The 487,587-nt window shown below is 43.7% G+C and overlaps 6 protein-coding genes, 6 long non-coding RNA genes, 2 other non-coding genes and 1 pseudogene across 50 annotated transcripts, besides 33 other annotated features; 7 read left to right on the top strand and 8 right to left on the bottom strand.

The window, feature by feature from the left end:
- Positions 1-1,726: 1,726 nt before the first annotated feature.
- Positions 1,727-18,821, top strand: LINC02213 (long intergenic non-protein coding RNA 2213). Of its 2 annotated transcripts, none has more exons than NR_134289.1 (3): positions 1,727-2,055; positions 17,236-17,342; positions 18,287-18,821. It is a non-coding gene; the product is annotated as a long intergenic non-protein coding RNA 2213 (long non-coding RNA). The 2 variants fall into 2 exon arrangements; NR_134290.1 differs by lacking the exon at positions 1,727-2,055 and adding an exon at positions 14,617-14,754.
- Positions 19,768-20,662: an enhancer, noted in NCBI's record as "H3K4me1 hESC enhancer chr5:10503261-10504155 (GRCh37/hg19 assembly coordinates)". NCBI's record gives its function as "activates a minimal SCP1, AML or CMV promoter by ChIP-STARR-seq in naive H9 embryonic stem cells {active_cell/tissue: H9 hESC(naive)}" and the evidence as "EXISTENCE:reporter gene assay evidence [ECO:0000049][PMID:30033119]".
- LINC02212 (long intergenic non-protein coding RNA 2212) lies at positions 21,083-30,284 on the top strand. The gene is made up of 3 exons (NR_104606.1): positions 21,083-22,606; positions 28,498-28,537; positions 29,719-30,284. It is a non-coding gene; the product is annotated as a long intergenic non-protein coding RNA 2212 (long non-coding RNA).
- Positions 33,682-33,731: an enhancer, noted in NCBI's record as "active region_22355". NCBI's record gives its function as "activates an Ori minimal core promoter by ATAC-STARR-seq in GM12878 lymphoblastoid cells {active_cell/tissue: GM12878}" and the evidence as "EXISTENCE:reporter gene assay evidence [ECO:0000049][PMID:35858748]".
- On the bottom strand, positions 34,634-35,059 carry RPL30P7 (ribosomal protein L30 pseudogene 7; annotated as a pseudogene).
- Positions 38,440-38,734: an enhancer, noted in NCBI's record as "tiled region #12995; HepG2 Activating non-DNase unmatched - State 10:DNaseD, and K562 Activating DNase matched - State 8:EnhW". NCBI's record gives its function as "activates a minimal TATA promoter and a strong SV40 promoter by Sharpr-MPRA in HepG2 and K562 cells {active_cell/tissue: HepG2 | K562}" and the evidence as "EXISTENCE:reporter gene assay evidence [ECO:0000049][PMID:27701403]".
- Positions 38,440-38,794: a biological region, named in NCBI's record as "Sharpr-MPRA regulatory regions 9329 and 12995".
- Positions 38,500-38,794: an enhancer, noted in NCBI's record as "tiled region #9329; HepG2 Activating non-DNase unmatched - State 10:DNaseD, and K562 Activating DNase unmatched - State 8:EnhW". NCBI's record gives its function as "activates a minimal TATA promoter and a strong SV40 promoter by Sharpr-MPRA in HepG2 and K562 cells {active_cell/tissue: HepG2 | K562}" and the evidence as "EXISTENCE:reporter gene assay evidence [ECO:0000049][PMID:27701403]".
- On the bottom strand, positions 41,004-81,932 carry ROPN1L (rhophilin associated tail protein 1 like). 6 transcript variants are annotated; one of them, XM_017009947.3, is made up of 7 exons: positions 81,808-81,932; positions 81,513-81,684; positions 75,428-75,551; positions 73,698-73,859; positions 62,452-62,627; positions 44,394-44,440; positions 41,004-41,041 (listed from the first exon to the last, which is right to left on the bottom strand). In XM_017009947.3, exons 2-7 carry the CDS (start codon positions 81,641-81,643, stop codon positions 41,019-41,021), a joined length of 663 nt encoding a protein of 220 aa, XP_016865436.1. In that variant the 5' UTR covers positions 81,644-81,684; positions 81,808-81,932; the 3' UTR covers positions 41,004-41,018. The 6 variants fall into 6 exon arrangements, with proteins under 6 accessions (XP_016865436.1, XP_006714567.1, XP_047273764.1 ...); XM_006714504.4 differs by lacking the exon at positions 41,004-41,041 and adding an exon at positions 41,508-41,937; XM_017009946.3 differs by lacking the exons at positions 41,004-41,041; positions 44,394-44,440 and adding an exon at positions 51,881-52,001.
- MIR6131 (microRNA 6131) lies at positions 45,666-45,774 on the bottom strand. Its single transcript, NR_106747.1, has one exon. It is a non-coding gene; the product is annotated as a microRNA 6131 (primary transcript).
- On the bottom strand, positions 58,970-62,445 carry LOC124900940 (uncharacterized). The gene has a single exon (XM_047417967.1). The coding sequence runs from the start codon at positions 59,839-59,841 to the stop codon at positions 59,116-59,118; it is 726 nt and encodes a 241-aa protein (XP_047273923.1). The 5' UTR covers positions 59,842-62,445; the 3' UTR covers positions 58,970-59,115.
- Positions 65,259-66,118: an enhancer, noted in NCBI's record as "H3K4me1 hESC enhancer chr5:10457805-10458664 (GRCh37/hg19 assembly coordinates)". NCBI's record gives its function as "activates a minimal SCP1, AML or CMV promoter by ChIP-STARR-seq in naive H9 embryonic stem cells {active_cell/tissue: H9 hESC(naive)}" and the evidence as "EXISTENCE:reporter gene assay evidence [ECO:0000049][PMID:30033119]".
- Positions 81,819-82,078: a silencer, noted in NCBI's record as "silent region_15921". NCBI's record gives its function as "represses an Ori minimal core promoter by ATAC-STARR-seq in GM12878 lymphoblastoid cells {active_cell/tissue: GM12878}" and the evidence as "EXISTENCE:reporter gene assay evidence [ECO:0000049][PMID:35858748]".
- ROPN1L-AS1 (ROPN1L antisense RNA 1) lies at positions 81,960-83,076 on the top strand. Its single transcript, NR_102746.1, has 2 exons — positions 81,960-82,123; positions 82,438-83,076. It is a non-coding gene; the product is annotated as an ROPN1L antisense RNA 1 (long non-coding RNA).
- A 346-nt stretch (positions 83,077-83,422) lies between these two features.
- Positions 83,423-170,116, bottom strand: MARCHF6 (membrane associated ring-CH-type finger 6). Of its 12 annotated transcripts, none has more exons than NM_005885.4 (26): positions 169,894-170,116; positions 145,917-146,013; positions 144,979-145,052; positions 141,868-142,011; positions 136,745-136,817; positions 133,311-133,479; positions 132,080-132,269; positions 129,668-129,729; positions 129,026-129,058; positions 126,467-126,518; positions 122,969-123,027; positions 121,672-121,752; positions 121,359-121,427; positions 121,204-121,278; positions 120,270-120,404; positions 118,134-118,253; positions 116,609-116,709; positions 113,535-113,672; positions 112,274-112,478; positions 109,309-109,378; positions 108,142-108,323; positions 106,407-106,541; positions 99,987-100,076; positions 97,289-97,421; positions 93,783-93,918; positions 83,423-90,217 (listed from the first exon to the last, which is right to left on the bottom strand). In NM_005885.4, the coding sequence occupies exons 1-26, from the start codon at positions 169,910-169,912 to the stop codon at positions 90,127-90,129; spliced, it is 2,733 nt and encodes a 910-aa protein (NP_005876.2). In that variant the 5' UTR covers positions 169,913-170,116; the 3' UTR covers positions 83,423-90,126. The 12 variants fall into 12 exon arrangements, 11 of the variants coding, with proteins under 11 accessions (NP_005876.2, XP_011512234.1, NP_001257589.1 ...); XM_011513932.3 differs by having other exon boundaries at positions 168,769-169,919; NM_001270660.2 differs by lacking the exon at positions 141,868-142,011.
- Positions 101,780-102,979: an enhancer, noted in NCBI's record as "MED14-independent group 3 enhancer chr5:10420944-10422143 (GRCh37/hg19 assembly coordinates)". NCBI's record gives its function as "activates an origin of replication core promoter dependent on BRD2, BRD4, P300/CBP and CDK7 cofactors, and independent of MED14, by STARR-seq in HCT116 cells {active_cell/tissue: HCT116}" and the evidence as "EXISTENCE:reporter gene assay evidence [ECO:0000049][PMID:35650434]".
- On the bottom strand, positions 121,380-121,447 carry MIR10397 (microRNA 10397). The gene has a single exon (NR_162106.1). It is a non-coding gene; the product is annotated as a microRNA 10397 (primary transcript).
- Positions 122,745-122,794: an enhancer, noted in NCBI's record as "active region_22354". NCBI's record gives its function as "activates an Ori minimal core promoter by ATAC-STARR-seq in GM12878 lymphoblastoid cells {active_cell/tissue: GM12878}" and the evidence as "EXISTENCE:reporter gene assay evidence [ECO:0000049][PMID:35858748]".
- Positions 168,880-169,451: an enhancer, noted in NCBI's record as "H3K27ac hESC enhancer chr5:10354472-10355043 (GRCh37/hg19 assembly coordinates)". NCBI's record gives its function as "activates a minimal SCP1, AML or CMV promoter by ChIP-STARR-seq in primed H9 embryonic stem cells {active_cell/tissue: H9 hESC(primed)}" and the evidence as "EXISTENCE:reporter gene assay evidence [ECO:0000049][PMID:30033119]".
- Positions 169,508-169,977: a silencer, noted in NCBI's record as "silent region_15920". NCBI's record gives its function as "represses an Ori minimal core promoter by ATAC-STARR-seq in GM12878 lymphoblastoid cells {active_cell/tissue: GM12878}" and the evidence as "EXISTENCE:reporter gene assay evidence [ECO:0000049][PMID:35858748]".
- On the top strand, positions 169,754-180,708 carry MARCHF6-DT (MARCHF6 divergent transcript). 2 transcript variants are annotated; one of them, NR_183261.1, is made up of 3 exons: positions 169,754-169,839; positions 172,038-172,273; positions 180,487-180,708. It is a non-coding gene; the product is annotated as an MARCHF6 divergent transcript (long non-coding RNA). The 2 variants fall into 2 exon arrangements; NR_183260.1 differs by lacking the exon at positions 169,754-169,839 and adding an exon at positions 170,205-171,714.
- Positions 170,018-170,157: a silencer, noted in NCBI's record as "silent region_15919". NCBI's record gives its function as "represses an Ori minimal core promoter by ATAC-STARR-seq in GM12878 lymphoblastoid cells {active_cell/tissue: GM12878}" and the evidence as "EXISTENCE:reporter gene assay evidence [ECO:0000049][PMID:35858748]".
- Positions 170,298-170,557: an enhancer, noted in NCBI's record as "active region_22353". NCBI's record gives its function as "activates an Ori minimal core promoter by ATAC-STARR-seq in GM12878 lymphoblastoid cells {active_cell/tissue: GM12878}" and the evidence as "EXISTENCE:reporter gene assay evidence [ECO:0000049][PMID:35858748]".
- A 5,691-nt stretch (positions 180,709-186,399) lies between the features above and the next one.
- On the bottom strand, positions 186,400-207,459 carry LOC105374651 (uncharacterized). Of its 3 annotated transcripts, XR_925786.3 has the most exons (5): positions 207,419-207,459; positions 204,544-204,731; positions 195,422-195,517; positions 193,368-193,842; positions 186,400-192,472 (listed from the first exon to the last, which is right to left on the bottom strand). It is a non-coding gene; the product is annotated as an uncharacterized LOC105374651 (long non-coding RNA). The 3 variants fall into 3 exon arrangements; XR_925783.3 differs by having other exon boundaries at positions 186,400-193,842; XR_925785.2 differs by lacking the exons at positions 204,544-204,731; positions 207,419-207,459 and adding an exon at positions 201,213-201,249 and having other exon boundaries at positions 186,400-193,842.
- Positions 189,801-190,556: an enhancer, noted in NCBI's record as "H3K4me1 hESC enhancer chr5:10333367-10334122 (GRCh37/hg19 assembly coordinates)". NCBI's record gives its function as "activates a minimal SCP1, AML or CMV promoter by ChIP-STARR-seq in naive and primed H9 embryonic stem cells {active_cell/tissue: H9 hESC(naive and primed)}" and the evidence as "EXISTENCE:reporter gene assay evidence [ECO:0000049][PMID:30033119]".
- Positions 190,588-190,637: a silencer, noted in NCBI's record as "silent region_15918". NCBI's record gives its function as "represses an Ori minimal core promoter by ATAC-STARR-seq in GM12878 lymphoblastoid cells {active_cell/tissue: GM12878}" and the evidence as "EXISTENCE:reporter gene assay evidence [ECO:0000049][PMID:35858748]".
- Positions 210,220-210,514: an enhancer, noted in NCBI's record as "tiled region #12783; HepG2 Activating non-DNase unmatched - State 22:ReprW, and K562 Activating DNase matched - State 8:EnhW". NCBI's record gives its function as "activates a minimal TATA promoter and a strong SV40 promoter by Sharpr-MPRA in HepG2 and K562 cells {active_cell/tissue: HepG2 | K562}" and the evidence as "EXISTENCE:reporter gene assay evidence [ECO:0000049][PMID:27701403]".
- Positions 213,074-213,306: a transcriptional cis regulatory region, noted in NCBI's record as "candidate enhancer chr5.702 targeted for multiplex CRISPR interference". NCBI's record gives its function as "positively regulates CMBL gene expression with high confidence in K562 cells {active_cell/tissue: K562}" and the evidence as "EXISTENCE:mutant phenotype evidence [ECO:0000015][PMID:30612741]".
- Positions 215,909-246,216, top strand: CMBL (carboxymethylenebutenolidase homolog). 6 transcript variants are annotated; one of them, XM_047416717.1, is made up of 7 exons: positions 220,777-220,870; positions 221,016-221,172; positions 233,030-233,263; positions 235,282-235,389; positions 237,315-237,457; positions 241,523-241,614; positions 243,179-246,216. In XM_047416717.1, the coding sequence occupies exons 3-7, from the start codon at positions 233,049-233,051 to the stop codon at positions 243,356-243,358; spliced, it is 738 nt and encodes a 245-aa protein (XP_047272673.1). In that variant the 5' UTR covers positions 220,777-220,870; positions 221,016-221,172; positions 233,030-233,048; the 3' UTR covers positions 243,359-246,216. The 6 variants fall into 6 exon arrangements, with proteins under 6 accessions (NP_620164.1, XP_047272670.1, XP_047272673.1 ...); XM_047416718.1 differs by having other exon boundaries at positions 220,777-220,927; NM_138809.4 differs by lacking the exons at positions 220,777-220,870; positions 221,016-221,172 and adding an exon at positions 215,909-216,186.
- Positions 216,131-216,631: an enhancer, noted in NCBI's record as "H3K4me1 hESC enhancer chr5:10307292-10307792 (GRCh37/hg19 assembly coordinates)". NCBI's record gives its function as "activates a minimal SCP1, AML or CMV promoter by ChIP-STARR-seq in primed H9 embryonic stem cells {active_cell/tissue: H9 hESC(primed)}" and the evidence as "EXISTENCE:reporter gene assay evidence [ECO:0000049][PMID:30033119]".
- Positions 223,479-223,655: a silencer, noted in NCBI's record as "fragment chr5:10300268-10300444 (GRCh37/hg19 assembly coordinates)". NCBI's record gives its function as "represses an EF-1alpha promoter that drives an FKBP-Casp9 reporter gene in an ReSE screen in K562 erythroleukemia cells {active_cell/tissue: K562}" and the evidence as "EXISTENCE:reporter gene assay evidence [ECO:0000049][PMID:32094911]".
- Positions 239,384-239,513: an enhancer, noted in NCBI's record as "active region_22352". NCBI's record gives its function as "activates an Ori minimal core promoter by ATAC-STARR-seq in GM12878 lymphoblastoid cells {active_cell/tissue: GM12878}" and the evidence as "EXISTENCE:reporter gene assay evidence [ECO:0000049][PMID:35858748]".
- Positions 239,614-239,683: a silencer, noted in NCBI's record as "silent region_15917". NCBI's record gives its function as "represses an Ori minimal core promoter by ATAC-STARR-seq in GM12878 lymphoblastoid cells {active_cell/tissue: GM12878}" and the evidence as "EXISTENCE:reporter gene assay evidence [ECO:0000049][PMID:35858748]".
- On the bottom strand, positions 257,399-273,890 carry CCT5 (chaperonin containing TCP1 subunit 5). Of its 5 annotated transcripts, none has more exons than NM_001306153.1 (11): positions 273,766-273,890; positions 269,606-269,666; positions 268,973-269,137; positions 267,658-267,856; positions 265,508-265,700; positions 265,276-265,425; positions 262,900-263,019; positions 262,066-262,251; positions 261,193-261,330; positions 260,497-260,677; positions 257,399-259,155 (listed from the first exon to the last, which is right to left on the bottom strand). In NM_001306153.1, exons 1-11 carry the CDS (start codon positions 273,805-273,807, stop codon positions 259,028-259,030), a joined length of 1,563 nt encoding a protein of 520 aa, NP_001293082.1. In that variant the 5' UTR covers positions 273,808-273,890; the 3' UTR covers positions 257,399-259,027. The 5 variants fall into 5 exon arrangements, with proteins under 5 accessions (NP_001293082.1, NP_036205.1, NP_001293085.1 ...); NM_012073.5 differs by lacking the exon at positions 273,766-273,890 and adding an exon at positions 273,366-273,531 and having other exon boundaries at positions 257,422-259,155; NM_001306156.2 differs by lacking the exon at positions 273,766-273,890 and adding an exon at positions 272,918-273,274 and having other exon boundaries at positions 257,422-259,155.
- Positions 272,381-272,603: a silencer, noted in NCBI's record as "fragment chr5:10251320-10251542 (GRCh37/hg19 assembly coordinates)". NCBI's record gives its function as "represses an EF-1alpha promoter that drives an FKBP-Casp9 reporter gene in an ReSE screen in K562 erythroleukemia cells {active_cell/tissue: K562}" and the evidence as "EXISTENCE:reporter gene assay evidence [ECO:0000049][PMID:32094911]".
- Positions 272,934-273,073: a silencer, noted in NCBI's record as "silent region_15916". NCBI's record gives its function as "represses an Ori minimal core promoter by ATAC-STARR-seq in GM12878 lymphoblastoid cells {active_cell/tissue: GM12878}" and the evidence as "EXISTENCE:reporter gene assay evidence [ECO:0000049][PMID:35858748]".
- Positions 273,144-273,213: a silencer, noted in NCBI's record as "silent region_15915". NCBI's record gives its function as "represses an Ori minimal core promoter by ATAC-STARR-seq in GM12878 lymphoblastoid cells {active_cell/tissue: GM12878}" and the evidence as "EXISTENCE:reporter gene assay evidence [ECO:0000049][PMID:35858748]".
- Positions 273,923-298,304, top strand: ATPSCKMT (ATP synthase c subunit lysine N-methyltransferase). 8 transcript variants are annotated; one of them, NR_047669.2, is made up of 6 exons: positions 273,923-273,953; positions 284,455-284,744; positions 286,771-286,973; positions 287,196-287,333; positions 288,550-288,600; positions 296,164-298,304. NR_047669.2 is itself a non-coding variant. In NM_001258389.2 (5 exons), the coding sequence occupies exons 1-5, from the start codon at positions 273,938-273,940 to the stop codon at positions 296,187-296,189; spliced, it is 477 nt and encodes a 158-aa protein (NP_001245318.1). In that variant the 5' UTR covers positions 273,923-273,937; the 3' UTR covers positions 296,190-298,304. The 8 variants fall into 8 exon arrangements, 5 of the variants coding, with proteins under 5 accessions (NP_001245318.1, NP_954584.2, XP_047272669.1 ...); NR_047670.2 differs by lacking the exon at positions 286,771-286,973 and adding an exon at positions 279,311-279,377 and having other exon boundaries at positions 284,455-284,769; NM_001258389.2 differs by lacking the exon at positions 286,771-286,973 and having other exon boundaries at positions 287,196-287,289.
- Positions 273,964-274,023: a silencer, noted in NCBI's record as "silent region_15914". NCBI's record gives its function as "represses an Ori minimal core promoter by ATAC-STARR-seq in GM12878 lymphoblastoid cells {active_cell/tissue: GM12878}" and the evidence as "EXISTENCE:reporter gene assay evidence [ECO:0000049][PMID:35858748]".
- Positions 274,034-274,153: a silencer, noted in NCBI's record as "silent region_15913". NCBI's record gives its function as "represses an Ori minimal core promoter by ATAC-STARR-seq in GM12878 lymphoblastoid cells {active_cell/tissue: GM12878}" and the evidence as "EXISTENCE:reporter gene assay evidence [ECO:0000049][PMID:35858748]".
- Positions 366,043-366,694: an enhancer, noted in NCBI's record as "OCT4-NANOG-H3K4me1 hESC enhancer chr5:10157229-10157880 (GRCh37/hg19 assembly coordinates)". NCBI's record gives its function as "activates a minimal SCP1, AML or CMV promoter by ChIP-STARR-seq in primed H9 embryonic stem cells {active_cell/tissue: H9 hESC(primed)}" and the evidence as "EXISTENCE:reporter gene assay evidence [ECO:0000049][PMID:30033119]".
- Positions 383,188-383,821: an enhancer, noted in NCBI's record as "H3K4me1 hESC enhancer chr5:10140102-10140735 (GRCh37/hg19 assembly coordinates)". NCBI's record gives its function as "activates a minimal SCP1, AML or CMV promoter by ChIP-STARR-seq in primed H9 embryonic stem cells {active_cell/tissue: H9 hESC(primed)}" and the evidence as "EXISTENCE:reporter gene assay evidence [ECO:0000049][PMID:30033119]".
- Positions 396,138-396,788: an enhancer, noted in NCBI's record as "H3K27ac-H3K4me1 hESC enhancer chr5:10127135-10127785 (GRCh37/hg19 assembly coordinates)". NCBI's record gives its function as "activates a minimal SCP1, AML or CMV promoter by ChIP-STARR-seq in primed H9 embryonic stem cells {active_cell/tissue: H9 hESC(primed)}" and the evidence as "EXISTENCE:reporter gene assay evidence [ECO:0000049][PMID:30033119]".
- Positions 412,080-412,179: a silencer, noted in NCBI's record as "silent region_15912". NCBI's record gives its function as "represses an Ori minimal core promoter by ATAC-STARR-seq in GM12878 lymphoblastoid cells {active_cell/tissue: GM12878}" and the evidence as "EXISTENCE:reporter gene assay evidence [ECO:0000049][PMID:35858748]".
- Positions 414,975-415,756: an enhancer, noted in NCBI's record as "H3K27ac hESC enhancer chr5:10108167-10108948 (GRCh37/hg19 assembly coordinates)". NCBI's record gives its function as "activates a minimal SCP1, AML or CMV promoter by ChIP-STARR-seq in primed H9 embryonic stem cells {active_cell/tissue: H9 hESC(primed)}" and the evidence as "EXISTENCE:reporter gene assay evidence [ECO:0000049][PMID:30033119]".
- Positions 420,403-421,305: an enhancer, noted in NCBI's record as "OCT4-NANOG-H3K27ac-H3K4me1 hESC enhancer chr5:10102618-10103520 (GRCh37/hg19 assembly coordinates)". NCBI's record gives its function as "activates a minimal SCP1, AML or CMV promoter by ChIP-STARR-seq in primed H9 embryonic stem cells {active_cell/tissue: H9 hESC(primed)}" and the evidence as "EXISTENCE:reporter gene assay evidence [ECO:0000049][PMID:30033119]".
- Positions 421,306-422,208: an enhancer, noted in NCBI's record as "OCT4-NANOG-H3K27ac-H3K4me1 hESC enhancer chr5:10101715-10102617 (GRCh37/hg19 assembly coordinates)". NCBI's record gives its function as "activates a minimal SCP1, AML or CMV promoter by ChIP-STARR-seq in naive and primed H9 embryonic stem cells {active_cell/tissue: H9 hESC(naive and primed)}" and the evidence as "EXISTENCE:reporter gene assay evidence [ECO:0000049][PMID:30033119]".
- Positions 439,606-442,236, top strand: LOC124900939 (uncharacterized). Its single transcript, XR_007058689.1, has 2 exons — positions 439,606-439,746; positions 440,563-442,236. It is a non-coding gene; the product is annotated as an uncharacterized LOC124900939 (long non-coding RNA).
- Positions 442,237-487,587: the final 45,351 nt, after the last annotated feature.

Raw genomic sequence — 487,587 nt, 5'->3', positions numbered from 1 at the left:
AAGCTGAGGGCTGGAGGGCAAGGGAAAAGTTAAACCAGGAGTGAAATCACATTTCCATGTGCACTCACACAGGGAGAATGAGATTCCACCTCCCTCTTGATGCACCAGCCCAGCCCTGCAGGTTGAGTAGGAGGTGGTGTGAGAGGGCCCCCCCAGCACAGGCAGAACACCTGGAAGAAGACTTGACTCTGTTTCCTTTTGTGCCCTTCCCACGTCTCCCACCCTGCTGCCCGCTGCCCTGGCTAATGTGGGCTTGGATCATGAAATGATTTGGCTCTGTGTCCCCACCCAAATCTGAATTATCACTCCCATAATCCCAGTGGGAGGTAATCAAATCATGGGGACGGGTCTTTCCCCTGCTGTTCTCGAGATAGTGAATAAGTCTCAGGAGATCTGATGATTTTATGAAGGGTAGTTCCCCGCACAAGCTCTCTTGCCTGCCACCATGTAAAATGTGCCTTTGCTCCTCCTTCACCTTCCACCATGATTGGGAGGCCTCCCCCACCATGTGGAACTGTGAGTGCATTAAACTCTTTTTCTTTATAAATTACCCAGTCTTGAGTATTTCTTCACAGGAGTGTGAAAATGGACTAATACAGATCATGATCCCTGCCACAACCTTGCTTGAGTGTGGCCTACTGGGCCCTTCATTGTCTAAATCTGGCTCACATCTGAGTTTTGACTGAGCATCTCTCACCCTTTCTAGGGGCCACCTCTCTCTATTCACACACACATACAGACACACACACACAGGCACAAACATGTGCACACACACACACACATGTGCGTGCACCCCACTAAAGCAATACCAACCCGTTTGCCCAGGCCCAGCCCTCTCACTCCCCAATGCCCTCCCCTCCCCTTCTCAGGCCTGATGTCAGCCTCAATTCCACCAGCAGGCTTTTTTCAGGAACTTGCAACTCCTTCCAGTCAAAATACAGCATTTTCTGTATGCCCCACATTCTCAACGCACAGATGATGAGAGACAGACAGATAACTGTCTTCTCCCAGTTTAGTTAGTGAGACAAAAAAATACAATTGCCTGCCAAGTCTAAGCACCCTCTAGACCTGCACAGTCTTCCAGCCGTCCAGTCGAGGCCTAGGCCTGTGCCCATCAGAGGTGACACCACGGAATGAGCGTTTCCCGTGAGCCTGGTGCTCTTCGGGCACTAACAACACTCGGTCCTCAAACAGCCTGCCCAGGTGTGTACTGTTATCACCTCCATTGCACAGAGGAAGACGTGCAAGGCACAGAGAGGTTAAGTCACTTTCCCACTGCCACAGAGCTGGTAAGTGGTGGAGACTGGATTTGAACCTAGGCAGCTCTAGAACTCGCTCTCCTAACCAGAATCCAAAGGGCCTTGCCTCACCAAATGTCCCCATTCCCAGACCTGCATCACCCAACAGTGCCCATGACACGGGGTTTACCATAGTTATCTATGCTGCGTAACAAGCATCCCACATTTGATGGCATCAAACAAGAACCATTTTCCCATGCCCAGGGATTCTGCAAGTCAGGAGTTTGGAGAGGATGAAGCCTCAGCCAGGAAGCTGTGAATGGCCATGGCTGACATCCTCCAGGGGCTTCTTCCCTCTTAACCCCTGCCCTGGGAAGCCAGGTTCAGCCAAGCCTGTGTATGAGCCCCAGTGCCTGGCTGCTTCCTGTACCTTGGGCTTCTGGCAGCACAGAGGCGGAGTTCTGAGCAGGAACTTCCTGAAGGGAACGTTCCAAGGGAACCAGGCCTCAGCATCAGGCCTGTTCTGCCCTGGCCTCGGATTGTAGCACTACGCCAGCCTGGGACATCATCGGCATCGATTCTACTCCATCCTATCAGTCACAAGGGAGCCACAGGCCAGCCCTGGGTTCCCAGGGATGGAGAGACTCTGCTTCTGCATGCGGGAATGACACAGTCACACTGCAGAAGAACACGAGTGTAGAAGGCAGCATCATGGCCATTTTTGGTAAACACAACCTGCTGCTCACCCGCCTTGCCCAAGCCTACCTCTTCCAGAAACTTCTGTGTCCCAATTATGGTTCACCTTGATGTCCTAAAGGTATTGACTGCTTACTTCATTGGTCACATTGTCCCTGTGAATGGAAAACCATGACTTAGGGCTACCATACGAGCATTCCATGGTGGCCAGAGTGGCCTGACCCCCTAGTGGTACTAGTGGGGATGACGCTGGAACTGATAGTGGCCTCCCTCTTGTGTTGTTGTGGCATCTTTCCCGGCAATTGGGTGATCAGAAGACACCTGCATTTCTGACCCAAAGCTCTTACAACTTGCAATTGCTCAGGTGGTTGGGGGCGGATCACCTGAGGTTGGGAGTTCGAGACCAGCCTGACTAACGTGGAGAAACCCCAACTCTACTAAAATTACAAAATTAGCCAGGCGTGGTGGTGCATGCCTGTAATCCCAGCTACTCGGGAGTCTGAAGTAGGAGAATCACTTGAACCCGGGAGGCAGAGGTTGTGGTGCACCGAGATCACGCCATTGCACTCAAGCCTGGGCAACAAGAGCCAAACTCCATCTCAAAAAAAAAAAAAAAAAAAGGAACTTGAGCTTTCAGGTTATCATTTGACCATTGACCAAAAACAAGCAGCATTTCTGCTGTGGGGGGGGCGGGGGGGCAGGGGGGCCAGGGGGTGGAAATGGTACAGAATCTTATATTTGTTCAGCTGCTTTATTTTTTTTTTGGTGGCCCCTGGATGAAGAATGGAGATGCAGGCTTGCTGTGTGGCTATAATTGATTTAATACTCAAAAAAAGGGACCAAGAGTCAAAAGCATTTTCTCAAAGTACTCACTACTTTTAAATGACTCTCTAGAAGGAGAGGAAAGGAGGTTTCCTCCAACTCTGCTTTCCCTGGCCTTTGAGAGGCGTGGAAAGAGCCATACGTCCTCACAAATGGTATTCAAAATATGTTTGGCAGCAACTTTTTTATGAAAACACACAAAAGCTTGAGCTAGTACACTGAAATATTAAATACACTTCAATATTTTAGATACTCCTGAAATGCCAACTGACCAAACCAGTCTTTTTTCCCAACTGGGTGTGAAACTCACAACGATCAAGTTTAAGCAATGTATTCATAACTGAGCGTTGACCCCAGGAGATGCCCACTGCCCCAGTAGGGAGGGAGCCACGACTTCTGTGCAAGGGTGCGGCCATGATTGTGTTTTCTTGGAGCCTGCTTCCTAGAGGCGAGCTGACTTCTGTTCCAAGAGGACAGGACAGGCCGGGCACGGTGGCTCATGCCTGTAATCCCAGCACTTTGGGAGACAAAGGCGGAAGGATCACCTGAGGTCAGTTCAAGACCAGCCCGGCCAACATGGAGAAACCACGTCTCTACTAAAAATACAAAAATTAGCTGGCGTGGTGGCACATGCCTGTAATCCCAGCTACTCGGGAGGCTGAGGCAGGAGATTCACTTGAACCCGGAGGCAGAGGTTGCAGTGAGCAGAGATAGCACCACTACTTCAGCCTGGGCGACAAGAGTGAGACTCTGTCTCAAAAACAAACAAACAAACAAACAAAAAAACCCCAAGAGGACAGGACCAAAGAGTGAGGTGTGTGTTGTTGTGCTGGGCATGCCACCTTTGTGTCGACCAGGAGCCTCAGATCTTGGTGACTTTAGGTGCCTTACTTCACTTCTCATCTGTAAAATGGGAGGCAATAGTGATACTTACCCCATGGGGCTGCTGGGCAGGAGGCTGTTGAATGGCTTAATGTAAGTGAAATATTTTGAATATTCCTTGGCATAAAAGAGCTTCTTGCACCTGTCGTACCATCAACGCTCACCTGTCGCAACTAGCAATGGCATTTTGACAAGATGGTCGTTCTCACTTGGCTCCCCAGGGAAATGAGGTTCACACAAACATGCAAACACACACGCAAGCCACCAGTGGGGCCTCCTAGCCCACACAGGCTCCTGCACACAATAGGGGCTCAATCAGTGCAGTTGGCCCTGTGGTTAGCTGGTCTGCAGACCGGAAGGGTCACAGCTGGCCACTAACGCTAAGGACCCATGGGGAGCCTCTAGGCTCTTGGATTCCACTAGAGCTCACTTCATCCCAGAAGTGGTTTTCTTCTACTTCTCTTATGCCAGGAAACAATGCTCTTCTCTCCAGGACAGTCTCCAGCCTCAGGGACTCCAGCTGGTGTCAGAGCCAAGTGAGCGTCTGTGCCATTTGCCGACCACCTGGCCGACGTGGTGGCTTCTGCAGGCTGCACTACCCCTAAAGGAGCTGACTTTTGTCTCTACAGTTTTTATGGCAGAGATTTTGGAGAGTTTTTAAATTTTATTATATTTTATTTTGATTATAAAAACTTTACTGATTTTTATTTTTAACATAACTTTTTTTTCCTTTTTTGAGATGGGGTCTCACTCTGTCACCCAGGCTGGAGTGCAGTAGCTTGATCTCGGCTCACTGCTCTATCTCTGCCTCCTGGGTTCAAGAGATTCTCGTGCTTCAACCTCCTGAGTAGCTGGGATTACAGGCAACCACCACCACGCCCGGCTAATTTCTGTATTTTTAGTAGAGATGGGGTTTTGCCATGTTGGCCAAGCTACTCTCGAACTCCTGACCTCATGATCCACCCACCTCGGCCTCCTAAAGTGCTGGGATTACAGGCATGAGACACTGCGTCCGGCCAATAACTTTTATGTTAACTATGGCTAACTTACAAAAGATTTGCAAGAAACATAAAAACTTCCCATGTACTCTTCACCCAGATATACTAATTGTTTCTGTTTGTTTGTTTTTGAGATGGAGTCTCACTCTTGTCACGCAGGCTGGAGTGCAATGGCCCAGTTTTGGCTCACTGCAACCTCTGCCTCCCGGGTTCAAGTGATTCTCCTGCCTCAGCCTCCTGAGTAGCTGGGATTACAGGCACGTATCACCAAGCCCAGTTAATTTTTGTATTTTTAGTAGAGACGGGGTTTCACCATGTTGGCCAGGTTGGTCTCAAACTCCTGAACTCAGGTGATCCACCTGCCTCAGCCTCCTAAAGTGCTGAGATTACAGGTGCGAGCCACGGCGCCTGGCCTGGATATACTAATTGTCAACATTTTGCCGCATTTGGCCACATCATCTCTGTTTCTTTTTATAAATACACATCTCTTTTTCTTCCTGATCCATTTAGGAGCAGATTACAGACATCATACCCTTTACCCCTAAATATTTCCACATAGATCTCCAACAAACAAGAGTGTTTTCTCACATAACCACAGGGCAGTTATCTGAGCCAGGAAATTTCTCATTGCTGGAATGTGGTTACCTGGTTACCAAGTGACCCAATGATGTCTTCATAGCATTTTTCTTCCAGTCCAAGATCCAAACCAGGATCATACATCATGTTTAGTGGCCAATTCTCTTTGGTCTCCCTTCATCTGACACTGTCTTTTAGCTTTGTTTGTCTTGCACGACACTATATTTTTGCAGGAGCTGCAGAAGTTGTTACTGAAGAGAATCGTATGGAAGATCTGGGATGCCCTTCCCCAGATTCTCTGCCCCATGGGGCCATCTGAGGTCTCCTCATTACTAGATTTGAGTTTGCTGGGAATAAACAATGAAGTCTCCATTCCTTGTGCGTCCCATCACAGGCACATGATGTCGGTTCGGTTCAGTCCCCCACACCCCCGACCCAGCTTTTTTTTTGAGATGAAGTCTTGTTCTTGTTACCCAGGCTGGAGTGCAATGGCATGACCTCAGCTCACTGCAACCTCCACCTCCTGGGTTCAAGCAATTCTCCTGCCTCAGTCTCCCAAGTAGCTGGGATTACAGGCACTCGCCACAATACCCAGCTAATTTTTTTTTGTATATTTGGTAGAGACGGGGTTTCACCATGTTGGCCAGGCTGGTCTCAAACTCCTGACCCCAGGTGATCTGCCCATCTCGGCCTCCCAAAGTGCTGGGATTACAGGCATGAGCCACGGCGCCTGGCCTCAGTCCCCTCTTAGTGACAACGTTGACTTGAGTTGAAGGTGGTGTCTGCCAGCTGTACAATCTTCTCTTTTCCATTGTAACTAACAGGTCATCTGTGGGAGGGACTTTGAGACTAGGTCAATGTCTCCTTCCTCCCCAACCTCGCAACCAAGAGCTTTAGCATTTATTAAGGATTCTTGCTGGACTCGGTGACCAATTATGGTTGTAAAACAGTGGCTTCTCTAAGCCTATTCTTTCTTCTGTGATGATTAGTTGGCTTTCCACTATGAGGAAGAGCTTCCCCTTCTTCATTCACTCATTCATGATCATTATGGACACACGGATTCTTATGCATTTGGATGGGCTGCCATTCATCACTGTCATTATGTATTCTGATTCTCTAACTGTCTTGGATCTGGTCAGTGGGAGCTCCTCAGCTGGCCCCTGTGCCCTTTGAACAGTTCTCCTTTATTTCTTTCAGCGTTTCCTTAATTTCTGGCACTGCAAGATGCTCCAGGCTCATGTTGTTCTTTCTCTTCCTGGAATGACCATTTCTCCGAGGAGCTCTGGTTCCTTTCACTGGAGAATGGCATTCAGAAGCCACAGCGTGGATGCTGGATGTGCTCAGTCCTGTGAGAGTCTTAACCTGGAGTCGGAATATGGGCTACAGGGATCCATGAACCCACTGAGATTGCATACTCAACTCTGTGTGTGTTTATATTTTTCCAAGCTAAGGAGGACAGCTGCTTTTATCAAATTCACAAGAGATCTGAGATCCGAATCTGGCTAAGAATCTTTGCTCTATTGGACCAGAATTTCTTTTATTGTAAAACCCAATTTTTGGCCAGGTGCAGTGGCTCACACCTGTAATCCCAGCGCTTTGGGAGGCCGAGGAGGGTGGGTCATTTGAGGTCAGGAGTTCCAGACCAGGCTGGCCAACATGGAGAAACCCTGTCCCTACTAAAAATACAATAATTAGTCAGGCACAGTGGCACATGTCTGTAATCCCAGCTACTTGGGAGGCTGAGGCAGGAGGATTGCTTGAACCCAAGAAGCAGAGGTTAAAGTGAGCCAAGACTGCAACACTGCACTCCAACCTGGGCAAAAGAGCAAGACTCTGTCTCAAAAAATAAAAATAAAAAAATAAATTATTTTTTGGCCTTCCTTTTTTTTTTTCATGGAGTTTCGCTCTTGTTGCCCAGGCTGGAGTGCAATGTTGCAATCTTGGCTCAGCACAACCTCCACCTCCTGGGTTCAAGCAATTCTCCTGCCCCAGCCTCCTGAGTAGCTGAGATTACAGGTATGTGCCACCACGCCCAGATAATTTTGTATTTTTAGTAGAGACGGGGTTTCTCCATGTTGGTCAGGCTGGTCTTGAACTCCCAAGCTCAGGTGATCCACAGCCTCCCAAAGTGCTGGGATGTGAGCCACCGCGCCTGGCTATTTTTTTTTTTTTTTTTTGCCTTTCTTATACTGACAACCAGTGTTGGGGTGGGAATGGGAGGACAGAGAAAGCAGAAGTGGACATGTCCTGTTGGCTAAAGGAAGAAGAGCCATTCTTTTAAAAAAATAATAATAATAATTTTTTTTTTTTTTGGAGACAGAGTTTTGTTCTTGTTGCCCAGGCTGGAGTGCAATGGCGTGATCTCGGCTCACCGCAACCTCTTCCACCTCCTGAGTTCAAGCGATTCTCCTGCCTCAGCCTCCCGAGTAGCTGGGATTACAGGCATGCGCTGCCATGCCTGGCTAATTTTGTATTTTTAGCAGGGACGAGGTTTCGCCATGTTGGCCGGGGTGGTCTCGAACTCCTGACCTCAAGTGATCCACCTGCCTTGGCCTCCCAAAGTGCTGGGATTACAGGCGTGAACCACTGCACCCAGCCTCTTTGCCCATTTTTGAATTGGGTTGTTGGTCTTATTGTTGTTGAGTTGTAACAGTTCTTTACATATTCTGGATGTAGACCCTCATCAGATACATGGTTTCCCAATATTTTCTCTCATTCTGTGGGTTGTCTTTTCATTTTCTTGATGGTATCGTTTGATGGAAAAAAAAGATTTTGATTGTAGTAAAGTCCAATCTACCTATTTTTTTCTTGTGTTTCTTGTGTTTTTGGTGCCTTATCTCAGAAGCCATTGCCAAACCCAACGTCATGGTTTTCCCTATATTTTCTTCTAAGTGTTTTAGAGGTTTAGCTCTTATGATTAAATCTTTGGTCCTTAAGTTAATTTTTGTATAGGTGTAAGTTATGGGTCTAAAATGCATTCTTTTGCATGTGGCTCTCCAGTTGTTTCAGCACCATTTGTTAAAAAAACATTCTTTCCCCATTGAATGGTCTTGGCATTCAGTTGCCCATAGACACATGGATTTATTTCTGGACTCTCAGTTTTGTTCCATTGGTCTATATGTTTATCCTATGCCAATGCCACACTGCTTTGATTACCATTGCTTTGCAGCATGTTTTGTGATCAGGAGGTGTGAGTCTTCTTACTTTGTTTTTCTTTTTCAAAATTGTTTTGGCTATTCTGGATAAACTATCTTTTTTTTTTTTAATTTATTTTTGTAGAGACAGGGTCTTGCTATGTTGCCCAGGGTGGTCTCAAGCTCCTGGCCTCAAGCAATCCTCCTGCCTCAGCCTCCCAAAATGGTGGGATTACAGGTGTGAGCCTGGCCTATAAGCTATTTATTTTTTATGCAAAATAAATGTCAGGGCTTTATCTGAATAGCAAGTGTGTAAGTAATTATTTGAGTGGCTTGCTTTTTATTAGTTTGGTGCAAAAGTAATTGCAGTTTTTGCCATTGAAATAGCAAACCTACAATTACTTTTGCACCAACCTAATAAAATTGTTTTATTGGTATGTTTAGTTATCTTACATTTTAATCATTTTATTGACATTTCTGTCCATGGTTGTGCTCATCAGTTTATACCTACAGAATATTAAAGACAGATAGGGCCAGGCACAGTGGCTCACCACTGTAATCCCAGCACTCTGGGAGGCCGAGGCGGGCGGATCACTTGAAGTCAGGAATTCGAGACCAGCCTGGCCAAAATGGTGAAACCCTGTCTCTACTGAAAATACAAAAATTAGCTGGGTGTGGTAGCTCGTGCCTGTAATCCCAACTACGTGGGAGGCTGAGGCAGGAGAATCACGTGAACACAGGAGGCAGAGGTTGCAGTGAGCTGAGATGGCGTCACTGCACTCCAGCCTGGGTAACAGAGAGAGACTGTCTCAAAAAAAATAATAATAAGATAAAATAAATAAAGACAGATAAAAGGAGAGAGAGAATGAATTTGCAATGTACTTCTGGACTGTAAAACAGAAATTTGCACACATGTGGAGGTCAGAGACTTGCAGGGCTAGAGGATACTCCAACCCAAAGTGTTTGCTTGGCTGAGCCAGTAATAAGTATCAGGGATCCGGGGAAGACCTGTGGCTCCATTTACAGAAATTAACCAGAGTTCACAAATCCCAGAGATTCCAAAAGTCTATCAACCCTGAAATCTGCTCCCCAGGCATCCGCAACCTCCTGCCCCCTGTTGCCCTAGGCCTCATGCTTTCCTGCCACATTTTCCTGCTGGGTAGACACTGGGGCTGTGAGCCAAAGAGGAAACCCACCTCCACGGGGGTTAGAACTCCAGCTCTGGTTTTGTCGGTAACCATTCTAAACCTTGTTTCCCACAGCCCTTATTCAAACCTGGGTGGAGTCAGGGATGGGGTGGGGGGGATGGGGGGAAGGGGCAAGGGCAGCATCCGGCAGGATAAGCAGGGGCGGAGCATCCCTGTTTTCTTCTATGTGTTGAGGTGCTAAGTTTGGTGATTTTCCAGAAAGACTGACAAGACTCAATAGCAAGTTATATGCATGGCTAACATTTATTCCAGCAAAGGATGCAGAGAAAAGGCCACAGGAAAAGATACGCATTGTTTGCATTCCAGAACAGTCCAGCTCAGGCTCCTTCATGCCTCCTCATCTGAGACCACTCAGAATGTGGTTTTTGTCTGGCAGAGAACTCCAAGGACATGTGTGGAAGACCCGAGGAAACCCATGCCAGTCTCAGGGTCCAAGGTTTTTCGGGTGGTTGATCACATAGACACATTCTGCTTAGCTATCAGCTATGCCAAGTGAAACTCAGGACCCCAGCAGTGAAACCACGTACACATCATCAATTTGATGTTTGTGCAAACTATCCTGACAAGCTGGTTGCATGTGGCCAGTTCCTCCAGAGGTATAGAACAAAATCATTAATCACAGACATCAAAACCTTCCTGGGGACTGCACTCACCAGGGCTGGCCAAGGGTCATTGTTCTAGGCTGCCCTGGAGACATGCAACGAGCAAGCAAGACCTGCCAGGCTGGCTCTTTCTTCACATCTCAATGGTCTAAGTGGCCACTGCTTAGTTACAGATTGATCTAGACGACTTGGAGCTTGGATTCAAGCTCAGGAAGGTACTGACCACTGGGCTTCATTGCTGTGGCTGTGGTTAAGTGAAATGGGAGAACAGCGCAGTAAAGAAGCACACAGATGGCCTGGTTGCAAAGCCCTACTTTGCGTGCATCCTTAAGAAAAGCACATCAGGCCAGACGTGGTGACTCATGCCTGTAATCCCAGCACTTTGGGAGGCTGAGGTGGGCAGATCACCTGAGGTTATGAGTTCGAGACCAGCCTGGCCAACATGGTGAAACCCCATCTCTACTAAAAATACCAAAAATTAGCTGGGCGTAGTGGCGGGTGCCTATAATCCCAGCTACTCAGGAGGCTGAGACAGGAGAATTGCTTGAACCCGGAAGGTGGAGGTTGCAGTTAGCAGAGATCATGTCAATGCACTCCAGCCTGGGCAACAAGAGTGAAACTGTCTCAAAAGAGAGAGAGAGAGAAAGAGAGAGAGAGAGAAAAAGAAAGAAAAGAAAGAAAGAAAGAAAGAAAGAAAGAAAGAAAGAAAGAAAGAAAGAAAGAAAAGAAAGAAGGGAGGGAGGGAGGGAGGGAGGGAAAGAAAGAAAGAGGAAAGGCAAGGCAAGGAAAGCACATCAGGCTGGGCACAGGGGCTCACGCCTGTAATCCCAACACTTTGGGAGGCTGAGGCGGGCAGATCACTGGAGGCCAGGAGTTCGAGACCAACCTGGCCAACGTGGTGAAACCCCCATCTCTACTAAAAATACAAAAGTTAGCCAGGCATGGTGGCACATGCCTGTAATTCCAGCAACTTGGGAGGCTGAGGCAAGAGACTAGCTTGAACCTGGGAGGTGGAGGTTGCAGTGAGCTGAGATTGCGCCACTGCACTCCAGCCTGGGCAACAGAGTGAGACTCATTTTCAAAAAAACAGAGAAGCACACCATCCCTCCATGTCTACAGTCTAGTGTATCCCATCCAAGGGAAGGTTTGTGAGACTGCTGTGTTGGGATGTGCAATGCAAGCTCTCGTTCCCACCGCTACGGCTGTCCAGCAGTTGTCCCTCCTGCTTTGGCCCCTCCTATCTGAGAGGATCTGGAAATCCATAATCTCCACTTAAAGACGGATTCAGGAAATCAGACCCAACCTCTCTAGGACATTTGCTGATCTTTTGTTAGAGGATTGAATGCTGCTAAACTTACCCTACTTGGCATTTTCTACTTGGACAAAAATCTCTTTGCTTCCTGGATGAGTCTGTAAATCCAGTTGGTGTCATTTATCGGTAACATATTAAAATGCTGAAGAGAATTCTTTATTTACTGGCAGGGGGCATTCATTTGGCAAATATTTACTGAGCATTGCAGATAATCATTATTATGATTGTTGTTCAGCAAATATTTATTGGATGCATGTTCTGTGCAAGGTACCATTGACAAACAGGAACACAGGAGATAGAGTGGATTAGATAGACACCGTGGCTCTGCACATGAGATTCCCATCTGTCTGCTAAGGAGGGTGACCAGCTGTCCTGGTTTGCTGGGAATTGAGGGGGTTTCTGGGATGTGGTACTTTCGGTGCTGAAGCAAATCTGGCCTAGCACAAACTAGACAAGTTGGTGGCCCCACTTAGCAGACAGCTGGTCATCCTATTGCTGAGACAGACACTAAAGAACTAACTTCATGGTTATTTATTCCTTGGAATTGTTGTCGGTATTGTGAAGGGAGTGCACAGTGCTGTGAGGGCTTCTAAAAGATCGAGAACACAGCCCCACCGAAGCCACTGCCTCTGGTGGCCCACTGGAACCACCCCCTAGGACCTAGACTGCTTTTTGGGGCTCACAGGGTGGGCCCCTGAGGCCTGTTGCCTCTGGAGCCAAGGCCAGAACTTCCTGTGGTATTCTAGAACAGCAATGGCCAAATGTTCCGGCGGAGGCCACTGCCACTGTGGATCTGCCCTGGCTTCCGCAGAGCCTGGTAGGGTCTCAGCAGAACACTCCCCACCACCCGGAGGAGACTTTCTCCGTGATGGGGCCATGCTGCCCTCCACTCCACAGTGCCAGGGAGGTTTGTGTGGGTAAGAGAGGCTGCATGGACTGAAATTGTGTCCCAAGAACTCATGTCTTTCCTGGAACTTCAGACTATGAACTTATTTGAAAAGAAGATCGTGGTGCATGTAATTAGTTAAATTATCATTATTATTACTGAGACAGAGTCTTGCTCTATCACCCAGGCTAGAGTGCAGTGGCGCCATCTTTGCTCACTGAAAACTCCACCTCTTGGGTTCAAGCGATTCTCCTGCCTCAGCTTCCTGAGTAGTTGGGATTATAGGCACATGCCACCATGCCTGGCTAATTTTTGTATTTTTAGTAGAGATGGGGTTTCACCATGTTGGCCAGGCATGTCTCGAACTCCTGACCTCAAGTGACCCACCCACCTCAGCCTCCCATAGTGCTGGGATTACAGGTGTGAGCCACCGCGCCCGGCCGCCTTTTTTCTTCAGCATTTCCCTTGAGTACCAGTTACTGCAAAGACCTCAGGAGTCGGGAGTTTGAGACCCCAGGCTGCTCTCAAACTCCCGACCTCAAGTGATCTGCCCTCCTTGGCCTCCCAAAGTGCTGGGATTACAGGTGTGAGTCACCACACTCAGCTGTAATTAGTTAAGTTAGGTCAGGGTCATAGTTGTGCAGGATGGACCCTTAATCCAATATGACTATCCAAGATACCCAGAGATAGTCACACAGGGAAGAACGCCACAAGGAAACAGAAGCAGAGATTCGAGCGATTTCGAGAAACAGAAGATTCGAGAGATGCAGCTGCAAGCCAAGGAATGCTAATGCTTGCTGGCAACCACTAGAAGCTAGGAAGAAGCCAAGAGAAATCTTTTCTGGAGGCTTCAGAGAGCACAGCCCTGCCAGCGTCTTGATTTTGGACTTCCGGCCTCCAGAACTGTGAAAGAATAAATTTCTGTCATGTTAAGCCACCCAGTTTGGGGTACTTTTTAAAGGACAGTTTTAGGAAACTAACACAGCCTAAGGAAACGAACGTTGCTGTTCCAAAAGCTGATAGATTATTGAGAACCAAGCTCTCTTCCCCGTTGCATCCCCTTCCCAAAAGCCCCCTCAGTGGGTTCCAGAAGCACCCCCAACCCTGCCAGTCACCCAGACACAGCCCTCACCGGGGTGGGCGTGAGCAGAGAATGACCACGCCCTCTCCCTACGCTCAGTGATGCCTGCCCCACACACTTTGTATTTTCCCTTATTTTGAAAGTTATCCATAAAAGAATGTGTATGTTTTATAATCAGAAGGAAAAAGTTTAAATGAGCAAACAGATTCTCTTTTGGCAAAACATACACAGGTTTCCTATTTCTGCTCCTCGTATAGCCGTAGCCATAGAGTGGACAAACATTATTATTTTCTAACCAATTTATTTTGTCTTGAATTATTTATGTATTATAAAATGAGCTGTTCAGGAAGTAAAATATAGACTCTTTCTTTCTTTCTTTCTTTCTTTCTTTCTTTCTCTTTCTCTCTTTCTCTCTGTCTGTCTCTCTCTTTTTCTCCTTTCTGTCTTGCTTCCTTTCTTTTCCTTTGGCATCTGGGGTTGTGTCCTGACTCCTCTTAACTCGGGCGGGGCTGAGCTGTGCAATCTGCTCAGCGCACCTCTCCACAGCTACGCTAACCCAGGTGACCTGCTTACACCGGCTTTTCCTCTTTAATCCCTGAGTTGAGGATGGAAAACACTGGCTGTTCTGATTTCATTAGGCGGGCAGATGGTATTTGCTAATCACGTAGACAGTCTCTTGAAGACGCCTGTTAAAATGAATGCTGCTCAACATGTTTGGTTCTGATTTACTACATCCCATAGATGGAAACATAAAGACAGAGAGGACCGTGAGAAAAACTGCAATGCTGATGAAGTATCACTCGGCCCTTTTCGTTTCATTCACTGGCTAATCATGAGATGTAGGGAGTGTCCAGCCTTTTCCATGTGTCGGGTATGCAGACAGGATGGAATGTGGTCTATGTATTAGTGAGGCTCCCATCATGGAGGAAGGGTGCAGGGCATACCTGGGCCTCCAGATACACCTGGGACAAAGCCAGGCTCCCTCTCCAGTGCTCATCTCCGCCTCTGTCTGAATTCAACTCCTCCTACTCTAGCCTGGCTCTTCCACAAGCAAGGACCCTCCAGGGGAAGAATGTGCTGCTTCCTCTCAAGCCCAGAAATCCCAGGGAAGGGCTCTAATTGGCCCCAATAGGGTCAGGTGCCCAGCTCTGACCAATCAGTGGTGGCCACGTGGGGAGAGTCTGTTAGATCATGGCAGCTCTCTTTAGAGCCATGTGGTTATGGTGGGAAGAAGGAACATCTCCCAGAAGAAGGTTGACTATTACCCTCAGCAGACAAAAGAGTCAATGTCCGCCACATCCCTGCTCCAGCGATCTGGGGTGAGGGTCAATTAAGGAATGTGAGGAGTGCTATGACCACCAGATGCACAAGGGCCTCTGTTAACAGGGAAAGCTGAGTTCTTCTCTTTAACACTGGCCGCCACTGGTTCTCTTTCATCCGAGGTTTGACAATAAAACTGAATAGCGAAAGTAGAGGTGGAGAGCCAGTGTTGCAAGAGAGCCTTAGTGTGGTGGGGAATTCCAGCTGATAGGGAAAGAGAGAGAGAGAGAGAGAGAGAGAGAGAGAGAGAGAGAGAGAGTGTGTGTGTGTGTGTGTGTGTGTGTGTGTGTGTGTGTGTGTGTGTGTGTGTGTGTGTGTGTACAGGGGTACTGAAGAGCTTATTCTCCTTAAAAATCCCAGTTATCTGATATAAAGCATTTTTTCCCAAATTACATGAACTCAATGAATCATGAGCAAACAGACAAACTGAAATTGAGGTTCATTCTACAAAATGACCAGTAGTCACCAAAAGTGTTAAGGTCACGAAAGACAAAGACACTGAGGAACTGTCACAGGTTGGAGGAGATGAAGGAGACCAACAATAAAGGACGCTGGATTGTATCCTGGAATAGAAAAAGGATATTAGGGCCGGGCGTGGTGGCTCATGCCTGTAATCCCAACACTTTGGGAGGCCGAGGTGGGCGGATCACCTGAGGTCAGGAGTTTGAGACCAGCCTGGCCAACATGGTGAAACCCTGTCTCTACTAAAAATACAAAAATTAGCTGGCCATGGTGGTGCGGGCCTGTAGTCCCAGCTACTCAGGAGGCTGAGGCAGGAGAATCGCTTGAACCTGGGAAATGGAGGTTGCAGTGAGCCAAGGTCATTCCACTGCACTCCAGTGTGGGTGACAGAGTGAGACTCTTTCTCAGAAAAAAAAAAAAGAAAGAAAGAAAAGGATATTAGGTAGCATGCCAAAGGTCCCCACGACCACACTCAGGTTCAGTGAATCACCAGAAGGACTCACAGAACTTTAAAAAGCTGTCATGCTCACAGTTATGGTTTATTACAGTAAAGGATACAGATTAAAGTTAGCATGGAACAGGGCACAGAGGGCAGAATCCAGGAGAGACAAACACCAGTTTCTGGTTGTCTTCACCCAGAGAAACTGTACAGACAGCACTTAATTCTCCCAGCAGTGATGTGTGACAACACACAGAAAGTATTGCCAACCAAGGAGGCTCACTCAAAGCCTGGGGCTCAGGTTTTTTATTAGGGATCAGTTATAGAGGCATGGAACACCTCATAGCTGACCTTAGTTACTCAGTCTGCAGTTCCTCAAGAGGTCAAACGGATACAGCAAGATCCAAGACTCCCCACCATAAATCACGCTGTTATTACCGACTATCTGACAGGGCCCAAGGGCCCAAGTAAACAAAGACTGTCATCAGGCAGGATATTTCAAGGGCTTAGAGTTTGTCTCCCAGAAGGTAGTCAAGGGCCAGTCCTTTCTCTGGGAGATGCAGGGTTTGAACACCCCAAGCCTGCTGAGTTAATCCTTTACTTCACAGGGAGAAAACTAGTGTAATTCAGATAAGTCTGTAGCTTAGTTAATAGTCTTGTATCAAAGTTTTTCCCCTGGGTTTGAGCATTGTTCCATAGTTATATACATTTATAACATTATAGGTAGCTAGATAATGGATATATATGATTTGAGCATTGTTCCATAGTTATATACATTTATAACATTATAGGTAGCTAGATAATGGATATATATGAACTCTCTATACTATTTTTGTAAATTTCTCTAAGTCTAAAATTATATCAAAGTAAAATGTTAAAAATATTCATGGAAGGCTGGGCGTGGTGGCTCACGCCTGTAATCCCAGCACTTTGGGAGGCCGAGGCAGGCAGATCACCTGAGGTCAGAAGTTCGAGACCAGCCTGGCCAACATGGTGAAACCCCATCTCTACTTAAAATACAAAAATCAGCCGTGCGTGATGGCGGGTGCCTGTAATCCCAGATACTTGGGAGGCTGAGGCAGGAGAATCACTTGAATCTGGGAGGTGGAGGTTGCAGTGAGCCAAGGTCATGCCACTGCACTCCAGCCTGGGTGACAGAGACTCTGTAAAAAAAAAAAAAAAAAAAAAAAATCCATGGGAACATGGACAAGCAATGGAAGAAATAAGAAAATATATTATCTGTGTGTATCTGGCCCCCTCACCTCATTTGCTCATGGAGTGGAGCCCAATCAATGACTAATTCCAACTCAGGTGTTCACAGCAAAATTCATCACTTACTGCGCATCTGTTGTATGGATGAGGACTCTGATGGCTTCCTGGAGGAATTGCTAAATAAGCATTATCTTTTCAGAAATCAAATCACCAGATAATCTTTCTGATCCTCAGTTTCCCCTGTCTCACAAATGGGAATGAAAATTCTGATGAACTAATAAAGTAGGCTATCAATGGAAGATTGCTGTTAAGAATGTCTTTAGACTCAATTGTCATCCACACTAATACCTGCCTGTCATTCTGCCAGTGCGTTTCTCTTCTACAACTCTCTTTTTGGGGATGTCGCCAATAATCTATATTTCAACAAGATGGATAAAGCTGTGAAAAGGATCGGATTCTGCCCAGGACTTCAAGGTGACATACTTTCCCTTTACTTCTGGAGAGGGTATTCTGTACCTCTTTAGGTTTGTCTTATCCTTGTCTTTCCCCCATTGAAATGTAAGCTGAAAGGAAACAGAGAGCCTTGTCTGTCCCAGGCTTTGCTGTAGCTCCTGCACCTAGAACAATGCCTGGCACTCAATAGATCCATGTTAAAGGAGTGACTGAGTTTCTCTTGGCCATTAAACCCTTAGCATTGGTATGGCTTCTAATAGCTCTGTCAGAATTTGTACACTTCTGGATTGTTCCAGGAATTGGAGGACTACTCTGGGCAGATGTTTAAAACTAGTATCTCTTAATATTTCAAACCCTATATCAGTGTAGTGGCTATGAAAGAAAGAAGTTACTTTTTTTTTTTTTTTTTTTTTTTTGAGACAGAGACTTGCTTTGTCACCCAGGCTGGAGTGCAGTGGCGCAATCTCATCTCACTGCAGCCGCCACCTCCCAGGCTCAGGTGATTCTCATAGACTCAGTCTCCCAAATAGGTGGGAATATAGGCACGCATCACCACACCAGGCTAATTTTTTGTTTCCTTGTTTGTTTGTTTGTTTTTGCATTTTTAGTAGAAACGGGGTTTCACCATGTTGGCCAGGCTGGTCTCAAATTCTTGGCCTCAAGTGATCTGCCAGCCTCAGCCTCCCAAAGTGTTGTAATTACATGCGTGAGCCACCGCACCTGGCCAGTTCCTCTTTTTTTTTTTTTTTTATCAGACATAACCAACTGTTGCAGGAACAGCCCAAGTCCAAACAAGGGCATAAAAATGAGAAGTGCAAGTATTTTCAGACAGGCCTCCCATTATAGACTGTACGACTGGGAAAGACTGATCATACTAACAGTGCGAGGCTAGCTAACTTTTCCCTCCAATTTCCTTCCATAATTGCTTATCTTGGGTGGTTATACACCAATACTTTGTCAAACAGTATGTGACCTCAGCAGAACTGACCAATACATTACTGGAGCAGAATAATCAGTCTTGAAATAAACCCATGGATAAAGGATGGATTGTCCAATAAATGACATTACGACAATTAGGTAAGCATTTGGAAAAACAAATGAAGTTTTGTTACACCATATATGTTATGGATTGAATTGTGTCCTCCCAAAAGATACATTGAAGTTCTAACCCCTGGTATCAGTGCATGTGGCCTTTTTGGAAATAGGGTCTCTGCAGTTGTAATCAAGATGAGGTCATTAGGAGGGCCCTAATCCAATATGACTGACATCTTTATAAGAAGAGGAAAAGAGACACAAACACACAAAGAGGATGCCGTGTGAAGACAGAGGGGCCGAGGCTCAAGTGATTCTTCTATAAGCCAAAGATTGCTGGTGACATCAAAGCGAAGAGAAAGCCGTGGAACAGATAGATGCTCCCCTAGAGCCCTTCAAGAAAGCACAGCCCTGCTGCCTCCTTGCAAACAGAACCATGAAAGAATAAATTTCTGCTGTTTTAAGTCACTCAGTTTGTGGTGATTTGTTATAACAGCCCTAGGAAATGTATAATATCATATCATATAACATAACATAATAAATATATTATAATACAATATTCCAAAAGATCAGATATTTACGTGTTTAAAAATAAAGCATGAGAAGATATATTGGACAGCATATAGTTTGGGGAGCAGAAAACCTTTGTGATCTTAACACTAAGATCTGAAATCATGACAGAAAAGATTGACCAGCTGACTACATCAAAAATATACATTTCTGTATCACTCACAAAAAAGAATAAAGTTAAAAGAAATAGTAGAAGCGTATTTGCCACATATGACAAAGAGCTTATGTGCACAATTCATAAGGGCTCCTATAAATTATAAAAATGTAAATAACTCAACATATGTATGAACAAATGACTAGACAAAGTACACAAGAAATTCAAATGGCAATAAAACACGTAGAGAGTTGTTCTGCTTCACTGATAATGAAATAAATGAAAATTAGGATAAAATATATAATTTCTCCCAAATCATACTGTCAAACATGAATCAAATTGAAAGCCTCTGACACTGACAGCAGCAGCTCCCACATGTCCCAGCCAAAGAGACTTAGGGATGTCAGCTGTGATGTCAAGGGTGACTCAGCAGATCTGAGTTGACCAAACCCTGCATACAGCCTTGATCAGCTCCGAAGAGATGACCCCTGAGTCCTTGGAGTGTCCCTCCTGATAAGGGTGGCTTTGTGTATCTGAGGCCTTGGGCCACATCCTTAGTTTATGCCAACAGTGTGATTTATGATGAAAGCCTGTTCACACGTGCCCGAGGCTCTGGGCCATGCTCTATTAATTTCACCTCTGTTGGGCTGAGGTCCAAGTAGCCGAGGTCAGTCACATGGGCACTGCATGCCTATGTGACTGACCCCAATGAAAACCCTGAACACCAGTGCATAGGTAAGCTTTCATGGTGGCTAACACCTCAAGTGTGCCGTGAAACATCGTTGCTGGGGAAAATAAACGCTATCCGTTCAGCCCCGCAGGGCAAGGACACCAGAAGCTTGTGCGAGTTTCTCCTGGACTCCGCTCTATGTTCCTTTTTCCTTTGCTAATTTAAATCTGTATTTTCAAAGTGTAAGCACAAATCTAATAGCCTTTCTTAGTGCTGTGAGTCCTACTAGCGAGTTGCCAAACCCAAAGGTAGTCTAAGGACCCCCTTCACAAGGGTCTCTTTGCACAAAGCTGGAAGCTGAGTTTGCAAAGCACTGTATATAGCACCTAGAGAACCTGCATTACTCAAGTGAAAGAATGGAGGGGGCCAGGCTGAGAGGGGGTCTCGGTGGCGCCCAGGGGTTGCAGCTCTCCTGGGTACTCATGTTGGTCTGTCTGCACCTGGGTGGAATATGGGATGGATAGCCCATGCCCTGGGCCTGGCAGCAAGCCTGCAGCCCTCAGGCCTGGCACCTGCAGCTGTGAGCTCTAGTCCCAGTCCAGTGTGAGCCAGAGGCAGAGCCAAAGGGACGTGTTCTTGGTCACTGGGGGCTGGAACTGATGACAGATGTGCTCTTCCCACACATCCTAACGAAAACAGCTGCGACAATACTTCACGCATGGTGCTGGACACGTAAGGCAACACACACAGCTTGGAAGTGCTGTGTGACTGTGAAAGTGATTTTCCTCCTGCTGTGTACTGAATGGTGTCCCCCCAAATTCATACGCTGGAGCCCTAACCCCCAATGTGACTGTATTTGGAGACAGTACCTTTAAGGAGGGAATGGGGGTTAAATGAGGCTATTAGGGTAGGCCATAATCCACTAGGACTGGGGTCCTTATATGAAGAGGAAGAGACCGCAGGCACGCTGTTGCACAGAGGAAAGGCCGAGGGTGGATGCAGCAGGAAGGCGGCCACCTGCAGCCAGGGAGAGAGGCCTTCGGAGAAACCAGCCTGCACACCTTGGACATCCAGTCTCCAGGACAGTGAGAAAATCACCTGTGTGCTATAAGCCTCCCAGTATGTGGCACTTTCTTAGGTCAGCCTTAGCAAACGAATAGAACTCAGAGATGGACACAGACGGCTCCCAGGTGTTCACCTGGCACTGTAGCCCTCATCTTTGCTCCTGCTGTCGTTTCCGAGGAGCCTGTGGAGCCGGCCGTGCAGTCGTGCAGGCAGTAGTGCTTTGCAGGCTACAACATCTCTCCTGTGGGCCTTCTGGGTGCACACGGAGGTGGAGCCTCCTGGAGCACAGTCATGAGCAGAGCTCTCCTGGCTCCACCTCTGCCTCCCATCAGGGGTGAATAAGGCGGAAGCTGAGGGGACAGTCACAGCCAGGACAGGAATGTCACCCCCAGCTGGCAGACAGCACTCTGAGCAGCCAGGCCTGGGATCCTCTGACCTGCCCACTTCAGGAGGCCAGTGTGGTCACTGCCACCCCACGGTCTGGGGACCCTGGACTCCAAACTTGTAAGTGCTAGAGTGGGCAGCTGGAGGCCATCTGGGCACTTTAAAACACAGGTACTCGGGAACAAACCTCTGATGGGGTGGGTGGGGTGAGGGATGGGGGACCTTGGGTCCCAGGCCCTCTGTGATTTTCTGATGAACTTCCTTCTGTGGGAGCGCTGGCTCAGGGAGCTCCTGGCCTCTCCTCCTCTACCACTTCCTCCGCCACCCGCCTCCACCTGCTCCCGGCCTGATGTCCGCAGGGTCATGTGTGCAGTAGTCCCACGTCCAGGCTCACTGCAGAGGCAGCCCTCTTCAGACAGGAGGCAGAAGAGAGGGCCCCCGCAAGTTAGCTTTTACTTTAATATTATTATGTCATTATGTGTATTATTATTGTCATCAACATCTTTTTATTCTGCAAATACTAATTTCATATCCCATATGGGCAGGCTCTGTGCAAGGTAAATTACTAAGTTTTGTTAATGAAGTCAAACAAAGTCATGGGTTCTATAAGAAGACAACTATTTTAAAATATGGCATAAATGACATTATATAGTTAAGATAGTATAAAGACACGACTTGGAACAAGCAAACGTGGGAACAAGGCAAGGAGAACGTGTAGCTTCCTTTTGGAGTGCTCATACTAATTGCTGATGAAACATTTCTGCACTCGGCAGGGAATCAGTCCACAGCCCCCCTCTGATTAAAATGCGACCCAGCTTGGACTCTGAGAGCAAATGTCCCAGCGACCCTGGGAAGAAGTGATGCAATCCTCTCTTTGCGCTGTTTATCATTTCTGAGAAGCAATGACATAGCTGCCTCTTGCAGTTTGGTCTAATTACTTGTCTGATCTCCCCCAGGGAGAAGCAGCTCTGTTCTCCCTTGGCCTCCAGACAGTGGGGCCCACAGTCTCTACTGGAGGAGTGGGGCCGGCCATCGTGGGCAGGGGAGGTGGAGACCCCTTGAAGCTGATCTGTATTGCAGGGTGTGGAGTAGGGCTGGGGGTTCCTGGGCCTCTAATCTTTAAAATCCAGCAAGAAGGTAGTGTACTGTGAGCCAGGCCCATCATTCTCTTTCCTCCCTGAAACCATCGATGAGTCTTCCCCTAAGGGCTGGAGGGGAGGGTCCCCTTTCTTTGACTTCCCTTGCAGTTCCTCTGATGCTGAAGAGTAGGGCTTGCAGGGACTCTGCCTCCTGCAGGGAGCAGCCACTGTTTCCAGGGACCCTCACAGAAGAGGAGCTAATTTCACACTTTGGGACTCCATAGAAGCCAGCTTCCTGGCAGTTTGAAGTGTGCTTCTCACACATCTTCCACCAGCTTGTTTGTCTGCCTATATCTGAGGATCCTTTAAAGCGATTGAAACAAAATTAAGGGTAAGAAAATTAAAATTTGCTCTGTGCTTGCTATGTGCCAGACACAGTATTTGGCATGATACAGATTTTCATTGACATCAGCTCACTTGGGCAGGTGACTTCACCTCTCCGTGTCTTAGTGTCCTTACCTGTACTGATAAACTAATGGTACTAGCACTTAACCAGAGGGATATTGTGAAGAAAGACTGATGTAATATACATAAAAGACTCAGAACAAATCCTAGGACAGGGAGCATTCAAGAGTGAGGAGCTATTTCATCCTCCTCCTCCCCATCAAGGTAGATATTTAGCCCATTTTACAGATGAAAAGTGGAGGCCCAGGCAATGGAGTCGCCCTCACAAGGACCTCCTGAGGGAAGTGGTACAGCCCCGATTCAACCCAGCCCAGAGTCCTCCTTGACCTCACACCATCACAGCATCTCTCCTATCGGGACCCACAAGCACTTCTGAAACCTGGAAAATAATTACTACCTCCCTGTGTTATCATTGACTTCCAAATTCTTCCACATAGGACAGTGGCTTTCAAATTTCTTTGGTTTGGTTTGTTTTTTTGAGACAGGATCTTTCTCACTCTGTTGCCCAGGCTGGGGTGCAGTAGCATGATCATAGCTCACTGCAGCCTCAACCTCCTGGGCTCAGGTGATCCTCCCACCTCAGCCTCCCAAGTAGCTGGGACTGTAGGTGCATGCCACCACACTTGGCTAATTTTTTAAATTAATTTTTTAAACTAATTTTTTATAGAATGAGGGTCTCACTATGTTGTCCAGAATGGTTTGGAACCCCTGGCCCCAAGCAGTCCTCCCATCTTGGTCTCCCAAAGTGCTGAGATTAGAGGGGTGAGCCACTGTGCCTGGCCAGCTTTCAGTTTTTGATTGCCTCACTTGGAAAGAAATGTTTTATATCACAACCCAGAAAATATACATATAAACATGGAATCAAGATTTAATGACACAGTACTTTCTCTCACTGTGTTCTATGTACCTGGTATTTTTCTAGTAGGTTTTGTGTGTGTGTGTGTGTGTGTGTGTGTGTGTGTGTGTGTGTGTTTTCAGACAGGGTCTCAGTCTATTACCCAGTTTGGATGCAGTGGTGCAATCTCGGCTCACTGCAGCCTCAACCTCCTGGGCTAGCAATCCTCCCACCTCAGCCTCCCAAGTAGCTGGGACTCCAGGCACCCACTGCCACGCCCAGCTAATTTTTTTTCTCTTAGTAGAGACAAAGTCTCACTATGTTGCCAGCTGGTCTCCAACTCCTGAGCTTAAGGGATCCTCCCAAATTCTTGTGATTACAGGCATGAGCCACTGTACCCTGCCCTGTTTTATTTTTAAGCACTGGTTTCAACTGGCCTTGCCTGGCAGTTTGAAAACCACTGGCAAGGTGAAGTGGCCAGTGAGGGGGCAGGTGTCAAGTGTAATCTGCCCTGGGACTGTGTGGCACAGCCTGAGGATCCTGTTCAGACAAGACTCCAAGCACTCCGTCCAGGATACCTGGGCCCAGCTTCCTAAGCACCAGCCCCGCCCCAGGGGAACTGTTCCATCCCCTGCTCTGAGATGCAGTGGGCTCCTAGTGGGCATAGAGGGAGGTTTAGTGAGAAGCGCACCTTCAGGGCCCCCACAATCCACCAGGCTGGATCACCCAGATTCACTGAGGGCGTTCACAGCACCCCCAAAGATGTATTCCTTTAGCATTTGATCATTCAGTCTCCCCTTAAATGGGAGGTGCTCCTTTGCTGTTTGCATGTCAGTGGGGAAGGGTCTCGTGCCATGAGGTTTGGAAACTGACCCTCTTGACTAGAGACCCGCCAGGGCTAGCAAGGTGGAGAGGCGGAAGAAGGGGGGAAAGCAAAGGGAAATGAGTCCTAGGAGGAGCTGCCCTCCAGGCGCCATCCTGACTCGCCAGCCTCAGCTGCGGCTCTTCCCCAACCCCTTCCTCTGCTTCCTGGGTGCACGGCCAGCCTACCCCTCCTGGCTTCACTGTGGCCTGTAGCTGAATTCTGGCCCAGTGAATACGCATGGACAGGATGAGCAGTACTTCCTGGCCTGGCTCCCCACACGCCATGCTCTTCCCCTTCAGCTTGAGACAGGGGAGCATAGGGACCTTGGGACCCACATGGAAGTTTGGAGGGTTCCCACATGGAAGATTGGGGCATCCCACATAGAAGGAGCTCAGGCCCCCAAATCACTGCTTAGATGGACACCAACTGCCCCTCAAGATCACTCATTTTGAACTTCACGTGACCAAAATAAACTTACATTATGTTAAGATACGGAGATTACCCTAACAGGCAAATTTTCAAATTTCTAAACTATCCAAGCTCAAGGAAGTGGAGGAAGGCATTCTAAAATTGAATTTAGCAAAAACTTACTTCAAAACAGGAAAGACTCTATATTGGGTTGAACAGTGTCTTTCCAAAATGTATGTCCACCGGAATCCCAGAGTGAGCCCTTACGTGGAAATAGGGTCTTTGTGAATGCAGTCAAATTTAGATGAAGTCATGCTGGAGGAGGGTCGGCCCTTATCTAGTGATTGGTGTCCTAAAAAAAGAGAGAAATTTGGACACAGAGACACAGACACATGGGGAAAAGGCCACGTGAAAACAGAGGCAGACATTGGAGCTCCAAACTAAAGACACCAGGGGCGCTGTGACTATCAGAATGAGGGGACGCAAGAGCAGCTTCTTCCGGGGAGCCTTGGGAGAGAGGATGGCCCAGCCAGCACCTTGCTTCGGGATTTCTGGCCTTCAGAACTGTGAGAGAATAAATGTGTGTTGTCTTAAGCCACCCAGTTTGTGGCACTTGGTTACAGCAGCCCCAGGAAACCAATACACTCTGAAATCAAAGCTTAGTGTAATTTTTAAAAATTGTACTATTTTTAGCCCAGTTCTGGGCCACGTGCTCTTAGGAAGTGCTAGTCCTGATTCGATGCTTCCAGCTGGAGGAGACCCCTCCTCCCCTCACCCATCCAGAGAGATCACCTTGGGGCCGGGCTACTGGATGACCTCCAGAACAGAGAAACTCTCTGCCCAGGAAGAACAGCATTCTTTATTTTTGAGACGGAATCTGGCTCTGTCACCCAGGTGGGAGTACAGTGATGGATCACGGCTCACTGCAACCTCCGCCTCCCGGGTTCAAACGATTCTCGTGCCTCAGCCTCCCGAGTGGCTGGAACCACAGGCATGCACCACCATGCCTGGCTAATTTTTGTATTTTTAGTAGAGATGGGGTTTTACCATGTTGGCCAGGCTGGTCTTGAACTCCTGACCTCAAGTGATCCACCCACTTTGGCCTCCCAAAGTGCTGGGATTACAAGCATGAGCCACTGCACCGAATAAGGTTCGTCCAGCTGCCAGAAGGGGCCCAGCTGCCCTTGAAAGATGGTGTGGCCCACCCTCTGCCGTGGTCCCCGCCTGAGCCATGACAGGGAGAGGGAGGCCTGGAAGATAAAGACCATGAAGGCAGATGCAGGAATCTCAATTCCTGAGGCTGCTCCCGGGACCCAGCCCAAGTAGGTGGATGCCTGTTTGTCAGCCCAGCCACACTTATAGACCAGAATCAGCCAGCTCCTATCAACTATCAACCTTCACTTCAAGCATTCAGACATACAACAAATCATGCAGCTGATGGCTTCTGAAATCAAATTTGAAAAGGGAAAGCTGTTGTAAACCCATTAGCTGCTAATCAGACCACCTCAAGGAACACTAGGATGAGTGTTTTGTTTTGTTTTGTTTTGTTTTGTTTTGTTTTGTTTTGTTTTGAGACAGAGTCTCACTCTGTCTCCCAGGCTGGAGTGCAGTGGTGCAATCTCAGCTCACTGCAACCTCACCTCCTGGGTTCAAGTGATTCTCACGCCTCAGCCTCCCGAGTAGCTGGGATTACAGGTGCCTGCCACTATGCCCTGCTAATTTTTTAATTTTATTTTTAGTAGAGATGGGGTTTCACCATGTTGGCCAGGCTAGTCTCAAACTTCTGACCTCAGGTAATCCGCCTGTCTCAGCCTCCCAAAGTGCTGGGATTACAGGTGTGAGCCACTGCGCCCGGCCAGATGAGTGTTCTTTACAGAGCAGATGTCTTTTTAAACATGAAGCATCACTCCGTGGAGGAGTATGCTGGAGCTGCAGTAACAAAGTGTCATGAGCAGAGGGGCTTAAACCACAGAAGTGCCTCACCTCGGAGCTCTGCAGGCTGTTAGTCCAAGAGCAAGGTGTCCGCAGGGTTGGTTCCTACTGAGGCTGTGAGAGCAAATCTGCCAGGCCTCTCCTCTAACTTCTGGTGTTGGCAGGGAAAACCTGGGGTTCCTTGGTTTGTAGAGGCAGCACCCTGATCTTTGCTTTCATCTTCACATGGCCTGTTTGTTTGTTTGTTTGTTTTGAGATGGAGTCTCGCTCTGCCACCCAGGCTAGAGTGCAGTGGCATGATCTCCACTAACTGCAACCTCCTCCTCCCAGGTTCAAGTGATTCTCATTCCTCAGCCTCCTGAGTAGCTGGGATTAGAGGCATGCACCACCATACCTGGCGGATTTTTTTTTTGTATTTTTGTTAGAGATGGAGTTTCACCATGTTGTCCAGGCTCGTCTTAAAGTCCCGGCCTCAAGTGATCTGCCTGCCTCGGCCTCCCAAAGTGTTGGGATTACAGGGGTGAGCCACCATGCCTGGCCAGCTTGGAAGTTTTTGAAAAGCTAAACAGACACACACACACACTATTGTGATGCCCCCCAATCCGCCCCAACACATATGCTAAACAGAAACGTGTGTGTTTGTCCGCCAAAAGACATGCAAGAATTTAGAGAGCAGCACTGCTGGTGATTGCTAAAAAGTGAAAACATTTCTAACCTCCATCCTGCAAGGGGAAAATGGGTGAATAAATAGAGGTGTGCTTAAATAATGGTGGAATTCTACTCAGCACTAAAAAAGAGCAAACTCCAGCCTCACGTGGCAATGTGGATGGGCTTAATGAACATCATGCTGAGAGAAAATCAGGCACCAAAAAGAATAGACCATTTCGTTCCATTGACAGGCAGTTCAAAAACAGGCAAAAGGTGTCAGGAGTCAGAATAGTGCTTACCTTTGGGAGGGGATAGCGACTTGGGGGGCTGTGGGATTGAGGGGGCAGTTTCTCTGCTGCTTCTAATATTCTGTTCCTTGATCTGGGTGCTAGTTAGCAGAGTGTGTTCTGTCTGCGAAAATTCCCTGAGCTGAGGTTATGATACATAACATGATAAGATGCATAATATGATATAGAATAGAACATGACATAACAGCTCTCAGCTCTGGCTTCTTTTTGCTTGTAAAATGAAATAATAAGAATACTCACCCTGGCCGGGCATGGTGGCTCACACCTGTAATCTCAGCACTTTGGGAGACTGAGGCGGGTGGACCACCTGAGGTCAGGAGTTTGAGACCAGCCTAGCCAATGTGGTGAAACCCTGTCTCTACTAAAAAAAAAAAAAAAAATACAAAACATTAGCTGGGCATGATGGCACGAGCCTGTAGTCCCAGCTACTTGGGAGGCTGAGGCAGGAAAATCACTTGAACCCAGGAGGCAGAGGTTGCAGTGAGCCAAGATCGCACCACTGCACTGCAGCCTGGGTGACAGAGTGAAGAGTGAGACTCTGTCTCAAAAAAAAAAAAAAATTCATCAGGTGTGGTGTCATGTGCCTGTAGTCCCAGCTACTCGGGAGGCTGAGGCAGGAGAATCGCTTGAACCCGGGAGGCGGAAGTTGCAGTGAGCCGAGATCACGCCAGTGTACTCCAGCCTGGGTGACAAAAACAAAACTCCATCTCAAAAAAAAAAAAAAAATAGAATACTCACCCTGATAGAGTCAATGTGAGAAATAATATAAGTTCCTGGCACATAATAACTGCTCAATAAATGACAGCATTTTTTTTTTCTAGGCAGAATGAATCTTTGGTGATGAAAGTGAGAATCTGGGAGGTAATGATGGCGGCAGGCTGTGGTGGGAGCCTCTGGGGCGCTGCTGAGAGATGGCGCTGGGTGGTGTCATGGGTGTGGACTCACTTTCTAATAATTCTTCCAGCTGGGCACCTGATTCGTGGGCTTTTCTGTGGGCATGTCATACTTCAACACAAAAACAGCTTACCAAAAATGCAAATAAAAGTATCCATTTTGCAGATTATGAGGATTAAAGAGATAAGAAACCTAAAGCATTTAGCATTGTGCCTCCCACAGTTTAAGAGCTCGGTGCCTGTCTGCTGTTGTAGCTGCACAATCATTTATCCAGAAAGCTGTGGGTTTTTGGCATTCGAGTTTGGGGAGCTGTAGGCTGGTAATACAGGACATATCCTGAATATCACTTACTACCCACTGCTGGGTCTGGCCTGCAGATCCTGGCCGAACAACAGATGAACACATGCACTCAGACACAGGTATCCAGTGAAAGAGTGGGCTAGGGGACCAGGCCGCTCACAGACACTGAGGAGGGTGCTGTAAAGAGTCAGCAGCCACGGCCCTGACAAGCTGGCACTGCGGGCATTTATTTAGTACAGATTTAATGACAAAGGCCTTGAGTCAACACACTTGTGGGTAATTTACATGGTCACTCCCCCAGAGAGAGCAGTCCTGCACACAGGCGATTAAAGGCCAGGTTCCGAGGCCTAAGTAAACTAACTTATCTAGATCAGTTTCTTTACATCCCCTTGTTATCTAACCTAAGCTTTCAGGTACCAGATAAGAGAATCTGGCTGCCTTCAGCCCAAATCCTTTTCCAAAGCTTTTGTAAAACCTCCTGGCCTTCCAGGAAGGTTTGCATTCTTTCTACAATTTTTCCCACCACCCTGACCAATCTCCTACAACCCCCCACATGTCTGGACAGTGCCCCCCAGAAAACACAGTATCACTATTCTCACCAATGGATAAAGAAAGTCTATAAATAGTCCCAAGTCCATTCAAATCAATTTTATCCCCAAATGGGTTTTGTCTTCAAATTTACACATAAAAAATGTTCCCAGAGTGTTTTGGATTTCAGAATTGTGGGTAAGGGATTGGGCACCCATATTTTCAACACCATGATGTGCATGACGTCATGTGTTTTCTGCAACTGGAAATTGGATCATTTGTTAGTGGTTCGTTATTGTGTGACATTTCCCATTCTACAGAGATGTGAAAACTGGAAGAGAAACAGGAAGTACCTCCAGGATTCACCTAAATAGATGCTGCGGTTTCTATCAAACCACAGGCCACCCCAGCATCTCAGTGGCTTCTATAGGTTGTCCTGAAAGAGCCATGAGGCCAGGGCCCTTGATGGATTCCCAGATACCAGCTGCTCCTCCAGACACCAATTCCACCCTCCACCTTTCTGTGTCCGTCCCAGACCAAGGCAGCCCAGGTAAGGAGCCATGAGTAGGAGGTTTCCCAGTGGGTAGAGGTGCCAGACTCAGCAGCTAGAAATATAGAATGCTGGGTTAAATGTAAATTTCAGATCAATGATAATTTTTTGGGTAAGTGTATCCCATGCAGCATTTGAAATACAATTTAATCAAATTTAACTAGATGTCCTGCATGTTGTAGGAAACTCTCTAGGAGGTGTGTCTCCAGGATAGAGGGCCAGTGGAGAATGGCAGCCCACACTGTTATGGGATGAAGTGTGTCCCCCAAAATCAACATGTTGAAGCTCTAACCCCCAGAACCCCGGAATAAAACTATATTTGGAGTTAAGATCTTTAAAGAGGTAATTATGTCCTAATGAGTTATTTAGGGCAGACCCTAATCCAATAGGACTGGTATCCTTCTAAGAAGAGGAAGGCACATCAGAGGAGAGGCCATGTGAGGACACCATGGGAAGGCGGCCACCTGCAAGCCAAGGAGAGGGGCCTCAGGAGAAACCAGCCCTGCTGACACCCTGAGCTCCTTGCAATTCCAGCCTCCTAGACTGTGAGAAAATACACTTGTGTTATTTAAGCCCCCCAGTCTGTGGTTCTTTGCTGTGGCAGCCCTAAGAATCTAATACACATGCCAACCTGTCTAGGCACAGATGGCCCATCTTCAGGGAAAGGATGCAGGGGGATCTGCAGGCCTGCCGGGGCTGAACCAGGAAGTTGTGCCCTCAGCAGTGGAGGCAGCCTCTCCCAACCCCAAGCCTCCAGCCCCTCCCCTCGTGACATGCATGTTCTGAGTTCAGTCTGTTTCCAAGCTCCTTCCCGTGCCTGTGGAGTCAATGTCACCCCCAGTCTCAGGGTATCCTTGCACTGATACGCTCCACTACACCCTCACACCCACCCCGTGGCTTCCTGAACTGCACCCCCAAGTGAACCACTCTGCATCTGGCTTCTCCATCAACCACGTGCCCTGGAGTCCCTCTGAGCTGTCCATGTGGGCAGCCTCCTTTTGAAGCCTGGAGTGGGTGAGTGTTGAGCAAAAGGTGATGGCAGGGGCTAGAGCTCATTTCATTCCTGAGTAAGGGAAGCTCTAAGATTCCTTCTGTACCATAAGTGAGTGCTGCCCTGCCTGGGAGGGTGCACACCCTGCCCTGAGACTACTGCCTCAGAGCATGGGCAGCTGGTCAACCTAGGCATTGCCCATGCCTCCCACATGGGTGGGGGGCAGCCCCACCGCCCCTCTGTTCATCTTCCATTGACCTGTGGAGTCTCAGAGATCTGTCTTGATTTTTTTTAGACAGTCTTGCTCTGTCACCCTGGAGTACAGCGGTGCAATCTCTGCTCATTGCAACCTCTTCCTCCCAGGTTCAAGTGATTATCGTGCGCCAGCCTTCCAATTAGCTGGGATCACAAGCATGCACCACCATGCCCTGCTAATTTTTGTATTTTTAGTAGAGACAGGGTTTCGCCATGTTGGCCAGGGTGGTCTCAAACTCCTAACCTCAAGTGATCCACCTGCCTCGGCCTCCCAAAGTGCTGGGATTGCAGGTGTGAGCCACCACACCCAACCTGTCTTGATTTAATAGTCATTCAAGGTGCTCATTTCTTGACTGAATGACTACAAGAGCAGATATAAATGAACACATGCAATCAGTCTTGCCCTGGGTCTGAAGTAGGATTCTCAGCACCAGCGACATTTGCACTGGATCATTCTCTGCGGTGGCACTAGCCTCTGCCCTGCAGGACGTTTAGCAGTACCCCTGGACCCCACCCACTAGACGCCAGCAACAGTTCCCTGCCCCAGTTGTGACAACCAAAAATGTCCTCGGACATTACTCCAAGCACCAAGGTTGGGAACCGCTGTTCTCAAGGTTTCCAAATGCATCTCACGCCATAGGTCTATGCACAGAATAAATGAATCATTCACTGTTGACCAATGAAGGCTTTGTTTGGAGACAGGTGTTATAACAGCAGGAAGAAAACTCCCCAAAGGAAAAGTGTGCTATCAGCTGAAGCATCTCCCAAGTCCAGCTCTGCACCCCCACGTGCATCCCCACACGAACGTGTTGCCAGGAATCAACCGAACCCCTGTTTCTCTCGCAGAAAATTGGTGGGAGCAATCCTCGCTTGCGTGTCAGGATGCCTGTCCAGGTGAAGCCAGCATGAGTCTCTCCAGATTCTAAGGCAGTGATGGGAAAGTGAAGGAAGCAGAAATGGCCAAGGGCCATCCTCTGTCAGTAATTCACTCTGTCAGCCCTCCCTAAGCCGGGTGGTGGGTGTTATGCATCAGGACGCCGGGCTCTGGTGGGGTAATGAGAGGGACTCATAAGTGGCCAAGCTGTGACTCAAACCTGGCAGGACTCCCACTGGCTTCACTCTGCCCTCTTAAATTCTACAATTAGAGCTCCCCAGGAGAGAGCAACCCATTGACTTAAATGTTCACTCACCTGTAAACAGGTGACATGAGATTTTCTCCCATTCGTGGGTTTCCTGATGTCAGGATGGAGCACAGAGCAGGGGCCGTCGGGCACCTATAGGCTGAAGGGAACCCTGGGTAGAGGATAGTGTACGTTTGTTTCATGATGTTGCCAGGAGCTGGCCCTTTGCTGTAAACCAGGTCCTGTTTTGAGCGTGCTGGGAAGTTCAGAAGCAGAGTTCCATAGACACTTCTGAGATGCACAGGCACCTCTCCTGCCTAATGTGGCCAGGAAAAATTGCCCTGATAAAGCCAATGACATCATAGATTAGAACCTGAGGAACCCGCAGCCTAGTAGTTCCCGATCTTGCTGCCTATTAACATCACGGGGACGCCTTTCAGAGCTCCCCAGGTGATGTTAATGGCAGCAAAATCAAGAACCACTGTGAATAGGCAGCAATCGATGTCCAGGCCACTCCCCACCAACTAAATCAGGGTCTCCAGGATGGGCTCATGCCTCCACGGTTCCTGGTTCCCCAGGTGCAACTGCGACCTCCCTCAGTGATCCAGTGTGGGCTTCTCACACTTTAATGCACATCTGAACGAATCGGGGCTCTTGTGAAAATTTGAATTCTGGCTCAAGAGGCTGGGATGAGCCTGAGATTCTGCTAGGAGCTAGGAAAAGTGTGATCCAGAGCTAGGAAAAGTGTGATCTTGGATGCTTGTCATCTGGGAGCTTGTTAGAGGTGCAGGATCTCAGGCCCCACCCAGAACCTAAGGATCAGAATCTACATTTGAATAAGGTGCAGGTTTGTTGAATATACGTCCCTAGTTTGAGACAACCTGCTACAACCTGAAGCCTCTATTTGCTCATGAGCAAGTGAGGGCCAGAGAGATGGAGCCCTGGACCCCACAGCTACTCAATGCAAAAAGCTTTAGTAACTGTGCTTGCTGTAACCCACGCGTCTTCTTCCCACCATTGCTAGCCTCACTAAAGATTGCATTTGTTTCTCTGACAATGATGACTTCAGGCAATGTATAAAACTTGCTCCTCCTGTTAACATTTAATTCAGGCGTGAAACCAAACAAACCCAAAAATGGAGGAAGGAAAGAGAAGAAATGGGGCTAAAAAAGATCTAAAAATGGGACAGAAGCAAGGTGCCTTTTTCATCTTCTCTTTGATTAAAAAAGGTCTGTTAGCTCGAAGCCCACAGGTATGTGACTCAGTGCAGACGAGGGGAAACTCCGTGGGAAGTTTTGGATCTTTCCTATTAGAAGAATCAGGAATTTAGCCCAGCTCAGGGAAAACATATGAGCTTCCTTTGACTCTCCCAGGATGAGCTAGTTTCAGTATCATGGTGAAAAAATAAAATAATACAAAGGCGTTCACCAAAAGGAAGTGCTGTTTCCTCTATTTCTGAACCCTCAGAGAGCTAAAATGATGCTGATGAGTCAGAAGCTAGCGCCCCTGAAGGAGCCACCAAAGGAAGATACTGAGCTTTTAATGTTTCCTTAAAGGGCAGCCCTAACCCCTCCCAGTGCGGAGCTGATTTTTGGAAATAGCCAGAAGTGGTTTCAAGTCACATCAGGTGATTGAGGTGGGTGACCAAACTCAGCACGATGTTAGAAACAAATCCAAATGTGACAATAAGTGGCACTCCTTGTTTATTTATTTTGAGACAGTGGTCTCGCTCTGTCACCCCCCTGGAGTGCAGTGGCATGATCATGGCTCACTGCAGCCTCCACGTCCCAGGCTCAAGCCATCCTCCCACCTCAGTTTCCCAAGTAACTGGGACTATAGGCATGTGCCACCATGCCCAGCTAATTTTTTTATTATTTATTTTTTGTAGAGACGAGGTCTCACTATGCCGCCCAGGCTGGTCTCAAACTCCTAGATTCAAGTGATCCTCCCACCTCGGCCTCCCAAAGTGCTGGGATTACAGGCATGGGCCACTGCACCGGCCCTGGTTTCTTCATGTGGGATGTCACCCGGCTCTAAAAGGCAGTTTCTTATAAAAGTCCCAGCTGCAGCTTGAGCAGGAATAGCTGCATGGACAACAGAGTGGAGCTTCTCAACCTCCTTTGAAGGGCAAAAGTGGGTCTGATGGGCTGTTCGAAGCGGGTCCCTGAGGGTCGCATTCCTTGCATCCAACTCCCACCTCCTTCCTTCCTTCCCCTCCCTCCCTCGTCTTTCTTTCTTTCTTTCCTTCTTTTCTTTCTTTCTTTCTTCTTTCTTTCTCTCTCTCTCTGTCTCTCTCTCTTTCTTTTTCTTAACAAGCTCAGGCAAATTTTATTAAAGGAAAATTTTGCATGGTTTGCTTTTCACCAATCTGTTCTGGCATGCTTCTAATGATGTCAGAATCACCTAGATCAATGATAGCCGGTGTGCCCACTCTGTAATATTTTCCGCATGCTGTGCCCAGTTCAATATTATTGCCACCGTAGTGATGGACACCAGTTTTGGCCAACATTCCATAGCTGGGTGGTTGTTAGTGAGAATGATCAATTTTGCTTTGCCTTGTCTAATCATCTTCAGAGTCTGCTTGTACCCCAGCTCATACTTTCCACTTTTCATAATGAGTTGGAACCTACAGTTGATCGACTCCAGGAGCTTTTTCTTCTTCTTTGCAGCCACCAAATTCCCGCCTTAGCTGCAGGACGGACCCCAACCAAGAGCAGCCGCTAAGATGGCCGGGGAGTGAGAAAAGCCTCATTTCTTTAATAAAGGTGATTGCCCATTTTCAGACACAGGATAGGGGATTATTGAGGGTGCCACCAAGGAGAAGGGGGTCACCACCTGAGAAGGGGCCATGGGGGGCTGCCATGGCAGGTGGCAGAGGGCAGAGCAAAGAAGGGGCAGACATCGCCCCTATCAGTTTGCTTGGGCTGCACTAACAAAGTATGACAGATCGGGGCTTAAACAATGGAAACTTACTGTCTCACAGTTCTGGAGACCAGAAGTTCAAGATCAAGGTGTGCATAGGGCTTGTCCCCTCTGAAACCTGTAGGGCAAATTCCTCCTTGCCTCATCCTCGCCTCTGTGGGTTGCTGGCAATCCTCATCATCCCTGGGCTTCCAGCTGCATCCCCCTAATCTCCGTTTCTGTTGCTGTTATGCGGCATTCTTCCTGTGTCTCTATCGTCACCTGGCTGTCTTCCTGTAAGGACAGCAGTCATCATGGATTAGGGGCCCACTGTCGTCTGGTAGGACCTCATCTTAACTATTTACATCTGCAACACCTGTTTCCAAATAAGGCCACTGCCTGAGATACTGGGGGTTGGGACCTCAACGTATTTTTCTGGGGAGACACAAAGTTCAATCTGTAATGCCACCTTTGTCAAAATTGTTTCTGGAATATTAATTAGGCTCATTCACTCCACCTGAGGGTTTTTGTTTTGTTTTGTTTTGTTTTGTTTTTTGAGACAGAGTCTCACTCTGCTGCCCAGGCTGGAGTGCAATGGTGTGATCTGGGCTAACTGTAACCTCTGCTTCCCGGGTTCAAGTGATTATCCTGCCTCAGCCTCCCAAGTAGCTGGGACTACAAGTGCCCGCCACCACACCCAGCTAATTTTTGTGTTTTTAGTAGAGACGGGGTTTCACCATGTTGGCCAGGCTGGTCTTGAACTCCTGACCTCTGGTGATCCACCCACGTAGCCCTTCCAAAGTGCTGAGATTACAGGCTTGAGCCACCACACCCCACCCTGAAGAACTATTTTTATCTGCACAATGAGTCATTCAAACAAACCCTTTCTTGGAAATCTAATCTGTTGTATCCCAGAAGATTTTAAAATATAATTACTGTGCTTTTTTGTTGTGTTTTTTTTGGGTTTTTTGTTTGTTTCTTTGGTTTTTTTGTTTGTTTGTTTGTTTGAGATAGAGTCTTGCTCTTGTTGCCCAGGCTGGAGTGCAGTGGCACCATCTCAGCTCACTGCAACCTCCGCCTCCCTGGTTCAAGCGATTCTCCTGCCTCAGCCTCCTGAGTAGCTGGGATTACAGGTGCCCACCACCACGCCCAGCTAATTTTTGTATTTTTAGTAGAGACGGGGTTTCACCATGTTGGCCAGGCTGGTCTCGAACTCCCAACCTCAAGGGATCCGCCCGCCTCAGCCTCCCAAAATGCTGGGATTACCGGCATGAGCTACCTCGCCCGGCCTATTGTGCTTTTTTCCCTTCCCCTCGTCTCTCCCCAGTGCGCACTGAGCACGCTCCTGGCGGTAGGATGCAGAAGGCCTGAGTTAACAAGGCCTTTCATTCACTCTGCAAGGAGCAGGCTGGTGTCCCAGGGAAGACCCTGGAGGGGAGGGAGGCCCCTAGTCCTGCCCGCAGCTGACTATGCGGGAATCACTGGGGCAGCAGTGGGCTGGGCCACAGCCATGGAGGAGGTCAGGTCCTAGGCCAGGGCATGAGGGTGGTTAGAGAGGAGTGAGTGGGGACAGCCTGCTGCGGCTTGGCGGATCCTTGGGCACAGACCTCCCTGCTCCTCCTTGGCCCTCCCTCCGGGAGGCGCAGGCTCAACCTCCTGCGTTCTTTCCTGTGCAGCTGCTGCGCTCAGCCTTGAACACCCTCCCGACCTTGGGGCTCTGCTGCCCCACGCGGAGCCCCCATTTCAACAGATGCAGACACCCCAAAGCCCCTTCCCAACAGCCCGAAGAGAAGCCCTCCTCTGAAGAGACAGCAGAGAAGCAGAGCCCCCTGGGACGCCCCCCAAGACCTCCACGTCTCCCCAGCACCCGGCGGGGGGGTGGTGCATGCACTTCCCGTGGCTGCGGGAACAAACTGCCACACACAGGGAGGCTGAACACAGCAGAAGTCTATTCCACACAGTCCTAGAAGCCAGAGGCAGTGACATCAAGGTGCTGGACGGCCGCCCTCCCATCGGAGGCTCTGGGAAGAATCTGTTCCTTCCTCTTCCAGCTTCCACGACTCAGGGCAGCACCCCTGTAACCTCTGCCTCCATGGTGATATCGCTTCCCCTCTTCTGTGTCAAATGTCCCCCTGCGTCCCTCTTCACCAGAATAATCCCCTCATCTCAAGTGCCTTAATTTAATCACACCTGCAAAGTGTTTGCCGCGTAAAGTAACAATTACAGTTTCCAGAGATTAAAACCTGTTATGTTTGGAGGCCATTATTCTACCTACAGAGAGGGGTTGGCTTAGGACACCCATTCTTGTTGCCGGGTAAAGCTGCCCGGGGGGCCTGGAGGAAGCCTGCTCTGTCTCTTTCAGCCCCCACAGGTACCCCAAGGGGGCCGCCACTGAGGTCCTCGGGCTCTGATCCAAGTGTGAAGTGAGAGCAAGTTCACTCCTTTCCCTGCTGGCTCTGACACAAGTTTTCCGTGTGGCCAGGGATGGGTGTGAGCAGCCCAGAGCAGGGGCCGGCCCAGGCTTGGCCAAGGCCCACACATCTGCCTGGCCCAGTCATGCCCAGCTCCATCTGAGATGGAACCACCAGCGCTGGCCACCTGGGTGGCTTCCTTGAGGGCTAGCTCGCAGCTCTTCGCCAATATCTCATTCAAATCTGCAGGTGCTAGGCCGTAAGTCTTCACTCCTTCAAAGTGGGGTGCCAGGGCCAGCAGCAACCCCCCCCCCCCACCCCGCGACCTGGAAGCTTGTTGGAAAAGCAGACCCTCAGGCCCAGCCTTGGCCCTTCTGCATCAGAATCTGCATGTTTACCAGATGCCCGGCAGTCCTGGGCCCATGACAGCGAGAAGCACGTGGAGAATCAACTCCAGTGCCTGTTCCCCTCCCACCAATGCAACTGTTCATTCCATTCAAGAGCTGGTCTTTTCTCTTCTGGCAGGAGTGTGGGCTGCCTGCCTCCCCAGGGGATGGGCGTGTGGTTTAGAAGCCAAGCAGTGCTCATTTGGTTTATTTATCTTCCTGAGACTTAATCTATTTTGAATTTCAGATAACATTCTAAAAAGGCTTGGCTTGTTTTTCTTATCTAGGGGTGGGGTAAGTGCGCTTGTGTTGAGCAAAGTTGAGAAATATTTCTGCGGCTGATCACGGAGCTTCAGACCCACCATCCCTGGGGCTGCCTTCCCAGTAATCTCTAAAACCCATCTGATTCGGGCCCTTCCTGCGGTGAACATCTGTTTATCCACATGGCGCTCTTCCCTTCCCTTTATAAAAGGTCTCCACCCACGGGAAGGAGGCTGCCAATCACAGCATGCCCACCCTCTCCTCCACCCATCACATGACGCAGGTCATGTGGTGGTCACACGACACAGGCCTGCCTCTGTAAAGCATCTGTGCCCCTGGCCACAGTTGATTGGTCTGCTGTTGACACGTGACTGAAACTAGACCAATCAGAATCCCTCCTTCCTTGGGGTTTTTAAAATCAAGGCTGAGAAATTGTTTTTCAGGGATCTCTAACCTGCAATGATGTCAGAGAAGTACTGCTATCTGGAGGTGCTGGCTCATGGCAGCCTGCCCTATGGAAGTACCTGCCTCCCGGTACCCTGCCCTGTAGAATTTTTCTGCCACACAGAGGTTGCCTGCCACATGGAGAATGCCCACCTGCAGGGGAGGAATGACACCAGGCACAGAGAAACCTAGATCAAAGGGGGAGCCACAGGGTGTCTCGGCTCCATTCGCAAGCCACGTTATTCTTCCTGATGTCCCTGCAGTCACTACGGTTCTTAGAGCTCCCCAGAGTCCTAACACATTCCCTTTTCAGTCTAGTTGTTTGAATTTGATTTCTATCTTTTGCAACGGAAAAAGTCCTAACACATTTCCACTTTGGAAATCTTCGGATAGCAGCCATGTTGGGTCACAGGATATCATTCTCCTTATTGCCATTCAGAGACCTTTCCAATCTAACTCCATGTCCCTCACCTCTTCCCATGGAAATTTAGCTCCTGCACTTGACTCTTCCAAGGTACAGATATAGCCGGGGTTCTTTCATGCACCTGCTGGACTATTCCAGACCCCTGTGAAGCTCTCCCGGGTGCTTGCTGAGCAATCCCAAGTGCCTGCAGGACTCTTCCAGTTCTTTGGTGGTTGTTCGTTTTTGAGACAGGGTCTCACTCTGTCGTCCAGGCTGGAGTGCAGTGGTGCAATCACGGCTCACTGCAGCCTTGTTCTCCTAGGCTCAGGCGATCATCCCACCTCAGCCTCCTGAGTCACTAGGACTACAGGCATGCACTACCATGCCTGGCTAATGTTTTGTATTTTTTGTAGAGACAAGGTTTCGCCATGTTGCCCAGGCTGGTCTTAAACTCCTGGGCTCAAGCGGTCTGCTCACCTCGGCCTCCCAAGTAGCTGGGACTACAGGCATGCAGCACCACGCTCAGCTAATTTTTTAATTTTTGTAGAGAGCGGTGGGTTGGGGGGGGTCTCACTAATGTTGCCCAAGCTGGTCTCAAACGCCTGGGCTCAATTTCCAGTCCTTTTGTTTCCTCCCAATACTTGAGTGTCTGCACCTGGACAACAACATTATCCCATGTCATTGTTATAGTTAGCATCTCTCTTTCCCCTGGCTAGGCTGTAGACACTCCAGAGAGACATTGGGCCTGGTAGCCCAGGGTCCTAGTGGATTTCAGATCATAGAACATGCCCAACACGTTATTGATGGACCACGCAGATTCTCAGTGTGGCTTTTGAACTCTATGTTGGTGAACATACTGTGTTTCGGTGAATGTTTGCGAATGCTCGCAGAAAGGCCATAACCCACCTCCCTGCCTCAGCCTCCACCTCTGGAAAATGGAGGAAATAAAAGCTCTCCCTCATGGGCTTGTCAGGAGGACTCAGTGCCCGCGAAACATTCAGGACAGTGTCTGGCATCCAGTAAGCATCTCAGAGCATTTTGTGTGTCATTTACATTTTCTTTCCTCCCCCACCTCCTCTGTTTCACTCACCCTTTCCTTCTCATCTTCTCCTGCTATTTCTTCACCCCATCCCTGTCTGTCAGCCGAGGGAATCATTGGATAGCACGGGCACCCACCTCTGCAACAGGGAAATGCCTGGGGCTGGCTGTTTGGCAGCTGAGAATGTCTGCTGAGATACCCCTAAATAGAAGACTCCCTCCAACTCCGTGTATCTATCCCATCTGCTGCTTTCCAACCTCACCCCACTGCCCCAGTTTAGAGCCTCTGTCTAGACAGGTGCAGATGCTCTGACCCTCTAGACGTAATCCCTGGTTTATCTCGCTGGGAGCACCAGGCTGGAGACCCCTGCAGAGGACACGTCGCAGTTGTGCTGGCCCAGGGAGTTAGCGCAGGCTCCAGCATTCTCTCAACCCCCAAACAATCTTCGCTTAAAAGGTGAAAACGCTCATTTTCTTTTGCACACGTGCTTTTGGCTCTGATGACTCCATTCCCACCAGTCAGAGTCTCTTAATAAACATGAGCATGTGAGTAGTCAGTGCTGACTGTCTGGTTATATTCTCTGAGCAGCCAGGTAAGCTTGGGCATGTCCTTCTGTCATCCAAGTGTGCAGCCCTGGACCCCAGAGTCAGGGCACTGGGCAGGGAGGGGCCCTCTTGGTGAACCCCCTAGGTCAGCAGCTGGCAGCACACCTGGAAGCTGCTTCCTCACAGCTGGATCATGCTGCTAAGTTCTACCACGCTGAGCTTTCAGAGTGACTCCGTGTTGTCATCCTTCTCTTCATATAAGGACAAGAGTCATTGGATTCAGGGCCCACCTTAAATCCAAGATTATTTTATCTCATGATTCTTCACTGATTGCAACTGCAAAGACAGAACTTTCGAGTAAGGTCACATTGACAGATTCCGAGTTGACCTGAAATTTGAGGGGAAATTATTCTACCCACTACCGTGTCCATCCCTCCCCTTCCCACCAGGACCCCAGTTCCAAGAGCCCTTTCTCTGCCCTCATGCCAGAGCCCTGGCACCCAAGTTTGTTGGGCCATTAGACCATTACATCAGAGTTCCCCACTCCCCTAAAACCTGATCTCTCCTAACCTTTCAGAGCCCCACATGCCACTTAAAAATTCCCCAGAATTTATGGGAAAGAAATGTACATGACATTGATGTTATCAAAATGTCCATGAGTGACATCCACTTTTTGTTTTTCTGATCCGCTTTGTGTTTTCTGGAGCAGGTCTTTAATATACCAGAAAGGCCTTCCTAAGAGGAACTGTTTATGATACAGGAAATAGTAGCATTCGAAAAGGTTTATCTTTTACGGTTTTCGTTTTGTTTTGTTTTGATTTTTAATTGCGGTAAACTATGATAAGAAAGTGTAGCATTTTAACCTTTTTTTTTTTTTTTTGACGGAGTCTCGTCTGTCACCAGGCTGGAGTGCAGTGGCATGATCTTGGCTCACTGCAATCTCCACCTCCTGGGTTTAAGCGATTCTCCTGCCTCAGCCTCCCGAGTAGCTGGGATTACAGGTGCAACCATCACACCCGGCTGATTTTTGTATTTTTAGTAGAGACAGGGTTTCCCCATGTTGGCCAGGCTGGTCTCGAACTCCTGACCTCAAGTGATTCACCTGCCTCGGCCTCCCAAAGTGCTGGGATTATAGGCATGAACCACTGTGGCTGGCCTGACTCTCCTCTTGTTCCAGATTGTCTTTTCAGATGCAGCAAACAGCCTTGGAGAAGCAAAGAGGTGGTGTCTCCCTACAGAGCAGAGAGCAGGTTTGGTTATTACCTAATATTATAAAGATAACATCTCCCGCTGGGACAAAGGTTAGGTGTGTTTGCTTACTGCCCATTATAAAGCATCTGCATCCCCTGAGCTCAGGGTTTTCCCTCGCTGATGCAAATTCACTGCGCGGCAGCATCCACCTGGGCCCCCCACGTCACCCCCATGGGGTTTTGGGGACATAGGGAACCAGTGCAAACATTAAGCTTGTATTAACCATGTCTTCCATTCTCTGCATTCTGATGCTTTGATATCTGGGACCTTGCTGACCCTGGAGGGACTGCCCCACCCAGTACTAACCAATCCCCAGAGATAGTAAACCAGGCTCCTGCAAACATGCTTTTCAAATGCAAACCAACCAGTTGCAAGCCCATGCCCCAGACACCTCCTCTATTGGGTTTTCACACTCCAGGCCACTATCCACCTGCCTAATCACCCTGGGAGCAAGTACCGGACAACTAGGGACACAAACAAGGCTTTTGCCCACATGTCCGCTGTCTCCTGAGCCTGCTAACAACGCTCGTGGCCCTGCATAGCTCAGCGTGGCCCCTCCTCCTGGGAACTGGGAGTAACAAACTGTCCTTTCAATGACAATCATTTCCTGATCTGTTGGCCTTACTATAACTCAAATATTGCATTAATACACCACATTTTAAAGCAAAACTTATGCTGCTTGCTGTGCTGTGAGTAGCAAAGTCCTTTGTCTCTGCCCCGGGAGTCTCGTGTCATTAGGCAGCATTTGTCAAACTGGCAGGCTAACTTTTAGCCTAGGAGTAGGTAAAATCTCAGACCCTTCATAGCTCTTGACAAGACCCAGGTCTGCTACTGCGGTGGGTTTCATAGGAACTGTGGTGTTTGACGGAAGAAACAGACGATCTGGAAGCAGAGAAGAGGCCCTTCCTGTCTCCCCCTGCTCAAACTGGGTGTGAGAGGAAGTTGGATCCACTGGAAAGAGCTGTGGGTGGGCAGGGAGCTAGGTTGTCTGGCTTTTTTAGAAGGAGGAGGTAAATTTGAGGTCAGAGGGGGATTTGTCAGCCCCAGCTGTGGAGTTCTCAAGCAGATCCTCTCAGACATCAATGAGCACACGAGCTGCCTGGAAATCTGATTCTGACTGGGTCTGAGCTGGATCCCAAGATTCTGCATTTCCAAGGCTCTCCCAGGGGATGCTGATGCTGCGGGTCCTTGGACCACACTCGGAGGAGCCACTCACACTGGAGGACACACTCAACATAAGGCCACACTCGCTGGCATGCCTGGAGGATGGGGAGGGGAGGGCTTCCATACGGCTCCCACCTGGACCCCACTGCCCCCGCCTCACCGACCCACCCCAAGCACACGCAGTCTCAATTCCAATGTGTGCATCTGTTCAGCAACCAAAATAGGATTCTCCAGGCTGTGCCTCCCAGGGGATCCTAGGAATTTCCTGGAACAGAGATGGGGTTTTCAGGATGGCCCTGGTCTCCAGTCCCCTCCTGACAATCCTACTCCGGGAGGTTCATCTGGATCCCCCTCCAGCCTCCTGGAAGTCTGGCTGCGCATCAATTGCCTGGCACATAGATGACAGCCATTAAATGCTTTTCGAATTAATGAAAAAAATCTATCAGTCTATATTTGTGTATTTCGTAGCTCCAGGGGACAATCAAAAGAAAATAAAATCCCCCAGCTGAAATAACTACATTGGTTTATGGCCTATTTATTCATTTATCTGCCCTTGTGGAAGCTAAGAAGTTCCTATTTTTAGCACCTCCCATGCTCAGACATGGGTTATTTTTTGTCTTCAAACTCTCCTAAAGAGTTGACATGTTGGCTGGGCACAGTGGCTCATGCCTGTAATCCCAGCACTTTGGGAGGTCGAGGCAGGCGGATCACCTGAGGTTGGGGGTTCAAGACCATCCTGACCAACATGGAGAAACCCCGTCTCTGCTAAAAAGACAAAATTAGCCAGGCGTGGTGGCGCATGCCTGTAATCTCAGCTACTTGGGAGGCTGAGGCAGGAAAATTGCTTGAATTCAGGAGGCAGAGGTTGCGTGAGCCGAGATCGTGCCATTGCACTCCAGCCTGGACAACAAGAGAAACTCCGTCTCAGAAAAAAAAAAGAGTTGACATGTCCCAGCCTATTACCGCAAAGCCGTGCCGTGCATTTAGTGAGAGGAGACAGTAGGGACAGGAGCTCAGGCAAGAGGCCTCCTCTCCCACAGTGCCCAGGAAATAGTCACAAGGTGAGACGCCCGAAGCAGCTGCCAGCCGAGTCCCAGCCTGGCGTCCTGTGCTCTCCCTCGGGTTTCCAGGGAAGCAGGTGTGGCAGCCCCACCTCTGCCCACCCTGTTCTCACTCCACTTCCAGAGAGGAGGGTGCGGGTGTGAACTCTGCAGCCCGTGTTTGCAACTCTGCCAAGTAGGCGTGACCAAATGGCAATTTAAAAGCCACTCACCTAAAGATGTGGGGTGTCTGAGCCAAGCCTGAGCGCCCATTCTAATCCTGTAGAAATATTTGAAAGAGAATAGTCATCACATCTGGGGGGCTGGGCTCAAGATTTTTCTAGCACTGACTCACTCACAGAACTTGGGCAAGTCTTTACATTCTCCAGGTCTCAATTTCTGCATGGAAGCATGGAGACAGTCATTGTAGACCAGTGTCACTTTCCCTTATATGCTGGGGACTTGAAAGAACTATTACACACTCCAAAGTGACTAATTTATAGCTTAATCACTTGTAACATCTTTCTAACCTACTCACACACGTTACCATAATTATAGCAGCCACCTCAAAAACAAGGACACCAGGATAATCATGAAAACACTAAAAACAGAGTGCTAAAATATAGCTGATTTCGAAGGCATTAATCTTCCTAATCCTTCTGTGTGGACAAGAGGCTGCAAATATTGGTGAAAACATCATCCTCATCATCATCACATATCTTTACAACACCCTATATATTCTTTCCAAAATTGGCCATGCCATTTTGCCATCTTTTCCCGCTCCTGAGATAAGTAGAAAACTATTCTTATTTTCTCCAATTAGCACTTCTTTTAGGCATTGGAAACCTAGCAAGATTTGGGGAGGAAGATTTACTGGCTTGAAGAGTGTTTCCCACCCCAAAATTCATGTCCACCCAGAACCTCAGAATGTGGCCCTATTTGGAAACAGGGCTGTTGCAGATGTCATTAAGATGAGATCATACCACAGTAGGGTGAGCTCTAAATCCAACGACTGCTGCCCTTTACGAGAGGAGAGGATGCACAGTCGTACGCACAGAGAAGACCATGTGAAGAGGGAGGCAGAGATTGGAGTAATGCACCCACACGCCAAGGAATGCCAGGGATTGTCAGCATCACCAGAAGCTGGCAGAAGCAGGAAGGACCCCCACCCCCAGCCAGAGCCTTAGAAGGAAGTGTGGCCCTGCCAATCAAGTCCGGGAAGCTAGAAGTCCAAAAATTTCTAGCCTCCAGGACTGTGAGAGAATAAATCTCTGTTGCGGAAGCCCCTGAGTTTGTGATACTTTGTCGGGGCAGCCCCAGGAAGCTAATACAGAAAGGGTACTGGGAAACTGGGAGCCAGAGGCTCAGAAGGGAGCTCACAGAGGCTGCAGGAACTCAGCTACCACTCAAGTATCTGGAGAGGGCTCAAGGTTTCTCTGGTTGCACCTTGATCCATCCCAGTAGACACACAGTGCAGGGCCCACCACGTGCAGTCATGAAGCCGGGAGGACCCCGGGTCTCTGTCCACTCCCATCTGACCAGCCAGAACCCACCATCTCTGGCTCTACCCATGGAAGGAGGGCACCACCTGACCAAAGCAGAGGGAATGCGGGATGAGAAGGGGCAGCAACGAGTGTGCCTGATGTGCTCGCTGCTGATTAAAGCTTCCTTCAACAGAGAGTTTTATCCTGGAGGATTTTGAATAGTTTTTTTTCTTTTTTTAGACAGAATCTCACTCTGTCACCAAGGCTGGAGTGCAGTAGTGTGATCTTTGCTCACTGCAACCTCTGCCTCCCGGGCTCAAGTGATTCTCCTGTCTCAGCCTCCCAAGTAGCTGGGATTATAGGTGAACGCCACCATACCCAGCTAATTTTTGTATTTTTAGTAGAGATGAGATTTCACCATGTTGCCCAGGCTGGTCTTGAACTCCTGACCTCAAATGATCCGATTGCCTTGGCCTCCCAAAGTGCTGGAATTACAGACATGAGCCACTGTGCCTGGCCTTATCCCAGAGGATTTTCCAGAATATTAAGCATACATGTCCTCTTCCTGCCATCCTCACGGAGCATCTGCCCTCCTGTCATCTTGCTCCTAAGTTTCCCGCCCTTTTCCTCAGGTCCTGAGAGAGTCTTGATGGCTGACCCAAATCCTTCCTTCCTGTCCATCAACAGATGTCAGCTCAGTTCCTGGCTGGCTGCGTGTCCTTGTTCCACCTGTAGTAGGACCGCTTTGCTTTCTTCATCTATACAGTGTGAATAACGGTAGCAGGAGCTACCTATAGATGAAGGTAGCAAGTCTGTGGACTAGCAAGTCCGTGGACCAGGACATGGAGCGCCCCACACAGTGCCCAGGTCAGTGGCCCTCGGTAAATGTGGGTTAACCTCTTTAACATGTTGAAAAAGGTCAAGGTTAACTGCATAGACCCGGGGTCAGCAAACAATGGCCCACAAGGTAAAAATGGTTTTTACACTTGTAAGTAGTTGAAAAAGTTCAAAAAGAAAAATATTTTGTGATGTGGAATTCTATGAACTTAATTTTAGTGTTCATTAATAAAGTTTTATTGGAACACGGCCACACTCACTCATTTTCATATTGTCTATGGCTGCTCTCATGCTACACAGCAGAGCTGAGCAGTTGCAGCAGAGACTGCATGTCTGCAAAGCCCAAAAGATTTACTATATGATGCACTACAGAAAAGGGTTGCAGGTCTCTGATAGACTCGAGCCAAATGATCTAACTTCAACTCCCAGATCCAAGACTTACTAGCTGTTTGACTTTACACAAATTATCTGCCTCCATTTCGTCTCTTTAAAATGGACATGATAGTCCTCATTTTAACATATTTTTGTGAGAATTAGATACATTATTATTTTTAAGGTCTTAGTGCCAGCATATAAAAATACAATTGATGGGTTCGATTATTTTCATGTCTTTGTTTTAATGCTCATTCTAACTCTTTAAATATCACCGTCCTTCTACACCAGAGTAAAATGTAAAAAAATTCTCAAGCCTTCTTTCCACTTGAAACACAAGAAAAGTTCTTTAAAACTGACTTATCATTTTCTTCTTTTCATCGTTGTTCCACATGCAAACAGATCCAGAAACCTTAGCTCAGACTTCTCAAATCCCAGATGGATTGTAATTTGTTATATTGGAGAAAAAAAGAAAATCTGTGCTCCCTAGCAGATGCACAAGGACTGTTTTGTTAGTCACATCTGCCACGTTCCTACTTTTCAGCACTAAAAGAACTTTTTTGCAAGCTCTTCAGATCTTGATTCTGAAATGCAAAAGCAGAATGATGAGGCACGTATTTCCCACCTTGCCAGAGATGTTTTCCTTCTTTACCTAAATGGTCTGGAGTTTACACGCAATCATGCCCCGCAACACATAGAGGGGTCTGGCAGAGCTGGAACAGGAGTTGGGGACATTGAAAGTTGCCCCCTCAACACGCTCTCACTTCTTCCATGTGATCAAGGGCATGTGGCTGCTCAGCTAGAGACTGCATTTCGCAGCCTGCTGTGCAATTCAATGTGGTCACGTGGCTAAGCGCACCGCCTGCCGGCATGTGAGGGGAGGTAATAGACACCACTCCTAAGTATGGGCCTTAAGACAATGGCCTCCTCCCTGCTCTTCACCTTCCTATGAACTGCACCCATGCAGATGAGGGTGAAAGTCCATATGATGGCAAAGCGACAAGATGGACAGGACCTGGATCCCTGAATGATCATGTGGAGCACAGCAGTTCCATCACCAAGGACCCTTCATCTGAGGACTGGTATTTGAGAGAAAATAAACTTCTACGTGCTTTAAGCCACTGTGTGATTTGTTACTTTGTTACTGCAGCTTAGCTTTACTCTAATAGAAAGCCTCTGAGTCCATTACTTTCTGTAGTTTACAGAAGAGGAAACAGAGCGATGGGACAATCCTCCCCAAATCCCATACTTAGTTGCAGAATCAGGTCTGGAACCCAGTCTCTTACCCTGTTGCCCCATGCTCTGTCTGCTTAACTTGGGCATTATTTTTTATTTATTTTTATATTTTATTTTATACTTCTCCCTTCTTTTCTCAAGTGTTGAAGTGGGCATTATGTTTACTCTTTGGAGACAGGCCTATGTCACTTCAGCTCTCTGAAATTATCACCTGGTGCTTGGCACATAGTGCTACTTGCTGCTGGGAACAGTGCATCAGTCTGGGTCCAATCAGGAGAGAGAAACCACAGAGTGATTTGAACAGGGAAAGTTTTATATAAATAATCAGTAAGGACAATAGGGTCGGGGTACGAGGAACTGGCTGGCAAGAAGTAAAGATAATTTTACAGAATATATGAATAGCAGATATGAATAACAGCCATTACCCCAAGGACTGGAATGGTACACCCAGAGAAATCCCCTTGCCCTGAGCTGAGATCCAGGTCTTGTTGAAGAGGGTGTGACTGTGGCTTGTAGAACTGCAGAGAAGTGGCTGTGGTGCCCTGCTAGCGGAACTTGCTAGAAGTCTGCCATCTAGATGGCACCAGGGAAAGGCGTCCCTGGAAAGATGTCTTTCTGGAGGTTTTCTGCTACAAAGCCACCTGAGAGGCTTCTGAAGGGAGCTGCTGGCCACACCAACAATAATAAGCAAGCAATTTCCATTCCCATCTGGAACACATTTATGTTTAACCACTGATCAACTTTTGCCCATCTGTTCTCTATTTTCTTTAGAGACTTTTAAACTTGTTTTTTTAACTGTGTGATTTGTCTCAAAACATGACTTTAAAATATACACCCATTTTTAATACTTGGTCATAAAAAACCACCAAATCAGCAAAAAAGCACAAAATCAAGGCTCAAGCTCAGCCGCTCCTATTCAGTTACAATTTGGGAGGAACTTTGGTCAGAAACTGCATTCCTTTTCTATTGTTCTATAACAAAGTATCGTAAACTTAGCAACATGATCCATATTCATCATCTGACCTTCTCCATGGGTGGAGCGTCCAAGCCCAGCTTGGCTGAGTCCTCTGTTCACCTGGCAAGAAACCTCATCATGGCGTGGGCCGAGGCTGCAATCTCAACAGAGGCTCTAGGTTCGCTTCCAACTCATCCAGGTCATTGGCAGAATTCAGCTCCTGGCAGTGTAGAGCTGAGGTCTCGTTTTTTGGCTGGTAGTCGGCTGGAGGTCACTGTCAAATCCTAGAGGCCATCCTCATGTCCTCAGCACCTGGTGCCCTCGCAGTGACAGCTTATGTCTTCAAAGCCAGTGTGAGAACCCCTCTCTAGTCTGCTACTGCTGAGTCATGTCACAGACCACAATCGAGGGGGTAATTGTCCCACCATGTACTGTCCCGCTGTGTACCTGACTATACACAGACCTACCTACACTCAAGGAAGGAGATTCAATGGGGCGTGTCTGCCAGTGGACGGAATCTTGAAAGCCACCTTAGGATTCTGTCTGCAGCAGAAACTCATTGAAAACCTGTGGAAATTAGAAAATTTTCCTTTTTTTTTTTTTTTTCCTTTTTTTGAGACACAGTCTCACTCTGTAGCCCAAGCTGGAGTGCAGTGGTGCAATCTCAGCTCATTGCAACCTCCACCTCCGGGGCTCAAGCGATTTTTGTGCCTCAGCCTCCTGAGTAGCTGGGACCACAGGTGTGCGCCACCACGCCCAGCTAATTTTTTGTATTTTAGTAGAGACGGGGATTTGCCATGTAACCCAGGGTGGTCTCGAACTCCTGCACTCAGGAGATCCACCTGCCTCAGCCTCCTAAAGTGTTGGGATTACAGGCATGAACCATTGCGCCCAGCCAGAAAATTTTTCTAGAGCAGGTCTATCTTCTCTCCATTCTAGAACTCTCTCTTATCCTCCAAATGAGCCAAGATTCTTTCAGTTCTTCAACTTTCTTCAGCCTCAACCTCTCCCCAACCTCTTGATTCCTTAAAGGGCTGTTATTTTCGGAATCAAAAGAAAACCAAACCCAGGTCTTGCTTCAGGGCTCTGTCCCATTTCTGGTGTCCCCTTTGGACTTGGTTTGCAAGAAAAGAGGTAATAAGTGTGCTCATTTCCTAGGGTTGTTGAAACACATTACCACAAACTTGGTGGCTTCAAACAGCAACAATTTCTTGTCTCACAGTTCTGGGGACCGTAAGTCCAAAATCAAGGTATCGGCAGGACCCTGCTCCCTCTGAAGCTTTTAGGAGGGAATCCTTCCTTGCTTCCTCCAACTTCTGGTGGCTCCAAGCACTCCTTAGTGATGGCAGCATTCCTCCAATCTCTGTCTCTGTCTTCACATGGTGTTCTCCCCTGCATTGGTGTCTCAAACTCCCCTCTGCCTTTCTCTTTTAAGGGCACCAGTTATTGGATTTAGGGTCCACCCTAAATCCAGGATGCTCACATCTTGTGATCCTTAAATTAACGACATCTACAAAGACCCTTTTTCCAAACAAGGCCACATTTGTAAGTTCCAGAGTTGAGACATGGACATATCTTTCTGGGAGTCACTCACTATTCAACTGACTACAACCAGGGAAAAGGCTGATTTCAAAGTCAGGTCAAATCAATTGCAAAGGCCAGGTATTCACCCTGATATTGTGTAAGCCTGGAGGGGGACTTGCCTGCTGGGTCTAACTAAATTGAGAGCTGAGCTGAGGTGGTGCTGGCCTTAGAGAGGAGAAGAACCATGATCCTAGCCCCTGGGAACCCTGGCACTCTGCCTTCCTCTCCTCCTCACCCCGTTAGTGTAGACAGGCTCCATGCTGGGCTCACAGCAGACTGGGAGAGCAGGGCAAGCAGGACCACTGTGTGGTGTTGGACTAGGAACTTAATTAATCTCTCTTTCTCTTCACCTATCTATAATGGCTATGAGGTTAATAACAATAATTTCCACTTGATAACATGGTTATGAAGAGTAAATGAGTTAGCGTGTGGAAAACAGGCTGAATTCTAAGATGGCCCCCAAATCCCCACCCTCCTGGTGAACACGCCCTGTATAATCCACTCTCCTTGAGGCCTGGCACGTATGGGGTTGAGCTAGATGAAATTGCTGTTTGGGGGATGAAAATTTGAGATTATCAGTAGCTAACATGTTTCAACATAACAGTGTCACGTATGTTAGTGACTACTAGCACCTACAACTCTAGACCCATATCCTAATAAGCTTTTTAATCAAAGGAAGAAGAAAAGGGCCTCTCTCTCCCAGCACCAAGCCGAAAAACCCAGAGAAGGCTCTCATCCGTCAAGTGCAGGTCATGTGCCAACTCTCTTGGGCAAATCACTTTGGCCAGGAGGGGAGCACTGTGATGGGCCCAGCCTAGATCACAAGCATTCCCTGTTGGCTACACTCCAAGCCCAAAGAACTCAGACACCAATTCTTTTTCATGATTGGTTGATGGGTGGACTTAATACATAATAAATGCATGGTTGATGGGTGGACTTAATACATAATAAATGCACGGTTGATGGGTGGACTTAATACATAATAAATGCACAAGTGAAAATCAAATGGTAGAAAAAAGTTATACAATGAGACACAGGCAGCCTTCCTCCCAACTTCTCCTCCTTGGAGGTTTCTACCAGTTTTTTCTGTGTATCATTCCAGAAACAACGTATGCACTGTGAGCATGCATATGAATATGTGGAGGTATGAGTCTCCCCCACCGCATCTTCACCCAAATGGTCGAATGGCCGTGTGCTGGACCCCACCATGTCTTCATCGAATGGCCGTGTGCTGGATATTTCAAACTTCTTTGTCTAGCACATTCCTTTAGCCTCTCCTGGCTCTTCCATGCTCTGAGCCCAGCATAGCTGACCTGTGTATCATGAGGCTTTCTTCTCTCCAGATTCTGGTTGTGCTCAGCCAGGACAAGACCCTGATGGAAGATCCCAGGATGGAAGACAAATGGAAGGAGGGTATTTATCCCCCAGTCACCTCCCTGGGGGGATGTGGGGGGTGGCTACCCCTGTACTAAAGCCACAGCTCTCACCAAGAGCCCTCTCCTCAGCCCTGCCATCTCTGTGGATCCCCGCAACAGCTTCTCCTGCACTTTCAGGCTGCGGGACATAAAACCCCACCGCAGCCAGCCCAGGGGCCTGCACCCTCCCTTGTGGGCTCCCCTCAGCCCTCCCCATATCTTAGTAAGCAGTCTCCTTGAAACCTTCTTCGAAAACCCTGTTCCAGTATTCCTAACAGGCCGCCCCACCTACACACTTCCCCAATTGAAAATCAAGGACGGATCAGACATGGTGGCTCACGCCTGTCATCCCAGCACTTTGGGAGGCCAAGGCAGGCGGATCACTTGAGGTCAGGAGTTTGTGACCAGCCTGGCCAACATGGTGAAACTCCGTGTCTACTAAAAAAAAAAAAAGTACAAAAAATTAGCCAGCAGTGGTGGCTTGTGCCTGTGGTACCAGCTACTCGGGAAGCTGAGGCAGGAGAATCTCTTGAACCTGGGAGACAGAGGTTGAGGTGAACCAAAATCACACTACTGCACTCCAGCCTGGGCAATGGAGTGAGACTTCATCTCAAAAAAGAAAAAAGAAAAGAAAAGAGAATCAAGGAACAAATTCTCCCACTCATCACTGTCCCCTCCCCAAGAGCCACTTTACTCTTCACCTTTCCTTTGGAGTTGGGCTCCAAGGCTCTGGAGTCGGACTGCCAGGACCCAGTAACAGTCCCTGCCTTTCCACCCGGGGGACTTTGGACAAGGAAGTGTGCCTCCATAACACAGGGGTAATGACAGCAGCCTTCCCTGCCACTGGGATGAGAACTTAATTAGCTGCAAAACCCGTACGTGGCAGGGGGGCCAGCCCTTAGCAGGTGCTGGGTAAATGCATTTTCACCTAAGCCCGAATATTATCCCAACCCAAATGTCCTTCCGGCCCCGAGGCCCCACGGCCAGGGCACTTCATGGATGCTGTGTGGCTCTCCTGATCACGCCCTGCTAATACTTTACGTGAGATTCAAGAATGGGACTGGGGTTTGAGGTGGGACATGTGCCCAGAAAGCCATTCCATATCCCAGGCCAACTGGCTCCAACTCAGCACAGGAAAGCGTGGGATCCCTGCTCCAACCTCGGGGAAAGCATGAAGGTTCCAGGAAACAGTGGACATCAACCCAACCCCACCTATCCAGTTTCTTTCACCTGTGGGGGCTTCTGGCCTTACCAAAAGCCAGAACGGGGAAATGGGACAGATACGGGGAATGCTGTTGGATGGAAGAGTTGAGAGGGACAGGAGTGTGAGGCCAGGTGGGTGGGCCTGGACCCTGGGCAGAAGGAGGACCTGGCTGCCCCTGGCATCTTAGTTCTAGGCCAGTCCCCTCTAAAGGGGGTTAATCCTACTTCTGTCCACTTCATGGGGTCCTGGTGGGGATCCCCTTCAATAACCAGGGGATTGTACAATTGTACAAATTGTACAAAGCAACATAATAGAGTTGGGATTTTCCTTGGAGGACGGGGGACCTGAACACATTTCATTCTTGAGATGCTAAGGCACAAAGCCGCAGGCTGACAAGGGTTTCATCGACCTCTGAGAATGTTTAAGACTTGAAAAAAATTATTGGCTGCAAATTACGGAAATAGCAAAATCAGACTCAATAAATGATTAATTTCTGTGTTCATTCCTCATTAATTGCTAAATTTAGTATACATAAAAATCTCACTACATTTGAAAACGATTTGTAAGTTAGATTCTCTCACACAATGAGAATTCACAAGTATGTTAGTGATTGCCAAGAAATAACAACTAATCGTAAATTCAATGTGTGACTCTTAGCACAATCATTTCAAAAGCAAATCATTGGCCCTGCCCAGCCACCTCAGAACTCCACCATGCTGGGTAAGCACGTATTTCTGGAGTCATCCCTGCTTTCATTCTTTTCCTATACCTCATAAACCAACAGAAGAAATATACTCCACTTTCTTTAGAGATGAAAAATACAGAAGCCAACAAATAAAGTTAGCTTGAAACCAAATAAGCCACTCGTTGCTGCCTGGACAAAGACTTAAGACACATATTTCAATGGGACAGAGCATTCTTTAAGTCATAAGATAAAACCACTGTCCACTCATCTGCATCTTGTAGCTTTTTCAATTCTGCTTCCCACCACCCCCCTCCCCACACTGCAATTAAGGAAAAGCAGGTGTTTTTCAAAGTCACACCGTATGAATGCCAGGAACTTTTTTTTCTTTTTTTGAGACGGGATCTCACTCTATCGCCCAGGCTGGAGTGCAGTGATGCAATCATAGCTCACTGTGGCCTCAACTTCCTGGGCTCAAGCTATCCTCCCACCTTGGCCTCCCAGGTAGCTGGGACCACAGGCGTATGCCACCACTTCCAGCTGATTTTTTTTTTTTTTTTTAATTTTTTTGTAGAGAAAAGGTCTCACTCCATTGCTAGGGCTGGTCTCAAACTCCTGGGCTCAAACAATCCTCCCACCTTGGCCTCCAGAAGTGCTAGGATTAAGGCATGAGCCACAGTGCCAGCAAACGCTCCATCATCTTCAGAGTTTATTTAATTTTTATTTTTTTAAAGAAAGTTGCTCTGTCGCCCAGGCTGGAGTGCAGTGGCACGATCTCGGCTCATTGCAAGCTCCGCCTCCCAGGTTCACGCCATTCTCCTGCCTCAGCCTCCCAAGTAGCTGGGACTACAGGCGCCTGCCACCACGCCCGGCTAATTTTTTGTATTTTTAGTAGAGACGGGGTTTCACCGTGTTAGCCAGGATGGTCTCGATCTCCTGACCTCGTAATCCACCCACCTTGGCCTCCCAAAGTGCTGGGATTAGAGGCGTGAGCCATTGCGCCCAGCCCAAAGTTTATTTTTAAAGTGACTTCAATTGGAAAAATTGTCTTTGACTCTTGAGGTGCTAAATCCAGATGTGGCCTCCTCTCCACGTGATAGCAAATCTCCCATTATTGTACTGGAGCCCCTATCAATCCCGTTAGGGTCCTCAGGCACCTCCTCCCATGTTCATTGCAGCAAGGGAGTTTCTGCTGTTCTCCTCCCAGAGCTACTTTCTTCAAACACACCAGCCACCTGAACAGTTTATTTTATTCAACATCTTGACCAGTTAATGATATTTGCAATAAAGTTTGTAGTTATTAAATAAACCATTTGAGTTACCCCCTAAAGACAAGCAACAATCTGACTGAAAGCCCAACTACCTATGGCTATTTTAACAAGAAATAACTGCAGGCTATGAAGGGGAACATAGATGATTCAGCCTTGTAACAAGAAGAGTCAAAATCAACAGAATAGGGAACGTGTTTTCCTTGATGAGAGGAAGCCCTCTGCCTGAGTATTCTGGGATTAGGAATCCGGTTTATGAGGCACAAACAATCCACTTTTTGCTCACAGAAGCATGGCACATTAATCAGGTGTTAGAGCAAGATATTTAAAGCTCCCCCACTAAATGGCATGGAGAGTGATCCCCCTTTATGTTTTGTTAATTACAAAATTAGCTCATCTTCCACCCATGATGGAGCTCGGCCTCTGGGCACTTGGAGCCCCAATGGTGACAGTCAACCGTGAGGCAGGGACAACCCCTGGGGGCTGGAGCTGAGCCGAGAGTGACCAGGAACCAGACGAAGACCCCCAACTGTGCTGGGGGAGGGACAGGGACAGAGCGTTAAGCAGGAGACTCCGATGTGTGGGTGATCTAAGGGCTGTGCGTCTGAGTCTCATGCTGAGCCGGCCAGTGGCCCAGCACTCAGGGGACGGGACCTGGGTGCCCACCTCCACTCTGCTCCAGACCCAGAGTCCACGCTAAGGAGTGTTCTGAAAACCTTGGGTCTGGCTGGGCAGATGAGTGCTTATCCTCCGAATGAGGCCTTGGCATTTTGGTCACTACTCTGAGACGACACAGGTGTTCAGACGGTGTCATGAAAGGAAAAAAGAAACTTGGGACCCCAGTTCACTCTGCCAGAAGGAAAACAAATGAAGCTGCAAGCTGAGTCATGCAGGAAGCTGCCTTTCCTTTTGCTCCTCAGCACAGAGCTACAGAGAAAAAGTTAAAATCTCCTCAGGTAGCAGCTCTGGGTTCACCTTATCTTGGGTGAAGCGCAGATTTACTGAGCACGAGACCATAAGATACATAACTGACGATTCCCTGTCTGCAACTTTTCCCTTGCAGCCTGTGGATTCAGTAATGACCACATCCTCCCCTCCCGCCTCCAGACCGCTTCTCCCCTTTCAACAGTGAAGCCCTGGAAATCACCCTTGGAGAAAGGCACAGACCACAGACTGCCTCTGTGATCCCGTGGTTTTGTTCTTCCAGGCACGTCCTTAACCTTGGCAAAATAAACTTCGAAGTTGATTGAGATCTGTCTCACATACTTTTTGGTTTTGTGTCAACTAGACAAGGCCAGTTTGTGTTTTGTTTTGTTTTGTTTCTGGTTTTTTTTTTTTTCTATTTACATTTCTTTTTATACCTGTAGAGCCAGTGCATGTTTCTATGGGAAAATCTGTTTGAACTTCAGAGCCCTCACTTGCCAAGTCAGGCTAAAACCATTCTGAGGGCTGGGAGAAGTAATGTGGCGCGGAGGAACTTGAGTCCCCACCAACAAAATTGACAAGGTGAAGTCGGAACCCCCAGCAACTCAGACTGTGATTGTATTTGGAGACAGGATCTTTAAAAGGTAATTAGGTTAACATGAGGTCATTAGCATGGGCCCTAAAACAATATTACCAGTGTTCTAATAAGAAGAGGAAACGAGGACACGGAGAGGCACAAGGGAAGACCATGTGAGGACCCAGGAGGAGGACAGCAACCACAAGCCACGGAGAGAGGCCTCCGGAGAAACCAGCCCTGCCAACACCTTCACCTTGGACTTCTGCTTCCGAAACAGTGAGGAAGTGTTTCTGCTACGTAAGCACTGGGTCTCCGGTGCTTCGTTCTGGCAGCCCTCACCGATTCATACAGAATGCTATTTCTCCTTCTATGACCAAGTCATTCCCAAGAAAACCCACTTTTTGAGACAAAAGCCTTTTCAAGGGACAAAGGCCAGGACTTGTTCACCAGCAGGGACGGGCCTCATCACACCCATGCTGCCGCGCGTCTCCACACTTCATGCTTTTTATTACTGAAACACCACATGCCTTTTTGATTGAGTGAAAAGCTGTTCCTGATTTATGCTTTATACATTCAGATTTTCACGTTGGAGTTTATTTACGGTGATATTCACCTATGCTCGGGCTTACAAAACTCGTCTTCAAATGTCTTTTCTTGAGCCCAGTGATGCTGTGTTGCACGCTGAGCTGGTCAGCATTGGGTGAGATTCTCTTGGTAAACGTGGGCAGCCTCCAGGGTTAGAGGAGGCAGGGGCTTCATTTCCCCTCCCCATCACCTCCCAACAAGATAGTCACAGTGAAAGCACGTCTCATCCCAGATGCTGCCAAATGGACACTTAGCAAGCTGTCCCCAAAGTCGTCATGTAATCTGTCCCTCTAAGTTTTAGAGGGGCCCACACTCGCTCCTTGGGCCCCCCAGACAGGCATTCGCACGAGTTTTCTCCAGGGCCTGAGCCCTGGCCTGGAAGCTAACCTGAAATGTATTCATTGGTATTGGCCTTTTCGAAAACTTTATAAAAGGAAAGCAAATAAAGGATCTTGGATGCTTATTTCCATTCAAGTGGATCACGCTGCTGTCCAGTACATTTCCCCCAGCCACGGACGCTAGGCCAGGCAGCAGGGTCCCTGGGGTCCACCTTTCATAGAAAAGATGCAGCCTCAGCTGCCAATGCCCTTCCCAGGGAGTCTTAGGAGGGGTAGGCAGGGAGCAAAGGGCGAGCCCCTCCACCAGCTTGGAGTCAAGAAGAAGAAAAGCCACTTTGTTTTTTTTTATTTTTAGATGGAGTCTCGCTCTAGTGCAGTGGCGCGATCTCGGCTCACTACAACCTCCGCCTCCCAGATTCAAGAGATTCTCCTGCCTCAGCCTCCTGAGTAGCTGGGATTACAGGTGCCCACCGCCACGCCTGGCTAATTTTTTTATTATTTCTAGTAGAGACGGGGTTTCACCATGTTAGCCAGGCTGCTCTCAAACTACTGACTCAAGTGATCCTCCCACCTTAGCCTCCCAAAGTGCTGGGATTACAGGTGTGAGCCACTGCGCCTGACCAAAAAGCCCCTTTTTTTGTTTGTTCGTTTGTGTTTTTGTTTTTGTTTTTTTTTGAGACGGAGTCTCGCTCTGTCGCCCAGGCTGGAGTGCAGTGGCGCGATCTCGGCTCACTGCAAGCTCTGCCTCCCAGGTTCACACCATTCTCCTGCCTCAGCCTCCCAAGTAGCTGGGACTACAGCACCCGCTACCACGCCTGGCTAATTTTTTTGTATTTTTAGTAGAGACGGGGTTTCACCGTGTTAGCCAGAATGGTCTCGATCTCCCGACCTCGTAATCCACCCGCCTCGGCCTCTCAAAGCACTGGGATTACAGGCGTGAGCCAACGCGCCCGGCCCAAAAAGCCACTTTTCAAACTGCCCAGCCCCACTTCTGACTCTGCAGTCTCCAAATAGATTATTTTCTTAAAAGAGATCATTTTACTGTTATCAACTTCTTACACTTAAGGTCCCTAAAAGACACAGTGAAAAGCAATCATGAATCAGGCCCCACGAAGCAGTCACACTAAATTCCCATTTAGAGAAACACTCACACTACAGAGGTGTGTGATTCAGGGTAAGTTGTATTTGGTGCCAGAATTTTAAAGAGCACTATTTTGACATTAAAATGTATTCTTCTCTGTATTAATGGCCTACATCTTCAGAGTTTTCAATGCTTTCTAAAAGTTTCCTCTTTGGAAAGAAGAAATCTGAAAGACCTATCATGCCGTTCTTCCTGGCGTCTCTAAATTGGAAACAGATAAAGATATTTATTGGTAATTTCTCATCATATACTTAGTAACATTTTTATAAAATGCGATATAATTTAAAAGGTCTACTTTTAAAAACTATTTATGGTTGCTCATCAGTAATTCTTACTTCCAAAAATAAAGCATTCTATTTTCTTGTGCAAAGTGCACCAAAACGTATAATAAATGTAGCTTTATTTCTAGGTGAAAAGATGGGTGCTATATGCATAGGTTTTTCTTTTTTGATGACTTGTGATCTCAGGAAAGTGGTGGGAGAAGTGGCTGCTGCACAGGGTCCCAGTTCTTTGGAGGCTTGGGACATGGATTTGGAATGAGATGGAACCACCCATGTCCCAGGTGGCTCTGTCAGGCGGAGTAGCCGCATCAGAGAGCACAAAAGAAGAGAAGAGGTGCGCGGATCGGGCAGGAGAAGGGGCCCAGCATGACCCGGATGGCGGTGCAGAAGCAGAGGCTGTGGGCACCAGGAGGAGAGCTGGGGACAAAGTACTGTGTCGTCCATGTGACTGCAGACACCAGCCAGGATGGTGTCAAGAATAAGGCGGACAGAAGGGATGGCTTGGGAGCTGCGGTCTTCCACGAGGACAGGAGGGTTGGAGTGACAGTGGATGACAGAGGAAGGAGGAAAAAGAGGGACCATGGAGTCCAGAGGCTCAGCCCATGGTGGGCAGAGGGGATGTGAGTTTGAAGGAAGGAGAGGAAACGATGTGGAAGGGACAAGGAGACGAGGACGGCTGGGACAGGTGGGGCAGGGCACAGAACGCAGGCTCCACTGGCACAGGAAGGGAGGCGGAGGCTGGCGGATCACTTGAGCGCCAGCTCCTGGTGCTGTGGCCTGCATCCTAGGTGGCATCATGGCCGGTTGGAAAGGGTGGGAGGAGGGGACAAGACTCTGGGTGGTGATGACAGGCCAGGGGGCTTCTCAGGAGGCTGAGGCGAGCAGGGGTGTGTGCTGTGCCAGAAGGCGGCCCTGGGACCAGCCCCCATTGGTCCCTATCCCTGGCTTACTGTCCTCTTGGCACTGAACATGACCTACTGTCTTAAAATCTGCTTGTCTGATGTCTGTCTGCTCCACAGGGCAAAACTCCAGGGGTCAGGGCGTGACCTGTTCACTGACTACATCCCCGGCACCTGCGCCAATGCCTGGCACAGAGCAGGTGCTCAATAAACTGTACTGTGGGCAATTCGAGATGAGAGGTGTGGGGCTCAGGGACAAACCATAACCAGCACTTGGGGGGCAGTGGTCCCAAGGGGAAGTGCCGGGAAGACCTCAGGGACCCCATCTCCCTTGGGGCTGGAGCCTGGAGGACCTGGGCCCTTTCCTGCCCTTGCACCTAGAAGGCCCTTTCTTGCTGTTAACCAGGCTTACTCTGCAGCACCACAGCTCCCCGGACCCTGCGGTTGTCACCACCACCTCTGCCCACCCCACCAGCCCTGGGCTGCTCTCTCTGCCTCCCCATAGGTAGTGCAGGGTGCAGAGTCAGCACCCAATGATGGTTTAGGGAATGAACAAATGAGAACTTCCGCAGGACCCAAGAGCTTTGTTCCTTTTTACTCTGCATCTTGTCTTTAAAGGGAGGATTCATTAATCTTGTTTAAAAATGTTACAGGTGATCAGAACACTGGACAATATATTCCAACGTTAGCTCCAAGTCATGCTTCAGAGCAGAACCAGCCTTACATCACATGCAGCCTGGTGCAAATACAACATAACATGCAATGTGTCGGGGTCATATAGCAAGTTCATCAGAGTGAGAATTGCGTGGCTGATGTCAATGACATCCTCAAGTTTCTGCAAATGATCCTGCATCCGTGGCACTACTGTCAGGAGGTCCACCAGCAGTAATCCATGTCTACGTTTCATTGTGGAGAAATGAATTCTATCTCACTTTTTAAGTTATTATTATTATTATTATTATTATTGTTGTTATTATTTGAGACGGAGTCTCGATCTTGTTGCTCAGGCTGAAGTGGAATGGCACAATCTCGGGTCACTGTAACCTCTGCCCCCCCAGGGCTCAAGAGATTCTCTTGCCTCAGCCTCCTGAGTAGCTGGGATTACAGGCACCCACCACCACACCTGGTTATTTTTTTAGTAGAGATGGAGTTTTGCCATATTGGCCAGGCTGGTCTCGAACTCCTGATCTCAAGTGATCCACCTGCCTCGGACTCCCAAAGTGCTGGGATTACAGGCGTGAGGCACCGTGCCCAGCCTCTATCTCACTTTTTAACATGCTACAATTTAGTACCACCTGACATGCTGTACATAGGAATCAGGATAGATCTGGGATAAATGAGTCTTAATGACAAGATACATTCTCTCCCTCTAAAGTCTAAAAAAACCTGAGCCTCAGCCCACATGGGTGGGAGCCACGGGAGAGGTCGGGCTCCCTTCTGAGGTGCTGCTTGCTTTCGCTGATGGCCTTTGATCTGCGGCTCCACTTACACACACCCTGAATACTATCAGGTGTGCCTAAACCTTCTGCCAAACACGGGATTCGTTGGGACAAAGTTATTGCAGACAAGGGATGTGATATTGTGAAATATATATTTGGTCTTCAACCCCCGCTCCTGGCATACAAGTAAAATCTGTGGAATCTCCAAAGTGAGTTCTTTCTTTATGCTTGTGATTGGCTGATGGCCCAGGTAGCTTCAGGATGGGGCTGGTCACTGGAGAGCCCAAGGCAGGATTAGAGGGGTGGGACTTTCAGCCCAGCCCAACCTTGGAGGTGGGGAGAGGGGCTGATGGCTTAGGTGATCACTATTGGCCAATGATTTAATCAATCACAAAGCTTCCAGGAAAAAGAAACCCTAAAAGGACAGGGCTTAGAAAGTTTCCCGGAAGCTAAACACATCGAGACCAACAGGAAGGTGAACAAGAGCTCATTTGCGGGCAGGGAGGGGATGTACCTCAACTCCATGGGGGCAAAAGCCCCCATGCTCCAGACCCTTCCAGACCTTGCCCTTTGTCTGTCTTCCTCTGACTGTTGGTAGCCTTTAAAATATCCTTTGTAATCAAATAGTAAACATGAGTGTTTCCCTGAGTTCTGTGAACCATTCTAGCAAATTAATTGACCCAAGGAGGGGTTGTGGGAACCCTGATTTAGAGCCAGTCGGTCAGAAGCACAGGCAAAATAACCTGGGGCTTGCAACTAGCATCAGAAATGGGGCAGGGTGGGGGCAGTCTTGGGGACTGAACCCTCAACCTGTGGGATCTCAGGCTATCTCCAGGTAGACAGGGTAGAGACGGAATGAGAATGCACAGCTGGTGTCTGCTGCAGGACCACTTGCTTGCTTTTTGGTGAGGAAAAACCTCCACACATTTGATCATAGCAGTCTTCTGTGTTGATTATTGTTGTGGTGAGAGAGCAAAGGAAAAACTGAGTTTTTCCCTACAAGGGGGAAGTGAAACAGGAAATTCTCCCATGGTCAACATACCTGAATCCTAGAGAGGGTGCATACTTACATATTTTCCTTTAGAGAGGCAAGGTAGGATTCCGTCTCCAAGGGAGACACATCTGAGTCTAATCTGGCCAAGTAGCGGTAAACGTAGGAAAACGTCTTGAAGGGGATGCGAGCGGGCCCGCCCTCCGGATCGTCCGTGAGGATCTCGCACAGGTGCTTCAGCGCAGTGTTCAAGGACTGGGAGCACCACAGCCAGGTGGGGAGAAAAACAGTTACTCCTGGCATCACTCACATTGAAAGCAGGCATCAGCAGAATCAACACTCTAGCATATTTGACAGAAATTCTCCAAAAAGTATGTGCTCCATCTGAACTGAGAACTAGGTGAATGTACAATTGCCATAATGAAAAATGAAAAGGAAAGGTTCGAATGGGGTGCAATTGACCAGGAAAAAATTCTAATTCACAGATCTTATTTTCTATTAAAATAGAAATGACTGTTACAGACAAAAGGAAGCATCAATGTCTTGAAAACCAACTTCCTAAGCTAATGCAGAACTGTGCAGCCCCATCTGGCCCGGAGACACACCCGGGGACGTGCCCAGGGGCTGAATGAACTCTGCCACCAGCCAGAGGTGCTGCCTGCAGAGGGCAGGGCTGGCAGCCAACGGCCTGCATGCCTACAAGGAAGCCCTGGGTGTCTGCCAATGCCTGCCCACCGAGCAGAAGGGAGGGCTCTGTCCGGGCTCTGTCCTGGCTCTCTCCCTGTTCACACAGAAGGCTCTGGGCTCTGTCTCAGCTCCAGAACAGCAACCGGACTTCCTCCCTGAGACCGTTCATCTCCCTCACACTCTTCCAAACTGCTGGGCTCATCCCAGACAGCAGCCCACCCTCTGCTTTCAGCGGGAAAGCCCATCCTCTGAGCAGCCTTCCTGCCTCCACACGGCAGACACTTTTAGCACCTGCCCTCCCAGCCAAGTCCCTGCGGGGGTGGGGGGCAGCTAACAGGCCAAGGTCGTCTTCATGAGACCAGAGGCTGCATGGCGCTGGAACTGCAGGGCCTGGGCACCAGGGCTCCCCAGGGCCAGCCCATGGCCTCCCACCTCCAACTTGCTCAATTCATCCTTGTTGAAAAAACATGAGCTGTTTGTGTGTTTGTTTCAAGAAGGTGGGAGAACCATGTAACATAAGATTACTATCTTTTCAAAAGAGAACACATAGCCCAGGTCTCCTTTTCTCCTTCTGCACCAAGACATCATGACCTGCAGCCTTCAACACCCTGGCCAGGGTAAGCTGTGGGGGCAGGTGTCCTAATTCCGCAGCTGGCCTATGGGACCCTCCCCTCAGTCCCCACCTCGAGTCCCTTCTGTGAAGGCCGTCCTTGCCAGAGTGGCTATCTCATACCTGCCTGGATGGTCACGCTGCCTACTGATGAAGGTGAGCTCACACAGGTGGCTGCTTAAACGTAACCCCCCTCGCCAACACACACACATGGCAACAGCCCTTCATTCCCTCCACGTTTGCCAAGTGCCTGTTACACACCAGGATGTAGCAGTGAACAGACACCTAACGCCTGCTCATGTGGAGATCACAGTCAAGTGGGAGAGCCACAACACCTGGATTCTAGGGTGCTCTGGAAGAGGGCGTGCCTGGAGCAGCAGGCAGGCAGTGCCGGGGTGGAGGATGACATTTTCAATCGGGTGGTCAGGGACGGTCAGAGCAGGGAGCATGTAAGCACAGACCCAGGGGGAAGGAGCCAGTCATGTGGGATGCTGGGAGAATTCCAGGGGCACTTCTGTGTGCTCCAGAAACAGCCAGGAGCTCCAGGTAGCTAGAGCAGGCCATGGAGAGGCAGGGATGCGGGAAATGAGGTCAGCGGGATGGGGTGGGGGCAGATCACGGAGGTCTTTACAGACCCAGGGAGGACTTGGGCTTTGGCTGGGGTCTATGGGAAGGTGTCAAAGGGTTTTAAACAAAGACGGAGCACTGTAGAGTGTTTCTAAGGAGTCCTTCTGCCGATGTGTGAAGAGAAGTGATGAGGGTGGAAGGCAAGAACCCAGTGATGAGGGTGGAAGGCAGGAACCCAGTGATGAGGGTGGAAGGCGGGAACCCGGTGAGGAGGGTGGAAGGCGGGAACCTGGCAAGGAGGCTGCTGGAATAATCCAGCCAGGGGCCTGGGAAGGGCCGGACTCAGCCTCTCCTGAAGGTGGAGTTACCAGAACTCACTGGTGGTTGCATGTGGGCAGAGACAGAACCATGAAAAGTGGTTCCAATGTTTGGTGCCTGAACAGCTGCAAAAGTTCCAGAGAGAAGCTGAGTTTGGGGTGGCTTCCACTGACATGTCTGTCAGGCGCCCAGTGGAACTGGTGACTCAGGTGGCTACTTAGTAGGCCTAGCGCTCACGGAGGAGACTTGGGAGCATGGGCGAGATGGGGTATACAGGCGGGGTGGTGTATACAGGTGGGGTGGTGTACACGGGCGGGATGGTGTACACGGTGGGGGGATGGGGCATACAGGCGGATGGTGTACACGAGGGGATGGTGTACACGGGGGGATGGTGTACACGGGGGGATGGGGCATACGGGGGGATGGTGTACATGGGTGAGATGGTGTACATGGGCGGGATGGTGTACACGGGGGAATGGTGTACACGAGGGGATGGTGTACATGGGGGGACGGTATACACGGGTGGGGTGGTGTATACAAGGGGATGATGTACACGGGGGGATGGTGTACATGGTGGGGACGGTGTACATGGGGGGATGGTGTACATGGTGGGGACGGTGTACATGGGGGGATGATGTACATGGTGGGGACGGTGTACATGAGGGGGATGGTGTACATAGGGGGGATGGTGTACATGGGGGGGATGGTGTACACGGGGGATGGTGTACATGAGGGGGATGGTGTACATGAGGGGGATGGTGTACACAGCGGGATGGTGTACACAGCGGGATGGTGTACATGAGGGGGATGGTATACACGGGGGGATGGTATACATGGGTGGGGTAGTGTATACGAGCAGGACGGTGTATACAGCCGAGCCCCACGAGGTTGCCGAGGTGGGAGGACAGTGCATGGACACGCTATACCACCAAGAGCTGGGGAGATGAGGGACCAGCATGGGGACTTGAAAGGCGCAGCCAGGAGGGAGGCTGCTGGTGAGTGAAGAAAAGCATTTCCTGGTGGAGAGAGCAATCTCCTGTGTCAAAGCACACAGGACAGGACAGGAAGGACAAGGACTGGCGGGTGGCACAGGATTTCCTCGGAGCCCGGTGCTGTGCTGGAGCCGGCTCATGAGCCTACTGCTAAGTTTCCAGCAGTTGTGTGAGCTGGAGGACTTCACCTTGGCAGCCTGAACTCAGCAGCAGTGGGAGTATTTACACCACATCGCTTGGCAAACATGACTGAGAACCAGGACCTTCCCGAGCAGGGTGGTGCCCTGCAGGCTGCTGGGGTGGGGTGTGAGGGCAGACTGAGAGCTCCTGCTTGCAGCAGCCACGGAGGTGGCTGACATCCCTGGGGAATCGCCTGCAGGGATGAATCTAGGGCTGTGCTTCCAAGGGAAGCGCAAGAAACAAACACAGGAGGGCCAGGGTGGAGCACCATCCTCACGGGGGAGCTGCAGATGCAGGGAAAGGGCCGCTGCAAGCCAGGCCTGGACTGTCCAGCTCCACAGTGGCTGTGTCAGGAATAAACCCCACATCCTCAGGGACAGGAAAGGGCTCTGAGGCCGCTCCAGGCTATGGGACAAAATGAGCCTTCCCTACAGAACACCATGGTCAGAGCAAGGCTGATAACACAGCCCGCTGTCCTCCTCTGGGAGTGAGAATAATGACAGTCACCTCGTGTGGTTACTGCGAGGAGCAGACAGACACCTTGGCCAGGCCCAGAGGGGCTCAGCAATCACCCAAGTCACCCAGCCAGGACTGGAGCACAGCCGGTGGGCCTCTGAGCTCACCCCAGTGACTACTCCATTTTATTATGTCTAGCAGCCGCCAGGCGGGCTCTGGGAACAAGACCTGGGGCACAGACGTCGCCTATCTGAGGACCCAGATATTTGGCTGCAGGAGATGGAGCCCTGAACAGAACTGATCTCCCTGTCCCCAGCGGCCTGATGGGGCAGTTCCTCCCATTTCCACCCCCTTCCCATGCCAGCAGTGCTGGTGGCGGCTGCACCTGATGCTGCCGAGGTGGACGGCACGGTTAGGGGGTGAGTGCAGCTCCCAGGGCAACATGATGCTCTCTCTAGGAAAAGTGCAGAACCTGCTCCGTGGAGCTGCAGGCACCGCTCCAGGACCACTGCACACGTGGCTCCTCTAAAAGACTGTCCCCAAGACAGGACTTGCTCAAAGCCGAGTCGTGTATTTCACAATCCATGTTCCTTGCTTGAAACTCTCAAAGACATGTTGTTATGATGGGATTTGCTTTTACACTGGACACAAATGGAAGTCCGTCACCACCGTGTGCAGGACTGCGGGGCCTCAGGAAGGATGAGTCGGAAAGGAAGGAGTTGGCGTGGATGGAGCAGGCAGATGAGATCTGTGTAACGCGCCGTTCCAAGGCTTCAGAGGAAGCGGTATTTAAGGAAAAATACATCAAAACACTCGAGCATCACTTCCTCTGCAAAGGCGTGATGACACTACCCATGTCAACGTTTCTGACAATAAGATCTGCAGCAATTTTTATATCCAGAAGGATTCATAAGGCAACTTGCTCCATCTTGTGCTGCGAGTCACATTTCTTAACATTTGTTTCTCAATTCCAAAGGCCTGTGGGTGGCACAGTCACTTGCACAACAGCCAAAAGACCCTCTCCTTGGCATGGCTGCCCCATGCTGCCGTCTGCTGTGTGGCTGATTTATTCTCCCATGTGCGATATGTGCTGGGCAGAGGTGACTGGCAAGCTGCACTTATTTTTTTGTTTGTTTTTTTGAGATGGAGTTTTACTCTTGTCACCCAGGCTGGAGTTCAGTGATGCGATCTTGGCTGACTGCAACCTCCGCCTCCTGGGTTCAAGCGATTCTCCTGCCTCAGCCTCCTGAATAGCTGGGGTTACAGGTGCACACCACCATGCCCAGCTAATTTTTGTATTTTTAGTAGAGACGGGGGTTTCACTATGTTGGTCAGGCTGGTCCCGAACTCCTGACCCCAGGTGATCCACCCGCCTTGGCCTCCCAAAGTGCTGGGATTACAGGCGTGAGCCACTGCACCCAGCCAAACACTTAGTTTTTAACCAAGTATTTACACCTGATCCATAATCTGAAATTCAAGTGGAGATGAGTGAAGAGCACAGGCACGAGGGCACCCACTATTTTCCGGGCATTTTCGGCATGCCAACTCTGTGGGGTTTTTCAGTTTCCAAATTATAGCTGCTCTCATGATGATATGAGGCCCCTCAACAGTCACCTCACACCTCCCCAAGGGCACCTCTCAGCTGGCATGGAAATGAAAATAGGCCCGTTTTACACAGAATCAGAACAAAGGAGGTCCCCCTCTGAGGCACAGCTGCCTGTGCTGGGGGTAGAGACTGGACTTCCAGTGAAGCTGTGCCTCTGACCCAGCACTGGTTTTTAAAAGCCTCTGACCCAGCACTGGTTTTTAAAAGCCTCTGACCGAGCACTGGTTTTTAAAAGCCTCTAACCCAGCACTGCGTTTTCAAGAGCTTAAGGGCCTTTTCATCGAATTCTATTATCCTCTAGAGTTTCCTAATTTAAAACCATTTCTGGGGCTGACAGCAGGTAAGGGTAGGAGGCCCTGAATGGGAAGGAGCAGTTCACCCCGTGGCTGGGGTGTGATATCCTGTGCAGGACAGGGATGGGGAGGCCACAGCGGCCCGCATCAGCGGCCCATGGGAATCTCCAGCGGACAGGGCAAGGTTGGTCAGGGGAGCGTGGCCCCTGCCTCTTTCCCACAGAGGGAGGGACATGAGCAATCAGGGGAACTGGAGCTGGGGCCAGGGGAGTCAGGAGCCTGAGCGGCTCCTTCGTCTTCAGGGACAGCTTCCTAAACACGCCTGTGGCCTCAGGCTCCCACTGGGGGGTGGGGGCGTGGCTGTGTCTTCTTCTCACGGGCTGCAGGGGCTATGAGGAATTCTGTTGGCCTTTCTTGGTCACTTCCGAATGGGCTTTCGAGCCCTAGCTGCGGAAACCTGGAAGGAAACAGCAGCGAGGAGTAAGCCAGGATGCAGCCTCTGTCACTGCCGCAGCGCAGGTGGCTGTCACATCGGACCAACAGGGAACCACCATAGGTCAGTCACTGAATCTGACATGCTGTAGCACAGCTGGATGGGGCGATGTTCTGAGAGCTCCAAAGTGTGTGTTGTCAGGAGGAGGCCGAGGTTGAATGCCTTCCAGGGGATGAATCACTTCAGGACACAAAATGATTTTGATGATCGTCCCGAGGAGTTGTTCTTCTCCGAGACAGGAAATCTCAGGCGTAAACTTGAATAAGGTGGTCCTAACCTGTGGGCTGCACATTCCTTGGGCTATGGAGCCACTAGGAGGAATCCTCCCCTCTCCCCACTTCCAAGTCACCTGTTGTGACTCAGCTTCTCTCTGCCTTGGGGCACCAGCCTGCAATCCTGATGGTGCCTTCCTCAAAGGGCTGTTGGGAGGATTCCAGAGAATACACACGCAGGGCTCTGTGCACTCCCGCACCCGGTTAAACCCTAGAAATCATGCCCACTGCGTGCACCGTGTTCAGATGGAAAACTGCGTTAGACACGTGTGCATCTGTGGTTGTAAACGAAGAATGATGCTTCTGTGACTAAGAAAGTTCAAATGCGTTTCAAAGCCTGACTAAAGTCAATGTGATTTGTTTTGATCATGACAGACTGACTCTGTCAGTGTCAGTATGGGGATGAAAGACTTGGTTCACAATTTTCTTATCTTAAAAAAAAAAAGATCTCCATGCTTAAAAGACAAAACAAAACATTTTGATCCACAGCTTTAATGCTCAGGATCATTAATGGCATTGTAGAAATGGAAAAATAAAAGTCAGCCAGGCTCTGTGGCTTGTACCTATAAATCTCAGAACTTTGGGAGGCCAAGACAAGAGGACTGCTTGAGCTCAGGAACTGAGATCACCCTGGGCAACATGGCAAGATACTTGTCTCTACAAAAAATAAAAAATTAGCTGGATGTGGTGCTGCATGCCTGTAATCCCGACTTGGGAGGCTGAGGTGGGAAGATCGCTTGAGTACAGGAGGTTGAGGCTGCAGTGAGCTATGACCATGCCACTGCACTCCAGCCTGGGTGACAGAACGAGACCCTGTCTCTTAAAAAAAAAAAAATTAAATAAAAGCCACAACATACAAATATGGTCATTTCACCATGCAAGCACATCAAAACATTGAGAAAGAGGACAGGAATCTCTTAACATCCAGATGGCAATTTAATGTCCTTGTTCACCTGCCTGGGGCAGCTCACAGTGCCCCTTAACCTGAATTGATAGCTTTTGATGTAATAAGTAGAGCAGTGTTCAGGGCTTCAAGGATATAACAGAACATCAGCTCCAAGAGTCTGGTGATGTTTGCCCGTTTTGTTCACTCCAGAACCTGCAGCACTTAGAACAGGGCCTGGCACAAAATAATGCACAGTAAACATTTGTGGAATGAATGGTATGTATGATTCAGAAATTGAAGCAGAGGTTTCCAGTCTTTTTAGAGATCTTCAACTCGATGAATTTGACTAGAGTGATTTCTAAGATAAATAAATGTAAACAGCACAGAGAGTACACCTGCCACAAGCCACGCCCCCGCCATAGATGCAGGGAGCAGGAACGACATCTATCCCGCTCACGCAGGCAGCGGCTAGCCACCAATTACACAGCATCCTATGTGAAATAAACTTCTGCAGGTGGTAATCCACTACAAATTATTCTCATCGCACTTCATTTCCTCCTTTTTGAAGGTATTTTTTTAAAGCATAAAAATGAACGCTTATGACGCTGAACGACATGAAGAAACCCCTCCTTGAATTCACAGCTTTGTGTTCTTAGCACACCTCCAAGCCACCCAGGGCCAACAAGGTCAACAACACAACTGTCCACACCAAGGCCTGGAGGGTCCGAGCACCTCCTGTCTACCCAGCGCACCCCGAGACAGGTGTTTGAACTCGTGCTCAGCACTCTGTGGGCCGCGGGAGCCAGGGCAGAGCAGGCATCCCTGGCAGCAGACATGGACCCCAGACGAGCACACGCTCCTCTGAGGGAGGAGAGGTCAGCTTCCACACTTGAACCTGACCCTGAGTCTACAGCCGCACTGGACCAGAGCAGAGGGTGGCTGTGGCTTTCTACAACCAGGAGAGGCCTCCAGCACCTATGGAAGGAGTCAAGGGCAAATCTGGAGTCCTGCTGGCAAAGGTGGCTCAAGTCAGGAGACAGGCAGGAACCCGCAGTGATGCACAGCATGATTCCTGGTGTCAATTTATTCTCTATGATAGGAAGAACCCAAAAGAATGTGTGCTGTTTGTGATGTCTCTTCCCCAGGAGTCAGCTTAGACGGCCAAGCTCTATCCTTAACACAATGTCTCCATCTAGTGTCACACACTCTACATGGACAAGAGGCCTTATTTTTCAAATCAGATTCAATTGTGTTTTAAATCTAGTGCTTAATTTTCACAATTAGGAAGGTGAAAACTATAAAGATGGATCCAAAAACATGAATTATTCTACTTTCTCATCATTTTAAAATCAAAATTTTACAACTAAGCTTAGAGGCAGAAACCACCAACATTAATTCAAACATTGCATACAATTTTATATTGTTAACATATCGATTTCAGGGCCGGGTGCAGTGGCTCACACCTGTAATCCCAGCATTTTGGGAGGCCGAGGCGGGCAGATCACCTGAGGTCAGGAGTACAAGATCAGCCAGGCCAACATGGTGAAACGCTGTCTCTACTAAAAATACAAAAAATTAGCCAGGCGTGGAGGTCCATGCCTGTAATCCCAGCTACTTGGGAGGCTGAGGCATGGAAATCACTTGAACCTGGGAGGCGGAGGTGGCAGTGAGCCCAGATCGCACCACTGCACTACAGCCTGGGTGACAGAGCAAGACTCTGTCTCAAAAAAAAAAAAATACACACACACACACACACACACACAGACACACACACACACACACACACACACATATACTTTAGGCTGGGTGCAGTGGCTTACACCTGTAATCTATAATCCCAGAACCTGAGGCTGGTAGATCACCTGAGGTCAGGAGTTCAAGACCAGCCAGGCCAACATGGTGAAACCCCATCTCTACTAAAAGTACAAGAATTAGCTGAGCATGGTGGTGCATGCCTGTAATCCCAGCTACTCGGGAGGCTGAGGCAGGAGAATCACTTGAACCTGGGAGGTTGCAGTGAGTCAAGATCACACCATTGCACTCCAACCTGGGTGACACAGTGAGACTCCATCTCAAAAAACATATAGCTAGATACAGATATAGATAGATAGATTAGATAGATAGACAGATAGATAGATAGATAGATAGATTTCACAGAGTTCCAGATTAACAAAGTGACATAAAAATGTCTCCAATAATTAAAAGTATTTGCCTTTGTCTATCTTGATAATACCCCTGAGACACTCCCCTGGTGCCATCTGCACCTGTCCTTGCTACTGGAGGGTACCATGCCTGCCAACATCCAGGCCTTGGCACAATTAGCCCGGGGCTGACAGGAAGCACCTCCATTGCCTTTGAGCAGTTACACAACAAAACTCTTGCTCATTCTACAGCCACACCACACCCGACTCCCTGAGGGCACGGAGCTTCCCACTGGGGCCATCTGCAGAGCTGGTGAACTGCGCCACACTCAGATGTGACATGGCGAAGGAAGGGAATGAACAACGTGGCCTGTGATGTACAGATGAATACATCTAGTCATATAATTTAGGATGAAAATTTCAGAAAATTACTGACAACACAAATGTCTTTTCATCAAGTCAAAACCAACTAAAATTCCACAGTGTACCTCTTGCGGGACACATAGAAGCATGTGTTTCAGAGGTCAGGAAGCGAGAAGCAGGAACTTCAGAAATGTCATTGCTTCAGGCCACCAGGCAGGGGGACAGGACATGGGAGGAGGCCACAGGTGGTTGGAAGTGACTGTTGGTGCATTAGTGGCCACATTGGGTAGCCTTGCGGGTGTTTACCACCACCCATTTCAAGTAATTTGTTTTAATGAAAATGGAATGAAAGAGCTCTGTGCATGGAGCAAAGCTGAGTGAGGGCTGTGAAGCAAGGACCAGTTATACACACTGGGGCCACAGACTGAAGGGAGGGGGGAAAATCAAATTGTTCATCTATGTAGTAAAGGGAGCTGGTTCTCCTTTCTCTGCCTCCTTTCTTCATAAGCTTCACATGGCAGATGCCTGGTTACTCTTCCTTCACCCAACCACCATGTCTCACAGCAAGACTTTAGCTGAGAAGACTGACTCTGGGTTTGCAAAGGAAGCCCTGCCAACATCATCCCAGCTCCAACCTCTCCCTTCTCGCCCCGACCTCCCAGGCTCGCCTCGTCACCTGGAGGATCATGTCTTATTCCTAAGTTGCTTGGCTTATACTCAAACATCAGCAAAATCTCACTGTATCTATTAGTTATTAATAATAGATTTCTAAGGCCGGCGCGGTGGCTCACGCCTGTAATCCCAACACTTTGGGAGGCCAAGGTGGGCAGATCACCTGAGGTCAGGAGTTCGAGACCAGCCTGACCAACATGGAGAAACCCCGTCTCTACTAAAAATACAAAATTAGCCAGGCATGGTGGCACATGCCTGTAATCCCAGCTATCAGCAACTCGGGAGGCTGAGACAGGGAATCGCTTGAACCTGGGAGGCGGAGGTTGCGGTGAGCCGAGATTGCGCCATTGTACTCCAGCCTGGGCAACAACAGCAAAACTCCATCTCAAAAAAAATGAATAAATAAATAATAATAATAGATTTCTACTAAAGTAGAAAATAATTGTATGCCTCTTTCCACAGATGAGCAAAACAGTTATCAGTTTACAAAATGATTTGTAGTTTTAAAAAGTCATTGATGCATTTTCTTCTAAAACCTAAATATATTTTAATAGTATCCATATCTTTCATCTACTATTAACTTTTAAATTGAGGCATTCATAAATAATTTCTGTAAATTAAAATAACTGTACACCTGAAAATATTAATATAATAGGCCTGGAGCAGGGGGAAATGCTTTTCTAAGACAAAGTTACTAAAGTGTTTCCTTTAGTTACTGAAACCTAAATTATTTTTAAGCTGGGACCATGATGACACAGAATTATTAATATGCTGTTTATAGGTACATACCCCACCAAGCATGCTGCATCCAAGCGCTAAAAAGTTTATCCACTTGATTTTGTTTTCACAAGGATCCAGTTGTAAGAGCGCTTTGAATTTTTCCTTCGGCAGGCACAAGTTCTTCCACTTCTGCTCAAGATCTGTTAATTCCACATACCGCTTGTGGTGACACTGTTTGGAAAACACAGCATGACAATTTATGTATGTTTTAAAACCTGGGAAACAATGAATGCTGTGAATATTCAACACACACCAAGTAACCCGCCCCATGCAGGGGACAGATGAACTCCAAATGCATGACAGGGGGTTCTGTCAGCCCTGGGGAGGGAAGGCAGGGAAGGCAGCGAGCGGCAACCTTTTATTTATTAAATGAAAAAAGGACGGTGAAGCGAATACGGCATCATGTTATGACTTAATGAAACAGGCATACTGATATTGAGTATACGATACTCCACTATCTGTCTGAAATGCTTCACAATAAAAAATAAAGCTCAGTAAAAAACATTTTAAAAATCCAGCCCCTAATCACATTAACAGTTAGATAGGAGAGATCTTAAAACTGAAAATAAATGTATTTCTTCTATTATATATTTATTTGTTAATTTTTGGACAGTCTCATTCTGTTGCCCAGGCTGGAGTGCAGCGGCATGATTTCGGCTCACTGCAACCTCCACCTCCCAGGGTTAAGTAATTCTTCCGCCTCAGCCTCCCAAGTAGCTGGGATTACAGGTGCGCACCACCACGCCCTGTTAAGTTTTGTATTTTTATTGGAGACAAAGTTTCACCTTGTTGGCCAGGCTGGTCTTGAACTCCTGACCTCAAGTGATCTGCCCGCCTCAGCCTCCCAAAGTACTGGGATTAAAGGCATGAGCCACCATGCCCGGCCTTCCTTCTACTATTTTAAACAATCTATCAAAACTGAAAACTTCTGCAATCTGCTAGCAGTATCCTGGATGAAAAGGCTTTGAGCAATTTCAGCATGTCTTTTCGCAAGCTACACCATTCAAGAGTTCTTTGCTTCCCTTAAGGTAGTCCTAGTTTCAGAATTCACTGTATCCTGCGCAGAAGCACAGTACTTCACAGTGTAGAATGGGGATAAGTCAGTTTGAAAATCAAGGTTATGCCACTGGTGTCTCTTTTAGCAAAAGAACCGAGTCATGAGGAAGGCCTAGCCTTGCTCCGTGACCCACTTTCTAGTAACTCACGTCTGTAAAAACAGGATGGCGTGTGGGGCAAAGAAGCGCAAGGCAGGAAGGGGGCCCAGGCTCTCCACAGCACTGGACACCAGAGGCTGCTGCCCACCTTGGGGGCCAAAGGCCAGCCCCGCCTTCCAGACAGAGAAGGCAGAGGCTTACTCAGGCCTGCGCACAGCTTTCACAAACACACACCTGGAGAACGGACTGGAAACCCCCCAGGTTCTGAAATTTTGTATGTTTTGCCCAGCAGAATCTAGTGTCATGTAAATTTTGTATTTAAAAGAAATTATATTTCACTTTTCTAAACTCTACCCCTGGATAGTGACTTGGGGCTGTTGAAGCTAGAAAAAGACCTCCCAGACACAACATATTTCTTCCTTGAATCAACCTTGACGATGCGTGGCAGGGAAAGCAGGATTTCAGGGACCTCAGGAGGTTTGAAATACATTGCTGGGGTGTGCCCCGCTCTGTCATCAATGCACAGTGAACGGTAAGGAAAGCACAGGCCAGCTGCCTGAGGCCAGAGACTACGCCCCCCCATACCTGCTTGTGCAAAACTTTCAGGAGTCCTTGAGTCAGGCCTGTGTCTGTTTTCTGGGTTGCCGTGGGCATTTCCATTCTGTCCTTTACAGGAAGTGGATCTCCTCTCGACAGAGCTGAAAAATAGCTAATAAATAACAGACATCTCTGAAAGCTCATCAATACACAAAAAACAGCTATGCGATCCAATTTCTTAAATAACCCCCCAAAACAACGGTGATTAGGAAGGACAGCTCTGAAGACCAACATCCCGGGCTTATGTCCTGGTTCCTCCACTTGGTTCTCTGACTTAACCTTCTCTGCCTGCCTTAGTTTCTCTGTTGGCAAAGGGGATAATGAGACTCCCTGTTGGAGGGTTGGGGAGCATTGTGTGAGAAGGGCTTGGCGCAGTGGCTGGCACTCGCAGAAGCTCCTTCAACATGTGTGATTCTTCCCCTCCTCCCTGCCACTTCACAATCAGCTGGAGTTCCATGTATTATTCTTTCTTTTTTTTTCCTAAATTTTTTGAGACAGGGTCTCACTCTGTCACCCAGGCTGGAGTGCAGTGGCATAATCATGGCTCACTGTAGCCTCAACCTCCCAAGCTCAAGGGATCCTCCCGCCTCAGCCTCCTGAGTAGCTGGGACTACAGGCACACACCACCACACCTGGCTAATCTTTTTAATTATTTCTTACAGAGATGTGGTCTTGTTCCATTGCCCATGCTGGTCTGGAACTCCTGGCCTCAAGTGATCCTCCCAGCTTGGCCTCCCAAAGTGCTGGGATTATAGGCGTGAGCCACTGTGCCTGGCCGTCTTCCCACTTTTGACAGGTGGGTTTGGTCTTGCTGCTTTTTGAGGTGCTTGACTTTAAGCGTCTCTGCATATTCAACCCTGAGGCAGCCCAGGAACACACAGGTCACCTACTTCCACACTGGGAATGGCAGGTGCTGGCCTGGCTCCCATCCCCCCACCCCCACTTTTCCTGCCTGGTATTGTTCCCCTTAATTGTTCCTTTCTGGGACACTGATATTGCTGCTTATGTTGGGGGCAAGAGTGGGAAACTGTTGGGGCAATAAGTCAAGAGGGAACCCACACCCAGCCTCTGGCTCGTGGTGGGAGGGGTGCCAGGCAAGACCTTCTGAGAAACTCACGCCCCTTGGTATCTTTGCCAGAGGTGGCGATGCTGAAGCCACATCATTTGGGGCCCTAATGACTTTAGCATGATGAAAAGAGACAGCATATCCAGGCAAATGAACATCAAAGCATCCACCAGGGCCACAGATAACAATTTTAAAGCCATGGGTAGTTAGAAACATTGCTACAGATAAATATGGATAAGTCGATATCTGATAGACTAAAATAAACTTCATATCTCATCCTTTCTCTCTCTTTACACCCCTCAAATTTGACTTTGTTTCCTTGCTTTGTAAGACAACTTCAGCTCCATTTTGTGGCTTTGTTAATGATTTGAAGGCAGCAGTGAGTTAGACAAATGTGAACCTAAAGACCTAAAGGGTGTGGGTGAAGAATAGGTGCCTCGTTTTGCCACATTCCTACTAATCAAGGTTTTCACCTATTTCATGGGGGTAACTCCTCATAACTCAGGCAAGGAATCCCGAGCTAGATACAGCCTCTGGAGGCAGAGTTCTCAGTGGGGGATAATGCTCCTCCTCTTTCCCCCACCCGCCACCCTCCTCCCCAGCCAAAAGGCATTTGGCAATTTCTGGAGACGCTTTTTTTTTTTTGAGATAGAGTCTCGTTCTGTGGCCTAGGCTGGAGTGCAGTAGCGCCATCTCAGCTCATTGCAACCTCCACCTCCCAGGTTCAAGCTATTCTCCGGCCTCAGCCTCCTGAGTAGCTGGGATTACACATGTGCATCACCAAGCCCAGCTGATTTTTTATATTTTATTAGAGACGGGGTTTCACCATGTTGCCCCCAGGGTGGTCTCAAACTCCTGAGCTCAGACAATCAACCCGCCTCAGCCTCCCAAAATGCTAGGATTACAGGCGTGAGCCACCGCACCCGGCCTGGAGACATTTTTGATTGTCACAACAGAGGGTGGATGGTACTCCAGGCATCCAGTGGGTGCAGGCCAGGAGGCTGCTAAGTCCCATCATGCACAAGATGCCCCTTCCTCCTGTGCCCTCCCCAACTGTCAGTAGGGCCGAGGCTGGAAATGCCTGCTTTTGAGGTGAGACCAACTAATGTTAGCCTCTGCCAGTTCCTTGAGGCACACGCCAACCAAAGCAGCCTCTATTACTTGACTGATTCTTATGTTCATTGTCCTGTGTGAGGCACAACTGCACAATGGTGTCATAAGGAACAGCCGACTCCCCTCACAGTGGAGTCCACAGGCTTAGGGGGAGGCTGGCTCATCTTTGATATTTGCCCACCTGAAAAGCACCTTTGAAAAGAACCCTAACCTGAGGAAAGAGGAATGCCTACTTGCTTCATCTTTTTTGTTTGTTTGTTTTTTCTTTTTTAGACAGGCTCTTGCTCTGTCACCCAGGCTGGAGTAGAGTGTTGTGAACATGGCTCACTGAAGCCTCCAACTCCTGGGCTCAAGTGATCCTTCTGCCTCAGCATCCTGAATAGCTGGGATTACAGACATGCATCACCATGGCCGGCTAATTTTATTTTTAGTACAGACAAGGTCTTGCCACGTTGTGCAGGCTGGTCTCGAGCTCCTGAGCTCAAGTAACCTGTCCGCCTCGTCCTCCCAAAATGTAGGGATTACAGGTGTGAGCCACCGTGCTCAGCCTACTTGCTTGTTCTATAGCAGTTATGTCCGTGGGTATCCTGGTTTCCTGTTTTGGTTTTGATGGTTTTTCTTTTTCCTGTCTCCACCCCCTTCTTCCTGTGCTGCTTCCTCTTCCTGGAATCCTCTCCACCCCACCCAAGCCCCAATCTCTCTGCCTACAAAATCTCTCAAGGACCAAGCCACTACTTTGCTTAACTTTCGTGACCCTTCATTTTTGCACTTACCAAGTCCCGCCTTACTCAAGTTACTTTTGAATAGCTCTCCCTAACAGATTCTGTCCTGTGACAGCTGAAACATATTTGAACCTACAATTACATATATACTGCCGAATGAATAATACCTGGGTTTTCTCCTAAACTCACAAATTGTTCTTGGTCAGGCGCGGTGGCTCAAGCCTATAATCCCACCACTTTGGGAGGCCAGGAGGGCAGATTACTTGAGGTCAGGAGTTCCAGACCAGCGTGGCCAACATGGTGAAACCCCCGTCTCTACTAAAAATACAAAAATTAGCTGGGCGTGGTGGCACGCACCTGTAATCCCAGCTACTTGGGAAGCTAAGGCAGAATTGCTTGAACCAGGAGGCAGAGGTTGCCGTGAGCCTAGATAGCACCAGTGCACTCCAGCCTGGGCCACAGAAAAAGACTCTATCTAAAAAATAAATAAATAAATGGCTCTTGAGAGAAATTAGTAGCATGGTACATTCGGAAAGTTCCTGATTAAGTCTCTTATTTATTTATTTATTTTTATGATGGAGTCTTGCTCTATCATCCAGGCTGGAGTGCAGTGGCACGATCTTGGCTCACTGCAACCTCTGCTTCCCGGTTTCAAACAATTCTCCTGCCTCAGCCTCCCATGTAACTGGGACTACAGATGCGTGCCACCACACCAAGCTAATTTTTGTATTTTTAGTAGAGATGGGGTTTCACCATGTTGGTCAGGTTGGTCTCGAACTCCTGACCTCAGGTGATTCATCAGCCTTGGCCTCCCAAACTCTGGGATTACAGGTGTGAGCCACCATGCCCAGCCTGATTAAGCCTCTTAAAGTGAAGTTTAGGCCAGGTGCGGTGGCTTACACTGGTAATCCCAGCACTTTGGGAGGCCCAAGTGGATAGATCACCTGAGGTCAGGAGTTCGAGACTAGCCTGGCCAACATGGTGAAACCCCATCTCTACTAAAAATACAAAAATTAGCCGGGTGTGGTGGCAAGTGCCTGTAATCCCAGTTACTTGGGAGGCTGAGGCAGGAGAATCGCTTGAACCCGGGAGGCAGAGGTTGCCGTGAGCCGAGATCTCGCCATTGCACTCCAGCCTGGGCAACAAGAGTGAAACTCCGTCTCAAAAATAAATAAATAAATAAACAAAGTGAAGCTTAACATAACTATCTCTAAGGTATTACTAAATATAGTTTAATGTTCCAAGAAGATGTTGCTAAATCTTGGAATTTTTTGTACAGCACAAACTCTTATAAATCCTTTTATTTAAGCTTGAATAATGGTTAAAACCAGAGGCTATATTTCTTTAGCAAGAACTTTGAAAGAGTCTTTCAGAAACCATTGATAAAAGCATTTCTCAGAAGGCAAGCACTGGATGGACAAGTAGCTCAGTTGGTGGGTAAAATAACAGCCCCAAAGGTATCCAGGTCCATGTTCCAGGAACCTGGGAATGTTACTTTACATGGTAACAGGGATTTTGTGGACTGATAAGGATCTCGGGTGGGAAAACTGCCCTGGACTATCTGGATGGCCACTGAATGCAATCACCAGTGTCCTTGGAAGAAGGAGGCAGAGGGAGATTTGAAGATGCTGGCCTTGAAAATGGAGGAAGGGGACATGAGCCAAGGCGTCCAAGAAATGCAGCTCTAGAAGCCAGAAAAGGCAAGGAAACGAGCTGGGTTTTCCTGAGAACCACTGGAAAGAGCAAAGCCCTGTCAACACCTTGATTTTAGCCTAGTGAAACTAATTTGGACTTCTGGCCTCCAGAACTGCAAGAATGTATGTCTGTGTTTTTTTTTTTTTTGAGACGGAGTCTCGCTCTGTCGCCCGGGCCGGACTGCGGACTGCAGTGGCGCAATCTCGGCTCACTGCAAGCTCCGCTTCCCGGGTTCACGCCATTCTCCTGCCTCAGCCTCCCGAGTAGCTGGGACTACAGGCGCCCGCCACCGCGCCCGGCTAATTTTTTGTATTTTTAGTAGAGACGGGGTTTCACCTTGTTAGCCAGGATGGTCTCGATCTCCTGACCTCATGATCCACCCGCCTCGGCCTCCCAAAGTGCTGGGATTACAGGCGTGAGCCACCGCGCCCGGCCCAAATGTATGTCTGTGTTTTAAGCTGTCAAGTTTTGTGGTGATTTGTTACAGCAGCCAAACGAAACTAATTCACTTTGGTTATAGAGTTTAAAGCCAGCAAAATTTGGCTGTTTTTTTTCTTTTTAAATTAGTTTTCTTATTAAAAAAAATACAGATGGGGTCTTGCTGTGTTACCCAGGCTGGTCTCAAACTCTTGGGCTCAAGTGATCCTCCCAGCTTGGCCTCCCAAAGTGCTGGGATTACAGGCATGAACCACCAAGCCCAGCCAAAATTTGAAATGTTGATGACTAAAATATTTAAATTAAATTTACACCTGTGCTGACTCTTGTCATCATAAAAGTGAGTTTTTGTTTTACATCTGTTTATTGAAAAGGGGCAAAGAGCTCTCCTGTAAAACCAAGAGGATTTCTTTTAATGCCTCTAAGATCTGTTGACTTGTAACTTTGAGATTATGAATGTCTGTTCCTGGCAAGTGTTGGAATGTTTGTGGCAAAAAATAAACTGTGAAGCTTCATTTGCTGGACAGTTTACCCTGAGCACTCTAGGGATGATGACCTCAGTATGACCACGGTCGTTCCGGTTCTAATAAATTTAACCAGCTCTGGGTATACATAGCTCTGAGAGGACTCTCTGCAGATGAGGAACTTAGCTAAAATATTCCTCTTTGTAAAGTCATTTCACAAAGTGACTGCAACCGTGTAATTTTTTTAACATAATGTAAACACTTTTTTGCCCAATGCAATTACTTTGTTAAGTTTTAGTCTATCTTCATCATAAACACTTTTAAACAATTGAGTTGCCATTACGTTGTAGGTAAGTGAGCATTTTGCAATGATTTCGGGTCTCATAGTCGATAAATCGAAATGGTTCCTAGATAAAACACTCAAGTATAGATGTCACCAATGCTAAGGGGAAAGTTTTGCCTGATACTCTTAAGGACGCTGAGTGCCGCGTAAGGCCCCTGGTCCGGGAGGAGGGCTCTCTGGGCTCGTCTGGCTTGGGCATGTAGACCGGACAGCTCCCCGGGCCAAGGGCGCTTACCCCGCGGACCACCGCAGCACGTCGGCCGGCTGGGTGCGGATGGCAGCCTTGGTGAATTGCTTCAGGATGTCCGGCAGCTCCGGGGGAATGTGGATCTGCTGAGCGCAGAACATGGTGTCGGGAAGCGGCATCGCTCTCCGCAGAAGGGACCAGGCTGGTGAATCGCGGCGCGCTGCGAGGAAGAAGGGCGGCTGTCGGCTACGACGCGGTGGACCCGCTAGCAGCGCGGGGCTTGCGGCCAGGGCCGCCTCCCATCCCGTTCCCGAGGTTGGGGCCGGATTCGCGGGGCTCTTACCCGCTCCTCCGCGGGCTTCGGGAGAAATTCGGACCAACTGCCACTCCGACAACACCCTAGACCCTGCAGTTCCCTAGCGCCAGCCGCCACTACGGACGCGCTCGGTATCCAGGCACCCGGGACGCGAGCAGGCCCCGCCCCTGGAGCCGCGCACGCGCACGCGGCCCTGAGCGAGGCGGGGCTGCTCCCGGGCTGGACAAGGAGGTGCTGGCGTAGTCCGACTAGCAGCAGCCGCTGCTCCCCGGTGGTTCAGAGCCGCGCGAGCTGAGCGTTTCGCCTACAAAAGCATCTTCGGATCGGTTTCCCACCGCCGAATGTGAGCGGCGAACTCACGAAGGACTCCCTCTTCCCCTTGCTCTGGCTGCGTGAGGCTGAGGCTAGGGGACTCGGGCCTGCTAGGAGGGAAGCGGGTTAAGTGAAGGGGCTGATCGCCTGGGCGGCACGGGCCCCGCTGCGGGACCCGCCTGCGCCTGGGGCCGCTCCTCCAAACTTCTCGGGCTTCGAACTTCGCACATGCTGTTCCCTGGCCTAAGCCATCCCGTAGTGAACCTGAGTTCTTAATTTAAAAAGCCGCTTAGACAGTGGGCAGTTTCCAGCTAAAACACTATTGTATTTGTTTTCTTACGATAGGTTGCTTGAGCCAATGTGACTGGCTCTAGGAGGAAATAAATCACATCTGTCAAAAGAGCCTCGAGTCGAAGGATAGGAGAAACCTCGAATTTGGTGGGTGCTGACCAAGGCACCATGCAAGGGGTTAACTTTGCTTTAGGGGGTGACCTGGCTGGCTGCTGCAGTTGCCGTTAACAGCCACCGAATGGATGAGACTCCAGATCCACCTCCTCCTGCGTTCCTCAAAACAGGAAGATGGAGAACTACGGAGAGCTACTTCCCAGAGGGGCCGATGGCAAGCACTCCCTTCAAGGAAACTGGGGAAGTTGCCCGATTTTGATCGTTTCCATCCAAACACCCACCAGACAATATATACATACACATTTCTAAATTAACAGCATTGGCAAAAACTGAAAATACTTGTATTTAAAGTTGATGACAGTATGAAAACAAGAAATCCGTCCGGGCGCGGTGGGTCACGCCTGTAACCCCAGCACTGATCACAAGGTCAGGAGTTCGAGACTAGCCTGGCTAACATGGTGAAACCCCCTTCTCTACAAAAATTGGCTGGGCGTAGTGGCGCGTGCCTGTATTCCCAGCTACTTGGGAGGCTGAGGCAGGAGAATAGCTTGAGCCCGGGAGGTGGAGGTTGCCGTGAGCAGAAATGGCACCACTGCACTCCAGCCTGGGCGACAGAGTAAGACTCTGTCCCCGCCCCCCTCCACCCAAAAAAAGAAAAAAAAAAAAAGGAATCTTCTATGTTGTTGAGAGGGATGTTAATTAGTACCTTTATGGGGCAGTAATGTAACACTAAAATTTTTCGATGATCGTGCAATATTACTTCTGGGAACTTACCCTACAGAAATACTATAAAAAGTAATATGGACAAAAATCTTCACCATATAAATTGGGTAAATGTCTTTTGGAAAACAAATCATGGCCTGGCCACACAATGGTATGAAAAGATGCCCGTGTAAAGTGAAAAAAAGCATCTTGTCAAACAATCTGCATAGTATGACACCTTTATTGTGATAAATGATTCTGTGAAGGTATGTCTGGAAGCACACAACTAAACTATTAACAGCAGTTACCTCTGGGAAATAGGACAGGGATTTCAGGTTTTATTTTGGCCATAGACACATTATTTTGATTCTAAATTCATCATTTATTTACTAACTTAGCATTACTATTGAGTACCAAATATTTGCCAGGGAATTGTTCTGGGAATACAGTAATAATTCAGTTTAAAAAAATAAAATCTTTGGAGCTTACATTCAAGTGGGAAACAACATGCAAATATAAACAACAAAGGTAAACCATATAGTATGTTTAAAAGTACAAAAGAGAGCCGGGAGTACAAAATACAGCAGGGAGATGAGACAGGAATGCCCCAGTAGCTGCAGCTTTAGATAAGCCTCAGTGAGAATGACACTTCAGGAAAGAAATGAAGAGGCTAAAGAGCCTGAAGAACATTTGGGTATTGCAAATAGTAAGTGCAAAGGCACGAAGGCCTGACCTGTTTTGGAGGCAGGGAGGACGGCAGGAGCAGGGTGAACACAGAGGTGATGGGGTCAGAGAAGGGAGAAAAGGGGTGCTTCATGTTTTGCCCAGCATTGAAGGCTATTGTGGACTTTTGAGTGCCATGGTCGTCTATTGGAGAGTTCTGAGGGTTGGTGTGATCTGACTTGGATCTCAAGAAGAACATTCTGGATTCAATGTTGAAAACAAATGGAAAAGGAGAGAGAGCAGGGGCAGAGGCAGCAAGCTCAGGAGAAACAGCGATTAAGTAAACAATGGGTTTACTTGTTCAGTTTTGAGACTTCTTTATGTAATCTAGATGCAACTCATTTATCAGAAATGTTTTGCAAATATTTTTCTGCCACTCTACAGCTTGTCTTTTTGTTCTCCTTATGGTACCTTTCAAAGAGAAGTTCTCAATTTTGATAAAGTACAATTTATCGATTTTTCCTTCATGGATTGTGCTTTTGGTGTTGGATTTAAGAAATCTTTTCCTAACCCAAGGCTGAACACGTTTTCCTTGTTGTCTTCTAGAAATTATACAGTTTTGGGGAACTATAATCCATTTGGACTTTAATCTTTGCCAGTGTTAAGATATGGATCAATTTGTTTTTAATTTTGCATCTGATGCCCAATTATTCCAGCATCATTTTTTCAAGACCTTTGCACCTCTGTCAAAAACCAGTTGTCCACATACATGTTGGGTTATTTCTGGACTCTATTCTGTTCCATTAGACCAATGCACAGCCAGCAGAAGGGACTGATCCCAAAAACATATGAGTGAATGAAGAGGAGTACTGGGTATGAAGCTTCTCATCTTTAGGTGTATCCTAAAGAAGAGTTACTGAACAAACACAGAGAAGCAGAAAAACTCCGGCACTGTTACATATGTGAAGAAAAGTTTCAAAATGATAACTAAACAATGTAAAATGAGGCAAAAAGGGGCCTCTACGTAGTGTTTACGTATGAGTGGTCTTAGAGAAGTGTGTGACTAAGTAGAACTAGATTGCAGAAGGCTGAAAGAGTAATGGCAGGGGGACCTACATATACCAAACAGTCACTAAGGAAGTGGCTAGGCCATCTCTCCCGGGTGAACCTTTCTCTGTGTTCCCCATGGCATTTTATTCATACCTCTGTAATACAATCTTTTGCTCATGCTTCTGTTCCATTCTGAGTTCCTTGAAGGGAGACATCATACCTCATTCAACTACAGTACTAAATACAGTGCTAGAAACAAAACAGACACCAAAATAAAAACATGGAGGAGGAGGGGAACGTTACCCTCTCAGCCCCTTGATACGTTAGTTCTCCTTATCACTACATGTTTGCAACAAGAGTAGCTATGAACTGTGGAGCGGAAGGGGGAAATTAATGGCCAGTTTCTGAACTTGACCATGCAATTTCCTTTGCTGAAAAATTTCAGCTTCACAGATTAAAGATGTCTATGGTTCGAATAGCATTTCCTCTATCACCCCTGCATTTAAAGTAATTAAAAATGCACTTGTTTGGGGGAAAACAATCATGGAAAAAATTCTGAACCTATAAACAAAGAAAAATTAGAAATAGTCTGAAGCAAAAGGATCTCCTCAGGGCACTCAGAAGGAAAAAAACATCACGCAAGTCTTTCCTTTTTATCTGGGACATATGGTCAGGTATGTACAATGGATTTGATTGGTTTTACTCTAAGTATTCAGCTAAAAGACAACCTTAGTGAAACTGACTTTCTGATCTCGTAGCAGACATGCAGAAGTGGGCAGTAGCTTGCTATTGCACAAAATGTGGGGCCTTACTCTTCCCAGTGAGGACGGTCTACAGTTCAAGTTAGGGAGACAGAAGGGGAGGGATGTGTCCTCTGCAACTATGCATTTAAATGTATACATAAAAGGGAGTCGCCACAGTCACATTTAACTGGAGTTGTTTTTCCTTCCTATTATAACATCTGGATTATCTATGCTGGCTAATAATGCATATTTCTGCAATCTTAAAGCAATCTTGCAATAACACAAAAACAAACAAAAAAACTAGACTACAATTAACATTCACTTTATTCAGTTTTGTCCTCTCAACTTAGAAGGCAACAAATGACCACATTAAAAAGGGAGCATTTCAGAATATATATACATAAAATTGGTCTGGGTACCCTAAGGTGTTTGCGTTGATAGAAAATTGACACCCCAAACTAAGTGTTCTACTTAGCTTCTACAATAGTTATTCCTAGACCTTAGATTAGTCATTACATTTTTATTTAAGGTACTATGTTACTTTCATGACTACAAAATGAGGCACTCGTACAAAACAGGAATGAAAACATACATATACTGTCTTGTCTTTATGTCGTATTAATGCCAAAGATATTGTCAGGGATTATTTTAAAGAAGCCCTTACTCATGATGGCTATTTTTAAAAATGGCACAGGACAGTAACAGGCTGAAAAGAAAACACCTGGTTGAGGGGACAAATTAAGTAAATACAAGACAGCTTAACCAAGGAAGTCAGCGAATCTCCACAAATGAGGCTTTTAATAATACTTTACTGGTAAGACATTTTAGTTGGGTTTTTTTTTGATGGCTGAATAACATCCTAAAGAAGTATTTTAAATATAATCTTTTAATTTTACAATGTAGAAAACTTCTCACAGTAAGTAGAGAGCTTAGAGTACTCAACCCTGAAAATGAAAATAAGTAGCTAGCTTGGAAAGTTTTAAAAAGCGCCAGTGTTCTTATGGCACTACATTCTCCTGCACGTGTGCGTGTGTTCACGCACATTCGCAAACGCAATACAATGTAGAACTGTCCAGTGTTTGTTTTGTTTTAAAAAGTCATCAATTCAACCTAAATTCAAGAATTACACTTTAATAGTGGCATTTTGCCAATACAGAAATGACGTATCTTGGATCAAATCATTTTAAGGAAAGTTATTCTATATTACTTGAATAAGGGAAAGAAAATACACAAGACAAGAATCCACAATAATAGCAGTTACATTAAATGTTGAAATAAAAATTACTTTTTGTTTACATCTGGAATTGAGATGGCCCATCTTCATTGTTTCTCCAGAGTACTAAGAGGGGGAAAAAAGTCACCTAAAAACATGGGAAGTTTTTTAAGGCTAGCTATACACAAACGTCACATTGGCATTTTTCTTCAGTTTTCATCTCAACTATTAGTACTAAATAGTTTAAAAATCAAACATAATTTACTAATAATGAACAACTGCACACTTCATACTATGACCGTTTGATAACTGGTCATGTAAAACTATCACCAAATGCTGATTTGTCTTCTATATATAAATAGTAAAAATAAAACAAAAAGGTCTTCTTTCCTAGTTAACCTTCTTGAAGGTTGTTTTAACCCAATATAAAATTAAGCAAAATAATAGTATAATTTAAAAAAAAATTTATGTGAAGAAGGGCAGCAATACTAACATTTTCTGAACTATGGGTTTTCAATATTTAAAAGGCTCTTGGTTAAATACTAAAACCCGGATGCTACCCAAGCAAATATTATGCTGGAAAATGCTTTCCCTATGAAAATACTTATCTCATTGAAAACAACACGATAAAGTACAATTGAAAAACTAGGGGAGAATTCTTAAGTAAGACAATATAAATTACCTGCCAGTAAAATGGAGGGCAATTTTTTGGCCATTCATATTGTTTGTTTACAAAACATTGATAAGATTCATTTAAAATTCTGTAGGATTAAGAATTTTTAACCTTTTGAAGTATCTGCCTAGGATCTCTTGCTGTTAAAACAGATATGTTCCAATGACTTTATACCAAGATCCACAAATTCTTTGAAAAATTAAAAAACAAAACAAAACAAAACAAAAAACCCAAAATTAATATAATCAAGTTGGCCAGGCGTGGGGGCTCACACCTATAATCCCAGCACTTTGGGAGCCCAAGGAGGACGGATCACCTGCAGTCAGGAGTTCCGAGACCAGCCTGGCCAACATGGTGAAACCCTATCTCTACTAAAATAACTAAAATAAGCCAGGTGTGGTGGCACGCACCTGTAGTACCAGCTACTTGGGAGGCTGAGGCAGGAGAATCGCTTGAACCTGGGAGGCAGAGGGTGCAGTGAACCAGGATCGTGCCACTGCACTCCAGCCTGGGCAACAGAGTAAGACTCTGTCTCGGGGGCAAAAAAAAAAAAAAAAAAAAAAAAAAAAAAATATATATATATATATATATATATATATATATATATATATATATATATATATATATATAGTTATATAGTTATATAGTTATATGCTCAATTCAATAATAATGTTTTTCTCCCAAAGAGAGCAATTTAGAAATACACTATGACAGGCAGCATTATATTTTAAAATCCTAATTTTTTATAGTAGGACTAAATTTCTGAGTAAAGGTAGGGCTAACAAAGACCTTATTTCAAATGAGAGAAAAGGCTGCTCTAAAGTGCCAAAGAGTATAACACTGAATCCTATGTCAAGCATTATTTCTGATACTGATTTTTTTTTTTTTTTCCAATTTTGCCTAGGTTGGCCTCGAACGCATAGCCTCGCCTCCTTGTGTGCCAGGACAACCGGCCGGAGCCACCGCAGCTCCCGATACCGATGTTTTTAAAAATATGTTTTAAAGTAATTGCTTACCACTTAGGGAAAAAATTGTTGAAGTATAAAACAGCCAGAACACATTGCTCTTTATTTTGGTAGCTTATGTTTGGCTGACTTGCATATGTTAAAAAATTCTCAGATTTTAGTCTATGGATTTTAATACTATATGAAAATTCTTTTATAGTTTCTGAAGACCTATGTTATACGCTTTCTATGAGAACTTCTAAATTATCGTTCAAAAACAAACACTACCCTTACGATATACCTTTAGCATTAAACATTTAGATCATGTACCCAACCATTCTATTTTTCTAAACTTCTAACCTGAAGCTTTGGTTATGAGGGAAAACAAAGTTTGTAAGGGTTCAGTTCTCTGAGATTTTTCAGAATGTTTCCAACGAAATACATTCCTATGTTAAAAGGCCAGCTCAGCCAAGCTTCCTTCTGGACAAATAATGAATTGGTTTTATTTGAAGTTTTATTCTGTAAACAAAAAGCTTTGGAAACTTTGGGATTTCCTGATGAAAAGCTAGGAGAAATGCACACCTAGTCCTCAGCCAACGAGGCACTAACCAGCGAGACCAGATGTTCTAACCAGTCTTCTCTAATGCTGTCAATCTAAGACCACAACCACATCTATACTTCACAAGCATCTCAGAAGTCCTAAATCCAGTAAGATGCAGTACAGTTGGTGATGTCACTCTGAAAGATTTATGACCTTGCAGGACTTTCGGCCACTGCTACAAAAAATAAACAGATAGTTGTGTGTGGAAAAGAGAGGATGTGGGTGTGGGGTGGGGGCGGGCGGGGGGGCTGACTCATGAAAATCTTCATTTGGACTTTTTTTCTCTAAGTATAGACATGCCCCACTGAAACCCAACTCCCAATGCTGATCACACTAGGAATATTAAATTATCAAAATTAAAAATAATTTCCTCACCTAGCACAAGATACTATACAATATTACAAACACAGACACATGAAAAAAATCAGGCAGTAGGAAATGTACAACAGCTTTGGTGTTATACAAAATAACTTCCACAAACAACTAACAGTGAAGCATAAAGTTCATGTTTTCTTACCACAGACACTCCACTGCTGATTTCTACTTGTTTCCTTTAACGTTCTTGGTAAGGTCTGAATAGCCAAGAAAGAAAGAATGTACAGTTCCCTTAGTGAGAGCTGCTAGGACATCATGAACTGCGTTCCACAAGGCGTCACTGAAAAGTCTTGCCTGCGCACTACTGCTCTGTGGCACGTTTCCTGTCGAGATCACAGCAGGTCCAAAATAAAGTGACAACTAGATTTAATAAATTAATATACATTTTGTTTAAAGATGTACAATGCACATTCTGTTTAATCCAAGGTTTTAGGGTATCAAGGAACTTGTATTTACACATATACAAATCTCAGACAGCAGTAATGTCAGAAGATCCAGGGAGAACAGCAGAATCTTACACCGCTGCTCTCTGAATGCTGAGAACACAAGTCAAATACATTTAACTTAAAAACAACGCTGAGAGATCACTGGGAAAAATCTCCAAAGAGAGAAGTCCACAAAAAAGGACATGTAAAGGGGAAGGTCAAGTTGTTGAGACAACTACTTTATTCTTGGGATGACTGTGGAGGTGGTGGAGATGAGCCTTGTTTGCCAGATTTCCGTTCGTAGTTCACGAGTCGTTGACCCACAAGGTACCTAGGTTGCAAAAACAAGGTGGTTACTCTCTTCTATGAATGTACAGAGTAAAACATTCATATGTCTTTTTAAATCTAACTCCTACTTAAAACTCGTCAATGGTTGGGCAAGTCAAAGGGAGTCCCGAGTGAACACCTGTAAAGGCTGACACATCTACCTAGGTATGGGTTTGTAGGAAGCTGCAGAAGCAGCACAGGCTGGAAGGCCTCCAATGCTGTGCAATGGAGGACATGCTTCAGTCAGTGGTTTAGGGGGTCTCAGAAACTCAGACCTGTGGAGGCCAGGAGGGATACAGTAAACTTATGCAGTGGATTTATCTGTTAAGGTTCAGATTTTATAAAACAACTTAGTGGGCAGATCTAAGGAGACAGACTAAAAACATGACCATCAGAAAGCTAGGAAGGGGCTGGGCGTGGTGGCTCACGCCTGTAATCCCAGCACGTAGGGAGGCCGAGGCGAGTGGATCACCTGAGGTCAGGAGTTTCAGACCAGCCTGGCCAACATGGTGAAACCCCATCTCTACTAAAAATACAAAATTAGCTGGGTGTGTGTGGTCCCAGCTACTAGAGAGGCTGAGGCAGAAGAACTGCTGAAACCTGGGAGGTAGAGGTTGCAGTGAACTGAAATTGTGCCACTGCACTCCAGTCTGGGTGACAGAGTGTGACTCCGTCTCAAAAAAAAAAAAAAAAAAAAAGTAGGAAGGGATGAAAGTAAAACTGGAAGTTCTAGTTACAGAGAAGAAAGGAGAAATCAAAGGAGAAATTTCAGTGAAGTCAAAGGGAAGACAGCATTGCAGTGAGTGAGTATGAGTGACAGGAGGTGGGAGAATATGGTTCAACAACAGAATGGCAAGTGTTCCTAACTTATGTATGTGATGAAAGGAGAAGGCAATGGCAAAGGCCACAGGGCTGCAGAAACAAGGCAGATGTTACTGTAGTTGGAGTGACAGGGCAGGAGATCCTACTCAAGGAGACAGACATCTCCAATGCCAGGGAAGGGCGACAGCTGCATCGAAGGCTCACTGAAGGCCTGCCTTACTTAATGTGAGCAGATGGCTTGCAGGCTGATCCCAAGAGGACAGCAGGGACAAAGCTGGAAAGCAACAAGCTGTAGGTGGCTGGGCACAAGTGTGAAGGGCACCCATTTGGAGGCAGAGATGCAGATCAGGGAGAATGTCCAGTAAAAGCCCACAGAGTTGAGTGAAGGAGACTGAGGGAGAGTGAAACCTGCACATGACAGGCTGTCAGGTAGCTTTCCTTCGTCCCTTTCCTCCATTTACTCATCAGTGAAATGAGACCGACAGTCCCACGCTGCAGCATTGTTTTAAGAAAGGGAAAGTGTATGCAGCCCGGTGACAAAGGCTTAGCATGTTGTAAGGGCTCACTGTGGGAACTCTTACTTTTCACCAGTACCTTCTCTACCTTGACTTTTATCTATCACTTTTCTGTAAATGCACACAAGCCTAAGGAAATATTTTGGCAGTTTATGTCCAGTAGCTTAATATGTCACTTTTTTAAAAGTACGCTAATCTTACTGCATCTTTATCCATAATGTCACTGTTTTATTCCTTTTCTTTTGTCTTACCTTCTTTTCTTGAAGTTAGCCATTCCTTACCCCACTGTTCCCCAACCAACCACTGATTTTAAAACTTTGAGAATTTTGTAAATATTTTAAACAGTGAAGGCTGAGCAATATCTACTAAAATATACACAGCACTACCTGGCACACAGTAATGACTAAATAGCAAGATACACTAAAAATATGGTCAGCATTATGGCAATGACAAAGTAAGTAAATAAAAAGCATACAGAAACCAAGTTAAATTGTACAAGTCCAAAGAGTAATTCAGTGGCAGAGAAAGGAGACTCTGAACCCAACTCCCTCTCTTCCACCACCACTCACTCTCTCATACTCAAGCCCACCACACACACACATACACTCTCACACACACACACACACACACACACTCACTCACTCTTAGCACCTCCCACAGACCAAACCCTGTGCTAAAGAGTACATATACAACAGCTGACAAGACATGCCCTCACTTAAGTCTACAGTTCAACACCTTTCTGCATAAAGGAACAGATGGGAAAAGAGGAAAGAGGACACTGGGCTACAGGAAAAAGCAGAAGAAGATAGAGCATGAGAAAGAAGAGGTCAATGGGAACGTCTAGACCCCTGGCAAAGGCTGAGAAGGGCAGGGTGCAGAAAGGCAGGCATCCAGCATAAAGAAAGAAGCAGGTAGAAAGTTCCCTGAGGGCACGTCTTGCTTGTCATTCTGTTTGCAGTATTTACTCCTCTGCCAAAAAGTTGAGTGCTAAGAAGTTGATTTTCATCATTGAAAATACCCCTTCCCCTTCTTTCAGTTGACAGTCCTTTGTACTCTGACTGCCTAAGTGTACTTGTATTTTTTACTGTCAGTAAATGCTTTGGAGAAGTCTTGAACACTATAAATTTCATTCTCAAAAATCTTACTCCTCAGAATAAATAAGGTAACTCTATAATTTGTTGTGCAAGGGGGGACAAGCACAAGTAAAAGGGGGTAGTGTTAATGACACAAAGGCAGCAGGTATAAACTGGGACTCTCTTGGCCGACTGAGATGGATAAACCATAAACTCACTTTCTCTGCTAGAACCCATTGAAGCAGATGATTCAGCCTACAGTTCGGACATAAAGGTCAAATATTATCCCAGGAAGGTGTTTTCCTTGGCTTTCCTCAATCTCTCACTGAGATCAAGTGACAGAGTTTTCAATGGTTTCCTCAAAACAGAGAGTCCCACAACATTTTTGCAGTAACCCTCAAGCCTCTCTGTGCAACCTCAGAGTAACCTAGTGGCCCTCTATAAGCAAGAGGGGCTTATGCAGGCACTGCTAGTTTCTAATGCAGGCTTCTTATTTTTATCTAAAACTGTTTAATATACTGTCAGACCAGAACATTTGAAAACAGACTGAAAAACTATTTGGAATGGACATTAAAAAATCTCTTGGCTGGGTGCAGTGGCTCACACCTGTAATCCCAACACTTTGGGAGGCCAAGGCAGGTGGATCACGAGGTTAGGAGATCGACACAATCCTAGCCAACATGGTGAAACCCTGTCTCTACTAAAAATACAAAAATTAGCTGAGCATGGTGGTGCACACCTGTAATCCCAGCTACTTGGGAGGCTGAGGCAGGAGAATCGCTTGAACCTGGGAGGTGGAGGTTGCAGTGAGCCAAGTTCGCACCACTGCACTCCAGCCTGGCAACAGAGCGAGACTCCGTCTCAAAAAAAAAAAAAAAAAAACCACCACCAAAAAAAAAAAACCTCCCTCTCCAAAACAGTTTCACCCAGTCTTTTCCAGCTCCATAAATGACAACTCCATATTCCCTGTGTTTGGGCCAACTAAGTCCTTGATTCCACTCTCCTTCACATGTCACAATCTGTCAGCAAACCTTGCTAATCCCACCTCCAAGTATATCCAGAATCTGAGCATGTTTCCCTCCTATGATTTGTCACATCAGATACATAAATTAAGAAGTGAAAACACTTAAACAAGAGACGAACAGAACGCCAGACTTACTTGTCATTTTTAATATGTTCATAAAGGCGCTTAAACTGGCGGACTTGGAAGGACAAAATTGCCATCAATACCACGACCATCAGTAAAAATGGATAAATCCGCCGATGGACTAAGTTTTGCATTTCCGCAGTAACACCTAGAAAACCAAAAAAGAAAAACTTTCAGTGTATGTGAAATAACAGTGACATGAAACGTAAACATGTCCTTCCCCTAGAAGAATGGACTGGGGCAGACAAGCTTTCTAAGCCCCAGGTCTGTTAACTTTCTACAATCTGTGTAGGTCATGAGCCCTTTCTGACCCCCAACTTTCTCATTTGTAAAACAAGGAGGCCAGGCATAGTAGCTCGCGCCTGTAATCCCAGCACTTTGGGAGGCCAAGGCGGGCGGATCACTTGAGGTCAGGAGTTCTAGAGCAGCCTGGCCAACATGGTAAAACCCTGTCTCTACCAAAAAATACAAAAATTAGCCAGGTGTGGTGGCGTTGCACCTGTAGTCCCAGCTACTCAGGAGGCTGGGGTGGGAGAATCGCTTGAACCTGAGAGGTGGAGGTTGCAGGGAGCCGAGATCAATCAAGCCACTGCACTCCAACCTGGACAACAGAGTGAGACCCTGCCTCAAAAAAAAAAAAAAAAAGGAACTGGACGAGATGACTTCTCATGTTCCACAAGCAGTGGTGTCATTGATACATTTCTACTGCACCACAGTTTAAAGAAGCAAAACCAAAACTGTGCTTATATAATAAAAAAATCCTCAAACTTTTAGAACACACATGTATTTATTTTTCTATATTTAACTCATGAGTTTTAATACTTCTTTGGCAGAGGGGACTGGGGGGCTTTAAAATCAGAGCAAGTACTTTCGAGGAATTCAGAAAATTAATACCGTCAGGTGGATTATTCCAAACACCACAATAGTGTGCTGTGCATAAGCTCTGGAGCTGAGTTTGAAATCTGAATGCTGCTCTTACTCCTTAAAAACCAGACTTTGGGGTAAGATTCTCAATCTCTATGAACCTCAATTTCCCATTTCTAAAACAGAGTTGACAAAACATATTAAAAAGCTACCCTAAGAATAACATGTAAGAATTACATAAAGCATCTAAACAGGGCAAAACAGGTACCAACATTTTTCATTTGCCACTCTTTTTCCCTTCCAAAGTCTTTCCAGAAATGCTCACAATAAAATTTTTAAAAATGAAAACATGAATGACTGGGTTGGAAATCCAAATTCTTAAGTCTATATACTATTAATGGGCAGAACATAATATATGCTAATTAGAATAAAAAAGAAAATAGGGCATTCCTACTCTAGACAAAACCAGTAAAGAGATTGTTCTAAAGAGTCAAAATAATTTAATTTTAAAGACGTATTCAACTAATAAGCAATGCGCTGGGTGTGGTAGCTCATGCCTGTAATCCCAGCACTCTGGGCGGCCGAGGGGGGTGGATTATCTGAGGTCAGAAGTTCAAGACCAGCCTGGCCAACATGGTGAAACCCTGTCTCTAACAAAAAGACAAAAATTAGCTGGGCATGGTGGCGCATGCCAGTAGTCCCAGCTACTCAAGAGGCTGAGGCAGGAAAATCGCTTGAACCCAGGAGGTGGAGGTTGCAGCGAGCCGAGACTGCACCACTGTACTCCAGCCTGGGCAAAAGAGCGAGACTCCGTCTCTCAAAAAAAAAAAAAAAAAAAAAAAAAACTAAAAAGCAATGGGCTTTGAAATATATTTTGCAGGAAATATATATTTGCATTTTAATATGGTATTTATGATACTTGGCATAGTCACAATTCAAACCAAATAAAAGCCTTGAAGTTTCTACTTAGAAGGAACCAGGAAATGATGCAGTTTGCACACTGTGGGCCCTCAGCTTAACTGTTCCCTGTTTCCCATGCCATCCTGCAGACTGAGGGATACATTGCTCAGCCTCTCTCTATACAAACCTGTGTTGAGCAATTTTTTTTTTTTGAGACAGGGTCTTGGCCTGTTGCCTGGGCTAGATTGGAGTGTCACAACCTGAGGTTAGCCCTGAACTCCTGGGTTCAAGCAATCCTCCTGCATCAGCCTGCAGGGCAGCTGAGATTACAGGTGTGCGCCACCACTCCCAGATAATTTATTTTTATTTTTTTTAGAGGTTGGGTCTCGCCATGTTGCTCAGACTGGTCTTCAATTCCTGGCTTCAAGCAACCTCCCACCTCAGCCTCCCAAGTAGCTACTGCACATGGCTAATATCTTTACTGTCTAAGAAGCAATGAGACTATTAGAAGTCAAACCAGTGGCAAAAGGTAAAGAAGGGCACACACACAAAGGGCTTCCAAAGGGCTGGAAAAGTTCTATTTCTTGACCTAGTAAGGTAACATACAAGTATACATGTTACACTGCAAGTTTGGTTGTGTGTTTTTTTTAAGCTCCTCTCTCACGGTTAAAGGGAGGACGGGGTCATTTCTGGCAGATGGATAAGACAAATGAAAATGTGGAGACAGTTATGGAGAGGACATTGTGTGTTTGATAAGAGGCCATTCCATGGTTGTTTAATCAAAACTCAGAGTATATGACATGGAGTGAGGTCAAACTGAAGCCCACATCAAAGCAAAAGGAGGAGCCTTGTAAACTATGCCAAAAGGTTGGACTGCATTAAAGGCCACAGAGGAACCAATGAAAAAAATGTTCACCAAAGAGGTACAATGAGATTCATTCTTTTGAAAGGTCATTGTGCCCAGTGTGGAGAAGGAATTAGTGATGGCAGGTTCAAGGCTGGGAAACCAGATAGGAAGGTGCCAAAGTTAGGGTAGGAGACGAATGACTCAACAAAAGTCAGGAGCAAAGGCTCCAGAGACGAGAGACCAGATTCTTCAGGGAAGAATGGGACACTTGGAGACCAGAGGGACATGGAGGACAGAATAAGGTGACATGGATAGCCTTCAAGGTTTCTGACTTATGCAATTTGTTGGATGATAATGTTTGCTGCTGAGAGACGGAATTCTGGAGAAGAAAAAGATTTGGGAAGGAAAAGTCTCTGCTTATAATTTTGAAAATATGTTGGGTTTAAGGAGCTATGAGGAGTCTTCACTACACAATCAACAAGACAGTGTATTTCAGTATAAACGTGTTGCCCATTAGCATCTCCTCTTTGGATCTTTTATGCCAAAGAATATTTCTTTAAAACTTAAATACAACAACACTGTTACTTAATTTTATATGATCACAGCACTTCTAGTCAGAAGAAGACAACCTGAAGGAAATCTGATCCTGCCTATTTTGTACAGCATGTAAATTTCAAGTTTTATCTTCTGGTAGAGAAAAGAACTGTATCAAAGAGCTTTATGATCCTCTAATCTTACCCAGAATAGTCAAATCTAAGAAAAGTGGTATTTTGAAATCATTGTCTTAGCTGGATTCACATTTACAAATAAAGCATATGGAGTGAGACATCCTTTTTACTAGGGGTAAAGAGAATGTCCAATGTTAATAAAAGTGCTCCTTCAAGGCTCCACAACCAGCATTACGTACCTAGTAAAGGAACAACACCAGAAGCTATGACATAAGGTACACACAGGGAAAGCAACAGCACAGAGATCACGGGAGCTGCCAGTTTACGAACAATATAGTGAAGGTCAATGTTCCGGATGCCATTTGCGTAAACCTGAAACATTACAAAAAGCAATTAGAACAAAGATACAAGACAAATTCCTCCAAGTTAATACAGCAATCTCCACACAACTGAATCTGCCAACCCAAAAATAGTCAAACTGGTTACTTCTTCTAAAGTCAAGGCAAATTCTGGTATATCAACATAAGCATAGTGCCCACGAGTTTCTGAAGAAATGTATTTACCCACTAACGCTCTGCAGTTAGCTCTGCTAAGTGATGAAATAAGACACTAATCTAGAATAATTTATACTCTACTTGCACTATACAATACCAGATGACATTCAGTGGTATTCATTCAAGACCACATTACTTGAAGTAACTTCATACATCTTATGAAAGAGATACGTAATATGTAATATTGTGTTATTATACAATATTGCATTCATTTTATCTGAGTATGATGAGAAAACACTGAAGCAGGAAGCGTTTCTGAAAAGCTTGCATAAATCAAATTTTAACAAATCAAAAGGTATTTAAAAATTTAGTATGAAAGAATTCTATAGTGAATATAAAAAAAGCAAGTCCAAGAATTACTAGAATATTTCCATCATCTTATCCAGAAAATTCTACAAGAGTAATGCAGAGGAAAGAATGGATGGAAATGGGAAAACCCTGGGAACAGAAAATTTAGATGGAGTGCAGACAGAAACAAGGCTTAGAAGGCTGTTATTTTCTTCTCCTCTTGCCTCACCAGCAGCACTTAAACCTCTCTTAGCTGTGACTGAATGTAGCATAACTCAACCCCATCACCTCGGAATTTGAATGGCAAACATGCTTAACCTTTTAAAGGCATGCTGCCATTCCCAAAGACACCTAGTTAACCCAAATGCATTTTAATCAATGAAGCAAGGCATCCCAGTGTTTCTCAACCATTTCCAACCATTTTTCTTAAATTTACAGAGACACACACGCACATACGCAAGAGAAAACAATGAATAAGATAACAAATTATTTAGAAGATCAATGATGTTCCACAGCCTCCAGTATGAATAAATCCCATCTCCATGCTCCTTTTTCAAGGGCCAGAGGCTAACCTGGCCATTCTAGAGTGTACTGGCCTGCACTCTGATCCTGAAGGGATATGAAGCCAGAAGCCCCCAATCCATCACACTCCTGGTGGACTTCAGAATTAGCCCATACTTTAGAGACACACACAAACACACTGCAATTTGCTGGCTCCCTAACCCCCCTACTCCTAAGAATCAAAATCTTGAAATACAGGCACTTTTTGAACAGATTTTCTTGAGCATGCTTGGCTAACTACTGTCTTTACTTCTCATACAGCAAAAAGAGGTGTACTTTACTGCTGCAGAACTGTTATGTCTTACTTATGTGGCACTGGCCTAAGGATAAGAGGGGTCCCCACAAGTACATTTGCCATATAGCTAAAGCGTAAAGTAGCAGCAAAATCTGTTATGTTGGCCATTTTGGATAGAAATTTTCCTTAAATGAATTACCATACTTTCTAGTCTTATTATCGGAGTGCTAAAGCACAGTCTACCTTTTCCAAGGTATTCCCACAACAATCAAATTATCTGGCAGTTCTGTAATACAATAATAGTCTTAGGTACTATGTAGCTAGATGAAGCCAAAACAGCTCTCCTTTTGTAATGTTTTTTCCTCTGTCTTCTTTTATTACCTCGAGCAATAACCTTTCCCCCACTCCAAATCTACTACAGGCTTAGAAACATTAATATCAACCTTCACCAGAAAAAAAGCACGTATTTTCATTTTTGTCTCCACTATGAACAGGGTTCTAGATACCGTAAGCTACTGGTTAACCTTCAGATAAAGGATGGCTTAAACGTGGTTGATGAAAATTCATGGGAGTATAGAAAACCACAATATGCCACCCTAAAAATATGCCTCTTAGGCATAAGGATTGTTTTGAGTTGAATGCAACTGAGAAAGAATAGATGCAGGAAAACTTTCCGTCCTCCCTCTATTGCCTAGAAGCAGAATATAAATGTATAAAGACAAAAGGTAGCCCACCCCACTTCCCTACACCATGAAGGACAAAGATTACCCACTGAAGAGAGCTTTGGGCCTTTCTGGGCCTCTAGATGGCACCAGAGGAATCAACACTGCCAAGCTTTACTAAGGAGCCGCATCTGCCAATTTTTTGCTTCCCCTCACTTGCCACCCCTAGAGACTCAAAGTCCTTTTCCTTCATCTTGTCACTTCTCTAAAAATTTATTATTCTTTGTTGAAGATTCGTTGGAATTCAAAGCCACCTCTTTGAAATTACTCATTCCCTGGGTATCTCCATGTATATATGAAATATGTACTTTAATAAACTTTTGTTTTTCTGTTGTCTTTTATTAAAGGGTTCCATTTTAACTAAAAAAAACAAGGGTTGAGAACAAATTATTTTCCTCCCCTACAGTGGTAAAACTAAACTGCTGTCTTTAAAAAAAAAAAAAAAGGTTATATATGCCCATCAAAAAAAATGTAGAAAACTCAGCAAGGTAGGAAGATAAGAAATAAGAGTTATAGCTGCCAAACATAAACACAACCAATTCCAGAATGTCTTTCTCTGAAAACTGATTTTGCTTACCTGTTCAATTACAGTTTTCAACCACCACTGAGGACCCATCAATGTTATAGCTGCAATGATTTTGGCATGCAGGACTCCAAGTGCCCAGTCCTAGGGAATTAAAAACCATTTAACATATTTCTGTTGTTTTTTAACAATAAACACAGCAGAGAGGCTGTATAATTTTCTTACATTATTTCACATCAAAATAGAAGTTCTATAGGATTGGCAACAATTTTACAAAAGACTAACGTACTGAAAACCCAGAGAATTTTTTTTCTTCAACAGCTCAAATTCAATGTTTCCATCAAAAATTGTTCTTCTATCTTTTAAAAATCTATATTGTTTTCCCAAGAGTTAGAGAAAGTCTGGTCATTAATGGATATCTCAAAAAGCAAATAAAATAAATGCCAAGATTTTATTTCAAACTATCTTTAGGCTATTTCATTGGTTTCAAGTGAGCTGATTTATGTCAAATTAAGACTGTGGAGCAAAGTTTGGCCTAAGAAACCATTCTAAAGGCTCACAGATAGCTTCTAGCTTGAAGCATTTGTGGTTCTACTGGGGAACTGTTACTAGGTTCCTCCTCATGGTGCAACGGACTCTTGGCCTGCCCACCCTCCAGCTCTCCACCAGACAGAGTGATGACTACTTCCTCCCTCCCCACAGCCCCCTTCCCCACCACCACCAAGTATCTCTTTAAATGCAAATCAGATCATGAACGTAACTTCCCTGCTTAACAACCCTGAAGTCCTTAGCAAGGCACACAAAACCCTTTATAACCTGGTCTCTATCTAGCTTATTTAAAACAACAACAACAAAAAACGGTATTAAAAAAAAAAAAAGAAACCACATGTAACATTTAGACTGATTCTTACATAAAACCAAAATCTTTACAGAAAAGACGGGAGTCCTCTGTGATCACTACCTTAAATCCTGATCCCTCCCCAGCAATAACCACTATTAGCTTTTGGTACATACCATCCATGTTTTTCCCCATGCATTCAGCTGCATCTATACATCTATATCCCATAGAAAGTATGTAGTATCATTTTCATATGGACTTTGCTCAGATTGTTAATTCTCCTCTTCACTGTCTACCATCTTGAGGCCAATGTTCCCATTTCTTTACTGGTTTGATTGGTTATTCTAAGGATCTTCTTCAAATGGGGTGAGAGGTTGATACATACACTGAATTCTTGAATACCCTCAAATATCAATCTTCACCCTGATAGGTGAACAGCTAAATGATTTTTTGTCTGGGTAGAGGAAGCTTGGCTTTTGTCCCTTTTACCCAGTCGTCTATAAATTCTCTGATCTTATGGTTTTCAGTGCTACAGAAAAAAAGTCCAATGACAATGCAGTTTTTTGAAGCTTGTTTTGATTTCCCCGTGTCTAATAAGATATACCCAATTACGTGTTTTTATCTTGGATCTCAATCTTACCAAATCTCATGAGCCCCTTCAAACTACAGAATCAGATCTTTCTTCAATTCAGTTAAATTTTCTCCTGTTTTTGTATCAATGCTGCCTCACATTTGTTCCTTCTGGAACCCCCGTTATCAGTACGCTAAGTCTCCTAGATGTTTCCTCCAAAACATTTCTCTTTCTCAATTTCCTCTTCCGTTTTGCCCAGTGCTTTGCATTCATCTTCCAAGCCTCCAAGCCAAGCCCAGTGGTGACTGTCCACATCTTTTTTCACTACTAGATTTGTCTGAAATCTATGTCATACAGCTCCACAACAACTGCGTTCTGCTTTAGAGCTGCTGTTTGTATGTGCGTGTGAACATACTGCACTCGGCGTCCGTGTATTTCCTCTTCTCTCTGGAAGCTCATGGCTCTGCAAGCAGTGCTGTCAAACTGGCATGTGTTCTGACTGCTCTGCCTTAACTTCCTTTCTGCGGCTGCTAAGCCTCCTGCATATAAAGCACTTGTTATAATTTCCTCTGCAGCCTCAAGGAGGCTTGGGCCTGGCTGAGAATATCCTAAAGGGCTTCAAAAGGATCTTTTACGTCTTCAGACCTTTGGGATAGCCCTCCAACAGTCTCCTACTGAGGAACATGAAGAAAGCCTCCCTGCTTTTTCTCACAGGCAGGGAAGATGCAACAACCCACCAATTCAGCTTTCTCTTGGCCTTCTGGGAGTCCAGCAGACACCCAAATGAGATTAATGTTTACCCAAGGAGGTCCAAGATCACTGTGATTCGCGTTCTCCAAAAACCCACTGCTTTGCAGTCCTCTCCTGCCAGACAGGACACACCACACTAGCTGCTCTGCTAGAATTCCAACTGGCCCACTATCCCACGGAGCTGCAGCCACTTGCTGCAGGAAAGGCAAGTAGCTTAAAGTCATGAATTAAGAAAAAGCAAACTGTTCCTTCAAAAACTTGGGGGTTTAATGCAAAACATTAAGGATAGCACGCTGCACATTATCTGTCTACAGCTTGTGCTTTCCCCCAACTCAGAAACACGTCTGGGAGCTATCGATATCAAAACAAATATCTCTACTTCATTTTTTCAATTGCTGCATTGATATTCCACATTTTATTTGGGCATTCTCTATTGGTGGACATCTAGATCACTTCTCATTTTTTGCTATAAAAAATGATGTATTTGCAGAAACAGCCTTGCTCATGCCTCACAGTAGATTCTGAAAAGCCAAACTGCTGAGTCATAATATATAAGCATTTTTAAACTTTGATAGTACCAAAGAATTCTCTAAGGTGATGATGATTTCAGAAGTAATGCTGAGTACTGTAAAGACCACCAAAAATACAAGTATAACTAGAACAAGTTGCATTTATTACTCATTGCAGCAAGGGAGTAACACATCATGGAGAACTTGGGGCCCCTCAGTAAGAGTGCTAGAAAGGGGTTATTACAGGATTTCAGCTTATGTTAGGGATTTGGGGGAGGATTTAAGAAGCAGGAATTTGGTCTGTATCAGATGCTATTAGAAAGCAGAGTAATCTGTGAATGGTTATCTTAATAAATAAATCTTATCTAGAAAAAGTGGCAGAAGCTAAAACTGTAATTGGTAATGAGGCAGTAACCAATCATGTTAGCCAGTAAAGGGGAATGTTTGGTCATTTCTGTGGTTTGAATAATGCTCCTGTTCTGTCTGTGTTCAGACATGATTGCAGAGGGTCTTGCTTTTGTCTTCCTCTATCTTGATCACAGAGTGACAGTGTATGATGTTGATGTTCTGTCAAATTGTTTATGTCCAACAGGAGAACACTAAGGCCTGGCTAACAGTGCCAAGATGGCTCCTTGATGCCACGGGATGCTCTGGCCTTTTCCAGGGCTCATGCTGCGTAACATTAAAAGGCAGATAGTATCTGTTTGTCCCATTTGCAGCAGTACTTTGCTTGATCACTGACTGGGTTAGGGTATTGTCAGCCTGACCCCTCCACTAGTTGTGTGTTTCCCTTTGAGCCATAAAGTAATCCATAAGGTGACACTTTGCCACCATTCAAATAACCACTTTCACACTGCAATGTAACATACCTGCAAATTATTTTCCCATCATGTGGTAGGGGGTCTATGTCCTCTTCCCTTGAATCTTAGCCAACATTTGTTACTTGCTTATACCCAGTAAAATGTACTGAAAAGTGATGTTGTAGGCCTTCTGACATGGGGTCATTAAAGATGATGCAGCTTCTTGTTTGTGGGGTCACTCATTTCCCTGAACTACAACGTAAGAAGCCCAAATACCTTGAGGTTACTTAGCTATGAAGCAGCCCAGGCACATATAGGAGCTCCAGTCAACAGCCCCAGATGGGTAGCAACCAACAACAAGCATCAACTCTCACACTGTTAAGTGATCACTGACTGGGTTAGGGTATTATCAGCCTGACCCCTCCACTAGTTGTGTGTTTCCAGCCAAATGATTCCATCCATAACTGTCAAATCATTCCCAGCCATTGAATCTTCCCAGCTGAGTCCCAGATAGCACAAAGCAGAGGCAAAGTGATATGCCCTGTCTTAATATCTGACCCACAGACTCTATGGACAAAATTAAAATGGTTGTTTTAAGCTGCAAAGTTGCGGGATAACTTGTTACACAGCAATAGCAACTGAAGACTGATCAACCTTTCATCTGTTGGGTTCAACATCCATTAACAATCCTTGCTATAATCAATTATTTTGTTAGGTATTGCAAAATAGTATTTTTCTAATCGTGTTAATCTCTCTACCTTTATTTGCTGGCATTTTTCTGTAAAAAAAAAAAAAAAAGGTAGCTCTTTCCTTCAATTACAGATACTATTTGACTACTCTGGAATACGGCTCTTACAGAAAGGCATAACATATGCTTAATTAGATCCTCCTCAACTTACAATGATGTTAGGTCCAGATAAACCCATCTGTAATTGAAAACACTGTAAGTCAAAAATGCATTTAATACATCTAACCTACCGAACATCATAGCTTAGCCCAGCCTATCACAATGCGCTCGGAACATTTACATTAGCCTATAGTTGGGCAAAAACTTCTAACACAAAACCTATTTTATTTTTTGCCTTGTAGTATAACTGAGGCCTAACAAGCCTACGTAATTTTATAATTACGTAGTGACTATCTCATGCAATTTACTGAATACTATACTGAAAGTGAAAAACAGAATAGCTGTAGAAGTACTCAAAGTACAGTTTCTGCTGAATGTGTATCGCTTTCAACCATCAAAAAGTTAAAAAGTCATAAATCAAAACACAAGTCAGTTCTGTACTTCTTTGTATTACTTATTTCTCACCTATTCTAGTCTATGAACCAGACTAGAAAGGAGGCAGTTCCCCACATATGCATGCCTTGTCTCAAGCCAGGTCTGCCCATCTCCCTCCTGGAATATACTTCTTCCTTTCTTACCCACTTCTCTGTTCTCTACTAGTTAGGTTGGCTTAGATACTATCTCTTATGGAACACCATACCTGAAACTCCCAAAGCTAGATTAAATGTCTCTCCTACACAATGCCACAGTTCCTTGTGCTTCCCCTAATCACACCACACAACACCTGTGTACCTGTCTAGCTTTCCCATCAGAGTGTGTAAATTCCTCAGGAAAATTACTGCACTAGCCTCATTTTCATCTGGGTGATACAATCCAGGGTGTGGGTACACCATTAAAAGCACTTAAATAAAAATTTTCGGGTAAATGAAGTTTGTGGAGGTTCTCCATCTGGAAAGCAGAAAAAGGGAAATACGGGCCAAATAATTTTCATTTTCTGAAAAATCCATTGCAATATACTAACAGATAAAAACAAAGCTAAAAAGCCTTTGAATGACTGAAGTCAATACCTAGCTCTTTTCCCCCAATACCTACTAAGAACTTGAGATCTTAATTCTATGATGTTAAAAACCTCAGGCTCTAAATACAATAGAAAAGTTCCATTTCTTTTTCCATGAGCTTTAAGACCTTTGCTGTGACTTACATGGGTTCCCTCAGGATGCTCTTGGTTTTTTTTTTTTTTTTGGAGACAGGGTCTCACTCTTGTCGCCCGGGCTGGAGTGCAGTAGCATGATCTCAGCTCACTGCAACCGCGGCCTCCCAGGCTCAAGAGATCCTCCCACCTCAGCCTCTCGAGTAGCTGGGACCACATGCCCACACCACCACGCTTGGCTAATTTTTTGTATTTTGGGTAGAGATGGGATTTCACCATGTTGTCCAGGCTAGTCTTCAACTCCTGAGCTCAGGTGATCCACCCACCTTGGCCTCCCAAAGTGCTGTGATTGCAGGCATAAGCCGCTGCACCCAGCCAGGATACTCTTTTTAATGAATCTGTGACTTTGTGGGAAAACATGCTATAATAATTCAAAAGTATTAAAGCCTCCAAGTCAAAAGGAGTAAGACAATTCACCCTACCTCAAAGGTGAACAAAAATCAATGACTATTAATTTGTATTTTCAAGTATTAGAGAAGACTAAATGGTTAGTAACATTTTAACCTATAAAGTAAGCACTTTTAAAGGAGTTATAAGACCTGCATATTCTGAAAGATTAAAGAGCATTAAACAATTTTATAAGAGTTCCTAGAATTAAAAAAAAAATTAGTCTTTCTAAACCAGCTGCTTAAAATCACCTAAAATAATTAAAAATTATATTTTTTTCCTTTTGTCTTTTTTTTTTTTTTTTTTTTTGGACAGAGGCTCTTACTCTGTTGCCCAGGCTACAGTGCAGTGTCATGAACATGGCTCACTTCAGCCTCAACCTCCTGTGATCCTCTCACCTTTGCCTCCCAAGCAGCTGGGACCAGACGCATGAGCCAATTTTTTATAGAGACTAGGTCTTGCCATGCTGCCCAGGCTGGTCTCGAACTCCTGGGTGCAAGCAGTCCTCCCACCTCAGCCTCCCAAAGTGCTAGATTATAGGCGTAAGCCCCATGCCTGGCTAGGATTATTTTCTGATCTCAAATCCTTAATGAAATAACATGAGCAAAAGACATACATTTACCTGCCATGGATAAAAAAGAGGAGTCTGATCCAAGGGAACCCTCAGGGGAGCCACAATGACCAGCTCAAACAGGAGCCCCAGAAGGAGAGGGACAACTCCAGCCAACAGCACCGCAACTATCAAAGTCTTCATGATCTATTAGGAAACAGGAGCCCACATCATTAAAGAGGATCTTTCTGAGCCAAACTCTATTTCCATTTTGAGGTTTGAGACTGATGCCTAACAGAGCAACCACAGTCATCCCTCAGTATCCACGGGGACTGGTTTTAGGATCCAGAAAATCTGCAGGTACTCAAGTCTCTTACATAAAAAGCACACAGCTGGCTGGGCTGTTTTTTTCTCACAATCCAGTTCTTAGGACTAGGTTTCTGTTTGCCCAAGAAAAGCTACCGACTGGCCAAGGCCCCTGCTCCAACGGTGGCCCACCCATACACAGGCTGATCTGTGAACTTTGAGGTGGACTGGTATACAGGGAGGGCTCTGCACAATCCTAAAGTAATTAATAAAGCTGATCAAACTGGCTCCCTCAAAGAACAACATGGTCCAATAGAACTTACCATACTGATAGAAATACCCTGTATCTGTCAAATATGGTAGCCATTTAGCCACCTGACTAGTATACCAGATAGTGCAGCTCTAGCAACTGGACTAAATGGCAAAATGAAAATAAAGCTGACACAGAGAGGAGACATTATAAAAGAGTAATGATGAAATTCTGACCAAAAAAAAAATGATTTAAAGTGGCCTTGGATCCTCATGACCTCTCTTTTACTTCAGGTGGCCTCAGAAAACACACCTGTTTCAACAAGAGACTAAATATGATGTGTATGGAAGACAAAATACTTGTTTCTCTATATGGCACTTTCTAATAATGTGGAAGACTATCAAATGAAAACTGGAATTAGCTGGATTCTGTATTTTAAATATGGTTGTCTCATTATCTTATGGATTAAATAGCAATTATACCCCTCCATAATATATAATGAATCTCTCACTATAAAAATGGATTTTATATTTTTCTTCAACATTAATATTAAATGGATATTAAACTTCTAATGAAATCAAAATCAAAATATAAATCGATAAAAAATTAAGAGTTGATTATACAAATGAAAAGGTGTAAGCAGTAACCTAAGCATAGTTACCAGTTGCAGCCAACATTACACACATACAGACATAAATCACTGCACTCAGATAATCATCTTACAGTATTTTTTTTATCCTACATTTGTGGGAGTCATATGTGTTACTGAGAGCAATAATGTTACAAAGTGTCCAGTAAGGCCCTTAAGTAAGTAATATAAGCATGTGTAGGTGTGTGCATGCACGTGTATAAAGAAAAACATGCTACTAAATGATCCAGTAAAAATATATTATATACATATACTTTTTAAAATACAGATGGGGTCTTGCTTTGTTGCCCAGGCTGGTCTCAAACTCCTGGGATCAAGCAATCCTCCTGCCTTAGCTTCCCATAGTACTGGGATTACAGGCATACGCCATTGTGCCCAACCTGTTTTTCTTTTAAACCTCATATATCTGAACGTAGGACTCTGAACAAGAATGAACCAGAAAGCCACTATCTTGAAAGAGTATTTCTTCTAATTCAAAAAATCAACTCTCTTGAAACAATATAGTAAGGAAATAAATGTGCCAAAAAAAAAAATTTAAGATGACTGGAAAAATATTCACTATTCCTAACATACAAGATCAGTCTTGTATTACACACACATACCATGAGAGACCACTCTTTAACCTTCTGGAAGATCACTCTGCGTCCCTGAGGCATCCATGCCACCATCACCGTCACAGCCCTTATGGTTAGCCAGCAAACATAGAGACCACAAGCAGCTGTGTAGAGCTCATGGATTTTGGCAGTCCCCGTCCAAAACGACATTAACCAACGGCCAGCAAATACTGAAAATAGAAAAGCTGATAAATGAGACATGTGGCTAGGTAAAGAGAATTGTCATCTTCATGTTGTTATGTTAGTATTTTCACATTAGGAAAAAGATATCACATTCGATATATCAATGTCTTCATCAAAAAAACAAAAGACAAAAATCACAATGTCTAAAGAGTACACAATTTGATGAAATCACAACCAAAACAAGGTAAGTTCAATGGAGGCGAGCTCTACTGGGACATACACTCTGATTTGTCATGCCAATTACTTATTCTTTTAGGTCTAAAAAAGCTTTTGAGGGAATTAATGTTTTCATTGTTTTTATCACCAAATGAAACTGTTATGCAAATAATAGGACAAAAGTGGGGAATTTCTTCTCTTATTTGTGATGTCAATACTTTTAATATGTAGAAACATTACAAATAATTTAGAGTAACTATCTTCCAATTGGCTCATTCATCAAGACAGAAAACTAAGCTTATTTTAATAAGGAGTGGGCAAAATAACATTTTAAAGCACAATAATCAAAGAATACCATATTAATTTTCTTAGAAAAAGTTAAGACTATCTGAATATGCTGGAATGTGAAAAATGGATTTGAGAGCAGTCTAAGGGAGTGCCTCATACAAAAAGTTGTTCGGAATAAACTCTATAGCATCCCACAACAATCACTTGGATAAGACCATTTACATAATTTAGTAACTTACTTTATATGATTACTTCTCAATAGGCTAGAGAGAACAGTAAGACCCAAATTTCCAGTATATTTTTTCCACAGATTGTCTTCCTAATATGGTACTATACTTTTTGAATTCCTAAGTAGAGCTATAGACCTAGCTGAGGTGGAAGGATTGCTTGAGCCCAGTAGTTCAAGGCTGCAGTAAGCTATGATCATACTACTACCCTCCAGACTGGGGAACAGAGCAAGACTCTGTCAAATAGCTAAATAAATAACCTTAATGATGCTATTAGCTGAAGGCTAGCACAAGCTCATACCTGGTAAAGTAAGGCAGATGAGGCTGGCAATCAGTAATGTTATACACATGAAGACAATCAACAGAAATATCTGCAAAGTAAAACATAAGGAGTGCATAAATAGAGAACACGTGCTCAATGTATTTTATCAAAGAATCAACACAATCTTCCCATTAAAAAGAAATCATCTATATTTGCGTTGCCAGGTTTCCTGCAATTTCACATAAAATTTTTATTTTCAGTAAAATTACCTATGATTTAGGCCAAAATGAAAATAAGTATCCATTCTCACATAATCAGATACATCCCACAAGTAAATGGCAAATGTTTTAATCAGAGAGCATAAAAAAAAAACATTCACCTTAAATTTTCCCTTGTTATTAAAACATTACAAATTAAAAACATTCACCTTTTAATCAAATAACAGTGCTATCCAATTAAAATGTTCTATAATGACAGAAATGTCTAGATCTGCACTGCTCAATGCAGTAGCCACTAGGCCACATGTGGCTACTGAGCATTTGATATGTGGTTAGTGTAAATGAGTAATGAAATTTTTAACTTTATTTAATTTTAATTAAATTGAAATGTAAATAGCCATATAAACTAGTGCTCCTGTACTGAGAAGCTGATATGGTGTGACTGTGTCCCCACTCAAATCTCACCTTGAATTGTAATAATCCCCAGGTGTCAAGGGAAGGGCCAGGTGGAGATAACTGAATCATGGGGCAGTTTCCCCCATACTGTTCTCCTGGTAGTGAATTAAGTCCCACCAGATCTGACGGTTTTATAAATGGGAGTCCCTCTGCACAAGCTCCCTTGCCTGCTGCCATGTAAGACATGACTTTGCTCATCATTCACCTTCCACCATGATTGTGAGGCCTCCCCAGCCATGTGAATGCTATGAGTCAATTAAACCTCGTTCCTTTATAAATTACCCAGTCTCAGATTATTTATTAGCAGTGTGAAAACAGACTAATACAGAAGTGCAGATAAAAAGTGATCACACAGAGAAGAGGAAACCAGTTTCCCTGAGCAGAAAGGCAGCAACTGTAGCTTGCCTGCTAGCTTACCAGGTGGATCTCCACAAGACCAGAGGGCAGAGCTCTGGTGGGAAGCCCGAAAAGGACAGATAACAAAACCCAGGAGACTCTGAGGCTTTGTCAGCTGTAACTGTGTGAAAAGTCATTTTTTGAGTCTGTCTCTGATCTGGCCAGAAAGTAACTGTTGCTCAGAAGGCCTTTTTTGTCTGCGGAGAGGCGAGAGAGCTGAGTAAAGACCAAGGGGGAAAAACGGGAGCTGACTATGAGATCTGCTATTAAGAGATAAAGGAAAAGATGACCTTCATGCTTTCCTCAAGGTTATGCAGCAAAGTCCTCTAGAATAAGCCACTGAATCAGGAACAGAGATATGCCCCTCAAGGGGACAAAGGAGCAGAAGAACAATTCAGTGAGTGTGGACTCATGCAGAGGGTGCTCAAGGTGCTCCATTATCTGGTTCCTGCCCATTCAAGAGCGTTATCTCCCACCACTCCTCTTGTCCCTCACCTCTTCCCCACCTTATCCCTCACCACTCCCATGGCCCCTCATCTCTCCCCTTGTTCCTCACCTCTCCTGGACATACACCTCACCCTCTAAATATATTCAATTAGGCCAGCCGCAGTGGCTTACACCTGTATTCCAGTACTTTGGGAGGCCGAGGCAGGCAGACTGCTTGAACTAGGAGTTTGAGAACAGCCTGGGCTACATAGCAAAACTCCATTTCAACAAAAAATATAAAAATTAGCCAGGTGTAGTGGCATGCACCCATGGTCCCAGCTAATCGGACGGCTGAGTAGGTAGGAGGATCGCTTGAACCCAGGAGGTTAAGGCTACAGTGAGCCATGATCGCACACTGCAACCAAGCCTGGGCAACAGAGCAAGACCCTGTCTCAAAAACAAAACAACACAACTCTCTTATCTGCAATTCTAAGCCCACCATGCCTAATGTGCCCTAGTCCTGACATATTCCTGGAATGCCCTTCCCACTTCCTTTTTTTCACTCTCTGACAGGTCTCTCAATGTTTAAGACAGTTCAGGCACCACCTATTCTAGGAAGATTCCTTTGGGTCCATATTAAGAACAAGTGGTTCTTGATTGAAGGAGTCACAGCACCCACTGTAAACACCAGCATGAGAGCTCAAATCTGCCACTGTCTTTCTCATCTGAGTAGACTGTAAGCTCTTTCTGAGCAAAGACCACGTATGCTCTCTATATCCTCACAGACACTGAAAATATCAATCATAGACACTTAAGACATGTTTGCTGAATGACTGAACACATGTGACCCACAGTAATCTACAAAGGTATAATAATGACTATTTTTACAAAAAAAGAAATGTGAGGCTGAGAGGTTAAATAACCTGCCCAAGTTTTAAAATGATCAGACTCACAAGCCCATGTCATTATTAAAGGGCATTTTAAAATAACAGACTTGATATAAATGATGACTTCACTGTAATCATATAGCAGTCATCAGCTTACATTTCTGACAAAATTCTGAGGTGCACAAAGATTGATCACTTGCTAACGAACATGTAATAGGCACATTCTTAACCAATATTGCCTTCAGTTTCCTTAGCTATAAACATGAAATTATCGCCTACACTTTGCAGTATTTGAGTGGAGATTAAATGAGAAAACATCCAAATGCCCATTCTAGTTCCTGACACACTGTTGAAATGTATCAATAATGTTAGTTTCTTAATTACTCTAGAGTCTTTTCCTCTTAAATAGGGAGCAAGAGCCCAGGGAATCCCAACTCTTTGACTTATCTCTAAAATTTGATAAACTTACCTAATCATTTACGTTACATAATGAGGGTAATAAAATGTGGAACATGTCTACACAGAGGACTGCATACTAATAGCACCAATTCTCAACAGCAATTTGGAGAACAAAAAAACCAAAAAAACCTCTATATGTGATTAAGTCTGTATAGCACCTACCCTGAGTGGAAAATTTAAAGGTCGGCGGTAAGGCTGAAAGCCAACAGGCCCTCCCTGCTGGAGTATGGCTTGGTGGGCTGCATGAAGGCCTTCTCCCACCACAGGAATAGCGTTGTTATTTCGAGCATGCTGATTATTGTTAACTTGTTGATTTGCACTGTTTTCATTTTCTTCCTGGTCTCCCAATAAATAAGAATGAAGATCCCTGTGCAAAAATTACATCAGTAACAAGTCTCACTTCAGGTCACAATAAAATGGCAGACATGACACTCATTTTCTTCATATTTACTACTAAGGGTAGAAAATGTATAATACAGAATTTGTGCACCACATTATTACCTAATTTTGGTCTAAATGTTTGTACCCACTTTAAATCAAACCTTTCTAATGTTAATGAACTTGTAGGATATCCCATAAATTCAACCTATTTTACGTTTTCTTCAGCCAGTATCTGAGAAGAAATCAGTAACTGAAAGAAAAAAGTACAATGTACAAGATACTTACAAGTACACTTGTAAGTACAAGAGGTAAGTACTTACAAGCACAAGGTGTAAGTACATACTTACAATGTACAATATTGTTAAGGATCTACAGGAGGAAAAGAAAAACTTCTTATCTTCTCTACAGATGACTACTGCAACATGTAGCTACAAGCTATAAATTTGTAAAACCTCCAAGCTATAAATCAGTTAGGTCAGAAATGAGACTGGGGGAGGAAGCAGTTAGAGGACGACAGATGTTCAAGCAAATATAACCAAATCTGTACTTCACCTTTAAGATACCTACAAGATGCCAAACTGAAAAACTTTTAAAGATTCAACTTTTAAATAAATATAGAGTATATAAAGCTTGGGGAAAAAAATGCAACATGTTCACTAGAAGATTGAGAAATCAAATTTGAGAAGAACCCATTTCCCAGGTTATGAGCACTAAATAAAGGTAAGTTAGTTGGTCTAAATAAAGGTAAACTGGTTTGTTTTTAATGCACTAAAAAAAAAAAAGACATTTACTCCATGAAAGCTGGACCAGCAGCAAACTTCTATAAGAGGGCAAAAAGATGTATATATTCTCCATGAAAGGATGGACAATAAGAAAAAAAAATTTCATTTAGAAGTATTATATGCAATTGCAAATATTACTAAATTGTCTCTTATTAAAACTAATTTTTCTTGAGTGGGCCATGGAACATACTTTTTCCAGAAAGGTTATTCCATAGTCACAAATGACATGCATGTCCAAGGAGTCAGCTGCCCATACTCACAGCAAGTATCCGGCGGTCACAGTCCACGCTCGCACCAGCCCCTTCAGCCACTGCCTCGTGTGTCCCTGTTCGAGTAATGCTGGCAAGACAACCTGAAGCAGAAGCAGCTCGAGGGACAGTTCACTCACTGGAGCATCACTGAAAGAGGCAGGATTTATAATGTGAATTGTATTTTGCATATGACTACTATTTAATGGGATTACAACGCAACTTCTTAAGAATCTAATAAACTTACTGTCTTTATTACCTCTCCTTTCATTCTCTCTCCAACTCAGTGAGGCTTTCCCCACAAACTCCACCAAATTGTTTCTGATAAGGGTCACCAAAGACTTTCATTTTGCTAAACTGATGGGTAGGTCTTGGTTCTCTCCTCACTTGCTATATTAGTAGCATGTTACACAAAAGGTCACTCCTTCCTTTGACACCTCACATCCAAACAGCTAGAGAATCCTTTTGACTGTACCTTAACAATATCCTAAAAATTTCTCAAGGCCTCCACTGCTACCTCCCCTTCATCTCTGCCACCCTCACCTCTCACCAGGATCATTGCATTATCCTCCCAGCTGGCTTCCTGTTTCTGACCTAGCCACTCCAACCCAGTTTCCTCTCATCACAGCAGTCAGAATGATCCTCTTTAAACCTAAGTTAGATCACTCCTTTGCTCAAAGCTTTCCAAGAGCTCCTCAATTCACTCAAGCAAAAGCCAAAGTGCTTATGTCGTGTAAGACTCTCTAGGAGGTGGCTCTCCATGACCTTTCTGACTTCAGGGCCAATTCTTTGCCTTCCTCCTCCTACTACAGACAAACTTGCCTCCCTGCAGATCCTCAAACAGACCTGGGTGCCACTGCACCTACTTTCTGCAAGAATATTCTGCCTTCAGGGATCCACGTGGCTCACTCTCTCAACTCCTTCAGGGCTTTCCTCAACTGTCACCCCCTCAGGTCTTTACCAGTCACTATTCCTAAATTGTAACCCCATCCTGCCCACTTTCTATACCCTTACTGGCATTTTTTCTGCCACTTTAAATAATCAGGATATAAGTATTTTCCAATTCTAATTTAATAAAATACAAATTTGAGATTTTACTATGTGTAGAGTAAACCTTTTATTTTTGAACAATCATGTTCCTATGCAAAGCATTAAGATCCAAATAAGAGGCTGGGCGCAGTGGCTCACACCTATAATCCCAGCACTTTGGGCGACCAAAGTGGAAGGATTGCTTGAGGCCAGGAATTCAAGACCAGCCTGGGCAATATAGTCAGACCCTGTCTCCACAAAATATTTTTTTAAATTAAAAAAAGAGAGACAGAGAGAAAAAGACCTAAATAAGACATGATTTCTGCCATCTGGGATAAAACAATACATATTTGTAAAGTAATGTAACAAATGCTATAAAAAGAAATACAACGATGAAGACAATTTTAAAGGATGGAATGATGGCCAGGCACAGTGGCTCATGCCTGTAATCCTAACATTTTGGGAGGCTGAGGCAGGCAGATGGTTCAAGCTCAGGAATTCAAGACCAGCACAGGCAACATGGTAAAACCCGGTCTCCCCAAAAAATACAAAAATTAGGCAGGTGTGGTGGCTTGCGCCTGTAGTCTCAGCTACCCGGGACGCTGAAGTGGGAAGATCACTTGAGCCCAGGAGGTTGAGGCTGCAGTGAGCCATGATCATACCACTGCACTACAGCCTGGGTGACAGAGCGAGACTCTTTCTCATAAAAAATAAAATAAAATTTAAAAACCTTAATCTGGATTTTAAAAAGAATATCAAATGCTTGCCACTCAAACGTGGACAAGCAAGTCATTGTAAACAGAGAGAAAAAGACAAACAGCTAAGTAATCAGGGGAGCCTCAATGGCAGTGTAGCACAATTAAAAGAATTGAAGTCAGTCAATGCTGAGACAAGACACTGAAAAAGCAACATGAGATTATGCCAAGTCTTGCATCTCATTCTAAATGGTGTATATATCACATAGATTACAGAGGAAGTGCTGCCAACTTTTAAACACAGGGGTAAAATAATCCAAGTTCTAGAAAATCTAGAGGCAGAGGTGTTGCGGATGAATGGAGAGCAAGAGGAAGGCCTAAATTAAGTAAGTGGCAAATCGAGTTAGATTAGTAAGAGATTTTAAGAAATTAGAATTGGCAATACTTTAAAGACTCATTAGAAGTAAACTTGAGGAAATAATCCAATTTGCCTGCAATTGGGATAATGACTGTGGGGATAATACAAATCCCTAAAGAGCATATAGGATGAGTGGTAAAGATTACTGGTAGTGGGAGGTTTCCGGATGGCTTTTTTTTTTGGGGGGGGGGGGATGCAGTTTCACTCTTGTTGCCCAAGTGGGAGTGCAATGGCACGATCTCGGCTCACCGCAACCTCTGCCTCCTGGGTTCAAGCGATTCTCCTGCCTCAGCCTCCCGAGTAGTTGGGATTACAGGCATGCGCCACCACGCATGGCTAATTTTTTTGTATTTTTAGTAGAGACAGGGTTTCTCCATGTTGGTCACGCTGGTCTCAAACTCCCAATCTCAGGTGATCCGCCTGCCTCGGCTTCCCAAAGTGCTGGGATTACAGGCGTGAGCCACCACGCCTGGCCTTAGCCCACTTAAGTTTTTAAAGCAAAAAAGATGTTCCATCTACAAGCCTTGTACCCTATTTTTAATAATTAAATGTGCAACTCTGGCTTTATTCTTTATAATGTGCTTTTCAAAATAAAGATGATGCTAATACACTCTCATTAGGTATGGTAAAACATTTCAATGGTGTGCAAATGCATACTTTATGCGCAGAAAAAATAAACATCTTCCTTTACAAAATGTAAGTACTAATGTTTATCTGATCTAAAATAAGGCAAAATTTATGCAAAGTGGAAAAGGTCCAGAAAATTTTTTAAACATTAAATTTAATTTAAAAAATAATAAAAATAAAGGTAAAATAAAGCAAAATTTAATTGTCAGATGATTTCCAGTAACTATAAGAAATGTTTTAAATGTTTAATGTAATCTGAACATCAAATCCCTAATAGAGATAAATTAGTAAAGCTATTCTAAATTTTTAAAACTTACCTGTAGAGCATGACATTGTATGGAAGAAAATTAGGCAGCACACTCTTAATTATACGTATAGGAAGCCAAAGCATCAGGAGGACAATGGAGCCAAAGACAATCTGCAGAAGGAAACAGGGTATGACACCACTATAAGAGTCAATCACTCCTGTGCAAGACAGGCAGACTTCTGAGCACACTCAAGCAATATGCAGTCCAGGCCTGTGTCTACTCAAAGCCCAAGCGGTTCCCACTCTACACATTATCTTTGAGTCATTTTGTATAAAAATGTTTTCCTAAGATGCCTGCCCCTCTTCCTGTAAGGACCTCCCATCTAGGACACAAATGCTAAAACGGAAGCCACAAAGGATAATCACCACTTGCTACCTAAGGAATGAGCTGGAAACTTAAAATGAGGAAGCAGAAATGCCTGCAACTTAATAAATCACTTGTAACCAGCTAAGACTTGCCCCATGTTAATGGCTACAAAAGCTTTCAAAGGACATAATGTTACTTTAAGAATTTTATTTTAGAAAAACTTAGATTTACGGCTGGGTGAGGTAATCCCAGCACTTTGGGAGGCTGAGGTGGGCGAATCACTATGTCAGGAGTTCGAGACCAACCTGGCCAACATAGTGAAACCCCGCATCTACTAAAAATACAAAAATTAGCTGAGCTTGGTGGTGGGCGCCTGTAATCCCAGCTACTTGGGAGGCTGAGTCACAACAATTGCTTGAAACAGGGAGGTGAAGGTTGCAGTGAGCCAAGATCATACCACCGCACTCTAACATGGGTGACAGACCAAAACTCCATCTCAAAAAAAAAAAAAAGAAAGAAATTAGATTTAACTATGTAATTTCTTCTTCTGGGTGGGGAAACTTTGACATGCTTCTGTTAAGAGTTTAATTTACAAGCCAGTAGTAAGTCTCCATTGCTTCAATGCAAATTAAACGTAATTCAGACAACCGTAATTTAGCAATCAATCATACCAGTGGTCCCCAACCATTTTGGCATCAGGGACCAGTTTCATGGAAAACAGTTTTCAACGGGATTTCAGGATGAAACTGTTCTGCTTCAGATCATCAGGCATTAGATTCTCATAATGAGCACACAATCTGGATCCCTCGCACTCGCAGTTCCCAATAGGGTTCCCGCTCCCATGAGAATCTAACGCCAAGGCTGATCTGACAGGAGGTGGAGCTCAGGTGGTAATGCTTGCTTGACCGCTGCCCATCTCCTGCTGTGCGGCCATTCCTAACGGGACATGCACCAGTACCCAGCCAAAACATGGGGGCTAGGGACCCCTGAATTATACTACTATGGAACAAGGAAGTATCTTCCTTTTAGTAAATATCTTTTTACATATTTATTTTAACAAAGTAACCAATAACACAGCTACTTGACAACTGAATACCACAGGCTTAGATAAATATATTATTCAATATACTCTATCAGCCTGCTTGAGAACTGGAAAAAAAAACCTAAACAAAACTATAGGTTAGCACAATTAATTCAAAAAAAAAAAACAATGGAAACATCTTCTTACCACTGACAAAATAAATCTTCGGAGATGCCTATATATTGGCAAATGGATCATTTCCTGTACTGGATTGAAATCTGGATCATTCAAATTCCTTAGAAACCACAGGACACCAGGTCGAAGTACCTGCAAATATATTTTAAATACTATGAATATTCACCAATGTCTTCAAATTCTATATATGAGCTAAAACATTAACAGAAAGATAAGCACTTAGAATTATTCTGGCATCTAAAGTGGGCCCCAGAAAATGTACATGGTATTCTTAGGAAAGTAAGTTCCTAAACCAGAATCTTTATGAAAACTACCCTGTGTCTGATGATGTCCTTTGACATCATCATTCACTAGGGGCGGGGGAAAAAAAAAACATTCATTGGGTCCAATGTGTCAAGAAATCTAGACCTCTGAGACGAAAAATAAATACAACCATTACTATCGTAAAAGGGTTATGTTGCAATTTATAAATGTACTAAATAGACGGTCTGATTTGCCTTCCCCCTGTAAATGAAAATCATCACCCAAGAGGCTGCAGGTGATGGGGTAAAGGAGGAGTCTGGGTACTAGTTCTATGTGGTCCAAACTCACTGAGTTACCCTCTGTGTAACGCATCTAATCTGCCCAAACTTCTATTCTCCATCTCCTAAACAAGGGGTTACAGTGTGTGATTTCTAAGGTTCTGCCTAAGTTCCACATATTAAAATTTTATATCAACAAAAACCACCACACTGATAAAATGAAAGAAATCATTATAAAGCATTTTATTCACTTAATGAAGTAATCTGGAGTTCACATATAATTACATTTTTAAGAAACACATTTCTGTACTTGCTTTAGTTCTCAATCAGTTGTTTCAAAGAAAGAATGAAAGCTTTAGTTACCAAGAGAATTTACTGAAATTATACCGTATGATTCAGGAGAATGCTTTGGTCCCTGACCCCTCCTCCTCTTCCTCAAATCTTTCAAAGAACAAAGTACACCAAGAGCAGCATTCAGCCTTTGTGCTTTTGTGTTCCCTTCTCACTGGAATTGTCAACCTGGTCCTCCACACCCTGCACATCTCCATCACCCGTCTCCGTGTAAACCAACATTTTCAATGCTGTATTCATTTTCAGGCTATAAAATCGAGGAGAACAGGAATTGTGCCTTTGTTTCTCACTGAAACCCCAGAATGCAGTATAGTGTCCGGCACACAGTGACCATTCAGTATTTGGGGAATGACTGAGCTTGAGATGTACACTAATCAAATACTCAACTGCTTTCATCATCTTCAAATCACTAAGAACCAGATTAGAAACATAGAACTAATAAAGGTATCAGGCCAGGCACAGTGGCTCACACCTGTAATCCCAGCACTTTGGGAGGCCAAGGTGGGTGGATCATTTGAGGTCAGGAGTTCAAGAACAGCCTGGCCAACATGGTGAAACCCTGTCTCTACTAAAAATACAAAAATTAGCCGGGCATGGTGGTGGGTGCCTGCAGTCCCAGCTACTTGGGAGGTTCAAGCAGGAGAATCACTTGAACTTGGGAGGTGGAGGTTCCAAGATCATGGCACTACATTCCAGCCTGGGCAACAGAGCAAGACTCAGTATCAAAAAGTAAATAAGTAAATAAATAAATAAATAAATAAATAAATAAATAAATAAATAAATAAAGGTAATCCATCAGGCCAGTGAACTGGAATCATAAAGGACCCTCATTGTAATTCTATACTTAAGGCGCCTAAATCAAAATGATTTTACATGTCTGATCCTGCAAAACCATATCCTTTTGGTTATTTCCAGCAGTACAGTTCCTTGAAGTCTGAGACACACTCACATCATACAAAATTCCAAGAGTCTGTATTAGAGGATGGCTAAAGTATATACGAAGTGTGACAAAATGAGTACTCTTATCTTTTTCCTCAGTTGAATCGTCTTTCAAACTCAGACAGAAATATTAAAACTTGCCAATTATGGAGACAAACAACTGAAACAGTTTAAAGTAATTAAGTCAAAGTCCCCTATAAGTTATTCCCTCTTAGAATAAAATAGTAGAGAATATGATTTAGGTAGGAAATCATCATAGCCTTTGAGACATGACTGGTGGTGAAAGCAAAAGTCCTTTTTATAAATGTACAGCATCAGCATTTCCCTGTGGACTTACCTCTCTCAGTAGTAGAATGAAGGAGGCAAAGTAGAAGACATATACCATTCCCACTAGCCAATGCAGAAACATGGTAGTACCTGGAGCCGACTGAAAGCTCAGTTCTCGATCTTTCAGAGTAGCATCAAACATTTCCTGAGACAAAAGAGGACAGGTAAGAGAAATCTGTGCCCCCTACATTTGCCAAGTTAACATTTTCATCTTCTAGGAAATAAATAATCAATATGCATGCAAGGAACAATTCCTAGAACTGCAGTTCACTTAATGTCATTCCACGGTGTCACAGAACTATATACAAGATTGGCTACTGCTTCAAATATAAAGAATGATAAACCAATTAGTAAAAGCTTTATTAATACTGATTCTATTAAAGAACTATTTTTGATGAATGTAAAAAATTTTCTTGGTTATAGGTCTGCATTCTTGAGAAGTTTTAAAAGTAAGGTATGGGAGGGTAAATGTTATCTCAGAACCAAAGGCAGCTTTTCTACACATAAAATATTTTTGAAACAATCAAAAACTGATTATCACTAACAGCAATTAAAGAGTATAATCAAGACTGAGCATATTAGTTAAATCAAATGATTAGGGTTAAATTTATTACTACAAAGACAGTTTCCTTATCAAATTATTCTCTATGTATATAATGTCTTGGCATTATCTACACAAATTTACGACAGCAAAATGGGCAATAAAATCCTCCACTATTAGAAAGATTCCACCCAAACTATCCTGACATCAAAAATTTGCACAAAGCCTCAAAAACTCAGGTACTCAAGAAAAATTAACATTAAGATCCTATACTGATACACATGCCAAAAGAATAAGCAAATTATCAAATATTTGCTTTCCTTTAAAAAGAATACATGCTGAAGACTTCCTCTTTTGAAGCCCTTAAATTATGCTATTATACAATAATGAATACTCAACTTACCAAGGAACAGATATCCAGCCACCAACCACAAATGAGAGGGAATACTCCAATTTCTACCACCACTAACAAAGAGACCTTAAGTGAAAATAAAGGTCATCAGTATCACCCAAATGTAGGAGAAATCATTTCCAATTTTAAGTTATAACAGGAATTACCTTAACAACAATATAGCAGACTCCCAGTAAGCGACGAGATCTATGAAATTTCACAAGAGTTGCCAAGCCCTACAGCATCAGGTCAAGGAAAAACTGAGTATTTAAAGGTACAATGAAACAGGTAACTACTTAGCCAACATTTAGTATTTTTTGACAGAATTAATTTATTTCACATTTTGTCCACACTGACCCTTACTGCAAATACCTACAACTTTTACTAAGAGGACAAGGATAGACAAGTTTCGCCATTAATGAAGAGTTCTTTGGTATGAATAATATTAGTGTACACCCAAGTTGGTTCATTAAAGGATACATGACAAATTATCAGTGTTATTGCTAAAAGTATATACCCAACTATGGTTGTGATTAGGCCTTCAAAATGAGATGCTTGGACCTGGAAATAAGAAAAAAGTAAATAAAATTTAATTTTACAACATGTTCTACACCCCGGTTTTCCCATATTAAACAATCTAAATGACTAAAAGAGAATTGTTGAGACAATTTATAACCAGGAAACAACTGTAAAATCTGCTTTGGATGACATCTCTGAAAACCAAATTCTCTCACTGACTGTTATATATTACTAAAAAATGAAGAAAAATTAAATAACACTTTACCCAAGGAGACAAAATAACAGTAGAGTGAATTAAATTTTACAAAAACAAGAGCACTGTAATACAACAGCCTGCCCTCTACTCTCACTCTAAAGCAGATTTGCTAAAGGCTAACCACTGAAAGCAGGAACACACTGCCCAAGTCACCCACCAGCTGGGTAATATCCTAGCCACCTCATTTCCTACCACTAGAAGTAACTGTTCAAGTTTCCCTTGCTCTGCAAATCTGTCCCATTCTCAACTTATAGAAAGAATTTTGAAAGTAACAGTGCCTGTCGGTATTTTTTGATTCCTGAGTTTCAGATAGCAAGTGGCAAAAGTTTGGAAAGTCAAAATTTTTCAAAACACTTACCTGAACCTTTCAAGTTCTTGCATTCAACTAGTGAGAATCAGAGGTGTACTAAATATGAGAAGACTTCAGAACGTGATCTCTCAGATCTCAAATATACAAACTGAGCATATGATCCCAGATAGTCAGCTTTTCCATAAAAGACTAAATTGTTCTAGGGCCCCAACAGAGAAGTAATAATCCTTCCAAAATTTATTTACCTCTGGAAAATACTGATAAAATGTCAAAACTAAAGCACTCTAGAAAACACTACAACCCGTCATTCCAAAATATTCTACCCTTTTTAAATTGATTGATATATTGTTACTTTTCTAAATTCAGCAGGGGGCACCTGGGGAAAGGGAAAGAAGAGAACATACAGGTTCTTGAGATGGACAGAAAATCAGCCTGTGGGAAACTTTCCCACGGTATGCCTCAGGCCCACCCAGCTGACTGGATTTCAGAGCACATTTTCATTAGTTGGCAACATGACCACTATCTCTTGAGCCACTGTTATTTTTTTTAAAAAAGAATGAGACGGTATTGCCTAACTATTCCCTTGCATAATGCCAATGAAGAAATGATGTAACTCTTTAGAATACTATTTTATTAATAATCACATTTGGGAGTAATGAATGAAAGTAACTTTGTAAAAGTATTATACTCACGTGTTCTTCAAATCCCAAACCAACAAGGGAGAAATGACCAATATGGTAAGGGCAAAATGCTAAAAAGGGGGAAAAAATTCCATGAAAACTCCGACATCAAAACAATGAACACTCCTACTACAATTCCCCACTAAAAGGAACTAGGGCTTCTTGGAGAAATGAAAGATTCCAGAACTAGGCTAAAAATACACTGCCTAGGACATTCTCTGTAACTAGAGAACAACAAAGCTATTAAGGTCTAATAGGGCCATGCCAAATCAACACAGAAACCATTGTGAAAACAGGCCAAAGAGAGGATAATATGAGCATCAAAAAGAATAATGACCAAAACTGATGGAAAAACACTGAACATACACAAATCCATGAGTTTATGATGCTCAAAAAAGGAAAAGTCCAAAATAATAATCACGAAAAGAGAAAAAGCAACATCAAAGAAAACACTTTGATGTTTTGGAAGCAGTTAGCACACCCATGTGAATAGTTAATACACCAATTCCTTATTCTGAAAACCAAAATTAATGGGAAAAATATGAGCATCTGTCCTACTTGCCCCGGACAGACAGGTTTGGGTTGACTGAATAGTCCCAAATTGATAAGAATTTCTTCTTCTTTCAGAAAAGTCAGCCAATAAATATAAAAAATGACTGTTTAAAATATCACTCCCAACAGATTATTTTATAATGGTAAAGGGAAAAACAAAACCTAAGATTAGAGGCCCAGGTTGATATCAGCTGAATCCAGTGATAAAAGTGGATAATCCAACATCATGTATCTCAGCTCCTCACATATACTATTAATAGGCACAGTGTGACCAGTGATGGATTTGTCCCAGATGTATTCAACCTGAATCTAATAAGGCCCTTAGATCTGACTTCCAGTTTAAGAGAAATATGGGAGACAAAGGATAAAGGCAGAGGACATCCAGGAAGCAGATGGACAGATGTAAAACATGACATGCTGCAAGAACAGTTAACCTAATCCCAGCAACAAATCAATGGCCAAATAGGGTGAGTTGGGGGAAGCAAAGAGAAGAGTACTCTAGATTAAAAGACTAATAACTTATAACTTAACAACTAAAAGTAATATGTGGACCTTATTTGGGTCTTCATTCAAAGAAACCAACTGCAAAATGGTATGTAAGGGACAACCCAGAGAGTTTGAATATGATGGATTATTAGGAAATACCAAATTCTAGTAATTTTGTAAGGTGAGATAATGGCATTATAGCTAAGTATGAAAGTATTTTTAAAACCTTTATAGCAAGAGAATTTTTATAGTCTTCTTTTTCCTCAAGTCTTTCTGGCTAAATTTTACTTCATTCCTAATAATAAAATATAGTTATCTTTTCTTTATGGTAGAAATAAATCGACAGCGCAGTAGATTACCAGGGGAGTGGGAAACTCAATCATGAAGACAGAAGTCAGAGTGAACCTACTAGGGATCTGGCCTCTAACCCTTTCTGACTATTTCATGGGTAAGAATATTTTTGAACATGTATTTCCAATATATTTAAATTTATTTATAAATTATATATACGTATTAGTTTACTAACATATTGTGTGTAATATAAAGCAGAAGAAATTTAATAAGGTAAGGAAAAAAACTGTATGTTGAATTTTGCCTATTTTGCTCTCATATCCCAGTCTGAAGATGACTCAACTAGGCCCCTGGGAGGGGCAAGTTTTAACTCTATTAGCAGATGTATTAAATAATTATTAACCTTAAATACCAGTTGCAACAATCAATTTCCATCCCATTACACACAAACTAATGGAAAGGCATCCTGAAATTAAGGACAATTTCTCAGGATTGTCACCTTCTAGTGGAAGACCACAGCTTTGTCAAATTATATTTCTGCAAAGCATATGACCACAAGAGCCAAAAAACTGCCTGTAGAAAACTTCCAACAGAGCAACCCATGCAAGAAAAAAACAGGAGGGTGTTTAATCCCAATGATTAAAAGAAAAAGTATGTTCCTAATGGAAGAAAACTTGTTTCATTTCAAAAGATTCCAAAAGATTCTAACTATATAATAAAACATAAGTTTACTAAGAAAATTCTTTTCGCAATATAAGCTCAGGAGGTTGGATTAGAAAAAGCTTTACTTAGATTTGATTTCTATAAATCAGAGTTCTTATTTGTATAATTCATGTTTTAAATGTGACCTGGTTCTCCAAACATTAATTTAGCATTAAGCTTTTCTGCAAGAGTAAAGACTTAAATCTATAGATCATTTTTTCTCTCAAAAAAAAAAAATGCAGTCAAGATCATAACAGTTTCACAGTCTATATATGAATTATTTTACATAATGAAAAATAAATGCAGGATAACATACAGACACCCCCACATGTAAAGGGAACAAAAAATCCTAATAAATCTGCACCTTTGTGAGTATCTACTAAAAATTAAGAAATCAATGGAAGTATCCGAAATACTTTGTTAACAAAATACAAGTAAATTTATCTTCCTCTTTTACAGATAATACACAGAAATCAATTTTTGGTCTCATCCTCAGTCCAAATATTCAAAGCCCCTTACACCACATGGCTTCTTATTAAAGACGTCTGCTTTACACGTCACAATGTAGTCCTCAACAGAGCAAATAACTTGGAATTTGGTGGAAGAAGCCTTGGGAAATCTCTACTCATCCTCTTCAGCAGAGCTGAGGGGTAAATCCCATGTACTAAGGAAGGAATTTCTCATAGATTATCCCTATATAGGGATATGTTGCCTGAAGTCTCTGAGACACAAATCATAGGACACCTAACAATAACCCCATTCCATCAGACTCTACGTCCTCACCCCTAAGAGATACAGAAACTGAATTCTAAGGCCTTGGTTTACTCAACTTAGTTTTCCTTACCTCTTCTGGAAAGGAGAAAAACCTCTGTCAACAGTGTCTCCTCAACCTTGCCTTTCTTTCTCTAATTAGTCCCAATGGAAGGGACCATTGTGTGCTGTCAAAGAATCCTCACAGCTGCCCTCGCAGAAGTGCTTGGAAGTGATTTTGTATGTGCTGGAATCTGGTTCTAAGGGGTGCTCACATTTGGGGAAGGCTTACTGTCTTCCCACAAGCCTACACTCAGCTCTGGTAACAGCTCCCAAGTCAAGATCTCTAGAAGGCAATGGTCAGGATTTTGACAGATGAAAACAAGATATTCCACCATAGGGAAGAGCACACACAATCAGCATAAAACTAATTCCAGAAATGGGAAACTGTATATTTTCAAGTCGGTCTAAAACCAGCTTCTACAAAAAAAAAACCCAGAAATGCCCAACAGAGGGAGAGATAGGTAGGTAACTGCAGTCACTGCTGCTTAGGAAAGTATCTGTCTGTCTGGGGCCTATCTATACAGGGTTTGTATCTGAAACTATTTTCATATACTGCTTAGTATTTATTTCTATGTTAAAAAATAATAATAAACCTATAACAAGGCTCCTACAAAACTAAATTCCTACCATAATACTATAAAAAAAAAAAGCACAAACACAACTTACCAAAAACAAGAATGAACAGTGTATTTAAAGATACCACCCAGAAGACATGTTCCTAAAGGAAAAAAGCATCAATAAAGCATATTCAATTCATACTTAATGTATGTTTAATTGGACTATTCCACTTATTTAGCTAGAGCCAAATAGTAAAAACAGCTAAGATTGAAATTTTCCCTCTATTGTTTTGGGATTTCAATCTAGACATAATATGTAACTTTCATTTTTCATTAGATAGCTCATACAACTAAGCCTAATAAAACTCAAAAATGTTACATGTACAAAAAACAAATTCATTTATAAACACTTCCTTTTTAGAAATAATCTACGACAAATTACATAGATTTTCATAACCACCAGATTTCATTTAAATCAAATGACACTAAAAATTTCAAATGGAGAAAAATTTGAAAGCCAAATTAATTGTAAACATCATGTTAACGTCAACTGCAGTGTTTCTTTCAACGTCCAATCTGCCTTCTTGACACCTACAAGGTCACTATTGCCTGGCTACCACTCCTTTGGAAAACTCTAGCTTGATCTCCTCTGGTCCCTCCACTCCCTATGGTGCCCTGACTTTCTTTGTCCTGTCTCACCTGACCATCTGGTCACCTCCCACAGTTACATACTGTCACCTCTAAGGCGACAGCTATCTGCCTATTCCTTCAGCCATGTTACACACACCTTAGCTATGCCCCATGCTGACACTGACCAGACTGCCCAAGTCCATTCATTCATGCCCACAACCTTCCCCGCAACCATCAAGTTAAATGATCCGTCCAAAGATCTTTTGTCTAAAAAAAGGATTTCTCTGTTCAGGTCCCCTAATCTTCCACAAATCCAACCAGAAAGAAGGGTAATTAGTTTGTGAATGACTACTACATTTCTTCTCACCATGTGGGCTCAATTTTTTCAACCTCTCTGCCTTAAGGGCTCCTAAATTTTCCCTATCCCCAACACATTTTATACTTCAACCTCTGTTATCTTCGCGGAAAATCTCCTGCTGACAAACTCCATTCCACTAAGAAAGACCTAATCAAACCCTCTTTTGTGCCCCTCTTGTGTCCTATGCACACTTTTTGTCACTGAGACTCCAAAACATTCCTTGTTTACATGTTCATTTCTCTCTACCACACTATAGAGCATCTTTGAGAACAGGGACCCTGTCTCATTCATAGGCATTGAATTCATAGGCACTGAATTCCCCAGTGCCTAGCACAATAGCTGGCACACTATACATATTAAATATTTTTTACTAAAATAATGAATTCATCCTGTCGAAGGTTTTTCCAATAATTCAAATGAGTTTGAGTCACCACCACTACCTCAACGACTTCTGTCCTTCATTTATGAGGAACTGATGGGGTAAGGAATATAAATCAGTATGTGGCCAAATAATGCTTTCTATACTGACTGTGATCAAACCATGACTAGAAGCTCATTAATATCACATTCCCACTAAACTGTGGAATTATACCAGATATGTTCCTAAAAACCTACACAACTGCTAAATTCAACATCCTCTTCTGGTTAACATCTGGAGCCAGCCTGAGGAGAAGGCCAACACTGAGGACAGCAAAGGAGACAGATGGAGATATCTCGGTCTCTGATGACATTGTTGGGCCTATGGATCAAGCAACCTCAAGCCCATTCTTCCTCTGGACTTCCTGTTAAATTAATGTTCCAACCAGCAGGGGTTCTGCTACCTGCAGCCAAAGTCATCTTAAGCTATTTAAAAATCCCAAATGGCAAATAACTTCATATTACAGGACCTGAAAACAGCACCATTTCTTCTTTAAAGAACAAGTTCTTTAAAGAATTGCTCCTCACCTTAGACTTGCAATCTTTACTAATATGGCAAAGTTCCTAGGTAAAGACAGGTGGGGTTCAGCAAACAGGAAAACCTAACATCAGCCTGGGGTGTCTCACTGTGAAAATAGGGAAAACTGCTTTGCTTCCACCAGTACAGGCAATAAACACTGCAAGATGAAACTTTAAAAGAAGACCAAGTTCTTTTTAACTACCATTAACTTTGGGGTTTATTTTCTTTGCTAAAAATCAAATATTTAACAATTTTTTAAAAATATTACCTTTATGCTTTTTCAATATTTTCAGCACACTAAACATACAATCTTCAACATATAAAGTAATTAAAAGCCAAAGGGCATCTTGACCTTTACTACATACTATAAATGTGAAGTTTCTGAATCACTAAGACAACTCCAATTCTGTTACTAGAAAGAATTAGTTTTGGCCGGGCGCGGTGGCTCACGCCTGTAATCCCAGCACTTGGGGAGGCCGAGGCGGGCAGATCACGAGGTCAGGAGATCGAGACCATCCTGGCTAACATGGTGAAACCCCATCTCTACTAAAAATACAAAAAATTAGCCGGGCATGGTGGCGGGCACCTGTAGTCCCAGCTACCTGGAAAGCTGAGGCAGGAGAATGGCATGAACCCAGGAGACGGAGGTTGCAGTGAGCCAAGATCACGCCACTGCAGTCCAGCCTGGGTGACAGAGTGAGATTCCGTCTCAAAAAAAAAAAAAAAAAATTAGTTTTACTTACCAGAAAAACTAGTGATCCATCAAGTCCTAGCATCTAAAATAAACAAAAACGATAAGCATTAATTTAAGATGCAACAGAACTTTCTATTCTAATTTATGAAAAGCCTCATTTTCCTTTCAATATCTTTAAACACAGTCCTCACCCACTTCCTATACTTTCCAATACTTCCTATCATTTTCAGAAAATAAAAAAAATTCTGTTTCTGAATGAGAGTTTTATATTTTGGGTCTCCTTTTATTCAAAATTACATGATTTATAAAGTCTAAAACAATTCCGTCTTGGATTTGTTACTCAAGATATACAGCTAATTAAGATTACTTCATAATAAAACTGTATTATTTTGTCAACTGAAGCATGAAAATACTACTTAAATTTAAATTGTTATTTTGTTTTTCAAAAGTCCACAATTTCAGGTAAAACATTTCCTAAATGGAGCAAGATTTTGTAAGACCAAAAAAAGCCACCAACATCACAATATTTTGACCATAAACAATATATCACTTAACTTTCACTAGGAATGAAAATTCTAGTAACTTTTCATCAACTGTAACGATAACATTAGTGTATACATCTAAATACACCAAAGTTTAAAATATATTTTAGGATTAAAACACCAGGATACTTGACAGAAAAAGGTCTTACTCTTTCCCATGTAAGCTCTTCAGCAGCTCGGTCCCATTCTAAAGCATTCCAATTCATGTCATCTGAAAATATAATTGCAATTTAAAGATTACTTGAAGTAAAAATAATAAATAATAAAAAAAATAGAATGCACTAAAAATAGTAAAATTTAGTACTTTGTAAGCTGTTGTTGAGAAGCTAAGCCACATTTCCATACTGAGTATTTGCTTGTCAGGGAACAAATAAGAATAAAAACATACATATAAATAAATAATACATATAAAGTAAGGTAATCCTAGATTGAGATAAATGCTAGAAAAGGAATAAATAAGGTTATCTGAAAGAGAGGAATTCAATAGCTCTAAGCCAGGAAAGAATCTGGCAGATTTGAGAAAAGTAAGGAAGCCAGGGAACTAAGGACATTCTGACTAATGATATGGGTAGTAGAAAGACAGAAATCAGATCATACAAGAGGAATGTGGAGTCTGGATTTTATTCTTTAGTAATGGGAAAACTACTAAAAGATTTAAAGGCAGCAGAGTAATATGAACTATGTGGAGCAAGAACGGAAGGAGAAAGAATAGTTAGGAGCTACTGTATTAGATCAAGAGAGAGAAATAACGGCCAGACTCAAGGGTAGCAGCAGGCTGTATTCTCAGAGCCTCTGACCTCCCCCTGCAAAGGCCCCCTGTTACCATTACACAAGTCGCTTTTTCTCATCCTTCAGAGGTCTCAGCTCAAATACCAGGTACTCTGAGCTACCTGGAAAACCTTATTCAAAATAGGTCTAGGCTGGGCACAATGGCTCATGCCTATAATCTCAGCACTTTGGGAGGCTGAGGCAGGAGGATCACTTGAGCCCAGGAGTTCAAGACCAGCCAGGACAACAGGGAGAACCCATCTCTACCAAGAAAACAAAAACAAAAACTAAATTAGCTGGGCATGATGGCACACATCTGTGGTCCCAGCTACTTGGGGAGCTGAGGTGGGAGGATCACTTGAGCCCAAAAGGTCAAGGCTGCAGTGAGCTGTGTTCCTGCCACTGTACTCCCTCCCAGGTGACCTTGGCTCAAAGGCAAAACCTTGTCTCAAAAAAAAAGGTAAATTAATAGGTCTCTCCCCAACAGCATCCTCAGAGCAACCCGCACAACACTCATCATGACGTGTATTTCCTACTTTTTCACTAAACCAGAAACTCCAGGAATGCAGCAGCCTAATGTTTTGGTCACAGTTATATGCTCAGTGTCTAACAGAGTACGTGACACAAAGAGACACAAAAATATCAGGCTGCCAAGTAGAACTAGAGATAGTGCAAAGCTTGACAGGAAAACTGTGGTGGGAGGGAGGAGGGGAAGTGAGTGACCAACAGCTGACTGGTAGACCCTGTCTTGGATCTTTTTTTTTTTTTCTTGAGACGGAATCTTGCTGTGTCACCCAGGCTGGAGTGCAGTGGCATGATCTCAGCTCCCTGCAACCTCTGCCTCCTGGGTTCAAGTGATTCTCCTATCTCAGCCTCCCAAGTAGATGGGATTACAGGCGTGCGCCACCACACCCAGCTAATTTTTGTATTTTTAGGAGAGATGGGGTTTCACCATGTTGGCCAAGCTGGTCTCAAACTCCTGACCTCAGGTGATCTACCCATCTCCTGTCTTGGATCTTATTTTACATTCTAGAGTTTACACTGCTAGAAAACGAGACGTTGATTTATTTAGATGGCATCTTGTCTGCAGTATAAACTTCAAGATTCTTTTTCAATCTTAGAAATTGCACTGACTCAAGGGACATGGAAAGAGAGAAGCAAATGAATGAGGTGAATCTGTATCAAAGTCCTTTATTTAAAAAAAGTAGTACCTAATCCAACTTAAAAAATAGTTTCTTCCTATCTATCCTATTAAAAAAGTCCTGTGTAGGCCGGGCGCAGTGGCTCACGCCTGTAATCCCAGCACTTTGGAGGCCGAGATGGGCGGCTCACAAGGTCAGGAGATCGAGACCATACTGGTAACACGGTGAAACCCCGTCTCTACTAAAAATACAAAATATTAGCCGGGCGTGGTGGCGAGCGCCTGTTGTCCCAGCTACTCGGGAGGCTGAGGCCGGAGAATGGCGTGAACCCAGGAGGCGGAGCTTGCAGTGAGCCGAGATAGCGCCACTGCACTCCAGCCTGGGCGACAGAGCGAGACTCAGTCTCCCAAAAAAAAAAAAAAGGCCTGTGTAAAAAGGATTTTAAAACACAAAACATGCCCTGTTTCATAGAAAAAAACATATTTATGCATATGTACATCCATAAATGCCAGTTTGCCAAAATAAAGTAAAAATAAGTTAGAAATAGAACTTCACAACATTAAAAATTTGAAAACGCCAGCCCTTTTCCTCAATGCAAGTTGAGAACAGATTTGCAGTGCTGAAGAGTGAGGACACACAAGCAGCCATTACCCTGGGCTCCGTTATTAGCATCTGCCGCATCCTCCACACCAGCGTCATCTTCCTCCTCATTGTCCTCCTCCTCCTCTTCTGCCTGGTCATCCTGGGCATCAGGGTTTTCCCCCACCACTGCGTTCTCAGCTGGTGGGTTAGCAGGCTGATCAGCAGCAACATTTTCTGCACCATTTCCTCCTGCTGGAGCCTAAAATCACAGAAAAGCCCAGAAATTTAGATCCACTTGTCTGTTTTGCTCTGTTTCCAAATCACATTATTCCTGCTAAAAAAAAAAAAAAAAAAAAAAAAAAAACCTAGGCCAGGTGTAGTGGCTCATGCCTGTAATCCTAGCACTTTGGGAGGCTGAGGCAGGCAGATTGCTTGAGCTCAAGAGTTCAAGACCAGCCTGGCCAGCACAGCAAGACCCTATCTGTACTTAAATTAAAAAGTTAGCCAGGCATGGTGGTTTGCGCCTATAGTCCCAGCTACTCAGGAGGCTGAGGAAGGAGGATCTCTTGAGCCCAGAGGTTGTGAGGCTGCAGTTAGGTGTGATCATGCCACTGCCCTCCAGCCTGAGTGACAGAGCAAGAGCCAATCTCAAAAAACCAAAACAAACAAAAAACTAGAAAACAAATATAAACTCTACTAAATTCTTTTTAAAAACAAAACCTTTCAAAGACATCTTTTTTAAATGTATCTGATGTGGGATCAATTTTAGTATATAAGAACACAACCTCACTTCATAACACGTGTACATATTCATTCAGTATAATTTAGCGGATTAACAGTTCACAAAGCATTATAGAAAATGGTTAACAAATCTGGCTCTCTTAAAAACATTCTGTAGTCCTTTTTATAAGACAGCCTTTGTCTTTATTGACAGCATCAGGGATGAAAATACATTTTTAAAAAAATGTACATACATATATACATACATGCTCTGTCATCAAACACTTGAGGAAATGTTTTCAAATTTCTGCTCAGTGGGTAAGACTGTGTACATGGACTTCAGTATACCCCCCAACGCTGTTCCCACTCTAACTAGAAAATTAAGAGGCAAAGTCGTAATACCACTTTCTTGATTTTTCACATCTCTCTTCATCTTCACCCAAACCTTTCCGCTGCCCTCCTTTGTAATAACAAAAGAATGTTTATGAGGGACATGGAAGTCAAGAGTTTGAGTCTCAGAGAGAAACAATAATTCTCATGACCTACCTAAGTAAAATCAATTTTGGGGTAGGGGAGTTACCTCATTTTGGTGATGCCCCGCAGCATTGAACGGTGGGGCAGCATGCTCCAACCAAATTGGTGCTCCCCCATGGACTATCTGCTCTCTCAACCACACCAGGCTGATGAATGCACACAGTGTGCACGTCACCACAAAACAACCCTGCAAACAATCTGCCAACAAATTTTCCCTATTAAAAAAAAAAGTACATATAATTACTCCAAAGAAGACTTAAAATTAGGAAAACAAAGGTAAAAAATTTTCTTATACTAAAGTCTCAGAAAAAAAAAAAACAGCCAGAAGAATAAATCATAATTTTTTGGATGAAAATCTCAAGTTTCTCCAAAAGAACTATTTGTGATTATGGTGAAATTCTACTTGCAAGAGAACCTATACATATTTACATACTTGTATTATGTATTTTATTTAGGCATCAAATACCATCAGAACTATATGGAAATTACCTATCCATAGCCTATCTTTTGAAAATGGCCTAGAAACAGAAAGGCAGCACGCAAAAAAAGACAAAAGCAGTCTAACACTTGACAAAGGCCATGCATTAAATTTATGTAATTTACCAAAGGTTAAAAACTCTGTCCAACTCTAAGAGTTTCTGTATCTTTATTTTACACATGTTTAAAAACTTGATTAGCTGACACCTGAACCCACACAAATTAATAGAATCATCAAATCAGAAAAGAGGAGAAGCTCCTCCAGATAAGTCTAATGACAACATAAAGAAATGAAGGTTGAGAGATATTCAGTATGCCATATGTAAGACAAAGAGGTCTATTATAAATTTTATAGAAGTTTGTCACTTGGCCAGGTGCAGTAGCTCATGCCTGTAATCCCAGCACTTTGGGAGGCCAAGGCAGGTGGATCACTTGAGGTCAGGAGTTGAGACCAGCCTGGCCAACATGGTGAAACCCCATCTGTACTAAAAATACAAAAATTAGCCAGGCATGATGGTGTGCACCTATAATTCCAGCTACTCGGGAGGCTGAGGCAGGATAATCGCTTGAACCCAGGAGGCGGGGGGTTGCAGTAAGCCAAGATTGAGCCACCGCACTCCAGCATGGGTACAGAGTGAGACTCCATCTCAAAAAAAAAGAAATTTTTCATTTAGAAAGCAAACCAAGTTTTGATGCTAACTGCAATCATACCAAAAGTGTATTAGTTTCTCAACAAATTCAGAAAGGCAAAGTATGGTTCCTTTAGTAATCATACAAGAAAATGCATCAAATATCATGATACTGAAGACCATTTTGTCCTTTTCCTTTCTTAAGAGGCTTATCTTTCCTTCCCTAGTCCATGTTTATGATTTCAGAATTATTCACAGATAACTCAAAAGCCTCTGGACTCTTAGCCATTGGAAAATCCATTATTTTAATGGAATCACTTTTTTCCTCCATAGAAAACCTGAGAAGGGTCAATCTGGTAGACCTTGACCCAGCAGCTCCAAACTTAAACTAAACTGGTATGGCCTCTAGGAAAATATAGTCTGCAATATGTCCTGAATCAAAAGAGGAATCCTAACTACCACCTTAGTAAGGAACTCTCCAGGCTACTAAATTCTGAAAGGTTGGGACCAAAATATCCCCTTTACATCTTCCTTGCTATCAGCAATAATCCTAACTGTTTGTTACAGATTTTAAACATTTGGTGACAAACTCTGGAGTCCTTTTTCCTTACTCCTTTAATCTGGGCTGGTTTTGTGAATCCTGGACAGAGGCGATGCTGCCCAAGTTCCAGAGCCCAGAGGAGGGCCTGCAAGCTTCTTCTCTTGCCCTTTTAGAATGCTGCCCTGAGACTACCATGTAAAGAAGCCCTACTAGCCTTTTAGAAGATAAGAGGCCACAAAGAGAAGAACCAAGGCATCTCAGACAAACCATCTTAGATCATTAAGTCCCAGTAAAACAGCTGAGTGACCTAGGCAAGCCCAATAGATGAAAAGCTCAGCTGAGCCCAGCCCAAACTGCTGACCCCAGAATTATAAGCAAATAAAATGGTAGCTGTTTTAAGCCACTAAGGTTTGGGACAGTTTGTTTTGCAGCAATAGATAACTGATACAGTGCACCTAGACATGACCTCAATTACTGAGCTACAGAATACATAGAAACTGGTAAGACATTAAGGAAATTTAAAGTAAAATTTCACAGAAAAAAAATTCTATAGAGAGTGTAAAACATTACTCAGAAAAAAAGTAGTTTGGTCACAACTGCTATCAGAAAAACTGGCTCAATTTTTCAAACTGTAAAAGACAGCTAAAACCAAGCCATGTTTATAATTTATTTTGACTAGCCCCACTAGGCTTCCAGTGGTCCTCTGGAGTCAATGAGTAGTCTAATGAAAGCAATTCAGGTGACCCTCAAGCCTATCAGGTGAGAGGGAAAAAGAAGCCTGCCAATATAAGGCAAGCAACAATGCTTAATATCAAGATATAGTAAAGTAACTACAGGCAAGTTCTTAGCATTTATATTCTAATAATCATGGAAAACATTTAAAAAATAAATTTGAGTTCAAATGTGTATGTTAAAAACACATGTTAAAACGAACTCTTGGGCAAGCACAGTGACTCATGCCTGTAACCCCAGCACTTTGAGAGGCCGAGGCAGGCAGATTACTTGAGGTTAGGAGTTTGAGACGAGCCTGGCTAACATGGTGAAACCCCATCTCTACTAAAAATACAAAATATTAGCCTGGCTTGCTGCCACATGCTTGTAATCCCAGCTATTCAGGAGGCTGAAGTAGGAGACCCAGAAGGCAGAAGTTGCAGTGAGCAGAGATCACACCACTGCACCCTACCCCAGGTAATAGAGCGAGGCTCCATTTAAAAAAACAAAACAAAAAAACTTTTGTGAACATAAGACAGTAGTATGTATCTCAAACTGCGTGACAGCCTATTTAAAAAGTCATCCCGGACGGGCGCGGTGGCTCACGCCTGTAATCCCAGCACTTTGGGAGCCCGAAGCGGGTGGATCACCTGAGGTCAGGAGTTCGAGACCAGAGTGACCAACATGGTGAAACCCTGTCTCTACTAAAAATACAAAAATTAGCCAGGCATGCTGGCGAGTGCCTGTAATCCCAGCTACTCTGGAGGCTGAGGCAAGAGAATCGCTTGAACTCAGGAGGCGGAGGTTGCAGTGAGCCGAGATCGCACCATTATACTCCAGCCTGGACAACAGAACAAGACTCCATCTCAAAAAAAAAAAAAAGAAAGAAAGAAAAGTCATCCCATCATTACAAAACAGTCCCATAAAACAGGTATGTTTTAAAAGAAGTGTCATTTACATTTATCAGCTACTTCTACTGCAGCTATAACTGTTAGTGTAATAGACATAAATTATTGTTCTCAAAACAAAAGAATTTACAAATTATAATAAAATAAATATGCAAGGAAAAAAGCAAGCATCATCTACATCATGCAACATTCGTCACAGAGGTTCAATACTCACGTTGACAGCATATCTAATGGCAGCGTCAGTAGTGAGCTCACGGAGCCAGTAAACAAGCACTTGTAGATGCGGCCTACCGAAAAAGAGCATGATGGCACACAGTCACAACTCGCATCATGAATTCACATAGCTGCTCAAGAAAGCAGAGGTAAAGTGGAACGCCACAAATGCCACTGAAATAAACATTTAGTCTTTACAAGCCTAAGTCTCAAAATATTAAATTTTTAAAAACACAGTCAAGCACAAATATAGTGACAATGAAGAGTAAATGTTACACAATCATGTTTAGCACTTAGATTCTCTCTAGGTTTAGTTGCTTTTTTTTATTGAATGAGCTTAGATGTTTGAAAAGAAAAATCTAAAGTAAAGATCTCCAAAATTATAATATAAAGAATTTTTTAAATTCTAGAATTCCAAAATTCATTAAGTCTGCTCATGACAATAAAAGGTTTCAGTTTTGGAGGTATAAGTCTTTGAAATTAAGAGAATTTTTCAGTAGAGTATGTACTGCAATGCCATAAATGGCAACCTGACAACCAATATTTTAAAAGCACAGATTCACAGGTCCTCTAAAATACAGAATATAATTATTCTAAATTCTGGCCATTTAGAGAAAGACAAAGTATGGGTGAACGAACTGCTATCAAGGCAGAAAGTCTTTTAGTCAGGAAAGCAGAATTCTAGACAGAATGAGATAACAGACCACAGATTTGAAAATGGGGCACAAGAATAAAAACCTGAGGCTTTCTTTCAAACCAGTATTTGTGTATTAGCTTAAGCATTCCCTATATAGCCTTGTATCGGAGACTTCCAATCAGATTTTCAGTGACTTCAATGGCTGTTTTCAAAACCAAGTCAAAATGGAAAGGTAGGAAAAGATTTTCTGTAATAAAAATTACTTACATGTTTATAAAATACTCAGACAAGTATGCTTGTAACAATGTAAAACTGACAAACCAAATGTTTAGATAGGTAAATGGATTCATGTGCAACAGGCCTTCTTACTACAGAGTGCTGTGTATCGCTAAAAAAAAAAAAATAAGACAGCACAACACTCACGTACATGGAAAGACCACCAGGATACGATGCTAAGCTAGAGAAAAGTTACAGAATATGTATCGTGTGATGTAATTTAAATTGTGTGTATCTGTATATAAACAAATTAGAACAGAAATCAAGCTTGTGATTAATAACTGTTAAATCTTGTAAGTCCTTACTTTTGCCTATTTCATCTACTGATTTCAAAGAGGCATGTTAAGTCTTTCACTATGACTGTGAATGCTTTACATATTTCAAGGCCCAGCTTTCTGGTGTATAAAAGTTCTTTAATTCTATTTTCTTAGTGGATTATGCCTTTTATTAATATGAAATATAATGCTTTGTCCCATTTAATGCATTTGAATGATAACTGGCTGATTAATATTGCTCTGGCTTTTTGTTAGCCATTTGCTAACAAAACTATTTTTGTATCTCTTTAGCATTAACCTGTGCTGCTTTGTATTTATCTCTTGTAGTAGTGCAAGTTTTATACCTACACATCTATGAAGCTCTCTCGTAACAGAGAAATCTAAACCCTTATGATTACAGATGTATTTAATTTTATTTCCCTACTTCCTTCCTCTGCATTCCCTTCCTTTCTTTCCTGCCTTTGTTTGAAATTTCCAAATTTTATTTGCTGTTTCCCACTCATCCTATTTCTATTCTTCTAGCACTTGCCCTTGAGTTTTGTTATGTCTTTATTAAAGTATATTTTACATAAATCTTAAGTGTACAGATGGGTGAATTCTTAAAATATGTATATCTTTGGTAACTACCACCCAAATCAAGATGTTCAACACTTCCAGCTCCCCAGAAGGCTCCCTCAAGCTTCTTCCCAGGCAACAGCCCCTGCAAAAGGTAACCACTATTCAGATCTCTACCACTATAGATGAATGTAACCTGTTTTAAAATTTCACACACATGCAATCATACGATTTTGTGCCTGGCTTGTTTTTGTCAAAGAAGCAAAATTAATCCATGTTATTCCATGTCACAATAGTTAGCTCTTTTTTCACTGCTATGTAGTATTCCGTTGCATGAATAAACCACGATGTATCCATTCTACTATTAATAGGCATTTGACTGATATCAGTTTTTAAGTACTATTAATAAAACTGCTGTGGTCATTCTTATACATATGTCCTTTAGTGAACAGAAAGTTCTTGTTCTGTTAGTTATATTCCCAAGAATGGAACTGCTAGATCATAAGGTATTTGTAATATTTAGCATCAGTAGATACTGCCAGTTTTCTAAAGTGGTTATAACATATGCGCTCCCCCTTGATCACTGTATACGTGTTCCAGATGCTCTATGTCCTGAGCAACATTTGGCACTGTCTACTCTTTTTATTTTTAGTCACCCTCCTTGTGCATTTCTCTAATGATGCTGAGCAGTTTTTCATGTGTTTATTGGCTACTGTCATCCCTTGGTATCCATGGGGAATGGGTTCCAGGACTCTCCTCAATAACAAAATAAACAGATGCTCACATTCTACAGTCAGCATTGCAGAACCCACAGATACGGAGAGCTTAGTATATTTAGCTATTTTTCCAGAAATACCTGTTCAAAATTCTGTCCACTGCTTAATTGGGATGTGTTTGCCTTTTTGTTATTGATTTATATACTCTAGATACAAGTCCTTTGTTGGCTATGGGTACTGCAAATATCTTCTCTCACTCCATGGCTTTCAATTTTCTTTTTTTTTTTGAGTGCCAGAATTCAATTGCCTTTTATTCTTAAAAGTGTCTAAGGATGAAGAGAAGTTTTTAACTTTAATTATGTTCAATTTACTAATATTTTGTTTTATGCTTATTCTCCTGTATTTTATTTTAGAAGTTTCTTTTTAACTTTCACATTCAGGCTTTTAAATTCATCTCAAATTAATTTCTGTGTTAGGTTGAGGTAATGATATGATTCTTTTTTTCTGTACGGCCATCTGATTGCTGCCATACCATTTACTGAAAAGACCATCTTTTTGCCACCGATCTGTGGTGGCACTTTTGTCATTAATAATGTAACAATGTAGTTTTGAGTCCAGTTCTGGGTAGTTATAAGTCTAGTCCACATTTTTAATGCACAGTTATGCTGTATTTTTCTACCTACATCTAGAACATCTATAATCTCCCCACAAATGAGATAAGCAATTTTAAAAGCTTTAATTTCTATCTTCCCGTCACAATTTCTCCCACGTTAAGATCATCTGGAATTTTAGTTCCAGGCTGTTACCCAAAAACTATTAATTATTGCAGATTAACAATTGAGACTTAGCTATATGAAACACTTCTTTGTATCTCACATCTTTCTCTCTGATTCCTTGCTCATTTAGTAAAGTATATCCTGTTTTTTCAAAAAGGTTTAAGGTAGTAAACTTTCCAATCCCTCACATCCATTGAAACATCTGTAGTTTGTCCTTCAATCTGAGAGTAATTTGCAGAAAGGGAATTTTAGGTTCAAAAACATCAAATTTTGAGTTTCCATTGTCTTCTAGCATTCAACATTGCTAATTTTAAGTCTGATGCCACTCTGATTTTCTTTACTTTGTAGGATAATCTGGAAGCATACAATCTCTATACCTCTATCACCATCGCCACCCTACCCAGCTCCAGAAAACTTGAGAATATGTCTAGGTTCATGAGACTTTTCCTTTACCATGGTCAGCTTTCTCGTTCAATCTAAAAGACACCAATTGTTTCCTCATCTCCATTATCTCTTTTACCTTGTGGAACTACTTACTAGACAGACTAGACTAGCCTCCATTTGTCAATATTTATTTCTCATACTTGTAACTATTTGTCCCTCTGAGTTTCATCCTGGGAGAATTCCTTGATACATTTTCTAGCTAACTCACTCTTCAACAGTACCTATATTCTGCTAGTTGGTATCTTCCAAGAATTTCATTTCCATAGGTAATCAAGATTATTTTATCATATTTTAAGGAGACATGAAGATATCAATTATACTAATTAAACATTTAGTTTAACTCTAATGAATCTTATCTATATACTCTGCCTCCCATATACTATGTACTTCTCTCCATGTCTATAAGAACAACAAAGAATCCAAGAGGATTCTTTGGATTGATTAGGGGGGTTGATTAGTATACCACCCTCCCAAAGAGCCTCCTATATCTGAAAGATAAGCCTCCCAATTATTTATGACCATTACATGTATGAGTATTTTTAAATTTTATTTGTATTTTATTGAGGCAAAGTCTCACTCCGTTGCCCAGGCTGGAATGCAGTGGCATGATCTCAGCTCACTGAAACCTCTGCCTCCCAGGTTCAAGTGATTCTCCTGTCTCAGCCTCCTGAGTAGCTGAGATTACAGGCACACACCACCACACCCGGCTAATTTTTGTATTTTCAGTAGAGCTAGGGTTTCACCTTGTTGGTCAGCTGGACTCAAACTCCTGACCTCAAGTGATGCTCCCACCTCGGCCTCCCAAAGTGCTGGGATTACAGGCGTGAGTCACCACGCCTGGCCATGTGAGTATTTTTTTAAAGGAGGGTTGCAGAATCCCAAAAGAATTCATCTTTTGCAGTCCTTTTTTTTTTTTTTTTGCGAGACAAAGTCTTGCTCTGTTGCCCAAGCTGGAGTGCAGTGGTGCGATCTCAGTTCACTGCAACCTCCGCCTCCTGGGTTTAAGCAATTCTCCTGCCTCAGTCTCCATGTTGGCCAGGCTAGTCTCAAACTCCTGACCTCGTGATCCGCCTGCCTCGGCCTCCTGAAGTGCTGGGATTACAGGCATAAGCCACCGCGCCCGGCCGTCTTTTGTAGCCCTTGAAAGCTCTAGCATACTTCATATCTAATTATGATTTGATTTGATTTTTTCAACGCTTTCATGAACTTTCATGGTTAGCCATTCTGTATGCTGTGTTCTTTCCCACATTCACTCAAAAAACTGACCTGTTAAACTCATTCTTAGTTCCGATGAACATCTTCTAAGTAAGGCTTTCCTAATACATGACACTCTGACATCAAATAACTAAACATCAGTCAAATAATAATATGATGCAATATTGCTTTATAATATTAAGTAGTTATGCAATGTTTAAATAACTCCAATCAGAGGCATGAATACTCACATGCTGTAAGAGGAACAACTCCCAACCATGCAAAGGCCACAAGTGTATAATGAAACCAATATCGTATTGCAGTGCCAATACTTGTAACCAGTCCAGCAAATATGTCTTGAATTGGAAGCCGTGAAGGCATATCTGGAGAATAAACTATAAGCGGAAAAAAAGTACTTACAGTTTCATGAAGATTCGAAAATAGCTTAATTCATAAATATAAAATAGACATTAACTAAACTTCCAATATTTGCCTTGTGCTTAATTTTTTTCCTATTTAAAAAAAATAAACCAAATAGTTATAATATCACATTTACCCAAGAAGTCATTTATGAGGCAAATCACATGTGAAACGTGGAAATCAACAAAGGCCTCTGGGCAGGAAAAAAAAATTCAATAGATGTTCACATCCCTTGCTAATAGCCATGAACCTCATACAAGGCCCATTTACACACATTTTAACATTCAACCAATATAATCATCTGGTTTCCCAAACTATAAAAGATGTAATAAAGCAAACAGGAGCAAAAGATGAAGCTGACAACAAGCCATCAACACTCCCCCAAATATAAGCATTAAATAGCACTCAAAAAGCACAACAGTCCGCAGCAGATCATTTCATGTGGGAGCAAACATCCCACTGACATTTGTTAGCCACTTTCCCGATGTTAGCATAATACTTAAAATTTCAAATGATAAATTCAGATCTTCCCACTACTCTGAGAAATGTGGCTCAACACATTCAGAAAAAGAAAAGTTCTGCCACATTTAAAAAGGATTCCCTTTTAAAATGGTTCCAATAAAAAACCACTGCCTATTATCAAAAACCTCTACCACAGGTAGCTCGGAAAGAACATAAAGGAAAAACAAACAATTCTTTCTCCAGTAAGGCCAAAACAAGAAATTATGATATATCAGGGTTTAAAAGCAATGATCTAAAATTTATAAGAACACTATCACAAAACTGTTCACACCTATAAACATTGAGAAATAAACAACTGACAAATAGCACCTTTTTTTTTTTTTTTTGAGTCAGAGTCTCACTCTGTTGCCCAGGCTGGAGTGCGGTGGCATAATCTCAGCTCACTGCAAACTCCGCCTCCCAGGTTCAAGTGATTCTCCTGCCTCAGGCTCCCAAGTAGCTGGGATTACAGGCGTCTGCCACCACACCTGGCTGATTTTTGTATTTTCAGTAGAGACAGGGTTTCCACCATGTTGGCCAGGCTAGCCTCAAACTCCTGACCTCAGGTGGTCCGCCTGCCTCAGCCTTTCAAAGTGCTGGAATTACAGGGGTGAGCCACAGCACCTGGCCACAAATAGCAACTTTTAATGGCACATGCCCACAGATCATTGACTTCGATAGGATATCTGGTATACAAGAGCAAGTCATTAAAACCAGGAATAATAGAGATTTTTTGCAAAAGATAAAAGAAATAGAGAATGTAACTATCAAATGAAAATTAAAATGTACAAAACAAGCTTCTATTGGCCTCAAAGTAAAAGCCCACATATTTCCTATCAACTGAATTTCATGAAGATACTCAACTAGTTAGTCTTAGTTTCCTATGAATCTTGACAAGCTGTACAGCTTTTACGTACTACAGAAAATTAATGACTACAAAATAACAGAATTGACTTTTTTATGATGAATATACAGCTCCAAAAGTGAAAATGTAATAACTTTAATCATTTATACTCATCAAATAAAAACAAAGTAAAACACTAAGTTACAGCATTTATATCGAGAAGCTCAAGATGCTTAAACACACACACACACACACACACACACACACACACACAACTAAAACACAAAAATCCTTTGTAAGGGAAGGCAATATAGGGGATCCCAGAATGAAAAATTATGCTTCAAATATTTAATAACTTGCCAGCACAGTCCTCTACTTATTTGAGATAAAACATATTAAATATTAATAGGCACAGGAATCATAGTTAAAACCTTAAAGGCTGCAAAAATATTTTATAAAGGCTTATGAAATATTGACCTTAAAAGTTAGCCTCATGAAAAAAACGGTAATTTAAAACTTTGTTTGGCCAAGCAATGTGGCTCAAGCCTGTAATCCCAACACTTTGGGAAGCTGTGACAGGAGAATTGCTTGAGGCCAGGAGTTCAAGAACAACCTGGGCAATATAGTGAGACCCTCTCTCTATTTTTTATTATTTTTTTAAAAAAAGCTTGCTGGGCGCGGTGGCTCACGCCTGTAATCCTAGCACTTTGGGAGGCTGAGGCAGGCAGATCATGAGGTCAGGAGATCGAGACCATCCTGGCTAACATGGTGAAACCCCGTCTCTACTAAAAATACAAAAAAATTAGCCAGGTGTGGTGGTGGGCACCTGTAGTCCCAGCTACTCGGGAGGCTGAGGCAGGAGAATGGCGTGAACCCGGGAGGCGGAGCTTGCAGTGAGCTGAAATCACGCCATTGCCCTCCAGCCTGGGCAACAGAACAGAGCGAGATTCTGTCTCAAAAAAAAAAAAAGCTTTATCTTTATGACTATTATTCTAACCTATACAACTTTAACTCAAAATGTAGTCCAAATTTGAAGAGTACTGAATATTTGATGAAATCAAGGCATCATTGTTTATTTTTCTAGGTGGATAATGGTATTATAGTTACGTTTTTGAAAAAGAACCCTTACCTTTTAGAGATACATACTGAAGTATGTACAGATGAAATTACAAATGGTAGAATTATTTTTTAAATAATAGAGAAAAAAATAAAAGGATAAAGAGGCAGGGAACAAGAGTGTATGTAAAACAAGACAGGCTATGAGTTGACACTAAGTGATGGGTTCATGTGGACTTGTTAGATTTTTGCATGTGTTCGAACCTGTCTACAATTAAAAGTAAATAAATTTTAAAGACAAAAAAAAACACCCCACAAATCTCAAACATGTGTGTGATAAAAGACAGCATACAGTTTTTCAAAATATTTTCCTAAATATCAATACTTCCTATTACTATCAAAAAAAATCAAGCTGAAAATAATTGCTTTAAAGTGCTTAAGCACTTTTATCCCCCTTCCTCTGTCAACTGATCATATCAAACACCTTTATGCCACGAGTGATAACCAAAAAAAATGCAGTGAAAATGTCTAAAGAACTTACTTGGTGTAAAAGCAAATCTGTGCTTGCATAATTCACAGTATTCTTTTCGACTGTGTTTCAGCCATTGAACTAAGCTGTAATTATAAATAGATTCATAAGTACAGTGTTTACAGCAAAGAAACATTACAGTTTTGTCGAAAACATTGTTTTTATTAAAAATGTATATATCACAGAGCTTTTAGTTTCAAAATTTTCAAATTTAGAATATTCTTAACTTTTTGTAACTGCCTTCTAAGAATGAAAAACTACAACAGCTAGAGATAAAAACAACACATTTTTCTACCATTAAAAAAGGTTCAATTAATCAAAACTGTAATTTCCTCAAAGCAAAATGAACATGAAAGAATCTCTAAGCATCAACATCAGTTTTAATCCTGGTCTGATAATACTGGTACCTGGTAGCTAGGTCTGAATCCTGGTTCTGCCACTAACTGGCTGGCTATGTGGCCAAGGACAAGTTATCTAGCCTTCCCATGCTTCAATTTCCTCATCTGCATAATAATAATACTCCACCTCATCACAATTTTCTTATAAGGATTAAAAATGAGTTGAGATGTACAAACCACTAAGAACAGTTCTTGGCAAAAAGTACTTCATAAATGTAAGCTACTATTATGCCAAGCAAAACTAGAAAATCATAACACTTTCAGAGGACAAAATAAGCTCTCCATGGTAGAAATAAACAATGGGTAATTACGTGTACCTGGAAGAGGATACACCAAAATAACAGCCATGGTATTAAGAATTAATGGATAATTTCTTTTCCAAATTTTTTAATTTTTACAATAAAAGGGCTTTTTCAGTTTCCTGTGCTCAGGAAAATACAATAAAACTTTTAAAAATAATTACAGAGAAAGTACATTGAAATGATCCCTGTTACTGTATACATGACGAAACTGAAGCTCAGACTTACATAACTTTCTAAAAGTATGACTTACCATTCTTGATGGATAAACTTAATACTGCCAGTACATACACAAGGATGATAAAGCGGTTTCTCAGGTGTTCCTTCTGACCGACACACTCTACATATGTCTGCCAATGAAAAAGGAAAATTGAATTTCCTTTGGTTATAACTTTTTTAAAAAAGCAAGAAACAAGCATAAACCAAAATATTGGACATTAAAGCAAGAATCTATCACTTGACAAAACATTAATAGTACGGAGAACTGAAAGTTGTGATTAAGTTGCTATTCAAGTGTTTATCTAAAACTAAAAAATTCCTAAATAATGTATTAAAAGTTAAGTTGTTCCTTCGTATGACAGATTTTAAATAAATCAAAGTCGAAAATAAGAGAAACAGATGGTTTTATTCAAAACTGCGCTCTCCACAACAAATAATAAAAATATGTAAAATCAGGTCACCATTAGCGTCCTAACAGTTTTAAACTCCAGTCTTAACAATTTAACGGTTTAAAGTCCTAACAGCCTAAACTCCACAAAACACATGTGAGGACTCACCACAATAACAGCAGTTAGAAGACAAGCTTTTCATGTCACCCCACCCCACAAGAGTGCAAGGTAGGCAGACCCAGAAACACACACACATACACACACTTTAAGGGCTGGTGGGGGGAGGGGATACCCCAAAGCCACAAAAGCACCAGGCCACAGAGAGATGAGCCGGAAGCCACCTTAAGCAGAAGGGACAGCGCTAAGGGGTCCTTGGACCGCAGCCCACCCCTCATGCCCAGCACTACAAGACTCTAGGGGCATATTTGTCTGTCTTCTGCCTGGAGTGGCCCCAAAGCAGCACGACGGCAGAGGAACCGCGACGGATCCTTCGCACTCTCGCTCTAAAGCTCCTACCCGGGTCCACTTAGGGAACCCTGGTTATAACTTTTATTTTAGACCGTTCTCAGCTATCTGTCAGGGCCAAGAGCCAATCCCTAGTGGCCTATCGGAGGGAGAATGGGCAGAAACTTAATGCACACTTTCAGCCTAATCTCTCACGGGAAATTCTTCCTTAACGACGACTTACTACAATCCCGATCCCCATCACTAATGCACTTAACGGGTCTCTGACATCCATCGGATTCAAGTGAGCACATGCCGAGAGCAGTGTGGTGCGTGGTTACAGGCATTTAAGAGCATCACAGGCCTGTGGCTACTCTTCTGTGAGTGGGGTGCATGCCTTTTCTAGGCTGGTGGAGAGATCTATCTGTGTGCTAACCAGCTGGGCAATCCAGAGCCTAACTGCTCAATCTCAGATGGCTGAATGCCATTTGTCTAAATTGGGAGATGCCGAATGCTCACCTAACTGGTTAGCACGCTAATCTCCCTGGTTATTGATTAACTACCAGTCAAATTGTGTCCGGAATTAGTGGGTTCTTGGTCTCACTGACTTCAAGAATGAAGCCGCGGACCCTCGCGGTGAGTGTTACAGCTCTTAAGGTGTCGCGTCTGGAGTTTGTTCCTTCTGATGTTCGGACGTGTTCGGAGTTTCTTCCTTCTGGTGGGTTCGTGGTCTCGCTGGCTCAGGAGTGAAGCTGCAGACCCTCGCGGTGAGTGTTACAGCTCTTAAGGCAGCGCGTCTGGAGTTGTTCGTTCCTTCTGGTGGGCTCGTGGTCTCGCTGGCTTCAGGAGAGAAACTGCAGATCTTCACGGTGAGTGTTACAGCTCATAAAAGCAGTGTGGACCCAAAGAGTGAGCAGTAGCAAGATTTATTGCAAAAAGTGAAAGAACAAAGCTTCCACAGTGTGGAAGGGGACCCGAGCAGCTTGCCACTGCTGGCTCCGGCAGCCTGCTTTTATTCTCTTATCTGGCCCCACCCACATCCTGCTGATTGGTAGAGCCGAGTGGCCTGTTTTGACAGGGTGCTGATTGGTACATTTACAATCCCTGAGCTAGATACAAAGGTTCTCCACGTCCCCATCAGATTAGTTAGATACAGAGTATTGACACAAAAGTTCTCCAAGGCCCCACCAGAGCAGCTAGATAGAGTGTAGATTGGTGCACTCACAAACCTTGAGCTAAACACAGGGTGCTGATTGGTGTGTTTACAAACCTTGAGCTAGATACAGAGTGCCGATTGGTGTATTTACAATCCCTGAGCTAGACATAAAGGTTCTCCAAGGCTCCACCAGAGCAGCTAGATACAGAGTGTCAACTGGTGCACTCACAAACCTTGAGCTAAACACACAGGGTGCTGATTGGTGTGTTTGCAGTCCCTGAGCTAGACATAAAGACTCTCCACGTCCCCACCAGACTCAGGAGCCCAGCTGGCTTCACCTAGTGGATCCCGCACCCGGGCTGCAGGTGGAGCTGCCTGCCAGTCCCGCGCCATGCGCTGGCACTCCTCAGCCCTTGGGTGGTCGATGGGACTGGGCGCCGTGGAGCAGAGGGTGGTGCTCGTCGGGGAGGCTCGGGCCGCACAGGAGCCCATGGAGTGGGTGGGAGGCTCAGGCATGGCGGGCTGCAGGTCCCGAGCCCTGCCCAGCGGGAAGGCAGCTAAGGCCCGGCAAGAAATCGAGCACAGCGCCGGTGGGCCGGCACTGCTGGGGGACCCAGTACACCCTCTGCAGCCGCTGGCCCGGGTGCCAAGTCTCTCACTGCCTGGGCCGGCAGGGCCGGCCGGCTGCTCCGAGTGCAGGCCCACCAAGCCCATGCCCACCCGGAACTCCAGCTGGCCCGCAAGCGCTGCACGCAGCCCCAGTTCCCGCTCGCGCCTCTCCCTCCACACCTCCCTGCAAGCTGAGGGAGCCAGTTCTGGCCTTGGCCAGGCCAGAAAGGGGCTCCCACAGTGCAGTGGTGGGCTGAAGGGCTCCTCAAGTGCCGCCAAAGTGGGAGCCCAGGCAGAGGAGGCGCCGAGAGCAAGCGAGGGCTGTGAGGACTGCCAGCATGCTGTCACCTCTCAAAATCTCTTCATCAAGTAGAAAAGCCATGCACCCCCACCCACAGAATAACTATCAATGGGACAATCCTGTCTGTGCTGGAAGCAGGTAAGGTTGCTCATGTTCAGTCAAATTAAGCTGTCTCTATTGCTGTTGCCTTTCAGTTTCAGCTATGAACACAGACCTTCCCCCTACCACGACCCAAAGGGCTCTGGTTTCCTGGAAGCTGCTAGTGGGTCATGGGCATTAATGCAGTGGTCAACATCACATTTATGTTCGTAACTACACAGGACCTGAACATCTTTAAACTTCCCACTTTCACCTTCATTCTTGGTTAATGAAAACATCCTTGGCAAAAACTTTCACTCTGATCAGTCTTATTACTGGCCCAGAATTTGAGTCCTAGCGGTGCAATACTAATGCCCCAACTGCCCTGCTTAATAAGCTTCCTCAAAGTTCCAACACAAACAAAATAGAACCACGCTCCCATTCCATGATTCCCACCAGCAGTATCCAGGCAGCCCACGCTACTTTGAACACTAATTTTCTTCAAGTGCACACTTCAGCTCCAGGGAAACTCAGGGAAGAAGAGCCCGTAAGGTACCAAAAAGACAAGAGGCATGGACTTTCTTGCAATGGACCCCGGCAGCACGTTAAGATCCAAAAACAAGCATTTTAACTGCCAGGAATTCAGCACACCACATTGAAAGTGGGATTACCGTGGCTGCCAGCACCAGGCTTGCCCTGCAATAGATCCTCTTTAAAGGATTTAAACTGGACTCTTTCCAACTACAGGGCCTTGAAAGAGTTCTATATTGTTTTAATCATTATCCTCCAGGGTTGGGAGTGGGTAATTTGTGCGCCTGCTGCATTCTTTAGATAGGGTATTAATTTATCAGGCTCTCTCTCTGCAGAATCAAATTGAGATTCCCTATTATTAAGATTCTTGGTCACAGTGGTCGCCTCAGTAGGCACTACAACTGCCACCTAAGAGTGACAGGGCCATGGTGGGGGTGGGGAGAAAATGTGATTGATCTAGGTTACCTAGAATCACCAGAGTCACTGAAGCCACAGGTGCGGATCAGTCCTACAATAACCAGTTATCTATATAGGAGCTGAACCCTCATCCAGCCATTCACAACAATACTGTGGATTAACTTTTGAAACTGGCATGTGCTACTACTGTAGGATCTACCAGGGAGGGTGGGTGCAAGTGTGGATGTACAGATCTCAGGCATAGGGTTTGGGCTCCCTAGCCCACATTCAGATGGCTGTGCAAGTAGGAAGTAGGGTATAGCAGCCACAGCATGACAAAGGGTGTCCCACCCGTGGGACGCTGCCCTCCAGGAACATCGTGACGGGTCGGCCATTGACTATGGCCTGGGGTATGGCAAAGACAGTCCTGCTGGCACATTGCTGCCTGTGAGAGGCAAGGACAACAGGTGGAGTGACATCCACGTGGGTACAGCAATTGGTCACTTGGTGGGCTCATTCCATGATACAAAACACTGCCACCTAGACAACCTAGCCCTGCGTGGCCTGAGAAAGCTGTGGTCAGGACCAAAGCAGTGGCAAACTCCAGGGCACACTCACCACAGGAAGCACTGCTGACTCCAAGTGGATGGCCAGCTAGCGAATGGTGGAACAGGACAGGTGGAGTGGGGAGAGAGACATGGATCTCCACTTAGAAGGATGTAGACACACACATGAATTAGGGCACTGATTTTTCAGAAGACCCCTGTCCTTCTGAATGACAAACCAACAAACAAGATACTAAGCAAACCCAACAACTCTGAAATCAAGCCCCAGGGCTCTGCTTGGCCTAGAGAAGAGAACTGGGATCCCAAGTTTCTCACTCAGAGAATGCAAAGACACAACTACTATCCTAGTAACACTTAAGTTTTTTGTTGCTGTTGTTGTTGTTTTGTTTTTTTTTTTAAGAGACAGGGTCTTGCTGTGTCACCCAGGCTGGAGTGCAGTGACACCACCATAGCTCACTGTAACCTCTAACTCCTGGCCTCAGGCAATCCTCCCATCTCAGCTCCCAAAGCACTAGGATTACAGGCATGAGCCACCATGCCCAGCCCCTAAGACTTCTTTTTCACTTATTGTCTTGCCAGTTTGCAGTGGTATTTTCTAGAGGCTACATGAGATAATAGAATGAATGCAGCTAGAGATGAAAAGACCCAGCTGCTTCTCATTAAAATAGGTATTAAAGAGATTGGCAAATATAAAACAAATCCACTTTCCTCATCAATTTTGGGAGTTTGGAATAGTTATTTTCACGAAAAACAGTATTTATATTAACACATAATGAGTGTTGTTATTTTAAAGCAAATTAATAAATACTTCCAAAATTGTTCTTCAAGGAGTTCGTCAAGAGGAAGAACAAGTGCATTAATCCATTTGTTACTTTAAGTGGTTTGGTTTATATGAAAACAATGACAGGTTAGGTCTCAAGTGGGGAAAAAAAATAATCCTAAAGGGAATTCTAACATATTATTATTTCCAAGCAGTATTAATAACTCTTTAAAATCTCCCTAGCATCTATTTTCACAGAGTCAATTGTATAATGAAGTATAAAAAATTCTAATGAATGGATTAATGATCACTATTGCTACATGCTTTTAAATCAAAACATATTTTATAAAACTACTGAAATGACCACATTTCATAAAGCATTATATCCACTAACAATAGTACACAGACATGATAAAAAAATAAAGATCTTTAAGATGCTATGGGTTTTCTCCCCCCTCAATTGGGTCTTAGGAGAAAAACAAATATAAGGAAAATGAAAATTAATTTTCTGCTCCATTATGGAGCAGAAAACATCAAAATCCAAAATGATGTTTTCATATTCTCAAAATCAATTTTAAGTAATTAATTGGCATTTGATCTTCCATGTCTCTATGTCTCTCTTTTTTTTTTTTGGCCTACTCACATTGGCAGCAATAAATATTACTATTTTGAAATATCTATGAGGAGTGGGCATTACAGGAGCACACCACCACATTCAGCTAACTTTTTTAGGAGATAGAGTCTCACTATGTTGCCCGGGCTAGTCTCAAACTCCTGGCCTTAAGCAATCATCCTGTCTCAGACTCCTGAATAGCTGGGATTATAGATGCCAGCCAGCAGCAACTTGCATGTCTTTTAATTTCTATTTGGTATAATGTACTAGAAACTTTAATGAAGGCATTTTAAAAGACCAGCCACTGCCTCAAAGAAAAAAAAGTATAAAAAAGCACAACATTCAATTGTTACTTTGACATCAGCTAAGAACTACCCTTTATTTCATTACCTACTGATATGGTTTGGCTGTGTCCCCACCCAAATCTCATCTTGAATTCCCACGTGTTGTGGGAGGGACCCAGGTAATTGAATCATGGGGGCAAGTCTTTGCAATGCTGTTCTCGTGATAGTGAATAAGTCTCATGAGATCTGATGGTTTGAAAAACAGGAGTTCCCCCACACAAGCTCACTTGCTCTCTCTTTTTGCCTGCTGCCATCCCTGTGACTTGCTCCTCCTTGCCCTCCACCATGATTGTGAGGCTTCCCCAGCCACATGGAACTGTAAGTCCATTATAAATCTCTTTCTTTTGTAAATTGCCCAGTCTCAGGTATGTCTTTATCAGCAGCATGAAAACAGACTAATACACCTACCATCTCTACACACAGTTCTAAGCACTCCGAATGTATTCTGTCACTTACTCCTCACAATACCAATCTCATAGTTTGGGAAACTGAGGTTGAAAGGGGTAGGGTAATATAACACATCTAAGGCCACACAAGACTAAGGAGAAGGCAGTATACAAGAGATCTAGGGTATCACTGAACTGTCACACTTTCAGAAAACTGGCTGGAAATCTAAGAATAGCTAATTCTATTTCAGTTACTGAGAACCAAGTAATTATCAACCAAGGGCCAAATGAGGATTAAAAACTAGCTCCCAATTCCAAGAGTACTCTCCTTTTGACCTTATCATGCTTCTTCCCCACAACTACCTTCATCAAGCAACCAGGTTATCGTGAATGTTTTATTTTTTTCATAATGTCAATATTCTATTTATCTGCTCCTCCAACTTTATCATATTCTCCCACTTGCACAGTAGACTGCTCCATCGAGTAAAACATACATTACTGAAATATAAAGATAAAAAATAACCAGGTAGTACAGCAGCTAATTAAAAAGTGGTTTTATTACTGCCAACCTGAACATTTCCACAGTTTACCAAGTTCTCTTTCTTTGTGAACTATCTGTTCAAGTTCTTTGTCCAGTTTACTAATCAAGGTCTCAACAGTAAGAAAACTAAAAAAAAAATCAGCTTTGTGCTGGGTTAGTTAAAAAAAAGAAAGAAAATGGTTTGAAAAAAAATCAGCAAAAGATCTGAACACACTCACCGAAAGAGGAATAAAAAATTTTAAATGTTCAAGTCATTCAAGAAATGCAAATTTAAATCACAAGAAGATGGTGATGGTTGCACAACAAGGTGTATTTAATGCCACTGAAGTATATACTTAAAAATAGTTAAAATAAGTAAATTTTATTACATATACTTTACCACAATCAAATTTTTTAATAAAAATCACAGTAACGCCAGATATGGCAGCTCACACTTGTAATCCCAGCACTTTGGGAGGCTCAGGCAAGAGGATCACATGAGCCCAGGAGTTCAAGACCAGCCTGGGGAACATAGGGAGACCCCCATATCTACAATAAAATTTTAAAATTAGCAGGGTATGATGGCGTCTGCTTGTAGTCCCAGCTACTCAGGAGGCTAAGGCAGAAAGATTGCTTGAGCCCAGGAGCTTGAGGCTATAGCGAGCTATGACGGCGCCACTGCACTCCAGCCTGGGTTTATAAGCAAGATCCTGTCTCAAAAAAAAAAAAAAAAAAAAAAAAAATCACAGTAAGATACTCCCATACCTATTGAAAGGGCAAAAAAATGAAAATAAAAACACCCTTACCAGACAATCCAGAAATCCTACTAATATATATTTAACCTGATAAAACAAAAACTTATGTTCACACAAAAACCTATGTGAGTATGTATAACGGTTTCATCCTTAATTCCCCAAAACTAGAAACAATCAACTCAAGAATTCCACAACTGGGTAATAGATAAACTTTGGTACATCCCTACAATAAAATACTAAGCAATAAAAAGAAATGAACTAGTGATACATGCAACGATGATGTGGATAACCCTCAAACATTGTATTAAGTTAAAGAAACCAGACTCAAAAGACTACATACTGTATGGTTCTATTTATGACATTCTGGAAAAAGCAGAATGATAGGGACAGAAACAGATCAGTAGTTGCCAGGGGCTGGAAATGGGGGACAAAGTTGACCATAAAAGGGTAAAGGATATTTGCAAGGGGGGGGGGGGGTAATGGAACTATTCTATACCTTGACTGTGCTGGCTATATGACTGCATGTATTTGTCAAAATAGATATTAAATAAGGTAAATTTTACTGTATTTAAATTATACTTTAATTTGAAAAATGAAATCGACAGGCCTTCTACAGTACTGTCTACACAGACATGTGGGAAGAAAGAACAAATAAGAAAGAAGGATGACATGAAAAACATACTTGTTCCCTCTCTAAAATGTCATCTAATGAAATTGTAGATTGAAGTGTACACCCAATGAGCACACGTTTTTCATCCAACCAGGTAGAAACTGATGTTGTTAGGGACTGGAAATCATCAGCATTGGTCATCAAATATTTCTCACTTTCCACTTTCTGGGCATACACTGAAACTGCACTTCCCTGCCACCTCTGAAATTAGGCATGGACATGTAACTTACTTTGGTCAATGAAATATGAGGTACAATGACAAGTATCCCTTCTTGGTAGAAGTGTCTGAAAGCCAATGAACACAATTCATCACACTGCATTTTCCCTGCCTCAATGGGCGTGGAAGCATGCAGTAAGGGATGGAGCTTCCATCAAGCTGGGCTCCCCAGTGACTACAGTTAGCAAAAGCACTTCCCCCTCCACCCACATTGGAAATTTTTTTTTTTTTTTTAAAGAAACAGAGCCTTACTTTGTCATCCAGGCCATCAAGGCTGGAGTGCAATGGCACAACCATAGTTCACTGCAGCCTCAAACTCCTGGCTGGGCACGGTGGCTCACGCCTGTAATCCCAACACTTTGGGAGGCCATGGTGGGCAGACTGCTTGAGATCAGGAGTTTGAGACCAGCCTGGCCAACATGGTGAAACACCATCTCTACTAAAAATTACCGAGAACGTGGTGGCGCACACCTGTAGTACCAGCTACTTGCGAGGCAGAGGCAGGAAAATCGCTTGAACCTGGGAGGTGGAGGTTGCAGCAAACCGAGATGACGCCACTGCACTCAAGCCTGGGCAACCAACGGAGCAAGACTCTATCTCAAAAAGAAACAAACAAACAAAAAACACTCCTGGGCTTAAGTGATCCTCCTGCCTCAGCCTCCCAGCTGGGACTACATGTGCACACCACCAGGCCCAGCTAAATTTTTCTTTATTTTTTGTAGAGGCAGGGTCTCTCTATCACCACGTTGCCCAGTCTGGTCTCAAACTCCTGGGCTCAAGCAATCCTCTGGTGTTGGCCTCCCAAACTGCCAGTATTATAGGTGTGAGCCAATGTGCCTGGCCAAGAAGTGATTAACCTTTTGATGCTTTAAGCTCCTGAGGTTTAGGGTAGTTTGTGACTACGACATAACTTAGCTGATCCTATTTTATACAGAATCTTAGCAGCTTTGCAAAAACATGAAGCAAGTACGACTATTACAAACATACAAAGTCAAAAAAAGAATAGCCTGTTTTGTATACTAGTTCCAATCCCACCACCCAAAACCTCAACAGAGTAACAAGGCCAAGGCTACAAAAAGAGTGAAGTCTACAAAGGGCTCAGCTTAAAGTCCTTTACTAAAAATTAAACCACCGAAGTAGGTTCTGTGGCAGATTGAGGCTCCCCCCCATCAGATTCGTATGCAGTAAAATTATGAATCTTGCTCAGGCCAAAGTAAAATCAATGCATCTTGCTTGTTATGAACGCAAACCTACTTAGAAACAATATGGCAAAGCTCTTCCTGGTTTTCAAAGGGAAATTTCTATTTAATCCTGTAGCAATTTTTGTTGCTGTATTTGAATACCTAATGTCTTTACACATGGATACCTTTTAAAGATTCCACCAAAGAGCTTGGCTCAATAAACAATAGTGGTTTTTTTAATTAAAAAAAAGCTTCAAGTCCTTAGTAATTTTTCAAATTCTTGTGGAGATTGCCCAGGAGATGGGAAAGAAAGAAAGAAAACCACCACCACTGTGGAAGTCAGCCCATTTCATCAAAGTTTTTCTAGCCAACAGTACAGTTCAATAATTTATCCTAAGTGCCTAGTATGAGGAAAAAAATAAAACTCTAAGTTTTGGGGTACATGTTATAACTCTTAAGCTATTATCTATCTTGAAAGTTCTTTGATGTAAGACTTCAAAATCTCTCCACTTACCTTCTGGTGTTAAATCAGTGATAATTTAATATACAAAGAATTATTTTTTATTACTAACAGACTTTAGATTTTAGAAGTCTTAGACTTACAGAAAATATGAAGAGAGTACAGAGTTCCCATATACCCAGCACACAATATCCCCTACTATTAACATCTTATTAGGATTTGTTACACTTTTGTTACACTTAACCAATATTGATACATTGTCATTAACTCAAATCCATGGTTTATTCTGATTTCCTTAGTCTTTACCTAACGTCCCTTTTCTGTTCTAGGATCTACATATATTTAGTTGTCATGTCTCCTTGGGCTCCTCTGGGCTCGGGCAGTCTCTCAGATTTTCCTTGTTTCTGACGACCTTGACAATTTTAAGGAGTACTGGTCAGGTACACTGTAGAATGTCTGTTTACTGGAAATTGCATGATTCATGAATAGACTGGGGCTATGGGTTTTGGGAAGGAAAAAAATCACATGAAGTGGCATCTTATATCATATCATATCATATCAAGGGATATGCCATCAACATGATTTGTAACTGTTGGAGGCCGAAAGACTGAGGGTCGTGATCAACTCAGTATACCACTGGAGGCTATAAGAGTGAACAGCAAACTGTTCTCATAAACGCAGAATGTTGGCAAACTGACAAACTGCCTATGCCACCCAGAAGGAATGCTGAAGGCAGTCACGCCCCAAGCTCAGTTTCTTGTGATTAGGTACATCTGAAGCCTGTTCGTAATAATATGAACGTGTGATCAATTAAGCAGCTGACCAGTCATTATCACCTCCCCCCTGCTCTTTCTACCCAATAAATTCTAAGGGCTGTGGAAGCTAGGCTGCTGCCTTTGCTCCCTAGAAGCAGGGAGCCCTCTTTTTCTTCCCCTTTTTTCTTCCTTTAAAAGTTTCTTTTGTCTTAATTTTTCATTTCTACATTTGTCCCCCTTCACTCAGTCTCATAATGACGGTCTCAAGTAGTAACAGCAGTAACTGTCATAGTGACAGTCTCAAGTAATAACCGTGGCACTATGCCACATGTAACTGTTAATGTTGACCTTGTTCATCTGGCTGAAGTAAACAAGGAATGTTTAATATGTAATTATCAATAAAATTTTTACAATTAGTAGCTACAATTATAGTAGACAATTTTGAAAATATATTAAAAATATTACTCAAAATGTCTGCAGATAACCTATATAGCCCAAAATAGGGAAGCGGCTATATAAATGGTGCACATTCACTATATGGAATGTATACAGTCCCTTAAAAATAGCAAATACAAGGCTGGGCGCAGTGGCTCATGCCTGTAATCCCAGCACTTTGGCAAGATGGATCACTTGAGTCCAGAAGTTCGAAACCAGCCTGGCCAACATGGCGAAACCCATCTCTACTAAAAATACAAAAACTAGCCAGGTATGGCAGCACACGCCTATAATCCCAGCTACTCAGGAGGCTGAGGTACAAGAATCATTTCAACCCAGGAGGCGGAGGTTGCAGTGAACCGAAATTGCGTGACTGCATTCCAGCCTGGGCAACAGACCAAAAAACAAAAAAAAAGTATATATATGTATATATAACTATTTGCTAATATGGAAAGAGATATAACATTTTTAAATGACCACACTCCCTTACTTCCAACTAGGTAAAAACACCATAGCCTAAAGAAGAAAATGCAAAAAAAAGACAGCCACTGTAATTGGTCAGACGAGAACATGGGTAATTTTTCTTCCTTTCTCGTCCCCAAGTAGATAGTGTTTAATTGCTACTTTTACAATTACAGGCAGAAAAAAATGTTTAACTGCTCAAATTTTACAAAAAATATTTCCTTTTTGAGGGTGAGCGTATACCCATACACAAACTATGTGGGTTTGGGAATTAGGCCTTGCAAACACAGTTTAAAAATTCCAATTCTCGGCCAGGTGCAGTGGCTCACGCCTGTAATCCCAGGAGGCTGAGGTGGGCGGATCACCTGAGGTCGGCAGTTCATGACCAACCTGACCAACATGGAGAAACCCCACCTCTACTAAAAATACAAAATTAGCCAGGTGTGGTGGCATATGCCTGTAATCCCAGCTACTCGGGAGGCTGAGGCAGGAGAATCGCTTGAACCCGGGAGGCGGAGGTTGCGGTGAGCCAAGATCGTGCCATTGTACTCCAGCCTGGGCAACAAGAGCGAAACTCTGTCTCAAAAATAATAATAATAATAATAATTCCAATTCTCTATGTACCCCAAAGTTTACTTATTTTAGCTCACCAGATTACTATCGTTACTAAATTAAAAATTCACCTGTACTGTTGCTCCTGGAAGCCTGAAAACTGCACTTTCTGGCCTCCTTGCCAACTAGGCTTAAGTTAGAGTCTGTCAATGAGAAGCACTTCTGTGAGATCAGAAGAAGCAGGGAGGCTGGGTGCAGTGGCTCACACCTGTAATCTCAGCACTTTGGGAGGCTGAGGTGGGTAGATCAACTGAGGTCAGGAGTTCAAGACCAGCTTGGCCAACATGGTGAAACCCCGTCTCTACTAAAAATACAAAATTAGCCGGGCGTGGTGGCATGTGCTTGTAATCCCAGCTACTCAGGAGGCTGAGGCAGGAGAATCGCTTGAACCTGGGTGGCAGAGGTTGCAGTCAGCCAAGATCGCACCATTGCACTCCAGCCTGGGCGACAAGAGCGAAACTCCATCTCAAAAATAAAAATAAAGAAGAAGCAGAGAAACAGCGAAACCATTTTCTACTTGTTTCTAAAAACCAGCAGTTGCAGCTAATGGCAGGTACTGCAGACTCCTGCTAACAGATACGCAAGTCATGGTGGAGATTCTGCCCAACAGCTGTGGGCAACATCAAGCTTCAGCAGCACAGGCAATGAATGATTCCAACAATTTCAGCAGTAATGAGCTAGTTATCCATGTATCCCCTTCTCAACTCCAAATTCTCCCTTTCAGTCCCTGTTCAGTGATAGGGATGCTAAGCTTTTCTTTTCTTTTCTTTTGGCTAGGGGCAGTTAAACTTTGCCAGTAGAGGGTGCTGGAGGGATATCTAAGAAGAAAGGGGTGTTTTCTAGCTCCTGCCACACTATCAGTAGTTTTGTTTTAATGAACACCTTCATACAGCCCTGCTGATGAGGACCCAACACACTCCAGGACTTGCACAGGTACACACAGTGATATCCCAACTCCCTCTGCATAACTGCCCATCAACCTTGGCTCACCTGTACCCGGAAGGTTGCTTTCTGCTCCCCAGAAGAAGTGGTGTACCACTTTACACTCCCACCAGCAGTATATGAAAATTCCAACTGCTCTACCTCCTTACAAACACTTGGTACGGTCAGTCATTCTATTACCATTTTAGCCACACTAATAGGTATGTAATGATATCTCACAGTAGTTTTAATTAACAATTTTATTCAGATATATGTCATAAAGTTCACCAATTTAAAGACTTCAATTGTTTTAAGTATATTTACAGTTACGCAACCATCACCATAATCTTTTAGAACATTATCATCATCCCAAAAGGAAACCCTGTAACTATTAGTGGATACTTCCTACTCCATCTGCTCTCCCCAGTTCCAGACAACCACTAATTTCTCTATATATAGATTTGCCTATTCTGGACATTTCACACAAATAGGATCATAGAAAATATGTTCTTTTGTGACTGGCTTATTTCACTTATCCTAATGTTTATGAGATTTATCCAAGTTGTACCATGCATCAGTACTTAATTCCTTTGAACTGCTGGGTAATATTCTATTTTACAAATAGATCACATTTATCTACTCATCAGTTGATGGACACTGGGTTGTTTCTATTTGGCTATTATAAATAATACTGCTAACTCATATACAGGTTTTTGTGTGAATATATTTTTTGAATTCTCTTGGGTATATGAAATTTCTGGGTCATATGGTTACTCAGCTTATCTTTTTGAGGAATTACCAAAATCAGTCACACTATCTTACATTCCTAGCGTAACAAATGAAGGTTCCAATTTTTCTACAATGCTCACCAACACTTACCTGTTCTTTCTGATTATAGCCATCCTAGCAGGTGTGAAGTGGTGTCTCATTATGGTTTTGACTAATGATGCTTAGCATATTTGCATATGCTTAATAGCCATGTACATGTATTTTTTAGTGAAGTGTCTATACAAATCTTTGGACCATTTTAAAAACTGAGTTATTGTTTTCTTATTACTGAGTTCTGAGAATTTTTTATATACTCCAAGCCCCTTATAAGATACATCTTCTGTATCCTGTCTTCATTCTGTTAAGTGTCTTTCTAATTTTGAAAGAAATTCTGAATTTTGATGCCATCTGATTTATCCACTTCTTTTATGGATCATGCTTTTGGAGTCATACCTAAGAGATCTTGGTCTAACCCAAGATTCCGAAGAATTTCTCCTATATTTTCCCCTAGAAGTTTCATAGTTTTAGGTTTTTCATTGAGGTCTAACAGCCCTTTGAGTTAATTTTGGTATATGGTACAAGCTATAGCTCAAAGTTCTTTTTTTTTTCCTACAGCTATTCAACTATTCCAGTGCCATTTGTTGAAAAACGATATCCTTTATATTTTATGCAATTGCTTTTGCACTTCTGTCCAAAAATCAACTGTCCATGTATGTGTGGATCTATTTCTGGACTCTATCCTACACTACCAGACAAATGGATTTTAATTTAACAGTTAATTTAATTTTTTAAGGTGACTGCCATGTTTTCAGATACGTTAAGAAACTACCACTTGTCAAGTTTTGACATAGTATCAAAGAACATACAAACATCTGAAAATATTCATCCCTTTTCAAGCTATAAATCTGTGTGATGCCGAGTTTTTATATACACTAACCAAAACACTTAACAAAGTGACTGCAAAGGGAGAGATGAGAATCCAATTGTCTTATAATAATCCAGATAACGTTATTTTTATTAACATATATTGAGTTTATTGTTACTTTTAAATATTCTAAATAATTTGTATTCATTCTTCATTTCTAATATGGTAAATATCTATCTTTACATATAAAACCCACATAAACAAAAGTCCTTTGGGTCCTCAATTTTAAGAATGTAAAGGGGTCTTGGGACAAAGCTTTGAAAACCACTACTCTAGCTACATCAATGCTCTTCAAACTGTTCCATTCAATAGAAATGCCTCTTGGCACTTTTCAAGGACTTGGAATGAAGAAATGAAACATGCAGAAAACATTGTTGCACAGGTCCTAGATACGTAGTAGACATGTACCCAATATTTGGTAAATGGGGAAGTAATCAAAAAAGACATGGAATCTCCAATATTCTATTTCAAAAGTGTTATAACAGAACTGCACCCTAAACAGGGTAAATTTGTGTGTAAATTATACTTTATTAACCTGATTCCATCTTTACAGAATACATTAAGAGGTGACAGAAGGGAAGGAGAGAGACAGGAAAGTAAAAAGTGTATTACAGCCAGGCACAGTGGCTCACACCTGTAATCCCAGCACTTTGGGAGGCCGAGGTGGGCGGATCACCTGAGGTCAGGAGTTCAAGACCAGCCTGACCAACATGGAGAAACCCCATCTCTACTAAAAATACAAAATTAGCCAGGTGTGGTGGTGCATGCCTGTAATCCCAGCTACTCGGGAGGCTGAGGCAGGAGAATCCCTTGAATCCAGGAGGCGGAGGTTGCCATGAGCCGAGATCGCGCCATTGCACTGCAGCCTAGGCAACAAGAGCTAAACTCCGTCTCAAAAAAAAAAAGATATTATAATGAAGTTAAGTTATAAAAAATAAGTGTACAGGGAATGCTTCAGTCTTCCAAGCCTTCAAGAATTCATGTCTATCATGGGCTGAATTGCACTGCCCCTCCCCCCGTAATTCACGTGTTGAAGCCCTAACCTGCATGTATACACAATGTAACTATATTTGGAGACAGGATCTTTAAAGAGGTAATTAAGTTAAAATGAGGTCCTTAGAGTAGGCCCTAATCCAATATGACTAGCGTCTTTAAAAAAAGAAGAGATTAGGACATAGAGGGACAACTACATGAAGACATACAGAGAGAAGACTACATGAAGACACAGAAGACAATCATCTACAAGCCAAGGAGAGAGACCTCAGAAGAAACCAGGCCTACCAACACCTTCATCTCAAACTTCTAGCCTCCAGAGTTGAGAAAACAAATTTCTCTTAAGCACCCAATCTGTAGTACTTTGTTACAGCAGCCCCTGCAAACTAAAACAATATCTAAAACTGAACTACTTATCTCTTTCCATTCCCATTTGAAATAATATAAAAATCAATCATTTTTAACTCCTCCTCCTTATATTACCTCTTCAATTACTATGTTCTATTAATTCTACCTTGGTCTATTTCTTCTTTTCCATTCTTTCCATTCCCTCTACCTTAATGTAACTCCTATATCTCATCTAGCCTACTGCAACAGCATTCTAAAATATAGTCTGAATTATTAAGTTTTCCCTTGGGGGGTTCTTACTTCCTATTCACTTTTCAAGAACTCTTTCTGTTCTAACTGTATTATACTAAAAATAAGTGATCTTCATAGTCTTACAGGACAGAAGTAAAACCCACTAAAGTAAGCCTGGCCTGGAAGAAATGGGAAGTAGGCATCTGGAAGAGGATAGCCCAGCAATAATCACTCACAGGGCTTCAGTCTAAAAAGTATTCTAATTGAGCAATATAGCAGATCTCTTTTGCACTGTCTTACCAGCTCAAGAATGGACACAGCCAGTCATGATTCTTATTCTTCCATTACCTTTCCCACCACCACCCAGCTACCTGGATCAAAAGGATAAGCAACTGACCCAAGATGAGCCAGTGAGATTGTAGCTTCCAGAAATTTGAATTTAAGACAAACAAAAACTTGTCTTAACCAGGAAAGAGATAGACTCAGTAACCCTGGGGGATTGGTTTCAGGAAGTCCACAGGTGCCAAAATCCACAGATGCTCAAGTCCCTTATGTAAAACAGCATAGTATTTCCAAGTAACCTATGCACATCCTTCCATATACAGGAGTCCCCTGAACAAGAGTTAGGGGCACCGACCTCCTGCACAATCAAAAATCCACATACAGCCGGGCGCGGTGGCTCACGCCTATAATCCCAGCACTTTGGGAGGCTGAGGCAGATGGATCACCTGAGGTCAGGAGTTCAAGCCAATATGATGAAACCCCATCTCTACGAAAAATACAAAATTAGCCAGGCATGGTGGTGCATGCCTGTAATCCCAGCTACTCGGGAGGCTGAGGCAGGAGAATCGCTTGAACCTGGGAGGCGGAGGTTGCAATGAGCTGAGATGGTGCCACTGTACTCTAGCCTGGGCAAAAAGAGCAAAACTCTGTCTCAAAAAAAAAAAAAAAAAAAAAACACACACACATACAACTTTTGACTCCCGAAAAACTACTAATGGAAAACTACTAACAGCCTACTGGTGACCAGAAGCCTTCCCATAACATAATACAACATAAACAGTAGATTAATACACATATTGTACTACTTTTTTTTTGAGACGGAGTCTTGCTCTGTTGCCCAGGCTGGAGTGCAGTGGCGCGATCTCGGCTGACTGCAAGCTCCGCCTCCCACGTTCACGCCATTCTCCTGTCTCAGCCTCCCAAGGAGCTGGGATTACAGGCACCCGCCACCACATCCAGCTAATTTTTTCTATTTTTAGTAGAGACAGGGTTTCGCCATGTTGTCCAGGCTGGTCTCGAACTCCTGACCTCAGGTGATCTGCCTGCCACCGCCTCCGAAAGTGCTGGGATTACAGGCGTGAGCCACCGCACCCAGCCTTTGTATTACATTATACTAGGTATTATGAGTACTCAGGAGATTATTTAAAGTACAGATCTGTGAACATCACAGTTTGAACTACATGGGTCCACTTATACGCGGATTTCTTTCTTCAATAAATATATTGGAGAATTTTTTGGAAATTCACAACAATTTAAAAAAAGATGAACTGTGTAGCTTAGAAGGAGCAAAAAAAATAAAATTATGCCATGAATGCATAAACTGTATTATATGTATTGCGTACTGTATTATATGCTGCATTCTTACAATATGTATTGTAATATTATATACTGTATTCTATATTATATACTTTATTTTTACAATAAAGCTAGAGAAAAAAATTAAGAAAATCAGAAGGAAATTACATTTACAGCACTGTACCATATTTATTGATACCTGTCTGTTTACAAGATAAATCATTCTGAAATGGCCAGCAACCACAGCTACAAACCTCAATCTATGGCACATATGAAGCAATTCGACTTTTTCTTCATAATGTCATGCCTTTTTTCAGCTTCCTGGAGCACTTCCAGCATCACTTAGTGGCACCTCATATGGATCCCATCATGTTATTCAAAGTTTAGGGTACTGCACTAAATGCAATGAAAAATACAAGAGAATCCAGAGAGATACTTTTTACCATATACAATTTACTGGAGAGATGAGCTCCAACAACAGCAACACTTGAGCTCACAACAACAGCAACGGAAGGTGGCCACAAAATTATTACAGTAGCACAGTATGCACTACGGTTAATTTCATGCAGTTATGATTTAATACTGTATCTTTAAGTTTCTTTACATCTCTCAACTGTGAATGGTGCCATGTACAGTCTCCATTACATGTTTGTGTGTGTAAGTTTTGATAAATTTTAACATTTCATGACAGATTTGTATATATTTTATGATAGTGAGTAAAAGACTAGTATCTACATATATTTTATGCATTAATGACATAACTTTTTAACTTTCTCACTATTTCTAGACTACACAGTTCATCTGCAAGTTTTTTCAAATTGCTGCAAATCTCCAAAATTTTTTTCAATATATTTATTGAAGAAAAAAATCCATGTGTAAGTGGACCCATGTAGTTCAAAAACCCATGTTGTTCAAGAGTCAACTGTACTTTAAATTATCTCTAGATTACTTAGAATAATTATAACATAAATGTTATGTAGTCATCATACTGTATTGTTTGAGGAATAATGACAAGAAAAAAAGGCTGTACATGTTCAGTACAGAGGTAATCATCTATTTTTTTCCAAGTATTTTCCATCTGACATTGGATGAATCCACAGATGCGAAACCCACAAATACAGAAAGCTGGCTGCATATCAAGACAATTTATGTCTCACGTCAGCTCAAAACCCTCCCATAGCTCCCTATCTCACTATAAAAGTCAATGAAGTCCTACATGCTCTCTCCCCATTGGCTCCATATCTTTCTGACCTCATATTATACTTACTCTTCTCCAACTCTTTTACTCCGTTACAGCTACACTGCTCTCCTGGTGATTTATTGAACACTCTAGGCATGCTCCCATCTTAGACACTTCACATAGGCTATGTTCCCTCTGCCTGGAATGCTCTGCCCAGAGTATCTGCATGGCTAACTCCTTCTCCTTTGCTCCTTCTCAGTGAGGCCTTCCTTTACTGCTATATTTAAAACTGCGACCCCTAGTGAGCCAAGATCGCGCCACTGCACTCCAGCCTGGGTGACAGAGCAAGACTCCGTCTCAAAAAAAAAAAAAAAAAAAGCAACCCATGCCCTCATATCCTGGCACTTCTTATTCCCTCCCAATTCACTGTTCTCCACAGCGTTTATAACCTTCTAGTTATGCCATATAATTTACATGTTTATTTTGTCTTAAGCTAATAACTATAATGTAAGCTCTATGAAAGAAAGGATTTTCTCTATATTGTTCCTTGCCTAGCCCAAATGCATAGAATAGTGCCTGGCTCATAACAGGTCCTCAGTAAACATTTAACGAATAAATGCATGTACACTTGGTCACAAGCATGCCAAAACAGTGAAAGGTAATGCGTGGTAAGAAACATGCAGCAGACATCTCTGGAAACAAAGAAGACTGTGTGGGTCTAGAAAGAGAGGAACTAGCTGTCTGATTCTGACAACTTTCTATCCTTTTAACTCATTTCTTCCAAATTTAAGTTACCTCAAATTTTTGCCATAGTGATATAGAACATGATCAACCATAATACTCTTTAGCTTCACACTTTTCGAATGAATATGTTCCGTAAAGCATAAAGAACAGCTGCTTTGGTATTCTGTAATAAAATTACTAAGACTTTGTATTATGTTGTGCTAATACAAGCAGTAATTTAGCAAAATGGAAAAGAAAAAAAAAAAAACCTCAGCTTTATATCACTGAGCCGAAATGTGGGCATTCTATGACAAAATGTTTAATATTATCTTTGAGAACTGCACATCAACACTTGCAACATCTATTCCAATATTGTACTGCTTTTCCTTTAAAAAAAAAAAAAAAAAAGTATATCCTTGACCAAAGGATAGACTTTTCTCTGAAACTGAGAAATCTCAGTGCATTACAGGATCGGACTCCTAACCCATAAAATGAGGAGGGCAAATGTCTAAGGTCTCCTATAGCTCTGAAGTTTAAAAATGTCAGGATGGATAGCAGTTGACATAACACATCTGCACTCATACAAATAACATATACACAGTAAGAATGATTTATCCATCCCTGTATTATGAGAATGGATTATAAACCTGTTGATTTTACAAAAATTAATTTAATACTGAAGAAACTTTAGAGATCTTTAAAATCTAGCAAACAATTAGTATGAAACAGCCATGTCGGAACTAAGTATTACTACAAATGCATAACATTCTGAGCATCAGACTATCATATATGGTACCATCAGAGGCAAGCAATGTGCTATTTTTAAAAGGAAGGGAAGACTTACTATACGCACGGTTGATGTGTTTGTAACATTCTTAATCTCTTTGCTCAGAATATTAAAATATATTTTTAAAGGACAGAGAACCGGCCAGGAACGGTAGCTCACGCTCGTAATCCCAGCATTTTGGGAGGTTGAGGCGGACAGATCACCTGAGGTCAGGAGTTTGAGACCAGTCTGGCCAACATGGCGAAACCCCATCTCTACTAAAAACACAAAAATTAGCAGAGGGAGGTGGCGCGCTCCTGTAATCCCAGCTACTCAGGAGGCTGAGACAGGAGAATCGCTTGAACCTGGGAGGTGGAGGTTGCAGTGAGCAGAGATCATGCCACTGCACTTCAGCCTGGGCAACAGGGCAAGACTCCATCTCGGAAAATAAAATAAAATAAAATAAAATAAAATAAAATAAAATAAAATAAAATAAAATAAAATAAAATAAATAAAAAACAGAACCACAACAGTATAAGTGTTTTCAAAAGTAGGTGATACTGATTTTTTTTTAATTTAGTTTTATGTTTGGCCATACTTTGAATATCTCCTACCAAAAAATTTCTAAGCAGATTTAAAAAACCTAAGTCGCATTTTTTAAAGAAATAACCTATAATAACTGATTTCACAAATAGAACATTTTTTATTAGTTTTTTGGCATCTTTGCTATATCATTTTTAATCCTCTATAACCCTCCCTTTTCCTTTAAGTGTTATTTCAACTTAAATTTAATTGTAAAAATGTCAGAAGACTTCCAAACTGGAATTTTGCAAAAGCAGGCATGAGAATACGGCACTAAAATTCACTTGCATTTCATGACTAATAATTTCATAAAACAAAATAAAGCAAAATAAAGTTTCCACCAAATTATATAAATGATTCATCCTATAGAGGGAGTGACAAAAATAAATTTCAACATTGGACTTGTAGTATACACTCATAAATAAATAATCTAATTTAAGTGCGACTCTGACAGACATGAGTCTGAATCTTGCCTCTGCCATTTACTACCTGTATTATCCTGGACAAGTTACTTAATCATACTAACCATCAGTTTCCTCATCTGTAAAATGAAAATGCCGACTACCTAACGATGTGAGAGAATTAAATGAAATGTATATAAAGTGTTTAGTAAAGCACATACTACACGTTGAGTCTTCAGCACATGTTATTTTAACAGGCAACAGTGTTCAATAAATAAATGTTATGTATACCTTATCCTGATTATAATTTTACAAGAGAAAAAATATATTTAAGCACTAGAAGTACAGTGAAAATATTTCATGATTCCATACGTGCTTCGAGCGCAATTCCTGAATTACCACAGATTACTGTCACACCATAAAAGTATGCAAGTAGCAATGCCCAGGCCAAAAGAATGAGAATTGAATGTAATACGTCCGTACCTATCCTGTGATAAATACATGCCTTACTAGATTTACTCATTAAAACCTGAATCTAAAAGGATGTGAAACCTATGTAGATGGAAATTTACACGCAAGGACCACCTGTCAAAAAGAAATAGTTCGCAACCTTCAGCAGTTTCGCTTTACTATTTTTTCCAAAGGCGTCTCCAGTGGCGATTAGCTACACTCAGTGTATATAATAAACACACTGTGGCATAATGAAAGGGAAATTACTTGCAATCAGAATGCCTAGGTTCAAATCTGCCTCTTACTACCTGTGTAAAGCTTCGACAAGCTATTAAAATAACGAAGCCTACATTTCCACATCTATAAAAGATAATACCTACCTATTCCACAGGCTTTTTACGAAGATGGAACGCGAATGTACATCAAGTGCCACATGTTATAGTTGAGGTATTTATTAAAGGCAAGACTTCTTTAAAAAAAAATAAGTCGTTATCAACTCATTACATAGATAATATCAAACTTTTTTCACTCATTATTGCACTCCATGACGGCGTTTGATAATTCATTTTCGTTTAAAATCGCCAAAATCGCAACCCATAAGGTTGAAAGACGCTCATACCCCCATAAATATACCTAAAGTAGAAAAGCATTTGCACGATAACCGGAACATCAAAAAAAGCAAAATTTAGTAATTTCCTCTATAAACTCACCACTCATTTAAAAACACAGCTGGTTAAAAATAATCTACTACCTTCAGTGGGTAAGAAAATGCGTTTGAAGAGACATAAGGTGTGGACGTTTATATCTTAAGTATTCATTTTACAAGGGTCAGTTTGTTCAATGTAACCGTATCCAAAACACAAGCAATCGCAAAACAAAACAAACAGAACCCTGCTTATAGGTGTCAAGGATTTAAAACCAAATGGATCGCAACAAAAGAGCCTCCCCGTTTAGTAAACAGATTCTCGAGCGGCAGGCAAGCCGAGGACCAGGCTTTTCAACAGGGGTCAGCTCACTCCACTCGGCCGTCATCTGGCGGGGTATTTTTCGCGAAGTTTCAAAGTCAACAAAGAAGTTCTGTCGCGAGGGGGTAGGGCCTGGCGAGCAATAGGCAGAAGGACGTAAAGAAAGACAAAACCCAGTGGGGGAAGGGTGCGGAAAACGCCCCCGGACGGCAGCGACAGAGGCCCCCTTTTCTGGGCCAGCGCGCGACGGCGGGGACAAGGGAGGCCACGCCGGCCTGCAGTAGCCCCGAGGCCCCGACCCCGGCCCCGGCCCCTGCCCGGCAGGGTCCCCGCCCCCCTCGGCGGCGCGGGCGGGAAACGGCGGGGGGCGCGCAGAGGGTCACCTTCCGCTCCCCGGCCCAGAGGCCCAGCGGGTGGACAAACGGCCCAGGCGTCCGCCCCGCCGCGATCCAGCAGCCCACCTCGAGCGCCGCGGACCTGGCCGGGGTACGAACCCGGGCGCCGACGCAAGGGCTCGGGCGCCGCGCGTCGCCGACTTACCTTCCTCCGCGGTGTCCATCTTGTCTGGGGGGGCGGCGGTGACGCAGCCACGAGGCTCCCGCGGCCGGGCGGGGAAAGAGGGAGGGGAGAGGAGGAGGGAGCCGGGCCCGGGCAGGTGCGTACGCTCAGGTGCGAGAGAGGAAGCGAGAGGAAGGAGAGGGGAGAGGGAGAGGGAGAGAGGCTGACAGAAAGCGAGCGACACGGGAGGGGGAGGGGCGGGAACACCTAGGGGCGAGGCCTGGGCGGGGCGCCGAGGCGGAAGGGGCGGGAGCTCCCCAACGACAGGCGCTGTCACTTCCGGCGGCCGCGGCGTGCACTGTCGGTCGGCGGCTAAGGAGGGGAGGCACCTGCATCTGGGGCGCGGCGAATCCTCGCGTGCGCCAGGCCGCCTGGGGTAGTCGCCGAGACTGCGCCGGCCAGCGGGGCCGAAACCTAATCAGGAGCTGAGCTTTGATGGCGGCTTCTGGAGGGACAAAGAAGGCGCAGAGCGGTGGGAGGAGGCTGCGAGAACCTAGCTCCCGCCCCAGCCGACGTGCGAGACAAAGGCCCCGGCGCGGGGCTCTTCGGAAGGCCGGGAGGTTCCTGTGACAATGCGAGTCTGCGCCCCACGCTCCCGCACCGTGATGCCGAGGCCAAATGGCTAGAGTGGGCCCAGGCATCAGCATTTCTGTTTGGCAGCCGGGCAGTTGTGGTGCACGTTTTGAGGAACTACTAAAGCCTGCCTGTGATGAAAAAGGCAAAAGCTGACTTCACCAAAATTACTCCCAGGGAGACTTCTGCATTTGGCTGGAAGGACATTTGAGTAAACCGCTGAGGCTGGTGGTTGAAACATAATCCTCTAAGGGAGATCGGTTCCGATACCCTGAGTTAGGGACGCTTGCCTGGGCAGAGCTAAGGGGAGAATGATCAAAAGCCAAGCTCTGTCCCCGTCAGCACGTCACCCTCCCTCACTGTAATCCCTGACTGTTTTCTCTAAATGAAGAATTATTTAGAGAATATAAATTAGAAGGGCCGCCACGTCAGAATTGCCTGAGTGGGAGCAGTCTTTCCAGCCTCGAAAAATGTTTAAACAATATGCAGATGACCTAGCACAAATAAAGAATGCTAGCAACCGCTGTTATGTGTGAGCGGTGGAATTGGGAGGGCTCTTCCCCCAATCTTCATCAAACAGAGTAAGGTTTAGAATAAAAATAATGAAATACAGTCTTTCAAAAAGAGCAGCGCTTGACTAATGTTACTGATGTCACTCATGTTACTCAAGGGAGGAAAGAACTCAAACTCTACATAATAATACCCACTGATTTCAAGGGCTGGCACGGAGAATTAAGCAGACCGCCATTCTTTATATTTGTTTTTTTGTTGTTGTTTGCTTATGATTTTTTTCTTTCTTTTTTTTTTTTTTTTTTTGAGAAGGGGTCTCGCACTGTCACCCAGGCAGGAATGCAGTGGCGCGATAATGGCTCACTGCAATCTCACTATATTGACCAGTATGATTTTCAACTCCTGTCTTTAAGCGATCCTCACGCTTCGGCCTCCCAAAGTGCTGGGGTTACAGACATGTGCCACTATGCCCTGCCTAAATATGTTTATATATACTACCGCCAAAGAAACAATTTGAAGACGATCTTTCCCCAGCCCCTCTCCTTCTGATCCAACTCCAAGAGCTCACCCTCCCTGTAAGACCTGTAGCAGAGCACGTATTGGCCTGCTGATACTAGGGGCAAAGACCGGGCCGATCAGATGTTACATGGCATAAGGGCGAAGGATTCTGAAAGAAAGACTGAGACTTGCTGGAGGAAGTACTAGTAGTGCCAAGGGCAGGTATGTGACCCTCGGAGCTGCAGAGCCAGGTTAGGATGAAGGGAATGTGTGTGTATGGGGGGCGTGGAGGAAGCCTTCCTTTTGTATTTAGGTGCCTTCCCTTGTGATGTTCAAAGGAAAGTTAACCTGTCAACCAGTTTTCCCTTCTGCATAGTAATTCCTTCTGGAATTGCCCTAACCTTTTCGCATTCAGACTTTAGGCGTTAAATATAAGAGTAATAAACCAACATTTGTTGAGTCCCCACTGTGAGTCAGGCACAAGTTCTCACAACAGCCCTTTGAATACATGAATCAGTCACACCTCTCTTGGTTGCCATTGACAGGAACTCAACTGTTAGGCAGAAGGGAGGAATGTACTGTTGATATGGACAGACTCCAAGAAGGGGAGGGACTGCTGGGACTACTAGAACGAGAATGCCTCTGCCCCTATGGCTCAGCTCTGCAACTCTCTCTGCACATTGGCTTCATGCTGTTAGACCAGCTTCCTCCATATGTCTGGAAACAAGGCCACTGACAGCTCCCAACATTTCATCTTCTGCCTCATCATCAGACAGGCGAGGTAAGGATGATGATCTCTAGTCCCAAGTTAAAAATTCTCAGGGAAGGCTAGTTCATTGGTCCAGCTAGTTGCCTGTCCGTGAATCAAATGATTGTGCCAAAGATCTAGGATCTTTAAGAACATGGACATTGTCATGTTCTTGTAACTGCCATTTCAGGTAAGAACAATGTACACTACCTTGTGGAAGTAGAGAAAGACCGTTTCCCACAAGAAGGGGGAGGACCAAACAATAGATATCCATTACAATTAGAATTCTCATTGTCCAATCAAGAAAAATACTTTTTTTTTTTTTGAAACATTGTTACCGAGGCTGGAGTGCAGTGGCATGATCTTGGCTCATTGCAACAGTCCACCACCCTGGCTTAAGTGATCCTCCCACCTCAGCTTCCCGAGTATCAAGTAGCTGGGACTACAGGCATATGACGCCCAGCTAATTTTTGTGGTTTGTTTTTTTGTTTGTTTGTTTTTGGTATAGATGGGGTTTCACCATGTTGCCCAGGCTGGTCTTGAACTCCTGGGCTCAAGCAATCCGCCCACCATGGCCGCCCAAAGTGCTGGGATTGCAGGTGTGAGCCACTGTGCCTGGCCAAGAAAGATCCTTTATTAAAGACATAGTATACCCATGATTCCAGCCTCGTGTGTGTGTGTGTGTGTGTGTGTGTGTGTGTGTGTACTGTGCTGCGAGAATGCTATAGCAATGCTGGCTTTCCATACCCCAATAAGCAATGAGTAAGAGGGGAAGTGTAGGGGGACACAGTGTAACTGTAACAAACTAACAATGACAACTAACCAAACTCCTTATTATGTCCAATGAACATCCATAGCAATCCTGTGAAGTAAATATTACACACTTTTTTTTTTTTTTGAGACAGAGTCTTGCTGTGTTGCCCAGGCTGGAGTGCAGTGGCGTGATCTCAGCTCATTGCAACCTCTGCCTCCTGGGTTCTAGCAATTCTCTGCCTCAGCCTCCTGAGTAGCTGGGATTACAGGTGCCCACCACCATGCTTGGCTAATTTTTGTATTTTTAGTAGAGATGGGGTTTCACTATCTTGGCCAGGCTGGTCTTGAACTCCTAACCTCGTGATCCACCCGCCTCGGCCTCCCAAAGTGCTGGGATTACAGGCATGAGCCACTGCACCCAGTCCAATTTTTTAAAAAATATATTCTTGGGACAGTTGAAATTGAAAAATTGAAACTTATATAGATTCTGTGAACGGTCTTGTAGCGATGTTAACTTCTTGATTTGGAAGATCCTTGTTTGGGGAAATACCCACTATAGCATTTAGGGGTAACGTGGACTCAGGTCTGAAGCTTGTTCCCAAATGGTTCAGAAAAAGACTAATTGTGTGTGGGGTCAGGGCAGAGTTAACATTGGCGAATCTGGGTGACGACAATGTGGAGATTGTCTTGCACTCTACTTGGAACTTTTCTGTGAGTTTGAAATCATTCTAAAATCATTTTTTAATTAAAATTACTAGGTACTGATAGAACTCTAAAGCAATAGTTATCAAATTTGAGGGTGTCTCTATCACTGGCACCTTTAACAATCTGATAACATCTATGGATTTTGTTCCCAGAAAAAATTGGTTAAACACAAAACATTGCATGAAATTTCAGGGGGGTATATAGATGCCTTGAACTCCATGCATGAATCCTAGGTTAAAAGAACCTCTCATTTAAAGTACTGAGAAAAGTGGTGATGTTCGCTTCCCTTTCTAAGACTATGGCAGACTGGGTTTTTTAGACCAACAATTGGAAATTCTATATAAAATATAGAAAACAGATTCCTAAAAGCACTGAACGCCTGACAAAAATAGTAAGGTAACTACCAGGCCAAAAATTTTTTTTTTTTTTTTTTTGAGACAGAGTCTCCCTCACTCTGCTGCCAAGGCTGGAGTGGTGTGATCTCTGCTCACTGCAACTTCTGCCTTCTGGGTTCAAGCAATTCTCCCGCCTCAGCCTCCTGAGTGGCTGGGATTACAGGCATGTGCCACCACTCCTGACTAATCTTTGAATTTTTGTGGAGACAGGGTTTCACCATGTTGGCCAAGCTGGTCTCAAACTCCTGACCTCCAGTGATCCGTCCGCCTCAGCCTCCCAAAGTGCTGGATTACAGGCATGAGCCACCATGCCTGGCCTACCAGGCCAAAATCTAAGGACAAGAGAGAATACCAAAAAGTAAATGGAACATGAAGGCTGCTTTTGTTTTGCTGAACCAGGCAAACTTGAACTTCTATTTGACAGTTTCTAGCAGCAAAAAGGACGACTGTCAAAGCCCAGAGCCTGCCCAAGGGAAGGCATCTGTTAAGAGACCTTCCACCAGGAGCCTCGCCCAAGACCCACACAGCTGCTCTCTCAGGGGAATGGTGAACCAAGTAAATCTGACTTCTCCTGGAGACTTTTAGGAAACTTATCTGAGCCTTATTTTTTAAAAGTTCCAGAAAAGTTATGGCCATGAATCAGCCCTGGCATAGACTGTACCCCAAATTCATACCCTAGTGATCCAATAATCTTAAGCAGTGAGTTTAGTTTGATGTAATCTTGGACTGCTGGGACCCCCTAAGCACCTGGCAAAAGCAAACACAAATTCTCTGTGGAAGAATATACCTGTGTGCTACTCATTGTCCCTAGAAATTTATTTGTGGAGATTCTTTGACAGATAGATGTGTGTGTGTGTGTGTGTGTGTGTGTGTGTGACAACACACACGTAGCACAAGAACTAACACACAACAGGTAGCAGAAACCATCCACAAAGACCTCAGGTATGGAAGTTAGCAAACACAGATTATAAAGCTACTACACTATGACTATTTAAAAAAGAGTAATGAAACAATTTTATTTTAAAATCTCAATTTTTAAACTGGAATTACATCTTTTGCCACCATTTAAACATAAAATATAAAATTGTATTCATCAAGAAATGAGGATATGCAATGCATAATTTTTAGGTTACATGCAAGCAAAATCTTCAGAGAACCCTGCACTTTTCCATGGGCAAGGGCACGGCTGTCCTTAGGCATGTGAGAGTCTGCGGCCTGTGGCTTCCCAATGGCAGAGGCCTCATTTCATGTACTGATGTATCCCTAAGGCCAACACAGGGCTTGACACATAGTAGGGTGTCACTAAATTTTGGCTGAATGAGTAATGTATGATTTTCCAGGAGATACTTTATGTCACTGAAATAGCAACATGTGTGTGAATGCTTTTCTTAGGAAAAGACAAATTCATACCATAGCTGAAAAATCAATCCAGTAACAAACATACATTAGGGTTAGTGTGTCTATGCTCTTACATCGGGATTTCTTGGTTATAATGAATTCATTTTCAGTACTTCATGCAGATATGCTCAACAGTGATATACACCGAGTTAAATCAAATAATCAAAATAGAGCACCATGTATTTCTTATACAATATTCACATAAAAATTACTTACAATTTAACCCAGATTGTCACTAAAATGAAGGCCTTGAAGACCAGTTGTTCTTTTCTCCAAACTTTTGTTATAAACATTTTGAAATATTCAGAAAAGTTAAAGGATTCATATAATGAACACCTGCATGCCCAACCTAGATTCAACAATTGTTAATATTTAGCCATATTTATTTTAATGATATCATTCCTTTCTGTATCATTTGGAAATATATATATTATATATTTGATATTATATTTTTATATATTGTATATTATGTATAATATATATAACATATTTTATATTTTGTTATATATAATTATATATTTTATGTTATATATAATTATATATTTTATGTTATATATAATTATACATATTATATATTTTATGTTATATATAATTATACATATTATATATTATGTATGATTATATATAATTATTAAATATAATACATAATATGTATAATTATATATAATTATTATATATTATATATAATATATTATGTATAATTATATATATTATACATTATATTATGTATAATATATATAATTATTATATATAATATATAATATGTATGATTACATATAATATATTATGTATATTATATATAATTATTATATATAATATATAATATATTATGTATGATTACATATATTATGTATAATTATATCTAATATATACTATATTATACATAATATATATTTATGGTATATATCATACATATATATATTTATGGTATATATCATACATAATATATATGTATGGTATATATCATACATAATATATATGTATGATATATATCATACATAATATATATTTATGATATATATCATACATAATATATATTTATGATATGTATCATACATAATATATATTTATATGTATCATACATAATATATATTTATGATATGTATCATACATAATATATATTTATGATATGTATCATACATAATATTTATGATATGTATCATACATAATATTTATGATATGTATCATACATAATATTTATGATATGTATCATACATAATATTTATGATATGTATCATACATAATATTTATGATATGTATCATACATAATATTTATGATATGTATCATACATAATATTTATGATATGTATCATACATAATATTTATGATATGTATCATACATAATATTTATGATATGTATCATACATAATATTTATGATATGTATCATACATAATATTTATGATATGTATCATACATAATATTTATGATATGTATTATACATATTTATGATATGTATTATACATAATGTATGTTTATGATATATATTATACATAATGTATGTTTATGATATATATTATACATAAGATACATGTTTATGATATATATTATACATAAGATACATGTTTATGATATATATTATACATAATATACATTATATATTATACATAATATACATTACATATATTATACATAATATACATTACATATATTTTATATATTATACATAACATTTTATATATTATACATAACATTTTATATATTATATATAACATATTTTATATATTATACATAATATATATTATACATAATATATTTTATATATTATGTATAATATATATTATACATAATATTATATATTATACATAATATATATTATGCATAATATTATATATTATACATAATATATATTATGCATAATATATATATTATACATAATATATATATTATACATATTATATATATTATACATAATATATATATTATACATAATATAATATATAAAATACATAATATTATATATATTATACATAATATATATATTATACATAATATAATATATAAAATACATAATATTATATATATTATACATAATATAATATATATATTATACATAATATAATATATATTATACATAATGTAACATATATATTATACATAATGTAATATATATATTATACATAATGTAATATATATATTATACATAATATATATACTATATGTTATACATAATATATATACTATATGTTATACATAATATATATACTATATGTTATACATAATATATGTTATATATGTTATACATAATATATGTTATATATGTTATACATAATATATGTTATATATGTTATACATAATATATGTTATATATGTTATACATAATATATGTTATATATGTTATACATAATATATGTTATATATGTTATACATAATATATGTTATATATATTAATTATATATGTTATACATAATATATGTTATATATATTAATTATATGTTATACATAATATATGTTATATATATTAATTATATATGTTATACATAATATGTTATATATATTAATTATATATGTTATACATAATATATGTTATATATATTAATTATATATGTTATACATAATATATATCAATTATATATGTTATACATAATATATATCAATTATATATGTTATACATAATATATATCAATTATATATGTTATACATAATATATATTAATTATATATGTTATACATAATATATATTAATTATATATGTTATACATAATATATATTAATTATATATGTTATACATAATATATATTAATTATATATGTTATACATAATATATATTAATTATATATGTTATACATAATATATATTTATTATATATGTTATACATAATATATATTTATTATATATGTTATACATAATATATATTTATTATATATGTTATACATAATATATATTTATTATATGTTATACATAATATATATTTATTATATGTTATACATAATATATATTTATTATATATGTTATACATAATATATATTTATTATATATGTTATACATAATATATATTTATTATATATGTTATACATAATATATATTTATTATATATGTTATACATAATATATATTTATTATATATGTTATACATAATATATATTTATTATATATGTTATACATAATATATATTTATTATATATGTTATACATAATATATATTTATTATATATGTTATACATAATATATATTTATTATATATGTTATACATAATATATATTTATTATATATAATATATGGAAATATATACCATATATTATATATAATATATTATATATGTTATATGTTATATATAATATATTATATATGTTATATGTTATATATAATATATTATATATGTTATATGTTATATATAATATATTATATATGTTATATGTTATATATAATATATTATATATGTTATATGTTTTATATATATATTATATATGTTATATGTTATATATATAACATATATTATATATTTCCAATGATACAGAAAGGAACTATATATATTATATATAATATACGTATATTATATATACAGTTCCAAAAATATGTATATACATATAGTTTTGTTTTGTTTTTAGACAGTTTCACTCTGTCACCCAGGCTGGAGTGCAATGGTGCGATCTCAGCCCACTGTCACCTCCGCCTCCTGGGCTCAAGTACTTCTGGTGCCTCAGTCTCCCAAGTAGCTGGGATTACAGATGTGCACCACCACACCCAGCTAATGTTTGTACTTTTAGTAGAGATGGGGTTTCACCATGTTAGCTAGGCTGATCTCAAACTTTTCAGGTCAAGTGATCCTCCTACCTTGGCCTCCCAAAGTGCTGGGATTACAGGCACAAGCCACCGAGCCTCGCCAAAGTATATATATTTGAACATCTTTGCCCCTAAATACTTTAGCATGTATCTCCTAAGGTTAGAATAATCTCCTTGAAAATGATTTCCACACCATAATAATATATAGACTCTAAAGTTTCTCTAATTGTCCCAAACATGACCTTTATAATTTTGTTTGTTTAACAAGGGTCCAATCTGGTTTCCCTTATTGCCACTGGTTTGGTCTCGATAGTCCATCTCCTTTAGTCTAGAATGGTCCTAGTACTTTTTGTTTTCCAATGACAATGCCTTTTGGAAGACCATAGAACAATTGTTTCATGCAATGAATGTCCTTCATTATAGATTTATCTGACTGATTCCTCTTGGTGTCATTAGCTTGTTCCTTTAGCCCCTGTATTTCCTATAAACTAGCAGGTAGGCTTAGAGGCTTAATCTGATTCAAGTTAAACATGTTTTTGCAAGAATATTTGATAGATGATTATGCATTTTTCTTTTCTCTTTTTTTTTTTTTTTTTTTTTTGAGATGGAGTCTCGCTCTGTTGCCTAGGCTGGAGTGCACTGGTGTGATCTTGGCTCACTGCAACCTCCACCTCCCAGGTTCAGGCTATTCTCCTGCCTCACCCTCCCGAGCAGCTGGGATTATGGGCACACACTACCACACCCAGCTAATTTTTGTAATTTTGTATTTTTAGTATTTTAGTAGAGACAGGGGTTTCACCATGTTGGCCAGGCTGGTCTTGAACTCCAGACCTCAAGTGATTCGCCCACCTTGGCCACCCAGAGTGCTGGGATTACAGGCGTGAGCCACCTCGCCTGGCCGGTTATGTGTTTTTCATATTACAGTACATCTGGAGGCCAGAAAGTCAGGTTGTGCCATGATTCACATTCTGAGTTTGAGTACTTGGTTAAAGTGGTGGCTGCCAAGTCTCACCATTTATTGAGTATTCTATGGAGTAAGTCCTCAGATCCTTTCCTTCTTATCTTAGTCATTAAGCAGGACAGCCAAATTTTAAAATTATTCTGAAATTTGAAAGTTCATGCTATTAAAAACATTCTTGTTATTTATAAAGATAAGTTTATTTTACAAAACCTTCTAAGCTCTTTATCACAAAATTCTCCCATAATTTTTCCAGTAAGATAAAACCTCCTTTTTATGTCTGTGTCAATCTCCAATTCTTTTCTTTTTTTTTTCTTAGTGCAGTGGCATAATCTCGGCTCACTGCAACCTTTGCCTCCTGGGTTCAAGCAAAAACTGGAATGATGCAGCTTCAGGCCAAGGAATGCTGGCAGCCACCAGAAGCTGAAGGACACAAGGAATGGATTCTCAGAGCCTCGGCAGGAAATGTGGCCCTGCCAACACCTTGATTTCAGACTTCTCAACTCCAGTACTGGGAGGGAATAAATTTCTGTTGTTTTAAGCCTCCCAGTTTGTGATAATTTGCTACAGCAGCCACAGGAAGCAAATAAGGAGGGCCTATTTGGAGGAGGATGCAAACCCAGCAGTGGGTGATGAACTATTCTTACTTACAGCTACCTTATTCATTACTAGTCTAGACTTAAGCATTGACTTCATCACTGAAAAGGCTGCAGCTGAGCCTAGAGTTTCAGGTTCCTGTGCTGCATATGGCTACAGTGATTCTTAGGTCAGCTCCCTAGGATGCAGTTGAGTCTCTCTCTAACTGATGAGTCTCTTTAAATATACAGTTGGGGCTGGGTGCGGTGGCTCACACCTCTAATCCTAGCACTTTTGGAGGTTGAGGAGGGAGGATCACTGGAACCCAGGAGTTCAAGACCAGCCTTGCCAACATAGTGAAACCCATCTCTACTAAAAAAATACAAAAATTAGCCGGGCATGGTGGCGCACACCTGTAATCCCAGCTACTCGAGAGGCTGAGGTGGGAGAATCACTTGAACCTGAGAGGCAGAGGCTGCAGTGAGCCAACATCGTGCCACTACACTCCAGCCTGGGCAACAGAGTGAGACTCTGTCTCAAAACTATGTAAATAAATAAATAAATCTACAGCGGGCCCTCCCTGTTCTTGGGTTCTGCATCCATGGATTCAACCAATTGTGGATCAAGAATAGGTTCATCTGTACTAAACATGTATAGACTTTTCTTCTTGTCTGTATTCCCTAAATGAAATAGTATGACAAGCCAAGCATGGTGGCTCACACCTGTAATCACAGCACTTTGGGAGGCTGAGGCAGGAGGATTGCTTGAGCCCGGGAGTTTGAGACCAGCCTAAGCAACATAGACCCCATCTCTACCAAAAAAATTTTTTTAGCCAGGCATGGTGGCGTGTGCCTGTAGTCTTGGCTACTCAGGAGGCTGAAGTGGGAGGTTCACTTGAGCCCAGGAGGTCGAGGTTGCAGTGAGCTGTGATCGCGCCACAGCCCTCCAGCCGGGACGACAGAGTGAGACCCTGTCTCAAACAAACAAACGTAGATATATAGTACGCCAACTTACATAACATTTACATTGTATTAGGCATTATAAGTAATCTAGACATGATTTAAAGGAGGATATGTATAGGTTACATGCAAATTCTATACCATTTTATATAAGGAACTTGATCACCCATGGATTTTGGGTGCAGGGTCTGGAAACCAATCCCCCACAGATATTGTGGAGAGATCATACATTTTCATCTGATATTTTGACTTCTAACCTGAAATTGTATATTTGCTCCAAAGTGAAACTCTTCCTAAGAGTTTTTATCTTAGACACATGGAATCCAAAGAACCTTGAGGAATTATCTGGTATATCTCACTCCATTATTCATGGAAACCATTGAGCTCTGACGCTGAATATCTCTTGTTAGCTTCTCGTGTGTCTTTATTGTTTTATGGACTGAATGTTTATGTCCCCCCAAAATTCATATGTTAAAATCTTAATCCCCAATGTGCTGGTACTAGGAGGTGAGGCCTTTGGGAGATAATTGGGTTTAGATGAGGTCGTGAAGACAAGGTCCCCATGATGGGATTAGTGAGTGTTCTTATAGGATTTAGGCCACTCAGTCTATGATATTCTGAAATAGCAGCCTGAACTGAAACAAGACAATTATCATCAAACATCATTTGAGTATATTATTCTGTATAATACACTATGAAAGATCCCCAAAACAAGCAGATTAGGCAAGTCTAAGGCCTGATTTCTGTCCTCAAAGAAGGCGAAGGCTACAGTTAGATTAAGAACTACTGCCTAGCTTTACTGGGAGAGAATCATTTTTACAACATCAGTTGGAGAAGCCACATAATGATCACCATTATGACTGCTTAGATGTAACTTCGGGATCTAACTAGAATTTCTAGATCCCTTAGGCTTAAGTCTTCTATTTGACCACAAACGTTGAATGCATGTGCATGTTATGTTTGTCTGTTAAGTTCTCCTTCCTTCTTCTCCTGGCAATAATATCTTCCTTTCTTTTAGAGAACTGCGCCTCCCTCACTCAAAACACAGAGTTCTAGGGGAAATCGGCCAGTCAGGGGAGGGCGGATAGCCGAGGCAGGACTACATGTACCCTCCCCTGGTACCCACAGGTGCTGTGTTTCTACTGCTGGCCCTTCCATCCACTTCCCTCCCCGACTCTGAGTCCAGGCTTCTGACATTTAGTTCATGGCTGCACCAACAGAGACTGACATTGATTCTAAAAATATTTTTAATTGAAATTGTAACCGGTTATTCAGAAGCTCGAAAATAATTACAGTATCTAGCATGGACGGAGCACTTGCTGAATGCAAGCACCATCCAACCAAGGAGGCCAGGGCGGAGGCGGAGAACACTCAGGTGCAGAGTTGCCCAGGCCTCACACCTCCTGAGTGGCTGCAGTTGAGAAATGGCCCCAGGGCCTGTGTCACAAAAGCATGTGGGGCTCCTTGGAGATTTCTGAGTTCAGCCAGATATTTAACCTCACTTACCTCCCTTGCCTAGAGTTTCAAACTCCTGTGCTGCGTGTGGTTACAATGGGTATCAGGTCAGCTCCCTAAGGCCCAGATGAGTAGCTCTCTAACAGATAAGTCTCTTTAAATATATAGTTGTGCCTCTGTACTCATGGGTTCTGCATCCACGACTTCAACCAACTGTGGATCAAGGACTGGTTCATCTGTACTAAACATGTATAGACCTTTCTTCTTGTCTGTATTCCCCAAACAGAAAAGGGCATTGTTATGCCTTCCTTCCTGTGAGGCTTCATGTCCTGCTTCTCCTGGGGTAGCCCTCACAGCTGTGTCCCTACACTGCAAAGGGCCCCATCTCCTCATTGATAGATGGTAGGGACCTCTTTCTTGACCTGCCCAACTGCTGCATAGAGAGACAGAATATACAGACAGCAGCCAGCCCATAGATGACAGCAGAAGTGTGACCCACAATCTGCAGCAGCCAGTCCAGGAAGCCAAACCACAACGTCCACAGCAATCTGCCCAGAACAGTCAGGACATCATCAATAACCACTGGCTTCCCTACTTTTTCCTGCTGCTTCCAACTTAGGACCAGAGAAAGCCCAACATGCTCCCCTAACCAGTCGCATTGGATGCCTCGCTTCTGGTGAGCCACCTGAGGCTTCCCCAGGCCAGCAGCCTTCACTCAGGGCACACCTGGAGCCTCTCCTCCTCCACTATGAAGCTTTCCACTCCTCTGCCTGCCTTCAAGTCTCTGCCAAGCACTAGGAATGGCAGCCGCCTCCTTTTCTACAGCAAGCCCTGAATAGCCTTTGCTTGTTCTCATTGGGTGGTCTTTGTTTATCTCCACATCGTTTTCGTTTTAACCAGTCCTTAGGTCTTTCTTTTGGCATCCTGCCCACCCCTGCCTTCAGACAGCCTTCACCACTCTCTCTGAGGCCTGTGCGCCAGCCTCAAATCTGTGCAACTTTGGCAGGAATGGCCCTGCTTAGCGAGTCTCGGCCTTTCCCTGCAGTGACTTCTTTGTCTCCTCATCAGGCCACTCAATTCTATGGCAGGGGAGATCTCCAATCACTGCCGAGACACCCACAGAACCTGATTTTAGCCCCGGTGCTGGGGAAGTGGTTGCCATAGCGATGGATGCAGCAGGCAGACATAGGAAGGGCTCACTGCAGCCAGCCCACGCCAGGAGGGGCCAGGCCTTCTGTTTGGTCTGTGCTGCTCGCTGCCCCCCCAACCCCCAGCCCCCACCTCCAACAGCAAAATGGGGGCTGGGAGCAGGAATCATCCATGGCCATCACGCTGGGATCCTTGTCTTAGCACACCCACCCCTCCCCACCATGCTGGCTGTTAATGGTGTCACTTAGTTGTGCAGCTTAGACTGCGTTGCTTAGCAATGAAATAACCAACAGCGTAAATCGTGTCTCCATTGAATCTCCGTGAATGCCTCACTTAGATGACCGTGATTTCAGTGCTCTGTGCCAAGGTGGGGGTGGGGCGATCCGAACCTTTTTAAATGGAGGATTTACACATACAGAAAAATATGCACAAAGCGTAAGTGCTCATCTTAATAAACTGAAACCAACATCCAGATCAAGATATAGAACATTTCCAGGACCCACCAACTTCCCTCCTGCCCTTCCCAGCTAATATCCACTCCCCTGTGGACATGGATATGACCTTCATCACCATCTGTTTGGTTTGCCTGTATGTGAGCTTCACATGAATAGAATCCTATGGTAAGGACCTTTTGTGTCCAGCTTACTTCACTCATCACTGTGTTGATGAGATGCTCCCGTGTTGGGTGTGCAGTCGGAGGATGGGGGTGGTGCTGCTGAGCATGCTTTCCTCCACCCCCAGCAACAGGACTGGTCTCCTGGCTTTTCCACCTCACCTTCTGTACTGGTCAGAGTTCTCTTAGAGGGACAGAACTAATAGGAAATACATATATATATTTTTTATATATATGTAAAGGGGAGTTTATTAAGTAATAACTTACACGATCACAAGGTCCCACAGTAGGCTGTCTGCAAGCTGAGGAACAAGGAGAGTCAGTCCGAGTCCCAAAACTGAAGAACTTGGAGTCTGATGTTTGAGGGCAGGAAGTGTCCAGCAGGGGAGAAAGATGTAGGCTGGGAGGCTAGGCCGGTCTCACCTCTTCACGTTTTTCTGCCTGCTTTATATTCGCTGGCGGCTGATTAGATGTTGCCTACCCCATTAAAGGTGGGTCTACCTTTCCCAGTTCACTGACTCAAATGTTAATCTCCTTGGGCAACACCTTCACAGACACACCCAGGATCAATATTGCATCCTTCAATCCAATCAAGTTGACACTCAGTATTAACCATCACACCTTCCCGTTGAAACTCCTTGGATGGATGCCCATCTGAACCAAACCCAGCTCACCATGCCTCCTTGGATCCTGGCCCATCTCTGTAAGTGGATGGGGCATCTGATCCAACGTTCCTCACCTCTCTCTGCCCCACCAGTCAGTGTGGCTGGGACGCTGCATCCTTTGTTCCTGAGCCTGCCTCATTAGGACATCCCAGAGCCCTGGCTGCCCACACAGCTCACTGCATCTCGATGTTAAGGCCTTAGAATTGTTTCCTCTAGAGCATGCCCCATTCCAGTTGGTTGATCCTCTTCTAATTTTTTAAACTGCTTACTTTTAAGCTTATAGAAAAGTTGGAATAATAGTACAAATTCCCATATACATTTCCCACATTCCCCAAATGTTAACATTTTGCCACATTTGCTTTACCCTTCTCTTTCTCTCTGCCCATACAGGTATAACTTGTATATATTACTTTTTCTAACCATTTAGGGGATTGTAGACATGATGCCTTGTTGTCCCTAAATACCTCAATGTATATTTCTTTTTTTTTTTTTTTTTGAGACAAAGTCTTGCTCTGTCACCCAGGCTGGAGTGCAGTGGTGTGATCTTGGCTCACTGCAGCCGCCGCCTCCCAGGTTCAAGCGATTCTCGTGCCTCAGCCTCCAGAGTAGCTGGGGTTATAGGCATGCGCCACCACACCCAGCTAATTTTTGCATTTTTAGTAGAGACGGGGTTTCACCATGTTGGCCAGGCTGGTCTCGAACTCCTGACCTCAGGTGATTCACCCGCCTTGGCCTTCCAAACTGTTGGGATTATAGGCGTAAGCCACCATGCCCGGCCCCAATGTATATTTCTTACACATACATACACACAGACACACACACACAGACATTTTATTTATCTTAAAACTAGTCAAGTGCAGTGGTGAGAAGCGGGGAAAGAGTAGAAGGAGTTTGATCTGTAACTGTCTGGGAACAATCAATTGAGATAACTCACTACCTTTGGACCAGCTGACATTTTCTTACATAACCACAGTACATTTATCAGGATGAGGAAATTAATCTTGACATACCATTATTATATAATCTACAGACCTTATGTAAATGTTGTCAATTGTCTACCCATTTATTTGAAAGTTGAAGACTTTTTTTCAGAAATTATTTTTATTATAGTAAAATATGTGTAAGATTTACCACTTTAACCATTAAAAGTACAACTTATGGCATTGATTACATTCACAGTGCTATGCAGCCATCACAATTATCCATCTCCCGTTACCCCAAACGGAAACTCTGAACACATTAAACACGAAGTCCCCATTTCCCCTCCTCCAAGCTCCTGGTAACCCTCCATCTACTTTTTGTCTCTATAAATTTGACTATTCTTGGTACTTCATATAAGTGGAATGACACGATAATTTGTCATTTTGTGACTGGATTATTTCTCTTTTTTTCTACTTTTTGTTTTGTTTTGTTTTTCTTTTTGAGACAGAGTCTCACTTTGTCGCCCAGGCTGGAGTGCAGTGGTGTGATCTTGGCTCACTGCAACGTCCGTCTCCTGGGTTCAAGTGATTCTCATGCCTCAGCCTCCCAAGTAGCTGAGATTACAGGTGCCCACCACCAATCCCGGCTAATTTTTATATTTTTAGTAGAGACGGGGTTTCACCATGTTGGCCAGGCTGGTCTAGAACTCCTGACCTCAGGCGATCCACCCGCCTCGGCCTATCAAAGTGCTGGGATTACAAGCATGAGCCACCGTGCCTGGACTTTTTTTTTTTTTTTGAGAAAGGGTCTCTCTTTGTCACCCAGGCTGGAGTGCAGAGGCCTGATCACAGCTCACTGCGGCCTCCACCTCCCCTAAGTAGCTGGGACTGCAAGCTTGGGACACCATGCCCAGCTAATTTTTGCATAGGTGGGATTTCACCATGTTTCCCAAACTGGTCTGGAACTCCTGAGCTCAAGCAATCTGCCTGCCTCAGCCTCCGAAAGTGCTGTCTGTGATTACAGGCACGAGCCACCGCGCCTGGCGTGTCTGGATTATTTCATCGCACACAGTGTCCTCAAGGTTCATCTATGCCTTAGTATGATTCACTTCCTTTATAATTAAAACAAACCAACAAACAAACAAACATTTTTCATCTGGCCCACTATTCAGAATCCACACTGCACTTAGTTGTCAGGCCTCTTTAGTCCTCTTCAGTAAGAAACAGTTCCTCAGTCTTTGTCAAAAATGACATTGACATTTTTGTAGGGCAGAAGCCAGTGTTTTAGAAAATGTCCCTCTGTTTGATGTGTTGGTATTTCCTCACAATTGAATGCAGGTTCTGCACGGCCAGCACGAGCACCATGAAGGGCTATTGCATCATGGAGGCCTGCTGCAGCACACCAGAGGCACGTGTTGCCTATTTGTCCCATTGCTGGTGATGTTAACTTTGATCGCTTGAATAAGGTTTGTCAGGTTTCCCCACAGTAAAGTGACTGTTTTCCCCTCGGTCATTACTGGGAATCTCCCTCGTGCAGCGATAGTTTGAGACCATATACAAATCCTGTTTCTCAAACTTTTCTCACAATTTAGCATTCACTGATGATTCTCCCTGACATAATCATTACTATGGTAGTTCCAAGCGGTATTTTCTTATTCCATTATCTTTCTGCGTTTATTAGTTGATAAGAAAGAGTTTTCTTCTCCCTCTTTACTTTTTCATTTATATTACTGTACCTGTAGGTACTAGTGGATTCTTAGACTGTGCTTATAATAAAGTAAGAAGAGTTATAGGCCGGGTGTGGTAGCTCACACCGGTAATCTCAGCACTTTGGGAAGCCGAGGTGAGCCAATCACTTGAGACCAGGAGTTCAAGACCAGCCTGGCCGACATGGCAAAACCCCATCTCTATTAAAAATACAAAAATCAGCCAGGCATAGTGGCAGGCATCTGTAATCCCAGCTACAAAAAGAAAAAAAAAAGAGTTACAATTCAATACTAACATGATTGTTACTCAAAAGATTCCAGATTTGCCCAATGAGAGCCCCTTCAAGCTTTTGTCCTTTGGATGAGTTCCTACCATTCTCTGGGTACTTCCTCACTGTCTGCCAGAATAATATATTCTGGGTTCATCTTATTCCTCTCCAGCCTTAATCCCAGAAGTCGCCATTTCTCCACGGAGCCCTGGTTCCTTTTAGTGGACCATCTTAGTCAGGAGAATCATTCACGGTGTCCTCTTCTGAACACACCAGCCTTAGCAAGACGGCACTTCCTCCTTTCAAGTGTTTTCATCAGTCAGCCCTGCTCCTCAGGCTGCTGAATGAGTTCATTCTGGGAAGTGGATTACAGGTGACTTCTTTATGTTTTAAATGTTTGTGTTCAGGTATTTCCTAGGACTCCTATAACAAATCGCCACAGATTGAGGGGCCTAAAACAACACAGATTATTCTTGCACAGTTCTGGAGGTCAGAAGTATGCATAGGGTCACACTGGGCTAACATCAAAGTGTCTGCAGAACTGGGTTCCTTCTGGAGGCTCAGGGAGAATCCATATCCTTGCCTTTCCCACCTTCTAGAAGCTGCCCGCATCCCTTGGCCGGTGCTCCCCTTCTTTGATCCTCGAAGCAAACACATCCCTCTGACCTCTCCTTCTGCCCTCACTTCTCCTCTGCCTCCCCTGCCTCCCTCTTCTAGGACCCCTGTGATCACTGGACATTGTATCCACCTGGATAATCCAGGGTAATCCCCGGTCTAAAAATCCTTAGTTTGCCAGGCGCTGTGGCTCACATCTGTCATCCCAGCACTTTGGGAAGCCAAGGCAGACGGATCACTTGAGGTCAGGAATTCGAGATCAGCCTGGTCAACATGGTGAAACCCCTGTCTCTACTAAAATACGAGAATTAGCCAGGCGTGATGGCAGGAGCCTGTAATCCCAGCTACTCGGGAGGCTGAGGCAGGAAAATCGCTTGAACCCAGGAGGCGGAGGTTACAGTGAGCCGGGATCGCGCCACTGCACTTCAGCCTGGGAGACAGAGGAAGACTGTCTCAATCAATCAATCAATCAATATCAAATAAAAATAAAAAAATCCTTAGCTTGATCACATCTGCAAAGGCCTTCCACCTTATTTATGTATTTATTTTGCCATATAACAGTTTCTAGACATTAGGCCGTGGACATTCTTGGAGGGCCATTATTCTGCGCTATCACAATATATTTTATGTATTTTTAATTAAATAATATAAGTTATTTTTGTAATCTAAAAACAAAACCAGTCATGAGGGAGAAGGCCTAGAAGGAAAGCGCACTCCTGACATCCACCGCCAGCCCCTGGGTCGCCGCTGCCCCTCTGAGGAGGCAAAACCACGCGGCGGCAGGGAGCGTGGGACGCGGCTTTCGTTGGAGCAGACGAACCGCAAGCGCCCAGCGCGGTGGTGGAACCACCTCGGTGCAGCCGGTTACCGCCGCCGTCCGGCCGGCCGCAGTTACCCCGCTCGCCCTGGCCTCGTCCGGCCCCTCCCAGCAGCCCCGGGCAGCCGCGCTGCGCTATCCCCGCAATCCGCGATCTCCCGCGTTCCCCAAGCCGTGCGGCTCCCACTCCTGTTTCCTTCTCTCCCTAATACAAATACTGCCATTTCCCAGACCTCCCACTCCGCGCTCTTTCATTCTGAGCCGGCTCTCGGCCAGGGGGAGTCAGGGCGCATTCCGCCGACTCAGCGCCCTGAATTCGTGGGTCCCGTTTCCCTCCCCGACACTCTCCATCTCCAGTCGTTCTGGGGGAGCATCGCGCCCACCCAGGACGCAGCCCCAAGTGTCCCCGCGGCCCTGGGCGGCGCCTGTCCTTCTGTCTCCTTCCCCGGCGCCCCACACCCCCGCGGTCTAAGGTCGGCAGCGACCTTGGGGAACCGAACCCAGATGGCAGGTCCCCGGCGATCGAGCGGATTCGGAGTTCGAATATGCTTGGCTTCGGGGGCTCCCAGGACGGCTGGGGTGCTCTGGCGCTAAGAGCGTGCAGGAAGCTTGAAAGAGCTCCTTTGGTGTCACGAGTCAGCTTTTTTCTAGACATGAGTGCCCGGGGTCTGGGCAGTGTTGCAGACCAACCAGCGTCTCACCATCCGCCGGCTTCGGCCCCAGAGGCCCGCAGTGGCTGGCACCTGGCCGCCTGCAGGCGGCCTCCGGGTGAGCCTTCCTCCGGACGCGCCTAGGGGCTCCTCACCCACCTGCCGCTGTGACAGCCCCACCCAGGCAGCCCCCATCACACGCGGGGAGAGAGCAAAGGGGAAACGTAGGGCTAAAGAAAACATACTGAGGCCAAGAGCCGGGAGGTGTTCCCAAGACAATTGTCTTGTGCTTAGAACCGAAAAGATACGGTGGGGCGCGGTGGCTAACGCCTGTAAGCCCAGCACTTTGGGAGGCTGAGGCGGGCAGATCACGAGGTCGGGAAATCGAGACCACCCTGGCCAACATGGTGAAACCCCGTCTGTACTAAAAATACCAAAAAAAAAAAAAAAATAGCTGGGCGTGGTGGCAGGTGCCTGTGGTCCCAGCTACTTGGGAGGCTGAGGCAGGAGAATCGCATGAACCTGGGAGATGGAGATTGCAGTGAGCGGAGATCTCACCATTGCACTCCAGCCTGGGTGACAGTGAGACTCCATCTCATAAAACAAAACAAAACAAAACAACAGAAAAGATACCTGGCCCTCCAAGGATGAGAATGCTGGCAGCACTGAAGGCCTAATTATATGTAACTCACATGCCACAGCAGTCCCTCCTCTCAAGGGCACAAACTCCATGAGTCACATGCTGTGCGACCATGACCACAACCCCCTTTCCTCTCTAAAAAGCCATACCTATTCACAATCACGCTCACGCCCTCCTTTGCCCCAGCTCCTGGCGACCACTAATCTGCTTTCTTTCTCTATAAATTTGACTATTTCTGGACATTTCACATGAATGAAATCACATAATATGTGATCTTTTGTAACTGGCGTCTTGCACTTAGCATGTTTTCAAGGCCCATCCGCATTGTAGCACGAATCGGTCCCTCCTTTTATAGCCAAACGGTATTCTGTCGTATGGGTATATCACAGTTCACTTATGCCTTTGTGGGTTGATGGACATTTGGGTGGTTTCCATTTCTTGGCTATTGTGAATAATGCTGCTATGAGCATTCAGGTATACATTTTTGTGTGGAATATGATTTCAATTCTTTTGGCTATATACCTTGGAGTGGAGTTGCTGGATTATATGATAACTAACATTTTCAGGAACTGTCAAAGACCTAATTTTAGATATTTTGGAAGACGGATGTGGGTCCTGTTCAAAAAGCAACTGCACAGATCTGCAACAGCCAGCACTGGATAGATGACCTCCCAGACATCTAAGGAGAACCCACTAGGTGGGAGGAACTGCTCACTATATTGAAAGGAAGGAGACAGAACCCAGGGAGCGTTCGATCCTGTAAAGACCCCCTTCTTCTCAGCGAAAAGGGAGGCAGACATTCCAACTCCCAGCTATAACCCATTACAGATGTTTCAACACAGAGAGTGCAGAAATCCACAGGAACAGCCCAGAAGCTCATGGAGCTGGGGGCTTTGATGAGGACGTGGAGAGGAGCTTGCCAGCTGAACTAATATTTGCCTTCACCTCCAAGCGACTTTGTGTTTTGGCAGCAAGTCAGAGAAGAGCCTTCTGGGAAGAGAGAGCAGCTTGGGTTAAAGCCCAGCCACGTGGGAGTGCTTGATGTACTTGGCAGTGATGAGAGGAGGAGGGCAGGACTTGGGGGAGACAGGCTTGGAAGGGTAAACTGAGCCATGACTTCAGTGCTATGCTAGGGAGCCTGGACTTGAACCTATAAGCGCTGAGCATCAGTCGAGGACTTCGGGTTGGGCAGGGTGGTCAGCTTGTGTCCTGGAGCCGCAGCCTTGGAGATGGTGAGGGAAGGAGGCCTGAAGATGGAGTCTTGGGGGAGGCTGCAGTTGGGAGAGAGAGACCACGAAGAGCTGAGAGTATACTTGGGAGGGAAGGGGAGGATGGGGAGGAGGAAACAGATCAGAATGTCCGCAGGACTGCATAAAAGGTGGAGGATAGCGAGGGAGAGGGGAGAGCCAGCCGGATTCATCATTTTAGTTATTTTTGTGCAGGGAGAGAGAAATGACAGTGTCTATGACATTGACAGCCCCCAGGGCATATACAGCCCTTAAATGCTTTAACTGCATGACGGTTTCATGCCATTGAGTTCCAAGAAGTTAGCTTCAGAAGAAAACTCAGAACTTGTAGGGAAGTTTGCAAGTCTTTTGGTTTGGGAGAAAGCCTTAGCTGTCTGTCTTGATGTCTTGACTGGAGCGCCCCACCCAGTAGTGACTGCCCAGGAAGGCTCCCATCCTGGCACACACACCACCCCATCCATGCCCAGCAACACATGTGCAAACCCCTCCCGGCTCCTCCTTGCTGGCACTTTAAAGGCCACCTCAGCATCAGCAGAAGTGTGGAGAAGGAAACATTTGTCTCCAGGAGCCACCCTTTTCCTTCCTCGTTTCCTCATTTCTCTGTTTCTTTGTTTCTTCTCCCTGTTTCCGTATTCCTCTGTCACACCCAGAGCTCTCCAGCTGCCTCGTGTCCCGGAAGGACCTGTTCCCAGGGTAGCATCATGTCTCCTCCAGAATTAAGGCCCTGGGCTCTGGCACAGGCTGGTGGGTCACAGAAAGGGCCCATATCTCAAGGGATCAGAGGATAAAACATTCTCAAAGGATGGATGGAGGCTGAAGATCTGGACTGGGTGCTACATAGAGTGGCGAGCTAGGGAGTACTTCCAGGACACCAAGTCCCTCGCTTAAGCCCCTAAGCTTAGGTAAGGACATGACTTACCTAAATGTTCTTGAGAGTCAAGTGCATGGTCAGGGAGAACAGCTAATGCAAGGGCCTTGAAGTGGGAAAGAGCATGAAGAATCTGGCGAGGGTGAATAACTGGCACAGCTGTGTGGGCAGTTCCCCCGCCAGGATATTTCTGCATGGCACTTTCTTCTGAGGGATTTCTTGGAATTCGCCCAGACTGCAGAGGTGGTCAGATGTCAGCATGGTCCTGGTCCCCATCCAAGCATTGCTCCTTATTGCCAGAATGTGACAGGCTTGGCAGCGTGTGGCGACAGGGGCCAAATCTGAGCTGCACGCACAAGGATTATCCTGGTCTTTCTCTGTGTCTTTTGCCCCAGAAAGCTAACAGTTGTCTGGCTGCAGTGCATAATTGTGTTCAGATGTGCTCACATCCTCTGGGGAGCTGGATCCTTTCATAATTCCATAAATTGTGAAATGTTTAGACATTAGGAAACCAAAGAGAGTTGACCTACAATTAGAGAATAATAGTGCATTTAAAATAGCTAATGGATCCCACATTACTTTTCTCTAAGTTGATAGTTAAAATCCCCATAAAAAAACAGGGGGTCAAGGTTCTCTGACTCATCTATAAGTAATTTCTCATAGTTTTGAAATAAGGGTTAACTACATTAAAGCTGAGCTGAATGTGGGCTTCCAATCCAAAATTCATCTTTAGCCGAATTTCATCCAGTTTACTAATGGTTCAGAGCCAAGAGCAATTTAATCAATGTTTATATCCACTTTAAACATCACTAACAATTGTATGGTAGACTGTTACAGCCATGGCCCCTAGTGAATAGTGTCCCTGTGTCCTCACTCCTTTGCAATGTGACTTTGCTGCTTCTCCCGAAATCAAGAGGTGGGACCTATTTCTCTATCCCTTGACTCTGAGCTGGCCTTGAGACTTGTTGTAACCAATAAAATGCAGCAGAAGTGACATTGTGAAGCCTCTGAGAATAGGCCTTAAGAAGTATTGTAAATTCCATTTTTAATCACTTGGAACACCCAGGGTCCACGGATGAAAAGTCCAGCCGGCAGCTGTACCAAGGCCCCAGACATAGGAATGAAGTCATCTAGACCCTCCAGTCTCAGTGAGCCCAGATGAGACCAGCAGAATCGTGAGGAACAATACATTGTTGTTTTAAGCTACTAAGTTTTAGGGACATTTGTTCTGCAGCAGTACATAATTAATGCAAATAGTATCCTAAAAGGTGACAGGATGGATTCATTTTCCTATAAAAATAGACCTCATCTCTAAAAAGAAATGAGACATTTCCAAACTTTCCGGAACAGTAGAGTAGGGTTTCACCTTTGAAATAAGAAAGCAAGGTTGTTCAAGAAAGCCTATGATTTTAGATTCAAATGCCAAAATAAAATACTCTTTACCCACTTAACATGCCTGAGGAGTTTGATCATTGAGACTAAGAGCTAGTCAGGGAGAAAAGAAAAAGAACTTGATGCTGGGCACAGTGGCTCATGCCAGAAGTCAGGAGTTTGAGGCCAGCCTGACCAACATGGTGAAAACCCATCTCTACTAAAAATACGAAATTAGCTGAGCATGGTGGCACATGCCTGTAATCCCAGCTACTTGGGAGGCTGAGGCAGGAGAATCACTTGAACCCAGGAGGTGGAGATTGCAGTGAGCTGAGATCGCACCACTGTACTCCAGCCTAGGCAACAAGAGTGAGACCCGGCCTTAAAAAAAAAAAAAGAACTTGATAAAGGGGTTTGATGATGGTGATTGTGCCTCATTTTGCCCTTTCCAGTGCTTTGCTCGCTCCCAACTGGAAGGAGCCGGAGGCTGCCCTCCTTTGCACTTCACTGCCGTTTGCATTAGTGAAATCGTGCTCTCCCTTTCTGCCCTTTCTTCAAAGCAGCTCTCTCTGCACTAGTAGACATTGCTGTTTCCAAAAGGATGCGGTTTCCCTGTACTCTGTGGTCTCACCCTGACATCATGACATCACTTGCAAGAATTTGAATTAAAACTTATGCCCCCAGGTTATGATTTCAGGAAGAACTTCTCTGTTGTTTTAGTGGAAAAAACCCACCTGATTGGATGATACTCCTTTCATGGGTTCTCCTGAAATTAAGGAATTTGGTAACAGAGTTTATTCCTCTATTTGCCAATTCTGAGCAGCAAATACCTGGAGAAAAAAGAACAAGAAATTATTGTCAAACGTGGTGGGTTCACACCTGTAATCCCAACACTTTGGGAGGCCGAAACAGAAGGATCGCTTGAGCCCAGGAGCCCCAGCTCAGCCTGGGCAACATAGGGAGACCCTGTCTCGCCAAAAAAATACAAAAATCAGCCGGGCACAGTGGCACATGCCTCTGGTCCCATCTACTCAGGAGGCTGAGGTAGAAGGAGAGCTTAGGTCTGGGAGATGGAGGCTGCAAGTGAGCAGTGATTGTGCCATTGCATTCCAGCCTGGGCAGGAGAGCGAGACCCTGTCTCAAAAATTAAAAAAAGGAAAGAAAAGAAAAGAAATTATTGTCTATGTTATATAATATTTGTCTATTTCTGCATTTTACATTATTTTAATTTGCATACTATAAAATGGTCTCACTATGTTGCCCAGGCTGATCTCAAACTCCAAGGCTCAAGCAATCCTCCTGCTTTGGCCTCCAAAGTTTTGGATTACAGGTGTGAGCCATTGTGCCCAGCCAAAATTGACTTTCAAGTTTGGTGTACAGTTCTGTGAGTTTAACAGGTGTATAGATAGTACAGATATATGTATCCACCACCAAAATCAGGACACAGAGCAATTTCCTTCCCTCAGAAAACCCCCTCAAGTACGTTTTTGCTGTCAAACCCACCCCCGACCTCAGCCATTCACAATCACCAGGTTTCCCTTCCTGCAGGGTCACCTTTCAGAGTGACGTATCAATGGAGTCAGGTAGGTGGTAACCTTTTGAGACTGACCTCTTTCACTTATTCATTCATGTTTTAAGATGTATGAATACTTTTAAAAAAATATCTGAGTAGGCCAGGCGCGGTGGCTCATGCCTGTAATCCCAGCACTTTGGGAGGCCGAGGCGGGTGGATCACGAGATCAGGAGTTCAAGATCAGCCTGGCCAAGATGGTGAAACCCTGTCTCTACTAAAAATACAAGAAAAAAAAAAATTAGCCGGGCACGGTGGCCGGCGTCTGTAATCCCAGTTACTTGGGAGGATGAGGCAGGAGAATTGCTTGAACTCAGAGGGCAGAGGTTGCAGTGAGCCGAGATCGCACCACTACACTCCAGCCTGGGCAACAGAGCAAGACTCCGTCTCAAAAAAAAAAAAAAAAGAAAAAAAGAAAAAAAAAAGAAAGAAAATCTGAGTAGTATTTCATTATATGGGTTACTAAGATTTGTTTATCCATTCGTTCACTGAGAGATGTCTGAGTTGTTTCCAGTTAGGGGCAATTACAAATAGAGCTGCTATAAACATGTCTTCATTTTATTTTTATTTTTAAAATTTTATTTTTTCATTTTTTTATTTTTTGGGGACAGAATTTCGCTCTGTCGCCCAGGCTGGAGTGCAGTGGCACAATCTCGGCTCACTGCAACCTCCGCCTCCCAGGTTCAAGCGATTCTCCTGCCTCAGCCTCTGAGTAGGTGGGATTACAGGTGCGTGCCACCACACCCAGCTAATTTTTTGTATTTTTAGTAGAGATGGAGTTTCACCATGTTGCCCAGGCTGGTTTTGAACTCCTAAGCTCAGGCAATCCACCTGCCTCAGCCTCCCAAAGTGCTAGGATTACAGGCCTGAGCCACTGCGCCTGGCCTCTTCATTTTAATTCATAGAACTGTAATGCAATATTCACAGGCCTGGCAATTAGGAACAACAACAACAACAGTAATGCAAGGCCCGGCACAGGCACATTGAGCCCAGGAGCTCAAGGATGCAGTGAGCCATGCTCACACCACTGCACTCCCGCCTGTACAACAGAGCAAGACCCTGTCTCACAAACAACAAATAAACAAAAACCTGTAACGCTGTTGATTTCAAAGCTACTTTGTCAGCAGAAATATTAAACAGTAGTTTATGATACTTTACTTTTTATTTCAAGAATTTACTCAAGAGCCGGGCACGGTGGTTCATACCTGTAATCCCAGCACTCTGGGAGGCTGAGGTGGGTGGATCACCTGAGGTCAGGAGTTCGAGACCAGCCTGGCCAACATGGCGAAACCCTATCTCTACTAAAAATACAAAAATTAGCTGGGCGTGGTGGGTGTGCCTGTAGACCCAGCTACTCAGGAGGCTGAGGTGGGAGGATCAGTTGAACCTGGGAGGCGGAGGTTGCAGTGAGCCGAGATTGTACCACTGCACTCCAGCCTGGGTGACAGAGCGAGACTCTGTCTCAAACAAAAAAAAAAAGGCCAGGTGTGTTGGCTCATGCCTGTAATCCCAGCACTTCGGGAGGCCGAGGTGGGTGGATCATGAGGTCAGGAGATCGAGACCATCCTGGCTAACACGGTGAAACCCTGTCTCTGCTAAAAACACAAAAAAATTAGCTGGGCGTGGTGGCGGGCGCCTGTAGTCCCAGCTACTTGGGAGGCTGAGGGAGGAGAATGGCGTGAACCCAGGAGGTAGAGCTTGCAGTGAGCCTAGATCACGCCACTGCACTCCAGCTTGGGCGACAGAGCAAGACTCCGTCTCAAAAAAAAAAAAAAGTACTCAAGTAGTTTCAGGGGAGGAGTTAAGCTTTTATTTTTAGAAAATCTAGGTGCAACCAGGCCAGGTGCAATGGCTCACGCCTGTAATCCTAGCACTTTGGGAGGCCAAGGCGGGTGGATTGCCTGAGCTCAAGAATTCGAGACCAGCCTGGGCAACATGGTGAAACCCCGTCTCTACTAAAAAATACAAAAAATTAGCTGGGTGTGGTGGCATGCACCTGTAATCCCAGCTACTCGGGAAACTGAGGCAGGAGAATTGCTTGAATCTGGGAGGTGGAGGTTGCAGTGAGCTGAGACCATGCCACTGCACTCCAGCCTGGGCAATAGAACAAGACTCTGTCTCAAAAAAAAAAAAAAAAAAGAAAATCTAGGTGTAACCGCTTACATTAAACAACCAATAGGTTGGATGGATTATAAAGGCCAGCACTGGAGTCAGCTGAATGACTGTATATGATGAAGTGTCATATTTCATTCTGCTGTGTCAATTAAGGGCCTTCAGAGAAACAGAACAAATAGGATGGATGGATAGATAGATACATGTATAGAAAGACAGACAGACAGAAGATACATAGATAGATGACAGACAGAGACAGACAGACAGATAGGGAGATAGACACAGACAGACAGACAGACAGATGGATAGAGTTCCGCCCTGGACTGTGTCCTCCCCAAATTCATAGGTTGAAGCCCTAACCCCAGTGTGTTTGTATTTGGAGATAGGGCCCTGAGGGGCGTGATTAAGAGTAAATGAAATCCTAAGGGTGGGGCTCTAACCCAACAGGACTGCGGTCCTTGTAAGAAGAGGAAGAGGCACCAAGAGATCTCTTGCTCTGCAGGTACACAGAAGAAAGGCCATGTGAGGACACAGCGAGAAGCAAGTATCTGCAAGTCAAGAAGAAAGGCCTCAACAGACACCAGCCCTGCCAGCACCTTGATCTTGGACTTCTGGCCTCCAGAACTGTGAAAGAATAAAATTCTGTTGTTTAAGCCACCCAGTTTGTGGTACTTTGTATGGTAGCCCTAGCAGACTAACATAGATAGAGATTTATTTTAAGGAACTGGCTTATGCAACTATGGAACTTGGCAAGTCTGAAATCTGTAGGGCAGGTTGGCAGGCTGAAAACTCAGGCAGGATTTCTATATTACAGTCTTGAAGCAGAATTCCTTATTCTCAGTGAAGCCTCAGGCTTCGCTCTTGAGGCCAACTGATTGGATGAGGGTCACCTACGTTATCAAGGGTAAAAATCTCCTTTATTTAAAGTCAACTGATTTAAATGTTAATCACATCTACAAATTAACTTCACAGCAACAACCAGACTCGTGTTTGACCAAACTACTGGACACCATAGCCTAGCCAAAGTGATACATAATATTACCCATCACACTGTCCATCAAATTTTAGGAAAGCTCTCGTTTGGAACAGAGATAAGAGATACCTTCCTCCACATTGCTGCCCTTTGTCATCTTGCTTTGTAGATAGAAAAATTAATTGATGACTAAGGGGATTGTTTTTCTAGTCAGCTCACCAAGGCTGCTGTTTGAATAAGCATTGGATCCAGAATCCATTTCTTTGAACCCAGCCACCTTGCTGCAGAGACTGAGAAATCCCGCCTCTATATTCAACTCAGTAAGACTGATCTCTTTGCACAATGAGCTTGCAATGTCATGGTACAGTTTAGGAACACTGAAGTTCACAAACATGATAGTATCTTATTTATTGATTGAATGTTTACCAAGTACCAGGCATTGTTCTAAGCACTTAACATACAATTTAATCTGTTAGTCATACAGTTTAATCCTTAAAATAGTTTGTGTGCAGTAGACACAATTTCTACCCCCTTTTACAGATGAGCAAAGAGGCATGGAGAGTTAAGCACAGCAGCAGAGCTCTGATTTGCACGCAAGCAGTCTGCTCCAGAGCTCAGAGCTCTGCCGCTTAACTACCATGACTTAACACATTTCACAAACCATGACAACTCAAGCAAAGCACTTAGAGTTCACATAATAGTTTTAAATCAAGTAAAATGGTGGTTTAGAGCAGGGCAGTGTAACATGTGATCTGAATTACAGAAAGGTAGGAATTAAAAAAACATTTTAACTTGGTGCATTGTAGTTGGACCTTAAAAAGCATTCAATACATTGGCAGCCAGAAATGGACAAGGGATGGCATGGATTTGTTAAAACGAGGTTTTTGGTATCCTTGAGGGTAGCTTGTAGGTACAGAGGAACTATGCAGATGTTCATTTTGGCTTTATGTTTTGATTTTCAACATATTAAATGTACAAATCCTAAATGTGTATTCTTTCATTAGTCATTAAAGTTTAGGTTATAGATCTCATTTTTCTTATACATCTAGGATACTCAGGAATCTGTTTTAAGAGGTCTTTGGATATTACTTGGTCTTATTTACTAACTTAGTTAATTAAAAAAGAAAAGATTTTTTTTTTTTTTTGAGACAAGGTCTCACTTTGTCACCCAGGCTGGAGTCAGTGGTGTGATCTTGGCTCACTGCAGCCTCAACCTCCTGGGCTCGAGTGATCCTTTCACCTCAGCCCCCTAAGTAGCTGGGACTACAGGCACTCACCACCATGTCTGGCTAATTTTTTTATTTTCTGTAGAGATGGGGTTTCACCATGTTGCCCAGACTGGTCTCCAACTCCTGAACTCAAGCGATCTGCCCGCCTTAGCCTCCCAACTTGCTAGGATGATAAGTGTGAGCCACTGCGCCCAGCCTAACTTAGTTAATTAACCATCTTCAAACCTTTTCAACAACATTTATAAATTTAATGTAACTGATTTCCTTTTAGAGTACTTTTGCTGTCTGAATTAACAACAAAAATTCCCGAATACTAAATAATTATAGGAAATCTAATACATTAAATTTGCAAAGGAAGAAAAACAAATTCTCTCCTGAGCATTTCAATATGGTAAATAAAATGAGACTTCATCCTTAAATCACAAGTCTAAATTAACTATTTACTCATACCTTTTAACTTTATGTTACATGTCTGACCTTTCTAACAGGCCAAATTCCCTTAACTATATTAAGAACATAAAATACCAAAAATGCACATATCCCTATTTAAACAAATTTCATATTAATACTATGGTATGGTTTTGAGTCTCACAAGTTTTCAGTACTTAATTATAAATCTTCTCCAACCAAAAGATACATACCTGTCTGGTTATGGTGGTTCATGCCTGTAATCCCAGCACTTTGGGAGGCTGAGGTGGAAGGATCACTGGAGGCCAAGACTTGGAAACCAGCCTGGGAAACATAGCTAGACCCCACCCATCTCTGCAAAAAATGACTTAAAACAATTCTTCAGGCATGGTGGCGTGTGCCAAGGTTGCTGAGTAGTAAAAAGAGAGATGGCTGGGTGCGGTGGCTCACCTGCATTTCATGATACTGGTAATCCCAGCATTTTGGGAGGCCATGGTGGGTGGATCATCTGAGGTCACGAGTTTTGAGACCAGTCTGGCCCACATGGCAAAACCCCATCTCTACTAAAAATACAAAAATTAGCCTGGTGTGGTGGTGCACACCTGTAACCCCAGCTGCTCCAGAGGCTGAGGCAGGAGAATCACTTGAACCTGGGAGGTGGAGGCTGCAGTGAGCCGAGATGACACCACCGCACTCCAGCCTGGGGGACAGAGCGAGACTCGGTCTGGAAGAAAAAAAAAAGGATAGTTACCATGCTGGTTAATTAAGGCCACTAAGGTCGGGGACTGTAGGCAAACGGGAGTCCCAATGCTGCAGGGATCTCGAATGACTCTTCCCACTGCCATTCGTCATGCAGAGCCCTTTCTACAGTTGCTTTGTCAATGACCCACCCCCATAACCTGAAGAAGTGTTAGCGTGGCCTATGTTGCTACACTTCAGTTATACACTTTGCTTAATTCAAACACCTTTGACTTTAATAGGGATCCATAAATATGTAAATCCTTGTTCCTTTCAATATGAACGAATTTAAAACTTGTTTGAATCTTGCTTTTTCTTATTTTTCAGACCACACACAACTTTTGTGGATATTTAAAATGCTATATGTTTGGAATCGATATAACGCACCAATTTTTTTTTCTTTTTTTTGAGACGGAGTCTCACTCTGTCACCCAGGCTGCAGTGCAGTGGCAACATCTTGGCTCACTGCAACCTGCCTCCCAGGTTCAAGCCATTCTCATGCCTCAAACTCCTGAGTAGCTGGGATGATAGGCATATGCCACGATGCCTAGCTAATCTTTGTATTTTTTGTAGAGACGGGGTTTCACTATGTTGGCCAGGCTGGTCTCGAACTCCCAATCTCTAGTGATCTGTCTGCCTCAGCCTCCCAAAGTGTTGGGATTACAGGCATGAGCCCCCGCTCCTGGTAGATGCACCAAGTTTTGAGGGTATTCTGACTGAGGCCTGGCAAGAATCCTGCCTGAGGTATGAGGTGCTTGCCCTAATACCCAGAATTCATTAATGTGAGCTTATTAGGAAAAAGGGTCTTTGCGGATGTGATTAAGTCAAGCATCTTGAGATGGGATCTTCCTGGATGATCTGGGTGGGCCCTAAATTCAAGAAGTGTCCTTGTAAAAGACAGAAGATGATGCAGCCCACGGAGGGGGACAGAGATTGGAGTGATGCGGCCAAAAGCCAAGGAACACGTGGATCCTCCAGAAGCCAGAAGAGGCAAGAAGGGATTCTCCTTGATATGGTTTGGTTCTGTGCCCCACCCAAATCTCCTGTCAAATTGTCAGCCTCAGTGTTGGAGGAGGGGCCTGGTGGGAGGTGATTGGATCATGGGGGTGGGGGAGTGGACTTCCCCTTTGCTGTTCTCCTCATCATGAGTTCTCAAGATCTGGTTGTTTAGAGTGTGTGGCACCTCCCCCTTCCCTCTCTCTTCTCCTGCTCCAGCCAGGTGAAGATGTGCCAGCTTCCCCTTCCCCTTCCACCATGATTGTAGGTCTCCTGAGGCCTTCCAGCCATGCTTCCTCTACAGCCTGTGGAACTGTCAGTCAATTAAACCTCTTTTCTTCATAAATTACCCAGTCTCAGGTAGTTCTTTTCTTTTCTTTTGAGACAGAGTTTCACTCTTGTTGTCCAGGCTGGAGTACAATGGCATGATCTCAGCTCACTGTAACCTCTGCCTCCTGGGTTCAAGCGATTCTCCTGCCTCAGCCTCCCGAGTAGCTGGGATTACAGGCATGCACCACTGCACCCAGCTAATTTTTTTTTTTTTTTGTATTTTTAGTAGAGATGGGGTTTCACCATCTTGGCCAGGCTGGTCTCGAACTTCTGACCTCAAGTGATCCGCCCACCTAGGCCTCCCAAAGTGCTGGGATTACAGGTGTGAGCCACTGCACTCAGCCACAGGCAGTTGTTTATAGCAATGTGAGATCAGAATAATACACTCCCCTAGAGTCTTCAGAGGGGTCACACCCTGCCAGACTTGCGGTCTTCAGAACTGTGAAAGAATACGTTTCTGTTGTTTGAATCCACCAAGCTTCTGGTCATTTGTTATGACAGCCACAAGAAATTAATATAGGTCTGGTCAGGGGCATACCTGTATGAAGTTGGTTCAGGCATGTGTATTACGAATCTTAAATTGCAAATATAGGCAGGGCGCGGTGGCTCATGCCTGTAATCCCAGCACTTTGGGAGGCCAAGGTGGGTGGATCACTTGAGGTCAGGAGTTCGAGACCAGCCTGGCCAACATGGTGAAACCCTGTCTCTACTAAAAAATACAAAAATTAGTCAGGTATAGTGACACATGCCTGTAATCCCAGCTACTGGAGAGGCTGAGGCATAAGAATCGCTTGAACCTGGGAGGCAGAGGTTGCAGGGAGCTTGCGTCACTGGAGACCGAGCCACTGCACTCCAGCCTGGGTAACACAGTGAGAACCTGTCTCAAAAAATTTTTTAAAAGTTGCTAGAAATCCAGTATGAGAAATAAAAGTGAAATTCTAAGCCTCCTAAGCAACTGACGGTCTCCAGACTCCCTCCTGGCCAAGGGGACCCCAGAGAAACCTTGAAAACTGAGTTCCTGACCATGATGGTATGGAAGGTTGGACACGCCTCATTATACCCCGATGCCCTGGATAACGACCATGAGGCTTTCCTTCCTAGGGGTCTAAACAGAAACCAACCCTTGGGAAAGAGGCTTCACTCCTGGTATCAACCAGCCACCTAATGCTGCCCTGCCCTCATGTGGTCTGGACAAAATAACTGACCGGCATCCTTGCTTAAGAGGACTACTAGCTGCGGAGTAGTTAGATAAGAGACTGCTGGCCACGAAGTCGTTCTGGCAGATCTCTGAAGGATGCACAGTGAGGATTTTCATGTCCTCTGACTCATCTTTTGATGTCAGAGGCCTGAAAACTCCACCCTCGGATCGTGCTAACCCTGCCATTTTTTGAACACAGGTCCCAGGGAGAGGCATGGAGCTCGACTGCACATGTGCCTATGTCTCTTCTCATCAATATTCAATGCTCCTCCCATAGCTTATCAAATGTGTGTATTTGGTACCTCATTCAGCATAAATTCCTGTCTTGTTCTTCTGCCCCTGGAAGGGTCTGTTTCTGGCTTCTGGCTGGAGGCTCTGCTTCTCAGCCTGTCACAATGGCTGCCCTGCAGGCTGCAGCCCTTTATGAGAAGAAAGCTCTTCTTTCTAGGTTTATGAACCTTGTCATTCCTCAGTTGACAAGTGACATTATCTGAAATGTAAAAGGGACAATTTTAAGGATGGAGTTTGCTAGAACTGAAGGTCAGGGTGGATCTGGGCCTCTGAAAGGGATGGGAGCCGGAACCTAAAACATTGGCAGGACCCTCCCTAATTTTCATCTTCTTCATTGTTTCTTCTCATATTAGACCTGCTTCCCTAGCAGAATATGGCCAACCCACGGCTCCTGCATTTATCTGTTACTATTCCCGCACACTAGCTAGTTTACTGTCACCCTAAATCAAAGGTCTAACTTACATCAGGTGCCCACCCTAGTCTGATCCACCATGGTCTCGGGGGCAGGATCTTGCTGTCTAAACATGGCAGCTGCATGCCCACACCTATGGACCAGCAGGCTGATTCTCTGAGAAAAGCAGGCTGGTGAATGTAGCAGCAATCTCGTTTGGCTGTGCGTGCTGCCTAAAAACACCAACCCAAAATGAAGTGCCTGAAAACAACATTATTTATTTTCACAGATCTGGAGGCCAGCTGATGTAGACTGGGCTTGGCTGGACAGTGCTGCTTCAAGGGATGACTCTGGCTGGGGCTCAGGTTCAGGGGAGGACAGCTGTCTGGGAGAAGCCCTTCTCGTGGTAATGGCAGACACAGGAAGGCAGGCCCAAGCACACTAGCATGCTTCAAGCCTCAACTTGCATCATGTATACTAATATCCTATTGGCCAAAGCAAGTCCCATGGCTGAGCCAAGTAGCAGTGAGATCGGAAAAACACCCCTCTTATGAGAACTGGATGGGCCAGGGAGGATTTCTGGGCAATAATCTACTCTACCACATGGTATGAGATATTTAGTAATGGAACCAAGTGATCAAACTTAACACCACGAATAGTAGAGTATCTAGCATGTACCTCCTGATTTATTGTGACAGTTCTTAAGACAGTCTATAAATATTCTTGTCAAAAATGTTTAACCTGAAACTAATCTAGCCTCTACATTTAATTTCTGGTTCACAGGAAATATGGTAAAGGAGTGAGTTAAATGGACACTGTCTCAGTTATCTATTGCTGAGTAATAAGTTACTCCAACACTTAAAACACCAGTAAACAACAGCTCACAAGGTGGCCCAAGAGAAATCAAGGGGAAAGCCACATGCTTTTTATGACCTAGTCCCGGAAGGCACAGGCTTTTACTTTTGCCAGATTCTAGTTATTAGAAGTGACTCACTAAGTACAGCCCACACTCAAGGGGAAGCTGTGTCTTTTGAATGCAGAGAGTCAAAGCATTTGTGGGGCCTGGTGCGGTGGCTCACACCTGTAATCCCAGCACTTTGGGAAGCTGAGGCGGATCACTTGAGGCCAGGAGTTTCACACCAGCCTGGCCAACACTGTGAAACCCCTCTCTACTAAAATTATAAAAATTAGCCAGGTAGCCAGGTGTGGTGGTGCATGCCTGTAATCCCAGCTACTCAGGAGGCTGAGGCAGGAGAATTATTTGAACCCGGGAGGAACAGGTTGCCATAAGCTGAGATCATGGCACATGCCACTGAACTCCGGCCTGGGCGATAGAGTGAGACCCTGTCACGAAAGAGAGAGAGAGAGAGAAAGAGGGAGAGAGAAGGAGAGAGAAGGAGAGAGAGGGAGAGAGAGGGAGAGAGAGGGGGAGAGGGAGAGAGGGGGGGAGAGGGAGAGAGGGGGGAGAGGGAGAGAGGGGGGAGAGGGAGAGGGAGAGAGGGAGAGAGAGAGAGAAAGGGAGGAAGGGAGGAAGGGAAAAAGAGAGAGGAGAGAGTGAGAGAAAGAAAGAGAGAGAGGAAGGGAGGAAGGGAAAGAGAGAGAGGAGAGAGAGAAAGAAAGAAATGAAAAGAAAGAAAGAAGGAAAGAGAGAAGAAAGAAAGAAAAAAGAAAGAAGGAAAGAGAAGAAAGAAGGAAGGAAGGAAGGAAGGAAAGAAAGGAAGGAAGGAAGGAAGGAAGGAAGGAAGGAAGGAAGGAAGGAAGGAAAGAAGGAAGGAAGGAAGGAAGGGAAAAAGCATTGTGGACATATTTTAAAATTAAAATCACCAAAGGGGTTATTTAGGTTAAAAAAGACTACAGAGATAAAAGAACCAAAAGCTGCCAGGCGCGGTGGCTCACGCCTGTAATCCCAGCACTTTGGGAGGCCGAGGCAGGTGGATGACTTGAGATCAGGAGTTTGAGACCAGCCTGGCCAACATGGTGAAACCCTGTCTCTACTAAAAACACAAAAATTAGCCGGGTGTGGTGGCGGGCGCCTGTAATCCCAGCTACTCGGGAGGCTGAGGCAGGAGAATCGCTTGAATCCGAGAGCCAGAGGTTGCAGTGAGCTGAGATCGGGCCACTGCACTCCAGCCTGGCAGCCTGGGCCATAGAGCAAGACTGTGTCTCAAAAAAAAAAAAAAAAAGATAGAAAAAGAAACACACTATGCCACAAGTGGCTACGCTGGGAAGCACCGTGGTGGGTCAAGAAGCAGAAGGAGCAGGGCAAATGTGAACAAGAGGCTTGACTGTGGTTTTTGAATAGGAATGGGCAAGGCAGGATAAGCAGGAGTAGGATTGGTGAGTCTGAATACTTTCGGCAGGCTCCGGGGCATAAGGGCCAACTCTAGTTGTCTGGTACCTGGCCCTAGAGTCATTAGTGCAGGTGGATAGTGGCCCTGAGAGCCCTGATGAGGCAGCCAGGTGGGAAGGGCTCCCTGGCAGAGCCTCGGACCTACCTGCGTACTGGAGCGGAGCCATAGTAGTTCACGCAGTTTGCGGAGGGGAGGAGCTTGGCCCCTCCTCTTCCTGTGTGGAACCTGGAATTCAATCTGCGAGGCGGGAAGCCCACAGGCAGGAAGAACACTCTCTTGCTTTGCTAAAAGTCTCTCTTTCCCATTTTTTTCTTTTTGCCCAATAAACCCCGTTTTTCTCACTCTTCAATTGTCTGCAAGCCTCAATTTTCGTGCCTGTGTGATAAGGACTCCATCTTTAGCTGAACTAAGGAGAAGTCCTGCAACAGTGTGAGAGCTCAGTGAAGGAGGTGGTGCAGTAGGGGCTCTGGATTGGTTGGTTGGCATTTGAAAGGCAGGCACTCTCTCCAGTAGGAACTGGCCAGCCCCAGGAAGGGCAGCCTTTCCAGGGTCCGCAAGGCCCCACCTGTGAAAAAATCAGAAACACATGCTTGGGCCAGGCGTGGTGGCTCAGGCCTGTAATCCCGGCACTTTGGGAGGCCGAGGCGGGCAGATCACTTGAGGTCAAGAGTTCAAAACCAGCTTGGCCAACATGGTGAAACCCCGTTTTTACTAAAAATACAAAAAAATTAGCTGGGTGTGGTGGTGCGTGCCTGTAGTCCCAGCTACTTGGGAGGCTGACGTGGGAGAGTTGCTAAACCCAGGGAACAGAGGTTGCAGTGAGGCGAGATCGTGCTATTGCACTCCAGCCTGGGTGACAGAGTGGGACTTCATCTCAAAAAAAAAAAAAAAAAGGAAAAGAAAAAGAAACACATGCTTAATACACTTAGTGATGTAAAACACGCATATGTAGTATTTCATACAGTTTTTGAGGGTCAGGAATCTGGGGGTGGCTTAGCCCATGGTTCCGGCACAGGGTCTCTCAGGAAGTGACCATCAAGATGTTGGCCAGAGCTGCAGTCATCTGAAACTTCACTGGGGCTGGAGGATTTGTGTCCAAGATGACCCAGCCACATGGATCCTGGAAAGAAGCCTCCGCTCATGGCTGGCTCTGGCCAGCAGCCTCAGTTCTTCACCACGTGGGCCTCCTCACAGGGCTGCTGGCACCTCCCAGAGCAAGTGATCTGACAGAGGGAGCAAGAGTGGAAAATAGAGGCCAAGATGAAGCCACTTATAAAAATAAGTTAACATCAGAAGTGACAGCCTGTTATGTTTTATCCGTTTTTCTGTAGCTTATAACAGAACACTTAAAACTGAGTAATTTGCAAAGTAAAAGAACTTGTTTCTTACAGTTATGGTGGCCAAGCAGTCCAGAGTTGAGGGGCTGCATCTGGCGAGGGCCTTCTTGCTGGCGGAGCCTGCAGAGTCCCAAGGAGTGCAGGGCAGCAGGCGGCAGGGAGACTGAGCGTGCTAGCTCAGGTAGATCTTCCTCTTCTTATAAAGCCACCAGTTTCACTCCCAAGATAAATTCATGAATCCATGAATGGATTGATCCATTTTGCCCTCATGACCCAATCACCTCCTAAAGGCCCCACCTCTCAGCACTGCCACATTTAGGATTAAATTTCAACGTGAGCTTTGGCAGGGACAAACATTCAAACCATAGCACATTACTTCTGTTGCATGTCATTGGTCTCACAGACCAACTATGGTGCGATGAGGCACAGCGGGGTTGGGGACTACTGAAGGGTATGACTGCTAGAGGTGAGAATCAGTACAGGCCAGCCAGCAGACAGCCACAGTCCACCTTCTGGTCTCCAAAGCTTCACATCCTTCCCACATGCAAAATACCATCAACTCCTTCCAAAGTTCCCCAAAGGCTTATCCTATTGTAGCATCAGTTCCATCTCCAGATCATCTAAATCAAGTCCAGGTGGGACTTTATTTCCTTAAATACAGTTTCTACATTATAATTCTTCTTGATAGGTTGTCTGTCTACCTCTGCCTCTCCCTCCCCAATTGAACATGTAAGAGAACACAGAATAACTACTCCAGACGCCCCTGTTCACAAAGGGAGAAAAAAAAGGTGTCGTGTGTGGCTGAGGAGCAGCCTCAGTCCACTGCTTGACAGTAGAATTTTTAGGGTCTTCTTTTTGGCCAGTCATTGTAGCTCATTCCTGTAATCCCAGCACTTTGGGAGGCTGGGGTGGAAGGATAACTTCAGCCCAGGAGTTCGAGACCAGCCTGGGCAACATAGTGAAACCCTCATTGCTACAAAAAATAAAAACAAAATTAGCCATTATGACATGGCTAATTAGGTATGATGACATGTGCCAGTAGTCCCAGCTACTGGGGAGGCTGAGGTGGGAGGATTGTTTTAGCCCAGGAGGTCCAGGCTGCAGTGAGCCAAGATCGTGCCACTGCACTCCAGCCTGATTGACAGAGCAAGACCCTGTCCCCTCCCCCCAAAATAAGTAACAAATAAGGTCTTCTTTTTAGGTTGTATTATTTCTGTTCCTTTCAGTCCAAGCTGGTAACATTTCCGTATATACAATTCTCTTAAACTATGGATTTTCTGTGAATTTTATTGGGGTTCACTCCATAGACAAATGCAACACCCACAAATCTGTTCTCTACCTTTGGCTTCTGCAGACAGCTGAGGGACAAAGCCCCTAAGCTTCCTAGAAGCACTCTCCTTTGATTGAGAGAGGCTGTGGGGTGCACCTTTACTCTATAGAGCAGGCCCTTTGTCTGACTCAGTGGTACTCTGAGATGCCACCTTATATCTCTTTGGAATCTTACAGTCACACCTAAGGGTTCATCTTGGACCACAGTTTTTCTGGCAGGACCTGCATTTGATCTTTGCTTAGAAGCCATTTCTTAATTGTTTCATAATTTGCTAATATAGTTTGGATATTTGTCCCCACCCAAATCTCATGTTGAAATATAATCCTCAGTGTTTGAGGTGGGGCCTGGTAGGAGGGAAGAGTTTGGATCATGGGGGTGATTCAAAACTGAAGCTCATGGATGGCTTGAGTCATCCTCTTGCTGATAAGTGAGATCTTGTTCTGAGTTCCCACGAGATCTGCTTGTGTAAGTGTCTGACGGCCAGGTCCTGTGGTCCCAACACTTCGATAGGTCAAGGCAGGCAGATAGCTTGAGCCCAGGAGTTCGAGACCAGCCTGGGCAACATGGTGAAACCCTCTCTCTACAAGGAAATTTTAAAAATAGCTGAGTGTGGTGGTCGCACCTGTATTCCCAGCTCCTCGGGAGGCTAAAATGGGAGGATTACTTGAGCCTGGGAGGTTGAGGCTGCAGTGAGCCAAGATTATGCCACTGCACTCCATCTTGAGCGACAGAGCCTGACTATTGCTGCAGTGCAGTGGTGTGATCTTGGCTCACTGTGGCCTTGAACTCCTTTGCTCAAGCAATCCTCCCACCTCAGTCTTCCAAGTAGCTGGGACTACAGGCATGCACCACCACACCCGGCTAATTTTTTCACTTTTTTGTAGAGACGGAGTCTCACTACCTTGCCCAGGCTGATCTTAAACTCCTGGGCTCAAGTGATCCTCCTGTTTTGTTTGTGATCCTCTCAAAGTGCTGAGATTACAGGTGTGAGCTACCACACCTGGCCCGGGTATTTCTCTATAGCAGTGCAAGAACGGCCTAATACATTTGCCATCTAGGCAGACTGAGAATTTCCAGAACTATCCAGTTCTAATTCATTTATATTTAACTGTCTTTCCTTTTGTTGACCTATCTTCTAGCATCTTACTAGAAGGAATTAGAAAAAACTAGGTAGTACTTTAAACACCAATTGAAGATCTCCTTGGCCAGATTACCCAGCTAATTTGCTTCTGTCTACATAACTGCAGTCAACAGCATTGCCAAACTGTCTGCCACTGCATAACAAGGACCCCCTTCCTCCAGGTTCTAGTTCATTGACCTCACTTTCCTACAAGTGCTCACTTGCAATCTTTAAAGATCCGAGTCTTAGGCCCAGTGTGGTGGCATGTGCCTGTAATCCAGCACTTTGGGAGGCTGACTCAGGAGGATCCCTTGAGCTCAGGAGTTTGAAGCTGCAAAGAGCTATGACCATGCCACCGCAGCCTGAGCAACAGCGTGAGGCCCTGTCTCTAAAAAACAAAACAAAAACAAAAGACGTGAATCTTTTATCAACAGGTTTTTTCGGGTAAATCAAGGCTTTCACTAACACTCTCGATAATCCAAAGCCACAGTTCCAAAGTCACTATCACACATGAAGTGTTGTCATAGCAGCACCCCACTTCCAGTTATCAAAGGTATCAACATCTGTGTGAACTAACAATCGCTGTGTCACAATTTAGCCCAAAACTTAGCAGCTCACAACAATAAACATTATTATCTTGCACAGTTTGAGGTTCAGGAGTCTGGGAGTGGCTTAGTTGGAGTTTCTGGCTCAGGGTCTCTCAGGAGGTTACCATGGGGTTATGGCATCTGACACTTGGCTGACGCTGAAGGATTCTTGTCCAGGATGGCCCAGGAACATGGCTGTGGGTCACGATTTCTTTGCTCCAGAGGCTACTCAAGACATGGCTGGGAGCTGACTTCCCCTACAGCATGTGATCTGAGAGAGAAAGCTAGACACACACACACAGAGACACACAGAAACACACACACAGAAAGAGAAAGAGAGAGAGAGAAGAGAGAGGTGGAAGTCCCAGAGTCTAATCTAATGTTGGAAGAGACGTACCATCTGATATGGTTTGGCTGTGTCCGCACCCAAATCTCATCTTGAATTCCTGTGTGTTGTGGGAGGGACCCAGTGGGAGGTAATGAATCCTGGGAGTAGGTCTTTTTTTTTTTTTAGATGGAGTTTTGCTCTTGTTACCCAGGCTGGAGTGCAGTGGTGCAATCTCAGCTCACTGCAACTTCCCCCTCTTGGGTTCAAGAGATTCTTCTGCCTCAGCCTCCTGAGTAGCTGGGATTACAGGCACCCACCACCATGCCTAGCTAATTTTTTGTATTTTTAGTAGAAACGGGGTTTCACCATGTTGGTCAGGTTGGTCTCAAACTCCTGACCTCAGGTGATCTGGCCACATTGGCTTCCCAAAGTGCTGGGATTACAGGCGTGAGCCATGGCACCTGGCCTGGGGGCAGGTCTTTCCCATGCTGTTCTCATGTTAGTGAGTAAGTCTCACAAGATCTGATCGTATTATAGGAAGGAGTTTCCCTGCACAAGCTCTCTTTTCCTGCCACCATCCACATAAGATGTCACTTGCTCCTCCTCGTCTTCCACCATGATTGTGAGGCCTCCCCAGCCACGTGGAACTGTAAGCCCATTAAACCTCTTTCTTTTGTAAATTGCCCAGTCTCGGGTATGTCTTTACTGGCAGCATGAAAACAGACTAATACACCATCACTATGTTGGTAGACTATTGGTCACACAGACCAACCATGGTAAGTGTAGGAGACTACATAGGGTTGTGATTTCTCAGAGGCAGGGCACGTTATGAGTCATCTTGGAGGCTGACTACTACAAAATTATTAAGGGGTAAAATGTCAAGTTGTCTATAATTTCTACACTTTTGAAAAAAAAATCGATGAAGCAAGTTTAGCAAAATACTAAAGATAATTATATTTAGGCCTGGGGTATATGGGAATTAATTGTATTCTTCTTTCTACCTTTCTATATGTTTGTACATTTTCATTAATAAAAAGTGAAAAAAAAAGCAAATTTAAGCTTTCTATCTGGGGATGACAAGATGGCCGACTGGTGCTCAAGAACCTTCTAGAAATCACCTACCCAGCCTCTCACCTGTCTTCACCAGCAGTGCCTTTCCTGTGCACAGGATTCAGCGCTTTCCCAGCGGGCTCCCTGCAGCTCCACCAAGGAGTGCTGGAGGCTGAGTCAGCAGCACGGCCAGGAAATGGTAACAGATGACATAGAATATGTTTGCCCTCAGGTATTATTTTGAGATGTTCTGAAACACAGCAGCACTTTTTCTGATTTTGTTCCAAGCGTCTTTAGAGGAGCAATTCCAAGGAATACTTTTCCTGGCCTTGCCTTCAAGGTCAGTGTAAATCACAGGAGTTTGAGCAGAGTCAGCAATTTTGTTTAACTTTGACCTTGCCCTGTTTGTTAATTCAGCTTGGACTCATTCTGTCCCTGGAATTTAGTTACCTATTTTATAATGAAAAATAAAGATAACTTTGGAGGGGTAACGAGCAGCAAACGCTGAGTCATAGCTCTTTAATTTATAGGGAACTCCATGAAATCTTAGAGTTCATTTCTGCTGAGAGTTTCTGTAAGAAGGAAACTTAATTTTTTTAAGAACCTAGGTTAAATAATCACTTGTGTGATTAATTTTCCATGGAGTTTGGCACTAAAATTGGTGAAGTTGAAAAATTGTCCTTTTAGGTGTCACAAGCAATTTGCGCATTGTAGGATGGAAACAAGAATTTTTCTTCAGCCTGGGCAACAGGGCGAAAGCCCGTCTCTACAAAAACAAAAACAAACAAACAAACAAAAACTTAATTGGGTGACATGCCTGTAGTCCCAGCTACTTAGGAGGCTGAGGTGGGAGGATCACCTGAGCCCAGGGAAGTAGAGGCTGCAGTGAGCTGTGATCATTCCACTGCTCTCCAGTCTGGGTGACAGAGTGAGACCCTGTCTCAAAAAAAGTAAATAAATTTTTTTCTTTGGCGCTGACCCTGAATTTGTTCTGGGTAATAACACTTTGGTAACTTTTTAAATTATTCTGATGTTTAAAAAATCCCTAACCACTATTTTAGAGAAATTCCAAGCCCATAAAATAATTCAACTGCAGATGTTTCAGACTGGGTTTTGAAAGATCCTGTCTGAAAGAAAATTAGTGTATCTCTAGAAGGAAAACACTGTTTTAGTCCGTTTGGGCTGCTATAACAAAAACACCAGGCTGGGCGAGGTGGCTCATGCCTGTAATCCCAGCACTTTGGGAGGCCGAGGCCAGTGAATCACCTGAAGTCAGGTGTTTGAGACCATCCTTACCAACATGGTGAAACCCCATCTCCACTAAAAATACAAAAAGTAGCTGGGCATGGTGGTACATGTCTGTAGTCTCAGCTACTCAGGAGGCTGAGGCAGGAGAATTGCTTGAACCCGAGAGGCGGAGGTTGCAGAGAGCCGAGATGGGACCACTGCACTCCAGCCTGGGCGACACAGCGAGACTCTGTCTCAAAAACAGCAACAGCAACAACAACAACAAAAACATCATAGATAGACTTGGGTAGCTTAAACAACATTTATTTCTTATAGTTCTGGAAGTTGGAAGTCTGGGATGGGCCAGCAGGATTGGGTTCTTGGTGAGTATCCTCTTCCTGGCATACAGATGAGGAAGCAAGCTCCCTTGCCTCTTTTTGTAACGGCACAAATCCCATTCTTGGGGGCTCCACCCTCATGACCTAAGCATCTCCCAAAGGCCCCGCCTCCAAATACCACCATGGGCGGGGTGGTTAGGATTTCAACGTACAAATTTTGGAGGGGACACAAACATTCAGTCCATAACAACACCTTTGCAGTGGGGATGGCAGGAAGTGCGGCCACCACGGTGCAATGGCTTTTTAATGTGCCCATTTGTCCAGGCTGAGCTATATTCCTAGAATTCCCTTTTCCTGTATGTTTCCAGTTTGAGTGAGCCACAGGGGTGTGCTTCTGCAGCCAAGTTGAAGCTGTTGTCATAACCTTGGGCAGATGACCAGAGAAAATACGAAGGAGGCAAGTATGAAACGTGTATTAATTTCTTTTTTAAAAAAAGGCTTAATTTGGGGCTGGGGCCGGGTGCGGCGGCTCACGCCTGTAATCTCGGCAGTTTGGGAGGCCGAAGCAGGTGGAACACTTGAGGTCAGGAGTTCGAGACCAGCCTGGCCAACACGGTAAAACTCCGTCTCTATTGAAAACACAAAAATTAGCTGGGCGTGGTGGCGCGTGCCTATAATCCCAGCTACTGGGGAAGCTGAGGCAGGAGAATCACTTGAATCCGGGAGGTGGAGGTTGCAGTGAGGTTGAGGTTGAGATCGTGCCACTGCACTCCAGCCTCGGCAACAGGGTTAGACTCCATCTCAAAAAAAAAAAAAAAAAAAAAAAAAATTGTGGCTGGGCATGGTGGCTCACACCTGTAATCCCAGCACTTTGGGAGGCTGAAGGGGAGGATCACTTGAAGCCAGGAGTTCGAGGCTCCAGTGATCTATGATTGTGTCACTGCACTCCAGCCTGGGTGACAGAATAAGACCCTATCTCTAAAATAAAATAAAATAAAATAAAATAAAATAAAATAAAATAAACAAAAAATAGCTTAATTTGTATTTACAACAGAAGTTACTTGTCTTGGAAGCCAGGCACGCACGTAAATCTCACAGAAGGCTGGCTGTCTTCCTTCTCCTGGCCTCCCTGCCTCCTCCCTCAAGGCTGCCTGATTCTCTTCTCCCTTCCTCTCTGCGGTTCCCTCCCTCCCACCCCCTCTCCCTGCACCTTTCTTTATCTTGGAGCCTCTCCCATCTCTCCCTCCCTCTTCCTCCCTACCCCACCCTCCGACCACCCCACTTCTTCCCCTCCCCTCACACTTCCCTCCCTCCCTTCTCTCGTCTCCTCCCCACTGCGCCTCCCTCCCTCCTGGCCTTCCTTCCCTTCCCCGACTTTGCAGATTTCTCTTCCCCCAGGCCTCCCTCCTCCACCTCTCCGCCCCCTCCGGGCTTGGCTCTCCCAGGAGGCTACGACTGGAGCCACTGGTCCCGCAGGATCCCCGCGTCCTCGGTCGCCGCGTCCACGTCCCTCTCGCGTCCCCGCCCGGCGCCACGCCGCCTCCTCTGGGTTCGGCCTCCGCGCGGTGCAGCGCAGTCTCAGGCCGCGGGACAAGGTACGTGCGCGTCCCCGGGGCACACAAGCCCACACAAGCCCGGGCCCCGCTCCTCTGAACTCCCGCGTGTGTTCTGACTATGGCAAAGAAGGTCTTTGCCGCGTGCACGGGTAAGGAACTTCCCATAGTCCGTTTTCAGAAGCTGACTTTCATAAAAGTGATACGTTGTCCTTGCAGAACAGCAGCCTCCACGATCCCATGCGTCCGAAGCAGCCGCTGTTTACATTTTGGTATTTTCCTGTAGGTGTTTCGCCATGCATTTTAAAGACATAGTGGAAATCACACCGTATGCAAACTTGCGTTCGTTTTGGCCATTTAGCACGGAGGAGCCTTTCCACCATGCCGTTAAATACTCCTTGTAACTCTCTTCCTGCAGTGAGACATTCTGGTTGTAGCGTTTTTACTAATATAAAACTATTAAAAAACTGAGCATATTTGCAACTAAATCAGCATCCACATTCGACAGCTTTTCTTTAGGGTGGGTATTAAGAAGAGAGGTGCTGGGTCTATGGATCTAAGAGTGGGACATCCTAAATGCTGGGTAGGTGTGCCAGGAACGACTGGACAGTTTACACCCCACAGCCATGTGGGTCGGGCAGGCCTTGGAAACACTGGGCACTGAGATTTATGTCCACTTGCTGATGGAAGATGCCACCTGTTGTTTTCAAAGCCCATTTAAAATAAAGTGGTTAGTAATGAGCCTCGCCGGTATCCGGGGAATCCTGTCCAGGCCTGGGAACCCTATCCAGGCCTAGGAACAGCCAGAGAAAAAGCAGATTCTGCAGGGGCGTCGTTGGCATGTCTAAGAGGGCCATTGTGGGCTCATCCAGGTAGCTTCCTAATTCATGCTATCTCGACCATAGACACTTGGAAAATACAAGCATGGCTGCTGAAAAATAAATATTTGGAGAAGTTTGATGTTTGTAGAATCATCTAAGGATAAGTACTGGCCCTGCCTTCCCTGCTGCAAGATTGAAAATCACTTGCCATGCAAGTTCCTACAATGTTTAAGCAGTAAAGGAGAAACCTCCTGCCTTTCCCATTAGACCCCACTTTCCTGTGTTGTCTTGGGGTCCTCTGTAACCCTGAGCCCTGGATGCACTTCCACGTGGTTTCTATTTCTAAATTTCTAAAGCTTCCAGAAATGTATTCCTCCCTTCTCTCCTCTCCTCCCCGCTGCGCCTCCCTCCCTCCTGGCCTTCCCTTCCCCTACTTTGCAGACCTCTCTTCCCCCAGACCTCCCTCCTCCTCCTCTCTGCCCCCTCCGGGCTCAGGCTCTCCCAGGAGGCTGGAGATGTATTCCTAGACTTCCCTGCTTGTTATAATCCCAACTGCACCAGTCCCTTTTGCTTGTCAAAATCTGTTTTCTCTATTTCTGTTGGAGAACTGCGTTGTGCCTGGAAGTCTGACTTGTGAGTTATTTGAATCCTTAGGGCGTGAAATCAGGAAAACCACACCCTCACCATACTTTATCACCTCTCTTACCTGTCTGACTGCCAGTGTTAGAAAGGGAATGTTTGATTACATTGTTAAAAGATAATTTTCAGCCAAAGGTGAAATCGTGACTTTTATACAGATATAAAAGTGATAAATATTTTATTTTATTCATTAAAGAGAGAAATAGGCAGATGTTGTAACTGGTTCAAAAAAGAAGTCAAGAAGTGCAAATGTATACGGAGTAAAGGAGTGCCTTGTGAAGGTACACGCAGGAGAGGAGCATACCCTTGGAATTTGCAGATCAAACACTCAACTGTAAGATTGGGCACAGTGGCTCATGCCTGTAATCCTAGCACTTTGGGAGGCCGAGGTGGATGTATCCTGAAGTCAGGAGTTTGAGACCAGCCTGGCCAACATGGTGAAACCCAGTCTCTACTAAAATACAAAAATTAGCCAGGCGTGGTGGCATGTGCCTATAATCCCAGCTACTCAGGAGGCTGTGGCAGGAATATCGTTTGAACCAGTGGGGCAGAGGTTGCAGTGAGCGGAGATTGCACCATTGCACTCCAGCCTGGGCAACAGAGTGAGACTCCGTCTCAAAAAAAACAAAAAACAAAAAACAAAAAACACTCAACAGTGATCCCCATGGGTTTTGATGTGTAATTTTCCAGAGGGACATGCTTGTGTTAGGCAGAGTGAGGCTCCTTCACCCCTACAGAGTGACTCCTGTGGCCCCTCCAGCTCTGCCTCACACAAGCAAATCTCTCTGGAAAATTACACATCAAAACCCATGGGGATCACTGTTGAGTATTTGATCTGCAAATTCCAATTCCATATGCTCCTCTCCTGTGCATACCATCACATAGAAGTCATTCACACATATGCAGCACCTTGCAGCAATGTCTATGGGGAATCATGCATTTGTGCTGGTGGTGGCCAGTGTGGGCATTGCCGACGAACATGGCCACCAGGGTGTCCTGCAGGGCACTCCACAGAGCTAGGAAAAGCGTCCTGATTTCCAGAGACGTCACCAGTGGAGACCACAGAACTGACCTGGGGATGACCAGAAGGTGGCCCCAAACACATCTGCCATGATACAGAAAAGCCTTTATTGACAGCATGTGTAACGAGGACTCTGTCATGCATCTCAGACACACAGTCCTGCCCCAGCACAGGAGGAAAAGGAAACCTTCTTACTCACAATAAAGGACCTCATCATTTGTAAAAAGTGCCTCAGTGGAAAAGTACCCATGTCTATAGCACGCCCTGTGGGCTGTCTGATTCCAGCTCCATTCATTGTACTTGAGCCATTTTTAGGAGTAAGTGGCAGATCTGATAGATCTGTAAATTCTATCCCGTTTCCATGCAGAATTAATGGACTCTTTCCCCTCCTGTGGAAAAAAGTTAAAAAAAAAACATGTTGTCTAGGCTGGTCTCTAACTCCCAGCCTCAAGCAATCCTCTTGCCTCAGCTTCCCAAAGTGCTGGGATTACAGGTGTGAGCCACTGCGTTTGGCCAAAAAGATATTTTGTCTTCATTTGCAATTCATCTCAACATTTCTTTTGTCAACTAAAGAATGATGAGTTTCATAAATTTGGAAAAAGAGAGCTTTATTTCTCATAAAGTGTTGCAGCCCGCAAAGCGGCCATTCTGACAGGCTGGGAAGTGTAGTCTCTGGCCAGAAGCTGGAAACAGACCCTTCCAGTGTGGGAAGAATAGTACAGGGATCTGTGCTGAACAGTGTGGCCAAACACACAGATTCAATAAGCTATAGGAGGGGTTATGAATTTTTAAAATAATGGATTAGCTAATACTTTTGAGACAGGGTTTCATTCACTCCCCCAGGCTGGAGTGCAGTGGCATGATCATTGGCTCACTGCAGTCTTGACCTCCTGGGCCCAAGTGCTCCTCCTAGCTCAGCCTCCTAAAAGGCTGGGACCACAGGTGTGTGCCACCAAGCCTGGCTAATTTTCTAATTTTTTTTTTTTTTGTAGAGATGGGGTCTCCCTGTGTTGCCCAGGCAGGTCTTGAACTCCTGGACTCAAGTGATCCTCCTGTCTTGGCCTCCCAAAGTGTTGGGAGTATAGGCATGAGCCACTGTTCTCAGCCATGAATATTTTTGAAGGAGAACCGTGTACGTGGGCAATTGAGCTTTTTGCCTCTTCATGGGAGCCATGTTCAAAAAATGACTGCGTTAGCATGATCCAAGGGTGGTATTTTTGGCCCTCTGTTGTTAAAAGCTGAAGCAGAGGACACAAAAATCCTTACTGTGCACCCTCTGTAGACAGGCCAGAACCATGTCATGGTTGGTGTTTTGTTATCAGGCAAAAAGGAGGGCAGTGTCATGCGGCTGGGTGATATCAGTGTGGGGTTGTTTGAAGAGGCTAGTTTCTGTTTAGCCTTTAGAAAAGAAAGCCTCATGGTGATTAGTGAGTCAGGAGCGGATAATGAGAGGTGTGTGATCCCCCAACCCATAACTATATAACTGAGTTGTATGGCCAATAACTCAGTTTTTAAGGTTATTCTGGGGTCTCCTTGGTGAAGAGATGATCCAGTCAGTTGGTTGGGGGCTTAGAGTTTTTAGTTTACACTTTCCAGTGCTGCATTTGTGCTCTTTTGATTTTCCTTCAAGCCTGTTAGAACATCTGTTAGTTTTTTCCTGTCGTTCAAGTAGAGTACAATCCTCAATGTTGTTTGTTTTTATATCTGTTGAAGAGTGATGGTTTTACTTCTTTCTGAAAATTATCTTTTAATAAATACATGTGTTGTTGACAGAAGGAAGTCAAACTCTGTAAAATGTTTGAAGAGGTTTATTCTGAGCCAAATGTGAGGACCATGACCCATGACACAGCCCCCAGAGGGCCTGAGAACATGTGCCCAAGGTGGCTGAGTTACAGCTTGGTTTTATACATTTAGGGAGACATAGGAACTCGATCAATACATGTGAGGTATACATTGGTTCAGTCTGGAAAGGTGGGACAACTCAAAGATCGGGGATGGCAGGGTCAGGGTGGTAGCTTACAGGTCACAGGGGGATTCAAAGGTTTTCTGATTGGTGCTTGGTTGAAAGAGTTAAATTAATAATGAAAGACCTGGAATCAATAGAAAGGAGGGTCTGGGTTAAGATAAGAGGTTTGGGAGACCAAAGTTCTTATTATGTAGGTGAAGTCTCATAGATGGCTACCCTTAGAGGCAATAGATAGCAAATGTTTTCTGTTCAGACCTTTAAAAGCTGCCAGACTCTCAGGTAATCTTTTCAGGATCAGAAAGAGACCTGGAAAGGGAAGGGGATTCTCTACAGAATGTAAGTTTCCCCTACAAGAGATAGCTTTGCAGGGCCCTTTCAAAATATGTCAAAAATATTTTGGGGTAAAATACTTGATTTGTTTCAGGGCCTGCTGTCTATATCCTTGGATGCTGTATTTGAGTCAGGTTGGAATTTCATACCTTATTTCTACAAAAAGTCTGTTTCGTCAGTCTTGAGACCTCTGTTTGAATGTTAATGCTGGTCATTTGTGCCTGAACTTCAATGGAGGAGGGAATAATGAGGTATGTTGGACTCCTCCTTCCTGTCTTTTTTTTTTTTTTGAGACAGAGTCTCGCTGCAACCTCCTGGGTTCAAGCGATTCTCCTGCCTCAGCCGCCCAAGTAGCTGGGATTACAGGTATGCACCACCATGCCTGGCTAATTTTTTTTTTTTTTTTTTAGTAGAGACAAGGTTTTGCCATGTTGGCCAGGCTGGTCTTGGATCCTTGCCTCAAGTGATCCACCAGCCTTGGCCTTCCAATGTGCTGAATTATAGGCATGAGCCACTGAGCCTAGCCCCTCCTTCCTGTCATGGCCTGAATTAGTTTTACAGGTTTCTTTGGAATCGCCTTGGCCAAGAGGAGAGGTCCATTCAGTTAGTTGGGATGCTTGGAATTTTATTTTTGGTTTACAGTGCATTTGCAGGAGGAAGCTAAAATCCTGAAAGGTATATACAGAAAATATAGTACAGTTAGTTGAGAGTCAAGGGTATGTTCCCTGAGACTTGCCAGGGTAGAAACTGTTCGCCCTGCCCATTGTGGACTTGGCCCCTGGCACAAGGCGTGGCCTGGCTGCTGTGCCCACGTGGAGGGTCTGGGCAGGAGTCCAGCCTTCGACACACACGGGCGTCTCCTGTAGGAGAATAACCTTGCAGGATCAGCCTAGAGGGCTGCTCGCCTGGCTGTAAGCATTCCTTTTGCAAAATGGATGTCAACTGAAAATAAAGTAAAAACATTCAGATTAGAGGCTTCCTGGAATGGCCAGGATTTTCTGTGATCCCTAGGTCCTCATAGCCAACAAACAGCCCAGATAAGAAGTCAGCCCAGATAAGAAGTCAGCCCAGACCAGCCTGGCGAACATGGTGAAACCCCGTCTCTACTAAAAATATAAAAATTAGCCGGGCATAGTGGCGGGCACCTGTAGTCCCAGCTACTTGGGAGGCTGAGGCAGGAGAATCGCTTGAACCTGGGAGGCGGAGTTTGCAGTGAGCGGAGATCGTGCACTGCAATCCAGCCTGGGTGAGAGAGCGAGACTCCGTCTCCAAAAAAAAAAAAACCCGAAAAGAAAAAGAAAAAAAGAAAGCTCTACAGGCCTGAACTTGCTGCTTGTGTCTGAGGGGTGGGGCAGTCTTGGAACTGAGCCCTCACTGCCCCACGCGCCCCCACCCCTTACCTTTGGTCATGGTGTTGATGATCGCTGTATTGTGAGAGCAGAGGGAAACATGGCTTGAGAGTTTTTCTGAAATGGTGTCAAATGACAATGTTGAATTATTGAGTCTTACTAATTATAGTTCTATAATGTAGCTTATGAAAACCAAACCAAGAAAACTACAGTCCAGTTGTCCTTGATTGGATAACTAGTTATTAATTTCTTTCTTCTCAAAATCTAATTACTTTATTTCTAATTATGAAACACTAAGAATATTCAGTAATGTGAAGGGAATTATATAACAGCCACCCTTTCACATCACCCATATTTGAAAGATAATACCCTTTTGCCCTATATACTTCAAATCAAAACTTTTTAGGGAAATAAAACATAATAAAGCCCACGATCTCCATTTTTTCTCCCCTCTCTTCCCGGTAACCAATTGTCCTAATGGTGATAATTCATTCTCATGCGTGATACTTTTCCTACAGTATATTTATGAATAAAATGTATATTTTTGGTTGTTATTTATTTAGCATCAAAATGTATGTTTTTTGGTTGTTATTTAGAATCAAAATGCTATGTCTTTTTACATAGCATTATGTCTTTGAGATTTTTCAAGTTTTGTATTTCTATTTTTAAATAAAAATAAATATATAAAAAATATAAATATATATAAATAAATATATAAAAAATAAATAAATAAAAATAAAAATAAAAATGTCTCTCTTTGTTGCCCAGACTGGAGTGTAGTGGCATGATCATAGCTTACTGCAGCCTTGAATTCTTGGGTTCAAGTGATCCTCCTTTCAGTCTTCTGAGTAGCTGGGACTACAGGTGCATGCCACCATGCCCGGCTAATTAAAAAAATTTTTTTGTAGAGACGGGGTCTCCCTATGTTGCTCATGCTGGTCTCATACTCCTGGCCTCAAGCTATGACCATGCCTCGACCTCTCAAAGTGCTGGGATTACAGGCCTGAGCCACCATGCGGGTCTGGAGATTTATTATATTGATAAATTACAGGTGCAGCCTGTTCATCGAACTGTTGTGTAATATTCTTTTTATGAATGTATTTGTTTTCTAGGGCTGCCATAACATTACCAGATACTGGGTGACTTAAAGCAACACAGTGCCTCATAGTTCTGGAGGCCAGGAGTCCAAATTGAAAGTGTCAGCAGGGCTCTGCTCTTTCTGAAACCTGTAAAGGAGAGCCCTTCCTTGCCTATTCCAGCGTCTGGTGGGGGGCCAGCAATCCTTGGCTTGCAGGTGCATCCTTCCCATCTCCACCTCCATCTTCACACGGCCTTCTCTTCTGTGCGTCTGTTGTGTCTTTGTCCACGTTTTCCCCTCCTTAGAAGGACACCAGTCATTGGATTTATGGTCTACTGTACTCCAGTATGACCTCATCTTAACTACAGGACATCTGCAAGGACCCTGTGTCTAGTTAAGGTCACATGCACGGGGAGTGGGGGATAGGACTTAAACATGTATTTTGGGGGAATACAATTCAACCTACATCAATCAATAAATTACAGTTTATTCATTCTCCTGTTGATGGTCAATTAGATTGGTTCCAGGTGTTGTCATCATATTAGTGGTGCCAAGAACATTTTTCCATAATCACTGCATGTGCCTGTGTGGGCATGTGCAAATTTCTCTCTCTCTCTCTCTTTTTTTTAGATAGGGTCTCACTCTTAACACCAAGCCTGGAGTGCAGTGGTGCAGTCTTGACCTCCTGGGCTCAAGCAATCCTTCCACCTCAGCCTCCTGAGTAGCTGGGACCACAGGTGCACACACCACCATGCCTGGCTAATTTTTCTGCTTTTTTTTTTTTTTGGAGAGATGGGGTTTTACCATGTTGCCCAGGATGGTCTCGAACTCCTGGGCTCAAATGATCCCCCCGGCCTTGGCCTCCCAAAGTGCTGGGATTACAGGCATGAGCCACCATGTCCCACCACATGTGACATGAATTTCTCTAGGGAAACATCTAGTGGTGGGATATCTAGGGTGCGGGGCATCTGCTTCTTTAACTTTGCTAGACTCCTTCCAGGGTTTGTATCATTTCACATGCCCTCCCATTTCCCTACAAGTGTACCATCATCTCTGTGTTAACAGACTTTTGCCAATCTGCAAGATGGAAAATAGTATTTCATTCTTGTTTTTATTATAGTTTCCTTAAGAACAGTGAGGTTGAATATCTGTTCATATGTTTATGGGCCATTCAGGTGTACTTTTTTGTAAATTGCCCATTCATATGAATTTTTCTATTGGGTTGTCTTTTTCTTGGTGACTTATAAGAATTCTTTATATATTTTATCTAGACACTAAGTCCTCTGTTCCTAAAATAATACCTTCTCCTAGTCTATCTTGTTTTCTCACTTTGTTTATGGAGACTTTTATCTTGATATTAATGTTAATCATTATCTTATTAATCTTTCATCTTAGTTACTATCTTATTAATGCAATTTTAAGAGCTTTTTGTCATGGAAAATCTCAAGCATATATAAAAGTAGAGAGATTAGTACACAGGACACTCCAGCTGCACCACCATCAGCACGTGGACACCTTGTCCACCCTACCCCACATGGAGCTATTTTGGGTTTTTGTTTGTTTGTTTTTTGAGATGGAGTCTTGCTCTGTCGCCCAGGCTGGAGTGCAGTGGCGCGATCTCGTCTGACTGCAGCCTTTGCCTCCTGGATTCCAGTGATTCTCATGCCTCAGCCTCCGGAGTAGCTGGGATTACAGGCGCTCACCACCATGCCTGGCTAATTTTTGTATTTTTAGTAGAAACGGGGTTTTGCCATGTTGGCCAGGCTGCTCTCGAACTCCTGACCTCAGGTGATCCACCAGCCTTGGCCTCCCAGAGTGCTGGGATTACAGGTGTGAGCCACCGCACTCAGCCCAAATGGGGCTATTCTGAAGTAAATCCCAGACCTCTGGTCATGTCATCTGTGGGTACATCATGATATCATGATGCATCTATGAAAGACAAGGACTCAAAAACACATGGCTGCAATGCCATCATCTTCCCCTGCCAAAATTCACAATAATTTGCAATTTCATCAAATATCCACTTAGTATTCAGTTTTCTGCAGTTGTCTTTCCTTTTTTTTTAAATTGGTTACCATGAAATGGGATTTATAATCCTTTTCTTTATGGTTTATGTTTTTTGGGTCAAATTTAAGAAATTCTGCCTTATTCCAAAGTACAAGAAAAAAGTATTCAGTATTTCCTTCTGATTGTTGAAATTTCGCCTTTCCTACTTAGATTTCTAGCCACGCACTGGGGTATGTGGGGATCCATGGTGATTTGTTTTCTTACCTGGGTAGCTCAGTGCTGCAGCCGTGCCCCATTGATGGCCAGTCCCTCCTCCCCCCACAGGTCCCTCCTGCCCCCTCTCATGACTACAGAGCCCATTGTATCTGACCCCCTCTCTCTGCCTGCTCTGCGCCTGCTCTTCGCCTGTTCCCACTGCTGGACCTGGCTGGAGGAAACAGCCATACGTACTTCTCGCTGGTCCCCTGTTTTCCTGCTTATCCTCTCCCCAGCCCTCGTCCCGCCTCTCACCCTGAGCTGCTGACTCTGCTTCTCAGTTCTGTGAGCAAACAGATGCCAACAGGGAGCATCCACACTCTCCCGCCCCACACCCACCACCACCTGTGTCTGTGTCCACGTCCTCAGCCTCCCTTGGGTGCGTGAGGACTGTCCACGCTGCCAAAGAAGGCAGCTCCTCTGCTATGCGCCAGACCCTCCTGTCACACTCTCCAGTTCCCTCTCTCCCGGGGTCATTGATTGTGTTTTGTTTGTTTTCCTTTCTATGGTATCATTCTCATCCACGTACAAATAGGCTGAGATTTCTTCCACTTTAAAAAAAAAAGGCTCATCCCTGTGTCTTCCCTCCATCTTTTGCACAGTCTCTTTGCTCTTTTTTTTTTTTTTTTTTGAGATAGAGTTTCGATCTTCTTGTCCGGGCTGGAGTGAAATGGTGCGATCTCAGCTCACTCTAACCTCTGCTTCCCGGTTCAAGCGATTCTCCTGCCTCAGCCTCCCAAGTATCTGGGATAATAGGCATCCACCACCCTGCCTGGCTAATTTTTGTATTTTTAGTAGAGACGGGGTTTCCCCATGTTGGTCAGGCTGGTGTCGAACTCCTGACCTCAAGTGATCCACCTGCCTCCGTCTCCCAAAGTGCTGGGATTACAGGTGTGAGCCACCACGCCCGGCCTCTTTGCTCCTTTTTCTGTCAAAAGTCTTCTAAGAGTTTTCTGTGTTCACTCTCTTTAGTTCTCTCCTCTCTCATTCTCTCTCTCTCTCTCTTTTTTTTTTTTGAGATGGAGTCTCACTCTATTGCCTAGGCTGCAGTGCAATGGCGTGATCTCGGTTCACTGCAACCTCCGCTTCCCAGGTTCAAGCAGTTCTCCTGCCTCAGCGTCCCAAGTAGCTGGGATTATAGGCATGTGCCACCACGCCTGGCTAATTTTTGTATTTTTAGTAGAGACGGGTTTTTACCATGTTGGCCAGGCTGGTTTTGAACTCCAGGCCTCAAGCAACCCACCCACTTTGGCCTCTTAAAGTGCTGGGATTACAGGCGTGAGCCACCGCGCCCAGTCTCCTCTCAGTTTCTTTTAAGCCCACTATGATTATGCTGTCACCCATGCCCTCGTCCAAGCCTGTCCTTGTGGAGGTCACCAATGACCTTCACTTTGCCAAACGCGGAGGGCAACACTCAGCATTCATTGTTCTCCCCTCAACACCCATTCTTCACTTGGGTCCAGGACACCACACTTGGGGTCTTCCTCCCCCGTCACTGGCTGTTCCTTCTCAGGCTCATTCCTCACTCGCTGATTCCTTCCCATCTCCCTGAAGTGTTAGTGTTGAAGGACCCCAGGGCTCAGTCTTCTAGATTTCTCTTTTCTTCATCCACCATTATTCCCTGAAGGATGTCATTCATTCTTAAAGTTTAAATATCACCTACAGGCCCGGCACAGTGGATCACCTGAGGTCAGGAGTTTGAGACCAGCCTGGCCAACATGGTGAAAACCCATCTCTACCAAAAATACAAAAATTAGCCAGGTATGGTGGTGCTCGCCTGTAGTACCAGCTACTTGGGAGGCTGAGGCAGGAGAATTGCTTGAAACTGGTAGGTGGAGGTTGTAGTGAGCCGAGATTGTGCCACTGCACTCCAGCCTAGGGGACAGAGTGAGACTGTGTCTCAAACAAACAAACCAAACCCACATACAGTCATTCTTGGTATTTGTAGTAGTAAAGTCCCTACAAACACTGAGTTAGCAAATCCTAAACCATTCCTCCTGGGGAAAATACAAGGTTAGCTTCCTGTAAACCTGTGGCCTGGTCACAGCGGTTTCCTCAGTTGACCCATACATAACCCTGGTTTTATGTGTGTTTTTGTGGAAGATACCATTCTAATATATATTGTTGACTCATTAACAGGAAGCTCATGGCCAACAGGACTGTAACTCGTGCCTGAACAAAGCTTCTCCAATACTCGCATTTTCTCCATAAGGCACATCACAGCCTTCCCGTGCTTAGCAATGCTAGATAGCATGTGAGCACTAAGTGCGGGGCCCTTTTAAACAGCAAAATCAACCCCTCAAAAAGCACAAAAATGTGCACTAAGACCATGCAAAGGACACTTGTTTACACTGTGAGAGCTCAAATGAGAAGCAGAGTGTTGTGGGCAGTTGGGCTGCTCTAACAAACGTGGCTTCAACAACAAACATTTCTCACAGTTCTGGAGGCTGGAAAGTCCAAGATCGAGGCGCTGGCAGATCCAATGTCTGCTGAGGGCCTGTTTCTGGTTTGCAGATGGTCATCTTCTGGCTGTGTTCTCACCCAGCAGAAAGAAGGGAAGCCAGCTCTCTGGGCCCCTTATATAAGGCACTCATCCCATTCTTGAGGGCTCTGCACTTGTGAACTACTTGCCTTCCAAAGACCCTACCTCCAAATATCATTCCACTGGAATTAGGGTTTCAACATCTGACTTTTTGGGGACACATTCAGTCTATTGCACCCTGTGTGTCCTCAGCTGGGAATGTGGACATTGACAGTTCACATTTTTCGAATGTCCATGAATGACGGTGAGGTTACAAAATACATTCAGCAGGTATGGCCAGGCACAGTGGCTCACATCTGTAATCCCAGCACTTTGGGAGGCCAAGGTGGGCGGGATCACCCGAGGTCAGGAGTTTGAGACCAGCCTGGCCAACATGGTGAAACCCCGTCTCTATTAAAAATACAAAAATTAACCAGGCATGGTGGCGGGCACCTGTAATCCTAGCTATTAGGGAGGCTGAGGCAGGAGAATCGCTTGAACCCAGAAGGTGGAGGTTGCAGTGAGCCAAGATCATGCCACTACGCTCCAGCCTGGGCAACCAGAGCGAGTCTCTGTCTCAAAAAAAAAAAAAAATCAGCAAGTAGATGAATTCATCAATACAGGATCTGCAAACAATGAGGGTCAGCTGTATACTCACATCACTCTCAAAGTTTTCGTTTTAGCTTGGGCCCCTGGCCCTTGAACTTCTATCGTGTTACCCAGCTTTTCTCTGGGATGTGTAATAGATACCTCAGCCTTAATATGCCCCAAACTGAAGTCCTTATCTCCTCAAACCAGCTCTTCCCACATCCCTTCTCATTTAAACACACTCCATCCTCCAGTTTCTTAGGCAGGAACCCTTGTAGTCATCACGGACTCCTCCTTTTGTCTGATGTCCCCACAGATACAATCTGTCAGCAGAACTGAGTGGCTCTGCCGTAAAATCTGTCCACACTTGACCATTCCCGCCCTCTCACCATCACCGTCCTGGTGTGAGCTGCTTCATCTCTTGGCTGGATTGTTGCTGGAGCCATCCAACTGGACTTTCTTTTCTTCCTTTGCTACTTGATGATTTCTTCTTAAAACAGCATCTTCAATGATCCTTTTTTTTTTTTTGAGACAGGATCTCTCTGTGTCATCCAGGCTGGAGTGCCATGGCATAGTCATGACTCACTGCAGCCTCGACCTCCCAGGCTCAAGGGATCCCCCTACCTCAGCCTCCTGAGTAGCTGGGAATACAGGCATGTGCCACCATGCCCAGTTAAGTTTTGAATTTTTTTTTGCAGATATGGGGTCTTGCTGTGTTGTCCAGGCTGGTCTCAAACAATCCTCCCACCTCAGCCTCCCAAAGTATTGAGATTACAGGCATGAGCCACTGTGTCAGGCCAATGATACTGTAAATCAAGTCAAATAAAGCCACTCATTTCCCCAAAATTCTCCAGTGGCTTCTATCTCACACTGAGGAAAAACTAAATTCTTCCAGTAAAACTCTGGGAACTCACACTATTCTCTGCTGTTCTCTCCCCTTGCTCTTTCTGTTGCAGCCACACTGGTCTTGCTGTTCCTCAGACATGTCAGACATGCTTCTACCTCAGGGCCTTTGCACTTGCTGTTTGTTCTGTCTCAACCGCTCTTCCTCCAGATATCTGCAGGGCACCACCCCTCGCCTCCTTTGCCCAAATGGTGCCTTTCCAACAAGCTGTTCCCCAATACACCATTGTAAATTGCAACTCACACCCTCAACCAACATTGTCTTCTTTCCTTCTCTGCTCTGTTTTTCTTCTTAGCATTGATTACCATCTGAAAAGCATATTGTTTTTGTATATTTCATCCCACTAGAATGTGCTTCCTGAGGTCAGGGATTTTTATTTGTTTCATGCTCTGCTGTTTCCCCAGAACCTTCGACAGTGTTTGTCACAGAGTGGTGCCTCAGTAAACATTCTGTGGATGACTGGATGAATACACATGAGTCTGGTTCTAGAGTCTTTGGTCTGTTCTATTGATGTATTCATCTATCCAGCAATACCATACTGTTTTAATAGGTTTTGTTGTTTGGTAAATTAATTTCTCCTTCTTCATTTTCTTTCAGTTATTGTGGCTATTCTTGTTTCTTACCTCTTTTTTTTAGTTTTAACATATGTTGAAATCCTAACCCTCAAGGTGATGGTATCAGGAGGTCGGGTCTTTGGAAAATGATTAGGTCTGAGGGCAGACCTCTTACTATAGGGAATGTCCTTATAATGGAGACCCCAGAGAGCCAGCTAGTTCCTTCTACCCCGTGAGGACACAAGGAGAGGGCACCACATATGAACCAGAAAGTGGACCCTCACCTAACATTGCATCTGCCAGTCCCTTGAACTGCGACTTCCCAGCCTCCAGGACTGTAAGAAATAAACCTCTGCATTTATGAGCTACCCAGTTTACTGTATTTTGTTATAACAGCCTGAATGGACTAAGGCTTCATTCTATTTTTTTCTTCTAACTTCTTGATATTTAGCTTACTTTTATTCTTTCCTCTTGTTCAAGTATATGTAGTCTAGGCTGTAAAGATGTCTCTAATTACTGCTGTATTGATTGTATCAAGTTTTGCTATGTAGTGTTTTCATGGTAACATGGTAATCCAGTTCTAAATCTTTTGAGTTTTATTATAATTTCTTCGTTGTATTTGTATAGCATTTGTTATATAAAATCTTTACTGAAACTTTGATTGTGGGTTAATATGCAGGCAGTTCACATCTGCTTGTAAAGACTGTGTTCTCCAGTTGTTCATGAAGGGAATTACATATGTCTTTGGGTTTAGTGTTCCTAGTTCCTCTTTTTTGATGGAACCTTAATTTTTTTTTTTTTTTTTTTGTGAGACAGAGCCTCGCTCTTGTTGCCCAGGCTGGAGTGCAATGGCGCAATCTCGGCTCACTGCAACCTCCACCTCCCGAGTTCGAGCGATTCTCCTGCCTTAGCCTCCCAAGTAGCTGGGACTACAGGCGCCTGCCACCACACCCGGCTAACTTTTGTATTTTTAGTAGAGACGGGGGTTTCACCATATTGGCCAGGCTGGTCTTGAGCTCCTGAACTTGTGATCCACCTGCCTTGGCCTCCCAAAGTGCTGGGATTACAGGCGTGAGCCACCATGCCTGGTCCGGAACCTTAATTTTTAAAAAGTCTAATTTGAACCAGGCATGATGGGTCACACCTGTAATCCTAGCACTTTGGGAGTGTGAGGTGGGATGATTGCTTGAGCCTAGGAGTTTGAGACCAACCTGGACAATATAATGAGACCTTGTCTGTATAAAATTTTTATTCTAAAAAAAGGAGCTGATTGTGGTGGTGTGTGCCATAGTCCCAGCTACTTGGGAGGCTAAGGTGGGAGGATTAGTTGAGCCCAGGGAGGAGGTCGAGGCTGCAGTGAGCCGTTTGTGACACTGCACTCCAGCCGGGGCAAGATCCTGTCTCAAAAAACAAAACAAAAAAAAATCCAAGTTGAGAATCTGTCTCAGCTAGTGAGTTTAATCTGTTTCCATTTATTTAAATTTAGGCAGGCCTGATGGCGGTGAGTTATCTCAGTTGATTGTTCACAGTCATTTACAAATCAAATTCCTTGTTCTACTACTCCCACTTTCGCCGCCTCATTTCCTGCTTTTTAATGAACAGGTTTTTAATTTCCTAATTCCTTCCTGTTTTCCAGTTTGATTCACCAAGTGTTTCTAGGTGAATTTCAAACCCCATTCCCACTGTAAATTCCTCCAGGGTGTTGTGTCTGCTGATTCTTGTTTATTTGGATCGCCTCCTTGTGTATAGGTTTTCCTGATGAGCTGCTCTTCAGCGGGTCGTATTTTTGGCCTGGATTGTGGAAGTCTTGTGGTAAAGTGGATTTGCATTTGCCTCTGCCTGGTGTTCCAGGCAGTTCACTGGCCCAGAGTCAATTGTGTTAATTTCTCAGCCAGGTATTCCTACTTTGCAAGCATGGTATACATTTGAGGATTGCTTTCTTTTTCTTTTCTTTTCTTTTTTTTTTTGTTTTTGAGACGGCGTCTCGCTCTGTCCCCCAGGCTGGAGTGCAGTGGCGCGATCTCGGCTCACTGCAAGCTCCGCCTCCCGGGTTCACGCCATTCTCCTGCCTCAGCCTCCCGAGTAGCTGGGACTACAGGCGCCCACCACCACGCCCGGCTAATTTTTTGTTTTTTAGTAGAGACGGGGTTTCACCGTGTTAGCCAGGATGGTCTCGATCTCCTGACCTCGTGATCCGCCCGCCTCGGCCTCCCAAAGTGCTGGGATTACAGGCGTGAGCCACCGCGCCCGGCCGAGGATTGCTTTCTTTTTTCCCTTCCACTCAGAATCTAGACGGAGATGGGTTTCTTCGCACACACCTGAGCCTGGCGGATGGAGCTCTTCTCCTTTTGCTTTGGCCCCCTTCCGTGAGACATGAACCTTTGGGGCTCGACATTGCAGGCGTGGGTCTCTTACAAATTCCCGTCTCATGTGCTTCGATGGCTCTTTCTACACGTCGACACAAAATCCTAAGCACCCGACTGTTAGGGTGTGCTCCTGAGTCGGGTCCTGTCCCCCAGCATCACTGGGCCCCGTCAGCATCTGTGGGTGTCACCCTCACTCTGGCTTTCTGTTTCCTCTCCGATCCTGCCCCCTGAAGAGTCCCTTTTCCCTGTGAGTTCTTTCATCGCTATTTTTTGTTGTTTTGTTGTTATTCAATCCGGCATTTCTAGTGTCTATAGCCTTACTCTGCAGTGTTGCCAGAACCAGAAGTTACCATTGGTTTCTCACATAATACCATAGATGTAGCTAAAATGAATTTTTTTCTATAATCTTGATTTGAGGTTTACTTACCATTTATAGCCTTTAGATTTGCAGCATTCAGAATATAACGCATGTTTCTCTCTCCATAGCCCGACTTAAATCTCTGCAATGGCTAACGAAGCTTATCCTTGTCCGTGTGACATTGGCCACAGACTTGAGTATGGAGGGCTAGGCCGTGAAGTTCAAGTCGAGCACATCAAGGCTTATGTCACCAAATCCCCCGTTGATGCAGGCAAAGCTGTGATTGTCATTCAAGATATATTTGGCTGGCAGTTGCCCAATACCAGATATATAGCTGACATGATCTCAGGAAATGGATACACGTATGTATAAAGTTGTGTTTCTTTGTTTAAATTCATACAAATTTCAGTGGTTTATTTTGTTCCCTTTAAAAAATAAAACCACAGCGGTCTGACTATACAGTATCTACTGTACATTAGAAACTTCCCTATCTCACTGCCGTGAAGATAGATGGGAAATGTCTTGGGAAATTAAACACCCACCTGGTGCTCCTAACCCCATTCCTGGGTTTCCTGTCCTCCTGGGAGTACCTGGCCTTTAGACTTGCTGGACATTGAGAATTCTTTTCCCGTGTGGGGCCTCAGCCAGACGCAGGCACTGGACATCTGAGGCCAGCCTCACCTGCTGTCAAATGGACCCGTGACTCGGTCCTTCAACAGCTCAGCCTCGTGTCAGATTTCACGGCCCATTTGGACGGCAGGGTGTCCAAGGCTCCTCCTGGTCCATACACGTACGGTCGTGGCCCCCTCTGAATTAGACTGGGGTTCAGAAGTGGCACAGTGAGACCTTGCTCCCCTCCCCAAGTTTACCTCTTTGTCTGGCCAAGTGGCCATGGCCACCTTTGGCCAAGGCTGATACCCGATTGCTTCTTATTTGCCCCGGTGTAAAGCGCAGAGGAGGGCCAGAACCTTCCTTCCTCTCCAGCGTCGGAAAGCATCAACCCAGTGAGCCCTGAGGATGGTGCACGGCTGGATTTCCTTTGTTTTCACAGAAGGAGAAGCTGGAAACCCGAGGATGAGCCTACCTTGTTTTTCTAGGAAGAGAAACTGGCTTAAAGGAATCATGCCCACCCTGGTGGGATGCAGAGTCGGTGCTGAATGAAAAGACCTTCCTTGAAGTTTTCCTTTTTCACGTCCCCATGTGAGGGGACTTAACTTTCTAGGGGCAAGCCCAGTAAAAATAAATAAGTAAATAAATAGCTAGTTTCAGTTGCTCAGCCAGACGCAGTGCTGAGGGCATGACTGGGCTCATTGCCCTTAGTCCTCCTGGCAGCCCCTTGAGGGAGGAGCTGTTATTGCTCTCATTTTGCAGATTAGGAAACCAGGCCATAAAGAGAGCGCTTTGCGGCTGCCCCAGATCACTGGCCCAAGCAGCCGATCAAATGGCATTGCTGTTTCTGTTGTTTCACGGAGGGTCCTTTAGCAGGGGTCAGGACATAAAAGATAAGGAAAGACCCCTGTTTTACAAAGCCCTTTCACAGGTATACAACTTTTTTTGCCCTCGAGAGGATCCTCTGGGGTTAGGCAGTGCAAGTTTGTCAGATGAGAAAATGAGGCTAGAAGCGGTGACATGACTTGTGAAGGCCAAGGCCACACAGCAGCATGGGGTGTACCGAGCCTCGAACTTGGATTTTCTCACTCCAGTTTCAGTGTTCTTCTACCCCTATAGGAGGAGCCCTGTTCCTCCAACCAGGTGGCAATTCTATTTTGGGAAACAGGACTCAACCCCAGCGGCTGGCTCTATCCCTCTGGGTTGACTTGCATGGAAGAGCGACCTGGACTGGGGCCAGGCTTGTTTGTGCTCTGCTGCCCGTCTTAGAACATACCCTCTGGATAGGAAACTGTGCTTCGTCGCCGTCTTGGTGGAGGCTGGGAACATTGCCTGGTCATAGTGACTGGACAAGTTAGCCAGGTGTGCCCTCTGGCCTGAGGCTCATGTGAAAGGCCAGGAGTCTCCCCAGGCTGGCTGAGAGGGGCAGGAGGGGCCCTCAAAGCCACCCACGTCAGGCCCACTCCCCCAGGTGCCTCCACATCCCATGCCAGCCTATCCCATGGGAGTGTGCCCTGTGGATAGCCTCATTGCCAGGGCTGGGTTACCAGCAGGCTGCCAGACGCTGTGCACCTGCGGTTGTGAAACCTAAGAGGGCTTGGCCCGGTGCCAGGTGGCTGCTTTGCTGCGATCAAAATTGGCCTTCACACCCACTACTTTTCCTTTTCTCTGAGCCAGAATCGCCAACGTAGCAAGTTTTTAAATAAATGCAAGCAAAATACTGAGTCAAGCAACTCTGAAACTAAGATCAATTCATGTCCATATTTTGCAGAACCATTGTTCCAGACTTCTTTGTAGGGCAAGAGCCTTGGGACCCCTCTGGCGACTGGTCTATCTTCCCTGAGTGGCTGAAAACAAGAAATGCCCAGAAGATCGATAGGTGAGTTATCCGCAGACGTGGCCATGTGCACGTTGTGGCCCAGGGAGGTGAGAGCTGGGTGGGCTTCACCTTTCAGACACTACTCCTTACCTTGGGGTAGGACTTCTCCATGGCCAATGGAATCCTTCCCCTGGCACAAAGGAGAAAAAATTTTTTTTTGTTTTTGCTCTGTTGGAGCCCAGGCTGGAGAGCAGTGGCATGATCTCGGCTCACTGCAACCTGTGCTTCCCAGGTTCAAGCAATTCTCCTGCCTCAGCCTCCCGAGTAGCTGGGATTACAGGCGCCTGCCACCAGCCCGGCTAATTTTTGTATTTTTAGTAGAGACGGGGTTTCACCATGTTGGCCAGGCTGGTCTCAAGTGCTGGGATTTTTTTTGTAATTAAAATTTTTAGGCCGGGCATGGTGGCTCACACCCGTAATCCCAGCACTTTGGCAGGCTGAGGCTGGCTGATCACTTGAGATCAGGAGTTTGAGACCAGCCTGGCCAACATGGTGAAACCTGCCTCTACTAAAAATACAAAAAACAAACAAACAAACCAAAAACTTAGCTGGGTGTCATGACGCACGCCTGTAGTCCCAGCTACTTGGGAGGCTGAGGCATGAGAATTGCTTGAACCTGGGAGACGGAGATTGCAGTGAGCCAAGATGGCACCACTGCACTCCAGCCTGGGGGACAGAGCGAGACTCCATCTCAAAAAAAAAAGAAATTAATTAATTAAAAATTTTAAAATAAAATAGAGATGGGGTCTCACTATAGGCGTGAGCCACTGCACCCAGCGGGGATAGCATTCTTTATGTGATGATGATCAATATCAAACAATATTTTTATGAGCACCATCTATGAAAATAGAGATTTTAGTGCATCTGTCACCGAGTAGTGTACAGTTTACCTAATATATAGTTTTTTGGCCCTCACACCCTCCCACCCTCCCCCTTCTGAGTCTCCATAGTCCATTATATCACTCTATGTGCCTCTGTGAATCTACTCATAGCTTAGCTTCCACTTATAAGTGAGAACATACAGTATTTGGTTTTCCATTCCTGAGTTACTTCCCTTAGAGAAATGACCTCCAGCTCCATCCAAGTTGCTGCAAAAGATATTATTTTGTTCTTTCTTATGGCTGAGTATAGTCTATGGTGTATATAGGCCACATTTTCTTTATCCACTCATTGGTCAATGGGCGCTTCGGTTGCATATCTTTGCAATCGTGCTACAATAAACATACGTGTGCAGCCCACCTCCACTTTGGTACATTGCTTCTAGTTGAAAATGTATTCTGAGTTCCAAACAATCAGTTTGCACATGAATCATTTGCCAGACAAGGGCCACTATTCTTGGTCCCCTCATGGCTGAAATAGTCCTGATGGCGTTCCAAATTTGGCTTCACTGGGCGGCAGGGGGAGGAGACGAGCAATGCAGAGTGGGGAGTTTTGGGGAGAGAGTGAACGTGTGAAGTCAGAGAGTGTCTGGGCGTCTGCCCATAGTTATGGCTGCTCATGGGAGAGAGGAGAGAGGAGACTCTTCTCCTGGGAGACTCAGGGGACAGAGAAGACTGGGGCACTCTGCAGGGAGCAGATCATGGACTCGGGTCTTACGAACCGTGCTGTGGGCTGTGGCCTTCATCCCCAGGCTGTGGAAGACTGCTCAGCTCTCAGCTGGGAGTGAGGCAGTTGGACCTATGTTTTGGGAAGAGCCCAGCTTGCCTGCAGCTGTCAGGCAGTTGGAGGAGGGCTGGGCTTGGCAGGAAGATGTGCTGGGATGATGCATCAGTTGGGCCAGAGGTAGTAAGGGTGGAGCTCCCAAAAGAAGAAACCTTGGCAACTTCAAAAACAGTTGCTGATACAGCCCTGTTATCATCAGCACAGCTCTTTGAGGGGTTCACAAAATAAGCCTGATTCTTGAATATTTTTTCTTTCTGTTCTAGAGAGATCAGTGCTATCTTGAAGTATCTGAAACAACAGTGTCATGCCCAGAAAATTGGCATCGTGGGATTCTGCTGGGGTGGAACTGCTGTCCATCATTTGATGATGAAATACTCAGAATTCAGGGCAGGGGTGTCCGTCTATGGTAAATCTGCCTTGTGCATTTTTACTCCATGCAGAAGGGAGGGGTGGAAGAGTGACAACAATCACAAGCCTCCCCATCCAGTGTAACACAACCCCCAATAATGTGAAGACTGCCCATCTTATGGAAATGGGTTTTAAGAATCTGAAAATAGAGGTGGAGGTTTGTCATGCAGTTAACCAGAGGATGTCACCGGGAGTCAAGAGGTCTGGGTCCCAGTGGTGTGACTTTGGGAAAGCCACCTAATCTAAATTCTCCATTTCTTCACCTAGGATGAAGGGGATAGCTTTTTTTGTTTTTTTAATGTAATGATGATCAATATCACACAAGATTTTTATGAGCAACATCTATGAAAATATTTTTCTGGTGGTGGCTAATGCCTGTAATCCCAACACTTTGGGAGGCTTAGGCAGGCAGATCACTTGAGCTCAGGAGTTCGAGACCAGCCTGGACAACATGGCAAAACCCTGTCTCTACAAAAAATACAAAAATTAGCTGGGCGTGGTCACGTGCACCTGTAGTCCTAGCTACTCCGGAGGCTGAGGTGGGAAAATCGCTTGAGCCCAAGAAGGTCAAGGCTGCAGTGAGCCATGATCATGCCGCTGCACTCCAGCCTGGGTGACAGAGCAAGACCCTGTCTCAAAAAAAAAAAAAAAGAAAAAGAAAGAGAAAGAAAGAAAGAAAGACTGATTTTTCCAAGATACAAATTGCTCTAACTGTACACAAACATGCACACACACTAAGAAAGAAAGCAAAGGCAGCCAGATGCGATGACTCACGCCTGTAATCCTAGCACTTTGGGAGTCCAAGATGGGCAGATGGCTTGAGCCCAGGAGTTCGAGACCAGCCTAAGCAACATAGAGAGACCTTGTCTCTATAAAAAATTTTAAGGCTGGGCGTGGTGGCTCACGCCTATAATCCCAGCACTTTGGGAGGCCGAGGTGGGTGGCTCATGAGGTCAATAGTTCGAGACCAGCCTGGCCAATATGGTGAAACCCCGTCTCTACTAAAAATACAAAAATTAGCTGGGCGTGGTGGTGGGCGCCTGTAGTCCCAGATATTCAGGAGGCTGAGGCAGGAGAATCGCTTGAACCCGGGAGGTGGAGGTTGCTGTGAACCAAGATTGTGCCACTGCACTCCAACCCAGGCAACAGAGTGAGACTCTGTCAAAAGAAAAAGAAAAAAATTACTTGGGTGTACTGGCACATGCCTGTGGTCCCAGCCTCTCAGGAGGCTGAGGCAGGAGAATCACTTGAGCCCAGAAGTTTGAGGCTGCAGTGAGCTGTGAATGCACCACTGCACTCCAACCTGGATGACAGGGAGTGAGACCTTGTCTCTTAAAATAAAAAATAAAAAAAAAAAAGGAAAGAAAGCCAAGGAAAACACACTCTAAAATCGAAATAGCAATTTATACATTTTTGGCCAAAACAAACCAAAGTTACTACAGCAATGAAATAACATTATATCTGTATATAGAAACTGCTTGCTAAATTCATGATATAGAAGCATTCAGACCAATAGATAAACGAAAACAAAAAAGACACATAGGAAATATAGCCTTTAAAAATAATGCAGATGCTCCTCTACTTACAATGGGGCTAAGTCTTGATAAACCCATCATAAATGGAAAATATCTCAAGTCGAAAATGCATTTAATCCACCTCACCTACCAAGCATCATAGCCTCACCTGGCCGACCCGAAACACCTGCATCAGGCTACAGTTGGGCAAAATCATCTAACGCAAGGCCTATTTTATAATAAAGTCTTGAATGTCTCATGCAGTTTATTGAATTCTGTACTGAAAGTGAAAAACAGAATGGTTGTCTGGGTACTTGGGGAACAGTTTCTACTGAATGAGTGTCGCTTGTGCACCATTGTAAAGTCAAAAAATGAAAGTGGAACCATCGTTAGGCCTGGGACCATCTGAAGTGGATCATAAAGTTATACTAATGATTCCTTCTTGGGTTAATGGTTCCTCATTGTGGTATTTTCAACTACTTTTAGAGTTAAAAACGCCTTTAAATATTGACTTAGGACAACACAAAAGGACATAAACTCAAAAGGCAGTGGCCAGCTGCCTCTGGGAACAATGGAGCTGAGAGATGCTTTGTCCAGACCATGCTTTTGCGCGATTTAGCAAAAGGCGGTCGGGAGTGGATGCCTCCCCGGCGCCACCTTCTGGCCGCTGTTGTGTAGTGCGTGAGCTGCAGAGCGTGGCCGGGCTCAGGCCCAGGGATATCAAAAGAGGCCCATCCACATGAAGTAGCTTTGCTAGAGTGGGGAAGGGAGCGTGGTCACCTTTCCCGTGGCTCCCTGCCTCCTGAAGAGGAGTTACAGGTGAAGGAGGCTCTCTCTGTTACTTAGCTCTTCTGCTGCCAGCAGGAAGTGGAAAAAAGTTATGTTATTTACGTCTTCTTATCTTAAAATGGTTAACTTGCTGCAAATCTTTTACTTACTTATTTTCGCATAGAAGTGGACACACCCACAGGTTGTTTTCAGACAACCTGGGTCAGGCAGAGCATGCTTCTAATTTCAGAATTAATCTCGAATGAATGCTGAGATGAAAGATGAAAACTATTGTTATTATTTTTTGAGACAGCATCTTGTTCTGTCACCCAGGCTGGAGTGCAGTGGCACGATCTTGGCTCACTGAACCTCCACCTCCTGGGTCCAAGCAATTCTCCTGTCTCAGCCTCCTGAGTAGCTGGGGCTACAACACCCAGCTAATTTTGTATTTTTAGTAGAGACAAGGTTTTGCGTGGGTGGCCAGGCTGGTCTCGAACTCCTGACCTCAAGTGATCCACCCCGCCTTGGCCTCCCAAAGTGCTGGGATTACAGGTGTGAGCCACCTCGCCCGGCCAAAAACTGATTTTTATAGACTGACCTGCTAGGCCCAGGCAGTTTCACACTTCCACACTTCCACACTCGTGGTCTGGTGCGAGTCTAAATACCCACTCAAAAGACAGCTCCTCTTACCAACAAAACTACTCAGTGCATTCAAGCCAGAACCCGTGGGACTTGTGTAGACCTGAGAAACTTCTCAAGCGAAGGTTTGACATTGATCCTCTTTGTAAACGAAGGTACATCCCAGCGGGACATTCCTCAGGCTGCTCCGCATCTTTCCATACTAAGCAGCGGACGAGGTATCATTCAATTATTTAATGGCCTGATTCCCAGTCCATAAAGTGGGGAGGTAGACAGTAGGAGGATCTGACTAAATAAATTTCTCTTGTACTCTTATAATCCTCTTTTTTTTTTTTTTTCTGAGACGGAGTCTTGCTCTGTTGCCCAGAGCTGGAGTGCAATGGCATGATCTTGGCTCACTGCAACCTCCACCTCCCGGGTTCAAGCCATTCTCCTGCCTCAGCCTCCCGAGTAGCTGAGATTGCAGGCGCGTGCCACCACACCTAGCTAATTTTTGTATTTTTAGTAGAGACAGGGTTTCACCATGTTGGCCAGGCTAGTCTCGGACTCCTGACCTCATGATCCGCCCTCCTCGACCTCCCAAAGTGCTGGGATTACAGGCTTGAGTCACTGCGCCCAGGCTTTGGGTTTTTTGTTTGTTTGTTTTGTTTTGACGGGGTCTCACTTTGTTGCCCAAGCTGGAGTGCAGTGGCACAAACGGCTCACTGCAGCCTCAACTTTCCAGGCTCAAGCAATCCGCCCACCTTAGTCCCCGCAAGTAGCTGAGACTACAGGCATGCACCACCACACCCGGCTTATGTTTGTATTTTTTGTAGAGACAGGGTTTTGCGATGTTACCCAGGCTGCTCTCAAACTCCTGAGCCCAAGCCATCCACCTGCCTCAGCCTCTCGAAGTGCTGGGATTACAGGCGTGAGCCACCGCGCCCGGCCTTCTTTTACGCTAATCTTACAAGTGGGGCCACTTCTGTGGAATGGCTAAAAAAGAAAATAAAGTCCGCAAAGCAGAGATTTTACTTTGAAAAATCAAACCCAAATGTTGCAGTTTTCTGTGGCATGAGTGTGGGGATCATGCGGCATGGGTGTGGGGATCATGTGGCATGAGTGTGGGGATCAGACATCATGCCTCTGTGCTTGTTTTTCAGGCATTGTCAAGGATTCTGAAGACATTTACAATTTAAAGAACCCCACTTTGTTCATTTTTGCTGAAAATGATGTTGTGATTCCACTCAAGGACGTAAGTTGGCATCTTTTCTCTTCGTATTTATTTATTTGAGATGGAGTCTCGCTCTGTCGCCCAGGCTGGAATGCAGTGGCGCGATCTCGGCTCACTGCAACCTCCACCTCCCAGGTTCAAGCCATTCTTGTGCCTCAGCCTCCCGAGTAGCTGGGACTACAGGCGCCCACCACCGCACCTGGGTAATTTTTGTATTTTTAGTAGAGACGGGGTTTCACCATGTTGACCAGGCTGGTCTTGAACTCCTGACTTCAGGTGATCTGCCTGCCTTGGCCTCCCAAAGTGATGGGATTATGGGTGTGAGCCACCACGCCTGGCCTCATTTATATATTTAATAGCACGGTTTGACATTCTGCGGGGAGTGGGAAGTCTTGAAGGATGCATTTGTTGCTCCAAATATTTCCAACATTAACATTTTAAAGATGGGTTTTATTCAATTCCACTTATATAATTCCAGTGTGGAAGTATAACCTTCCCAAAACATGCTTAAGGAAATGTCTGAGGGAAGTATTCTCAGCATGGCCTGGTTACCTGGTGGAGAAACGGGACCTCTTGCCCCACCTCCATGCTAACCCACAAATTACAATAAAGTCTGTGACCTTAAAGACAAGGATTTATTAAACAAAGTCAGTTGATAAGGAAAAAGCAGAAGAAAAGTATGGTTCAAAAGCAGTCATTTAGCTGGGCGTGGTGGCTCATGCCTGTAATTCCAGAAACTCAGAAGGCTGAGGTGGGAGGATTGATTGAGGCTGAGAGTTTAAGACCAGGCTAGGCAGTCTAGCTAGATCCCTTCTCCACAAAAATATAAAAAAATTAGCTGGGATGGTGGCACACATCTGTAGTCCCAGCTATTTGGGAGCCTGAGGCAGGAAGATTGCCTGAGCACAGGAGTTGGAGGCTGCAGTGAGCCACGATTGTGCCACCGCACTCCAGCCTGGGTGACAGAGTGAGACCCTGACTCTTAAGAAAAAAAAGCAGTCATTTAGAAATTATTGTTATAATATTAGTAACTAATATATTAATGCAAGTGATTTCAAATAATAGATGTATCATTTTTCCATTTCCCTGAAATCTCTCCTTTGCCAGACATAAGGACTGTGTTAGTTATAAAATTAGCAGTAGAGGCCGGGCGCCGTGGCTCACGCCTGTAATCCCAACACATTGGGAGGCAGAGGCAGGCAGATCACTTGAGGTCAGGAGTTTGAGACTAGCCTGGTCAACATGGTGAAACCCTGTCTCTACTAAAAATACAAAAATTAGCTGGGCATGGTGGCGGGTGCCTGTCATCCCGGCTTCTCCGGAGGCTGAGGCAGGAGAATCACTTGAATGTGGGAGGCAGAGGTTGCAGTGAGCTGAGATGGCGCCACTGAACTCCAACCTGGGCAACAGAGTGAGACCCTGTCTAAAAAGAAAAAAATTAGTGGGAAAGAATTCAGTGTAACTGTGGAACTTGTTTCTGATTTAAAGCATTGATGTTAAATTTCTGTTATGAACGCTCACTAAAGATTTGGAGAATGGAAAGTATCACTAAAGGGTTAAAATCATGAAATCTTTTGCACACCAGGTATCTTTGCTGACTCAGAAGTTGAAAGAACACTGCAAAGTTGAATATCAAATTAAAACATTTTCTGGGCAGACTCATGGGTTCGTGCATCGGAAGAGAGAAGATTGCTCACCTGCAGACAAGCCCTACATTGACGAGGCCAGAAGGAATTTAATTGAGTGGCTGAACAAGTACATGTAGCAAGAATCAAGGGCAAGCCTTCCTAGAATAGCTTTCATCCCAAAATTTGCTTGGAAATAGTTAGATCATTTGATTTAATTTTCACTTTTATAAAATAAGTGTAGGAATCCTAAAATTGATTATTTCATTTGAAACACAAATTCAGTAGGACGTAATGCATGAAATAATTTAATTTTTGACATGTACATCGAATCATAATTTAAAAACAAGGTCTGACCAGGTGTAGTGCCTCATGCCTGTAATTCCAGCACTTTGGGAGGCCAAAGTGGGTGGATCACCTGAGGTCAGGAGTTTGAGACCAGCCTGGCCAACATGGTGAGACCCCATCTCTACAAAAAATACAAAAATTAGCCTGGTGTGGTGGTGCACGCCTGTAGTCCCAGCTACTTGGGAGGCTGAGGCACAAGAATCAATAGAACCCAGGAGGTGGAGACTGCAGTGAGCCAAGATTGTGCCACTACTGTACTCTAGCCTGGGCAGCAGAGTGAGACCCTGTCTCAAAAATAAATAAGTAAATAAATAAATAAATAAAATAAAAACCAGGTCAGTACCTGGAGAATTTGAATGATAGAGAATGATAGAGTAATACCCTAATTATTAGTTAAAACCTACAGGCCGGGTGCGGTGGCTCACGCCTGTAATCCCAGCACTTTGGGAGGCCGAGGTGGGTGGATCACTTGAGGTCAGGAGTTCAAGACCAGCCTGGCCAACATGGTGAAACCCCATCTCTACTAAAAATATAAAAATCAGCCGGGCATGGTGGCATGTGCCTGTAATCCCAGCTACTCAGGAGTCTGAGGAGGAGAATCACTTGAACCTGGAGGCAGAGGTTGCAGTGAGTCGAGGTTGCGCTACTGCACTCCAGCCTGGACAACAGAGGGAGACTCTGTCTCAAAAAAAAAAAAAAACCTACAGCTGTTCAAGGACCAGCTGACAGGTCAAGTGTGGCCTTTTCTGGTCTTTGAACACATCATAGAAAGTGACAAATGCTGCAAAGCCATGAAGAACATGAACTATAAACGGGTAGACTAACTGCCCAGCTTAGACACTTATCTATGCCACAAAACAGCTGAATTTGTCACATTTATATATTGCAATATGGGAAGTATTGAGATCAAAACAGGATTCCATTGACCTAATTATATTAAGCTAATAAACTAATTTTTTGAATTTTTGAATTTGCAGCTTTTTTAAAAAGATAGCAGAGAACGGTGGGCTAGAGTTGTCACCCAGCTGTTGTCTCCTAAGCAGTGGATTTCCAAGCACTGGCATTTTTGGGTCCCAGGGCCTGAGGCTACCTCAGAAATATCTCCTGTGTTTCTGGTGGTGGCGTAAAGGGGAGAGCCGGTGAGAAACTCTGCACCTGCACCTACGGGGTGCGTACATGTGACTTTGGGCAAGTGACTTGATGTTGTAGTTTTTTTCCTAATTTTGTCTTGACGTCCTTCTCAGGAGAGAGTGGCTGTAAACTCTAGCCCTGCCCTGACGGGGATCCTGGGGATGTGGTCGTGGGTGTTTCCCATGTGCCTTTCATGGGATCCTTCTTTGACCTCACAGACGGCCTGATTCCTGAGTGTCCAACCTGTGGCCAGGTGTCCCTCTCGCAGGAAGCTTGTTTATCCTGGCACATGACCTTGTGGCTCTCATCTGACCTGTGTCCAGTTTATTCCTACTGAGACAGCCACTCTCCCGGAGAGCCCTGACCGGGAAAGAAGTTAGGATGGGGTAGAGGAGGCAACTCATCAGAACCCAAGAAATGACAGAAGCAGTTTATTGCTTACAGATCCAGAGAACAGAGGGCAGCACGCTTCACAGGGCCAGCAAAAAGGGGGAGCCATTCAGGACACATGGGCTCAACCAGAAGGTGGAGAACGAGAGAGAGAGGGAGCTATGAGCCAAAGCCTTCACTGGGGCCCAGGGTGTCATCTATGCAGGTTTCCCCTGGAGGTTCTAACTGGGGGGTTTAGAGCAAGCAGGCATGAGCCCCGGGGACTCACGCTGTGACTGAGAGGGGTCGGTGTGGGTAGGATATCGGCATGGTCCATGTGGGTGTGGGGGTCAGTGGGACAAGTCAAGCAGGTGGTATCCAGCTGTCCATGGGAAGGTGGTCCCAGGAGGCGGTTTTGTAAGGCAGATGTCTGGATCGACCACCTTGGGGAACAGTGAGAAGTTGTATAACTGGAAACTGTGTTACTAATCCCTGCTTCTAGTATGAGAAAGTCCAACTTACATTCAAATAGATGCTCAGGAAACATAAAATTCAAAGAATTCCCAAACTTGAGCTTCCTGAGCCTCAGTTTTTGCATCTGTCAAATGGGTATGGGGAGACCCTTTGCCTAATGTTGAGAGAATCCAAGCCTGAGCAGGGCTGGTCTACTGTGGACACTTAGTTGTGGACCCCAACAGGCCAAAGCCCTTGCCTGCTGAGGGCTGCTCCCAGGAGGCCTCACACATTCATCCGGCCTCCCAGGAAACCCCTGAGATGTGCTGGGCTTTTGCCGTGGAACGGTGTCGGTGAGCATGTGGCCAGTAGCCAGAGTCTTCAACATAGGTGGGAGGTCTGAAATTCGTGCGAGAATGAACCAAGGGTGTGGCTGTATCCTTCATGGTGAGCTTGGGGCCTGGGCAGCCTTCCCTCTGCTGAGTCCTTTGGTCAAATGTCATGGTGTTCTGAACCAGCACTGCAGATAGAAGTATAATGTAAGTCACACACGTACTTCTTTAAAAAGATATGTTCTTCAGTGACTATTAGACAAACAGATAAATGAAGGTAAAGGGAAAAAATGGCAACTTTAGCTTTTTTCCCCATGTATGTAATTTTAAATTTTCTTATAGCCCCATTAAAAAAAGGAAAGAGACACAAGTGAAATTAATTTTAATAATGCATTTTAGCCCAATTTATCACAAATGTTCCATCAGTGTGTAATCAATGTAACGAATCATGAGTGAGATATTTTGTATTTTTTTTTTTTTGTTCCTCTATCTTTGACATCTGGTGTGTATTTTCTGCTTACACATATCTCCATTTGGATGCTAACTTTTCATCAGAAGTACTTGATTTGGCCAGGCACAGTGGCTCATGCCTGTAATCCCAGCACTTTGGGAGTCTGAGGTGGACTGATCATTTGAGGTCAGAAGTTCAAGATCAGCCTGGCCAACATGGTGAAACCCCATCTCCACTAAAAATTCAAAAATTAGCTAGGCATGGTGGTGGGCACCTGTAATCCCAGCTACTTGGGAAGCTGAGGCAGGAGAATCACTTAAACCCGGAGGTGGAGGTTGCAGTGAGCTGAGATGGTGCCATTTTACTCCAGCCTGGGCCACAGAGCAAGACCATCTCAAAAAAAAAAAAAACAAAAAAAAGTACTTGATTTATGTTTAGATTTCACAAAATTTACAGTTGAGAAAAGTAGATTTACATATTTAAGTTTTCCGATAACTGAGTCTAGCATCAAAAGTCATTTCCTTTACAGTTCACCTCCCACATTGACAAAACTGCTTCATTTGTTTTAGAACAATTGATTTGACTTTGAAGCAAAAGCGTATCCGTTTCAAAATGACGTCAATCTAAATTAAGTGAATTTACTGGCTTTTGTGTCACTGTCATCTCAGTGCTGACAGCATCGAGGTCAGAGGGTCTAGCACACACTGAACAGAGATCCGAGTGTGGTGGGATCAACAGAGCTTTCCACAATATTTTTTCTTGTCGTTTTTTCAGGAGAAGTTTTTTGTTTGTTTGTTTGTTTTGAGACAGAGTCTTGCTCTGTCGCTCAGGCTGGAGTGCAGTGGTGCTATCTTGGCTCACTACAACCTCCGCCTCCCGGGTTCAAGTGATTCTTCTGCCTCAGCCTCCGGAGTAGCTGGGATTACAGGCGCCCACCACCACGCCCAGCTAATTTTTCTATTTTGAGTAAAGACAGGGTTTCACCATGTTGGCCAGGCTGGTCTCAAGTGGACCTCAAGTGATCCGCCCACCTCGGCCTCCCCAAGTGCTGGGATTACAGGCATGAGCCACCGCGCCCAGCCCAGGAGAAGTATTTTACACTGCTTCAGTTTTTTAATTTAAGTGAATTAAAATGAAATGAAAAGTTGACCTCCCCAGGAGTGCTAACCCTGTAGCAGGGTAGTCACTGGCCACACCTGCAAGTCTATACTGGCGAGGAAGATTCGCATCCCCAACTGCATCCTGTTGACTTTCCATTAATCCTGTTTGTCCGCCTTATGGCAGCCCTGCAGCTGGTTGTGAAAGAAAATAGACGCTCAGGACCCGAAAGTCACTATGCCAGAGGGAAAGTTCAGCTTGGGAACTGCGCAATACTGCCTTCCTTTCCTTCCCAAACAGACAGCTGCAATGTCACAACCCTGTGTTAGAGCCTCGTCCGTAAGCCAGGATCCCACAACCATGGAAGGCCACACATCTCCCCAGATGGCCTCCCTCCCAAAGCGCTCACACAGAAATTCCTTGTGAGCAGCTAGATCTTTCAGGCTATATCCACCCCCTATAAACTAGCCCTGAAACAAGTTTTTTGGATCTCACCCTGACGATGTCAATTACCAGGTGATCCTCACAGAGAGGACAAAGACAAGACCAGAAATCATCCCTGAGACAAATGCATAATTGACTTTTCCTGTGCTTCCTTTCTTCACGTGTAAAATGTAGATTTACTGAGACTCAGAGCCTCACAAGAATGCGACCATCTGCCTCACTGCGTCCCTCCCCCGTCTTTTCCCTCCTGCTTGCCCTTGCCTTTTTAAATATTGCCGTGCCCCAGACCCCCTTTGGAAAAAGCACAGCTCACAGATGTTTCTGTGGCTTGTGGTTGTTTTCGTGGGCTCGTTCTCAACCTTGGCGAAATAAACCTCTGTGGATTGACAGCTGCCTTGGTCGCTTTTTGGTTAACATGGTTTTTCTCAATTACAGCCAGATCATTTATTTACTTGGCAAACTCCTCAAGCCTAGATCTGTGCCTCCGCTTAGCCCCTCTCCATGTCTGCAGACACCAAAAAGGCCATTTCTTTTCCCTCCCATGCAGGCCTGGGCCCTACAGGCAGCTCCCTCCATCAGGTGAGACCTTAATTCTCCTTGAGTTCCAGATTGGGGCTGTTTTTATCCCAATGCCTGGCCAACGTGGGCAGTCTTATCAGTCCTGGGGCGCCAGCAACCTGCAAACTCAGTGCATTCCTGTTCTAGAAGACCAAGCAAGAAGGATGCCTGCGGCCTCAGGATCACCCCACCCCTTCTTCTGTAAAAGGGCAGCCAGTCCCGGTAGGGCTGGCCCCTCTGAGTCCCAAGGTGGGGATGTGCTTTTCAGGCCTTTAGATGAGAGCAGCAGAACTTATCAATGGTATTTGCATTTTAGAAAGATTAAAGTTCGGCCCCTCTGGAGAGGGAAGGAGCACAGTAACAGGAAGCAGAGATGTGAGCCTGACTGATGTGGTTTGGCTGTGTCCTCACTCAAATCTCATCTTGAATTGTAGTTCCCATAATCCCTACGTGTCATGGGAGGGACTTGGTGGGAGGTAATTGTATCATAGGGGCAGTTACCTCCCTTCTGTTCTCATGAAAGTGAGTGAGTTCTCACAAGATCTGATGGTTTCATGAGGGGCTTTCCTCCCACTTCGCACTGTATGTCTCCTTGCTGCTGCCATGTGAAGAAGGATGTGCCTGCTTCCCTTTCCACCATGACTGTAAGTTTCCTGAGGCCTCCCCAGCCATGCTGAACTGTGAGTCAATTAAACTTCTTTTCTTTATAAATTACCAAGTCTCAGGTATGTCTTTAGTAGCAGCGTGAGAACAGACTAATACACTGACCGAGGCAGCAGAGTGGAGAGTTGCTGAGAGATGCAACTGCTTTTACTGCAGAGACTGAGAGGACACCAAGAAGCAAGACCCTGAGGTTGGCTTAGAGATTATCCAGCACAAATTATCCAGCACAGAATCCTGAAGAGAAGCGGGCTGTGAGGAAACAATTTAAGTTTGGTTCAGCCTGGAATATCAGTTGAGTTTTCTTGGGCTGCAAATAACAGAAAACCTGACTGACAGTGGCTAAGAGGGTAACATTTAAGTATCTCCCACACAGTCCTCCAGGGATCTCAGGTGGTTTGGGGGTTTCCTGGTGTCAGGACCCGGGTTGGTGTCTGCATTCTCTGGGCCCTAGGGCCTTACAAATCCCAGCCACAACAGGAAGGGAAGGAAGGAGCTCTCTCCTGCACCTCTGTTTTAGAGAGGGAGGGAAATCCCCCAGCTGTGTGCCCCCTGTGTCATGGGAGAGGCCGAGGACCTGGGCATCAGCTGAAGGGGAATTGGTGACGGGATTGGATTAGACCCTGACTCACTTAGCCAGGGATGGGGTGCGCTCCCTCTGGACAGAGCTGGGCTTTGGTGGGCTATGAAGAGGAGTGTGGAGGCTGGTTGTGGGGGGCAGTTGTATGAGACCCATGTGGCTCTGTAACGTTGGGAGTCATCCATGAGGTGGCTGTGGCGGGTATGGCAGAGGGAGAGTGTGAGGAAGACGAGGGTGAGAAGAGGAGGCTCAGGAGGGAAAAGCTGGGTGTATCCATGCTTCATGTTTAGCTTGTGGGTTTGGGCAATGTGCTTCTCTGACCCTCAGTTTTTCTCAATGTAAAAGCTATAAACTCAGTAAAATAACATAACTCTGCAGGGGTGCATTGTTAGAGTAGGTAGTCAGGAAGACATAAGCAGGGCAGGAGAGGTCTACCTCCCCAGGAATGTCAGGTGGCCATCAGGCGATGGTCAGGTGGTTGTTAAACTGTCTCTCTAAAATAATACTTGGTCACAGCCAGCACCAGGGAAAGGCAGTCTCCCTATAGAGAGAAACATCTGAAGCTGGTGATCAGTAGCTTCCTGATAAGATCTCAGGATTTGGGCAAGCAGACCCAAGCATGCACCCTAAGAGGCAAGATGGTGGACAGCCTGCTCCAAGGGAAGAGTTATCCCAATGCCTGGCCAACGTGGGCAGTCTTATCAGTCCTGGGGCGCCAGCAACCTGCAAACTCAGTGCATTCCTGTTCTAGAAGACCAAGCAAGAAGGATGCCTGCGGCCTCAGGATCACCCCACCCCTTCTTCTGTAAAAGGGCAGCCAGTCCCGGTAGGGCTGGCCCCTCTGAGTCCCAAGGTGGGGATGTGCTTTTCAGGCCTTTAGATGAGAGCAGCAGAACTTATCAATGGTATTTGCATTTTAGAAAGATTAAAGTTCGGCCCCTCTGGAGAGGGAAGGAGCACAGTAACAGGAAGCAGAGATGTGAGCCTGACTGATGTGGTTTGGCTGTGTCCTCACTCAAATCTCATCTTGAATTGTAGTTCCCATAATCCCCACGTGTCATGGGAGAGACTTGGTGGGAGTTTTCCCTTGGAAGGGAAAAGAAATGCAAACCTCGGAACCATGCCAGCGTATAAAACCCCAAGTCACAGACCAAACAGGGCACTTGGCCCTCTTCCAAGTGTACTTTGCTTCCTTTCGTTCTTGCTCTAAAACTTTTTGATAAACTCTCACTCCTCCTTTAAAACTTGCCTCAGTCTGTCCCTCTGCCTTACGACCCGCAGCTGAATTCTTTCATTCGAGGAGGCAAGGATTTGATTTGATGTAGACCCTTCAGATTCACACTGGTAACAGTAGGTGAAGTGTCATCAGCATGCCTCACCCTTGAGTAAATGCTGGTGGACCCAGGGTAGTTCTCCCTGAATGCATATTAAGTGGCAACCGCAGAGGGGGACGGCCAGAGGTGGGGAGCAGCCAGGGATGTAGGAGCAACTAGAGGGCAGAGCTCCAGGAAAGTCACCAGAGGAGCTTCACAAAGGAAGAGAATTTTTTTAAAAAAAAGACAGGAAAAGGTTGTGTGTGTGAGAAAGAGGACTCCAACTCAGAGAGCACCCCAGGGATTTGCAGCAGAAGGACACAGTGATTGCAGCACGAGTGGTTTCTATGCAGGGTGGGGTCCACAGACCATCGCTGTGGGTGGAGGGAGCAGAAGGTGGAAGGCAGGAGAGGAAGCGGGGCTGACAACAGTGCTGCAGAGTAACGGAGTGAACAGGAAGAGATGGCTCCAGGGGACACAATTGAAGGGTTTTGTTTTCCTATGCTTTGGTTTTTTTTCTTTTTTTTTTTTTTGTTGAGACAGGATCTGGCTGTGTTGCCCAGGCTGGAGTGCGGTATTCCAATCACCACTCACTGCAACCTCTGTCTCCCAGGCCCAAGCAAACCTCCCTCCTCAGCCTCCTGAGTAGCAGGGACTACAGGTACATACCACCACACCTGGCTTTTTTTTTTTTTTTTTTTTTTTTTTTTAAGAGACAGAGTCACACTGTGTTGCCCAGGCTGGTATCGAACTCCTGAACTCAAGTGATCCTCCTGCCTCAGTCTCTCAAAGTGGTAGGATTACAGGTGTGAGCCACTGCACCCGGCTGGTTTTTGCTTTTTAAGGTGAGATTCATGCTGGAAAGTGCTAACAGAGGAGGGGAGGCTGTGTGTGTAGGTAAGAGAGATTTACAGACAGGAGGAGCCTATTCTCAGGGTCTAAACCAGCAAAGAGCTGGATTCTTACCATGTTCCATGTCCCTTGCGTGTTGCCAGAGGACTTACATCATCTTCACCTCTGGGGAGCCTCAGCGGATGGGGCAGCCACTGCCTTGAATAGTGCACTGTGCTGTGTGCTCAGAAGAGTGAGCCTTGAAGGGTCTTGCCTTGGCATGTACATGCTCTAACCTGGAAATCATACTGCTGCCACAGACGCTGGACTGTACTAGCGTAGGGGTTAAGGGAAAACTTCCGTATCACCCTCTGAAAGTCACTGACAAGAGGCAGATTAATAGGAAAAAAGGCATACAAATTTATTTGATCATAGTTTTATGTGACATGGGAGCCATCAGAACGATGACCCAAAGACACAGGGGAAATTGTCCTTTACTGATTGGTTGTTTTAGAGACAGGGTCTCGCTTTGTCACCCAGGCTGCAGTGCGGTGGTGTGATCATGGCTCACTGCAGCCTCCAACTCCTGGACTCAAGCAATCCTCCAGCCTCAGCCTTTCAAGTTGCTGGGACTGCAAGTGCGTGCCACCACACCCGGTTAAGTTTTTTGTAGAGATGAACTCTCACTATGTTACCCAGATTGGCTGGAGTTCCTGGGCTCCAGTGATCCTCCCACCTCAGCCTCCCAAAGTGCTGGAATTACAGTCATGAGCCACAAAACTGTCCATTTTTTTGCTTAGGTTCAACAAAGTGTGGGCAGCACGTGGAAATACGGTTGGAGAAAAAGGGTCTGATCTAATGCCAGTGGACTGAGTGGGGGCCCCAGCAAGGCCTGGTGAGACTCTTCTTGGCCTCTCAGGGCAGCATTTCTTCCTTCTGGTTATCAGACAGGACCCTCTCTGGAATGGGGGTCTTATGAATTACGGGCAAACAAGATAGGTCAGATAATTTCTTTATGGCCAGTTTTTACAGGGAAGTGGCAACAGGGGGTGGTTTTAGAGTAATAGTTTTAGGTTTTGTGGCTGGCTTTGAGGGAAAGAGGTTCTGGTTTCTATGACCACCTAGGGGAAGAGGGATTCTGGTTTTCAGCTTCAGGGCAGAATGAAGGGCCAGAAACAGGAGGGAAGGAGGTCAGAGAGAGCTGCTTCTGAAGCCTTCATTTTGGGGTGTTGTATTCTGAGACCCTCACTAGTCACAGAACCCCATCCAACCACAAGGAATCTGGGCAGTGCAATCCTACTATAAGTCCAGAACGCATCCTGAGGAGCACTAAAGACAATCTCAGATGCAGAAATGAGAAACAAGCTCTGAGAGATGGAATCAATGGGACATTGGAATTGTCTCGGGCAGGAGGAAGATACCCTTCCCTCTCCCCTCCCCCACTGAGGCAAGACAGAAGCATATGCGTTTCCGATTGCTGCTGTGACAAATTTTCACAAACATAGCAACTTAAACCACACAAATTTATATCTTTACAGTTATGTAGATCAGAAGCCTTGGCTGGTTGCTCTGCTGTGGGATTCACAAGGCCAAAATTAAGGTGTTGGTTCACTGGGTTCCTGTCAGGAGGCTCTGGGAAAAAGCCTCTTCCAAGTGTATTTGAGTTTTTGGCAGAATTCAGTTTCTTGCGACTGTAGTATCAGGGTTCCTGTTTTCTCTCTGGCTGTCAGCTGGAGGCCACACTTAGTTCCCAGAGCTTCCAGTCCTTGCACATGGTCCCTGTATCTCAGAGCCAGCAATGGCATGTGGAATCCTCAGGGTGTTCTTTTTTTTTTTTTTTTTTTTTTGAGACAGAGTCTCCCTCTGTCACCCAGGCAGTGGTGTGATCTCAGCTCACAGCAACCTCCGCCTCCAGGGTTCAAGTGATGCTCCTGCCTCAGCCTCTGAGTAACTGGGATTACAGGCACTTGCCACCATGCCCGGATAATTTTTGCATTTTGAGTAGAGCCAGGGTTTTGCCATGTTGGCCAGGCTGGTCTTGAACTCCTGTCCTCAGGTGATCAACTTGCCTCGGCCTTCCTAAGTGCTGGGATTACAGGTGTGGGCGCCCGCACCTTGCCAAGGCCGCCATCTCTTGAGTCTCCTGCTGTATCTTTCACCTTTATCTGTGAGCCCCTGTGGGCTTGTGTGACTGCATTGGAACCACCTGGATAATTGCCCTCTTTTAAGGTCAGCTGATTGGTAACCTTAATGAAATCCGTGAAGTCCCTTCTCACAGTATCTAGATCAGTGCCTGAAGGAATAACCAGATGGGCTCTTGGGAGCACAGGTTTAGAATTCTGCCTCTCACAGGAGGTGAGGGACGATGAACTGCTGCAAACGAAGTGGGAGCCGAGGAGCTGAAAGACCACACTGCTGGCTTCAGTTGCGTCTTTGCAGTAGGCGTCAAGATCATGTGATAAATAAGACATCCTGCTAAGTGCACATTTTCAGCTGCTTATACTGAAAACTATATAAAGTTAAAAAGTTTATTTCCATAAGGGAGTGGTCCATTCAAATTATGCAGTGTCTCTTGGACTTGTCAATGACTAGGATTATGATGAGGATCAAATGTTTTGGTTTTAGGATTCTTTTACACTTTTTTTTTTTTTGAGTCAGGGTCTCACCCTGTTGACCAGGCTGGAATGCAGTGACACTGTTAACAGTAGGTAGCTAGTCAGGCATGAGCAGGGCAGAAAGAGTGGCCCCTAACCCTTTGCCCCCTCAGGTGATGCCAGCTGACCCTCAGGTGATGGTCAGGCGGTTGTTAACTGTCTCCCTAAAATAACAATTGGTCACAGCCGGTGCCTGGGAAGGGCAGTCTCCCAATAGATAGAAAACACCTGAAACTGGTGATGAGCAGCTTCCTGACAACATCTCAGGAGTTGGACAGGTGGGCTCAAGCATGCGCATTAAGAGGCAAAATGGCGTCATCTAACTGGAATGCTAGACTGGTAAGGGAAGAAGGCCTCAAGTGAGCATGTGTAGAACTCCAGTAAACACACTGCCCTGCTCCTCTCCCAAGTGCTGGCAGGCCACTGTGTATGCGACAGCCCATGCCTGGGGTGTAATCGGGAGAAGTAACCCAAGACCCTGGAAGTACGCCAACATATAAAACCCCAAGTTGAAAGGCCCAACCCTGCATTGGATCTCTCGTTGCCCGCTTGGCCCTCTTCCAAGTGTACTTTTCTTTCATTCCTGCTCTAAAGCTTTTTGTTTTTATTTTTGGTTTTTGAGACGGAGTCTTGCTGTGTCACCCAGGCTGGGGTGTAGTGACGTGATCTCGGCTCACTGCAACCTCCGCCTCCCTGGTTCAAGCGATTCTCTTGCCTCAGCCTCCTGAGTAGCTGGGGTTACAGGCTCCTGCCACTATGCCCGGCTAATGTTTTTGTGTTTTTAGTAGAGACGGGGTTTCACCACGTTGGCCAGGCTGGTTTCAAACTTCTGACCTCAAGTGATCTGCCCACCTTGGCCTCCCAAAGTGCTAGGATTACAGGCGTGAGCCACCGCGCCTGGCCTAAAGCTTTCTAACAAACTTTCACTCCTGCTCTAAAACTTGCCTTGGTCTCTCCTGCGTTATGCCCCTCAGCCGAATTCTTTCTTCTGAGGAGGCGAGAATTGAGGCTGTTGCAGACCTGTGCAGATTCAACGCCAGTAACAGCATGGTCATGGCTCACTGCAGCTTAACCCCCTGGGCTCGAGGGATCCTCCTTTCTCAGCTTCCCAAGTAGGTAAGACTGCAGGCACACATCACCATGCCCTGCTAATTAAACAATTTTTTTTGTGTAGAGACAGAGTCTCACTTTGTTGCCCAGGCTGGTCTCGAACTCCTAGGCTCAAGCGATACTCCTGCCTCAGCCTCCCAAAGTGCTTGGGTTACAGGCATGAACCACTGTGTCTGGCCACAGCATGTTCTGGAATATGAAGATCTGGCCACACACAGATATGTAGTTGGACAAGGGAGAAGTATTTTAATTGCCTTTCACAAAACTGGATATTCTTCGATATTGCACCAAAACCCAACAAGTGATAGACTGAATACACTTTCTTCTGTCACACTGGTCCATCTTGCATCTTGAAAAGGTCTGGTACCTATGCATGATGCTGTAACATCATATGCATATTTGGCAAATATTGGTCTAGTGAGCAGATCTTCCGGTTGTTGACACATTTCATTATGCAATGTCAAAGATTCATACTTTATTATTGAGAAAGAGTCTCGCTCTGTCATCCAGGCTGGATTGCAGTGGTGTGACCATGGCTCACTGCACCCTCAACCTCCTGGGCTCAAAAGGATCTTCCCACTTCAGCCTCCCAAGTAGCTGGGACCATATAAGCATGCCATCAGGCCCAACTAACTTATTTTTGGTAGAGACAGGGTGTATGTTGCCCAGGCTGGTCTCTGACTCCTGGGCTAGAGCGACTCCTCTTGCCTCAGCCTCCCAAAGTGCTGGGATTACAGGTGCGAGCCACTGCACCTGGCCAAAAAGATGATTTTCTTTTTGAAAGTGTATGGTGCCACTACCTGACTCACACTAAGGTGTGGTTTTAATGGTCACTGCTTTTGCACCATCAGTGCAAAAGTCAACACAGTGAAAAGGGCAGTAACTTCAGTGTAGGAAAATACATTTGACTCATAGGCCCCTTGGAAAGACCCAGGACCCCGAGGGATCCATGGAGCAGACTTTGAAAACCAGTTTTAATGTACATAAACCATTTAGAGCAGTGATAGGGCACACACATTTATATTTTTACTACCTTGTCGTGTTTTCCCCACTTTTCCTGCCCTTCAACACTTTCTCGGCCATTTGCCTTTGGTCCCCACTTTTCTGGTGCTTTTAGATGACCCCATTCTGCCAAGACTGCCTGCAAGGAACACCTAGGTTGGAGAAACTTCTCCATGCTTACAAATTACTGATTAGTCAGTTACTACCGTGTCACCTTCCTCTGGCCACACCCCCCAACCCTCAATCTGTTGGAGCTGTTTCACCTAGAGAAAGAAAATGAGAGTCAAGAAATTCAGTCCAATGTAACAGAGAGATGGGCCTCTTAGCCCTCCCTGTGACATTTGTGCCTCACAGCGGCTGCTTGCAGAGTTGACCCTCATCTGAATTCAACCAACCTCAGGTTGAGAACATTCAGAGAAAAAAATTGCATCTGTACTGAACATGTAGATTTTTTCTTGTCATTACTCCCTAAATACAGTATGACACTTACATATCATTTATATTAGATATTATGAATAATAGAGATGATTTAAAGTATACAGGAGGATGTATGTTATATGCAAATACCACGATTTTTATCAGGGACTTGAGCGTCCATGAAATCTGGCACCTACAGGACATCCTGGAACTGCCCCCACATAGAAATTGAGTAGGCTGAAATTAAAAACAGGACATTTAACAAACCTCCAATGAATCTAGCAGGTGTAGAAATCGGGAACCAGCAGTAATACATGGGGACTTACATGGGAATCTAGCCTTTGGGTCAAGCACCCTAAGTTGCTTTTGCTCCACATGGGGAAGGAGAGGGTGTGGCCAAAGTACCAGCAAAATAAAACTTGAGTGATCTGGAACGTGAAAAATAAAAGACATCACGTGGAAGAGGTTTATTACAAATAAATGAAACAAAAATCAAAGGCTTGTGAAACATCTCTAAGTCTTCCTGTTCATTGACCAGTTTCTCAATCACAAAAAACAGGAACGTCTGTGAGGTTCAATTTTGGAAAGGGGGATTGGTTTAGTGGCTCTTCTGATACAACCACAGACCCCTCGGATAAGACTGTGGTCCAAAGAAGGCTGCTGTATGTTCTCTGTAGGCTAGACTCAGTCCTTGTAAATAAACTCAGTTTAAAGCTTTCAATACTCAACTGCATAGTTCCATATAAACATGAAAATTAGGAAGATTGCTATTAGCACACATTCCTAAATCCACAGGAGTTATTTAGCAAAACATCCAATGCATGAATGTAGAGAAAACACAATGACCCAAAAGTTAAGACTGGTGAATCTCCAGGTTCACATGAGACGGTAACCCAAATTCATCACTTAACCAAATTTAGACAAGAGTCACCATTTCCTAATTCTAGGAAATCTGACTAGTTAAGGTGGCATAACTAGTGATAAAGTTCATCATGAGCTTTATCATCACAATGCTAAGAAACATTATTTTAGAAAATCTAGAGAATCATTAACAAGCAAATAACAGAGTAGGGGATGAGCTGGGCCACTCTGGGGTCAGACTGCCTGGGATTGACCTGGCCCTACTACTTGCTGGTGGTGAGATGCTGGCCAATTATGAGTACTCACCTGTAAGATGTGAGCAGTAAGAAAGTGTATCTGCCTCACTGGGTTGTCAGAACAGACAATCCCGGTAGAGTTCTCGGAGCGTCTTGGCCCATCACTGTTAGCTAGTTAATACTTTAGTAAGTACAATTAATTTCAGTCACTCTATCTGAACATGGTAACTGCAAGATTTCTCCCTTATTTCCTGTAATTTACTTTAACCTCCACTTCACTGTGTCCCTCTGATAGGGAAACAAGTGGGTTCTGAACTGCCCTAAGCCTGTGCTGGTGGCCAGCTCTGCACATGCTGGTCCTGATTCTGTGTATGAGCTGTGTTCAGGGTGGGGCCGGGGCCAGAGGAAAGCAAAGGCTCACATGGGTCTCCATCAGCCCTAAACAACACGCCAGGTTAGGCTGTGAGCAACCTAGTAACAGCACTTAAGGCATCCCATAATTCTGTGGTGGACCCTCTACAATCAAATGGCCCACCCATTTAGATAGGAAGAGGATCAAGCCCATATTCCTCTCAATATGAAAGTGCATCTTGAGAGCTCCTGTTTAAGCTGTTAAAATAGTCCCTACAGCTTATTTTGAGAAAAAAAAATCCACCCAAACCCCTTCAATTAAGGCAGCATTTAATTACTGTTACAATAAACGTTTCTTAAACCCGAAGAGAAGATAAAGGTTGTTTAAACAGATTCTTTTAATACAATGAATACAAAAGCAGTTGAGATGGTACCCCCACGATTACACAGCTTTGAACAAGTGAAACTATGGTTACCAAACAGCTATTTTTATTATAGCATCTACAGTGTCTGGAAAAGGATGTAACAATAAATAACTGTAGATGCATCACGAGACATCCATTTACTTAATCACAGAAGTGGATCTTGCTACATAGTTTTCTCAATGTCTTCATTCTTCAGATTCTCCAGGCTTACGAATGTCATCAATCTTCAAAATCATTCTAACCATTTGTGTTGCAAGAGATATCTGTTGCTTTTTGCCAATCAAGGTTTCTATGACATGCTGTTGCTTCATATCTGAAAAATACAAGGACACTGATTATCCTAAAATAGCATACAATAAACTATCAATAACCAACTCTTTCTGATTTAGGGAATCACAGTAAGACTTAAGAAATACAAACTCCTGGAAGCCAAGCAGGAAGCCACTAATTTCAGTTATATTTCATTTTCAGATGAATGTAATTTCATTACTTCCAAGGACACTCTGGAACTCGCACCTGGTAAAGAGAGCTGTTGGGAGGGCACTGTCTTCAATGACTAGCTACAGGGTGACATTTTTCAGGAACATCTTATCCCACAAAGTATCCATACCCTAACTTAGGAAATCTAAAGTAAGTCCATCTGACCACAGCTGAAATGTAAGATATTTCCAAGAAAGATCTAGAAATGCTAATTTTTTTTTTGGAGACAGGTGTCACCCAGGCTGGAATACAACAGTGCGATCTCAGCTCACTGGAACCTCTGCGTCCCGGGTTCAAGCGATTCTCCTGCCTCAGCCTCCCGAGTAGCTGGGATTACAGGTGCCTGCCCTGACCAGGCCTGGCTAATTTTGTATTTTTTGTAGAGATGGTGTTTCACCATGTTGGTCAGGCTGGTGTCAAACTCCTGACCTCAGGTGATCCACCCGGCTTGGCCTCCTAAAGTGCTGGGATTACAGACATGAGTCACTGCGCCCGGCCCTAGAAATGCTAAATTTGAGCACAACCAGGCATTCAAGTTAGAAACATTAAATGTTTGCCTCACAAAGAGTTGCTACTATTGAAACCCTTGGAATTTGAGCATGGAAAGCAGAATGTACCTATACCTTTAAGCAAAAGCTGTCATTCTGTGGATGGATTACAGACATGGCCTGATTTAGTACAGAAATGCCTGAGACCACTGTTTCAACAAGCTACAGCCACCATATCTTTTTGGGAGCCGAGCTACACAAGTGGCTACAGAGGTTATATATTACATTTAGAAAACACTCCACAGTGTGCAGGATTAACCACACAGTGAACTGTGAACTAAAGCCCACTTCAGAGCTGTTATATATATGCTGCCCACTGACAGACATCTGTGTAAAAACAGCAATAAGGCATTACTTCCCAAAAACCAGAGATTAAAACCTAAGTCATCTTTGGTGATAGTACCATATGCACTTTACTGTTATTACAATGAGTCTCATGTTGCTAGGTCTAGTAGTCTAACCAATTCCTACGGCAATCAAACATTCTAAAATTCAGGACTTGAACACCTGAAGTGGGCTTACATATTTAAAAAGACACCATCATCTCACAGCACATACAGTGGATGATTATTCAGTTTAAATCAGACATCCCCCCCCCTCCACGCAGAGGCGTGACAGCTCCTCACCATTTGTCCCCTTGTGCAAACAGTCGATGCCAAGAGCAGGGTTCATCTCCTTCACCTGTCTGGCTCGGACTTCGGTCATAGTCTGGATGGGATTCATGCCACTGTTTTCAGAGAGGGCCATGGGGATGACCTCCAGTGCGTCGGCAAACGCTCTCATGGCATACTGTTCTAAGGTGGGGCACTGGAAAGGTACAGAAGTATGGTGAGTGCACTTGGCGAAACAAAACAACCCAGCGGCACCGTGAAAACACAACTGTATCACATACTTTGAAAAGTCAGCTCACAAAGAATTGTAAGAACAGGCTGTCTTTATTTTTGTATCTATCAGAATATTATAATGTCACCACAGAATACAGGCAGAGGGTATACATACATGTGAGAGATGTCTCAAAATACAGCAGCTCTTATGGCTTTATTTTTAAGTTATAATATTAATTTTGAATTTCAAATAACATTAAAAGACTATAGATTTATTATTTCAAGGACGAACTGGCTGAAAACAGCTGAGAAATGCTAGGTTATGGTAACCAGAATCTGAATACAGGAACGTGGGAATTAACTTAGATTAAAACACCTGTCACCTACACACAGCTCACGATGCTTGTTTTGCATCCAGCACCTCGCTGTTCCGCAGCTTCACAGTCTCCACCATCAGCGAGGCCTGAATCTTTCACTAAGTCTGCACAGATCCCTTACCTTATCCGCCTCTTGGCTAACTGCCAGGGCACAGGATATCTCAGCAGCCCCTCCTCCATACACCACACGATTATCGCGGATGAGGTTCCGGATGACACACAAAGCATCGTGAAGGGATCGTTTCGCCTCCTCAATGATCTAAGGAAAACAGCTTTGCCTGAATTAATGTGATCAAGATCTAGTCAATTTAGAGCCAAGTATCTGGCACCTTTTTAAAGACAGAGAGGCTGTGCTCTAATATTTAGATGGCCTCCACTATCGGATAATATTTATCTTTCTAGCTTTCCTTCCTGCAATGTAGTTAACAAAATTCAAGAGGCAGAGGCGGCCAGTGACTCATTCTAGGATACACGGTCAAGCAAGAGTCAAAAACTGACAAAACTCGCAAAGATTTATCACAATGTGCTAAAAACTCATTCTCAAAGAACAGAGATCGTCAATGGTTATTCACTTGGGTTCCCTTTTTCTACCTAAGGGACAGATGTAAGTCATCCTTGGTAATAATACCATATTGTAATTAAAATGAGTCTTATGTTGCTAGGGCTAGCAGTTTAACCAACCCCTAATGTAACTGTATCAAACATTCTAAAATCCAGGACTTGAATATTTAAACTGTGTTTAAGTATTTAAAAAGATATAAAAATCTCATAGTGTATATTGTATACTCTAAGGGACAGCAGAAAGGCAAATGTGCCTTGTGAAATTAACAATTTAACATGGTCTTCAGTAATTTTACACCATGATACGTCATTGTTTGAGAACCACGATTATTTTTCTTATGGTGACTGTGTCTCTGTTAAATACACACAGGCAAAAAAGCCAGACCATGAAGCAAAATAAGCAACAGTATAGGACAAATAGTTGAATTCTCACCATCTTATTTCCTCCTCTAATAAAAATGGTTACAGCTCTGGAGTTCTTACACTGCTCGATGACCAGCATTTTATCCTTAGTTGTCCCAAATGAGATCTCCTGTACAAGACCAGCAAAGCCCAGCTTCTCGGCTGTGAGCTCTGAGAACCTGGGGACGATCCGCCCTCCTGTTGCGATGGCAATCAGCTAATTGGGGTGGTCAGGGAGAAGGATGAAGACAGTACTGGTGAAGTTAACTTTCAAAACTGGGCCACAAATGAGCAAAACTTGATCTAAGACCAACTTGTTCACTAGAACTGCTGCCCCACTTTGACCGAGACATCTCCAGTTCAACCCAAAGCACCTTGCTAGGTAACAAGGCTCTTGAGCTGGACGTCTTGATTGGGGCTTTGGTGCTGCCCAGATCTATCACCCGGCGCCCGTCCCCTAAGCTCATACCCTCATCTCCCATCTGTGCAGCCCTCCCTCACTCTGGGAACCCAGCCTGCATGTTCCTTGCACTGCGCTGCAGTGAGAACCACCGAGGCACCGTTGCCTGGGACTGCCATTAGTATTTGGATGAGACCAGGTCTTCCAGCCTTAGTAAGTCAACGACAGGGCCAAGTGAGACAACACAGGGAGAGAATTTCAAAATGCCAGGGAACACCAGAAACACACAGCACTGTTATCCAAACAGTAACAAAGATTCCAGCGCTTTCCTCTCTCCCAGCTCACCCTCCCCTCATCTGCCAGCCTTGGTGTGATGCAGTTATTTAAGGCAGGGCTATCAAAACACCCCTCAACACATAAGATGAACCCCTACTTCTCAAAGTCTCTTCACGTGGAACATCCTACCTCAATTTCAGGTCCTCCTACCCAGCGAACCGCAGGCAAGTTGTTCTGAAGAAGTAAGTGATTTGCTTCATCATCAAAGCCCCACTGACAAATTGCTAGGTTAGCACCAGTCTCTTTAATCTGGGAAAAGAACCACCACAATCGTATTAAGAGAAAGTGGGTATTTATTCTTCATTACAATGTTTGAAAAAAGGAGAGGCACAGTTGGGTGTAAGGCAGGTGCACTCAAACACAAAAGCAAAGGAAAGAGAAGGAAGGAAATAGACAAGTGTCCACTTTTCTGTCAGTTCCAAATTCTAAATAGTGAATATTTTATCAATGGGGATCACCTCATTGTTTATGCTTTAAAAACCACAAGCAGTAATTCTGCTGAACCCTATTGTTACAGTGAGGCAAAACCCACAGAAACGTCAACAAAGCTAACACCCTTCCCCAACCATGGGGAAATGGCTAACAGCTCTGTCCTGTCACAAACACCTACAGAGTAGTTTCACCTGAGTATGTTTTAAACAAACAATGTTATGAACCACTTGCAACTTGACTGTCTCACCTGAGTGGACAATCCTCAGTGGATCCATAAACTAATTCGGGCACTCACAGAGGCAACCCTGCTTCCAGTAAGAAGCACCCTCACCCCGACCTGCAAATGGCAAAGTCACTTTTCCCAATTAGGAGGGCAACGATCAGGCTGCCCACCCCACCTCTGGTGCTCACCTGGGACTGCCACACCGTGCCCCACAACTCTGGCTTACCTGTCTCCATCAGGCCTCCCAGGCTACCTGCTACTGCCTGGCTCTCCCTCTCTTCCTTCCCTGACCCTCTGGAACTCAGTCCAGAACAGCAGCCTCCTTATACAATCTCTCCGTCACAACCCCGGAAAACCAACCTGCCCCTGCAACCCTCCTCAGATGGCAGCTGCTTTCCCTCTCACATGCTCAGAACAGGAGAGGGTCCTTCTTGCTCCTCAGTCACCTGCAGTGTTCCTCTTTGGGTCCCTGCCTCTCATTCTTTAACATTTTACTATCTAGCCCCATCGTCATTCCCTTCTCATTCTCAGCAACCTGCGCCTCACCAGCACGATCCAGTAACATCCCTGGCCTCTCAATTTATCTGTGGCCCCCCAGCACAGCTGAGGCACCATTCTCATGAAAACTGTCCCACCGGCCCAGATGATGGCCTTTTATTTATAAGCTCCCGCCAGCATGCTTCAATCCCTGAGGCTGGCTCTTCCTTGTACAAGCCAACAATGTTCCTGGCTCAGGAGCATCCCCATCTGTCCTCAGCCTGGAATGCTCCTCCCCCAGGGGCACTGCTCTCACCCTATGTTGGCCTCTCCTTACAGGTCACCTCTCTGACCAGTGTCTGTAATGGAGCTGTACCCACCTTTCTCTTATCTGTGTCTCAAGAGCACGAGCTTGGCTTCATTCCCTGCTGTACCTTTAGTGCCTACAACAGAGCCTGGTATGTCGTAGGCACCAAGAACCGTATCATCAATGAGTACATTCAACAACTTTCCCAAGAACAGACATGAAAATAGTCTCTAGTTGGTTTGCTATGATAAATAATACCCTAACCAACCCACGTTCCTGTCTTCTTGAGTACTGGTGTTTTCAACTCCCAAGGACGCAGCCCCCAAAGAGGAGTTGCTATGTCAGAGAGAAAGCACACCTACGCTAAGGTATTCATGAACCCAAACTAGACTTAACTGAGCAAAGAACTGGGATTACTATGAGTGCATTCTGGTTTAACTCCAGTTACTCATTAACTCTTGCCTAAAAGGTATAGTCAGAAATCTTAAAGGCAAGGTAAGCTAAGTTAAATTTGTCCAGGACGGCAAATATAATATGTACAATTGAAAGCACGGCTTTAGGTAACAGGGTCACTTCTTTCAGGACCCTGAACACACTACCATTTTTTTTGAGACAGAGTCTTGCTCTGTCGCCCAGGCTGGAGTGTAGTGGTGCAAGCTCAGCTCACTGCAACCTCTGCCTCCTGGGTTCAAGCGATTCTCCTGTCTCAGCCTCCTGAGTAGCTAGGACTATAGGTGCCTGCCACCATGCCTGGCTAATTTTTTGTGTTTTTAGTAGAAATGGCGTTTCACCGTGTTAGTCAGATGGTCTCGATGATCTCACGATCTGCCTGCCTTAGCCTCCCAAAGTGCTGGGATTATAGGCATGGCCACTGCACCTGGCCTGAACACGCTACCATTTTAAGACAAAATTAGAATTCTTCCCTGTTTATGCCTTTCTATGCAATTTGGTTTTTTCCTGTGTATGTTTTAGAACTGAAGAAAGACTACACATATTTACTAACCAAACCTAACTAACTGTACCCTTTGGGAGTTTAAATTCCACTGAGGACTCTGGTAAGACTTACTTGTTGAATCATCTCTTCAAATTTCTCCTTTTCGTATTTCTGAAGGGCTTTATAATCTTCGACAGAGGTCACATCCAGCTTATGCTTTGTTTTTGGTTTGGGTGGTTCAAATGGACATGTGAGAATTGCAATCTTCGCATCTTCCACTTTCTATGGGGGAACATAAAGACATTTTAATTGGTGGAATTAAGAGTTAACCAACAGTGCGAAGCTGTGAGATGCAATGGCTCACTTTTGGCATCTGTGGGTGACTGAAATCCTTGTCCACAATCACGCCCTTAATCAGTTTAGTGTCCTCCAGCCTGCCGCCCACTTTGCCTTCTACTTTGATAAGCTCAAAGTCAACGTCTCTCCGCTCCATATCTGCTACAGTGAGGACGGCATTCACAGCAATCTCAGCCATCTGTCGGTGACAACTGTTGACCCTGAGGAAAACACCACAAAACAAACTTCATTGGTTTCACAATTACTGCAACCAAAGCAGGCCACATAACACAATGTTACTCAAAGATATAAATCAAACGATGTTTTGAGTCTTCTAGAGGGGAATGCCATCTCAACCTGCATTTTCAACAGTCTGGGGCAGATTCTTAACCTGTGATCCATGGGCCCTAAAGGGGACTGTATACTTAGATAGGAAAAAATTACATCTTTATTTTCGCTAACTCTGAAATTTACTATTTCCTTCCATTATGAATGTACTCAAGAAACCACTGTAGTCTGGCATGAATTAAGGTCTTCTTAGAATGCAGCACTTTTACAGAATACTGTTACTATTTTACAAGTTCAGAACAGAATGGGAAAGGTAAGTAATCACTCAGGAAGAGTCACTCTTATCTCAATGAAGTGTAGCACTAACCAGGAACTGAAAGGACTGGACAGGGCATTTAAACTTTCCAAGAATTCACCACAACATCCATTATAGATGGAGGGTGTTACCTTTTTGAAAGCTTTGAAACATGTGAATAGACAGTTCAATAAATTAATTTTTGAGCCAAGAAAAACAACTAGGGAAACCTAGCACTTGAAATAATGTCTGAAATCACAGGTTATCTATAAAAGAGAACCATGAAAGTAAACATGTTGTATCTTAAGTAGATGACTTAATACTTGCAAACAGAACAAGGCCAACTTATAAAGCAACAAGAAAACTGATTTGTACACTTCAAGTAATGATGATGTCCTCCTTTCATGAGAAAATAAGTGTTATACTTGTGACAAGAGGCTACCCCTAGGGTACTCACTCTTGCCTAGGGAGCTAGTCTCTGCTGAGATCTGTGGTTAGAGGAGGACAGCAGGCATTGCTGAAGGCTTCTGCTCTAACATAGGCTTTGCTCAGGGGAAAAGGCAACAGAAGCAGACACTTTTCCTGCATTTTCCCTGACTACTCTGAGTTTAGAAGATCCCTCATTCCTTTTTGCTAAAACCACCACAAGCACACAATTGAAAACATCTCTCACTGATTTAATATAATGTAATAAAGCAGCTTACACTGGATTTTTATGTTATATTACGGCAACAGACCTTAAGTCTTTGGCATTGTACATAATCAGCGCACCCCTTGGCTGAGGTTGCTTAGAGTCTCCTGGGAGAAGAGCTGTGTCTTAGTGCCCATAAGACCTGGCAGTAAGCCTGGCAAACGGACATTACACGAACGCTGAAAACACCAGAGACAAGTCGCTTTCAAGACTCTCTTTACTAAATTATAATTTTGGATCGGCAATTTGCTGAATAAAAAGTGGAACCCACCCCCAATGGCTCCCCAGCAAAGAAATTATAGAAAGAAGTGTTAAGAAAATTCACATATCCTCCAGGTAGGACCCTTTCTAGTTGACTTTTTTTTTTTTTTGAGACAGGGTCTCGCTCTGTTGCTCAAGCTGGAGTGCAGTGGCATGATCATGGCTTGCTGCAGCCTCGACCTCTCACCTCAGCCTCTGGAGTTGCTGAAGTGTGTGCTACCATGCCTGGCTAGTTTTTTGTTTTGTAGCGATGGGGTCCCACTACATTGCCCTGGCTGGTCTTCAATTCCTGAGCTCAAGCAAGCTACTGCTTTGGCCTCCTAAAGTGCTGAGATTACAAGTATGAGCCACTGCATCCAGCCTTAGCTGATTTTTAACACAACCTATTCTGCTAAATTAAAATAACTATATTTTGCAAATATTGTCAAGGGGATTTATACCTGAACTTAGAAATTCAGTTCTCAACTTAAATACAAAATGCATCTGTCTACATCTACATTAAAAACAAAGCAAAACCAAGTAATCAAAACAAATAATCAAATCGATACAAATCCACCAGTGGTCATTTTGTGTTGCCTTTAAGAAATGGCAAACAAACTGCCTCCTCTACAAATGGGTAATCATATCATCTACTGAAACGTACACTTTGGAGCCCAGCGTGGTTTTTGCTGTCTGAATCAGGGGTTCGGTGTCCTTTATGTCAACAAGGACGCTATCGCTGATCTTGTCCAGGTGTTCAATAGCAACACGAGCAGCCTGCTCATAGCCATCGGCTATTCTGATTGGGTGAATGCCTCGGTCTAGCAATTGCTCCGCTTCTTCTAACAAGGCACCAGCCAGGACTGCAAATAAGCCAGCAGACAATCAGTTCAGGCAAACAACAAAACTTCACTTTTAGTATAATCAGCACAAGTTAGATGCTATCATGGAAAGAAGCAGCTTCTAGAATTAAGCTGCAAGTCATCTTAGAGGCAGAAGCCCTCTATTTTTAAAAGAAAGCCTCGTTTTAGTTCTAGCGAAGGTCGAATAGGACATGTGTCCCCTTACAGATGAACATTCAACCCTCAGTGATGTGAAGAACGTAACTAAAGAATATAATGTAAAAAGAACATTTTTCTAAGAGGTAAAAAGCTATTATGTTTCCTGGGCCAGGGTCTACTCAGTGAAATTCAGCCTGGTGATGAGACTAAAACGTGTTTATTATTTATTCCCCCCACCCCCATCCTCCTTTCTCCTCATTTTAGGGTCGCAAAGATGAATTTTGTTTAAATCTACAGCTCTCCAAGCGCACCGAGAACAGTGCTTGGCATACAATAGTATCCAATAAATATTTGTTGAATGAATTCAAATTTCATCTGCAGAAAAGGTAACCTTACTGATATTTTGTCTTCAATCTCCCCAACTTTTTAAAGATTTCAAATCTTCAGAAAAAAAAGGTACAATACTAAAACGAATACCAGTTTACTTATTAACATTTTGCCACATTTTCTCTACATGTACATACTGTTTCTGTTCAACTATTTGAGAATTAGTTACAGAAACCATGACATGTCACTCCTAAGTATTTAGGTATACAGCTGAGAAGAAGGGCATTCTCCTACACATCTGCAATATAATGGTCACAGATCACTCAGGAAACTCAGCATTGCAGTACATGATCCAAAATCAAATTCTTCCACGTTTCCCAAACATCCTTTATAGCTTAAAAGACAAGCAAAATCAGTGTCCAATCAATCATTACACATTTCTCCATGCCTAACAATCCCCAGCCCTCTTTCTGTTCTTTTGTAACACTGTCAGTTTTGAAAGTCCGACATTTGTTTTGTAGCATGTTTTCAACTTGGATTTGTCTGTCTCCTCATGCTCTGATTCAGAGACAACAATCTCAGCAGGCATGTTAGCCCTGTGGTCTTAAATGACGTCTCTTAAATGAGAAAGGATGTTTTGTCTTTTCTTACCAACCACTCCTGTGGTTCCATCTCCAATTTCATCATCCTGAGACTTGGACAGTTCCACCATCAGCTTGGCAATCTGATGATCAACATCCATCATGCTTAAGATGGTGGCCCCATCATTAGTTACAGTCACATCTCCATCCTTATCCACCATCATCTTATCAAGCCCTAAAAAACAACGTTTAGTAGGCTTTGCGCAAAAAACTGGCAACCAATATCACAAACTATAAAACAAGACCTCCTGACCCAGCTCTTATCTGTGCAATTTATTATATACAAATAATGCAACATACACAAAATAGTAGCTGCATGAAGGCATTTTTAGATTGGCTAACATAATTGGCAAAACATTATGGAGCATCATTAAGTATAATGTTAATCTCAAAAGACAACTATGATTTGGAAAATGCTAATGAAATGATGTTACATGCTAAAAAAAAAAAAAAAAAGGTCCGACCTAATATTGCACACGATTATAACCATGTTTAAGAAACCTGAAATACACTAAAAAATTTTGGCTGTGTTAAGGAAGTAAGATGCCTCCCCTCAATACTCCACCTTTCTGTAGAGAGGTTTATATTGACAGTTTTATAATTTAAATCTTTTGCTAAAAAACACGGAATGGTGGACTCTTACCATTTGGTCCAAGTGATGTTCTCATTGTATTTGCTACAGCCTTTGCTGCCATTATATGAGACTAATGAAACAAACAGAAAAAGCAAACACTGTTACATATAATTTCAATGGTTAAAAGCACACATCTGATGACTACAAAAATCACTTATGACTTAGTTTCTATTGTCTAGAAGCTTCTACATTTAAGGGGCAACAGACAGGTTTAAGTATTATAACATTTACGACTCCAGTTTTAATAAGCAATTCTTACGTAAAGAAAGAGAACCAAGTGCTTTGTGTTATCTCACTGAATTTTCAACACATTAATGAGACAGATTCTTTTACCAGCCCATTTACAGCTGAGAAGAGGGACAGTATGACTATGACCTTACAGGCGTTGCAAGACCACTGTGCAACACAGTCCTCCCTGAGCATCCATGGGGAATTGGTTCCAGGAGCCACAGTTCTCCCTGAGCATCCATGGGGAACAGGTTCCAGGAGCCCCCGAGGATACCCAAATTCACAGATGCTCAAGTCCCTTGCATCTAGGCTTGTACATCTGCGGGTTCCCCATCTGCAGACAAGGAGGGGCCTGTACTCATGAGAAACAGTCCAACTGTAAACATACAACACCTTACTGTCACACTATGATTTACTGCAGAATTGTAATCTTTTGAGCTGGATGCAGTACTAGAGCCTGCAACCCCCCCTACTTGGGAGGCTGAGGCAGGAGGATTGCTTGAGGCCAGGAGTTTGAGATCAGCCTGGGAAACATGGCGAGACCCCATTACAAAATAAAAAGAAAAACTGCTCTTGCTTTAAAAATCTTCCTCCACCCACCTGAAATCCCAATAATTATATTTATAGATCAAAGTTACTGACTGGCCTTTTTTTTTTTGAGACAGTCTTGCTGTGTCTCAAAAAGGCTGGAGTGCAGTGGCATGATCTCAGCTCACTGCAACCTCCGCCTCCCGGGTTTAAGCGATCCTCCTGCCTCAGCCCCCCAGTAGCTGGGATTACAGGCACGCGCCATGACGCCCTGCTCATTTTTTTTTGTATTTTCAGTAGAGATAGGGTTTTGCCATGTTGGCCAGGCTGGTCTTTAACTCCTGACCTCAGGTGATCCACCTGCCTTGGCTGCCCAAAGTGCCAGGATTACAGGTTTGAGCAACCACGCCCGGCTGAAACTGGCCCTCTTAAGGAAGGTAAGTAGCTGTCAAAGTGATAATAAAAAAGTTACCTGTTTTTTTTTTCACATTTAGCTACCAAATTGAGTAATAGAATTATTATTATTATTATTTTTAAGGAGAAAGCAAGAGGCAGAAAGAAAAGGATGTAAAGAATTTGGCAAATAGGAGAGATCCCGAAATCCCGAGATCTATTTTGCCCTACTGCTCGGCAACGTGGAAAAAACCTTTTTCTTCCTTCTGCTAGTTCTGTGTGTTTCCAGAGGGAAGAGTATCAAACATCAAGGCATAATACATATTATGGATAAAACAGAATTATGCTGGCTGGCCTGGAAACTTAGCCTGCTCTGTTTTAGGTTACAGGATTTTAGAATATGATTCCTTCCTAAGCCAACTAATGCCTGCACCTTTTTTTTTTTTTTTTTGAGACGGAGTCTCACTCTGTCACCCAGGCTGGAGTGCAGTGGCGTGATCTCGGCTCACCGCAACCTCTGCCTCCCAGGTTCCAGCGATTCTCCTGCCTCAGCCTCCCAAAGTTCTGGGATTACAGGCGTGAGCCACCGCGCCCAGTCAATGCCTGCATTTTTAAGGTGAAATATTATACAGTTAAGTGTTAAACAAGTGAAGAATCTCAACAAAATACATATTACCTTTAAGGCTCTAAATGACCAGAGAGAAAGAACTGTGACCATTACCATTAAAACGTTCACGTCCTGGCCTATACATTTCTTTTACCGTTGCCTTCAATTTCCATATATTTTGGTTCTTCAAGTTAGCTGGACGTTCTATGAGGTCAGGGAGCAAGTGTATATCCCTAAACTGCTGAGCCTCAACACTCACAGGATGCCTACCAACAGCATCCAACTCTTTTAAGAGACTTAAACACCCAGGTTACTGTCCAAATGAGCTCCCACAGCAAAGAATGATCCGACCTCGAATGTCAATATGCCAAACTTGAGAATGCTGCTCTAGACCACTGGCTTTGACTCTGACAGCGGTGGCCCTGACCATGGTAATGCTCTTTAGTAGCAACTGCTCTTCAGAACAATTTCTCAACTGCTCTGGGCCCAAGTCCCCAGTTTTGTAAAATAACCCTGTCTCAGAGTGTGCGACTTCTGGGCACAAATGCATGCAGTTTGAACAAAATGGCTGATGCAAAACAACCTAGTTTTAGTTATGTTGTTACACCAGGTGTGTGTATTGGATGTTATTTTCTCTGCAGGTCCCTGTTAAGTGGAAAATAAAATGGAATACATAATACAATTAGCTTGAAACTTTTTCTTTCTAGAAAGGAAACAAATACTGAGTGCCTACCGTGGATCAACCACTGTGCAGCCCCTCTAAGTCACTCCATTTAATATCACTGTCAAGTCTTCAGCTTGACGGAGGCCTATCACCTCCCCCTGGAAAAGGAGGTTCCGCGAGGTTGTGTAACTAGCACTAAGTCAAACAAAGAGTCCATAGGGGAACTGTATTGTTTCTAACTTTGCGTAAGTAAACCTCCAAGACACTAAGTGAACAGGGACACCTGAGAGACCTAGTGGAATGGTCTATTATGAATTCACTTTATAACAAACCCTGAAGGCCCTCTCGGAGTGTCCCTTCCTCTGCATTTTCTGTCAACGTCTGGTGCTCAGATGTTTCTTACCTGCACCCCTGCCCTGGTTTCTTTAACCCCTCTGGTCTTCCTTATTCCCTTCGGTCTATCTCAAGCTTTGCTGCCTGAAGTGCAGCTCTACTGAAATTCTGCTCAAAACCCCCTCAATGGCTCCCCTTCTTCCCCAAAGATAACGTCGTATTTTCCATGTTGGGCATTCAATAGCTTCCACCTTCGGGAACTATTGTAAGTTAAAGAAGTCAGTGCTCCATTAAAACCGGATGGCTCTTCCATTCTACAACGTGCCATGCGCATTCTTGCCCAAGCCTTTACTTCTACCGTTTCCTCTCCCTAGAATGCTACCTCTCACCCCGATCTAAAGCTGTCCTCCAGCACCACGCTTATGTGCACCCTCTCCGTAGCTGTCCTTCTCACTGCACACCACCTTGTATTACGGTTATGTGCGTCCGTTTTTCACTCTTCGCTATTTTTCCTCAAGGGTGGGCAAAAAAGCACTCAGAAATGAAATACCCTGTTAAGTGACCACACCTTTACGAGTGACAAAGAAAACGGAAGGGCCGTTGCGGGTGGACCAGCGAAAGGTTAAGCAGCAGCGCCTTAACCGACAGGTGACAGAGCATCTCCCCGGCGCCCTCCCACTGGAGCGCAGTCCCACGCGGCCGTCAGGCTGGAGGAGCCGGGCGGGGAGGCGGTCCCGCTTTGCTCCCGCGGGCGACCGGACTGAGCGGCCCCACCCAGCTCCGAAGGGCGCTGGCGGCCCAGCCTGGCTGGCCCCCACATTCCGAGCCCAGGATTAGGCGCCGGCGTCTCCCGAGCTCAGTAAGCGGGCTGAGCGGCCGGAGACCGCAGGGAGACGGAGATTCTCGACCTTTCCGGGGAGCACATGGCAGAGCCGCTCCTCAACTCGCGCAGGCGCAGAGCCACGGCCTCGGCCACCTCCCCTTAGCCCACCGCGAGCAGGTCCCTGTGCCATTACCTTGAGGGCCTCAAGTCCCATAAGACGGGACTTGCGGTCCTGATCCTTGATGATGAGGAAAGGGCGCCCATATTCATCGAAGGCGAGGGTCCCCATGGACGCCATGGTGCAACAACCGGAATTACTTCCCCCCAACCGGCGGAGACCGCTACGGAAGCGAGAATGCACTTCCCTTTCTCGGGAGGGCCCAAAAGCTTGCGCACGCGCAGCACAAGACGCGCGGGACTTATGTTTCTACTGAGACTAATTTCACGCCAGACAGTATCTTCTGGAATCGGCGGCCTTCGGGAACTTCTATTATCCAGGAAGCCGGGGAGGGGGAGGTTTGAAGACACTTAGTGGAAATCTTAGGACACACAAGTCAAGAGCAGATTGAATTTGTCATTTTTTAAAACGTTACCACTGATAGTTTCTCGATAGTGGGTCCCAAGGAGGAATTCATTGACTTAAAGCACTATTTCTTTATTTCTTCGCACTCCGGCTCCGAGAAGATGGTAGGACCCATTTCCGGTTTTTTTTTTTTTTTTTTTTTTTTTTTTTTTTTTTTTAAAAACGCTGTTGGAAATCTCGCGATGGAGGGAGGAGGAGGTGAGGCTGGAGCGGCTTGGCGGGTTCCTGGGGGCATGAGAAGGGGTGCGGGCGGGCCGGGGGCTCGCGGTCAGCTGAGGTCTCCACTGTCGAGGCGGTGACCGGGTGCGGGCGGCTGCTCTGGCCTCCAGCCTGGCCTTCGGTGACCAGAGCTCCTGGTCGCCGCGCGGTGCCCGCGCCGGTTCTGGCGATCCTTGTCGGCGGGCGCGTTTCCCCAGAGACTGTTCTAGGCTACTTAGTGCAAGTGACTCAGCCTTTGGCACGATCTTAAGGAATAGGGATAGTGGAGGCACACTGATGGATTGGAATCGCAGTTCTGCCGCTCTTCCTAGCTGTGGCTTTGAGGAAATCCCTTAACTTCTTTGTCCCTCGGGTTCCCTGTCTGCAAAGTGACGGTGGTAACAGTAGTGCCTACTCACAGGGCTGCTGTGAGATTCAAGGAGAACGGTGCCTGGCAAGCTGAACACAGTGTTGGTAAATAAATTAACATTTTGCACAAATGGTTCAGTAACTTGCCACTGGTATACAGCTAGTAAGAAACAGTTACACAGCCTGATGCAATGGGTCCCACACTCTTTTTTTTTTTTTTTTTTTTTGAGACAAGACTGTAGCCCGGGCTGGAGTGCAGTGGCGCGGTCTCGGCTCACTGCAGCCTCCGCCTCCCGGGTTCCAGTGATTCTCGTGCCTCAGCCTCCCAGGCAGCTGGGACTACAGGCACAGAACCACCACGCTCGCTAATTTTTGTATTTTTAGTAGAGACGGTGTTAACGCCGTAGTGGCCAGGCTGGTCTCGAACGGCTGACCTCAAGTGATGTACCCGTCTAGGTCTCCCCAAGTGTTGGGCCTGAGCCACCGCGGTGCCCGGCAGGTCTCACTCTTAAGCCCTGTATTATGCTGCCTCAGAAAGATCTTGGCAACCGCAGCTGTCCTCTAAATCTCTTATGCTGCCTTCCTCCCCGCCCTCCAAGATCATGACTTAATATTTGATAGGTTTAGATTTATTTGTTGAGGGTTTCCATCCTTGCTTCTCCCCTACTGCCATGGGCAGGGACTTAACTAATAAAGTTGTATTATTCCCAGACTTTATTAGGCACTCAATAAGTGCTGAAATGAATACATGCACTATAACATTTGACCCTGTCCTGAAACTCAAGAACAGACTTGGCGACTGTGTTCCCATCTACTCTGGGGCTGAGGCAGGAGGATGGGTGGAGCCCAGGAGTTCAGTTTACAGTGCGCTATAATCGCGCCACTGCACTCCATCCTGGGCGACAGAGCGAGATTCTGTCTCTAAAAACAGGGAGGACTGACTGTCATGGGATGGTTGGTGATCTGTTAACTCTTCATGCTTGGCATACTTACGCGCTAGACCTTGAAGTGTTCTTCAAGGACATTTTAGATTTTGGAGTCAGGTCTTATTTCACGTTAGCTTTGCCAATTCAGTGTTTCCTCATTAAAAATGGTGACTTCTGCAATTCATTTGGCTCCTTCGATTGTTGTGAAAAATAGAATGTCCTATGGCATCCTCTGTGTAGTTGATTCCCTGTCAAAACACTGGGGAGTGAGAGAGGATTTTTCCTAATATCAATAGCTCATGTATGTCAAAAGGACACAAATGACATTAGACTAGTATAAGAAAGGCTTCTTAAGGACATAAGAATATATGCTAAAGGGACATAACATATGCTGTAGTTATTAAACAGGTATGCACATACAAGTGCACAATGAACAGTCCTTATGAGTTGTGACATTCTGATATAAGCCCGCTTTAAACACGTGGCTAGTTACTATTCCTAACAGGCTCCTTCTCTCTTCTTGGCCTTTTTCTTTTGGCTTGAACTTGGATAAGAACCTTGGGTACCTTATTGTACATCTGTCACTGCCTCTAGCTTCAGCTGATCCAAATCTGCCACTAAAAATTGAAGTTTTCAACCAATATTAGAAGTCAATAAGCAAGCAGGGCCCGGACACAGTAGAAGTTAACCTCATTCTGTGTTTGACTTTAAAGGATGGACTACTAAGTGCTCAATGAAAGTAGCCAGTGGCCACTGCAGCCATTATTTAATAGAATGGCTCCTTGTTCCAAAGAACACCTGAAAGAAAGTTCTTGCCATTTATATATAGGATAGTCTGGGAGTCTGAACATGTTCCGTTAGAAGGATTTGTAGAAACAGTCTTGATTTTAGTTTTGAATATTCAGGGCCTGATTTTTACTGATAAGAATCAATACAGGTCCTGGCATGGAGGCACTTTAGGAGGCTGAGGCGAGAGAATTGCTTGAGCCCAGGAGTTTGAGACCAGCCTGGGCAACATAGGGAGACCCTGTCTCTAAAGAAAAAAATTTAAAAAATTAGCTGGGTGTGGTGGCATGTGCCTGTAGTCCCAGCTACCTGGGAGGCTGAAGTGGGAGGATCGTTTGAGCCTGAGAGGTCAAGGCTGTGGTGAGCTGTGATTGTGCTACTGCACTCCAGCCTGGACGACAGAGTGAGACCCCATCGCAAAAAGGAATCAATTGTTTTTCCTGAATGGAGCTAACAATGTAGTTCCTATATTGTACATCCTATATTGGATGTACATAGTAACTTCTTCCAAAGCTCCAGCAATGGGTATGGATCTTGATTTCCCCATGCAAATGTTTGTTACGTTGCAAGACTTGCAGGCATCAAAACCTGGGACAGAAAATAGAATGATTTCATCAAGAGACTCATTGCCCCTGTGTTGCCTTTCTTAAAAACACAAATATTATGGTGACTTTGCTCAAAAAGTTTCATCACAGTGCACATAGAATAAAATACACATTCAGCCTGGCCTTCAGAGGCCTGCCTTCCTGTTTGTCTCTCACTCTGTGCTCCAGAAAGGCTTTCCCTGCCTTCCACACCTTGGTTCCAAGGCTTGCTGCTTTTGGCTCCAGCTCAAATATTCTCTCTGCCAACACCTCACTGGTCCCATTGTTGGAATCAGTCTTTCCTCCGCCTCTCCCATATGCCTGTAGCGTTTTGTTTGTGTTATAGCATTTCTCACAACCAGCCCTGTGTCTGCCTCTCCTGGACCCCACCCCTCATCTGCCTAGATGGGAGGCCGTGAAGAACAGGAACTTTTTATTACATCTTTTGCTGGTTGAATTGAAAGGTACATATCTACACAGGTGAAAAATGAAATTTGGGTCATCTGACTTGTGTTTGTTTAATAAACTTGGTGAACAAATGCGTAAGCAAAAATATGGCATATCCATACAATGGAATATTATTAAGCCATAAAAAGAAATAAAGAACTGATACAAGTTGCAACCTGGATGAATCTTGAAGACATGCTAAGTAAAAAATGTCAGTTACAGAAGTCCACACACTATACAATTCCATTCCTTTAAGTCCAGAATAGGGGATTCTTTTTTTTTTTTTTTCTTTCTTTTTTTTGAGAGACAGGGTCTTGTTCTGTCTCCCAGGCTGGAGTGCAGTGGTGCAATTTTGGCTCCTTGGCTCACTGTAACCTCTGCCTCCCCGGTTCAGGTGATTCTCTTGCCCCCAGCCTCCCAAGTAGCTGGGATTACAGGTGTGCACCACCATGCCTGGCTAATTTTTTTTTGGTATTTTAGTAGAGTTGTTGTTTCACAATATTGGCCAGGCTGGTCTGGAACTCCTGACCTCAAGTGATCCGCCCACCTCGGCCTCCCAAAGTGCTGGGATTGCAGGCGTGAGCCACTGTGCCAGGCCCCAGAATAGGGGATTCTTGAGACAAAAAGTAGATTAGTGGTTGCTTAGGGCTGGGGGATAGAGGGTGGATGCGGGGGTGATAGCTAAAGGATAAGGGGTTTCCTCTTGAGGTAATAAAAATGTTCAAAAATTGACTGTAGTGATGGTTGCATGTATCTGAATATAAAAAGAAACATTAAATTATATACTTTAAGCAGGCAAATTGTATGTATATGAATTATATCTCAAAGCTGTTAAAAATTGAGCCCCTCCTTGCATATGATAGTATTGAGAATAATAATAGCAATTAATAGTCATTACTTAGCCTCTCAGGCTTGTGCTAAATGCTTTGTTTACATTATTTACCTGTTCCAAGAATCCTATGAGGATAGTATTATTGCAAAATCTTTTTTTTTTTTTTTGTAATGAGGTCTCACTCTGTCACCCAGGTTGGAGTACAGTGGTGTGATCTCGGCTCACTGCAACCTCCACTTGCCAGGCTTAAGCAATCCTCCCACCTCAGCCTCCCAAGTAGCAGGGACCACAGATGCACACCACCAGGCCTGGCTAATTTTTTGCATTTTTGGTAGAGATGAGGTATTGACATGTTGCCCAGGCTGGTCTTAAACTCCTGAGCTCAGGTGATCCACCCGCCTCAGCCTCCCAAAGTGCTGGGATTACATGCATGAGCCACTGTGGCTGGCCAATTTTGAATTGTGTTTATTTATTTTATTTTATTATTATTTTTTGAGACGGAGTCTCACTTTGTCACCCAGGCTGGAGTGCAGTGGCGCGGTCTCGGATCACTGCAAACTCCGCCTTCCAGGTTCACGCCATTCTCCTGCTTCAGCCTTTCAAGTAGCTGGGACTACAGGCGCCCACCACCATGCCCGGCTAATTTTTTTGATTTTTAGTAGAGACAGGGTTTCACTGTGTTAGCCAGGATAGTCTCAATCTCCTGACCTCATGATCTGCCCGCCTTAGCCTCCCAAAGTGCTGGAATTACAGGCGTGAGCCACCATGCCCAGCTTGAATTGTGTTTAAACAAATTATTTCCAAATTTTACTGAGGAGAAAACCATGCCTTAGTAACAACTTACCTTGTGTTAAACAACTAATTAAGTTCTGAGACTCCAGAACTGTGTAACCCAAATCCTCTTAACTGCTGTACTGTACAACTGGAATGTCCACAAGATAATTTTTTACAGAGGGCATGACACATGTACAAATGTGCCTTGACTTTTCTTTTTTTTTTTTTTTGACAACCAGGGTATTGCTCAGTTGTCCAGGCTGGAATGTAATGGTGCGATCACGGCTCACTGCAGCCTCAGCCTCCTGGGCCTAAGCGATCCTCCTGCTTCAGCCTCCCAAAAAGCTGGGACTACAAGTGCATGCCACCACACATGGCTAATTTATTTTTTGTAGAGATGGGGTCTTGCTATGTTGCCCAGGCTGCTCTTGAACTCCTGGCTTCAAGCAATCCTCCTGCCTCGGCCTTCCAAAGTGCTGGGATTATAGGCATGAACCACTGTGCCTGGCCGACTTTTCTTAAATAAATGCATGACTACCACTTGAGCAAACAGAGGCATACTTTGTTTTATTGCACTTTGCAGATAGTGCACTTTTTTGTTGTTGTTGTTAGAGATAGGATTTTGCTATTATTGCGCAGGCTGGTCTCAAATTCCCGGGCTCAAGCGATCTTCTGGCCTCAGCCTCCTGAGTAGCTGAGATTACAGGTATGAACCAACATGCCCCATTCAGTAGTGTGCTTCTTACAAACAGAAGGTTTATGGCAGCCCTACGTGGAGCAAGTCTGTTCGCACCATTTTTTCAACAGCATCATGCTCACTTTTTATCTCTGTGTCACATTTTGGTAATTCTTGCAATATTTCAAATTTTCCACTATTTTTATGTCTGTTATGGTGATCTATGATCAGGGATTTTTGATGTTTCTATTGTAAATGTTTTGGGGCTCCACAAGCCATGCCCAAATAAGAGTGAACTTAATCGATAAATGTGTGTTTTCCTACTGCTGCACTGGCCATTCCTCTATCTCTCTCCATCTCCTTGGGCCCTCCTATTTCCTGAGACACAACAACATTGAAATTAGGCTGATTAATAACCCTACAATGGGCTCCAGGTGTTCAAGTGAATGAGTCACACTTCTACCATTTTAAATGAAAAGCTAGAAATTATTAAGCTTAGTGAAGAAGGCATGTGGAAAACTGAAATAGACTGAAAATTAAGCCTCTGGCATCAAACAGTTAGCCAGGTTGTGAATGCAAAGAGAAAGTTGTTGAAGGAGATTAAAAGTGCTACTCCAGTGAACACACAAATGATAAGAAAGTGAAAAAGCTTTATTGCTGGTATGGAGCAAGTTTGAGTGGTCTGGATAGAAAATCAAACCAGCCACATCATATCTTTAAGCCAAAGCCTAATCTAGAGCAAGGCCCTAACTCTTTTCAGTTCTCTGAAGGCTGAGAGAAGTGAGGAGAGTGCAGAAGAAAAGTTTGAAGCTAGCAGTGGTAGGTTCATTAGGTTTAAGGAAAGATAAGCCATTTCCAGAGCATGAAAATGCAAGGTGAAGCAGCAAGTGCTGATGGAGAAGCCGCAGCAAGTTATCTAGAAGATCTAGCTAAGATTGTTGATGAGGGTTGCTGCACTAAACAGATTTTCTTTTTTTTTTTTCTTTTGAGACGGAGTCTCGCTCTGTCATCCAGGCTAGAGTGCAGTGGCCTGATCACTGCAACCTCTGCCTCCCGGGTTCAAATGATTCTCCTGCCTCAGCCTCCCGAGTAGCTGGGATTACAGGGGCGTGCCACCACGCCTGGCTAATTTTTGTATTTTTAGTAGAGACTGGGCTTCACCATGTTGGTCAGACTGGTCTTGAACTCCTGACCTTGTGATCCGCCCACCTCAGCCTCCCAAAGTGTTGAGATTACAGGCGCGAGCCACTGTGCCTGGCCAGCAGATTTTCAATATGGATGAAACAACCTTCTATTGGAAGCTAGAGAGAAATCAATGCCTGGTTTCAAAGCTTCAAAGAATAAGCTGACTCTCTTGTTAGGGGTCAGTGCAGCTGGTGACTTTAAGTTGAAGCCAATGCTTACTGGCCATTCTGAAAATCACAGAGTCCTTAGGAATGATGCTAAATCTACTCTGCCTTGCTGTATAAATGGAACAACACAGCCTGGATGACAGCACCTTTCTTTACAGCATGATTTTTGAATATTTTAAGCCCACTGTTGAAACCTACTGATCAGAAAAAGGATTCCTTTCAAAATATTACTGCTCATTGATAATGCACCTAGTTACTACTCAATTGCTCTGGTGGCGGTGTACAAGGACATGAATGTTGTTTTCATGCCTGTCAACACAGCATTCATTTTGTAGCCCAAGGATCAAGGGGGTAATTTTGACTTTTAAGTCTTGTTATTTAAGAAATACATTTCGTAAGGCTAGAGATGCAATAGATAGTGATTACACTGATGGATCTGGGCAAAGTCAATTCAAAACCTTCAGGAAAGGATTCACCATTCTAGATGCCATTAATAACATTCATGATTCATGGTAGGAGGTCAGAGTATCAACATTAATAGGAGTTTGGAAGAAGTTGATTTCAATCCTCATGGATGACTTTGAGACCTAAGTGGAGGAAGTAACTGCAGATGTGGTGGAAATAGCAAGAGAGTTAGAAGTGGAGCCTGAAGATGAGACTGAGTTGCTGCAACCCCATGATAAAATATCAGTGGATGAGGAGTTGCTTTTTATGGATGAGCAAGGGAGGTTGTTTCTTGAGATGGAATCTACTACTGGTGAGGATGCTGTAAACATTGTTGAAATGATGACAAAGAACTTAGAATATTTTATAAACTTAGTTGATAAAGTAGTGGCAGAGTTTGAGAAAATTGACTCCAAATTTGGAAGAAGTTCCACTGTGGGTAAAATGCTATCAAACAGCATCACATGCCGCAGAGCAATCTTTCATGAAGGGAAGAGTCTATCAATACAGCAAACTTCATTGTTGTCTTATTTTCAAAAATTGCCGCAACGACCCCAACCTTCGGCAACCACCACCCTCATCATTGAGCAACCATTAACGTCAAGGCCAGATCCTACACCAGTGAAAAGATTATGACTCACTGAAGGCTCAGATGATCATTAGCATTTCTTAGCAATAAACTCTTTTTTAAAAATTAAAAAAAATTTTTCGAAGATAAATCAGACCAAAATGTCAAGCAATAAAGGATTTTAAAATTAAGGTACATACATTGTTTTTTGAACAGTGCAATTGCACACTTAATAGACTCCAGTATAGTGTAAACATAACTTTTATATACAGTGGGAAACCAAAAATATTTGTGTAACTTGCTTTATTGCAATACTCACTTTATTGCAGTGGTCTGGAACTAAATATTTCCAAGGTATGCCTGTAAGTTCCTCCGTAAAATGCCAAAATTATAACTGAAATTATTTAAAGCTTTTGCTTTCTATCAAATGCCATCACCTTCTTAAAGTTAATTTTCTTTACCCCCATCACTAGCATTAATACTAGCACTAGCATTAGTAGCATTCTTCCTCCCACCGCCCCCTCCGCCGACCCAGTTCGTTTTCCACTGTGAAATCAGTTTTACAACTCATTTTAAGGGGCTTCAGGAATCAAGAACAAAGCTGCGCTGAGTGGGGGATGCTGGCGATTGGCTGGCTGCCCTGAGGGTGACCCACTGCTGTGTGCCAGCTTTCTGTGTGTCTTGGGTTCAAATTTGTACTGCACTAGAATAGATTGCCGTAGTTCATGGGTGTGGTGGGAAGAAAAATGTCCTCTCCAGGAATGTCCACATTCTAATTCCTGCACCTGTACAGATGTAATCAGTGGTCTTGAGATGGGAGATTATTTTGGATTATTTATGTGGGCCCAGTGTTATCATGAGGGTTCCTATAAATTAAGAGGGAGCCAGGCATGTGAGAGAAGGTGATGTCAGGACAGAAGCAGAGATTGGAGTGATGTGGGGTCAAGAGCCTAGGAATGTGGGCAGCCTCTGGAAGCAGGAAGAGACAAGAAAACCTGCCCGAGGGCCCCCAGAAGGAACGCAGGCCTGCCAATTCATTTCAGACTGACCTCCAGAACTGTATGATAATAAATGGTGATTTTCTTTTCTTTTTTTTTTTTTTTGACATGGAGTTTCACTCTTGTTGCCCAGGCTGGAATGCAATGGTGTGATCTCGGCTCACTGCAAGCTCTGCCTCCCGGGTTCAAGCGATTCTCCTGCCTCAGCCTCCCTAGTAGCTGGGGACTACAAGCATGCACCACCACGCCCGGCTAATTTTGTGTTTTTAGTAGAGATGGGGTTTCTCCATGTTGGTCAGGCTGGTCTCAAACTCTCAACCTCTGGTGATCTGCCCGCCGTGGCCTCCCAAAGTGCTGGGATTACAGGTGTGAGCCACTGCGCCTGGCCATAAATGGTGTTATTTTAAGCCACTAATTTTGTGACAATTTCTTACAGCAGTTATAGGAAACCTATAACTGCATTCGACCCTGTTCTAAGTGCTTTACCTCCATACACTCATTTCATCCTCACAATATCCCTGTGACCCCCACTTTGCAGATGAGAAAACAGGCTCAGCAAGGACCAGGGATTCAGGGTCCCATCATTAGTGAGGTGGCAGAGCTGGGATCCTAACTTTGGCTGGCTCTGGAGGAGTCCTGCTTTTACCTCCTGTACTGTGCTCCTTGTTAATCAATTTTAAAATCAATTTTGTCAATATTAATTTCAAAATCTTGAGATCCCATTTAAATGCATTTTAAAGGACAAATCTCAAAAGGATATTTAAGGTACCATTCATTTCTTTGTAATCAGTGATTGGGGTCTGCGTTATTTTATGTTTATGATAGTACTAAAATGATGATCTTATTTTTTATTCTTTTTTTTTTTTTTGAGACAGAGTCTCGCTCTGTCACCCCGGCTGGAGTGCAGTGGTGCGATCTCGGCTCACTGTCAGCTCCACCTCCCGGGTTCATGCCATTCTCCTGCCTCAGCCTCCTGAGTAGCTGGGACTACAGGCGCCCGCCACCACGCCCGGCTAATTTTTTTTTTTTTTGTATTTTTAGTAGAGATGGGGTTTCACCATGTTAGCCAGGATGGTCTCGATGTCCTGACCTCGTGATCGGCCCGCCTTGGCCTCCCAAAGTGCTGGGATTACAGGCGTGAACCACCACGCCCGGCCTTATTTTTTGTTCTTTTTGGATCCGCTGTAAAAGTCTCTTTATTACCATACTTATTTAAGATATTTGGTAAAACCTGATTTTTGTCTCTTCTATTACTTTAAAATTGTATTGGTGAAACTGGATTGTAGATGCCAGACCAGATTTGATGTGGAATCCTTTAATTCTACTTGAAATTGGGTAATAATTAGACATCTTTATGCTTATTTGTTTATGAGGCTTTGTTAGTTCAGAACATAAAAATATGTAGTGCATGATTAAAACTTGCACTAATGGATATTAAATTAATAAATTACTCGATAAGTTTGAATACATTGTTTTGTAAGGATGACTCCTAGACACACAAAAAATCAGTACTTTGGAAAGAAAAGATTTTAGTCTTCTCATAGTATTGAATAATGTTCTTCAAAATACCTTAATAGGATTTAGAACTAATTGTGGGATCCTACAGTTGACATTTAGCTTGTATTCAGCTAAATTATCCTTTAAAAAGCATGAGTTTGTTTGCCAATGAGAATTGTAGAAAAAAATGCTCTCTTGGATTTCAGATTTGGTGCTACATGTGTCTCTTCTGCTTGCTTTCAATCTAGGTATACCCCTAGAAACACTTAAAGAAGAAAGTCAGTCAAGACATGTTCTACCTGCAAGTTTTGAAGTCAACAGTTTGCAGAAAAGCAACTGGGGGTTCTTACTTACTGGGCTTGTGGGTGGCACCCTGGTGGCTGTGTACGCTGTAGCCACGCCGTTTGTAACGCCAGCCCTTCGAAAAGTCTGTTTGCCGTTTGTACCTGCAACTACGAAGCAGATTGAAAATGTTGTGAAAATGTTGCGATGCCGAAGAGGATCCCTTGTGGACATCGGTAGTGGGGACGGACGCATTGTGAGTTCTGCTAAAACATTTTAAGGTTTGAAACCAGAACTTAAAATTTCTGCTTTACATTTAGTAAGGCTTACACAAAGACTTAACTAAATCTGACAGCTTGAAAGAGTGCTCATTTCATTTTATGTTTGTTTGACCAAACTATTCAACTACCAGTGTGTTTGGAATTCATTTTTCCCAGATTTAATTTGTTCTTAAAGGAGGAAGTGTGCTGTAAACATGCCAGGTGAAAAAGAACAGTTAACTGGTAATTATCAAATTGTCTCTTAAAATACATGGGCCAACAGAGGTGGCATGAGAAGAAATATGTTAAATCATGGCATTTCACTCCTTTACATTTTTGCCCCATAGTTGTTTGCTTCTGCATTTGTCTGTATTTATCCATGTATAAGTAATAATTCCTGGGGTAATACAGAGTTAAGAAAGAGCCAGTGATTAACCCTCACTAAGCCGAAGATCAGTCTTTTTATGAACTTCTCTCACTTGACCGCAGTTGGGCACCTATAAATAAAAGGCCACTGATGGGCAAGTGGGTGTCTCAGAGCAGGTTCCTCTGTGGGCAGGGTGGCACCATCCTTAGCCTCATCCCAGAGATAAGCTGAAAAGTTCCAGCAGCAGTGGGAAAGGCTGGTGCTATGGAAGCATTTAGTGTGAAGGCCAGCAGGACTCTATCACCTTTCACCGGCTCCTACAGACATAGAGACTGATTTTGTGATTCTGAGCTAGAATAATCACGAGGAGGTTAGAAAGTTAAGATATTTTTAATTTAATTTTTTTTTTTTACTTATAAAATTGTGTTAAGATACACATACCGTAGTGTTTACCATCTTAACCATGTGCAGGTGTACGGTTCGGGGTGTGAAGCATATTCACGTTGCCGTGCCACCATCACCACCACCCATCTCCAGAACTCTTTTCATCTTGCAAAACTGAAACTCTGCCCCGATTAAATAATAACTTTCTACTCCTCTCCTCCCCTCACCCTCTGGGAGCCACTATTTGTTTCTAAGAAATTTATTAGTGGCCAGGTGTGGTGGCTCATGCCTGTAATCCCAGCACTTTGGGAGGCTGAGGTGGGCAGATCACGAGGTCAGGAGTTCAAGACCAGCCTAACCAACATGGTGAAACCCTTTCTCTACTAAAAATACAAAAATTAGCCAGGCATGATGGTGCACGCGTGTAATCCCAGCTACTCAGGAGGCTGAGGCAGGAGAATCGCTTGAACCTGGGAGGCGGAGGCTGAAGTGAGCCAAGATCACGCCACTGCACTCCAGCCTGGGTGACAGAGCGAGACTCCATCTCAAAAAAAAAAGAAATATATTAGTCTGTTTTCATGCTGCTGATAAAGACATACCTGAGACTGGGCAGTTTACAAAAGAAAGAGGTGATTAGACTTACGGTTTTACACAGCTGGGGAGGCCTCACAATCATGGTGGAAGGTGAAAGACAAGGAGGAGCAAGTCATGTCTTACATTGATGGTGGCAGGCAAGGAGAGAGCTTGCGCAGGGAAACTCCCCCTTATAAAACCATCAGATCTTGTGAGACTTACTCACTGTCATGAGAATAGCATGGGAAAGACCTGCCCCCATTATTCAGTTACCTCCCGCCAGGTCCCTCCCACAACACATGGGAATTCAAGATGAGATATGGGTGGGGACACAGAGCCAAACCATATCAATAAATCAAGGAGAAAGTTTTGAAATTCATATTTGAATGCTTTACGTATTTGAAGAGTATCTGTGGTTTCTGAGAAAATGTTTTCTTGCAGCACTGTAGTACTTGGGAACTATCTTAGGTGGGACAGCTGAGTCAAGGGATGCTCCCTTAAAGAATGGGGCAGGACAGAACAGGCAGAGAGAACCCAGGACTGCCCCACATCCCTCCCACTCTCCGGAGGCCAGTGGGATTCCACAGTTGACGTTATTGGGATTCATTTCATTTTACTTTTACCTGTTTTCAGTTTTGAGTAAACAGTCATTAACTACAAAGGAAATATGTAACTAATTGCAGATTTTTCATTGACAGGTTATTTTTATTGCATATTATTACTTGTTCACAAAACCATCCTCCCAGACACTTTCATTTCACTGCTGCTGTGCTAGCCCACTGATGGAGAGATGCAGTGGATTTTCAGCAATGTTTTGTTCGACCTCCCCGGGGGTTGGCTGACCTAGAATCAATTATGGAGGTGTTCCAAGTGAACCTGAATGTCTATTCTGATACTTGAGGTGAAGTCTTTAACCAATCAAGGAAACTAAGTTGCATGGGTTGACTATTACGTTGTCCACAAAGCTATATCGCTTTAGAGACACATTTTAAAATGATGTCTTAGTCACGGGAGGTGCTTTTTGATTGGATGTTTAAACCATTGATAGGAAATATTCATATTGTTTGACCATGTATGTTCATTTTTTCTTCTTATTTTGAATAAATCCTGCCTCTCTCCACAGGTCATAGCGGCTGCGAAGAAAGGGTTCACAGCAGTTGGTTATGAATTAAACCCATGGCTAGTTTGGTATTCCAGATACCGCGCTTGGCGAGAAGGTGTGCATGGATCTGCCAAATTTTATATTTCAGATTTGTGGAAGGTATGTAAGGCAGAGAATGGCCCTAGAGAAATCCAAGGGAAAATTTTATTATTCAAAATTAGTATGACTGAGAACTGAAAAATGTATTAAAAGAAAAATAATTAAAATCCAAGTGAATATTCTGGCATAATGAAATATGTAAAATTGATACGTTTTACAAATAGTCTCCTTTAGAGAGAAGCTTAAAGTTTTTATATGATAGGTCTTGTGAATTCCAAGAATTTATTTACTAAATTAAAATGTTGTCATTTCTGTTTCTTACAAAATAATGAGATTTTTCATCTCATTTGGAAATCCTATAAATTATTATTGATAAATATTAGACTTTTCCATTTGTGTGCCTGTGTGAGTGTGTGTATGCATATTCGTATATTTAGAGAGACACAGAGATGGTTGCTGGAGAATCGTGCTATCACGGTTATTTCTTATCCTCATAAAGTATAAGATACTTCCAAATTTATTTGTACTCTAAAAACTCTAAAAATGCCCTGTAATTTTGCTTTAGGAATGTTCCATAAAATGCTTTTTCTTAAATAAGAATTTTCCATTGTAATATTGTCATCAGTAGCTTACAAAAATTCACTTGAGTTTTGCTTGCATTGTTTTTTTATGCCATATGTGCATAAACGATCTCTCTATAGAGTAAATAAGACTTATTGGGCAATAAGAATTTTAACTGGCAAAGCACATTTCCCCCCAGTTTTTCAACTAAAGACCATTTTATTGCACTTTTTTACATAGTATTTTAGAGAAGAGGAGGGGGACTCAAATTTTAAGGATGGTTCAACAACAACAAAAAACAGATGGTTCTGAAGTCTCCTGTGTTCTGGTGAAGCTGGTGGTATAGAGTGGACTGGTGCGGGAACACGTGGCCCCGGTGCCACCAGCTGGTCACAGTGGGGTCACAGTGTGGTCACTAGCTGTCTGACGCATGACCACTGGGGCGTGCCCTGGATGGAGTCACCCTGAGGATGAGATGGGATGACTTACAGGGAAGCGTTTGGAAAACTGCAGTGGATTGAATTAAAATGAATGAGAGCATGAACATGTTATTCTTTTCCTTGTGAAATCTTAAGGAGGGCCGCTGTTCTTAGGAGTTCATCAAAACCCACCGTTTGGTAAAATGGAAAACTGCTACCCATTTCTGTAAAACAAGTTAAGCTTCACGTTTGGCTTTTTGCACTTAATCTACTGATTATTTTCCCACCTTGTTCAGGTTACTTTTTCGCAGTACTCGAACGTTGTTATTTTCGGTGTGCCTCAGATGGTGAGTATGCACTTTCCTGCTCTCTGTTTGGGGTTAGATGATGTTGAAGGCCCTTCCAGCCACAACACCACCACTCACCCGTGTGAGGGTGATGGCCTCCCAGAGATTTTAGGGAACACTGGATTTCAGTTCATTGATTTAATAAAATACTTCAGAGTCTTAGAAGTTTAATCATAAAAGATTCAGTCATACTTTTAAACTTTGGCTTCAGATTAAATTCTCAATGATTTCCCTAAGCCTTAAACATTCCAGTTTGGAAACTGCTTTCTGAGGTCCCGTGTCTAATGTAGTTTGCAGTTTTCACAGCCGCTCACTTCCACTTCGCTGAAATCGCTCCGGAAAGTTAATGAGATGTTCCCTCTGAATTGATCATTCCTCCCATTTGGAAGGAAGATAATTTTCTGGGTGGATGAGCATTGAGTAGTTTCAGTTTACCTCAGTTTACTGATTTGCTAGAGGATGGCATATTGAACTTTGATTATGTACTTTCAAAAGTGAAAATGCCACAGTATTGTACTGAAAATGGCCCTCCTTAGCCTTTGGAAGGATGGTCATGGTGGGAAGCTTTTGCTGTATTGCTGGTGCACAGACCATGGAAAGAAATCCCTTTTCACGTTTCAAAGTCTATCATTGTAGCCATAATAAAATTGGCAGAATTGAATGTTTGCTAAAATGCTGTGATATAGCTGATAGGGTTTTAATTTTTTAAAAAGACAATTTACCTTTTTTTATTTTGTTTTTTAATTAATACCCAAATTTTTGTATAAGACATTTCAGTGCTTGAGAAATGTATTTCTACTACTAAGACCTTCAGTATAATGCCATATTCTTTACTTTTAAAATATAATTTAGAAATGCTTTTGTAAAATATTCTTTTTTTTTTGAGCCAGGGTCTTGTTCTGTTGCCCAGGCTGGAGTGCAGTGGCATGATCTCGGCTCACTGCAACTTCTACCTCCCTGGTTCAAGCAATTCTCCTGCATCAGCCTCCTGAGTAGCTGGGACTACAGGCACCTGCCACCACGCCCAGCTAATTTTTATATTTTTAGTAGAGGTGGGGTTTTGCCATGTTGGCCAGGCTGGTCTTGAATTCCTGACCTCCAGTGATTTGCCTGCTTCGGCCTCCCAAAGTGCTAGGATTACAGGTGTGAGCCACTGTGCCCAGTCTTGTAAAATGTTCTTGAAAGTGACAGTATCCTGTACATTTATAATTCTCATTAGGCCTAAAATTAAGACCAAACTTTGGTATTCAGCCTTTTCTTATAGAAGTGAAATGAGGTAGAAGGGCACACTCCCTGGTCATTTTTAAAAAACTGATTGGGATCATAGATTGATACGCAATTTTGATGGTGATTTATTACCTGTGATGTTTGGGCTTTCGTTCTAAAATGGAATTGTTAGCTTTTTGGAGACAAGTAACTTTAATTTGAATCTGTGCTTTATAAAAATAGAATGTTAGCATTTACTGGAAATTCCATGCGTTGTGGAGAGGCAGGATGATGAAATCAGGATTACTTGTCCCAGCGGGGGGCAGCAGTGGCCTTTGGTAGTCATCGTCACTCCAGGACCTGTGGAGCCGACTCCGGGTGCTTCTTACCATGTTTGAAGTAGACTGACTCACTTTATGGAGCTGTTCAATCAGGGGAAATAAGAGTCTTATTATTTATGAATACTTTTGTGATTACTGTCCATTCTTCTGTATGTAGAGAAATCTGAAATAAGGAACATGTACCATTTCACTATTCCCAAGGAGAAAGGGGAGCAGCTGAAGGATACAAAGTGTCCACGTTCCCTGTAATAGAGATTTGGCCAGCTTGCTGTCTTCATGCTGGTGGGTCGGTCAGGGGTGCGGAGGCTGGGATGGCTTCTGTTGGTTTGGAAGGCTAAGTTTTGTGTGTGGAGGCCCCTACTTTCAGCCTTCATCAAGCTGTGTCTCAGTGGAGGCCATGAGGGGAGGGGGCGTGTGCTGTGCCAGTCGACCATCCCAGCCGTGGCTGGGTGACTCCACAAAGCCAGCATGCCATGTGACGTTCCCTGCTGATGCCCAGGTAGATACTCAGAGAGCCAGGGGAGCCTTGGGGAGGCCCAGAGCCAGGAATCTCTGGGGCTGTAAACCCTCACCCCTGCTTCTGATACCAGACTGATGATCCCTAACAGCTCTGTGCGGTTGTAGCTCAAAATCAGAGGTGCCCTAGCATTTCCACACAAGTATGTATCTATCTAAAAAGGAGCAGGAATCCCATCTGGATCTGGTCAAGCCAGTTGTGGGGTTGTGAACATCCATGTTTAACATGAGCTTACGCACTGAGAGCATCTTTTCAAAGTGCAGAGCAGATCAGCCTTGCTCTTGTGTAAAACCCTTCTGTGACTTCTTGCCGTTTTTAGGGATAAGGCCCAAATACTCACTGTGGCCCTGAGGCTGGTGCGCAGGGGCCCCTGCTCCCCTCCAGCCTCCCCTGGGCCATGCTGCCCTCAGCTCTCTGCACCAGCCCTCCGTCCTTCTCTCGGCCCCCTGGACCTCGCCATTGCTGCTCTTCCCAGAGCCTGGGGTGTTTCCTTCCTTCTGACTGTGGTCTCCCTGGCTCTGGACTTCGTCGAACAGCACTGACCACTCATGGGCCAGCTGTCTTTTCCTCTGCAAGGCAGTCCTTGATGACAATGAGGCGAGCTCCAGCGGCCCGCTTTACTCTCATATAGTACCTTGTTGCCCTGTCCTTAGATGGGTTATTGTGCATTTCTTTGTCTGAAGGCTTCGACACTGCTAGCTGTGTGCACTGCACCATCAGCTCAGGGGCAGGGACCAGGCCTTTCTTCTTCTAGCTGGCCCAGGCCTCCAGCACCGCAGCACTGGCACAGGCATCACTCAGTAAACGGTTGTTGAATGAATGAATGTGGTCTAAATATACCCATTATTTATACTTTTCCCAGAAAGCTATCTACTTTCATAACTTCAAAGAATGACCAATTTTAGTTACAAATTCTGTTATGAATTTTTTTTTTCTTTTTTTTGAGACAGAGTCTCACTCTGTTGCCCAGACTGCAGTGCAGTAGAGCGTGATCTTGGCTCACTGCAGCCCCAGCCTCCTGGGTTCAAGCGATCACCTGTCTCAGCCTGCCAAGTCGCTGGGAATACAGGCGTGTGCCACCATGTCCGGCTGATGGTTTTAGTTTTCGCAGGGACAGAGTCTCACTATGTTGCCCAGGCTGGTCTCAAACTCCTGGGCTCAAGCAGTCCTCCGGCTGCAGACTCCCAAAGTGTTGGGATTACAGGTGTGAGCCACCATGCTTGGCTTTTATGAACTGATGAACAAAAATATTATCATTATGTTCTAGTGAAGAAAAATAACTCGTAGCTGAATCACTTTTTCTTCCTTCTTTCCTTCATTCATTTGACAAGTGTGGCCACTATAGCAAGCCCTGTTCTAATCGCTTGGAATACTTCAGTGAGTACAAGAGAAAACACACCTGCCCCAGGTGCTCATATGCTAGTGGGGAGAGCAGATATTACATGAGATGCCTGTAGAAGATGCATCATACAGCAGAAGCAAAAGTGCTGTGGAGCAAAGCAAAGCAAGGGCGGGGTGGGGCAGGGACAGGATCCCTGCAAAGGTGACCTCTGAGGTTAGGGAGGGGGCGTGCAGGGAAGAGCGCCTCGGGCAGGGTGGGGGGCAGTGCAGCAAGCAGGCAGGTGTGGCATGAGTGTGCGTGGGGAGGTCAGAGAGGAAGCAGGATGGGAAGGACACCAGCCCTTGGAAGGGCAGGAGCCTTGGGTGAGCAGAGAGGAATGCAGGGCTGGCTGGGCTTGAGAAGGGTCACAGGCTGCCATGTGGAGGCAGGGGTGGGTACAAGCTGGGAGACAGGTTATAAGCTCTTGCAGGTGTCCAGGCCACGGAGTAGCTGGTGAGAAGCATCAAATTCTGTGTGCATTGTGAAGATAAAATCCACAGGACTAGCTGGCAGATCTAACGTTGGGGAGAGAGACAAAGGTGGGGTCACAGGCAGCCCCAGCGTGTTGGCCCAAGTTACTGGAAGTTTGGAGTTGCCTTGGGAAGTGGAAGCTTGTGTCTAGCACCTTAGACCACCGGGCCATCCTGCCACACGCTTGGAGTTGCTTTGAACTATGCTGGGGAAGGTGCAGGCGGAGCTGGCTGGGAAAGTCAGCATGGGCATGTGAAGTTTGGGTGTACATGACATCAGGCTGGCAGTGGTGGGTGAGAAGGAGTCTGGGGTTCGGGCCAGAGGGTGGGCTGGAGATGTAGGTTTGTTGGGCATCCGCACAGATGGAGCCTGGGAGTAGCTGAGACTCCATGGGGAGCACGAGGATGAGCTGTTGAAGGCATGAGCTCTGGACCCTGGCATTAGAGGTCTAGGAAATTAGGGGCAACCAGTAGGACTTGAGAGGGGAGCCTGGGGAGGAGGAAGTGCCAGGAGTGAGTTACACTGGCGGCCCAGTGAAACCGGGGTTCCTGGGGGGCGGGATGTGTGTGTGTGGCAGGGCTGGGTTATCTTATACCTTTCAGAACTATGTTTAAAGTTTTGTAGATGTAATTAGAATAGGATGAGTTCATGCCACTTTGAAACCTATAATTGTATGAATAATTTTGAATTCCTTTACGCAGACATGACACATCACGGCTTCTCTTTGCGTATGATATCAAGCACCAGATTCATTGCATATTTATGTGTAATTTAGTCAGTTAATTTCTTATGATGGAAATAGCTCCTTTCATTTTTAGGTTTATCTTGACTTAGCATATGACAATCATTTGGAAATAAAAGAAACTATAAAAGAGAAAAGAATAATAGCATCATGAATAAGTTTATAATTATCCTTTTTATGAACAAAATTACCATAAGAAATCTCTGATATTTTGGAAAAACACATATTGTTTCATTCTTTGCTTATTTAATTTTTCCCTCAAGGAACAAAACTTTTTTTTTTTAATCTATACTGGCTGTTAAAAGAATAGAAATTCCTCCATCCTTAATAGAATTTATTCTGTGTTATCTTCGCATTGATTCTAATGAAGAATTAGAATTTAGTTCATTCCAGCTGTAGGTCATGTAGAAGTTTTTCTGAGCACTTGGTTATAAGATATAGGCCAGGAATAAAACCATCATAGAAGCCCTATCAATTTCATCTTGGTTACTTTTTAGAGGAATAATTTTTGCTTAGATCTTGTTTTCTAAATATCACTTCTCACTAAGAGGAACCAGGAATCTTTGAGAAAAAGGCTGAATCAGGACTGTGGAAGGGAAGATACAAAAGCCAGGAACATTTTGTTAAGCCTGAATGTAAGGAGTGCTCACAGTATTTGATAACAGCATGTCCAAAGGACAGAGAAGCCAGCGGCAAGAGCCTCCCAGTGGCCAAATTAGGAGAATTCGAGCATTCGAATACACAAGGACAGTAATGGATTATAACCCATCAAATGAAATAAGAATATAGGTGTTTGTCCTTATAGCAGATCGGTAGATAAGGAGACAGAGAGAGGCAGAGCAGGTGAGGGGAAAGCTGTTCCTTACGGTAGAGTGCCAACTGTACATCTAGAAGAAAGGACAGAATTAGCAGATTGATTCAGGCCAGAATCATCCGTGAGTGCTATTTCAAGTGTAGGGACTCTCTGATGAGTAACAGGATTTACATCATCCCAAAGCATCTCCCCACAAACTACTCATTATAAAAGCAAAAATAGCAACTGCACAATGGAGACACCGGATCCCACCTTCACTGTGTGGTTACTGCCATCATCAAGAGCAGAAGGGCCTCCTGGGTGTCTGTGGAGCCCTGGTAAGTTCACAGCTTCACAGGTGGGGTGTTGCCAAAGACCACACACCGCACTGCTCATGAGCACACATCAGAGGACCCACCGCCAGGGCCACTCGGTCCGATAACTGAAGAATGTTATTGTCACGAAAACCAAAGAAAGACTGAGCAACTGTTTTCCGTCTAAGGAGACCAAAGGAATGTTATGGCTAAATGCAAAAATGGTCCTGGACTGGATCATACCCTTGGGAAATGTTATACAGAACATTATTGGGGCAATGACAGAATCGCAGTGTTATTTGGAATTATTATATTGGAATACAATGTTAAATTTCCTGAATATAACTGTGCTGGGATTATGTATGAAAATATTTTTCTTAGAAAATACACACTGAAGTATTAAGGAAGTAAAGGAGCATATTGTATGCAACCTTTTCTGCAATGGTTTAGGAAAAAAATGTTCAAAGAGAGGAAGAGAACAAATGTGACAAAATGTTGAAAATCGGTAAACCTGTAGGCCAGCTGCAGTGGCTCACGCCTGTAGTCCCAACACTTTGAGAGGCTGAGGTGGGCAGATGGCTTGAGCTCATGAGTTCAGGACCAGCCCGGGCAACATGGTAAAACCCCATCTCTACAAAATTAGGAGGTTGAGGTGGGAGGATGATTTGAGTCTAGGAGGCGGAGGTTGCATTGAGCCAAGATCACACCAATGCAGTCCAGCCTGGGCGATAAATCTTGTCTCAAAAAAAAAAAAATTATTTGAACCTGGGTATAGGTATACAGGAGTTCTTTGTTCTGTTATTGCAACTTTTCTGGAAGTTTGAAATTATCCCAAAATAGCAAGTTAAAAGAAGAAAGTAGAAAAAAATTATTTTTAGGATGTGAAGGTGGTGAAGGTGGTAATATATTTTTAGGATCTGCAGATAAGTTTTTAAGTAGTTGTTAATTTGCTGATGTAATTAAAATATCAATACTTCTAGCAAATAATAAAAACTCTTTATTGGTAGATTGATAATAAAATGGTACAACGGTGGTATAAGTTAGGCTATCAAGAAATTCATTATCAGTATATTATGGATACATTTTTAAAAATTATGAAATATTTCATGATATTTCCAGTTGGTAGAATTGTGCATATTTTTTCATAGTCTAACTATACCACATTTCATTGACTGTAGATCTTGATTTTAGGATGCACCATTGCTATTGAGAAACAAAAAAATTGCTAATTATAATTCTAAGACAATTAGTGTTGTGTGATGTGTCCTGATTTCAGAGATGTTAAAAATGTGCAAAAATGTGGCTGGGCGCAGTGGCTCACGCCTGTCATCCCAGCACTTTGGGAGGCCGAGGTGGGCAGATTGCTTGAGCCCAGGAGTTTGAGACCAGCCTGGGCAACATAACAAGACCCCTCTCTCTTAAAAAATGGTGGAAAAATAATGTCTTAAATATATGAGACTAGGTATATTGAAGTGTTGAAGTGCGTTATTTAAAACTGCTTCTTATTAAAATTACTGCCACATCCTGATTTTATTTAGAAAACTATAAATCTATGATAGACATCTGCTAAAAATGGCATATTTTATAATTAATACTAGAAGGTGTTCTTACAACTGCTGTCAGTGTATCTTCTGTATTTCAATGGATTGTTTGTTTATGTGTTTGTGTCCCAGAGTGCTCTTTTTAACAAGTAGTAATTTTTGCTCAGGTATTTTCAGGGACTCTTAAAAACAGGAAATTTTGGGATCATTTCCTCTGACTCACTGCTCACTAAAATAATAGCTGTTACTCTCCACAGATGCTGCAGTTGGAGAAGAAACTTGAACGTGAACTTGAGGATGATGCACGAGTTATTGCTTGCCGGTTCCCTTTCCCACATTGGACTCCAGACCACGTCACGGGGGAGGGGATAGACACAGTGTGGGCATATGATGCAAGCACTTTTAGAGGCCGTGAAAAGAGGCCCTGTACATCGATGCATTTCCAGCTGCCCATTCAAGCATAAACTTGACTGGGAGTGTTTTTCTGAAATATTGTAGTCTTCCCTGATCTTGTAGAGACTTACAGCTGTGTCCTTAGCAAAGGAGCATAATTGTCTTTGGTTTGGAATGAGAAATTACTATTACTTTCCTTAACTGTTGGAGAAAACAAACGAAGAAAAACAGGTAGATTTAAAATCTGCTTTTGATGCTATTTTCTTAAAAATTGTACTTACTGCCTTTCCATGCACCTGGATGCATGAAAAGATGAATAAGTGATGGTCATGGTTATGGGTAGGAAAATAAGATGCCAATAGCTCTTCACATTATAAACAATATGGCTTAATGCCTCGATAAGGAGAAATGATTTTTAAAGACAGTATATATTACCAACTGTTTGTAGTATCCTATAACTTTGTTCATACTTAAGTTGTATCTCTTTCCTTTTTGTACTTCATGGCAAAATTAATTTTCTAAAGGATTCAGAGAGGCGTTTATATTTTATAACATTTATTAGAAATAATTTGTTCCACCACTAGATTACTGTATTTTATGGAATCTAAGCTGTATATGTGTACATTTGTATACATGTATGTGTAAATGTAAGCCTGACGTGGGTTCAGATTCCAGTTTTGTCATCAGCAAGAGGCCTCGGACCCATGACTTACTGCCTCTGAGCCTTGGCTTTCTGTGTATCTCTGCCACTGGGATAATGGTACACATAACAGTGGAGTGGGGACCAATTTCTAAAACTCATGGCACCTAGTCTTTGGTCCATAAATGGTGTTTGTTATTTTAGACACTGAGAAAAATCTTATTCACAGAAGTTGCAGATTATTTCTGCTAGTCACTTTTTTATTTCTTGAGAGCTGCCACTCATTTAATATTTCTCATTTATGAGAAGAGACTTGACTGATTTAGATAAAAGACGAATTAAGGAAAACCTTTGAACGTGAGTAGACAAGCTTCATATATCTGTAAAGTGAATATTGAATGGTAGCTTGAGTCATTCGTACTTATCACAGAAAAGAATTGAACTCCCAGTCATACACCTGTAACTGAAATACCAAACTGTCTTAATGGAGATGTAATGAAGTAAGATGGTCACATCTTTAACTAAACTTATAAAAATTGGTCAGTTTGATCATTTTCATTTAAATGAGAAACATCTGGGGACACATTCATTCATTCAACAAATATGTATTCAGTATCTACTGTAGAAGAAGCTCTGAGATTCTGCGGTAAATAGACATGCAAAGCCCCTGGCCTCATGGAATTCCTATTCTGGAAAGGAGAGACAAACAAATAAGCAAGGGAATCTTAGTGTGTGTGGAGTTCTCTGAAGTAAACAGTGTGATGGTGTAGAGAGCACCTGTGTGAGTCTGAGATGAGGGGATGTGATGTTGTGGACTTCAGCCAGGTTTTTGGCAGCTAGTGTCTGTCCCTTTTTCAGTAGCTCCAGTCTTCTTATGAAGAATGAGTTCTTTCTGTGGTGTGTGACTTTAGTGGGAGGGCAGCTCTTGCTCTATGCCTCTCAGTTGCCTTCCACTGTAACCAGTCCTGTAACTGGTCTGGGCACACTCGGAGGGGGATCCATGGTAGCTCCTTGCCATGAAGATGTGGGTAGAGGAGGGTTCTGTGGGGCCTCGGAGGTGTTCAACATTTTCTAGAAGTGTTCCTGGTGGGTTTATAGAGGCATTGATATGGTTTGGCTGTGTCCCTACCCAAATCTCATCTTGAATTCCCACGTGTTGTGGGAAGGACCTGGTGGGAGGTGATTGAATTATGGGGGCAGGTCTTTCCTGTGCTGTTCTCATGATAGTGAGTAAGTTTAATGAGATCTGATGGTTATTTTAGGGGGGAGTTTTCCTGCACAAGCTCTTTTTGCCTACTACCATTCACGTAAGATATTCCAGCCACATGGAACTGTAAGTCCAATTAAAGCTCTTTCTTTTGTAAATCGCCCAGCCTCAGGTATGTCTTTATCAGCAGCGTGAAAACAGACTAATACAGTAAATTGGTATGTTGCTGAAAAGATGCCCGAAAATGTGGAAGCAACTTTGGAACTGGATAACAGGCAGAGGTTGGAACAGTTTGAAGGGCTCAGAAGAAGACAGGAAAATGTGGGAAAGTTTGGAACTTCCTTGAGACTTGTTGAATGGCTTTGACCAAAAGCCTGATAGCGATATGGACAATAAGGTCCAGGCTGAGGTGGTCTCAGATGGAGATGAGGAACTTGTTGGGAACTGGAGCAAAGGTGACTCTTGTTATGTTTTAGCAAAGAGACTGGTGACATTTTGCCTCTGCCCTAGAGATTTGTGGGACTTTGAACTTGAGAGAGATGATTGAGGGTATCTGGCAGAAGAAATTTCTAAGCAGCAAAGCATTCAAGAGGTGACTTGGGTGCTGTTAAAGGCATTCAGTTTTATAAGGGAAGCAGAGCATAAAAGTTTGGAAAGTTCGCAGCCTGACAATGTAATAGAAAAGAAAAACATATTTTCTGAGGGGAAATTGAAGCTGAATGCAGAAATTTGCATAAGTAACAAGGAGCTGAATGTCAATCCCCAAGACGATGGGGAAAATGTCTCCAGGGCATGTCAGAGTCTTCATGGCAGCCCCTCCCATCACAAGCCTGGAGGCCTGTGAGAAAATGTTTTTGTGGTCCATCCCCAGGGTCACTGTGCTGTGTGCAGTCTAGGGGCTTGGTGCCCTGTGTCCCAGCCATTCCAGTCATGACTAAAACGGGCCAAGGTACAGCTCGGGCTATTGCTTCAGAGGGTGGAAGCCCCAAGTTTTGGCAGCTTCCGTGTGGTGTTGAGCCTCTGGGTGCACAGAAGTCAAGAATTGAGGTTTGGGAACCTCCGCCTAGATTTCAGAAGATGTATGGAAATGCCTGGATGCCCAGGCAAAAGTTTGCTTCAGGGACGGGGCCCTCATGGGCAGTGAGGCCTGCTAGGGCAGTGCGGAAGGGAAATGTGGGGTTAGAGCCCCCACACAGAGTCCTTACTGGGGCACCACCTAGTGGAGCTGTGAGAAGAGGGCCTACCCCAGAATGGTAGATCCACTGACAGCTTGCCCTGTGCACCTGGAAAAGCCACAGACACTCAACACCAGCCAATGAAAGCAGCCAGGAGGGAGGCTATACCCTGCAAAGCCACCGGGGTGGAGCTGCCCAAGACCATGGGAACCCACCTTTTGCATCAGTGTGACCAGGATGTGAGACATGGAGTCAAAGGAGATCATTTTGGAGCTTTAAGATTTGCCGCTGTGCTGGATTTTGGACTTGCATGGGGCCTGTAGCCCCTTTGTTTTGGCCCATATCTCCCATTTGGAATGGCTGTATTTATCCAATGCCTGTACCCCCATTTTATCTAGAAAGTAACTAACTTGCTTTTGATTTTACAGGCTCATAGGTGGAAGGGATTGCCTTGTCTTGGATGAGACTTTGGACTGTGGACTTTTGAGTTAATGCTGAAATGAGATAAGACTGTGGAGGACTGTTGGGAAGGTATGATTGGTTTTGAAATGTGAGGACATGAGATTTGGGAGGGGCCAGGGATGGAATGCTATGGTTTGGCTGTGTCCCCACCCAAATCTCATCTTGAATTCCCATGTGTTGTGGGAGGGACCCAGTGGGAGGTAATTGAATTATGGGGGCAGGTCTTTCCCATGCTGTTCTTATGATAGTAAGTCTCACGAGATCTGATGGTTATTTTATGGGGGAGTTTCCTGCACAAGCTCTTTCTGCCTGCCGCCATGCACGTAAGATGTGACTTGCCCCTCCTTGCCTTCCGCTATGATTGTGAGGCTTCCCCAGCCATGTGGAACTGTAAGTCCAGTTAAACCCCTTTATTTTGTAAATTGGCCAGTCTCAGGTATATCTTTATCAGCAGCGTGGCAACAGACTAATACAGGCATCAAGCTATGTGCAGAGTTATTAATAACTTAGCATTTTTGTTTTTAATTAAGTTATTAATAACTTAGCATTTAGTTTCACAAGAATTAGATGATGCTTGTCTCTCAACCTCAAACGGGCTGTTTCATAGAAGTGTTGTGATTTGGAGTCTGCAGGATCTTTAATTGCTTTTTGAAATTGTGGCTTGTTAAGTAAACTGTACAGTAAGGATTTTCCTGCAGAGGTTAGTGTGGCTTCTCTGATTTAAATTTTTATCAGTTATTAGGTTAAGGACATCGATCAAATTTGTACGTGACATGAATCAGGGAATGAGAGCTACTGTGTTGGCTGTCAAAAATAGGATTTATAAATGCAGGTACAGATTGAAATCAGGGGCCAATGCTAACTCGATAAGATTGAAAACAAAAGAAGTATAGTTTAGGGGTGATGTAGCCTAACAGGACCTGTGATAAACAGACATGGGGGTTTCCATGAACACTTGGGCTGATGACTTAAGCAATCTCCCATCTGAATGCATCTTCCTCCAAAAGCATGACCCCCAGGAATGCAACCCTGTGTTCCCCAGGTGTCTCAGGTGGCTCCTCAGACCCTCGGTTAGTTCTGGTGTTCAGACTCCCTCAGATGCTTAGCTCCATTAAGTGCAGGAGAGAGCAAGTTCAAAAGAGTTAAGAAATGAGACTTTCTTCCAGATACACTGTGTTCATCATTGCTGGGAGATGGTATGCACAACATACATTACAGCTCAACAGAATAGAAGAAATGCAAGATTTTTGACATTTAAGCCATGCAGCTGGATTCCATTCCCCTCCCAAAGTACTTTCTCTGGTGGCCAAAGGTGTTAAAGACCTGGCTGTGAAGAAATAAGTGTTCTGAAGTCCAGGAGTCTTCTGAGCTTGTGCTGTTGCATTTATTTCATAGCTTATCACTGGCTGAGCACATTCTGGGAAAAACTGTAGTCATTGCAGTGCATACTTCAGGAGTCTGCTTAAGTCAACAAACAGAAGAACAAGAAGTACCCTTGGGGCCCTATGTGCCTTAGTGTGACCAGCCTTTCATTAAGATGCCTGAAGTCATCTGGACCATGGAGCTGTTCTCACCTGGCTGTGCAGTAACATCTGTAGGCCTCTGACCCAGCTCGCCTGTCCTGGAGCAGGGACACTAGGGGGCTGGGAAGGCAGTGTGCAGACACTGCCTGCCTCCTACCCCCGCCTCTTTGTCTTGCCAGCAGAGCCCTCCGTTTCTCAGGTGTCAGGATCAATGTGCTCAGTGAAGAGAGGCCCTATCAATTACCCAATTCCATTCCCCTTTGCCATGGGTGTTAGGGTGGGCTGTGGGCATGTGACCTGGTTCCTGCCAATGAGATTTGAGGGGAAGTCTGCTCGGAGCTTTGGGAAAGGCTTTTGTTGCTAATAGAAGGTGTTACATGAGGAGCAAGCATCCTTCCTGTTTTTGGACATGCTATGTAGGACGGTAATGCCTGGAGCTTTAGCAGCCACTCTGTAACCATGCGGGGAAAAGTGAAGATGGAAGCCAAGATACCGAGGCTGGTGGAGCAGACAGACGGAACGACCCTGGGTCTTGGGTATGCTGCTGAGCTGCTGCATTGACCCTGAGCCTCGTACTGCAAGACGTCTTGTTATGTGAAGTAATAAGCCCATGTTTTATGCTGCTTTTACATGAATGTTGTGTTATTTGCACCCTACATCATCCTGAAGGAGGAAGGAGGATTGTAAGGCTGACCTGGGGCAAGGGGAGCCGACAGTGTGCAGTGCAGGCATGGAGAGGCCACTGTCTCCACCCAGAGAGGACTAGAGGACTGGAAGGTGCGTCTGGAGCATGTGAAGGATGGAGACTTCCCGGGGGAGGGAGCCCCACTCACAGAGTAGTTCCTAGGAGTGGTGTCTGGGGGAACTCTACCAAGTCAAGAGGGCCGTGCATTTGGACCAGACTTCCCAGGTGATCAGATGGCTCCTGAGGAACACCAGTCACCCCAGGAGGTCTTCCTGTTCTTAGGGGTATGGGCAAGCCACAGCATAGCCTCAGCCATGTCCTCATACCACAGGGAGCTTTATAGGCGAGGAGACTATTTCTCAGGATTAGAAAAGGAATTAGGGAAACCAAGGTCACTTTCAGACTGCCATTCTTGGCAGATAGGGTTACCAAGTATAGGAGCTGGTAACTTAGAAGAGCCACGCCCAGTCCTGAGCACTGGCACTATCCACACTTCTCCCAGCTCTAGTCAACATCTCCTTAGCCCTCATTAGGATGGGAAGTGGAGGGAGCCATACTTCCAAAGGATTCTCCAGTGGGATGGCCGGGAAGAGGCCAACCATACCTCTAGCATGACAGTCCAGCTGGTTGGCTAAACAGGCTCCAGAAGTTCCACTGTCCCTGTGGGTGGCAACTGGGGGTAGACTTGGCACCATCCCTCCATGGGGGGGTCTTCTTGGGTGGGGTCTCCTCTGAGCCTCCCCTTCCTGGTTCACAATGGGGGATGCCTTTGGTATGGCCTGTCCATAAACTAATAATGGTTTAGAATGGATGACATAAAAAACTAGAAATAGAAAAAAGGAACAGAAGCCACACTGATCAACAGAAATACATTCCGGATGGTCAATGCCTTGAAAACATATCCTAGGCGGCACAATTAAAGAGGCTGTGAATGTTTACTCTGGACGAGAGGATGTTTGGAGGCAGATATTTTCACATATCTGCAGGGCTGCCATGCAGATGAAAGGAAGGTAGTGGACACGACTGTGTGCCAGGGGTTTCCATGCACTGTATACCCTTCTCCTCCGCAGGGACATAGCCCTGTCTTCCTTTTTTTTTTTAAATCAAGGGTAGTTAACTTGCTCAGAATCACAGCCAGACACAGGAGCACCAGGTCTTTATTACACTCAGTTGCTCCCCTGGAAGTAAACCTGTTCTGATTGGCTTTGGGGGGCAAAGTAGGGTCATTGGGTGGATGTTGAAGGGATATGAAATTTAAGCTCAGTACAAAGTACCGTCTTAACAAAGTCATTAAAAGTTAGAATGCGTTGCCTGTGGGTGTAGTTCCTTCTGCCTGGAGATGCAGAGCGGAGGCTGGACAGCCACTTGGTGGGGATGTTGTAGAAGGGATCCATCCACAGGCAGGCATGGAGTCCTAAAATTACCCTGAACGATGAGGAGTTTTCCAGTCTGAGCAGGGCCACCTGAATCCTTTCGGCAGACCTCCGCGGAAGATCTGTGAGGCACTAAAGCAGCCTTTGGCAATAAAAGTGTGTCACGTAACTCCATCTAAACCTAGCATCCCCCCAGACATTAGGGCGCTGTGGCAATTTTTCACTCTGGTATTGCCTAACAAAGTAGCCAAAATATTGGCAAAGGTGATGGATGAAGGTAAACTGTATCAGAATCCAGCCAGGAAGTGTGGATGCTCAGAAGAGAAAGTTGGCGTCTGTCAGATCCCAGAGGGTTTAGCTGGAGCTAACACAGTGATGCTTACTCCATGCCAATTAGAACTGAGGGACTGTTCTTGAAGCCCCTGGTGGGAATATGTCACTAGTGGTGTCTTATCCTCTTTTAAGTGACACTGCTTCATTGCCAAGGGAGCAGCCTTATGAGGACCAAACCTTGCCCCTTTCCAGCCCTTCCCCAACTGATGGGATCAGTGTTGGGCCTCTGAGCCAAAGCAGGCCAGGCTGTAGGCTGGCCAGCAAAGTGGCTGGCAGGAAGAGATGAGATGTCAGCTTCCATGTTGAGAATTTAGGGAACAGAAAGATTGAACACATAGAATTAAGGTCATGAGATTGAGGCCAGAGGAATGGCAATGGCTGTGAGAGAGATGGGAGAATAACAGTCAGGCTTTTCTCTGAGTCCAGGGAGCAGGCCACCGTCCTGAGGCATAAGACTAAGCCAGGGGCTCACTCCATCCCCTGGCCAGTGGGGCCTTGGCCCTGAGTTCAGCAGGAGCAGAGCTGCCACTGAACCTCAGAACGTCTCGGCTTGTCTCCTCATCTGATTACATCGAGTGTCATGTTCCTGGAAGAACTCCACTATGAAATAAGTGATTTTATGATGAATGGAAATACCACTTGCCATGGCAATTATTAAACACAAGGAACTTATTATCTCCCAAAGACAATGCGGGCTATATGTTTAAATAGAAAAATGTACATTGATATAAATGTAAGGATAGCTGCATTTAAATAACACAATCAAGTTCCTGTGCTCCAATAGCAAACTTGAGTTATCTGGGACTCCTCTTAGGCAGAACACCTTGTTCCTTCAGAATGAGCTGCTTCTGTAATAACGACACGTCACGATTGTGTTGGAGTTGGAACACTTGTGACTCAATGGACTGATGCAAATTGAACATGAGCAGAAAGATCATATAACTTTTATAGGTGAGGGAAATTAGATGTCTTTTTCTAATTTAATATTATGGTGTGAACATTATCCAGGAAAGATTGATAAAACAATAATTCATTGATCACTAGGTTTAATTCAAAGCTGGAAAGAAGGAATCAAGTTAGCTTTCTTCTCTAATATCGTGGGATGAAAAAGTGGGCCGCACAATTATTTTTTAAAAGAATCCAAATGTCAGAATAATTTCACAAAATGCATGTGCATCCCACACTGGGTGGTACATGAAAGTGCACGGTAAGGTAGGGTTTGCTGTGAAGTGGCTTTGTAGTGTTTCTCGCATGGACTGTGAGAGTTAAAGGAGCGACGGGGTGACGTGATGCATTAGGCTAAATCCAGGTAAAGCACAGCTAGCAGTTAGCAGGATCGTGAGGCAGGTAAAGCTGCCACCTTGCAGGGGATTTTCCCTTTCTGCTTTCCTATGCCTCATCCCAGGCACTTAATCTTTGTGATTTTATCCCATGGCTTTTTTTTTTTTCCCACATGCCCACTGATCTTTGATTTAAGTGTTAGATTACATATTGCTATTTTTATTTTATTATATTTAATATATTATATTAATTATATCTTTATTATTTTATTTTTATTTTTTGTGGGACAGAGTCTCAGTCTGTCACCCAGGCTGGAGTGCAGTGGCACAATGTCGGCTCACTATAACCTCCACCTCCCAGGTTCAAGCAATTCTCGTGCCTCAGCCTCCCGAGTAGCTGGGATTACAGGTACCTGCCACCGTGCCTGGCTAAGTTTTTTGTATTTTTAGTAGAGACAGGGTTTCACCATGTTGGCCAGGCTGGTCTGGAACTCCTGACCTCAGATGATCCACCCGCTTTGGCCTCCCAAAGTGCTGGGATTACAGGCGTGAGCCACTGTGCCCGGCCCCGTAGTTACCTCTTTAAAGACTTTGTCTCCAAATACAGCCACGATCTGAGGTCCTGGGAGTTAAGACTTCAGCATATGAATTCTGGAGGGGAACACAATTCAGTTCATAACCATGTCTTTCCAGGTTAATTACAGCATCATTTAATTAGTAAGTCACTGCATGCAGCCTAGACGGGCATTGGTTGGAGACTAGTGAAGTACACAGCTAGTGTATGGAGCAGCTGTGAGGAAGACTGTCCAGTGACCTGCACCAGTTCACATGGGATTCCCAAGATACAGCCTTCTCTGCTATCACATGCACTCTGCCCGGCACACATTAAACATAACCAGCTCTACAGAAAAGGCAGCGTTATTGGGACCCCTCTTGAGACATGTGCAACTTCCAAACCTGAACACTGACAGAAGCAATCCTGGTACACAGGGAGGTAACTTGGGCAGTCCGGGCAGGTAGCTCAGTGGAGCTGAAACTGCTTGAGGGGATGATGATACTATTAATAGTAATAATGGCGTGGGGATGCTGCTTTGGGGATGACAGGCACATGAGCACTGAAGGATTTACACCTTATTGCAAGCCCAGGACCGACAAGGTAGGAACTGGCAAGGTGGGGTGCCCCTCTCTGGGGCCGTGCAGGCACTCCTTTTACATTTTCTTAAGACACTACTGAAAGATCTTCATATGGAGAGCCATTTCCTTTCTTGCTGAAGGTTCTTATTCTACACTCGTAATTCAAAGCTAAGCTCCCCTTGCCTAGAAAAAATTGCCTGTGAACCAACGCAACTTGCAGGTTACTCTGACATCATTCCTCTGCATGCCAGTGGTGTGTGAGTTAATTGGTGTTATAGTGACAAGTGTAGCACACCTTGAGTGCAAAAACAAGGGCAGAACATTGTGAGAGTTGCTTCTATTTATGTGAAAAAGAGTGTTCACGTGTTGATGCATGCACACATATATGTGTGTGTGTGAGCATACACATGCACTTGCATATCATGTTAGAAATAATCTGTGCAGGCTGGGCGCGGTGGCTCACGCCTGTAATCCTAGCACTTTGGGAGGCTGAGGTGGGCGGATCTCCTGAGGTCAGGAGTTCAAGACCAGCCCGGCCAACATGGTGAAACCCCATCTCTACTAAAAATACAAAAATTAGCCAGGTGTGGTGGCAAGCGCCTGTAATCCCAGATACTCAGGAGGCTGAGGGAGGAGAATTGCTTGAACCCGGGGGGCAGAGGTTGCAGTGAGCCAAGATCATGCCACTGCACTCCAGCCTGGGTGAAAGAGCAAAACTCCATCTCAAAAAAAACAAACAAAAATAAATAAAGAAATAATCTATGCATAGATTAATACAAGAAATTGGTCATCACTTGTGCCTTTGGGGAAGGTGGATGGGGATTGGGACCTGAGAGGAAGACTTCTTCTTCATTATATATTTTAAAATATTTTCTGCATTTTTTACTGTGTTTATGACTTTTCAATAAAAAGTTTTGAAGGCTTGCACATTTACATAGAAGATTAGCTTTGATTCACATGTGAGTTGCAACTTTTTAAAGCAAGTATGGAAGAGAGAAATACTCAGTGTTGCTGTGGGACTGAAATAGACTGAACTGTCGCGACCATGTACAGTAGTAAATAATGCTCCGGAAATCAGAGCTTGGGTAGTTCAGGGCAAATCCACTAGCATTCAGAGCGAAGCTTTCCCGAAGATGGAGAAGGGCATTTCAGATGACTTGCACTGGGCAAATAGTTCATGATTTGATTTTTTTTAAACTAGTCTTTTCCCTTTTTTTTCTGTTATGTTTTTATAATAAAATAAAAAGACAGAAACACACTATTTGTGAGATTTAGGCCAGCAGCTTAAAGAACCAAAAAAGTTAGCAAGAGGCAGACAGCGGGTGGGCAGGGAAAGGCCTCAGACTCAGCGTGGAGGAGTGAGGGAGCAGCCTTGGGCAGAACCCCCCTTCTCGGTGGGTCCTTCCCATCCCCTGGCCATGGTGGGTGATGTCTGGTCTCCAGTGGCCCTCCCTGTCCCCTAGCCCCCATTGTCCTTTCTTGCCTTCTCTGAAAGTTTAATGCTACCTTTTAGAACTGGTTATGCCCCGCACCAGATTTTGACAGCAAGATAAAAGCCAAGACACGTTCTCTTTTGCTTTTTGTATTGTCTGAAAGTGGACATATTGGGTGAAGAGCAAATGACACACACAAACAGCACCTAGAGGAACCTTTAGGTTCCTAACCCCAAATGACCATCAGCCCTCATCTAAAATATTTCTTTTGTGGTTTTGGAGCCTCTGCAGAAATGTGTCCAGAAACTGGCAATTTGCTCCCAATTCTTACGGCAGCCTGTTTTACCTTGAGGCACCCCTGTCAGAAATGTCGTCCTCTTTTCTCTTTTCTTTTTTATTTTTTTGGAGAAAGGGTCTTGCTCTGTTGCCCAGGCTGGAGAGCATTGGTGCAATCACTGCAGCCTTGACCTCCTGGGCTCAAGAGATCCTCCTGCCTCAGCCTCCTGAGTAGCTGGGAACTACAGGAACGCACCACCATATCTGGTTAATTTAAAAAAAAAAGTTTTTATAGAGATGGGGTTTCACTATGTTGCCTAAGCTGGCCTTGAACTCCTGGGCTCACGTGATCCTTCCACCTCGGCCTCCCAAAGTGCTGGGATTACAGGGACCACACCTAGCTTGGAAGTGTCTTCCTATACCTGGCTAAAACCTGGCTGTCTAGCATTTGCCACCCACTGGCCCTAATTTCACCCTCTGGGGACCACGCTGAGCAAATCTAACACTTTACTATGGGCTAGAACTTGGAATGCCAGAAGGTCTCTCGTGTCCCCAGTCTTCTGTTCTTACAGTTCTTTACATAACCCAATGGTCCCCTAGGCTGGTAACTGTCCTTAACAGAAGCTAGGTTGTAAATCGTCTTTCTGGAATGTGGCTCCTAGAGCCAGACACAGCCGCTGGTGTGGCCCACCTAGTGCAGAGGAGAACAGACCACCCCTTTCCTTGCTCTTGAATGAGGCTGGGACATCACACTCTCAACTTCTGTGGAATTTCTGTTTGTGCTTCTGATAAGCCACATATGCCACATAATATATCTTATATAAACCACGTTAAGTGGAGTTATTTTTGACCCAAGTGGGTTTTATGTTTTTGAAGCAAGTGAGGAACCTGAAATATATTCCTTTTTAAATTTCATCGTGTTAGATTTGCCCCATTGCTATGGGTTATTTAGGGCTTTTGGGGTGTAAATTTAATCAATCATTTGGTTATCTCTGAGTACTTTATGCCACATGCGACTTTAATAACCATGTGATCAGTGTTCTTGTCTATGTTGTTTGAGAGGAACAGACACAAACTTTGAGACAGGGCTGTGATCAGACACCTGAGACCTCCCTAGCCGACAAATTGTATCAGATTTGTGCTGTTGTTAAGCACTCTTAGGAGATTTTTTATTTATATACTTATTTATTTTTTTGAGACAGCTCTCCCTCTGTTGCCCAAGCTGGAGTGCAGTGGTGTGTTCATGGCTCCCTGCAGCCTCTACCTCCTGGGCTCAATTGATCCTCTCACCTCAGCCTCCTGAGTAGGTGGGACTATATAGGCATACGCCACCACACCCGGCTAAGTTTTGCTTTTTTTTTTTTTTTTTTTTTGTAGAGACAGGGTTTTTCCATATTGCCCATGGGTGGTCTCAAACTCCTGGGCTCAAGCGATCCACCTGCCTTGGGCACCCAAAGTGCTGGGACCACCGCACCTGGTTGATTGTTTATTTAGCTAATAATCTACTCAGTGATGCTCTCTTCTAGCTTCTGTTTCTCTCTTTTGTCTATAAGGACCTTCCTAAAGTCCAATTAGTCCAAAATGGAATTTTTAATAACAAATTTTCTCTTAGCATAATGACTAATTGAGAGAACATTTCACTCTACTAACATTTTTCATTTATGATGTGTCAAAACATGTCTTTTGGGGAGGGTGTGTTCCAAAAATAGAATTCTTTATTTCACATTGATCATGTTTCTGATTTTATTTACAATTTATGAATTCTTTTCCACTTAATGGTTTTCTTCCTGTTCACTGGTTGGCTGAGCTGACTTCTCTCATGCTCCCTCCACCGCTAACTTGGTGTATTTTTGGCTGTCCTATCTATATTGCATCTTGGACCCCGTGGGTCCTGGCATGTGCTGTGTGCTCTTTCTGTCCTTGATAGGATCATAGGCCTTTTCTTTCCACATGTACATTTTCCCCAATACAATTGTTTTTTTTTTTTGAGGCAGGGTCTCACTCTGTCACTCAAGCTGGAGTGCAGTGGTGCGATCTCGGCTCACTGAAACCTCCACTTCCTAGATTCAAGCGATCCGCCTACCTCAGCTTCTCTAGTAGCTGGGACTACAGTCACTTGCCAACATGCCCGGCAAATTTTTGTATTTTTAGTAGAGACGGGGTTTCACCATGTTGGTTGGGTTGGTCTTGAACTCCTGATCCCAGGCGATCTGCCCGCCTCGGCCTCCCCAAGTGCTGGGATTACAGGTGAGAGCCACTGAGCCCGGCTCCCAATACAGTTTTTTATTGCAAAATTCATGCCCTAATGGAGTCTCCTGTCGTGTGCCTTGTTTCCATTAACTAGGCATCATCTTTTTTTTTTTAATGTTTTATTTCGTAGCCTATCTGCTGATGTGGCATCACTTTTGTTTCCAGTAAATGAAAGGAAAACATTTCCACTCACTTAGGCAAAAAGAAGAAGAAAAGCTTGAGTGCTCAGCTGTTCTCTGAGATGAGATAAGTACGTGATTTACATTTTATTCTGCTTCATGGTTTGGCTCACGAGTAGGTGTTTTGTGTCTTCAGTCATTTGGTGATTATTTCTTCAGGTTGGTTTTACTCAGTGCCATTTAAGACGAATTTTATCCTGTGTCAGGTGAGTTTGCATTAAAACAGATGATTCTGATTTTTTTTTTTCAGGCATAAAGAATTACTTTGCTACAGAACATAATGGATTATTGTTAGACTGATATGAACAAACATATTTCAAATTATCCATATGACTATTGGTCAAATCATGCAAACTGCTAGCAAACATGAAAATAATCAGATTGATTATGATGAATTCTTTCCCAGAAGCAAATGAACTATTGCTGAAATTAAAACAAGAAAGAGGATTTTACTGCTCAATTTGTGTGTGAAGGGGAATGATGAAGGACAGTGATTTGCAATTTATAGGCAATTTTTCCCCACAGCAGGAGAAAGTTTCAAAGTGGGCTTGATAGTATTTGCTTTCAGTTTTCAATCGTTTGTTCAGAAAAACCAATATTCTGTCCTGAGAAAATAGAAATATCTTCTGAGTGTAGGTTGATAATGATAAGTTATGTAAGTGCTATGTAGGAATGTTTTAGTTTAATGTTTCCAGGTGTTAACAGAAGAATATGAAAGTCATATACTTAAAAAAACTGAGGTATGATTTACATAGAGACAAATTCACCTTTTTTGGTTTACAGTGCTGTGAGTTCTAACAATTCATACAGTCACATAACTATCACCACAATCAAGAGGTAGACAAATTCCATTATCCACAAAATTCCATTGTGCCCCCTAAGTCAGCTCGTCTCTAACTCCTACTTCCTGGTAACCACTGATCTGTTTTCTGTCCCTATAGTTTAGCCTTTTATTTCTTTCTTTTTTTTTTTTTTTTGAGACAGAGTCTCACTCTGTTGCCCAGGCTGGAGTGCAATTAGTTTAGCCTTTTCTATAAGGCCGCATAAGTGGAATCACACAGAATGTGATTGCCCTTTGAGTCCAGCTTCTTTCCCTTGGTATAATGCATTTGAGTTTCATCCATATTGTTGCATGTTAATTACTTTTCATCAATGAGTAGCGGTCCATTGTATGGATGTACCTGTCTGTTTATCCATTCACCAGTAGGGAAACATTTGGATTTTCCCCATTTTGATGATTATGGATAAGGTCACTATAAACATTTGCGTACAGGTTTTCTGTTATGAACGTGAGTTTTTGTTGACGTTGGGTAAGTAAGTGGGGTTGTATGTGAATGTTATGAGAAGCTGCCTGAGTGTGCTGTACCCTTTGGCATTCTCACCAACAGTGTGTGACAGTCCAGTTGCTCTGCATTCTCATCAGCGCTTGGTTTTCTTAGTTTTCTTCCTTCTATCCTAATGTACTGGTTTCTTATTAGGGTTTCATTTTGTGTTTTTCTAATGACATACTATGTGGAGCATCTTTTCATATGCTTGCCTGCTACCTGTATTAGTCTGCACTCTCACTGCTATGAAGAATACCCAAGACTGGGTAATTTATAAAGTAAAGAGGTTTAATTGACTCACAGTTTTGCGTTACTGGGGCAGCCTCAGGAAACTTACAATCATGCAGAAAGCAAAATAGAAGCAGGCACCTTCTTCACAGGGCAGAAGAGAGAGAGTACAAGCAGGGGAAATACCAGACGCTTATAAGACCATCAGATCTCGTGAGACTCACTCATGATCACAAGAACAGCATAGGGGAAACTGCCTCCATGATCCAATTACCTCCGCCTGGTCCCACCTTTGACATGTGGGGATTATGGGGATTACATTTCAAGATGAGATTTTGGGTGAAGATACAGCCAAACCATACAATTCCACCCCAGGCTGCACAGAGCAGGGGCCCCTGGGCCTGGCCCACCAAGCTGCCTGAGTGTGCTGTTCCATTTGGCAATCTCACCTGCAGTGTACGACAGCTCCAGTTGCTGTGCTTCCTCATCAGCACTTGGTTTTCTTAGTTTTCTCCCTTCTGTCCTGATGTACTGGTTTCTTATTAGGGTCTCATTTTTCATTTTCCTAATGACATACTCTGTGGAGCATCTTTTCATATGCTTGCTTGCTACCTATGGATCTTCCTTGGTGAAGTGTCTGTTCAGATCTTTTGACTATTTTAAAAATTGGGTTGTTCGTTTACTTACTATTGAGTTTTGATAATTCCTTATATATTTAGGATACAAATCCTTTATCAGACTTTTTTTTTTTGAGATGGAGTCTCACTCTGTCACCCAGGCTGGAGTGCAGTGGCCCAGTCTTGGCTCACTGCAACCTCCACCCCCCAGGTTCAAGCAATTCTCCTGCCTCAGCCTCCCGAGTAGCTGGGACTACAGGTGTGTGCCACCATGCCCAGATAATTTTTGTATATATAAATTTTTTTTAAGTAGAGATGGGGTTTCACCATGTTGGCCAGGCTGGTCTCAAACTTCTGACCTTAGGTGATCTGCCCGCGTCAGTCTCCCAAAGTGCTGGGATTACAGATGTGAGCCACCACGCTTGGCTCAATGTGTTTTGCCAATATTTTCTCCCAGTTTGTGGGCTTTTCTTTCTTTTTTTTTTTGTTTCCCTTCTTCCTTTCTCTTTTTAAAATAGAGACCAGGGTCATGCTTTGTTGCTTAGGCTGGTGTTGAACTCCTAGCTTCAAGCAACCCTCCTGTCTCGGCCTCCCAAAGTGTTGGGATTACAGGTATGAGCCACTGTGCCCAGCCTAGTTTTTCTTTTCATTCACTTAATAGTGTCTTTTGCAAAGCAGAAGTCTTTAATTTTGATGAAGTCAAATTTAATCAGTCTTTTCTTTTATGAATTGTGTTTTGGTGTCGTATCTAAGAAATCTTTGCTACAGTCACAAAGATTTTCTTCTATGTGTAATTTTAGAAGTTTTATAGTTTTAGGTTTTACGGTTTAGGCCTATGATTCATTCTGGGTTAGTTTTTATGGGATAAGATATGGATTAAGGTTTATTTCTTTGCATATGGCTACCCAATTGGTACAGTACTATTTGTTCAAAAGACTATTCTTTCTCCGTTGAATTGCCATTGCATCTGTGTTGAAAATTAATTGGCCAAAGTAAATGTGAGTCTACTTCGGAACTGTATATTTTGTACCACTGATTTATGTGTCTATCCTTTATTTAATACTATACAGTCTTAAGTATTGCAGCTTTATAGTACATTTTGAAATTGGATGGTGCATCTCCAACTTTGTTCCTTTTAAACATTGTTTTCGATATTGAAATTGCTTTGTCTTTTCATTGGCATTTCTTATCAACTTCTACCAGAAAGTATTTGGGACTTTGAAAGGGTTTACATTAAATCTATTAAACCGGGAGAATTGCTATCTGAACAATATTGAGTCTTCTAATCTATGAACGTGGTCTATCTCACATTTATTTAGGTCTTTAAAATTTTTCATCAGTGTTTTATAGTTTTCAGTATATAAATCTTGCACTTTTTTTGGATTTATACCTAAGTATTTTATGTTTTGGGTACTATTGTAAATGGTATTTAAAAAACTTCAGTTTGTAATTAGAATTGTTTTATTCCTTGTACATAGAATTACAACTGATTTTTATATACTTATATATTTATATATTTTTATATATTGAGCATGACTTTGCTAAGCTTACTAGTAGTTCCTTTGTAGATTCTTTATGATTTTTTTTTTTTTTTTTGAGACAAGGTCTCACTCTGTCACCCAGGCTGGAGTACAGTGGTGTGGTCTCAGTTCACTGGAACCTCTGTCCCTGGGTTCAAGCGATTCTCCCACCTCAGCCTCCCGAGTATCTGGGACTACAGGCATGTGCCACCATGCCCAGCTAATTTTTGTATTTTTTGGTAGAGATGGGGTTTCGCCATGTTGGCCAAGCTGTCTTTGTGATTTTTAATATACACAATTTTGTTTACAAATTGGGACAGTTTTATTTCTTCCTCTCTAATCTGTACGCCTTCTTTTTTTTTTTTTTTTTTTTTTTTTTTGCCTTATTGCCGTGGTGAAGATCTTCACTTTGATGTTGTATAAGAGCGGGGAAAGAAGACATCCATGCCTTTTATCGTGTATTAGGAAGAAAGTATTCAATCTTTCACCATGAAGCTTTATGTTAACTTTAGCTGTAGTTTTTTTGAGCATGATCTTTATCAGCTTGACAAAGTTCTATTATATTCCTAGTTTGCTGAGGTTTTACAAATAATGAATTGATGTCAATCATTTGATTAAAAGCATTCCTCAAAATGCTTTTTCTGTTTCTGTCAAGATGATTGCATGTTTTCTTTTTTAGTCTGCTGACATGATGAATGACATTAATAGACTTTTGAATGTTGAACTAGCCATGTATTGCGAAGATAAATTGCACTTGGATATAATGAATAATCTTTCTTATGATTACTTGATTTCATTTTCTAATATTTTGGTGATAAATTTTGTATCCTATATTCATAAAGAATAGTGATCTTTAGTTTTCTTTTCTTGCAAAGGTCTTTTTTAGGTTTTGGTATCAGGGCAATGCTGGCCATTTTAGTTCAGGAGTGTTTCCTTATTTTCTCTTTTCTGATAGAGTTTATGTAGAATTAGACACACAAATGCTATTATTCCTTCTTTAAGCAGTGGTAAAATTTATTAGTGAAGCTATTTGTACCTGGAAATTTTAATAAGACCATTAAATAAAGGTAGGCAAACAACCAAGAATATAACAGGTAGGCAAACAACCAAGAATATAATGAGATAAAGACAGGAGTAAAAAGCGTCAGATAGAAAGTGAATGAATTGGAAGAGAGGCAAAGCAAATCTAACATTTGTAAAACTGAAGAAGAGGAAGAGGGAGGGAAGGAGAAGAAGAAGACAATGAAGATGAAGAAGATGATACTGAGGAAGAAGGAGGAGGAGGAAGCAAAGGAGGAGAAAGAGAAGAAGATTTACTACCACCCATGGACCGGAACTAATATTAAAACTATATTTCAAGAAAGAAGAATAAATGAAAGCATATTTGAAGAAGAAGAAAAATAAAACAATGAAACAGGTCTAATACTTAAAACTATATTTCAAGAAAACTTTCTGGAAATAAGAGAAAACCTTAATCTAAATATTGAAATGGCCCATGATATGCCTGGAACAATGGAATGGAATAATCAACTCTAGGCTATAATAGTGTAGTAAAATTTTTAGATTTTAAAGACAAAGAAAAAATTCCCCAGGGCCTCCATGCAAAAAGACAATATTACTTAGAAGGGTAAGGAAATTAGGCTGGCATTAGCTTTCTCAATAGCAGTGTACAAACAAAGTAACAGTGAAGCAACATTTTTAAGAAACTCAAGGAAAGAAAGTGCAAGCCAAGAATTCTACATTCAGTTGAGCTGTTCATTAAGAATCAAAGCTGTATAAAAATAGTTCTACATGTACAGGAACTCAGGGAATACTGTACTCAGGAACCTTTTCTGACGTGTCTACCAGAAGAGGAGCTTCATCAAACTTACAAACAACTAGGGAAATTTTAGCAAAAGGACTAATGATGCCAATTTAATATATTTTATTGTAGAATTAAGATTAAAACTAGAGTGGAAATGTGAGTAGAAAAAATATGCAAAAGTCATAGGTTCTGACAAAGTTGAAAAAAATGTCACCATGATATAGGAAAAAAGAGAGAAAGGGGAAAATGGTAAAAGACCATTGCTTATTATACAGCTAATATGTGGCAGTCAAAGGATTCCAGTGAAGACTGAAAAGCAGATAGTAAAATGGTAAGAAGAAAGGTGTGTAAAGGCACTATAAATATATAAAGGCAACTACCAGACAAATATATATCTTTTATCAATACCATAAGAAATTTAAAAAGTGTGAAAATAGTGTCATCACTGAATTAGGTTTCCAATTTGCCTATATTCATGTGAAATTTTCCATTTGCAGAAAAAAGCTCTCTGACTGTATGCTAGATAGTGGGATGGTGAGAAAATATGTAGGTATGTGCTAGCTCTAAATATTTTTTTCTTTATCTCCTTTATTTTCAAAAAATTCTCCTGTTGCCAACTTCAAGTCTTTATGAACAACTTTCTTTTTCTTTCTTTTTTTTTTTTTTTTGAGACGGAGTTTTGCTCTTGTTGCCCAAGCTGGAGTGCAATGGCGGGATCTTGGCTCACCGCAACCTCTGCCTCCTGGGTTCACGCGATTCTCCTGCCTCAGCCTCTCCAGTAGCTGGAATTACAAGCATGCGCCACCATGCCTGGCTAATTTTGTATTTTTAGTAGAGACGGGGTTTCTCCATGTTGGTCAGGCTGGTCTCGAACTCCCTCAGCCTCCCAAAGTGCTGGGATTACATGCTTGAGCCACTGTGCCTGGCCCTTATGAACAACTTTCTTAAACTTTGTAGGAACTGCTGTATTTTTCATTGCTATTGTTTCAAAGAGGGCATTTTCAGTGTTTTTATCCCATTTGTATTAGTAACATCTAAATGTCATTCCAGTTCAGAGATACTTGTATGAACTTTAGTACTGTTATGTTCACATTCAACCTGTAAAATCTTTGACCTAGAGTAGAAATTTTTAGTCCCTAAATGACAGGTGCCAAATGCTTAGTTTGTTATGCTTGTTTTCTCTCTCCTTTGGCCTAGTGTTAAAAATGTTTGTGATGTCAGGTGACATTGTGCTAAGCATTTCATTTCTGTCTATTTAAAATATGAAATGGAGATATTATTAATAGTATCTGTTGCCTCCCTCCTTTTACATGGATTAGTGATGGAAGTCTGAAAAGCAGGCTTCTTATAAGAAAGGTATTATAACCATTATAGTTATAATGTGTTTTAATTAAGAAATCTATTATGATAATGATTGATAGATTTGATCATTATAATTCAAATCCAATACGTTCAGTGCCCTCTAAAATCTATCACAGATCCAGAGTATCACTGCTAGAATGATATTAAACATAATGGAAATTTTATCCTCCAGTGTTTTAAACCTTCAGGAGCCTCTTTAGTCTTTTTCACTGCCTTTGGGGAAGAATAAAAGATTGGTCTTTAGATTTGTAGTCAATTTGTACATCTGAGGTTATGAGAGAATTAAGCTGTACTTTTATAATTATATTTTGAGATCGATCTTCACTTTAATGAACATTAGATTACAGTTATTTCCTTGACCTGATTGTAATTGTTTTTACAAAATTAGGCACATACATACACAGACAGTATGTGTAAATGGTAAAATTTGTAAAATGTGTAAAATTTTCAGTGAGTCAGTCAATAGATGCAAGGTGCAGAAACTGAAGAAAAGAACTCCGTCTCTGAAAATAGTGTCATTACTGTGGCTGGCGCTTTATTTAAACATCACTGATCAAATATTAATATTTTGTAAAATGGTAAAACTTGCTGAGAAAAGGGAGTCAGTGGCGCAAAATTAATGAATAAACGCCTACTTGGGAGGGTGAGGCACGAGGATCGCTTGAGGCCAGGAGTTCAAGATCAGTCTGGAGAGCATAGTGGGATCCTATTGCTAAAAAAAATCTACCTGGGCATGGTGGTGTATGCCTGTAGTTCCAGCTACTTGAGAGGCTCAGATGGGAGGATTGCTTGAGCTCAGGAGTTTGAGGTTGCAGTGACCCGTGATCACACCACTGTATTCCAGCCTGGGTGACAGAGTGAGACCTTGTCTCTAAATAATAATAATAATAATAATAATAACAAAAGAATACTTGTGATTTAGCTGCTAATGAAAAAAAATTGCAGAATATTTTATTATAATTATCCTAACAAAAGAGGAAGATAGAGTGATATTTGGGGTCATTTTATTAGCCATTGCCCTACAGAAATGTAGCTTTGATGTGATACATTTTTGTGTTAACACTCTATGATAAAGAAAAGTGATGATAAAAATTATTTCCCTAAGTAAAATAGATGTGACTTTAATCAAAGTATGATTTTTAGAGTTTTCATTTTCATCTTTGCTTAACTGCTATAACCTTCTATACACTTTTTAAAACATAACCAGATTTTCATAGTATTAAGTCTTATGCTTCACAAAAATTGGATGTTGTTCCCTTTACTTAGGTCTTTAATTTCTTTCAACAATGTTTTGTAGGCTTCCCATACAAATCTTCCACTTCTTTTGTTAAGTTTATTCCTAAATATATACTATTGTAAATTATTTTCCAAATTGCTTTTCCAGATCGTTCATTGCTGGTGTATAGAGATGCAATTTGCATATTGATCTTGCATCCTGTAACCTTTCTTTTTTCTTTTTGAGACAGGGTCTTGCTCTGTCACCCTAGCTTGGGTGCAGTGGTGTAGTCATAGCTCATTGGAACCTTGACCTCCTGGCTCAAGCAATTCTGCATCAGCCTCTTGAGTAGCTGGGACCATAGGCGTGTGCCACCTTGTGTGACTAGTTATTTTATTTTATTTTTTATAGAGATAGGGTCTTACCATGTTGCTCAGGCTGGTCTCAAACTCCTGGGCTTGAGTGATCCTCTCACCTCAACCTCTCAAAGTGTTGGGATTATAGGCATAGGGCACCATGCCTTGTCCTGTAACCTTTCTAAACACATCTATTAGATCTAATAGTTTATTTGTGGATCTCTCAGGATTTCCTATACATAACGTTATGTCATCTAATCTGGAGTCTTTTTTTCTTTTTCTTGTCTAATTGCCTTGGCTAGAATTTCCTATACAATGTTGAATAGAAGTGGTGAGTGGATGAGGAAGTTATCTTCTATTCCTGATTTATGGGACATCGTTATTGTAAAAGGGTGTTAAATTTTGTCAAATACTTTTTCCGTTTCTGTTAGAAGATCATATGGTGTTTTTTTCTTCTCTTAAGTAGTACAGTGTATTTTTAATACATTGATTGTTTTTTATATATTGAATCAACTCATACTCCTAAGATAAAGCCCATTTGGTTATGGTAAATATTTTTTTTATATGTTCCTGGACTCAGTTTTCTTGTATTTTGTTGAGGATTTTTATGCGTAGACTCATAAAGGATATTGGTCAGTAGTTTTCTTTTCCTATGACTTTTTTACCTGTTTTTGGAATCACAGTAATACTGGGCTTATGAGTTCAGAAGTGTTCCCTCCTTTCCAATTTTTTTGAAGTTTATTTTAAAGTTTGTGAAGGATTGATGTTAATTCTTCTTTAAACATTTGGTAGATTTTTACCAGTGAAGCTATTTGGATACCTGATGCTTTTGAAGAAATTAAAATCTGTGTTTAGTTTTATATGTGTCAAGAACCAACATATTAATAGTTTGTGTCTTAGTTTGGTTATCACCTTAATAGTTTACTTATTTAAATATCTTTAGAGATAATTCAGCTTCCCAAATGAATTGTTAAAAGATCAAATCCATCAATAATTGACAAGCTGCAAAATTTGCGGCTTTGTCTGACCAAGGAGTTATGTTTGAAAAGCTCAGTTCTCTTTTAACTGATTAAACCCATTAACTGCACAAAACCATTCATTCAGTAGACATTTATTGCACATCCATTATGTGTTAGATTTAGAGGAGAAATTGTGACATAAGGGTAATAATATTCTAATTTGCTGGTGCCAGAGAGACTGTAGCAGCAATGTATGTATTCAGTTATATACCTGTAAAAGAAGTTTCTTATCACCTGAAATAATCCTTCGTTTGATAATGAATCTTTTGTAACTATGATTTTAATTCACCCAATTCTTAATATTGTTATCAGGCACTTAATTATTTATTCCTCTTTGAAAATTTGACTACTGATTTCCACTTGATAGTCTCATTGCTTGGCAATGGCTAAGTTAAAAAGTGATTTACAATTTTTGTTCTTTCAGACTATGTTATAGGTGACATTTTGTTCTTTTAATATTAATTCACACCAATTAAATTATATTTAATAAAGGAGTTTTGATCTCAGGACTTTAATTAGTAGATATTTATTTTTGAGAGAATTGCTACCACTATGGATCAAGGAAGATAAACATGAAAATAAGATCCTAAGAAAACTGGTTGATTGATAATTTGATGATTTTAAAAATTCACCTTATTGTTATCTGTTCTTTAAACAAAGCCAGCTACAAAAGAGTTGTATTTTCTTAGATGAGTAAGAATATGTACTTTCCTATATTTAAAAAATTCAGCTTATATAAAAAAGTTTAATAATCCTCAGTTCAAAGAATTCCAAAGTATTCCTCAGCCTAAAGTATATTCTTAGAGGTGGAAAGAACAGAAATTGTGCTGCTGCAAAGCAAATGAAAGTCTCAAAGTGAAAAATCAGTAGCATGATGAATCGTCAGTCACTCTTCAAGGTCTAATTCTTCTTATTGAATTTTATTCTTTTGGCCCAATGACATATTCAGTGAAGGATCGTGATTTTATAAAATTAATTCCATGACTATAAGTACAGAAAAAAAGAGAGGTTATTAAAACTCCAGAGACTTCTGAGTCCTAGTAAAACCATTAAGAAGGAACTAATGTGATAATAAAATGAAAAGCAATTCAAAACGTATCAGCCTAATAAAGAATATTACCAACTATCTTACAGTAATAAAAATTCTTGAAGATGCAACAAAGAGAAAAAAACTCTACCAGCTCAGATTAACAATCTGTTATAGTGGGGTTGGCCCTCATTAAATTAGCCATGATATCTTAAAGGGGATATTTAATTACAGAGTGTTTTGTAACCAAGTTCAAGGGAGAGTTCTAGGGGGAATTGTTAGCATTCAGGCATTAACACCAAACACACAAAGTCTGGCGAAATGTTGTCTATCATTTGGTTCACACCTGTCTTTTCTGTGATCTAGTTAGAAGCAATCTTTCCTTGGCAAGGGAGTAGGTTACACATACATTACATTGAAATAACACCATTCTGCCAAGCACAAAGTATTTCATCTAGATGAAGGGAGTTGGATTAAGAAATGCCTTGTGGCAGATGGCAAGATGTGCAGGTCTCTCTCTCCATTTTTACAGCCCTCAAGGGAAGAGAGGATTAGGTGTTCAACACTGGGACTCTAATTCCTTACTACAAAAGAAAGGTTGGCTGTCACCTGAGTAGACCTGTGCCATTCTATCTTGTTGCTGCACAGAATTACAGAGCACACAAAGCTTACATTTCACAACCACCAGAAATCATAAGATGAACTATCAAGCAAAATTCAGGTAATCCAAATCCCAGAAATGCCAGGTGCTCTCCTCTGCTCTGCATACCTGCTCTCCCCTTAACACCCCTGTGGGTTTCTTTTCAGCACCTTTCTAATCCCGCTTTTGTTTCCTTCTCCCACATCTCCTTTCTAAGGCTCTTTTCCTCCCAGTCCCTACCCTTTAGCTATGTCTGGATGCGCAACAAAGTCTTAGAAATCTCAGTGTTTTGGACTTCCCTTTCCACAAAAGCCATGCTTATAAAAGGTGAGCTTTCCCATAATAATCTCCAGTAATTACAAAGTTGGAACAGACTTGAAGAGAATTTGATGCAACTCCCTCGTGTTCAATAAGAGGTAACTGAGAAAGTGGTGTGTCCCAGGTCATAAAAAAGTGGCTGAACTGGAATGGGAATACTGGTGTCCTTGGCCCTTGCTAAACGCCTTCTAAGCTAATTCATGCTAGGCTGGTAATAGACAAAGCCAGTGCATTGTCAAGTCTGTAAAATGTTTGGCAGAGGCATATGAAGGCATAGGCTGAATAAATATGGTGCATCAATTCAACTAGAACTATTATTGGAAAACAACTGAGTACTGGGCTGATGATTAAGTTATTGCCTCTCAGCTTCAACCTTGCTTTATTGTGTTTTAGCTTTGTGAGACTGTGGCTGACACTCTGGAAATACACTTCTGTTTTACCAGCTGCTCCCTTTTCGGTTCTGCCAAGAGGGGGAGCTAGATAGTGCCAGCAAGTTGGAGGAAAAAGGAGGAAGGGATCTCTTTCTTCTGGTCTGTTTCCTGTTACTGACTGACCCCAAAGCCCAGTGACAATTGTTTACCTCGCTGGAAAAAACAGATGTTTCAGTAGCAGCGGTTGCTTCCACATTGCAGTTTTTCCCACATGCTCAGAACCAGCCTCATTGATCCCCACAGAAACACCCACACCAGTCATTCATGTCCCCTCCTCAGAGACATGGCCAAGCCCTCAGGGGCCCCTCCTTTCTTCTTCCAGGGCTTAATAATCCTTAAATCTTCCCTTTGTTCCCCAGCCCTAGTGTGTTAGTTGTTTTGTTTTCTGCATTGCTACCTCAGTACCCTCTTTCTACATTTTTTTTAGGTCACCAATACGTGGTTATCAACTTTTTCTATTAAATTTTCTGTTAAAATAATGGGCATGGTTTCTGTTTCTTGACCTGACTCTGAGTGATAGATGTACTTCAGTCAGTATTTAATATCATACTAAAATAATCATAAATATTTACAGAGTAGAACACAAAATTTATTTACATTTATAAGATAAAAGGGGGGCCGGACGCAGTGGCTCATGCCTGTAATCCCAGCACTTTGGGAGGCCAAGGCAGGTGGATCACAAGATCAGGAGTTCAAGACTAGCCTGGCCAAGATGGTGAAACCCTGTCTCTACTAAAAATACAAAAATTGGTGGGGCATGGCGGCAGGTGCCTGTAATCCCAGCTACACGGGAGGCTGAGGTAGAGAATTACTTGCACCCAGGAGACAGAGGTTGCAGTGAACCAAGATCATGCCACTGCACTCCAGCCTGGATGACAGAGCGAGACTGTCTCAAAAAAAAAAAAAAAAAAAAAAGAAGATAAAAGAGGAACTTCTTCAGAGGAATTCTGCCCTCTTCAGAAATGGAGTGGGTTCCCTTTTGGCTACCTTTGGTATGGTCTGGCTCTATGGGCTCTATGTCCCCACCCAAGTCTCATCTCAAATTATAATCCCCATATGTCAGAGGAGGGGCCTAGTGGGAGATGATAGGATTATGGGGGTGGATTTCTCCCTTGCTGTTCTCGTGATAGTGAGTGAGTTCTCACGAGAGCTGAAGCTGATGGTTTTAAAGTGTGGTAGTTCCCCTCCACCACCTCCTGCCATCATGTAAGATGTGTCTTGCTTCCTTCGCCTTCCACAATGATTCTAAGTTTCCTGAGGCCTCCCCAGCCATGCCGAACTGTTAGTCAATTAAACCTCTTTCCTTTATAAATTACCCAGTTTCAGGTATGGACTAATACACCCATACTCTCTTCTTACTAATACACCTTACTGTCTGTCAGGGGTGCCTTAGTGGGAAAGTTTGAGAAGCATAGGCTTGATGACTTATTCCTGAGGGCATATTAATGCAAGGTAGGGGACTGCCAGAGACTAATGCCTTCATTTAAAAGAGATAAAGATGGGTCATTTGGTTGGAAGGGTGATTTTTCGCAGCTGTCTGCAGATTTTACCTAAAGCAAATCTGATTGTATCTTCAGAGATTAAAAGCATGTAGCTTTAAATTATGCTATTCATCTATTCATGTAATCATCAAAAAATGAGGATGGATTGGTATGAGAAGCACTATTTTCCTGGACTCAATAAAATTTGAATAGAATGTTCCAGCTCAAGCTGTGTTGCCCACCCCATATGGACTGGGTGGTTCATGCATGAATCAGAGCTTTAACCAGCCCTTGGAGATGGCAAAAGTCACAACTTCTGATTTGAGCCAGATCTAAACTAGCAGCTGTGGTTCATTCTGTTCACTGATCAGTGAAGCTTCTCTTTCACATTGGAATACCCATATGCATATGCTTGGCAGGCTGACTGAGTCTTGTTTGCAACTCCCAGAGAAGACATAACCATGGAGCATTATCCTTCTTGAGTAAGCTCTCGATGTTCTTCTTGAAGTAAATAAAGCAAGACAACAGAAAGAGAGGAAATTCATTCTGGAAAATGTGTCAAACATTAAGTTGTTCATAATGCAGTTTAGTATCAGGAGATAAATCAGTCGTGCATTTCTAAAGTCATAAACACAATGGTAACTAGCTTTAAGTGAGTAGATAACCTCCTTGTGCTCCATAGAGAAATCCAGTACATGGTACTTACACTGTGGCCAAAAGCCAAGAAAGCCTCCAGTAATAGATAAGATGTGTGGAGTAGGTTAGAATCAATGAGGCTGCACAGGTGAGTTTGGGTCAGGCCCATGGAGGTTATGGAATATAGGTGTACCTTTCTTCTATTGTTAAGTGAATAAAATCTCATTAATACAAATGGTAAGGTAATCTTTATGGGAAGAGAACTTTGAAAAGGGCAACCTCAGCATTGTGTAGAAGAGAAGAGGCTCAGTCTCACACAGTTGCCTCATCTATGGTCAGAAGTAGACAGCATAGAGAATCTGTCATGGGATAATTATCTATATGGAAACATCAAGTCTTTTTACACTAGCCGGCAGATGCCTCCTTAAGTCACAGAAGTGCAGCATATGTAACTCTGGCATGCTAAAGCTGGCTCCACAACACACAGAGAGATCTTCTCTAGTTATAGGTAATTCTTTGGACATCATGGATCGTATCTTCCACAAGAACCAATCTCAGGGTAAAGTCACCTGAGAAACAAAACTTATTATATAACACAGAATAAGTTCACTTATTGAATTATATTTTTCAAAATGAAAGCCATTTTTTTTCTAAAGTGTATTTCAAGGTATTCTGGCTCCAAGAGATGCTCCTGAGTAGTTCTGCAGTGAAGAAGTCTGTTGAAATTTTTACCCACCTTAAAAAAAAAAAAAACTATTAGGAAACACAATTCTGGTTTTACATAGCATCTCAAAACCAGTGGAACATGCATTTTTAAGATCAGTCGGGAAATGGTCCTAGGTATCCTTACGCATGTAGAAACACAGATGAAAATTGGTGTTCCCTTTTTAGGTGTAGTCTTGTGGAAAGTTCATTTGGAGCTTATTCTTAAGAACCTCAATCTAAAAAAAAAAAAAAAAACGGTGATAAACATAAGGACTGTTTACTATTTTGATACTGTATTTTCCAGGCACATGTAAGATTAGACTTTCCCAACCTCTTGAAAGTAGGTGTGGCAATGTGACTTGATTTGGTCAGTAAAATGTGGGAAGAAGTCTTTGAGATCTAGTGCAGCAACTAAATTCACTTCTTCCTGCCATGATAGTTCCAGGTTGTGGAGTCTTTGGTTAACTCCATCAATTAGTGAAGGTGACGTGGAGCTGAGTCTGCTCTGTGCTTCCCACCAGCTGATGTATAATGAACATGTAACTTGAGACAGAAAGAATTATTTATTATTTCTAGCCATGGACATTTTGGGGTTGTTTCTTACTAGTATAATTTAGCTTATTCTAATACAAATATTGCTACCAGGAGTGGGGTGCCAACATAACAAAAAATTACAGTTTGTCATTGGCTTGCAGGACAAGTGGTAGGCAGTGAAGAAACTGTTATAAAGTCTGAAAGACAAAAACTTTGGTTAAAACGTTGCCCACAGTGACTTGGAAGGCAGATTATATGCTAATAAATTTATAGCTCTAGGGAAAGAGGCAGGAAAACACAATATTAGTAATGTGCATTGGTTTCTATTGGCTGCATTTGACAAGGTATTACAAAAGACATGTTCAGGAAAGAATCAGCTGGAGTCCAAGCAGGAATTAATGGGGCATTTCAGAATTGCAATGTTGGAAAGGTTGACTGATTTTATTTTTATTTTTTTACTTTTTTGTGTTTTGAGGTGGAGTCTTGCTCTGTTGCCCAGGCTGGAGTGCAGTGGTGCGATCTCAGCTCACTGCAGCCTCTGCCTCTCAGGTTCAAGCAATTCTCCTGCCTCAGCCTCCTGAGTAGCTGGGACTTCAGGCACACACCCCATGCCCAGCTGATTTTGTATTTTTAGTAGAGACAGGGTTTCACCATGTTGGCCAGGCTGATCTCAAACTCCTGACCTCAGATGATCTGCCCACTTCGGCCTCCCACAGTGCCGGGATTACGGGCATGAGCCACTGTGCGCAATCTGATTTTAGATTTCAAACAGTATAGGATAAAATTGAGAGAACCATTTGGCAATAAAAAATATTAAAACTGAGTTTTGCAGAGAAGGGCATGATCTATATATCTACTATTAAAAACCATTCAACTGAATATATTTCCATGGCCATCACACCATTATTAAAACCTCTGAAAAGACTAACATGTACCAGAGTAAAGATCCACATAAGACATGTGTATTAGGGTTCTCCACAGAGACAGAAACAATAGGATATATGTATATATAAACCAGAGTTTATTAAGAATTGGCTCACACAATTAGAAGGTGAAGTCCCATGATGACTGTCTGCAAGCTGGAGGAGAGAAGCCAGTTGTGTGTCTCAGTCCAAGTCCAAAACCCTTAAAACCAGGGAAGCTGACAACGCAGCCCTGAGTCTGAGGCCAAAGGCTTAAGACCCACTGAGTGGCCACCAGTGCAAGTCCCAGAGTCCAAAGGCTGAAGAGCCTGGAGTCTGATGTCCAAGGGCAGCAGGAAAGGAAGCGAGCATCTGGCATGGGAAGAAGAAAGATTCAGAAGACTAAGCAAGCAAACGAATCCCACCTTCCTTTGCCTACTTTGTTCTAGTCATGCTGGCAGCAAACTGGATGGTACCACTCACACTGAGGGTGGGTCTATTTCTCCCAGTCTACTGACTCAAATGTCAATCTCCTCTGGCAACACCCTCACAGACACACCCAGAAAAATACTCTTCCAGCCATCTAGGCATCCTTCAGTTCAATCAAGTTGATGCCTAATATTATCCATTACAATATGTCTTGAAGGGAACCATGAATGTGGCTGTTGGCACCTGGAATTTTCTGAAATCCAATGCTAAGAAGTAGATTAAGTTGTTGTAAGAGATGTACCTCCAAAGGAATCACCAGACTGAATTAAAAGAGATTCCAAGTATTAAAGACTTAAAAGAACCCTTGGATCACCAAACATTTAGGGTTGGAAGTGGTCTGAGAAAGCTGTATGGACATCAAGCAAAATGTATTCCCCGATGCCTACTTTAGATGTGTCAGATAGTATGATGGAAAAGAAAGCTGGGGCCATGGAGAATTATGGAGAATGAGGCTTCTTGCACAGAGCGTATTTAAGGGCTGAGCTGACATCCTCAGACCTAGGGTAGACCTCCCAATATCGGTTCAAGCTATTTCAGAGTTGCTAAAGGCCAGTGTCTGCTGTATATCTCTCATTTTTCCTCTTTCCAAAGAGGAATGTTTGTTGGAGTCATCTGTTCCCTGTTTCATCTTTGTAAGTTAGGTGTGTGTGGGGTAGGTAACTTGTCTTTTTACTGCATAACTCTCCAGAACAAGAGGAGCCACACCCAGGCCCAGTTTAGTGACTGGGTATCACCTGAACAGGCTGAATTGTGTCCCCCCAAATTCATATGTTGGAGCCCTAACCTCCAGTGCATTTGGAGACAGGGCCTTTAGGAGGTCATTAAGATGAAGTCAAGTCATAAGTGGGGGGGCCCTGATCCAATAGGACTGGTGTCTTTATAAGAAGAGGAAGAGACATCAGTAATGCATGCACACAGAAAAATAAGCCATGTGAGGACATGGTGAGAAGACGGCCATCTGCAAGCTAAGAAGAGCGGACCCAGGAGAAACCAAACCTGAAGATACCTTGATCTTGGACTTCCACCCTCCAAAATTTTGAGAAAGTTTTATTAAGCTTCTCGGTCTGTGGTATTTTGTTATGGGGGCCCTAGCAAACTAACATGCTCCTGATGAAGATAGTACCATGCATTACCCAGAGGTACTTGATCCGTGACTGAATGAGACTTTTGAGTTGTCTCTCCTGGGGAGAGAATAAATGAATTTTGCTCAAGAAAGAAACACTGAACTGATCATTTGGTGACTGGAGAGGTGGATTGTAGCTACATGAGGACTCCAGACATTCACCAATATTCCAGCATGGCAGGATTATACTTCCATGTCCCCTTGGATGTAGGAATGGTCATGTGGCTCACGTGGCCAATTAAATGTAAGCAGAAATGACAGGTGTTTCTTCTAGGCAGAATCAATCCCTTAAGAGCTAAAGTACAATTTGCCGTGTTCCCTTCCTCCTGTCACTGCAATCTGTGACATTCCAGATGGTAGAGTGTGAGCCAGCCTGTGTTCCTGAATGCAGATGACATGGAGCAGAGTTCCAGCCAATCTGCAATAGTTGTGGGCATGGGTGAGAAATAATGTTTAAAGTTAATGAATTTTTGGAATTGTTTATTACTGTGGCATAATCTAGTCTATTTTGACTGATCTAATCAATATTAACGGTAGGGAAAATTTCCAAAATCCTCATAGAATTCAGTTGTATGGTGTGATCAATTAATTCAATGTATTGGGTTTTGTCCTTCAGTAAATAAAGAAGTAGAGCTGACATCCGAGGATGCCCACCAATCACTGAGCTGTGCTTTGTATTAAAAGGTGATGCTATTGAATCTCTGTCAGAAGAACATGCTTTAAGTTAATTTGTCAGTAGTGGTGATGGATTCTCTTAAAACCATTCATGGCTCTCCACTCGGCTGCCTCTAGTAAGGTAAGGGTTATATATTCATCAGAGCCAAGCCTGAGCCTCAGATCCACAATGTCAGTTCCATTCGCTTTGGACTGCAACAGATGAGCAGGAAGAATTGATACTAAGAAGGCAGAGTCCTCCAGTGGATCTTTAGAGCATGTTTAGCTTGAGCAAACATGAACCACAAACCAGGAACAAGGGCAGCCATCAACAGTTGTAAAATCGAGGTATAGTGACCGGAGAAATACCTGCTGCATACATTTTTAAGTAATAAGATTTATAAAAAACTTTTAGCACATGTAATTCCACTAGCTTATTGATAAAATTCTAAGAATATAGTCTGGTATACTGCTATAATAAAAAGTTAAGATTAGCTTAAAAGATTCTATAGAATGGAATACATTTTTGTCCATTGTATGGTTGAATGTTTGCTCTCTCTAACAATACTTCAGAAAGCAAAGGACCTCAAGGATGTGTGTGTGTGTGTGTGTGTGTGTGTGTGTGTGTGTGTGAGGGGGTGGGGAGAGATTGAAGAGGGAACTCTTGGGAAGGATTGCATATGAGGGAGAAGGTAGCACCGAAGTCTAAAAGCATTGTCCCTTTCCTCAAGAAGCTTCTGGAAGATGTCTTCTGCCACATTTGCTCAAGAAACTATTTTGTGCAGTGTGATCATGTCTCCCCTGCCACAACTGGTTGGCTGAAGAGGGCTCTTGACCCAAATTGGGCCCTTCCCTAGATTTTTTTACCCAGTGTTTACAGAGTTGAATCAGTCTCTATGTAGTGGCAGAAGTTCTAAGAGACAAAGCATGGAGTTGTTGACAGAATGGCCTTGCCCCTCTGGAAAGTTGTGTTGAGAGAGGAAGGAATGAAGCAGATGTGGAAGGGGGAATAGAGCCTAGAGGAAAAGAAGGCAGCCTGCAGTGCTCAAGGGCCTGGCTGCGTGTGGCCACCTGGTCTTGTGATAGTCAAGGACAAGTTCATACTGCCTTTGAGCATGAGAAGGCAGCCCAGCACCCTTGTGTATGAGTCTCTCAGGGCAGCTGTCACAAAGTACTACAAACTGGGTGCCTTAAGACAGCAGAAACGCATTCTTTCGCAGCTCTGAATGCTGGAAGCCCAAGATCAAGGTGTCAGCAGGACTGATTCCTTCTGAGGGCTCTGAGGGAGATAATCTGTCCCATCCGTGCCTCTCCTCGCTTCTGGTGAGGGCTGGCAATTGCTGGCATTCCTTGACTTGTAGATGCAGAACTCCAATCGCTGCCTCTGTTGCAATGTGGCATCCTCCCAGCATCTTTTCGCATTGTCTTTCCTCTACATATGTGGGTATCTGTGTCTCTTATCTTTTTATATGGACACCAATCATGTTGGATTTAGGACACACACTAATGACCTCATCTTAATTTGATTACATCTGTAAAGACCCTGTTTCTTCTTCTTCTTCTTTTTTTTTTTTTTTTTTTTTGAGATGGAGTCTTGCTCTATCACCCAGGCTGGAGTGCAGTGGTGTGATCTTGGCTCACTGCAACCTCTGCCTCCCCGGATCAAGCAATTCTCCCCCTCAGCCTCCTGAGTAGCTGAGACCACAGGCACGCACCACTACACCCAGTTAATTTTTGTATTTTTAGTGGAGATGGGGTTTTGCCAGGCTGGTCTTGAACTCCTGACCTGAAGTGATCTGCCCACCTCGGCCTCCCAAAGTGCTGAGATTACAGGTGTGAGCCACCGGGCCCAGCAGGACCATAATTCTAAATAAGGTCACATTCACAGGTCTTGGGGTTAGGTCATGGGGATATCTTTTTGGGTGACACAATTCAACCCTAATCTCTTGCAATATACCCTTTTCCTTCAGTGCTTGAAAGTGGTTTAGGTCCCTTGCAGTTTCACTTGGATAAGCCAGGAAGGCACCTGAGGCAGAATTTGAAGGAAGAACAACCAAAGTGAGGTGTAGAAGTTATCATCAGTGTTTGGGGGACTATTTTATTGGGATTTGAGTGAGGAGAATGGCTCCAAGGAGAGCTGTGTGTGGCTGCACGCACCTCTGGTTCAACAGAAGAAGGGTGGGAGTGGGAGCTGTCAAGGATCCTGCCTTTTCAAGAGAAACCCAGCTCAAAACTACTTAAGTAAAAAAAGGCAGGTGGAGTTATTGACACATGTAACTGGAAAGACAGGAGATATTTTATACAGAGCAGAAGAAAACATATCTGTTTTCTTTATGCGGAACTATCAGAAGTAGCCAGAAAATTTCTCTTTATCACAGTCTAGAAACTATTAATAGTAATAATACTAAAAAGTGGCCATCTAAATATATTTGAGTATACTGGTGAATGGCCAATTTTTTAAGTGATATAAAACCAAAATATTAATAATTACTGTAATTATATATAATATTACAGGGGTTTAAAGAAGGAAGAAGAGGCTTTTGCTGGAATAGTTAGAAAAGGTCTTACAGAAGAGTTAAAATAGCGATATTTATATGATGAATCATGTGAGATATTTTATTACAGCTCTGGGATCGTGAATAGTGAATCTGGAATTTTTAGGACTCATGATATTCAGCTCCAGCCTTAGTAGTGTTCTTGGAATGTAAATGGTCACTGTTCAGTGGAGGGTATCCACTTCGGACTTCCAATTTTTAGGCAAGGATGAGAGTAGTGGCAAATTAAAAAAAATTGGACTTTGTTCCCAAGTAATCAAGGTTATCCCTGCTTTAGTTTATTCTTTTTAAATTAGAAGATATGAGAAGAACCAAATCAATCTCCAGAATTTATTACCCAGAAGACAGTAGGCACTTCCACTCAATAAGTTAAAGTGCATGGATTTGAAATTTAAGTAATCCTGTATTGGAACAAGACAAGGAAGCATTTAAATCTCAATCCAGCTTCTCCCTCATCTGTTGGGGCATATGCTTTAGGCAGTGTAAGTGGATGTAGGAAATTAATCTTCCAAAAGGCCAACAGGCATTATTCCCACATACTCTAACAAGAAGGTCAAATTCCTTATTTCTAATTTGTTTTAAGTTTCAGGAAGAAATTTAAAATCTGAGAAATAAAAAAAGGGAAGAAAGTATGTTGTTCTGTCTATAGATGCCTTGCTGGCATTTCATAAAGATCATGTAATCTTATAACTAATTAGTTGTTTTATTTTTGGCAAATATATCCATATGATAGAATTTTCAGGAGTGAAAAAGGGTGTACGGAGTAACGTAGCTCTACCTCCCACTCTTGGACATCAATTCCATAACTTTCCTCGCAAGGCACTCAGGCTCACTGGTTTCTTATGTATATTCCGGGAGATATTCTGTGCCTTTGTTTATTGTACACATTGTACAAATAGTGGCATACAATGTAAGCTAATTTGAATTTTGTGGGTTTCCCCCTACCTTGAAGATCAGTCCACATGGCTACATGAAGCGCTGTACCTTTCTAACGGCAAATAGCATTCTGTCCTATGGATGCATCATGATATTTTAAATTGCCCATCATTGATATACTTTAAGACTGTTTCCAATCTTTTGCTATTATAAATAATGATTTTTTTTTTTTTTTTTTTGAGTCGGAGTCTCACTTTTGCCCAGGCTGGAGTGCAGTGGCACCATCTCGGCTCACTGCAACCTCTGCCTTTCAGGGTTCATGCGATTTTCATGCCTCAGCCTCCCGAGTAGCTGGGATTACAAGCAGGCACCACCACACCTGGCTAGTTTGTGTATTTTTAGTAGAGACGAGGTTTCGCTATGTTGGCCAGACTGGTCTTGAACTCCTGACTTCAGATGATCTCTGTCTCCCAAAATGCTGGGATTACAGGCATTAGCCACCGCACCCAGCCGAGTTTTTTTTTTTTTTTTAAATATACGTGATTTTATATGTGTGTGAGAGTACCGTAGGATAAATTCCCAAAAGATAAATGTATCAGACAGGCGTTGGTCAGGAAAATAGAAGCTACTCTCTGTAGTTCTGGTGTTAAAGGTTTTAATAAAAGGAGTGAGGGCTTACACATCCTTGGAAGGCCTCGGGAAGTCAGGCCTTCATCTGTTGTCTGTCCCTATCCCCCAGTCTACTCCCAGGTGAAACTTCCCAAATCACAGCTTTCATCAATGATTGCAATTCTTTTTTTTTTTTTTTTTGAGACAGAGTCTCGCTCTGTCGCCCAGGCTGGAGTGCAGTGGCGCGACCTCCGCTCACTGCAAGCTCCGCCTCCTGGGTTCACGCCATTCTCCTGCCTTGGCCTCCCGAGTAGCTGGGACTACAGGCGCCCGCCACCACGCCCAGCTAATTTTTTGTACTTTTAAGTAGAGATGGGGTTTCACCATGTTAGCCAGGATGGTTTCGATCTCCTGACCTCGTGATCCGCCTGCCTTGGCCTCCCAAAGTGCCGGCATTACAGGCGTGAGCCATTGCGCCTGGCTAATGATTGCAGTTCTCTACTCAAAAACCTGAAAGGTCAGGGAAGATGGCACCAAAAATCTCAGCCAGAAGCCCTGCAGTGGAAGGTTCCGACATGCTCATTCCCGGGAATCTCTAGGAAGCTTTCATCATGTATCCGCACGCAACGCAATGCACTTGCTTCTCAGGACTTGGCCAGGAGCGCCAGTCTGACGTCTCCCAGTGCGTCTGGTCCCAGTCCTCTCTGGAAAATAATGTCTCCTCTCGTCTGTCTCTCATCCCCCACAGGGCCTCTCCCTGGAGGACGATAACTCAGAACCACACTGGGTGCTGTGGGGAGAGAGTTCTGGGCAAGGTGCTCTTTGCTTCTCTATTGAATGAAGAATCTTTAGAAGGGAGGGGTGGTGAAAAAGAATCGACAACAGATAAAGAATGTAGAGTGATGAATTTTGTGTCATGCTTAGAAAGGATTTACTTACTTTGAGAGCATAAGAGAATTTGCTCATGTTTCTTTTCAACTATTTTTGTGCATTAAAAAATTTAAATTGTTTTTTTTTTTTGAGACGGAGTCTTGCTCTGTCGCCCAGGCTGGAGTGCAGTGGCGTGATCTCGGCTCACTGCAAGCTCCGCCTCCCGGGTTCACGCTATTCTCCTGCCTCAGCCTCCCGAGTAGCTGGGACTACAGGCACCCGCCACCGAGCCCGGCCAATTTTTTGTATAAAAAATTTAAATTTTTGATCCATTTCTAATTTGCTTTGGTATGATGAGTATTGTGGATATACACCCTAATATTTTACAAATAAAGAAAAGCAGAGGGTTCTACATTAGATTTTATTCTTTTTAATGCTTTCGGGAGGTTACAGATTCCAGACATTCTGCCTATAGGTTCTAGCAGTACCTATGCTACTAGATCAGTTTGGGGAGACAGAGGATTGGGAGAGACTTCAGGCTGGGGAAATGCTGAGAGGCAGAAGTGAGGGTGGCATATTCACAGAGCAGGGAGTAAGAGTAATTGGTCTAAGGAGAAGTTTGATGATGTGGAGTAGGGGAATAAATAAGATTGGTTCAGTAAGATGGAGCCATACTATAGAAGCCCCTCGATATCAGGCACAAGACAAGATGGAACAGGTTTTTTTTTTTAAGGTCTCACTTAGTTTGGAGTGCAGTGGTGTGATCATAGCTCACTGTAACCTCAAACTCCTGGGCTTAAGTGGTCCTCCCACCTCAGCCTCCAGAGTAGCTAGGAATACAGGCATGTGCCACTGTGCCTGGCTAATTTTTAAGAACTTTTTGTAGAGATGGGGTTTTGCTATGTTTCCCAGGTTGATCTTGAACTCCTGGCCTCATGTGATCCGCCCACCTCAGCCTCCCAAGGCATTCGGATTACAGGCCACGGTCCCCAGCCTGGAACAGGTTTTTGAGTAGAGAATTGCAATCGTTGATGAAAGCTGTGATTTGGGAAGTCTGACCTGGGAGTAGACTGGGGGGGTGGGGGCAGATGACAGAGCAGCGGGGGCCCAGGAGGAGGTGGCTGCCACACTCCTGGCCTGAGCTCCAAGCATCTGTTGGATGTTCTTCAGGGCCAGGTGGGCAGCCGCCATATGAATTAGGGACAAGTTTCAAATCAGGACTCTTGGTAGCATTCCCAGAGTGAGAAAGGTGCATCCCCAGGGGGCCTGGAGAGCTTGAGTTCAGCTTCTGCTCCTCAGCAGACCCCAGACAACATCTGAGACCATGTGTCTTTATTGGCTCCCATGGCTCAATGATGAGAGCTAACATTTGTTGAGTTCAGGATGCGCTGGGCTGTGGGTGAATTTTGTGGGTATTTTCTCATTTAGTCTGTCAGCTGCTATTATCCCCATATTAACAATTAAGAAACTGAGACTTAAAGAAATTGGACAACTCATTCAAGGTCACAAGAATTGACAGTGGCAGAACTGGGCTTGAAAAATGTCTGGTTCCAGAACCAGAGGTGTTTTTTTTTTTGTTTTTTTGTTGTTTTTTTTTAACAGATTCTCACTGTCACCCAGGCTGGAGTGTAGTGGCGTGATATTGGCTCACTGCAGCCTCTGCCTCTTGGGTTCAAGCAATTCTCGTGCCTCAGCCTCCCAAGTAGCTGGGATTACAGGCGTGCACTGCCACGCCTGAATAATTTTTGTATTTTTAGTAGAGATGGGGCTTCACCATGTTGGCCAGGCTGGTCTCCAAAGATCAGCCAGCCTTGGTCTCCCAAAATGCTGGGATTACAGGAATGAGCCACCATGCCTGGCCCAGAACCAGAGTTCTTAATGGCTGTTCGGACTTAAAACATGGTACCCCAAACTATGTAACCTTGGTGTGCTGAAAACTTTGAACTGAAGGAGATTGGGAGGGCCTCAGAAGCAAGGTCCTTCTGACACCTCACTCTCCTTTCTTCCTCTTATCTTCCCTAAGAATTCCTCTTTTCCTGCGTAAGTCATAGAAACAACTTCTCTCCCGCAAAGCAAGTCATAAAACCTAGAGACGCCACTCCCCTGAAGGTAGAAAACCCTCATTACAGAGGAGTCCTGTCCCCTATCCAGGGGAAAGAATGCAACACACAGAGAGGCCAAGAAAAATCCGGACAAGCCTTGCTAGGTTCTCCTCCCCTCCGCCTAGTATACTGGCATTAGGTCATACCCTTTTATCCAATTGTGTTTCTCCACAACTATCCACTCCTTTCATCAGATTTAGCATAGAAACACACGGTTTTTCCCGTGTGTCCAGAGATGGTTCTTTCCGGTGGGTTCGTGGTCTTGCTGAGTTCAAGAATAAAGCCGCAGATCTTCACGGTGAGTGTCACAGCTCTTAAAGGTGGTGGGGACCCAAAGAGTGAGCATCAGCAAGATTTATTGTTTAGACGGAAAGAACAAAGCTTACGCACTGCCTAACGCGACCTGGGCGGGTTACTGCTGCTGGCTGGGGCGGGGGCGGGGGTGGCCAGCTTTTATTCCTTTATTTGTCCCCACCCATGTCCTGCTGATTGGTCCCTTTTACAGAGTGCTGATTGGTCCATTTTACAGAGCACTGATTGGTCCATTTTACAGTGTGCTGATTGGTCCATTTTACAGAACACTGATCGGTCCATTTTACAAACCTCTAGCTAGCCACAGAGAGCTAATTGGTGTGTTTTACAATCCTAGCTACAGAGCACTGATTGGTGCATTTTACAATCCTCTTGTGAGACAGAAAAGTTCTCCAAGTCCCCACCTGACCCACAAGTCCCCACCCGACCCAGCTAGCTTCACCTCTCACCTGGGTCTTGGGGTCTTTATTTCTGAAGGTTTCCGTGTCCTGTAGACCTTTTATTAAATACATTTGCTATGCTTTCCTCTTGTTAACATTTTGCTATAGGAGTGTCAGCTCTGACTCTTGTAATGGGTGAGGAGCAGATACCACTTTTTCGTCCTTACACAGCCTAACCCTCCTATCTCTGACTCACGAGCTCTGTGATTCAAAACCAATGCAAGCTTTTCTCTGCTATTGGTTATAAGCAAATGAGAAGATTTACATTCATATATGAGTTGTTTGATTACAGTTAAAAATGTACCTAGAGATTGGGATCTTCAAAAAAGTAATTCTGAATTGTTGACATACATTCTAGTCTGAGCAGGCAACTGCCTACATAGACTTTAGAAATTTTCCTTGGGGAAAACACCTCCTGCTTTTTGCAGCTAGATATTTAATCCACCCAAAATTTATTATTGTGTATAGCATAAGGAAGAAATTGACTTCTATATATTTTTCCCTATGGAAAACTTTATTCTTTTTTTCTAAATCTTCTTTCTTTTTTAAAAAAAATAATTTCAGCTTTTATTTTAGATTCGGGGGATACATGAGCAGGTTTGGTGCATGGGTATATTGCTTGATGCTGGGGTTTGGGGTATGATTGATCCCATCACCCAGGTAGTGAGCGTAGTACCCAGTAGTTTTTCAACCCTTGCCTCCTCCCTCTCTCCCTCTTCAAGTAGTCCCCACTGTCTGTTGGTATCTTTATATTCATGAATAGCCAGTGTTTAGCTTCCACTTAGAAGTGAGAACATGTAGTATTTGATTTTCTGTTCCTGTGTTAGTTTACTTAGGATAATGGTTTCCAGCTGCATTCATGTTACTGCAAAGGACATGATTTCATTCTTTTTTATGACTGTGTAGTATTCCATGGTACATGTGTACCATCTTTTCTTTATGCAGCCTGCTGTTGATGGACACCTGGGTTGATTCCATGTCTTTGCTACTGTGAATAGTGCTGCTGTGAACATATGAGTATGTGTCTTTTTGGTAGAGCAATTTATTTTCTTTTGGGTAAAGAATCAGTAGTGAGATTGCTGGGTCAAATGGTAGTTTAACTCTCAGTTCTTTGAGAAAGCGCCAAACTGCTCTCCACAGTGGCTGAACTAATTTATATTCCTACCAATAGTGTATAAGCATTCCCTTTTTTCTGTAGCCTCGTGCACATCTGCTATTTTTTGACTTTTTAACAAAAGCCATTCCGACTGGTGTGACATGGTATTTGATTGTGGTTTTGATTTGCATTTCTCTGACGCTTAGTGTTGATGAACGTTTTTTTCATGTTTATTGGCCTTTGTATGTCTTCTCTTGAGAAGTGTCTGTTATGTTCATATCCTTTGTCCACTTTTTAATGGGGTTATTTATTTTTTGCTGTAGTTTGAAGTTTCTTATAGATTCTGGATATTAGACCTTTGTTGGAGGCATAGTTTGGGAATATTTTCTCCCATTCTGTAGGCTGTTTACTCTATTGATAGTTTCTTTTGCTGTTCAGAAGTTCTTTAGTATAATTATGTCTCATTGGTCAGTTTTTGTTTTTGTTGCAATTGCCTCTGAGGGCTTAGCCATAAATTCTTTGCCAAGGCCGATATTGAGAAGAGTATTACGATATTAGGGTTTCTTCTAGATTTTTATAGTTTGGGGTCTTACATTTAAGACTTTAATTTATCTTTTGTTTTTTTTGAGACACAGTCTCGCTCTGTCACCCAGACTGGAGTGCAGTGGTGTGATCTCGGCTCACTGCAACCTTTGCATTCCTGGTTTAAGTGATCCTCCCACCTCAGCCTCACGAGTAGCTGGGACTACAGGCACATGCCACTGTGCCTGGCTAATTTTTATATTTTTTGTAGAGATGGAGTTTTGCTATGTTGCCCTGACCAGTCTTGAACTTCTGGGCTCAAGTGATCCACCCACCTCGGTCTCCCAAAGTGTTGGGATTACAAGCATGAGCCACCGCACCCAGCCTTTAATCTATCTTGAGTTATTTATTTATTTATTTATTTATTTTTGAGACAGAGTCTCACTCCATTGCCCAGGCTGGAGTGCAGTGGCACAGTTGCGGCTCACTGCAACTTCCGCCTCCTGGGTTCAAGTGATTCTCCTGCCTCAGCCTCCCAAATGGCTGGAATCACAGGCATGTGCCACCACAACTGGCTAATTTTTTATTTTTGGTAGAGACAGGGTTTTGCCATGTTGCCCAGGCTGGTCTCGAACTCCTGACCTCAGGCGATCCACCCGCCTTGGCCTCCCAAAGTGCTGGGATTACAGGCATGAGACACTGCACCCGGCCTTTGAATTAATTTTTGTATATGGTGATAGGTGGGGGTCCAGTTTCATTCTTCTGCATATAGATAGCCAGTTATCCCAGCACCATTCACCATTTGTTGAATAGGGAGTCTTTTCCTCATTGCTTATTTTTATTGACTTACATCTATTTAAAATTTTTGTATCTTTTTAAATAATCCTTCTCCTTCAGATAATGTATGTTTTCAAGTTTGTTTTCTTTTAAAAAATAAACAATGGCTCACGGCTGTAATCCCGGCAATTTGGGAAGCTGAGGCGGGTGGATCACTTGAGCTTAGGAGTTTGATACTAGCCTTGCCAACACGGTGAAACCCCGTCTCTACTAAAAATACAAAAATCAGCAGGACGTGGTGGCGGGTGCCTATAATCCCAGCTATTTGGGAGGCTGAGGCATGAGAATTGCTTGAACCTCGGAGGTGGAGGTTGCAGTGAGCTGAGATTGCGCCACTGCACTCCAGCCTGGGCAATAGAGTGAGACTCAGTCTTTAAAAAAAAAAAAAAAAAAGGGGGCCGGGCGCAGTGGCTCACGCCTGTAATCCTAGCACTTTGGGAGGCCGAGGTGGGCGGATCACCTGAGGTCAGGAGTAGACCAGCCTGGCCAACGTGGTGAGACCCCATCTCTACTAAAAATACAAAAATTAGCCGGGCATGGTGGCGGGTGCTTGTAATCCCAGCTACTCGGGAGGCTGAGGCAGGAGACTTGCTTGAACCTGGGAGGTAGATGTTGCAGTGAGCTGAGACCGTGCCATTGCACTGCAGCCTGGGCAACAAGAATGAAACTCCATCTCAAAAAAAAAAAAAAAAAAAAAAAAAAAGAAAAAAATGACTTTTCTTGGCCTTTAAGCTCTTGTTTCTTGGGGTATCAGCATCTCTGCTCTTACTATGTATTGAGGAAGGGCCAAAGGCCACTTACTGATCTTTGCCATTCTAGGTAATTTAAGAAGAATGAGTATAGCCTCAGGCATCACAAAAACCACTGCTAAACACTCTAATTTGCTGTCAATCCTACCTTTAGGTAGGTTAAGTTAAATTTTTAAAAATCTAAACTGTAAGTCTCTTTCTTGATAAGCGACTATATTATTTACATTATTTGTTATTACTGACATGTTTGGACTTATTACTACCATATTGGCTTCTGTTTTCTGTTTATTATCCCATTTTCTTGCTGCTTTCCTCTTTCTGTTGAATCAATAAAGTTTTCTATAGTCTTCCTTTAACCTTTCTGTTATTTTGAAATCCATAGATTATATTTCCATTTTTTTAGTGGTTATTTTAAAAACTATAATTGACTATATGTATTTTTTTCTTATACTTTAATTTCTGGCATACATGTGCAGAACATGCAGGTTTGTTACATAGTTATACACGTGCCATGGTGGTTTGCTGCACCCATTAACCCGTTATCTACATTAGGAATTTCTCCTAATGCTATCCTTCCCCTAGCCTCCTGCCCTCCCACCCACTGACAGGCCCTAGTGTGTGATGTTCCCCTCCCTGTGTTCATGTGTTCTCGTTGTTCAACTCCCACTTATGAGTGAGAAAATGCAGTGTTTGGTTTTCTGTTCTTGTGTTAGTTTGCTGAAAATAATGGTTTCTGGCTTCATCCATGTCCCTGCAAAGGACATGAACTCATCCTTTTTTTAATGGCTGCATAGTATTCCATGATGTTTATGTGCCACATTTTCTTTATCCAGTCTATCATTGATGGGCATTGGGGTTGGTTCCAAGTCTTTGCTATTGTGAATAATGCCACAATAAACATACATGTGCATGTGTCTTTATGGTAGAATGATTTATAATCCTTTGGGTATATACCCAGTAATGAGATTGCTAAGTTAAATGGTATTTCTGGTTCTAGATCCTTGAGGAATTGCCACCCTATCTTCCACGATGGTTGAACTAATTTACACTCCCACCAACAGTGTAAAAGCATTCCTATTTCTCCACATCCTCTCCAGCACCTGTTGTTTCCTGACTTTTTAATGATCGCCATTCTAACTGGCATAAGATGGTATCTCATTGTGGTTTTCATTTACATTTCTGTAATCACCAGTGATGATGAGCTTGTTTTCATATGTTTGTTGGCTGCATAAATATCTTCTTTTGAGAAGTGTCTGTTCATATCCTTCACCCACTTTTTGATGGAGTTGTTTGTTTTTTTTCTTGTAAATTTAAGTTCTTTGTGGATTCTGGATATTAGCCCTTTGTCAGATGGATAGATTGCAAAAATTTTCTCCCTTTCTTTAGGTTGCCTGTTCACTCTGATGGTAGTTTCTTTTGCTGTGCAGAAGCTCTTTAGTTTAATTAGATCCCATTTGTCAATTTTGGCTTTTCTTGCCATTGCTTTTGGTGCTTTAGTCATGAAGTCTTTGCCCATGCCTATGTCCTGAATGGTATTGCTTAGGTTTTCTTTTAGGGTTTTTATGGTTTTGGGTCTTATGTTTAAGTCTTTAATCCATCTTCAATTAATTTTTGTATAAGGTGTAAGGAATGGGTCCAGTTTCAGTTTTCTGCATATGACTAGCCAGTTTTCCCAACACCATTTATTAAATAGGGAGTCATTTCCCCATTGCTTGTTTTTGTCAGGTTTATCAAAGATCAGATGGTTGTAGATGCGTGGTGTTATTTCTGAGGGCTCTGTTCTGTTCCAGTGGTCTATATCTCTGTTTTGGTACCAGTACCATGCTGGTTTTTGTTACTGTAGCCTTGTAGTATAGTTTGAAGTCAGGTAGCGTGATGCCTCCAGCTTTGTTCTTTTTGCTTAGGGCTGTCTTGGCTCTGCAGGCTCTCTTTTGGTTTCATATGAAATTTAAAGTAGTTTTTCTAATTCTGTGAAGAAAGTCAATGGTAGCTTGATACAGATAGCATTAATTTTTAAATTACTTTGGGCAGTATGGCCATTTTCATGATATTAATTCTTCCTATCCGTGACCATGTAATGTTTTTCCATTTGTTTGTGCCTTCTCTTATTTCCTCGTGCAGTGGTTTGTAGTTCTCCTTGAAGAGGTCCTTCACATCCCTTGTCAGTTGTATTCCTATGTATTTTATTTTCTTTATAGCAATTGTGAACAGGAGTTCACTCATTATTTGGCTGTCTATTGGAATGCTTGTGATTTTTGCACATTGATTTTGTATTCTGAGACTTTGCTTAAGTTGCTTATCAGCTTAAGGAGATTTTGGGCTGAGACGATGGGATTTTCTTAATATACAATCATGTCATCTGCAAACAGAGACAATTTGACTTCCTGCCTTCCTATTCTAATACCCACTTTTCTTTCTCTTGCCTGATTGCCCTGGCCAGAACTTCCAATATTATGTTGAATAGGAGTGGTGAGAGAGGGCATCCTTGTCTTGTGCTGGTTTTCAAAGGGAGTGCTTCCAGTTTTTGCCCATTCAGTATGATATTGGCTGTGGGTTTGTCATAAATAGCTCTTATTATTTTGAGATACGATCCGTCAATACCTAGCTTATTGAGAGTTTTTAGCATGAAGGGGTGTTGAATTTTATCAAAGGCCTTTTCTGCATCTACTGAGATATCATGTGGTTTTGTCATTGGTTCTGTTTATATGATGGATTACATTTATTGATCTGTGTATGTTGAACCAGCCTTGCTTCCCAGGGATGAAGCCAACTTGATTGTGGTGGATAAACTTTTTAATGTGCTGCTGGATTTTATTGAAGATGTTTGCCTTGATGTTCATCAGAGATATTGGCCTGAAATTCTCTATTTTTTGTTGTGTCTCTGCCAGGTTTTTGTATCAGGGCAATGCTCGCCTCATAAAATGAGTTAGGGAGGATTCCCTCTTTTTCTATTGTTTGGAATAGTTTCAGAAGGAATGGTACCAGTTCCTCTTTGTACCTCTGGTAGAATTCGGCCATGAATCTGTCTGGTCCTGGACTTTTTTTGGTTGGTAGGCTATTAATTACTGCCTCACTTTCAGAACTTGTTATTGGTCTATTCAGGGATTTGACTTCTTCCTGGTTTAGACTTCGGAGGGTGTTAAGTGTCCAGGAATTTATCCATTTCTTCTAGATTTTCTAGTTTATTTGCATAGAGGTGTTTATAGTATTCTCTGATGGTAGTTTGTATTTCTGTGGGATCAGTGGTGATATCCCCTTTATCATTTTTCATTGTGTCTATTTGATTCTTCTCTGTTTTCTTCTTTATTAGTCTGGCTAGTGGTCTATCTATTTTGTTAACTTTTCAAAAAACTGGCTCCTGGATTCATTGATTTTTTGAAGGGTTTTTTGTGTCTCTATCTCCTTCAGTTCTGCTCTGATCTTAGTTATTTCTTGTCTTCTGCTAGCTTTTGAATTTGTTTGCTTTTGCTTCTCTAGTTCTTTTAATTGTGATGTTAGGGTGTCAATTTTAGATCTTTCTTACTTTCTCTTCTGGGCATGTAGTGCTATAAATTTCCCTCATACCCTGCTTTAGCTGTGTGCCAGAGATTCTGGTACATTGTGTCTTTGTTCTCAGTGGTTTCAAAGAACTTATTTATTTCTGCCTTAATTTTGTTATTTACTCAGTGGTCATTCAGGAGCAGGTTGTTCAGTTTCCACGTAGTTATGCAGTTTTGAGTGAGTTTTTTCATCCTAAGTTCTAAGCTGATTGAAGTGTGATCTGAGAGACTGTTTGTTATGATTTCTGTTCTTTTGCATTTGCTGAGGAGTGTTTTACTTCCAATTATGTGGTCAATTTTAGAATAAGTGTGATGTGGTGCTGAGAAGAATATATATTCTGTTGATTTGGGGTGGAGAGTTCTGTAGATGCCTATTAGGTCTGCTTGGTCCAGAGCTGAGTTCAAGTCCTGAATATCCTTGTTAATTTTCTGTCTCGTTGATCTGTCTAATATTGACAGTGGGGTGTTAAAGTCTCCCACTATTATTGTGTGGGAGTCTAAGTCTCTTTGCAGGTCTCTAAGGACCTGCTTTATGAATCTTGGTGCTCCTGTATTGGGTGCATATATATTTAGGATAGTTAGCTCCTCTTGTTGTATTGATCCCTTTACCATTATGTAATGCCCTTCTTTGTCTTTTTTGATTTTTGTTGGCTTAAAGTCTGTTTTATCAGTGACTAGGATTGTAACCACTGCTTTTTTTTTTTCTTTCCATTTGCTTGGTAAATATTCCTCCATCCCTTTATTTTGAGCCTGTGTGTGTCTTTGTATGTTAGATGGGTCTCCTGAATACAGCACACCAGTGGTTCTTGACTCTTTATCCAATTTGCCAGTCTGTGTCTTTTAATTTGGGCATTTAGCCTGTTTACATTGAAGGTTGATATTGTTATGTGTGAATTTGATCCTGTCATTATGATGCTAGCTGGTTATTTTGCCCCTTAGTTGATCCAGTTTCTTCATAGCATCGAAGGTCTTTACAATTTGGTATGTTTTTGCAGTTGCTGGTACCGGTTGTTCCCTTCCATGTTTAGTGCTTCCTTCAGGAGCAGGTCTGGTGGTGACAAAATCTCTCAGCATTTCTTTGTCTGTAAAGGATTTTATTTCTCTTTCACTTATGAAGCTTAGTTTGGCTGGATATGAAATTCTGGGTTGAAAATTCTTTTCTTTAAGAATGTTAAATATTGGCCCCCACCCTCTTCTGGTTTGTAGCGTTTCTGCAGAGAAATCTGCTGTTAGTTTGATGGTTCCCTTTGTGGGTAACCCCACCTTTCTCTCTGGCTGCCCTTAACATTGTTTCCTTCATTTCAACCTTGGTGAATCTGATGATTATGTGTCTTGGAGTTGCTCTTCTCGAGGAGTATCTTTGTGGTGTTCTCTGTATTTCCTGAATTTGAATGTTGGCCTGTCTTGGTGAAGTTCTCCTGGATAATATCCTGAAGTATGTTTTGCAAGTTGGTTCCATTCTCCCTGTCACTTTCAGGTACACCCATCAAATGTAGGTTTGGTCTTTTCACATAGTCCCATATTTCTTGGAGGATTTGTTTGTTGTTTTAATTCTTTTTTCTCTAATCTTGTCTTCATGCTTTATTTCATTAAGTTGATCTTCAATCTCTGATATCCTTTCTTCCGCTTGATTGATTCGGCTATTAATACTTGTGTATGCTCCACGAAGTTCTCATGCTGTGTTTTTCAGCTCTGTCAGTTCATTTATGTTGTTCTCTAAACTGGTTATTCTAGTTAGCAATTTGTCTAACCTTTTTTCAGGGTCTTAGCTTCCTTGCATTGGGTTAGAACATGCTCCTTTAGCTCGGAGGAATTTGTTATTACCTTCTGAAGCCTACTTCTGTCAATTCATCAAACTCATTCTCCCTGCAGTTTTGTTCCCTTGCTGGCGAGGAGTTGTGATCCTTTGCAGGAGAAGAGGCGTTCTGGTTTTGGCAATTTTCAGCCTTTTTGTGCTGCTTTCTCCCCATCTTCATGGACTTATCTACCTTTGGTCTTTGATGTTGGTGACCTTTGGATGGGGTCTCTGAGTGGATGTCCTTTTTGTTGATGTTGATACTGTTCCTTTCTGTTTGTTAGTTTTCCTTCTAACAGTCAGGCCCCTCTGCTACAGGTCTGCTAGTGTTTGCTGGAGGTCCACTCCAGACCCTGTTTGCCTGGGTATCACCAGCGGAAGCTGCAGACCAGCAAAGATTGCTGCCTGTTCCTTTGCCTGGAAGCTTCATCCCAGAGGGGCACCCGCCAGATGCCAGTCAGAGCTCTCCTGTATCAGATACCTGTCGACTGCTGGTGGGAGGTGTCTCCCAGTCAGGAGGCATGGGGTTCAGGGACCTGCTTGAGGAGGTAGTCTGTCACTTAGCAGAGCTTGAATGTTGTGCTGGGGGATCTGCTGCTCTCTTCAGAGCTGGAAGGCAGGAATGTTTAAGTCTGCTGAAGCTGCGCTCATAGCCTCCCTTTCCCCCAGGTGCTCTGTCCGAGGGAGATGGGAGTTTTATCTATAAGTCCCTGACTCAGGCTGCTGCCTTTCTTTCAGAGATGCCCTGCCCAGAGAGGAGGAATCTAGAGAGCCAGTCTGGTTACAGTGGCTTTGCCAAGCTGCGGTGGGCTCTGCCCAGTTTGAGCTTCCTGGTGGCTTTGTTTATGCTGTGAGGGGAAAACTGCCTACTTAAGCCTCAGTAATGGTGGATGTCCCTCCCTCCACCAAGCTGGAGCATTGAGAATTTTAAGCCAGTGGGTCTTAGTTTGCTGGGGTATGTGGGGGTGGGATTCACTGAGCTAGACCACTTGGCTCCCTGACTTCAGCCCCCTTTTCAGGGGTGTGAGCAGTTCTGTCTCGCTGGTGTTCCAGGCGCCACTGGGGTATGAAAAGAAACTCCTGTGGCTAGCTCGATGTCTGCCTAAACGGCCACCCAGTTTTGTGCTTGAAATCCAGGGCCCTGGTGGTGTAGGCACTGGAGGGAATCTCGTGTCTGTCGGTGGTGAAGAGCGTGGGAAAAGTGTAGTATCTGGGCTGGAGTACACGTTGCAGTCCCTAATGGCTTCCCTTGGCTAGGGGAGGGAGTTCCCTGACCCCTTGTGCTTCCCAGGTGAGGCGATGCTCCACCCTGCTTCTGCTTGCCCTCCGCGGGCTGCACCTACTGTCTAACCAGTTCCAATGAGATGAGCCAGGTACCTCAGTTGGAAATGCAGAAATCACCTGCCTTCTGTGTTGATCTCTCTGGGAGCTGCAGACTGGAGCTGTCCCTATTCAGCCATCTTGCCAGCCACCTCCGACTATACATTTTTCTAACAGAGGTTAGAATTATTCTGTATTTTCTTCCTCCTCCCTAGTAAAACAACAACAACAAAAAATTGCTTACTCATTGATACCCTCCCAGCTTATTACTTTTGTCTGGGGTTTTAATTTTGCTTTTTTTAAATTTAATTTTTACATAAGGCAATTAGCATTTTGCATAATTTATATAATGAAAAAGGTGTTCCTTTTCTCCATCTTTTACCACTCCCATCAGCAAACACTTTCTATTCTTGTTGCTGTTTTCTCATGTCTTTCCCTCTATAATTCTAAATATGATGCAGATAATGCTATTTCTTGGCTTTTCAGTTTTAGGTTACAGTTTTATTACTGTTGACTTTATACTATGAAAGATCAGGATTTAGCTTTGCCATACTATTATACAACCCTCACATGCCTGCATTTCCCCTCGTCACATCTTCTCTCTGTAAAATGTTGATTATGTATATATGAGGTTATAGATATTACATGTTTAGGTTTATATATAATTTCCCCTCCACCTTCCACATTTAGGGATAGAAGGGTTCGCATATTCAGCGTTTTATTTTAGCTATGTAAATCCTGTTCACAGATGAGCCAAATAATTTTTTAGTGATTCCGTTTCCTTTCCTGTGCGTTTTTTAGTTCCTTCTATTAGGAATTGTTTGTTTTCTTCTTCCCTTGCATCTTTTCTCATTCCTCGCTTTCCACACTCTCAACCAGCTCTTTTATAAAAAGGCCTTTTATTTCAAGTTTCCATTAGTTCAAACTGTTAAAATAAGCCCTATCTTCCTGTTCCAGTAGGTCTGTTTGCTTTCTATTCCTGTGATTTGTTTATGTTTTTAATTTTTGTGGGTACATAGTAGGTACATATATTTACAGGGTACATGAGATGTTTTGATAAAGGCATGCAAGCCATAATAATCACATGTATTGATATCTTCAAGCATTTATCCATTGAGGTGCAAACAATCCAATTACACTGAGTTATTTTAAAATGTACAGTTAAGTTATTATTGACTATAGCCACTCTATTCTTATTGCATTACAGCTATTGGGCTTGTACTTCCAACTGTTAGCATCCTAGGAATTTCCTTTTTCTTTGCTAGATTTTATGTTTTGCCTTTTATTGATTTATACTGTATCAACTGCAGCCTTTTTTTTTTTTGAGATGGAGACTCACTCTGTTGCCTAGGCTGGAGTGCAGTGGTGCAATCTTGACTCACTGCAACCTCCACTTCCCGGGTTCAAGCGATTCTCCTGCCTCAGCCTCCTGAGTAGCTGGGGTTACAGGCGCACACCACCACGCCTGGCTAGTTTTTGTATTTTTAGTACAGACGGGGTTTCACTATGTTGGTCAGGCTGGTCTCGAACTCCTGACCTCATGATCGGCCCGCCTTGGCCTCCCAAAGTGCTGGGATTACAGGTGTGAGCCACTGCGCCCGGCAACTGCAGCCTTTGAGAAAGAGCACGTGGCAGAGATTTCTAGTGCCTAGTGTCCCCCTGAGCCCAGGTGAGCCTAGCTCAACTATGGCTGACCTGTGGATCTGTGGAAAAGAAAAGCAAATCCTTGTTCTGGTAAGGTTTGGTGGTTATTTGCCATGCAGGGTTACTGTAGCAATAAATATAAACCACTAGACAAGGATCTCTAAATATATAAGGAAAGCCTCCTTAGTTTTCTTAGGAAAAACTGGTGGCTCATTTTTTAAGATGGGGTAATTGGGACTCTGTGCATTGACGGAGCTTGTTGACTTCATGGTGAGTATGCAGTGACATGGTCATTTCACTGGGAGCCTTCAAATGTCAGTGTCTGCAGATCTTGCTACTGTGCTGTCACTTTTCCTGGGTTACCCTTGTCCCTTACTGGAGTTCAGAAACCTTACTTCCAGCAATCTGATAGATAAATGGAGAAGGAGGCTGGTCTCAACTCAGGACTTACACTTGCACTGAATCCCCTAATTCAGTAGGGGTCTCACCTCTGTTTTCAGCAGTGCCACTGAGGTCAGAGCTGCAAAGCTGTAGTGTACTGCCAATGTAAGGGAGGTAGAGTTGCCTGGTTATCTGGGGTTAAAGAGAAACTTCATGTCTACAGGCCTTTTTAAAGACTTCCAACCAAGTTTTCTGTTTTCATCCTTGTCTCCAAGCCCTGTCGGCAAAGGTGCCCCCAATTCCTGTCTTTGGAGGTGTGTATTGAATCAGCTTGCTTCTTTTTCATGTTCTCACTCATAAGCACATCAATTTCAGTTTCCGTTGCTCTTTTAAATTCGTTATACACATACATCTGCTTTCTGGCTTCAAATATTTTGTTGATATCTCTGTTCAGCTGTCATTGCCTTCCCCACTGTCCTTGTGTATTTATGACCTTAAAAATGTCTTTATTGTCCCTATAGTGGAGTTTTAATAGCAAATCAAGATAAATAAATCTGTTTAATTCACATGTTTAACTGGGAACTCCCATCCTTTTTAAAAATGGCAGTATTAGTAACTTTGAGGTAATTAATGATTAAATTTATTGACATTATCAATTTCTGTTCCTTGTATACAAGGCTTTCTCTGTGGGTTCATTTTTTTTTCCTGCTTGAATACATAGCTCTTCAGGAAGAGTTACCTGATGTGTAACAAGGTGGTAAAATGGAACATTTCCCAGCCATGAAGATGACACAAGCTATATTCCAAAGGACTGTAAAACAAAATGGCAGAAAACCAACTTTTCTACTCATTCAGATTTGACTCTATTCAAATTTGATTACTAATCAATGTCTTATAAAGAAGTTGGAGAGAACAAGAAACGGAAGAATAAAAATCAAATGAAGAGTTTTGAAGATCATAATTTACTTTTGGAAAGTGCTGTACCTTATTAAATAACTTCCTAACTGCAAATTAAGAAGCATTTTGAGAGGACTGCCAAAAAGAGTAGTATGAATGCCTTGCATTTTGGAAGATAGAATAGATGGTGACTGAGTCAGGTTGGTGATACTGCAATGCTAAGACAGGCTAATGTGGCTTTTGGCAACAAGGGAGAGGGCGTCTTTGGAAGATCATTACTTTCCCAGAGTTTGTGGAGGCAAAGGATGTTTGAATGCATTTTGTGGACTAGATATGGACTATATACCTAAGAAAGCCAGTGTGTGGCCTTTTAAGTCTTGCCCAAGAGGCCACATGGAGAGGAAAATTGTCTCCAAGAAGAGAGAAAATGGAGGTCTCACCATATTCCTAGAGACCAGAGAAGGGGTCTCCAGGAGTTCCCTTGATGAGCAGGAAAGTCTCATGTAGTTCTCTTGATGGACATGAAAGGGTCTTTACCTGCTGGAAAAGACTCATGCTCATCAAGGGAACTTCATGAATAGTTTTTATGGATGGCAGAGGGAAGTCTCAGAAGACCCCTGAAAGCACCATGACAAAAAGAGTCAGATATAAACACTTGCACAACCCTGAGAGCACAGATGCTAGCTCACTTCCCCATACTAGTCAGTGGGAGACTTCCTGCTGCCCTTGCCTCTTCTTTTTTCTGCTTGACCTGGAGGGATCAGAAGCCATATTTAGGGAGGAGGCATAGAAGTACAGCTGGGGAAAGGAGAAGAGCCTATGCTACCCTCTTCCTTGACTACAAGTTTTTCACCTGCAACACCCTGACCTGGGGGAGGGAGAAAAACTTCAACTGGGAATCAAACTTTGAATTTTGATGCTTATTGAATATTTAAAATGTGAAATTGATGTTTTGTTTTGTGATTTAGGTCTTTAAAAGTTTTTCATTCTCACAGTGAGCAGAAAATTCACAGGGCTGTTTTTATCCAGAAGTAGAAGGACTTGTCGACTAGTAGTTTTAAAGGGAAAATGAGAAGCAGAAATTAGTAATTTTCAGTTGCTTTATGATTATATCCCCACTTTTTTTTTTTTTTTGAGATGGAGTCTCACTCTGTCACCCAGTCTTGAGTGCAGTGGTGTGATCTCAGCTCACTGCAACCTCCACCTCCCGAGTTCAAGCAATTCTCCTTCCTCAGCCCCCTGAGTAGCTGGGATTACAGGTGTGCATGTTTGGATTTTTTAGTAGAGATAGGGTTTCTCCATGTTGGCCAGGCTGGTCTCTAACTCTTCACCTCAGGCGATCCGCCTGCCTCAGCCTCCTAAAGTGCTGGGATTACAGGTGTGAGCCACTGCACCCAGCCATATATCCCCAAATTTTGATAGCTCGTTATAATGGTTACATTTATCTGACAATACTTTTATGTTGCCTTCACTCTTGAGGGGATAAAATTCTAAGCTTTTTCTTATTACGTCAATGATATTGTTCCATTGTCTTCTGACACCTATTGCTGTTGAAGAGGACTCTGTGTCAGTGCAATTGTCATTTGCGTTTCTGAATGTCTTTGCAAAAGCAGCACTGACAGCCTTTGTTCTGGACCAACTTTTCAAGGCTGTTTGTATGGCAAGATAGGGATGCTGTCTTCTTCTGGAGCAAATGGTAGGTTTGCTCAGAGCATTGGAGGTTAGAGATAGTGTCTCCCTCAGAGACTTCAGCCCTCCTCAATGAACTGAAATTTTAAAATTTCTTTCTTGTGTGAGATAGGAGATGTTTTTGAGCCCAACTTTGTCTGTTTTGGCTTGGAGCATAGGGAATATCTTCTGGATAGGAATTTTACCAGATTTAGAGAAATAATCACTTTAATGAACTTGTCTTGAGTATGTATTTGCTTCCAGGTGGTCATATCCTTAAATTGCAGTTGGCATAGCATTTTTCTATTGATGATTCCAATTTACCAATACTAATTTTAATTTTAGCAGACATAGTGTGCATTTTTCTCCTCAATATTCATTTCAGAGCATTTACTCTATTTTTTTTAAATTGAACTCATCCAGCATTCCTTTATTACCCAATCTCTTGGGACATTCAGATCAGAAGTGATTCTCTTCCTAAAGCCATAGTGATGCCAGCCCCATTAAACGCTCCTCACACTTCCCTTTTCCCCTTACTCCTGCTAGATATGTTCCATTTCCCATTTTATGACTTTTCACTTCTTCAAACTGCCCTTTATTGCTAAAAGTTCCACATTGTAATTTGAAAAGTAGAACAGTAAAATATCCATTTCTGAATGATCTGCTAACTACTGGGCTGTAATTGTATTCAAAATTGATAGTTGAGCTAAAACTCTATTATTCAACTTGAGAGATATTTTTGTAGCTGATTATTCCTGCTTATGGCTTTACCTAGAGCTTTTATTTTACAGTTATATTTTTGTACCACATTAGATATTTTCCCATCTATTTGCACAAAGCTAGACAAAAATGTTAACAAAGACCTAAAAGTCATATGTTAAACCAGAAATAGTATTGGAATTAGAAATGATGCAGTGCATCATCTTTCTTTTATTTTTTTCTGAGATTTATTGCTATGGAGAAGATTCAACCCAAGAATATGATGGCTAGTACGTTTTACCAAATTCCCCAAGAACTAAAATTATGAAGCTAAAACTTCTTTCATATACTGACTGGAAATGAAAAGAAAAATATGTTCAGATGAATTACCTAAGTTAGAAAAATAAATGGCAACCGTACAGATAAAACATGTCTTACTTATGGATGTTAGATGGGGTGTTCTCCTAGTGAGAGCTGTTTCTTCATTTTAGTTCTTCATCTTTCAGGTTTTTTTTTTATAATAGTGCACTTTAACCCAGGAAAAGTTGGGCAACTGTGTGGGATGGCAGAGAATTGCTGAATATTTTTTCCTCTAATTAAAGGCAGGGGTTCTTAGCCTGGAATTCATGGAGGTCTGAGAGGTCCATAGGCAGGTTTTGTACACAAGAGAGGCGGTATCTTAGTTTATTTTGATGCTATGACAAAATGTCATGGACTGCGTGATTCATAAGGAGCAGACTTTTAGTTCTCACAGTTCTGGAGGCTGGGAAGTCCAAGATCAAGGCACCAGCAGATTCAGTGTCTGGTGAGGGCCTGCTTCCTGATTCATAGATTGCACTGTGGTATCTCCCTAAGCTGACCCATTAGATTCTCCAGGGCAGGCTTTTACCAAGCTGGGCCCATGGCCATCACATGAATCCTGTCAAACCTTGTGCACTTGTTTTTTAATAGGGGAAGAAGAGACTTCCTGGAATTTCTGGATTCTAGGACCTCCTTCCCTCACCCAAGACACCTGGATCTGTTCTCTTGAACAATAAGCACCATCACTTGTCATCAACCTGAGGGTATCATGCTGTCATCTCACTAAAGCAAGCACCCAGGCGGGTGACATCCCAGTATTCAGAACAAATTCCTGTCATCTGGGACATGGTTGGGCCAGTTTAATCTGTGTCACCTGACCAACTCATGCAGAACTGTTACCTCATGCTTGGAGATGTAGGAACAGGAAGAGTTGTGCTGGAGATAGCAGAACAAAACTATAGGGAAAAATACAGAAGCCAGCCATTATTATAAAAATCAACTCACCTTAAGTATCTATAATGGTTAATTTACATTTTCAATGTGTTAGAAGCCCATGTTACTGCTGGAACATTAAGACACATGATAGCTTGGCTAAGTGGTCAATGTTACATCTATTTATGTAGGTATAGAAAGCTCTAGAAGATATGCACCCATCTATTACTTGAGGATTTTTTTTTGAGGAGGCTAGACTTTAGAGGCTTTCCACTTTCTACTTTATTCACTTTTAATTTAATTTTAAAAATTTATAATGAGTATATTTTATTTTCTATCATCAGAAAAAAGTAAAAAATACGAAGACCAGATTGGGAAGGTGAGATTTCACATTTTTATTCCTGGAGCTTACCCAGGGGTGGGTTGCTGTCAAAATCTCTTGGGGGGTGTTTTAACACAAACATTCCTGTCTCCCTATCTCCTGTTGCCAGCCACTCCTGGTGATCACTTGCATTGCTCGGGTAGCTCGTAGCGTACCCAGGAAAGGTTCAACCTTATGAGAACATTCTGGAAGAGGTACTCTGGAGAAGGCTTTACCCTTGCTGGACCGCAGGGCATCATTTTACTTGTGGCAGTCATCTGAGGCTTCAAACAGCTAGCTGGACCTGTGGCTATCATCTGGCCATGTTCGATGGGTGGGCTCAGACCTGTGGCTATCATCTGGCCATGTTCAGTGGGTGGGCTCAGTGGAAACTTTGCCAGGGAAGATGAAGATTGTGGAGGAAACCGAAAGGACCAAGTATTCCTTCTCTCTACTAGGGGAGGGACGTCAAAGCAAAAACTGGGGAGGGGCCAAATTTGTTGGCTGACTTCAGCAGCCCTCTTTTTACTTCATGAGAGAGAGAATGTTGGACATAACTTCCTGAAGTTTAGGGGCATTTCAAGAAGATTGGGAAAGAGCACGTCTTTGGATCAGGAGATTTCTGAAAGCAGGATGCATGCTGTGGTGCCCCAGACTAACAGCTGGAGGACTCACTTGTCCCTCTTCTCCATGCCTGAGGAGAGCTGGACTAGGCAAGTCACTGAATTTTTCTGTGCCTCAGTTTCCTCATATGGAAAATAGGAGTAATAACAATTGCTGTAATGATTCAGTGCATTCATACGTATGCATGTAGCATTTAACAAGTATTCTCTGTCACTTTTATGATGTATGGTGGGAGGTTGTACAGGCCTGCTCTGGGACAACTAGACCAGGAAAGAGGAAGCATGAGTGCAGTGATGGCCCTCTTTACAGTGGCAAGAAAACCCTTGGTGCTGACATGGCCCCTCTCCTGGCCTCCTGGAGCCCAAGGCTCTGAGCGTCTGTGACCTGGGCAATGCTCACCCCATGCCACTCCATGCAGATGCTGACTATGACGTTAGGCCCATCTTCAGGAGAGACTGTGGGGCCGCGGGGAGCGTCTCGACTTCCTTTGTGTCCTTATCTCATGTGTACTCACCACTGCTTGTTGGCTGGTTTGGTGATAAACCAAAGTGAAAGCAATCTTCAATAAGACCCTGGCCTTATTCTTGCCAAAATTTAAGCCTGGATAGACAGCATGGTTAGGGCTAGCTTTTGGCATAGTTAAAAGTATTGATAAGAAGAACTTCAAGTTTATGTGGAAAATGAGGAAAGAGGGAAATACAGGCAAGAGCCCTGTCTCCTGGGAGGCCTGACTGGAGCCCAGGGCATTTGAGGGTCCTGAGCTGCAGGCACTGTGGGGTCCTCTATGGGGGCATGAGGGCCTGTGGAAGGGGGTTTGCTGAGATGGAAGAGTCACCTGAGCACTCAGCACACCTTCCCTTGGGCCAGGAGTGGAGGGAGGAACAACTATCTTGGAATAGGTTCTGGAGGTGAAACTTGGAGGACACCTGCCCTCTAGTCATGGGGACAAAGCCTAGCAAATGGGACCTGCCATCCTGGGCACAATCCAGGCTCTTCTGTGAATCAGCCAACATGCAGGGGCAGCCAGCCATGCTGGAGCATGAGGGGGGTCTCAGGAGCAGGCTGGCCCTGCTCCCAGTCATGTCCATGCCACACGAAACCACATGGAATTTGCTGCTTAGCCCCTGCTCAGATGCTGGTAATACCTGGTGAGGACCAGGATCATCTCAATGCCTCTCACTCCTCTAATTGCACTGTCCAGGCATGGTGTGGAGCCCAGACCCACAGGTGCTGCCCCTGCCTAATCGTGGGTTTATTGCTGTCACCTCTGAATTCTGCTCAAATCCAGTTGTCCATCTGGTCAATCAAAAACAGCCTGGGAGTTGGAAAGGGCCCTCTCCTGGTGTAGTGGGTGTATCATCTAAGGACGATAGACTTAGAAGTCTAAGCCAGGTCGAAGTAGGGAAAGGGGAAATTGCTGTGCCAGTGGCAGGGGCGAGGTGGCCAGCCCGGCTCCTGTACTAGGATTACAGCTGGGTCTGTCAGAAATAAGCCTACACTAACGGCTGCTGCCTGAGCATCCCTGGAGGGAGGGTGTTTCCTGGTGGCACCCAGGGGTGGCAAGAGGTAGTACCTCACTCCAGGGCCCTGCTCCAAAGCCATAGGCTGTGGGCTGGCGGGGTGCGATTTGATGCAGCTGTGTGCTCACTGCACGGATGTCCTCATGTCTGCACTCTCACTTGTTCTTCGTGAGGATGCTGGGTTGCTGGGTATACAGCCCAGGTTCATACTGCAAGCTTCAGAAGTAAGTGTCTCAAGGTGCTGGGTGAAACTTACAGGCTTGCCTGCTGTTAACCCAGGCGACGAGTGATGGCCACACTCCTCCCTGGAGGGCTAAAAATCTCAGGACTTGACCTAAGGGGAAAGCAGACTGCTGTGGCAGGGGAAAGGGTGACCCCCACTGCCCAGAATAAAAAGGACCATTCACAAGGTGGCCTCTGAGGGTAAATGGCTGAAGCCCTCTCCTGTCATAGGCAAACTGGCTATAGCCAGTTTGGGCAGAGAAAGTCAAAGCATGCTGAACAGTTGATGAGCAGCGTGGGAGAATGTTTCCCCAAATGACTGTAGGCTGCACTACCACCTCACTGTAAGGTTGCAGGTGGGACCTTGCTGCCTGGTCCTCAGAGAAGACTGGACTCTGGACAGGCCTCACAGCACTCACCTTCCTAGGGATGGCCTGGCACATCCCCTTGAGTTACCTGGCACCTTTGAGGTGGTGGGGTTGATTCCCACTGTCAGGAGGAAGTGGTATGGTTACAGAATGTCAGACTCGTTCTTGGAGTGGCAGAGGGGATAAAGCCACCTGGCTGCTCCTGCCACTTTTCTCTAGGGGAAAAACAAAAGGGGTGGAAGCCCAAGGACCTGAGCCAGTGAGGCAGCATTTGGGGCTGTATGGTGCCTGCTGAGGCACTGCTGGCTGAGGAGGCAGACACAGTTTGAGAAGATCCTCTGGGAAATATGGACTGCCTTATGGTCTGAATGCTGTGATCCCCTCTACCCCAATTCATAAGTTGAAATTCTAACCCCCAAAGTGATGGTATCAGGAGGTAGGGCCTTTGGGAAGTGATTAGGTCACGAGGGGAGATCCCTCTTGACTGGGATTATAAAAGACCTTGGAGAGCTAGCTAGTCCCTTCCACCATGTGAGGGCACAACTAGAAGGCATCATCTAGGAAATGACAGAAAGCGGGTCCTCACCAGACACCGAATCTGCCAGGGCCTTGATCTTGGACAGCCCAGCCTCCACAACTGTGGGAAATAAATGTCTGTTGTTTATAAGCTACCCAGTCTAAGGTATTTTGTTATAGCAGCCTGAATGGACTAAGACAGATTTCATATTAGTTTCCTAGGTTTGCCGTAATAATGTGCCACCAAATAACAGAAATTTATTATCTCACACTTCTGGAAGTTAGGAGTCCAGATTCAAGGTGTCAGCAGGGTCATGCTTCTTCTGAGGACTTCAGAGGAGGATCCTCCCAGCATCTGGTGGCCCCAGGCATTCCTTGGCTTGTGGCTGCATCACTCCAGTCTCCGCCACCATCTTCACATGGCCTTCTTCCCTGTGTGTCTCCTCCTCTTGTAAGGACACCAGCCATTGGACTTAAGGATCACCCTAGAAATCCATTATGATTTTGTCTTAAGTTACTTAACTAACTGTGTCTGCAAAGACCCTATTTCTAAATAAGGTCGCATCGTGAATTTTGGGGTAGACATGAATTTTTGGGAGGCCTCCACTCAACCCACTACAGACTGAGTGGCAGAGAGAGGTCAAGGATCATGAAGTAGTGTTCTCCTGGTGGGGGTTATTGTAATGGGTGTAGCTAGTGATTCCCTCCAGCTATTTCCTCAGATGACAGAGGATGCTGGGGTGGAGGGGCTGGGCTCACCAAAGGGACCTGGAGCCCAGGGTTCCCAGCAAGGACTGCTGATCCCATGACATCATCATCTTAGAAGGGCAGCAACATCTGTGAGCAGCTGAAGGCTCCAAGAACACACTTTTTTTTTTTTTTTTGAAAGCGCATTCTACTGACAGAAGCCTCACTAGGAAAACTCAAGATGCTGTCTTTCAGGTAAGGACAAATAACAGTAACCTCATAAATGATGTTCACATACTCCAATGGGCTCAAGATGGAAATACTCACTGGTAGATTTGTGTAATTGACCTTTTCTGAGCAGGGGCTTACCCTGTAATTAGTATCATATACTATTTAGTTTTGGGTTATCATTATTGTTTTTGTGTGATGCTGCGTCCTAGTAACAGTTGTTTGTGACACTGGGAGTGATTAGACAAGGTGGGCATGAGAACTGTCCATCTGTATCCCCACAAAGGGGTGGACTGTGATGGGCCCTGGCCAAGCCTACTGTAGGCCCAGTGCCTCATAGAGCATAGTGTAGGGAATAGGAAACTACAGCTACAGTTTCCTTCTGTGGTAGTACTCAGGCCCTTGTCTGCTGATGCAGCCCTCCGACCTCATAGTATAAAATGATGAATTCTGGGTGATGAATTCCAGGCTGAAGACTCTAACCTGATGCATTGCTCACTCTGCAAAGGCTGCACTGACTTCTAATTTTGATTCTGCCTCTTTCAGTATCTAGGAAACCCATGGGTTGTACATGTAACTTTATCTTAGGAATATCTTTTGCACTGTTTGCTATCTCAGTAGGATATAGAAGTGAAAGCAATCTTGAACTGAGTTCACACCTTTGATTCTATTCAATTTTAATACCTTGGCCAGACTTTGTGGTCTAGCCAAACTCCTCAAACCATCCCCAAATCAATCTCTATGGCTAGGGAGATGCAACATAAATCTTGAATGAGGCAGGGTAGGTGGAGTCAGTCTCACTCAACCATGCAATGAGTGGTGGAGGGGAGGTTTCCTCAAATTATTTTGGAACGTTGCACCTTAAAGGAAGGGAGACACTGTCTGGGGAAGAAATGAAGATATCTATTTCAGGCGTTGATATTGTCTAGATTGTATGTACCCTCCAGATGGCTGGAACAGATACTTGCAGACATCAGCATTCTTATTTTTTATGAGATTATCTTTTTCTTCATAATGGGAGGTGTATGTTTTATTTTATCTTATTTTTCCCCCCAACAATTGGGAGAAATTCTGGATAGAGTTGCCTCCCAGGTATAGATACTGTATGTGGGTTATTCAATGACACAACTATTCATTAAGCACCTTAAGAACAGAGCCATGCCCTGTTGTAGGCACTGGGGATACTAAGGTGGGTAAGTTTGCTTTAGCTAGGGTAGCACCAGTTGCTATAACAAAGAGAGCTCAAAACAGAGACACTGAATAATACATCAGAGTTTGTAATGGTTCTCAGGAGAGCCCTTCAGGTTCATGAGTGACTCTGCTCCATGTGGTCACTCAGGGACTTTGGATGACAATGGCTTTGCAGTTGTTGCTTTCAAGGTCACCCTAGATATTGGCACTCCAGTCAGCAGGAAGGGGAGAAAGAATGTTGGAGGTGAGCCACTTGCAAGGTTTCAGGAACCCAACCTGGAGGAGGTACTCATCCCTTCTGCTCTCATTCCTTCCTTCCAGAAAGTTCCTGGCTGTTTTCTGAGGATATGCCTGGTTTAATGGAAAAGACCAGCATGTGAACAACAGGCAGAGGAGAAACTGGTTTTAAGCAATAGTTTTTCTACCTCACATCCTGCACTTCACAATTGCCACTGGACCCAACCCTAAAGACTTCTAAAAAAGAAAAAAACTCAAAGATGGAATGCCCCCTGTTATGTAGAACAAAGCTGTGTTTAAAAGTGTTATTTCCCTCATATCTGTTTCTAGCAAGCTAATTTCTTGTTATTAGTGATGTTAAATTTGATTTACCTTCTTGAAGTTCCTGGTCATTCTTAGCCTTTATTCTTTGGAAAAAGGCAAAAACAAATCCAAAAGAATTATAATGTTCCAGGTTCATGTTCCCAACTCCTCCTTCCTAATTAATGATCACAACAAACTTGTAAAGTGCTATTAGTATCTTCATTTTATGAATGAGGACATTGAGGCTTAGAGAACTTAGAGACCTTCATTAAGATTGTGCATCAGCTATTCACAATAGCAAAGACATGGAATCAACCTAAATGCCCATCAGTGGTAGACTGGATAAAGAAAATGTGGTACATATACACCATGGAATACTATGCAGCCATAAAAAAGAATGAGATCATGTCTTTTGTGGGAACATGGATAGAGCTGGAGGCCATTATCCTTAGCAAAGTAATGCAGGAACAGAAAACCAAATACCACATATTCTGACTTATAAGTGGGAGCTAAATGATGAGAACATGTGGATGCATAGAGAGGAACAACACACACTGGGGCCTTTCATAGGGTGGAGGGTAGGAGGAGGGAGAGGACCAGGACAAATAACTAATGGATACCAGGCTTAATACCTGGGTGATAAAATAATCTGTACAACAAACCCCCATGACACAAGTTTACCTATGTAACAAACCTGCACATGTACACCTGAATTTAAAATAAAAGTTAAATTAAAAAAAAGATCATGTATCAGGCTAGGTGGCTCATACCTTTAATCCCAGCACTTTGAGAGGCCAGTGGGCAGATTGCTTGAGCCCAGGAGTTTGAGACCAGCCTGAGCAATACGGTAAGACATTGTCTCTACAAAAGAAGAAAAAAAATTAGCCAAGCATGGTTGTATGCTCCTGTGGTCCCACCTACATGGGAGGCTGAGATGGAAGGATGGCTTGAGCTCAGGTGGTTGAGAAGCAGTGAGCTGTGATTATGCCACTGCACTCCACCCTGGGTGACAGATTGAGACCCTGTCTTAAGAACAACAAAAAAGATTATGCATCAATCATAGTGTAGCAAGGCAATATAAAAAGATCTAAATCACACATGCAACACATCTATGCATAGTATATTTGTAGAAAAAGATGAGATTCAGGAATAATGGAAAGGCATGAGTTTGGGCTGGAGAGTGACTAGATGCAGATGGCTTCATTGGATGGAGCAGCTCCCATGTAGCTGGGACCATGGGTGCACACTGCCATGCTGGACTATTTTTTAAAAATTATTTTGTAGAGATGGGGTCTTGCTATGTTGTGCAAGCTGGTCTCAAACTCCTGGGCTCAAGTGATCCTCCCATCTCAGCCTTCCAAAGTGCTGGGATTACAGGCATGAGTGACTGTGCCCCACCTGATGCACAATCTTTTTTTTTTTTTTTTTTTTTTTGAGACAGAATCTCGCTCTGTCACCAGGCTGGAGTGTAGTAGTGCGATCTTGGCTCACTGCAACCTCTGACTCCCGGGTTCAGGCGATTCTCTGGCCTCAGCCTCCTGAGTAGCTAGGATTACAGGCATGCGCCACCACACCCAGCTAATTTTTGTATTTTTAGTAGAGACAGGGTTTCACCATGTTGGCCAGGATGGTCTCTATCTCCTGACCTCGTGACCTGCCCGCCTTGGCCTCCCGAAGTGCTGGGATTACAGGTGTGAGCCACCGCGCCTGGACGATGCAAAATCTCATTTAGGGCCACAGTAGTTGCTGTAACAAGTAAATCTCTAAATTTCAGCACCTAATACATAGACATTTGTTGTCATGCGATAGCCCCATCTGGCTGCTCCTAGTTGCTGGGTGGCTTTTGTTCCTAGGCTCCTTTTCCATGTGTACCTTGCAGCATCCAGTTGGCGTTTTTTGACTCCCAAATATTAGCCTTCTATTTTCCTTTAGCTTTTTTTCGCCCCCCCACCAGTAAAACTGCATTTCCTGACACGATCTGCTTTTTGCATTCCTCCCTTCTCACTGCTCACTTTGACAGTTGCTACTGTAGGTGTGGTGACAGATGTCTGGCTTCAACAAGATCCCATGGAGAATGGACGCTTCTTGGCAGTTTCGAGTTACTGCTGGGCTATTAACAGCTCCTTAAGTGGATTCACCAAGACTCAGCTCTCAAGTCACCCCTGGCCTTTGCAGGCTTGTCTGCCAGAGCTAGTGATGTTTCTTGTGCTTCCTAAAGCTCTCTGAACCTTGTTCCACATTTAGCTGCTGGTCGTGAAGATCCTAGAGTGGTTAGGAAAAGAAAAACATTCTACCTTGTTCTAGGATCAAGACTTTGAAAGGAAATGTTTACAGCTTATCATCATTGATTCTTTCTTAGTGAGCCCCTTCGGGGCCCCAGATGGGAGACCTCAAATTTAAAAGCCATGAAGGAGCAATGAACAAGTACTTGAGAGGTTAAAGGTAACTATCAAGCAGTGAGGGATTCCCAGTGAACTAGCGACATCCCAGAATGGAATCATTGAAATGTATAATTCTTCCTGGGTATTCATGACGTTTGCTGAATGAGGAGGCTGCTACTGAGCTGTCTATAGCACTGGGGGGTTGCTGGGACAAACACTGGCCCTGGCACATCTAACTCACTCTCCCCACTGGCTGTGGAAAGGCAGAAGTCAGGGTGCCAGGGCCACACTTTTCTTAAAATTGACAATTGGAATATGGGGATGAGTGCAGGGGTTTTGACTCCACCTGGCTTAGTCTTTGAGTGTACCCTAAGACTAATGAGAGGCGGGCTGCCTTCTACCTAGGGAAAGCATGGCCAGCCGACGTGCCTTGCTGGGGCTTTGGTGTGGATTAGGCCTAATGGGAAGACTTACCTCCCTGGGGCTTCCAAAAGTTGAACCTCTGGGTGGCTGATGAGATGTGAACAAAAGACATTTGATTACATGGATGTGTGTGGGAAGCAATGCTTAGCCTCTTAGCTTTGTTTCTAGTTGTTCTATGGAAAGGCATTTTAAATCACGGTAATTATTGAATTTCCTTGATTCTAAACTAGCACACTGATTGTAAAATGCATTATCAATTTAATAAGAGTATTTTTGGCAGGGAAACAAAGAAATACTACCATATATAACAAATACAACTTGACTGCAAAACATAATACAAATGTTAGAAATGATAAAATGTGGTGAAATGGTAAAATGTTTTAGCTCAAGGAAATATGTTAGAAAAGAAGATTTTCTGCTCTAGACTAGAGCGAGGCCACCTCCTTGGTTAGCTGGCGAAGCTTTTTTTTTTTTTTTTTTGCAGGTTAGTTATCCCTTTTTTGGCAGTGGTTTTGGGTCTGCAATTACAGGAGCGGGCAGAAGCCAGCAGCTCCAGCAGCAAGGTTCATGCGGGCGATTTGTGGCTGTAATTTCTCACTGTTGTCTGTTCTGCCGCCCACCTCACTAGCACTGAAACCCATTGGTGAGCTACAGGACCCCTAGGGAGTGAATTTGCAGGAAGATAAATTCCCCTGTTCCTGAGTACATTTTAATGCTATTGTGGAAACTGAATAGAATACAGATCACTCCCAAATTGAATTCTGCATACCTGTGCTGCTAAGTAGAAAATTGCGTATCAAATAATGGTTCCTAGACTCGACTTGGCTCTGTCTAGACACAAAACTTGCTTACAGTTTTTAATGTTTTCTGTCATGCAGGCACATAAAACCCCTTTGCCCTCATTATCTCAGGATCTCAGACATTTTATTTTTGGGGACATTTTCACTGCCAACAGCTAACTCCTGTCTTTATCCTACCCTCAGTGTTCTTGAAGATGATGTTACGGCAGTCAGATGCTCTGTTATGGCAGCCGGCACCCCAAGTTGGAACTGTGTAGACATGGGCACTGGGTCTTATTGTTGTAATAAGTTTTTTGTTTTAGTACCAGCACACAGTATGTGCTCAGTAAATGTATGTTAAATACATGAGTACAGGGAGAACTGGCTGACATAAGAACCTCTAAAGCATCTTTCTTATGCAGTCTTATTCCTGTGAGGAAGCCCACTGCCCCTCTCCTTATGTGCAAGACATGTAGTTAATATGTTAATGAGTGTCTGATTGGTGTTTTAAGTATTATTTTCTTTGTGACATTGTTACTGGAAAGGGGTCCTAATCCAGACCCCGAGAGAGGGTTCTTGGATCTTGCTCAAGAAAGAATTCGTGGTGAGTCCATAAAGTGAAAGGAGGTTTTTTAGGAAAGTAGAGGAATGAAAGAATGGCTACTCCATACTCTATAGACTACTCCCTCAGGGCTGCTGGTTGGCCATTTTTATGGTTGTTTCTTGATAATATGCTAAACAAGGGAGGATTATTCATGAGTTTACAGAGATAGGGGTGGGTAGTTCCTGGAACTGAGGGTTCCTCCCCTTTTTAGACCAATATGGGGTAACTTCCTAATGATGCCATGGCATCTGTAAACTGTCATGGCGCTGGTGGGAGTGTCTTTTAGCATGCTAATGCATTGTAACTAGCATGTAATGAGCAGTGAGGATGACCAGAGGTCACTTTTGTCACCATCTTGGTTTTGGTGGTATTTGGCTGACTTCTTTACTGCAACCTGTTTTATCAGCAAGGTCTTCATGACCTGTATCTTGTGCTGACTTCCTATCTCATCCTGTGACTATGAATGCCTTAACCTCCTGGGAATGCAGTCCAGTAGATCTCAGCCTTGTCTTACCCAGCCAGTATTCAAGATGGAGTCGCTTTGGTTCGAACACCTCTGACAACATCATTCCTCCTTAGGCCTTTTGTTTCTGTTTCCACTGAATGCAGGTAAGTGCTATGGGCCAGAGGAACCTGGAGAAGGTGGGTGTGCCATTGTAGCAGTGGTGGCTCAGTTGAGCCTCCAGGCAGCTGCATAATGCAACAAAGCAAGAAGGGAGCTGCCAATCACCAAGTGAAAATACATGGACGTTAGTGTTCAGTCCGGAATCAGTGCCAAGATCTTGGCAGAATGGGTGGCTCCAGGCATGGGATTATTTGGGGTCATCAGGAAGACCAGAGATGATTCTCTCAGAAATCTAACAGGACATCAGTTTTCACCATTAGTGCTTCGCTCCTTTGAGCCTGAAACTTTTATTTTCAAGAGTCTTAAGTAAAATAAAACTCCAGAAAGCTAACTTTAAAATACCCAATTCTTTAGGACAGAGAACATGTGTAGGAGGAGATAAATGAATGTCAAAAAAATTAAGAACCAAAATCCAACTTTTGTTCTGAGATGGAGTTTTTATTTTTATTTTGCTCTAAGTTCTGGGATACATGTGCAGAATGTGCAGGTGTGTTACATAGGTATACATGTGCCGTGGTGCTTTGCTGCACCTATCAACCCGTCATCTAGGTTTTAAGCCCTGCATGCATTAGGTATTTTTCCTAATGCTCTCCCTCCCCTTCCCCCAACCCCTCAACAGGCCCGGGTGTGTTATGTTCCCCTCCCTATATCCATGTGTTCTGTTCTGAGATGGATTTGCTAAGATGAATCTTTGCTTGTGTTCTAAGACCTGGTGAAATCTCCCCTGGGCAATGGCCTGGGGTGGGCCCTGAGCTGTTTGATTGGCAGGTGACAGAGCCCTGAATAAAAGGCTTCATTCTTTGATTTTCTTTTTGGATCTCATAGTTTAGTGAGGCAATTCTCACTGCTTCCTCTAGGGGTGATTCTCCCTGGGGGGTGCTATATTATGGAATTTGGAGGGGCAGTTTTGATTGTGACAAAGACTTGGGGGCTTTGCTTGCATTTAGTAGGCATGGCCTGGGAACACTCTATATCCTGCATTCATGGGGCAGTATTGCCCATTGAATAATTTTTTAAGTGTACTGTGGGACTTTCATGTGGGTAAACCTGTATTCCAATAGTTGTGATGTACCCTAAATTTTCCAGGAAAGAAACCATTGTGTAAATCCTTTTGCTTGGAACTTCACTGGAGTTAGAAAGTCACCTGTGGTGGTTAACTTACCAGTGGAGCCCAGCCCTGTCCGTCTGCCTCTGTGGCTGTCATGTTCTTGAAGATTCTAAGGACAGCAGCAAGCACCTGACTCCTGCATTACAACCTCCAGTGCTGGCTTTTCTGAGCATTTCTGTGCTAAATGTGTATAATGTACATTTCTATGCACATTATACTATAAATTTCTTTTTACGTTTTTATTTCAGTTGGGGTATTGTGTTATTTCTAAAATCATATTTGTGTTAGAATTTATGTATTTATATTGCTATTGTTTGAAAGTATTCCCCAAAGTTTATGTGTTGTCAACCCCCAGTGCAACAGTTTTGGGAGGTAGGGTGTCATAAGAGTTGATTAAGTCACAAGGACTGCTTTCGTGACTGGATTAATGTTGTTATTCCAGGAGTGGGTTAGTTATCATAAGAGTGACTTCGTTACAAAACCTTTGGCCCCCTCTTGATCTTTTGCTCTCAATACTTCTTGCCCTTTCACCTCTGCCATGGGATGATGCTGCACAAAAGTCCTCATCAGATGCCATGCTCTTGGACTCCTGGCCTGCAGAACCACCAGCCAAATAAATTTCTGTTCATTATAAATTACCCAGTCTGTATTTTTCTGTTATAGCCACAAAAAATGAGCCAAGAAAGAAGATTGGCACTGAGAAGTAGGTCTGTTGCTATAATAAATACCTGAAAATGTGGAAGCACCTTTGGAACTGGGTAATGGCTAGATGCTGGGAAAATGTGGAGGAGCAGGCAAGCAACAGCCTATATTGCTGTGAACAGACCATTAAGCATGATTCTGGAGAGACTTGTAGAGAAAGTCTGAAGCTTCTTAGAGATTACTTAAGTGGTCCTAATCAAAATACTGGTAGAAATATGAACATTTCTGATATGGTAAAGGCTAATCTGATGAGATCTCAGATGGAAATGAGAAACAAAGTAATGGAAACTGGAGTAAAGGCCATCTTTGTTATAAATTCACAAAGAACTATTATAAATTCTTGGCTGAATCATGTCCACAACTGAGGGCTTTATGGGAGGTAGAATTTAAGAGCAAGGAACTTGGATATCTGGTGGAAGAAATTTCTAAGCAAAATACTGGAGGAACTGCATAGCTACTTTTAACCACATATAGTAAGATGTGAATGAAGAGAAATGATTTAAAGATGGCATTTATAATTAAAAGGGAAGCAGAACAAAATATATGGGAAATGAGCAGCCTTGGTCATGTAAAGAGTGAAAAGGCATGTTTAGGAGAGTAAACTAAGAGTGTGGCCAAGAGACTGTTTGCTAAAGAGATTAGCATGGATAGAAGGGAGCCAGGTGCCATTCATCAAGACAATGGGGAAAAGACATCAAAGGCATTTGATGGGCTCAGCAGGTTGCCCCTCCCATCACAGGCCCAGAACAGGGCCTTCCAGAGAAGGTTTCCAGGAAGGTTGCCGTGGGACTTCAACATTCACTGCTCAGAGATGCTTGGGACTCTGCTCCCTGCATTCAGGCACAGCACTCCTCAGCTGTCCCAGCCGTGGCTCAGATGGGTCCGGGTATGGCTTGTGCCACCACTCCAGAGGGCTCAAGCAGTAAGTCTTGATGACATCTATGTGGTGTTGACTCTGCAGATGAACAGAATGCAAAAACTGTGGGGTCTGTACATTTCAAAGGATGTATTTGACAGCTCAAGGGCCCAGGCTGAAACTTTTCCCAGGGGTGGAGACAACACAGACAGCCCCTACTAGGGCAATGCTGAGCCGAAATGTGGGGTCCAAGCTGCCACATTGCCTAGTTGACCTATGGGAGTAAGGCCATCTCAGAGATCACAGAACTGTGGGGCCATCCACATGCAACTTCAGTTTGGGAAAGCTGGAAGCATGAGACTCCAACCCATGAAAGTGGCCGGGTGGGCTGAGCCCAGCAAAATCATAGGGGCAGGGCTGCCTGTGGCCTTACAGGTCCAGCCCCTGTCCCAGTGTGCCCAGAATGTGGGACATGGAGTCAGGGAGGATTATTATTAGCTTTAAGACTTGATGTTTTCCCTGTTGAGTCTTGGATTTACCTGGGACCAATCACGTCTTTCTTCTTGCCTATTTCTCCCTTTTGGAATGGGAATGTCTGTCCTATGCCTGTCTCACCACTGTATTTTGGAAGCACACAGTTTATTAATTTCACAGGCTCGCAGATTGCAGAGGGATTTTCCTGGGGATGAATTGTGCCTTGAGTCTTACCCATATCTGATTCAGATAAGACTGAACTTTGGACTTTTGAGTTGGTGCTGGAATGAGTTAAGACTTTTGGGGCTATTGGAATGAAATGCATGTATTTTGCATTATGAAAAGGACATGAATTTTGGAAGCCAGGGGCAGAATGCTATGGTTTTAATGTGTCTCCCAAAATTGATGTGTTGGAAATCCCCAATGCAAATGTGTTTAGAGGCTGGAGCATAATAGGAGGTGATTAGGTCACGAGGGCTCTGTGAGAAATAAATTTCTTTTCTTTACTAATTACCTATGGTATTTTGTTATAGTAACATAAAACAGGTTAATATCTATATCTATCTGTAGCTATCTATATTTAAAACTTCTTAACCATTTTTAAGCATACAGTTCAGTAGTGTCAATCATATTCACATTATTGTGAAAGAGACCTCCAGGTCTTTTCATCTTGCATATCTTTATACTCATTGCAAACTTTATACTCATTAAACAACTCCCTGTTACCCTTCCCATCCAACCTTTGGCCACCACCACTCTACTTTCTGTTTCTATGAATTTGACTCCTTGAGATACTGCCTATAAGAGGAATGATATAGAATTAGTTTTTTTGTGTGTGACTGACTTATTTCGCTTAGGACACTATCCTTAAGGTTTATTCATATTGTAGCATGTAACAGAATTTTTTAAAGACTAAATAATATTGCATGCTATGCATATACCACATTCTTTTTATCCATTCATTCATCAATGGACATGTGGGTTGCTTCTACCTCTTGGCTATTGTGAATAGTGCTGCTATTGACGTGGCTGTGCAAACATCTGTTCAAGACCCTGCTTTGAATTCTTTTGGATATACACCCAGAAGTGGGATGTGTGTCACATGGGAATTCTGTTTTTAATTTTTTAAGGACTACCTTACTGTTTTCCAGGGAGGTTTGCACCATTTTACATTCTCACCAACAGTGTACAAGGGTTCCAATTTCTCGACATCCTCACCAACACTTGTTATTTCCTGTATCTTTAATAGTAGCCATCCTAATGAGTATTGTCTTAGATTATCTTTTATATGAATTACATTTCAAGACAGTAAAGGGGTATGTACAAAATCATGTTATAAAAAGAGGGCATTGAGTTTGAAGAGTTGAGAATGACTGTTCCAGTGTCTTTCTTCGTAATCTTAACAACAGTCAGGTCAACCTTTAAAAACTTGTTAGAAAACAACCTTCCCCTTCTTCCTCTCTATCAATGCATTTACACCTGTAGCTGACACTTGGAGCCAGCCTTGCCCAGCATGGCCTCCATGGGTATCCTTTGTTCTGTGTGGAATTAGGTATTTTTCCTTCTGCACTAGTAATTAGTGATCTCTTTCTATTAAGTAGGAAAACAGAATATTGTTTTGGCATTAAGCCTATGAACTTTATATACAGTGAGCATTCATGAATAATATTCCATTACTGAGCAAGAGTGGGTTTCCTGGTGGAGACATGTGTCACAGACACGACATAATAAACCTGGACTCCTTGAAACCATGGCTGGGGTTCCAGGGCTTTGACCTGTTGTGGACTTACTGGCCATATACATGATGACAACCCAACACTGACATGGTGCTTTCTAAAAGTGTCTAAAGTTAGTGTTGTCACTTGATGTGTTAAAATGTCGAGCATTCAGTTTGGAACATTGTGGGTGGGAGGTGGAGGGACTAGATTTTCTGTTCAGTAGACAGAGGCAGAAGGAAGCCTGGTTGGCCTATTGACCCCAGGACCTCAATCTCGGGGTGCATTCAGGGAAAGCTCTTCTGCATCAACCCTGGGCTCAGCTAGAATTTTTCCCCTCCACACCTTTGGATGTCTTCTCTGTGCTCCAAAGTGGAACCCCATTACAAGAAGCTGACCTAGGATGCATTTTATAGCTGATGTTTCCTTAATAACCTTCAGTGTAGTTTCCCCTAAAGAAAAGACATTTTTCTTTAATGTGTCAAGGATCAAAAACATATATAAAAGAAAATTATTACAGTATTTCACTTGAGATTATGCAGATGACAAGTTTTTTTAAAAAAAGTATTATTTATGACTATTCAATTAAACAGCCACCAAACAATAGTGAACCCACCACTATTTCCAAATACGATATCTTGGTGTTTGTAGCTCACCATATGTTTGAAGTATGACATAATCCTTATGGAACACATTCAATTTGTTGCTTCCCAACTTCAATAGAAGCAGTTAAGCCTGTCTCCTTGTAGACAAATTGTTAATGAAAAGGTAGCTGAACAATCATTTTCTTGTAATATGCAATTCTGTCTCCTTAAATACAGGAGCCTGACAGAGCCATTCAGCAGTTAGTACTTTCTCTATACAACTGAACTCTCTCTGACCCTATGAAACTAACAGTTGGAGCAAAAAGAGAGAAAGGGGGAAAAGTCTGCTAAAAATACTCACCTGTAATATATATAATCCTGAAAATTGAATGGAAGGTATATCTTCCTTTATTGTTTTCAGATAATGTATGAATAATTGCCTTCTGCCACATGCATTTTTATTGATTTTAAAGTATTTCATGATGTTGGTGCAATGTTTGGGAAATGGCAGGACTGTCTGAAGGATTCAGGATTTAGAGTCCTGAGCTTTCCCCTCTTTTAGCAATGAGTCAATGCTGCTGATGGCAGCCCAGGCATACAGTGGCGCCCTTCTTCCTACAGAGACACAAAGAAGAAAACAAAAAGATTGGCCACCCGACCAAAGCAAGCTCATGATTTTAATTTAATTTAATAACTTTATATTTTACAATTTCCCCAAGAGTTTTAAAAATAGGCTTGAGCAAAGACAGCCGGATTTTCCACTTTAAAATTCAGACAAAATAAACAATGTCTTTAGGACATAGTGTAGAATAATAATAGCTGGTATTTATTAAGTGCTTGTGCCAGTGGTACCCAGGTTATCTGGGTACTTCATCAGTGAAGAATGGATGGGACATGATGATTACTCCCATTTGATAGATGAAGAACATGAATCAGAGAGGGTAATCAATTTGCCCAAGGTCACCCAGCAATTTTGTGGTAGAGCCGGCATTTATGCTGAAGAAGACAAACTCAACTAGGTTTTAAAGTTAGGTAAGAGTCTTGATCTCATTTACTACTTGTTCAAAAATGTTTGTTCTTTTTTTTTTTTTTTTTTTTTTTTGAGACGGTGTCTTGCTCTGTCGCTAAGCTGGAGTGCAGTGGTGTGATCTCGGCTCACTGCAATCTCCGCCTCCCGGGTTCAAGCCATTCTCCTGCCTCAGCACCCCCAGTAGCTGGGATTGCAGGCGTGCGTCACCACACCCAGCTATTTTTTTTTTTTTTTTGTATTTTTAGTAGAAACAGGGTTTCACCACGTTGGCCAGGATGGTCTCGATCTCCTGACCTCATGATCCGCCCACCTCGGCTTCCCAAAGTGCTGGGATTACAGGCGTGAGCCACTGCGCCCGATCAAAAATGTTTGTTCTTTAAAATAATAAGGTATTTTATTTTAAGATGTTGCTTACTTTATTCTGATCCACATTTTTCCACAGTACAAATATAAACTCTTCGTGTATTGATAAACAAACACTGTGAAGTGCAGACCATGTGTGAGTGCCTTGGGAAGCAGTTATGTGTGGTGGAATCTTCCAGCACGCAGACTCCAGGCTTGCACCTCTCTCGATTGCTGTATGGCAAGTGTCTTTATTCCCCAAGCCTCTGTGTTTTCATCTGTCAAGTGGGTATGATGATGGTACGGACTTCCCAGGGTTGGGGACTGGATGCACAAATAGATATGCATACTCTAGCATGGTACCTGCACAGTGAAGGTACATAGTTAATGTGAACCAATAACACAAGTTCACAGAAATGAGAACTCAAAGCTTACAGAGTGGGAGAAGCACCAACCACCTGTGGTAAATGGGGCATGTGCACTGATGTGGGAGGTGGTGAGTCTGGGAAGTGGCCCGGTCTCAGCCACGTGGAAGCATCTGAGCTTTATTCTGCTGGCTTTACGGAGCACTGAAGACTCTTGAAGATGAATGTGCTAGTACAGGATTTAGGGAGTGATTCAGTGGAAAGAAAACAGAGATCTAGTCAGGGGTGGAACAAAGAGTAAGGAGATAGGAAGACAAATATGTCCAGGGCAAAGGGTAGGTTGTGGGTGACCTGGGGGTTCTGGGTGCATTAGATCCTCAGCCTGTCAGGTGCAGTGGCTCATGCCTGTAATCACAGCACTTTGGGAGGCTGAATTGGGAGGATGGCTTGAAGCCAGGGGTTCAAGACCAGCCTGGGCAACATGGCAAAACCCTATCTCTGCAAAAAAAAAAAAAAAAAAAAAAAAAAAAAAAAAATTAGCCAGGTGTGGTAGTGCATGTCTATAGTTCCTACTCAGGAGGCTGAGGCAGGAGGAACACTTAAGCTCAGGAGGAGGTCAAGGTTGCAGTGAGCTATGATCACACTTTTGCATTACAGACTAGGTGACAGTGAGACCCTGACTAAAAAACAAACAAACAAACAAACAAAAAACCCCACCAAAACCCCCTATTTCTACCAGCCTGTTTCTACCACATGTAGAGACCAGGTTGCTCATGGGAACCGGCTCCTTGCTCCCCAGGTAACCTTTTCATAGTTTTCCTCCCCAATTTCCCCATAGAGGAAGAATGCAGTGGCTACACTAAACAGGGTATTTAGGCCATTTGACGATTGTATTTCTGTTGTGAACTGCCAAGTCCAGGTTTAGTTTTAGACATCATTGCTTTGTTAGCATGAGTCATACTCTACAGATCAAGCTTCTGGGGTGCCCAGTCAGAGGCCAGCATCAGACCATGGAGAATTCACCAAGGTAAATGCCACCTATGGTAGCTTTCCTGGTGCCCGTGCTGGCCTTCCCTGGTGATTCCAAGACAGCCCATTCAGTATAAACCACATCTACATAAAATTAATTGGAACATGGTTTTTTTTTTTTGAAAAATGATTATTAGTTTATAATCATCTGAGTACTTTCTTTATTACTAAATATTATTTAAAATTAAAACTGAAATCATATAGATTCACAAAGAGATTTCCTTGGTATCTTTATTATATATGAAGAAAGAATTAAATACTTGATGTCAATATTTTGCTGAAAAATGCAACTTTTCTTCCTGATTATACATCCAGAACACCTTTTCTTTAAACTACTCTGGGAACCAGTGTAGTTGTCCCTGTTCCTCTGACTTTTCTCCTGAATTCCAGACTCATTTCCATTTGCCCTTTAGGTGCCCATCTTCTTAAATATTTTATTTTAATTATTTTTATGTTTTTTTTTTTTTGAGACAGGGTCTTACTCTGTTTCCCAGGCTGGAATTGAGGGTACAATCACAGCCCACTCCAGCCTCAACCTCCTGGGCTCAAGTGATCCTCCCATCTCAGCCTCTAGAGTAGCTAGAACTAGAAGGGCACACCACCACCCCCGACCATTAAAAAAAAAATGTTTAGTAGAGACAAGGTTTTGCCATGTTGTCCAGGCTGGCCTCAAACTCCTGGGCTCAAGTGATCCTCCCACCTTGGCCTCCCAAAGTGTTGGGATTAAGGTGTGAGCCACTGTGCCTGGCCTTGGTGCCTATCTTGTTGGTGCATCTTCAGTTGAGCTCATCCCATCCCACCCCATCTGATAAGGCAAATCTCAGGTCCTCCGCCTCCACTCTGACAGGTGCCAGCACCTCCTCTCTTCACCTGTGACCTCGTTCTTCTCCCTTTTCTGGGAAGGCCCAGTTCCGCTGAGGCCCATACATAACCTGCGACGCTTTCTTCTGGGCCAGCCCTTTGCCAACAGCACGAGATGTTTTTTGGCTTAGCCTGTTGGCACTCCATGCTGACTTGAACTCAGGCTTCCCCTTCCAGGGTCTCAGCTGCGGCTTCCTTGGACACGACCACTACCCGATTGTTGAGCCCTCCTCTCCTCTTTCCCTGGGACCCTCACAAATTCTACACCCACAGTCTCTTCTGCCTCGGTGTGGCCTGTGGGCTTCTCCCTATGGATATGCAAACGTAACGTCCAAAGTCAAATTAATTCTGATCTCCTAAACAGTTTTTCCTTTTATATTCCTGAGTTTTTAAAGACTGGCATCAGCTTCTGTCTGTTTCCTTGGGGTGGAAATTTTGTGCCGTTATTTCACCTTCTTCTTGCTGTTTATATCCATCTGGACACCAAGCCCGGGGTATAGCCCCTGCTTACAGACCACTTGAAGCCAGCTGCTTACCTCTTCTCCTGCAGTTGCTTCATTCAGAACCGGGGTTTTGTGCCTAAGTGCAGGGAGAGACTTTCGGCTGCTCTCCCGGCCTCCACTACCCACCTTTCTACCCCGTCACAGTCGTCCTCCACACTGCTATCATCTCTTCCGCTTACTCGAAGCAACAACAACAGCAGCAATAACAACCAGCCAGACCAGTAAAACCTCTTGGTGGCCCCCAGGTGCCTGTAGTATGAACTCTTAAGCTTAGTAGTAAAGGACACTCAGCGTCCGGCCTTAACTTTCCAGCCCCGCCCCTGTTTTACCATCTGGCCACACCACCCGCTTATCACGCCCCTGTTTCCTGAGGACATTGTGCATTGGTGCATTTGCTTTGTTTTAAAATGTACCTGTGTTCGTTTATATCTGCTGGAAATGCCATTTCTTGCCCCCCATCCCATGGTTTGCTTGTTGAACTCATGTTCACGAAGGCTCAGTTCAGGTGGGCGGCAGCAGGTGTTCCCCGTTCTGTGTTTTCATGGTGACTGGTACGCATCAATATTCACATTGTACTTACTTGTTTTCGCGTCGGCCTAAGCACATTCTGAGCTGCTGGAGGGTAGGACCTGTGCACGACTCTACCTGGGCATGGCCCAGAGCAGTCGTTTGTAAACGTGTGAGCAAGGAGAAGGGGAAGGAAGGAAAGAACAGTGTCAAAGCTTGAGAAATGGAATGGGTGCCAGTATACCATGGGTGGGAACATTAAGAAACTTAAAGGATAACCACAATCAATGAGCTGCAGTAGCTCAGAACTTTGTGATCGACTTTTATGAGCCATAGAACTTGGCCCTGTTGCCAACAGTTTTTAGAAATACCACAGCCCTAATGCTTAAGCACATTGCTGTAATTCGACTCTCCATAAAGTGATCTTTAAATTGTGTTTTGAGGCTGGGAAGTGCACATCAGTGACACGCTTAACTGTATAGCTGCAGCCAAACTGGAATCTAGACCTATTTGTGTGCAAATACGATGCTTCAAGTTCATTACTGTTATTAGGAAATGGAAATACAGCCAGAGCAGAAATAACAGTCTATTTCCCTCTGCCTGTGCTGTGTTTTCATCAATGAGGCTTCTGAAGGACTATATGCATTTACTAACCCATTAGAATGAGCGATTTTATATCCTAATGTAAAATTAAAGGAATTTAAGGATCTGCCTAGGAGATACACTTGTTTAAACCTATATTAATGTTTCTATTGGTTATGTCGACTCTAACTAGTAACACGTTATTGGAAAGGGAAATGCCCCGGCTGTGTGTGTATTTTCTGAATCTCAATGCTATATTTTTCTGACAAGGTGTGGAGCTGAATTTCTTCTCTTCTATCCAAAATATGAGACGCCGGGTCAATTATAACTATTTTTAAATGTGAAACATATGATCAATTCTTATTTGTTTTATTAACTCATTTCCCTCCCCCCCTTTCCTCCTGATGTATATACTTGAATTCTTCCAACTTTCCTATTTGAGCCCATTCATTTCTTTTCCTAATCTCCTTCAAGCAGTATTTATTGGGGTACTCACCTGGGCTTTCCCTAGGTTGTGTGGGATCCCAGGAAAATATTCTTATATGAGGTCTCTGTCTGTAGTAATTATTTGATTAATAAATGTGTGACAAGACGTATGGGCCCATGTGGGGCATAGTGATTTATCAATAAGGATTTAGAATAATAAGTAGCATAGAGGTACTTATGTATTTACATGTTTTCCAATTGAGGCATGTGAAAGTTGTTCTCCTCCCCAGGTGCCATCTCTTTCTGTTCAGATCTAGAAACCATAGCTTCCTAGTATTTATTGCCAAAGACAACATTCCAAAACAATTCCACATGTCACCTGGTTGTTACGTTAAGGTTGTCACTCATAACCTCTTTGGCTCTTTGCAAGCTGTTTGCATTGAAATGGCATAGCTCATCTTGCCTCTGAATGTCCCCAGTCCATTTACTTAAGGCTGGTGACACCGTTACTCATGACACTGTCCCATCCCTTGTGCTGGTCGGGGACCCTGGCTTCCAGACACTCTTCGAGATGATGACTGCGTTCTGTCAATGATGACCACAAATGCAAGTCTTCCCCAGAGAAAGCAGTAAAATGTGAGTGAGAATTCATTTCTGACCATGTTAAATGTACAGATTTTATAGCATAAAGGTAGAGCAGCACATCTCCCAGCCACGTTTTCTTTTAGACACTGATTGCTGCATTCCTAGGATGTGATCTTGCTGAATGTTAATCATGAGGGGCCCAGGGTGTGGTGGGAGTGGGCTGTGGGTGCAAGAAATATCCTCCCCTCATCCTGTGGAGCTTAAGACTGACCCTAGAAAATACAACTCAAGGATTCCCACTGTATTTCCCGTTACTTCTATAAAAATGTTCATCTGGGGGCTTTTGGAGGGTGGAGGGCGAGAGGAGAGAGAGGATCAGAAAAAGTAACTAATGGGTAGAAGGCTTAATACCTGGGTGATGAAATAATCTGTACAACAAACCCATATGACACAAGTTTACCTACATAACAAATCTGCACTAATACCCCCTGAACTTATGATAAAAGTTAAAAAAAAAAAAGTCCATCTGAAGGTTTGCAGACAGCTTCTGTGTGTTATCCCAGAGATAATCCACCAGGTATTCTCAGAGATCTGGGAACCTTGAGAAATCCTGGATTGTCCAAGAACCTGATGGTTTGTAAAAATAGCATTCTGTCTGTTCCAGCCATTGTACATGTGTATATGGGACTAAATATAAGTGTTTAGTTGTTATAATTTTCTGCACCCATTTATGAAGTGTCTTGATGTTATTTTTCTTTTATAAAAATATAACAAAAAAATTAAAAACTTAGCTGGGCATGGTGGCTCACACCTGCAATCCCAGAACTTTGGGAGGCTGAGGCAGGAGGATCACTTGAGCCCAGGAGTTCAAGAACAGCAAAATAGGGAGACCCCATCTCTTAAAAAAAAGTTAGCCAGGTATAGTGTTGCTATCGGGTCCTGTGGTCCCAGCTACTCAAGAGGCCGAGGTGACGGGATCTCTTGAGCCCAGGAAGTTGAGGCTGCAGTGAGCTGTGATCATGCCACTGCCCTCTAGCCTAGGCAACAGAGCGAGATCCTGTCTCAAAAAAACAAAACCCCCAAAATAAACAACTTAAAATCAGGGAGGTTGATAGTGGGAGAGGCTGTACCTGTGTGGGGTAGGGGAATATGGGAACTCTCTCTAGTATCTGCTCAATTTTGTTGTAAACGTAAAGCTGATACAAAAAATAAAGCTTATTTAAAAGGGGTAAAACAATGTAAGAAAAAAATTGTTCTAGGTGTGATGAGTGTGATATCACCGCATCAATTGGAAATGGGAGAGGAGATCAATCCCAAAGCCCCATGGCTGCTGGTCTGGAAAGTCTTGGAAGCGGGGTGCAACACAGAGCCTGCAAAGGAGTTGGGGTAACCTCCTTGCTTGCCAGGGTTAAGGATGCTTTCCACCACCCGAGCTCCACAAGCACTGTGGCCCCGAGGTGGCCCTGTAATTAGAACAGACGGGTGAGTGCCATGCACAGACCCACACACTCGACTCTTGTCCCAGAGTCAAAAGGGGCTCTGCAGGGGCTCAGAGCCCTGAGCTTGTCCCGTGTCTGCCGTGAGCAATCCTCCCAAGTCAGCACATCAGCACCATTCCGGGAGCCCAGTATGGCACAATCCCTTGAAACCAATGTGTCCCACCCGGTGGGAGTGATCCACTGGCCAGGCTGCCCTCCTGGCTCAGGACAAGGCCCACTCCAGGGGTGTGAGTCTGGGAGCTTCTTGGGGCATCTGACTGACCCTATGTTGTGGAAGTGGCCCCTGCTCTCAGGCAATTTACATTCTTGGCTTGTCAGCAAGACTGAGAACCATAAAGTTTCTGCCTTCCTTATGAACTCTATTGAATTGGCCTTTGAGACCCAGGCCTGTACAGAAGAGGTGTTTGTCCCTCCTGATGACGGAGGAGGCCTGTGCCCCTGCCTTGGCCCCCAGATCTTTCCTCCACCAGCAAGCAAAATACAAGGAGCCAGTATCAGCACCATTGGGTCCATCCTGCGGTCTCCCCACATGCAGAGGACTCTTATCCACACAGTGAGGACCTCACTTTCCTCTGTTGCTCCTCTGGTCTTACCATCAGCACTCAGAGCTGCTCTGTACAGTTGTGCAGGTTGTGCATTGCACAATGGTGCCCATTGCCGGCAGTTACCACTCACATTACAGACATTGCGGATTTGTGTATGTTACATTTCCAGCAGATGGCAGTAAATTGCCTTGTTCTAACAAAAATCAGTAGAGTGTGATGATTTTATGATAGACGGAAGTCTTAAAGAAGAGGTGCCTTTTAGTCATTTGTAGGAAAGGGTCATAGAGGCCAGTAGTACTTTGCACTACACCTGACCACTGCGGACTTACTGCTCCGGTAGCTCTGCTGTCCAGCTTGTGGAGCCAGCTTTATTTTTCCCCAGTTAGCTTCAATCATTCATTCAAAAAATTACTGAATTACTGCTATGTGCCAAAACCCTGAGAATTTCGAAGGTTTTATAAAATAGCTTTTTAATATAGGGAGGTGACTAGTTGTCTGCTTAAAATTTGGGGGCCTCCTTCCATGATGTAGAGTGCCCCAGCCTCCCTTGCATGTGTCTAGTTCTGGCCAATGGAATGTGAAAAAGAGTGCATTGTCACCTCCAAGGCAAGTTAAGAAGTGAGTGTGTCACTCTCCTCCCCTCTTCCCCATCTTCTGGCTGGATTCGCAAGACCTGAAGGCCTGGTGAAGTCTGAGCCACAGGACCAAGGGAGCCTGGGGCCCTGAGGCCCGTCAGGACTCACTCAGCAAGGATAGGAGGTGACAATCTCAGTGGCTCATGATAACTTCATGGGCTTACTCTCTGAGGCTGATGGAGTTTGAGTTTGGGAATTGCCCTGCTGTTATACAAAGTTTTGCTTAGTGTCGTAGAAATGAGTCTGGCTTTGTTTTCCAATAGACCTAGGTTCAAGCCCTAATGTTGCCACTGATTAGCTGGGTGATCTTAGTCTTTAAGACTAAATCTCTATTTTCTCCTCTATAAAGTAATAATAATAATAATAACGGCAATCTCCCATATTTATTATGAGAATTAAGGGGCCATGATATGTGCAGAGTGCTGAGACTGCTGCTTGACACACGCAGAGCACCCAGTGAATGCTCCCAAGACCCTCAGGGCTGCAGGTTGCAGTGGTTATGGGTATGGGCCTGAATCCTACCTCTGTCTCATTGTGTAATCCTTGGAAAATTATATGTGGATTCTTCTTGGGGACTTGATTTACTCATTTGTAAAATGAGGACAGTGTTTTCCACATAAAGGTGCTGTGAGGTTGAGATTAGAGAATGAGAACACCGTCTGGTACAGAGTAAACACTCAGTGTCGTGGCTTGAACCGTGCCCCCACCCAGAAGATATGTCCACCGTCTTAGTCCATTTTCTGTTGCTGTAACTGAATAATGGAGACTGGGTAGTTTATAAAGAAAATAAATTTATTTCTTATAGTTACGGAGGCTGGGAAGTCCAAATCAGGTGGCTGCATCTGGTTGGCTTCTGGAGAGGGCCTTGGGCTGTGTCATAACATGGTGAAGGCATCACAGGGCAAGAGAGGCTCACTGAGAGCCAAACTGGCTTTTTAACAGGTTCACTCCAGTGATAACCCATTAATTCATTAACCCGTTAATGACTTGGAGCAGAGCCCTCATGATCCAATTACTTCTTTTTTTTAAATTTTATTATTATTATACTTTAAGTTTTAAGGTACATGTGCACAACGTGCAGGTTTGTTACATATGTGTACATGTACCATGTTGGTGTTACTTCTTAAAGGCCTCTCATTTTAACAATATTACATTGGGGATTAAGTTTCAACACGAGTTTTGGAGGGGGCAAACATTCAAACCATAGTATCAATGTTGCAACTTTTGGAACCTGCGAATGTGACCTAATTTGGAGAAAGGGTCTTCATAGATGTAATCAATTTAAAGATCTTGAGATGAGATCATCCTGGATTATCCAGATAGGCCCTAAGTCCAATGGCAGGCGGACTTAGAAGAGAAGACACAGACATAGACAAGAGGGCCATGTGGAGATGGAGGCAGAGATTGGGGTGATGCAGGGAGAAGCCAAGAAATACCAGGAGCTACCAGAAACTGGAAGAGGGAAGGAAGGTGTTTCCCTTAGAGCTTTTGGAGGAAGTACAGCCATCTCTACACCTTGATTTTGGACTTCTGGCCTTGAGAACTGTGGGAAACGAAATTTCTGTTTTTAAGCCACCCTTTGCTGTAATTTGTTACAGCAGCCCTAGGAAGCTGATCTACTTGGTAAATACTATCTTCTTGTCGTTATTGAAGAAATTCTCTCATGGTTACTGGAGGAGGTAAGCAGCTGTGGCTTTGGGAAGACTGGAGGTACTGAGATGGGTGGGCAGTGTTTTTGAAGTAGACTAGGGCAGGAGTTGGCAAACATTTTTCAATAAAAGGCCATTTAGTAAGTGGTTGTTTCAAGTCTGCTTTTGTAGCACGAAAGCCCAAAGGCAGCCTCAGACAATACTTAAATGACAAGATGATGGATTTGGCCTGCCCTTGGGCAGGAGTTTGCTGACCCTCAGTCCGGGGCAGCACAATTCCAGGTAGTTCACGGGCTATGCCAGTCCAAGAACTCTTTGTTACTTTCTGTGGTGAGATAAGTGCTGAAATGGAGAGTGTTTAGAAACTTTTGTAGCAACTTGATAGAGTAATTTTATATCCGTTGAAGCTAAGGGCAAAATATTTACCTGCATATGTACATTTTATGATATTTGTACATAATTATGGTGTACATGTGATATTTTGATATATGCACACAATGTGTAATGATCAAATTGGGGTATTTAGGATATTCATCACCTTGAACATGTATCATTTCTTTGTGTTGGGAACATTTCAAATCTTCTAGCTATTTTGAAATATACAATAGATTATTGTTAACTGTAGTCAATCAACTGTGCTATTGAACACGAGAACTGTATATGTATTACGGTTCTCTAGAGCGACAGATCTAACAGGATATATATATATATAGACTCATATATATATCATATATATGATATATATATAAACTCATATATATCATATATATGATATATATATAAACTCATATATATATCATATATATGATATATGTATAAACTCATATATATATCATATATATGATATATATATATATATGAGTTTATTAAGTATTAACTTACACCATCACAAGTTCCCACAATAGGCTGTCTGCAAGCTTAAGGAGATAGGAGAGCCAGTCCGAGTCTCAAAACTGAAGAACTTGGAGTTCGATGTTTGAGGACAGGAAGCATCCAGCACAGGAGAAAAATGTAGGCTGGGAGGCTAAGCTAGTCTCTCCTTTTCCCGTTTTTCTGCCTGCTTTATATTCGATGGCTGCGATTAGATGGTGCCCAGCAGACTAAGGGTGGATCTCCCTTCCTCAGACCACTGACTCAAATGTTAATCTCTTTTGGCAACACCCTCAGAGACACACCCAGGATCAATACTTTGTATCCTTCAATCCAATCAAGTTGACACTCAGTATTAACCATCACAGTATGTTTGTATCCATTAACCAACCTATCTTCCTCCCCGTGTTTCCCCACCCTCTGGTAAATATCATTCTACTCTCTGCCTCCCTAAGATCCACTTTTTTTAGCTTCCACATTGTATTAGTCCATTCGCACACTACTATGAAGAACTTCCTGAGACTGGGTAATTTATAAAAGAAAGAGGTTTCATTGACTCACAGTTCCACATGGCTTGGGGGGCCTCAGGAAACTTACAATCATGGTGGAAGGTGAAGGGGAAGCAAGGACCTTCTTCACATGGTGGCAGGAGAGAGAAACGTGTGTGAGAGTGCAGGAGAAACTACCATTTGTAAAACCATCAGAGCTCATGAGAATTCACTCAGTATCACAAGAATGGCATGGGGAAAACTGTCCCCTAATTCAATCACTTCCCATCAGGTTCCTCCCTTAACACCTGGGGTATTGCAATTCAAGATGATATTTGGTTGGGGACACACAGCTAAACCACATCACACATATAAATGAGAACATGTGATATTTGTCTTTCTGTGCCTGACTTATTTCACTTAACATAATGATCCCCAGTTCCATCCATGTTGCTACAAATGACAGGATTTTATTCTTTTTAATGGCTGAATAGTATTTCATTGTGTATACATCACATTTTCTTTATCCATTCATTTGCTGGTGGACATGCAGGTTGATTGCACATCTTGACTATTGTGAATAGTGCTGCAATAAACATTGGGGTCAGGTATCCTATCCTTTAGATATACTGATTGCCTTTCCTTTGGATAAATCCCCAGTAGTGGAATTACTGAATGGTATAGTAGTTCTATTTTCAGTTCTTAAAAATATTTTCGTTTTAAAAAGTGTATATTTTCATGGGGTACAAGTGCAGTTTTGCTACATTAATATATTGCACTGTGGCAGGTCAGGGAGCTTCACTGCGTCCGTCATTGGATATTTTAGTTTCTTGAGAAACCTCCACACTGTTTTCCACGATGGTACTAATTTACACTCCCACCAACCGTGTTTCAGAGTCCCTTTTCTCTGCATCTTTATCAGCATTTTAAATATTTTGTCTTTTTGATAACAGCCATTCTAACTGGGGTAAGATGATATCTCATTGTGGTTTTGATTTGTATTTTCCTGATGATTAGCGATATTTGGCATCTTTTCATATACCGGTTGCCGTTTTTATCTTTCTTCTGAGAAACATTTATTCAGATCCTTTGCCCACCTGTTAATGGGATTATTGGGTTTTGTTTTGCCATTGAATTGTTTGAATTGCTTGTGTATTCTGGAAATCAGCCTCTTGTTGGATAAATAGTTTGCAAATATTTTCTCCCATTCAATAAGTTGTCTCTTTACTCTGTTGAGGCGTATGTTTTGTATGTCTTTTTGCCTTTCACTATTCTAAAAATTATTTTAAATTTTATACAAGTGACAGTCTGTGGTAGATTAGAAAGCAAAACCTGGTCTTTGCCCACAGGGAGTTTGAGAAGCTTTGGCGTGTACAGGACCCTCTCTGTCCTTGCAAGAAGGTGTTGCTTACCCACAGGGAGCCATGAAAAACCAGGGAGCCTGGCAGGACCCAGCCCCTTGGACAGCCCAGGAGGTGAGAAGGATGTTCTCTGCAATGCTTCTGGCCTGGGGGCTTGAGGTGGCCTGGTTTGGACTGGACATCGAGGCGCTGTACAAGAAGCCTGGCTGAGGCTGGTCGTGCACACCAACGGGGTGTGTTGTTGACCTGAATCCACCATGCAAAGCAGGGCAGATGTTTGGCTGTTGACCAGCCCAGGGCTCCTTGAACCTGAAGGGTGGGGCCTGGTGGTGTATTTGGGAGGCTTGGGTCTCCTTGCCTGGCTGCTGTTGGCCCCCTTCCAGGCCTTCCCTGCACACATGGGAGGAGGCTGTGGGAGGCTCTGTGGAATCCGTGCTGCCCTGTGCTTCAGCTGTTTGTTCTAGTCTCCTTCACAGACAGTGGCTCCCCAGCTCAGGGACACTGCATGCCTGATCATCCTGGGGGCTGGGCCTGTGCCTGGCTCACAGCAGGTGCTCAATACATGTTTACTGAGGAACAACTGGACACATGGATCTTTTCCTTTCAGGTCATGTGCCCTCTGGTGGTGTGTAGGGCAAGGAGTCCTGCGGAAGGCAGGACCTCTGAGATGCCCTGAACACTGGGCCCCAGGGCCAGGGCACACAGGGCAGACCTGCTGCTGTGCACAGGGGAGGCTGCCAGGCCCTGGGGGCACCACATACCCATCATCTTTGTCCTGCATGGGCTTGGGGCTGGAAGTGCCCCTCAGAGAGAAGACAGGGACTCAGGGCTCACTGGACAGAGAGTGCAGGCATGCATAGAGTGACCTTCCCGTAGGGCCAGGGGTCAGGGGAGGCTGTGTGGCATGGTCACTGCCTTTGTCTGCTTGAGCTTCTGTCTCTGACTGAGTGGCCTAAACAATAAACACCTATCTCACAGCTCTGCAGGCTGGAAGTTCGAGATCAGGGTGCCAGCAGGGCTGGGGCCCTCTTCCTGGCTGCAGATCGCTGCCTTCTGACTGTGTCCTCACATGGTGGAAGGAGACTGAGAGAGCTTTCCGGGATCCCTTCTATAAGGGCACTAATCTCAATCATGAGGAGTCCACCTGCATGACCTAATCACCTCCCCACAGCCTACCCCCAAATACCATCACCTTGGGGGCAAGGAGTTCAACACGTGAGTTTTGAGGGGACACAAGCATTCCATCCATAGCAGCTGTCTAGAGGAACCAGCTTAGCCAACCAACTTTCATAATTTACTGGGGAATGCTCACACTTCAACAAAGCAAATGTTCTGAGAGAGAAGGGCCTAAACAAGGCTAGACTGTATCTGTCTATCTATCTATCTATCTATCTATCTATCTATCTATCTATCTATCTATCATCTATCTATTTATTGTAGAGATGGGGGTCTCACTATGTTGCCCAGGCTAGTCTCCAACTCCTGACCTTAAGCCATCCTCCCACCTTGGCCTCCCAAAGTGTTGGGATTACAGGTGGGAGCCCACCACTTCTGGCCCAAGGCTAGAATTTTGAAGAGTTATAAATTCTAGAGGGAAGATGAGCTGTGCTGGCTTTTAGGACAGCTGAGTGACTGCTCGCTCCCTGCGGATTTCCCGCACAGAATCAGCTGATCTGGTTCCCCAGGGACCCTTCCTTCCTCCCTCTGCTCTCCACCCAAGTTCCCTCTACATCTCCCCAAGGGGCTCCTCCCCGTTTTAGGCCAAGATCTGCAGGTCCTTTTGAGAAAAGGTCATAACCAGGTGCCATGAAGCCTGAAGCCTGGGAGAGAGGCGTCTCTGAGGGCCGGGAAGCAAGGTGCCCTCCTCACTAGCAGCCCAGGGACTCGGGCTGAATCATAAAGGGCACAGCCTAGGACCTGGGGGGAGTGGGGGCAGTCTTGAGTTTGTGATTTCAAGTAAAACCAGGAGGAGGGTTCAGGTCAGGGGCGGGGGGCTGGAGAGAGGTCCCATCGGACCTGGAAGATGGATCGCTGTGGCACATTCAGAGCAAAACAGAATATGAGGTTGGGCGATTCGTGGGCGGCGAACGTGGTGTCTGTATCAAACACTCCTGAAGCCAGTGTGTCTAATCACCTTATAGGGTTTTCATGCCAGCAGCTCTGAATTTGCGGGTGCCGGATCACCTGCCCACAGACGTGGAAACTGGGACACAGTGATTTAAACTCCACCTGAGGATGTGATCCAGGAGAGTGTGGAGCAAGGAGGTCTTTCTGTCTAGTTTATGGCTTCCCTCGCTGAGTGGCGCTGCCTCTGCCCTTGGCCTTGCTGAGATTTTATAGCTGGCACTCATTTGGGTCAGGCAGATCCTCCTAGGAGCCATCGGAGAGAGGAAGCCAGCCCCAGTTCTGTGCGTGCTGGAGGGCTTTCTGCTTGCCTGGTCGTAAGCAAGAATCCAGTAAATAAATAGTTCAGTTCCTGCCAAAATTGCCTATGCTGGAATTTGTGCCTTGGAAAGAAACATGAATAATGACTAGGACAGAGCATTTCTCTATTTGAACCCGGATAATTTTAACGGCGATAGCAGAAATGCGAGAAAGCCCCAGCGCCGTGTATTCTCTGTGTTATAAATTCCTTTTCTCCCTAGCATCGCGGCCTTATCTGGAGCCTCTCTTGGCTGCGCTCTCTTCTTTCACTTCTGTCTTCTTTATTCACTGTGTTCCTTCTTTTCTCAGATTTTACTAGCTCAGCAGCTGCAGCTGAAATGTGCCAAGAATGCTTGCCCTGGGTGGCAAAGCAACACCGCAGGCTGGCAGCGCTGTTTACCTTCGTGGGCCCACTTTCTCAGAGCACACTGTCCCCTCTGACCCTTTCAGAACCTACTCTGCCACAGCTTGTTTTATTTTTTTATTTTTATTTATTTATTTTTTTGAGATGGAGTCTCGCTCTGTCGCCCAGGCTGGAGTGCAGTGGCGCAATCTCGGTTCACTGCAAGCTGCGCCTCCCAGGTTCACGCCATTCTCCTGCCTCAGCCTCCCGAGTAGCTGGTACTACAGGCGCCCGCCACCACGCCCGGCTAATTTTTTGTATTTTTTTAAGTAGAGATGGGGTTTCACCGTGTTAGCCAGGATGGTCTCGATCTCCTGACCTCGTGATCCGCCCGCCTTGGCCTCCCAAAGTGCTGAGATTACAGGCGTGAGCCACTGCGCCCGGCTGTTTTATTTGTAAAAGTCAGTGGATGACAAAACAATTTCAGATGACAGGGTCCACTTGGCTTTCCTTCCCTCTCCTTAGAACCGAGCACCTTCCACAGCTTTTACCCCGGACACGTGTTTTTTGGCGCATCTGCAGAATCCCTCAAAACTTAATTATTTATAACAAAACAAAAAACAAAAAAACAGCGTAACAAGATGCATTTTCAAATAGTGAGTTCATCTGAAGCACCTTCTCGAGCAAGAGGTTTTGTTCCAGAGGCTGTGGGAATAATGGTAGTTCTGGCAAAATGGAAATGTGACTGGCCACTCACACAGTCCTAAGATCTCCTGCTTAAAAGAAGTGTGATAATGTGCGCTTGGGGAGAGTGACCGCATTCTTCTTACAATACAGTCCTACCCTGGAAATTGTGACTGAACCAGAAAACACCCCAGGCCGTGGCTTCCGCTGGTCAGATTTAGGGAAGATATGAGGAAAGGAAACCTAGAGAAATCAGGGGGAAGAGAGAAAATATGTTATAATGGCTAAATAAGCCCAAACTTATCAGTTGTGACAACGTAAACAATGAAATAAAAATCAGGATGAAACATAATGACTCAGAAAGTTTTAAAATTAATAAAAGAGAAGAACGTAGCAATATTCCAACAGATAAATTAGATCTCAAGATGAAAAGTATTAAGGACAGAGACAGCCATTTCATATTAATACAAGTGAAAATGCACGAAGGAGATATAATAGTTTTGACGTTGTATGCACCTAATACAATACCTTTGAAATACAGCCATTCCTTTGAATTACAAGGAGAAATTGACAATCCTGGAGAGATTTTGACACATCTTTCCTGTAGCGGGCTGAATGGTGGCTCCAAAGACATGTCCCCATCCTAATCCTTGGAATCTGTAAATATTACCTTATTTGTAAAAAGGGTCTTTGCAGATGTAATTAATTTAAGAACACTGAGATGAGATCATCCTAGATTATCCAGGTGGTTCCTAAATGTCATTGCAAGTATCTTTTTAAGAGAGAGGCAGAGAATTGACACAGAGGGGGAGGCCATGGGAAGGGGAAGGTAGACATTGTAATAAGTTGGCACAAGTCACGGAGTGTCCAGGAAGGTGGGCAGCCACCAGAAGCTAAGGTGGCCAGGGACAGACTCCCTTAGAGCCCCTAGAAGGACCACCACCCTGATGACACCTTGATTTTGGATTTCTGGCCTCCAGAACTTGGACAGAACAAATTTCTGCTGTTTTAAACCACCGAGTCTGTGATAATTTGTTACCGCGGCCACAAGAAATGAGTTCTCAAAAGCTACCATAGCAAGTAGAATAATAATTAATAAGAAAATAAAGGATTTGAAGAATTTAATTAACTCTACATCCAAGTGAGTATACTCATTAGTTTTAAGTACATGGGGAAATTTATAAAAAATTAACTATGTACTAAGCAACAAAGAAAAATCCACAATTTTCAAAGGCTGAAGTCATCAAGTCCTTTTTCCAATGGGGACCGGGGAGTAAAAATAGTAACCGACAACATAAAGATAGACAGGATATCCCCGCATAACATCTGGAGGTTAAAAAAAAACCTTCTAAATAATTCACGTTTTAAAGAGGAAATCATAATGGAGTACAGTACTTAAAACCGAATGACTGTAAAAGTTCTGCACATAAAAAGTTATGGGATAAAGCCACAGTGGTACTCAGAGGGGAATTTAGATCCAGAAGTGCATTTATTAGAAAACAAGAAAGATTAAAAATAAATGAGCTAAGCTTTCAACTTAAGAAACTATAAAAAAGAATAACAAAAATCTAAAGAAAGTAGAATGAAGAAGAAAACTAATATACAAGCAGGAATTAATGAAACAGAAGGCCAGAAATTCCAGTCATCAACATAACCAAAAGCAAGTTCTTTGACACAATTAACACAATAGACAAATTTTTGACAGGTATAATCAATAAAAAGGAGAGAAGACATAAATATCATGAGTAAACAAAAAAGGATTTATAACTACGGATACTATCAACCTTCAAAAATTATAAAAGAATTGAATATTTTTATACCAATACACTAAGAATGACTGATGTTGAAAACTTTCTAAGATAATATATATAAACAAATTGATCCAAGAGCAAGTAGAAAACCTGGATAGAGACACAATCATTAGATAAATGGAAATGATAGACAAAGATCAATAACCAAAGAGGCAACAAATCCGTAGAGTTTAAAAGATGATTTTTATAAAGTATTTAAGGAACAAATAACCTAAATCCCCTGAAACTATTCTAGAGTTTAGAAAAAGATGGAAAGCTGACCAACTCCTTTTGTGAAGTTAGTAAAAACACTATTATCAAAATAAGATAAGGAAAGCATAAGAAAAAAAAACACACACAAAGGATCATTATACTTGTACATGTAAAAACCACAAAGAAAATATTAGTAAATTGAATCCTATAATTTATTAATAATATAATATAACTCGAGCCACTAGGGTTGGTTCAACAACAACAAAAAATGGACAAATTGTCAATTTGTCAATGCTTTACTAAATTAGTGGGGAAAAAAATCCCCATAATTTTCACAGTAGATCCTGCCATTTGTCCAGCTCCCATAAACATTCATTCATGACACAAACACCTAGAAAACTGAATAAAGGAGAACTCCCTGAACTATTAAAGGATGTAAACCAGGAAACTGTAGGAACCACCATGCCTAGCGGTGCCACAAAATTAAAGTCAAATCACATCTCCCATATCACAGCTTAGCCCAAATTCAAGAAAAGAAATACAAATTGGAAAGGAAGAAACAAAACTCTTGTTATTTTCCGAGGCCATAATTGCTCAGTTTGGAAAATCCGAAGAATAACCTGACAAATGATTAAAACCAATTAATTAGTTTAGCGGGAGTGCTGAATGTGAGTTGGACATATAAAGATTGGCAACTTTTCTTCCTTCAGCAAAAACCAATTAGAAATTTCAATAGGAAAAATGATCCTATTAATACTAACAAATGCATAATACTAACAATACATAATACTAACACAATACATAATACTAACAAAATCTTTTGGGTATTGGAGACTACACCTTTGGCAACCATGCCAAAGGCCTAGCCATCCTCTTTTTTTTTTAACTTTTTTTTTTTTTTTTTTTTTTTTGAGATGGAATCTTGCTCTGTCGCCCAGGCTGGAGTGCAGTGGCGTGATCTCGGCTCACTGCAAGCTCTGCCTCCTGGGTTCACGCCGTTCTCCTGCCTCAGCTTCCTGAGTAGCTGGGACTACAGGCGCCTGCCACCACGCCCGGCTAATTTTTTTTTTTTGTATTTTTAGTAGAGATGGAGTTTCACTGTGTCAGCCAGGGTGGTCTCGATCTCCTGACCTCGTGATCTGCCCACCTCGGCCTCCCAAAGTGCTGGGATTACAGGCTTGAGCCACTGCACCCGGCCTTAACTTTTTTTTTTTTTTTTTTACTAAAAAATCCCCTTAAGCTTTGCTTGGCTTGTCAATATATTCACCAAAGATAAAGGATCTCTCAGCATCTTTGCAGGTGGTGTTAGCCGTGTGATGGTCTGCTCAATGATATGTAAGTAGAATTCCTGCAGGAGGGGGCTCCTCATCAGATAAGAAGACAGCACTTGGTAAGAAGCTGCTGTTGGCTCTTCCACCTTCTTCCTGCCTGGAATACAGACAAGATACCAGGAGGTACAGCAGGCTTCTTGGGATCACATTGTGACCACTTTCTGCTGAAGATGGTGGAGGAAAAGACAGAAGATGCTCAGTTCCTTGATGATCTCCTGGAGCAAATCACTGGCCTGGGCTGCCTTACCTTGGGCTTCTTGGTGAAGGGTGAGGTTGGGAGGGAGAGACAAAGAGGTAGGGGACCTTACTGGTTACAGCCATTGGTGTTTAGATTTCCTCTAACTCACAAGTGAACACAGCCCAGATGCAAAATCTAACAAAAAAGTGTTAAAACCAAATGACCATGAGATGTCACTACATAGCTATTAGAATGGCCCAGATCCAGGATGCCGACAACACTGAATCCTGGTGAGAACGTAGAGCAGCAGGAGCTCTCATTCATTGCTGGTGGAAATGCAGAATGGTGTGGCCACTTTGGAGGACAGTTTGGCAGTTTCCTATAAAAGAAAACATACTCTTACCATAGGATCCAGCAGTCACTTTCCTTGGTATTTACTCAAATGAGTTGAAAACTTCTGTCCACACAAAACCTGCATATGGATGTTTATAGCAGCTTTATTCATAATTACCCTAACCTGGAAGCAACCAAGAGGTCCTGCAGTAGGTGAATGGATAAACAAACTGTGGTACATCCAGACAGTGGAATACTATTCAGTGTTAAAAAATGAGCTATCAAGTCATAAAAAGACATGGAAGAACTTAAATGCATGCTGCTGAGTGAAATAAACTAACCTGAAAATGCTACATACATCTGCTCCCAAATATATGACATTCTGGAAAAGGCAAAACTATGGGGACAGTAGAAAGACCAGTGGTTGCCTAGGGTTGGGGGGATGGATGGATAGGTGGAAGACAGAAAATTTTTAGGGCAGTGAAAATTCTCTGTGTGTTATTGTAATGGTGGATACATGTCATTATACGTGTGTTCAAACACATAGAATGAAGAGCACCAAGGAGGAACCCTAATTTAAACCATGGATTTTGGGTGATACTGACATATCAGTGTGGGTGGATGGAGTGTAAGAAACATATGCTCTGGTGTGGATGCCAGCTGTGTCTGAGGGGCTGTGCGTGTGTGTGGGGACAGAGGGGATAAGGGAAGTCTGCGTACCTTCCTCCCAATTTTGATTTGAACCTAAAACTGCTCTTAAAAAAAAAAGTCTTTTTAAAAAAATGTGAAACCTAGATGGAGAAATCTGCAAAATGTCATAGTAGGACATAAAAAAAAGCCTAAATAAAAGGAGAGATGAATTATGTTAAAAAATGGGAAGGTTCCATGTGGTAAGGAGGTCACATTTTCTCAAACGAGCTTATAAATTCAATGAGTTGCCAATCAAAATCTCTACAAGATTTTTCCAGGAAGTTGATAAATCCATTCTAGATTTCATACGAACGAGTAAACACAGAATAAAAGCCAAAGCTACTGGGTCCCAGGAGAAGGAGAAGGGCAGGATGCTTTTCTTCCCGAGGACCTGGACGGACTCTTAAGATGCAGTGGCGAAAGCAGTGGGACACTGGCGAGGGTGAGGAAGTGATTGACTGTGCATGAGCAGATTTGGTGACAGAGGTGGCTCTCAAGTCAGTGGGAAAAAGTGGGCTGGTGGCCACGGGAATGCACCTTGCAGAGCTTCAGCTACACAGGGTAATGAGCAAGGCCCCGCTCTGGGAAGTCCATTGCACCAGCTCCTGCCTGCGAGCAGGGGAGCTAGGACCGGCTCTTCCTGGGAGACGCAGGCCTCTTCTGATGGGTGCCTTTGACTAGGGGCTCCCCCTTAGACTGTGGGCATCTAGAATGCCTCCTTCCCATCCTCTTTCCAGCTGTCCTCCACCAGCCTCCTCCGTTCTTACCCCCGATCTCTCAAAGGTGATTCCCCTAATAAACCCCTGCTCATTTTTTTTTAATTCTTATTTTTAAATCTTATTTTTCCATAAGTTATTGGAGAACAGGTGGTATTTGGTTACATGAGTTAAGTTCTTTAGTGGTGATTTGTGAGATTTTGGTGCACCCATCTCCTAAGCAGTATACACTGCACCCTATTGTTGCCTTTTATCCCTTGGCCCCATCCCACTCTTCCCCCCAAGTCCCCAAAGTCCACTGTATCATTCTTATGCTTTTGTGTCCTCACAGCTTAGCTCCCACATATCAGTGAGAACATACAATGTTTGGTTTTCCATTCGTGAGTTACTTCACTTAGAATAATAGTCTCCAATCTCATCCAGGTCACCACAAATGCTGTTAATTCATTCCTTTTTATGGCTGTGTAGTATTCCATCATATATGATATATATGATATCTATATATATCACAGTTTCTTTATCCATTTGTTGATTGGTGGGCATTTGGGTTGGTTCTACGATTTTGCAATTGTAAATTGTGCTGCTATAAACATCCGTGGGCAAGCATCTTTTTCGAATAATGACTTCTTTTCCTCTGGGTAGATATCCAGTAATACCCAGTAGTCCCCCTGCTCATTTCTTTTTTCCCTTTTATTTTTTTTCCTTTTTTTTAAGATGGAGTTTCGCTCTTGTTACCCGGGCTGGAGTGCAATGGCGTGATCTTCCTCATCCCAACCTCTGCCTCCTGGGTTCAAGTGATTCTCCTGTCTCAGCCTCCCAAGTAGCTGGGATTACAGGTGTGTGCCACCAAGCCTGGCTAGTTTTTTTGTATTTTTTAGTAGAGACGGGGTTTCGCCATGAGGGTCAGCTGGTCTCAAACTCCCGACCTTAGGTGATCCGCCCGCCTCGGCCTCCCAAATTGCTGGGATTACAGGTGTGAGCTACCGCGCCCAGCCACCCCTGCTCATTTCATCTCATCCTGGCTCCTGCTTCTCAGAGGACCTAGACTAACACAGATATTCAATAAGTACTATGGGAACCATTGGTTATCTGCAGGAAAAAAAAAGGCTTGAATTTAATTTCCCAAAGAAATAAATTTCATAGGGATTAAAGACTTGAATGCAGAAGTAAAACTTTAAAACCACTTGAAGAAAATATAGGCTTTCCCCACCCCCCCAAACCTTGAGTAGTACTTTAGTGTCCTATATCACCACTGCAACAAATTGTACAATAAACTGGAGCTTCTTGGTGGCTTAAAACCAGCAACATCCATTTATTATCTCAGTCTGAAGGCAGGAAGTCTGTAATCTTGATGTCCTCAAGGCCATGCCCGCTCTGGAGGCTCTAGGAAGCGTTGTTGCTGGCCTCTTTCAGCTTCTGGAATGCCCAGGGCTTCAGGAGTCTCTCGGCTTGAGGTCACAGCACTCCAGTCTCTGCCTCTGTCTTCACATGACCTTTTCCTCTGTGTGAGTCTGACTTCCCTCTGCCTCCCTTATAAGGACACTGGTGATGGTATTTAGGGCCACCTGGATAATCCAGGGTCATCTCCTTATCTCAAGATCACTCACTTAATCCCATCTGCAAAGACCCTTTTTCTAGATAAGGTAATATTTATAGGATCCAGACTAGGATACAGACACACCTGCAGGAGCCATGATCCATTTTCCCCAAGTAGAGGCCTTAAAGCACAAATTGTAAAGGAAAGCATGAATAACTTGGTTAGATAAAAATTAAAACTATGGTATCATAAAGAATGTACTGTAAACAGAGTTAAAAGGCAATTGACAGCCCGAGGAAAAATATATGCAACAGATAAAGCCATAATATGCTGAATATTCAATGAACTTCCATAAATTAGTAAGAAAAAGAAAACTATCCAATAGAAGAATGGTCAAAAGATATGAAAAGAAATTTATAGGAGCGTGAATACAAATGGCTATTAAACATATGGGAAAATGCTCAATCTCATTTTTAATCTGGTAAAAGCAAATTAAAACTACAGTGAAGTCTCTTTTACTCATCAGATCATCAAATGATGAAAAGCTTTCTAATGTCAGCTAGAGTGAGAGGACAAAGTGTTGGGAAGTATCCCCCGTTCAGCCGCTTAAATGTGCAGTCTGGGGGCTAGGCCTGATGGCTCATGCCTGTCATCCCAGCACTTTGGGAGGCTGAGGCGGGTGGATCACGAGGTCAGGAGTTCGAGACCAGCCTGGCCAATATAGTGAAACGCTGTCTCTACTAAAAATATAAAAAAATTAGCTGGGCATGGTGGCGGGCGCCCGTAGTCCCAGCTACTTGGGAGGCTGAGACAGGAGAATCACATGAACCCGGGAGCCAGAGGTTGCAGTGAGCCGAGATCACACCACTGCACTCCAGCCTGGGTGACAGAGCGAGACTCCGTCTCAAAAGAAAAAAAAAAAAAAAGAAAAGAAAAGAGAAAAAGAAAGCACTTATAATGTGAACAATGAAACATGTAGAACAATGGTCATTGAATCTTTGTAATAGAGAAGAACTGGAACTGATAACTGCCCACCAATAGTCAAATATATAATGCATTTTATTTATACATTGAACTATTATACAGCAGTTAAAGGTATAAATGGAATTTAATATGCTGACATTGATAGAGTTTCAGGAAGTACTGTTGCATGAAAAAAGCAAATTAGAGGATAATACGTAAAGTAGGATATAATTTGTATCAAAAACACACACTGAATAATTTTGTATATTTCATATGGGAATTTGTATGTATGTAAAGGTATGTAACAGGTCTGAAAGGTTATGCACCGATTTCTTTCTTTTTCTTTTTTTTTTTTGAGACAGGGTCTTGCTCTGTCACCCAGGCTGGAGTGCAGTGGCTTAATCACAGCCCACTGCAGTCTCGACCTCCCAGGCTCAGGTGATCCTCCCACCTCAGTCTGCAGGTGTGCACTATCACACCTGGCTAATGTTTGTATTTTTTGTAGAGACGGCTTTTTGTCATATTGCCCAGGCTGGTCTCAAACTCCTGGGTTCTAGCAATCCACCTGCCTCTGCCTCCCAAAGTGCTGGGATTATAGGCATGAGCCACCATGCCTGGCCCCAATTTCTATTTTTTTTCTTTTTTTTAAGTTCTAGGGTACATGGGCACAATGTGCAGGTTTGTTACATATGTATACATGTGCCATGTTGGTGTGCCGCACGCATTAACTCGTCACTTACATTAGGTATATCTCCTAATGTTATCCCTACCCCCTCCCCCCACCCCACAACAGGCCCTGGTGTATGATGTTCCCCATCCTGTGTGCAAGTGTCCTCATTGTTCAGTTCCCACCTATGAGTGAGAACATGCGGTGTTTGGTTTTCTGTCCTTGTGATAGCTTGCTCAGAATGATGGTTTCCAGCTTCATCCATGTCCCTACAAAGGACATGAACTCATCCTTTTTTATGACTGCATAGTATTCCATGGTGTATATGTGCCACATTTTCTTAATCCAGTCTATCATTGATGGACATTTGGGTTGGTTGCCTGGCCCCAATTTCTAATAGCCATTTCCTTTGGAAAAAGGAAAAGATATTAATGTTATCAGAATGTCAATGCTTCAACCAAACTAATGTCATATATTATATCATATATTACTTTGTCATTAAAAATTATTTTTTTCATTTCAAAAATTGATGCATAATATTTGCACATATTTATGGGGTAGATGTGATATTTTGAGACATGAATACAATGTGTAAAGATCAAATCATAGTATCTATCACCTCAAATATTTATCATTTCTTTGTGTAAGATTAATTTCATGAAGGAGAAACACAGGAAGTGAGAGTGCTCTTGAGGTTTGTCTTCTCATGGTCTGATTCTTTCTCTGGAAGTTCAGCTCTTTCTATCCCTCATCCTGTTAGGAACCTAACACTCACACCTCACCAACCGCCGCTGGGGCTCCCTTTTCTCACTCCAGCCATTGGCTGAAGTGTGCTGAGGAGTCCTCTGCATCAGAGTCACGGTGGCAGACAGTGAGGCCTGGCTAACAACGGACAGACCCAGCTCCCGTCCAGACCCCAGAATCAGGATCTCTTGGCCTCAAGGGGAATCTGCATTTGAGCCTCCCTCCCCATAACTGCCTGAGATTCTGGGTGCGGTTGGCCGAGGATATCATTTCTTCTTCTCAACAGTGCTAAAGCTGCCACTCTGGAGCCCCTCCAGGGACTGGCCTTGGGGAGGTATTGGATGGACAGATGTATTAGTCCTCTCAGGTTGCTGTAACAAAATACCACAGACTGGGTGGTTTAAGACATAGACATTTATTTTCTCGCAGTTCTGGAGGCTGAAGTCCGAGATCAAGGTTCTAGCCGCTTCGAATCCTGGCGAGGGCTCTCTTCCTGGCTTGTGGACAACCCGTGTGCCTCCTCACATATCCTGGGTGCAGGCAGAGAGAGTGAGTGGGCTCTGTGGTGTCTCTTCTCATAAGAACTAATCCTATCAGATCAGAACCCCACCCTGATGACCTCATTTAATTACTTCCTTAGAGGCCCCCTCTCCAAATACAGCCACACTGGGTGTTAGAGCTTCAGCATGTGAATTCTGGGGGGACACAAACTTCAGTTCATAACAACAGACCTCGTCATCTTACCCTTCAGGGCAGAATGACAGCCAGGTGGCTGCCTACTGTTTAGTTTGCCATGATGTTGATTGAACCATAGAATATGTAGGTGGCATTTTGGAAACTGGCTCCATGCTGGACCTGAAACGGATGAGCTCAATTGTGCAGCTAAGCAGTGGGAATGGGAGCTTATTCTGGGCTCCCCAGGCTGTGCCGTGAAGTCCTAACGGAGCTGCCTGCACACTGATGACACCTATCTCCTGCTATGCCGGGGGACTTTGAAGGTCCTTCTGTTGCTGGGAGTCTGGGGGCTTTTCCTTGGTTCTCATGAAGCAGTCCCACCCTCTTCCCCATAGTCTATCTCCTTCTTCTGCAGCAGCTCCTGGAGCTGGCGGCCTCCTGCACTGCGTGGAGGGTCCCCAAGTGAGCCTCGCTTCCCCAGCGCCACCACCTCTCAGGCACTGCCATTCCCGGGCATGGTGCCTCGGGAACCTCTACTGCTCCACGGAAATGCTGGAGCCCTCGGGGTGCCCAGGGTTTTGTGCTCCCTGAGGCCGGGAGCTGGGAGAAAGCCCCTCTCCCTGCACTCCCTTTGTGCTGTGGTGTGCCTGCCCCAGTGTCTTGTGGGTCTGAATAACAGAGCCCTGTCCTTCCCCTCCCCACTGAATCCCCTTCATCATGCCTGGGGGATCTGGGAACAGGACCAGTTGGGGTGGGGGAGGGCACACCAGGTAGTGCCACTAAGCCTGTGTCACTCTGGTCCCAGGAGATGAGTCTCACACAGGGCCCACCCTTGTGCCGGATACACCTGACTCCCAGCAGGGCTGTGGCTGCGGCAGATTCCCTAGGAGGGCAGAACCCCACCATACACAGGGGTGCAGGCCAGGGGCCATCGCGATTGGCCTGCAGCTCTGTTGTCTGCCTGGGCCCTGCTCTGCTAGGTGCCTGATGTGTGAATTCAGTTGGTTTGCGGTCTTCTTCCCTTTGTCTGGGGCTGCATGGCGTGCAGTGCTGAGCAACCCTGGCTGTCTGTGTCTGCGCTGGTGGGGGAAGAATTGTCAGTCCTTGTCATCTTCTTCCCTGGCACCATGGAGGCCTGGCCATCAGTGGCCAGCTGTAGTAGGTGGGGCTCCCCCCTCCATGGGCTGTCTGGGCCATGGCAGTGCCGTGTGTGGGCTGCATCTGGGCCTCCCTTGGCCATATGGGAGGGCACTCAGCCTTCCCCATCCACTGCTAGTACCAGTGGGGCCCTGAGGAGAAAGCAGGCCTTGGGTAGTGTTGTGCGTTGAACCGTATCCTGGGAAAGGTGTGTTGGAATCCTAACCCCTGCTCTCTGAATGTGGAAACACAGGGGGCCCTGTGCAGATGCAGCCATGTTGAGATGAGGCCATGCTGGATTAGGATGGGCCTTAATCCAATGATGGAGGTCCTTACAGGAGGGAAATTTGGACACAGACCAAGAGAGACATGGGGAGGAGAAGGCCACGTGGAGTTGGAGTGGGAATGAGCGTCTGTAAGCCAAGGAGTGCCAGGGACGGCTGCGGCCACGGAGCAGAAGACAGGCATGCAACAGGCCCTCTCTCAGAGCTCCCGCTGCAGACACCTGGGTTTTAGACGTCTGGCCTCCTCATCTGTGAGATAATAGATTTCCATTGTTTTAAGGCACCCAGTCTGGAGTCATTTCTCACGGCAGCCCCAGGAAACTCACACAGGTGGTGTCTGGAAATGCCCTGCCTGTGGGGATTGTAGGATCTGAACGCCCTGGAGCACATCGTTTGAGTCCTACCCATCTCTGATTGCATCTCCTCCCCTCTGTTCCAGATGGAGAACCTTGCTTCCCGTTCCTCAAGTATGCCACCTGTTTCCCACTGCAAGGCTTTTTTGGGTTTTGATTTTAAATTTTGGTTGAGACAGGGTCTTGCTATGTGCCCAGGCTGTTCTCGAATTTTTGGCCTCAAGAGATTCTCTTGCCTCAGCCTTCCAAAGTGCTGGGATGACAGGTGTGAACCTCCACGTCCAGCGCCTCAAGAGGGCCTCCTGCCTCAGCCTTCCAAAGTGCTGGGATGACAGGTGTGAACCTCCACGTCCAGCGCCTCAAGAGGGCCTCCTGCCTCAGCCTTCCAAAGTGCTGGGATGACAGGTGTGAGCCTCCACGCCCAGCTGCAACCTTAAGGTTTTTGTTTTATCCATTCCCTCTGCCAGGAACGGCCCCTTCTCTTCTTTCATCTCTCAGCCTAAGTGTCCCTCCTCAGAGGCACTGTTCCTGACCGTCCAGTCCACAGGAGCCACTGGGCCCTCGCTGTGGCAATTCTCTGAGTGGCATTCGTCCTTGACATTGTCTTAGGCATTTCTTTGTCCGTTATCCTTCTCCTGTGCACCCCTTCATGATTAGAAAAGTCTCCTCAATGTCTAGAGGGTGCCTAGCAATTACTCACTGGATAACTGGATGGCTGCCACCCTCTACTTTGTGGTAGATGTATTAGTTCGCTACGGCTGTCAACAAAGTACCACAAACTGGGTGGCTTAAAACAACAGAAGTGTGTTGTCTGCAGTTCTGGAGTTTAGAAGTCTGAAGTCCAGGTGCTGGCCGGGCCTCGCTCCTCTGAGGCTTTTGGGGAGAATCCCTCCTCGTCTCTCTCCCAGCTGCTGGTGGGGGCCAGCAATCCTCTGTGTTCCTTGGCCTGCAGCTGCACCATTCCAGTCTCTGCCTCGGTCATCACAGGGCCTTCTTCACTCGTCTTCCCCCTATGTCCACATTTCCCCCTTCCCCAATTTTCTTTTTGAGACGGAGTCTCGCTCTGTTGCCCAGACTAGAGTGCAATGGTGTGATCTTGGCTCACAGCAACCTCCACCTTCCTGGTTCAAGCAATTCTCCTGCCTCAGCCTCCCGAGTAGCTGGGATTACAGGCACCTGCCACCAGGCCTGGCTAATTTTTGTATTTCTGTAGAGATGGGGTTTCACCATGTTGGCCAGGCTGGTCTTGAACTCCTGACCTCCGGTGATCTGCCCGCCTCGGCCTCCCAAAGTTCTGGGATGACAGGTGTGAGCCACGGTGCCTGGCCCAAATTTCCCCTTTTGATAAAGACACAGTCACATGGGATTAAAACCCACACTCATGACCTCATCTTAACTCGATCATTTGCAAAGACCCTATTTCCAAATAAGGTCACATTCAGAGGTACTGGGTATTAGGACTTGAATATATCTTTTTTGGGGGAACACAGTTCAGCTCAACACAGTGCGGTTTGTTCGTATCACAGGTGACTTCTTTGATTTTCCACGCATCTGTGTCGAGTCTTTGCAGCCAGCATCACGAGGTTCGTATCACAAGTGACTTCTTTGATTTTCCACGCATCTGTGTCAAGTCTTTGCAGCCAGCATCACCAGGCTGTGCAGTCACAGCTGCAGCTTGCTCACTGCCGGGTTGCTGGCCTTGGGGAACTGTGTGCCCCACTCTCTTCTCCAGCCCAGCTGCTGGCACCAGGCTTGGTACTTTGGATGCTCTCCATGGAATTGTTGTCGACTGAACAATGGTGCTGTGCTGTATTGCAGTGCCAGGAGGTTTATTGCAATCTGCCCAAGGGATGAGCTCCAAGTAAGGCTGAAATAAAGTAATACCAACTGTCAGCCTCATCTCTGATGCTGAAAGATCCTATCACTGATCATGACATACAAAAGTGAGGGAAGGTTTGATCATTATTTGGTAAAGGTGAAAAATGCCCATTGTTTATGAAGTACGAGGGCCGGGCTTATGATATATAATGGATTTGGTTCCAAAGAAAATTGTCAGTTCGTCCTATAGAGATTTGAAAGTTTTATTTAAAAACACTCAAACCAAATGTAGCCATTGGGTGTGGATTTAGGGGTGGGGAAGGTGACCCTTGTCGCAGGACAGGAAGACAGGAAAGTTGGTGGAGAGAGGCAAGCAAGCCCCCGGAGGGAAAATTCTGGCAGGGCCTTGGCCTCCCTCATGCTGCAGAAAGCCAGGAAGCAGCAGTTCCCAGTGGGCCTATCACTAAGAAGCTGGACACAAACAAAGGCTGTATACTTAAAATATACTTTATGTGACAGAAAATCAGGTGCCGAGAGTTGGTGCCAGGCCTGCGTGCTGGTTGCCAGTGGAGCTCATTAGATTGCAGAATCCAATTCAACCAGGCCTGCGTTTCTGCACAGCGGAGTGGGGGGAGCTGCACTGCCCTTCCTTGAGTGCAGGGGAGGAGTGGGCTCCAGGGCTGTGCCACTCCAGGGATATTCCAGGGATATACTTCTCCAGGCCTTCACAGAACATACAATCTTCACAGAACACTATGGACTATTCAGTGAGATAGGGGTTGGCAATGTGGTGGTGGATAAAACACAGCCCTTAGCGTCTAAGGCCTTTGGCCTTAGCAAGAAGCCATTTGAGTTTACAGATCATTAAAACACAGTGGGAGAAGCAGAGCAGAGGGGATGATGAGGAGACTCTGCCCAGAGTAGACAATCAGTCCAGGAGGGCTTCCTGGGAGAGGGGGCTTCACTATCTAGTTTGCAGGAGTTAGGCAGAGATTGCAGAAGTGGTGGGTTTTCCGGCATTAGAATGGTGCTTTTTTGGTGTTAAAATGGTAGCCACAAGGCCAGGATTGTGCTTCTTCTCACTGTGATCATTCTGACTAGAATTCACTCCACAACTCCTATGTAGTTGTGGCTGAGACCCCTCGCTGTGAGTTTTCCTGGTGGTCTTTGGCTAAAAGGCATCAAAAATACACATACATAAAGTATATAAAAATAGAAACTACAAATGAACTAAAGATAAGATATACAATATTTACAAAGTAATGTATTTCCATTTATTATTTATTTATTTATTTTTGAGACAGAGTCTTGCTCTGTCTCCCAGGCTGGAGTACAGTTGCGCGATCTCAGCTTACTGCAACCTCTGTCTCCTGGGTTCAAGCCATTCTCCTGTCTCAGCCTCCCGAGTAGCTGCGATTACAGGTGCCCACCACCACATCTGGCTAATTTTTGTATTTTTTTCAGTAGAGACAGGGTTTCACCATGTTGGCCAGGCTAGTCTCGAACTCCTGACCTCAGGTGATCTGCCTGCCTCCGCCTCCCAAAGTGCTAGGATTGCAGGCGTGAGGCACCATGCCAGGCCTGTATTTCCATTTATGGAATTACATTACATAAATTCCATTTATGGAATTTTAATACCATTATGGTATTGAAATTTTTGGTACCATTTTTTTCTTACTAAAATACATTAAAAATGTTAATAATAGCAATATGATCAAATATGCTTTATTAAAAAATCTTGTTTTATATATAGTGATATAGTGATCTGAAGCTTGGTTCTAAGATGAGCTCATTTTAACATGGTTTAAAGCTGTCTTAGCTGGGAGTGACACCTCAGAGATATATGTAGATCCACATGAGTGTGCTTACTAAACCATGAAATTCATTTTAAAAATCCCATCCACCAGTTATGCAATTTTAAACATAGGGAATCAAAATCCACTCAAAAATGCATTTGGAAGTCTTTTAAATGGATTAGAAAATTCAGTTTTAAGTGTGCGGATATGAGAGTTACATATTATCTTGTTTTGGGCAGCAAAGTCATGTAATAATGAAAACATTCCCAGGTATCTGTTTTCAGAAACTCTGCATAGCATTACTCTCTTTCATGCACTAATTAAAATGTTACTTTCACTTTGAAGGGACAGATGGAATGTGTTTATTTTTCAAAAATATTTGTATGATAGCTGAATACTTACTTCTTGTCTTCAAAATAAAAAATCAAGCCAATTTAGAAAACTTGTGTTTTGGGTGCAAATAAAGTGTAACTAAACTCTTTATGTTTGACAACTGTTACAAGTACCTTGCCCTTACTGGCAAATCTTTGTGCAGTAACAGAAGGTATCTGTGGTTCCCTATTTCATTACACACTGTGTTATTTAAAGGCATTGCATTAGTCTGTTCTTACCCTGCTGATAAAGACATACCTGAGAAGGAGTAATTTATAAAGAAAAAGAGGTTTAATGAACTCACAGTTTCACATGGCTGGGGAGGCCTCACAATCATGACAGAAGGCAAAGGCACGTCTTAAATGGCAGCAGGCAAGAGAGAATAAGAACCAAGCCAAGGGGAAACCCCTTATAAAACCATCAGATCTTGGCCAGGCTCGGTGGCTCACGCCTCTAATCCCAGCACTTTGGGAGGCTGAGGCAGGCAGAACTCCTGAGGTCAGGAGTTCGAGACCAGCCTGGCTAACATGGTGAAACCCCGTTTCTACTAAAAATACAAAAAATTAGCCAGGTGTGGTGGTGTGCACCTGTAATCCAGCTACTTGGGAGGCTGAGTAGCTGAACCCAGGAGGCCTCGCTTGAACCCAGGAGGCAGAGGTTGCAGCGAGCCGAGATCATGCTATTGCACTCCAGCTTGGGCAACAAGAGCGAGACTCCATCTCAAAAAGAAACAAACAAAAAACCATCAGATCTCATGAGACTTATTCACTACCATGAGGACAGTATGAAGGAAACAATCCCCATGATTCAATTATCTCCCACCAGTTCCCTCCCATAACACATGGGAATTATGGAAGCTATAATTCAAGATGAGATTTGGGTGGTGACACAGCCAAACCATATCAGGCGTATAACCTGTACATCTCCCAGATGGGGCAGATGTAACTCACAATTCACCATCAGACCCTGAAAGTGAACCCCAACGCAGGGGAGGATGGTAGTGGGGGAACCATATCCTCCTTAGTGTGGCCTTGCTCAGCCTTCCAGAGTATCCTGTACTCAGGTGAACATGTGATTGGTGGCCCCCTGGACGGAGTGGGTGCATCAGCGTTCATCTGTATTTCCAACATTGCTTGTGGGACGGTGGGCAAGTCACTTACCCTTTGGCCTCGGCTCGCTCTGTAAAGTGAGGATACTCTCCCTGCCTTGAGGGTGGCTGAGTGGAGGAGGTGTGAGCTGGCCATGAGACCACATGGTAAATGCATCCTGAATATTGGGCCTTCATTATTCTTTAGAGACAAGAGCACATGGTAAGCACAGTCACAGAGACAGTGCTGAGAACGGGAGTGCACAGAGGAGGTGAAATGAAGACTGGGCTGGGTGCTGGGGGCCCCTCTTGCTTCTTGGAGGATGTGGCATTTGACGAGGTCTTAATGGGTGGGTTTGCTTTAGTGGATGGGACTTGAGGAGAGACGCCTTCCTGGGGGTGCACACAAGCGGATGAAGGAAGCAAGGCGAAAAAGGAAGCAGGCTGCTTTGCAACCAGGGGAGGCTGCCTTGCCTGGTGTGGGCTCCTGGGTGAGAGAAGGGGCGGATGGTGGCTGTAGCCTTTAACAGAGAGGGTGAGATCACCCAGATGGTCACACCATCTATGTGATCTCTGGTTCTTTTACTTCCCCTGCAACATCCTAAGCCACATACATTCTGGTAGGTTGGGCTTAAATTCTTCTGTGTGCATGAGTAAAGGAGAAATTGGCCCCACCCCTTCGCCCTTCCCCTTGGACCTGCCCTTTGACTGTGTCCTTGACTTGTCTGATGTGTCTGTGAGGGTTTAGCATAGACTAGATTACTTAGAAAGGGAGGCTGAATGATGATCTTTAAATTATTAATGATTTCAGCATTTTGTAATTAAAATGCTCATTTTCTCCATGAATTTTAAGCACACATATGTCACAAATACAGACAAAATCTACTTTAATGAATAACATTAAAACATTCAATTTCAAGTAATGAGGTTATTTCCACGTCTTGGCTGATGATCCATATTTGATTCATTCATTTATTTATCCCTTCACTCTAAATATTTTTGCCCCCCTCTGTCTTCTCCTGCAATACGGGTAAAGTATTAATATAGCTTTGCAGACATGGCTTCAATAAATCATGGTGAAACAAATTCTCTATACCTGAGTAACACATAATCGATCTTGGGGAAGATACTCTTTTGGCTAGGTATTTCTCAATAATACCTAGATTTGAGCACCTGCATGCTGTTAAATAGTGCTGACTATTTGGGAAAATGCTCTGGTATGAAAGGGATAGCTTCCCAGGTATATTAGTTCATTCTTGCATTGCTACAAAGAAATACCTGAGTTGGGTAATTTATAATAAAAAGAGGTTTAACTGTTTCACAGTCCTGTAGGCTGTACAGGAAACATGATTCTGGCATCTGTGAGGCTCCGAGGGAGGCCTCAGGAAACTTACAATTATAGCGAAGGCAAAGGGGGAGTGAGATGTCTCACATGGCAGGAGCAGGAGGAAGAGAGATGGGAGGGACTATATGCTTTTAAACAAACAGATCTTGTTGGAACTCTATCAGGAGAACAGCACTCGGGGAATGGTGCTAAGCCATTAGAAACCACCCCCATGACACAATCACCTCCAACTAGGCCCCACCTCCAACATTGGGGATTACAATTCCACGTGAGATTTTGTGGGGACATAGATCCAAACCATATCACCTGGCATGGCCAGGAGAGACAAAGGGAGCAATGGATTGCCTTGCAACATCAAGTAGGGAAGCTTTTGGGGTTTCTGAGCACCTGGTAAGGATGGAGGAGAGGAGGTTGGAAATGTGAAGTGGTCGTAAGGCATATTGTATTTTCCAAAGATGAGCCCCAGTCATATCTCCCATCCCACTGGCTCTTCTGTCAAGAGGTGGAGTCTGTGTCCTCTTCCCCTGGACCCTGGATGGACCTTCGTGATTGCCTCAATCAGTGGAGCATAGCGGGAGTGCCTTTGTATGACTCCCAAGGCTAAGTCATAAAAATGCCGGGCACTTCTGTCAAGTTCTCTCTGGACACTTGCCCTTAGAACCCAGCAGCCATGTTGTGAGGAAGCCCAGGTAGAGAGACTACATGGGAAGGTGCTATGACCAACAATCTCCGGCAATAATCAGCCAAGACCACCAGACATATGAGTGAAGACGTCTCACGATAACTTTACCTCCAGCTATTAAATCACACTGAGCCTTGAAGTCCTCCCAGAAGAGGACTTCAAGAAGGAAGTTGGCCCCACTCTACCCTGTCAGAACTCCTGATCCCTCACATCTGTGAGCATAATAAAATGTTTTTTTTACCACTTAGTTTAGGTTGGTTTGTGACATAGAAACAGTGACCAGTGGCCAGGTGTGGTGGTTCATGCCGGTAATCCCAGCCCTTTGGAAGGCCGAGGCGGGCGGATCACCTAAGGTAGGGAGTTCGAGACCAGCCTGACCAACATGGAGAAACCCTGTCTCTACTAAAAATACTAAATTAGCTGGGCTTGGTGGCACATGCCTGTAATCCTAGCTACTCAGGATGCTGAGGCAGGAGAATCGCTTGAACCCGGGAGGCGGAGGTTGCAGTGAGCTAAGATCGTGCCATTGCGCTCCAGCCTGGGCAACAAGAGCAAAACTCTATATCAAAAAAAGAAAGAAAGAAAGAAAGAAACAGTGACCAGAACAGGTCTTGAGCACTGTTGAGAAATGCAATGCAGGGCCTGAGGGATTTGGAAAAAAATTTGGCTTGTAATTTATTTCCTCAAATGAGAATGACTCTTCCTTATAAAACTGGAAATGTCTAATGTTTAATTTATCTTCTGTGAGGTAACTGCTCACTATGACTCTGAGTGTTTAGTACAATTTTATTACTTGGGAGGAGCTGTCTTTTGGAGAAAGGAAGGGGAAGGCTCTGCACATTGTGGGTGTTTGTGGCAGGGAAAGCAAGAGGTGCAAGTCCAGGGGTATCTGCATGAAAGATGATGAGACTCATGAAGGAGGAAAGAGAAAAAACAGGGACTGGAAGACCTGTGGGGGCCCCGAGAACCCTGAGAGATGCGGGGGGTGCCCACTTTTGGGTTATGGGGGCTTAAACAATTCTCTCTGCATATAAAGGAAAGAGTGAGCCCAGGGGCAGGCTGACCATGGTCCCTAGCCCACCAGCACTTACATTTTATCCATGGCAGAAACCAGCTCTCATCTCCAAATCATTTGCTGCTGAGCATGTCTAGGAGGTCACAGCCAGCATGGGCATCTTGTTAGATGCGGGGCCGCTGTCCCTAGAGCCTGTTTGTTCATGTCTGTGGATGAAGCCTGTCATGGAGCTGGTGTTTAGAAAACAGCTGGCCCCAGGTGGCCCAGGCAGGCCCAGCAAATCTTCCAGTTCCTTCTTTTTTCCCTAAGGGAAAAGGCAAAATGATAGATATTCTGAGACACGCAGAATGTGATTGACAAGATAGCAGCCCCCAAAGACATCCACGCTCTGATTCTTGGAAGCTGTAAATACGCACTTTACGTGGCCAAAGAGACTTTGCTGTTGCAGTTATAAAACCTGAGGTGGGAGAGAATCCTGGATTTTCCATGTGAGCCTAGTTTGGTTACAGGAGCCCTTAAAAGCAGCAGAATTTCACAAGCAGAAGGGAGCTCAGAGAGACTGGAAGCATAGAGAAGGACTCGATCACTGCTGCTGGCCTTGAAGGGGGTCAGGAGCAGGGAATGTGTGAGGCTTCTAAATGCAAAGAACAATCCCCCCGACCAACAGCCAGCAGGGACACAGGGAGCTCGGTCCACGGCTACTCAGGACAGTTGACTTTGGCTTCGTTACTTACTCTCTGTGAGCTTGAGCTTTCCCTACTTGTCAGTAGGAAGTTATATTGGCCTTCTATACTTGCAGGGTGCTTATGAGCACGAGATCAGGTAATGCATGCAATGTGTTTTGTGAACCCTCAAATTCTGTGTATGACCCTTATATGGAGTCAATATGACCCTAAGCTCCAGCTGACACCTCATTCTGGGTTGGACAAAGGTCTCCCACAGGTGGCCCCAGCTGGCCTTGCTATGGACAAGTCGCCTAAAGAGCAGCCTTCTCTTCCTTTCCTCCAACAAGTACCTTGCACTCTGCTGGAGAGTTTGGGCTTTATTTTACTTCTCTGAGGACATTGGGAAGAAGAGGAGGAAGAGTCAGCTGGTCATATGCCCAGTTTTCATTCCTTGAGTGATCTGTTCAAGTTGTCCCCCAAATGATGGAATCTCCTTAGCAAACACAGATGTCCAGGCTTAGGCCAAACCCTGGAAGTGTCTGGAACAGTTGCTACACCTGCCTTGATAGACCCCCTGGGGCTAGCTTCAACACCATCATACTCTCCTGACCCAGGCTGTTCCCCATCCTTGAGCCTGTCTCCCATGCTGCCAGCTGACCCCACCCTGATCTCTGGAGCAATGTGCCCCACACCAGCAGGAGGGCAGCAGTGCTGGGGGCTCCTTGGGCACAGCCTGAGCAGTTCCAGCTTGTTGCAACCTCCTGCTGGCTCTGGCTTTGGTGATGCATGTTCAGGCAGGGGTCCCTCCCTCCCTCCCTTCTTCTCTCTCTTTTTCTTCTTTTGTAAAAACAATATATATAAAAGGATTTCATGCATGGGATTAGAAAACCAAATAGTACAGAGGGGCATGTAGTGAAAAATAACAGGCTTTTGCTCTATTCTTCCTCCTCAGTTCAGTTCTCGAAACAAAACTGCTTTTAACTGTCTCATTTTAAATCTGGTGGTTACCTCCATGTCTGTAAACAATGCACTTATGTGGCTCTCTCTTGATTTATCAACTTTAAACACCATCTACTAGCTTCCTGCTGAAATAGATGAGGATTCACCCCACCCCTGCTTCTCCTCCTCCTATAACGACATCACTTATTTAGTTCCACTTTTCTTTAGCTGTGTAACTCTAAATAATATATTTAAACATCTAATTCTTGTGTTTCATCAACACAAGAGATACACATCTTCTCTCTCTTTCTCTTTCTCTTTCTCTTCTCTCTCTTGCCACAGATGTTTCATTATCTGGACCCAAAGAAAAGATGAAAACAGTTGAGGTACAAGTCTTCCACTAAGGCCTGGGCCAAGTCGCCATCCTTCCACTGAGAGTGATGATGGAGGCACCACTGGCTGCCCGCTATCACCAGCAGGCAACTGGGGCTTTCTTCCCACCTTAGTATTTTGGGGTCACTGACTAAGGCAGCTGCTCTTCTATGTGTTCCCCTCTACAGACTGGCTTGGCCCTGCTGGAGACTGAGGGCTGATCCCTACCTGTACCCTTGGTGGGCTCAGCCCCGCTTCCCCAATTTGCCCTGGAGAGCTCCCGCCCCTGTGGGATCTGTGTTTGGTCTCCACTGTCCTCAGTGGAGGACACTATTTTCTAGCCCCTGCACCACCCCCTTTCTTTGTTTACTCCCTCTTTTTGCTAGAGTGCATCCTCAGGCAGTTTTCTAAGATGTGGCATGTGGAAATAAATTTTTGTCATTCTGTGTATTCGTTTTCTTTTTACCATAACAGTTTACCACAAACTTAGGAGCTTAAAACAACATCTATTTATTTGTTTTAAAGATGCATCACAAACTGTTTTCATTTCTAAAAAAATAGATTTAGGGGGTAGAAGTGCAGTTTTGTTACACGGATATATTGTGTAGTGGTGAAGTCTGGGCTTTTAGTGTAGCCATCACCTGAGTAGTGTACATTGTACCCAACAGATCATTTTCCATCCTTTAGCCCCCTCCCACCTTTTGGAGTCTCTGGTGTCTATTATTCCACTCTGTATGTCCATGTGTACCTTTGTTTAGCTCTCACCTAAGAGTGAGAACAACAATATCCATTTCTTACCTTAAAGTTCCGAATTTCTTTCCATGCAGGGGTGGGACTGATGTCCCCGTGTCCCTGCTGGCTGTTGGCTGGGGTGGGGGGAGCTGTTCTTAGCATTCAGAAGCCACCCATGTTCCCTGCTCCTGACCCCCTTCTTTGGTCTTCAAGGCCAGCAACAGCGGTCGAGTTCCTCTCTACGCGTCCAGCCTCTGTCCTCCAGCCCATGGAAGTCCTGTGCTTTTAAGGGCTCCTGTAACCCTAACCAAAGCAGCAAAGCCCCTTTGGCCACGTAAGGTGCATATTCACAGGTCCCGAGCATAGATGTCTTTGGGAGCTGCTATCCTGTAAACCACATCCCCCTTTTTTTTTGAGATGGAGTCTCTCTCTGTTGCCCAGGCAGGAGTGCAGTGGCACAATCCCAGCTCACTGCAACTTCCACCTCTAAGGTTCAGGCAATTCTCCTGCCTCAGCTTCCCAAGCATCTGGGATTACAGGCATGTGCCGCCATGCTGGGCTAAGTTTTGGATTTTTTTTTTTTTAATTTTTTAAATTGGAGACAGGGTTTCACCGTATTGGCCAGGCTGGTCTTGAACTCTTGACCTCAAGTGATCCGCCAGACTCGGTATCCCAAAGCTCTGGGATTACAGGCGTGAGCCACCATGCTCAGCCCTGTCAACCACATTCTGTGTGTCTCAGAAGATGTACCATTTTGCTATTTCCCTTCATTGACCGTTTGGCTGGCTGTGCCATTCTAATGTGAAAATGATTTCTTCTCCATCTCTGAAGGCTACACCCTTGCCTTTGAGTGCTCAGTAGCTCAGGGAGGTGGCTTGCACAGAAGGAGGGAGTGCAGGCCGGGTGCTATGTCAGTTTGGGTGTCTTTAATTGCTGAAACAAAGGTTTGGGTGTGAGTAGTGTGTGGGGAGGTGCTCCCAGGAGACACCAAGAGGGGAGGAAAAGAGTTGGGAAATGGGGGTGAACAGTGGAGGGCCTGCTGGTCACCCTCATGGGTGGCTGGAGATGGATCCTGCTGCAGCTCTCTGAGGGAATGTGTATTGTCCCCCCTGAGGGGGTGGACACTGGGCATTTATCAACTGTTCCATACCTGTGGGTGGAGGGGTTGTGTGGGGCCTTCTGTGTGTAGCCCTTCTGCCTGCCCCATGTACAGGATGTGGGTGCTGGGAGCTGGCAGCTGTGAGCACAGGTGGATTGTCCTTTAAGGTGCAGGATCCTCCTGGGTGGGCCAAGGGGCTGGGGCAGGAACGAGCATCAGGGCCGGGAGCCTGGTCTCAAGTCACTGCTGTCCCTACTGCTTCACAGTTGCAGGACCCTGGGCACACTATTGAAACTCTGTGTATTGGTTAGGGCGCCAAGGGATAACAGATGGTGTGCTCTCTTAGGATAAATCAAGGAGGCTTTATTTATAAAGAAAATAATCAAAGATGTGGCAGGTATAAGGAAACCATAGCCCAGTGCAGGAACTAGGGTTGTGACAGTGAAGCCATTCCTGCCTGGGCTGAAGGATAGGAGAGGTCACTGAAACCCGGAAGAAACAGTGGTTGGAGCAAGCCACCTAGGGAGGAACAGTGACATACCAGCCCGAGGTGACCTCAGGGAGGAACCAGAGAAGAAATACCCTGACTTCACTCCCTTTCCTCTGCTGCTGGGGCTCCCGCTGAGCAAACCCAACTAGAGGACAGACTTTCTGGGGGCCTGTCATAGAGTGTGAGCAATCCAGCCTCCTGGGGCCGAGGCCAAGGTGCAGCAGGAGGAGACAAACCTGGAAGAGCAAACAGAAGGCATCTGGCCCAGCCCACCCCTTTGCCCCCAGCATCTATTCTGTTCTTTTGGATAAAAAGCTCATGTCCCCAGCACAGGGAATGCATGAAGTGCCATCAACTACTCTTATTGCAAAGTGATGTTAATTTACTTGTGTTTCCACTTGAAACCTGAAAGGTCAGCCAAGCCTATGCCCTTCACATAAGGATTTAGGACTGAGGCAGTGACAATCAAGTGGGTACATACACCTAGCTGCTACGATCCTGCTTGACAGCTGGTCAGGAGGTCCTGAGAGGCCCAGCGCTCCTTTCCACCAGCCATTCCTTTCCCTAGTTCCCTTGCCTTTTGCCAGCCATATGCTGGATGGATTCTTTACCTGGTGAGGTGACCCACGGCTGCATTCCTGCAGGACATGAGATTGTGGTGACCTTTCTGCAGTTTTCTGTTGACCAGGAACATGAGGCAAGGGAGAACAAAGCAGGAACCCCATGGATTCTCTAGGTTTCAAACAGTCCTTCTTGGTACCTTCCCCCAAATTTCCGCTGGACTCCCCACTCTGGTCCTTGGTTTATTGGCACAAGGAAGCCAAAACAGCCTCACAAGGAGATCTTGACTTCCAGTTACTCAGAACCATGCCTGTTTTCCTGCTTTGGACATGGGCCTCTGCTATTGTCTGAATGTCTATGTTCTCTCTTCCCCATTTGTATGTTGAAATCCTAACCCCCAAGGCCATGGTATTAGGAGGTGGGGCATTTGGGAAGTCATAAGGGCAGAGCTCTTGTGATGTGATTGGTGTCCTTATATAAGAGGCCCTAGGGGGCTCCCCACTCCTTCTACCATGTGCAGACACAGCGAGAGGGCGCCGTCTATGAACCAGAACATGGGCCCTCACCAGACACGGAATCTGCTGTGATCTTGGACTTCCCAGCTGCCAGAACTATTGGGAAATGAATTTCTGTCATTTGTAAGCTATCAGTTTATGCTATTTTGTTTTAGCAGTGTGAATGGACTAAGGCAACCTCCACACCCACCAAAGCCAACGTTCTAGGCATGGGAAGCAAACTTCTCCAGTGCGTTACTACACGTAATAGTGAGGGGGTGCTTCCACCTCCACCCCTTGTTTCCATGGCCTGTGCTCCTGGCTATGAGGGATGATGACACCATAGGTTGACCATTGGTTTAATCCCTAAACTTTAAGGCGGGCATTTTGCCCGTTACTTCATAGACGGAATGAATGTTTTCTTCCAGCTGGTACTATAACCAGGCTTTCAGCAGACCATTCATCATTCTGTCCAGCCAGTGGCTTCTGGTATTAGGCATGTAGCAAACCCAGGGAATTCTGTAGGCCTGAGCCCATGGAATCATTTCCTTTATTGTAAAATGTTCCCTGGTTGGAGATGATATTACGCGGGATACCAGGGTACTGGTTCAGGCATGGAGGCATTCTGTAACTCCACTAATGGTGAGTCTGATAGAAGTGCTGGGGGCAGGGAAAAGACGTTCTGGGTTGACAGGGTTACCTTTTGGGTTATACAGTTAAAGCAGCATTTTCAAATGTGGTTCGTCTTGCCTCTAAAATTCAAAGCAGCCTGCAAAGATTGTGTCGTTTTCTTCGTGGCAAGTAATGCAAGGGCAGGAACTTGTCTCTTGTCATAGAGGAGATGTCGTGACTGCGAAAGCTCTGGAAACTTCCTTACCAGGCCAGGCTCAGGAAGCCCTGCAGGGTGTGTCTCTGTCCTCTGGCACACGTGTGAGTAGTGAGGTTTGTAGTAGGATGCTGAGTAAGGCAGTCACTCTAGAGGGCATGCTGGAGCTGGAAAACTATCGTTTCATAGGCATTAGAGTCAAGATTGGCTCAGGCAAAAGTCATCCATGTGTGCTAAACCTAAGGGAAGCAAGATATTTACAGGGTCTTACAGTGTCTCCCTACAGACTGCGTGTTATTTACAAGGGAAAAAGTAGCAATTACACAATTGAGCAATTGGACAATACTTGACTGAGTGATAAAAATTGACATCACCAGTGAGGAGTAGGTGGCTATCCTGGACCTCCAGATGGGACACCCTGGGAAGGACAGAGCATCATTTGTGGGGTTTTCCACCTTGAACTGGAGTAACCTGAACCCAGCCACGAGCAGACATGCAACAAACCTCAAATGAGGGCTAGTCTATTAAAAATAAATTGTGTTCTTCAATAGCGTCAATGTCATAAAAGACAAGGAAAGGCTGTGGAAATGTTGTAGACTAAAGGAAATGAAAGAATCATGACATCTAAATGCAATGCCTGAGCCTGGACTGGATTTTGTGGTGGAGAAAAAAAAGGACGTTTTTGGGTCAGTTGATAAAATTGGATTGTGGAAGGCAGATTGAATAAAAACACTGTTTTGATGAGGGGATGTCCTGATTTACTGAGAAATTTACTGTAGTTGGTGACTGTATTGTGGTGATGTAAGGTGATATCCTTATTCTTAGGAAACACACATTGAAATAGTTAGAATTAAAGGGCTGAAAGGTAAGCAATCTTTGTTCAAATGGTTGAGAGAGGGTGAGAGAGAGAGGGTGATAAATGAAGGTGATAAATGAAGCAAACTGTGGACAATGAGAAACTCTGGGTCAATGGCATACAAGCATTTACTATTTTTATTCTGCAACTTTTTGTAAATTTGAATTATTTTCAAACAAAATATGAAAACAATCAATGAGGAACAGAAAAATGCTGTTGCAAACATCCTTATATGCATCTCTGAGGACTTGTCTGTATTTCTTGGGGGAAATTCTCTACATCCTTGGACACGCAATTGCTGAATGAAAAGATGGCCATGTTAAAATAATTTGGTTGATATTGTGAAATTGCTAGGCAGCTTTCTGGTGCACCATATCTGTTAAGCTAGAATGTCATGGAAATGAGTGTCACTGATGAAAGCTGACAGCACCACGACCTGACCAAAGGGGACTGGTTGAGGCTGGTTTGGGCATGGATTCCATTTTCAATGCCCCCATGTACCTGCAAAGCAGGGCAGGCATACAGGACCGGTCACTGCAGGCATATTCGTTTGCGGCAGTTGCTGTAACAAGGTTACGGCTTAACTGTCAGTGTGGATTAAACAAAAGTGTATCGTCTCACAGTTCTGGAAACTGAAAGTCTGAGATCGAGATGCTGACAGGGTTGCTTCCGTCTGAGGCTGTGAGGGGAGGCTCTGTTCCAGGCCTTTGCCCTTAGCGTGTTGATGACCATTTTCCCCCTGAATCTTCACGTGGTTCTCTATTTGTGCCTGTCTCTGTGTCCAAATCTCCCCCTTTTATAAAGACACAGGATATCTTGGATGAGGGCCACCCTAATGGCCTCACCTTAACTTGATGACCTCTGTGAAGAGCTTATCCCCAAATAAGGCCACTTTCGAGATACTAGGGTTAGGACCTTGGCATATGAGTGGGGGAAGTGGGGGCGGGGGACGTGCAGGCACAGTAGGGGTCCGACTCACCTCACTTCTGCTCTGGGCCCTCTGAGCTCCCGTCTCATGTGGCTTCATAGTTTAGCTCCCTTTCCATCCAGGTTGGCTCACAGTGACAATCTGACCTGGGGCTTTTTCCTCTGGCTCTTACCAGGCATCCACATCTGCAAAATGCAAAATGGCCTAGTAAGAAAATTCTATCATGCTTTCTCTCTTATGTCTAGAACCTGTCACTAGAGACACGTCACGAGAGACGCCCCTCGGAACCTCTGGTAGAGACGTCCTGGAGGCTGAAAAACAGCTGAAGGCTGCACAGCACAGCTGGTTTGCCAATGTCAGGAGATGAAGCCTGGGTCTCAGAGGACATGCTCCCTTTTCCCCAGCATCCCCTTCTGCTGCCCAATAGGCATTACTCGTTACTATATATGAATGCAGTGTGTGCTGAATATTGTCTTATGTATACAAATCCAATCCCGTGAACACATCACATTGCTTCTGCTCATTGCACTCAACTTTCTGAACCCCCGGGAGAGCAAGGCACTTTGTGGGGAACTCTGCCAAGGGCTTTAAGAGACAAAAAGGAAGTCAGACCCAGGACTCTTCTGACACAAGGCTGACTGCAGACTCGGGAAGAGATGAGCGTATAGATGTGTCACATTGGCAATGGCGAGTCTGAGCTCCAGAACAGTTCGTAGACTGAAGGATGCAAGTAGCCCTTCCTATTAAGAAAAATAAATAAAAAGAAAGAGCTGGGTTCTCTGAAACAGCATGGTCCAGCCCAGTCAAAGCTCAATGCCAGGAACAAGGTTGGCAAAGCCATGATTTGTACCCAGTGTCTCTGGGCTGCCTGTTCCTTCTTGACTTGGTAAACTTTGCATTAAAAGGAGCTGGGCTGAATCTGTAGGATGCCGTGCAGAGACTGAAAGACCTGCTTTCCTTTGGAGCTTTTCATTTTATGCCTAAATTCTGATTAAAGCTCTTCCACATAACTACATCTCCCTTTGGGCCGTCTAGCGAGTCGACTGGTGGGTTTTAAGTGGCGCGTCTGTACATAGCCTCACACTCTGCTGCTTCCCAGGACGCACTAAATGTCCTTTAACAGCTCATCCTAGAGCTGTCCTGTGGGCATTGCCGTATCAAAATGTTTTCTTTCAGATTGAAAATCCCAGTAGTTCAAAATCATCAGAATGTAATGAACCAGGTGAAAACCTGATTTAATATCTGTCTCTGCAAACTTTACACTCAGGTGAGGCAGGCCAGGGCTGAGGAATTCCTTCAGGATGGAAAGGCAGCTGGTGCCTGTAGACAGCCAGCCCATCTGGGACTGGGGGCGGCCTAGAGAGGGAGCGACAAGATGGCAAAGGCTGAGCTGGCACTTGAGTCCTTCAGGGGAGCTGAGGAGATGGAGTAACAGAAACTGGAATGATCCTCCTTACAATGCTAATTCCAAATCTTTCCCACTCCCCACCTTCCCTCTGGTATTGGGTTGGATAGTGTCCCCCTAGAATCCAGGTCCATTTGGAGCCTCTGAAGGTGACCTTATTTGGAAATAGAGTCATGCAGATATAAGTACAACGGCAAAAGCCGCCATTACTTTTGCACCAACCTAACAGTTAAGATGAGGGCGTACTGGGTGAGGGTGGGCCCTGACCCGGTGGCTGATGTTCTCCTAAGAAGAGAGAACAGAGACACAGCGATGGGGGAAAGAAGGCTGCGTGACGATGGACGTGGAGAGTGGAGAGCTGCAGCTAGGAGCCACGGAATGCTTGGGCTGCAGGCACCCACCGGAGGTCACGGGGAGGCAGGCAAGAGACTCGCTATGGCCTTCAGAGGGAACACGGCCCTGCGGACACCTTCAGTTTGGACTTCCGGTCCCCAGAACTGTGAGAGAGAACACTTCTGTTGTTTTAAGCCACTCAGTTTGTGGTCATTTGTTACAGCAGCCCTGGAAACTAATTCACCCTCTTAAAAGAGGGGTTGCTATGTGGGGGCAGCTTACAAGAGAAGAAGCTTCTTGTTCTTCTCAGGTGGCCTGGGAGGTCTCATTTTGCACCCCCAAGGTGGTGAGCAGTGTGGCTGAAAACAGGTTGGTTTTGGATTTGAAGCTCTGAGCTCTCAGGCTTATTTCAAAGGAGGTGTGGGCTCGCAGAAGCTGAGATGCCAATGGTTCCTCAATCCTAAGAGACAAGCAGCTGACTTAAGTATTTGCTGGAGTTCTTAGCCCTGTGTTTCATGCCGTGGGGAGGAGGAGGGTTTGGAAGGGCAGAGATGTGGGAAGGGTGCAGAGCCAAAGTCTAGGATGAGGTGTAGGAGGCCATTCCCCATGGACTGAGCAAACAGAGGGTAGATGACCGGGGTAGGGGAAGTGACTTTGGCTATGAGGAGCTGGGACAGAGGAAGAAGTGACGGAGTGGGGTAGGATGTGGGAAGTCCTGGTAGGTACCTGACACATTGGAAGAGGTATTTAAGAATTGCTGTCTTAGTATCAGTTTACAGGATGGGTCAGATGAAGGGTAAGCCTGCAGGTAGGGAAAGGAGAAACCCATTTGGACAGCTTCTTCACTCAGGTTCTGTGCTGAGGCCGAACTCCACCAGCTCTAGAAAAATCACCAACAAGACAGCCCCTGCTAGAGGCAGAGGGCCCAGAACTCATCACTTGGGGCACTGGGTTCTAATTCTTGGTCTCTTGTTTCAGCAAGTCATGAGAACCTCTGTGTGCCTTTGTTTTCCATCTCAAAATAACAAATTACCCACTAGCATGTTCAGTTGCAAATGGCATGTACATGATTTTAAACGATTGCCGGTTGGAAATGTCAAGTCTCCAGAAATGACAATGCTCCCATGATCACACCAGCCTGGAATTATCTTCATGCTGCAAAACTTCTCTTCATACTTCTGTCTTCATATTGCTGTCTGTTTTTTTTGTTTTGTTTTCTGTTTTTGTTAAACATGAATGCGATGTCCTCTATGCAGGCATAAGGATGTAAGGTTTATTTTTCCCCTCTGCCTTTCCTTTCCAGCTCTCTCTTTGAGGACAGATTTCCTCATCTATCAGTGACTCAGAAGCAATGAGGAGTACAGCATTGTGGCATGCATGTAAGGTGTGGTATTTTGCAGAAATCAAACTCTGCAAAGCTTCTGCAGAAAAGAGAAGGCACAAAAGTGTGAAAGAGCAGACTGTAGGTTCTTATCATTTAACTGATGTTATGCTCAGGGTCTGGTGCCCTAGCTGTTTTACTTTATATTTTTGCTTACAGTTCTTTTCTCATCTGTTTTAAAAATTATTTAATGTTTAATCACATAATAAAAATTTAGCCATTTTAAAGTGAACAGTTTCACTTGCAATGAGTACATTTGCAACACTGTGTAATCACCATTTCTACCTAGTTCCAAAGCATTCTCATCACCCAAAAAGGGAGGCCTGTACCCCTGAAGCAGTTGCTTCGCCTGCTTCCTTCAGGCCCTGGCAACCAGCAAGCTGCATTTCTTCTCTATGCATTTATGTATTCCGGACATTCATGTAAATGGAATTCTACAATATGTGACATTTTGTATTATGTTTCTTTCACTTAGCATAACATTTTTGAGGTTCAGCCACATTGTAGCATATATCCAAACTTTATTCCTTTTTTATGGCTGAATAGTATTCCACTGTATGACTATACCACAATTTGCTTATCTGTTAATCTGCTGGTGGACATTTGGGCTGTTTCCACCTTTTGGCTATTGTGAATTGCATTGCTTTGAATATGCATATATATATATATATATGTATGTATATATATATCTGAGTGCTAGTTTTCACTTTTTGGGGTATATACTTAGGAGTGGAATTGACGGGTCATATGGTAATTTTATATTTCACTTTTTGAGGAACGGCCAAACTTTTTCCACAGCAGCTGTGCTATTTTACGGTCCCACTAACGGTATACCAGGTGCTCACTTTTAAGCAAGCATTTCCTTTCTGGAGACTTTTCTTCTCAGCATACCTACTACAAGGAAAATAGGAAAATCAATTGCATATTTGGAATGTCCACAACTTTGACAATTTGCTAAACGATTTTTCTATAAAATTGACACCATAATGTCCTTGGCTTAAGTTATACTGTAGCAGTGCTTTATGGTTTTGTTTTCTTCTTTTCTTCTGCGTCATGGCATCGTCAGGAAATGGCAGCATTTGTACTGAGAGGAGGGCGTCCATGGTGATAGGTGAGAGGTCTTGGCTCTGGTGTTGAGGGCGGAGGGGGTTAACTTGTTTGACAAACTCCACTGTGCTATGGCATCCCACTTGGGAAACTGTCTTCTTGAGGGCTGTTTCAGGTTCAAAATCACTCTTTTTATGTGGAGTATCTGCACCTTAGTATGAAACATTATTCCTATGACAGTCATGCATGCAGTCAAAGTAGTAAAGATGATCACCTGCTGCTCACAGAAGTATCATGACTATATACTACTTTTATTTTAGTTTTTTTAGATTTGTCATGGATCCAAACACAAAATACCATCTCTCTTTAATTTCCACTGAGTTTAGCTCACCTGAGCAAGTTAAACTCCAATACAGAGTCCTCCTCACTTCAGTCACACGGTGTCTCTAAGTGGTTTATTAAATGAAGGACATCGCAACACTTACCACAGATAAGTAGATGCTTCCTGTGGTTTAGATATAATATCTATTCATTGGCTTATGGATTCAAAATACCGCAGAGAGTTCCATGAAACCTGGTGCTCTTGGAGGCCTGGAGTTTGTATAATAAATCAGAACTGACTGGAAAAGGTCTCACAATGCTTCCTGGTCGGTTCTCTATGCTACAAAGAACATTTTTTTTTCCTCTGGAAAGTGCGCAGCAGATCTTATGATCTAGTCCTTTTGTTTTTTAGCAGAAGTAGAGGTGGAAAAGGGTTCATAGTCAGATGCCAGCATCTTGAACCCCCACTTCTACAGAGTGAAACGCATTCCTGTCACAGGAGCGGAGTAGGTTTGGTCTTTGTAAGGCCTGGGAAAAGTAGCTTGCTAGGGATGTGGGGTGGCCAAAGAAAGACAATAGTTTTCAAAGCTATGGATGATCCCAAAGAGCAGGTACTGGTCACTTGCTACCAGTCCATGGAACTGTGGCCATAGGGCAGATGAAGTGAATAATTAAACTGAAAAAACTTGGGGAAATAGCTTGAAACAAAAGACAAAAGAAAAACATAAGAGGCAACCCCTTGCCCTCATGTCCTAATATCCCCAGTGCTGGGAACAGTACATGGAACATAGCTGCTGCTAAAGCCACGCTTGCTGAGTGAATGAATTAACAAACCTAAGTGTTCCTCCAACCCCTTACTCAAACCCTAGAAAAATAGAACAAATGCAGGTGGTAAAAATCCAACTAGAGTCAGATCCAAGAACAAAACAGAGTGTTAGAAATCTGAAATGTTTTAAAAATTAAGAAAAAGACAATGTCTAAAAGAAAAATAATTTAAAAAACTACTCAGTGATGGAGTGAAATGATCACCAGGCTGGGAATTAGGACACCTGGGTTCTACACTACATATTTTTCAAATTGATACATGCCTCAAGGAGACACTTTAAATCAGTAGGGAAGGGAAGGAATATTCAATAAATGGTGTAGGAACAAATGGTAAGGGAAATAGGAAAAGAAATAGGGAATAGGAAAAAAGGAAATAGGAAAAAATATTCTTGTAAACCGTCCTATATAACTAAATACTATGTAACTAAGTAAATTCCAGTTGTATTTAAAAGTTAAATATAAAGGTGGTAAAAATGGTAAGCTATAAGAACACAGAATTGTGTGCTTATTGAGCATCTGGTGGGTGGAAGTTTCATTGATAAGACAAACTGAAAAGTACATAGATAATCAATCCATAGGTCTGTTGCCTACCTTGACCAGGCCCCCCAATTCCAGCGCCCCTTCCCCTCCCCGCAGTGAAGCACTGGTGAGTCCCCCTCCAGATTCCTTTGATATAAAAGGTATCACTCTTCATAATTTACTTGAAGAGTTGTAGTTTTCATTCAACGTTGTGCCTTGGAGAGCTATCCATTTTAGTGCATGTTGATCGCTGTTTTCTTTTTAACCACTCAGTGCGGGATATGAAGACAAATGGAGTCATACCTTGAAAATCCTGAGGGAAAATGATTTCACACTAGAATTACACTAGAGGCCGGGCGTGGTGGCTCACGCCTATAATCCCAACACTTTGGGAGGCAGAAGCGGGCGGATCATGAGGTCAGGAGTTTGAGACTGGCCTGGCCAACATAGTGAAACCCTGTCTCTACTAAAAATACAAAAAATTAGCCGGGCATGGTGGTGGGCGTCTGTGATCCCAGCTACTCGGGAGGCTGGGGCAGGAGAATCGCTTGAGCCCAGGAGGCGGTGGTTGCAGTGAGCCAAGATTGCGCCATTGCACTCCAGCCTGGGGTGACAGTGTGAGACTCTGTCTCAAAAAAAAAAAAAAAAAAAAAGAATGACACTAGAATTCTTTGCCTAAAATATCATCAAGTTTGCAGGACACTTAAAGACATTTTCAGACATGCAAGAACACGATTGACTTTCCTGTGATAGGGAGTTACTGAAGACGCACTCCAAGTGTAACGGACATGTAAACCACAGAGTGGACGCAAAGTGCAGGAGAGACTGGATCCCGCCCAGGCACTTCATCTTCCTCAACCTCCCTTTATGTTGCTCTCTCTCTTTCTCCACTTCTCATATTTCCTGCGTTCTTTCCTCTTTAGAACCCTTACCCCTCAGTCTCAGGCTCCCCACAGAGCCCTCTCACTTTATTATACAAAGCAATTCAGTCCTCTCTTTGTCCTCCTGGCCCCCGCTGGTTAGGCCCCGGGAACTTCCGCCTAAAATAGTCAATTCCCTCTATTCAGAATTCTCCTTCTCCTCCCTACTGCATGACCACTTGACATTGTGCAGGTATTTAAATGCAGACACTACTATAAAAAGTTATTCAACCAAAAGAAAAAAACCTTCAGATTTATTTTCCACTGTTTTTCTGACTTCTAACTTGCTCATTTCTGCTTTTAAAATAATTCTCCATTTAGCTTTTCTTTTGTTTGCTCTGCTCTTCTCTTCCTAACCTTTTTGAGTTGGATGCTTAATTCATTTGTTTCAATTCATTCTTTGTTTTTCTTCTCTTCTTAATCAATAGAATTTAAGTGTTTTATGCTGAGCATTGCTTAGCTTTTTCCTCTAGATTCTTAACATGTGACCACTTCATTCTGGTTTTCTGGGCATTCTGCAGTTCTGTTTAGTCCCTTTGAGTCAGGATTGTTTAAAAGCGTGTGTGTGTGTTTTTCCCTCCCAGGTGGAAGGGCCTTTTGGTATTTCAATTTGATTTTCAGTTTCTACTTTTGTAGCATCGTGACCATAGAAAATTTTCTTCCCTGTTTTTACTTTCTGGAGATTTTGTTTTTGGCCTTGTCACGCGCATCCGTGTGAAGAGACCACCAAACAGGCTTTGTGTGAGCAACAAGGCTGTTTATTTCACCTGGGTGCAGGTGGGCTGAGTCCGAAAAGAGAGTCAGCGAAGGGAGATGGGGTGGGGCCGTTTTGTAGGATTTGGGTGGGTAGTGGAACATTACAGTCAAAGGGGGTTGTTCTCTTGTTGGCAGGGGCGGGGGTCACAAGGTGCTCAGTGGGGGAGCTTCTGAGCCAGGAGAAGGAACTTCACAAGGTTAATTGCTCAGTTAACGTGGGGCGGAAACAAATCACAATGGTGGAATGTCATCAGTTAAGGCAGGAACCGGCCATTTTCACTTCTTTTGTGATTCTTCACTTGCTTCAGGCCATCTGGATGTATTCATGCAGGTCACAGGGGATATGATGGTTTAGCTTGGGCTCACAGGCCTGACAGGCCTAACCATGTCCAATTTTTATCCACTTTCATTGGCACTTGAGCTGAAGGCGTTTTTTTAAATTTTCAGGGTGTGTGTATGAATGTATGCATGTATGTATTTCTGTATCTATAAACCAGACTTCCTTTATTAATTATGCTATTTAGGTACTCTGCAATTTATTTTTTGTCCATTTTACATATCAAGGACAGAGGGAGGTCCACAGATATTAAGAGCTTTATATATTTGTTGTGAAATTGCACCATTTAAGCTAATAAAGGGGCATTTTTGTTTTTTTTTCAATGCCTTGTCATCTGCAGTCTGTCTTGAGTGATGTTAATATCACAACCTCTGCTCTTTTTTCTTAGTATTTGAGTTTTGAAATCTTTTACAAATCCTTGTGAATTATTCTGTTTTTGGAATGGCTGCCACGCACAGCCTACAGCTGGGTTTTGCTTTGTCATCCAGTCTCCCCTCTCCTCCCTCCCATTAGCCCTTCTTTCCTCCCTTTCTTCCATCCTTTCATTCATCGAAGATAAGTTGAAAGGAGTTGAAGAAGCTCATTGACCTTCATTAGTGGTAGATGCTTTTGATCTTACTTTTTCCATATTCTTTTACTTGATATTTTTTAATTTGTATGTCTTCAAATAAAGTCAGTCACCAGGTGGTCTGTTTCCTTTGAAACTTTTTCTGAAGTTTAGAAAGGTTTGTATTTTTATGGTAATGGTTACTTTTATAATTTCACTTAAAATAAATATGCTGGCCGGGCACGGTGGCTCACGCCTGTAATCTCAGCATTTTGGGAGGCCAAGGAGAGTGGATCACCTGAGGTCAGGAGTTTGAGACCAGCCTGGCTAACATGGTGAAACCCTGTCTCTACTAAAAATACAAAAATTAGCTGGGTGAGGTGGTGCGTGCCTGTAGTCCCAGCTACTAGGGAGGCTGAGGTAGGAGAATCGCTTAAACCCAGAAGGCGGAGGTTGCAGTGAGCCAAGATTGTGCCATTGCACTCCAGCCTGGGCGACAGAGCGAGACTCTATCTCTAAATAAATAAATAAATAAATAAATAAATATCCACTTTAAGAGGCCAAGAGGGGTGAATCACCTGAGCTCAGAAGTTTGAGACCAGCCTGGGTAACATGGCGAAATCCTGTCTCTACAAAAAACACAAAAAATTAGCTGGGCTTGGTGGCCTGCACCTGTGGTCCTAGCTTCTCAAGAGGCTGAGGTGGGAGGATCCCTTGAGCCTGGGAGGCGAAGGTTGCAGTGAGCCGAGATCATGCCACTGCACTCCAACCTGGGTGACAGTGAGACCCCATCTAGAAAAAAACATACCCTTGATCCCCTATTTTTGACACAATGTGTATTTGTTCCTCTTAATAAAACAATGATGAAGTTAATGCATTTGCTCCTTTCTCCCCTGGCTCTCCACCCAGTTTTAGTCAATAATGCCTGTTGGTCTTAGAGTTGATCTTCCAAAGGGAGATGTGTTTATACCTCTACCACTTGATTTGTCAGCTGTGAATGACGCCTGTTGTCTCATAAGTGAGGTAACTGGCAAACTTACTCTGCCCTTCACCTTCTCATTCCCTTCCTCTCCTAAGTTTTATTTTCATACCATTTTTACAATGTCATGGCATATAACATTTACTTCTACTCTATCATCTAGTCCGCACATTTGTTTTGCTCTTAATTCACAATTAAACCCATCCAGCGCTCACCACTGCATTTTCTGCTTGTGGTTTTCCTAATTATCTTCTGGTTGGCTAAAGTTTATCCTCTAGTGGCTTCTTAAGAAGCACTCATGATACCAATATTCCCTAGTTTCTTGCAATTAAAAATAACCAGAGCCTTTACACTGGAAGGACAGATCATACTTTTCCAGGAGAATCTTTTAGATGCTGTGTCACTGTCTTTTGGTGTTTAACAGTGGATAAATCTGGAGCCAGATTGATTTCTATGTTCAGAATATTTTTCTTTAAAGTCTGGAGGCCAGGCACAGTGGCTCATGCCAGTATTCCCAGCTGTTTGGGAGGCCGAGGTGGGCAGATCACGAGGTCAGGAGATCAAGACCATCCCGGCTAATGTGGTGAAACCCCGTCTCTTCTAAAAATACAAAAAATTAGCCAGGCATGGTGGCGGGTGCCTGTAGTCCCAGCTACTCGGGAGGCTGAGGCAGGAGAATGGTGTGAACCCAGGAGGCGGAGCTTGCAGTGAGCTGAGATCGCACCACTGCACTCCAGCCGGGGTGACTAAGCGAGACTCTGTCTCAAAAAAAAAAAAAAAAAAAAAAAAGTCTGGAAAGTCTACCATGATTGAGTCTTCATGTTAACTGTTCTAGGTCTTTTTTTAAAAATCCTGGTCCACAGTGCGTGCTTTCAATCATGCAGATTATATTCTTTTTTATTTCATTGAAGGTTCATGAATAATGTCATTAAATATTTGCTTCACTGCATTGTTTGGGTTTCTTCAGGGGCTCCAATTATATATACATTGCACCTCCTTTACCTGTGTTCTAGATCTACATTTTTTCTTTAATAGAAATGCTTTCTTGAATTTTGTTTTATGATGTTCATGGTTGTCCTTAATATTCTCTAGGTTTCTTAGTGTGTTTCCAGAGTATCTAGACTCATTTTTGCTTCTTCCACGATTTATTCATTTATTCTTTCTTGGAGTATATATCATTAACTCATGTTTTATCTCTTTTGTTGAATAATCACATCTTTTCTAGGTTCCTGTATTTCTGTTCTTCCTTTACAAAGATAATGGCCTCATTTAATCAATTAAAATTCATGATAAAATATTTAGTTAAAATTTTTATCTGCTCTGTGGCAACATTTTTCTGGCAAGTGTTCTTACCTAATGATAAATTTTGTGGCTCTTTTACCCCTTATTCACTAGATCTTCCTTATATCAATGCTGTGCTAATTCATTTTATTGGTCATTGTTGAATGATCATATTTTCCTCCACTAGCTTAGAGGTCCCTTTTTGGGAATGGTTTCAGAGACAGACTGCTTCCATTGAATAGGGCTTAAAACAATTTCTTCATGTAGACCTTTCTCTGCTTCTTTCAACCAAACCTGATCAAAGAGGTTTTTTTTTTGCCACTGGCTCTGCTCATCTCCTATATGTCACAACCACTGTTGTAGACAAGGGACATACCTATTATACTAAAGTGTGGCTCTTGCTTAAGGAGATGGATTTGTGCAGCATTTTTTGAGTCCTGATAGCATTATGGCTTTTCTTTACTCTTTGCACTTTTCTTTTTATTTCCTTCTATGTGGTTTCTATTCTATTTCAGCTGCATTTCTCAGTCATTACCTGTGATTTAAAGTCTTTCAATTATCCTTTTTTCCAAGTTTCACTGAGAATGAAGCTTCTGCATTTTTTGGTAATGCTTTTTGTTGCTTGTATGATTTCTAGGAGGAGAGAGATATATAGACTTCGATAGCCATGTTCATACCTGAAGTCCATCTATGTTTTTTAAACCATCTTTATAATTTCATTTTTGATATAGAACTCTTTGGGCCATGAAAACTTTACCTTTTTAGTAAAATATGAACTTGAGGTCTGAGATATATATATATATATATTTTTTTTCTAGCTGTCTTATTATCTTTTATGGAATAATCTGAATTCTGTTCCTTGTTTTGAAATGGACTATTTATTGTATTTTAAAATCTCATATTTACTTTTTTTGCAATGTTTTATTATGTCTATTCCTTCAGTTACTATAACCACAGTATTTTAACACTGTGGATTTATAATATGTTTTTCTTGTCTTCTTTTTCAGAATTTACTTGCTATTTTTGCTATTCTTCTAGACTTAATCCAGTGAGGTATATTTTGAATTTCTAAGATGAGAATACAATATGTAGTATTTTTTTTGTATTTATGGAAACACATTCCTTCAAGAGATAGAACAAGAATTTCTACCTTTTGCAGCTTATCGTCAACAAAATATAGTTTGGGAAATACTGTTCCAATATTTTAATGGTAAACATTATGCTGAGTGTTGGTTAAAAGATATCTAACATGTTAAAGAATTATTGGTCTATTCCTATTTTTCTAAAGTTTTTAAAAAATCAGAAAGCAGATTACATTAACATTTATTGAGGAGAATAATTTTCTTCCCTTGATCTGTTAATATAATGAATTATGTGCAGAATTTAATTCTCACTATAAACCATCTATACATTCCTATTATAAACTGGCATGTTCAGGACATGTTATTATTTTAATATATTTCTAGATTTGATATAATGAAGATTTTTGCGTCTATATTTGTGAGATAAGTTTGCAGTTATCTTTGTCAAGTTTTAATTTTAGATGGCTTAAGCTTCTTAAAATAAAATGGAACACTTTCTTCTTTTTATCTTTTTTTTTTCCCCTGAAATAATTTAAATTACATAGGAATTATCAGTTGCTCAAGAGTTTGAGGGAGCTCACTGGGGATATCATGTTGTCCCACTATCTATTTTGGTGGTTGCTCTTTGATACCCTGTTCAATTTCTTCTGCAATGCTAAGCCATAAAGGTTCCAGAGTCATTAGACTGCTTGGGTCAAAGTGTGCCAACTTCAGTTACTAGATTACAGGAAGCTTCTTAATCTTTATAAATATCTGTGTTCTTATCTGAACAAATAGGCATAATAATAGGCCCACAGCATAAGGTTGTTGGACAGATTGTGACAATACAAGGTATTCAGTTAGCCAGAGAATACCTGATACTTGCAAGCGCTGAACAAATGTTAGTCATTCTCTTTTTTTCTTTTTTGTTTTTTCTTTTTCATATTTTTAAAATTATACTGTAAGTTCTGAGATACATATGCAAAATGTGCAGGTTTGTTACAGGTTTATACATGTGCCATGGTGGTTTGCTGCACCCAACAACCCCTCACGTACATCAGGTATTTCTCCTAATGCTATCCCTCCCCTTGCCCCCCACCCCCCGACAGGCCCTGGTGTGTGATGTTCCCCTCCCTCTGTCCATGTATTCTCATTGTTTAACTCCCACTTATGAGTGAGAACATGTGGTGTTTGGTTTTTTGTTCCTTTGTTAGTTTTCTGAGAATGATGGTTTCCAGCTTCATCCATGTCCCTGTAAAGGACATGAACTAATTCTTTTTTATGGCTGCATAGTATTCCATGGTGTATATGTGCCATATTTTCTTTATCCAGTCTATCATTGATGGGCATTTGAGTTGGTTCCAAGTCTTTGCTATTGTAAACAGTGTTGCAATAAACATAAGTGTGCATGTGTCTTTATAGTAGAATGATTTATAATCCTTTGGTTGTATACCCTGTAATGGGGTTCCTGGGTCATGATATTTCTGGTTCTAGATCCTTGAGGAATCACCACACTGTCTTCCACAGTGGTTGAACTAATTTACACTCTCACCAAAAGTGTAAAAGCATTCCTGTTTCTCCACATCATCTGTTGGTTCCTGACTTTTTCATGATTGCCATTTTAACTGGCATGAGATGGTATCTCATTGTGGTTTTGATTTGCATTTCTCAAATGACCAGTGATGATGAGTTTTTTTATATGTTTGTTGGCCACATAAATATCTTCTTTAGAGAAGTGTCTGTTCATATCCTTCACCCACTTTTTGATGGGGTTGTTTTTTTCTTGTAAATTTATTTAAGTTCTTTGTAAATTCTGGATATTAGCCCTTTGTCAGATGGGTAGATTGCAAAATTTTTCTCCCATTCTGTAGGTTGCCTGTTCACTTTGATGATAGTTTCTTTTGCTGTGCAAAAACTGTTTAGTTTAAATAGATCCCATTTGTCAATTTTGACTTTTGTTGCCATTGCTTTGGTGTTTTAGTCATGAAGTCTTTGCCAATGCCTATGTCCTGAATGTTATTGCCTAGATTTTCTTCTAGGGTTTTTATGGTTTTAGGTCTTACGTTTAAGTCTTTACTCCATCTTGAGTTAATTTTTGTGTAAGGTGTAAGGAAGGGGTCCAGTTTCAGTTTTCTGCATATGGCTAGCCAGTTTTCCCAACACCATTTATTAAATAGGGAATCCTTTCCCCCATTGCTTGTTTTTGTCAGGTTTGTCAAAGATTAGATGGTTGTAGATGTGTAGTGTTATTTCTGAGGCATCAGTTCTGTTCCATTGGTTGATATCTCTGTTTTGGTACCAGTACCATGCTGGTTTTGTTACTGTAGCCTTGTAGTATAGTTTGAAGTCAGGTAGTGTGATGCCTCCAGCTTTGTTCTTTTTGCTTAGGGTTTTCTTGGCTATATGGGCTCTTTTTTGGTTCCATATGAAATTTAAGGTAGTTTTTTCTAATTCTGTGAAGAAAGTCAATGGTAGCTTGATAGGAATAGCATTGAGTCTATATATTACTTTGGGCAATATGGCCATTTTCATGATATTGATTCTTCCTGTCCATGAGCATGGAATGTTTTTCCATTTGCTTGTGTCCTCTCTTATTTCCCTGAGTAGTGGTTTGTAGTTCTCCTTGAAGAGTTCCTTCACAACCCTTGTAAGTTGGATTCCTAGGTATTTTATCCTCTTTGTAACAATTATGAATGGGCGTTCACTCACAATTTGGCTCTCTGTTTATCTATTATTGGTGTATAGGAATGCTCGTGATTTTTGCACATTGATTTTGTATGCTGAGACTTGGCTGAAGTTCCTTATCAGCATAAGGAGTTTTTGGGGTGAGACGATGGGGTTTTCTAAATATACAATCATGTCATCTGCAAACAGAAATAATTTGACTTCCTCTCTTCCTATTTGAACGCCCTTTATTTCTTTCTCTTGCCTGATTGCCCTGGCCAGAACTTCCGATACTATGTTGAATAGGAATGGTGAGAGAGGGCATCCTTGTCTTGTGCTGGTTTGCACAGGGAATGCTTCCAGCTTTTGCCCATTCAGTATGATATTGGCTGTGGGTTTGTCATAAATAGCTCTTATTATTTTGAGATACGTTCCATCAATACCCAGTTTATTGAGTGTTTTTTAGCATGAAGAGGTGTTGAATTTTATTGAAGGCCTTTTCTGCATCTACTGAGGTAATCATGTGGTTTTTGTAGTTGGTTCTGTTTAGGTGATGGATTATGTTTATTGATGTGCGTATGTTGAACCAGCCTTGCATCCCAGGGATGAAGCCAACTTGATTGTGGTGGATAAGATTTTTGATGTGCTGCTGGATTCAGTTTGCCAGTATTTTATTGAGGACTTTCGCATTGATGTTCATCAGGGATATTGGCCTGAAATTTTCCTTTTTTGTTGTGTCTCTGCCAGGTTTTGGTATCAGGATGATGCTGGCCTCATAAAATGAGTTAGGGACGAGTCCCTCTTTTTCTATTGTTTGGAATAGTTTCAGAAGGAATGGTACCAGCTCTTCTTTGTACCTCTGGTATAATTTGGCTGTGAATCCCTCTAGTCCTGGGCTTTTATTGGTTGGTAGGCTATGAATTACTGCCTCAATTTCAGAACTTGTTATTGGTCTATTCAGGGATTTGATTTCTTCCCGGTTTAGTCTTGGGAGGGTGTATGTGTCCAGGAATTTATCCATTTCTTCTAGATTTTCTGGTTTATTTGCATAGAGGTATTTATAGTATTCTCTGATGGTAGTTTGTATTACTCTGGTGTAGTGATGATATCCTCTTTATCAATTTTTTATTGTGTCTATTTGATTCTTCTCTCTTTTCTTCTTTATCAGTCTGGCTAGTGGTCTATCTATTTTGTTAATCTTTTCAAAAAACCGGATTTATTGATTTTTTTGAAGGGTTTTCGTGTCTCTTCAGTTCTGCTCTGATCTTAGTTATTTCTTGCCTTCTGCTAGCTTTCGAATTTGTTTGCTCATGCTTCTCTAGTTCTTTTAATTGTGATGTTTGGGTGTCAATTTTAGATCTTTCCCGCTTTCTCATGTGGGCATTTAGTGCTATAATTTTCCCTCTAAACACTGCTTTAGCTGTGTCCCAGAGACTCTGGTACATTGTGTCTTTGTTCTCATTGGTTTCAAAGAACTTATTTATTTCTGCCTTAATTTTGTTATGTACCCAGTAGTCATTCAGGAGCAGGTTGTTCAGTTTCCATGTAGTCGTGTGGTTTTGAGTGAGTTTCTTAATTCTGAGTTCTAATTTGATTACATTGATTGTTATGATTTCTGTTCTTTTACATTTGCTGAGGAGTGTTTTACTTCCAATTATGTGGTCAATTTTAGAATAAATGCTATGTGGTGCTGAGAAGAATGTATATTCTGTTGATTTGGGTTGGAGAGTTCTGTAGATGTCTATTAGGTCCTCTGGGCCCAGAGCTGAGTTCAAGTCCTTCTGGGTGGGTGGATTTGTTTACACTGTGAGGGTGAAACCGCCTACTCAAGCCTCAGTAATGGTGGTCCCAGGTCAACTTTAGACTGCTGTGCTGGCAGCGAGAGTTACATTCCAGTTGGTCTTAGCTTGCTGGTCTCTGTGGGGGTGGGACCTGCTGAGTAAGACCACTTGGCTCCTTGGCTTCAGCTTCCTTTCCACAGGAGTGAACAGTTCTGTCTCGCTGGGGTTCCAGGTGCCACTGGGGTGTGAAAAGGAACTCCTGCAGCTAGCTTGGTGTCTGCCCAAATGACCGCCCAGTTTTGTGCTTGAAACCCAGGGCCCTGGTGGTGTAGGCACCTGAGGGAGTCTTCTGGTCTGCTGGTTGCAAAAACTGTGGGAAAAGTGTAGTATCTGGGCTAGATAGCACCGTCCCTCACTGCACAGTCCTTCGTGGCTTCCCTTGGCTAGGGTAGGGAGTTCCCTGACCCCTTGCACTTCCTGGGTGAGGTGACACCCTGCCCTGCGTCTGCTTGCCCTCCATGGGCTGCACCCACTGTCTAACCAGTCCGAATGAGATGAACTGGGTACCTCAGTTGGAAATGCAGAAATCACCCGCCTTCTGCGTTGGTCTCGCTGGGAGCTGCAGACCAGAGCTGTTCCTATTTGGCCATCTTGTGCTGAGTTCTCCCCCTAGCCATTTTCTTATGCTTGCTTCATCTGTTCAGATTTGCTCCCTTTTTAGGAGGCAATTTTAGTCAATAGGACATGTCTAGACAATTAACTACTTCATTGAGAGTTAAACATTTATTACAATACAGTTGTTTTTAGTGTTAGTTGATAGCTTATGATTTTAAAAATTCTCTGCATCTGTCATTGCTATTCCTTTCCAATACTGAATGATATGTATTTGTGCTTTTCCCCTCATGTTTCTTGATTTGCTTTGTTTTGATTTTGTTTATTTTATTGGTATTTTCAAATATCGGAGTTATTTATTAATGTCATTATTTTTCTATCTTTTATTTTATTAATTTATGTTTTACTTCATTATTTTTTAATTCTTGCTTTCTTTATTTTGCTACTGATGACTTTTTTCTAGCTTCTAGAGTCCATTAATATTTCATTGATTTTTATTCCTTTTTTAGTAATAAACACATGTAAAGTTAGAAATTTGTAAGTGCTTAACACTTGATTAATATTATATAAGTAGAGGTTGGAAAACCAAGACTATGGGTCAAATCCAGCCTGCTGCCTGTTTTGATAAATAAAGTTTTATTGGAACACATCTACACCCATTCCTTTATGTGTTGTGTATTGTGTATGTGTACTTCTACATAATCACAGTATGAATTGGGTAGTGTGACAGTTCTTATGGTCCACAAGTCTAAAATATGTACTTCCTTTACTGGAAAAGTTTGCTGATCCCTAACATAAAGCATTTCATAGTTTTTGACATATAATTTTGTGATTATTTTATTTTCTAAATCATCCATAATTAGGACCCAAAAGATATCTAGGAAGGCATTTTCATTTCCTAATGATTTGAATTTTTTTGCTTATAATTTTGTTAATTTCTAGTTTTATTGCATTTAGACAGAATATGGCCTATGTAACTTCAATTTTTTTAGATTTATTAAGATTTTCTTTTTTTCTAAACCCCCTAACATCCTTTAAAAATTTTCTTTTAAGGCCTAAAGGTATGATCAACTTTTGTAAATGTTCCAAGGACGTTGAAAAATGATGCATATTCTTAACAGAAAAAAATGGATATTTGTTGACTTAATTATTTGTTTGAACCATAATTCTTTATTTGCTTATTGTCTAAAGATTAAGAACTCAAGATGAAGCTATCATTGTGATTTTTATCAGTTTCTTCTTGTGCTTTTGTTAGCTTTAGTGGTTTATTTTGATGCTAAGTTACTTAACTTGTAAACATTCATGGGTGCAGACACGATAGAAGCATAGGCTTGAAAAGCACCTGTTAGTGGAGCTTGCTCTTTCATTGCTCTTGGGACTCCTACTGCAGCGGCTGGGTAGGCAAGCACTGGCCAGCAGGCTGGATGATGAGATCCATGTGGCCACATTTCCACCACTGGCCCTGTTGGCCTAGTCATCCAACCACAGTTGCAGAGTCATGGCAGCTGATCACACATGAAGAACGAGCCCAGCTGAGGTGATGACGACTGCCCAGTTGAGCTCAACTCAAATTGCCAACCCATAGAATACTGAGCTAAATAAATGGCTATTGTTTAAGCTACTAAATTTTGGCATGGTTGGTTATACAGCAAAAACCAACAATTTTATTGCAAGGTTTGCCTTTCATTGATATAAATGGACTTTCCTTGTCCAATTATAAATTTTTTCATGTATTCTATTTCAACCATATCATCTCTTTTACTATTTTTTTAATTATAGTTTTCTGTGATGTCTTTGCTCATTGCTTTATTTTTTGGCCTTGATATGTCATTTTGTTTCGGTATGCTGTGGCGAACTGTATTTTCCCCAAATGGCCAAAATTAGCTCCTGTTCCTCATGATTTTTTTACAGTAGGTCCTTGACACTTCTCCTATGCAGAACTGGGTGTATGTTCCCTCCCCCTTAAATGTGGGTGGATTCATGACAACAGCAGAAGACTATGTAATTTCAAGGTTAGGCTATAAAAGGCAATATGGTGTCCACATGGTTCTCTTGGGATGCTTGGTCTTAGAACCTAGCAGTCATACAGTGAGGAAGCCCAAGCAGTCGTATAGAACATTTTGCTCTCCATTAAACATAGTAAGCTTGTTTCAGCCTCAAAGATTTTGTTGCTTCACTGGAATTTTTTTATTCTACATTTTATATGGCTTATTTCCTCAGTGGCTTAAGTTCTCTGCTTAAGAATCATGTCATTGAAAGACACTCTAAGAAACTCCTATCAAAAATATTTTTCCTCCAGGCTTGTCACTCTTGTCTTGTTTCACTTTTTTTTTTTAGCAGTTATCACAAACTGATATTGTATTATTTGTTTATTCGTTTGCCTGTTAATAGATTGTCTCTCCCACCTAGCATATAAACTCCATGAGAACTGAGATTTTACCTGTGTGATCTTACTGAGACAGTTGACATCTCTGCTGCTGTATCCCTGAATACTATTTTTTGAGAAAGAGGTTCCCAATAAATATTTGTTGAATAAGTGAATGCATTTTTACTTACTTATTGGATGACTGGATTATTCCCTCTGTGTATTTGTTTAAATCTGAGAAAATATATAGGTAATCTTTATACTTTTCCTGCATGCCTGAGAGTGTCTTTTTGTTGCTTCTAACTTCAAATGGTTTGGACTTAATATTTTTGGATCATAATTCACTTCTCCTTCCCCATAACCGGATAACATTTCATTTTCCTCTGCCATGAGTGCTATGGGAGATAAATCCAATGCCAGCCTGATTTCACTTTTCATTTGTAGGCGTCATTATTTTTCCCCAAGTAAATGGGTGTAAGACTTTGTCTTTGCCTTTAAATATAAAACTGTCAATCACCTGAATATGTTTAACCCTTATATTTTCTATTGCTGCTGTGATCAATTATCATAAGCTTAGTGGCTTAAAACAATGCAAACTTATTATTTTACAATTCTGGCCATTAGAGTTCAACACAGATCTTCGTGGGTTAAGGTCAAGGTCTTGGAAGGGCTGCATTCCTTTCCAGAGGCTCTAGAGGAGCTGTCTCATTGCTTTTTCCAGCTTCTAGATGCTGCTCACATTCCCTGCTTCATGGCCCCTTCCTCTATCTTCAAAGCCAGAAAAATCAGGCTGAGTTCCTTTTGCTCTCTGCATTTCTCTGATGCTTCTCTCTGGATTTTCCTCTTCTGCCTCCCTCTTCTGCCTCCCTCTTCTGCTTTTAAGGACTTTTGCGATTACATTTGGCCCACCAGGATAATCCAGGTTAATTTCTCTGTTTTGAAGTCAGCTGGGTAGCAACCTTAATTGCATCTGCAACACCAATTCACCTTTGCCATGCGATATAACATATTATATTTTGCACTTTGTTTTGTTCTTTCATTCAATAGATTCCTTTATATGTAGATTTAAGGTAAATCTTATCTCTTTATCTGATATCCTGAGTTTTATAATTTCCCACACCAATCTTCTAAATGACTTATTTGGTTCATCACAGTGTCTAATCTTCTGTTCTTAACTGTGTTGCATTTTAAATTTATTGCAAGTAATTTTAAATCTGAAACCAATATTTCTGATGTAGAATCATTTCATTTGATTAAAGAATGTATCTTTTCCTGTTTTTGAAATATGAATCAGAAATTTAAAAAAAGTTTTTACTTGCCTCATGGAGCTAGTCTGTTTTGTAGGGGAAAATTTGTTTTGATTGCTTTCTAAAGTTGAGTGCATTTTTATTTCTTTGCTCATGCTATTTTTTGTGGTCTATATAAAATACCTTATTAAAATTAAGATAAATTTCTATCAAGATGATATTTGTAGGTGGTTTTAAAAACCAAATCGTACAGATTATGCTCTTCTTCTGCCTCTCCCCTTTACCAGTTTCACTCCTCAGAGGAAAACACTTTAAAATTTTTATTCTGTGACTGCCTCCATGGTAGACAGAATTCTAAGATGGCCCCAGGATTTCCTCTACATGGTGGACATGCCTGTCTAATCCCCTCTCTTTGAGTGTGGGTGGGACTTGCCAATGTGATTGGGATATCACTTTTGTGATGAAGTTACATTATATAGAAAAGGTAAAGGGATTTTGCAGAGGTAATTAAGGTTCCTAATCAGTTGACTTTAAGTTAATTGAAAGAGGTTGTCCTGAGTGGGCCTGACCTAATCAGATGAGCCCTTTCAAACAGGGTCTAGAGGCTCTAGATTTGGTGTGGTGGCTCACGCCTGTAATCCCAGCACTTTGGGGGGCCAAGGAGGGTGGATTGCTTCAGGCCAGAAGTTCAAGACTAGCCTGGCCACCATGGTGAAACCCTGTCTCTACTAAAAATACAAAAATTAGCTGGGCGTGGTGGCACGTGCCTGTAATCCCAGCTACTTGGGGGGCTGAGGCATGAGAGTCACTTGAACCTGGGGGACAGAGGTTGCAGTGAGCCGAGATCATGCCACTGCACTCCAGCCTGGGCAACAGAGTAAGACTCTGTCTCAAAAAAAAAAAAAAAAAAGAAGGTCTAGAGATAAGAGACAGGGGAAGCCAGAGATATTCAAAGCAACAGAGATCCTCTCTACCAGTCTTTAGAAAACAAAATGCCATTTTGTGGAGAGGACCACATGACAGGGAGTGGTGGGTAGTTCCTGGGAGCTGAGGGCCTCAGTTCTACCACTGTAAAAGAACTATATTTTGCCAACAAGAAGTGAATTTGGAAGAAGACCCCAAGTGTCAGATGGGATCACAGGCCTGGCTGACCCCTCGATTTAGCCTGATGTGATCCTGAGTCAAAGAGCCAGTTAACCCATGCCAAGTCCCTGACCATGGAAACTGTGAGGTAGTAAGCACATGTTGCTTTAAGCAGCTAAGTTTGTGGTATTTGTTACACAGCAGTGGGAAACAATTACACCTCCATATTTCTGAATACTATGCTTATGTTGCTATTTATGGAATTACTAATTTTAAGACATCAAATATTTCCACCTTTTCTGAATGGCGGAGTTAGTTCACTTACAATACTTCATCTCCTCTCCCGCTTTCTGCCCAATTAGAGCTCTAACAATGGGCTGACAAGGCTACTTGACTTTATCTTTGCCCCAAGGATGAATCTTAATTGGACTTCATAGCTCAAGGTCTTCTCAGTTTTATCTTTTGCCAATTGGAGATGAGAAACAGTTCCATTTTCTAACCCTGCAAGTCCTGAAATTTATGGCCTCTCTGAACTCTCTTTGAATTCCTCTTGCAAAATGGCCATTTCTTTTGTGAGCTTATTGCTTTCTTACTGCGTCTTGTCAAATGCAGCCATTAGCAAATATCCAATGTTATCCACAGTCTGTTTTCCCATTTCTTTGCTGAAACCAGAAGTTTATTAGTTACATTTTTTGCCTTCTAGTTATCACAGGCAATAGTTTTTTTCAAATGCTTCACCACTACATAAAAAGCCTTTAATATCAATTTTCTTGCCACCTGCTACTCAGCCCTAAATCCTATCATGTGTTTTATTAGTGTTGGCACCTCACTTCCAGTATGTCTTTCAATTGTTCAGCTTCTCTGTGGTAACAAAAAACACCAAAATTTCCATGGCTTATGGTAATAAAGGCTGAGTTCTGCTGAGGTGGCTGTGGCCTGGCCATGGGTCTGCTCCATGGGTCTCTATTCCAGGATTCAGGCTGAAAGAGCAGGCTCTCTCTGAATTAAATTACACGGTGGTTTTATAAAATGGCCCTTAACACTTTTCCTTAAAAAAAAAAAATCACATCACTTCCGCTTACATTTTAATGACCAAAGCAAGTCACATGGTCAAGCTTCTCATCAATGGGTCAGGTGTGTGTGTAATCCTCCTTCCGGTAGGGGCAGTGAGTACCTACCCTGGACACCACAGCCAGCACTAATACCCTGGGAGAAGGTATTTGTAAGTCACACAACCAAGAAAGGATTAGCTTCTATAATATAAAAAGGCAGGAAACCAATAGAACTACAGGCAAAGGACATGAGTAGGAAATTTGCAGGGGGGAAAGCCAAATGCTTGTCAGGATATGGAAAGATGCTCAATCTCATTAGCAATCAGAGACATGCCAATTAAGTCAAGATAATCAACAAACTGTCAGACATTTTGAAGTTGGAAAACATCAGCATTGACTTGAACATGGGGAACTCTTTGTGTCCTGCTGGCGAGAGGTGCGGGTGAGGGCAACTATTCTGGAAAGTAATTTGGGAGGAAAAAGGAAGATGGCATAGACAGTGAAATGATGGAGGTGTCCTGGATTTGAAAGATCTCAGTTTCTGGGATGATTTTCACATCATCTTTCCAGTGGCACTCCTCCCTCCTCATTCAGAACTTGGGTGGGGTTCCATTTACTAGGTCGCTGGACCACAGGGCAAGACCTTGTCTGGTTGCTCTCCACTGTGTCCCCTGCACCTGATACTGTGCTAAGCACAGGGGACACTCAGCATTTGTTTGGTGAATGCCTATTTTAAAAATACATTTGAAGCAGAGTGCCATGCCTCTTTTAGGACACTAAAGTATGGATTTTCCATTGTACAGTTGTATTGTCTGAGTACTTATTTGAGATCCCATTTATCATCTGATAAAAGCTTTCATCATTTAGTTTAATCTGTACTTCTGCACAGTGACTCATACAAGGCCAGAAAGATATCAGACTGCTCAGGTCCCACCTATTGATAATAACTTACCAGAAGAGAAATGTATTTTGGGGAGCTTTCTATTTGAGGTGGAAGGGATCTTTGACAGCACAAAGTCCACCAGGTAGCCTTAAGCAATAGTTTGAAATAGTTGAATGCTTTTTAGGAATGTCGTTCTTTCTGAGCTGATAGGGAGCTTTCAGATCACTTGTTAGTGATCTGACACCTTGTTACTTTGAGCCATGGGCAAATTGCGTGAACATCATCTTCTGAAAGTCTCAAGGCCAGCCTTGGAAAACAGGAGTTAAGTAATTTTAGCATTATCTTAAAATGTAACACCTAGTGTGCCAGGCCCATGATCCAGCATTTCCTTGCTGGATTTGGGAGTCAGTCTTCTCCCTGTGGGAGCAGCACTGATGTCTAGAGTAGCTGCTGTTTCCAAGTAGTCCAGGATGTTCCATTGACTCCATCTCCTCTGAATTCTCAGAGCACTGTGTGCATCCCAGGGTCCCCTAACCAGGTGTGCATCGTGGTCCCTAGGCAGCTCCTGCAGATCCTGATGTATGAGGTTTGGTGCACTTTGGCTTCAGTAATATATATATATACACACACACACACACATATATATGACATATATATGTTTCACGTATATATATATCTCATATATATATATATAAAATATATATAATACACATTTAACAAGCCTCCTAAGTGATTCTCAATTGCACAGGAAATTGAGAACAACTGACGTATAATTATATTGCGTTGTGTTATTCTTAGCTATTGTTTCTTGTGCTTTAGTAAGAAATTTTACACCAGTTTTATAATCTTCTGAGGCAGATAGTATATCTTGATTTTCTTTGTATTCCTCCTAGCCTTTGTGATGGGCCTGTAACAGGCATTCAGCAGATGCCTGTGAACTGATAATTAAAAAGTCTTAAAAGCACTTAGAGTATTTTCCTTTACTGGAAGAAATTCTGCCTTTCTTGTGGGTCCTGGGTCTTTGTTCCTTTGTCAGCTGTTCCTTTTGATTCCTTTTTTGCTACTTCAGGGTTCATGTTCCTAGTCTCCATATTATCTAATGACACCCACAGGTACCAATGGTCTTTCACAGGTATTGCTTGGCTTATTTTAGGTGGGCTTGCGTATTACCTCTTGGGGTAATAAGTATTTGGCCCCGTAGCCAAGGATCTAGGACAGAGATCATCTATTTTTCAAGCTGTCCATTGACCACAGCTCCACTCCTGTATCCTGGAGACAGGCTGAGTAAGGAGAGATAATCAGCTGTGCCAGTGCTGCTTGGATATTCCGTTTCTCCCGTGCTTCAGTTGGCAGCAGGTCAGGCTGTGGTCAGTAACTGTGGTAGGATATGCTGCTCCTTCCCACAACAACCTTCTTGGTTTCTATGCTGGTGGCTGTGCCTTGGGTGCCAGTTTTCCTTCAGGTGTCCCTCGCTAGTCAGGGCATGGACCCCTACAATTTACCAATGAAGGGCACAGCATTTACCCCAGGACAGCCGTTAGCCTTCCCTTACCTGTCTCCAAATTGGGTGCCAGGGAAGGTAGCATTCCAGGCATGTTCTGAGCCCACCCTGAAGGAAAGCAACTCTCTACTCTGCTAACTATGGTTCCATTTAACCCAGCACAAAGCAAGAAGAAGCATACATTTAAGTAGCCTTGGGAAAGGGTTTGTTTACTAAGCTACCCAATATTCAATAAGCCATCTAAGTGACAATTAGTAGAATAAACAGTTTCTCTGGCATAAAGTTAATTTTGCTGTGACCTTTTGTAATAATGATATACCATATGTTTGAGTCCCCTCCCAGATTAAGTCATGACTGGAGAATAACCGATGAGGGTACAGGAAGCAGGTGGATTCAGGAGGAGGAGGACTGTCTGGCCCTAGATTCCGCAGAACATGAAGCCAAGGGAGATGTTAAAAAATTTCTTTTTTTTGGTTGGGAAAGAGATGGGGTGGGTTAGAAGAATGAGTGAAGCATGCTGTCTACCAGAATCTAAAGGGACTGAGCAGAAAGGCAGAATATATTTATAAGGTGTCATATAGAAATTGAGCCTCCAAGGAAGTTAATTTCAGAATGGAGGGTCCACCTGGAAAGACCGCTCAAGATGCAGGAATAGGGCATATGGGTTACAGAGCATGTGGTCTTCCTTATGGCTGGGAGGCAGATTTGCAGTCTTTCGAGTGTATGTATGTGTATATATACACATATATATGTATACATATATGTATGTATATATATGTATACATATATGTATATATGTATGCATATATATACATATATATACGCATTATATATATATATATTTGCAGTTGATCTTCCCAACACGCTAGTAAGATAGTTGGAGTGGGTTGTATTGTCCTGTGCAACTTAGGTTTTGTTGTATAACAATCCATCCTGAGTTATTTATTTTCATGGATGGCTTAGCTGGGTGGCTCTACTGATCTCTGCTGCATTTGCTGATGTGGAATGAGAGTTGACTGGATTTGGCTGGAGAGTCTCAGCTGGGAGACTCATCTTTGCTCTACCTGTCTCTCTTCCTTCTCAGGACTCAGGGAGCTGGACCAGGGTTGTCTTTCCCATGGCAATGGCAGAGGCTCAAGAAAGTAAGTAGAAACCTGCAAGGACTCAGCCTAGGCTGGGAACTGGGGCATTGTTTCTGTTGTATTCTATTGACCGAAATCATGTGGCTGAGCCTAGGGTCAGAGTGGGGGGCATTAGTAAGTTACTTGTTAAAGGGTGAGCATATAAGAGGGGTAAAGAATTGGGTCATCGTTGCATCAACTTTAGCACCTTATTTCACAGGTACAGAAACAAAGCTTAGAGATGAAGTGACTTTCTCAGGATGTACAGCTCCTTGGTGCCCACGCTGGGAGAATAACCCATGTCACCATCTATCTAATGTGTTATTTCCCATTACAAATATGACCCATATGAGAACAGTGGGTTAGTTGTAGTTCTGTTACAGTGCCTGGTGGTATCTGGTGAGCATTTTGAATAAATTCTCTGGAAAATAGATTCGATTTTAAAAAAAAAACCTTGGCTGTCAAAATCTGATTTCTTGGTTGAATAAAATGGCTTTGTTATTCAGATCCTTTGGGTCTAATTTTATTTTACATGAATTTAGTTAAAAAATTGATTACAATTCCCCTTCCATTTGGTGCTGTGGGTGGTATAATTGGAAGTTTAGAAAAGACAGAAATGGCTTTAAATGATTCACGTACCCACCTAAAATTTGCAGAAGGGTAAAAAATATAGGAGACGTCAGGTAAAAGATTTTGCATTAGACTCTTTTTTTAGGTTTAACTATCTTGAGTCTTTCTAACATCAATGCCCAGTGGGCCTTTTTATCAGTTTATGTTGGAAAACAATCTCAAAGGACTCCGTCCACTTGTCATCCTTCTCCCTTTTACAATTGGCAGCACACATGGCTCCGGGAGAACTTGGAGGCTATGCACTATTGTTGCCACACGCCAATCAAGATGAATCCCGCTTGTCTCTCTCCGGCTCTTGCTGTCAGTGATGGAGATATCAATATGTTCAAGTTTCAGTTTGTTGTCAAATGTTTTTCACTCGCTCAAAACCTATTAGCATCTCCACTCTGGAGGAACGCCTTTGAGACTTGGGCCAAATGGTTGGCAGCAAAACATTCTGAGCACCCAGGATGTAACCTGGACCAAGCACTCAATTTTTACGGCTCAAGGATATAAGAAATGCATCTGGAAATTTTGGCTTAAATGTGAACCTTAACCTCACTGGGAATGGACCAGGCTGGGGTAAATGACTGGAGATGAGGACATCTGTACCCCTTGGGTGTTGTGGGTCGAGGCGGCTAGGAAAGGATGGCTCTTTGGGAAAGCGTCATGACAAGGCCGTTGGCTTCTGGACTTTGTGCCTCCATGGTGCACAGGCAAATGGATTCTTTCAGGGGTCAAAGCTCTAGTACCAACAATGGTCAATCATTTGTTGGCACCAGGGGCTTGTGATTCCACTTGTCCCTTTCCACATGGTCCCTTATAGTCCACTGCTGCTCTAGTGCTACCTGGCTATAAATGCCATGGCTGTAAATGCGGAGGAGTGGGGGCGGGGCAGTGTTTTGCACAAGCTTGCGTTTGCAGTTGAATTCTAAGCTTTCCCTTCTCCTGTCCTCACTCCTTATTTTCCATGTTGACTGTCCCATCTCCTGACTGGAAGCTTGAGGTCTGGTGTCTGTTCTTTCCCTTGGGCTTAATGCCCTGCTTTTTTTCCCCACCATGACCTCACCACCTCCTGACCATGACTCTGACTCTTCATCCCCACCTCTGCTGCCTGTGGCTACCTTGAATACTCACCCCCACCTAGACCGGTGGGGGACCCTCCCAATTTAAGGAAGATATTTTCACTGAACCCTAACGTGCTTAGGCCTGGTGAGGGGGAACTGGACATCTCTGGTCTTTCTGGTGTCCACATAGGATTTTCTTCTTACTCTTGAGACATCTGCATCGGCAGAGGCCATCCCAGAGCCTGCAACATAAGCCTTCTTTCCTACCTCTCAGAGCCCTCCCTGGCATTCTTTTTTCTACATACACCCTGTTGCCTGTACCCATGGTCTCCCAAACATCTGTTTCATAGAACTGATCACATGGCACTGTGATTATCTATCTTTACCACTAGATGCAAACTCCTTCAAGTCTTTGATTATAGCTTAATCACAACAGCATCATTTTCTGAATGCTCCTAATGGACTCTGAAGGTTAATTTTCTGTGTCAACTTGACTGGGCCATGGTACCCAGATATGTGATCAAATAAGTCTGGATGTTGCGGTAAAGCTGTTTTTTGGATGCGATTAACGTTTAAATCAGTAGGCCTAGATTAAAGCAGATTGCCCTCCATAATGTGGATGAGCTTCATCCAATCAGCTGAAGATCTTGAGAAAAGACAGACCTCCCAGAGGAGGAGGGAATCTGTCACCAGACTGCCTTCGACTCAAGCTGCAAGATCAGCTCTTTCCTGGGTCTCCAGCCTCCCACCCTATCCTGCAGATGTTGGACTAGCCAGCTCCCACAATTGTATTATCTAGTTCTTTAAAATAAATCTCTCTGTATATATATTTATACACATAGTCTATTGGTTCTGTTTCTCTGCAAACCCTGACTAATATATGGTCAAATCACTATACTAAAAGTAATACATATTATCTCAGTTAACCCTTGGGTGACAGCCTCCTAAAGAGTGTATCATTATTCTCACCTGATAAGTGGATAAACTGAGTCATAGAACAGATTAAGAACTTGCCCAAGGTAGCATAGCTGGTAAGTGGCAGAAATGGGACTTGTACTGGAAATGATTCCTGCTAAAGCGAGTGATCTTAACCCATGACTCCTTCTCCTTGGCATCTCCATGTCTGGTCCAGCACCTGGGTCTAATATTTATAGCAGGCTGGTAAATGTATAAGTGAGTGAATAAAGTCACAGACTTCCTTCTATTTTATTACCTCTTCATCTTATGGAAAATCACTTAAACATTGTACAGGGAGTATATAAGAGCTAAGACTTTTATAGCATATGCAAATCTATAAAATATTGATCCCAAAATGTTATGTCTTCCTTGAGGTAAAGTGATAAAAGTCGACCTGGAGAAGTCTTATAACTCAGTTGAGATTTGTTGGACAGTAGCTTTGTGACTGCTTTTAGGATCTTATGGGGGACTTTACTTGCGTCTTCCATCTCAACTCTGGTGGATATGGTGGACTGGAACTCAATGTGAATTCCAGCTTCTTTCCATTACAGAATGAGCTTTCCTTTACCGCAGAGTCTGGAGGCAAACCATCACATTGCCAGTCTCCCTTGCAACTCTGGTTATGAATGTGAATTGGGTTCCAGCCTTCAGAGGCGGCTTGCTGAGATTTGGAAGTGCAGGTTCAGAGGGACACTCATTCTTGTGCTTTGGCTGTTGCTGCTGTCAAGTAGGGTCATGGAGATGACAGGGTTTAGCTGCTGGATGGTGCAGACTTCACAGCAGTGTTGGCAGCCGGTGCAGTGTTTGGGCATCGCTCGTTTGAAGGCAGAGGAACTCAGTATTGTGATTTCTGTCCCCAGCTTGGCGCAGGAGGAGCCAATATTCCCTGTGGCGAGTTGTACTAGGGCTGCACTTTTAACTCCTGTATTTCTAACTGGCCTCCGAGGGTCAGTTTGGCCCCTGGTTCCGGGAGTTATTCCTGGAGGCCCAGCTCACTCTTCCAAACCTTCTGACAATTTTATAGGTACTTAGTTCCCTGCCTTGTCTTGTTCTGCTTAAAATAGCTAGACTAGTTTCTGCTTCCTGTAAATGAGCCTTGACTGATGTCACTGCCTTAATAACTGTAGAAATGTGGAGTTGATCCACTGGTTGGCTCATTAGTGCATTTTCTACTTCTTGCTTCTATAATACATACTACGCTCAGGTTTGTCCGTGGTCATTTTCCATGCTCATTGGAGAGAGCTGGGAAAGGGAGGAAACCCTCCAAGAGAAAGTTTACCAAAGTGAATTCCTGAATTTGGAACAACCACATCAAAGAGAACAACAAAGATGGTGCCAGGTCCTTTCTTGGGGATGTGTTCTCTGAGTTTCACAGTTATTGCTTACTTCCATCTTTTTTTTTTTAATTTTATTATTATTATACTTTAAGTTTTAGGGTACATGTGCACAATATGCAGGTTAGTTACATATGTATGCCTGTGCCATGCTGGTGTGCTGCACCCATTAATCATTAAAAAGTCAGGAAACAACAGGTACTGGAGAGGATGTGGAGAAATAGGAACACTTTTACACTGTTGGTGGGACTGTAAACTAGTTCAACCCTTGTGGAAGTCAGTGTGGCGATTCCTCAGGGATCTAGAACTAGAAATACCATTTGACCCAGCCATCCCATTACTGGGTATATACCCAAAGGACTATAAATCATGCTGCTGTAAAGACACATGCACACGTATGTTTATTGCAGCACTATTCACAATAGCTTACTTCCATCTTGCAACCTTATTTTCTATCGTCCTTTATTTCTGAATGTCTGCATATTTTCTTTTAAGTCTGCTGATCTGGAGCTTTCTGCTATGTAAATATTTCTATGTAAGCCCCTCGTTGCTAACTTCTGAGTCCAGGAAACTTGTCCCTATGCCAAAATGATGGATTTCTCTTTTGTGCCATTTAATTCCAGGACAGTGTAGATATGATTTTACCAATTTTGTCACTTGTCAATTAATAAGGAACAGAAAAGTCAATTTGGGGATAAATAAGAGTGTCATGGGATTTGCTCAAAACTATGAAATTTTAGTTCCAAAAGGGACCTTGGGTTTTCATGTGGAATTTTTGTCCTCAGTTTATTTTTTTTTTAATTTTATTTATTTATTTTCAGAGACAGGGTCTTGCTCTGTTACCTGGCTGGAGTGCAGTGGCACATCATGGATCACTGTAGCTTCAACTCTTTGGCTCAAGTGATCCTCCTGCCTCAACTTCCCGAGTGGCTGGGACCACAGGCATGCACCACCATGTCCAGCTAATTTTTTAAAAATAATTATTTTTTGTAGAGATGGAGTCTCCCTATGTTGCCCAGGCTGGTCTTGAACTCCTGGGCTCAAGTGATCCTCCTGCCTTGGCCTCCCAAAGTGCTGGGATTACAGGCGTGAGCCATTGCGCCTGGCCCTTTCTCCCCATTTTAAACATGAGTAAACTGAGGCCCAGGGAGATGTATAGGAAAATGTTCTCAAGCTCACAGGGTGACTGTGGCAGAAACAGGCTCAGAGCAGAGTCACAACTTTGAGAGGTGTTCTTTCTGCATGGCTGAACTCACAGAAAAGGCTTTGTTGAACTTACTGACTTATTGTAGATTTGAGAATATGCACACGATGAAGGTAAACTGTGTTTTTTTTCCCGTTTTTACTGTGTGCACATTTATTTATCAAGATGATTTTCTAAATACAAATGTAATTTTCTAATGATAGGAAATGGCATGTTTGGATTGTTTTTAAGGACTACTACAGTGCTAAATCACCTTTAGTATATGAATACTTGCTAAATATTTAATATAAATAATTAATTTTTAACCATTGATTTTTTTGGCTGATATTAATTATCATCATAATTTATTTAAAGAGCACAGGAGACATCTAAGATAGTTTAAGGGAAGTCAAATGTCATGCTACAGGGTCAAGGGCAAATTGGCTCCAGTTCCTTCGGTTATGTCCTGAATGTGCCAGGCGGTGAAACTGAGTTACCGGGAGGAAGCGGCATTCCAAGCAAGTGACCACTGAGGCATGGGCAGCTTGCTATGGGTTCAGCTGACGTTGTTGAATTTTTAGAAAATGAGAGTTTAATGAATTCCAGATGAAGAGATTATTCACTCTGCAATGTTTTAAATCCTCTTTACGAAGCACACAGAACAGCACTGTATGCGATCAAGAATTCAGTAGCAGCTTGCAATAAGGCTGTTTTCCAATGTTGAGATGTTAAGGATATTTGTACAGAAAGGACAGACTTAGCCTAGAGAGTCAGAATTTCACGTACAATGTGGCCACGTTGGTGTTCCCCCTTTCCACGGAGGGCCACACAGGCCAATCCTGTTTGCTACAATCAGTCCTGCATGAGCTGTTACACGGGATGCCAAGAGGACAGAGCCCTGTTTTCAAGGAGGATTTCCTCCTTTTGGGGTGACAAGACTACTTGTACATGGCCCTGGCAAAGAAAAACCATGTGATAACAGATGGTGATGACTGCAAGGGGCAGTGAAGAGGGTCAGAGAAGGGAGGGGGGCCAGTGAGGGCCAATGGTTCTCACATCTCATGGCTCACCATCTGGAAATACTTCTGACTGTCACAACTTGCAGGGAGGCTTGTACTACTGGTATTTAAGGATGCTGTTAAACATCCTATGATGTACAGGACAGCCTTCCAAAATAAACAATTGTCCTGCTCAAAATACTGATAGTGCTAGGCTGGAGAGACCCTCGTGTGGGCGGAAGTAATGGGTCGGGCTTTATGGAGGAGGTGAGGTTTAATTTCCCTTTTCATTCATTCCTTCTTCTATTTGTTCAATATTTATTTAGTGCCTACTCTTACCCAGTGTCTGTTTTGTCCTGGAGATATAGCAGGGAATGAATCAAAGTAGCTCTGTGGCCAAAGTAGTTCTTAAGGTTTAGCGGGAAAAAAAAATACAATTCAGGAAAAAAATTAAGGTATGATGATTATGTTGATGGGGGAGCAAAGGTGCCAAGGGAACCCACCACAGGAAGACCCATCTCAGCCATGAGGTCAGGAAACTTCTCCCAAAGCGAAATATTTCTTCAACCACAACTGGAGGGGTAGTGGGAGCTGGTCCCATGGGTGCACCTGAATGAGTGGGTGTCAGGAGAGGGGGCGCAGAGGCAGCGGCATTGTTTCGAGGCAGATGGAGCAGCTTGTGTAAAATTTGGAGACAGCGAGAGGGTAGTGGGGCGTGGTCCTGCCCATCAGAGGATGCCAGGAGAAGAGCAGAGAGACGAGGCTACAGAAGTACACAGGCTCCTCCACTGGGAGTGCCTGAGTTAGTTAAGAGTTCAGATTTCATCCTAAAGACCCTAAAAAATATCGAAGACTCATTTGAAAGTCTTAAAGCAGTGGAGTGACAGATCAGATTTAAGTTCTGGGAAGTTCAGTCCAGCTGCAGTGTTGAGGTGAGATTGGAGGAGAATGAACTAGGGCATGGAGGTCATTGAGGCTGATGGGCTGGGAGGGGCAAGAGAGGCCTTCGGAGCAGTGTGGTGAGGATGGGAGTGGCCAAAGCAAACCCATATGCTGAAGAGGCAGATGCAGGGCACTTACTTGAAGTGAAATAGGAGGGAGGTGGCAAGGAAGATGTTCACATTTTTGCCTGAGCAAGCCAAACATTTTGGGTACCATTTCCAGGGTGCACTAGACAGGGCGCTCTCTTCTTCAGTAGCAGCTGGAATAACATGAATAATATTGCAGAATGATGTCGAGTTCCATTTTGGACTCATAGAGTTTGAGCTTCCTGAGGGACATTCACTCAGATTTGTTGACTGACCCCAAGAGATGATCCTCTGAGAGTCACAGTTGATAAGGCTGTGTAGGGGAGGCAGAAGAGAAGAGCTCTGAGAAACAAAACGTTCAAGGACAGGTTTGCGGGAGGAGCTCCCAGAGGAGGGGCTGGAGTGGCAGAAGCCAAACCAGAGGAAGGTGGCATCCGAGAAAATAAGAGTAACTTGGAGAAAGAGGGAGTGAGATGCACTGTCCTACCGCTGGCTGTTGTTCAGGATAATGACTCCAAACCTTCCATGCCTGTGAGGACATGAAGGTCCCTGCTGATCTTGAATGAGCAGTCCAAATGGAGCATTGGATGTGGAAGCCAGGCTGGAGGGGATCAAGGAGAAGAGGGGAGCAGAGGGTGTGTGTGGAAATGAGTGCTAAAGCAGCTGTAGCCGGAGGTCTGTTCAAGCCACTTAACAGCTGGTATAGCAATGGGCATGTGCCCAGTGGAATGGCTGCAGGCAGGGAGAGCTGATACCAGATCTGGCTATAGCTCTGATGGACATATTTTCCAAAATAAAAGAGGACAGCTTTAAAAAAACATTTTTAAAAACATGTAGTGTAGGGGAAAAAAATATAGAAACTCTGGGACATGTGTTTATCAAGGAATGGCCCATCCCTGGTGGTTCATTTGGCGCAGTATATGCAGGCAAGAGGGACCAAGATAATGTCAAGGTCATTGAAGGGTGAACTCAAGTCAGGTGTCTTAATAATCACACCACTGACATGCTGGTATTTATACCTGTAATGTAATTTGTAGCACTTCTGCCGGAATTTATTAGCTAACAGAAGTAAATGCACTGGAAAGATGAATCTTTCTATACATTTGAGATAGTGTATACATTTTACCTAGCAAGGCACTTCCGTTAGCACAAAAAATAATGGCCTTTTTCAACAAGATGACGGTTACAAAGAAAAATTGTGGATAGTCAAATGATTTATTTCCCCATCCACGTTTGAGTTTATTCACGGGGAAATTCACCTTGTGAACTAATAATTTTCTGGGCTAAGAAAAATCAGCAGGTATTTTTCTTTTTAGGAAATTCTTCTTTTGTATTTTTAATTTTTTTTTTAGAGAGGGCTTTCTTAGGCTTAAAAAATCATCTAAGTCTATGGCTTTGATATCAAGGAAAAGGCTTTTTTCAATTGCTTTAACCTTTTTGAAAAAGTGACCTATAGAGATAAATGTTCTCATGCTGAGAATCAGGACTGTCTTTAATATGTATAGTAATATAGGCAGAAGAGGAAACAGACCACTTTCTTGAAGTGGTTTAAGAAAGATTTAAGATCCTGGACTGAGGAAAGGAACATGTTTGGAAAGGTCGGGCTTAAGACCCATACCCTAGGCAGTCAAATATAAATAAATAAATAAACAAATAAATAAAATAAACCTCACTCTTATGGCAGGTTGTGGATGATACCAGAACAGAGAGAGGACCAGGCCAGAACTATGAGCCCAGGAACTAGCTAAGAAGGAGGATTCTGGTAAATTATTATTATTTTTCTTTTGGGCCAAAAAAGGGTGAAATTCATGGAGGCCAGCGAAGGCAGTGGGGTGTGAACAGGCTTAGGAATTGGCCTCGGGGGGCAGGGCTCAGCTTGTGGGGGGGCAGGGCTCAGCTTGTGGGGGGGCAGGGCTCAGCTTGTGGGGGGGCAGGGCTCAGCTTGTGGGAGGTCAGAGGAGTTCGAGTAGAGCCCACATACTTGGGGGTCTCTCAATTTCTGGTTGGAGGCACAAGTAGCCCCTTCCCCTGCCTCCCTCACCTCCCATTCACCCATGGTCCTCCGGAGTCCTCCATTGGGTCCTCAGTAATGATACTCAAGGACCTCTGCTCAGATCAGCAGGCAGCCCCTTCTTCCTGTGCCTCTGGCCACCTTGTGCTGCTTCTCTCTTCGATTGCTTCTTCCCTGCTTCTGGCCCTGTGCTCACCTCCCACAGCTTCTTGCCATCTCTCCACCACCTGCTGCCACCCCGAGGGCTTAGCAGCTCATTCCTTTTCTTGACCCTGACTTGGGCTCATACTCATTTTCGGTTCTCAATCTACCTCTTCTTGGTTTTCGTAACTCACCTGTACCTCCTGGACTCTGACATCGGTCATGAAGAATTTCTAGAGTTTTATCATTCCTGCTCACATGCCAGCACCTTGAAATGGTATTAATTATGAAAACAGGTTTCATCCATTCCAGGTGGCATGTCTAGTCCAGAAGGAGTATCATGAATTCCCAAATGTCTCTTATCCTACAGAGAAGGAATCTGTGGCAGGTGAGGATGTGAGCAGGGAGGAGGATTTGGGGCTCAGGGCTTTGTGATAGGTCCTGTACACACATCACATCCAGAGTGGCTTACCTCTTGGGGTAGACACTATAACATCTTCCTGCTTACCTGTGGGTTCCCCGCTTACCTGTGGCATCCCCCACATTTCCCAGGCTTCCTTCCAGGCAGGATGAGTGATGGGGCTGGCCAGAGGTGTGGGCAAAAGTGATTAAGCCCAGCTCTTAAAACCATCCCGAGTGACCCTCTTGTCCTCTCTTCTCTGGCTGTGGCAACCTCACCTGACACTTGCCCCAGATGGTACATATGGCTGCAGGATGTAGGAGCACTGATGGCCCACCGGACTCCATGAACAAAGAGACCTTTTTGCTGTTAAGCTGCTGCACTGAGTCTGGGCTTTCTTGTTGTGGCAACGAGCATCGCTGAGCTGTAACTAAGCTCATGTCTTTTGAGGTCATTTTCAGAGAATCTAAATAGAGGAAGTGCATTTTCCCCGATCAACTGACATGCACATTATGCACATTCAGCTCTGCACTTCTGCTCAGGATTTGGGATTTGGAAATTTGTTCAAATGACAGAGATGTCCTCACCTGTGTCCCCACCCCATGTCATAGTCTTCTGAGCCTGCTGAACCATTGGCACCACTGAGCACTTTACAGAGGCTGAACAGAGCAGCAGTTTCTGTTTTCCATGAGCTCTTGGTCTCAAGTTTCTGGCAGATGGTGGCCAGGGTTTCTCAGGCCAATGTTCTTGGATGAATGCACGCTGCTGACTCTCTGGAACCCTCATTTGGTGACACATGCTATTTTCATGAAATGGTACGTTTATACGCACACTTCCCAGTATAAGGAGAGCAGGTCAGGATGGAGTCAAAGACGGGTTCTTCAATATAAAGGGGCCACCCAGGGCATTTGGTTGAAGCAAGCATCCTTAAAGTCCAGGAAATCCCGAAGCTGGATTCTGATAAAGACCCATGCTGCCCTTCTCCAAGCCGGGGACCTGGAAATCTGAATTCAGATACTCGTATTTGCCTCTAACGGGGATTTTGGATTATATTTGCTGTGGGGAGAGAAAAAGAGCTTATTTCAAGTTGGCCGCTTAATGTTCACGGCAACCAGGGAGAAACAACTACTTACTTGAATCTTTTCTCGTCCTGTCCACCTCCTCATGGTATGACCTTGACTATGATCTCCTGACCTTGGTGGCTTTTGCCTGCTAATCCGTGGGGGTAGCTACAGCTCTCTTTACCCTGAGAGGCTACTAAGCAGAGGAAACTTGCCTTGCATCTTCCTTTTTGAAGCTTATGGCACAGGCACACTGAAAAAGTCAATTGGTCACGTACCCAAGCCAATTTGGTCACATACACCTCTTGGTTTCTTTTTGATAGGTTCAAGAAGTAGCTAAGGAAGTTTGAAGCAGGTGAAACCTGGCTCATCCCTTGACTCTTTGCTCCTCAATTTTTGTGACAGCAACTCTCAAAGCAGCTTCAGCTCACACAAAACATTTATTAAAGGAACATTAATTTGCTGGCAGGCCCCAAAGTGCTCATCAACCTGTGCTGTAAGCTTAATGAAGTCCAGGTCCCTGTCTCTTAGGTGCTCAGAGTTCCACTGAGGAGAGGGAGCCAGAAGGCAGTGCCAAGGCTGTGGAAACAGATTCTGTCACCCCTAGAGCTGGCATCAGGCATACGAGATCCTCCGAATTTAAGGACCTAAAGTCCTTATGTAATAGCCTATTAGGCTATTTTATAAGGCTATATAACACATCTCCACCAAGGAAAAGGGTCTGGGCATTATTAGATACTTCTTGCAAAGGGTAGAGAAGATTTCTTGAATATTTTAACCAATCCTTATGCTATGGTTTGAATGTTGATGTCCTCTCCCCAAAATTAACATGTTGAAACCTGATCTCCAATGCAGTAGTAGTAACAGGTGGGGCCATTGGGAGGTGATGAGGTCCTGAGGGTGGAGCTTTCATGGATGGGATGGATGCTCTCATAAAAGAGGCTTGAGGGAGCTATTTGACCTTTTCTGCAGCAACAAGCCACCGATTATGCCAGACAGGCCCTCGCCAGACACTGAATCTGCCAGCATCTTGATCTTGAACTTCCCAGCCTCTAGAACTGTGAGCAATAAATTTCTGTTGTTTATAAATTACCCAGTCTAAGGTAGGTTGTTATAGAAGCTGAAATGGACTAAGAAACCATATGGTTTGAATACTTTTAATGTCACCAATTATAGCTCATTTCTGGTGTTTCTGATATCAAACCATTTTTGATATTCAACAGAGCTTTTTTAATAACAAGAGTGCTCATAGTAGCTGCCCCACGTCTGGGCTCCTGAATAGAACTTCAGGGTCTACTATGGGCTCTGAATTCTCAGTGAGGACACCTGCAGCACACTTCATATGGCACTGTATATCTGGAGTATTTAAAAGTGAAGTCTAGACAAGGCAGTTAACAAAAGATGGCAAAGGGGGAGTGGAGCCTATGATTGCAGCTCCCTTTGCTGCTGTAGGTGACCTCAGTGCTAACAGCAGCAGCTGTTATGTGGGGCACATCACTGTTCCAAGTACTTTATGCTAATAAGACACCTTTTCTGGGTTGTCTCATCTACTCCTCATAATAATCCAGTGGAGCTGTCTTCTTAGCCTCATCTTTCAGATAAGGAAACTGGGGCCCCAAAAAGTTACTAAATTTTCTCAAGGTCAGTAGCTAGTGAGTGCAGAGATATTGACTTCAATGGTCCAGTGATAAGAAGCCAGTGTGGAAGGTCTTGGCATAGGAGCCTCAGTTACCCAGCTAACCAGAGACAGTCTGTCGAGGTGGCTATATGTATGTTGGATTTAGACTATCTACAGCTGTCCAAAACTGTTGTCCAGGCTTGTCCTCCATAGCGGCCCCCGACTGGCCATCCCAGAGCTGTGATAAGGTGCTGCCTGAGCAGTGGATCTTTCTTCAGGTTTGTCTGTAGAGGCCTCCCTTGCCTGCTTAGACAACAGGATTTGGTCTTGCCATGTTTTCCTGGGGTTACTTTTATAGATCCTGAGCAAGTCTTCATTTCTTATGGGCTTTACCCTTCTTCCCTAGGCCACAGCCATTTGTACCAATGCAATTTACTAATGAATTTGATAACCTTCAGTTCACCAAAATTTTCATGTAACTCATCATGTGCGAGACCAATATCAGCACATGTGGAGTGAACATGTTGGTGGGGACAGTGTAGCATGGGGCCTGGACACCCCAGGCCCTGGGGCCAGCTGAGTCCCATTCTGGCTTGGCCACTTCCTGGCTGTGTGACTGCTGAGCAAATTATTCCAACTCTCTGTGCTTCCATTTATTTATCTTGGAATGGGGGTAAAATAGTCGTTGCCTTACAGAGTTGTTGGAGGATTAAATGCATTAATCTATGTGAGTATTTGCTTCCCAGCCAACTCAATTGAATGGATTTAGGGGGATATTTAAAGAGTAAGCTTCTATTCTTGAGTTCTTTTTGCTCACCCAACATGATTTGCTGGTTTAACACCACAGGCCAGTGTGGGAGATATTCCTTAAATTGCAGAGGATTTTGGGAAAGTGGATGGATGGGAAGAACCCTTTGAAAATGTCACGAAGAGATGCCTCCACAGGAAGCATGCTGCTGCCATGAATTTTCAGGCCACTGGTGGCTGACTTAGTTCTCATCATCTTTATTTGAGTTGTACCTTGCTAAGTGCCATTCATCAATTTTTGAATATCTAAGTTATTTGAGGTCGTTCATTCAAGGCAAAATGCTGAAAGTAAAAGGGAAATCAAGAACCCAGGGCTTTGAAGGCTTTTCTTAACTTGCAGCCACATTCTGCCTTTAAAAGCACTGACTTGACTTTTACAAGAGCCTGTAGAATAATCTAACAGAAAATGGAAGCCAAAAGCACAGCGATTCCCTTAAATATTTCATATTGCATTCAGATGTGCATTTTTCAAAGATCATTTCCTTGACATTTTCTGGTGGTGTATTTCTTGGGAAATAAAATAAATATGTTTGGTTGATGCTCATACCAATTTATTTAGAGCTATAAATAAGATAGAGATGCCTCCTGTCATTTGTACTAGAAAATATAAGGATCAGAGGAATATTTTAGGAGGACAGGGCAAAGCATTAATAATACTGTTCAGAACATGCTGACGTTGCTGATGCTTTAAGCTGTTTTAGCTGATCATCATGTGGTTTACTACTAAGAATCGAGAGAAACTGTGGTCAAAGCACAGGCCAGAGAAGAACCACAATACCCCAGACCTCACAATTCATTAGGGGCAGATGAGTGACAGAATTGGATTTTCTAGCTTTCTAGTCTGTGCACGTCACATAACCTCTCCAAATAATCATGTCGATTATCTGGTAGCCTGATCACTCTGAGTGCTTCCCTGAGGCCAGCAATGACCCTTAAAAGGTAAGAAATTCACTTATTTCAATTGGAGACTGATATATGTATGCAAAGCTCCCAAAAGGAATATGAGAGGAACTTACTTGATGCAATCCCCTGAGAATGAATCTATTCATGAAATGAATCTGTTGAATCATTGCATTACTGCTGTGGGGCATATGATGGAAATGGCATTCTGGAGAGTGTGGTTGGGGAAAGATGGATGTGCAGGTGCAAATAACAAAGCCATAGGGCAAAGTATATGACTTCAGGGCAAGTGACATCTGACCCTGGAAAGTTACTGGAAGTTCAGAGAAGGGGCCCCTCCATCCAAGTCTGGATTGAACAGGAAAGGATTTGGAAAGGTGAAGGGACACAGCAGGGCACAGAGGATGGGAATATCTGTGGCAACAGGAGAAGCAGAGGCAGGGACAAAGGAAGGCACTTTCAAATGTCGAAACAATCTAAATGTCCACCGATGGATGAATGGATACAGAAAATGTAGTATGGCTGGGTGGGGTGGCTCAGGCCTGTAATCACAGCACTTTGGGAGGCTGAGGTGGGCAGATCGCTTGAGGCCAGGAGTTCGAGACCAGCCTGGCCAACATGGAGAAACTCTGTCTCTAGTAAAAATACAAAAATTAGCTGGGCGTGGTGGTGCATGCCTGTAATCCCAGCTACTTGGGAAGCTGAGGCAGGAATATCACTTGAACCTGGGTGGCGGAGGTCGCAGTGAGCCGAGATCCCGCCACTGCACTCCAGCCTGGGTGACAGGGTGAGAGTTTGTCTCAATAAAAGAAATGTAGTATGTATACACAACAGAATATTATCCAGTCTTTTAAAAAAGGGAAATACTGCCATGACAACATGGATGAATCTGAAGGGCATTAGGTTAAGTGCAATAAAGCAGGCACGGAAAGAAATACTGCATGATCTCACTTACATGTGGGAGCTAAAATAGTGAAACTCATAGAAGCTGAGAGTGGAAGGGTGGTTGCAGGGGCTGGGAGGAGGGGAAATGGGGAGATGTTGCTCAAAGGGTACAAAGTTTCAATTCAGGATGAATAAGTTCTGGAGATCTAAGGTACAGCACGTGACTATAGTTAACAATGCTGAAATACTTGAGATTTGCTAAGAAGGCACGCACTTAGCACGGAACAGCTTCTTAAGTATTCTCGACTCACACACACAATCACACACACAAACACACACCCCTCAAAATGGTAACTCTGTGAGTTGATTGATATGTTAGTTAGCCTGATTGTGGTGATTATTTCACAATGGGTATGTGCATCAAGACATCAAGTGGTAGGTACTCTTTCAATGTATATAGTTTCTATTTGATATACTTCAATCAAGCCAAAAAACCACAAAAAAAGAGATATGCTGACAGGTTCCACATCATCCGGCAGGTAGAGTTGGTGGGGGCTGGGAGGAAGAAGGGACTGGAGGATGGGCAGACTCAGCTACCGCCCTTGGCTTCCAGGGGCTCAGGTGGAAAGTGATAGTTAAATAAATCAAATCAGGTATGAAATGTCTCAGGGGAACATAGTCTTTTAAAGAACTCTTAAAATCCTTTTAAAAGTGAAGAGAAACCTTCATCATATAGTGTAACGTAAACAGTAACTTGAAAATTCAATTATCTTCTAAGTTTAAGTCTTGTGTGTTGCTTGTTTTCTTGAATTAGGCGAAGCCCAGCTCAAATTCCTGTATCTCATCACTACAATAGCACCATCCTGAAAGAGAGCCAGGTACGGGGAGGAGAGGGAGCAATATCTGTTTAGTGGAAGAAAGAGCAGTGCTACCATGTTCCTTTTTTTTTTTTTTTTAACGGAGTCTCGCTCTGTCGCCCAGGCTGGAGTGCAGTGGCAATCTCGGCTCACTGCAAGCTCCGCCTCCCGGGTTCACGCCATTCTCCTGCCTCAGCCTCCTGAGTAGCTGGGACTACAGGCGCTCGACACCATGCCCAGCTAATTTTTTGTATTTTTTTTAGCAGAGATGGGGTTTCACCGGGTTAGCCAGGATGGTCTCGATCTCCTGACCTCGTGATCTGCCTGCCTCGGCCTCCCAAAGTGCTGGGATTACAGGCGTGAGCCACCGTGCCTGGCCACCATGTTCTTATTTCAAGTTTTGTCTTAGAACTGAAAGCAAACTTTTTTATTCTTTTCACTTTTATGTCAGTATACCTAGGGTCCAAGTCACTTCAGAAATTTGGGAGATTTTTATTTGCTAAGATGGCACTTAGCACTTTGGAAGCACTCATTTATTTGGAACCACTGATATGAAAAAAAAAAAAATTGGTGTTGGTTTGTGAGCTTGAGACTCCCAGATCACTGATAGGTGGTTTGCCAGCCACGGTTCCCTTCTCTTTCTTGCCCAAGAGATTCTTCATTTTAAAATCTGCTTCAGAATCCTTTTGAACATAGTACCCTGGGGCAGTGACTCTTCGCTGAATTTGCTGTCAGGTGGAATCAAGTTGCCTCCTGGATTTGAGGAGTGTTTCTCTCATTTAGTGGAAGCACCCAGAAGACTTGTTCTAACACAGATACAGCATCCCACTGTGCTGATTTAGTTGGGTTGGGGAGAAGCCCGAGAATTGGCTATTGATGGAAATGGCTTTCTTGAGAGAATGGTTGGGGAAAGATGGATGATGTGCAGGTGCAGATGACGAAGCCAGAGGAATTTGGGGACCACACTTTGAGAACCTCTCCCAGACCACATAGGTCTGGGGGCTATAGTTTGAGAACCACTGTTTTGAATTTTAACAGAACCATCAATCGACGGCAGCTCAATTTTCCTTTTTAATGAGGATCAGTGGGTGAAGAAGCCATCCATTTATAATTTCCTTACATTTTCCCTCACTTCCTTGTTTTCTGTAATTTTTCCTTTTGATTCTCTAAATCAGAATGCTTTGTAAACCTATGACCTCACATCAACAAAATGTTATATTTCGGGATCACTCATTTTTCTTTTTATTTGGCGTTCAGGCACCATAGTACCTTAGCTGAAATATAAATTAATGTTGTAGAAAATGAAATGAGAAGATTCACAATATAAGAAGAGCAGCTGGCTTGGCAAAGTAGCTGAAACAAAAAGAATGTGCTGGAAGTGTGTCCAGAATTGGTGGGTTCTTGGTCTCACTGACTTCAAGAATGAAGCCGTGGACACTCGTGGGGAGTGTTACAGTTCTTAAAGTCAGCGTGTCCGGAGTTTGCTCCTTCTGATGTTCAGATGTGTTCGAAGTTTCTTCCTTCTTGTGGGTTCATGGTCTCGCTGGCTTCAGGAATGAAGCTACAGACATTCGCAGTGAGTGTTACAGCTCTTAAGGCGCGCGTCTGGAGTTGTTTCTTCCAGTGGGTTCACGGTCTCGCTGGCTTCAGGAGTGAAGCTGCAGACCTTTGCAGTGAGTGTTACATCTCATAAAGGCAGCGTAGACCCAGAAACTGAGCAGCAGCAAGATTTATTGCGGAGCTAAAGAACACAGCTTCCACTGCGTGGAAGGGGATGTGAGCAGGTTGCCCCTGCTGGCTTGGGCAGCCTGCTTTTATTCCCTTAACTGGCCCCACCCACATCCTGCTGATTGGTCCATTTTACAGAGAGCTGATTGGTCTGTTTTACAGAGAGCTGATTGGTCCGTTTTGACAGGGTGCTGATTGGTGCATTTACAATCCTTGAGGTAGACACAAAAGTTCTCCAAGTCCCCACTAGATTAGCCAGACACAGAGCACTGATTGGTACATTTACAAACCTTGAGCTAGATACAGAGTGCTGATTGGTGTATTTACAATCCCTTAGCTAGACATAAATGTTCTCCAAGTCCCCACCAGATCAGCTAGACACAGAGTGCTGATTGGTGCATTTACAAACATTGAGCTAGACACAGGGTGCTAATTCGTGCATTTACAAACCTTGAGCTAGATACAGAGTGCTGATTGGTGTATTTACAATCCCTTAGCTAGACATAAAGATTATCCAAGTCCCCACCAGACTCAGGAGCCCAGCTGGCTTCACCCACTGGATCCCGCACCCGGGCCGCAGGTGGAGCTGCCTGCCAGTCCTGCACCTTGTGCCCGCACTCCTCAGCCCTTGGACAGTCTATGGGACTGGGCGGCGCGGAGCAGGGGGCAGCGCTCCTCGGGGAGGCTCAGGCCGTGCAGGAGCCCACGGCAGGGCGTGGGGGGCGGGGAGGGGAGGCTCAGGCATGACAGGCTGCAGGTCCGGAGCCCTGCCCGGAGGGGAGGCAGCTAAGGCCCAGCCAGAAATTGAGCGCAGCGCTGGTGGGCCGGCACTGTTGGGGAACCCAGTGCACCCTCCACAGCTGCTGGCCAGGGTGCTAAGCCTCTCACTGCCCCGGCCCGCTGGGGCCGGCCGGCCGCTCAGAGTGGGGGGCCTGAGGGGCCGACGGAGCCCACGCCCACCCGGAACTTGCACTGGCCCGCAAGCGCCCTGCGCAGCCATGGTTCCCGCCCGTGGCCTCTCCCTCCACACCTCCCCTCAAGCCGAGGGAGCCAGCTCCGGCCTTGGCCAGCCCAGAAAGGGGCTCCCACAGTGCAGCGGTGGGCTGAAGGGCTCCTCAAGTGTGGCCAGAGTGAGCGCCGAGGCCAAGGAGGTGCCCAGAGCGAGCGAGGGCTGTGGGGGCTGCCAGCACGCTGTCACCTCTCAGAAGTTTAAGAAGAGTCTCGTTCACGTGAGTTCAAAGGTTAGTACTGATGACAACCTGGCTGGTTATTGGGAATTTACATAATGTTTACAAAGTAACACACATTGGAGGCTTAAGCAACAGAAAATTACTGTTTCACAGTTCTGGAGGCTGGAGGTTCAAGGTCAGGGTGTCAGAAGGTTTTCTTCCTTCTGAGGACTGGAGGGAGACTGTCCCAGGCCTCCGTAGCTTCTGGTGGTTCATTGACTGTCTTTGGTATTCTGTGGCTTGCAGAAACAGCAGCCTGACCTCTGCTGCCTTCACACGGCATTCTCCCTGCTGTGTGTCTGTGTGTCCAAATCGTCCCTTTTTGGAAGGACACCAGATGTACTGGATTCGGGCCCACCCTAATGACCTCATCTCAACTAATTACATCTATAATCACCCTATTTCCAAATGAGGTCACATTCTGAGGTGCTAGGGGATAAAACTTAAACATATGAGTTTTTCAGGGATAAAATTCAGCTCTTACCAGCGCCCCTGAGCTTAGTTACTGCTCAAACTGTCCGCAGGGGCCCTGGCCACCAGGAGGACCCTGAAGGGGTCCGGGGACAGCCACCTGGGAGCACTGGTCCAAGCACCTACCTCCCTTTCACTGGCTCTGGGGACCAGCCACAGATGCCATGGACGGTGTCTGGGGACAGGGTCCTGTCCATTTCCCTTCATGTTCTAACTTTGTACTGTGACTTGGAGATTATATCATCTCAAATGGGAAGACCAATTACTAAGCTTGTAGAAGGCATTTCTTTTTAAAAAGGCAGGATCTTATTATAACTGAGACCGCAATTAAGGGTCCTATTAACCCTCGACTCTGAGACAAAGGCACGAATCTTCTGAGACGAGATGTCTGCCAAACATCTGCCAGGGAAAATAAAAGTAGTAAACATGTCAGTGGCTGCGAGGGGTCTGAAGGGGCCGCGATGATCTGAAGTGCGGCCTTGATGTGCACCGGGCCTGCCAAGGCCGGTTATATGGCTTACGTTTTGATCTGAGGAGCTCTTGCTTTGCTTCCTGTGGCGAATCTTGCTCTGTATCTGTCAAGAGGATTACCCTTGTTCATTAATGTGTCACTAAAATTTAAAATGTCACCTTTCTGATTCTCAGGTAATTATTGCCGACAGATTTGAGGTATATTGTGAAAAGCAAGTTTTTCAGCAGAACTAGATCCCTGCAGAATATTGACAGGATGCGTGCCTGACTTTTAACTGCTTGTGTTCCTTAGATAACTAATTTATCGTGGCACAAGGATCTGCGGGGTGCTTTCTTCTCTGTAATTTCCTTTTTGTGGGGATTTTTGTTTGTTTTGCTGATTTCTGAGTCTGAGAGTCTGTGTACCAGAAGGCTAGTGTTCCATGGGAAATGGTTGCAGGGAGGAAAGTCATTTTACCTCTGTTACTTTCGAACATCCTTCCCTGTTCTCCCATTCCTGGGGGTGCTGTCAGCTCAGGGCATCTACTGGGCTGAGAACTTTCAACCCCCACGGTGGGGGCCTTAAGACCTGTGGCTTGAGGCTCAGTGAGCAAGGGTGAGTTGTGGACACCCGATGTCTGGCTTTTCTTTTTACCTCTTTAACCAGATTATTAGTTTCCTTTTTCTCAATAGGCTCTTTAAAGGAAATTGATAAGATCAATAGAGCAACAATGACTTCCCTACTCTTCCATTTCTAATTTTTGGGATGGCTTGGGGAACTCTGCATTGGTCTAGCTTTCTTTTATTTTGTATTTTTTTTTTTGGATTTTTAGTAGAGATGGGGTTTCACCATGTTGCCCAGGCTGATCTTGAACTCCTGAGCTCAGGCAATCCTTGCACCTCGGCCTCCCAAAGTGCTGGGATTATGGGCATGAGCCACTGCACCCAGCTGGCCCAGCTTTATTTTATCATCTTCTTTTCACTGTTTCATTTGGAAGTGTCATTGCATTAGGTTGGAAAAGTATTCTTGTTTTGATTATGAAATCTATACATTATGGAAACCATGCTTTACAGAAATGGGCTCACAAATTTTTCCATGTGTCATATGAATAAGGACTCAAAACATTCTTTCAGGCAAGATGGTATAAAAGACAAGCCTTGAAATTCTCACATCCAGGTGCCCCAGTGACGTATCCCCACTCCTTTGCTGTCCTTGCTTTACTGCCTTGCTTGTGTTTATAAAGATTCTTCTTAGAAATGTCCATCAATGCGTGGAAATAGATGAAGACCAAGCAAATGAGAACAAGCCAAGGCTGTTTATTCTGAGCTTGCTACAGCAAGGAAGTTGGCCACTATCATTGTGTTTCTCAGAGACTCAGAGGCAGACAGAGGAGGGGGAAAGCATCGTGATGGAAGAAGGGGAGGTTCTGGGTGTGCCCTGATTGGAGGCTGCTGGCCTGAGGAAGCTGGAGGCGGCTCACCAGGAGCAGGGCATCCAGTGTGATTGGTTGGGGGAGCATATTTGCCTTTCTCTGGTTGGTCCTAAATGGGAAGTAGGGTAAAAATTAGGAATACTGTGATTATGAATCAAGTCCCAGCCATTTGGGGCCAATTATTACAGGCATTATTTTTTGGCGTCCTGAATTGTTACAAGGGAGGGAGAGTGGTCTGACTTTCTGCAAGTCTAACTTGCAGAGAACAGGCTGGCTTCCTGGGCTGGTTGCTATGGATAATAAGTTGGTTACCTGGGCTGGTTGCTGCAGTTGTGGGGCACAGTTTTATTTTTATGTATGTTCTGGCAATTGTCTGCTTATATATTCAGTCTCTCAAAAGAAATCATTAGCACTGGTTGTTTCAAGTAACTTTATTAATGACATGTTGAATTCTATTATCCTTTTTTTTTAACCAGACCATTTTTGAGTGAGATACAATCCACAGAAATTTACATATGGTACATAAGCTGGTTACTTTTTTTTTTTTTTTTGAGACGGAGTCTTGCTCTGTCACCCAGGCTGGGGTGCAGTGGTGTGATCTTGGCTCACTGCAACGTCCGCCTCCCGGGTTCAAGCAATTCTCCTGCCTCGGCCTCCTGAGTAGCTGGGATTACAGGAGCATGCCACCATGCCCGGCTCATTTTTGTATTTTTAGTAGAAACGAGGTTTCACCATGTTGGTCAGGCTGGTCTTGAACTCCTGACCTCGTGATCGGCCCTTCTTGTCTTCCCAAAGTGCTGGGATTACAGGCGTGAGCCACCAAGTCCGGCCGCTTGTTACTTTTTAGTAGTGGTGTTAGTCCTTTCCCTGGGATTGCATATTGTCCAAGGGATATTGTTTTAGTTCATTCTCATGCTGCTGTGAAGAAATAACTGAGACTGGCTAATTTATAAAGGGAAGAGGTTTCATTGACTCACAGTTCTACCAGGCTGGGGAGGCCTCTGGAAACTTACAATCATGGCAGAAAAGGAAGCAAACATGTCCTTCTTCACGTGGTGTCAGGAAAGAGAAAAATGAGAACCTAGTGAAGGGGGAAAGAGAGAACCCTGGGAAAGAATCCTGGAGTCATATAAGCTGGATAGAAGGGCACATGGGCATCTGCATGAACAGATGCCCCTACGAAACCATCAGATCTCTTGAGAACTTTCTCACTATCACAAGAATAGCATGGGGGAAACTGCCCCCATGATTCAATTACCTCCCACCAGGTCCCTCCCGTGACATGTGGGGATTATGGGAGCTACAATTCAAGGGGAGATTTGGGTGGGGACACAGCCAAACCATGTCATATATATATATATCATATATATCATATCATATATATATATGAATACATATAAAATAATTGTTATTCTTAGAAATGCAGTATTTTTAGGGAAAATAGTTTTAAGTTATATACAAATGATTGTATAATGATAATTCAGTGGTAAATTAATTTTAATATCACTTTCTCTCCTTTATTAATTTAATTTAAATGCCATTTAAAATGTCCTCCATAGACTCTTTGGTTTTAAGGAGGTGTGACTCACTTGTATTACTTTAGGTATTTAGGGTTTTCCTGTAGGATGCACATACACAGAAGCCTGGGGAAGGCCACACCCCTGCCATGATTATCTTGTTCTCACCCTCTTTTTGGTGTTGTTCCACCCTTGAAATCTCACATCACTATCTCCTGTGCATCTCCACAGGCCCAGAAAGTCATCAAACACTCCTTTCTATAATGTGTATTGTGAAAACAGCAGGTGTGATTTTTCTCCAGCCATGCATTTCTAACTCTAAATTGCATCTTACTCCCCCTTTTCTGAGGTATACATATTCCCTGTCACCTGCTGCTGGGATTCTGCTTCAAGTCACCTGCCAGCCCACTGTTTGATGGCTCTTGGGTCATGTGTTCACAGTTGGTCCAACAAGCTGTGGCTGAATGTGGGGTCAGGGGTCCCTAAACATGGCTTCTTCACTGCAGAATCTGGGGCCCCACTGGGTCAACCTGGTTGCAGTCTGATCCAAGGTGTTCATGGTGGAGGAGTTGGGGAAAGTGCTTTCATGGTAGTTTCTTCCCTTACTTTCTTCTCCAAAGGAATAGATTCAGAGACTTTTGCTAGAATTTGTAATTCAGAAGGGGAGAACATGGCGACCTCCTGAAGACCACATGTTGCAGGAGGGAGAAGAGAAATAAAGATGTGCTTCAGATCTGGAAATGAGCAGCAATGACTTAGACTCTGCTTGACAAGAGTGGGAAGCTGCCAACAGAAGCGAATCCGAATTCTGCAGCACCATCCTAGTCTCTGCAAGGTGATCAAAACAGAGAACCTGGGAAAGAATCCTGGACTCTTATAAGCTGGATAGAAGGGCACGTGGGCATCTGCATGTAATAGTAAAGAACTTTTAAAAGGGAGATTTACAGCCTGTTAGCCTTTAAATTACGGGGCATTTAGAATTTTAAGGAATGGAAATTAGCATCAAGGGGTATTTCCCTGCTTACGCAGATGATTCCAGATCTTAGGATTGGGTTTTCTAGGTTCTCCATAGAACGCTTGTTGATGGAGAATGATTTATACACTCATACCAGGTTTGTTCTTTAAGCCATTCCTTCATGGTAGAGCTTGGCTGGATTTAAACAGATCTGATACCTTGTCAGACCGTAATTTCACATCATTTGTGGCACCTTGTCATGACTGAGATACTGCAATAGAATAGCGACACCTAGGTTTTTCTTGACAATTCATTTCTATTTAAATCACTTCCTGAAATTTCCCTTGGCAAAAACCTTTCGTTGGTTGTTGTAACACACAACTTAAATTTGAATCTTAATACTTTTAGCTGTTCATCTTTCTGTGAGGTGTGTAGGGTAATTGGCAAAGGGCTGTCCTCTCATTACTTTTGGCAAATGGAGAGAATACCTTAGAACCAGCCATAGGTGAGCACAGAAATTCCCGGACAGAGTTAATAAGCTGTTCTTGTCACATGTGCTCTTTCCCCCATTTGAATTGTGCTGCTGCTGGCGCCGGCGTTGGCAGCAGAAAGAAATATGATGTTCAGCTAATGGCTTGAGAAGGGGAGGGAAGGACTTGGGGTCACCTGTGGCATATCCTATTTTGAGCTGAGCCAAAGGAGATTAATGCTGTCACTAGCTTGATTAGCATTGCCACTTGCCTGGCTCTCGACTTTGAAATGTATTAATTCCGAGAGAAGAGCTCACCACCAGAGTTGTCTTGTCCACGTTTGCAACTAACCTTGTAAAATCCCGTGGCAATGGGCTGACGGGAGGGGCAGGCTGAGACACTGCAAAGCCCTGCTTGTCTTTTGTTTGCTTTTATGACAAAGGCTTTCAAAATAATGCTAAATTGCTTAGGCTTGAGACTGCAAGGTAACTGGTGTTTTGTGTCTCAAGTTAAAGCTCTTTAGCAGAGTTCTAGAAGCACGCATCTTAAATCTATTCAGATGTGTACATGCGTTTATTCATGTGAATGTCAGAAAATTTCTTGTTAAGATAACCTTTCTAAGTACATCATTGTGATGTGAATTGGTAATGTGTTCCTATAGTCGGAAGTCCTCTGTGCTTGGGTTTTTAAATGCTCCATATGCTGTCTCATTTGGCTCAGAATTATCTAGGTTCAGGCATTCTGCAGGTCAAATCGTGGCTTTTACTAGATAGAGTGAAAGTGTTTTGGGCCGGGCGCGGTGGCTCACGCCTGTAATCCCAGCACTTTGGGAGGCCGAGGGGGGCGGATCACGAGGTCAGGAGATTGAGACCGTCCTGGCTAACACAGTGAAACCCCGTCTCTATAAAAAATACAAAAAATTAGCCTGGTGTGATGGCGGGCACCTGTAGTCCCAGCTACGCGGGAGGCTGAGACAGGAGAATGGTGTGAACCCGGGAGGCGGAGCTTGCAGTGAGCCAAGATCGCTGCCACTGCACTCCAGCCTGGGCGACAGAGTGAGACTACGTCTCAATAAAAAAAAAGAAAGTGTTTTACATCCCATTTGCCAATAGACTGAAAGTAGTTCTGAATCTAAAGTCTTTTTTAAGTTTGGCAGGCCCACTCTCCCTCTTGTGGGACGCTGAGAGCTTAAGTCCATGATTTTTGGAGTTGACACACTTTGGTTCCAATTCCAGCTTGTAAAATCCATGGCGATGGGCTGACTGGAGGGTGCCATTATCTTTTACATACAAAAAACTTTATGGGCAAGTTGGAGTAAACTATAAGCACTGTTGAATAATGAAATATAAGTTTTAAAAGTCTTCTGATACATAATGCCAACTTTTCCTTTAGAAAGATTATGCCAATTTTATATTGCTATGCTTATTCTGGAATTCGTTGGATATTATTATTTAAACTTTCCCAGTGTATAGGAAAATGTTTTGTTTTTGTTGTAATGTGTGTTTCTTGGATTACTTGTGAGGTTAAACACTTTTTTTTATATGTTTATTGCCTTTTGGTGGTTTCTTTTTCGAACTGCCTCTTAATGTGTTTTGTAAGTTTCCTTGCTTCCACAGTATAATGAAATAATAATATGAATGACAAAGAAATCATAGTTGCTTTTGGAAGCTTTAACAGTGTTGCTCTATTTCTTTTCTTTGTTTTCACACTGGGTCCAAAATATGTTGTATGAGCCTGGTGTATCTCTGTCAACCCCATGCTATGCAAACCTGCCATTTGGCATGTGGGGCTTCTTCTGTGATCTTATTTTTCTCTTTCTTTGTTGCAGGTAGTTTCATGAGCCATTTCCTTTTTCCTTTTTCTTCTTATTTGGCCATCGTAAGGAACCTTTAAATGTTTCCTGTTGAAACCACGCTTGCGTGGCCTTTTAGCAGTTTAGGATGGTGCAGGCAACCCTTCTCTTCTGCTGCCAAGATCTGCAGCCCCCACCCATCAGGGCCAGGCTTTATAGAATCACCATGGCACAGGTAGAGAGTTGTTCCCTTGGGTCTGAGTAGGAGGTCGTGGATGTTAAGAAGCATTCATTCCTTTAATCATTCCATAATTATAAATTAAGGGACTGTCTATGTGCTAGGACTACAGTAGTGAAAAGAGCAGATAAGATTCCCCAGCTTCATAAATGTCACCACTTGATGTGGTGAGCTACACAGTGTACAGGAATCAAAATGCATAGTATGTGAAAAGAGGGTAGAGGGTCGGTACTGAGGGTTGGGGAGGGGTACTGTGGCTTTGTGTGGAGTGATTCAGGAAGAACCCCCTGGGAAGATGAGAGTTGGGGGAGATGAGGGAGCCAGGTCCGTGGATCCCTGCAAAAAGAATGTTCCAGGTGGAGGAACAGCAGGCACCGTGCCAAAGCTCTGAGTGGGGAGCGTGCGAGGGATGATCAAGGAAGAGGGGGGAGTGAGGCTGTGAGCTGGGAGTGATACTGAGGGGCCAGATCGTGGGAGCCTCGCCAGGAACAGAATGGAATGACCAGGCTCTGCCTGGCAGTGCTCAGAGGATTTGCTGTTGGACTGAATGAGGAGTGTTTGTTACTTTGCTAGAACAACTGGAACAGAATACCACACATTGGGTAGCTTAAACAATAGAAATTGATTGTCACACAGTTCTGGAGGCCAGAAGTCCAAAATCAAGGTGTTGGCAGGGCCAGTTCTTTCTGAGGGCTGTGAGGTCTGTTCCAGGCTCTGTCCTGCCTCTGGTGGGCTGTGGGCAGTCTTTGCTGGTTTTTTCCAAGTGTCACCCTGATCGCTGCCTCATCTTCACATGGCATTCCCCTGTGTGCCTGTCTGTGTTCAGATTTCCACCATTTATAAGGACACCATCCTACTGGATGAGAAATCCACCCTTCTCTGTATGGCCTTATCTAAACTTCGCTAATGACCTCTGTAATGACTCTGATCTAAATAAGACCATATCTGGAGTTATTCGGGGCTAGAACTTCAACGTATCTTTTTTGAGAAACAAAATTCAGCCCATAACAGGGTGTAAGGAGAGGAGCTGAGTCAGGATTCAACCTCAGAGCTCTTGTCTGGCCAACTGGGAGAATGGAGTTGCCGCCTGCTGCAGTGGGAACTCTGTGGGAGAAGTAGACGATGGGGGGAAGCCCATGCATTGGGCTTTGGATGTCAAGTTTGAGATACCTGTAACACAGCTCTTCATTTGGGGGTCCTAACATCAGCTTCTCAATATTGGACTCAATATTGATCTCTTCCAGCCTGGGGTGTGTGCAGGGAAGGACCTGGGCTAGAGAGTAGGCTTAGGCTGGTCCAGGTGGCTGGCAGCCTCCCACAGTGCACTGAAAAGGAATCATCCTTCTCTGAATCCATGGCGCGAAGCAGCTCGGGAAGCACTGTGTTAAGGCCGGCCCCACCGTTGCTCCCGCTCCTGAACTAAGTAGCTCAGATAAGGCAAGCAATAAAAAGATTCTTTCAGTGTTAGTTATCCACTGAGTAACTTGTAGTCTGGCTCTAGCCAAGAGCCAAATGTACACAGTTACACTCAAACTCACTTTGAAACTCACTATCCCCTTCCATTCCTTTTCTGTCATCTTGTCACCTCTTGTTTGATGCAATGACCCTTTTTCTCAATATCCTACAATAACATCCTTTAACAATTGCCCAGGGTTCTGTTTGCACCTGGAGATGAAACGGTTCAAGGTAAATGGTGTTATCTCTGAGTCTGTGATTTCTCCTAGAGTGTTGTGTAAATCAATAGAAACAGACCTAAAAACCCTAAATGTGTCCAGAATGGTGATTCATGGTTCTAGTTACAACCTGAAGAGTCTGCTGACCACAGGGCTCCCAGAGGTGCTTCTAACCTCACATAGTTAAATTCACACTCATCTTTTCCAAGGTCCAGAATATTTTCCAAATAAAAGTAAAGAGAACTACATATCATGTCAAACATAAAATTACCACATAGCAGTTCTCTAGCCATCATCAATAAGTTCCATTGTAGTTTGGCTACAAATTCTCTTTTTAGCTTGGTTTAAACATGCAATGTTCATGCACCCAGGTTTTCTGCACCCAATTTGTATTTTCTGGTACTAGTATAAAATATGAAAGAAGACCTAAATGTAGTCATTTTCTCTGATTATCCCAATAAAGACCCAACTCACAAAGGTGTTCTTAAAATCCAGCTGTCCTGAGTACTTTATCTTGCTGGGCTGTGGGAAAGAACATTTTGACTTGGGAAAGCATGGGTTGAACCAGATAGCCTTGTGAATTGCGTAGGAACAAATGATTTCCCACATTTCAAAGAAGAAATAATCCTGTGAAGTCCAAATCAACCCTTTATGCACAAACTCAAACATTAATTTTGTCCTGGATGATTGGTGGTCGTTCACTGATACTCATCTATTAGAACCCTAAAGAGGATTCTCTATGGCCAGCTTGTCCTGCCAGACTATAACTAAATTTATGGCAGTCTGAACTCTATGGTTATACAAATAAAATATTTTTTTCTTATCTCTTTATTTGATTTCTAACAATTGCACTCTGGTCTGTACAACCCAAATCTTTAAAATATGTTCAAATTTGCTTTATGGCCCAATATGTTGTTGATTTTTATAAATATTTCATGTACACTTGAGAAGAGTTTGTATCTCCCAATTTTCTGGCTGTAATGTTCTTTGCAGTTCCCTTAAAAAAATCTTACTGATTATAGTGTTCAAATCTGTTCCAGCTTTAATAATACATATACATTATATATATATATATATTTGTCCATTTGATCTATCAATTGCTAAAAGAGGTATGAGAAAATTTCCCATATAATTGTCAATTTGAATTTTTCTCCCATAGTTCTGTCATTTTTGCTTTGTCTTTTGAGTCTATTTTAAGAGTTGCCTACAAATTTCAAATTATTGTATCTTCCTGGTAAATTAAAAACTGTTATTTTGTTTTAATCCTATATTTAGAAATGCTTTTTGCTCTCTTTCATGTATTATTTATTTATTTATTTATTTATTTATTTATTTAAGATGGATTCTCACTCCATTGTTCAGGCTGGAGTGCAGTGGCACAATCTCGGCTCACTGCAAACTCTGCCTTCCATGTTCAAGCTATTCTCCTGCCTCAGCCTCCCAAGTAGCTGGGATTACAGACATGCACCACCATACCTGGGTAATTTTCATATTTTTAGTAGAGATAGGGTTTTGCCATGTTGGCCAGGCTGGCCTTGAATTCCTGACCTCAGGTGATCCACCTGCCTTGGCCTCCCAAATTGCTGGGATTACAGGTGTGAGCCACCAAGCCCAGCCTCTTTCATATATCTAATATTTAAATTCATATATATGTCTTTATCTTTATTATATATTTATATATTATCTATCTACCTAGCTATTCTATAAAATATCTAATAGAGTGATGACAGCTTTCTTTTGGCTACTATTTTTCTGACTTTTCTCCTATCCTTTTTCTTTGAAACTTTCTGGATCCTTTTATATGTGCCTTTTGTAAACTATGTAGTTAGATGTTTTAATCCAATTTGGTCATCTTCATTTTTTTACTGAATCCTTTGGTTCACTTACGTTATTATCATAACATATATTTGGGTAAATATTTACCATACACTTTTGTCTTTGTTATTTGTTTCTTCTTTTTTTTTTCGGATTCTCCTGCCCTATTCTATTTTTCATCTCTACTAGTTTAGAAGTTCTACACTCTTTCTATGCTTTTAGTGTCAACTCTAGAAATTTTAACATGCCCACAACTGAAGTAAATTTACTGGCTTCCTTTTTTACTTTTTTTTCACTTTAGAGAAGTCTTTTTTTTTCTCTTTCATTAATATGTTTGATACGGTTTGGCTCTGTGTCTCCACCAAATCTCATCTCAAATTGTAGGGAGGGAGGGACCTGGCGGGAAGTGATTGGATCATGGGGGTGGTTTCCACCATGCTATTCTTATGATAGTGAGTGAGTGCTTATGAGATCTGATGGTTTGAAAGTGATTGGGAGTTTCCCCCATCACTCTCTCCCTCCTGCCGCCATGTAAGACATTCTTTACTTCCCCTTCACCTTCTGCCACGATTATAAGTTTCCTAAGGCCTCCCCAGCCATGCAGAGCTGTGAATCAAACCACTTTTCTTTATAAATTACCCAGTCTCAGGCAGTTCTTTACAGCCATGTGAAAACAGACTACAAGGTTTAAAAGGGGTTTTTATGTCTTATCTAGCACTTTTAGTTGTTTCAATGGGAGTGGTCTATTCTTTTATACTGCTCAAAATGAAAGTACTAAATGGATTTTATTTTTTCTTTAAAATATAATTTTCATTATTGCAAATGCAGCAAGTAAACATCCTGGAAAATTAGAATATACAGATAAATAAGAATAAGAAAACCCCCCACCTTATTTATACCCTAAGATCACTTTTAAAACATTACAGTGTATTGTTTCATATTGCATATGTGTGTGTATGATATATATATGATCATATATCATATTATCATATATATATATATCTCTCTCAAAAATACACACACACATAGGCTTGTAATATGGTTTGGGTCTATGTCCCCACCCAATTCTCATGTTGAATTGTAATTTCCAGTGTTGGAAGTGGGGCCTGGTGAGAGGTGATTGGTTAATGGAGGTGGATCCTTCATGAATGGTTTAGCACCATCTTCTCAGTGCTGTTCTCATGATGGTGAGTGAGTTCTCATGAGCTCTGGTTGTTTAAAAGTGTGTAGCCCCTCCCCCTCCATTTCTTCCTCCTGCTCTGGCTATGTAAGATGTGCTTGCTTCCCCTTTATCTTCTGCCATGATTGTAAGTTTCCTGAGGCCTCCCCAGAAACAGAAGCTACTATGCTTCCTGTACAGCCTGCAGAACTGTGAGCCAATTAAGCCTATTTTCTCTATAAACTACCCAATCTCAGGTCTTCCTTTATAGTAATGTGAGAATGAACTAATACAGAAAATTGGTACTGAGGAGTGGGGCATTGCTACTCTTGAAATGGTACAGCAGTTTCAGATACTTGAAAATATGGAAGTGTCTTTGGAACTGGGAATGGGTAGAGGTTGGAAGAGTGTAGAGGGATCAGAAGAAGACAGGAAGATGAGGGAAAATTTGGAACTTCCTAGAAGATTGTTAAATTATTGTGACCAAAATGCTGATAGTGATATAGACAGTGAAGTCCAGGCTGAGGAGGTCTCAGATGAAAATGAGGAACTTACTGGAAACTAGAGTAAAGGTCACTCTTGCTATGCTTTAGCAAAGAGCTTGGTTGGATTGTGCCCCTACTCTAGGGATCTGTGGAACTTTGAACTTGAGAAAGATGATTTAGGGTATCTGGGGGATTAAATTTCTAAGCAGCAAAGTGTTCAAGATGTGGCCTGGCTGCTTCTAATAACCTATGCTCATGCGCACGAGCAAAGAAATGACCTGGGAGGCGGAGGTGGGCAGATCATTTGAGGTCTGGAGTTTGAGACCAGCCTGACCAACATGGTGAAACCCCATCTCTACTAAAAATACAGAAAAAAATTGGCCAGGTGTGGTGGTGCATGCCTGTAGTTCCAGCTACTCAGGAGGCTGAGGCAGGAGAATCACTTGAACTCAGGAGATGGAACTTATATTTAAAGGGGAAGAAGAGCATAAAAGTTTGGAAAATTGCAGCCCGGCCATGTGGTAGGAAAGAAAAGCCCATTTTCTGGGGGAGGTTTCAAGCAGGTTGCAAAATTTTGCATAAGTAAAAAGGAGCCAAGTGCTGATAGCCAAGACAATGGGAAAAAGGCCTCCAAGGCATTTCAGAGACCTTTGCAGCATCCCCCTTTCATCACAACCCCAAAGTCCTAGGAGGACAGAATGGTTTCATGAGCCAGGCCCAGGCCCCCACTGACCTGTGCAGCCTTGGGACACTACTCCCTGCTTCCCAACTACTCCTGCTCCAGTCCTGGCTAAAAGAGGCCCAGGTACAGCTCAGGCTGCTACTTCAGAGGGTGAAAGCCATAAGCCTTGGTGGCTTGTGGCTTCCATATGATGGTAAGCCTGTGGGTTTACAGAGTGCAAGAGCTGAGGCTTGGGAGCCTCCACCTAAATTTCAGAGGATGTATGGAAAAGTCGGGATGTCCAGACAGAAGCCTGCTGCAGAGGTGGAGCCCTCACAGAGACCCTCTATTAGGGCAATGCAGGGGGGAAATGTGGGGTTGGAGCCCCCACACAGAGTCCCCACTGGGACACTGCCTAGTGGAGCTGTGAGAAGAGGGTCACCATCCTCCAGACCCTAGAATGGTAGGACCACTGACCCTCCTCAGACTCAGTGGGGACTCTGCCTATGCCCAAATGTGGGGGCTCCTTCCATCCCCCAGGCTCACTGTGCTCATCAGGATGTCTTGATTGCTCTCTAGACTTGAGGCTGGTGCTACTTTTTTTCTTAATGCTGATGCATAACCTGTTATCTCCTCTTTCCTTCTTTTCTAGGACTTTCTGTTTCTTTTTAGGTCTTTCTGTCCATTCTCAATGATGTACTTCCCCCATTCTCTCTTCCAGCTTCTAGTATACCTAGTCTTGTTTGATTTTTGTGAAAAGGTTGGGTGTGAGATGAAATGGGGGTTAGGGAATATGTGAGCCTTGTGTCTCCTACTAGGGTTGTGAGTAGTGTGTCATCTAAGTCCTCTAGAGCTGAGGACAAGGGGGTCCTGATTTTTCCCAGAAGGAGATAAGACCTTTTCTTTTCTTTTCCTTTTTTCTTTTCTCTCCTTTCTTTTCTGTTCTTTCCTTCTTTCTTTTCTTTTCTTTCTTTTTTCTTTTCTTTCTTCTTTCTTTCTTTTTGTTTAAAGAGACAGGGTTTCACTCTGTCACCCAAGCTGGAGTGAAGTGGCATGATCATGGCTTACTGCAGCCTTGAACTCCTGGGCTCAAGCAATCTCCTACCTCAGCCTACAGGTAGCTGGAACTATAGGTGTGCACCACCATGCCTGGCTAATTTTTAAAAAAAATTTTGTGTAGAGATGGAGTCTCTCTATGTTGCTCAGGCTGATCTCAAATTCCTGGCCTCAAGTGATCCTTCTGCCTCAGTTTTCCAAAGTGCTGGGATTAATGGCATGAGCAACCATGCCCAGCCAAGACCTGTCTTATTTCAGCAACCTCAGAACAAAGTACCTTTACTCTGTAAATATATCCATATCTGTCCTTTTGTATATTCTACTGCTTATTTGCCTTTATTTTTCTAGTAAATGTTCTTTGGATAAATATGAAACTTGAATCTGTTGAATCAAAGGAGAAAAAGATCCTTCATGCTAGAGACATCAGTGTGTTCCTGGAGACAATAAGTGGTCCCCAGAGTGACTAACAGTTTGTACAACTGGAACAAAAGTGGTCAGCAGAAATTCTGAGAGTGGGAGAGCTGTAGGCAGTTATGACTTTTTGTGCCTTCATGATCCAGGATATTTTCTTACACTATACTACTTTGCTCACTTGGTACTGAATCTATTTTCTTAAAAGCACAGGAAACCTACTGCAACTGAGATATGTCCATGTGTCTCTGTATTTGTTGACTTTGCATTCTGGTTCAGCAAACCTAAGTGTTCCTGGGAGATTTAATATAATTGAAATTCCCCTTTCCCAGCTTATCTTGATTGTGTGACTTGGAAAAGGGAATAAGACTATTGAAAGGATAGGGTAATTTATGTTATGAGAACTCTGCTTATTACTAAGACATTCTTGAAATTACACTGTTACTGCCTTTAAATATTAATTCTATTTCCTGAAAGAATGAGCTAAAGAATTCAAGCAATTCTAAAGCACATGGAGGAGAAACTAAGTTCTCAAGAGAAGAAAATTGCCAGAAGGTGAAATATGCAATTTGACAGTATGCATGTGTTATATTGTTACAAATGCTTCAGACTGTTAACATCAAACTATAAGATGTGTTTTGACAGAGTATAGTAGTTTTGAAGACATGACAAATGATTAATGTAGTACTTAGTGGGATAGTTTCTAAGAAATGAGTTGGGCTTCTTAGATATGGAGGTGATTTAAGCTGTGTATTAACTCTTTTGGTTCATTAGGGTAGTGTTTATTACATTGAAGCAGTAATGGAAATGATTCATTGCGGTGAGTTTAAGAAATTAAAATTCCATGACAAGTTTATTTGATTGGAATGGTTTCAGGAATCACTTGCCAAATTTTTAGATATATATGATAGAAACAAATTGGAGCAGCTGCCTGACTGAGAGTAATCACATTTTAGTGATCATGTCTAACCCATTCCTTTATGATGGAAGTCGTTCTTTTTCCTCATCCCACTGTGAGGTCTGAATGGGCCCTGTAAATTCCAACTCCCTGGCAACGGCTAGCCACGGTAATTGGTTAGAAGGTGGCTTTTAACTAGGGTTAAACTTGTTCTGATTTGCGTGGACTTTTCCAGTTCCAAAATTGAAAGTCCCATGTCTCAGGAACCTCCTCAGTCTCAGGCAAAGTGGGATGTTTGGTCGCCCTCCATTGAACCTAAACTGGCCAATCAGAGTTCTTCCTGGGAGATGTAGACTGGAAATGGAGTCTTTCTTCTTCTGGTCAAAAAACTGTGACAAATTAAGTTTAGGGAAGCTGGCAGCTCTGCGTCTGACCTCAGGACTTGGCTACTCTGAAATAATAGAGTGTACTTGCTGAGAACAAGGTGGAAACAGAGTTCCCAAAACATTTGAGTCTCTAGTTTCTCCCCACCTTTAGCAAGGACAGTGTGTTTAATGTGAGCCAATGGGCTTTCCTTCTTTTGCCCAAACTATTCTAATTGAATTTCTGTCAATTACAACCAAAGAATCCTAATACAGTATGTTTGCCCCTAGACAACCCAGGAATTACTATCTTTTAATCTTTTTTATTATATTTTTTCCCAGTTTTATAGAACTTACAAAATAGGAAGTAGAAACATTGAAAATAGTAATTAAAATTTAGGTTGGAAGGGATTTTAGAGGGCTTGAAGGCTAATTTTGCAGATAGGATGGAATTCCTTTCTACAAAATGCCTGGAACAATGTGGTATAATTCGTTCTTCTCCTTTGCTTATCAAGTCTAGTTTCATCATAGTTTATAAGACATCTATATCTGGTCCATGAATCTAATGCTTGGTATGGGGTTTGGTACTTAAAAGCACATTGTCCCTATTGGTTGACATACTGTTGAATGGATGCATGTTTAACTGAACTTAATTGTAATGACCCCTTAATCTTAATTTTACATTTGGGTTTTGGAAGGGAATCTTAGAAAATTATAGAATCGGATTAGTGAAGATCAGAGGAACCTCTTGTAACTGCAGTTTATTACGTATACTGTGTATATAGATCAAATACGTTTTGGCCATTTACATTTTATGGTTTCTTTTCTAAATGCTAAAGAAAGTGACTTTATTTAAACATATGATCATGTAAACAATGATAATTGTGTCTAAAATTGTTCTTTGGAAAGATAAAATTTTCCATTGTAACTTGAATGTTTCTGCTTTGGAAAAGAATTGTTTGTTCACCTAATCAGTAAAAATTACCAATTTCTGGCCGGGTGCGGTAGCTCACACCTGTAATCTCAGCACTTTGGGATGCCAAGGTGGGTGGATCACGAGGTCAGGAGATCGAGACCATCCTGGCTAACACGGTGAAACCCCGTCTCTACTAAAAATACAAAAAATTAGCTGGGCGTGGTGGTGGGCGCCTGTAGTCCTGGCTACTCGGGAGGCTGAGGCAGGAGAATGGCGTGAACCCGGGAGGCGGAGCTTGCAGTGAGCCGCGATCACGCCACTGCACTCCAGCCTGGGAGACAGAGCGAGACTCCATCTCAAAAAAAAAAAAAAAAAAAAAAAATTGCCAATTTCCTACCATGCTCATAGAAGTTACAGGAGTTAGGAGTTTCCAATTAGCTCATAGTATGTCTGGGGCATGGAAGATGTATCATTAGTACCCTTGCATTTGTAAGTAATAGAAAATGCCACTCCAACTGGCCTAAAGAAAAGTAGAAAAATTTTCATTTACATAATGGAAAAGGTGAACCAGACTCCAGGACTCTGGCATTGTTACCATGCCCTGGTTGTTTCTTTTTCAGTTATTAGCTCTACTTCCTATATGAATTATTTCTCAGAAATGCCCCTTCCCCACCCCATAACAGCAAGATGACTGCCATAGGTTGTCTACCATTATCCAGCTCATCATTCAGGTAGGAATGGGAAGGGAAATATGTCAATATAACACAAGATCCTAGTCTCTCCATTAGCAGTCCCAGCCAAAGTCTCCAGAGTCTCTGTCTCTCCTTGGTTTGGATTTCCTGAGGGGATTTCTATCCCTAAATTAATCACTTAGGAGCTACAGTCATTACTTTTGGAGCCAAGGTGAGAACTCCAGAAAGTATGAGAAGTTTACCAAAAAAAGGAATGAAGAGGAATGGCTGGTAGCTGGAGAAATGATTAACAACGTTTTCTACAAAGGATGTACAGGCAACCAGCATTTGGGGGTATTAAGCCTTTTGCCACTTCAGTGTAAGTGGCGTGTTATGGACTGAATGTTTGTGCCTTCTCTCCAGCCCTGTAAATTTATACTTTAAAACTCCAACTCCCAATGTGATGGAGACCTTTGAGAGGTAATTAGGTTTAGATGAAGTCATGAGCACTCTCTCTCTGCCATGTGAGGTCACAGTAAGAAGGTGGCTACCTGTAAGCCAGGAAGAGAGCCCTCACCAGGAACTAAACCTTGATTCTGAACTTCCCTGCTTCTAGAGCTGTGAAAAATAAATGTCTATTCTTTAGGCCACTGAGTTGTATTTTTTTATAGTATTCTGAGCTGACTAATATATGGTTCGAGGCTGAACTGTATCAATTTAAGAAAAAATTGCTCTGCATTAGTGACCTGCTTGCTTCTATGTTTATGCTACTCCCACACACTGAGAAGCTTTGAGTTTTAAATCAAGTTTTAGCTACTGTTGCAGCCCCACTGGAAGCCCCTCCATGACTTCTTGCTGTCTTGCTGCAGGGGTGAGGAAGGAAGGGGATGGGAGTGTTATGCAAATGCTGGGCCCTCCCTGTGCAGACCTCCTGAGTCAGATTCTGAGAGGAGGAGTTCAGAGTATTTTTTTTTAAGTGCCCACGTGATTCTGAAGGGCAGGAACAGCTGAACACGACGGGCTCTCTTTCTCTGGAGAGCCCACCTCCTCTGCAGCCTGGCACCACCCATCCAGCCTTCAAGATCCAGCTCACTCATCACCATCTCGATGAAGTCTTCCTTGCGTCTCTCGGGAAGACCGAGAGCTGCCTCTTCTGTAATGCCACAACATTTTGTTCACATTTGCATCCTGGCACTTTCTGTCTTGTATTATATTGACATATTTGTATATCAGTTTCCTCACCAGATTTTTTTTTTTTTTTTTTTTTGAGACAGGGTCTCACACTGTCACCCAGGCTGGAGTGCAGTGGCGTGATCTCGGTCTCAGTTGAAACCTCCTGGGCTCAAGTGATCCTCACACCTCAGCCTCCCGAGTAGCTGGGACCACAGGTGCATACCACCATGCCTGGTTAATTTTTGTACTTTTTGTAGAGATGGGGTTCCATCATGTTTCCCAGGCTGGTCCTGAATTCCTGGGCTCAAGCAATCTGGCCGCCTCAGCCTCTTAAAGTACTAGGATTACAGGTGTGAGCCACTGCACCTGACACTTTACCAGATTTTGAGAAACTTGTGGGCAGGGATCATATATTCTAAATGCTGAATTTTGTGATGGTGGAGAAAAGGAGGAACTCAGAGAAGTGAGGGAGTGGTGAGGGCCAGAGTCATCATCTCCAAAGGGCAGGTTCTGGCATGGACATAGCAAACATTGGAAGTTATGTTCTATTTATTTTTCTATGTAACCTTTAATTTCTACTTTTGGGCATGTTTATAAGGTACATCTTATAGAGTAGTACACATATATATAGTTAATACATATAATTGGTATACTATAGTTGATAACATATATTGAGAGTTTATTTTCAAACATTTTAAACATGGAGTGTGAGACTAAAAACAGGTGGAGCCTATGGGTTGAGATCATCATTTTCCAATTTCTTGTAGCAACAACCCACCTTGGGGCCTACCTGTCACACCGTTATCTTGTGAGTAGGTGACTGTGCACCAACAGGGAGATCACTCTGAGGAAAATATATTTCTGAGGGATTCTGCACGAATTCCTGACACTTCCAATCCGATTGCAATTCATTAGAGATGCTCACCTCCCTCTCAAGTCCCCCAGTTGATGTCACTAGGGGGCCACATCCTGCAGCTTGGGAAACCCTGGGTGGATAATGAGGGAGCTACGTAGAGGAGGGGTCTGGATCTGGACCTCGAGCTATGTCTCCTGATGACGGCCTTGTAAAAATGCAGCTTCCCCAGGCCTCAGGCTGGCATTCCTGTGGCGCCCTGGGGTCTGACAACTCAGAATCTCAGGCTCAGAGAATATGTGATGGTTTTATCTCATGGACCATGAGGGATGGGCCTCTGGAAAAGGAGAGCAGGAAAAAGACAGGAAATCTGCAGGACAGTGGGAAGATCGGTGCTTATGAGAAATAAAGCTGGCCAGGTAGGCCTAGGCCAGATCACGCAGAGCCTAGGCCAGATCACGCAGAGCCTTGAAAGTCAGGTGGAGGGTATTTTGACACAGTGGAAGGCAATACTCATCAGTACTGTTAAGTGGAATCAGCCTTACCTTAATCAGTCACCTGAAAAGTGTTGCACAGATTCCTGCGGGCTGAGTCTGTAGACCTAAATCCAGTTGAGTTCTGAGCTCACTCTTTGTGGAGCTGTATCTGCCTTGCTTGTCTAGCCCCATCTCTGGGGTGAAGTTGAGGATGAATCCAGTGCCACCCAGGTACTATGGGACAGTGGCCCCACGGGCACTCGTCTTCCACCAATCAGCTTCACAACTTTAGGACTTGCTTGGGAAGGCCTCTGGCTTCCATTAATTTTGGACCTTGATGTTTTCTCCTCCAGCCTAGAGGTGAGTGGCAACTGAACTGAGACTACAGCCTATGCTTGATTCACTGAAGTTAATGCCAAGGCACGACCTCCTTCTGCTTCTCTTACCGAACATTCTTTTCCTTTCCTTGGGATTGCACAAAAATGGCAGAAGTAGTTTCTTCCCAAGCTCCCTGACAGCCACCCAATGACTGTCTCTGCTCTCAGGTCACCGTGTGCTTGGCCATCATTTTATTTGATGGTAAATACCTGGGGGATGTGACTGTTCTCCAGAAGGAGTAATCTAAAAACAGTGTTCCATTTTGGATTTAAGCAGCGTTGTACCTTATAAGCAGACTTAAAATCATTTTGTAGTAGTAATTCTTGCATGGCAAACCATACGTGATCTTGAGGCTTTCTGAAATGAGGCTCGGTGTTTAAAATGGGTGCTGTTGATAACCAGCTCTATAAGGCTGGCAAGGAGGTGTTTGAGGGGGGTCTTAATGCTCTAGTTTTCATTAACTAGTCACTGTGGCAGCAGTTTATTAAATTGCAAATCGGAAACTTTTAGTTAAAAGGGCTGGCTGTGATCCAATTAATATATTCATTTTTAATAGTGAGGCCCCAGGCTGTGAAAAGCCACCAATGCGGAAACATGTGTTGGAGCTTCATCTGGGTCCTAGCACCCGCTTTTTGAGGTTCACTTGTAACATTCATTATTACCATCCTCGGCAGTGCCCTTTCGTTCACCTCTGACAGCTTCTCAGGGGAAAGTGGAAGAAGGCAGCATGCGTTTAGCTTTCTTTGTGGTCCTAGGGTCCATCATCCCCAGGGTGGAGAGTTTCTTTCCAGTTGACCTTCTGATTGACCAGGGGAGGAATAAAGTGTAGGGTGTATTGATTGGTTTTGACTTTGGAGATATGAAACAAAGGTGCTTTCTGCTGATGGCTAAAACTAATTACAACACAGGACCACAGGGCTTTCGGCAGCTTAAACAAAACAGTGCTGAAGGTCCCTTAAGAAAAAAACAGAATCTAAGCCCAAAAGGAGAATAAAAAGGGGAGAGAGGTCCCTTTTCATACTCTATGCTTATTTGACTTTCTTGTATAGTTGGTCCTCTGTATCTGCAGATTCTGCATCCACAAATTCAACCAATCATGGATTGAAGATGTTAAATAATACAACAATACAAAATACAAATTAAAAGCTGTAAGGAACATGGCTGCCCTGCGGCCAAGTGGGCATGGGCTGAGGTAAATATCCTGCATAACTCAGCGAGTTTAGAACACAGGCGTCTAACTCCACTTGTTATCACAGCTATGTAGCCATAATGTTGGAAGACCATCACTTGGCTCTAAGCCATTATTGTCTGTAAAAGGTATAATTGCGCTGCTGACACTGTACAGGTGCACTTGTGCCCAGAGAGAGTTAAGCTGCTGACCCTGAAGGTAAGGGAGAGCCGGCTGCGCAGCTGTGTGTGGGAGCAGCCAGCTCAAGCAGCTGATACAGAGTGGACAGTGTAAGAGAGCTGCTGATGAGAAAGCTGCTGAATAAAGCCATATTTCACCTACCTACGCCCCCAACCCAGTGCTCTTTGAACTGTTTGCCACTCATCCACCCACTCCCTTCAGACCTCAACATGGGCTGGAACTGAACTTGAACCTAACAAAAACAATACAGTATAACAACTATTTACATAGCATTTACATCGTATTGGTGTTGTGCTGAACCTTTATTGACTGCAGTGGGGATAGCACTAGGTTCAAGAGTCTGAAGAAGAGACTCAGAGGCAGCAAATGAGTCATGGGTTTTTATAGGGGGGCTTATACACAGGGAGAGAGTCCAGTGGTGGCGGGCTGGGCAGGAGAACCACAACCACTTACAGAACACATGCAGCTTATATATAATACTATGGGTCGGGTCAGGGGCTCAGATGCTCCTCATAGATAAGGAATTGATCTCTGGGTTGTTCACTCCCGGAATCCTTAGCTCAGAATGCTGAACACATGCTCAGGTGCATCTGCCATACACAGTCATTCTCAGGATATGCTCAAGTCAAGTTATTGCTGTCAGGTGCATCTACCATAAAATTGGGTATTATAAGCAATTTAGAGATGGTTTAAAGTACATAGGTGGATGAAGGTTATATGAAAATACTACCCCATTTTATGTCAGGGACTTGAGCATCTGCAGATTTTGGTATCTCTGGGGGTCCTGGAACCACTCCCCTGCAGATACTGAGGAACAACTGCAAGTTGTGTCTGTAAGTTGTCTCCCTTTGGTGACATAAGAGACTGTGGGGCAATTATGTCCTCGAGCCCCAGCCCATCTTGAAGCAGGACTGGGTGTTTCCAAGCATCCACCAAGCAGATCTGATGGGACCTTGCATTAATGAGAAGGGGATACTTGGCCTTAGATTTTCTGAAGAGATGGCAAAGAAATTCACATCACTGGCTGCACAGCAGAAATGGAATTAAATTCACATTGGATAACTCTTGTCCACGTTGTTCTTTGCTTTCTCTCCCAGGACCCCTCTACAGTCCTCCTCTGCTGTCTGGGTGGGTTTTGACTGGCAGCTTGCATGCTTCTGCAGCAAAGCTCGAGCTGGGTAGCTGAGTGGCTGCCGTTGGCTTTTCACCCCTCAGCATGCCCTGTGTGTATTGGTTCATCTCCTTGTTTCACTGAGTTTGTGTCCTCCATCGTACTTGTCCTCCCCTTGTCCTGTTGGTTGGGTTTGATACCCCAACAGCCTTCTGCCCTTGAACATGGGGCTCATAACCAGAATGTGCTGTTTCCCACAAACTCTTGCCTTCTAACTTTAAGATGTGATCGGCCTTGCTTCAAAGTCAGGACAATTTGAGGCTGCTCTAATAATTGATTACATTCTTAGACAACCACACATTCCATCAGCCTTGCTGGAAATGCTGCTCTTATCCTGCCCTTGCTACTGTAAATGTCCTTCTACCTTGTTCTCAAGACTAAGTTTCCACTTGTACCCCAGTCTCACCAGCTGGGCCCCTGTTTGGCTTCCTAGGCCACTGTTTTTGCTATGATAATGCCCCGTTAACTCAGACCTCACACTCTGCTTTGCTCTTGGAAGGCCAGGCTAGATTCTTATACTTCTCCCTGGTACTTGGAGTTCTGCTGCCTGATTCAGACTCTCTCCCGGGGATCTCCCAGTATTGCCTTTGCCAGATCACTTGTGAAGGCAGAATAAGACCCCCACCCCAGATGTACACATCCTAATCCCTGGAACCGGTACATATTAATATGTTAGGTTACATGAGAAAGGGGAATGGAGGTTGCAGATGGAATTAAGGTTTCATACCAGTAGATGGGGAGATTAGCCTGGATTATCTGGGTGGGCCCAGTGTTATCCCAAGGGTTCTGTCACTATTGATGACAATGTGGAGGATGCAGGTTATATGCGCATACTACACCCGTTTATGTCAGGGACTTGGGGCAATTATGTTCTTGCCCAAACCCATCTTGAGGCAGGACTGTGTGATAACAAGTAGAAGAGAAAGGTATAAGAGGAAACCAGAGTGACACAATGTGAGAAAGACCTGGTTGGTTGCTGGCTTTGAAGATGGAAGAGGAGCCATGAGCCAAGGAATGCAGGCAGCCTCTGGAAAAGGGGAAGAACAAGTTCTCCTCTCAGAGCCTCCAGGAAGGAATGCAGCCCAGCGGACACCTTGATTTTAGCCAAGTGAGACCCATTACAGAATCATGATCTTCAGAATTGTAAGAGAATAAATTTGTTTTAAGCCAGTAAGTTCATGATCATTTGTTACAGCAGCCATAGGAAACCTGTACACTTGTCCTGTCTGTCCTCCTGCCCCTGACCTGGCATCTTCTGACTCCCATCCCTAACTGTGACATTGATCCCTGCCTGGATCACACCTTTGCCTTACTGCTATGCTGGCACATCATAGCTTGGATTTGGTGAGCACTTAACTAAGTTCCTGGAATGTTCTAGGGGCTGTGTGTGTACTCACTTCATTTACCATCTCATTTAACCCATGGTGTACTGATATGGTGCTCTCTCTGTGTCATGGGCTAGCCTGAGCCAATCTGGGTAAATAGAGGTAGGCCCTTGTGGTTTGCAGGAGGTAACCAAGAAGGGAGACGGGTGTCGCCCTCTTCCTGTCCTCAGGCTGCAGGCCTTGACTTGCAAGTAAGGCTCTGGCTGGGGGCCTGTGGTGTCCTATGGCCAGCTCAGCTCAGGGACCTGGGTCTATGGACCTCCAGGCCAGGGCTCTGCTCTTCTGGCACAGGCTGCTGGCCCTGCCTGGTTTCTACGGACCATTTCTGCACAGGCAGGGAGCGCTATGCATGTGCCCCACCAACCATCAGTCTCAAATGTCATTGATTTTACCAACCAACAAACAGAAACAAAATACAAAAGACTCAAAATCTGGAACTTGAACAGATATTTGCACACCCATGTCCATAGCAACATCATTCACAATGGCCAAAAGGCGGACGTGACACAAATGTCCATTGATGGAGGAATGGATAAACAAAATGGGGTCTGTCTATAGAATGGAATATTACTCAGCCTTTAAAAAGAAACGAGATCCTGACACGTGCTACAGCATGGATGAACTTTCAAAATGTGTTAAGTGAAGTAAGCCAGTCACAAAGGTCAAATGCTGTGTGACTCCACTTACATGAGGTACCTAGAGTCGTCAAATTCATAGAAGCAGAGAGTAGAGTGGTGGTTGCTGGGGGCTGGGGAGACAGGGTGATGGGAAGTTATTGTTTAATGGATACAAAGTTTCAGTTTTGCAAGAAGAAAAATGTTCTGGATAATGGATTATGGTGATGTTTTCCTAACAATATGAGTGTATTTAATGCCACTGAATTGTACATTTACTAGTTAACATGGTAAATTTTGTGTTATGTATATTACACAATAAAAAAATTCTTAGCAGCTTCTCATTCTGGTCACTAACCTCTCTAGTGTTGTTTTTGATAGGAGCATTTAAATGCTAATTAAGCACCGCTGGAGTACAGGTTAGAATATAAGTTTGTGCAACCGTATTGAGATTATACCTTTGTACAACCACATCACATAGTTTATATCAAGGTTGTTTTAAAGTAGGTTTTCATGTAGGCCATGTCACCCTGTGACGTGCTAGGTGGTCAGCTGGCCCCAGTACCTCCTCCTTAGTCTCACAGATAACCTCATCTCCATGTTGCCACCTGGTCAGGTATGCCTTGTTCTACTGTTCACTGAGCTCCAAGCTTCCATTCTGAGGCATTTAGCGTATCTCTTTTACTAGGTAATTGCAAGTATTATTATGCAAATATGTGTAGATGAAATTTGCTAAATCCTGTAATTGTGGCTAAACTTTCATGGACAATTTAGGCCTCATGACAGTCTCAGGGGATCATCTAGTGCCTCTAGATGGGACCTCGGCATTTTCTCACTCCTTAAAATTCCCCAGGAGTTTCTTTTTATGACATATTAGGGAAGGAGGACAAGTTATAAGCATCCAAACATGGGTCATAGTTGATGTGCTACCCACAAAGGTAAAAAATGAGCCTCCACTGCCAAGCAGCCAAGCTTGGCAAAACCCCGATTGTGTTAACCATCCTCCTCCTGCCCTCATGCCTGGATCACTGCCCAATCCAGGATGCAAGGCTGTGAGCGCTGTACTTCTGCTCCCGCTAATAGGTCACCTGATGCTTCCTTCTTGGGGAGTGCACTGCCTCTATGCTCCTCGGAACCAGCTGGGCAGAGGTCAGCAACTCAGTTAGGACCTCAGGAATGAACCCTCCATTTGGGAGCACTCAGCTGCATGAGTTTCAGGGCATGTCCTATGTTGCCAGAACGTTTCCTCGAATCAACACAAAATCTTTCTGCTACAACTCACACTCCTCTATTCTAATTTAATGGGAGCTAATAGTTTCTTGTTATATTCTGTGCACTCATGTGTTCATTCACTCATCAATTCACTCAGATTTGTGCACCTAGCTAAGCCTCATAGAACATCTACTTTTGACAGATATTGTGCTTACTGGCTGTTAGGGATACAAAGATGAATTAAGACCTCCACACTTGCCCTAGAGGAGTTTCTAGCCTACTGGGGTGATAGACACAGAAGTAATTATAATGCAATTTGGTAGATATAACATTATAAATGGAGACAGCTGATATTTGGAGAGCATGCATTGGTATGGCTGCTCCAGTTGCTCCACCACCAGAATCAGTAATGATAGGGTTAAACCTGGTGAGGCCGCAGGGGATAAGGTTGCCTCAGGACCCTGGCCCAGTGTTGTGGCCAGCATTAGCAGTGCTCGATTGGTGCCTAAATGGTAAGTATTATGGCCAACACTCTTGGATGTGTTTGGGTCCCAGCCAGGGGAGGATGATTGTTAGGGGAGGTGATACCTGCTGGAATATTAAAAATGAGTACTGAGGAGCTATTTAGGTAAAAAGGATGTAGAGGGTTTGGGGTAAAGACAGGTGATCCCGATCTGAGGGAAAGCCTGAGCAAATGCAAGGAGGTGAGAAACAACCTCAGGAATTCAGGTACTGGAGGAGTTTGAGGTGCTGTCCAGGGGGTCATGGGAACGAGTAGTGGAATGAGATGAGGCTGGAGGAGTGCATGGGGCCAGGCAGGGAAGGGCTGTAAGCACTACTTTAGGGCTCTCTTCTTTCTGTTTAAGAAGGTATTTCTGATGTCTGTGTAAAGGCTGGACTTGAGAGAGAGAGATCGAGGCCTAGGAGATCAGGGCAGAGGCTCTGATGGGACTCCAGGCAAGGATGGTGAGGATTTCAATAGGATGGTGGAGACTTGTGGGATAGGAGGGCAGGTGTGGGCAATGTGTTGGAGGAAAAGCCAGCAAGGTTTGGCGATTGCTTGGGAATGGGAAGGGAGTGAGAGGAAGGTGTCTGCCAGGTTTTAGATGGCTGGAGGCAGGCATCTGTGTTAGGGTCCCTGTGCTACGGTAACTAATTACCATGACCTGGGGGCGTAACACAACAGAAATTTATTGTCTCACAGTTCCAGAGGCTAGAAGTCCAAAAAACAAAATTATCCGCAGGATTGGTTCCTTGTGGTGGCTCTGAGGGAGAATCCACTCCATATCTCTGTCCTGTTCCCCTTCTTTAAAAAACTTTTTTCTATATTTTTAATTTTTATGGATACGTAAGTTATACATATTTATGGGGTACATGTGAAATTTTGATAGAAGCATACAATATGTAATGATAAAACCAGGCTTATTGGGATATTTGTCATCTCAAGCATTTATCATTTATTCATGTTGGGAACATTCCAATTCCATCCTTCTAGTTATTTTGAAATATACAATAAATTATTGTTAACTCTAGTCACTCTGTTGTGCTACAGAACACTAGATCTTATCTTATTCCTTCTATCTAACTGTATTTTTGTGTTCATGAACCAATGCCTCTTTCTTGCTCCACTTCTCGTGGCTCCAGAAATCCTTGGTGTGCTTGGTTTGTAGATGCACCCCTCCAATTTCTGCCTCTGTTTTCATGTGACCGTCTCCTTTGTATGTCTCAAATTTTCCTCTGTCTTCCTCTTCAAAGGGCATCAGTCATTAGATTAGGGCCCACCCCAACTTTAGGATAATCTTATCTTGAGATCCTAAACTTAATTACATCTGTAAAGACGCTTATTTCAAGTAAGTTTACATTCTGAGTTTCCGTGTGGACATGTCTTTTGGAGGTACACATTCCACCAGTACGTCATCTGAACAGAATAGAGAACACCAATGAGGAAAGAGGTTGGGAGAGAGTGATGAGTTTATTTCAAGCATGTAGTTCTGAAGTGTCTGTGGAATATCTGGGTGGAGAGGTGCAGAAGGTATATGAGTTGAGATCTCAGGAGGGGAGTTTGGGCATCATTGTATTTGGTAGATGAGAGTAGGTAAGATTATTCGAGGAGAGCACAGGAAAAGCAATGGACTGAGAATGGGCCCTTGGGGAATGTCAATAACTAAGGGGAGGTAAGGGGAGGTCTCCGTTAAGGAGACCAAGAAGGAGTGGTCACAGTGGTAGGAGGAGGACCACGAGTCAGTCCTATTGCTAGGAAAAGGCAGTAGAGTGTTTCACGGAAAGTGTTTAGTGCAGTCCCTAGGGTCAAGTGAGACCAAGATGCTTGCTGGATCCTAAGGTTTCTGGGCTGCCATGTTTGTGTGGAGTTGAATTAAAGAGAACACTGTGATTTCCCCTGCCTTGGCTGATGGCATGCTTGTTTCTGGAATGACAATTATTAATGACAACACAGTGGATATGATGAGGAGTGACATGGGTGTGAGTAGGATGCTCTGAATTCTGGTTGTGGCATTTGAATTTCAAGATAATTACCTTAATTTGGGAGGGCAATACCCTGAACTGATCTAATTTCCCCTTAAAAACTTCTGTGGGCTCTAATGTGCCTCATTATCGCAATTATAAGGTTGTTTGAGGGTAAAAAAGTGACTGGAAACAAAATTGTAGGAAATTAGGTCAGAGCAGTGTTCAGTTTAAGGCAGAAAAGTGGGGAGGCAATTTTGTGTCATTGTCTGAAAGAAATTATTGAGTTGCATGGCCCACTGATCTGAATGTGAAGATCGTTCTTATGAGCATTCGTGGCTGTGGTCTGGCATGCTCTGGGTTGATTAGTCATGGTTGGTTTCTCCAGTCCTAAATTAATTGGCAGAGTCTCAAGTGCTGTTGTATATTCAGCTCCTATAGAATTATGTTTCATAATCTTATGGTTCATGGTACTCTCTCTTTCCCAATTCTGGAAGAACCAGAAGTCCTCTTAATTCTGAA

This window comes from Homo sapiens, chromosome 5, assembly GCF_000001405.40.
Source record: "Homo sapiens chromosome 5, GRCh38.p14 Primary Assembly".
Classification (NCBI taxonomy): Eukaryota; Metazoa; Chordata; class Mammalia; order Primates; family Hominidae; genus Homo; species Homo sapiens.
The sequence above is the reverse complement of the archived record's forward strand: the minus strand, read 5'-3'. Positions and strand labels throughout refer to the sequence as shown.

Excerpts from the sequence above, each read along its gene's own strand:
- ATPSCKMT (NM_199133.4), top strand. Across the intron at positions 284,745-287,195 it reads GTAGTGGGGACGGACGCATT|GTCATAGCGGCTGCGAAGAA; the intron begins GTGAGTTCTGCT and ends CTCTCTCCACAG. Across the intron at positions 288,601-296,163 it reads TTTTCGGTGTGCCTCAGATG|ATGCTGCAGTTGGAGAAGAA; the intron begins GTGAGTATGCAC and ends TACTCTCCACAG.
- CCT5 (NM_012073.5), bottom strand. The coding sequence starts at position 273,470 with ATGGCGTCCATGGGGACCCTCGCCTTCGATGAATATGGGCGCCCTTTC. Across the intron at positions 261,331-262,065 it reads TTAGAGGAGGAAATAAGATG|ATCATTGAGGAGGCGAAACG; the intron begins GTGAGAATTCAA and ends TGTTTTCCTTAG. Across the intron at positions 259,156-260,496 it reads TTTGCACAAGGGGACAAATG|ATATGAAGCAACAGCATGTC; the intron begins GTGAGGAGCTGT and ends TGTATTTTTCAG.
- ROPN1L (XM_006714504.4), bottom strand. The coding sequence starts at position 81,643 with ATGCCGCTTCCCGACACCATGTTCTGCGCTCAGCAGATCCACATTCCC. Across the intron at positions 62,628-73,697 it reads GATGCAGCATGCTTGGTGGG|TCCTTGAACACTGCGCTGAA; the intron begins GTATGTACCTAT and ends TGGTGCTCCCAG. Across the intron at positions 44,441-62,451 it reads GCCTCTCTAAAGGAAAATAT|GATTAGAATGGGCGCTCAGG; the intron begins GTAAGTATGCAC and ends ATATTTCTACAG.
- MARCHF6 (NM_005885.4), bottom strand. Across the intron at positions 121,753-122,968 it reads GTTTGGGATTTGAAGAACAC|GTCCAAGCATCTCATTTTGA; the intron begins GTGAGTATAATA and ends TCTTATTTCCAG. Across the intron at positions 100,077-106,406 it reads CTCTTTTTTATCCATGGCAG|GACTGGGCACTTGGAGTCCT; the intron begins GTAAATGTATGT and ends TTAATTCCCTAG.
- CMBL (NM_138809.4), top strand. The coding sequence starts at position 233,049 with ATGGCTAACGAAGCTTATCCTTGTCCGTGTGACATTGGCCACAGACTT. Across the intron at positions 233,264-235,281 it reads ATCTCAGGAAATGGATACAC|AACCATTGTTCCAGACTTCT; the intron begins GTATGTATAAAG and ends CATATTTTGCAG. Across the intron at positions 237,458-241,522 it reads GGCAGGGGTGTCCGTCTATG|GCATTGTCAAGGATTCTGAA; the intron begins GTAAATCTGCCT and ends CTTGTTTTTCAG.
- LOC124900940 (XM_047417967.1), bottom strand. The coding sequence starts at position 59,841 with ATGATGCCACCTAGGATGCAGGCCACAGCACCAGGAGCTGGCGCTCAA.